Source organism: Lutra lutra, chromosome 13, assembly GCF_902655055.1.
Source record: "Lutra lutra chromosome 13, mLutLut1.2, whole genome shotgun sequence".
In the NCBI taxonomy this organism is placed as follows: domain Eukaryota; kingdom Metazoa; phylum Chordata; class Mammalia; order Carnivora; family Mustelidae; genus Lutra; species Lutra lutra.
In genome coordinates, this window is record NC_062290.1 from 36,250,776 (window position 1) to 36,827,491 (window position 576,716).

Here is a 576,716-nt window from a genome sequence, read left to right on the forward strand (position 1 = left end):
TAAAGATTTTATTTATTCATGACATACAGAGAGAGAGAGAGGCAGAGGCAGAGGGAGAAGCAGGCAGAAATCCCAATGTGGGGCTCGATCCCAGGGCCCTGGGATCATGACCTGAGCCAAAAGCAGATGTTTAAATGATTGAGCCACCCAGGTGCCCCCAAAATTGAGATTTTTGACAAGCACACTATGACAAGAGACAATTAGGAAAGGTAAGAACACGTAATCTCTCTATATATTTTCAAACTAAACACTTTAAGGTAGCTCACTAGTCTTTTTTTTTTCCTCCAAGTTTTTTATTTACATTCCAGTTAGTTAATATAGTGTAAATTAGTTTCAGGTATAAGATTTAATGATTCGTCATTTACTTACAACACCCAGTGTTCATAGCCAGGGAAGAGCATAAAAGAATACACAATGTAACGAGGTAGTCTCCAAAACTTACTGGAGAGACAAAGTAGCAAAAGGGAGAGGTGCCTTTCAGCAATTAAGTGATGAAGGGGGAAAAAGCCAGGGGTGGGGTGGGGGGATTGATTGATTAAAAAACTCAAAAGGTAACACAAACATGGTTCATCCTTTCTCTCTCTTCCCCCCTCCCTTTACTCCTTCCTCTCTCCAGCACACACACATAAACACAAATACATTGCTATACACAAAAGAAGGCACCATTGATCTAGGAATCTTGGGATATACAGATAAATACATAAAAGACAAAAGATCAGCAAAGATGACAAATACATAATCAATAAATAAAAAAATAATCTGAGAAGAAACAAAGTTTCTATACTCTAACTCCAGCTCTGAAACATAGCTATAGGGGCACCTGGGTGGCTCAGTTGTTAAGCGTCTGCCTTTGGGTCAGGTCATGATCCCAGGGTCCTGGAACTGAGTCCCCTCCATCGGACTCCTTGCTCCGCCGGAAACCTGCTTCTTCGGCTCCCACTCCCCCTGCTTGTGTTCCCTGTCTCCTTGTGTCTCTCTTGGTCAAATAAAAATCTTTAAAAAACATAAAAATAAAATAAAACATAACTATGAAATCTCTATAAAAATAGAGACCATGAGTCACTGGATGGAAGTATACACCATCTTGAATTGATCTGGCTAAAAAATTGTAAGCAAATGGGTCAGTATCTTTGATTAAGTAATAGTTTACAGAGAAATGTTTACCATCACAGAATGGCAACAGCAAACTCCAATGGCGAAATCTTTCACGGAGTGGGCACTCAAAAAACATAGGCCAGGCCAAACTAGGTGGGTATCGTGGATTCTTCAACCTTGTGAAGATTGATAGATTACCATGAAAAATAAACAAACAAATGATAAAAAAGAATAAATGAATGAGTGAATGAATGAGGCAAGAACAGTAACCAAAATCAGGAAGGCCTGACCTGTTAGTTCAATTGTACTTCAGTGACTCAAAGATGTTTTGATTAAAATCAAAATGAAGGTGTAAGAAATATTTATTTCTGCCAATCTTTCCTGAAATCCAGAGTGTGTCAGTAATTTTCAGAATAAATAATAGCACATGGGAGTGAAATAGTGCTTACTCAAATAGCAAAATTGATATAAGATGTGCAAAACTGTCACAAGATTATCTGAATACATCTCTTGGTTTTGAATATAAAATAATCTATGTTTATTCCTGTTGAGAACAATATTTTTAAAATAATATTTCCCTTTCAAATTTTCCCAAGATAAATAGGGATATCAGGGAAACAATGAATACTGCTAAGATTCACTTACATTTGACAGTTATATGACTCATAATAGCTTCTCAATCTTACAAAGATATTTTATTTCAAGCAATCCTGTCAAGGTAATTTTTCATCCCAACTATTTTTCTACTTAAAATGATAAAAAGCCTTTATCTTCTGTAATCTGCAAAAAGATAAATAAATTTTCTGATTTGCAGGATTGGAATGTTTCAAAACTGGGGCTCCAAAGTACCAAATTTAAATATATTGCTTTGAAAATTAGAAGATAAACAAAAAGGCTATTTTGGTATCATTTGTCTATCAAAGCCCCAAAATTATAGAATAGTAATTTATTTTCACAAATTGCTAGAATTATTGTCAGTACTTTTAGATTAAAAAGTTTATAACACAAATTTTTTTATAATCATTTGGTGAGCCTCTATTAATGAAAAGTAGTCTTATATTTAACCCCAAGAACAATCAATTCAATAATAATTAGAAAAATATTTTATCACAAGATGTACACTACTTTTTTTTTTTCTTATAAGGCTATAGTTTCTAAATTTAGTTACTAATTTTTACTTCATCTTTTATTCATAATCTTTGTAACAAATTTATCTTAAGTATTTTCTTACTATCAACTAAATATTTTTAATCTGAGAAGTTGAGAATCTCTGATTGAAAAAGCTGTCATTCACTGTAAGAATCACTATAAAGGTGGCTTTTAACCTATTAAAACTTCATCCATCACAACATGGTCAATCAAGTTGTTAAAATATAGTGTTAAAATAATCAGTAAACATCATTCAAAGCTAAAACATCTGGCTAAATGAAATCTGTCCTTTTTATTTTTGTCATTTTGTAAACCTGATTTCTATCTGATTGGAGTTTACCAAAGCAAATAAATCAAGAGCAATTAACTTACATCTATAAAAATCATGCTCTTAAATAAACTTAATTTAACTATGTAAAGGCAAAGGTAATGTGAGTTATTGGAAGAGGTTATTAGGAAGAGGTGACTGGTCATTACTTACTACTAAAATATTACTTGAAGGACTGGATGCCTAAGTATCTTGATTTATTTCCACCACATCCCCTTCTGGGATCAAGAGGAGAAAAGGCCACAACTTCTTAACTGTTTGGGTGTTAAATGACATAAGAGGGGAAAAAAAAAAAAAAAAAAGAGCCTGGTTTAATAAAAAGCATTTTGCTGCTTGAGCTGGCTGCTGCCGGACCACTCAGACCATCCACCTCTTCCTACGGGTGAGCTGAAGGAGTGCGTGTCTTTCTCAGCTGACTTCTGTGAATATTAATAGTGTGCTACTCTTTCTTGCTTCTCGCAACCTTAATGACCCACACAGTGTGGAAGGAAAGGGGATAGGATTCCCCACGGATGGATAGATATGTTCTGCTTCCCTTGCTTGCACTTCAGAATCCTTCAGTCCTCCAGGCTTAAGCTCCAGCAGCTGCTGTGGTCAGCTCTCCTGGCTAGGTTTGCAGAGGTGGAAGGTTATGACTGCGAAGGTAACAGCAAAAGTCAGGCCCCCTTGGTATGAGATCCCTAAGCTCTTCCCCTCAAATGCTGCAATTCCATCTCTCAGACGACTGGTAATATTATGTGAAGGCTGAAGAAATTCAAGGGCTTTGTGGATAATATCAGTATAATCAATGAACCAGAACCTAATAGATATTAAAAATAAAACAGGATGCTGTGGCCTCCAGCATGCTATAATAGAGAATCAGGAAAAGTTACCTGAAAGCACTGTGTTAGATGGTAGTGTCCCCCACATCGCAGCTGCTTTAGATAATTACTTAACTCTGAGCCTTAGTTTTGTCATCTCTAAAATAGGATCACTAATACGTCTTTAGAAGTTTTTTTTGTGTGTTGGTGGGGGGGAGAAAGTGAGGACTAGCACAAACTCTAGCACCTTACAACTGTGTGTACAATATCCTTGGGTAACTGAATACTTTACAGTTACCTATTACTGTATTCAGATGGAAACATACTAAGTTGATGTTTCCCAGTTATCTATTAAGATTGGTGGCTCTAAGGTGCTATTCTTTCAATACTTCATTACAGTGAAAGTGACAAAATTATACAAATTATACAAAACATTTATGTAGCCTGTGGTTACATGGATTGGATGGTCATGTTCCCCATGGTGCCTATCAAAGCCCCACATCCAAACCTGTACCTCCCTTCCCCTTCGGCCACTGTCTCTGTTTCTCTGTCATTTCAACAAAAGGAGTCATAACATAAAGGGGACTTTGCTCTGGGCTTAGGGAAGATGGTCCTAAATTTTTGACTTCATAAACTTTAAAAAATTGAAAAACAATATAATGTGTAACATTATGTTACCATAATTATCAAAAATATATTTTAAAGAAAATTATATAAATATTTGCATTTTAAAATGTACAATGTGTTTAGAAAGGAAAATTTACCACCACCCAAAAAAAATTAATAAGACTGTCAGAGAAGAATCACCTTTCAATTAACTAAATAAATCATTATAAAGATTTATGCTGTTCTCAACACTTTTATAGTGGACTAATGAAAATTTTGCTACAAAGCAGCAACTGGGAACTACTGTTTTATTGTACTTTCCAAATTTATAATAGATATTTCAAAAATAAGCATATGCTGGAAACACAAATATTTTTAAAATTGTAAATACTGATCGAAGCTTACCTTTTGATTTACTTCAATCTGGAATATATATTATACGCACACACACACACACACACACATATATACATATATATTTTTTTAAGATTTTATTTATTTATTTGACAGACAGAGATCACAAGTAGGCAGAGAGGCAGGCAGAGAGAGAGGAGGAAGCAGGCTCCCCGTCGAGCAGAGAGCCCAATGCGGGACTCGCTCCCAGGACCCTGGGATCATGACCTGAGCTGAAGGCAGAGGCTTTAACCCACTGAGCCACCCAGGTGCCCCTGGAATATATATTTTTTTAATTAATGTAATGAAAACACGTATTTTAAGTGTCTTAAGCTGAAACACAATGTTCTTTCTTCAGTGTGGCTTTAGGACGTAGAGGCTTGTTTCCTTGATTAACAGATTGTTTACTTCATGAACTCTATATTCTTACACTGGACTGAACCATTACCACAGAGTTTAAGACATTAAAACATCTGAATGGACATTATTTTCTTTAGTTTTTTTTTTTTTTTTTTTCCCCTCATTCATTACCTGCGTTCTCATCTCCTAACAGCCTGGGTAAATACTGTCCCCATGCAATATTTGAGCAGTCTCAAAACAAATGGTATATAAAGATGTGATCTCAACACATAATCCTACTGAAAATACTGTCTAAACCCAGCATGCTACCACCTGTGGGCCCCTACTGCCACCCTGTGTGACCTTTTTTCACTTTGATATCTCTTTTAAGCAGAACATTTGAAAAGAAGCAAACACTATATGAGGCTGGGAGAGATTACTTCCCCTCTCCTTGTATCTTTTATCTCCTTGAGAAAAATTAATCTGTTCCATGTTATCCCTATGCAGCAAGCAAGTCATTTTAATAATAGAAAAGTGAATGTTGAGTTTAGCAGTTGTTTTAATTAAAAGGTGATCACCAAAGTGTTGGTTTCCTAGGTGGTTGTTGACTTACAGCAGAAAATAATTGGCACATAAAAACCAGCAAGGGAAACACCACTCAGGATGTAGAAGCTGTTGACAATAAGAAAGTAATAATGTGGTAAAATCATTTATGTTTATATAGGGGATGCTGTATTTATGTCTATTCCCAGTTATTAGCATTCCAGAGCTTAGCAAAGACATCACCTTGAACTTTCTTCCTTGTCATTACCCATTCTCTTTCTCTGACAATTGATGATCTTGACAACCTCGTTAAACTGCCAAATACGTAATTTGCAGAGGCTTTAACTTGCCAGCCTCTGGATAACAGCTAAGTGATGGTTTAACACAAACCTGGCACTGATATTAATGAAAAATTTGTTTTATAAGCCAGGTTACTAGCATGTCATCCTCCTTGAAGTCTGCACTGACTTGAGGCATAACTGTAAGAGGTCAGGAATTAGGATTAGGTGATTGTTTAAGGCTCTTTTAACCTGGATTTCTCTAGTCCCACAGCTGTGTTGGATCATTTTCCCCATACTCCTAAGGGTACACTCTTTTTTTTTCTAATGACTGTCTCAGATATTTCCCTAATGTGTTGACAATGCTCATATTTTCTATCAACTGCCATCAGCTAATAATTCAGGATCTTTCTTTGGGAGACTTACAAGGTTTATTTCTAAAAAGCAAGAATATAAGATCATTCTTTTTTGTGGTTGCTATTGTATCTTTTGTTTTGTTTCTGATGGAAAAGATCAATACCAGTGTGTGTGAGATGGGGGGAAAGGGAGTCTGAACAGATGACTGGGGCAAGAGAAGAAAGCAGGAGAGGGGGTTATCAGCTTGGAAGTTGAGCCTTGGAAATGCCTGGGGAAAGGATAGCCCACTGCCAAGCTCAGCAGTAAAGACATTTTTCTAGAGGCCACCTAGCCATCCTTCCAGCAAAAACTTCACTTTCCTGCACCCAACACATTTTTAGGAATTTTCCTACAAGCTCATACCCCTGGGACTGTTTTGCGTGAACATTGCCTATCAGTGCCATCACATCTTGCTTAATCTTATAAGAGCTCCAGGACCTCAAAACCCTGGGAAGATATTGGTCTAGCTCTCTAGTCAGGTGGTGGTGGGGATGGCCACTGGAAAAAACTTTAACTAATAACCAAGATATGGACAGTCATCAGTGATAGATTTACTAGTTTTTATACCCAAATCAACATAGATATATTAAGGATAGAATACCAAAATCACACGTTTTTAAGAAAATAAACCTGAGAGAAATACAATGTTCTGAGTAGCAAGCTCTTCCAGATAAGATTTTGGATTCCCGTTTGAGAATATTTACTCTTCTCTGCCATTTGGTAGAAAGATTTGAAGCACTAATTAGCTAGTCACTGAAATTATAAAAGTTATATTCAAAAAGTTAAATGAACTGTTGTTAATTAAGAAATTGAACATGCAGTATAGCTGCTTCCCAACTGAAGGGGGACAAGAAAAAAATTACCAGGCATTTAGAAGTAAATTGATTTTTTTTTTTGAAGCCTAAATAAGCAGACTACTGGAAACACAGAACTCTATCAAATAAATTGCATGGTTTCTGGCACAAGGGTGAGATTTGGAGATAGATACCAGACCCTGATGAAATGGACTACTAAGGACAGACAACAATCAAGGAAAAACAACCAACGAAAGAAACAAGATATATGTTAATTTTCCTTCTTATCAGAGTAATTCAAAGAGCAACAATACACATAAAAAACGACAGCCCTGGTTTATCTTTGGAAAAAATAGAGAGCTAATAACAGTTTCATTATTAATTTTATTTTTTATAAACATATAATATATTTTTATCCCCAGGGGTGCAGATCTGTGAATCACCAGGTTTACACACTTCACAGCACTCACCATAGCACATACCCTCCCCAGTGTCCATAATCCCACCCCACTCCCAACCCCGCTCTCCCCATCAACCCTCAGTTTGTTTTGTGAGATTAAGAGTCACTTATGGTTTGTCTCCCTCCCAATCCCATCTTGTTACATTTATTCTTCTCCTACCGCCTTAACCCCCATGTTACATCTCCTCTCCCTCATATCAGGGAGATCATATGATAGTTGTCTTTCTCCGATTGACTTATTTCGCTAAGCATGATACCCTCTAGTTCCATCCACGTCGTCACAAATGGCAAGATTTCATTTCTTTTGATGGCTGCATAGTATTCCATTGTGTATATATACCACATCTTTATCCATTCGTCTGTTGATGGACATCTAGGTTCTTTCCATAGTTTGGCTATTGTAGACATTGCTGCTATAAACATTCGGGTGCACGTGCCCCTTTGGATCACTACGTTTGTATCTTTAGGGTAAATACCCAGCAGTGCAATTGCTGGGTCATAGGGTAGTTCTATTTTCAACATTTTGAGGAACCTCCATGATGTTTTCCAGAGTGGTTGCACCAGCTTGCATTCCCACCAACAGTGTAGGAGGGTTCCCCTTTCTATCCCCCTCCTCGCCAGCATCTGTCATTTCCTGACTTGTTAATTTAAGCCATTCTGACTGGTGTGAGGTGATATCTCATGGTGGTTTTGATTTGTATTTCCCTGATGCCGAGTGATATGGAGCACTTTTTCATGTGTCTGTTGGCCATCTGGATGTCTTCTTTGCAGAAATGTCTGTTCATGTCCTCTGCCCATTTCTTGATTGGATTATTTGTTCTTTGGGTGTTGAGTTTGCTAAGTTCTTTATAGATTTTGGACACTAGCCCTTTATCTGATATGTCATTTGCAAATATCTTCTCCCATTCTGTGAGTTGTCTTTTGGTTTTGTTAACTGTTTCCTTTGCTGTGCAAAAGTTTTGATCTTGATAAAATCCCAATAGTTCATTTTTGCCCTTGCTTCCCTTGCATTTGGCGATGTTCCTAGGAAGATGTTGCTGCGGCTGAGGTCGAAGAGGATGCTGCCTGTGTTCTCCTCGAGGATTTTGATGGATTCCTTTCTCACATTAAGATCCTTCATCCATTTTGAGTCTATTTTCGTGTGTGGTGTAAGGAAATGATCCAATTTCATTTTTCTGCATGTGGCTGTCCAATTTTCCCAACACCATTTATTGAAGAGGCTATCTTTTTCCAGTGGACATTCTTTCCTGCTTTGTCGAAGATGAGTTGACCATAGAGTTGAGGGTCCATTTCTGGGCTCTCTATTCTGTTCCATTGATCTATGTGTCTGTTTTTGTGCCAGTACCATGCTGTCTTGATGATGACAGCATTGTAATAGAGCTTGAAGTCCGGAATTGTGATGCCACCAACTTTGGCTTTCTTTTTCAATATTCCTTTGGCTATTCGAGGTCTTTTCTGGTTCCATATGAATTTTAGGATTATTTGTTCCATTTCTTTGAAAAAAATGGATGGCACTTTGATAGGAATTGCATTAAATGTGTAGATTGCTTTAGGTAGCATAGACATTTTCACAATATTTATTCTTCCAATCCAGGAGCATGGAACATTTTTCCATTTCTTTGTGTCTTCCTCAATTTCTTTCATGAGTACTTTATAGTTTTCTGTGTATAGATTCTTAGTCTCTTTGGTTAGGTTTATTCCTAGGTATCTTATAGTTTTGGGTGCAATTGTAAATGGGATGGACTCCTTAATTTCTCTTTCTTCTGTCTTGTTGTTGGTGTAGAGAAATGCAACTGATTTCTGTGCATTGATTTTATATCCTGACAACTTACTGAATTCCTGTACAAGTTCTATCAGTTTTGGAGTGGAGTCTTCTGGGTTTTCCACATATAGTATCATATCATCTGCGAAGAGTGATAGTTTGACTTCTTCTTTGCCGATTTGGATGCCTTTAATTTCCTTTTGTTGTCTGATTGCTGAGGCTAGGACTTCTAGTACTATGTTGAATAGCAGTGGTGATAACGGACATCCCTGCCGTGTTCCTGAACTTAGCGGAAAAGCCTTCAGTTTTTCTCCATTGAGAATGATATTTGCGGTGGGTTTTTCATAGATGCCTTTGATAATATTGAGGTATGTGCCCTCTATCCCTACACTTTGAAGAGTTTTGATCAGGAAGGGATGCTGTACTTTGTCAAATGCTTTTTCAGCATCTATGGAGAGTATCATATGGTTCTTGTTCTTTCTTTTATTAATGTGTTGTATCACATTGATTGATTTGCAGATGTTGAACCAGTCTTGCAGCCCTGGAATAAATCCCACTTGGTCGTGGTGAATAATCCTTTTAATGTACTGTTGAATCCTATTGGCTAGTATTTTGGCGAGAATTTTTGCATCTGTGTTCATCAAGGATATTGGTCTGTAGTTCTCTTTTTTGATGGGATCCTTGTCTGGTTTTGGGATCAAGGTGATGCTGGCCTCCTAAAATGAGTTTGGAAGTTTTCCTTCCATTTCTATATTTTGGAACAGTTTCAGGAGAATAGGAATTAGTTCTTCTTTAAATGTTTGGTAGAATTCCCCCGGGAAGCCATCTGGCCCTGGGTTTTTGTTTGTTTGGAGATTTTTGATGACTGTTTCAATCTCCTTACTACTTATGGGTCTGTTGAGGCTTTCTATTTCTTCCTGGTTCAGTTGTGGTAGTTTATATGTCTCTAGGAATGCATCCATTTCTTCCAGATTGTCAAATTTGTTGGCGTAGAGTTGCTCATAGTATGTTCTTATAATTGTCTGTATATCTTTGGTGTTCGTTGTGATCTCTCCTCTTTCATTCATGATTTTATTTATTTGGGTCCTCTCTCTTTTCTTTTTGATAAGTCTGGCCAGGGGTTTATCAATCTTATTAATTCTTTCAAAGAACCAGCTCCTAGTTTCGTTGATTTGTTCTATTGTTTATTTGGTTTCTATTTCATTGATTTCTGCTCTGATCTTTATGATTTCTCTTCTCCTGCTGGGTTTAGGCTTTCTTTCTTGTTCTTTCTCCAGCTCCTTTAGGTGTAGGGTTAGGTTGTGTACCTGAGACCTTTCTTGTTTCTTGAGAAAGGCTTGTACCGCTATATATTTTCCCTCAGGACTGCCTTTGTTGTGTCCCACAGATTTTGAACCGTTGTGTTTTCATTATCATTTGTTTCCATGAATTTTTTCAATTCTTCTTTAATTTCCTGGTTGACCCATTCATTCTTTAGAAGGATGCTGTTTAGTCTCCATGTATTTGGGTTCTTTCCAAATTTCCTCTTGTTATTGAGTTCTAGCTTCAGAGCATTGTGGTCTGAAAATATGCAGGGAATGATTCCAATCTTTTGATAACGGTTGAGACCTGATTTAGGACCAAGAATGTGATCTATTCTGGAGAATGTTCCATGTGCACTAGAGAAGAATGTGTATTCTGTTGCTTTGGGATGAAAAGTTCTGAATATATCTGTGATGTCCATCTGGTCCAGTGTGTCATTTAAGGCCTTTATTTCCTTGTTGATCTTTTGCTTGGATGATCTGTCCATTTCAGTGAAGGGAGTGTTAAAGTCCCCCACTATTATTGTATTATTGTCGATATGTTTCTTTGATTTTGTTATTAATTGGTTTATATAGTTGGCTGCTCCCACGTTAGGGGCATAGATATTTAAAATTGTTAGATCCTCTTGTTGGACTGTTCCTTTGAGTATGATATAGTGTCCTTCCTCATCTCTTATTGTAGTCTTTGGCTTAAAATCTAATTGATCTGATATAAGGATTGCCACTCCTGCTTTCTTCTGATGTCCATTAGCATGGTAAATTCTTTTCCACCCCCTCACTTTAAATCTGGAGGCGTCTTCGTGTTTAAGATGAGTTTCTTGTAGGCAACATATAGATGGGTTTTGTTTTTTTATCCATTCTGATACCCTGTGTCTTTTGATTGGGGCATTTAGCCCATTAACATTCAGGGTAAGTATTCAGAGATATGAATTTAGTGCCATTGTATTGCCTGTAAGGTGACTGTTATTGTATATTGTCTCTGTTTCTTTCTGATCTACTGCTTTTAGGGTCTCTCTTTGCTTAGAGGACCCCTTTCAATATTTCCTGTAGAGCTGGTTTGGTATTTGCAAATTCTTTCAGTTTTTGTTTGTCCTGGAAGCTTTTAATCTCTCCTTCTATTTTCAATGATAGCCTAGCTGGATATAGTATTCTTGGCTGCATGTTTTTCTCGTTTAGTACTCTGAATATATCATGCCAGCTCTTTCTGGCCTGCCAGGTCTCTGTGGATAAGTCTGCTGCCAATCTAATATTTTTACCATTGTACATTACAGACTTCTTTTCCCTGGCTGCTTTCAGGATCTTCTCTTTGTCACTAAGACTTGTCAATTTTACTATTAGGTGATGGGGTGTGGACCTATTCTTATTGATCTTGAGGGGGGTTCTCTGAACCTCCTGGATTTTGATGCTTGTTCCCTTTGCCATATTGGGGAAATTCTCTCCAATAATTCTCTCCAATATACCTTCTGATCCCCTCTCTGTTTCCTCTTCTTCTGGAATCCCAATTATTCTAATGTTGTTTCGTCTTATGGTGTCACTTATCTCTCGAATTCTTCTTTCGTGATCCAGTAGCTCTTTGTCCCTCTTTTGCTCAGCTTCTTTATTCTCTGTCATTTGGTCTTCTATATCGCTAATTCTTTCTTCTGCCTCATTTATCCTAGCCGTCAGAGCCTCCATTTTTGTTTGCACCTCATTAATAGCTTTTTTGATTTCAACTTGGTTAGATTTTAGTTCTTTTATTTCTCCAGAAAGGGCTTTTATATCTCCCGAGAGGGTGGCTTTAATATCTTCCATGCCTTTTTCGAGCCCGGCTAGAACCTTGAGAATCGTCATTCTGAACTCTGATCTGACATATTGCCAATGTCTGTATTGATTAGGTCCCTAGCCTTTGGTACTGCCTCTTGTTCTTTTATTTGTGGTGAATTTTTCCGCCTTGTCATTTTGTCCAGATAAGAGTATATGAAGGAGCAAGTAAAATACTAAAAGGGTGGCAACAACCCCAGGAAAATATGCTTTAGCCAGATCAGAAGAGATCGCAAATCGTGGGGGGGGGGATAAAAAGAGGTTCAGAAAGAAAGAAAAAAAAATTAAAAAAAGAAAACCAATAAAGAAAAAGTATAAAAAGGAAAAAAATATATATATATATTAGATAAACTAGTTAAAAAATGTTAAAAAAGAAAAGGCTAAAAGTTAAAAAAATTTAGCAGAAGAAGAAAAAAAAATTGAAAGAGAAAAGAAAAAAAAATTAATTTAACTGCAAGGCTAAAGAATCATGGGGAGAAAGCCATGAGTTCCGTGCTTTGCTTTCTCCTCCTCTGGAATTCCGCCGCTCTCCTTGGTATTGAAACTACACTCCTTGGTAGGTGAACTTGGTCCTGCCTGGGTTTCTTGCTGATCTTCTGGGGAAGGGGCCTGTTGTAGTGATTCTCAAGCGTCTTTGCCCCAGGCAGAGTTGCACCGCCCTTACCCGGGGCCGGGCTGAGTAATCCGCTTGGGTTTGCTTTCGAGAGGTTTTGTTCCCTGAGCGCTTTCCGTAGAGTTCCGGAGGGCGGGAATGAAGATGGCGGCCTCCCAGTCTCCGGCCCGGAGGAGCCAAGAGCCCAGGGCCCCACTCCTCAGTGCGCCCTCAGAGAACAGCGCCCAATGACTCCCGCCACCCTGGCCTCCGGCCGCACTCCGAGCTGACCGAGCCTGCGACCGGTTCAAGGTAACCCTGAGCTGAGAGTCACTCCTTGGCTCTGTCTCTGTAGCCGGCATCCCCGTTCTAATACCTGTGAGCTCTGCGACACTCAGACACCCCCGATCCTTCTGTGACCCCGTGGGACCTGAGGCCATGCTGACCCCGCGTGGTCTTCACCCCAGTTAAGCCTCTGGAGTGATGTCCCTCAGTGGAACAGACTTTTAAAATTCCCGATTTTGTGCTCCGTTACTCCGCCGCTCGCCAGGAGCCAGCCCCTCCCCCCGCGGTCTATCTTCCCGTCGCTTTGGATTCACTTCTCCACCAGTCCTACCTTGCAGAAAGTGGTTGATTTTCTGTTTCTAGAGTTGCTGTTATTCTTCTCTTCGATCTCCCGTTGGATTTGTAGGTGTTTGTAATATTTAGATAAGCTATCTAGCTGATCTCCCGCTACCTGAAGTAGTCTCAGCCTGCTACTTCTCCGCCATCTTGACTCCTCCCCGAGAGCTAATAACAGTTTCAATGAAAAACATTTTCACTGATAGGAAAGTCTTTACAATGATATATAAATAATGATATATTGTTCTTCTATATGTTTTTCTTTCTGCGAGTTTAAGAGCAAGCATTCAGAAAAATAAAAACACAGACAGTGAACTCCACGGTTGTAAGATTTATTTGCTTGCTGCATTGTAGCATTAGATTTTAATAATCATATGATAATATGAATTTATCATGAAAGCACATAAAATATAAGATAAACATGCACCTAGTGTTTTTTAAGATGGTAGTGTAAGATATAATTATGTAATGTATCATCTCATATGCATAAAAATCACAACAGAAATGATGGAAAATTCAAAGATGTTAGCCATTTTAAAACATTAATATTTATAACCCCAAGGGCAGCTTTCTTAAGAACCTAGATTACCTTAGGTTCTAAGATAAAGACTTTTCTAACTTTAACAGCAGTTATATGATTCCAACAACCTGTGGTGGCAGAAGCAAGCATGGTGAACATTAATGTTCTTAAATATTTAAAAAATGCTCTGAAAATGACAAGAAAAGCTTTTTATTTGTAGCCTAAAGGGTATTTTTTAAGACCTCTAGGAACTGTTTTCTCAATCCCACTGTCAAAAAAGTCAGATTCCCAACTCATAATTGAAGATACCACTAACCCCTTGTTCAACAAGAGGACAACTTGAACATTTAACATTAGATGTGGAGAGTTAACCATGAAAGACCACCTAACATCTTATATTACTCAAAGAATGGAATCTCTTTCAAATAGCAAGAATAATTCAAAATGCTGCCTCCAGGTAATCTAACATGACACTATAATATGTGAAATGTTATCACTCTCCAGTACCCAGATACTACCACTGTTGCACACATTTTCACTGAGAAGGTATATGACTGAAGGCATTTTGAACATCAGATGCTAACTCCCTAGATGAGTTCAGTCCTGAAAACATCAAGATACTTTGTTCTCTGTGGCCCTGGCTAGATTCTCCTTTGCCATTCAATTTAACTCAAAGAAAAATTTTCCTTCTGCCTTGGGATAGTTGCTTATCCTTCAGGTGGTAACTGAGTAAAAATGCTTGGGATGAGGCAGAGTAGGGATGTAGGAACTTATTTAATATTCAGTAAATGTATAGCAAGACCTATTTCTCTAGCAATAGATAAATGTTCTAGAATTTTTTTTTCTGTGTGTCTTGAAGTTTTAGGCCAGCATTTGTGAATTTCTTAATTTTCCCCCTAGGTTGGGTTATTTGCTCTACATCAGGCATCTAAGGAGATCCGTAGTCTTTAGAGCAGAACAAAAGGAGTGATTATGATCATAGAATTTAAAGCCACACTGTTTAGACTCCATTCTTTTCTCTGTCATTCATTAGCTATTGATCCTAGACATGTTATTTAAACTCTGTGTATCAGTTTCTTCCTCTCTAAAATAAGAACAGACTATATTTCATAGTGTTAAGAACCTTACTTGAGTTGCCAACTTAAGGCATATGTTCTTGGAATACGGTGAGCACTTAAGGACTGTTATCTATTATTGTTCAGCAAAAACCATTTACTTTAAATATTTACAAGTGGATCTTTTTCCTTTTTCCTCTTACAAATGGATTTTTTTAAAGATTTTTTTTTTATTTATTACTTATTTGACAGTCAGAGATCACAAGTAGGCAAAGAGGCAGGCAGAGAGAGAGAGGAAGGGAAGCAGGCTCCCCGCTGAGCAGAGAGCCTGATGTGGGGCTCGATCCCAGGACCCTGGGATCCTGACCTGAGCCGAAGGCAGAGGCTTTAACCCACTGAGTCACCCAGGTGCCCCTACAAATGGATTTTTAAAGAAAACGTGAATGCTTAACTTTAGATATATACTTCCATCTACATTTGGTTTTCAAGTATGCTGATCATAGTTCTTACCAACTTAGAAGGAAAAATATGAAAATAAAACTAGTTTCCAGTTCATAAGCACACAAAATCTTTAAATGTGTGGCTATTTTTATATGGTATACGTATAGTTTCTAGTACATGTAGTTTCTAGATCTCACTTTTTCAGAAGAATGCAAGTATAATCCACAAAAATACATAAATCATAAATACACACTTAAAACAAGGGTTTACTTCCCAAATGCAAGTTCAGTATAAGTTTACTGGATTTAAAACTGAGAAAAAATGTATTTTATTTTAGGAAAACTATTACTGCAACATTCCATGATTTATATATTTATATGTATTTAAGTGTATTGCTCCTCTGTTATTTTATCTATCTATTTATATAGATCCATATCTATATCTATATCATCTATATATAACTTAATTTCCTCCTGGTTATGTTTCAAAACATACAATAATAGACAAATCAAAATATGCAAGGCAACCTGTCAAAAAACATAATTTTCTCTTTCTTGAAAAGAGTAAGGTTTACATTTGTTTTAACTGATCAATCAAAAAATATTTATCTCTTAATTACAACTAAAATCCAACTCATTTTGAAAGCATTGAACTGTCTTTAAAAAATGCTGTTGACAAGTACTACACTATATATGAACTAACTTGAGTTTAAATAAAATCTTGAAAGAAAAAAATGCTGTTGGAAATCTGGAATTCTTAGAATATTTGGGGGAAAGCATTAAGGAATTTACAGCAGAAATATATATGAAATTATTAATTTTCAGGCAAACTTTACTTAATTTTCAAGCAAAATATTCTCCAAAATTTTGCATTAAAAAAGTTAGATACTGGGGCATCTGGGTGGCTCAGTTCTTAAGCATCTTCCTTTGGCTCAGGTCATGGTCCCAGGGTCCTGGGATTAGGCCCCACATGGAGCTCCCGGCTCAACTCCATCTCCCACTCCCCCTGCTTCTGTTCCCTCTCTGGCTGTGTCTCTCTTTGTCAAATAAATAAAATCTTAAAAAAAAAAAAAAAAAAAGAAAGAAAAGTTTCTCCTTAAAAAAAGCTAAATGCTCCTCTTGTATTGGATTTTTTTCTCTTCCTTTTGTTTTCATTGTTGATTTTTTTTGTTTGTTTTTTAAACAATGTGTTTACTATTTTGTCCTTCTTAAAATTTTTTTCTCTTGGATGTTGTAATACTGTATGCTACCAAATTTACTCCAACCTCAGTTTATCCTCCATCATGTCATCTTTTGAGTTGTGCATAAATGTATGTTATATTAATTTCTACATTTGAACTTATCTACTAACATTTTAATGGTTCAATTCACTTGCTATTTACTGATTAGTACATTTTTCAAGGGCCACTCTATTAGTCAGATCTATGGTGAAAGAATAGATAATCTATATACACTTATTAAATAATCTATAGATTACCTATATTAGATGTATTATCTCTATTTATATATAAGCTGTATATTATTTATGTTATATATATAGATATAGATATATAGATAGATACATTACCTATCTAGAATAGATAATATTATTATGGAAATATTATTATGAACAGATATCTATCTAGAATAGATAATAATCTACATTGATAGAAATCCCAACAATGGTGATTACCTTTGGAGTGAGGCACAAATGTAAGGCAGTAAGAGAAAGAGCCTTCTGGGGTGCTATAAATTTTGTTATCTTGCAATCCATGTTGACTTTGTAAAGATTGACCAGTCTATACATTTAAGATTTGATTACTTTAACATAACCTATGTATAGTACATCAATGTTTAGGATAATACATATGCACATATGCTATATTTATAGAGGTTAAATAACCAGACATACACACAACCCTAAGCAAAGAATGATACTCTTTGAAGTCTTCATACTTAACAACTCTGAGAATACACATGTAACTTTGAGAGAAGTTTCCTTTTCTTTCTTTCTTTCTTTCTTTCTTTCTTTCTTTCTTTCTTTCTTTCTTTCTTTCTGAGAGAAATGTTTCTAAATCAACAAATGTATACTGATTTCTTCCAATGTGTGATGGCTTTCTGTTTGGTGCTATAGGAAACAGAAATAAAACATGGTGCCTGTCTTCTAAGAACTTCTATTTTGATATTAGGTCATGAACTGAGTTCAAGCTGTGTTATTAACCTCTGAATCCTAACACCTAATAGGGCAGTGCACAAAACAGGTGTTGATATGTATGTAATAAATGAACCCAGTGGAAAGAAAGGGAGGGTGTGCCAAATACATAAACACACACACAGATCTGCACAGCATATCATCAACAATATAGTCAGACTTACAATTTCTCAGGAAATAGAGATAAGCTATGTTTAAAAAAACTTGAGACCCTTGTCTACATAAATATTCCCAAAATACAGAACTTGCTAAAATGAGGAAATGCAATTTACTAAAATAAACCTTACACAGGTGGAAGAAATAAGCCCTTTAGATGACAGGATAAGTGGAACCCCTTTGTGGGAGCTCACATAGGAAAGAAATCGTTATCCTCTGAGACCTGTTTCACAGGGTTTCCTGAAGGATAAACAGCCTCAGGCTGTCTACAAGAAATGGTAGTTCCCAAATGCCAGACTCTGGCTTTGTGCTCTCTGGTCCTCAGTGAGTTTTAAAAATGTGGGCACTGTAGGGAAATTTTCATAAAGTTTAACATACTTGACTGAAAGAACAGTACTTTTAATGATTATGAAGCCTATATGGTGACAGAAAAAAAAAAAAAAAACCAACCCCCCCCCCAAAAAAAAACAAAAAAAAATTTAAAAACTGCACACCAGTTTTAAACTTTCCCAATTCCAGACACATTTTATCCAGTAAAGTCCTTTAAAACTAGGGCTAGGGGGTCTGTATTTTAGACTAACGTTATGTCACTCTGATGCTATACCTTAAATATTGAGAGAGTGATGGGTGGACCATTAGCTAGAAGAATACTTGATAGGAAGATAGGTTAGCATATAGATATAAATAGATACATATAACATACTTTATAAAAATAAAATGGAAAAGTTGAAAATAGTAACTATTAAATGTAGATAAAATATAAACTAGCCAATTGTAACTCAACCTTGTGTGGTTAAATGTGTTTCTATTCTCTTCTGTTTGAGTCTCTTAAATGTTAGTTGTATAGTGACAGACTGCATGGCTTTGGGTGTCTGTTTCCATAACCAGCCACAACATATCTAACGTTTCTCTCTGCCTTCCTTCTTTCATCTGTAAAATGAACAAAGTGCCACCACATAAGACCAGCATAAGTTAAGTGAAATAGAGTATTTTCTTTAAAAATCTTGTGTTAAAATAGTCACTTTGATGACAGATGTCTGGAATGTGGAGTTAATGTCAATTAAATATATTTGCTTTTAAGAAGACTAATGAGTGAAGGATTGGAAAGAGAAATCTGAACAATCATGAGACCAAAAGAGAAGGATAAAACACTTAAGGCAAGCTTCAAATTATGAATCATTATTCATAACCTAAATTTATTCTATTTATTGATTATTTTGTTTTATACATTTATGAAAAAAGTATTAATCAAACAAGTAATTAAAATTTGGTGCTTCACTACTAGGTGTGTCTGCTTTTTTTATTTAAAAACTTATTTTTGGGCGCCTGGGTGGCTCAGTGGGTTAGGCCGCTGCCTTCGGCTCAGGTCATGATCTCAGGGTCCTGGGCTTGAGTCCCGCATTGGGCTCTCTGCTCAGCAGGGAGCCTGCTTCCCTCTCTCTCTCTGCCTGCTTCTCTGTCTACTTGGGATCTCTCTCTGTCAAATAAATAATAAAATAAAATCTTTAAATAAAATAAAAAAATAAAAACTTATTTTTAGGATGATTTTCTCTTTGCTACTATGAAATTTTCTAATTTCTAATTTCTTTCTAATGACAAGCCCCTACTTGTCTTTATTAGCTGAGAAAAGGGCTACAAGATAATTCCTTCTGTTAAAATCCAGTTTGTATGTTGAGAAAGAACCTATAATTGGGTATCTTGGCTGTGGTTATCATGCTAGCAGTAATGGTTTAGTTCTGGAATTTGCGTTCTAGTCAACTGCTTCTCTGGAATACAAACAAGTGTAACAAATGTTACGAATTGTTCCACATTTATGGATTCTGCGGAATCCTGTGTTTTCTAGCTCAATGACATATTGTTAAGAATTTGCTAATAATAAAGTTGTAAATAATTATCTTCATTTTGTTTCTGCATTAGTGATTACCATTAACTTATCTTTCAATAAAATACTTTCAAAATCTTGTTGATTCTCGGTCACCTGGTTGGCTCAATCAGTTGATTGTCTGCCTTTGGCTCATGTCAAGATTGCAGGGATGGATCCCCACATTGGGTTCCACGTTCAGCGGGGAGCCTGTTTTTCCTCTCACCCCTGCTCCTGCTCTCTCTCACTATCTCTCTCTCTAATAAATAAACAAAATCTTTAAAAAATATTCAGTATTGTAACTGTCTACATCTTTAGCTCTTTGTTAGATTGTGACTTATTTGATGGCAGAAACCATATCTTCCTCATCTGTGCATTCCAACAGCTTTAAGACACTGATTAAAATCTACTGGAAGCTTTAATAGATAAAAATAAGAGATAAGCTCTAAAACTTAATATCAGAAAATAACATATTTTAATAATGATGGCAGTCGTACCATATATACAAAAAGTAATTGTTATATTTATGCATATAATAAGAAATTACTGTTCATAGTTTTAAATCAGTATGTATATTGAATTGAATTACTAAAATTTTCTGATCTCTCACTTTCTGTTTTATTGTCTCTTTAATGGTACCCATCACTTTTAACCTTATATTATTGTTGTTTATGGAAACATCTCATTTTCTCTATAAACATAATTTTTAAAAAGATTTTATTTATGTGTTTGCTTGTTTATTTATGTATTTATTTATCTGAAAGAAAGGGAGAAAGAGAGCATAAGCAGGGGCAGAGGGAGAAGGAAAGAAGCAGGCTTCTTGCTGAGGAGGGAGCCTGATGTGGGACTCGATCCCAGGGTCCTGGGATCATGACACGAGCTGAAATCAAGAGGCAGACGCTTAACTGACTGAGCCACCCAGGTGCCCTTACAAACATAATTTTTTTGAGGGCAAGAGTTAGGTTATATGTATCCTTCTAAAGTCCTATAGAGTGCCTTATACATCTAAACTCTAGAAATAATATGTAATAAATTACCATATTGCAGAAAAACACAGAATTATAATATAATGATATTCCTATACATTACTATTATTCATTACGTATGCACTAGAAATACTTATTTTCTTACTTAAAAGTATGTTAGAATCTCTTGGAAAATTTTAAAAATGATTTTAAGTAAAATTTAGAGAAATATCAAAAATTTCTTTCATTATAAAATTATTCCACTTATATGTAGGAGTTCAATGTATTCCCCAAAGCCAGTATTACAAAAAAATCACAATACATGCATAATAAATGAGTGTTGATCAATACCAATCACAAGAAATAAATATATAGATCAGTATCTTTTTCAACATAAGTGTTGTATTTATCCTAGGTTACAACGTGGCATTATAAATAGGGAATTTTACATTTTGAATGTCACTTTTCTTCTCTTCGAATTCAAAAGTTTCTTTAAAAATAATAAACATCAGTATACCAACACCTCCTTGAAATAATGAATAATTCTGAAGGATGTCTACATGTCAGATATAAGTTCCTTCTGCAGGGTTATCTCACAAGGAGTAGAAAAACATTGCAACCCCAGATTAAATGAGCAGCTGGTATAGTGACTCTGATTTGATCATGTTGATTTTCTAGACAGACTAATTGTTCTGATATACAGTTATCACCTGTACTTCATGGCTTCTTGCTTCTACTGCTAATTAATGGATAATTTTCCCCTGCTGAAACTTTAATTGCCCCTCTGATTTCAATAAATATAAGAAACAAGACCGTTAGCAAATAAAAGCCCTGCTGTTGTGACCTTTCCGTGGCACTTAGCTGGTCAAAAGAAAACTCATTTTCTTTTAAGTAAGCATTTTCCAAAATGGGATATTTTTGGTTGCTGATATATTAGGAAAAAGTACTTTAACAGAAGATTTCTTTAAAAGTTATAGTTTATTTTAACAATTTATTTATTTAACTATTTTAACTATTTATTTTAACTATTAAACCACCATAGGCATATAATCCTCTATGTAATGAGGATGTCTCAATAGAGACCCCAACTTTATAATTCAGTCATTCCATTCCTGAGAAGGAAAAAGAATTATAGATAACATGAATCAACAAGATACTATTTTGTTTTAACATTTTAAAGTTTTTATTCATTATTTGAAAGAGAGAGAGTGCTCACATGGGTGGGGAGAGGAGCAAAGGAACCTCAGAAGGAGGACTTGATTCACCTCGGAAAAGTCAGAAAAGCTTTCTAAACATTTTGTACTGAGATCTGAAAAAAAAATTAGTAGTATTTCCAAGGTTGAATAGCTTGAAGGGCTAAGCAATACGCAAGAATACAGATATTGAAAGACTTGTAATACCCATTCTGAGAGGAGCAGGAGTTTGATATATTCAAAGCATATATAAGGCAATGAAGAAATTAAGAGGTGAGCCTTGAAAAACAGAATTTTTAAAAAGAACACTTTATAATATGATGGTAGTTGTACCTTACATACAATAAGAAACCATTTCAAAATCTAAAATAATCTAATGTGAAATAGAATTACATTATAGAAAAATTACCCTAACAATTCATGGAGTGGATGGGAAGTAAGAAGCTGGAGATAGAGACCAATTAGGTTGGAAATGTAGGTGAACAACCTAGATACCATGGGGAAAACTGAGTTGTCATAAAGTGCAGATTATCAGGTTTTAAATGCTGCAGAAGTCATATTTATCACACTAGAGATCCTGTAGTATTTGGTATTTGCAAAGACTTTGAGGATGAATTTGCATTTAGAAAGTCACTGGTCTTCTGAATGGTGAAAATGGGGATAGAGAATAGGAGACAGAGGAGAAAACTTGGAGAGGAAGAGTATACAAGATTTAGGACTAAATTAGGTATGAGAGATGGTATGTTAACATTAAAATTACCCAGATTCCTTTGCAAATGAAAAGGATAATTTTGCTTTTAAAATAATTTCAGAGTTCACAAGAAAGAGTTTTAGAAGAGAAGAAAATAAGGTTTTGTTTTATACACACAGTGATCAAAAGTTAGTTGAAAACTTAAGTCTTTTCCTAACAGGTTGAAAAAAGGGGGTGGAGGCTGAGTATATTTTTGGTAGTCATTGAATGAAGAGAGCTGAACCATGATTAAGAATGAATTGGTGGGGGGGCGCCTGGGTGGCTCAGTGGGTTAAGCCGCTGCCTTCGGCTCAGGTCATGATCTCAGGGTCCTGGGATCGAGTCCCACATCGGGCTCTCTGCTCAGCAAGAAGCCTGCTTCCCTCTCTCTCTCTCTCTGCCTTCCTCTCCGTCTACTTGTGATCTCTCTCTGTCAAATAAATAAATAAAATCTTTAAAAAAAAAAAAAAAGAATGAATTGGTGGGGACCATGGGTGGCTCAGCCAGTTAAGCAGCTGCCTTTGCTTCAGGTTAATCTTGAGATCCTAGGATAGGGCCCCAAATCAGGCTCCCTGCTCTGTGGGGAGTCTGTTCCTTCCTCTCCCTTTACCCCCTCTCAACTGTGTGCACACACATGCTCCCTCTCTCTCAAACATATAAATAAAATCTTTAAAAAAATAAATTGGTAGTCAAAAGTCAAACTTTCATTTATTTAAAAAAAATTGTTATGGGGCTGTGATGTACAGCATGGTTATTATAGTTATTGATACAGTTTTATAAATTTAAAAGTTGCTAAGAAGTTAGAACTTAAAAGTTCTCATCACAAGAAAAAAAACACAACTGTGTATGGTGACAAATATTAAATAGACTTGTGGTGATCATTTCACATTATAAATATTTAATCATTATGTTGTAACACCTGAAACTAATATAATGTTATAAATCAATTATGTCTCAGTAAACAAAAAACAAAAAAAAATGAATTCACTTTGGGAGACAGTATATAAATGAGAGGGTAATCTAAAAAGAGCACTTTTGTCATGTCTATATTTAGTGAGTTGGTAATAAAAGAGGAGTGTATAAAGAGAAGATGGAGAAAGCTCACCAAAATACAGTATCACCGACCCAAAGAAGAACGGAATTTCACAGTGGGATGTTTCTGGATCAGATGTTCCAAAAATGCCAAAAAGATTAAGAAAACTCTCACCTTTTTATTAAAAAAGATTTTATTCTGGAGAGTGAGAGCATGAGTGGGAGTGGGCAGAGGAAGAGGGAGAGAGAATCCAAAACAGACTCACGCTGATCACGGAACACAATATCTGGCCCCATTTCCTGACTCTGAGATAATGACCTGAGCCAAAACCAAAAGTCGGTGCTTAATCAACTGGGTCACCCAGGCACCCTCAGGAAACATCAAACCTTTGATGGGTGGAGGTTTTTATTAACCAACATCTGAGAAAATAATTTCAGTACATAGGCTGAAGTGGGGTTCTAGCGAACAGATTCCAGGTGAAGACTTAATGGAGAGAAGAAAGTAGAGTTAGTAAATTCAAGCCATTTTTTGGAGAAAACTAGTAAAAAAAAAAAAGGAAGATAACAAGATATTTCAGAGAAATATGTTCTTGAAGCAGAATGCTCATCATATAGAGGGGAAGTAGAAAAAACAGCTTACTTGGAAGTGGTAGTAACTGATTAACTATAGGAGTGGAGGTATGAAGAAGGGAAGAATCTAGGTGACATTAATTAGAACACTTAGTTGCTAGCTTCTTGTAATATTTACAAGAAGAAAGTGAGAGGAGCAAGGAGACAAGAATGGCAGGAACACAGTCTCCAACTCAATTTGGGTATATACTGTAAAGTCAACCTAATACTATCCTCTTTTTTAAAAGAATGTATTCAAATTGTTATGAATCCTACAACTTTTTGTCTCAACATCATTTTATCACTTAAAACCTCAGGATTCTAAGTATGGTTCATTTATCAAAAGGATTAGCATCATCCAACAGCTTGCTAGAAATGCAGAAACTTAGGTTCCACCCCAGATGTACTGACATATCATCTGCATTTAAAACATACCTTCAGGCAATTAATATGCATGTTAAATTACGAGAAACATTAACTTAAAATATCAAGCAAATATTATTATTTGCATATATGTGGCTATTGATAATATATAGTCTGTCTGTTTGAAAAAAAATATGTTGGTTAATAAGTGATCTTTTTTGCCTAGAACCAACACATATTTTTTTAGAAATCAGGAAGATTAAAAACACAGTAAAATAGTCTTAAGAGATAAAGTAAGTTGCAACAAAAATATCTGATATCACATTTCAAAGCAATATTACAAACAACTATAGAATGCAGGACTTTGTATTGAAAAATAATTACTTGACTAATTTTAGTTTTTATTAAATGGTTCTGCAAGGTTACTAAAACCAGATAAATTTTTCATTTGTTGGTTTTTAAAATTTTATTTATTTATTTTAGAGAGAGTGCAAGAGAGAGTGCATGAGCAGAAGGGGCAGAGGGAGAATCTCAGCAGACTCCACGCTGAGTGTGGGGCCTGAGGTGAGGCTCAGTCTCATGACACTGAGATTACAACCTGAGAAGAAACCCAGAGTCAGACAATTAACCGATGGCACCATCCAGGTGCCCCAAACCAGACAACTTTTTAAAATGTAAGTTTCAATTACCTGGACATTATACTGCAAACCTGCCTTTGCTGGATCTTTTCCAAATCAAGTGTGGGACATCTTTATACATTCTAACAGATTAGGAGCTATGACTCAGATTATCAAATAGCATTCTGGTTTATTGCAGTTTGCAAAAAAAGAAAAAGAAAAAGAGAAAAGTCCTACTCCTTTGTCTTTGTTTAATCATAGTCAGATTAAAAAAAGACATTTGAATCCACCTTATATATTCTGTTATGCATTCTGAATCTATAGCTAAAGAAAATCAAAAGAGAAAAAGAAAACAATGGGAGAGAATCCGGTTTGAGATGCCCCATGGATGATGTAAGAAAGGTAGCCACAAATTTATTGATGATTTTCCAGTTGAAAGGTTCAGTATAATTCCTCTCATATTGAATGTGGACTAGAATCAGTGACACATTTGTACAAAATAAGGAAGTCCAAATGATATTCTAGAACTTCCAAAGCTAGTACCTAAGAATTCTTGCAGCTTCTGCTTGGACTTCTTAGATTGCTTTCTTCGGAAGCCTTGATCCACCATGCAAGAAACCTGACTCTCTGATGGAAATTCTACATGAAGGTTTTCTTGTTGACAGACCCTGCTAAGTCCAGCTGACCAGTCATACCCATGAAAGCACCAGACACAAGTGAAACCATCTTGTACACCCCAGGTCAGTCATTGTCTACCTAATATCACAGAGTGACATCTGTTGATGCCACATGAAACAGAAGAATCTCCCAACTAAGCCCTGTCTAGATTCTTGACCCCCAAATTCATAAGATAAAGTAAAATTGTTGTTGTTTTCAGACACTAAGTTTCAAGGTACTTTGTTAAATAGCAATAGATAAATGAATCGGGATCCTTCAAGCTACATGTTTAATATAAGCCATCTCTTTCACTCTTTCTTTTTTTTTCTTTATTTAATGGAATAAATGTGAGCAATTTTTAATGCTACACAGGGCACTTCTTGTGGAGCTAGAAATTCATCTTATATACTTGGTTGCATTTTAGGTCAAGTACTATTCAGTAAACATTCATAGAATTGCATATGACAGGTAATATTTCATAATGGTTTCTCCATTCTCATGCTGATGGTTTTGTGCTGAATTACTATAAATGAATTAGGATTTGAGAAGAATTTTGAAATGTAGACCTACATTTTCCATTATGATTAGTTTAATTAGATGTAGAATTAAGCTAAGAAACTATCACAGTCTGAAATCCAATATTTTGAAATATGATTGTACCAAGATAAAAAATTAAATTTTTATATTGAAACACTCTCAAGTGGTATTAATAAAACAAATTGTTTTTATATTTTATCTTACATTTACCAAGAATGAGATAACTCCTACTATCTAAAATAGAAACTGCTTTCTCAAACACTTGAGGTCTTTGCCCTCCATGGTCTTAGAAGCTCATAATAAAATATTAATGATATTGCATGAGGATTAAACTAACAATAATCTTAGTTTAAAAAGTATGTTATACTAAAACATTTTAAGAGAAATATACCTAGTTATAATATTAAAAGTTAACTACTTTAACTAGTTTATGTATGTACTACATAAAATACATTAAAGTACATGTACTTTTAATGTATTAAAAGATCAAAGAAATTTTATTTTTTATTTTTGTAGAATGATTTTTCAATTAAATAATTTTTATCAGCTTGTCCATTCTTGAAAAAATCTAACTCTAAGATATAGAGCCTCATATTGACTTGATAATTTTAAAATATATGGGCTTTCTGCCAGTGATGTCAGATAAAACAGAGAGGGAACCTCACTTTGTGGAGAGTGCACTAAGCTTCAAAGCGCAGTAGACCATGGTTTGCCCACCTCTCAGGCCAACTACTTAATCTCTTTGAACAGTGCTTTCCTCAATTACAAAATGAGTATAATAATATCTCCTTGTGAAGTCCATGTGAAGATTAATTCCAATAACCTACATAAAACACATAGCACAATTAGCAGCACATGGAGATTGTATAAATGACAGCTAGTTATTATTATGAAACTACCACTTGTGTTACAGTTAACTCTGATAACCATGCAGTGTGTTTTGAATTACTCACTAATCTGGGGAAATGTGCAAACCCAGCATGAAAAACAACAAACTGTTCCTTTTGCTATCTCTTTTTTATTAATATTCATGTATTATGTTTTGGATAAAAACTTTCCAAATGATTTTGATTATTCCAAAATATTTCACTGACAATTGATCAAGCCTCATGTATACACTGACTTATTTCTTATAATGTTTTACTTCCAATGGATTATCAAATACCAAAATAGGTGAAAGTTGTATTAAATCATTACCTACAATAGCCTTTCACATCACCCTACATTTGCTAACTCTTAAAAACTCAGTGTGTATCCAAATATTCTGTCAGAGAAAAATCTAACATAAAAAAAGCCTTTGGGGGAGCTTGCGTGGCTCAGATGGTTAAGTATTGGCCTCTTTATTTTGGCTCAGGTCATGATCTCAGGGTTGTGAAATTGAGCCCCGCATTGGGCTCTGCACTGGGCATGGAGTCTGCTTAAGATTCCCTCTATCTCCCTCTCTCTTTGTCTTTTTCCTCAAACTCTCTTAAAAAAAAAATTAAAACTAAAAGAACAAAAGACTTTCTTCAGCTGGGAGTGAGGGGAAGAGACATGTATTAAATGGAGAGAAGACGTGTTTTATACAGAATGAAACAAACAAACAAAGAGAAACAACAGACAAATTTAAAAATCTTATCATACATCCCTTCAAAAGACTGTTTAGACATACGGAAATGATCATAAAAGAACTGCATAAATCAGTAATTTTTTAAATTTTTAAGATGCAAATGATATAGTATTTTCAAAGCAATATTAAATGGCATTATGTACATAAAGTATATTCTAGAAATTATGATGTTATTATTAATCAAAACTATTGTATTTTATTTATTCCTTCCTGGATCTTTAGGGATCACACACTTGTGAAAAGAAATCTCATTACTCATTATTCAACCTATATCAGATGCAAATCATTATGTCATGGATAAGACATATCTACTTTATTTTCAATTCATTTCTAATAGAAACCAATTTAGGAAAAAATTGTTGAGAATGCTTGTTTTGATAGAAAATGGCATTTGATGTGCAATAGAATTGATATAGCTAAGTCATTTCTAAATAATGCTGCCATACTAATTAAAATAGCAATATTATTGTTCAAATTATCCATTAAGCTGTTTATAAAATAACTAAACAACCAACATTTTTCTGAAATCATCCTGGAAAAAAAAGAGTTTCACATATGAATTATCAAAAAAGTAAGTTTTTTCCTTTAAAATATAATTTTCATAAAATATGCTAAATGCTTAATTTTTCTCTTTTATAGGCACATGGCACAAATTCATCTTATTTTTGATGATGTGCTAGCAGTTTCACTATTCTACTGGGGTGCAATCTGCTATGGAAAGAACTATTGAAATCTAGAGTTTATGTCCATGCAATCAAGGCTCCCCATAGCTATGCTTTAAAATTCCTTATGCTTATGAGATTCTCTCTCATTTTCACTCTCATTGCCAGTTTTTACCTCTCCGGGACACATACTTACCTGCAGAATTCTTTTGCTCACTCTTTAATGCATTTTAACTAGTGATATGAGAGAAAACAATATGACTAAGCATATAAAAATGTGTTCGACAGTAAGAACAAGGAAACCAAATGACACCCAGAGAGGTTTCTCTATAAGAACTGGGAACACTACTGAGAGGAACTATAGTGTTTGTTTTAGCTATAATTTCTGCCTACTTTAAGGTTATTTATTGGGTTTGTGATAGTCAAAATAATATATTGGATTTCTGGAGAAACCTGCACCCACATAGAACCCAGAAAGTTCTATAATTATTGGATTTCTTTTTTTATTAATTTTATTAATTTTAGGATGTCTCTGGCTGATCCATTCAGATATGTATTTACTCTTTCTATCTATCTGGGCAGTCTATCTATCTATCTATCTATCTATCCCAGTCACAATTCTCTTCTCTTCTACTTTGGCTGGTAGAGGTCATGTAGGTTGAGAGAAGGGAAAAAGCTGCCTTCAAATAACCATTACTTGTATAAATTCACTTAACAATTTGATGGAAATCTGCATAATACCTAGATTTATAAAAAAACTAATTCAGGATATTACTGAGAAAACAACATGATGTACTTTCTGATTCCTATTTAGTAGAAATCTTATTGTAAATTAATGAAAAATATAACTCTTAAAATTATGATTTCATTAAAATGAATTATTTCCTTCATTTTGCCAATCCTAGATCTTCTTTGGACTCCCCACATTGCATAACATCAATTACACCAGGAGCCTCTTGAGGGCAATAATTATATTTTTTAACATCTGTAGTCTTACTAATTTCATGAGTGAATAAATGTAAAAAAATTTAAACCTTATAAAATTTTTTTATTCTGAGTAAGTTTGCATAAAAGTTGTACACCAATGGATAAAGAAGACATGGTCCATATATACAATGGAGTATTATGCCTCCATCAGAAAGGATGAATACACAACTTTTGTATCAACATGGATGGGACTGGAGGAAATTATGCTGAGTCAAATAAGTCAAGCAGGAAGAGTCAATTATCATATGGTTTCACTTACTTGTGGAGCATAAGGAGTAACATGGAGGACATTGGGAGATGAAAAGAAGTGAGTTGGGGGAAATTGGAGGGGGAGACAAACCATGAGAGACTGTGGACTGTTAGAAACAGAGTTTTGGAGGGGAGGAGAGTAAGGGTTGGGTGAGCCTGGTGGTGGGTATTAAGGAGGGTACGTATTGCATGGAACACTAGGTGCAATGCATAAACAATGAATCCTGGAACACTGAAAAAATAAAATTAAAAAAAAAAAAGCCTTGTTGGTTATAGCACATGACCATAATTGGCCAACATTGCTGTGAATGTAAAAGGAAAAAAAAAAAAAGTTATACGGCAAGAAACATGGTTTCACAGAGGTTCAAATACTAAAACAGAACAGTATTAAGAAAAGATGTTTATTCAGAAATACATCATATTTTCCTACAACTTGCTGGATACTTGTATTTCTACTTATATTTTAGGTGGTATTATTTATATTGAAACATTTTTCCTCATTATTTACAAAATATCAAAAGGTTAGGAGGTCATCAATTGAGTATGACTTTCTCCAACTTTCTCAATAATTGCTGTCACACATCTGCAATGGAAAGATATTATTTCTTCACTTTTTTGTTGTAGTAAAGGCATATGTGTAACCAAATTTTACAAGGAGGCCTCCCCTCAGCTAGTAACCGTAGACCTGAACAACAAAAAAACTAAAAATAAACTGATAAATTACTATAAAACAAGAAATGTATAATGAGCTATCTTGATTTATGGTATCCACTTCCATTTCACATAAGCAATCTATCTTAATACATACTACAAAACCTTGCATCTCCTTTATTAAGTAGTACATTTCACGTTCGCCTGTTCTAAAAGGGAAAGGCAGTATCTGGGTAATGTAGCAGATTATCTCTGTTTAGCAGAAGGCAAACTTTAAACGAACTTTAAAGGGTCAAAAAGAAAAGTACTGTTTGCTTTGTATTACTGCCCTAAGAAGTAATCACAATTTATATAGCAGCAGTCATGTAATCAAGCTTTGGAGATTTAGAAAAATGTGGTCTACATAGGTTGATTTCTCCATGTTAATGTATGTATTAATATTCTTTCTTCAGAAACTTAATTACTAAATCCAATTAATAGACTATTATTTTTCTGCATTTTACATAGGTTTATGTGAATATTTATGAAATTGCTAATCTAGAGGCACTATAATTCAATAGAAAACAATTATTTTGATCACATTCAACAAACATAAGCTTTTTCAGGCTGGATTCTGTTACCTCTTTGTCAAAGAGTCTAGAACAGTTTTCTAGTGTCATTAATATGAATACCACTTTCCTATGTAGCATATCTATCAGAATGAGCTGAATTTATCTGTATAGCTAATATACTTTAGCGTTTATAGTTTAATGTCTTATCTGATCTTTGATGTAAAGGTGTAAAATAAGTAGGAGAGCATATTACTCCATTTTTTTTTCCTTATGAAAGCTAAAGCTCAAAGAAGGTTAAGTACTTTAGCTCATTTAAATAGTTAATTACTAACAGAAGGAGGGCAAGAACATAGAATTCTAAAATTTAAGTCGTTAGCTGTTTCCAGACCCCAGTGGATAATAATAATGGGAAGTATAATTAAGAAAGTTACTAAAGATTTAGGTCTATAATAATCTATTTTGATTCTTAGTAAATAAATAAAGACAGAAGCTTCAGCAACTTTATTCCAAGTACTTGATTTCTAATTATGTGTTGGGAAGCTACTCAGGGTGAATTTAAAGGTTTGTTTCATTTCAGATCATTCTGACTTCATTAAAAGATTTTGTATTGTCAATTCTAATAAGACTTTTTTATTGTTTTGATAGTTAATTTTAAAAATCTTACAAGAGAACTGAAAAGTTTTATTTACCAAGAAGAACTTTCAACTGAATCTTGTTTTATTTTGAAATCCTTCTTTTAGATTAAGCAACACTACACCATTTTTAGTCTGAGAATGTTCAGAAAGTTGTCCATAAGTTATTATCATAGTTTGATACCAAGCAGAACACATATTGATAGGTAGATATAGATATAGATTAGTTGATACATAGACATTGGTTGATATCTATAAAGAGATATTGATATCACACTGAGAATAAAGGATTTCTATCAGTGTTATAGCTACTTTATTCTAGTAGTTCTCAACAAAGGGTATTTTCGGATCCATGTGACAGTGACAATGTCTAGAGAGACTTTTTCTTGCCATTACTGGTGGGTTAGTCCTGCATGTAGTAGTTAGAAGCCAGGGATGCTGCTAAATTTCCCATAATCCACTTGACAGCCTTAAATGTCAGTAGTGTGGAGGTTGAGGAACCTTGATCTATTCAAACAGTTTTCTTAATGTGGGTTACAAGTGAAATGAACTCACATAACCTAAATAATTAGACAGGTCTGCTTCAGAGCCATGTCATGGTTTCCAAGCTAAACGGCTGTAACCAACTATATACAAAGTTCTTCAATGGGAAAATAAACCAGTAACATTTCCCTTGGCACAAATACTGTCATTTTGATGCATGAATGTACATGATTTTTCTTTTAGGATTCAATCCAACATTAGTGATTTGAGGTCTTGCTCCAGCTTAGCAAAACAAAAACCAAACAAGCTTTTCATTGATTTTAACCTGCAGAACTTAATTTTGAGTTTCTGTGTCATTTGAAACCAAATACAAAATAATAATAATAATAAAATAACCATAAGAAATATTTTCCCTCACTTACTTCTCATTTCTTTTATTAGTGAGCATGAAAATAGTAGCCATCTGGACTGAAAAAGGAAATAACAGCATTTCCTATTTCTAAAAGAAATAAGCAATAACTATAGCCCGAAGAAATAAAATTCATCAGATTTTCTCCCCTATTGCTTGAGCCTAGGGAAACAGTGACAGGCTGACAAGTCTGAGATATGAACATAAACGTTGGTTATGATTTAATAATAATAAAAAAATTTACTTTTTACTTCAGTTCATTAATATTTTTAATTTGCACACTGCCTAAAGCACAATGCTCTTTTTCAGTCAAAAACAAATTAAACCCTCAGGGAAAGAGAAATCCTACCCCATGAGAAAAGGTTCCTTCCTCAGCTTGTCAAAAAAGGCATCCCAAACCACGGGAATGGTTGACAGAAAAATCTCTGCTAGATAACACACCTATTCTGTGATACATCACCATTTTTTTAAACATATATGTATCCATCAGACACTGCAGTAGATTATTATATGAATTAGGCTGACTTTTTTTTTTTTTAGTTTAGTTTATCCAGGTGGTCCCAGAATAAAGCAAATGTTCTGCTCCATCTGAGCACTTGAAACACTGTAACATAACAAAAGAAGATTAAAAATGCATTAAAATAGTCTATTACTTAATTTAACTCTAAAAGTCTACACAACATTGTTTTATAGTGTTTATTGTTTTTCATACAATTTTGTGTGATTGCTGTAGTGACACAAAGAACTGAAAAGATGAAGTCTAAGATGGACCAGGAATACACAATACTTTAATGAAATATCCATTTGCTAAATTAACTACTAATCTTCTTGTCCAACTTGACTTGCTCAGGTCCCTGAAAAATAATCCTAATGGTCATCACTCACTAAGCCATGCACAAACTTTTAAATAAAGTAGTTGTAAATGGGCAAGATTTTTCTACTTGATAAATGATCCATTACACTGATGTTCACATTTGGTACTTAAGAAGTGCAGCTTATTTCTGCCAGACAATATTAGACATAAACCGTCTATTATATTCTTTTTATTTATTTTTGTTATTTTTTTGTCTAAGAACAAAGCTTTAAAGATATAAATTCTTCCTGTGTGTTACTGAAATGGGACAGAATCAAACACCAAGAAAATTTAGGGTGGGGAAAGGAGATCATAGTTCTGATTTGTCAGGAATAATGAGATAAGATGGATCAAAAATGTCACTAGTCCTTTTAGATCTCTAGACCTCATGCTACCCATTATGAAAGACACCAAGAAATGTGAGTCAAACTGCTGTCCTTGGTTACTTACAGAGTGGAGGAATATCATAAGCAATCAGGCAAAAATTATTAACAGCAGATGATGCCAGTGCAAAGCGCAGCATCCAAACCATATATTAATGGTTATTTAAGTGCAGGAGAGATAAATTTTTGACATTTTAAGGCATAACAGAAAAACTAAAATTGAGCTGGCCCATGGTCACCTTAGAAAAATAAGTGCAGAGTTTCCTAAAACACTATTTCTAGAGAGATGAGGGTATTATATAAACTATTCTATTCATGCTGGGTTTTTTTTCTTTGTTTTTAAATTGTTTTTTAGTGGCAGGTTTCCCATAGACAAAGAATACATTTCTCTTACATTCTATATAGTCTTCAGGAATTCTGCTTCGCAAACCATTGATAAGACACTCTATCCCATAAAGTGGTATTGTGGTACTTTCTGCTCCCCTGGGAGCTACTGTGAAAGCTCGTGTTGGACCTGGATTCTTTACTGACAGAGCCAGCAGCTGTGAATTTAAGGCCAGCAGGACAAGTAATATAACTATGAGAGGAAAAGCCGCCTGTGGCAGAGGCAACAGAGGTGCCACAGTGGGATTGTTAAAGCTATCACCTTGCCGAGGTACATTCATGCTATTTTCATCACAGGGACAGAGAGAAATACAGGAAAAGAATATTAGAAGAACACATCTTCAGTAGGATGTTGCAAGATTTCACTAAAATTATGGCCACTTGTCTCCATTTTTATAAATTGGAGCTTTTGCGAAACTTAGTTTCATAGACTTCCTCACTAATCAGGGGATTTCTTCTCTGAACTTGTGTCTCTACATTATAAGAGCTGGGACACTCAAAAAGTATTTCCTAGAAGGTAGATTACGCTCCCAATTTCTACCCACTAGTCAAGTTGAACTTTTACTTGTCTAAGTTTCACATTCAAAATAGAATATCGGGGCACTTGGCTGGCTCAGTGGGTTAAAGCCTCTGCCTTCGGCTCGGGTCATGATCCCGGGGTCCTGGGATCGAGCCCCACATCGGGCTCTCTGCTCAGCAGGGAGCCTGTTTCCTTCTCTCTCTCTGCCTGCCTCTCTGCCTACCTGTGATCTCTGTCTGTCAAATAAATAAATAAAATCTTTAAAAAAAATAGAATGTCTTGTGTCTGAAGTAGTGTTTGCAGATACATCATGTCATAATATGACAAATATATCTTTTAAACAGGTGCTTCATTTGAACAAAAAAATACTGAATACAAGTTGATAAATATAAAAATAAGGATTACAGATTTACCTCACTGGAGCTTCCTTTCAAATGTTAGGATGAAGTTACCTTTTTTACCCTAATTGGTAAGACTGCTACTCTTACAAGAGGAGTACAGTATATTTTGTCTCATAACAACTTTTTCAGAGAAGATTATTGAATTAATATATCTTTGCATAGTAATATGAAAAACTGCTCTGCTAAATCATTACAATACTAAATGTTATTGCAAAATCAGACTAAATGTTGCAAGGATTGACTTGGGTTCTGTCCAGAGCCATACAATTCTGGGCAAATGTAAGATAACTTTAAGAGCTCTTATTATAGGCATGAAACATATTTCGGCATAGGAATATTTTAAAAATGGAAATTCTAATGACAATAAGAATACTATTTCATTAGTTTAAATCAGTGAGTGAAATATTGATTGCTCAGTAATGGAATTGAGCATTAGCTAATTCTTTGCCAAAAAATTAAAGCTATATTTTTTGGCATGCTTTGTAGCAAAACTTATTCAGATTAATGTAAAATAAAATTGAAATAAATAAACACTCTAAAAATACCAAAAGAGAATATAATGAGTTAGTATAGAATTTTGAAATGGGGGAAAGTCTTTTAAACATGATATGAAAACTAAAAACCAAAAAGGAAACAGCTGGTAAATTCAACTAAATGAAAATTCTGAGTGGCAAGACACATTATAAATGCATTGAAAAATAAGACATAAATTTTCACATATTTTAAATGTATTTTAACATACAAGAGCTTTTATAACTCAGTAACAATTTTATAAAATTTTACAAAATTTAGAATTTTATAAAAATTCTATTGAAAATGGGCAAGAAATGTGAAAAATTCACAAACATGCACAGATTATACCTTTCAAAGTCTAAAATTGCACATGACCTCTTTCCAGCAACCCCACTTTTTGAGATCCATTCCTATAAAAATATGTTTTTGTAGGAGCAACTAAACATATAAAGCAAATATTAACAAATCTAAATGGAAAAATAGACAGCAATATAATAATAATGGGGGACTTTAATATCTTGTTTTCTATCAATATCTTTAAGATATTTAATATCTTGTTTTCTATCTATCAATGGATAGATCATTCAGATAATCAGTAATGAAGCATGAGCCTTAAATGATTCATCAGACCAGGAGTACACACACACACATACACATATACATATATATATATAGATATATATGTATATATATGCAACAGGATATACATTGTTCTCAAGAACTTCTCCAAAATATGCCATATGTTAGGACACACAAGAAGCCTTATTAAATTTAAGATGAAAACTGTATCAAGTGTTTTTTCTACCATAATGGTATGAAACTAGAAATCAATTAATAGAGGAAAACCAGAAAATTCACAAATATGTGGAGGTCAAACAACAGGCTACTAAACAAGGGGTTAAAGAAGAAATCAATAGAGAAATCCAAAAATATCTTGAGACAAATAAAAATAAGATTGCAACATAACATTCCATGCTCTTGGATCGGAAGAATAAACATTGTTAAAATGTCTATACTGCCTAGAGCAATCTATACTTTTAATGCCATTCCAATCAAAATTCCACCGGTATTCTTCAAAGAGCTGGAGCAAATAATCCAAAAATTTGTATGGAACCAGAAGAGACCCCGACTCGCTAAGGAAATATTGAAAAACAAAAATAAAACTGGGGGCATCATGGTACCTGATTTCAAGCTTTACTACAAAGCTGTGATCACCAAGACAGCATGGTACTGGCATAAAAACAGACACATGGACCAGTGGAACAGAGTAGAGAGCCCAGATATGGACCCTCAACTCTATGGTCAGTTAATCTTCGACGAAACAGGAAAAAATATACAGTGGAAAAAAGACAGTCTCTTCAATAAATGGTGCTGGGAAAACTGGGTAGCTATATGTAGAAGAATGAAACTCGACCATTCTCTTACACCGTACACAAAGATAAACTCAAAATGGATAAAAGACCTCAACGTGAGACAGGAATCCATCAGAATCCTAGAGGAGAACATTAGGCAGTAATCCTCTTCGATATTAGCCACAGCAACTTCTTTCAAGATATGTCTCCAAAGGCAAAGGAAACAAAAGCCAAAATAAACTTTTGGGACTTCATCAAGATCAAAAGCTTCTGCACAGCAAAGGAAACAGTCAAGAAAACAAAGAGGCAACCCACGGAATGGGAGAAGATATTTGCAAATGACAGTACAGACAAAAGATTGATATCCAGGATCTATAAAGAACTCCTCAAACTCAACACACACAAAACAGATAATCATATCAAAAAATGGGCAGAAGATATGAACAGACACTTCTCTAATGAAGACATACAAATGGCTATCAGACACATGAAAAAATGTTCATCATCACTAGCCATCAGGGAGATTCAAATTAAAACCACATTGAGATATCACCTTACACCAGTTAGAATGGCTAAAATTAGCAATACAGGAAACAACATGTGTTGGAGGGGATGTGGAGAAAGGGGAACCCTCTTACACTGTTGGTGGGAATGCAAGTTGGTGCAGCCAATTTGGAGAACAGTGTGGAGATTCCTCAAGAAATTAAAAATAGTGGGGTGCCTGGGTGGCTCAGTGGGTTAAGCCGCTGCCTTCGGCTCAGGTCATGATCTCAGAGTCCTGGGATCAAGCCCCGCATCAGGCTCTCTGCTCAGCAGGGAGCCTGCTTCCTCCTTTCTCTCTGCCTGCCTCTCTGCCTGCTTGTGATCCTTCTGTCAAATAAATAAATAAAATCTTTAAAAAAAAAAAAAGAAATTAAAAATAGAACTTCCCTATGACCCTGCAATTGCACTACTGGGTATTTACCCCAAAGAAACAAATCTATGGGATACAGCAAAAGCAGTTCTAAGTTCATAGCAGTAAGTGCCTACCTCAAGAAACAAGATAACTCAAATAAAAAATGCAACTTTACATCTCAAGGAAATGCATAAAGAAAAACAAACAGAGCCCAAAGTTAGTAGAAGAAAGGAAATAACAAAGAATGGAAAATAAATGAAATAATCACTAAAAAAATCAATGGAAAATATCAATGAAATTAAGAATTGGTTCTATGAAAAGGTAAATAAAATTGGCAAACATTTAGTTAGACTTACCAAGAAAGAGAGGGGATTTAAATAAATAAAATCAGAAATGAAAGAGGAGATGCTATAACTGATATCTCAAAAATGCAAAGGTTTAAAAGAGACTATTATGAGCAATTGAACATCAATAAGCTGGGCAACCTGGAAGCAATGAATAAATTCCCCAAAACCTTCAACCTACTAAGACTGAGTCATGAAGAAACGGAAAATAGGACTAGACCAATTACTAGTTAGGGGATTGAATCACTAATCAAAAACTCCCAACAAACAGAAGTCTAAGACCAGAACACTTCACTGGTGAATTTTACCAAATATTCAAAAGAGATTTAAGAATAAAACAACGTAAACCCTTCCAAAATTAGAAGAAAAAGGAATGCATCCGATCTCATTTTATGAGATCAGCATGAACCTGATACCAAAACCAGACAAAGATGCCATAGGAAAAGAAAATTATGGGCCAGTATCTCTCATGAATATAAATGCAAAATCCTCTACAAAATATTAACAAACTGAGTTTAACAATACACCAAAAGGATCATATAGTCTGATCAAGTGGGTATGCAAGAATGGTTCAACATTTGTAAATCAAAATGATATACCACATACAAAATGAAGGATAAAAATCATATAATTACCTCAATAGATGCAGAAAAAGCATTTTATAAAATTCAACACCCACTTATGATAAAATCTCTCAACAAAGTAGGTATAGAGGGAATGTACCTCTACATATTAAAAACACATATTACGAGGCTGCTGTTATCCTCATACCCATGGGTGAAAAGCTGAAAGCTTTTCCTCTAAGATCAAGAAAAGACAAGATGCCCACTCTTGATACTGTTATTCAACATTGAAGTCCTAGCCAGAGAAATTAGACAAGAAAAAGAAATAAAAGGCATCCAGCGCAGAAAAGAAATAAAATTGTCACTATTTGTAGACGATGTCTATGTATAGAAACCCCTGAAGACCACCAAAAAACTGTTCAAACTGATCAATGAATTTAGTGAGGTTTCAGGATACAATATCAATATGCAAAATCAGTTGTATTTGTATACACTAATAATGAACTCTCAGAAAAGACATTAAGAAAACAATATCATTTACAATGTCATTTAAGAGAATAAAATACTTAGGAATAAATTTAACAGAGGTGAATGACTTGTTAACTAAAAACTATAAGACATTGATGAAAGAAATTGATGACAACACAAGTACCCGGAAAAATATTTTGTGTTCATTGACTAGAAGAGTTAACACTGTTAGAATGTCCATACCACCCAGAGCAATCTACAGATTCAATGCAATCCTTATCAAAATTCGAATGACATTTTCCATAGAAATAGAACAAACAATCCTAAAATTTGTATGGTGCCACAAAAAACCCAAAATAGTAAAGCAATCTTAAGTCAAAGGGCAAAGCTGGAGGCATCACACTACCTGACTTCAAACTGTAATATAGATCTTTAGTAATTAAAACAGTTTGATATTCACATAAAAACAGATACATAGATCAATGGAACAGTATAAATAATCCAGAAATAAACTCTAGCATATATATGGTCACTTAATTTACGACAAAGGAGCCAAGTATATGCTATGGGGGAACAGTGTCTCTTAAAAACACCATTAAATGGTTTGAGGAAATCAGACAGCCACATGTAAAAAAATAAAACTGTACTGCTACATTACTTCATGTGTTCAAAATGGATTGAAGACTCAAATGTACAACCTGAAACCCTAAAATCCCTGGAAGAAAACATAGGTGTTAAACTCCTTGACATAGTCGTGGTGACAAATTTTGGATATGACACCAAAAGCAAAAGTATATACATAACATTTTATAAAACTAAAAAGCTTTTGCATGGTGAAGACAACCACAATCCACCAAGTGAGAAAATAATTACAAATCACATATCTGATAATGGCTAATATCTAAATTATATAAAGAATTTATACAACTTAATGGCAAAATAAACAACTCAATTTAAAAATTATCCAAGAACCTGAATCGACAGTTTTCCAAAGATGACATACAGATGGCCAAAAGGTAAATGAGAAAGTTCTCAACGTGACTAATCATCAGGGAAATGCAAATCAAAACCACAATGAGATACCACTCTCTACCTGTCAAAATGGCTATTGTTAAAAAAGATAAGAGATATTAGGTGTTGGCAAAGCTGTGGAGAAAAGGGAACATTTGTGCACTGATGGTGAGAATATAAATTGGCACAGCCATTATGGAATTTCCTCAAAAATTTAAAAACAAGAACTACCATGTGAAATACTATAAAATCAAGCAATTCCACTTCTGGTTATTTATCTAAAAAATGAAAACTTATGTTGAAGAAATACCTGTGACCTTCCTTAGTTGATAATAGCACTTTTTTTTTTTTTTACAAATGCCAAGATATATGAACAACCTAAGTGTCCATCAATGAATGGAGGAAAATGTGGTGTATATATATAAAATGGAATACTATTCACCCAAAAAAAGAGGCAACCCTGTGATTTGCAACAAAATGGACAGATCTTACGGGTATTATGCTAAGTAAAATAAGTCAGACAGAGAAAAAAGACCAAAGATCTCATTCATATATGTAATCTTCAAAAGAAAAAAAAAAAAAATCTGAGTTCATAGATACAGAGAATACACTGATGGTTGATAGAAGTGGGGCAGGGGTAGTGAAATGGGTGAAGGAAGTCAAAAGATACAAACTTCCAGTTATAAAATAAACCACAGGAATACTATATATAGCATGATGACTATAGTTAATACTATATTACGTATTGTAAAATCACTGAGAATAAATCATAAAAGTTCTCATCAAAGGAAAAAATTTCTAACTATGTATGGTGAAAGATGTTAATTAGACTTACTGTGGTGATCACTTTATAATGTGTACAAATGCAATATTGTTATACACCTTAAACTAATATAATGTTACACCAATTATACCTCAATTAAAAATTTTTCAAGGGCATGTAGATTACATAAAATTATTTTCAGTAAATATTAATAATAGAAAGACTTGGAAGTATACTATGATAGACTGTAATATTGTTTACTAAGTGCTTTATGTGGTATCGGGGAGGAAGCATGTAGTTAAAGATGAATTTGAGAAATCTGAGGAGATTAAAGACCTGAAGAATGAGAGAAGCTAATAGTTGTAAGAAGTCTTCCAAGTCTTCCAGGTGAGGGTGATGGGGGTGGACAGTGAGATCTAAAAGTACACACTTTCAGGCAACAATGTGACTGTTGAGTTTAACAGATGTCATCTAGCAGGGTAGATGCTCAATATATGTTAATTTCCTTCCTTTAGCATCATATAAAAATGGTGATGTGTTGGGGCACCTTGATCACTCAGTTGGGTTAGTCTTTCAACTCGATTTCAGTGGAGGACACGGTCTCAAGATCTTGAGATTGAGCCCCTCGTCTTCACCCACACTCTGTGGGGAGTCTGCCTCAGATTCTTTCTCTCTCCCTCATCCCCTTTCCCTGCTCTCTCTCTCTCTATCAAATAAATAAATAAATCCTTTTTTTAAAATGGTGATGTAGTGGTAATGGGGGATGAATTAAGCATAAGGCAGGATTAGGAGTATTTAGCATGTCGTAATTTTTATTGTTGGTATGTATAGAATATGGCTGTGACGCACGTGTGTGTGTGTGTGTGTGTGTGTGTGTGTGTGTGTGTGTGCTACTTCTAAGAGAAAGAAGAAGAAAGTATAGGCAATGCTAATTCACTTTCTACTATACTTAGTTACAGATCAATAGAGAAGAAAGAAATAAAATGCCTTGAGTTTATTCTGAATCTTCATCCTAATACCTGTTTGACTTTGGGCTAATTATTTTTCTCTGGACTTTAGCATCTTTAGAGTTAAAATGGGATGTTTTGATTACATTCTTCTGTGGGTGTGCACACATTTTACTGCACTATAATTTTTGGGTTGTTTTCCATACTACACTATGGGTTGTGTGAAGGAAGGCAGTATATTTTTCAGCTGTAAATCCCTTGAATTTGACACTGTTTGATGCAAAGTAAAAACTCTTGATATGTTTGTTGAATTGACTTATGCTGATTATTTGACTTCTAAATCCTTGCACAGATGACGTATTACTAATATTGTCTCTATAATTTCATAGCATTAATGATAAAAATTCATATTAATGCTTTGGTTGGAGCTGTAAAGTAAAACATGAGAAATATATTCTAGACAAAGAAAAGAATGAGTGGACAGTTTTGGTTCATTTGTAGAATCAAAAGACAAACACCTGTTTCTGATAAAGCTAAAAAGATAGAATATACCATAATTAAATCCATGTAAATCCCCAACTTCAAAAAGAATCTCGACACAAATTCTGGCTATATAGATGGAGAAAAGTATGCATCACAATACTAAGAGAATGTGTTCATTTATAAAAATGAGCTCTTTCACCTCAATATGAAAAGAAACATATTTTTAAAACTGTACTCCAAACAGATGTGAAACAGAATTGAAAGGCTGAAGACTGTTCTGGACAGTAATTTTCACAAATTTGTAATTCTATATAAAATTAAGTACTTTAATAGTCAAATGAGTAAATAATAAACTTTTTAATGAGCTTATTTTTCAAAGTAAGAATATATAAAACTCACTCATTTTGTTTAGATTACTTTTGTGACCATTTCAACCAAGATCTTATCAGTTTAGTTTTGAAAATAACAAAAATGGAAGGAGTACTATGCTAAGTCTTTCTTAGCAGGAGATTAAAAAAGCAGATGACTTCAGGAGAACCATATAAAATTAGAGCTAGAACCCAGCCAATCCAGTGTTTTGAATATAATAGCAACGATATAGCTGTCTAAGTAGGAAACATGATTTATTTGACTTATTAGAGTTTTATTTTAGAAAAAGAAATCCTACACTATGGTTTATGGACCACTTGTACATCTATTTAACAGAACATTGTTGTGTCATATAATACCAAGAAAACATTATTCCAGAATTAATCTTCTATCATGAACTTTCCCAGAAATCTCCTTGGTTTTATCCATTTAATCTTAAACCAAAAACATCCTCACTCAGAGGTCCATGTGAAAACACTACCATTTTCACACATATGTACCAAACCTGTGCATTCCACATGTAGGAACCACGACACATGTCCAGGTTATAATGGATATCTCAGAAGCAAGGATAGAGGCTGAAGTGGGATTCTCATTCTGGAGTAGGTAGCCATTGGCAGGACAACGTAAAATCCACCATATTTATGTCAGTTTGTATAGCCCCATTCCCTTAAAGTCCACCCAGCTTCTCCCTTCCTATTGCTCAATATCTATAGCAAAATGCTGATAGTCTTTAAGCATTTTAAAAAAATAATTATAATTGTCTATATGGCCTGTTGTAAAATTTTACTTAATAAAATGCATATTTAAAAAGATCAAATGCAACTCAAATCAATTTTGCTGGTTTTGGCAAAAAAGCAAACAATACACATGTCAAAAACACAAATGCATATGTATGACATCATATGTGACTGAAAATTAGTGTTCATTTGGGGAAACTTTTATTTTCTTTTTTAAAAGATTTTATTTATTTTTTTGAGAGAGAAAGAGAGATACAACATGAGCAGAGGGAAGAGGCAGAGGGAAAAGCAGGCTCCCCACTGAGCAGGGAACCCAACTTAGGGCTTGATCCCAGAACCCTGGGATCATGACATGAACCAAAGGAAGATGCTTAATTGACAAAGCCACCCAGACACCAGGGGATACTGCTTCAATTTATTATTAATGGGGCTATATTATTTGGTAGAAAGAATATTTAAATGAATAAATAATATATACATATTTGGGGAGTAATTTGTCTAATTTGAAACAGTGAAATATAGACAAAGTAGTACATTCTATGTCAATGTAACAATAAAACAGGGAAAAGGTATTTATTTGACAGTGAATCAATACTTACATGATAAGCAAAAGCACATACTGTCAGTAACAAAACTTTATGCTTACATTTTTTGGGGAAAATTAAACATATTTTATAATATTGCCTTTCTTCTATCTCATTTTTATTATTTTTTCATTTTTTCCTGTTCCTCCTCTATTTCTGAAATTATGAAAGACATTTCCTATCATATATCTCCCACTAACAATAAAACCAATTCAACAACAGCTAGAAAATAGCAATGACACATGCAAAGACCGTTTCATATGCCTCAATATGTTTATAGGAACCTCTTCAAAGTATCTTTTTCTAATACTACAGTTTGTATCACAGGAGTGGTTTTCAGGTTGGAACAAAGTTGAAATGATTGTCTAAGCATCTCTCTCACAAACAAAGGGAGGGAGATGAGAAGTTGACAGGGCATTGGCTACAAATCATTGACCATCCCTGGTATGACATATCCCTGGTATGACATATGGTATGACATATTTATTATGTCATATATGAACAAAAGTCCAATGTTCTGAGTACTCCAAATAGAGTAAGTAACATGGGAGCACAGAGAATAATAAACATGAAATTTTAAAATATATATCTATATCTATTTTTTAAAAGCATTAGGGTAGTATTTTTGTTTTCGCGAACGCCTGGAGAAGTACTGCCTGACTTAGGACAGTGGGCAAAAAATCAAGCAGGGGGACATATGCTTGTGTACACTTGTGCTTCATTAACCACAAAATATTCTTTCAATCTATTAGTACTAAGATAGGGAAGATAATGCCAGTACATTTATTAGAATCCTTGTTTAAATTATTTTCATAAAAGCATTTATTAAAAGTCTATGTCAGATGAGAGTGGCTGGAAAGTAGATAAACTAACTTTCAACTGATAATTGACTCTAGAATAGTCCAACTAAGGGTTGTTTTCACAAGTCTATGAGTCTTAGGCCACTCTGAGGAGCTAACTACTAATATGAAATAAATTTGCTCAGTGCTGAAGAAATATTTTTAAAAACTAATAGTCTCCCAAAAATGGAATGCACTGCCTTACAAAGGTCTCCTGAACTCCATCCTGAGGTGCAATTAAGTGAGAGGAACAAGCAGACACAAGGTTAATAGAAATTGTTGAAAGGATGTAACACCAAAGTCAGACTGAATTCCAGATGTAGTAACTCTGATTCTTAAGAATTGAATAAATATTATAGAGGTAAATTTTGATGTCCTACAACTATTTTAGAGGCTATTAATGATTGGCATGGAATACTTCAAGAGGCATAATTTGTTGTGCTCCCTTCCATAGTAGTACATTTAAATTCTTTCTGTTCCAGATAATTGTATACAATTATTTTTGATTTCCAGTCCTGTGTGTGAAGAAAAGGGGTTATGTTTAATTAATTAGCTGTTGTAGAAATGTTGCTGGAGGGCATGTTGGTGGCATTTAAATGAGTACATCTCTTGAAAAGTAAAAATGAGAAAGCATATGGAGACTTCAACTACAAAAGGTAAAAAAAAAAAAAAAAAGAGTAAGACATAAGAGATGGTGTTGTTTTAGGTCATTCCAAAAATTAAAGAGCTGAATATAGATTACTCTGAGTGCCACACCTCAGTAAAATCCTCTAAGACATGGAGAATCTTTTTAAGTTAAAAAAAGGAAAACATTTTTATATGATCTATCCCTAATGCCAGATAAGATTAAAGAACCAAAAGTATCATTACAAGAAATTTGATCATTCTTCAACTGAACACGTACCATTTCAAAATCAGTTAATCTAATTTTGTCTTGTATTTTCCCCTACTTCATGTTTGGTTCATCTAAAGATATTTGTTAAGGAAATAATAGCTAATTTTTAATCAAATATTTTGGTACACATTTTCCCAAGACAATTATTTGGAGACCTGTTTTTAACCTTTTGCCAAGCAAAGATTACTTGGTGATAGGAGAGAACTACTTTAAAGTAAAAAATTATTGTCAAAATATACTTTTAGAAACAGACTCCATATTTTAGAACTACACTACAAATTCCCAAACACTACAATTCCCATTTTCCCAGAACAACTTGATTAGTTTTGGCAGACTTGTTGCTATAACGAAACCAAATAAAAAACGAAACAAAAACAAAAAACCCAAAACACATCAAAATGTCCTCAGTAGTTTAAGACAAAATAACGCTCCCTAATCTTCTCAGCTGGCTGTGGAATTGAAGGATTTGCCACAGCAGCTGTCTTTCATCAGTGAGTCAAGGATTCAGGATGATTTACTCTTATAGCCCCATTATTTCAAGTTGATACCTCTTGTACAGAGGCAGAGAGCATAGAAAAGCACATTCCCATTTTTCCCTAGCTAGAAGTAATCCCATGACCCCACCAAACTGAAAGGTAGAATATAATTTCCTTCAGGCTCAACAGTGAAAGGAAACCCAGATACTGATGTGCACTAGCAACATTTCTTACACTATCCTCATGGTTCCAATAATCTGCTATCCCAGCAAGGTAAAGGGAGATAATGCAAGGTCTAAAATAAAGCTTGGAATTTTAAACAATGCCAGGTTTCAAAAAAAAAAAAAGTAAAAGCAGCACAATTATATAGAACACATAAAACGATGATCCCTGAAGTCAGGGTCATGTCATATTGTTTTTCTATCACCCAACCTTTATCAGACTGTTTGCATAAGTAAGTTAATCAACAAACTGTGAAGAGATGCATGGAGAAATGAATTTCTGTGACTATGAATCGTTCCTTTGGTCTCTGACCATGGGATTTATGTTCACTTCATGAAAATTCACATCAGGATAGCATACTGACAGTAAACAGTTTCAGTAACAGTATATTGCTTTAAAATTAACAGAATATCTTGATATACTAATTCAAACCTATGAGTAGACATATGTGTGTGGTTTCTTCCCTTCAATGTTCACATACAACCTAAGAAACTCACAAAACACACAATATGTTAATACCAGACATTTAATTTTCAAGGGGTGGGGGTACTTTACAACATCAAGATACTGTGGCATGTGCCCAAAAAATATTTTTAAACCCTCTATATTGAGGCTAGCACTCAATTCCTGGAAGATGCAGTACTCCAGTTGAATAATTTATATTACTTCAAAGAAATTCCATGACTAATGCTAAGCACATGAGTGCAATTTGCAGGTTGCCTGTAATACTGTTAAAAAAAAATTCAGGATGAACAAATTTACATAAAATTTGCATTAAAACCTGAGAACATGAATGAGAGAATAAAGTATACATTAATCACCATTGTCCAAACACAGAAAGATTATGTGGGTTTCCATAGATTCTGCTTTTGTTATTAATGACACAGGTATATACATGAATATTTCTATCATATATCTGTACATCATATATATGATAGATACAGCTAGACATATATGACATAAAAGATATATAAGAGATATACATATGACATAAAAGATACACACGCACACAGACACACACACACAATTTGGGTACACTCTAACAATTTTTCCGCCTTGAAATTAAATAAGCAAGCTTTCATCTTCTCAAATAACTGTGCAAGTACAAAGAATAAATCTCTTTTTAACCACTTATGTATCAACTTTCAGGGTTATTACTCCAATACATGTAGAATTAGGTTTTATTAAAAGCTTACTGGGATAAGTTTTCTTTGGGAAGGCATCTCATTGGAGTCTTTGGAGTGCTAGGCATAAACTGAAATCTCAGTATCTTAATTTACTAAGTGTTTACATGTGAAATAATTAACCTCTCTAATCCTTAGTATTCTAGTTCTAAAATGGTGGCCAAAACGTATGACTCAAAGTATGATTAGAAGGTTGACATGAGACTACACAGAAAAAGCAACTAGCCTAACACCTGATGTATAATGACTGCTTTAAAATATGAATTCCCTTCAACCATACATAATTGTGCATATGTTATTTTTCTGACCTCTTAAAAGGGCCAAACTCCAGGTGCAGAAAATAAAATTTATGAATTGGAACAGATTGCTGCAATTGCACACACAGATACAAAATTCAGTGAATTGTAAGAATTAAACACATTATCTTGTATAAGTGAAAAAATGCTACAATATGATTTCCTGTAAATAGTTTCATCTTCAATGTAGGAAATGTTAGCTCTGCTCTATTAAAGTGAATTTTTATTGCTGGCATTTAGTTCCAGAGTAAAAGTTACTTTTTTAGCTTGAGAGTTAGCATAATTGAATAGAGTATATTTTTATCTATTTACTTTGTAACACCTTATGTATTATCATTTATTTTTCAGTACTATTCTGATTTAAATTTTATACTTATTTTCTTTTCTTTGAATTTTACTCTAAAGAGAATTTTCTAGAATGAATCATATAATGCAAAATTTGTTTCAGGTAATACTATTAATTGTCTTCCATGTTCATATCACTTTCCTTTGAAAGTCATAATTGGTTAGAAGCAAACAATTATAGAAAATAATTTTGGATTTGGTCTTTATAAGTGTAGGTGAGACAGAACAAGTTAGTCAACTGAAAATATTTCTTCAAAAACTATGAAACAGAGAAATATGTTATGTAAGCCATAGTAAACAATACAAAATGACATTGTTACCTCATTTAAAAGCTTGCAAAATTGCTGAGTAGAAAATACATAACAAAAGAACCTTAGAGCATGTGACATTATAAGGTAAAGTGCTAAAATTTGTGATCCTGAAAATACAGAGTTTGGGGAGGGAAGATCAAACTACAATATTTTTAAAAATGAAGACTCCAGGAGAAAATGGGAGTTAAACTACACACTGAGGGATGAATAGAAAGCAGGTATATGGGTAGATCGGAAGATCACTCTGTTCACAGAAGCAGAAATAGTGACAATGGGGGATAAGAGAGGAAAGAGCTGAGCAATGTGACCAGCTTCGAGTTTCCTGGTTTGTACTCAAGGAAGTTTGCTTTGAATAAATGTGGTGGGACTCCATTATATCTTATACAGCAGATTAGGAGAAAAAAAAAAACTTACAAGAAACACAGTGAGATATATAAGTCTGAGAGTGTTCTTTTAGAATAGAATCATCTCTCTATTTTGTGAGACATGGATTAGAAATGAGATGAATTACAAGATGGAAGAAAACCCAAAAGATAATGAACTGTGATAATCAGAATTGGGAAGAACACACTGACAATTTAAATGAGGAAAGAAAGTGGAATTAAGATAAAGGATAATTACAAGAAGTTCCACTAATATAAATAAGAAAAGGTTTAGGGTTAGAAAAATACAGGAACTCTGAAATTTATAATGCTGGACATGGGGACATGAAATTTCTGCTGTCTGTAAGATCCGCAGGTCTCTCTTCCTTCCCCAAAAATGCTTAAGCGAAGCTTCCCATTCCCACAAAGTACTGAAGGGTTGGGAGGCTAATCCTCATTCTCATCTTGAGAACAACCAGTGGCTGAAAATGTGACCAGGAGTTGTACAAACTGCTAAGGAAAAATACAACCTTCAAGTTTCTGTTGCTCCTATTTATGGCTAAATATGTGACCCAGAGTTGTTTGGGAGCAAGTTCAATATAGCTTTAACTGAAGGTAATGCGATATCCTACTCAGACCTAGGAAAAGTCTGCACGATAAAGAGCGATTGGTCTTCTTTGTAGGCTGGGTAAAATGCTGGCAGACCATTAAAACATTAATCTAGTCTACACTTAAATGGCCTGACTCAAATATAAGGAACACCAAAGTGGATTGTGCTGGAAGGGATGTGGACCTGCACAATACACTTGAGTGTTGGTACTGAGGAAAGAAGTAAGAATGCCATCCCCTTTGGGAATGCGTACCCAGTGGTTTCAGGAGCAGTAGGACCTGATACATGCTTAAGTTTCCCTTTTTTGTGCTGTAACTCTGTTAGCTTAAACTAAGTCTTCAGTAATAGTTTTTAAATATGACAGTTTACTCTGTTACTGTTTGGCAGAAGGTGTAGACTGGGATAGTTTGAAGTTGCATAGAAAAGTCATGAGAAGATGGCCAGAAGGTACTAGTTGAGAAACCATGGAAAACATTTGGGAGCAAGAGGTAATACACAACAAAAAGATGTGCTGAACCCTAACCACCCTCCCATTCTAACCAAGCAATAACCAGTTATTAATATAGAATGGTGTTTAAGACAGTACTCTTGCAATCTGTCAAGATGGAATTTCATATTACACTCAGCTGGGTATTACAGAAAAGTGATTCTAGAAATTTTTTAAAAATGTGGGACTCCCAGTCTGCACAAGAATAAAAATCAAAGATATATTATTTTTTAGAAAATTAAATAAGAGAATATGAGATAAAATGTTTTATAATCTTGCAGAGATTCAGAACATAATAGATCCCAACATATTAATTTGAATGTTGTCAAACTTTCAATAATATTTGGAGAAAAATAAAAAGACTGGGTAAATTCTAAGATTTATTCATTTTAGGGTTAAGGTTAGGGTTAGGTTGCAATAGAAAAACTTCTACCTTAACATCTCAGCTTTTTAATTAAACAATTTATCTTTCCCATGTCTATGTACCAGGCAAATGCCATAGGAAATTTAAAAGTTTCCATGTGAAAAGAGTAGTGCCCTCAGTATGTTTCTAGTTTTATATTATGTAAACCTTAATACCAACATTATAGCAACCAAAAAAAATTATAATCCAGTCATCATATTCAGACCCCATGGTTTTTATCCAAGATGCAACTGTTGCATTTAATATTAAAAGAAAAATGTTCTAATTAATGCTTTCTACCTTTTACCTGAATAATCCTCTTATCTCAGATTCTTTCCATGGTGAGTTTTATTTCCTTAAGGAACAAATGCTACCACTCCTTGGAATAATTTCCTGACCCATGAAGTTGAATCTGGAAGTAGTATCTGGATTTATCCGATCATTCTAAATGCACTAAGATGTAACTGACCTTCAATTGGCCTTCTGAGATTCAACTACAGATGATGGAAATGAGGGGGAATTAAGAAAATGGATTAAGACTAAGCAAAAACAAAAACAAAAACCTCCAAAGATTTGTGGCAAATAAAACGAAAATATTGATAATGCTACATTAAAAAAAAGTGTCTTACCAGATTCTTGAAGTCACCAGATGATCCCAGGAATTTAAGCCTATAAAAATAATAAGGGGGGATATTTTAGTTTTCTTTAAAAAAATACATGCAATAAAATTTTATAATTCTACAAAATCATCACAAGTATTACAGACTGATGAGAATACTTCAGGAAATCAATTTAATAGGTGAAAAAATGTTAAATTAATGTGTTTATTTGAAATCTTATTATGCCATTAAAACAAAGAAAAGGAATGCAGTCTTGCTCCTAAAATCAGATTTCCAATTATCCAGGTGACCATAGCAGTTACTCAGTTTTATTCTTTAAGTTCTCAATGGAAGAGGGCAATATCATTATTAAACATACTTCAAATTCTCTATTTATTATTTGCATTCAATTTTCCTGTGGGTGAGGCAAACCAAAGCTTCATTTTTAAAAGCTTTTCCAATTTTTCTGCCTTTGCTAGCTATCAAACAGCAATTAGTTTGGGCTTTGATTCATTTCTGAAAAGTAAATCCATGGAAGATATTACAATGATAAAAATAAAAGAGTTTTAATTTTCAAATTATATTGAAATGCAGCTTCTATTTTTTAAAGGTTTTTGAAGTTCAAATGAAAGACAATATCTGAACAGCAGAAATCCCCAAGAGAAGACCCAGCACCTGCCATGGGATGCGGAGGTTTTATAAATGTTGTCTTGTGTAAAGGCAATGGCAAACATTGTGAGGCCTTTTGTAAATATGCCTGCCGTTCTCTGTGTTTGAGCAGAAATATTGAACTTCTAACCATTTTATTATAAAATAAAGTTTTTTTTTAAACATTTGATGATCACCTTTTCTTTCTGACCTGGGAATCTAGTTTGAAATTACATTTTGTACAAGTGTTGAAACACATATCTTCCTTTGAAAAAGAATGGAAAATATAATAAATGAAGAAAAAGAATTGACACTATGTCTAGGGTTTTGTGTGCATATGGGTAAGTGACTTCCCCCTTATTCTCAGAGCATTTATATTAGGTTCTCCGGTCAGAATTATATCTATAATGCTGGATCACTAACTGGTAACAAATGACCCAGAATGAATTTATTAAAAATTCCTTCTCTAGAACCTAGAATCAGTTGAGAGGACTAACACTTCACTTAGGAGGAGCAAGTAATCCATTCTGTTGTCTCATTGACAGAGTTCTTTGAATTATTTAGCATGTCTTCACCGATGTAAAGTGGATACTGTATTCTAGAAGCCTCCATTCTAGGATCTTATTCCCAAGCCTAAAAGCCAATTTTCATTCCTTTTCATATTTTAAGTCATTTATTTGTTGTCAGTTGAAAACCACACAGAAATTTGCAAAAGTACTAATGTATAGGGCTCAGTAGATTATCAGAAAGTAAACACTTTTGTAATCAGCACACAAAGAACAAGAACATGGCTGATACCAGAAGTCCCCAGCCTTTGGTCACAGTGTGAATATGTTTACACACATATATACGCAGACATACACACAGCATATATGCCTAATATATAATCACATACTTATACATACAGCATACACACAAATACATACACATTGTGTACACAGACGCATGTATGTACACAGCATACACACATACACACACACAGTTTGAACCCACTTGATTATTTCCTGTGGGTTATGTTAAAGCACAGGTTCAAGTGAAAATACAAACCATCTGAGACAACACAGATGCATATGTGGGGATTTGTGGAAGTGCAGCATGGACACCACGTGTTCAGCCTGTGTTTGCAGGATATACGGATTCTGCATTGCCAGAGAGGGCTGGCTCTTTGAACAGATCATGTCATGTCCTCGAATGCATTGTGTATTGGCATCTCAATAAATTATGTATTATATATTGCTACTTAATGTTTCCAGAGTTTTTGATCATTCTATAGTTTTATTTTGCCTTAGCTTTGAATTTCATATAATTGGAATCAAACACTACATTTTCTTCTATGTCTAGTTTCTTTCCCTTAGCACCACACTTGTGAAATTCACTTGTCTTGCACCTTGTAGCTGTCAGTAATTTGCATTACTCTGTAATATTCCGTTGGACAAATATTACACCATCTATATGCTCAATCCTCCTTTGGGAGATAAAAAGATTGTTTCTTCTTTTTTAGTAATTACGAATAACTCTATGAGCATCCTTTTAAAGCATGTGTATATGTTGGGTATTTCATAGGAGTAAATTACTATGTCATAAAATGTGCATATGTTCTACTTTAGAAGACCTTGCCAAATAATGTATGAGAGTTGCTATTGTTTCACACATTCACCCAAAAATGGGTATTCTGCTTGATTTTAGTCATTAGTTTACTGTGTAGAAGAATATAATTTTACATTTCCGTGATTATTGAGTTTTAGTGTATTTTCATGTATTAGTCATGTATGTACATAAGTTTGTTTATATATACTAAGCAAATATTTTCAACTTTCTTTCCATTTTCTGTGGGTTGTCTTCTCCATATTAATTTGTAGAAATGTTTTATGTCTTCTATTATGAGCCCTTTGCTTGTTAAATGTGGTGAAAATACACTTTCCACACACAGCTCAAACTTTTACTCACTAGCTGTGACTTTTGTTGAACATTAATTCTTAATTTTACTACAGTCAAATTTAACAATCTATTTTTATTTTGTGTCCTGTTTATTCTCTACATTCTCCTAAAAGCTTTGTTATGTTATTCTTTCATGTCTCATATATGATTAAAAAAAATTGAAATTAATGGTTTTTTTGTGAGTTGGGGAACAATTTCATCATTTTACAAATTGATTCAACAAAATTTATTGAAAATATCTTAACTTTTCTTACTGCTCTACAATGCTAGTTTTGCATAAGTTAAGTGCCCATAGATGGTTGGCTTTGTTCTAAATGTCAATGTATTGCATTTGACTATTTGTCTACATCATACCATCTCACATAATGTAACTTTGTAATATACCTTGGCATCTGGTAGGGAAGTGTCTTCTACCATTCCTTAAGAATTTATTAACCTTTTTAAATATAATTAACATTACATAAAATTGACCATTTTGAATTGTACAATTTAGTGGTTTGTGGTACGTTCACAGTGTTATAAAAGCATCACCACTAAATCTAGAACATTTCCAGCATCTCAAAAGGAAACCCTATCAATAACCAATCCCAGTTCTCCCTTATCCTCCTTCCCAGGCAGTTTCTAATCTATCTCCAGGGATATGACTATTTTGAATATTTCATAGAATTGGAATTATGCAGCCATTTTTGTGTCTATTATTTCAATTAGCATAATGTTTTCAAAGACCAGCTGTGTTGTGGCACATACAGCATTCCTTACCTTTTTATTGCTTAGTAATATTCCATGGAAGGACTATGGCGTATTTTATTATTCATTCATTAACAGAGGGATAGTTTGGCTGTTTTTCACTTTCTGGCTATTATGAGCAATGCTATTATAAACATTTATGTACAAGTTATTGTGTAAAAATATGTTTTCAGTCCTCTTGGGACTCTTATTTAGGAGTAGAATTTTTGGGCCATATGGTAATTTTATGATTAAGTGTTTAAGAAACTGTCAAATTGTTTTCCACAGTGAGTACACCATTTTACATTCTTACAAGCAATGTATGAGGATTATGATTTCTCCATATACTTTTCAACACTTATTATTTTCCACTAAAAAACAAATTATGGCCATTATAGACAGTGAGGGTGGTGCTATCTCACTGTAGTTGTGATTTGCATTTCCCTAATGACTAATGATGTTGATGTTGAGTACTTTTTTTATGTGGTTACTATTTGTAGAACTTTGGAGAAATGACTATTCAAATCCTTTGTCCACTTTTCAATTGGACTGCTTGTCTTTTTATTGTTACATTCTCACTACTCTTTAAATTCTGGTCATTAATTCTTTTTTTTAAAGAAAATTTTATTTATTTATTTATTTGAGTGAGAAAGAGTGAATGAGAGAGAGAGCACACAAGCAAGGGGCTGAGGGAGAGGGAGAAACAGACTCCCCTGCAGAGCAGAGAACCTGCTGTAGGACTCCTTCCCAAGGCCCTGAGATAATGACCTGAGCTGAAGACAGAAGCTTTACCAACTGAGCAACCCGGGTGCCCCATGCACATTAATTCTTTATTTTTATTTTTATGAGTAAAGTCATATAGTATTTGTCTTTCTCTGACTGATTTATTTTGTTTAGCGTAATACTCTCTAGCTCCAACCACATCATTGCAAACGGCAAGATTCCATTCTTTTCATGGCTGAGTAACATTCCATTGTGTGTGTGTGTGTGTGTGTGTGTGTGTGTGTATCACATCTTCTTTTTTTAAAATTTTTATTTATTTATTTTTTCAGTGTTTCAGAATTCATTGTTTATGCACCACACCCAGTGCTCCATGAAATACATGCCCTCCATAGTACCCACCACCAGGCTCGCCCAACCCCCCACCATTCTCCCTTCCAAAACCCTTCAGTTTGTTTCTTAGAGTCCACAGTCTCTCATGGTTCATCTCCCCTTCCAATTTCCCCCAACTCATTTCTCCTCTCCATCTTCCCATGTTCTCTGTGTTATTCCTTATGCTCCACAAGTAAGTGAAACCATATGATACTTGACTCTCTCTGCTTGACTTATTTCACTCAGCATAATCTCCTCCAGTCTCATCCATGATGATACAAAAGTTAGGTATTCATCCTTTCTTATGGAAGCATAATACTCCGTTGTATATATGGACCATATCTTCCTTACCCATTAGTTAGTTGAAGGGCATCTTGGTTCTTTTCATTTTGGCGACTGTGGCCATCGCTGTTATGAACATTGGGGTACAGATGGCCCTTCTTTTCACTACATCTGTATCTTTGTATCACATCTTCTTTATCCATTCTTCTGTCAGTGGACACTTGGGCTGTTTCCATAATTTGGCTATTGTAGATAATGCTGCTATAAACATCAGGATGCATGTATCCCTCTAAATTAGTATTTTTGTGTTTTTTGGGTACATATCTAGTAGTGCAATCACTGGATCATAGGGTAGTTTTATTTTTAACTTTTTAAGGAACCTCCATACTGTTTTCAGGAGTTACTCCTCCAGTTTGCATTCCCACCGACCAAGTGTCTTTACTTTTATTTCTTTGTTTTTTTTACTTTTGCTAAATTTTAGTTGTTAATATTTCCTACAACATTAAAGTAATTGAAAAGTATTTAAAATGAAGAGATACATTAAACACTTTAAGTTTCAATATTTTAAATGTGTCAAAAATCAGAATTTATTACAATTTCACTTTACTGGTTTTATCTATTTGATTTTTTATTTTATTAGATGTAGTACTTTTATTTGTTATTTATCACTTGTATATAAAAAGGCAATTGATTTTAATTGACCTGATATTGAGTAACCGTGGTAGAATCATACATTAAAATTGACAATTTACCTGTATCTTATTTCTAATTCACTAGCTGTACTCTCACATCAAATACAAATAATGTGTTTCATATGTTATTTTTAAATCCTTGAACTTTAAAAATCTGTTTATATGTATGCATGCATGTTTGCATGTAGGCACACAGACATGTATACATGCACATCTGTCTATATTTTGCATTTTTGTACTTCCTAGGACTACCAGGACTAGAAGAGGTGATACTGGGCATCCATTTCTTGATCTCAAGGGGAAAAATTTACTACTAATTCCAGTATTTGTCATAAGTGTTAAGTAGATACACTTTATCATATTAAGAAAGATTCTTTCTATACTAAGAGTTTTAATTATACAGGTTTTTTATTATTCTTTACATTTCTTTAATAAGTATAAGATTATTTAGATTGCCTTCTTCTTTCTCTTGTCAGTTTTAAATTGTGTTTTACTAAAAATTTACTGCATTCAAAATTTCAATTTTTAAAAGTAATTTTGAATAGCTTCTTAGGGTCTTTTTAATATCTTCAGTACTTATAGAGATTTGACATTTTATTCCAACTCAGAGTTATTTTTGACCCCTCTCATTTTTTTAACTTGGTCAGTCACGTCAATATCTCCCACTTTTATCAGTTTATTCAAAGAACTAATTTTGGTTTGTTGATCCTCTCTATTGTATGTTTGGTACAATGTACATAGTAATATTTTTCATTATATTACATCTTGATTTTCATTATTTCTCCTCTTCATCTGTATTTGGGTTAAATGTATTATGTTCTCCCAACTCCTGGAGACAGATATTTATAACTGATTTTCTGCCTTATTCTTTTCTTATACATGTACTTAAAATACACTTTCATCTAACATTGGCTTTACTTTTGTTACATAGCATTTTAACTTTCATTCATTTGTGAATGTCTTCAAGTTGAATTTTTTTTCTCAAGAAATATTCCAAAAACATGCATTTTGATTTTCCTGATATATGGAGATTTTCTAGTTCAAATTAATTTGTACACAATGCACTTAAGTTATATAATATAAATCCTGCAAAGTATTGAAACTTGCTTTATAATTCAGCAACTGGTCAACTTTTACAAGTGTTCTGTGTGAGTCTGAAAGCGATATATATTCTGTAATTGTGTGCACAGCTCTGTAGACATAAATTATATTAAATGTGTTAATCATGCTGGAAGATGAATGCTATAATCTCCCACTATAATTTTGAGAGTTTTTTTTCTTTCCTTTTAGATCCATAATTATTTTTATTTGTCTTCGTTGGGTTAACTTAAGAAATACATACAAATTTAAAAATTTTATATCCTTCTGCCCAATAGAAACTTATTAAGTTGTTCCATTTTATCTCTAGTATTACTTTTGTTTCTAAATTGATTTTTGTTGGAAATTAATAGAAATTTAACAGCATTTACATTGACTTCTCTCAAAATAAAAGCAACTAACATTAGTTTAAAAAAAAAAAAAGTGGATGTTAGTGAAAGTTGCCACCTCTTCCAGAGAGAGTCAAAGAAGTTTTTAACTGGAGTGAATACATATTCTGAATATGAAACATTGTGTCTAATAACAACATGGGTGGCAATAGGCAATAAATTCTGTGTAGCTGGGCCCTGAGATATGTGATAGAAAGATTATGACCAATATTAGAAGATACAATTTTGAACCAAAATTGAGGGGTTTGGTAACAGCAAGACTTTGGTAGTTAACTAAAACTTTGAAGATAAGGCAGTGAAGATTTTGTAGTAGGGTGATGATGCCCTTAACTAAAATGAAGCAATCTGAACAGGTAGTAAAGGAATATTAATAGTAAAATTTTAATGTATTGAGTTTTGAATCCTGTAGCTTCTCTAAATGGCAGTTTTAGTAACCAACGAGATATATAGATTTGAAGTTCAAAAGAAAGTAATAAACTGGAGATGCACATTTGGAATTTATCAATGTTTTAGTGATAGATGAAACATGGGAGAAAAGGAGAACCAAAAGTATGACCAATAATGGATACTTAGAAGAACCCCAACAGTTCTGCAAGAGGCACAAAAAATGCAATAAGAAAAATTGGCTGAGAAACTTAAGAGATGAAGGAGCAAGGTGCTGAGAACAAAGGAACAAAGGGTCAGAAATGTGAAGTGTTCTTCAGAGTGTTCCAAGATGATGAAACAGAAATTCAGCCTTCATTATTGCTTTAGTAAGAGTCATTTAAGAAGAATGTTGAGATTAGAAGCTTAACACTTTAGGTGGTGAATGGTAACCTAAACATATACAGTTAATTGAATACATATTTTTCTTCTTTGAATTTTGGTAAAAAAAAAAAAAGAAAAGAGAAGGGTAGAAACAAAGTGTGTATGTAGTGATGGAGTTAGAGACATGTAACTTTTATTTATGCATGAGTTTTCTTAAACAGTTTAGATCAAAGAACCTCACCCATAACATTAGTCAGTCATAAGAACATATGGCAGACATACAAGAACATTGTACCTGATCCTCCTTTTCTTCTCACATAAATATGTACCATGAAGCTTTTCCATTTGGACCCTTAAGTTTCCACTTGGATATGTCCCTTAAAAGTGTCAAGTCTTTTCACCCCTTCTACTCAATTCTCTGGATCAAAGTAGGTATTTCAAATAATGTTTATTGGCACCTGTGGGATTATATTCAACTACATTTGCTAGAATTTCAAGTTCCTTTTTTTATGTTACACATACTCATTATACTGGTATACAGAGACACAAAATCAATTCTATTGTTATTCTTTCTTTAGTTTCTTCCTGATAATTACTGAGCATAATTGTACCTCTGTCTATGTTATCCAATTATTCCAAATTGATGTCCATGTTTATCCTTTTATTTAAATAATTTATCTTTTCCTTTCAGTTAAGCCTTTCAGGACACTGTTCCCACTGATGTTTCTTTCTCCATCTTCTGCATAGTCTCATGTTCAGAGAACCTCAGAGGGTGTTTGTTAAATGAATAAACAAATATGAATGTAAAAAGTGAATGCATGAATAAAACCACTTTATGTAAGTGGAAAGTCACCTGCCAAATGCATACTTCTGATCCTTCGGAGGAAAGCAGTTATGTTACAGGCCAGAGTTTGTTTTCTGACCCCGCTGTTCTTGAGTTTTATTAATTTAGATAATTTGTCTAAACTTCAGTTAACTTATCAGTAAACAGGAGGTCTTTAGACACAGTTTTTTACAGGATTGTTAAAAGAATTAAATAAGTTTTTTTTTTTTTTTATTCCTAAAAAGATACTTAGGACAGTGCTTGTGCCTTACTGAGGGCTCATAAGGTTAGAGAAACCATGATCTGAGATAGGGTATGACCTTCCTAAGAGCCCATTTCATTGGTGCCATAAACAATAATCTATTCCTTGACACCATCCATGTAGTCAGCTGCTCACAGTCCACATCCTCTTCCTTTTCCAGAGTTATGACCCTGAACTGAAAGCAGATATTCAAACACCACACATACTATTCCACCCCTCAAGTCTTACTGCTTATTACCCAAAACTTCACTCATATAGAATAAATGTACATTTTGGGATTCCTCTGACTTGGTAAATTGCCCTCATAAAAATTAAGGGTAGGTTTGATTAGTTCTTTTTAGGTTTCAGTTACACCTTGATTTTTTTTCTGAGAAGATAAAACATAGGATAATTGATTATAGAAGTCTATATAGTGCAACTAACTACTCTCCTCTTCACATTAATAGTCACATTAACGATCAACATCCCCCAGACATCTAATGCCTGTATGTTCCATGTAATTTATCTGCTTCGGCCATATGTCAATTAGGTCCTGCTATTTTAAACTCTTACGTACATTTCTTTGACTTAATAGATTTTTTTTTAAGCTTAAGAATTCTCTTGCACAAATACTGACTTCTACCATTCTCAATTTGAATTTTAACTCAGTTGGGGTTAGTTATTTAATTCAACCTTCCAGATTACTGTGCTCATCAAATGAGTGATAACTTATGATGAATTGTAAAGATGATTCATGCAATTATCTACATGACTCCGATTAGAAGAACATTTTTACATTTTGTTTGCATGTTTTATTTTGTTTTGTTTTTTAGGGAAACCAAATTTGTTCTTAGAAGTGCAAAGCAGAGTAGCAGGATTGATTACAAAAGATTCAAATAAAAATAAGCATACTTGATAGATCTTTAATGTAGATGTTGAGGAATATATGTATATATAGAATATATATATAGGGGGAGGAGTCAAGATGGCGGAGAAGTAGCAGGCTGAGACTACTTCAGGTAGCAGGAGATCAGCCAGATAGCTTATCTAAAGATTGCAAACACCTACAAATCCAATGGTAGATCGAAGAGAAGAAGAACAGCAATTCTAGAAACGGAAAATCAACCACTTTCTGAAAGTTAGGCCTGGCAGAGAAGTGAATCCAAAGTGATGGGAAGATAGACTGCGGAGGGAGGGGCCAGCTCCCGGCAAGCGGCGGAGCAACGGAGCACAAAATCAGGACTTTTAAAAGTCTGTTCCACTGAAGAACATTGCTCCAGAGGCTAAACAGGGCTGAAGCCCATGCGGGGTCGGCATGGCCTCAGGTCCCGCAGGGTCACAGGAGGATCGGGGGTGGCTGAGTGTCGCAGAGCTTGCAGGTATTAGAGCGGGGAAGCTGGCTACAGAGACAGAGCCAAGGAGTGAGCTCACAGCTTGGGGTTACCTTGAACTGGTCACAGGCTCAGTGAGCTCAGAGTGTGGCCGGAGGTCAGGCAGACGGGAGTAAATGGGCGCTGTTCTCTGAGGGCACACTGAGGAGTGGGGCCCAGAGTTCTCGGCTCGTCCAGCCAGAGGCCGGGAGACCGCCATTTTCATTCCGGTCCTCCGGAACTCTAGGAAAAGCGCTCAGGGAACAAAAGCTCCTGAAAGCAAACCTGAGCGGTTTACTCAGCCCAGCCCCTGGTAAGGGCAGTACAATTCCGCCTGGGGCAAAAACTCTTGAGAATCACTACAACTGGCCCCTCCCCCAGAAGATCAACAAGAAATCCAGCCAGGGCCAAGTTCATCAACCAAGGAGTGCAGTTTCAATACCAAGGAGAGTGGCGGAATTCCAGAGGAGGAGAAAGCAAAGCACAGAACTCATGGCTTTCTCCCCATGATTCTTTAGTCTTGCAGTTAATTCAATTTTTTTTTCTTTTTCAATTTTTTTCCCTCTTCTTTTGCTAAATTTTTTTTGACTATTACCCTTTTCTTTTTTAACGTTTTAAACTAGTTTATCTAATATATAAATATATATATATATTCTTTTTTATATTTTTTCTTTATTCATTTTCTTTTTTTAATTGTTTCTTTTTTTTTTTCTGAACCTCTTTTTATACCCTTTCTCCCCCCTCAAGATTTGGGTTCTCTTCTGATTTGGTTAAAGCATATTTTCCTGGGGTCTATGCCACCCTTTTAGTATTTTGCTTGCTTTTTTGTATACTCTTATCTGGACAAAATGACAAGGTGGAAAATATCACCACAAAAAAAAGAATAAGAGGCAGTACCAAAGGCTAGGGACCTAATCAATACAGACATTGGTAATATGTCAGATCTAGAGTTCAGAATGACAATTCTCAAGTTTCTAGCCGGGCTCGAAAAAGGTAAGGAAGATATTAGAGAAACCCTCTTGGGAAATATAAAAGCCCTTTCTGGAGAAATAAAAGAACTAAAAACTAACCAAATTGAAAGCAAAAAAGCTATTAATGAGGTGCAATAAAAAATGGAGGCTCTCACTGCTAGGATAAATGAGGCAGAAGAAAGAATTAGTGATATAGAAGACCAAATGACAGAGAATAAAGAAGCTGAGCAAAAGAGGGACAAACAGCTACTGGACCACGAGGGCAGAATTCAAGAGATAAGTGAAATCATAAGACGAAACAACATTAGAATAATTGGGATTCCAGAAGAAGAAGAAAGAGAGAGGGGAGCAGAAGGTATATTGGAGAGAATTATTGGAGAGAATTTCCCCAATATGGCAAAGGGAACAAGCATCAAAATCCAGGAGGTGCAGAGAACCCCCTCAAAATCAATAAGAATAGGTTCACACCCTGTCACCTAATAGTAAAATTTACAAATCTTAGTGACAAAGAGAAAATCCTGAAAGCAGACAAGGAAAAGAAGTCAGTAATATACAAAGGTAAAAATATTAGATTGGCAGCAGACTTATCCACAGAGAGGGCCAGAAAGAGCTGGCATGATATATTCAGAGCACTAAACGAGAAAAACATGCAGCCAAGAATACTATATCCAGCTAGGCTATCATTGAAAATAGAAGGAGAGATTAAAAGCTTCCAGGACAAACAAAAACTGAAAGAATTTGCAAACACCAAACCAGCTCTACAGGAAATATTGAAAGGGGTCCTCTAAGCAAAGAGAGACCCTAAAAGTAGTAGATCAGAAAGGAACAGAGACAATATACAATAACAGTCACCTTACAGGCAATACAATGGCACTAAATTCATATCTCTCAATACTTACCCTGAATGTTAACAGGCTAAATGCCTCAATCAAAAGACACAGGGTATCAGAATGGATAAAAAAACAAAACCCATCTATATATTGTCTACAAGAAACTCATTTTAAACCCGAAGTCACCTCCAGATTTAAAGTGAGGGGGTGGAAAACAATGTACCATGCTAATGGACATCAGAAGAAATTAGGAGTGGCAATCCTTATAGCAGATCAATTAGATTTTAAGCCAAAGACTATAATAAGAGATGAGGAAGGACACTATATCATACTCAAAGGATCTGTCCAACAAGAAGATCTAACAATTTTAAAAATCTATGCCCCTAACGTGGGAGCAGCCAACTATATAAACCAATTAATAACAAAATCAAAGAAACACATCAACAGTAATACAATAATAGTAGGGGACTTTAACACTCCTCTCACTGAAATGGATAGATCATCCAAGCAAAAGATCAACAAGGAATTAAAGGCCTTGAATGACACACTAGACCAGATGGACAACACAGATATATTCAGAACATTTCATCCCAAAGCAACAGAATACACATTCTTCTCCAGTGCACATGGAACATTCTCCAGAATAGATCACATTCTTGGTCCTAAATCAGGTCTCAACCAGTACCAAAAGATTGGGATCATTCCCTGCATATTTTCAGACCACAATGCTCTGAAGCTAGAACTCAATCACAAGAGGAAATTTGGAAAGAACCCAAATACATGGAGACTAAACAGCACCCTTATAAAGAATGAATGGGTCAACGAGGAAATTAAAGAAGAACTGAAAAAATTCATGGAAACAAATGATAATGAAAACACAACGGTTCAAAATCTGTGGGACACAACAAAGGCAGTCCTGAGAGGAAAGTATATAGTGGTACAAGCCTTTCTCAAGAAACAAGAAAGGTCTCAGGTGCACAACCTAACCCTACACCTAAAGGAGCTGGAGAAAGAACAAGAAAGAAACCCTAAACCCAGCAGGAGAAGAGAAATCATAAAGATCAGAGCAGAAATCAATGAAATAGAAACCAAAAAAACAATAGAACAAATCAACGAAACTAGGAGCTGGTTCTTTGAAAGAATTAATAAGATCGATAAACCCCTGGCCAGACTTATCAAAAAGAAAAGAGAGAGGACCCAAATAAATAAAATCATGAATGAAAGAGGAGAGATCACAAAGAACACCAAAGAAATACAGACAATTATAAGAACATACTATGAGCAACTCTACGCCAACACATTTGACAATCTGGAAGAAATGGATGCATTCCTAGAGACATATAAACTACTACAACTGAACCAGGAAGAAATAGAAAGCCTGAACAGACCCATAACCAGTAAGGAGATTGAAACAGTCATCAAAAATCTCCAAACAAACAAAAGCCCAGGGCGAGATGGCTTCCTGGGGGAATTCTACCAAACATTTAAAGAAGAACTAATTCCTATTCTCCTGAAACTGTTCCAAAAAATAGAAATGGAAGGAAAACTTCCAAACTCATTTTAGGAGGCCAGCATCACCTTGATCCCAAAACCAGACAAGGATCCCATCAAAAAAGAGAACTACAGACCAATATCCTTGATGGACACAGATGCAAAAATTCTCACCAAAATACTAGCCAATAGGATTCAACAGTACATTAAAAGGATTATTCACCACGACCAAGTGGGATTTATTCCAGGGCTGCAAGTTTGGTTCAACATCCGCAAATCAATCAATGTGATACAACACATTAATAAAAGAAAGAACAAGAACCATATGATACTCTCCATAGATGCTGAAAAAGCATTTGACAAAGTACAGCATCCCTTCCTGATCAAAACTCTTCAAAGTGTAGGGATAGAGTGCACATACCTCAATATTATCAAAGCCATCTATAGAAAACCCACTGCAAATATCATTCTCAAAGGAGAAAAACTGAAAGCTTTTCCACTAAGGTCAGGAACACGATAGGGATGTCCATTATCACCACTGCTATTCAACATAGTACTAGAAGTCCTAGCCTCGGCAATCAGACAACAAAAGGAAATTAAAGGCTTCCAAATCGGCAAAGAAGAAGTCAAACTATCACTCTTTGCAGATGATATGATACTGTATGTGGAAAACCCAAAAGACTCCACTCCAAAACTGCTAGAACTTGTACAGGAATTCAGTAAAGTGTCAGGATATAAAATCAATGTACAGAAATCAGTTGCATTTCTCTACACCAACAACAAGACAGAAGAAAGAGAAATTAAGGAGTCCATCCCATTTACAATTGCACCCAAAACTAGAAGATACCTAGGAATAAACCTAACCAAAGAAGCTAAGAATCTATACTCAGAAAACTATAAAGTACTCATGAAAGAAATTGAGGAATACACAAAGAAATGGAAAAATGTTCCATGCTCCTGGATTGGAAGAAGAAATATTGTGAAAATGTCTATGCTACCTAAAGCAATCTACACATTTAATGCAATTCCTATCAAAGTACCATCCATTTTTTTCAAAGAAATGGAACAAATAAATCTAAAATTTATATGGAACCAGAAAAGACCTCGAATAGCCAAAGGAATATTGAAAAAGAAAGCCAAAGTTGGTGGCATCACAATTCTGGACTTCAAGCTCTATTACAAAGCTGTCATCATCAAGACAGCATGGTACTGGCACAAAAACAGACACATGGATCAATAGAACAGAATAGAGAGCCCAGAAATAGACCCCCAACTCTATGGTCAACTAATCTTCGACAAAGCAGGAAAGAATGTCCAATGGAAAAAAGACAGCCTCTTCAATAAATGGTGCTGGGAAAACTGGACAGCCACATGCAGAAAAATTAAATTGGACCATTTCCTTACACCACACATGAAAATGGACTCAAAATGGATGAAGGACCTCTATGTGAGAAAGGAATCCATCAAAATCCTTGAGGAGAACACAGGCAGCAACCTCTTCTACCTCAGCCGCAGCAACATCTTCCTAGGAACATTGCCAAAGGCAAGGGAAGCAAGGGCAAAAATGAACTATTGGGATTTTATCAAGATCAAAAGCTTTTGCACAGCAAAGGAAACAGTTAACAAAACCAAAAGACAACTGACAGAATGGGAGAAGATATTTGCAAACGACATATCAGATAAAGGTCTAGTGTCCGAAATCTATAAAGAACTTAGCAAACTCAACACCCAAAGAACAAATAATCCAATCAAGAAATGGGTAGAAGACATGAACAGACATTTCTGCAAAGAAGACATCCAGATGGCCAACAGACACATGAAAAAGTGCTCCATATCACTCGGCATCAGGGAAATACAAATCAAAACCACAATGAGATGTCACCTCACACCAGTCAGAATGGCTAAAATTAACAAGTCAGGAAATAACAGATGCTGGCAAGGGTGTGGAGAAAGGGGAACCCTCCTACACTGCTGGTGGGAATGCAAGCTGGTGCAACCACTCTGGAAAACAGCATGGAGGTTCCTCAAAATGTTGAAAATAGAACTACCCTATGACCCAGCAATTGCACTGCTGGGTATTTACCCTAAAGATACAAACGTAGTGATCCGAAGGGGCACGTGCACCCGAATGTTTATAGCAGCAATGTCTACAATAGCCAAACTATGGAAAAAACCTAGATGTCCATCAACAGATGAATGGATAAAGAAGATGTGGTATATATACACAATGGAATACTATGCAGCCATCAAAAGAAATGAAATCTTGCCATTTGTGACAACATGGATGGAACTAGAGCGTATCATGCTTAGTGAAATAAGTCAATCAGAGAAAGACAACTGTCATATGATCTCCCTGATATGAGGAAGTGGAGATGCAACATGGGGGGTTATGGGTGCAGGAGAAGGTTAAATGAAACAAGATGGGATTGGGAGGGAGACAAACCATAAGTGACTCTTAATCTCACAAAACAAACTGAGGGTTGCTGGGGGGAAGGGGGTTGGGAGAAGAAGGGTGGGTTATGGACACTGGGGATGTTATGTGCTATGGTGAGTGCTGTGAAGTGTGTAAACCTGGCGATTCACAGACCTGTACCCCTGGGGATAAAAATATATTATATGTTTATAAAAAATAAAAAATAAAATATAATAAAATTTTAAAAAAAGAATATATATATATATAAATTCTATGTATATATTATGTGTATTATGTTCTATTATTCTATATCTATTCTAGAGATATTCTATAGATATTCTATTATTCTATATATATTCTATTTTATATATTCTAATATATATTCTAATATATAGTCTATAGATATAAAATAAATTTTATTATTTAAAACTCTACATGACTGAATTTGAAGAATTGCTGGTGTTTGGCATATTTTCTACAATATTATCTCATTTTAGTTTAAATTGCTATAATTCATTAAATATATATTAGCTATTGGTGTACACAAAATCTTTGCTATTATAACAATGACCTCAACATAGAAGTTGGCACTTCTTAAATTTTTCTTTGAAATGAGTGCCACTTTCACAGATATTTTGTGGGAAAAAAATTATTACTGCACACCTCTCTTAGTATCCAATATGCACATTAACAAAGAACTATTTGTGTGTTTGTAGTGTATTATGTGTATTAGATGGCACATAACAGGTAGAGAGAGATGATTTGTATTAAGATGTTTTAAACCAAAGTTCATCAAATTTATTTTAACCATGGAAAGACTTTCACATAAGTCTTCCATTTACAACCCTGTGAATCAGAGCTGCCCATGTTGAAAGTGAATGTGACTGCCTGTGCTAGTAAATGTAGTCTGATGTAGGAATAACTGGCCACAACATATTTCCGTATGTCTTCTAGTTTTTTCCTGTTTTATCTCATGTAATAATAATCTCTATATAGCCAATCATCCATTCAGTAAGAAATTATGAATCAGAAACAAATATGACTGATACTCAATTTTGCTTTTAAAAGGTTCATGTTAGGGGCGCCTGGGTGGCTCAGTGGGTTAAGCCTCTGCCTTCAGCTTGGGTCATGATCTCAGGGTCCTGGCATCGAGCCCTGCATCGGGCTCTCTGCTTGGCAGGAAGCCTGCTTCCTCCTCTCTCTCTCTCTCTCTCTGCCTGCCTCTCTGCCTACTGTGATCTCTCTCTGTCAAATAAATAAATAAAATCTTAAAAAAAAAAAAAAGGTTCATGTTAGCTAGTGAAAACTGAAGTAAATAAGTAATTACCAGGCATGGCAAATGCTATAATAAGGGTTTGTACATAGAGCCATGAACTAATTCCATGAACTAATTATATGAACATGCTCTGAGATGTTAGTGCTATAGATACAATTTTCCAAGTTGTCAACATCATTGCCTTTTTCTGGGCTCAAATAGATCCCACTTGCCTACTCTTTTTACTAGGTGGGATCAATGATAGCAGCATCCTTTTTTTTTTTTTTTAAAGATTTTATTTATTTGTCAGAGAGAGAGGGAGAGAGAGCGAGTGCAAGCAGACAGAATGGCAGGCAGAGGCAGAGGGAGAAGCAGGCTCCCTGCTGAGCAAGGAGCCCGATGCGGGACTTGATCCCAGCACGCTGGGATCATGACCTGAGCTGAAGGCAGCTGCTTAACCAACTGAGCCACCCAGGCGTCCCTTGATAGCAGCATCCTAATTCACCCCCCTTCCTGACTCTGAATAATCCCAAAGACTAAGTAACAGAGGAAAAAGTAAAGGGGTTTTCTGTGGGTATATTTCACAAGGATACTGTGTACTTTTTGTAAGAGTCAGTTTCTGTCTACCACTAGAAAGTCAACTGCATTCATTTTGTCTATCATAATTACTACTTCATACCTATAATTTTGGCGTCTAGAATTTAGCACTTTGAAGGTACTAAAAAATATTTCTTGAATCAGTCACTTTCAGTTTCTAATACTGATGGTACCACTGACGTCTACTCATGAACCCATCACACATAAACTTCAGGCACTCTGTTTCACAAACTTCCAGATTTATCTACAGCACCATGGAAGAAAGTTAAAATTCTCCAAATGTGGCTCCTAGAGTTAACAACTATAAAAACCAGATCACTTTTAGTCTAACCTAGGAAGGTGGGTAGAACCCACTAGAAACATCTCACAAGATCCTTCTCCAATGCACTCAGAAAAAGTCAGTCCCTAAATTCAATAATCTTGCCCCCAAACCCCTGATTTTTGGTTGTTTAAGCTCTGTCAAAGCACTAAGCCTGGAACACCATCTTCTAGGACCCAAATTTGACTCTGACATTTTTAGTTAAATTGGCCACATCCTCATCTTACCAGTTTGTTTCACTGCTACCAACTACTTGTGATTTATCCTGCCTGCCCACCTCTACCCTGCATTTAGTTCCATTTGGTAAAGCTGCCATAGTAAATCCCTCAAAAATTTAACTGTATGCCACGTCTCACTAGGTGATTCCACCTGCTGCTAGTTTTCAGCTGCCCATGCTTTCCCATACCTAACATTGCACCTTGACATGTGTTCAAACCTTATATTTGGATGTCTAGAGTGGATTTTCACCGTGACTGAGTCTCATTATTTTCATAACTATATGAAAGCCTTACAATATGAAATCATACTGTATACTTGAAACCATACTATATGAAAAATGATATGGGGAAAAAACTGTGTGTTCATTTGTTTTATATATTTGAAAATACATTTGGGGGGATGAATATCCATTTTTTACCATTCCATGAAGAAGTTTCTTAAAAACGAAATGCTTTTTATTTCAACCAAATAAAGTACAGAGGCAGGTGTTTGGAGAAACTAGGTGCATGGAGGAAAAATCACTGAAGCTCTTAGTGTTCACAGCTAGCCTAGTAGACAGTGTTATACAAACTGATTTATAAATACCTAAATGAGATACAAACAATTTTCAGTTAGTTGGTGTTCATGGTGTCTCAGAGAGCAGGTGATGAAGCATGGAAATTTCTTCAAAGAACGTTGTACATTTGCAGCATTAACCTACTGTTTTCTTGAGTGATTCCTAAGGAGATAATTTTTCTAGTTCCTGTTTTTAACAAGGGGATAGCATGGTAAACAGAATCAGTTCCATTTGTTGTGTGTTTTCCTTATTCATGGTAGATTAAAAAAATAATGTGAAAAGATTTCAGATGCATCTTTGGGGGGAAAAAAAGTATTTTTTGTCTTAGTGTACTTGCTTTCCCTGTGGCTAACTCTGGGAGTTAAGTTGTTTTGGAAAATAATAAGCTTAAAGGAAGGCAATGTTATTCTGATTCTCAAGCTTCAAATGGCTATCACTAGTGTTTTTGAGAAACAGCTTAAGGAAATAGACTTGATAATAATTGCATCTGCAAAAGGAACTTTCATCAGAATGGAGTACATATTTGTTCATTACTTGTCAACTACTTAAGGCTCACTGAGTCATTCTGAGAATTAAATGAGGAATGCCTATTCTGATATCCCCCTTTGTTTTATTTTTAGAAATGTCTGTAGCTGTCCCTCTGAGCACTTTTAACGTTTATGCAATGTTTTATTTGGTTGTAAAGAGATGTGATAAACTTTTGTTCTTCCACTATGATCTAAAATGCTCAAATGGGGCACCTGGGTTGGCTCAGTCAGTTGAGCAACTGACTGTTTTAGCTCTGGTCATGATCGAGCCCTGTGGTGGGCTTCAGATTCTCTCACTCTGTCCATCCTACTGTTCTTTCTCTCTTCTCTCTAATAAATAAATAAGCAAAATATGTAAAAAATAAAAGAATAAAATGTTAAAACAGAGACATTATTATTTTGACTTATCCAGCAACTAAAGATAATGACTAACAAATAGTTGGTCATCCAGCATGTTGAATAAAAGAGTAAAGAAATTAATGAATGAAAGCCTAATGTGCTTGATAATTAGTAAGTGCTCAATAAATGGCAGTTAATATTGTAAACTACAATATAATGTAATTCATCATGTAGCTTTTATGTGAGAACGTCAGTAAATTTAATAATACTAAAAATTTGACAATTATAAAAATATGCAAGGAAATTTCATTTGCATGCAGTTATATTGCAATACCAAAATACTATATGTTGATATCAGAAATAAAAACAAATTTTCTTGGAACTGATTTCCATAATAACGAACCAACTAACAGCTATATAGAATAAAGTGATTTTTTTATTAAAACTTTTTTAATGTTCAAAGTAAAGAGGATTGGTAAAGTGCATTTTAAAATGAAAAATACTTATTTAATTTGCTTATTTTATAATTTTTTAAGTGAGATTTATGCCCAACACAGGGCCTGAATTCAGGACCCCAGGATTGAGAGCGTCATGTCCTCCCTACTAAGCCAGCCAGGCTCCCCAGATATAATTATTCTCCAGGACCACATAGCCTTTTATCCAGACATCATCTGGATACAGAAATAAGTTAACCAAAATAACACAGACTCAAACTAAAATTTAAATATTTTGAAAGCACCAAAGTTCATCATGTCTTGTCTTTTACTTGGACAATTATTTTAACTGCAAATGGATTACATGGCTATGCTTTAGATCCAATGTGGGGGAAACAAGACAGCTTTACAACTCATGCTATGCTAAATATGAATTTATTTTTGAGGACAAATGTAGTAATTCTGATTACTTTTACTGGTAAACTATTTCCTGGTATTAAATCAAGGCATTAGTCCTACTTGGAGACAGAAGTAGAAAAAATATATATTTTTCTTCCACCAAAATGCCCATAAAATGAAATCAGAATTTGCAAAACCTCATCTTATTCAATTTCACTTTCTTAAATCACTATCACTATTCAAATCATATTGGATGGATCTCAGTTCCTGCACAATATCTGGATAAAAGGCTATGTGGTCCTGGAGAATGCACACAGACACCAAGATGAAGCAAAAGACTCTAATGAAAATAGCTATCCATTAGCAAGGTTTCATTCCCTCAATTTCCCCATCATAGCAGGACAAATTGATGTTTCCTTCAGCAGTATATCCCTGATTTTTATTTGTTTACATATCATAATTCTTCTCCTAAGATTTTAGCTGTTTCATTCTCCTGCACGAATTTTCTGAAGATTCTCAACTCAAATTTGCTCATAGTCCTTACCAGAGTCTTTATGAGCTGGTATGACCTACCCCTTTGCCTGATTTTCTGGCCTTAATTTCTTCTCCAACTTTATGCCCTAGCCATAATGGACTTTTTTTTCAATTCCTAAATTTCACTGTTCCATCCCCTTCAAAGTGACTTTGCATTTGGTGTGGTGAAGTAGCTGAATGTTACAACAGTTCTCCAGGATTTGTTCCTCCAAAATGCATGCAGGGAAAGGAGCTGTAGAAAGGCGATTTTTTTTTTTAATTTATGTCAATGATATGTAAGCTCAAATCATTCCATATCACTTATACACAGCCATAAAATGACTTTAGATTTGCTAACTAGAGACTGAGAGGTAACTTCCAGCACAATATAATAATTGGCTTTAATAACAAACAAATAAAAAATGGAAGAACTTTATTATAAAGAAAATAGACCATCATTTTTAGTTGAGACAGAAAAAAAGGGGCACCTGAGTGGCTAAGTTAGTTAAACATCTGACTCTGGATTTCAGCTCAGGTCATGATCTCAGGGTCCTCATATCAAGACCAGAGCCTGCTTAAGATTCTCATTCTTCCTCTCTCTCTGCCCCTCCCCACCCCCAGCCTTCTGCTCACACTATGTCTCAGAAAGAAAGAAAGAAAGAAAGAAAGAAAGAAAGAAAGAAAGAAAGAAAGGAAGAAAGAAAGAAAGAAGGAACCCAATGGACTTTGGAAATTTTTTTTTTAAGTTTTTGTAAGAATACTCCAAGAAACAGTTTACTCAGAAAAATCTAAGAGAAACTCTGCAGCACTTTTTAAAATCTACTTCAGTCAATTTTAATATGGGATTATGAAAGAAAAAAATAAAATAGCCTGACCTAGAAGAAGAGAAAGATTGTTCTTAAGAGATAGGTTGTGATCTTAAAGAGTAAAATAAATATATGTAAGTGAAAGAGAAGGTATGCCCAGGTCAAACTTTTCTGTAAAAGGGTTTTAGGGGGAAATATAGTTTAATTGTTATTAAACGAGAAAGTTCCTTATACCCAAATAAATTTGCCTTTCTTTTTTGAAAGGCAAGGTTGCATAGAGATCAAACTATCTTCTTGGGAAAAAATAAATATGCATCTCATTGAAAGGTGCGAGGAGATCCAAAGGTAGAGTAGCACTGTTGGAAAACTACCTCTTCAAGATGTAGTTTATTAGACCAATTCTCATGTGAAAATTTGGGCAGGATTGAGAGGAAAACACCAGGAAGTTTGGCATAAGCATAGGATTCTTCAAACTTCGTAAAGTTAGTTTCATAAATTGGTATTTACTAAGTTGGCATAATTTATAATAGATTGAGATATGTGCTCCTTAGTCATTAAGGGTTCTGTTTGAGAAGTTAGATGAGAAGTGGAATAAGACAAGGCACAGAAAAGATGAAGCATAGCAAACAAGAATCCTGAGGAGGAGAGAATATTTCGAGCCGCTGCCTCAGTTAAGTTCTCTGTAGGAGCATATGCCTTGGACAGAGTTATTGAACTTCAGGAGGTAAAGTTGGACAATATATGTTTAAAAACCCCTTCCTTTTGACAGTTACTGTACTCATTTAATTTTTAACTGTCATAAGACCAAAAAGCAAATATAGAGAAGTATACAATCAAAGCAAATTCCTGAACCACAAAACAAAGTGTTGAAAAAAGGAAACAGAACATTCTGAACCTGCAACCAATATTAGTCCTTTAAGTGTTAGAGAAGTTTTAACAGGTTGAACAGTTAAGCACTCAGCTAAGTCTCCCTTGCAAAAATGTGTAAGAGAACAACACAGCAGGAAATAGAACACTAGCAACACCTCCATTCCCTGAATGGGTATTATAAAAGGTATTATAAAAATAAAGAAGTTTGTGATGTCTGTAAAGGGATAGAAGTTTTTCAAGGTCTGGAAAAGATAGAGCATTCTGGGGAGTAGTTTGTGGCAGTGGTAGCAGGTTTGACCAGACCACTGGGGTCACATTCCTCAGGACTACCAACAGTTTCAGATCAAGTTGATTTTCCAGATGGAACACATGGGAGTTAGAAGATGAACCCTTCCCGGAAGGCATGTTTCACAGGTTGAAGCATTTCCATATCTAGTGTTCTTGTTAGCTTTTGCTGCAGCTCAGAACTTAATATGAGTGCTCACATAACATGAGTGCACACACAAGAGAGTGTATGAACCATGTCACAAGATGGATTCACATTCATTACAGCATTGGGACTCCAGAGATCCAGGACTCAAGTGAAAAACCCAAATTAAAAGGTTTTGAATATGCCACTTGGGAAAGACATCACCTCAGCTTATACCTGGTAATTGACTAAACTTTACAAGTTTCTAAATTCAGCAAAATGTCTAGAAAGTTTCAAATGACACTCTGTAAGAAAGGAATGTATCAACAGCTGGAGTTCCCTAAAATGTGGTCAGTATGGTATTCACGATTCAGCTTACGAAAGAAAAGATACTGCATGAGTTCACAGGTCTTAGAAAATAGATAACTGCGTTGACTGACTGCCATTATAGCAAGGCCATGATCCCATCAAGACATTCCTAGACATTTCATCCCTCCTCCATGACTGACCAGTCAATCCTGTAGGATATTGCATTGGTACATATAAAACATGTGCTGCAATAATACTGTGTGTCCTATTAATTCACTGTACTTTTTAAAAAGTAAGATCCCATACTAAAAGAATTCTTGAATAATTGCCTGAATATTGTTAGCAACAATATTGTTATTAACTAATTGTTAATAACAAGAACAATAAAAAGAAGCAATGATCCAAGGAAGAGAATAATAAAATGTGGCATCTGCTGTCAATGAACTACAGCTACACATATTAAAAGATGTATAGAACCAAGGCTAGCAAAAATACAAGACAGAAGATTATGTCAGGCATTATTCAATTTCCTTAATGTTCAAAAACTGAGCAAACTAAGTAATTAATTATAAGGGATATATACTTAATAAAAACTATAGGGAAAATCAAGAGTTCTTCTGAAATACTGAAGGAACTACACCTAATTTTATCGAATGGTATCACAAGTATTACTGGTGGCTGGCTGAGCAAAAATTTTGATTTTGGACTTTAATTCTCTGGACTTAACTAAGCAATTTTGGTTTTTTATTTGGATTTTCACAGAGCACGGTGATTCAATTAGGGGAATTTTAATCAAATTCTAGGAATTCAATAATGGAAAAATTATACTCTCCATATTTGAGGTTTCTTTTTTTTTAAGATTTTATTTATTTATTTGACAGACAGAGATCTCAAGTAGGGTGAGAGGCAGGCAGAGAGAGAGAGAGAGAGAGAGAGATGAGGAAGCAGGCTCCCCACTGAGCAGGGAGCCCAATGCGGGGCTCAATTCCAGGACCTGGGATCATGATCTGAACCGAAGGCAGAGGCTTTAACCCACTGAGCCACCCAGGTGCCCCTGATGTTTCTTATATCAGAGACATTCTATTATTATTTTTATATAGATATTCATTTTCCACATAATATTTTAATCTGTAATGACAACATGAACAGTAATAATTTGTGAAGGAAGAAAAGAGTAGTGTGGGAAAACTCAATAGGCTAAGAGAACCACTATATAGAGGATGTTGAATAGACTCTTCCCTCTGTCCTTTGTCTCTTGTTTTCATGAGGGTCTGCATTAGAGCAACCCACATGGCCTTCTCCCAACTCCACTGTTCCCAAAGTTCGGCAGAAGGCGTGGAGCACATCTAGTTGAGTACCTTCTGGTGTCTTGCCTCTTTCAGTGCTTCTTAGTCCTCCCATGTCAGTCAATTTCTCTGATGCCATGCAATAAACTTAAAGGGGTCAAGTTGGCCTTGCTGAGGAGGCATTTGGTTGTTCCTCGTGCCAATGACTAAATTGGAAAGTCTGCTTAACTTAGTGGTGGAGTATTCAGTCAATTTGCCTACACATTTAAAACCACATTTTCTAATCCTATTTATAAGAAAACTGGCTACTTGACCTCCATTTGTCTGTCTCCTGGGCCTTAATTCTGAGTTGATTTTAAACTCAGGAGGGGAATAACAGGGTATTATTTATCAATTCCCTAAACCCTAGCAGCAGTGAGTATAATAATGACATTACCAAATATTTATTACTATCAGATCAGTCATTGTTTAACAGTCTTAATTCCTTTTAAGACTCCATAACAAGACAATATTCTATATAGAATCTACAGAGTGTATACATCTCACAGTCAGTGGATGAGGTATGATTTTTTTAATAATATATCATTTGTGTGTTCTAATTTTTTTGGAGGAAGAAAGACCTCAGGACTGGATTTATATTGGGTCTGACAGCTCATTTGGAAAAGTCCTATGACAAAAGTTAGGAGTAAAGTTATTAGAACTGCTCTTAATTTAGTATTCTTCCTCCTTCTATTTCTTATCCATTAAGAGGAAGAGAAGAGGAAGATTAAGTATAGGAGGAGAACTGGGAAGAAGAGGAGAAGGAGGAGGAGGAGGAGAAGGTGGAGGAGGAATCACTTAAAGTTGGATTCAGCTAAAGTCACTTCAGATAACCAGCAACAATTTTGATGACCTATGTGAAATAATAAAGGGTATTGATAGGTTGACTACTGTGTATGAAATTACATGCGCAGCACTTCATAAGAAGCAGCTATGGGATTTTGGAAATTAGTATTTTAATTGATAACAACTGTGAAAAATTACCCTTTGTATGATTAATGTAAATCTGTTTTACTTAATGTTACTCCTGGTTTACCAACCATTACTAAAACAAATTGCAAAGAATTTGCCATTATGTCAACTCCCTAATTCATCTTCCAATGCATATTCTAAGTGCAATCAAAGATGATAATTATTTAGACATTTAAATTTATTCTAACAATTATGTATTCCATGTATCTGATATTGAAATTTCATAAATAAAAAAATGCTAATAACTCTCACAAAAAAATTTGCTTTTCTTCAATTATAAAACAAACCAAAAAAGATCATAAGTCTAGTTTATATAAAGTTGTCAATACGAAGAGATAGCCATACACAAACCAAAATGCCTCCACAATAAACTCTATTCGTTGAGTAAACACATTCCCTATCTACTTATCTCTTCCTTTTCCCAACTCATGCATCAAAACCTCAACTTATTTCACTGTAACTAATCTCAGTGAGTGCTCTGTAAAGCAAAGGCTGAACATAATAATTCATATTAAATTGTTAATAACTAATTGTCTCTTTAACTTCCCACAGTTTTTCACTTAAAAAATAACATAAGTAATTCCCTATATAGCAAAATATCAGTTATATTATCCAAACACTGTGAAGATATTTTAAAGTGAGGGATTATTTTGGTAAACTATTAAAAAATAAGGGTTATTTGTTGGAGGAACCTGAGGACTCCCAGAGACTCAAGGACCTAATGGAATCTTTCCTATTCATCCTAATCATTACACCTGTGTATTTCTTTCCCTTTCCCGAAGCCCTCTGCTCCCTCCAATTCCTAAGTTTCTATCTCATCCACTTATGTACAGGATAGTAACTAAAGGCACTAAGGGTAGAGCCAAGTTTCACAAGAACTAAGGTTAATGGGCAGCCAGCCAGTTTCACAAGGGCCAATCTCTTAAGCGCCATAAAGCAAAATGGGGAGAAAAGATCAAAAATATGATGACAGCTAACTGACCTATAAATGCAACTTCTTATATAACTGCTGAATGTTAATTATCCCTTTCCTGCCATAGGAGAGTGGATCTTAAATGAAATACAAACACACACACACACACACACAATACACACACACAAAAGCACACAATAAAACAAAATAATCCTGCTAGGTGCCATTTACCAATTACTTACTAAGTAATTACTGAATGTCTAAAAATATTTTTCTCACTCTCACCACTTTTATTCAAAAGGGTATTGGAAATTTCAACCAGAGCAATTAGGAAGGAAAAGGCCTCTAAACTGAAAAGGCAGATGTAAAACTATCAGTATCTTCAGATGACATAATTTTATATACAGAAAACCCTAAAGACAACATCAAAAAACTTTTAGGAGAAGCAAATTCAATAAATTTGCAGGATACAAAATGAATATACAAGAATCTATTGTATTTTATACACTAAGAACAAATTATCCAAATGAGAAATTAGAAAACAATCCCCTTGGGGCACCTGGGTGGCTCAGTGGGTTAAAGCCTCTGCTTTTGGCTTGGGTCATGGTCCCAGGGTCCTGGGATCGAGCCCCACATCAGGCTCTCTGCTCAGCAGGGAGCTTGCTTCCCTCTTTCTCTGCCTGCCTCTCTGCCTACTTGTGATCTTTGTCTGTCAAATAAATAAAATCTTTAAAAAAAAAGAAAGAAAGAAAACAATCCCCTTTATAATTGTTCAAAAAAATAAAATACTTAGGAGTAAATTTAATCAAGATGGTAAAAACTTGTAATGTAACTGAAAAACATAAGGCATTGATGAAAGAAATTCAATAGCAACAAAAACAATCCAATTAAAAAGTGGACACAAGATTTAAATAGATATTTTTCCGAAGAAGACATACATGTGGCCAAAAGACAAGAGAAAAGATGCTAAACATCACTAATCACCAGGAATTGCAAATCAAAGCAATCAGATACCATGTCACACCTGGCAAAATGACTACTAACAAAAAGACAAGAAATACCAAGTGTTGGTGAAGATGTGGAGTATAAGGAACAATTGTGCACTACTGTTAAGAATAAAAATTAGTGCAGCTGCTAGGGAAAATAGTGTGGAAGTTCCTCAAAAAATTAAAAATAGAACTACCACATGAGACAGCAATTTTACCTCTAGATATTTATCCAAAGAAAACAAAACACTAAATCAAAAAGATATATGTTTCCCTATATTCATTGCAGCATTATTTACAATACCAAGATTCAGAAACAACCTAAGTGTACATTGATGTATGAATGGATAAAGATGATGTGAGATATATATATATATATGTGTGTATATATATATACACACACACACATATATATATATAGCATAATTTAAGATACCAAGATTCAGAAATGACCTAAGTGTCCACTGATGCATGAAAAGATAAAGACGATGTGAAAGATATATATATATGTATATATACATACACACACACATATATACCCACACATACACATATATATAAATAATTAAAATGGAATACTATTCAGTCAAAATAAGAATGAAGTCTTTCCATTTGCAACAACATGGAATCTTTAAGGTATTATGCTAAATGAAGTAAGTCAGACAGGAAAATAAATGCTGTATAATTTTACTTATATGTGGAATTTAAAAAACAAAACCAATGAACAAACAAAACAAAATTCACATAGATACAGAGAATACATTGAGAGCTGCCAAGGGGGAGGGGGATAAGGAAGTGGGCAAATGGGTTAAGATGATTAAGAGGTATGAATTTTGATTTATAAGAAAACAGGTCATAAGAATTAATGTATAGTATGGTAACTACAGTCAGTAACATTATATTGTACATTTGAAAGTTGCTAAGAAAGTAAATCTTAAGTTTTCATCACAAAAAAAATAGTTGTAACTTTGAATGGAGACAGATGGTACTAGGCTTACTATGGTGATCATTTTGTAATGTATACAAATGTCAATTATGTTGTACACCAGAAACAATTGTTGTATGTCAATTATATTTCACTAGAAAATCTTTTTTACAAGGGGCCTCCATTATTAGATTTCTCAAGGTTATTATATACATGCAATTCAAGATTACTTGGGGTCCAGTATCAACACTGACAAGTGCATAGTGAGCCTTGGTGCCATCAATGAATCTTGGATGTTGGTCATTGTTGATGAATCCTCTGTAATACCGGAATTATCCAAAAGAATATGTTTAATATTCTTAGCCCTGGGAGACTGACAGAACTTTTCAAGTACCGAGATAATTTGCTAAACAATAAATGAAACCATAAAATCTGAATGTGAATCAAAGCTCCACCATTGACTGGTTCTGTGGCCTTGGGAAAATTAATTCAACACTGTAACCTTAGCCACTTTATCTAAAAAGTAAGCATAATACTTTCCTCTTACAGATTGAGTTGTGTCCCACCATAAAAGTACATATATGTACTTCTAAATCCCAGTACATCCAAATGTAACCTTATTTAGAAATAGGGTCTTTTACAGAAGTAATACAGTTAAAACAAAGTCACATTGGAGTAGGATGAGCCCCTAATCCAATATGAATGGTGTCCTTATGAAAATAACACCATGTGAAAGACAGAGACACAGAGAGACCTCTATGTGAAGACAAAAGCAGAGACCAGAGAAACACATCTACAAGTCAAAGGTGCCAGAAAATTGCTAACAAACAAACAAACAAACACCAGAAGCTGGGAAAGAGGCCTGAAATTGATTCTGCATCACAACCCTTAGAAGACACCAGTTCTCCTGATGCCTTAATTTCAGACTTCTAGTCTCCAGAACTGTGAGACAATAAATTCCTTGGTGTTTAAGCCACTCAGCTTGTGGAACTTGGTAATGGCAGCCCTAGGAAATTAACAGGCTACCTGACAAAGTGATCAGGCACTATGATTTCTAATATACCTGACATAGGATAAGCCCTTTATAAATTGTTATTAATAGTAACAGTGTTGGAATATTTTGAGCCATAACTGATAAGTAGTCATGCAACAAGCTGTACTTGATTTACTTCTCATATATTTTTGGTGGGGTGGTGGGGGGATTTAGGTATCAAAATTTCCTAGTGGTAAGGCAATAGGGAAGGCAGGAATTTTAAAGGAGACAAATCTCATGCCAGTGTGTGCTAATTATTTGAATCCCCTGTAAATGGTTTGGCAGGAGAGGAGGTTGGAACATTTAGCTAAATTGAAGTTTGGGGATTATCTGTGAATTTAAAGTATCCATGCCATTTTGGCCCCTATTAGCACAAGTAATTGAGAGGAAAATCTTGCCAGTTTTGCTTTTCCATAAGGTATAATGTGGACTTCAATATTTAAAGCAATTCATTAGCATGCTTAAATGGTATTATGGAACAGCATTAAAGGATGTGAAGAGGTAGTCTGTGACTTTCATTTTAGAGATGAGCAAATTGAGGCCCATCAAGGTTATAGTGAATTCAAGGCTATATAGTTCACATTGGAAAAGCTGGCACTAGAATCCTTGTCTCCTAATTTCCTAGTGAAAATTGAGTGTGTCTTTCAGGATTATGTGTTATGTTCTGAATTCTGTGGAGTTTTACTACTTGTCAGAACCCCAACTCTGCACTTGGAATCTTAAGACCAAGGTTGGAAGAATTCCGATTGAAAGAGAAGAAAGTGACATTATAACATTTTCAATAAAAAGCCTCAAAAATTGCATATGGGAAGGGAGCACTATTGGGGACAGTAGACAATTATTTTTACACTAAAATTATAAGCTGTGTAACATATTTAGAGAAATCTTTTTACATTGTTTAGAAGATCCATTAAACGTGGCCTGGCAAGACCTTTCTAGGACAAGACTTTAAAGCCCTAAATGGTATTTGGAAATGTGGCTAATTCAGATTGAAGTCATTTGCATTATATTATAAAACACATAGGACACTTAGGGCATCAAGATCACAGGGATGGCTAAACTTTGGCCCGCCACATAATTTTGCAAATACAGAGTGTACTCCTAACTGCTTAACAACCAACCCCACTTAAAACAAGCTGCCCTTTTTCATCTCTGGTGTACTCAGCTTTTAAGTAGACCTTGTGGGAAGAAACATTAGACTTAATACAACAAACTTTGTTTCATCGTTTGTTTTCACTTTGGTTTATTATTTTTATATTTCCCGTCCTCATAGGACATCTCCATGTTGCCTGCCTTAAGGATAGCACTACCATAATTGAGGGGCCCCGTTCAGAAACTATTTCAGAGAGAATCATTCAGTTTCATTTTACAGCTTCATAGCCCAGAACCAGAACTTTTCAAAAGACACTCAATAACACCAATGCAGGGAACCCTCTGGACAACATATCAATTTGTATTATGAAGTGAATTATGGCTGTACCCACCAGAGCTGGTATAGTTAAGTGTCTGTCAGTGTTTCCATTACATTTTGAGGGCTTCTTACTTGGTTGCAAAAATACCCTTCAGGCTGAAGCATACAAGACCAGCCTAGGAAGTTTAGTTTTACCTTTTAAAAACACTAGCTTTCTTTTGTGTTTGCTTGTATACATTGTATAACAAAGAGAAATCTAGTTTTCTAAGTCAGTATGGCTGCCAGAAAGATAACGTTTTTAATGGGGAAAGCTCATGGTGTTAAGGGTCATTTCTCTGAGTATGATCCACATTGTTCTCTTTGGAAAATGGCAGGTTCCAAAAATGAGGATTCCAATGTGGTGTAAATGCCCTCCAAAAATTATAAATGTATTTATTTGCCCTCTGAATTTTGAATCCAGGAATCTGCTCTTATATCTTAGATGGGATACAACTACATTATGTTTCAAGTTTTCCCTCTGACCATGCCCCTATTCTCACATTGAATCCATGTAAATTCTTGCCCTTCCTTCAAATCCTAGCTCAAATTTCCTAATTTCTGAGAAGAAAAGGATTCAGGGATTCTTCCCCTAAGCCACTTTGCACATAATACCTAGTTCCAAGAGAGCAACTGTTAAATCATACATTTGTATGTGTGTCTGTTTCTTTAGTAGACTGCACAAACTCAAGACAAAGATAATGTCCTGTTTACTTGCAGTGTTAGACACATTACATGTGCTCAGTAAATATCAGTTCCTTGACTGAATGAGTGAGTGAATGAATGAATGAATGAATGAATGAAGTACTCTGTGAAATAGGAATAGTGGCAAGGACATTCAAGGAATTTTTTTTTTTTAAGTTATCTTTGAAAAGTAAGGACTTGTCTTCAATATGATTTTCCACTTCCAGGTCTCAACCTTCTAGAAGGTATAAATTCTCATATGTCCATAATGAAGAATCTCTCAGGAAATTGAATGACTTGTAAACTCTTACAGGTAGAGATATACACAACAGGATTTGTTGAGAAAATTACTGATCAAGGAGTTAGAAGATGAAGTGTTTGTTCTGACTTAGTCACTGACTCCATGACCCTCTTCCACTTAATAACTCAATGATTCAATCTCTTTGCAATTGGTGGTAATAGCAGTTCTTATCTGCTTCTCAGAGGTGTTTAGGGGAAAATGTGTTAGCACATCTGAGACAGTTTAAAGAAAAATCCTAAACTATAGATAGTATATAAATTAAATATTATATTGCTATTTCATACTGTGTACTAAATAATTTATTGCAAACAAAACTATTTTGGTGAAATCACATCAATCTAATAACAAAATATAATTGAAGACTTGATTCTTTCACTTGTCATAAGCAATTGGATTATATTTATTCTATAAAGAAATGAAATAAAAAAGTAGATTGTTTGATCGTTTCTGCATTTGGCATTTGGGGATAGCCCATATGATTATTATGATGGATAAGCTGTCAAGCTCTACCTGAACAAACACATTTTCAAGGAGAGGGGCTAAAAAGAATTACGAATGCTTTTAGAAGAAACATTACTGGAAGAAATTATTTTTTTTTAAATCACAGTTTTGCAAGCTGTTTAGCCATTGAGGGCTATCAAGCTTCCAATGTTTCTCAAAGTGTAATCCATGCCTCAGTATCATTTTGATTACTGTAAACTGGAGAGTCTCAGACCTCGTTCTCAAGAATAAGCAACTCTGGGGTGGGGTCCATCAATTTGCATTTTAATCTCAGAGGATTCCTATGAAGACACTCAAGTTTAAAAACCACTTCAGGAGCTTACATCCTGTGTTACCTCCTGTTCAGGAAGCAAATGAAGAAAGTACAGACTGAAGATTAGGAACAGAAAATAAATCTTGCCTGTGTAGTGAAGAGTGATAAATTATTCTCTTCCTTTAAAAATCACTGAGTGTATTACATTTTGTAGAATTTGTAAAGGAATTATAAATTAATGATATAATTATGTTTTGGGGGAGAAAGGAGTTTCGTTTTTTGTTTTGTTTTAATGTGGACAGACTGAACTAGAAAGAAGGAAGACTCCACAAACTCCTTTATTCTTTCTTCTGTCTCCACCTGGAACCGAGCGGAAGTGCATCAGGCACAGAATCATTTTGACACTTAAGGGTTTGTCTTCCAGCAATTATCAAGACAAGTCAGGTAAAAATATCAAACAAGATTTAATTGTAATGTGTCTCTATTATTAAGTGGATATAGCATTTTGCTTTGTTTCTGTTGGTAAGATAGCATATAGTCATGTAGAAAATTTCAAATTATGGAAAAGATTACAGAGGCAAATGAAAAACACCTGAATTTCTGATATAGCATGGCAATTACTGCTCTTATTTCAGTGAAAATTCTTCTAGAGCTATACACCTATTGTAGAATATGATTCCATTTATATAAAATTGTACCTATAATTAAATTTGCATGCATTTACATAAATATAAATATATGCTTATAGATAATTTTATATTTTTACATGTTGCTTTTCCATGTCAAGGGCACTTTTTAGAAATCTCATAATCATGAATATCCATGGAATCAACAGGAAAATAATTAGACTTAGGTTATTGTAAGTGTCAGCTGTTTCATCTCCTTCATTCATGTCTTAATTCCTGGGGACTTCTGTCCCTCCCTGCTCTAACTTCTACCTCTAAACCACTTTTGCCATAAACATTATATGGAAAGACAGAGATAAACGTGACTGCTCATTTTAATTCTAATTCTAATTCTAATTCTAATCATAATGAGATTCATTAGCATCTAAGGAATCCTTGCTTTAATACTTCTTAGAGGTCTTTTCCTGTTCTATAGACTTCTATTAGCATTTTTTCTAAAGTACTTTCTCAAACAATTACTCCATGGATGCTAAAGAAGGCCAAATAAGTTGAACTTTTTATCAAACATGTATTTAATACTTACAGTATTCTAGGTACGCTGTATAGATTATTTTACTGAATCCTTACACCTACCATATAAGGTGAAAGCCATTCCTGTCTTTTTAGGAACGCTGAGAAAAACTGAGTCTCAAGGAGTGTAAGTAGATGTTCAGAGGATTTCTCATAGTGGAGCAGGGTGGGTTGGAGGAATGGGGAGCAACTACTTAATGAGTACAGGGCTCCTTTTGGAGTGATAAAAATGTTTTGGAATTAGATAGAGGTTGTGAATGTATTGCTAATGTACTAAATAACAACGAATGAGTCACCTTACATAGTTAGTTTTATATTATGTAAATTTTACCTCAATTTTAAAAAATGGACAATGAAATTAAACCCAGATTTTGACCCCAGAGACCACACTCTCTTGACTGCTACAAAATACTGCCTCCCACATGGCTATATTGAGTTCAAATTTTGCTAAAGCAAACAAAATTAATAGCTTTTGCTGCAGAAATATTCATGGTCTTGTGCTGATAAACATGCTAAATCTCTCATAGGATGATTGGGTATACAGGGATGTGGTAAGTAGTGTTTCTCAAATTACTTTTTTCATGGAACCCATTTTACCTGGAGTGTTTGTTTTTACAAGGACATGTTTCATAAAATGCCTTTATGGAATAACTGTTTTCTTCAAAGCTCCGAAAATAATGTTTATTATAGAATTATTTTCACTTGGATGGTCTACTTAGTATATCAGCAAAACTTCACAGGAATTCAGGCAATATAATAAAGATGGAACAGTTGCCTGGAATTCCCCTTGCGATCATTTCCTTAGCACTTGTTCATAATAGAAAGAGTAGAAGTGCAAAGGAACTAAGCAATTACACCTTTTATATTCTATTTGAAACATTTACTATTTACTTTTTAGTTAAGTTTCATGCAAATGATAGCTCTGCTACGTGCACATATAACTAAATTTTATGATAAAACACAAAATGTATAGGGGAGTGTAGATTTAACATTCTGCAATTTTAAGTGCAGCAGCTTCTGGGCTTAAATAAGTCTTTCAAAAGCAACTGAGAACACTAACTTCCTGAATTTGAAAAAAGAAGGATGTTTTATATAAATCTTATGAGGTTTTCTTTTTTCAGTTATCTTTCTCAGTAGAGAAAACAAAACAATTTCTAAAACAGAAATTGAGAACAAGGATTTATTATAAAATAATGATTTATTCTTTAATGAAACCCAGCTTATAGCCCAATTCTTCTATTCCAGTATTCTGTATTAACTATTGTAACTTCATATAAAGAATGGGGGATTTGGAATCAGTGCAAATTAATTTTGCTTGTCACATATTTACTTATGTGTTTTATGACTCAGTTTCCCCAAATAAACATGGATCTTCCTACCTTGCAGAATTTTCATAAGGAGAACATAAGGTATACCTATATACCTATCCTTCTGAACATGTATATGTTCCTGACTATCCTGCTCATCATAGCCAAGAATTCTGACTCTCCTGTTTTCAGCAAGCCTGTCATCATTATTTTGGCTTCACTTGTCTCCTTACACAGTCTAGAACACGTGTAAAACCATTTCCTGGATGTTCTTAATAGTACCGTACCATTGCTGATCTCTTTGAGTTATAATGATTATCAGCTAGGTAAGGTTTACATTGGATAATCCCCATTGCCATTTCTGCTGGTGAACCTCTAGCACTTCTGGAGAAAAATTCCCCAAATAATCTTGGTTGGGTGTATTGCAAATGCATTTAGGCTGTATTTGAACTACTCAGCTCTCATTTCAGGAGCAAAATGGAAAAAATTCAAAAAATAATTTTTACACACACACCACACATACACTCACGTGTTTATGTCTATTTCACAGTTTCCCACACTAGACTTAATTTTTCCTAAAGAAAATACCACCGTTCCTTTCCCTATTAAAAAAAAAATACATCATTCAATGTAGACTCTCTCCTGTTCAATTGACTTCTGTGTGTTTCAATTAATGTTTAGTTTTAGCTTAAGGCAATTCTTATGTCATCAAGAGCAACAGGGAACCACATATCTTTCCATATGTGAAGTCTGTGATGTGGCTATAATATGGAGCCTGACAGGAGGTAGGTGAGGAGAGGTGGAAAGAGGCTGAATCTCAGTCAGGCCTGGCACACTAGGCAACTATATAGAAGTTAACTATATAGAACTATATAAAGTGTTCTGAAGTACACCGAAAGCATATTTGTGGAGGAAGTGGGCTCCGGATTGGTAGAAAACACTCAAAACCGAAGATAAAGCAGCAGTGACAACAATGGAAAATGGATAGCCACTTGCCTGAGGACAGTTACTGAGGAATGTAACTTCTACTTCCCCTATTCCAACCCAAACAAATAACAAAAAAGGAGGAAGAAATGTGAGGAATCAGGGCATTTGGTACCCTCCTCCTCTTCCTTCACTCCCACTCATCCCCATCACTTACTACCCCGAACATCTTTAGAACAGCTAGAACATCAAGTCTAGGCTGCACCCAGGCAAGGTGAGAATCTATGAATTAAATATGAGGCTGAAACATTAAAATAATCAAAATTCTTAACAAGAAATATAAGACCTTGTCACAGCAAAAAGTGGCTGAAAAGCTATAGGATCCCCAAATGTGATGAAGGTAGCAAGCATACTACCCAGTAGGAAGTAGGCTTCTCAAAGCATGGCAGATAGTGTTTAATGAAAAAAAGATCATGTTTTATACCTTTGGTATTTCAGACTCTTCCATCAAGTCAATTTTGATGATCTCCATAGTAAAGTAGTTTTCAAAAGTAACCCTTCTACCAGTTTTTATCTTTGAACAAGCAGGTTTCTTGCTCCTTTTCTTTAGTCATTTTATTCTTAGCCTGATCTGAAACCTTCTACTAATAGACATATAGTCAAGGCTGTATTTGGCCAGTCTGTTCTGGTATTGAATGAACTAATTATTAAAATAATAAAGAACTTGGACTGGCAATGACTCAAGCTCCCTCTTTCTCACTGCCTTTGCAGGCTTGGGCTCTCCTCCAGAAGCCCCCACAATCCAGCAACTAAAGGCTTAATGCTCATACAGTTGGGGATGTCTTGGTCCCTGTTCAATTGAGTGGACTTATTTCAGTTTACACCAGTATATATTAATTTTCAATTTTGAGCATAAACCCAGTCTATTACAAATACAAGCAAATGAAACAGATGTCTTCAAATAGTTACCGTCTCTCTTGAATGATGAATGGTTACTTTGCCACTGGATGCCCTCAATTAACCAACATTCACTAATCTTTCTAGACTTTCAGATATTGCTTCCTTTTTTTTTCTCCTCTCAGCTGGTATTGCACATTTCCTCATGATAAACTCCCAACCTTCCCTGTCTGCTGGACTGCCATGGATGTATCACCACACATAATGGATTTGCCTTCTGAACTGAACTTTCTTACCAATCTAGAGAAGGAACTCTTTACAAAATATCTACCCTATTTCTGTAGATAATCTGAGTTCCAGATCTGTTTAACCAAATCAAACATTTCTTCTCTCCCTGTGTCTTTGCCACACACCAAAACTTTAATTTAGTTTCCCACTTGAAAATTTTATATCTTATTGAAAATACTCAAATTCTGGTACTACAAAAGGTCTATGATAAATGAGAACACACATAAAATTTTAAATCCTGGGAATGGAGAAACATTTTATTTATTAACATACAATAAAATTTTTGAGGGTAAGGGACCATTCTGTGCTTCAGGCAAACAAGGGCTTGAAGTTATTATCCTCCTCAAGATGTGCTCCTACACCATATTGACTATCAAAGCCTTATAATCTTTATTACTTCCCCTCAGGGCTTCAGAATAATATGAAAACCTGACTGCTTACCTGTCTAGATTTCCAGCCAATATCTCTTCAACTTCTCCATCATCCAATATGTATATACATTCAATACATTACTCATAAGAGCTCTCAAAATTAACAGTTTAAAAACTATCCAGTTATAAAATAGATAAACTACATGAAGAGACGCTTCATCAATGAAGATACACGGATGCCACATAAGCACATAAAAATATATTCAAAATTATTAGTCATTAGAAAAATTAGAAAAATTAAAATTAAAACTACAGTGAGATATCATTATGCACCTATCCAAATTGTACACACCTATCAGTGTAACATAATCAAAGGACTGAAATGCTATCATCTTCATCACTTGCTGTTGGTTGGAAGCAAGTCAAAGCAAGTCAAAGGTTCTGTCCACACTCAAGGTCTGAACATCAGGAGGCAGGACTCATGGGAGCCACATTAGAGTGTGTTCATCATGTTTGTCGTATAAAATGTAAGACATATTTCGAAGTTTCAAAAGGAAGCAAAAATCACACATATAGCTAGGTATACTACATAGAGATAATCACTATTAATGAATGCTGAATGGTTTCTTCATAGTCATCTATGTGTTCTTGAAACCTTTGCCCTAACAAAAGGACATCGTATATATAATAATTTGAATATTCTGTCTTTTTAAATAAATATGTACAACAGCATATGTATAAAAGAGGTACGGTACTTATAGCACTATTTTACAATTTGTCTTATTTATTTCTTTTTAAAGATTTTATTTATTCATTTAACAGAGAGAGATCACAAGCAGGCAGAGAGGCAGGTAGAGAGAGAGGAGGAAGCAGGCTCCCCGCTGAGCAGAGAGCCCGATGCGGGGCTCAATCCCAGGACCCTGAGATCATGACCTGAGCCGAAGGCAGCGGCTTAACCCACTGAGCCACCCAGGCGCCCCTACAATTTGTCTTACTTTTTAAGAACACATCCTCCTTAAATAATCTTCAAAATTATAAATTTCAGAAACTGTAAAATATCTTCTCCTAAAGTTTTTAATTTATTTCAGTTTCCCTATTATTTAATAGTTAATTTGCTTCCTAATGCCATGTTATAAATATCACTATGATAAATCTTAGTCTCATTAAAAAAAAAACACCTCCTAAATATATCTTAAATATATACTTTGAAGAACTAAGTGGGAGAATTTCGCTTCCCAGTTTCAAGTCTAAACTTTTATTACTGTCATCACTGTTACAGTCCTATTCTTGACCACTTCCGTGCTCCCATTGCTGTATTTGACTGATACCTGACCAGTTCATCAGCATTTTTCAAGATACTTGAAGTGTCCACTCCTCCAGGAAGCTAGATTGATTGAAACGACTTTTCTAATGGCACTCCATTAGCATCTCTCCTTTGTACTGTTACAACATCATTTTTTTAAATGATGTTCAACTTGCCAACATATAGTACATCATTAGTTTTTGATATAGTGTTCAATTATTCATTAGTTGTACATAACACACAGTGCTCTTCTCATCACCCAGTTACCCCATCCCCCCACCCACCTTCTTTTCCACAACCCTCAGGTTGTTTCCTCGAGTCAAGTGTCTCTCATGGTTTGTCTCCCTCTCTGATTTCTTCCCATTAGTTTCTCCTCCCTTCCCCTTTGATCCTCTATGCTATTTCTTATATTCCACATATGAGTGAAACCTAGTGATAATTGCCTTTCTTTCCATTGATTTATTTCACTTAGCATAATACACTTCAGTTCCATCCATGTCAATGTAAATGGTAGATAATCATCCTTTCTGATGGCTGAGTAGTATTCCACTGTATAAATGAATCACATCTTCTTTATCCATTCATCTGTTGAAAGACATCTCGGTTCCTTTCACAGTTTGGCTATTGTGGACATTGCTCCTATGAACATTAGGGTGCATGTACCCCTTCTTTTTGCTACATCTCTATCTTTAGGGTAAATACTTAGTAGTGTGATCGCTGGGTCATAGCCTAGCTCTATTTTTAACATCTTTAGGAACTTCCCAACTGTTTTCCAGAGTGGTTGTACCAGTTTGCATTCCCACCAACAGTGTAAGAGGGTTCCCCTTTCAATGACATGGGGGGGGCGCCTGAGGGCACAGTCTGTTAAGCATCTTCTTTCAGTTCAGTCATGATCTCAGGGTCCTGTGATGGAGCCCTGTGTCATTGGTCTTCCTGCTCAGTGGGAAGTCTGCCTCTCCCTGTCCATCTGCCCCTCCCCTTGGCTCACACTCTCTCTCTCAAATAAATAAAAATCCTTTGAAAAATTAATTAATTGATTGATTGATTAATTGATTAAATGATATGTTTATGTGTCTTCTCTCTTCCAGGATTGTAATGTCCTTATCGGGCAGAGAACACATCTCTTTCTTCTTCACATCTTTAGCACCTAGCACAGTGCATATAACACATAATAACTTCCCAGGAGGAAGTTGAACTGAGCTACTGAACTAAACTAAGATAGTGTGGGTATGCTCTGGAGATACAGTTTTGCTAAGCTATCTACATTTTACAATGTGTTTTTCTATCCTTGAGCACACTTTAACAAAGCCTAAAATTAAATGAAGGAGATTCAGACACTCTTATGCAACATAAAGGTCCTTTGTATCACATGCAACTCTTTAAAAAAGGAAGCAAATGTAAAAAAAGATCAAGAAATTTGCAACGACTTTTCCTTCACCAGAAACAATGTCTACCCAAAGATGGAGACAAATATTATGCACATGCTTACACACCCTGAAACTTAAAAATGTATACTAGAGTCATCCTCTTGCATTCACAAAATGATTGAGATGATCATTAAAAAGTCTAACACAAAACCCCATCAGAAGAAGTAAAATAGCATTTAATTATGTAATAGGTAGAAGAGGTGCTTTAGGACAATTTTCTCATTTTAATATCCTTGCAACCCCTGTGATAAGCATTAGTATATTCGTTTTTTATCAGAAATAGCCTACCCAAGATTTCACAACTAGTCAGTGACAGAACCACACTTCAAAGATAGGAAGGTCCAATTTCAAAGCCACAATCTTCCTATTTCTTTGCACTGTGAGAGCACCAGGAAATACCATAGTTTTCAGTTTATTACCGGAAAAGTACTAAAATACCAAGGGAAAGAGTAGTAATGACTAACAGCAGGCTTGAAGTTGAGGCTGCATATCTATGGGAAACCATGATTATTTGCATTGTGCTATGTTTGATTTAGTTCCCTGTCAAATGTCACGCCAAAGCCTTGACACAACAGAAATTTGTGCCTGAAGCCATTCATTCTCTGTCTGGCAGAGCACATTGGCTGGCATATTTTACATGGATATTCAAAAGTCACACCAGTCTCTGAATAGAGCCTGAAAGTAACTAAGATTAAAAAAAAAAAGTGTGTATATATATATACATATATATACATATACATATATATGAAAAATAGACTCGAGTCATACTAAAAAAAAACTAGAAGTATGTTTCAGTTTTTAAATCTCAATTATTCATATATGTATATGATTTGCTTATAGAAGTTTATTTTTTCATATAGAGATAACATGGCAGAACACATACAGTATGTTTTGAGCCAAATTTAAAATACAAAGATGAGTATATAAGTGTATTTCCCCAAGTATTATGTTTGCATAAAATAGGTTATCAATTATTAATGATATCATATATTTATATATCCACATTTTTTCTAAGCACAAACCAACTTTCAACTTTCCTTGAAATATGAAATTACTTTATCTCACAAAAAAATCAAAGAACTGCCTCACCCAATTCATTGTGTGGTGGAAAGACTCAAAATAGGGTAAATGATCTAAGAAGTTTTAGAGAAACTATAAGCAAACATTTGTGAACCCATTCATTATTTAAATACCTCCAAAGAAATGACAATCCTTCTTTTAGTATCTTATTCCAGAACTCACATTCCTTATGTGCTACTTTAAGCAATTTTTTCTTGCTACTTCCTCCGTAGAGGACTGGTTTTCATAGCTTCTGTATGTGGGATCAGTTTCCAGTTCCTTCCTTCATCTTTCTCCCTTACAGTCCCTGAGAATCTTAATTCCTTTTGTCTTTACTCCTGGAGTTCCCACTACATACTTTTAAAAATTTTTTTTTAATTTTTTATAAACATATAATAATTTTTATCCCCAGGGGTACAGTTCTGTGAATCGCCAGGTTTACACACTTCACAGCACTCACCATAGCACATACCCTCCCCAATGTCCATAACCCCACCCCCTCCCCCAACCCTCCTCCCCCCAGCAGCCCTCAGTTTGTTTTGTGAGATTAAGAGTCACTTATGGTTTGTCTCCCTCCCAATCCCATCTTGTTTCATCCACTACGTACTTTTAATTCAATGTATACCTATTCTTTTCAGCTCTCTCTCAGGATTCAAGGTTATTATGATTCATGATATTTATAATGTTCTTTGTCCACATTTTTAAAATAACATTCCATTTGGGAATCAAAAGCATCCTGTACTGGCCGTGCACTCTCACCATTATCTTTCCCGCAGTGCAATTATATACTTTTTAACCAAGCTCTATTTATTTTGCTGTTTGCATCTTCTTCTTCAATCAACTTGGAATTTTAAAATAATTTCACTCTCTGGTCCCCCAAAACTTAGACATTCTTAGATAGTTCTTAACTAATAGTTAACTTGCTTATATCCTACCTTCAATAATTTAATCATCAGAGTCACTAAAGACTGTGTTAAACAACTTTCCTCAAATAGTTCCATTGTTTTACTGTCAAGGGCATTAGTGATAACTATTCTTTGAATATATGCTGTATGAATTAAGGGTCTCTGTGATAAGGAAATGATATTTATTTAATTATCAGATTTTTGATTCTAATGTTTTCTCACTAGTATCATGTTCTACAGATGGAAGAGTATATCATAAACATGAACATGTACTATACTTCCATATATATAAGCACATTACACTAATAATTTTTATAATATTTTTATTATTATAACATTTCTATTTATATACTTTACTTATGGAGAACATTGGAAATATATTTTAAATGTGCATACCTTTGTCCAAGGCACATCCTGCTGTGGTCTCAGGACAGGAACCTATTGTAAAAAATATATATATATTCTCATTAATATACTTATTATAACAAACAGATTGAAAAATACCAACACATAAAATTTTTAAAAAATGGTTTAAACCTCAACCATTGCTTAATATTATTATCTGCCCAGTAACTTCAAAAATATTATGTTTTTGTCTTTATTATTTTGCTTTAGTCTATTAAGAAGAACAGGACAAAATGTAAATATTCTGATATACTTTTCAATAAAGTTCTCTAAAGGAACTTTATTTTTTTGTATCTTAAAATAAACATTTTTCTTTCCTAGAAAGAAACATAAAGGCAGACTAAGTTCCTGATACATAAAAGTCAATTTCAGGAAAAAATTCAGGCAACATTTTTCAAAAATGCTAAGCAAATTATTATGTTCCAAATAAGAAGGAGGAAGCAGGTTAAGCAGGTTTTATGATAACAAAAGTCCTATAATATTTGTTCATCAAAAAATGGCAATGGAACAACAGTTAAAAGTTAAGAGAATCATTTCACTGTAATAATATTTCAAATTTTCAGGCAGTGAAGCTAGAATGTATGTGCAGATAATAGATTTAATTTTTTTTTTTTAGATTTTTATTTATTTATTTGACAGACAGAGATCACAAGTAGGCAGAGAGGCAGGCAGAGAAAGAGGAAGGGAAGCAGGCTCCCTGCTGAGCAGAGAGCCCGATGTGGGTGGGGCTAGATTCCAGGACTCTGGGACCTTGACCTGAGCCTAAGGCAGAGACTTTAACCCACTGAGCCACCCAGGCGCCTCCAGATAATAGATTTAAATATGTTCAAATGAACTTGAGTATTTTAAAAATCAGAAGAGGAAACTGAATCACGTATTGCTGCATTAAAACCAATATTTCTATCATTTCCTTCTATTTTTTATTGTATTAGACACAGTGTCACATTTCCAAATACATGGACACCCAACCGACATAAAAGCACAGATTTTAATCTAAGAACTCCCATTGCAAATGTGATAATGCTAATTATAAGAACTTCAATTAAATGTAAAATCAAAGAACCACTGATATTGTTCATATTTTTTGGCATTCTATCTGCTTGAAATTTCCAGATATGGGAAGAAAAATCAGAAGAAATTAATTTTATTTTTGATTTCTACCAGTATATTGGAATAAAAGTTCTACTATGAATAAATCTTAAAAATAAAAAAAATAGCATCCATAAGGTAAAAATAAAAGTAAGTTTTTCTTTCATGTTTAAAGTTCACAGACCCAGACAACTTTAGCTCTAGAAGGCACCTGAGTGGATAACCAAGTAAACCAAATCCAAACTATCAGTTAAAGGATTCTCATTGTTATGTGGAAATGCCTCAAGAGTCCCTGGATAATGTAAGGGAACCATTCCTTTGGGTAAGCCAAAATATACCCTCAGCCATTCTTCAAGCACACTAGACATGTGCACAAATTCAAGCATAACATATGCATGATGTTTGCATGTGACCCCCGCCCCCCACAATTTTAGGCCATCTTCTTTATTGTATGGCCAAACCTGGAACCTCACTTTTCTTGGATTTGAAACTTGGCCCCTGGATTACTAGCCACATTGGACTTTAGACAATTTACATAACCCTCTCTGACCCTCAGTTTTTTGTTTTTGTTTTTGTTTTTGTTTTTACTTACAGTGAAGTTGTTGTAAAGACGAAATGAGTTAATACAAATAAATTGCTTAGAAACTTTTCCTAGGACATAATAAGTAGCCAATAAATGTTCACTATTAAAAACTACAAAATATTTGAAAGTAAAAATTCTTCAAAAATTCTTCAAAAATATGAAGTAATTTGGATATTTAAAAAATATGTCAGTTGGTATTTCTAGTCTACTAGTCATCTCTCAAGTATGAAAATCTCCATTTGTATTTCTTACATTTTAATATAATTATATTTGCCCAATTATAATTATAAGAAACCATTGAGAAACATAACTATGGAATGCAAACTTTATTCATGAAGGAGTCATAAAAGAAACCAAAGTAAAAGTGGCATTTTTTTTCAATAAGGGATTTTAAGTGGTTAGTAAATAGCTGTAATTCTATGTTCTGTGTTTTACTTGTGGTCTGGCATGACTAGACAAACAGAAAATCTTCTTAAATGACAGGGAGGTACTTAAAGTTTTCCACAGGTCAAACAAAAATCCAATTATCTAATATTCATGGGAGCAGAAGTATGTGGCAAAGAGAAAGTACAAAACTGGAGACCCATTGTTACTGCCAGGCTATAAGAAATTTATCACAGGAAGACATGGTATGAACAAAGTCAGAGTTGGACTCACAGAGCAGACAATCTTCAGCTACTAAAATCTCTATTTCCCTGGCCATTAGGGATAGTCAGGGCTTTAAAAAATAGGATTAAGTTTGTTTGCTATGATTTTTCAGATCAGAGCCTGCTCTCCTTTAAATAGGAATAAGTTGCAGGAGGAAAGTGAAGGAACATAATTTTTGAAGTTTGGTTTAACTGAGTATAGGGTAAATTCAGAAAGGGGGAGAAAAGACTTGATAAGAGAAAATGAACATAATAGCAAAGGGAGAAGAAAAGAACTACAGCCTTAATAAGCAAAGTGGTAAATGCCAAACCTGAAAGGTAGACAATATATTTGGTAAAGTATGTTTTGATGAGAAGTTATCTTTACAGATCTGGTGGTGGACCTGAAGAAGAGGTAGTGACCTATTTACATCATTTTATTGTTTTAACTTGGGGTTTTTCAACCAAGGCTGATTTCCTCCTCCCATCCCTATATAACAATTTCTGGAGATATTTTTGGTTGTCACAGATGGGGGTGGGACACTACCAGATGCTACTAGCATCTAGTGATTAGAGGCCACGGATGCTGTTAAACATCCAGTAATTCACAGGGCTGCCCCCCACAAAAAAGATTCGTGCAGCCCAAAAGATCAGTCAGGTGCAGAAGTTGAGAAACACTGTTTTAGCAGAGGAGGTCAAGCCTCCCCCTACCTCAGTGCATCACAAACCCTCCCAAATCATGACATCACATCATTTACATAGAGTGAATCTTCCAGGAAAAAGAGAGCTAACTCTGGCCAAGGTTCTTGACAGAGAATATTTTAGTTGCAAGTAATCTATTTAAACACTGCTGATCTAGCACGTAATGTAGCCATGTATGAAACCCAGATTGATTAGATACTTGTCATCAAGTTTTTTACTATACCAGTCTGAGCCCTATATGTCATGGTATTTCCACTCCTCTTCTCAAATGTTATTATTTGATTTTACTTTTATACAAAAACACTAATTTCAAACATTCAGACATTATGCCATTTGAAATAATTTAGTTTAAGAGAGAGATTATTTACCTTATTATTATTAGAAATTTGAATTCACCATAATTCAATAGTTACCCAAAATCATTCTAAAGGAAAATAAGGTGGTTTAATATTTTTATTTTATTTTTACTTTACCCCAAAAGAACTACTTTAAGCAAAAACTAAGATACATTTCTATTGATTATTAACATAAAGATATAATATACATGGCAACTTGAATTAAAACTAATGTTTGAAACATAATAATTACTACTATTTAATATAAACTAATGTATAATTTTACACTATTCTGATTTTGCTCATTTGAGGATACTTCATCACTATCATGTTGCTCAGAGTATTTAACCTGTAAAGTATAATGTTTCTTTGATATTAATTTCGTGGGACTCACAATCTAAAAAACAGGTCATGTCTCACTTTGTTGATTTCTTTCAAGGATCTCTGCAAAGGTCAAAAATCTGGGGAGGAGGAGGATTGTTAAAACCTTTCATCAATTACAGATGAATTTCTACAGCTAAAAGCAACATTTTGAGGAAACAAAGAGGGAAAGGATAGGGAAGTTTTATGTTGCTATTATTGTGATTCAAAAGAAAGTTCCATTCAGATAAGTTTAACAGACATATTCAAAACATTACACCCTAAAATAGCAGAGTATAAATATATAAATATAAATTTATAATTTATATAAATATATATAATTATAATATTATAATTACATATAATATTATAATTATAATAATAATATAATATTATAACAATAATATAATAATAATATAATATATATAAATATATATAACTATAAATGAGTTAACCAAGAAATCAAAGGAGAAATAAAAAATTACATGGAAAAAAAATGAAAGTGAAAACACAATGACTGAAAGCCTTTTGGTTGCAGCAAAAGCAGTTCTATCTTGGGAGATTATAGTAATATAGACCTATCACAAGAAGCAAGACAAATCTTAAGTACAAAACATAACCTTACACCTAAAGGACCTAGAAAAAGAAGAACAAACAAAATCCAACCCAGCAAACGGAAGGAAATAATAAAGATTAGAGCAAAAAGAAATGATACAGGAATTAAACAATAACAAAACAAAAACAAAATTAGTAGAACAGATCCACGAAACCAGGAGCTGGTTCTTTGGAAAAATCAACAAAATTAATAAACTTCTAGCCAGACTCATCAAGAGAAAAAAAAAAGAGAGAGAGAGAACCCAAATAAACAAAAGCACTAATGAAAGATAAGAAATAACAACCAACACTACAGAAATACAAACAAGTATAATAGAATTTTATGCAAAACAATATGCCAACAAATTGGACAACTTAGAAGAAATAGATAAATTTCTAGAAACATATAACCTCCCAAAACTAAAGCAAGAAGTAAAAATTTGAACAAACCAATTATCAGCAATGGAACTGAATCAGTAATAAACTCCCAAAAAACAAAAGTTCAGGACCAGACAACTTCACAGGCAACTCTACCAAACATTTAAAGAAAAGTTAATTCCTATTCTTTTAAAACTATTTCAAAAAATAGAACAGGAAAGAAATTTTCAAGTTCATTCTATAAGGCCAGTATAACCCTGATACCAAAAGCAGATAAAGATACTACCAAAAAAAAGACTATAGGCTAGAATCTCTCATGAATATAGTTGCAAAAATCCTCAGCAAAATATTAGTAAACTGAATCCAACAATACATTAAAAATATCATACACCATAATCAAGTGGGATTTATTCCCATGATACAGAACAGTCAATATTTACAAAACAATCAATGTGATACATCAAGAAGAGAAAGGTTTAAAACCATATGATCATTTCAATAGCTGTAGAAAAAGCATTTGACAAAGTACAATATCAATACATGATAAAAAAAAAAAAACCTCTGCCAAATAGGTCTAGAAGGAACATATCTCAACATAATAAATGCCTTATGTGAAAAACCCACAGCCAACAACATATTCAATGGTGAAAAACTGAGAGTTTTTCCCCCAAGGCCAGGAACAGACAGGTATGTCCACTCTCACCACTTTTATTCAACATAGTACAGGAAGTCCTAGCCACAGCAATCAGAAAAGAGAAAGGAATAAAAGGCATCAAAACTGGTAAAGAAGTAAAATTTCATGATATGCAAATGACATGAGAGTGTATATAGAAAACCCCAAGGACTCCACAAGGAAAACAAAACAAAACAAAACAAAAACTTCTAGACCTGATAGTGAAATCAGTCAAGTCACAGGATATGAAATCAATGTACAGAATCTGTTGCATTTCTATATACTAATAATGAAGTAGCAGAAGAAGAAATTAAGAAAGCAGTCCCATTTACAGTTGCACTCAGCATAATAACATAACTGGGAACAAATTTAACCAAAGAGATGAAAACCTGTACTCTGACAGCTATAGCACACTAATGAAAGAATTGAAGATGGAACAAAGAAATGAAACAATATTCCATGCTCATGGATTGGAAGAACAAATATTGATCAAATATCTACTCTATTCAAAACAATCTACAGATTTAATCAATCTCTCTCAAAATACCAACAGCATGTTTTTACAGAACTAAAATAAACAATCCTAAAATTTGCATGGAACCACAAAAGGCCTTGAATAACCAAAACAATCTTGAAAAAGAAAAACAAAACTGGAAGTATCACAATTCCAGACTTCAAGTTATATTACAAAACATTAGTAATGAAAGCAGTACGGTATTGACATAAAAACAGATACATGGATTAGTAGAATAGAATAGAAAACCCAGAAATAAACACTTGATTAAATGGTCAATTGATCTTAGACAAAAGAAGAATGAATATACAATAAGAGAAAAACAGTCTTTTCAACCAACAGTGCTAGGGAAACTAGAGAGCTACATACAAAAGAATGAAAGTAGACCACTTTCTTACACCATACACAAAAATAAATTCAAAATGGATTAAAGACCTAAATGTGAGACCTGAAGCTGTGAACATCCTTGAAGAGAGCACAGGCAATAATTTCTCTGACATAAGCCAAAGCAACATTTTTCTAGTTATGTCTCCTAAGGCAAGGAAAGTGAAAGGAAAAATGAACTATTGGGACTACATCAAAATAAGAAGTTTCTGCAGAGCAAAGGATACAACACATAAAACTTAAAAGCAACCTTCTGAAGGGGAGAAGATATTTGCAAATGACATATCTGATAAGGGGTTAGTATTCAAAATACATTTTAAAAAACCCTGATACAACTCAACACCCTGAAAACAAATAATCTTATTAAAATAGGTAGAAGACATGAACAGACATTTCTCCGAAGAAGAGAACCAGATGACCAACAGACACATGAAAAGATGTTCATCAGCCATCATCAAGGAAATGCAAATCAAAGCTACAATGAGCTATCACCTCACCAGTGTCAGAACGGCTAAAATTAGCTACAAAAGAAATAACAGGTGTTGGAGAGAATGTGGAGAAATGGAACCCTCTTGCACTGTTGGTGGGAATGCTAACTAGTGAAGCCACTCTGGAACACAGTATAAAGATTCCACAAAAAATTAAAAATAGAACTACTCTATCACTAATCACACTACTGGTTATTTAACCAAAGAATATAAAAATACTAATTTAAAGAGATATATGCACCCCTATGTTTACTGCAGCATCATTTACAACAGCCAAACTATGAAAGCAGCCCATGTGTCCATCAATAGATAAATGGATAAAGAAGTGGTGTGTGTGTGTGTGTGTGTGTGTGTGTGTGTGTGTGTGTGTGTGTGTATGAAATGGAATATTATTCAGCCATAAAAATGAAATCTTGCCATTTGTGACAACATAGAATTGAGAATATAATGCCATGTAAAATAAGTCAATCAGAAAAGACTCATATGATCTGACTCATATATGGAATTTAATAAACAAATGAGCAAAGGGAAAAGAGAGAGATAAATGAAGAAACAGACTCAACTATAGAGAACAAACTGACAGTTACCAGAGGGAGGTGAAGGGGGGGGGGGTGGGTGAAATAGATAATGGGGATTAAAAAGTACACTTATCATAATGAAAATAAATACAATTTTTAAGATGTCAAAACCAAAAAAAAAAAAGGTCCATATGTACATAGTAATGCAAGACCACAGACCTACACATTCTTCTTATGTTTTAAGCACAGTAAGAGTTGTTCTTGCAAAACATGTAAGTCAACAACCACTTCACTAAAACAGAATCACTATTTTACTCCAAAATAAATCATCAGCACAATGACTAATGCTCCTTATGCCCAATATGAATGCTTTAGAATTGGTTGAGTTTCTGTTATTTTCCTTTCATTAAGTATTTATTAGTAGCCAATCAATTTGTTCATATAGTTTATATAATTTCCAGATATATAAAAAGTCATTAAAATGACTTACCTTCTCAACCTATCTTGAAATTTTATGTCCTTACTGATGTATGATCCAATTTCAAGAACGAGTCCAGTAGATATGTTTTATTTCAATGAAAGATGCTCTATATGGTATGCAAACTGAACTTATGAGACCAAATACCGTTATTACTAAATCTACTTTCTTTGTATCTACTTGAGTAGCTGACCAGGTGTGCTTGTGGACATAATTCAAATTCAGAATGATCGCAGTGTGTAACATATTTTTTTTGTCATAAAAGATGGAAATGCTGTCATAATAATTATAGTGAAGGGGCACCTGGGTCGCTCAGTGGGTTAAAGCCTCTGCCTTTGGCTCAGGTCATGATCCCAGGGTCTAAGATCAAGCCCCGCATCAGGCTCTCCGCTCAGCAGGAAGCCTGCTTCCTCCTCTCTCTCTTTGCCTGCCTCTCTGTCTACTTGTGATTTCTCTCTGTCAAATAAATAAATAGAATCTAAAAATACAAATCATCTTTTTAAAAAAGATAATAATAATTAGTGAATAAGGGGATTACCATCAAGAATAGTGCATTGTGAATATTTTATAAGGGCAAACCAGAAATTTTAATATATTTGTATTATGGGCTGAATTATGTGCCCTCAAAATTCTTATGTTGAAATCCTGGGGGTGCCTGGATGGCTTAGTCTATTAAGCATCTGACTCTTGGTTTCCACTCAGGTCATGATCTCATGGGTCATGTTCGAGCCCTGCACCTGGCTCTGTGCTCAGCAGGGAGTCTGTTTGAAATTCTCTCCCTACAATGCTCCCCACACTCTGCTCACACTCTCTCTCTCTCTCTCTCTTTCAATAAGTAAATAAATTTAAATGAAGGAAGGAAGGAAGGAAGGCAAGCCAGCTTTCATTAAATCTGAATGTGATGATATTTGGAGAGAATGTCTTTAAAAAGGTAATTAGATTAAAATGAATCCATTAGGATGAGCCCTAATCCATTGCGACTGGTGTTCTTATAAGAATAGATTAGGGCACAGAGATCCTCAGAGGAAAGATTATGTGCAGACTCAGAGAAAAATGGCCACCTACAAGCTGAGGGGAAAAGCCCTCACAGAAAAGTAACCCTACAAGTAACACCTTGATCTTGGACATCTGGCCTCCAGAATCGTAAGGAAAAAACAAAAAAAAAAAAAAAAAAAACCACCAGTTGTGTAATCCCACTCTGTTCTTTTCTGTTATGACAACCCTAAAGAACTGATAGAATTTTACTTTCTAGAGTTAGAGTATGCCTCTACTTCAACATGTGACAAGAGGTAAATTTTATCCTCAGTGATGTCCCATTTCCCATGTAATAATTATCTTTCTCTTTCATGGGCTTCTTGCATAAAAAAATTGCAAGGATGTTCCCAGGATATAAGGGTGTGTCTATCCATGGACACAGCTTCTTGCTCTTTAAATGTGTTCTCAAAGTGATCCATTTCTGACCTAAGGAACAGTCTATCACAAGGACTCTAATTACTGAGAACAGCTTGGCCTATATCTGTATTTGAGGGTATTTCTCTGCAAAAAGCAAATAATACTTTTTTTTTAATAAAGCAAGACTTTTGTGTTATTTGTTTTGTTAGTATTGAGCAGGTATGATGAAATTGCCATCTTCATTCATTGTTAGTGGTAGCATGAATTTGGAAAGCAATTTGCCAGCAGGTATCAAAGACTTAAAAATAGTTGCTCCTTTTCACCCAGTTATTTCTCTCCCGGGAATCTCTCCCATCTAAGTACTAACCAGGCCTGACCCTGCTTAGCTTCCAAGATCAGAGGAGATCGGGCGCGTTCAGGGTCGTATGGCCGTAGACTCTCCCGGGAATCTCTCAAAAGGACATATCAACAGATCCTGGCAAACATTTATGAATTGATAATCCACTTTACCACTACTTATATTAACTCTTCTCCTTTGAAAAAGGAAGCAAGTTATGTATCTTCTAACAGATTAGAGCAACTGAGTTTCTCCCCTAGATAAGGAACTTTTGTGCTTTTATTTGCAACCATGTTTTCAGTGGCATGAGAATATAAAGTGAATTTTATAGTTTTAAGTGACCAGATGAGGATACAATAGGATTCCATCGTGCAAAACTCCCCACAAACAGGAATTCTCTTTACTCTGCCAACCTCCTTTCTCTCTACCACTCTACACATGAAGAATAGTCTTTATAAATTAATAAAACACTCAGAATTCCAAGAAGCAGACATGACTCATGAGGGTATCTCAGTGGAGTCCTCCATCATCTCAGGAGGAGCAGGGAGAAAGAGGTTTCCACAGTAATAATCTGTTAGTACAACCTGGTAACTACTTCAGTATTCAAGTGACCTGCCTCCTCTATTATATCCAAAATAATTAAAACTGATGAAATTCAATTCAAACTTTCCTTTCTCATTTGGAGGATCAAGAGGTAGTCTCTTTTTGTTCCTTAGGCATCACAAAGTATCTCATGACATGACATAAATATTTTTTTAAAGTTCTATACTTTGTTATGTCCACTTGTTACAATGTATCTATGTCATTTTATTGAAACAGTCTGAACCTTGTACAATTATTACCAAAGAGTTTATCAAATTCATATTTTAAGAAATGAAGAAACATTGTAAATGCCCCATGGTTATAAATGCCAATTCACCTTATTTTTTTTAAAAGACATTTTTAATTAATTGACAGACAGAGATCACAAGTAGGCAGAGAGACAGGCAGAGAGAGAGAGGGGGAAGCAGGCTCCCCGCTGAGCAGAGAGCCCGATGAGGGGCTCGATACCAGGAACCTGAGATCATGACCTGAGCTGAAGGCAGAGGCTTTAACCCACTGAGCCATCCAGGCGCCCCACCAATTCACTTTGTTGAGGCAAGATTGTCACCGGGGTGCCTGGAACATTCCATCACTTAGTGATTTCTATGAACCATGAGCAGACACATATGGCATCTTTTTGGTGTAGTATGTACACAGAAAAACATGGGAAATATATGTGAAAATATTATTGGTGGTTATCTCTAAGTGGTGATTTTCTTCTCTATATTTTTCTGTACTTTCTATTTTTTTCTACAATTGCCATATATCTCTCTAACAAACAAAATCAATGTTTTATTCCAGAGACACACCGTGTTAATCTCCTATCCTACTAATTCTGCAGACAGGTGAAATGGGTTGGGCCCACTTGGTAAGTCAGCAATATGTCCATATATGCATTAAGGACTGCTTTCCCTGGGCCACAGTGCTCTGAATGTCATATGTTGTCAGTACTTAGGGGCATTCCCTAAGCTAGGTACCTTAAATCACCATGTACTGCTTAGCCCTCAAATAATCACTGAAACACTTGAAGGTTGACTTTCATTCCACCTTCGCAGAGAACTTCTTTATAAAATTTTATTTCTGAAATTTAGACTCTTTGGAACTGGTACAATATTGATACTTGCATTCCTTTCAGGAAATTAGACCCTTTTAAGAATTATTTCAGGTTTTTTTTAAGATTTTATTTATTTATTTGACAGATGGAGATCACAATTAGGCAAAGAGGCAGGCAGAGAGAGAGGAAGGGAAGCAGGCTCCCAGCTGAGCAGAGAGCCCAATGTGGGGCTCGATCCCAGGACCCTGGGATCATGATCCAAGCCCAGAGGCTTTAACCCTCTGAGCCACCCAGGCGCCCCAAGAATTATTTCAGTTCTTAAACAATAGTATATTAGCCATAGGGCAAGTTCCTTTTGACACCATGGATATGGGATATCTTGGGGTGAGGATTGTAGGATTCAGACAATAGTTCCATCATTTATCAACCTGTATTCTTGGGCAAATCATATCCTCACTGTGGCTGATGACTGAGTAATCTCCATGGATACTCTCAAGTTTAACAGCTAACTAAGGCTACCCACCTGAATGAACATATGGACCTGTAAGGTGAACTGTTCTTTAGATGCATAACTAGTTCTGTTTGGGCACTGAAATATTTGGTTGGAAGCAGCCAGTAACAAGTAGGGTGCCAAATTATACTTTTAAATGTGATTTAGGCACTCTGATAGAGGTCTTGAGGGGAATTATTTTAAAATAAATAAATAAAAAGATTCTAGGGTGTTATACCCTTAACATACTTTTGAGTTGTAGGAACATGTGACTCTGACAATCCTCAAGAAGGGTTAATAATAATATTCTTTCCCTGTCCTACTCATGATAGCACTTTGTAAACGCCCAATTTTCAAAACCTCAGACTTTGTAGCAACAGAAAACAAATAGTGGAATTAATGTGCAGTAAGAGCAGCACTGTCATTACGCTGGCTTGGCACATCATTATTCGGAACATAGCCATTAGCACCTTGCAAGGAGACAGGAGAGAGGAAGCAGGTCCCTCATTATTTCTGAGAGCAGGACTTGAGCACCAGTTTGGAGATTTGAATGTTCCATTATCATCAGTCTATGGCTGGCATTTATGGATCTGTCACCCCACTGGATCATCAACTAATTACATTAATAATCAGATCTCATTTTCCTTTGTCTTTTAAATTTTAACCACAGAGTTTTGTCCATGAAGGTCACTTGTTTTATGGTACTGCTAACAGAGACACATCATCATTAATACTTTAGCTAAAATATTTCTGTGGAGCTGAAGGGCTGGTTCCTCGTGAATTTTAATCCATGTTTTTTAAGAAAGAGATCAGAGTCCTAAATTCCAGTTTTGTCAGAAACTCTCTGGCTTTGGGCAAATCATTTAACCTGTCTAACCTCACTTTCTTCATTGTAGAATACAATAATTAGAATTGTAATCTCGGATTCACTCATTTTTGAGTATTTATAGTTCTATACCTAAACTTTCTTCTAGGAAGAAGAACAGTAAGTGGAAATTTTATGTAGCATCCAGAAGCTACAATTTATTAATCTCCCTGTTTAAAAGATTTTATCCTCATCCAATTCATCTTTCATTCAATTGTGAATTATTATTCAAAGAGAAAATTCTGTTAGGTCTTTTTCCCACTAACACCCTAAAAGAGATTCCCCATCACTCCAGACAATAAGTAAACTTCTTGTTTTGGTATTTCAGGAAGTAAATAGTTCCTGTCTTGCTCAGCAGTCTCCTCTCCCACCATTAACCTATATCACGCTTCCACTCCTAAAAATCAAACAAATAACATAACAATAAAAAACCACTTCCTTTTCCCTGAGTATACCATGTGCACTATCACGTCTATGTTTTTCATGCTCTGTTCCTTGTTCTTTGAATACTCTTTTCTTATTTCTCCCCCTAACTAAGAACCTAACTCAGGATAAGTCCTTCAGAGCTCAGCTTACCCCATCTGCCTTTCCTTCCTTCTCTTGGGCGTAGTTATATGCTCCTAAAAGGTTGTATCTCATATGTCTTGCATATGTCTTATATCCCTGGACTGTAATTATTGCTTTCAAGGCATATCTGTTTCAAAACACTGGCCAGTTCCCAAAGAGAAGGGACTTTTGTTTTTCCCTCTCTATTCTAGCACTTAGCATGATGCCTGACACATAATGGTCACTTAGTAAACATTTATTGAATGAATGGATAGAAAATATGTACATGCAAAAAAGATATCCAAAATATAGTCTACTCCTTGTTATCTCAAAACAGAAAACCAAACATGCTAGTTTAATAACCTAATCAGACATAACATGTTAGAGATGGTGACTTTCACTAAACTTTTCCTTATCTTTAAAATTACTTCTTTTCAAAACCTTAATTTGAAAACAAAAAAAAAATCAATATAGCTTCATAAAGCACCATTTATCCTCTTTCCAACAACCAGTCACTTCCACTTCATAGCACACCAGACAGCTGAGTTTATTTCTTAACTAGATAATAGCCAGCTAATTTTACACACACATTTTCCAAATAGTCAGTACATACTTTCTCCTATCCTCTGGGTTGAAAGGCAGAAATTCAGAGAATCAATTTTCCAGTCATCCTCTAAAAATACTTTTTAAATTGAGCATCCATGTGAGTATAGTCTGGGCACCACCAAGTAGTTTTATAAATACACACCTTCCCATATACAAGCTCACGTTGTGAAACAGACATGCGCTCATGGCTATCCTATATATATTAAGAGCCCTGGAACTGAATGGAGGAACTAGACACATCCTTATCTCTGAGTTTCAGATTGTCTATAAAATGAGATGACCAAAATTGATTTTTTTTTAAATTTTAAGTTTAGAATTCTTATTTGGGAGGAGAAAAAAAATAAAAACATGAACTTCTGATACTACTTTTGTCTAATATATCCCCAACACACATACAACCACATACATTTGTGTTTACACACACACAGCTAGTTGCATCATTGGCAAAGAATGCCAATGATGCAAAGAATAAATATATCTCCCAAAGATAAATATATAATTTTGGAAACATGTCAATATTTTACAGTAACTTTAAAGAAAAGTTTTACTATTTTTTGTAAAATGTTTTGTAATAAATGAAATTCATAAATTGTACCTATCTACAAAGAGAATTAGAGCACTATTGGAGGACAAAAAGAAAAAAAAAACAATAAAATACTGTTCAACACAATTAGTGAAAAGCAGACATTGTCTAAAATCCCATCTGTATAATAGAAGGAAGAGGCTAGAAAAGATTGGATAAAGAAGATATTCCAAAGGCAGAAATACAGGCTAGATGTGATTCATCAGTAAAAGGCAATGGTGAGATTAGAAGAAGATTAAAGCAAGTAGATCAGAAATGGCCATTATCAAGTAGTTGCATAGTTGAAGTGTTACATGAGGTTTCTTTGGTCCAGGGACAAACAACATACCCTGTTAACACAAGTCTAAAACACCAAACATGCTGCTTTAGGCACAGTATATTTTCAACAAGTGTTAGTTTCCTTCCACTGAATTAGGTTAAAACTTACAAAGTTGAACCTCAAGCTTACTGAAATTTTAAATTTTTCAAAAGGACTATTCCCGCTGACCAATAATATTTTATGATTCCCTTTTACTAAAGCACAACTTCCCTTATTATCTCTCAGCTAACTTCTAATCTTTGTCAGATCTTGACTCAGATATCCTTCTCCACAAATATTCCCTGACCAAAATAGTTGCTTGGATTCTTTCTCTAGAAATTTTCCTAATAACCTGCACTTTCCCATCACAGTGCCTGTGTGTGTATGTGTGTGAACAGTAAAGAGTAAACACATGCTGGATGTAATAAGATGTACTGTCATATATATATCTTAAAGCCATCATTGAGGGTATAATTGAAAAGGCAGATAACATCTTCTAAAAATTCCTAACCCCTTCAAGTCACTGCTGGGAGTGCTCAGATTGATAGCCCATTGACTGAAGGACCACATTTGCATCTTTCAAAGATTATTGAAAAACATGGACCTTTCAAGACTGAGGTAAGTTACAAATGTATTAATTGTAGCAAATGGAAACAATTTTTTAAACCTTTCATTTAAAAGAGAATAGAACCTGGGCTGAATTTGAGGGGCTTTGAGAAGTTGAGGAACTTGTTCAGGCTTAGACAGGTAATTAGTAGCAAAACTAAAACTAGACCCCTCCGTTCAGAACTACTTGCCCAGTACATCCTGACTTTGAGGAATAATTGTAGTAAACATAAATAGCTCTGAGGTTTCATGTGTAGGATGAAAGAAGGAGAGGAAAGATTGCTGCAGGAGTCTTACTTCCTTAATTGCACTATCCTATCAGGACTTCTGAGCTATTATCATAAGAATGCATCGTTTAATAAATAATTCTCGATTTGAAATCTAAATGCTATATTGAGTACTCAGAAATCCTCAAAATTAAAGGTCATTTTATTCTTTTGCAGGTAGTGAGCCTGCTTCCTCTGAACTTGCCTAGTTTAATGCTATTCTTCTGGTAAGCAATTTATAAATATCTGTTGACAGACTTAAATAGTATTTGGTTCAAGATATCTGAATAGACAAGCACAAAATATGACATCGTGTAATTTAAATACATGAAGGTAAGCAACCAAATTGCCATGAAATTTATGATTACACCTTTACATTTATATTCAACTATTTTGTTTCAGTTTTTCCTAGGTTATCAGAGATGATTATCATTATTTTAAAATAAAAGGAACAATACTGAAAGCATTCGTCCATTCAATAGCAATTCTTAAAAGTTATTTCTAATAGCGGGATTGTTTGTTTCAGATTCTGCTCATATGTCATATTATTAAATGCTATTTTCTTGCCCATTACAGGAGATATACATTTTATATATATTTTGGTTTCTTAAGTAAGCATATTGTGCAATGTAATTAGAAATTGTCAATTCCTCTTTTGCATAATATCTGAGCTAATAATTTGACCTAGAAAAGCAAAATCTTTTCATTAAACTTCTCCTTTCAACAAAAGCTTTGTTAGTCTACTAAGTCATTATAAGTAATGCTTTATATGCTAGGGTACTCTGTTCTTCCTGGTGAACTAACAAATTAAAATGTAATGTGAAACGATGACACTGGGAATATTGAGGAATAGCCACTGATATGGGAAGGAATCCATAATTAAACCAAGATGTACCTTTTAATTATAGTTTTATCAAACTGATAATATAGAATAAAATAGAGTTTGAAAGAGTCAAAGGAAACTATAATTGAGAACATAAGAAAGCCATGTCCTACCCCTTGTTTATACCCTACCTTTTGCTCTAGGACTTTCCTCTCACCTTCCATACCTACAAAGTCTCATTTCATTATATCTTGCCAAGAATTAGGAAGTAATTAAGTATTTTTTCACCATGTTCATCTCAAACTAAGGTAATTATTCATGTATTTTTTTCCATCCCTGCTTCCTGTTTTTTTTTTTTTTCTTAAACTTGGTTTGCTCAAGAGTAAAATGAGCCACAGTACTTATCAGCTCAATGCATACACAATTGATACCAAAGGCAACTGACAGCAACTGAAGCCAGAGGTTAGCTGCAAATCCATTAGTGATTTTAAGCGGAGTGGGGGGCGGGGGGACTCTTGGTGAGTTTGTGATAAAGCTGAATAACTACAGAAGGCACAAAATAAGACAATGTAATTTGAATTAATATGTCATCAGACAGATTCACAGAAAGCTTTAAAGAGTGCAAAAGGTTCCCTATAAGGTAATCAAAGCCATATTTGCTGTTCATATGTCTAAAAGTAAAATTTCTTACACTTTGACACATAATGCATGTAGTTTAAGGGTCATATTCTAAAAATAGCTGTGAAGAGCAAGAAACTAACGTATTTTAAAAATAGTCTTGCCAACTTTGAAGCACTCTTATATCAAAAAGATTTTTAGAAATTAAAGAATATATTGTAGAAAAACGTTAAAGTGTATACTGTCAGAAAATTTAGGGGCGTATTTTCATGTGAGCTCACAAACTTTTCGTGATTTTTTTGGTGTTAATAAATTTTCAACCATAGTACTCACAATTTATATTTAAGGAAAAAAAATTTAACATCTAATCTCACATTCTAGAATTACAAATCATTGTACTGTTTGTTCCTCTTTTACAAATTTCCTTCTGAACTTATAGTGAACTTTCATAAGGGGACTCTCAAGTCATCATGACACCTCTCTTATTTTTATGACCTTACTTGGGATTTTTATGACCTTACTTGGGATTTATAAAAAGAATTCCAGTATGGTTAACATACAGTGTTACATTAGTTTCAGGAGTACAATACAGTGATTCAAAAATTCTATACATTACTCAGTGCTCATCATTGTAAGTGTACTCTTAATCCCCATCATTTATTTCACCCATCCTCCCATCCACCTTCCTTCTGGTAACTACCAGTCTATTCTCTATCATTAAGAGTTCATTTCTTGGTTTGTCCCCTTTTTTCTTTGTTCGTTTGTTTTGTTTGTTAATTTCCACATATGAGTGAAATCAAATGGCATTTGTCTTTCTCTGACTTATTTCTCTTAGCATTATACTCTCTAGATCCATCATGCTGCAAATGGCAAGATTTTACTTTTTTGTGGCTGATATATATATCATTTCATATATATGAAATGTATATATATTTCATATATATTTCATATATATTTAAATATTTAAATATTTAATATTTATTTAAATATTTAAATATTTAAATATATATGAAATATATATGAAAGCCACATTTCATATATATATGAAATGATACCACAAAAAGATGTTTATATATAATATACATAGATAATGGAATATTATTATGTATATATATAATTTCTACTATGTATCATCTCATATATAATTTCATAGCTCTATTATATAATATTAGGTATGTTTATATAATAGATATATAGATAGATTATATATAACCTTTTCTTTATTCATTCATCTATTATGAGCACTAGGATTGCTTCCATAATTTGGCTATTATAAATATTGCTGCAATAAACATAAGGCCCATATATCTTTTTGAAGTGGTGTTTTCGTATTCTTTGAGTCAATCCCAGTATTGGAATTACTGGATCATATGGTGGTTCTATTTTTAAGTTTTTGAGACTCCTCCATAATGTTTTCAATGGTGACTGCACCACTTTTCATTCCCATCAACAGTACAGGAGGGTTCCTTCTTCTCTGCATCCTTGCCAATATTTCTTGTTCCTTGTGTTTTTTATTTTAGTCATTCTCATGTGTGAGGAGATAATTCTCATGGTGGTTTTTATTCGGATTTCCCTTATGATTATTGATATTGGGCATCTTTTTGTGATAACATTTCTTATTTTAAGATTTTTTTTTTTTTAAGAGAGAATGAGAGAGAGCAGGGGGATGGGCATAGGGAGAGGGAGAAAGAAAATCTTAAGCAGGCTCCACACCTGATGCAGGGTTCAATCTCAGGACCCTGAGATCATGACCTGAGCCAAAATCAAGAGTCAGGGACTTAATTTGACTGAGCCACTCAGACGCCCTTTATTGTAAGAAGTTTTAATTAGCAGATCAGTGACTAAACAGGAGCCATACTAACTCATTCAAAGCAATTACAAAGCACTGGTTCTCTAAAGGAGTTGTGCTAGCTTATAAAATCTGAAGAAAATTTCAGTGCCATCCTTTATGCCCACATACATTACTAACATTATATATACACATATATATACACACATTTATGTGTATATATGCATATATGAATATACACTCATTTATGTATATATACATAAATACACACATAAAATTATATATGTGTGTGTGTGTGTATATATAAAATGTGTGTATCTATATTATATATATAATGTATGGGCAGGGTTTAGGTGAACATAGCTCTTTGTGTCAGCAAAATTTAGCTAAAAACATGTTTTGGAGAGGGAACTCTAATCTAGTTAGGGTCTTTGGAAGTAATGCAGAAAAAATCCAAATTAATACGTCAGAACAAAAATAAGAAAGAGCATATTTTTGTTGTCTCTCCTTACTACTAATGGCAAGTAATAATTAAGTAACAAAAACTTATTATATAATAATGGAGAAATAATAAGACAATACAAAAATACCATTAGGCAAATACCACACTAATAATTTCTTCAGGCAAAATTCACCAAAGGATGTTTAAAATAATTAAATTATTAAATATTTATTTATTTATTTATTTTAAAAATACATATCTATAGTAATATGGAATATAATAAAATGATAGTTCAAGAAAACATTTTCTATCATCCCTGAAAATATATTTTTAAAAGATTTTATTTATTTATTTATTTGACAGACAGAGATCACAAGTAGGCAGAGAAGCAGGCAGAGAGAGAGGAGGAAGCACGCTCCCCGCTGAGCAGAAAGCCCCATGCAGGGCTCCATTCCAGGACTCTGGTATCATGACCTGAGCCAAAGGCAAAGGCTTTAACCCACTGAGTCACCCAGGTGCCCCTAAATGATTATTATTTAATTTTAAAATAAAATTATTTCATTTTTTAAAATATTAAATAATTAAATAATTGGGTAAAGTAGGATATTCACATAATCTCTTCAAAAAGAGTTATAAGTTACAAAGGGAAGAATAGTAAATTTACAGTGGAAAGCTACAACACACATTATCTTAATCAAATATATCCTGAGAGATCAAATTTATCTTGTACCCCCTGATATGGTAGACTGACAAGTGCACAACCTCACGTCTGTGATATTGAAAAAAATTGCAAAACTTTGATCTAATCATGCAAAAAAGACTACATAAACCCAGGATGACAGCCATTCTTGAGAGCAACTGACCAGTACTCATCAAATGTTTCAAGGTCATGAGAGATAGGGAAAGACTTAAACAACTGTCACTGATTAGCAGAAACTAAGAAAACAGCCACTAAGTGCAATTTGGGATCCCAGACTGGATTCTGGAACAGGAAAAATATATTTGGAAAAACTGCATAGTCAATATTACTGTACTAATGTTAATCATACAATTATACAAAAAAAAAAAAAGTATGATAGTCGTAAGAATGACCATGACTATTTTTATGACTATTAACATGAGGGGAAACTAGATGATGGGTATCCATAAACTCTTTACATCATTTTTTGCAATATTTCTATTGATATAAAATTATTTCAAAAAATGTTAAAGCTGTTTTAACAGAGCTTCAGGTAGGTAATGACATAAATGAAGCCAATACACTCTAAAACTTTCTTTACAGCTGCTAAATTATTCCAGAGTAACCATTTTACTGAATTATACAATTACTCACTGTCTTAGATCTTTTTCACTCAAATAAATTGAGCATATATTACTCCTCCTTATTTCATTATCAATAATATGAATGAAACTAATTGCTTAAGCCTATGTTTTCCAGAATCAACATTTATCTATCCTCCAAATTATCTTTTCAGTGTATTATTTCATCAAATTCAAGCAAGTATTTATTGATTGCTACAGTGGGCCTTGTACTCAAGAAGATAGATGATTACAAAGAATCTACCTGCATAGTTAACAAATCTAGAAAAAGTTTATGTAATTTATATCTTACATACCCACTATAATCTAATATGTAAATTAAAATTACTTGAAATGTATTGATACATTTCCATGCATTTAATGATTACATTCTTGGTTTAAAAAGGGTTACCATCATTGATAAAAAGATCAGGATCTCAGGAGTTTAGAGAGAGAGAGAGAGAAACCAGAAACAAGACTCTTAACTGTAAAGAACAAACAGATGGTTACTAGTGGGGAGATGGGGGAGGGGTATGGGTGAAATAGATGAAGGGGATTAAGAGCATACTAATCTTGATGAGCACTGAGAAATAAATGGAATTGTTGAATCACTATATTATACATCTGAAATGAATATAGCACTGTACATTAACTACACTGAATTTAAAATTTTAAAAAAGAACCTAAGGAGTTTTGACATCATTAGATTTATATATAATGGTGTGAGGTTATATAGGCAGCAGGGATAAAATAAGTTGCTATGTAATGACAATTTGTAAAATTTGAAATTTCTGGAAGAGAATGTGAGAGGCACAATAGAAGGCACAGCAAAAATCCCTGGCTGGGGGTAGCAGTACCATTTGAACAGTAATTCTCGTTCCTATCTAAAAATAATTTTATTAACTTTGTATTTTTAATCACAAATTTTCTATTTTCTCCATATTTTACTAAAATAAATGTAATAAAAATATTTCATTTGAAAAAGAAGCACAAACACTTGCTGTATAATGATGACACTATCAGTAGTAAATGATTGGGTGGTAGAGAGTACCACTTACCCAAGCTTAAAATGTTTATTTGTTAGGTTCCAGGTTAAAGTCCAAATTTGCTTATGAAATTTGGAATTATGCTGTTGATGTATAATGACTGACATGTTAGGCTGCTCTCAAGTTGAACCTAGTGCATTTTGCCTTTTCTGTATCATGGGTAAACAACTAAAGATGATGGCAAATGAGCATTTATAAATAATTACACATATCTAAGATTATTTCAACTTGGTAAAAAAGAGTCAAAACGTTTACTAAAATTTAATTGATATATTTAGTTTACTCTGTTAATTTACCTTTCATTTTCTCTCCTAAACACATAAATTTTGTAAAGAAAGGACAGAGTTAAATAAGGTTCCGGGAGCAGGGGGGAAGTTAGGAAAAGGAGATTGAAACAGTATCAGGGAAAAGGGACTTGGGAGTCCCCCTAACAAGGTAAATAAAAAAAAAGAAGATAAAATAATTGTACCACAACAGGTCAAAGACCTGGGAAAGAACAAAGCTCCAAAGGCGATCAAATAAAGTAGCAAACATGAAATCTGAGTGATGTATGTATCTTATAATCAGCAGAAATTCATAACACCAAGTACAAATAACCATGAAATTACAATTTTTCTAATTTTTTTCCCTTTGATTCTTTTAATAATATCACAATATACAGAGGACTAGTACCTGGCAATATTTTCTCTTATTAAAAGTCATGCCATAAAAATAATAATGTGAAAAATAGGTATTACATTAAGGAGCAGTAACAGGTTTTTATTTTAACTCCACAGACACAAAATAGAATATTAATTTTATACAATAGGAAAAACAGTTAAAAGGGGAGAGGGAAAAATAAAAGACCAAATAACTACTGAGTAAGCACCATGTGGTTTATAACATTTTATTTTATTTTTTAAAAGATTTTATGTATTTATTTGAGAGAGAGAGAGAAAGAGCACAAGCAAGGAGGAGGGGCAGAGGGAGAAACAGACTCCCAGGTCAGCAGGGAGCTTGGCAGGGCTCCATCCCAGGACCCCAGGACCTGAGCTGAAGCAGGTGCTTAACCAACTGAGACCCAACACCCCAGTTTATAACACTTTAAAACATGTATAAAATTTTAATATTTGGCCAAATGTGGTCAAATTTTAATGAAGTGTTATTTCATCCACCTGAGGTTGACAATCAATAAACATGGGGAGACTCTTAACTCTAGGAAACAAACTGAGGGTTGGTGGAGAAGAGAGAGTGAGTGAATGGGGTAATCATTAAGGAGGGCAGGTGATAAAATGAGCACTGGTTGTTGTATGCAGCAGATGAATAACTGAACTCTATATCTGAAACTAATGATACACTATATGTTAACTAATTGAATTTAAACAAAATAAGTTAAAAAATAAATAAACCTGGGGAGCATACTGGACATTCTATGAGGTGAAGTTCACAAGATGCAAATAGACTCAAATAATAAATTGTGTGCTCCAGAATATTTCCCCTTATTCATGGAATTGAAGCCTTTTAGTTCAAATTGGAATTTACAAAGACAAATGAGAATTAAATTTAAGGTGAGCAATCCATCGTGAACACTGAAATGTTCTTTCAGCATTAATTCCCTGGATGAACTTCAGTGCTATTTTTGCCTTCAAACATGGAGTTTAAGCACTTGAGTAGATATTTTGTTTATATTTGTGGAATAACTAAGAGAACACAGATAATTTCTCAGTTCCAAAGAACCAAAGAAATTCTTCTCAGGCCCAAATCTCTATCTGATCTATCCCCAATTTTCCTCTAATTCTAATGCAGAACAGGGGTCTCTAGTTGGAATCCTGACTCTGTCCTTAGATTTAACTTAACGGAGTCTCAGGTTGCTCAATGTAAAAAGTGACTGATTCATGGTTTTACCATGAATTTTTTTTTCTTAGAATGAGGAAAACATATAAAGCATTTCATCAAATACCTACTATAATCATCACTATCAACCTTTAATTTGTTTTCTTACCCCTCCAAATCTCTTTCCTATAAGCCCTAACTGAAGATGACATCTATCTGTTCCAGCAGTTGTTTTTTGCTCTGTAGTTCATTGTTCCTGTTTCTTTTATTTTTTTTTAAAGATTTTATTTATTTATTTGACAGAGAGAGATCACAAGTAGATGGAGAGGCAGGCAGAGAGAGAGAGAGGGAAGCAGGATCTCTGCTGAGCAGAGAACCCGATGTGGGACTCGATCCCAGGACCCTGAGATCATGACCTGAGCCGAAGGCAGCGGCTTAACCCACTGAGCCACCCAGGCGCCCCTCCTGTTTCTTTTAAATCGTAAAATCTGACTAAGGCTTTGCTGCCCACTGCAGGAGAAATGAGGATAAATCTTCTTCCTCCTTCCTGGAATTTTCAGTGACTTTATCTCTAGTGTTCCGTTGGTAATTCTGTAATTTATTACCTGAAGGACATCGCTTACAAATATTCTCATTTTTTGAACATAATACTAGTTTAATACCTATAAAGGTAAGTTTGATTAACTATTATATCCATAACACCAAACTAAGGAAAACTACAATGGCTTAAACATTGGATATTAAGTTATCTTTGTTGTTAATTATAAGTACTATTTAGACATTCACTCAAAATGTTTGGCCTTCTAATTCAGTTATTGTATTTTCTGCTATTTTCCTGCTATATTTGTTTACTAGATCTGTTCAAAATTTGTAATACCTCTCAGTCACTGTCTAGAATCATACAAAGTATGATAATACATAAGTTTCTTAACAAGTGCAGTATCTAGTTCAGTTTAAGCAGATCTCAGTGATTTGGGAGGAAGAGTGAGATTTAGTACCTACAATAAATTTATAAGGTGAACAGGAAAATGTAATAGATGAATGTGTTAAGCTTTATTTTTAACAGTTCATAGTAGAATGCATTGGGAAGCTTTCCTAAAATTTTGTGCTGTAGTAAAATCTTATTAAAATATTTTCAGGGGGGCACCTCGGTGGCTCAGTGGGTTAAGCCTCTACCTTTGGCTCAGGTCATGATCTCAGGATCCTGGGATCAAGCCCTGCATTGGGATCTCTGCTCAGCGGGAGCCTGCTTCCCCCCCCCCCCCCGCCCCACTCTCTCTCTCTGCCTACTTCCCTGCCTACTTGTGATCTCTGTCTGTAAAATAAATAAATAAATAAAATCTTCAAAAAATATATTTTCAGGGATGATAGAAAATGTTTTTTTGAACTATCATTTTATTATATTCCATATTAATATAGATATGTGGATTCTCCAATGAAGTGTAAAAGTTTTGTTGCTGTTGTTATACTAAAGTCTTCAGTTAATTGTATTAATTATAATGGGATTGCACCTTAAAAAATAAGAAAATATACTGGTTGAAAAGTGTGTACCTATTTGGTCTATGAAAGATTTGTAAGATCATAGAATCATAGGTGTATTTTTTAAAACTAAAATGGACTTGAAAGATGATAAATTTATGGATTTTGTTTTGAACTTGTGCAATTAGGATAATGAACTTTAATTCCTTCCTAATGGCCTAGATGGAATCAATTGGTTATTTCAATATCAGGCCTAATCTTGTTTAGAATTTTAAGAGTCTCTTCTTTCCCATTAATGAGCTCTATCAAGCTAATTTGTAATGTTCTGAAAGCATATTTTTAAGAGCCTTGACATTCACCCTGTACCATCTTTCATCTTCCCTCTGCATTGTTTGCCATGAAGAAGAACCCCTTTTTGTTCCTTTGTAATTCCACTTTGGTCAAGCTATCATTTAGATTTTCCTAACAATCTTTTTTTTTTTTTTAATTATGTTTCCTATACTGATAAGATTTTGTGTTTGTAGATCAGATACTATTTCAAAAATCTGGAATCTGTTTCTCACTTGATACAAGTTAGAAGCTATCAAATATCTTACTAATGGCCATGCTGCCATCTTCTGGTTATCTTGTAAGAATTTTATTTAATGCTTGCTTATAAGCTTTATTTAAAAAAAAAATCTTCTTATACTTTGAAATACTACCAAAATATCTGCATTAAATCAAAGAAAACAGCATAAGTGATTAAATCCAACAAAATAACTATATCATCTTATGCATTTAAGTATGAAATCGGATGAGTCACCAATGACAGAAAAAGTTTTATGCTATGATTATTTACCTGGGAGACTGAAAATGTTTTTTAACTTTTTTCTATTATATTACTTTTAAAGTAATTTTTCTCACAGTTTTTCAGTGTGGCAGCAAAATGACCATCTTTCTTTCAATGTCTGTGAAACTTTCCCAAATATATAATTTTTGTTATTTTTAATTAGTGATGCTATTTGAATAGTGCTGAAGGTAGCACTGAACCATTTAGGCAACTTAACTGCCTTATTTTAACTTTAAAAATCTGCCAGCGCCTATAATAGTAGCACCGGCCAAATGCCCACAAAAGAGTGTGAGGAACAAGTCAGAGTTTCATATTTTTAAGGGCTTTTGTGGTTTTTTTTTTTTTTTTAAGATTTTATTTATTTATTTGACAGAGAGATAGAAAGCACAAGTAGGCAGAGCGGCAGTTAGAGGGGAGGGAGAAACAGGCTCTTCTGGCCGATATAGGACTTGATCCCAGAACCCTGGGATCATGGCCTGAGCTGAAGGCAGCCTCTTAACTGACTGAGCCACCCAGGTGCCCAAGGGCTTTTGTGTTTTAAGGTATCACTGAAATCTACAGTATTCTCTTTCTTAATGTGTTAACCTAATCATTTTCAATGTTTTTTGTGAAATTCACTCCACTCACATTTTCATCTTAGTAGCCTTTGAAATAAAGGCAGAATCACTTACATATGAGACAAATTGATATTTCACACTGAACAATAATTTTAAAATGTAAGATAGTACATGCATCCCTTCTAAATTCAAATAAGGAACAGTAACTTCAAGTCCTGTGCTTTTTCAGCCAAGTATATAAGAGTATAAATCATAATAGCTCATTGAAAATCAAAATGCAAATGGCCCCAATAAATGTTTAGCAACAGAGAATTTTTTTTCAACTGTTTATTAAGTGCAATCCAAAATCTAAAGCAGCTGAGACAGGTGCTAATTTCATTCCTGTTATTAGTAATTAGTGATGAAATTTAATGGTGTTTGTAAGTAGCTCTCAAACATTTGCCATATTAAACAGAGTTTAAATATAAGGGCCCATTAAAATGTAGTTTTTAAGCTTAATAGACTTGAGCAAATAGGTATTTTGAATAATCAACACCTATGAGAGCACGTGCCAAGTTTAAATGGCAAAATTGGCCCATTCATCCACAATAGTGGGCACAGAGATGACCTTTTAACTGCTGGATACAATGTGTGTGTATGTGGATTGAGCCATACCCAGATGGTTGGAGACTATTCTGTTTACCAAACTGTAAGGGTCTGAAATTCCTGTTATTACTTCAGCATGACAAAACTATTTTTTAGTCTCTTATATTCATAAAAGTTGCTTTTATCATGCATTAATAGACAGGTATCAATTGAATTGATGTTCTCATCACTCCATAGCTTTACTATATGTGACACAGGCATCTCTATTTATAAAATGTGCTCTTTGATCCATCTGACATTTTTATATAGTTTTTCTTTTTCCCTAATAGTGAAAAAGAGTATTTCTTAATACCCACAATAAAAACTAACACACTTGCCTGGCTCAAACCCATGGTTTGTATTTACTAGCAGCAATCTAACTGAACTAAATAAATATATTAAAACACCTGCATTCATCTGTGGATGAACATCTAGGTTCTTCCCATAGTTTGGCTATTGTAGACATTGCTGCTATAAACATTCGGGTGCACGTGCCCTTTCGGGGGGTAGGAGAAGAATAAATGAAACAAGATGGAATTGGGAGGGAGACAAACCATAAGTGACTCTTAATCTCACAAAACAAACTGAGGGTTGTGGTGGGGAGGGGCTTGGAAGAGGGGGGTGGGGTTATGGACATTGGGGAGGGTATGTGCTATGGTGAGTGCTGTGAAGTGTGTAAACCTGGCGATTCACAGACCTGTACCCCTGGGGATAAAAATATATTATATGTTTATAAAAAATTAAAAAATAAAACATAAAAAAAACCACCTGCAATATGTATACAGTATAAATATAATCAGATATGATTGTCAGTATGCCTCTACTAAATCTCTTATGCTTTTAAGAGTATCTTTATTAGAAAAATAAAATAAATTATTATACTCAAAAATTCATTCCTCTGACACACATTCTAAAGCTAAATCTAGAGGTGGGAAAGTAACATTTTTTTATTCAGTGTTTAAAAACTTTCAAATTTTACTCTGGACAAATAGTTTTGTTTTGTTTTGTTTTAGATCTTATTTATTTATTTGACAGAGAGATCACAAGTAGGCAGAGAGGAGGTGTTGGGGGAGGGGGGAAAGCAGGCTTCCTGCCGAGCAGAGAGCCCAATGCGGGGCTCTCAGGACCCTGAGATCATGGCCTGCACTGAAGGCAGAGGCTTAACCCAGTGAGCCACCAGGCACTGCATGGACAAATAGTTTTAAAATAACACTATGTAACAGTAAAATACCTCATTTTTCCTTGTTAGTAGTGCCTACTGGAATCCCATTAGATTAAGTCCCAAATTCCAGTTAATTCCATATTCAGAAAATGAATATAAAGAACAAAATAAATATTAAGCTAAAAACTTTCATCACTACAAAATTTAAGAATAAAATTGGCTTTTAGTTATATAATACTGGAAATATTTTATGAAATACAACCTACCACTTTCTTAAAGAATAAGAAGAATCAAGAGAGCTAGAGAATAATCAAAAGGGGTAAGAAATACAGCAATTTTTAAAAAAAAAATTTTGTGGGACGCCTGGGTGGCTCAGTTGGTTAAGCAGCTGCCTTCGGCTCAGGTCATGATCCCAGCGTCCTGGGATCGAGTCCCACATCGGGCTCCTTGCTCGTCGGGGAACCTGCTTCTCCCTCTGCCTCTGCCTGCCATTCTGTCTGCCTGTGCTCGCTCTCTCTCCCTTGCTCTCTCTGACAAATAAATAAATAAAATCTTTAAAAAAAAAAAAAAAATTTTTGTCTTTTTTAGAAATCAGGAATTTAGGTTCACTCCACCAGCATGTATTGATCTCCAGTTCTATGCCAGACAACTATTCTAGGTTCAAAGACACAACTGTGCCTGGCACATTTCCTGTCCTTGAAGTGTTCAGAGTTCATCATGGGAGTGAGGGAAACATCAAACTATTAAAATAATGTGATAAATATTTGAGTGCAGTGTTCTTAAAAGTACATATTATGGACCATTAACTATGCCTGTGATGACCAAGAAATGATGTACGGACTGGGCTTTAAAGGATACTTAAATATTGGCTAGATAAGGGAGTGCATATCTGAAAAAACAAGAATGACATGGTTAAGTGTGGAGTCTTGAGAGTCGATGTATCTGGTGGGCAGATAGGGACCGTGAGCTTGACGAGGAAGCTATTGCAGCAAAGACCTGTGGGACAATGTAGGAAAACAGAAACAGGAAGGGTAGTGAAGGACCTTGGGTGCTAAGCTAATCAGACAACACAGAAAATTAAAACTTTAAGGAGAGGATGTGTCTTAATGATAATAAATAACATTACTCAATGGCTATTTTACACGTGAAATCTAATCTGATCTTCACAGCAGTCCTAACAAATAAGAAGTACTACATTCTTCCTTTTCAGAGAATAAACCCAAGGCTTACAGAAGATAAATATTTTGTCTGAAATCCAATAGCTAATAAGTGACTTAACCTGGATTTCTCTCTAGGGGTCATACTCACAGACTCTGCTTAACTGTTAACTTGACCAGACTGGTGTCTTTCAGAGAGAACTTTATTGGCTGTTTTAAGTGACAATAAATTAGACAGAAGAGACCCTTAAAGCCAAAGAAAACAGTTAAGAGGATGTTACAATAATCTAAAACAGAAATATCATGTGTCTAAGCAAAGACATGGAGTGCCTGCAGGGGAGGCAGCTTTGCCTTGAGGCCAAAAACCTTGAACTTCAGGGTTCTCACTGGTACAGATTGTTGCTGCCAAGACCCTGGGGAAAAGGCTTCTCATGGTTTTATACCTTTGTAATATTTGAAATCCATTGTCCACAAACAGTTAAGGCTGCTGTCTCTGAGCTCTGCCTTTCAGTCTGTCACATTTTTGCTCTTATCCTTATAGTGTTGGAAAGCCCCCATGTATTTGACTATTTGGCTTAAAAAATATGTTGGACATTTATTTATCTTGGAAATAGTGGGATCTAGTTGAGCAGTTTGCAGTAATGTCCTTCTATAAGTAAGTTATGGAAAACTGTCCCATTGTAGGAAACATTATCAGAAATATATACAGTTGTAGGGCCAGAGGTCTGATCGCAATATGAAGGTCCATTGGCACTCAGCACAGGAAGTATGTGGATAGTGGAGAAGAAACAAGTGGAGCTGGAAAGAAATCTGAGGAAAATTCCAAGTGATACAAGCAAGCTATAAATAGAGTATCGCATTCTCATTGGTACTTAAAACAGGATACTGAAGAAGAATATAATATACAAGGTAAAATGGATCATATACAATTATAAACATACCATCACCTCTTTAAAAAATTTTTGGTGGGGGGTGTGTGGGTGGCACAGTCAGTTGAGCATTGGGCTGTTGGTTTCAGCTCAGGTCATGATCTCAGGTTCCTGGGATCAAGCCCTGAGTCAGGCTCCTTGTGCAGAGTCTGCTTGAGATTTTCTCTCCCTCTGTATCCTCCCCTAAAATAAATAAATCTTTAAAAAAAATTTCTTGGTGAGAATCAAATGAAATTGGTTGATCAGTATTTCTGTGTTGTAGGGCATAAACCTACAGCAGTACTTCAAATAACAAATCCGTGTATGGGTGAAGTTGCCTGTTTTATATTTCTCATTATATCAGATGTCCTAATACAACCAATACCTCTTCTGACAATGTCTGATGATTCCAGCCAAAACAGCAAGTAAAACTGCCATTGACACAGCAAAATGATCAAACCATATTAAAGATGATTATATTTTCATTTTCTTAAAAAAACAGATATTACATGACTGTTGTCATGAAGAGGTATGATAAGTATGCAACAACAAAAACAACAACAAAAAATAGACAAAATTCTAAGTATATAGCAATAACAAAAAATAGACAAAAATTCTTTTAGATCCACATCACTGGGATTCACATAGTGTAAGAGCATAATAAAGACTCCATGAATTACTACAGAACTGAAATTTATGTATCTCATCTACAATTTTTCAAAGCCGTTGACCACAAACTTCCTTTCACTGTATGTATCTTTATAATAAAAACAACTAATATTCATTTAAAAAACACATGAGGAAGGATTGTGGCCAGGTTGAAGTGCTTGTTAAATACCTATAGATTATACTGAGAATTCGAATGAGTTCTGGATGAAAGTTAAATTTAGAAATTAAATATTTTATATAGAAAACCATTATAGAATGTGGTTCTCTATGTGAATTAATCAAAGATTAGATATAAAGACCACTGGAATTTGAGAGTCCTGAACACAGAATACCACATAGAGGATACTGAAGTTGCCCACAGTCTTCTGAAGGCATGAGGTTCTACATGATACAGTGAAAGTCCGGTACCACAGACCTCCAAAAATAAAGAAATTCTGAAAGAATGAACACTAAATTTTTTAGGTTGCAAAAAAGAAAGAGTTGTATGATAAACATTGTCAATCAATGTTCTATAAACATTAAGAAGATCAAGAAAAAGACAACAATTGCTCGGGTCATATTCATAAGAAAACAAAAAGTTCTCGTAAAAAAAAAAAGAAACAAAAAAGAGAAAATAGGGTTATTAGAGGAAGTCTAGGCTTAAGTAAAACAAGTTTTAGTAATTGAGGAAAAAATGAGATTTTAATAAATATAAAAAGAGTTAAACAGAAGAAGAAAATTTGGTGTTTTAACAAAAGGATAAACCAAGGAAGAATGAGGAACTATTATGAAGGGAGTTGAACCCATAAAAGCAATTGTTTGGATGGGAGGCTTTCATTTTGAACTGTCATATTCACAAAAACAAAAGAAAAACATCAAAACACAGAGAGAACTGACACAGATTAAACCTACTTTCCAGCACAAATAGAAACCTCTTATAGTCTGCAAATTCCCTTTCTTGACTGGTCCTAAAAGGTACTAGCCATTTGAAATTCACCACTTACACATATCAAGAAAAAACAATTCCAGAGATTTTCGTCAAAATAAGCAGAATAAAAATTTTATGTGCTGTGGTGAGTGCTGTGAAATGTGTAAGCCTGATGATTCACAGATCTGGACCCCTGGGGCAAATAATGCATTTATGTTAATAAAGAAAAAAAAATTTAAAAAAAATAAACTGAAACTAAAAAAAAAATACATTTGGGAAATCGAACATATTATATCTCTTTTAGATGATCTCAATGCCCATTTGTATTATAAAATATCCGAGATATCTGATGGCTGGGAAACCCAGACCCCCTGCCCCATACCCTCTGATCACCGCATACCTTGCCTTATATGGACGCAAGGCTATGCCCTACCTCAAACCGATAAAAGGACCTCACCAATTCCCTCCCAGTGCGACTTCCCGGACTCACTCTCTCTCCCTCAATCTTTCTGTGAGTCGTGGAACCTCTCCCAGTGTGACTTTCTTGGCTCCCCTTCTCCTGAGCCCTGAAACTTTACTGGAGAGTGCCTTTAATAAATCTTGCCTTGCACCTACCTCGCCTGGTGTCTTGTTTACCTCGCCTGCTAAACTTTACAATATCCTCCAGTTTAAGAAAAGAGAATTAACTTGTTAGTTTTATTTAACATTCCTGAAAATTAGATGAAGTCAGAGCCATTTGGAAAAAAAGAAACTAGAGTGACCTTGAATTGTAGATTCCTTGAGTGAAAATACCAACAGCAAAGGGTCCCTTGAATAAATGATTGCAAAACACCTTGAAATGCTTTGTAACTATGAAATACAGACCTATGAAGAAACAGTGTTTGATCTGAAACTAGATGGCTGAATGAAGGAAGGACCACTGTCTATACAGGGTAAGTTTCTGAAACATAGAAACCATTTGTTTAGGGGGGCGTGGGTGGCTCAGTGGGTTAAGCCTTTGCTTTGGCCCAGGTCATGATCTCAGGGCCCCACATCAGGCATTCTTCTCAGCCGGGAGCCTGCTTCCCCCTCTCTCTTTGCCTGTCTCTCTGCCTACTAATGATCTCTCTCTCTGTCAAATAAGTAAAATATTTTTAAGAAACCACTTGTTTAATCTTTGTAGCTCAGTCCAGCACATAGCAGATAATAAATGTATTTTGGCTGACTGAGTGGTTCTCCATTGGTATTAAGTGTTTAATTATACTCTGCCCAGTTTATGTAAAGTCAAAGGGCCATGGGCATATCTTAAAGACCATGATCACTGATTGCCAATAAATATACTCATTCACTTTTCTGGATGATGCTGATACATGTGCCAATCAATTTAAAGCTTGCAAAATGATAGTCACTCAAAAATTTAATGAACATTTCTTAAGAGATGTGCAACATAGCATTTATATCTCTAATGCAAGAAGATAAATGATAAGTAGAGTTTTTTGACAACTGCTCAGGCATAATCTCTTGGTTCTATACTAAGAGTTTAGAATTCATTTAAATAAGAAAGACTTATAAATGAGAGAACCACTTGACTGATTTTTTTTTTTTTTTTTACATTTGAGAAGGAAGAAAGAATCAGACACTTATTTAAAAGACCTTTTCTATCAAGAGTAAATATTAGGCACTTCCATCATCTAACAGTTTTGAATTTTATAGGTCTTTTAGTGAGAAATATAAATGGGAATTTTTTTAAGTGGTGAGTTCCCAGAATACATTCATAGAAAAGAAAACGCTTTCATATATAGTAAGTCCTCTCTGATGAAGTAAAGCTACCAGCTTTAACCCAGCATTCTTTTCTCTATGCTGCATCAAGTCTAAGCAAGCTAAAGGTGAAAGGATGAAAAAAAAAATCTTCAAATACAAAAGAAGAGTGAAAATGTACTGTACCTAAACTCCAAAGGGATTTTTCTTTTGTCAAAGGCTGCCTTGTATAATCTATGCTGTTTAAAAATCATGCTAATCTCACTGAAGCTCTTATTGCATTCTTTTGGTTGTTAATTTTAAATAATTTGTGGAAAGGAGTGTTTCTCTAAATAAAGGTATCATCTTTGTGGCCTTTGGAGAGGATGTCAAGTCAACAAAACTTGTTGGATTAAGAGAAGTAGTTTCATCTGGGATTCTGAAAATTCAGTTCCATTTTATTGACCGATTTGTCAAAAAATCATTTTAAGTTTACAATGTTTAAAGGTTAAACTCACAAAACAGAGAAAAAATAATTGCCTCTCATGGAATTAGCCAGGCCATAGCATGACTTGTCATAGAATTTCCTATAAATCAGAAGGATGCTCTTTATGCAATTTCATCAGAAAACTTTTTGGTACAAATCTCAAGTACATAGTACCCACATCAAAAGTGCATGATGACAAGAGAGGTTATCATTCTGTTTACATAAAAATTGAGTCAGCTGGGGTAATTTTCAAAATATAAAGACACAGAACAGTAAGTTGGTTATGGGGGGGGCACTGTTTCCACTTTAGAATCTAAAGAATACCTCTTTTTTAAAATTTTTTATTTTGTTATTATAGTCACCATAAAGAGTACATCATTAGTTTCTGATGTAGTGTTCCAAGAGTCATTGCTTATGTATAACACCCAGTGCTCCATGCAATACATGCCCTCCTTAATACCCATCCCTGGGTCAACCCATCCCCCCACTTTAAAACTCTCAGTTTGTTTCTTGGAGTCCACAGTCTCTCATGGTTCATCTCCTCCTTTGATCCCCACCCCGGCTTCATTTTTCCCTTCCTTCTCCCAGTGTCCTTCATGTTATTCCTTATGTTCCACAAGTAAGTGAAACCATATGATAACTGACTCTCTCTGCTTGACTTATTTCACTTAGCATAATCTCCTCCAGTCCCATTCATGTTGATACAAAAGTTGGATATTCATCCTTTCTGATGGCTGAGTAATATTTCATTGTATATATGGACCACATCTTCTTTATCCATTCATCTGTTGAAGGACATCTCAACTCTTTCCACAGTTGGACAATTATGGACGTTGCTGCTATGAACATTGGGGTGCATTGGCCCTTCTTTTCAGTACATCTGTATGTTCAGGGTAAAAACCCAATAGTACAACTGCTTCTTTCAAGACTACCTCTTATAAAGCAATAATCTGCTCCTCAGTTTGTCATAAAATCTAAACTTAATGTCCGGTTTCCAGCAGCCAATAGCTTGTTCTAATATTTCTTCCAGTTCTACTTATTTAGACCACGGTTCTAAAGCCTAGAGATCATTTTCATGTGTATGTTTAGGGACTATTTTTGTGGGTAAGCCTAGTCATATATTAATTCACCTTACTGAAAGACACAGCCTTGGAGATTAGGAATTGATTCCTTTATTCAACTGTGCATCCCCAACATCTACAACAGGGTCTAGCTTATACTTGGTAGTCAATCAAAATTTATTTTGTATCATGTTATATAATTTAGAACACTTTTAAGAGTACATCAAATATTACAGTGATTGCATTAATCATTATAAACATGGTTAAATGATCAAATATACTATTAGTTATACCACATGGATTTACTTAGAAAACTAGCTCCATACAGTATTTTAATACAATCATGCAAAATATTTATAAAACATGATTTTCTTTATATCCATTTGTTTGATTATTATAAATTCCAGAATCTATCACTAAGTAAATATGTTGTCAGACATCTAAGGATTATGCAAGTGGAAAAGATATGCCACATTACTTGAAATGACAGAAAGAATATTAAAGGAATGATTTGGGGAAAATACTAATGTTACTGTAGTTCTCACTTAAATGAGGTCTACGATAAACAAGATAAGTCAGTAAAATGTTCAGTGATAATCCTCACTGGTTGTAAAAAAAAAAAAAGTCAAACTCATATAAGAAACACAAAGTTTTTCATCACTCTCAGTATAATTGCAAACAGAAGAACCTGTATTTTTTTTTCTTTAATAGGACATTACCTCCAACAAAATCTAGCACCTTTTTCCAAGATCTTTTCATTTCAGTTACAGTGGTGAAATTTTCACTCATTGTAATGACCTTATGGAATAGAAGAAAACACTTAAACAACAAGGTTTAATTAGGCACTTTACAATTAAACATAACTGGTGCCTTCATAATTTCTAGGATCTCTGCCCGGTATACCAATGATGACTCCAGGTAGGAGCAGGTTGGGGGGTGAGTAGGAAGAGAATATTTAACTCTCTGCAGTTTTGTTTTATTGTTGTTGTTGTTTGGGTGTCAGGGAAGGGATTTTTTTTCCCCTTTTATTAATACTTGCTATTTTTTTAAAGATTTTATTTTTTTTTTATTTGACAGACAGAGATCACAAGTAGGCAGAGAGACAGGCAGAGAGAAAGAGGGGGAAGGAGGCTCCCTGCTGAGCAGAGATCCTGATATGGGACTCAATCCCAGGGTCCTGGGATCATGACCTGAGCTGAAGGCAGAGGCTTTAACCCACAGAGATACCCAGGCACCCCAATACTTGCTATTATTAAAGATGAAATCATACAGCAAGTCAGAAAAAAAAGAACTTATTTAAAGGGAAGCTCATGGATATTCTGATAGCAGGCTTGAAGTATTCTAATGTGATATGAGAAACAGCCTGACAGTAATTTTACAACAAACTAATGAATACAGGAGATTTGGGGTTTATTTAGTTTTGCACCATCTCAGAAGAGGTTTTCAGGCACCTATCTTCATGAAGTTCTTTTATCTAAGCATGGGAAGGACACCCACAAGTGCCACAAGACCCACTCCAAGGTTAAAATTTACATCAGAAACACACTGATGAGTTTGTTTGCTTGTTTTAGTGTATAAAAGTTATCTTATCTGGCAGTTGCTTCTAATCAGCTTTTGAGCCCTGGAGAACTGTTTTCCCTTAGAATTCAGTATCACACTCTATGTTCCCTCCCACCCCTCTACAGTCTTCTCTCTCACTCTCATAAAGCCATTTCAGCTGAAAGACACTTCATCTCTGGGACACAGTGAGATAGCTATATAATGAAGCAATACTTCACAATATGGCAATGCACTGCACTGCCTCACCTGCCTCCAAAACTCACCTGTTGGAATGAGGATCAACACCCCAAAACCCATTTAGTATGTGTATATATATATATATATATATATACACACACTTGTGCTGTATGTATATATATATATAGCACAAGTATTTGATTTTATAAAATGCTTTATAAAAGAGTAAATTGGTTAACTGATAGTGTGGATTCATGAAGATTCTAAAATTAGTATAATACTCATATGGCTTTTACTTTATTTTTTTATGATTTATTTATTTATTTGAGAGAGAGAGCGAGAGAGAGAGAGAGAGAGAGAGAGAGAGAGCAAGCATGAATTGGAGGGGCAGAGAGAGAGGGAGAGAGAACCTGAAGCAGACTCCACACTGAGTGCAGAGCCTGATTTAGGGCTTAATTTCATGACTATAGATCATGACCTGAGTGGAAACCAAGAGGCAGACTCTTAACCAACTATGTCACCCAGGTGCTTCTCATGTGGCTTTTAAATGACATCACAAATTTTCAATCATAAAAGTACAACCACCCTGTCTTGACTCTATTTTGAGGAAGAGTCTTTCAGTTTTAATTCCAATCAGTGCTTGGCACAATATAGGCATTCAATAAATATTTGATAAATACATAAAATTTTAGATGATTTGGGGTGATTACATCAAGAAATTCATGAATAAAATGATATATAATCTTAACAAAATTTAAGATAACAAGAAGCTTTCTTCTTAAAAAAAGAAGCTTTCTTCTTTAGCATGTCATGCACTTGAAAGAGGTAAGTGGGGTAAATTACTTATATATGAATTTTTTATAACAATTTGGTGATCCTTGGAGTGCCTGGTGGCTCAGTGGGTTAAGCCTCTGCCTTCAACTCAGGTCATGAACTCAGGGTCCTGGGATCAAACCCCACATAGGTCTCTCTGCTCAGCGGGATGCCTGCTTCCCCCCTCTCTGCCCTCTCTTCTACTTGTGATCTCTCTCTTTATCAAATAAATAAATAAATAAAATCTTTTAAAAAAATAATATGGTGACCCACAATAAAATTTTAATCTTTTATTTTATCCACATTTTACATATACACGTGATGTATTTATTTACCACATAGAAGAAATTCTGTGATAATTATCATAATTTTATATTTCTGTCCTAAAGTTTAAATGATGATTATGCAGAAATTTCTAAAGTAGTAATGGTAACACATTTGTAATATATTGTGTAGTTTAAATAGTGCCATAATATAATATCTAAATTGACTCCAACAAAGATTTTGGAGTTGAGTATGATCACCCCCCATTTGAATCAAGAACAATAAATACCATAGTGGTTAAGAGCACAGGTTCTGGAGCCAAGCTTACCTGGGTCAGCATCGTAATTCTGCCATTTACTCTGTGACTTTGAGCAAATGTCTCAACATCTCCAAGCCCCAAGAGAGTGATGTCAACAATCTTATGATTTCCATTTACTATTGAAAGGGATAATGCAGAAAGTGTTCAGCCCATGCTCTGCATTCAGCAAATATACAATAATGATTTAATTAATAGCAGTAGTCTTAAAGTGGAATTGCTATTAATAAGAGATTAGACTGATAGTAAAGTGACAGCTTAGGAAACAATAGTGGTGAAAAGTTTGAGTTCAAGGCAGTCTGACTTCACAGATTTTGTTCTTCAAACCAATATTCCAGTAGCACATTTAAGTGAAAAATGAAAAGTAAAAATTTGCTACCTGAAGGAACACTTTTGGATTAACTTTCACAAAGTAAAAACATGTAATTTGAATACTTAAAGTCCTTTTCATCTATTATAACTCAGGGTTTATGCATATTAGATTTCTTAAAGTGTACTCTTATGCACTATTTGTGCTAGAAAAGCTATTCATCAGTGAAAACAAGATACTAACTTTTTCAGCTTTAAAAAGATATTTGGTAAAATGATACCTAATTATTCACAAAGGAAGAATGTCAGTCTCTTTCTTCTGAACATTAATGTTTCTTTTGAACTAAAAAAATACTATTTTATTCAATGGAAAATAGAGTTTAGGAGCATGATCATAAATGGACTTCTGTAGAGGAAAAAAGGAAAAAGGAAAGCCAAAATAGGAAAAATAAATAAATAAATAAATAAATAAATAAATAAGAAAAGAAAGAAAGGAAAAGACAAACCTTAAAGTGACCCAAATTAATATATTCACTCAACAAATAGTGGAGTAACTTGGACAGAAGTAGCTCTTAGGGGAGACTGTGATCCTTACTCTAAAAATGGTTCATAACGCAACAGCCATTAGATTTTTTAAAAAATCACTGGGGAACAGACTAAAAGTAGATGGGCATAAATTCATAATGGCGCAAGAATGATGGAATGTATGATGTTATTTAAAAGGCTATTGGCATGAATAAACACATCTCAGTGGCATCGTAGCAAACATCTTATGCACATCCTCACAAAATATGCAATCCTTATTCCCTATCCTTTTGTTACTACACATCCCCACTTTTGTTCAGATAAGGACTGAAAATCCTCTGACTTCAAAAAACAGATGGACAATCAAACACAATGAGAAGTCTACTGAGAAACTTATGTGAAGATCTGAGAGAAAAGCCAAGAGTAGTGTGAGGAGAGAGAATCCTTGCTCTGACCTCTGCCCCCATTTCACACCCAGCTAAACCAATAGTGGCAACCATCTAGCTTTATTTTTCATGATCACATATAGGTTCTCATTTAAGCCACTCTGAATCAGATTCCTTATTTATTTTTTTTAAAGATTTTATTTATTTGATAGAGATTACAAGTAGTCAGAGAGGCAGGCAGAGAGAGAGAGGAGGAAGCAGGATCCCCGCTGAGCAGAGAGCCCGATGCGGGGCTCGATCCCAGGACACTGAGATCATGACCTGAGCTGAAGGCAGAGGCTTTAACCCACTGAGCCACCCAGGCTCCCTAGATTCCTTATTTTTTATGTTTAAAATTGTTCACAACTATCCCATACTCCATAACTATTATGGACTAGATGGTATAGAGATTAAAGTTTGATTGAAGAAATGGATATGAAGCTAACCCTGATGTGTCTGACCAAGAAATCTGCCATTCCACGCTCAGGGGAAAAAAAAAAAAAATCAGCAGGAAATATGGTGATTCTGATGTAGAATACACATTTGAGGTTGTAATGGAATCTTCATAAAATTGGAAATTATAAAATATATGTAACTAGAGGCAAATAAATAATGAGGTTATTTATATAGGATTCAGCAGCAGATCTGAAATATCAACTGTGGAAATGGATAGAATAGAAAGGCGAAAGAGGATGGAAGGGAGAATTCGCCATTTGGAGGCTGAATGGAGAAATTAGTTACACAAGTAGAAAAATAGATTTAACAATGGACCATGGCTGCCACATTAACAAGTGCAGTCATATTTGTGGAGACCAAATCATCAGAAGTCATTTGCAACAGATGTACCATTCAATCTTTAAGAAACCAATGGGAAAAAGTAATGATGTTAAGGATTGATGTCAAAAGCATTTCTAGAGCCCTAGGAAAGTCATGTTGTCCACATCTAAAACATCCTCCATTCTCTTTTATTTTCACTTTCACTTGGAACCCCAGCTACTAATGCCTCCACTCATTCTTCAGATATTAACTTAGAAAGTTCACTCATAATCTATCCCTTTGCAACACATGATTATACTTATCAGTATTTATAGTACATTAGTATATGTTTACTTATCTGTGTACCCAATCAAACATGTGGGTCTTGCTCATTATTGTATTCCTGGAAGGAATGGTTTGAATGAAATAGTTCTGATTAAGGAAGCTCATAACTTTGAAATTACCCCCACCTCCCTCCCCAACTTGTCTGTTCTCTTTGGGCTGGAGTAGTTAATAACCCTGACATGAAAGTGAGCATGGGATTGCACAGAAAGACCAGACTTTGAAGCAAAACAAATAACTCTATGATCCTGGTGTTCTACGCATTAGGTTTTAGCCTTAGAAAGGCTACATACATATTTTAATCTCCTGGTTATTAAAATAGAGATGGTAGCTCCCCTCCTCCATTCTCCAGGATTATAATAGAAAATATCTATCTATCTATCTATCTATCTATCTATCTATCTATCTATCATCTATCTATGGCCAATGATAATTGGCCAAAAGGATAAGTAGAAGCTGTGGTGGCATATAGATCTTAATTTATGCATCTTTATGTTGTCTAAATAATTTCTACCTCTTGAGGTAAGACTACTAGAACTAAGATAATTTATTTTAAGAATCATCTTTGTTGTAGAAGCATCATTATAGTGCTAATAAAAAGAATTAAAATATATGTTTCCTCAGCTACTATGAAAGAAGCTAACAAATTTCATGTCTAATAATCAAACACATTTTATGCTAAACAAATTTTCCATTAAAAAATCTAAATCAATACATTTAAATTTAGGAAATTGGTTTTCATAAAGACTTGTTAATGGATATTGCTGCATTAAAACAAACAAAATTCATTTTTTATTGGAAACATCTTCATCCAAATCAACCACTTTACATATTTAATAAATAGTCTTATGTTTTACTGCAAATGAGCTACCTAATGCATCATAATTGCTAAAGTGATTTCATACATTTATATAAATCTCACTATTTGGACAATATAATGTATTCCTGTGAACATATTTAAAGGACTACTTCTGCCCAAAATGCCTTATAGATGGAAAAAATAAAAAGAAGAGAAATAAAATAATTTTTGCATATTCTCAAGCAGCTAAATATGTTGCCTAAAGTTTTCTGGGATGTCCCATCCCAAGATACCACTATTGGCTAAAACACCATCATTATTGCAGTAATGCCCAAGGTGCATACCTGTAGTAAAAACTACTGAGCTGGAAAAGAATCCTGCAACAAAAGGTGGATCTCCATTATCATATGCATAAAATAATAATCATGGTTACATTAAGATGAGAAAAGTCACAAGATATTAATGATAGTAATGAAGGAAAAAAGTTAAAGTTTGTTTTCGTAGAGGGACAATTAATGGGGAATAAGGATTCTTTGACTGCAGATTATTAGTTTATATGAGTAACTGCAACATTTGAAGACCTAATCAGGAAGCTGTAAATAAGCAAATTACCAGCTGTCAAAAAAATTATCACTATCAAATTAAATGAGCTTCCCCCAGGCAAGCTAACATTGCTTTTGCCTGAAGGCCAACTCAAAAATGAATCATGAGGGAAACAAATCATATAAATAAAACAGATTTTAAATTAATTCCCTGTGTAGACTAACTTGAAAAATAAACCTTAAAACTCATTTCTAAATTTTGCAACAACAAAGTAACTGCAGTGATGGCTGACTACTGTAGGCCAGATTAAGTATTTCCTAATGACCTCTGATTTCTTATTTTACATTAACATAAATATGATTACATAATCAACTCAGCTAATAACCATGGTGATCCCATAGGTCAAACCAAAAAGTGATTTTTAAACATGAAAAGTGGTAGATAAAAGCAAAATAGGATTTATAGTATTCTCTGATGCAGAAGTCAACTGTTTAATGCTACCTGTTTAGTGCTATTTCCAAAAAAAATTGATTCAAGACTATCTTTAAAAGTCAGGTATATAAGTTATACATATTTTCTCACCCTGTCAAGTTTATGTGGGCTGGTATTTATACAGATACAACCCTATCAAAATTGAAACTAAAATGTTGGAAATCGTTTATTTTGCTTTCCTTTCATCTAATTGTGACAATATTTAAGCCACCCATTATCCATAGAAAGTAAAACAAATGGGCTGGAGAGTGAGGGGAACTTCTGTGAAGACTATGAAAAGAAAAGAAAAAGAAAAAGTGCCTCTACAGAAGGGTGTCTTGAAAACACATAGTTTACTGTGTCAGTTAAAAAATCAAGAGTTCAGGGCACCTGGGTGGCTCAGTGAGTTAAAGCCTCTGCCTTCTGCTCAGGTCATGATCCCAGGGTCCTAGGATCGAGCCCCACATTGGGCTCTCTGCTCAGCGGGGAGCCTGCTTCCTCCCCTCTCTCTCTCTACCTGCCTCTCTGCCTACTTGTGATCTCTGTCTGTCAAATAAATGAATAAAATCTTAAAAAAAAAAAAATCAAGAGTTCTACCTAAAAGTTAAAGAAATTTAAAGTTAGTCATCTGTGTCTCAGGGAAACCAGGAAATCTGTGTCTGCCATTGTGGAGCTAGTTAACATAATCAATATGAAGACTAATCTATAATTTTCAGGAATCCTTTGGGCACTTTTGGTGTAGAGTTAAAATTCTGATCTCCTAAGAGATCTTCTAATTATAGGAGCTGACCTTGGGGATAAAAGTTAGTATTTACATTTAATTCTGTTCTTTTCACAATGTGTTATTGACTTGTTTTTGAACTCTGCTTGTCAAATTTCCCCCTTAGTTGTTAATTGCATTGAGCTGAATCTCATGGGAGTAGTAAATAATAAATAATTAAGAATATTTTTTAAGAATACATGTTTTTAATGGAGAACCACACCAACATTTAGTGTCATGTAGACCTAAAAAATGAATCTTTGAATGGTGGGATGCCCAGTATTGTGGTAGATAGTGTACACTGTTCTATATCCCCCAGAAATGTGGCAGAACTACCAACAAGTAAAGCAGCCCTCTCTAAAGCTTGGCAAAAGAGCTCAGTCCTCTTGTCAGGTGAGTTTTTAAGTCACATGTTTCATCTCTTTATTAATCAAGCTGGTGTAGCATGTCAGAGAACACAAGTCCTAAATGGCCAATTTTCCCCCTTAAATACAGAAATTTAAAGAATATTATTTTCTCAAATATCAAATTATCCAGGAAAAAATATATATATATATATACACTTGCTGATAAGGAACAAATAAGGGAAGGAGAAAAACCATTTTGGGAGATGACATTATTATTGTAATGGTTTTACTAACAATGAGGCAGAAGAAAGAGAAATCAAAGAATCTATCCCATTTACAATTGTACCAAAAACTATATGATACCTAGGAATAAATCTACCCAAAGAGGTAAAGGATTTGTACTCTGAAAATTATAGGACGTTTATGAAAGAAATTGAAGAATACACAAAGAAATGGAAAAAGAAAAACAATATTCCATGCTCATGGATTGGAAGAACAAATATGTTAAAATGTCTATGCTACCCAGAGCAATCTGCACATTCAGTGCAATCCCTATTAACATACCATCAGCATTTTTCAAAGGTCTGAAACAAATAATCCTAAAATTTGTATGGAACCAGAAAGGATGACAAATAGCCAAAGGAATGTTGAAATAAAAAACTAAAGGTAAAGGCATCGCGATTCTAGACTTCAAGGTGTTTCACAAAGCTGTAATCAACAAGACAGTATATTGGCACAAAATAACACAAAGATCAATGGAACAGAAGACAGAACCCAGAAATGGACCCTCAAAACTATGGTCAGCTTATCTTTGACAAAGCAAGAAAGACTATCCAATGAGGTGGAAAAAAAAAAAAAAAACAGTCTCTTCAACAAATGGTGTTGGGAAAATTGGACAACCACATGTAGAAGAATGAAACTGGACCGTTTCCTAATACCACACACTATAATAAATTCAAATGAATTAAAGACCTAAATGTGAGATAGTAATCCATCCTAGAGGATTTTGTGTTCTTCTAGAGGAGAACACAGGCAGCAAACTCTAACCTCAGACACAACAACTTCTTGCTGGACACATCTTCAAAGACAATGGAAACAAAAGCAAAAATGAATTATTGGGACCTCATCAAGGTAAAAAAGCTTTTGCACACAAAGAAAACAGTTGACAAAACCAAAATAAAACTTACAGAATGGGAGAATATATTTGTAAATGTCTTATCATATAAACGGCTAGTATCCAAAATCTATAAAGCACTTAACCAAACTCAATACCCAAAAAACAAAAAATCCAGTTAAGAAATTTTATATATATATGTGTGTGTGTGTGTGTGTATAATTATATACCATATATAATTATATATAAAATTTATATATTATATGTACTTATATATTATATATCTTATATATCTATATGTACAGATATATATATATAAACTGAGTATTACTTAGCCATCAAAAAGAAAGAAATCTTGCCATTTGAAATGATGTGGATGGAACTAGAAGGTATTATACTAAGCAAAAATAAGTCAGTCAGAAAAGACAAATATCATATGATTTCACTCATACATGGAATTTAAGAAGCAAGAGATGAACATAGAGGAAGGGAAGGAAAAATAAGATGAAAACAGAGAGGGAGACAAACCGTAGAAACTCTTAACTATAGGAAACAAACTGAGGTTTGCTATAGCGGAGGTGGGTGGTGGGAATGGGCTAAGTAGGTGATGGGTATTGAGGTTTATTACTTGAAGTAATGAGCATTGGGTGTTGTATGCAACTAATAAATCACTAAATTCTATTCCTGAAACTAATAATACACTATATGTTAATTAAATTGAATTTAAGTTAAAAGAAAAAATAATCGTGATGGTCTTGAGGACAATAATTGCAAATATTATTATTCCAGAAATGAGGACACAAATAGCTGGTAGGTGTGTGTGCCTTTTGCATATTTGCTTGTAGTAACTGACAAGCGTTTATTATTGTGTATTCATTTAACTTCAAAACTCTTCACCATCATTTTTTACCTAATTTTCTCTTCACAATCCTAAGATAATGCCAGAATATTCCTGGATGGGTAACCTATATTTGGATAATGTAGCTCCCCATAATAATCAAAGGGCTTTCTGAGGCTTTGGGAGGCTGGAAACAGAGTATTGATAAAGGACACCTGGACACTGGATCTGCCTCTTCCTACTCTTCTTGTGTTCTCCACAATGTGAGAAATATATTTATTGATGCTTATTTTGGCTAGAGGATTAGAAGGAATCAGATCTCTGTAACTATTTATTTTTAAAGGCCTACATAGTGTAAATTCCTCCAGATGAGTGAGGAAATGTCATGTGAACTTGAATTGCATTTTGCAGAATCTATATGATTCTACCCTTAGGTAGAGGACTTAGGCCTAATAATCACCAACTGCTACTATATGTATATACCACTGTTACAGATGTTGTGTCTTAAACTTCTGTCAAGTCTTTTTTTAAAAAAATCAATTAAATCCCAAATGTAATCTGATTTTATTGTGTGAGTGGTATACATGGAGATAGCAACAGGGATGGGTAAGGGAGGGAACTGCTCACACATAAGTGTGAATTTCTTTCTAGTCAATTCATAGTTTACCTGAACCAGCATGACCATTGCATTTGGGAGGATTTGGAACTTCTCTGAATATTTCTTAGAGATATAGCTGTATAGAGATTATCATGTTTAATATTTAGAATCAGAGAAGTTGGAGAAAATATTACCCAAAATACAGTAGTTGTAGAGAGACTCTGCTTGTAGTATGTTTTCTTTGGGGGCATAAAAACTACCGATATTAGTAAACATATACATTTTTCAGCATTTTACTCCCATTATTGACTATGTCTTACCAAAATTCTTTAAGATAGATTTCCATTATTGTTATTATAATGACTGTGAGAGGTACTTACAGAGACTAGAAAACATAGTTAGGAAGCAATGAGGCAGGCATTTCAATTTAAATACAACCATGTTTTTATTCATCACTTCCAAAAATAAAGGGTACATATATGGATTCATGTGTGCATATGTATGCATGTCTTGAAATAAAGCAAAGTGATGAAAGTGGGCTCTGGGACCTGACGATCTGTATTTGAATCCTTACTCTGGTACATACTAGCTTTGAGATCTTGTAAAGTTTAATTAAACATTCTAAAATTCAGCTTCCTTATTTGTTAGCAGCCATGGCTGCTCAGTTCCTAAATCCATTAGTAATTTGTACTTGCAAAATATAATCATCAAATCCTGGCCTTTGTATTGTATTTATTTGCTGGGATACTTTTATAACAAGACATACCCCCTGTTCTACAATTTTGTTAACTAGTCGTGGGCAGAGCCCATATAGGAAATGGAAGGTAGATGGTTGATTCTTTTATTTCACTTACTAGTTTTCAAGATGTTTTAATTGTTTCTCATCCTCTGAAGATCAATTTTAAAAATGTTAACTTTGAACTCACAGATTTATATATGTTTGGTAAATTTCAGTTAATTGCAATGACTGTATTTGTATTTATTAACTACAAATTAACCCAGTAGAGGAATCTTCAAGTTGTTTTCTGAATCATTTTGACATACGTCTCTAGAGTCTTTAAAAGCTTGCTTGCTACCTAAGTTGAAAAGACATTCTAGATTCATTCTGTCCTAGACCTGTCATTTCTCCAAGTAGCCTCATTTCAAAAAGCCATTTCAAAACTATAATCTGGGTGCTTATAGATATTCATTGCTACTGGGTTTCTCATTGCTTCTTGGTCTTTATAGTGGCACAGCTAGGATACACATACACACACACACACACACACACGCACACTTGTACACATATATACATATATATAAACATATTTTTCAAGAAAACAAATCCTCATAATACCGATGTTTCCAATGCAAATTCAAGACTACAGAGTTTTTAGTAAATCTCTTTTGTGTTGCATCATTCTCCCCTTATCCATATAAATAATCCTAATTTTTGAACATACAGAAGATAAGAGAATTAAAATATTCAATCACTATTGCTCATTTTCTTTATTTACTTCACAGAAAGCCTCAGAATATCAATAACACTGCCACCATAAATATGACTAATAAAAATTCTTAAAATCTGAATATGCTTTCCCACAATTTCTTATTTCTATAGTTATACTACACAAACACACATATATACATATTTGAGTGTATCTACACCATCTACATAATTTACATCAATCACCTGTATCAATGTGTATATCATCTCTCCATCTATGATCAAGGTATAGAGTGACTGTACACTATATGCTTTAACTTGTTTTATGAGTAACTGTATTTTAAGTACTCACACCAATCTTCATATGTACCTCTACTCACATAGCTTTCAGAAGCTGACTCTATAGAAGATTCTCAAGGACTCAAGGAAACAATGGAGTTCCTAAATGACAATAATAAGTTATCTTTCCTCTTTATAAATCAAAGTTAGTTTTTCTAAAGATATTATCATTGGCTTGCGTGGTTCTCATTTCTTTCCTTGTGTATTAGTTTCCTTTAGAATTAGGTTTCTGTTGTCTGATAACTTTTCTTCACTTTATTAGTCATTTTCTTTATAGTCCAGCATTTTACTAGAACATTCCTTGCTTTTGGTAATTCCAGGTTGATATCCTTAGGTACTGAGATTATCTTTCAAAATGCATTTTCAAAAAACAGTAGGAGAGTTTTCCCGATTATAATTTATTTTTAAATTTATTTTATTTATTTAATTTAATTCAATTAATTAAAATATAGTGTATTGTTGTTTTCAGAGGTACAGGTCTGTGATTCAACAGTCTTATATAATACCCAGTACTCATTATATCACATGCCCTCCTTAATGGCTCTCTCCCAATTACCCCATCCCTCCACCCCTCTCTCTTCCAGCAATCCTCATTTTGTTTTCTATGATTATGAGTCTCTTATGGTTTGTCTCCCTCTCTGGTTTTGTCTTGTTTTACTTTTTCCTCTCTTCCCCTATGATCCTCTGTCTTGTTTCTTAAATTCCACAAGTCAGTGAGATCATAAGATAATTGTCTTTCTCTGATTGACTTATTTTGCTTAGTATAATACCCTCTAGTTCCAGCCACATTATTGCAAATGGCAAGATTTCAATTTTTGATAGTTATGTAATATCCCATTGTGTGTGTGTGTGTGTGTATGTGTGTGTGTGTGTGTGTGTGAGAGAGAGAGAGAGAGAGAGAGAGTGCATGTACATACCACATCTTCTTTATCCATTCATCTGTCAATGTTCATCTGGGCTCTTTCTGTAGTTGAGCTACTGTGGACACTACTGCTATAAACATGGGTGTGTAGGTGCCTGTTCAGGTCTACATTTGTATCTTTTGAGTAAATACCCAGTAGTGCAATTGCTGGGTCATAGGGTAACTCTATTTTCAACATTTTGGGGAACCTCTGTACTGTTTTCCAGAGTGTAAGAGAGTTCCCTTTTCTCTTCAACCTCACCAACATCTGTCATTTCCTGACTTGTTAATTTAAACCATTCTGACTGGTGTGATATCTCATTGTAGTTTTGATTTGTATTTCCATGATGTCAAGTGATGTTGAGCACTTTTTCATTGTGGTTTTGATTTGTATTTCTCTGATGTCAAGTGACGTTGAGCATTTTTTCATGTGTCTATTGGCCACATGAATGTCTTCTTTGGAGAAATGTCTGTTTATGTATTCTGCCCATTTCTTAATTGATTATAACTTTGAATATTTGTTCTTTTCCTTTGGTTTTCTTCAGGGACTCCTGTTGTTTGTATGTGGGACTTCATGTATCTTCAGCATTTAGTAATTTGTCTCAAATCTTTTTTACTTTTTTAATATTTTCTAAAATAAGCCTTCCATTAACCATTTTTTTCCCCTTAAGGTTAAGTATATTTACTTCCATGTTCCTCCTGGTTCAGTCTATTTCTTTTATTTTTAATACTTTGCTGAACTTTATCACCTCGCTTTTGAGATTTTTCTAATTCTGATTTATGTTGTTTTTTGCTGTCTTTTATACTGTTCCTAATTTATTGTACATTATTTTTAAATAATATAGCATAGTTTTTTTTTCTTTTTAGTTTTTTTATTTTTTTCAGCATAACAGTATTCATTATTTTTGCACCACACCCAGTGCTCCATGCAATCCATGCCCTCTACAATACCCACCACCTGGTGCCCCCAACCTCCCACCCCCCACCCCTTCAAAATTCTCAGATCGTTTTTCAGAGTCCATAGTCTCTCATGGTTCACCTCCCCTTCCAATTTCCCTCAACTCCCTTCTCCTCTCCATCTCCCCTTGTCCTCCATGCTATTTGTTATGCTCCACAAATAAGTGAAACCATATGATAATTGACTCTCTCTGCTTGACTTATTTCACTCAGCATAATCTCTTCCAGTCCCGTCCATGTTGCTACAAAACTTGGGTATTCATCCTTTCTTTTTTCTTTTTTTTTTTTTTTACAGCTTTATAAACATATATTTTTATCCCCAGGGGTACAGGTCTGCGAATCGCCAGGTTTACACACTTCACAGCACTCATCATAGCACATACCCTCCCCAAATCCATAACCCCACCCCCCTCTCCCAACCCCCTCCCCCCATCAACCCTCAGTTTGTTTTGTGAGATTAAGAGTCACTTATGGTTTGTCTCCCTCCCAATCCCATCTTGTTTCATTTACTCTTCTCCTACCCCCTCAACCCCCCATGCTGCATCTCCTCTCCCTCATATCAGGGAGATCATATGATAGTTGTCTTTCTCCGATTGACTTATTTCGCTAAGCATGATACCCTCTAGTTCCATCCACGTCGTCACAAATGGCAAGATTTCATTTCTTTTGATGGCTGCATAGTATTCCATTGTGTATATATACCACCTCTTCTTTATCCATTCGTCTGTTGATGAACATCTAGGTTCTTTCCATACTTTGGCTATTGTAGACATTGCTGCTATAAACATTCGGGTGCACGTGCCCCTTCGGATCACTACGTTTGTATCTTTAGGGTAAATACCCAGCAGTGCAATTGCTGGGTCATAGGGTAGTTCTATTTTCAACATTTTGAGGAACCTCCATGCTGGTTTCCAGAGTGGTTGCACCAGCTTGCATTCCCACCAACAGTGTAGGAGGGTTCCCCTTTCTCCGCATCCTCGCCAGCATCTGTCATTTCCTAACTTGTTAATTTTAGCCATTCTGACTGGTGTGAGGTGATATCTCATGGTGGTTTTGATTTGTATTTCCCTGATGCCGAGCGATATGGAGCACTTTTTCATGTGTCTGTTGGCCATCTGGATGTCTTCTTTGCAGAAATGTCTGTTCATGTCCTCTGCCCATTTCTTGATTGGATTATTTGTTCTTTGGGTGTTGAGTTTGCTAAGTTCTTTATAGATTTTGGACACTAGCCCTTTATCTGATATGTCATTTGCAAATATCTTCTCCCATTCTGTCAGTTGTCTTTTGGTTTTTTTAACTGTTTCCTTTGCTGTGCAAAAGCTTTTGATCTTGATAAAATCCCAAAAGTTCATTTTTGCCCTTGCTTCCCTTGCCTTTGGTGATGTTCCTAGGAAGATGTTGCTGCGGCTGAGGTCGAAGAGGTTACTGCCTGTGTTCTCCTCGAGGATTTTGATGGATTCCTTTCTCACATTGAGATCCTTCATCCATTTTGAGTCTATTTTCGTGTGTGGTGTAAGGAAATGATCCAATTTCATTTTTCTGCAGGTGGCTGTCCAATTTTCACAACACCATTTATTGAAGAGGCTGTCTTTTTTCCATTGGACATTCTTTCCTGCTTTGTCGAAGATGAGTTGACCATAGAGTTGAGGGTCCATTTCTGGGCTCTTCTATTCTGTTCCATTGATCTATGGGTCTGTTTTTGTGCCAGTACCATGCTGTCTTGATGATGACAGCTTTGTAATAGAGCTTGAAGTCCAGAATTGTGATGCCACCAACTTTGGCTTTCTTTTTCAATATTCCTTTGGCTATTCGAGGTCTTTTCTGGTTCCATATAAATTTTAGGATTATTTGTTCCATTTCTTTGAAAAAAATGGATGGTACTTTGATAGGAATTGCATTAAATGTGTAGATTGCTTTAGGTAGCATAGACATTTTCACAATATTTATTCTTCCAATCCAGGAGCATGGAACATTTTTCCATTTCTTTGTGTCTTCCTCATTTCTTTCATGAGTACTTTATAGTTTTCTGTGTATAGATTCTTAGTCTCTTTGGTTAGGTTTATTCCTAGGTATCTTCTAGTTTTGGGTGCAATTGTAAATGGGATGGACTCCTTAATTTCTCTTTCTTCTGTCTTGTTGTTGGTGTAGAGAAATGCAACTGATTTCTGTGCATTGATTTTATATCCTGACACTTTACTGAATTCCTGTACAAGTTCTAGCAGTTTTGGAGTGGAGTCTTTTGGGTTTTCCACATAGAGTATCATATCATCTGCGAAGAGTGATAGTTTGACTTCTTCTTTGCCGATTTGGATGCCTTTAATTTCCTTTTGTTGTCTGATTGCTGAGGCTAGGACTTCTAGTACTATGTTGAATAGCAGTGGTGATAACGGACATCCCTGCCGTGTTCCTGACCTTAGCGGAAAAGCTTTCAGTTTTTCTCCATTGAGAATGATATTTGCGGTGGGTTTTTTCATAGATGGCTTTGATAATATTGGGGTATGTGCATTCTATCCCTACACTTTGAAGAGTTTTGATCAGGAAGGGATGCTGTACTTTGTCAAATGCTTTTTCAGCATCTATGGAGAGTATCATATGGTTCTTGTTCTTTCTTTTATTAATGTGTTGTATCACATTGATTGATTTGCGGATGTTGAACCAACCTTGCAGCCCTGGAATAAATCCCACTTGGTCGTGGTGAATAATCCTTTTAATGTACTGTTGAATCCTATTGGCTAGTATTTTGGCGAGAATTTTTGCATCTGTGTTCATGAAGGATATTGGTCTGTAGTTCTCTTTTTTGATGGGATCCTTGTCTGGTTTTGGGATCAAGGTGATGCTGGCCTCATAAAATGAGTTTGGAAGTTTTCCTTCCATTTCTATTTTTTGGAACAGTTTCAGGAGAATAGGAATTAGTTCTTCTTTAAATGTTTGGTAGAATTCCCCCGGGAAGCCGTCTGGCCCTGGGCTTTTGTTTGTTTGGAGATTTTTGATGACTGTTTCAATCTCCTTACTGGTTATGGGTCTGTTCAGGCTTTCTATTTCTTCCTGGTTCAGTTGTGGTAGTTTATATGTCTCTAGGAATGCATCCATTTCTTCCAGATTGTCAAATGTGTTGGCGTAGAGTTGCTCATAGTATGTTCTTATAATTGTCTGTATTTCTTTGGTGTTCGTTGTGATCTCTCCTCTTTCATTCATGATTTTATTTATTTGGGTCCTTTCTCTTTTCTTTTTGATAAGTCTGGCCAGGGGTTTATCAATCTTATTAATTCTTTCAAAGAACCAGCTCCTAGTTTCGTTGATTTGTTCTATTGTTTTTTTGGTTTCTATTTCATTGATTTCTGCTCTAATCTTTATGATTTCTCTTCTCCTGCTGGGTTTAGGGTTTCTTTCTTGTTCTTTCTCCAGCTCCTTTAGGTGTAGGGTTAGGTTGTGTACCTGAGACCTTTCTTGTTTCTTGAGAAAGGCTTGTACCGCTATATATTTTCCTCTCAGGACTGCCTTTGTTGTGTCCCACAGATTCTGAACCGTTGTGTTTTCATTATCATTTGTTTCCATAAATTTTTACAGTTCTTCTTTAATTTCCTGGTTGACCCATTCATTCTTTAGAAGGATGCTGTTTAGTCTCCATGTATTTGGGTTCTTTCCAAATTTCCTCTTGTTATTGAGTTCTAGCTTTAGAGCATTGTGGTCTGAAAATATGCAGGGAATGATCCCAATCTTTTGATACCGGTTGAGACTTGATTTAGGACCAAGAATGTGATCTATTCTGGAGAATGTTCCATGTGCACTAGAGAAGAATGTGTATTCTGTTGCTTTGGGATGAAATGTTCTGAATATATCTGTGATGTCCATCTGGTCCAGTGTGTCTTTTAAGGCCTTGATTTCCTTGTTGATCTTTTGCTTGGATGATCTGTCCATTTCAGTGAGGGGAGTGTTAAAATCCCCTACTATTATTGTATTCTTGTCGATGTGTTTCTTTGATTTTGTTATTAATTGGTTTATATAGTTGGCTGCTCCCACGTTAGGGGCATAGATATTTAAAATTGTTAGATCTTCTTGTTGGACAGTTCCTTTGAGTATGATATAGTGTCCTTCCTCATCTCTTATTATAGTCTTTGGCTTAAAATCTAATTGATCTTATATAAGGATTGCCACTCCTGCTTTCTTCTGATGTCCATTAGCATGGTAAATTCTTTTCCACCCCCTCATTTTAAACCTGGAGGTGTCTTCGGGTTAAGATGAGTTTCTTGTAGGCAACATATAGATGGGTTTTGTTTTTTTTATCCATTCTGATACCCTGTGTCTTTTGTTTGGGGCATTTAGCCCATTAACATTCAGGGTAAGTATTCAGAGATATGAATTTAGTGCCATTGTATTGCCTGTAAGGTGACTGTTATTGTATATTGTCTCTGTTTCTTTCTGATCTACTACTTTTAGGGTCTCTCTTTGCTTAGAGGACCCCTTTCAATATTTCCTGTAGAGCTGGTTTGGTATTTGCAAATTCTTTCAGTTTTTGTTTGTCCTGGAAGCTTTTAATCTCTCCTTCTATTTTCAATGATAGCCTAGCTGGATATAGTATACTTGGCTGCATGTTTTTCTCATTTAGTACTCTGAATATATCATGCCAGCTTAAATAATATAGCATAGTTTTGAAGCATTTTGTGGGCAAGATTTTCTGTCATGATTTTAATTTTTGTATTAGAGTTATTTGATTATTCAATTAGCTAATCCAGGGACAATGTGAGTCACAAAGTAATTTCTCAGAATTAATAGACAAAAATGTTTAGTCAGTATTCAATAATCAATTAGTAATTTGTCATTTGACCAATAGTCAATTATTGAGTATTGGTCCATTGCATCAATAGACCAATTGTTCAAACTATTGACCAATAGTCATTTATTGATTATAAAATGATACAAAACATATGTATACATATCCTAGTACTTGGTACTTCCAGGACCCACTGTGTTCTTAGTAGTGTTATTCTATTCTAAATCTTTAGATAAAATGTGTAACTTGTAAACCCTTTTAAAAAGATATTTTGTGGCCTGGGTAAGATGGCGGAGATGTAAGAGACCCTGTTTCAACCGGTCCCATAAAGTGAGCTAATTATTTACCAGAACACTCTGAACACCGATGAAATCAGCCTGAGATGTAGAATTAAACACTTCTGGATCTCTATGCGGGCAGAAGACAGCAGTCTAGAGGTAAAGCAAGTGGAAATCAGACTGATATCAGAGAATAAAGAGAAGGGGGAGGGAGCCACAGGAAGCAACCCATTGGAAAATACTACCCCAATACGAGAATGCCCTATGATCAGGAATCAGCATTAACTTGGTGTCTGGTTAAAAGCACTCAAAAAGAGCAAAAGGTCTTAAGGGACAACTGGTAGAATTGGGTGTTTACAGGCACGGGCCTAAGCTCACGGACCCAGGACGGCCACCGCTGGAGATCACCTGTGCCAGAGAGAGTGCAACAAAGCCTCCATGCCCTGGTTCCTGAGCCACAGGCTCTTCGCGGCTTGCACCAGCGCTGGGCCAGTTGCCCCCCAGGCATGAGGGAGGCTGATGTGTGCACTAGCCAGAGTTCTCTAGAACCTAGCTTTTTGTACTCTGCACGTGCACGGAAGACCAGGGACTGAACCATGCATGCTCCTTGCCCATGCCTGAGAGTCCCTTGTGCGGATGCTAGCCTGTGGGCCATAGGACCAGCTGAGTCTGAACACTCCTAGCCTGGGCTTGAAAATCTCAGTGCACTATCTGGTCTACCATAGTCCTGGCAAAGGCAGCCACTGGAAGCAGGCTCCCTGGACCAATATCACTTGCAGTGTAGTCACACAGGGGTACAGAGACAAGCAGGGGGCAATTTGTGTGACCCCTGAGATGGTGGCCAGGGGCACATGCTGCCTGTGGGAGGTTGACAGTTCAATGGATTTTGCAGAGTGGGATTCTGTGTGTTTGGGACCACACAGAGGGGAGCAGACTGAGACTTCTCTCCAAGACAGAGGTCTGGGCAGTTTGTTTTCCACTAAACCTCGGAAAATCTGCAAAAAGCCACCAAAGAACAAAAACCTCCAGAGAACAGAAGCCTGAAAAACCAGTTTCAACAGAGCCCAGCCCCTTGATAGGTAGCATGAAGACTCAACCCAAGCAAGACTGACTGAAAATCAAAGCTGCAAGCCCCTCCCCCAGAAAGCCAGCTGAAAGAATGAGAGGACAACCACCACAGGGTCCCCATAAAACAGTAAAACCCCAATATCAGGGGAAAAGAAGATATTAAGCTACTGGTATTGCCCTAAAACCTGTATATTTCACAGATACAACTTTATTTTTTAAATTCGTTCTCCCTATTCTTATTCTTTTTAATTTTTTTAAACCTATTTACCATTACAATGAGAGGTTCAATACAACAAATTCCATAATAACCTTTTTTTTGTATAATAATCTTTTAACTTGAACTTTTTTCATACACATACCTGTGTTTTTCTTTTGCTTTTCTATTTTTTTAATATACACATAGATATAAGCTTCAAGGTAATCTTCTTTCCCTAATCAATACTACCGCTTATGTATAAACCAGTTTTAATCTCCCTTTATCTCTGGAAAGTTAAGTCCTTTAACAAAGATATCAAAATACACGCAGGAAGAATCAAAATAACCTTTCTCACCCACATTGGGGATTTATAATCACCCTCCCATCTTTTTCTGTGTATTTGTGTTTCTGTGTATTGTTTCTGTTCTGGTATTATATAAATCTTATACTTGGGCTTCATTTTGGCTGAGTTCTTTTTTTTTTTTTTTTTTTTCTTGTCATTTATTTTTGTCTGTCTTTTCATTTGTCCACTTTTGCTTGTGTACCTTATAAACCTTATTTTGGGGGCCCATTCTGGCTGGGTCTTCTCTCTTTCTCTCTCTCTCTTTTTTTTCCCCCCTGTCTCTCTCTCTCTTTCTCTCTCTCTTTTTTTTCTTTTTTCTTTCGTTTTGGTAGTAACTTCCGATTGCTCAGAAGGGTTCCAGGGTGCACCATGACTGGATCACAGTTGATATATTCAGCTACACATCCCCTCAAACACCTCTCACCAAAATGACTAGGAGGAGGAATGTTCAACAGAGGAAAAATTCAGAGACTGTGCCTGCTCCATCAGAGCTTTTGGATATGGACATAAACAGTATGTCAGAATGGGGATTCAGGGTAACAATTATCCAGGCAATAGTTATTTGGAGAAAACCATTAATGACAACATGGAATCTATTAGGGCAGAAGTGAAAGCTACCCAGGAAGAAGTTAAAAATGCTATCAAGGAGATCCAATCTAATCTAAATTCTCTAACAGCTAGGGTAACTGAGGCAGAAGATAGAAATAGTGATCTAGAGGACAAAAGAATAGAGAAAAAGGATCAAGAGGAGGCCTGGAACAAAGAGCTTAGAAGCCATGAAAACAGAATTAGGGAATAATGACGCCATGAAACATTCCAAAATCAGAATTAGTGGGATCCCTGAAGGGGAGGGGAAAGAAAGAAAACTAGAAGATATAGTTGAACAAATTCTCCATGAAAATTTTTCCAAACTGGGACCAGCATCCATGTCCTAGAGGCAGAAAGATTGTCCCCCAAGATCATAGAATCTAGAAAGATCTCGAGACACCTCATTATGAAACTGATGAATTATAATTTTAGACAGGACCTCTTGAGAGCAGCTAGGGGGAAGAGATTCCTTATATAAAGAGGAAGGCCCATCAGAATAACATCAGACCTGTCCACAGAAACCTGGCAAGCCAGAAAGGCTGGCAAGACATATTCAGGGCACTAAATGAGAAGAAGATGTAGCCAAGAATACTTTATTCAGCAAGGCTGACATTCCCAATGGATGGAAAGATGAAGAGCTTCCAAGATCTGCAAGGTTTAAAAGAGTATGTAACCACCAAGCTGGCACTGCAAGAAATATTAAGGGGGGTTCTATAAAAGAAGAAAGAACCCAAGAGTCATAGAACAGAAATTTACAAAGACAATCTGTAGAAACAAGGACTTCACAGGCAACACAATGTCAATAAAAATGTAACTTTCAATAATCACTCTCAACGTGAATGGCTTAAGTGCTTCCCGTAAAATGGCACAGGGTTGCAGATTGGATAAAATGACAGGAACCCCTCCCAAACAAAACAAAACAAACAAACAAACAAACAAACAAAACACAACAGGACCCGCCCATATGTTGTCTACAAGAGACCCATTTTGAACTTAAGGATACATCCAGACTGAAAGTGAAGGGATGGAGAAGCACCTTTCATTCCAATGGGCTTCAAAAGAAAGCTGGGGTAGCAATTCTCATATCAGATACATTAGATTTTAAACTAAAGACTATAGTCAGAGATAAAGAAGGACACTACTTCATTCTTAAAGGGTCTATCCACCAAGATCTAACAATTGTAAATTTTATGCCCCCAATACAGGAGCATCCAACTGCATAAGACAACTGTTAATCAAGATAGAGTCATATTGATATGAATACATTAAGAGTAGGGGACTTTAACATGCCACTCTCGGTAATAGACAGATCATCCAAACAGAAAATCAACAAAGAAACAGGAGCATTGAATGACACATTGGACCAGATGGACCTCATAGATATATACAGAACATTCCACCCTAAAACAACAGAATACTCATTCTTCTTGAAAGCGCATGAAACTTTCTCCAGAATAGACCACATACTGGGTCACAAATCAGGGCTCAACTGACCAAAAGATTGAGATTATTCCCTGCATATTCTCAGACCACAATGCTTTGAAACTGGAACTCAACCACAAGAAAAAGTTTGGAAGGAATTCAAACACTTGGAAGCTAAAGACCATCCTGATCAAGAATGTTTGAATCAACCAGGAAATCAAAGAACAACTGAAAACAATTCATGGAAACCAATGAGAATGAAGACACTTTGGTCCAAAACCTATGGGATATGGCAAAGGCAGTCCCCAACAGGGAAATACATAGCCATCCAAGCCTCCCTCAAAAAAAAATTGAAAAATCCAGAATGCACAAGCTCTCTTTACACCCCAAAGAATTGGAAAATCCACAACAAATTAAGCCAACCCCACACACAAAAAGGGAAATAATCAAAAGTAGAACAGAGATCAAGGGGATAGAAACTGGAGATACAGTACAACACATCAATGAAACTAGAAGGTGGATTTTTGAAAGAGTCAGTAAGACTGATAAACCATTGGCCAAACTAATCCAAAAGAGAAAGAACCCAAATTAATAAAATTATGAATGAAAAGGGAGAGATCACAACTAACACCAAGGAAATAGAAATAATCATCAGAAATTATTACCAACAAGTATATGCCAATAACTTAAGTATCCTAGAGAAATAGATGCATTCATGGAAACCTATAAACTTACAAAACTGAATCAGGAAGAAATTGACAACCTGAATAGATCAATATCTAGTAACGAGATTGAAGTAGTGGTCAAAATCTCCCAAAAAACAAGATCCCAGGATCCAAGATTCCCTGGAGAATTCTACCAAACACTCAAATAAGAAATAATACCTACTCTCCTGAAGCTGTTTCAAAAAATAGAAACAGAAGGAGAACTTCCAGGCTCTTTTTATGAAGCCAGTATTACCCTGATCCCTAAAAGAGGCAAAGACCCCACCAAAAAGGAGAATTTCAGACCAATATCCCTGATGAATATGGATGCTAAGATTCTCAATAAGATTCTAGTTAATAGAATCCAACAGTACCTTAAAAAAATTATCCACCATGACCAGGTAGGATTTGTCCATGGGATGCAAGAGTGGTTCAACATTTGCAAATCAATGTGATAGAACAAATCAGTAAGAGAAAAGAGAAGAACCACATGGTCCTCTCAATTGATGCAGAAAAAGCATTTGACAAGATACAGCATGCGTTTCTGATTAAAACGATTCAAAATATAGGGACAGAGGAAACATTTCTCAACTTCATAAAATCTATCTATGAAAAACCCACAGTAAATATCATCCTCAATGGAGAAAAGCTGACAGCCTTCCCTTTGAGATCAGGAACACGACAAGGATGCCCACTCTTGCCAGTCTTGTTCAACATAGTACTAGAAGTCCTAGCAACAGCAATCAGATAACAAAAATAAATAAAAGATATTAAATTGGCAATGAAGAAGAAAAACTCTCTCTCTTCGCAGATGACATGATACTTTATATGGAAAACCCAAGACTCCACCTCCAAACTACTAGAACTCATACAGCAATTTAGTAATGTGGCAGGGTACAAAATCAATGTACAGAAATCAGTTGCTTTCTTATACACTAAAAATGAAAATATAGAAAGGGAAATTAGAGAATCGATTCCATCTACTATAGCACCAAGAACCATAAGACACCTGGGAATAAACCTACTAAAGAAGCAAAGGATCTGTACTTGAGGAACTACAGAACACTTATGAAAGAAATTGAAGAAGAACCAAAAAGATGGAAGACCATTCCATGCTTATGGATCAGAAGAATAAACATTGTTAAAATGTCTATACTTCCTAGAGCAATCTATACTTTCAAGGCCATCCTGATTAAAATTCCACCAGCATTTTTCAAAGAGCTGAAGCAAATAATCCTAAAATTTGTATGGAATCAGAAGAGACCCCGCATTGCTAAAGAAATGTTGAAAAAGAAAAACAAAACTGGGGGTATCACGTTGCCTGGTTTCAAGCCTTACTACAAAGCTGTGATCACCAATACAGCATGGTAATGGCACAAGAACAGACAGTGGAACAGAGTAGAGAGCCCAGATATTGACCCTCAACTCTATGATCAAATAATCTTTGACAAAGCAGGAAAAAATATACAGTGGAATAAAGTCTCTTCAATAAATGGTGCTGGGAAAATTGGACAGCTACATGTAGAAGAATGAAACTCGACCATTCTCTAACACAATACACAAAGATAAACTTGAAATAGATAAAAGACCTCAATGTGAGGTAAAAATCTATCAAAATCCTAGAGGAGAACATAGGCAGTAACCTCTTTGACATCAGCCACAGCAACTTCTTTCAAGATGTGTCTCCAAAGGCAAAGGAAACAAAAGCGATAAATGAACTTTTGGGACTTCATCAAGATCAAAAGCTTCCGCACAGCAAAGGAAACAGTCAACAAAACAAAGAGGCAACCCACGGAATGGGAGAAGATATTTGCAAATTACACTACAGACAAAGAGCTGATATGCAAGATCTATAAAGAACTCCTCAAACTCAACACACACAAAACAGATAGTTATGTCAAAAAATGAGCAGAAGACATGAACAGACACTTATCCAAAGAAGACATACAAATGGGTAACAGACACATGAAAAAATGTTAATCATCATTAGCCAGCAGGGAGATTTGAATCAAAATCACATTGAGGGGCGCCTGGGTGGCTCAGTGGGTTAAAGCCTCTGCCTTCGGCTTGGGTCATGATCCCAGGATTCTGGGATCAAGCCCCGCATCAGGCTCTCTGCTCAGCGGGGAGTCTGCTTCCCTTCCTCTCTCTGTGCCTGCCTCTCTGCTTACTTGTGATCTCTCTCTCTCTGTCAAATAAATAAATAAAATCTTAAAAAAAAAATCACATTGAGATATCACCTTACACCAATTAGAATGGCCAAAATCAACAAAACAGTAAACAACAAGTGTTGGAGAGGATGTGGAGAAAGGGGAAACCCTCTTCCACTGCTGGTGGGAATGCAAGTTGGTGCAGCCACTTTGGAAAACAGTGTGGCGATTCCTTAAGAAATTAAAAATGGAGCTTCCCTATGACCCTGCAGTTACACTAGTGGGTATTTACCCCCAAAGATACTGATATAGTGAAAAGAAGGGCCATCTGTAACCCAATGTTCATAGCAGCAATGGCCACAGTTGCCAAACTGTGGAAAGAACCAAGATGTCCTTCAATGGACGAATGGATAAAGAAGATACAGTCCATATACATAATGAAGTATTATGCCTCCATCAGAAAGGATGAATACCCAACTTTTGTATCAACATGGATGGGACTCGAAGAGATTATGCTGAGTGAAATAAGTTAAGCAGAGAGAGTCACTTATTTGTGGAGCATAAGGAATAACATGGAGGACATTGGGAGATGGAGAGAAGGGGGTTGGGGGAAATTGGAGGGGGAGACAAACCATGAGAGACTGTGGACTCTGAGAAACAAACTGAGGGTTTTGGAGGGGATGGAGGGTGGGGGGTTGGGTGAGCCTGGTGGTGGGTATTATGGAGGTCACATGTTGCATGGAGCATTGGGTGTGGTGCATAAACAATGAATGCTGGAACACTGAAAAGAAACAAAATAAAATAAAATAAAATGGGGAAAAAAAGGATATTTTGCTATTTGACCTCCTAATCAAAGTCTTAAGAAATTAGGCAAGGGTTTTTAATTTTTTTGAAACCTTTCTTGTATTTACACTATTTCTTGGCAATCAATATACCAACTATTCAAAGTAGCAGTTAAAGCATTATCTAATTATTGATAACTAAAGATGTTTAGCTTCTAAAAAGCACATAATGCCAAATTTTTTGATGATGCTCACTTCCAAATATTTTAACTGTTTTCATAAATAATATGATGGAACCGACAGTTTTGCTCTAAAATATAATGTTTATATAATAATAAAGTTATGAAAAATATGTTGTAGAATTATTACATTTACTATTTGTAATATATCTTAAATAAGTCAATAAAACTTATTGGAGTATTTTACTACTGATGCATTCTGTAGTTTAAAGGGGTGAGGTATAGTGGGAAATAAAATTTAAAAATATTTTGCATTCATCTAGGACATTGTTCTTCATTTTAAGAAGGCACACAAAAAATATCATATGGAGCATTGTATTAAAAATTAGAGGACTTAATTCAAATTAGAGTCAACATTTTCTACACTGTATATATGTCTATGAACTGATGGCATTTATTTACATAAAAATATTCATAATGATGTTCAATTTCAGAATATTTAAAGCTAATCCAAACAATCAATCCTTTGATTTCTATTATGAATAATAACTGTTGTATACTACATATAAGAAATAAATAAAACAAGCCTATGTTTACCCAGTGGATAGTAAGCATTTACAATAAAGTCTGTGGAATTCAAGGGCTGTGGAATTAATTCATCTTGCTCTACCTTTAAATTATTATTTCCTCTGGTTTGGTGTGGCCAAGTGATGTTTTTAGAGAAAATCTCAAATGACTTATAAACTACATTTCAAACATATGATTTTTAATATAGAGAGGGCTGTGTAGTGGTATGTTAGCTAATGATTGATGGTAAATCAGCCATCACATTTATATGGCATCTTTCTTCACATACACAATAACATTCAACAAACCCACTACATTAAATGAGGCACTAAGATTGAGCAATTAAGTATTTAAGTATAAGCCTGGTGCAATTTTAATTTTTTTAACTCAGGAATTATGCCTGGCTTAGAAATTAATTTTAACTCTAGAAATCTCCATTATCATCATTAGAATTATTTCTATTGTCATTATCACCTTGAAGAAACTAATTGCTTTAAAACATTAAAAAACTATTCTGTTATCAGATACTTGTTACTATTTGCATTACATCTATAAAAATTAAGAGTGCCTAAATGTAATAATTAATAAAACTCACAATTACTCAATAAAATTTATTAAGTACCTTAATTTTATTCAGTAAATTTTATCTCATTTGTATAATTATCTATTAAAATATGGTGCTTAGGGGCACCTGGGTGGCTCAGTGGGTTAAACCTCTGCCTTTGGCTCAGGTCATGATCTCAGGGCCCTGGGATCGAGCCCCACATTGGGCTCTCTGCTTAGCAGGGAGCCTGCTTCCCCCTCTCTCTCTGCCTGCCTCTCTGCCTACTTGTGATCTCTGTCTGTCAAATAAATTTAAAAAATATATGGTGTTTAGTTAATAGTCTCATACAGCATGAGCTAAGAACCTCTAATATGTTTTTTTTTTAAACTTTAATCCATAGCTCTTAGCATTGTGCATAAAAATAAACTTCAGTTTTACATTTTTGTTTTAAAAACCCACATACACCTCCTTACTTCCAAGCTTTGGAAATATTTCTGTGACTTTTGTGAATACACAGTAAAAAATAAGAATCAAAGTTTAAAATATGTTTCATTATTTCTGATAAGGACTATCTCTTATAAGTAAATTTGAATATATTGTTTTTTATTTGTCATGTTATTTGAACATTTGACTTTTTGTTCTATTTCTTAGTTTATTTATTATTTCAGATCATTATTTATCAGTATAGAAAATGTGACTAACATTTGTTAAGTGTGGAAAAGAGGGGAAGAAGCTTATAAAATATGATAAGTTATGACCCTGTTATTTTTTAAATTTTTACTTAAATTCCAGTTAGTTAACACACAGTGAAATATTGGCTTCAGGTGCACAACAAGCAATTCAACACTTCCATACAATAAATATAAACACAAAAAATCCTGGTGCTCATCTCAAGTGCACTCCTTAATCCCCATCACCCATTTGACCAACCCTACTGACCTCCCCTCTGGTCACCATCACTTTGTTCTCTAGAGTTAGGAGTCTGTTTCCTGGTTTATCTCTCTCTTTTTTTCCCTTTGCTCATTTGTTTTGCTTCTTAAATTCCACAATGAGTGAAATCATATGATGGTTGTCTTTCTCTAAAGTATGACCCTATTTTTGACAAACATATCTACACTTACTTTTATAGCTGCTAACATTCTAACACCTTTATATTTCTTAATCTTCTTAATCCATTGGGAAGTAGAGTAGAGTTAGTTTCCATCTTTGGAAGCCAAAAGGAACCGAACTTCCTCCTTCTGCATACTGGCAGCTAGAACATAAGCATATTCAGGTTTTCCTCTACAAACTTTGAAAGTGTTGACATACTGACATGAAAAAACTTGGACCATATGAAAATGCAATTTTGAAAGTCTGGTAGTGGAAAGTTTGTGAAGGCCAGTGGTGTGGTATCAGCCATGCAGCCTTACTAAAACTTTTGAGGCATGGCTATAGCTGTGTTTTTATTACTGACTCTTTCAGTTGTACCCTTGGTATGAAAATCTGTCCAATGCATTCCTTTTCTTTTAAACTTTGCTTTTAAATGCTTTCTTTTGTACTGTTGCTGGCAACCAAAACATCAGAACAGAAAATGGATTGTATCAGAGGTATCAGTCCCTCAAGAAAATATAAGGATTCTGGGGTTGTTTAGCTGACTGCATTAGGGCTGACAACAGGAAAACTTAATTAGCATCTTGAGAAAGAACCCTAAATGGCATGGATTTTAGTACGAGACCTAAATGTTTTATTCATCATAGTCTGTGGTCACCCATTGGAGGCAAAGCTTCAGGGTATAGTCCAGATGCAGTCATTAAATACTAACTATGAAGGTTAAGAGACATTCAATGACTGCACAGTTAGAAACCTGCTTTAAAATGCATTGGCTAGGGCGCCTGGGTGGCTCAGTTGGTTAAGCGACTGCCTTCAGCTCAGGTCATGATCCTGGAGTCCCGGGATCGAGTCCCGCATCAGGCTCCCAGCTCCACGGGGAGTCTGCTTCTCCCTCTGACCTTCTCCTTGCTCATGCTCTCTCTCACTGTCTCTCTCTTCTCTCAAATAAATAAATAAAATGTTTAAAAAAAATGCATTGGCTAGCCTAAAGAAAGTGAATTACATACCCATATTTCTCAATTTTCAGCTAAAGGAATAAAGTAGTCCCCTCTTATCCATGGGGGATAAGTTCTAAGATCCCTATGAATGCCTAAAAATGGAGATAGTACCAAACTAATCATATAGTATTTTATACACACACATACACACACACACACACACACACACACACACACACACACACACAACTATGTTAAAGTCTAACTTATAAATTAAGCACAGTAAGATATTAATAGCAATTAATGAAATAGAACAATTATAACAATTAACTACAGTAAAAGTTCTGTGAATGTGGTCTCTCTCTCAAATCATCTTACTATACCACATGAGGCCTTTCTATGATGAAGTGAGATGATAAAGTGTCTACGTGAGAGAAGTGAGGTGAGTGACACAGGCATTATGATGTAGAGTTAGGTTACAACTGGCCTTCTGACACTACGTCAGAAGAAGGATTATCTGCTTCTGGACTGTGGTTGACCACAGGTAACTAAAACCACAGAAATCAAAACTGAGGTAAGAAAGAATCACTGTAGACTGAAACCCAGTGTCCCCTATCTCTAACAGCCTCAGGCTGAGATAACCAAAATAACAAAAGCAAAATAATTCTATGACTGATTATTTCCAATATTAGTTCAACTCACAGGTTACATCTATGAGATGAATTAAGTACTGGTCTGGAAAGAGTTATACCCAGAAATTTGAATGGGAATACCCTAAACATCTAAATCTGCTGATCCTCCTTGCATGGCAAGTAACTTTTCATAACTTGCCTGATAGGATTGTTCATGCCTAGATTGAAGATTCTTTTACTCTTTTTCCTAAAGGAGTTAACTTTCAATAAAAAGCCAACTATCGACACACTTCCCACCCAGCACCTCTCATTGTGTTCTCTACATACGCTGAAATTCTATCACCACTGGAAGGACTGACTGCAGAATGAAACATTCTATTCCCAGAAAAACTTCAGAATTTTCCTTATTAATAACTAATTAGAAAATTAGTAAATCAGTAGCTATTGATTTTGTTTCAGCAAGATGAGGAGGAAAAAAAATTAGATCAGGCTGAAATTATAAATATGAATAAACTTGTCAGATTTTCTATATTCATTATGCTAACCTGGACTTCTGGGTGATTGCAATAGTACTCTAGGCTGGTTTAGAAAAATGTGGACCCAGTCATCACCCTCAGCAAATGCCATTACAATGCCAGAAATGCCTTGGTATATTAGAGTAAGGAATCCAAAACATTGAATAAATGGAACTATTAGCAGTGATTTTTTTTTTTTTTTAAATTGTGAAACTTCCCTAATTACCCATTGTAAAAACCCTCTTTTGCATGAAGGTAATCAGGTATTCAAAAATCTTGAGACATGCACAGGTGAATAGTGTCAGTTTTGTGACATGAGCTATTGTGTTTTGTTGTTGTGGTGGTTTTTAAGATTTATTTATTTATTTTAGAAAGAAAAAGAGAGAGCTCATGCATGCATGAATGGGGTCAGGGCAGAGGGAGAGAGACTTCAGACAGACTCCCCAGGAAGAACGGAGCCGGCCTTGCACTTGATCTCAAGACCCATGGGATCACGACCTAAGCTGAAACCAAAAGTCAGATGTTTAATCAACTGAGCCACTCAGGCATGCTGACATGTGGTGTTCTATAGACTAACATGGAAGTGAAAAGCTCTGGTTGAAAAAAGACCCATGGGGGTACCTGGGTGGCTCAGTAATTTAGATGTCTGCCTTTGGCTCAGATAATGATCCCGGAGTCCCTGAGCAAGCACCACGTCTGGCTCCCCATTCAGCAGGGAGTCTGCTTCTCCCTCTATCTCTAACCCTGCTCATGTTCTGTCTCACTCTTTCTCAAATACAGAAATAAAATTTTTTAAAAAGACCCTTAATTTCAATATCACTGGGTAGATCTTGGGGTAGTAGAGAAAAGAAACAACAACAAACCATCAGAAACAAAATGGACATGTTATCATGACAGGAGACATTGTCTACTAAGATATGACTACTTCTGCAGGATATATATGATGCTCTTTGTGTCTTCTTCACCAATGAAAATAAATATATACATTTAAAACCTAAGTAGTAGATATTATAGCAGATACGATACTAGATGATTCTATGTTCTAGGTCATTATACTATTTCATTATACTATATTATACATTATATAATTACATAATATACATTATACTAGGTCATTATACTATACCCTATACTAGGTCATTATATATTCCCTGTTAATAAAACCTGATTTTGTTTAGTTGCATCATGAAACATGATTTCTATGTCCATACATTCTGATATCTAAGTAAATTATGATTATTTCATTTATATTGCTAATGATTGATTTAGGCCGGGAGGACTGTAATAAAATTATAAAACATGAAGAGAAGATTTCTAAGGACTGCCTGGAAAGGAGTCTGCTTATTTTTAAGAATTTGTTTATTTGTCAGAGAGAGAGAGCACAAGCAGGGGGAGGAGAAGGCAGATGGAGAAGAAGCAGGCTCCCCACAGAGCAAGGAGCCCTATGGAGGACTTGATCCATGACCTGAGCCAAAGGCAGACACTTAACCAACTAAGCCACCCGGTGTCTCAAGGAGTCTGCTTTTAAAAAGAAACACAGGAAGAGATAGGTACTCTTCTATCACTGCACTGTAACATGTCTGGATGGTGCCTGGAATTATAACAACCATATTGAGTTGACTATTAGCCTGTGGATCAAGCTGGCATGCTGAAAATAGCAGAGCAAAAAAATATAAAGGATCCTTGGTAGGTCTAGAGAGAGTTGAAATAACCAATTGTGAAGACTCCTATCTTTGGATTCCTTCTTATATGAGAGAGAGAGAGAAAAGTTATTGTTTTAGACAGTTTAATTGATATTGCCTTTTACTTCTGGAAAAAAATTATTCCAGGTCTGAGAGCAAGGCATGTTTTATTGGAGTCAGGAGGATATTCATGGCTCCTCACATAATCTCTGACAAACACAGAACCTCTCCAAAGAAGAGAAGGCAAAGCCATGTAGTAGTAATACAGATAGGTAATGCAAATCATTCTTTTAGGTTTCCACTAAAGGACATGCAGGGATTTATCACAGTCTCTGAGCTGTGAGAAGACCCAGAGTTGCCTACCTACCATGAGTTATTAGACAGTGGGTCTGAATGGCCGTACAATAATTGTTGAGGACCCAAAGGACCACGGATTCACCAATCAGTGTGAAGGCTTCTAGGGTCAAGTAATAAGGAGGATCCTTGCCCCAAATTTGCTTCATAATCAACTCAGTGAAGTCCCTAAACCATCCTGTGTTTATTCTCAGTTCTCACATAGGCATTTGGGAAAGATAACTCAGCAAGGAGAAGAAAACTTTTATTACCCCATTGGTTTAGGAAATAAGCACTATTTTGGCAGAAAGAGCCAACTGAAAGCCTCTAAGGCCATTCCTCCCTATCCAAAGAATTAATAAAAATCAATATAATTTCTCTGGGTAAAGCCCACAATTCATATAGCCATTTAAGACTGTACACATAGAGGGTGGGAATTATGACTGCATCCTCATTTAATTTTCCAGTTTGGTCAGTGAAGAAATGGGTATATCTCAAAGAAGGACACTGGATTAGCAGATATCTAATTGACTCATAATTCCAATTACAGTTAGGGTTCCAGATGTGGTTTCCTTCCTTGAGCTAAAACTATCTTCTGGCTTATAGTCTATAGCTATTAATCTAATAAATATTTTAAGTATTTTGTTTTTCTCCAGCACAAAAAAGACCAAGATATAATTTTACCTGATAGTCAAAGAATGTCATATTTCTACCTTCCTTTATTGTTATACCAACCTTTCATTGCTGTGTCATAATAATAGATAGGGTCCTTAGTTACATAGTCATCTGACAGAATCTAGGCTATTCTATTACTTGATGACATCATATTATTAGGACCAAGTTACCAAGGAGTAGAAGGTATTCCTGATAACTCAGTTTAATACACATATTAGTATAAAATATCAGTACCTGCAGTTTTAGTGAAATTTCAGGTAATCCATTGATATTGGGTCAGGTAGAAGAATGCTTTCCTAGGAAGAAGACAGTTGTAGCTCCTACCATTATCCAAGAGGCACAATACTTGAACTTCTTTATATTTCAGAAGCAATAAACAGCATATTTAGTTAAGGTGCTCTGGCCCATTATTGTTATCTGAAATGATGCCACTTTTGAATAAAACTCAGAGCAAAAGCAGGCCCTCTAATCTGTGACAGTGGCAGTGTAAGGATCTCTGCTACTGTGCAGATGTAATAGTGTACCTAGTGTCTTTGACACCTTCGGACAGAGCATGCAGAGGGGACCAGGTCCTGGAATGACAGTTACACTGGGGACCACTGAGGTTTTGAAACAAATTTATGCTTTCATCAGCAACTAAATCTCCTTTGATAAATAGCTCTTGGCCTATACTAGAATTTGATTAAGTCCAATTATCTAAGCATAGGATGGCAGATGACACTGTAACCTTACTGAACTAGGTACTATCTATTTTGATCAAAAATACAGAGTGACCAGCACAGGAGTCCATTATCATGCAGAAGTGGAGTCAACTGAACCAATTGTATAAGCCATCTGTGCACACTTTTCCTGCCACCCTCCTGCCATATTGTAATTCCTTGTTCAATACTCAACTCTGAGGTCATGGAAAGTAGACAGTGACTATCACATGAGAGTAGTCAGTTAATGAGGGAAATGCTGGTATAAGTTTGAGAGAGAGAGAGAGAGAGAGAAAGAAAGAAAGAAAGAAAGACAGACAAACAGGAAGGAAGAGAGGAAGGAAGGAAGGAAGGAAGGAAGGAAGGAAGGAGTAAAGAAAGAAAGAAAGAAAGAAAGAAAGAAAGAAAGAAAGAAAGAGAGGGAGGGACGGAGAGAGAGGAAGGAAGGAGGGAGGGAGGGAGGGAGGGATGGAGGGAGGGAGGAGAAAGAAAGAAAGAAAGAGAGAGAGGGAGGGAGGGAAGGAGAAAGAAAGGGAGGGAGGGAGAGAGAAAGAAGAAGGAAGGAAGGAGAAAGCAAGAAAGAAAGAAAGAGGAAGAAAGGAAGGCGGTTTTAAATTCTAATACTAGCTAGAACTAATGGCTAGAGAATTATTCTCATTCCAGTTACTCTTGAAAGACTGTGCAGGAGGCTAATCCTTCTAGTATGAGGAACTTTCAGTTGTGTATTTTACTGTCCACATCTTTCTGAAAGGGGCTTTGGCCTGAAGTAAAAATTTTACAGTAATTGATGAACAATTGGCTTTGACAGATGTCTGGGGTAATAGGTAAAACAAAACTCAGAATGGGCAGTTTGGGGAAGAAGGAATGTGGAAGGACATCCTGGAGTAGCCCCCAGAATATGAGGTCATAAATGTTACAACTGAACGCAGATTTTTAAGGGGCATCTGAATGCTAACAGAATGGAAGAAAACTCTTAATTATCAGGTTGACAAGACGCTCTTCTTTGTATATGTCAGTCATCTTCATGCTTTAGTCTGTGTTGGACTCATTGACCATGTGGCCATGGAAGGGGGTTATAGAGGGTATGCAGATCCTTGGTATAAGGTTTCTTCCACCAATACCCACATGACTAACTGCCACTGATGAATAACAAACTGGTCAACTAAAGTTCCCAACATTAAGATCACATTCCAGGGGGATAAACTAGTTAATCCTACAGTAGTGATTCAGTTCTTTTTGCCACTTCGTATAAAGGAAAGGGTGTAGTTTTGGGGTGATTAAACATATTAAAGGGAAATATTCTTGGTCCTCTTCAAGAGTATAGAGAGTGATACAGATAAAACACACATAATTCTGTGGGCTGCCTGGGTTAACATCCTGGTTTTAATACCTACTAGCCATGTGAATTTGGGCAACTCATGTAGACCTAATTTCTTCAACTACAAAATAAGGGGGAAATCCAATCTATGTTCCAGGGTTGTTATGAAAATTAAATGAGTTAATACATATAAGACACAGGACAGTAACTGACATCATAGTAAGTACCATATAAGAAAGGGTGAAATAGAATAGAGTACTAAAATATCCAGAGGTAGAAAAACTAATGGAAGACTACAATGAATGATTATGAAATCTGTTTCTAGATTGAATATTTGGGCCATTCCAGTTGCTAAAAAGCCTCAAATGTGTGGTATTAGCTAAAGATAAAACATAAATAACTAGTGGGTGGAAGGATTAATAAGCACCAATTATATCCTCATAGTCAGTTGCAGAAATGAAGCCTGTAATATCTCTACCATGTTCTCTTTTCCCTAACTACATTGTGTGTATAAAATTAAATGCTAACTTACTATTTTTTTGTCCTTTCTCCCATATTATCTCATTTTTTTTATGTTATGTGGGTGAGGGTTAACTTTTCATTGTAGTCCACAATTTACAATATAATGAGATGAACCAATACAAAAAGAAATAAACACCAACCAGCAATATTATACTTGATACCAGGTAAGTGACAAAAATCTGGGTTATTTCTTTCTGGGGCAAATGGTTTAACAGGCGGTAGTCTTAAGTATTTAAACTCAGGAGCTCTGTTAAGAACAGTGAATGTAGCTGTTGTATGTCGAAAGTACTAGAACATAGTAGACATGTCAATACCCATCTTCTGAGACTCCCTTTTCCTTTTAGAATTGTCTCCCTATGTGTGAATCCTGGTGAGAGGTAGGTCCAATGTTCCGTTAATTCACAAGGCAAAGGGATAATACAGCTAAGGATATAGTCTTACCTTTCAGGTTTAGGTAATCAATCTCCAGCTCAAGTTTTTTAATTTTGAGGAAGTAAAGCAAAGATCCAATTTCATTGGAAAACCAGTCAAGGCAGCTGTGAAAATGTGAAAGATCCTGCAGTCTCAGTGACACAAGGAGAGGGACTGGGTTATCAGAGAAACATCCTAACCAGACTGGTGTGGCTTTGGGCTATGTTCTCTGTTCCCCATCATTACTGCCTTTTTTCTAACCCCTGGATCTCCAGTTCTTTCAGTACACTTCCTTTTGTTGCTGGCAGTCAAGACACCTATTACAAATTTAGATATATATTGACATGTAGCTATAAACATACACATAAAACAACACAAGGAAAATACTTGCACAAAATTTCTAGAAAATTGTGAAAATCTATAAACCCAAATACTAATAGAGATTAACTCAGGGATATAGAATTTTGTGGTTGACTTACTAATTTGTAATTTTAATTTTCTGTATTTTCCTACTATTCAAGTGAATACTTTTATATTTGGGGGGAGACACAAAATATGTTAAATTTAAAAAATAGATCTTGTTTTTTTTTTCCCTAATTGTAATTTTATCCTTCAATCCTCAAATTTAATTTTCTCAGAGGATATAAAACAACAAAGAGGGAAAAAAGTAAATATGATACACCTGATGATAGTGTGCCTGAGTTTGTTTTGGCATTACAAGTTAGCTCAATTCATTGCAGTGGGGAGCCAAAAAGACCAAATTGTGAGATTATGGGTATTAGGAAAAATACTGTGAGCTGGAAAGAGAGATGAGGGGATATACATACAGTGGAAGGTAAAAGAGTCTTAAATTATATTTCTTCCAGTTTGGTTGTGTGGGAAATAAAAGGAGATGAATTTAAACTCAGCAGAACCTGGCAACTGCCTGTTCTTAGAAAGAGAAGGACAAGTAGCTATGAGTAACAGTGATTGAAGGAACAGAGCTGGATCCAAATGCCATGCTCTGCAGGAACTTTTGGTGAATTCAATCTACAACTTTAGAAAAGGTATCTCGGGACACCAGAGAATATTTTTGTTTATTTTTATTTGTTTTTTTCTGTTTAATTTCAGCTACATGTATTTGGAAGGATTGCCTAGTGGTTACTAGCAAAAACATCTGAACTATTTTGCATCTCAGAAATCATACTTGGAGTTAAGTAGGAATGGTAGTGGTGGAGTTAACAGCAGTGATTATGAAGCATTGTGTGTGTGTGTGTGTGTGTGTGTGTGCGCGCATGTGTGTTGAGTGTTCTGAAATGAACTGACTTCACAAGTCTACTGACTTTTGAATCACAGGGCCTGGGGTTTAATTTTTAGTCATTTATCTTACTAGCTACAAAAGTCGGGCTAGTGACTTTTTTTTTTATATCTGCATCTATAATTTCTGCTGTTAAAATGAGCAAAAATAATGATATAACTCTAAATTAAAATAAACAGTAAATAATCTATGAAGAGCATATATTTCCTGGCACAAAGTAGGAGATCAATCAATTTTAGCTAATGTTATTTTTATATAGTGCTGCCACTATTAGAATATATGCTTTATCATGGACTCACTGACAGAATGGACTCAGAGAACATTTGTTTTATACTCCCAACCCTATAAATTGTAGGGGCCAAGAGCAGGCTGCCCTAAAATGTGCCACTTTGGGATATCGGTTATTTTAAATAAAAGTTGCAAGGGACATCTTATCTAAGGAGAATATTCAGATCTTCTTTTCCTAAAGGCAGGAAATGAATCTCTCATGAGAAAGGCACCCACCCTGTATCAGGAGATAGAGACTTTCTTATCATCAGAGATGGAAAATTTAAAGCCCAGGAGGCTATATAAACAATCCTTGTTAGTTTTTACTAATTTACTGCCCCAGCCCAAATTCTGTTTAGAATTCCTTACGGATTGAAGTTCCCACAGTTAAGTTTTCTTTGTCCTGTCAATTTCTCCCAAATTTATTGGCTCTTCATCTAAAATGAAACTGCCTGCTTTGGTCATTTCTTCAGGTCTCAATTTCATTATTTCATATCTGTGTTTACATTATAAGACATTGTTTTGTTTTGCTTTGTTTTGTTTTTCTCTCCTGTTAATCTGTCTCATTTAAATCTAACTCTTAGTCCAACTGGAAGAACTTCAGTGTAGAGAAGAATTTTTCCTTCCCTTTAACATGAAGAAGGTGGGACTGGGAGAGAGTAAATATTTACTTAATTAAGATCACGTATAACCTTGGTGGAAAAAACTAAAAATAAAATCTAACTTTCAGGAAACTTAACTAATTCTTTTCTCTATCTGATATACCTCATAGCTTCTCAGATCTACACACAAATACATACTCAATACACATTTGCCAAAAAGATATGCATATATCTTAGATTAGGTGCTAATAAGTATTCAGATATATTCATAAAATCTAAACAGATATGTTGCACTTTGCTTTTCACAGTTTGGTTTCTTAAGTATATTAGAAAATACATGTAAGTACTCATGTAAAAAAATCATTTTTTGTATTTGCTTGGACAAGGAATTGAAATAAATATTTGATATGAAAAACTATAAATTTTTAATATTAGAAAAATTCTGCTTGTTTTTCTTCTAAAATAGCTAAGGGAAGATATTATTTTTAGATGCATATATACATATTTATGTACTCATGTATATTTTAAATCATGAATGAAAATAAAGCAGAATATTGAGAGAATTTATGCTTAAAAGAATTTTGAGTAAGAAGGCTTTTATATAATCTGCTATTTCTTTTGAACAAACTTACCTATGGTTGTCTGCTTGGAGTAATTTTATTTTATTTAACCATGAGAGACTATGGACTCTGAAAAACAATCTGAGGGTTTTGAAGGGGTGGGGGTTGGGGGAACCAGGTGGTGGGTATTGGAGAGAGCACAGATTGCATGGAGCACTGGGTTGGTGCAAAAACAATGAATACTGTTACACTGAAAATAAATTTAAAAAATTTAAAAAAAAAAGATTTTATTTGTTTATTTGTCAGAGAGAGAGAGCACAAGCAGGCAGAATGGCAGGCAGAGGCAGAGAGAGAAGCAGGTTCCCTGCTGAGCAAGGAGCCCAATGTAGGACTCGAACCCAGGACCCTCGGATCATGACCTGAGCCGAAGGCAGTTGCTTAACCAACTGAGCCATCCAGGTGTCCCTGCTTGGAGTAATTTTAAATGGCAGTAACTCAAAACACAGAAACTTGAAGCACAAACTCAAATGAAGTAGAGCACTTTTGTTTTTGCGAAGTAGCAAGACTCTTAGTAGAGTGTTCTACAGAAACACCTGAAGACAGCTATTAACAAAAGCTGATAACTCAGGTGGATTTAAAGGAAGGAAGGAGACAAAGAAGGGGGAGAGGGAGGAAGAAAGCAAAGAGGATTTAAAGATTTTATTTTTTTTTATTTATTATCTTGACAGAGAGAGAGAGATCACAAGTAGGCAGAGAGGCAGGCAGAGAGAGAGAGAGGAGGAAGCAGGCTTCATGCTGAGTAGAGAGCCAGATGCGGGGCTCGATCCCAGGAACCTGGGATCATGACCTGAGCGGAAGGCAGAGGCTTAACCCACTGAGCCACCCAGGCGCCCCGCAAAGAGGATTTAAAAGCAAAAATATGAGACCAGGCATCAGTTTAATTCTAAAAGTAGTATGGTTGTTGTAATCTGACATTCCTGTTGTGAAGGAGACACGTATGGTTAAGTAAAATACCAACTAAACTTAACCGACTGTAAGTATACATATACCACATATGTCTGTGTGCATATACATGTATGATTATATATATATTTTCTCTATCGTTGTTTTACTGGCTGTATCGGGGCAGGGTTCTTCAGTGTAGTGCTTCACACACCAGGTGGCGGGTAGGACATTCCACATGATGTGAAATAAAATTGACTTTCTAGATACATATTTTACTTAATCTTTATTCTGTTTTCACGCCTGTCTCATACTGAGCAAAATATATTAGAACGATAGTTCTTGTGAATTTCTTTATGTTAGTAAAATCATCTATCAGTGTATGTGCAGTTTATGTTCATGGAACTATTTCAATAATAATTCAGTAATTCAATAATAAATAAATAATAAATTCAATAATAAAGATATAAATTCAATATATTCAATAAATAAATAATAAATTCAATAATAAATAATTCAGTAATTCAATAATAAATAAAATAAAATAAATTTACAGAAAATGTTTACCATTCTCTTTGCTAGAGAAAACTGACGGGAATTCAGGTCACAATTATTTGTGGGTAAGAAGAGAAACTTAGTATCTCTTAGGGACATCTTTCCAGAGCTTATAAATACAGGGAGGCTCAGTCAGTTAGGCCTCTGATTGTTGGTTTAGGCTCAGGTTATGATCTCATGGGTCATGGGATGAGGCCTGCTGTGGGGCTCCACTCTCAGTGGGGAGTCTTGCTTGTGGATTCTCTCCCTTTGCCCCTCCCCTGACTCATGCACATGTGTGCTCTTGTTCTCTCTCTAAAATAAATAAATAGGTTTTAAAAAAACTTTTAAAAATGCAAGCTAGAGTTAGCAAACTAACTAGTGGGCCAAATGTTGTCTAACACCTATATTTTTAAGTCCACTTTTATTGGAATACAGCCATAGCTACATAGTGTCTATAAATGCTTTTCACCACAACAGAAGATTTAAATTGTTAGAACAGAAACCTTATGGTTTTCAAAGCTTTTTTTTTTTCCCTGACCATTTACAGAAAATGTTTACCATTCTCTTTGCTGGAGAACACTGACAAAAATTTAGGTCACAATTATTTGTGGACAAGAAGAGAAACCTAATATCTCTTAACGACAATCTTTCCAGAGCTTATAAATAGTTGTTACACTTCAGAATTTTCTCAGTTGATAGAAAAAGGTGCCACTGTATCACTTTTTTTTTTAAACCATAAAAGCTAAAATACACTTTATATCTGTTTCCTCAAATTAGGCCTCTTTTCCATTCCTAAAGAAGGTGAATGACCTTGGCAAAGTCACTTACACTCTTAGACTTGGCTTACTTAAACCAAAATAACTAAATTAAAGACTATAATATCTTATATAGTTCTGTGTTATGCCTGCATATGTTCCATATTTGGGAAATGACCCCTCAGTAAGTGATAATTGCTTCTCTTCCCACTTATTGTGGCAGGATATATCTTGCATAGGTTTGACTCTATAAAGTAACACCAATACACAAGTATTTATTGGTCTTTGCAAATATATATATATATATATATATATATACACACACACAAATACATAAGAATGTGTACGTGTATGCTTATACAAACATATATCTAAAAGACAATAACATAAATATAAATATAAGGAAGATATAAACAATTACTGACTTAATATCAAATGAGAGCAAAAATAAAAATAAAGGTGTAGACAAACTGGCTGATACGTAAGGGGTGCTAAGTGATTGATAGAATTTAGGCAGGATTGTGGTCAGTGATCTCATTGTTAGACGATGGCAGCTAGTTTCAAGAGTGTGGGCTTAAGATCCAAGTGGGGAAGAGCTTTACTGTATTACATGGTTCAAGAAACCTAAACCTCTTTGGATATCTTTAAATATGAATGTTCTAGTGCTCTAGGCTTCATTTTAACCATGTCCTTTTGATCCTTTAAAGATTATAAACTTTGTCCATAAAAATCTATGTTCTTCATGGGAAGACCATGGATTTCTATTTTTATATTCCTAATATCTAGACATGTACCTAGCAAATGTTAAATTCATATTTATAGGATAAACAAAAAATAAGAAGAATTGAAATTACATGGTAATAAGAAGGAATAGATGAGAATTAACAAAATGGATCCCTTGTAATTACTACAAATTGCTGGAATCATTATGCTGTATTGATAGCTTTATGTAATATTTATCATTTAGTGTTGAATGTTATACAAATAAATCTCAGTGACTAGAATTTACTCAAAATACAAGTTCCTGGTAGGGAAATTTTTTTAAAAATCTATTATTTTTAGAATACTCGAGACTTGTCCTTGAAGTGAGCATCTACAATATTCAATATTTTTTTAAAAAATCAGAATTTGTGAGATTTTAATCTATATATTTAAGGGGAAAAAAAGAAAAGAAAGAGAATCAGTCTTGTTACCATAGAAAATCTATAGTACAGGTATTATGTTATGGCTGAAAAAATAATTTTATATAGTTACATGTTATTAACTTTTAGTATACTTTTTACTAAGTCATTAAAATATTCTTTCCCCATGATAGACAGAAATGGTAATTGTGACTATTCTATTTACCATATTTCATTATTTTCAAAGTAAAAAAAAAAGAGAGAGTGATATTATAAAATCAAAACACTTATCTGCCATTACTTGAACAATCTTGTCCATGAGAAAGTTCAGCGGTGGACCTGGGCCAAAGATATGGAGGCAAGAACCAGAAAAGAGATAGACATTCTGACCTATAGACTGGGCCAATCAGGGCAAATTACAGAATTTCATGAGTGTGTGAGGTAAAAGAGTAGATTTAAGTTAAAATCAAGCTCTTTTCAACACCAAAAATTCTCATATAGCTGAAGGGCCCGAATAGTAGGGTCCTTCAGTCAGTTGTGATATTCAGAGTCCTGTCTTCTGTTATGTTGGATTCATTCAGGCCCTGGTAATGAACACTGAGGTAAAAAGACAGAAGCTATCAATGCTTAGTAGAAAGTTCTCAGCAATAGGACATGAAGTCAATTATAGGAAAGAAAATCTAGGATCTTAACAAAGGCATAAAGCCACTCTTAGAGCCTGGGTTGGCTATTCCAACCTGGCAATGTTGAGCAGACAGCTGTAATTAAGCCACTAACCAGACTGCCATCTATAGTAATACTTTCAGCTCCACCTCTGTGGGGGTAGGATATCTCATTAAGGGTAGGGTAGGGCAGGGGAGGGTGAGGCAGAGGTACAGTCTGCAAATGGAGGGAAGAGAATTAGCAAAATATTAATCAACTTGTGTCTTGAGGAAGCTAGGTATGGAAATTAACTCCCTATTTTTATTATTTGCTATTTGGAAATTACCTTATTAGTGTTACAGAGTATAATACACCCCTCAGGCAAGATACTTAGTTTCTCAATTTAACAACACTTTGTTCTTACCCAAACCATCGCCAAATTTTCAGTCTTTACACCTATACATAAAGTACAGCAAAAAGGGATCTATCACAGCATTGGCATCCAGAACCATTTATAACCAAAACTGCTCTCAAATGCCTTCTCCAACACTAAATTTTCACAAACTGGATCCAGAGTTTAAGGTAAGGAATCCGACCCTAGATAAGCATTCTAACAACTTTAGTAAATGATGTTATAGAAGATACACTATGTTCTGCTGAAACTGCATTACAGAAATTAAGCCCTTGAAACTAGACTACATAATTTGTTAACATTTCAGTGGGAGTTTTTATAAAATAAACTGTTTCAGGTGATGTGGCTTTTGAGAGCAGTAACACTTGAACATATAGGATGTATGAGTCTCACAACACAGTGTACTTGAATTACCAGGGGTTTTACAGATTTCGAGACTCCATGTCAAAGGGTTCTGATTCGCAGTTTGAAGACAGAGCTCGGAAACTTATTTTTAAACAAGCCACCTCAATCATTACTCTGCTGAACACCAAACAAACCAGAGATGAAAGAAAAATGCCACTGAAAGTGCTTAGGGCTGACAAGGCTTGGACAGAAGAGTTGGAATATGGAGGGTCAGAGGTAGGAAGAGTCCCTTTTGATTGAGTAAAAACTGCCAAAATCATTTTTGAAGGAAGCACGGGATAATTAAAGAGAGTGGGAGATCATGATAAAGCTTTTAACTTGGGCAAAACTGATGAGGTGACAGAGCAGTGATGAGTGAAACTAGCAGAGAGAACATCATGCCATAAAATAGAAAATTCCCCAAGTATGCTAGAAAAAAAAATAACATATTCAGACACTCAACTAATTAGATTATTCTTCTAGAGACTTTTGGTTTTAAAATGTTATCAAATTGTCCCAGAAAATTACCTTTAACTTGGCTCTTAAGTAGAAAAAATATACTCTAAATGTAATCCAAATGTTCTCCCATCATAGTTTAAAGTAAGACCTATTGGGGTACCTGGGTGGCTTAGTCAGTTCATCTGCCTTCAGCTCAGGTTATGATTGGGCTCCCTGCTTGCCAGGGGAGTCTGCTTGTTCCTCTCCCTCTGGCCTTCCCCCCCAACACATTTTTTCTCTCTATCATAAATAAATAAAATCTTTAAAAAAGAGCACGCCTTATTTTTCTGCCCCCATGCATGATTTAAAATAATAAATAAACAACAAAGCGCCATTTGACTCTACACCCAAAAACTGATTACTTCATCATTTTCCCTGCAATGGGACACATATGTCATCCACAACAAATTACTAATGTGCTCTATGATATTTGCAAATAAATACAATGTATTTTTACTTGTGAGTACCATCTGCAGGATTTCAAGCATGCAAAATATTTTGATGCTTCAGGGAATTTTATATAATTGATGTTCTATTTTTCTGAGAATGGTTCAAATGACTGATTATGAAATGTCTGTCCAGTTTCCCTTACATTAAGTTTTGAAAGTAATATCCCCACCTCTGACCTTAATTTGGGCAGGCAACCCACTCCTTCACCAGTGCCCTCTGACTTCCCCAAATTCCTGTCATTTCATAGAAAAACAGAACCCCCTAAGTTATCTAGGTAAAGGAATAGGATTTCCTTCCAGAAGTATATGGTTGTCTTTCATTAACCACAAAAACAGAGAAATAAGAGCTTTCCTTCACAGAGAAGCTAATATCTATCATCACCACCATTCCCTTCTTTCTGTTGTCATGAGAACTCTCTAGGCAAAGCCAGATCCTCCTGCCAGGCTGCTGCTCTTGAACAGGAAGCCTCCTAATCATCCCGGACTTACCAGAACCATCTGGTGCTTGTGAAGTTATCCTGGAGCATTAAAAGGGAAGCTTGTAGGGCTCTCTGTGGAGCTGAGGCCTCAGGCCGGGAAATGAAACTGCTTTGCTTTTTCACTGAACCAGCTGAGATACCTGCCTGTAGGTGATGTACATCACACTTTTTAAAAGAGGCAGCTCCACGTGATGAAGCCACATCCTGCGACAGCAGCCCCCAGCAAGAAGTGCCAGAAAACGAAATCACACAAGGGTAGCAGCAGCCCACGTGATTCACAATCAGCATTGAGGACTTTTCTCATAGGGAAGAACTTGTGAACAAGTCAGATGAGCTGGGATGCCAAATTGAGAGCAGTGGAATGGGAGAAATTTTTAAAGGGCCTCTGATGAGCTACACCCCACCTCAAAGTCTTGTCTCTATTTTCAGTTTGATCCCTATACTAACTTCAAAAGTTAATTTTTGGATTTTACAGTATACTTTTTAGAAACAATAGCTGCAGAGCCAAAAATTCTTCAATACATTTTCTCTTATGCTCATAAATACCAACACATTTAACAGTCAGAACTCATTAATTCCATATCTTGGCTTGGGTTGTCATTGAATACAGAGACATATGACCACTAGACCATAAGCTTCCTGAGGGCAAGAAATAAATTTCAAAATCAGAATCCAAATTATGTAAGATGTGATGGCAAATGCTCAGATGTATACAGAACAATAAAGATGTTATTTGTTGCACTTATGAGCATTTATGTGTTTTATCTTGTTTAATCATTTTGACTACTCAGGAAATAAGTCAAGGGAAGATGTTTAGAAAAGTAAATCTCTTATCCAGTATGACACAGCCTCTAGTGGTAGATCCAAGCTTTGAAATTTGGCAATCTGATCCCAGGAGCTATGACCTCAACCAATAGTTGTGTCTTTTCAGTAATATATGTTAAAGAAATTAAGAAAAAAATCAATCACATAAAACAGATAACCAAGTATATCTTTATATCTTTGTCTATTTCAGTAGAACAATCTTTTTCAAAATGGTGCTCATGTAAACAGAACTTACATGTGTGTGTGCTTCTTTTTCTTGTAAGAAGTCATGTTATAACTGATTGTTCTTCAAGGTTCCCAAGTACTGAAAATAAATGAATTGCCTTGATAACCTACTGAATAGGTCTCTAAAAATCAATAAACAATGCATGCTTTGGTAATTTCTGATCAATAATTTGTTTATCAGAGAATCCAAGATATTTTCTAAGTTGAGACAAAGATATGCCTGGACATATCCAAAATACATGCTATGTTTGTGTATTAGGAGGGTGGTCACTTACAGAGAGGAGTTATTGATGAACTTCTGGAAAAATCTGCAATGGGGAATCACCTGTGTTTATTGGGGAAAGTGGCCCCCTAGAGTACTCACAGTGACTTCCACCAGATCCCAAAGCATCAGTTTGTAAAGGTGCAATCTACCACAGCTATTTTCATAAAGAGGGATTCAGAAAAAAGAACAAAACAAAACATATACTTGGATTGTAATAAAAACAGATAGCAAGAAAAGGAGATGAAACAATGAACCCAGGCACCAAATTAAAAAAAAAAAAATCAAACTGGGAAGATTATGATCAGCAGTGTTCCCTTTTAAAGTTTTCGCATAAAACCTTATGATTGACTTTACATGCACTGGTTTGGTTAAACTAGAACAAAAAGTCAAAATATTATTAGCTTCAGTTTATTTATGCAAGTGAAGCTGTACTGCTATTGTTTATTCTGATTTATGAAGAAGAAGAACAACAACAACAACAACAAGAGGAGGAGGAGGGGGGAGGTAGAGAGAGAGAGGAAGGAGGAGAAGTAGAAGAGGAGGAGGAACAGGGGGAGAAGTGAAGGAGGAGGAGGGTGGTAGGGAGAGAGAGAAGGACAAGAAGAAGGAGGAGAAAAAAAGATAAGGCAAAAAGGGAAAAGAATTCCTAGGCTTAACATTATCAATTGCTGTGTATTATTCCAGATTTCAAGGAGAAGCACATTTAACTCAGGTATGATTGCTAAGTTCTTGATGAGCATTTTGATATTTCAGTTCATGATCTTCAGATATCAGTCTCACAGTGAAAGAAATATTAGCTGCATGCTAATTTAAGAGCTGCCTCTTGTACCCTGTTGATGCTCTACCCAAAATTAGCAAGTTTCTTATAATCAAATAAAAATCTTTACTTTTTCTGAACTCAGTAATACATTAAAAGTGTAGGTAGTTACTTTTCAAGCTTAATGCAGTAAAGTCAGAGAAGAGCATGGTTTCCCCAAGGAATAAAATCTCGCCAGCACCCAACTCAGCTTCTAATCAAGATCAGCCATCAAGGGGCACCTGGGTGGCTCAGTGGGTTAAAGCCTCTGCCTTTGGCTCGGGTCATGATCTCAGGGTCCTGGGATCGAGCCCCGCATCAGGCTCTCTGCTCAGTGGGGAGCCTGCTTTCCCCTCTCTCTGCCTGCCTCTCTACCTACTTGTGATATCTCTCTCTGTCAAATAAATAAATAAAATCTTAAAAAAAAAGATCAACCATCAATATAATATGAAAATAAATGCATAAACAGATGGTGTCAATAAACAAGCCCTAGAGCCAGAGATGGTAGGCTGTCAACTCAAACACACTAAGTTACCCAGATAATCCAAACCAACAAACACCAACCTGTCATTTCCCCCCAAATGACTAAAAATTTAACTCTGGAACATAAAGATATCATTGAGATATACTTAATTCTTCAAGAATATTAAAACCTGTTTCTTAATCTTTCTTGTAGATACCCAAATTTGAGGCTTCCCAGTGATTCTTCGTAGAAATCAGATGCAACATAAGTCTTGAGACTTAGAAGTCTTAGAACAGAGAAGTCGTGCTGGGAGCAGGAAAGAATACTGGCTCCCAGTTCAGATAAAAAAGTGAAGCTCACATGGAACTGGAAATTGTTGTTGCTCTCACTATTGATATTATGTTGATAATATGTTGATACTATGATTCCTGGAAGTGCTATTATCCTAGCTTGCCACTCAATTTACTGCTAAATAATGGCTGAAACATCAAACATGCAAGGGCTTGACAATGTTTTCTAGAGTCTTATGGTACATTTCAGATAACTCATAACTAAAATAATGATTAAATGAACGAGGGAAGGGAAGATTTAATTTAAGCAAAATGCATTGGAGAAAATTTACATATACAAGGCACAATATTTGAAAGATGTATCTTTGGAATCAAGGAGACCTTATATGCACTTGATAGCTATGTGATTCTAGGCAAAATTAGTTAACATACCTAACTTCAGGAATTCATCTGTAAGTTGACCCTCATAATACCTACCTCATAAGCTTATTTTAGGATAAAATAAAATGGTGTAATTGCACAATTTAGCATGTAATAATTACCTCAGTATTGGTCTCTATTATTATTTTACTAGAAATAAGATGAGCAAAATTGGAGTCAGTATAACAGATCATTCACTTTTGGGCATCTTTGAGCAAAATTCATCTTTCTTGCATTATTGCAGCATCATATTGCTGACTAGGAGAGTAAAAGATTAAAATGAAATTCTCTTACTAGACAAGCCCTAGCATGGCTGCTTCTATTTGGGAACACAGCTAGATCTGTTCCATAGAGTCAATGAGGATCAAACATATACTTTAGAATGTATACAATAAAGAATGAAACATTGTCCCTTTTTGGTTCAATTGAAGTTAAAGCATGTACTGCAGAGCCTAAGGATTCCTATTTTCAAGCAATTATCTTTGTGATGTTATTTTATGAGATTTAATTAGATTCACTTTTTTAATTAACCTATAATGTATTTTTTGCTTCAGGGGTACAGGTCTGTGAATCATCAGTCTTATACAACTCATAGAACTCACCATGAAAATATAAGGAAAAGGTGCAAGTACTTTTCTGATATATAGATAGATAGATAGATAGATAGATAGATAGATATAGATATATCCATTTACAATTTTTTAAAGATTTTATTTATTTATTTGACAGAAAGATAGAGAGAGAGCACAAGTAGGCAGAGAGGCAGGTAGAGGGAGAAGGAGAAGCAGGCTCTCCCCGGAGCAGGGAGCCCAACACGGTGCTCAATCCCAGGACTCCAGGATCCTGACAGGAGCTGAAGGCAGTCACCCAACACATTGAGCCACCCAGGTGCCCATCCATTTACAATTTTAATGGGCATGTACATTTGTGTTGCTTATTGCAAATAACTGTCATAAGAAGAGACACATTTCATTACTGACAATTTTGGCTACACCACTGTCATAAAATAGTTAAATAATCTAGTCTATGAGTTACCCTATTTAGTTAAAATGTTAATAAATTGGCAAATAAATTTCCATAACATTCTTAAATTTCATATTCATTCTGATAATTTCTGTTACTGATAAATGGAATAGGCTACCAAGTCTTCTCCACAAAACAATGACCAGAGATAAGAAATACACAATGAGGGCAGATGGAAGCATTTTCAAATTCTCAGAAAGCTCTAAAGCCAAACAAATCGAATAATTTTTTTCAAATAAATAACACTCCTGTATAAGTTAAATTTATTAATGAAAGTAGGAAAATCTTCTTGAAGAAAGAGTTTACAAGGACTATATATCTAAAATTGGTATTTTGAATAACTATAGGCCAAGACGCTGAAAGAATTTTTGGTAGCTAATACTTTCACCAATGAGGAAACCACACAAGCATAAAAGTGTTTAGAACTAGGATAAATGGCAGAAGCAGGCAAAGATTTATTAGATACTAAGAAAAAAATGAAAATTTAGACTAAATTGATTTTTTTCTCTTTGTAACAGATCCTAGGTGAAAATAATTAAAAGTTAAAATCAGAAATTTGGTGTAATGTATAATTTGGTATAATATATAATATGAAAAAGTAAAAGTTAAAATCAGAAATTTGATATAATGTATAATTTGGTATAATATAAAGCTATATACAAATATACTTTAACTGTATAAAAGCTACACATGATTATCACTCTGTCTGGATTTGAAAATTTTCATGTAATCCTTTTCTCATTTTCATAAATTTGTAAGTTAAAGATCCTTTATATGTGTTTATAGTTGTCTATAATTTTCTTAAAAAACTGCAATTATCAAGTTTTTGAGCATTTACTATGAATCAGACATGGTACAAAATAAAAATAAGATTTTGTTTATTCCTTTTAAAAAAAGAAAAGATTTATTTGTCCATCTGAGGCAAGGAGGGGGAGAGTGAGAGGGAGAAAGATTCTTAAGCAGATTCTGTGCTGAGCATGGAGTCCCACACTGGGCTCAATCCCATGACCCTGAGATCATGACCTGAACTGTAAACAAGAGTTGGATGCTTAACTGAGTGAACCACCCAGGTGCCCTAAGATTTTATTTATTCTTAATTATAATCCTAGGACATTAATATTACAATTTTCATATCTTTGGATGATATAACAAAAGCTTTGGAGAAGGTTGGCTATTTTTCCCATCGTATAGGTCATGCCTGAATCTTACCTAAATACAACAGATGGATATCTACTGGAGTCTTACGGACAATGTTTTAGTGCCAAGAAGTGAGCACACTAAATAAGCATTATCCTTAGAGCATTAAGTACACCATTTTATTTATATGTCCTAATTTTATGTATGTATGGGTGTACCACACATTATCCAAGTCACGTATAATTTCGATGTAATCTTTGTTAAAGAAGACCTCCAGTGTTTATAGCACAAATTGGCAAATTTTATTGTGAGGGACTAGGCAGTAAATTCTTGGGCTTTGCAGACCAGAAGGCTGCACTGTAACTACCCAACTCCATTGTTACAGCACAAAAAAGCCACAGACAAGACAGAAGTGAATGAGCTGGCTGTGCTCCAGTAAAATTTTATTTATGGACATTTAAATTTCAATTTCATGTAATATTCAGGTATCATAGAATATTCTTCTTGTAATTTTGCTTCAACAATTTAAAAATATAAAAAACATTCTAAGCTCTGGGAAGATACAAAAGCAGATGGTAGACCCAATTTAACACCCAAGCTAGTTTACTGGCTCTCTGCCCTACAGTGTCTAAAGTTCTCAGTGGTAGTAGTTTAGGCCCTAGAGTATTCATAAAATCTGGTACAATTCTACCCCGCTCTTTACATGAAATATAAGTCTTTTTTTTTTTAAAGATTTTATTTATTTATTTGACAGACAGATCACAAGTAGGCAGAGAGGCAGGCAGAGAGAAAGGAAGGGAAGCAGGCTCCCCGCTGAGCAGAGAGCCCGATGTGGGGCTCGATCCCAGGACCCTGGGATCATGACCTGAGCCGAAGGCAGCGGCTTTCACCCACTGAGCCACCCAGGCGCCCCATGAAATATAAATCTTAATTTACCATTTTAAATGTATGATATGGCTTTGAAGTGATATGTTCATTAAACCCATAAAACACAAGTTACATAATCCCTAGTCATATTATAAAGAACAAGGAGTAAAGCTTATCTGATATTTGAAACTAAGAAGTATTTTCCAGATTAGAATTTAAATATAACATCTGAAATTGAGGAGAAAGGTCTTGGGAAGTTCTTATACATTTGACAGAGTGAGAGTTTGGAAATTTTTATTTTAGTAAATCTTAGAAAGTTTATCAAGGACATAGTTTTCAAGACTCCTAAGAAATAAAATGTTAAGTATCTTTTCTCAGAAGGATTCTACTGGTACTTACAAACAGCTGACAAATAATTTTTATTTGTATATTTTTCTTATACTTTGTTTTAGAAATGATATCTCCAAAATATTTTTACTTGATTTTGGTCACTCTTCTAGAAAACAAAAAAGGAACTATATAATCTAGTTTCAAAATTCCTTTTTAACTCCATGATTTCTGGAAAGTCATTATACTTCAAAACAAACAATGAAAATTAAGCAGAGTATCTTCTTACCTGTTGCCCATTTTGACAGACAAGCCCCCAAAACAAACATTCTTGCATGTAATTGTACCTCTTGACATATCTAGGGATGATATTCAAAAAGTACTGAAGCTCCCAGTGTTATCAGCCTTCTTTTCTGCTAACTTGTACTCTCAAATTGAGCATCTTAGGGTACTTTTGCACTAAACTTTACAATTAATGAAAGAAACAACAGTATATTTCTTTCTTTTGTTAGCTACATATCAAGCAAAATGAAAAAAAAAAAAATGTTTGCCAGACTTTCCCATTGCAAATAATTTCTCTAAAGGGATTTAATTGATTCAATATTTGAGTGGCCTTGATCATAATGTCATCACTTTGACTTTGATTCATGCCATAATGACCTTGAGGTCAAGTCAAAGCAGGCTTTTTTTTTTTTTAACAGAAGAAAAGGCTATACAATATTTGATTATAAACATTAGAACAGCTACAGTGAATTATTACAAGAAAGCCATTTGTGTGTGTGTGTGTGTGTGTGTGTGTGTGTGTTTAAGCCAGGCAAACTATGACTTTCATTTTTACAAAGTGTTATAGCAGTCAGTATTTTTCACATACTTCTCAGTTGATTGTCCCAGCAATGCCCGGTCAAATAAAAGGGAGACCACTAACCTTTGCCAAATCATGGCTGATCATGGAAAACAAAAAGGAGAAGATAGAATTGCATATGGCAAACACTCCTTAAAATATTAGGAGACAATACTACTTAAGAAGTCCAGTAACAGGGGTGCCTGGTTGGCTCAGTGGGTTAAGCCTCTGTCTTCGGCTCAGGTCATGATCTCAGGGTCCTGGGATTGAGCCCAGCATTGGGCTTTCTGCTCAGTGGGGAGCCTGCGTCCCGCCCCCCCCACCTGCCTCTCTGCCTCCTTGTGATCTCTCTGTCAAATAAATAAATAAAATCTTAAAAAAGAAGAAGAAGAAGAAGTCCAGTAACAAAAAGAAATGCATCCTGTGTATAATGCAAAGAAATGTAATCTTCGTTTATGGAGACCAGCAAGATGGATGGGAGAGGAAATAAGATGGTGAGACAGAAGAGTCTCAAAGGATGAAATACAATCAGTGACAATCCCAGCAATCACAGGGGTAATGAATTGTAAGAATAGGAAATTTTAAAGAAAAAGAGAAGTTTATTTTCAAAACTCAGTGGGAAAATGGTTATAGAATCTGTTAGACTGTCCTGGTTTTCTGATGGTCCCTGCTGCCGTAGAGATTCCCAGCTCAGCAGACCTTCACTCTCCTCTTCATTCAACTTGTTCCATAGTTTCCATCCATTCTTCCACAGATACTCACTATGGCAAACGGCATTTGCTCAGTAGACTGAGAGAGCTCTACTGATCAGTGAACGATAAAGGAGAAAGGAATGATCCAGGGCTGAAAAGCAGAAGGAAGGAGAAATGCAGGGAAATAAACTATAATAAAATGTGAAATGGGTCCAAAAGAATGGGAAATGGAAATGGTGGTAACTGTGAAAAGACCCATATATTCCTCTTCCTCTTTAACCCTCAACACCTGTTATAAGCTTTGAAAGTAAGAACTTTGGTTGCACCCTTTAAACCATCAGCTTGTTAATTATCGGGTTTTTTTACACTGGACTTAGGTCCAAGCCATCTGTGCCGTGGCTACGGCAATTGGTTATGGCACAATTTCAAACCCTATATCCTCCGTGTCCAGCACTAGATACGGAATGAGGGACATCATCGTAGTTTTGTCTTTTCCGTAATGGCAGCTTTCTCAAGTCCTTGGATTTCTGACACCTTATTGCTAGAGTGTGAAACATCATTCTGTTTCTTCCCATTTGACTTGCATTATATTAGAGAGACAGAAAAGGGAACAACCGTCATTGGAATGGAGCCCTGAGTAAGTTAAATGCTTCCTGAATAAATGTGCAGTATCTCCTTCCCAGGCCTAGGTAATTGCTTTTTTATTTATCTCAAGCCATTTTCATCCTCTTCCACAGCCTAATAGAGTCACTCAGCACACACAGTGGATTTCCATCACAGGAGCTTGCAGGATGCAGGCTTTGCTGATAAAATAAATAAATAAATGTAATCATGGAGTCCATATTACAGCAAGTGGAAGCTGAAGTTTTACATTTATATATTAAATTAAAATTGCTTTCTGCCCATCTTATACAAAATGTAAATTGTAGTTCAGTCAGGCAGCAGACAGTTTGGTTGCTTTTTGAGCAGAGCTGTCTAAAAGTTCTATTTCAGGGCAAACACCCCTCATGAGCCATAGGAACATTTATTAATAAGTTAATATGGCGGTATTCATTCTAATCACATTTAGTATCTGTCTTGTGTTGAGAATAAAAGTATGCGTGAAGGAAGAGAACATTAATATCTTCTAAATGAGCATGGCTGATGAATACTCTCCTTAAAGTAAATGAAAAAATTCAAATGGAAAGAAATTTTAAGTGAACAAAAAGAAAGCTAAGATAGGAAGAATGCATTATCATTCTACACTGAACCATTGTCTCTGTCAAAAGATTCACTCTTTAACACCAATCAGAACTTTATATTTTTCCCCTTAACCAGACACTCCGGGAACTGTGATCTATAGTCTAGGCAACTGTTTTAGAGAATAGAGAACCACAGGCCCTGAATTATAAAAAGAACACATTCTGCTAATGAGGTATCTTTTCATCATTAAAAGATGTACTATTTCATGATACTCTGGAGGCTCTAAAACTAAAAGACTTTTGCTACTAGTAGACACATATGGACTATAAATATGATAACAAAGCATGCTTTGTCTGTATTTGGTAAGTATATCGGAAATATCCCTGATTTTATAGATAAAAACACTTATCCCGGAAACAGTACATGTGACTTCCAACTTGCTTCAGTTGTCTCTGCTCCCAGACTTCACAGATAATGACTGAAACAATAATCTAGAGACTATGCAAGAATGGCAAACACCTGGCAAGTGTGCCAACACTCCCACATTCTGCTCTCAGGACAGAGTAATTCACTATGGCATTCTTCTGACAACTCAGTATTCAGATACAGATGACTCAGAAAAGCATACAAGGCAATGGCTAGCAACTGATCTATGTCTCAGTTTCTTGGTTATTAGCATAGATAGACAAAACTCTGACTTACATGGTTTCAGATAGAATTAAGAATTACATATATATCTGTATATATACAGATATATATATAAAATAACCTTCTCATTTTAAAAGATGCAAGAATTAAGGCCAACCACAATGAAGTGATTTGCTCAAACCAGCAGAGGTATTTGCAGGACAGAATAGGACCTAGAAGGAAAAGAAAATGAGTCCAACCCTTCAATCTCACAGATAAGGAAACTGAGCATAGAACAGAAAGATTTGCCCAAGACCGGGTGTTAAATCTTGTGCCAATCCAATCAATTGAAGTGGCTTCCTGGACCAATGTGTGAAAGGGATGCCAAAGCTTACTGTGAGCCTAATGGATCAGTTGACTAATTGACAATGATCAATTAGCAATGTCTCTGAGGTTTGAGGGTAAGGAAGGGCAGAAACAAAACGCTATTTGTTGGAGGAGCTATTTGAGATGACGTGACCACCAGCTGACCTGAGAACTGTACCTCAGCAGACGGAGGTTCCTCACTCCCTCCCCTGTTCTTGGAACATATGCTTTCCCACCATTCTGCAGTGGGAACCATTTCCAAGTAAACCACCTTTAGAGAGTAAGGTACTGTTGAGACCCTCTGGAATGAATATGTGAATGAACCCAGTTAAGGCCTCTATGACGACTTGTGAGATTTAACAGGGGTTAAATCTGCAAGGATCTAAACACCTTGCAGCTGCCCCAGACAAGCTCATCCATAACTACTCTTGCTTTTTAAACCTGCCAGCTCCCAATCTGGGGTGGGCGGCCTCTCTCTTAGGCCACTTCCTGGCCTCTAAAGGGCCAGTTTCAGATTACCTGGGAAACACCCGAGGGTGTGAACTAACAATATATAATATCTCTTATTTAACCTCCGTAGTCTGAGCCTGGTCACACCAACATGACTTTAAGGAATGATTAGGATTCCCAAATAGCGCCCTCTACCTTCAAGGAAAGAAAGCTTTTGTCATGTTTGCGTAACTATTGGAGTTCATATGAAAGCAATATTTTTCAATAGTTATAATTAAGTTGGTATCCTTTCATTAAATTTAATTAATTAATTAAACTGATTTAATAAAACAGTTCTGTTAACTTAGTTAATGCTCCTGAGATCTAGCCTTACAATGCTGACAAATTCAAATTTCTCAGCCTGCAAGCTTCAAGGTCAGGCTCTGGAATATGGTAGCAACGCAAAAATAATGTGAAGCCATTTGGGGAGAAGCCAGCTGGCTCTTTACTTTTAACAACCTTCTGCTTCTTCATGTGCTACACACCGTTTCCTTCAAAGTTTCATCCAGTATATTTGCACCTAATTTTAGATAACGGTATAGAAAAAAAATCACAACTTAGAAAATAAATTAGAATATTTCACTTTAAAGAAGTGTTTATCATAAGGTTCCTAATAATAACACACTCCCTTGGTACATTTAAAATAAGATTTGATTCACCCAAATTATTTAAAAATAACTATTCAGTAACATATATCTACTGCATAAAATAAAATTCACATGCCTATGAATAATATCTACTAGGGGGGAAAAAGCCAAATAATTGATAATAAATGCATATAGCACTTCATAAGATCTGCTTTAGAAAGAGTCTTGATTATTATGCCACTGTGGAATCACTAAAGGCAAAACAGATGCAGGAAAGGGATTACAAAGTCATCTAGGAAAGACTTCACTGTTAACTTATTTTTGAAAATTCAATTCAAGAACAGATTGAGCCAAGTTTGAAAGAATGCTATTTATTTCCTGGACAAGTATTTAATTATCTGTATTTAAGGGGACATATATGCCTTATTTGGGTTAAGGAAAGGTACAATATAGTATTTCATTATTTTTCTTGTTCATATATGTTTAGAAGAATATATAGTTATTAAACAAATTTTATCTGTCTTCCTAAATTGTTGCTATTTCCTAACAACACCTACTACTTTCTTTTTCTTCCTTAAGCCCAGAAGAATCCTAGTTTAAGATTAGGACAAATACACTCAAATTTTTCAACCTGAAGAGAGAGAGGCAAAAGCATAGATTAAAACATGGAGCAGAATATATCGATGGCACTTCGGCTATCCCATTTTGGAAATATATTTGTGAAGCTTCCCTAGTACTAGTAGCAATTATAGTATATTGCTCATCCATACCAAAATGGCTTTGTCTCCAGTGATATTCTTGGTCAAGGTTTCTTGTTTGTTTGTTTTTATCCCATATAGCAGAAAATAGAGTTGTTAGTTTTGCTGTGGTTTTCTTTTTTCATTTTTTCTTATGGTTTTCTTGAGCTAACATAACAAAATGGATGCATTTGTAGTATGGATCTGAAATTCGGCATTTCTTCTTCAAGAAAAATGCAGTGTTGGGGAAAACTAAAATTATGTATTGCATTTTTGAGATATAACAGAACTGTAGGCAAAATAGATATTATAATTAAAGTTCTTATTTTTATAATCGGACAATTTTAAAAATATTTATCATATTTCTTTCAAAAGTAAAAGGAATCTCAGTTGACTTTTTGCTATCCTTTGCTAACATACATAATGAATCAATGTTATCCTTACAATCATTTTTAAATCACATAATTGCACATGTATGCAGTTAGGGAAGGGATGGGAACGGGAAAAGGAAGAGGAAGGAAAGGAGGGAAAGATAGAGAGGGAGAAATATGAGGAATTTTTGCTAGGGAATTCTATCTAATTGTGAATATATGGGGAGAAATCATTTTATATTTTCCCAATAAGATTCTAATATTCACTCCAATTAGACTCCCATGGTGTGAGAGTAATTAATTTTCAAAATATCTTTTTTTTTTTTTTTTTTTTTGTAGAGAGAGAGGGAGAAAAAGAGAGATGAGAGGGAGAGACAACATTAAGAAGGCTCTACACCCAGATCAGGTCCAGATTGAGCTCATGTTGGCTGGCTCTGCGATCAACACCTGAGCCAAAATCAAAAGTTGGAGTCTTAACCAACTACACCCGCCAGGCAACTCAGCCATTTTTTTTTTTATTATAACTCATGGAAAGTTTAGATTGTTTTTGAATTACTCATCTACATGATAATGTTTTGTTCATAGTGATGATATCATTCACATATTTGTAAAAAAAAATTAAGAGACATATTGAAGTTATAAACAGAAACCCTAGTTAAAATAAAGTAAAATAATTCATAAGCTTACTTGCAAAAGACTAAGTTGATAATGACAATCTGTAATAACCGATGAGTTGGAATCTTCATAAATAAGTATCTTTGTGTGTATGTGTTCCCTTGATCCCCGCCTTGTGTTATATTAATTTGCCAAAATGCCTCATGGAATTCAAGCAGACTGTTTCTGCACTAGATTATCAGTTTATTATGAAAGGACAGAAGGGGCAGAAGTAAAAGACTCTTCAGGAAAGGTATGGGGAACTTCCTTGCCTCCTCTGGGCACACCACTTTCTCAGCACCATCTCATGCTCACCAGCCCAGAAGCTCCTCCAACCCTGTACTTTCTGGATTTTTTAGGAACCTTCATTATGTAGGCACAATTGATTAAATAACTGATTATTGGCAATGGAATTATCTTTTAGCCCTTGCCCACTCCCAGAAGGTGTGTGGGGAGGTCGGAGACTGAAAGTTCCAAACTTGTCCTCGTGTGATTGGTTCTCTTGGTAAAAAGCACTCCCATCCTTAGGTGGGACCCAAAAGTCACCTTGTTAAAACAGCAAAATACACCTTTATCCCCTTTATGGTTTTCATCACTTAGGTAATTCCAAGGATTTGAGAAGCACTGGGATGAAGACCAAATGTGTAATTATTACAAATCACAATGTCATACCATCTTTGTCTTGATATTTTAAAAATAAATTCACTAAATCTAGGGGTGCCTGGATGCCTCAGAAGACTATGCGTCTGACTCTTGATTTTGGCTCAGGTCATAATCTCAGGGTCATGAGATTAAGCTCCATATCCAGCTCCACCTTGAGCCTAGAGCCTGCTTAAGATTCTTTCTTTCTCTCCCCCTTTCCCTCCACCCCTTGCCCCGCTCACAAGTGCTCTCTCTCCTTCTTAAAAAAATAATAATATAAAATTTAAAACAGATAAATAAAATAAAAATATATAAAAATTTAAAAATAAATTCACTAATTCTTGCTTAAGAATAGACTCCTAAAGATTATAAGCCAAATGTTCCATACAATTGTAAACTCTTTCTATCCATTATAAAATTGTTTCCTCAAAAGTATTTCCAATCAGTTTAACTTTGCTAGCTGTATATGAAGGAGTCTCATGACAAACCTGTTCCTACTGAGTACCATCCTCGAAAAAAAGTTAAATCTGCCATTTCCAAAAACAAAAGACACATTCAGATAAAAATAAATTGCTGTAAGTCCATTTAAACAACAAAAAAATATTGCATTCTCTAAAACGCGGACAAAATAAATTAGGTAAGCGCAAAATCCACCCCAGTCTATGCAAACATGAGGATTACCTATAATTACCACACAGTGCCACATACCCAAATCAGTCTGGTTAGTGTTACTACTTCTTCAAAATATGAAGTAAAAAACAAGCAAACAAACAAAAACAAACAAAAAACCCACTCTCTGGCCGCAGTAAGAGATCTCTCAAAAGCCTTTACTATGCCTTCTTATGGCCGTTTTAATTCTCTCACATGGAAGGGGCTACAGGAACTGGGAATCAATACCTTCTTGGGATGGAAAGTCAAAAGCAAGGAATCCCCACCACAGGTGTAATGTAATCATTTGTGTTTGGAAATATTTGTTGTGGTCCACTGAGCTGAGTTCCTCAAGTTCTCTGAAGACATGCTATGTTAAGAATAATAAAAACAACTACCACTAAAACTAGTTTGGTTCTACAAATACCAACCCTAACCCTTAGCCAATATCTGTTTTCATTTTGTTTTGGTTTTTTGTTTTGTTTTGTTTTGTTTTTTTGAAAAGTGTATATTTTTTAATGCCACAACCTAAGTCTTTTTACATACATTGCAGATGTCCTAGTGCCTTTTCAATTATTTTTTCAGTAGAAACAAAAATATTTATGATATTAAAATTTATTTGATTTTCTTACAGTATTACTCCATAAAATAATTTGTGAAAACTTTTCAACAGCAATTATTTCTTCATTGATATGAGAGATTTAAGAGAAGTTGACAATAACAGAAAATTTTATTTTATTGTAACTTTACAAAATGGTATTGGATTTGCATGGCACCTGGATGGCTCAGTCAGTTAAGTGTCTGCCTTTGGCTCAGGGACCTAGCCCAGTGTGAGGATCCCTGCTCAGCAGGGAGTCTGCTTCTCCCTCTCCCTCTGCCCCTCCGCACCCCTGCTCATGCTCTCTCTCTCTTTCAAATAAGTAACTAAAATCTTAAAAAAAAAGATTTTTGGATTTCATTCATTCAACAAAAACATTTATAAGGGGCTGAACTAAAATATTTGAGTGCATGGAATGTTGCTGAATTTGGGGAGATAGAAAGATAAATTAGGCAAACTCTGTCCCCTTGGAAAGTTCACAACAGCACAAAGAAGAGATGAGATAGGATGCCACTATTAAAGTCTAAAATAGACTAATGGTGCACAGACCAAAACAAAGACAGAATGGATGGAGACTGGGATGAGGGGAGGTTGGATTAATAACAGTTTCTGAGATATATTCTAAAGACTCTAGTACTAGCTTAGGTAAAGGCAATAGTCAAAGGTGAATCCAAGTTTTCCAGCTTGATATACTCACTGGTCAGTCATGTTACTCCATATAAAATCAGGATATAAGAAAACATGTTTAGAGACAAGGGGGGTGGTGTAGTGAGCTTTAAGTTTGCCTGACCAATTGCTACCTCATCTTTCCTCCATTGTGTAGCATCCATCCTTAATTTTGAGTTTTATGTCATTTGAGTTGATTAATCATACTTGCCAAAAACATACTGATTAATCTAAAGATCTATTCTCTGTGGGGCCTAGGGAGTTTGAAGTGCTTGTGGGATATCCAGGTATAGCTATGAAACAAGGAGTTGGGAATAGATGTCAGAACTGAAGAAAATAATAGGAATATGTGAAACAGCATGCTCTGCAATATATAAGTGGAAATACAGATAGCACTAATACACAGTCTCTATGCATTTCATAGTATTTTTCAGATTAAAATTTATCAATTATACTTGCATAAGATTTAGCTTTGTAAAAATTAAGGTATTTTAAGGAAGATTATAAATACTTTCATGTATTTTGATATTAAGTTACATTAGAAATATATTAGATTCTACTAAATACATAAGATTATCTCTGATACATAAAAATACATACTAAAATTCTTGTTTTTTTAAGTGGGTGGTGTTTTATTAATTATGTTCTAATTTTTGTATCTCCTTTTCCACATGGTATTTAAAAAAATTAAAATGTGCCTCAGGCAGAATGACCAAAAAGTATTTATATTTCAAGGCTGTATGTTACAGACAATAAATTTATCTACATTTGAAAACTCAGGTTAGTTATATAATTTAAGAAGGGAGCAAGGTTTTTTTTTTTTGCAATTACCAGTGATACCATTAGCTGTTATTTTGGTCAACATTCTGTTAATTTTTTTTTTGAAGATTTTATTTGTTTGAGAGAGAGATAATCAGCGAGAGAGGGAACACAAGCAGGGGGAGTGGGAGAGGGAAAAGCAGGCTCCCCACTGAGCAGGGAGCCCGATGTAGGGCTCCATCCCAGGACCCTGGGATCATGACCGGAACTAAAGACAATTGCTTAATGACTGAGCCACGCAGATGCCCCTATATTCTGTTGATTTTTTTACCAAAAGAATACTTTCTTTACCATAAAATCTCAGCTATTTAGAATATTTATTGTAAGTAGGTGATAATAAAAGTAACATTTCATATTAGCTCTTAGCTAATATGGTATTAGGTAACTTAGCTCTTTTCCCAGCAGGCCTCATATCGATTCTACTATGTTGATTTCTTGTGTAAGAACACATACCAGCTTCCACCTGCCTAAAAGCTAACGACAGCATCCCTCACCTGAACAATCTGTTAGTAGTCCCAACACAACTCTTTTTTTGGCCTTATCTTTGATCCCTCCTCAAGTCATTATCACACATCCTTCCTTTGTATATATGTATGCATATATATGCACATGATTCTGTGTCTCTGAAAACTCCTTCTCTTTAAGATTTGCCCTTAATTTAACATAGAGTTCATGTCTTATCATTTTCTAGAATGTGTCTAAGTTGATTTTTATTCCTCAGATTATTTATAATGTTAACAATTTGTACCATATACTTTAGAATCTGTATATATATATATATATATATATATATATATATATATATATTCTAGTCATGATCAGCCAAGGTCTGTTCATTGCATTTTCTGGAAATGCATCATATATTTGGGACAAATATGTTCTATAGCATTTATTACAGTATTCTATTTGTAGGAATAATTTAATAAAATTAAAATGATTTTTATTTTAATTAAACAGACACAGATAATCAAGACATATAATCTGGTAGCATAATATGCCTTCCAATGTTGTGACTAAAAATTTTGATCTCTCAAGCAAATGCTCTAGATAAGGTTTTTATCTGGCTTACAAATTTTAGGGCCTATTTTGGTAGTGTTCACACACAAGGAGAAAGAAAAAGAGAAATGGGCATCAAGAGTGTTTGTAAGAATAATTATCCCCTCAAATATCACTATTAAGTGGAGCATAATAGTGAAAAAAGGGGGGAAATTAAAGATGAGAAGAGGGAAGATTTTAGAGGATTCTTGGCTGTTATGTTTTCTTTATTACATTAACAAAGACTTCTATGTGATTTCTGGGTTGATTTCTAGGGTTCTTAGATATTTGTGACTATGCTCTCCTGGAAAACATCTTTTATAATATCATCACAAGTGTCCAATATCACTATAAAGTAGAGTAAGCATTTCAGCATCCTCTAAGTTTAATGCCTAAATAGAACACTAGCATAGATGCTCGGCATAACTGGAAAATAATGTTTTACATTTATGTAAAACAACACAGTTTCTATTCCATAGCAAAGGTTTTTACTTTGGTTGTTTTTGGGTTGAGGCTAAGTACAGCTTATACCAAAAGTTGGTTCTTATATACTTCTTATATACTACATTGAGGACAAGCATGATAATTTTTTTCTTCATAATTTTCTACCTCAGTCCTCAGACTCAGTGGTATGTTTATAGTGTCTTAGAAAACTAAGAAACAACAACAACAACAAAAATATAAGTTTTCATCTACTGTATTGCTCCATTTAATAGATGAGAAGCTGATTTTCTCCCTAAGATCACACAGATAACTGCTAACATCACAACATTAGAATCCAAATCTCCTAATAAATCAAACTGTTCATTTTCCTGATCATATATTTGGCTTAATCAAAATATTTTTAATTCTACTATTTTTGAAATGGAAATATTCTGAGGCAGATAAGAATGATCAAATTCTTCACATAACCTTAAATTATCTTCCCATTCAGTTGGGATTAAAATTTCCCTTATTTATTTACATACTTACTTCCAAAAGAATTCAAGATATTCTGCATAATTAAATATGATACATAATAAGCACATTTCTTCAACTTATTGTTTCTATAAATAAGGTGATAATAATAAAGAAGGAATCTCAGAGGATTTGAGATTCAAAATAATTTTCACCTAAATGTGACCAGGTTCTATTTCACAGGCAAATGGAACATTAACTTTCAGCTTACATGAGGAAGAAAGCTAATTGATACCTTAAGAAATATAACCTTCCAAAGCCTAAGTAGAGAAAAGCATACGTATTGCCTTCAATTCTCAGCGCAAAGTCATTCTCTTCTCTTAGGCCAAAAAATTACTGGGTCTAACAGGTAAGTGGGTTTAAGATGAAAGGTCAACAAGGATCTTCCCCTCTCTCATCCATATGAAAGCATGGGAACCATGAAAGAGCTTTAGAGTATGACAGATTGTGAGGAGATCCTAGCATTGGAGGATCCTCTGACCATGCCCCCTCCCCAAGAATTCTGGTACCAGACAGATTGAGTGGGAATGGTTTTCTTGCTCTACCAATCTATCAACTAAATATGTAAAGCCAAAACTATTAAACATTCAAGAAATTCATCATTGAGGGTAACATGAGGACAATTAGCTATTACTCTGCAAATTAATAAAGAGGAAGAATCAAGCATTTATCCTGCCTTTTCTGACCAGAACAAATAGGCTTCAAATATTCATATAATCAAATAGGTCTTCATTTGATGAGTAAAAGGTCTTCACAGAAGAAGTCAGGCTAACAAATGCAGAAATAATGCCACATTTAGAAAATCACCATTTTGCAACTCCTAATGAAATAATGGAAGTAGGCAATGATCACTAATTAATTCTAAAACACTAGGTGAGAAGTTAATGGGAATCATTATAAAGAATGGCTCAGACCGACACTACCTGAACACAGACATCAATCATAGTTTCTCCGAGAGCAGAACGACTGGATATGGCATGCCTCCTGCTGTGAGGCAAGAGCAAGTACATAGTCTCCCAGTGAAGTATTCTTGGAAAAATAAGATGAGGACATGAATCTAACCAAACCTCTAGATATAATTATCAGTAAACAGAAAATCTGAGTGAATTAGGAAGGATTTAAACATCCTCAAGGGAGGGCACCTGGGTGGCTCAGTTGGTTAAGTGACTGCCTTTGGCTCGGGTCATGATCCTGGAGTCCCAGGATCGAGTCCCACATTGGGCTCTCTGTTCAGCGGGGAGTCTGCTTCTCTCACTGACCTCTCTCCTCTCATGCTCATTCTCTCTCTCTCTCTCTCAAATAAATAAAATCTTTGAAAATAAATAAATAAACATCCTCAAGGGAAAGTCTGCAGGCAAATAGAGAATGTGGGGAAGTCTACAAACAAGTGACAAAAATGATTTCCAAGAAGTAAATGACAAGATACAAATGTGAATAGACCCTTTTGCAAGGTATGGACCTTGTTTGGATCTGATTTGAAAATTAAAAAAAAAAACTATAAAAATACATTTCTTTAGACAATTAGAATGGTGGTTAGAGCCTTGATATTATGTTAGTTTGGTGATAGCATTGTTGTATGTTTATGTGTGTGTATTTATATGCACACATATATCCTATCTCTGAGGCATTTATATTGAAGTATCTATAGATAAAATGATGTGATATGACATTTGTTTAAAATGTTATTGACACAAAAATTGAAACAGAAGATGTGAAAGACTGATAAACAGTTGATAATCATTGAAGATGGGGGAATGGGTACATGGAGATTTATTATACTACATGCTCTATTTGGGGGTATGTTTGAAAATTTCTAAATAGAAAAATCTTCACTCAAATAACCTTTATATAAAAACAATTATAGGGCATATTTCAATATATCCTCTGTCTTTAAAATCTAGATATATCTGTTAGACAAAGAAGGAAAAACATAATGAAATTGACTAAGGCAGTTTACAGTCTACATTTACTGCATATATAGAAAACTTCAAAATAAGCTATGAAGTTCCTAATAATCTTTAATATTTTCAAAAAGTTGAGACTTTACAACATTTTTGGTCACTTGTATTTTATTCAAAAATTAAAAAAAAAAACATGTAAATTACTTCAGAGATAATTACAGAAACTTGAATAAGAACTGCATATTCAGTGAGATTTCTATTTCACTGATATTAAATTTCTTGGACATGATGATGCTATAAGGTTATGTACAAGAAAGCTTTAGTTCTTAAAAGATTCCTCTTGAAAAATTTGAGAATGAAGTGTATTTATCACTACAATTTTGAAATAATTCAGCCAAAACACACCACACACACATACACACACACACACACACACACACACACATAGATGAAGAAAGAAAGGTGAGGAGAAATTCAGATTTTGTAAAATGTTAAAAAATTGGTAAGTCTGGCTGAAGCATGTACATGTCTTATATTATTCTTTCAATTTTTTTGTAGGTCTGAAGCTTATCATTGTAGAGGGTTGGAGAGAAAATTAAAATTAAGAAAATAAAAGTTGAGTAAACAAAACTTTACAAGTTTAAAAGTTAAATACATTAATTTATCTCTTGGATCAAATAAAAAATAAAACATTAAATAACATTCACAAGTCCAGAGACCATTTCATACAAATATCATCTCTAAATGGTCATGAAAGCAGGAATTGACTTTAAGGTCTTTTATAACAACAGGAATACGTGAGTATAAAGATCCCAAAACAATCATCATTAAAATAAAAGCTGATGTTTAATGGTCATTTATGATTGCCAGGCAATGAACTACATAGTCTATGTATAGTATCTTATTTAATTTTATCATGACAAACTCATGAGGAAGTACCATTATCCTCTAAATTTCCAGTGGTCGCACAGACTGGAGAATGGTGGGGTAAAGTTTATTCCCCTTTATTACCACACACAGCATAACTGCTACTCACTTTCTTCTTGCCCTGACACATCAGAGCTGGCAGTCACCATGCTGCTGTAAAGGAAATGTCTACTTCAGCATAATGATTCAACAAGTATAAATAATAAATTCAAAATGATTAAAGACCTAAATCTGAGATCTGAAACCATAAAAACCCTAGAAGAGGACATGGGTAGTAACCTCTTTGACATTGGCCATAGCAACTTCTTTCTAAATATGTCCCTGAGGCCAGGGAAACAAAATAAAAATAAACTCCTGGGACTACATCAAAACAAAAAGCTTCTGCATGGGGAAAGAAACTATCAACAAAACTAAAAGGCAACCTATGGGTTGAGAGAACATATTTGCAAATGACCTATCTGACAAAGGGTTACTATCCAAAATATATACAGAATTTATAAAACTCTATACCTCCAAAACAGATAATCCAATTAAAAATGATCAGAAGACATGAGTAGACATTTTTCCAAAGAAGATATACAGATGCCCAAAGAGCACATGGAAAGATGCTTGACCTCACTTATCATCAGGGAAATACAAATCAAAACTCCAATGAGATATCACTTCACGCCTGTCAGAATGGCTAAAATCAACAATACAAGAAACAGCAGGTATTGGTGAGGATGTGGACAAAGGGGAACACTCTCACACTGTCGGTGGGAATGCAAACTGGTGCAGCCACTCTGGAATACAGTATGAAGTTTCCTCAAAAAGTTAAAAATAGAACTACTCTATGATCCAGCAGTATACTACTAGGTATTTACCCAAAAAACACAAAAATACTAATCAAAGGGATATATGCATGCTGATGTTTATAGCAACACTAACCACAATAGCCAAGTTACGGAAACAGCCCAAGCGTCCATTGCCTGATAAATGGATAAAGAAGAAGTGGACTATTACTCAGCCATAAAAAAGAATGAAATCTTACTGTTTGCAAGGACATGGATGGACTAGAAAGTATTATGCTAAGCAAAATAAGTCAGAGAAAGACAAATACCATATTATTTCACTCATATGTGAAATTTAAGAACCAAAGCAAGGGAGAAAGGGAAAAAGAGAGAGAGAGACACAAACCAAGAAACAGATTCTTAATTATAGAGAACAAATGGATGGTTACCAGAAGGGAAGCAGGATGGGGTGGTGGGGGTGATGGAAATAGGTGGAAATAGGTCATGGGGATGAAGGAGTGCCCTTGTGATGAGCACTGGGTGTTGTATGGAAGTGATGAAATCACTATATTATACACCTGAAACTAATATTACATGGTATGTTAACTAACTGGAATTTAAATAAAGCTTTAAAAAAATAAAAAGAATGTAGACTCTGAGGAAGTCAGCCTACAAATTAAATTCCTGTTCCAATATTTTCTAGTTGTATTACCTTGGTCAAGTGATTTGCTCTCACTCTTCTTCATTTTCTTCAACTATAATAAAATGATGAGAAAATTATGCGAGGTAGGTGCATTTAAAGAACGTAGTACAGAGCCCAGTACATAGAAAGGACGGTAATCCCCCCTTATCTGCAAGGGATATGTTCTGAGAACCTGAGTGTTTTACTGAAGCTGCAGGTAGTACCAAACCCTATTTATACTTTTTTTTCCTACATATACATACTATTATAGTTTAATTTATATATTAGGCATAGTAAGAGATTAACAAATACAAATACAAATATTATAACAATATATTATAAGAAAGGTTATATAAATGTGATCTCTTTCTTTTTCAAAGTATCTTATCACACTTCCTGTGATCATGTGAGATGATAAAATGCTTATGGATGAGATGAAACAGGTCAATGACACAGGCGTGGCAAGACTTAGTTAGGCTACTACAAACCTTCTGATGAGTTATCAGGAAAGGAGAACTATCGGATTCTGGACTGCAGTTGACATCAGAGAACTGAAACTGTAGAGCCTACTCTCTCCAGTAAATGTTAGATATCATTACAAGGAAGGACATTCTTTACTGCAGCAGCTTCAGAGGATTTTGAAAAAAGCAACAATATTTCAAAATAAAAAGCTTGAAGCACAAATAGGGGACAGGAAGATACTGAAAGTAGCAATATTTAACAATTAAGTAGCAGATGGTCTGAATTTAATTATATCCCCAAGCAAAGTGCCTGCTTAGTATGAAGTATAAGCTTATTAAATTCAGTTATTTGACAAATGTTTAACAGTGAACACCTAAGTGCCTTAAAATAAAGATTGAGATCAATGTTTTACTCATTTAAAAAATAACAGTAAAATAAGCACAGAGTATTTAAACTTAAACTTGAATTCACTATTAAAAAAAAAATTCCAAGATCATTCCATGAAGTGAGCACATCACCCCAAATCTCCTACCATACCAAAGGAAGATAAACAGAAGAAATATCATCAAAGAAAAATTCATCATGGCTATCTTGGCAGCATTCACCACTGTATTTAACATGGAAAGATAAACTGTTCTAACCCATCATGTCAAGAAAAACACCAATTCTTTTCTGAGCTTTCTGCCATCTACGCTGCCAGCATCAGCTTTGGGTGGCTTATCTACACCTTTCCTTCCTATTTTATCAAAAGAATAATTAAGAAATGAAATAATCCTTAAAGCACAAAGTATAGTCAATATATTTCCCATCCACTTACAAAAGAGAAAAAAAAAAAAAAAGCAATTATCCAGAAAGTCATAAGCCCTAGCTAAAACCTGGGTCTTACTATCTTCTTTTCTTTTTTTCTTCAAAAGGAAAGTTAATAAGGGGTAGAGTAACAAAGACTTTCTGGGTAATTTACCACAGATTCTAAAGAAGAGGGCACAGATTGAAGTTAACGGAAATACTGTTCACCTCCTGCATTCTACATCTAAATTAAAGCCATGCCTAAGGTTATCTAAGAATCTAAAATATAAAAGCAAATTAGAATATAGTCTTGTTGTAAAGAAAAAAATATGTAAATACTGAAAACTGGGTGAATAAACAATCATTCTTAATTCTTTTTAACTATAATATTTCCTCTGCAGCCTTAGGCTCATCTTTCTGAGTACCCCTTTGGTAAAATAACTTATAGAAGCAGAGCCTATAAGCCCATGGGGAAATAGAGTTACGGGAACAAAACCATGCTTGAACATAGTATTTTAATAGGTTTATTATTCACCAAAATAAAACAACATCTAGGATGTATTAAAGATGTAATGACATTATTACACATAAGAGAAAAAATATGAACAAGATATAGACTTTTTAGGAAAGATGACTTTTTAAATAGAAAAAAAAATGTCTTAAAGGACCTTGCTCTTATGAATTCATAGGGAGTCGTCTGGTTAAGCAAGTGTAAAACAGAAAGAGAGATAAATTACTGTGCATAATGAATGAATAGGAATCTAGTAAGTGGAACTACCAGTGGGCTGTGAGGGTGAGAAAGGAAGTTGCGGATGTGGGAGGGGGCTGGAGATAATATAGAAAAGAAGATGGGTTGAATATTTTATCTGGGAGGGGGCATGGATGAGGTTTTATTAGGACAGCTATTCATTATGCATTTTAAAATTATTACCCATTAATTATCTAATCCCAAGTCAAAACATTCAAATCTTCACTAAAATTCTCTTAAAAACAGCCAAACACCTTGCCTGAGGGTGTTTTATGAGACACCAATATTATATAAATTTGGGTCAGAAAAAAAGACCAACTGAAAGAGATGAAATGCAAAATTGTTAAAAACAGGAATTACTACCAGAAGTGAAAAGTGAGCATCTCCTTCACCAAATACCTAGAGATATTGAACAGAGTGATGGACTTACACCTTACTTGAATTCACAGGGAAGGATGAAGAGCCTTGACACTTCCCATGTCCTCAAATTCTCCATTCCGGATAATTTAAAGAATAAGCTTCTGACTACGTTTCACTTCTTTCAGTTATTATTCAAAACATCTTACATCACATACAAAAATCAACTCAAAATGGATTAAAGATTTGAACATAAGACTGGAAACCATAAAACTCCTAGGAAAAAAAACACAAAGGGAAAGGTCTTGGCAATGATTTTTTGGATTTGACACCAAGAGCAAAGGCTAAAAAAAGCAAAATAAGTGGGATTACATCGACCTGAAAAGCTTCTACATAGCAAAGGAAACCATCAACAAAATAAAAATGGGAACCTATAGAATGGGATAAAATATTTGCCAATCAGATATATATGATAAGGAGTTAATATCCAAAATATATAAAGAGCTCAAAACTATATAACAAATATATATGTATAATTTTAAAAAATGTGCAGAGAAACTGAAGAGGCATTTCTCCATAAAAGACTACAAATGGCCAACAGGTATATGAAAAGTTACTCAACATCACTAATCATCAGGGAAATGCAAAACAATACTGTGAGAAATCAGTTCACACATGTTAAAACAAGTAACGTTAAAAAGACAAGAGATAACAAATGTTGGTGAGGGTGTTGAAGAAAAAGTACCCTTGTATATTGTTTAGTGGGGACATAAATTAGTTCAGCAACTGTGGAAATAGTATGGAGGCTCCTCAAAAAATTAAAAAAAGAATTTTTGTATTTTCTAAAGTTACTATTTCTGGGTATAGATCCAAAGGAAATTAATTTTAAAAGGATATCAAAGAGGTACCTGCATTCCCATGTTCATTGCATCATTATTCACAATAGCCAAGATATGGAATTAACCTAAGCATCCACCCACAGATGAATGGGTAAAGAGGAGGACACACACACACACACACACACATTCAACTATAAGAAAGAAGGAAATCTTGCCCCCTGTGACAAACAAATGGACCTCAAAGGCATTTTGCTAAGTGAAGCCAGAGGAAAACAAGTATTACATGGTATCTCTTATATGTGGAATCTTAAAAAAAAAAAAAAAAGTCAAATTCACAGAAACATAGAGTAGAAAAGTAGTTGCCAGTTGCCAGGAGCCTGGGGTAAGGGAAATAGGGAGAGTTTGACAAAAGGGTGTAAACTTTCAACTATAAAATGAATATGATCTAAGATTGTAACATCAGAAATGGTGACTACAGTTGATGACACTGTGTCGTAGAAATGAAATTTTCTAAAGGAGTAAAACTTAAGTGTTCTCACCAAAGTACAGCAACAAAGCAAAAAAGGAGAAGATAAATATGTGCAGTGATAGATGTGTTAATTACATGGGGGAATCTTTTCACAATATATACGTACTTCAAATTTCATGATATACAATTTCAGTATCTAATAATTTTACTTGTCAATGATGCATCCATAAAACTGAAAAAAAAAAGGGAGATGGCAGTATGTTCACAACCCCTCAGTCAAACATTAAATGAGGTTTTTTTAATTATTAAGAGCAAAATCAAACAGTTTCCCTAAGCCATAGAATTGATGCTCAAGCCACATATACTTGTGAAATTCTTTTAAATCTGTAAAGATATGCAAGGTGATTCTTAACCTTAATATCTGTGTCCAACAAATGTGTAATTAGTGAAAAATTATCCTGTAGTATACTTCATCGCATAGAAATCTAAAATATTTCAGCTACAAAATTTTATGATTCCAAGTTTTATAATATACAGATGACCTTAAACTTTCTGAGTTTCTGTGAAATCATTTGATTAAAGAACATGATCATTTGTTTTCTCCTACAAAAGTTCCTGGGAATCATTACATAAGTTAAGGAAACAAAATTGGTAAAATACCAACCTATGAACCAATAAGGTTTTTTTATTGCTATAAAAAATCCTGAACTCTCAGGCCCTTTTTTCCATATTCTCTAAATTTTAGTCTCAAATACTATTAATTTGGGGCCCTAGAAAATTTCTTAAAATTCTATAGCTTTTGCAATTTCATTACTTTATATAGAAGGGAAATTAAGAGCCACAAATAAGATAGAATATGGATATCTTAAATTGCTGAGGAAAAATGAATTTTTAAAAAGGTTGGATAATTTCACCAAGGTTGATTATTTGCTTGTGATTTAAGTATGATTCAACCCTAGGAATATCTGACTAATCTTTATCACCTTCTTATATTTGCACATGGTCTACACCCAGAACCCTGAAATCAGGTAACCATTATTAGTAAACACACCTTGAAATCTAGTGATCAGTAATAACATAGATTCTACAGATCCACTCTGTAGACAGCTGATTTAGAGACAGGATTTTGTAATATTAGTCATTTATAAGTTGAAAAGTTCCAAGTTTAAGACAGAATAACAATTTACAGTATCGGCTAATCATATGTCTTTTAATCAAATGTGACAGATACAAATTAATTGATAAAAGTGGAATACAAATAAATTTACCAAAGAAAGATCCAGGAAATGAAGAATACAGGACCCAAGATAGTGGCTTTCTCTAGTAAAAAGAGGCAGGAAGACTGGACAAGAAGGACAGATTATTAAATGGATAATCTGGAGATCCTAGCTTTGTTTTGCATGGTAAGTTTGCTGGTACTCATTCCATTATTAAAAGAAAAGGAAGGAAGGGAGGGAGGGAGGAAAATTAGCCATGCATAGAGCAAAAATGATTGTGTTTTGAACCAAGGATTATGATTAATATAATTCTGGGCACCAGAGATCCAAAGGTACGTGAAGGGGCTTTTAAAATTCACCTTAGCTGTGAACATTTAAGAAATACAGTCTTACATAATCTGATTTTTTTTGCTTTATTAAAATGAATGAATTTTTTTTTCTTTCTAATGAAGAAAACTATTAAATGAAATACAATCACTGTAAAGGTCTTGGGAGAATACTTTGAAATCTCTTTTTAAACAGGACTTCAGAAGCAAGCATACATTTAGAAATTTTGCTAACATCTGTGAAATTTCACTTATATTTAAACAGAACTGTGAATGTCTCCCCAGGGCACCTACCATTTTATTTTAATTATGCTACTTAAAAAAAAAAAAAGCGCTGAAAAAACTGTTTTAACATCTAACAAAGCACACATGATGCGAAAACACTTGTTAAACCACCTCTGCAGTTTTAACAATAAGACAAATATGAGATCATTGCATTTCTTAAGGCTCATTAGATGAGAATTAGTGCAGTGGCCTTATTTTTGGAAAACATATGACCTTGATGATACCTTCTTTTCATATATATATATTTTCCCTTGCGGGGGGCTTTTTCAAATTTGCTTTCCACAAATTTAATATTAGACTTGCAAGATATCATAAAATAGAGCTGTGTTATAATGGTAGCACGAAACTACTCAAGTCTAGAAATTCAAAATAAATAACATGCCAACAATTAAGAATGACTTTGAGTCATGTTTTTGTATCAAACTGTCAGCCTAAAAAACAAATTACAGGTGTTTTGCTCATTTGTTTCATATCAAAGACATTTAAATATGCTAACTTTAAGATGGCAGAAAATATAGGTCACAAGTATGAATAAGTAGAATTAGTCTCTGGGAGTAATTCTCTCTGGGAGAAGTTTAAATTTAAAGTTACATACATCAAGCCACTTATTTAAGTTTTATTCTACTACAGATAGAAAACTACAGAACTCAAGCACAGTTCTAGGTACCCAAGAAGTCTAATTATATTTACGAGACACTCTGACTTTTATTTGGAATTTATTGTGGCAATTCTCAGGATATAGTGGTGCAATTCAATAAGAACTTGGTTAACTAGTAAGTTATGCATCTTCTAAGTGACAGGTAATTCAGGTAATTTCATATTTCTTTTGCAAAACAGACACAGATCCAAGGGCAACTCCCCTAGGGAAAATATAAGCTTTATAAATACACTCTTCTCTTCCACAATCTTACCTCTTACATAATATGCTGTAACCTCTGTACTAACGTAGATACTTTTTTCTTCCTCTGTATGATTTACTCATACAGTCAAAGTGAGAGTGAAGCCCAAAGCAAACTTTGGCTTCAGGTTTTATAGTAGAAGCTAAATAGTTATTGACTGTTCTACTGGGAACCTTCAAGATCACCAAGACAGGAAAACAGATCTAGACTAACAACAGAGCTTTCGAAGGAATTGGTGGTTGCCTTTCTTACCGTTCCCATCCAATATTCTCCGGAATTCAAGCATAACCTCATTGGTGGTTATGGTGGTTAGATAAGATAAAGGACCCTATATGTAGAGGATATATCTATACCTCATAGGTAGAGATGGAAGACCTCAGTCCCTTCTTAGGACATCTAGATAAAGAAGAGCGATGGCTTTATGAGCAGGGTTGCTTTATGCTGTTTTGTTTTTCCTGTGTGTACAACTTTGTAAAATATTTTGGTGTACTCTTCAAAATACCTGAGAAGATCTCATACATTTAGTCATACTGTAGTATATATTATATGCCAGGTACTATACTAATTACTAAGAGTTTGAGTGAGAAGGAGAGCCTAGAAGCTTATGTCCTAGAAGAGTGAGTAGACACAGGTCTTTCAGGACACTGAGATATTTGCCATGTTTAGAGAAGTTTTAGCATACTGAAAACATGCTTTGTTCAGACTTGCAGGAAAAAAGTAACAGGAAAGAGTCATCCAGATGGAGACATGAAGAAAGAATAACATTATTCTAAGTAATTGAAGGTGAGGTGGGTGGAAGTATAACTGCAGACAAATAACCTGAATATAAGAGACCTGAATAGTTTGAGCTTAGAAATGAAAAGGCACTCTTTCTTTCTTTTTCTTTTTCTTTCTTTCTTTCTTTTTTTTTTTTTTTTTTTTTTTTTTGAGACCAACATCTATCAACCTATGCCCTTCCTACCTCTCTGGATGACTTACAGAGCTCCTTTTGGCTTATTTCCTCATTTTCAAAAAGCATTGCTAGGAAAATGCAATGACATTAATGTAACCTACCAAATACAGCACAGTAGTTTGCTCAAAATTGTTAATTTTTTCCTGCTTTTACTTTTCCCATCCACATTCCTCTATTTCCACGACTTTTATGACATTTATTTATCATTAACATTTGCACAACTCAAAAAACAAGGAAAGGAAGAGGTGTTATTTTTTTTTCTTTCTCTTCAATCAATAAAATGCTATTGACACTGGATTGGTAGGCACTGCACCTAAGTGATTCTCTTCGCATCCATACCTCCCATCCCCACCACTCTGGACCCTATTATGTGCTCCCTATACATGGTAGGTAGTAAATAAAAGAATAGATATGTTACTCTATCTTCCCCTATCTTACAGATTATTTTACTTGTCCCAACATTTTCCATTCAGATATTTTCTATGCCCTTCTGTATTTCCATGACATTATCAATCCTTTTTTCTAAATGTATGATTTATTCTTAGGCTCCATTCGATCTAGGGATAGAGGGCAAAGGATTTGAGAAATTGAGGTCAGCAGTATTTTTTTGTTTGTTTGTTTATATCAGAATTTCTCAGCCTAAGCACCATTAACAATTTTAAAGGATAATTCTGTGTTGTGAGGGACTGTCCTGTGCCTTATAGGTTGCTTAGTAGCACCCCTGGCCTCTATCCACTGCATGTCTGTGTTACTTCATTCCTAGTCATGACAACGAAAAATGTCTCCACATATAGCCAAGTGTGTATGTGCCCTAGGAGGCCAACCCTTTATCTATTGAGAAACAAACCTATACTACAGAGAGCATTCAACTCAAAAGAACTTGTCATGGAAGAAACTTATTTTTTCATTAACAAGGATTAGGTAAATTTTGAAGTTTGAAGAGAACCAAAATTAAACTTAAGGTATTTAATGCTACAACAATTACAAATTTTGCCAACATAACCAATTTCCTACCCACATCCACCAAAATAGGAACATATTGACTGAATTGGTGGGTCACTTGAGTGAAAAAGTAAGGTTTTCTGATTTAGAGTACTGAAATCTCAAGATCAAGAGACAAGATATCTTCCAAAAAGATCATCTCTTAAGAGCTTAAAATTCCTTTCTTCTTGGTTTTCTATGATCAGGTTAATATTGAAGAATAGCTTGAATTTCCAGTTCATCTTGCTTCTGACAGCCTGAAGATCAAGAATAATCACTGACAGTTGGGTCAATATTGACAAGGGGAGCTTGAAGCCATCTATATATTTTATGCTTGAAGTCAGAAAATACTTAGTTTCTTTCCTAGGATTCCTGGAAAGATGACTATAGGGCTAATTGCTAGCATTGAAGTGAAAATGTTGTGTGCTCCTCAGATGTTAATTGGTTTACTTCTCAGAATTTCACAAATCAAAGTTACCATTGAGTATATGTACTACTAAAAAAAATTCTAAACAGAGCAGGAGTGGGTATTCAAATTGAAGTTAGCATTTATATGATTTCTCTGTTAGTTACCTGTTTCTTCTAATAGATGTTGAGTCCCAGGTACACTTTGTTTCAATATCATAGAGAAGGATTTAATTCATCTCTTTGGAACTCTGTGTGTATGTGTGTGTGTGTGTAGAGTTGTGTGCTTAACTGAGATAAGCAGTGTTTTCTATACGTGGCACGGCTATTTTTATTACCTTTTTTTTTTTTTTTTTTTTTTTTTGTCTTTTAGTAAATATGGAAGACTGTTTTAGGCAAATGCTATTTAGTGCTGAGACTGTTAAGGTAAGCCACACATGTATTTCTGTCTATTAACTCTACCGAGTTCCTAGACTAATACTGCTTTAACCTTTCCTGGTTTTTGTATTGTTGTTGTTGTGTTGTGTTGTTTGTTTTGTTTTCCTTTTCTTTTTTTTTTTTTTAAGATTTTATTTATTTATTTGACAGAGAGAGAGAGAGATCACAAGTAGGCAGAGAGGCAGGCAGAGAGAGAGGGGGAAGCAGGCTCCCTGCTGAGTAGATAGCCCGATATGGGACTAGATCCCAGGACCCTGAGATCATGACCTGAGCTGAAGGCAGAGGCTTAACCCACTGAGCCACCCAGGCGCCCCTCCTTTTCTTTTTTTGATGTCCCAAATGGATCTTCAGGTAGCTCTATTTTATTTATTTATTTTTTAAGATTTTATTTATTTATTTGACAGAGAGCGAGATCACAAGTAGGCAGAGAGGCAGGCAGAGAGAGAGGGGGAAGCAGGCTCCCTGCTGAGCAGAGAGCCTGATGTGGGGCTCGATCCCAGGACTCTGAGATCATGACCTGAGCCGAAGGCAGAGGCTTTAACCCACTGAGCCACCCAGGCACCCCAGGTAGCTCTATTTTAGAAAATAATCAAGTTTCTATGTACTCTAAATACTTTAAAAAGACAATTCTTCCTTCACACTAGTACCTTTGTGCAATCTAAAACTACTTTCTACATTTGGAGACTCTGCATTGAAAGATTTTTCGAGTTGAAGTAGAAGAATGTTCAGCAAAATTCTCTTAGCCATTTTTGAACGGAGCATGGAAGTCCTTGAGCAGTGAAGTGAAACTGTATTCACCAATGTTTTTTTTTCCAGGTGCCTGGGTGGCTCAGTCTGTTAAGCTTTTAGCTCAGGTCTGCTTTTAGCTCAGGTCATGACCCAGGGTCCTGGGATAGAGTCCTGCATTGAGCTCCTGGCTCAGCTGGGAGCCTGCTTCTCCCTCTCCCTCTGCCACTCCTTCCTGCTCATGCACACACACTCTCTCTCTCTAAATAAGATCTTAAAAACAAAAACAAAAGAACAAAAGCCACAGTGTTTTCCTTTTTAATTCATTCTATAATAGAAAGAATAAAGTATTAGGCATTTTACTACAGAACTTAGACATTCAAAGAAAAATCAAACAAGAACAGTTACTTTGGATATTCAATCATCTTTTCAATTCACCAAAACAACCAACACTTGGGGGTCAACTATTTCAACACTAGCCTGTATTATCAACCTGATTCCTTAACTATTGATGTTTCTATAATCATCATTGTGCCTATCCCCAACTAGAAGTAATTCCCACTTCCCTAATTCTCTGCTCTTGATGTTGGACTTGGGTTTGAGTCTAAGCTCATGGAGCCCAGCATTGTCATCTATTGTGAACAGAATATATCTACCTAAAGATTATTCTGAAAATAAGATGGGATGGTTTTAAGACCCTTGATGATACCTGGATATTTTGGATTCATCATCAAGCTTTGGGACCACAGAGACTGGCTGGAGGGATTTATACGACCATTAGACAGGTTTATTGAGGACATTACTTTCACTCTTGCTCCCGTACCTCACTCTGTAAGAATACAGAGCCCTTCTACTGAACTCTCATAGGGGCCAAGTAGCCTATTTTAGCCAATGACATGTTGGCAAAAGTACAAAAGTAGAAACTTGAAATAAGCCCGATGACTGGGTTTGCATGCTCTTACACCTCCGTATTCACTGTAGGAACATGTCTGGGCTAATCTGCCCGAGAAATGAAAATTCATGAGAGCAGAGTCAAGTCACCCCAAATGCCCCCTGGACTTGTGAGCCCATCCAACAACTATTGGCCCACAGCCCACTCCATCATGGACTTCACAGTGTCTTTAACAAAGGTCATTTGCAAGTCCTTTAACATATTGGAGTTGAAAGAAGAATAGAGACAGACTAATATAAAGTAAATAATGCCTAATAGCTCTATATTTAACAGTACATTCATACAGACTTTGTATCCACTTGTATCACATGTATATTCACATATATTAGAAACCTACTTAGATCCCGCTCCTCCCATATGCCCCTCCACCAGCTGCATTTCTCCTCACTTCTCTTCTCATTTTGATCCAATCTCTCATTTCTCTCAACAGTCTTCAAAAAGGCTTGAATTGGGATGTTTTCTAAAATTTTGGTAAGCATGGACTGAACTGACCCTGAAGAAATTGCTTTAAAGATTTTCCCCTACCATTTTTGCATGTATCCATTTGCTTCATTCAGTTTATATTTGGTCAATGCTTGGTGAAGCCAGTGTTCTAAAGGGCAAAATTGGTTTCTTCTGTTGAGAAATTAATATTCCCACCTTTCTAGAGTTGAAGGAGGAAACTTCCGACACACAATTTTCCCTTCCCATAGGACTTTAATTCAGAAGTTCTGGGTATAGAATTGATATAAGACCTAACTTAAGTAACTTTTATGAAGAAGAAAATGAGGATTTTGTTGGTGGCATTTCAGATTTTGAGTATCATCATAGAGCCCCTTATAGTATATCTCTGCTTAAATTGTGCATAAATACCTTTATGTTTCTGCTCTTAAGGAGGGGACTTTGCACCCATGTTTGTACATACTGCCCTCCCATCCCACTCTACACACACACCAAGAGTCAAAGCCTTGTCCTTCAAGTGCTTATACTTTAACAGGAAGTACACAAGAGAGAGAGGCCCATAGGTTTATTTTTAAAGCTTCCTTTTTGCTGATAAACATCTAAACAAAAATTTAATTATTTTCTACTGTTTGATAGACACATTTCCTTATTCTAAGGGAAAAGTTAGAGATTTTTTTTTAATATATGCAGAACAGGCTTTAGGAGAAAAAATTCTGGTAATTGACAGTCAAAAATAGAGGAAAGGATCTGAAGAGGAGGTCAACCAGAAGAACAAGAAAGTATAGAAAATGTCTGACAATCAGAGGACACTAAATGTGCCACAATGCTTCAGATACTTTCTGGTGTTTACTCTCTAAGCTACCCAGTTAACTCAAATCACTGAATTGTAAAGCAAGGACTCAGACCGGTCTGAAAAAGCCAGGAAAATGTTCTCTAGAATGAAAGGGCCAAAGTGAGATTATAAATATCTTTGTTAACACCTAGCAAAGATCTAAGGTGGTTTTTAAAAGATGGGGAAGCAAAGGTGAAGTGTCCTCCAGACTGAGAAGAACTTTGAGACCAAAAAGACAAAGCAAGCTTCTCCATACCTTTTATGGAGTTTTATTCAGGTTAACTTACTGACTGAGCCTGGTTGGTGGGGGAAATCAGAAAGACAATCCAGGCAGTTCACAGCTATTTTCCTCCAAGTCTGAACCTCAAACCGCAGCTTTTTTTTTTTAAGATTTTATTTATTTATTTGAAAGAGAAAGTGAGAGGATGAAGCAGGAGAGGGACAGAGAAGCAGTCTCCCCACTGACTAGGAAGCCCAGCATGGGACTCCATCCCAGACTCAGGGATGATGACCTGAGCCAAAGACAGGCACTTAACCAACTGAGTCACCCAGACACCAAACCCACAGCTTTTATAGAGTAAGGGGATCATTGTGGTGAGGTCAAAGGGTAGTTATCTAAAGTGGAGGCTTCCATGCACCAGTCCCCTGGACTAGTGAACTAAACCAGTGCCACCTGTGTTCCAGTTGTGTCTATTAGTTATGTAAAGTGGTGCCACCTGTGTGGCAGTTACATCTACTAGTTATCTAAAGTTGCACTTTCTCTGCACCAGTTTAGGGAGGATCAGAACGGACCTCCCCGAATTCTGGTTAGGGCATATATCAAGCTGGAACAGATAGCCTCAAGGGAGGTCATTGCATGGGCATGAACAAGATGGAGGACCAAAAATGGAGTCAGTGTTGTTAGCCCTCCTATAGCGGTGCCTCACAGAACCCTTTGTACAGACAAAAAAATAACTGAAGAGTCTTAACCCTAAATTTGTTACATTTTTAGAAAAAGTTGCCACATTACTTAAAAACAAACAAAAAACAACTTTACACTTTTAGAGAAGTTTTAGGATGACAGCAAAATTGAGGAGAAAGCACAGCGACTTTCCATAGACCCAATGACCTCACATGTGTACAGCCTCCTCCATTATCAACCTCCCCCACCAGGGTGGCATATTTGTTCCAGCTGATGAAACTACATTGACAGGTCATAATCACCCAAAGTCCAACCTCTGAGAATTTTAAAAGCATTTGCCACAGATGCCCTCCATTACATGGTAGGGCTTCTAAGGGAATTTTTCCCTCAGCAGCCTCACAGGGGGCTTGTGGCTATGTTACCTACATGAGAAAGGGATTTTGTAGATTTGATTAAGTTATAGATCTTGAGATGGGGAGATCATCCTGTATTATTTGGGTGAACCCAAGGAAATCATAGGCGTTCTTATAAGTGGAAAATAAGGCAGGGGAGTCAGAGAGAGCAAAGGAAGCAAGGTTGCCTTGATCTGGGGCCATAAGCAAAAGTCTGTAGGCAGCCTCTAGAAGAGGCAAAGCAGTGGATGATCCCCTAGAGCCTCCAGAAGGAGTAAGGCTCTGCCAAACCATTTTATATTATTGACCTTCACAATTATAAGATCATATCTTTGCATTGTTTTAAGCCACTAAGCTTGCACCTAATTTGTTTTAGCTGCAATAGGAAATAATTGCACCGCCCGAGTTAAAAGGTCTACCTCAAAGATATTTATGGATGTGAATTTTGTCTAATGTAGTGGGTTACAATGGATATATTATTAAAATACACATTTTAAGAAGAATGATTTCAAGCTGAAACTAAAAGGACATATTGCAAAATGGAAAGAAGGCTTTGGACTTCTAGACGTCTAAACTGCCTGTAGGCAGGAAACAGGCTGAGGAATTTCTTCACTTACATACACCAGCAACTTCTTAGGGAAAAATAATGATGCCCAAGGGATGTAGCCAAGAGATGCCAGAGGACAACTCCAGAGATCAAGATTGAACAGTAATCAAGGAGTTGGCAAACTGTGCCCAGAATGTCAGAATGCTATATACATCAGGGACTCCTGCAAGTACCAGTGTTCTCTGAATCAGAATGTCTGTGTAGATTTTCTTAGGTCTCCTTAATTCACAGGTGTTCCATGGAGCTGTATCTTAGGAACTGCATGCAAATAGCTTTATCCACACATGGACATGATTTAAATAAAAGATCTTAGACCTTGAGCCTGAGACTCTTGCCATAAATAAGTGGGGGGGGGGGAAAGAGTCCTGGAGAAGGTGATGTACTTTGCCCATGGGAGGGATATAAATTGTGACCAGAGGGTCCACGGGGCACAGTCTATTTTCCAAAATTGTTGCAACAATGTCCTCCTGTCACTGAAATGATTTTCTAGTGTGACCTTGACAGCTCTCTTATTGAAAAGAGGGGCCTATCTTCCCTGCCTTTTGGGCAGGCTTATGACTATCTTTTACTAATAAAATTAAGAAAAAGAGACAGTATGATTTTTCTGCTTGCTTAGAAAAGGAGATGTACCCACCACTTTGATTGCTGGAACATTTGCTGGAAACTGAATCACTGTATAAGTTGTCCAGAGGCCCTGAGGCTACCAGGTTTTGAGGAATCCCAAATTAGTCCATGTGGGGAGACCACCTGGGAATGTCTGTGGACTACATCAACAGAGACAGGTCTGACTGGCACCCAGCTTCCCCTTGCTCAAACTACTCTGACTTGCATTCCTACCACTATCCCCAAGCACATCCCAAATTCCTGACCCACAAAAACCATGAGAATAATAAAATTATGGAAAAATGTATTATGCAATGAAGTCCCTTCTCCTGTACCCTCAAAACAAGAAAGCACAAGTTTTAGTTATTTCAATTTCACACACTGGTGGTGACTTACTTCTTCTCACAGTGTCACCTGTACTAAAGCCTTCCTTGAATATCACAGCAGAGTTGGTTGTTCATTTCACCTATTTTCACCACTAAACCATGACAGTTTTCCTTGAGACTGTGCTTATCATACTGAGTATTATTTACATACCTCAGTAGGAAAAACTGGTATGTTTTTTAGAAAATCCTCAAGGGAAAGCCCCAAGTCATTTAAGTTTATATCTCCTATAATGAAAAGCATAAGGGATACACATAATTGGTGTTGACTGTAAGTTTTTTGAATGAATTAATGGATGAATGAATGAATGACATTTGTCAGAAAAATCTTTTCATTGCTGTTATGGGAAAAAGGTTTTGTTACACTTAAAGGGATCCCACACCCTTACAACATAAATAGAAGAGGATTTGTTTTAACATTACTGGAGGTTTAAGGTAATCTTTAGTTCTGAAGAATGGAGAAGGCAGTCTTCTTTTTTTTTTTTTAAGATTTTATTTATTTATTTGATAGAGAGAGATCACAAGCAGGCAGAGAAGCAGGCAGAGAAAGAGGAGGAATCAAGTCCCCCGCTGAGCAGAGAGCCCAATGAGGGGCTTGATCCCAGGACCCTGAGATCATGACCTGAGCTGAAGGCAGAGGCTTAACCACTGAGCCACTCAGGTGCCCCTACTCTTCTTCTTCTTCTTCTTCTTTTTTTTTTTTTAAGATTTTATTTATTTACTTTGACATGCAGAGAGATAAATAGAGCACAAGCAGGGGGAACAGCAGGCAGAGGGAGAAGCAGACTTCCCACTGAACAGGGAGCCAGATGCAAGGCTTGATTCCAGGATCCTGGGATCATGACCTGAGCCAAAGGCAGATACTTAACTGACTGAGCCACTTAGGCATCCCAGGAGGTGGCCTTCTTACCAATTTATCAAGACTTTCCTGAGAGGATGAAATACATATGGGAAAGCAAAATATGATTTGTAATTTTTGTGTATGACGACACACTTAAAAAGAGCAAGAAGCTGATCTAATGATAAACCCTATAGTCTAGGGGCAGAACAAGTTTAAAGGTTCACCTTCATGTAGGTTCAAGTTAGGGCCTTTGAGTTAGAACATTACTGATCATTAAATACCCAGGTGTACTCAGCCAAAGTTGGAGACCCACCTAGTGGTATGCTGGGTAGTACTAAATTAGTTTCTGGAGAGAGACCCAGCATCCACCTCCTTAAAAGTATTTCCTGGGAAGTGAAAAAAAAAAAAAATGAGAGAAGGACAAATGCTCTTTGAAGGAGTAGTAAGAGTACATAGAGGGGATAATACTTTTGAAATGACCCTAAATACAATCACTAAGTCAACAATTTTATGGAACATCCTATTGCCTGAGAAAGCGGGAATATAGGGGAAAATATGACAGATATGTCCCAGGATTCATGAGGTTGAATTCTAATGGAGGGAGACAAACTCACAAAAAGCTAACAAAATAGGATAAATTCAGAAAACACATATGTTCAGAAGGAAAATGACACCTGGCAAAGGGAGAGACAATGGGCAGGGGAAACTAGTACCTTAGCTATGATGGCTCAGAGGGTGGAGTAAGCCCTGGTATTTGCCACCCAAAGATCATTCCCTTCCTCAGTCCTAAGAGAAGAACCCACCTCTTGCCTGTCACTTACTTTCCCATCCTCTACATAGCAAGAGGTGGAAAGTATGAGATGTTATGGAGAAATCCACAAGGCAGTAGAGGTGAAGACTGATGCCTCCAAGAAAGATCCTCCTCCTTGAAGAAGAGAGTCTCAAAGGACAGTCCCTTCTTCACACTGAATGTCACTCCCACTACTGCTGTGTGAGGACGAGACCTCCAGCTGTTGCAGTCATCTTGTGATATGATGAGGAAGGCAATGGATACTGCAGAGAAGTCAACCCAAGGCCTTGATTTCATTGAGCCAGAACCAGACCTTGGATCACCTACTTCAGTACTTCTATTGTATGAGAAAAACTAACACTGAACAATGAAGCCAAAATTATAGTTGTAACCCTAATGCTAATGTGTAATTTTCCAGGGGCTTCCATTGCAAAGTATCACAAATGGAGTAGTTTGAACAACGTAAATATATTGTCTCATATTCTAAAGGCTAGAAATCTGAAATCGAGGTGTCTTAAAGATTGGCTCCTTCTGAGGGCTGTGAGGGAAGGATCTACTCCAGCCCTCTCTTGGCTTTCAGACGGCTATTTCACAGCTTCCTTCTCTGTGTGTCTCTGTGTCTAAACCTTCCTTTTCTTATAAGAACACTTGGATGAGGAGCCACTCTTAGTGACCTCATTTTAACTTGATTATCTCTATAAAGGTTCTGTCTCCAACGGTCACATTCTGAGGTACTAGAAATTAGGAATTCAACATATGAATTGTGAAGAGACACAATTCAATTCATAAAATAAATACATAAGTTCTCAATGAGGAGCTAATCCTGAACAGAAAGTGAGTTAAAAAGCATATTTTTAACACAGATTTGAGTGAAGAATATTGTAAGGCCAAGAGCTACATGTGCCAAGGGTCTGAGTTTGTGATTTATCAGAATTCAGATACATGTGTGTGCTAGTGATTGGTTTATTGCCTCCCAGCCCCAAATGCACATTTCATTGCCTATTCTGTGATAAGATTCTAAATATTTCTCCTTTGCCAACTGACCTGACACTAATTTTGCTTTGACAGTAGAGGGTGCTAGAGACACATGGCAGGAGTCAGGGCTTTTCTTCCTGGTTCCAGCGTGCTCTTCGTCTTCTCCTTCTTCTTCTTTTCTTCTTCTCCTTCTCCTCCACTCCTCCTCCTCCTCCTCCTCCTCCACCACTCCTCCTTTTCCTCCTCCTGCTCCTCCTCCTCCTCCTCCTCCTTCTTCTTCTTCTTGTTTTGTTTTCCTTTCTTTTTCTTTATTTTTTTTTAAATATTTTATTTATTTATTTGACAGAGAGAGTCACAATGGGAGAGGGAACACAAGCAGGGGGAGTGGGAGAAGCAAGCTCCCCACTGAGCAAGGAGCCCAATGCAGGGCTCAACCCTAGGACCCTGGGATCATAACCTGAGCCCAAGGCAGATGCTTAATGACTGAGCCACCCAGGGGCCCCTCAGTGTATTCTTCTTAACACATTCCTGCATTGTATAGGGTCTTTGCAGGGCCAGGTCCCTGACTGTGTGTAGCTTCTGCAGTGACAGTGGCCAGCAACTCAAGGGACCCACCTGCGGGTAGTTTCCAAAGGAAAACAAGAGAATGCATTACCAGCAAGTCTGGCTAGCATAGCAGTTTAATAAAAAACATCCAGTGAACTATGACCACACCCTTTCAGTGAGGCCTATATCTTTTTTTTTTTCTCCTTCTCTTTTTTTCTTTCTTTAACTTAATTTTTTTTTTTTTTTTTTCATTTGAGGCCTGGATCTTAATCCCAAGGACGTTCTTCTTTTAGACAGATTCCTTTCTTGAGTGTTCTATACTAGCTCTAAGGGTTGTGACTATGCTTATATATTCCCAAATTCTTCACATAACTCTTTATTAGGCAGTCACCATTATTACAATACCCTGTTATAATTAATAATTCTTTGTATTAGGGGCACCTGTGTAGGCTGACCCTTGGTTTCAGCTCAGGTTGTGACATCAAGGTCCTGAAATTGAGTTTTGGATCGGGCTCTACACTGAGTGTGGAGTCTGCTTACAGTTTCTCTCTCCCTCTCATTCTGCCACTTCCCCCTGTGGCATGCATACTCTCTCTCTGACTCTCCTAGATAAATAAATACATACATAAATAAATCATTAAACAAATAATTCTTTATATTAAATTGTTGCTGTTGTAATTTCTCTCTCTTCATGGGGCCCTGACTTACTTATGCCAGAAGTTATTCACAACACCATCTGGCAGATTGGAAAAGCAGACTCTACGATGGGACTCAAGGAATGACTCGCAGTACAGTACTGTGAACTAGCCAACAGAATGCTACTATTTCTGCCAAAAATGGGGGAAATCCAGAAGCTACTGATGCCTTTTCCAGGAACACATCTATCTATTTAGCTTCAATTCAAGGAAGGAAAAGCAGGTGACAAGTTCAAAAACATACTGTGGCTTCTAGGTTACCATACAAAACACTACACCCTTCAAGCACTGCTGCTTCTCTTCTCTCTTGTTCCATTTAATATCAAATTTCCACCTTACCTGAGACCATCAGAGTAGTTGAATCTAAATTACACTGGAACTGGAGGTATCATTATCTATATTCCAGAAATGTAAAAAGTAGAAAGAAAAAAAAAGATAAAATGAAAACGCCAACTGATTTTGGGTTTTCTGAAAAACTCCCATGGAAATCGATGACTTTACTCCTATGTAATCAACTAGAGTTGGGTCACACAACCATGTCTTACACAACTATTGGAAAATGGCTGGGAAAAAAGAAAGCGTGAAAGGGAGTAGAGTCAGTCAACCAACAGTATGTGCCCACTTATGTCTTATATATTATGCTTTCTTCTCCAAAACAACCCTAACTGACCTTTCCCAGTGGTGTGGAGATACGAAAGATAGGTTTGTATAAAATAGGTCATAAACTCGTTGTAATGTTAGACTTCTGTATCTTTAAAAATTAAAGAACAACAAAAAGACAATACTTACGTTTAAAGTAATAAATGCCATCAGGAAACATTTAACTTTTTAAGCACAGGCTTATTATCCTGTAAAGACTATTAGTAATTTGTCATTTGTCACACAGAGAAAGCCTTTACACCAAATTATTGTTTCTTCTTTCATAAGAGAACTATTTATTTGTTCTATATGTTTTCATTTATTTGAATATATATGTGTATATATATATATATATATATATATATGAACTTATGTTCTTGGCAACACATTCAGATTAACCTGTTTTTGAAGGCTGATACAGGTCTATTCCATTTAACCAATTAGATATTGATGATCATTTAGAGAAAGATGATTTTCTTTTGAGATTTTTAAACTATTTTTATCACTGATCAAATATACAATATCTAATATTTATAATTTAAGAAAATAAATAAGATTTTTCAAGAAATAAGATAGGATATTGTATATACTGGCACACAAAACTCACACAAAAGGCTAAGCAAGAAGTACATATGACTAGAGTTCAGAGATTTTATCTCATAATACGTATACTTTCATCAATGTATATTGTATATAACTCCATCTCTTTTTTTCCAGTTAGGATTTAATGAGCCTGTAAATTTATTTAAAAATTAAAAGATTTACCTCACAGTTTTATTACCACTATGTTCTAAAATTGAACGTAGAAAACAGAAATGATGTCTCCACTCAGATAAAATAGGTTGAGAGGGGACTAAGTTGAAATTTACTTTTGACTGCTTCTATTGATACACTTATTCATGTAATGAGCACTTACTGAGTAACTACCATGTGCCACACCCTATAAATAACAAGTAAAAAAGTAAAATATATTTTAGGTCATTGATAAGCTCTATGAAGAAAATAAATTAGCAAAAGAAACCTGAGAAAGGGAAATGAGAGACATGGATATTTAAATAGTGATGGAAGACCTTCCTGAGATGGCCTTTGACTTAACAGAGGCTAAGGAGCAGATCATACTGGCATTTGGAAGAACAATTCATGCCTAGTGAGGAGATGACACTGGGGATCAGAAAATGTAAAAATTCTTGGTGTGTGTGTGTGTGTGTGTTTTCTCTGCTCAGGAAGAGTAAGGAAGCACAGGGAGCCAGAGGGCAAGTAGATATAGAGGAAGGCAAAATTCTAAACTGGAAGTCAAAGCATCCAGAACACTGTGGGCACTTGTAATGATGCTGGATTTTACTCTGAGTGATACGGAAAGATCTTGAAACACTCTGAGCAAAGCTCTAATCATTCCGGGGTCTGCTGGTCAGACAGAGACTTTGGTGGGGACAAGAACGAGTAATGAGGTCCACTAGTTAGGAGGCCATTATTATAACCAGGTTAAAAACAATAGTAGCTTGTCCATAGAAATAGTAACAAAGGTATTGGGAAATGGTATAATATTGGATATAATTTAAAGGTAATTCTAATAAGATTTCCTAAGGTATTAATCTGGGTACATAAGAGATAAAAGGAGTCAAAGATGAATCACTCCAAATTTTTCAGTCAGAGCAAATAATAGGAAGATCCATCGTTGCTTATACTGGGAAAAATTGGATAAGGGTATTAAATCAGAAATTCAGTTGTGGACATGATAAACTTAAAGTGCTCATCAGACATCCAAGTATGTTTTGAGTAGGCAATTGGAGGTAAGAGCATGAAGTTTGGCAAAAAACTTGAAGATAGAGATAAGCATTTGGGAAATATCAGTATACAGATGTTATTTAGAGCTATGTGACTAGATGAGTCCCTGTAGCTAATGTTGATAATGCCTGGGTTGTGTCATTCTGTTAGGTCCTTCCACATGTAATGCTCACAGCAAGTCTGTAATGAAATGGAGCCTGAGAGAGATTACATAAATTCCCATGGTCACATAACTAGAAAATGAAGATACAATATTCAATCTGAGGTGTACCTGAAAGTTAAATCTATTCTTCCATGAAAGTACATACATTGCATTCCTTGCTCCAAATGCATTGAATGTTATTTCCCACCTGGCTGTAGAAAGGTCACTAATGTTTAGATCTAAAAATCACCAACTGGTCATTGTTGATTTTCCTACTATTAAAGAAACAACAGATCCAAAATGGAGTCACTAGTGCTAAGCCACATACCAGCAACCTCAGTGCAATTTTCAGCCTTGCCCAAGAAGGTGACTTTTAACCAGTCAGTCTGGAATTTCCTTGCCAGCATTTGTCTGGTAATCAACCTAATCTGCTCCTGCCTTCCCTGCAAAGGGCAAGTGGCCTTGGTGGAAATGATCTTTTCTTTTGTTTTTGACTTCCTTGTCCCTCCCCTATTACTTTTCTCTCTTTAGAAACCTTCCATTTTACAGTTCCTCAGAGCTCTTTTTCATTTGCTAGATGGGATGCTGCCCAATTCATGAATAATTGAATAAAGCCAGTTAAATCTTCAAATTTACTCAGTTGAATTTTTTTTAACACTATCTTCTGCTATTTCCACTCACCGAACTTTCCTTCCATTTCAGGAAACGTTAGCATCCTATCCTTCTGATTTCCTCCAAATCTAGTATTCTTGTTGAGAGATAATTTGAAATTATTATGTATTGCTTCACCGAGATAATCTAGATATAACTCTCAATGCATAGGCAGCATTTTTGGAAATTTATTGGAATGAATAACAACTTAAAACAGACTTAAGCTCATTGCAGTGCACAATTTCAGTACTTTTTTAGAGTTTATGCATATTACTAGAGATCAGGGGCAACAAAGAAGTTTGTTCCTATGTATGTCTTACTTGTGTCTGTTGTATATATAAATATAAATGTTGATGTATACTTTCTTAATAAGTGCACTTATGAAGTGTATTGTTACTTTGAAATGTTATCACTTCTCTAAGTCTATAAGCTTTCAAGACTCTTACAATTCCTTGTACATACAATAAAATTATCTTGGTGATAGAAAGTCATAAAAATGATCATAAGCTTTTAGAAATTTAATTTTATAAGAATAAATGGAAATATTAGGAAAATGTTTATTGGTAATGAATCTCTGGCTTTAAGTATGATTTTAAATACAAACTTGTTTCAAAAGTCCCATCTAATCATTGTGTTCTTTTCTATTTCAATGAAGAAAAGAAATTATGCACCATTGTAATTGAATCTCCCAAACTGCAGTAGTTTAGTGCATGCTAATATTATGTTTTGCCATGGTAATGTCTTCTTAGTCAAAGTTCTTCAGGGTCAAACATCTTAAAGGAAAGCTGAATAAATGAGAAAAAGTTATAGAATAACTAAGGGTTCAAAGTCACCATTAAAGATAATTTAAAATAAGTTTGTCTTCATAAAAATAATCATAATTTAAGTTCTAATTTTATGTATTACTATTTTTTAAATATTTTATTTATTTATTTATTTATTTGAGAGATAGAGGGAGGGAGCACAAGCAGAGGGAGTGGCAGAAGGAGAGGGAGAACCTGGCTTCCAGTTAAGCAGGGAGACCCATGTCGGGCTCAGTCTCAGGACCCTGGGATCATGACCTGAGCTGAAGGCAGACACTTAACCAACAGAGCCACCCAGGCGGCCCCACCTTTTTTTTTTTTTTTTTTAAATTTTATTTATTTGTTTGAGATCAGGTTTTTTTTTTTTTCCTTTAACACAAAAATAATTTTTAAAAACTGGTGAATCAGAAAGTGGCCCAGTGAAATAACATAATATGAAGCATAGTTGTCAATTAGAGTTGCTTATCTAATATCCTTAACAACCTCCAATTTTGCAAGGGATAATAGCATACCTATGTCAGTATGTTCAGATTCTCACATTTCTTTGCAGATGTCAGATGTGCCACAGTTTAAGCCAGTGAGGTGCAAAGAGGAGTTGAGTGGGGGTTTCTTTAAGACTTATTAAAGATAGAAAACATAGCTAAAACATGCCTTCAAACATATTACTTTGTTCATTCCCTTCTCTCTCTGTGAATGAAGACAGAAGCTGAAGGAAAGGCAGTAATTTTGCAACCATGAGGCAAGAGCATAAGGACACAAGCTACAGGCTAAGAATAACTGAATTAACAGGGCAAAAATAGCCTGGTCCCTGATGGTGTTATGGATCTGCCCTATCAGCCCAAGACTACCCTTCTCCAGACTTTTCAGATGGGAAAAATAAAACCTTTGGGGTTGTTCTGATCACTGTTAGTTTGGCTTATTATTAAAATATACATACTTCTGGGATGCCTGGGTGGCTCAGTTGGTTAAGCAGCTGCCTTCGGCTCAGGTCATGATTCCAGCGTCCTGGGATCGAGTCCCACATCGGGCTCCTTGCTCAGCAGGAGCCTGCTTCTCCCTCTGCCTCTGCCTGCCATTCTGTCTGCCTGTGCTTGCTCTCTCTCCCTCTCTCTCTGACAAGTAAATAAAATCTTTAAAAAAATATATATATATACATACTTCTAGCCGATAAAGTACACATAAGAAAATAATTTCCTTCAATTCTGCAAGAGAATTAAACAAGGGAAATTTTAACATGATTATATTCTCTAGATCGAGCCTCCCTGAGGACACATGCCTTTGCTTTGTCTCAGTATATAGTAGCTCTTTAATAATTGTTTGGGAGATAAAGTGATAAATGAATAAATTAAAGAATAGTTGTTAATGTCCTAACATAAGGTTTTTAAGTAAAACTATTTTAATGTCAGAAAAATTACTCTGAAATTCTTCTAACATAGAATTATTTTTGCTCTTAGCAAAAATGAGATATGTCAAGTTCCTAAAATATCTATAAGAAAAATTTTAATTTATATATAACCAATCCACTGCTTAGCAATTTCTCTCAATGTGAGCTGTTATGTAATTACTCAAGACAGTTGAAAAATATATGACTATATTACATTGTAGAGAACTTTTAATGATTACCTATAAATAATGCAAAACTGATCAAAAGTAAATAAACTGCAATGAGTTGTTTTAGCAGATGATATGGCAATACATTAATAATAATAAAAACAGCAGAAGGGAAATAACATGTTCTGAGGCTTTTCTTCTATCTTCAGAGATGCCTGAGGATTTGGAATTTGGTGAATCCTACTCCAACATTACCTCAAAGAACAGAAAGGAGTTTCCCTTTACCAGATCCCAAATAAATGAAAATCTGGCCACGGTAGATATACTAAACCATGCAGCTATTAATCAAGTCATGAGGTAATGGTTTGATGAGATGCTGCTGCCCCAGAGGAGTGCAGTCATGTTGCCTAAGGAGGCTACCTGGCTAGCTGGTCACAAACACTTGAGAAGTCCCCTGAAGTTACCTGTACACATTCAGCTTCGCTCTTGTGACAATACACATTGTTAAGTGCAAAATGGCTAGGGCACTGGAAGCTGTTAGGGAAGGTGTAAGACTTGTGCTATGCTGTTACCGTGTGTGTGATGTTGTTTTTTGCCCTATATCCTGTATGAAAGCTAAGTATACTTGGTGTCAGGCAAAGCCCATTGTTCTTTGTGAGTTTGATAGTCTCTCTGAATCCAAGACCACCACTTCTAGTAGAGGAAAGTGGGTGATACAGTTCACTAGTTTCCAATATGAACCACATAAGTACATATTCCAACATGAAGTACTTAACCCAGGTTATTTGTAAAGTATAACAGCGTACCGCAAATGTAATTAGCTATATAAAACAATGTTTTTCGTACAATAATGCATTCTGTTCTTTTCCTAAAAAAAAAAAAAAAAAAAAAAATACATAGCCTTGCTCTGCAGTTCTTGCTACCACAACTGTTTCAATTACTTCTCTCATGTTAGAGACACTTGTGGCTCCTAAATCCTGAGGTGGAGACCCAGCAATATGGAGAAAAGTGAATGAGGGAGAGAGAATCAGGGAACATCCTTCCTCAGAATTTACATTTATCTGCCCTGCTTGTGCTTTCTGTTTTCTGATATTTTAAACTCCCCTTTTTCCCTTACCTGGATCCTTCTCAATGACTTTTAATCTTGTTCAATTCTCTCACATTAAAAACAACCAAACAAGCTGGATTAGGCGATAGAGCTTCCTCCTCCAGCTACCATCCTGGCCTTTTTTAGCCTGCTCCCTTTACCTTTCTATCATTCAACATAGCCCATCACAACTCTCCGTCTCCCAGCTAACACCTATCATCTCTCTCCTCAACTCCTGTAACAGTCTCCTGGCTGGTTTCTCTGCTTCTCTTATGATTCCCCTCAAATCTATTCACTCTGCCGAACACATCTTTGGGGAAATCAATTCAGATTATGTTAACTCCTCACACTAAAAACCTTCCCATGGCTCTTTTTCCATTTGTACATTTAGACCAACATTCTTTAAAAGCTCCTCGCGAGGCCCTATGTGATCTCTCCTGCTCTCTCTCTCTCCAGCCTTATCTCCCTGACTGCCCTTAGCAAATTGAGTTTCAATCAGACAAGCTTTTTATTTCTAATTTCTTTTACTTATAGTCCAATATATTCTTTCTTGCCACAGTTTTCCTTTTCCTGTTACACTTCCCCTTTTTCTATATTTGTTTAACCAATTTCCACTTGTTTTTTACATTGAAACCCAGCACCATTTCTTTCCCCATGAGATTCTTCACGGAGTTCATTAAACTCCCTCTGTACTCCAGTATCACACTGCATACATCTCTTCCTAAGAACAGTCGATAGTTTTCATTTCATACGTATTTTGGGAATGAGTTAAAAAATATCTACCTTTTCTATTCGGCTATGAATATTCCACGAGTTCTTAGACTTAAGTTTTGTCTTATCTTGTAACCCTACTGCCAGTGCCTGGTCTATACATAAAATAAATACTTATTGACTAAAGTTGTCTCCATGCTTTTCTCCAATTTTACTCTTTCTTTTTGAGATATTTCTGTGCTTTCAATTCAAAGGGGTGGAAGGGGAGAAAGTATCAAAGGTACTTTTTTCTCAGCCTTTAATCTTTTTTTTTTTTTTTACTTATTTTTCTCTTTAAAACCTTGCAAAGTTGAGTATCCAGGTACATCATGGATTGAAAACAAAAGTACTTTTTTTTTTTTGACAGACAGAGATCACAAGTAGGCAGAGAGTCAGGCAGAGAGATATGGGGGTGGTGGGGGAAGAAGGCTCCCTGCTGAGCAGAGAGCCTGATGCAATGAGGAGCTCAATCCCAGGACCCTGGGATCATGACCTGAGCCAAAGGCAGAGGCTTCAACCCACTAAGCCACCCAGGCACCCCAAAAGTACATATTTCTACATTTCATTCAGATGAAAGATATGGCCTAAGATGCAACTTACGAGTGTTTCTGTCCCAAAAGATTCATTTGGTCCAAAATTCGAGAGGGATAAAAAAGATAACCAATAAATAGTTGCAATTCCAGATGTTGGAAAAACTATGTATGGAAAAGGAAGGAGTAATAGGAAAAAAAAAAAAAAAAAACCAACAACAACAACATTTTTCCAGGAACAGCCAGTGAGAAGGCAGAAGTTTTCTACCAGAACACCTAAAATGAGAGGGATGGGTGAAGGCATAGCAGGCACACCTCACCCAGGACCTTATATTTACTTGAATATATCAGTTGAATGAATGGTATTTTTCATTTTTGCAAATTATAAAATGAAGGACCGGTAGCAGCTAAATTTCAATTTAGCACTCATGACATGTAGTTCCTTAAAATCTCATTGATTTATACACTTGCTCTCTTTTTTTTTATGGTTATGATAAATAACTTAAAAATTGAGTCTATCACAATGGTGATAAATAAGGTCATTTTTCATTTATAATGGAATGCTTGTCTTTCTTGAGGTTATATGGTGCATAGGTAGAAGTGAAACTTACTCATAACATGAATGATGGGTAGCTAAAGGGTCCGTTTGTCACAGTTTGTCTGGTGCAAACGAGATGGCTACAAAGCTTAGAGCCCATCCATTTATTTACAGAGACAGATTAATTTTTCCATCTTTTATTTTTCTCTTTGGAACCTTAGTTTACAATGAAAGGTCCTAGAGTCTTCCCTAAAACTCACATGCACACAGAATGTGACAATTTTCATGATCTCCTGGTCTCAACTATTTTGTTAAGAAAAAAAAAAAAGATTTGGGGAAGTTTTATTTTATTTTATTTTATTTTAAGATTTTATTTATTTGTCAGAGAGAGAGGAGAGCGAGCGAGCACAGGCAGACAGAATGGCAGGCAGAGGCAGAGGGAGAAGCAGGCTCCCCACCAAACAAGGAGCCTGATGTGGGACTCAATCCCAGGACGCTGGGATCATGACCTGAGCCGAAGGCAGCTGCTTAACCAACTGAGCCACCCAGGCGTCCCAGATTTGGGGAAGTTTTAAAGACAAAGAAAGAATATAACTGAGGGAGGGGAAAAGATTAAGATTAAGGGAGGGGAAAAAGATTAAGAAGACAGAATGTGAATGTGAAACCTTGGAAATTATCTTTTTCAGCATAAAATAATATTTTCAGGTGAGGAAGTCTCCACCAGTGCAATGTTTTAAGCAGCTGAATAGGAGCAGGCTTCTTTGGTTCACTCTTAGATAGAGCTTCAAATTATATTACCATTACTATGAGGAAACAGTCTAATGCATTTATCTTGCTAAACATTTTTTTTTTCAAAAAAGAAGGAATATCTACAATGATTGGCAACAGAACAACATAAAAATTATCAGATCATTTATATTTCTTATATAAAAGGACAACCATTAAAGAACTAGGTCTAAGGAATTCATTTTGCAGAGGAGCAGCTTAAGGAGTTAATTGACTTTTGGATTACAAAAGAATATTCTAAATGACACATCAGAAAATGTAGTTGCTTTGGGCATCAGTTGAAATATTAGCAATTATCATAATTGAATACATGTTCAAATATAAATACTTTGCAAATCTGACATCAGATGCTATTTATTTGGATAATAATGGTAAATACCTCTAATATCACATTAGAAAAGACATTAACTGGAGATTCATTTAATAATTGACAATAATAAAAATTGATGAGTCAACATGAGCAGATTTATATTTGCAATCTCAAATCTGTCCATAATTTCTCATAAATAAGGTTTACAGTGTTTTTCAGTGGGGACATTTATGGTACTTTAAGAAAAATTCTTCTCTCTTTGGGACTGGCTATAATACTGCAAGACTTTCTCAACACTGGGTACTGAAATCTCCCCAGTCATTTGACAAAAATTTCTCTTACACACACACACACACACACACACACACACACACACACACAACTTCCAAATGTTTCCAGAGATTGGTGATGGTAATGTCTATCTCCTTCAGAATCATTGCTAAAACCTAGATGTAGAGAAATGAGCTTCCCAGCGAAAAGTCCACAGCCATCTTTAAATATGTTATATCCAAATGATGTAATTTAAACCAGAGAATAGATGGACTAGAGACTCCGTATCATAAACATAAATGCAATAAGAATTTTTAGAAAGGAAATAAGACATTCATTAATATATTTTAAAAGTAAAATATATTAAGATGCTTTAGGGAAAGTTGAACTCTACAATTAATCTTTTTTTTTTAAGATTTTATTTATTTATTTGACAGAGAAAGATACAGTGAGAGAGGGAACACAAACAGGGGGAGTGGGAGAGGGAGAAGCAGGCTTCCCGCAGAGCAGGGAGTCCAATGCAGGGCTTGATTCCAGGACCCTGAGATCATGACCCGAGCGAAAGAAGACGCTTAAAGACTAAACCACCCAGGCGCCCTTATACAATGGATCTTTAAGAAAACTGAGAAAATCTGTTTGAAATGTGGTGATGATTTTATATTTGTCATTTTTATTGTCATTTTAAAATATATGTATAACTCATTCGAAAATATCAAAGTGGTGTTTTCGGTTTATGTTAAGAATATTTACATTAGTATTTCTAACAGAAATAAGCACAATTGAAATTACAGCTGTTGATTTACCCATTTATTGAGATTTTATCAACCTGAAAAACATCACTATAATGTTATATATGATATTTACTCTGTTATAAATCAGCATATTAAAACAATAAAATACTTAATATTTTATTTCAAATATGGTTTTATAATGTAAGTTGCATATATTGGACGATCGTTCTAACTCTCAGTTGTCTCAATTAAGCATTAGTAAAAGGCTCTTTTCTTTAAAGAGCCTAACAGTATATATTCTAGGCTTTGCAGGTCAAATGGTCTCTGTTGCCACTATTCAGTTCTGCCATGATAGTGCAAAAACATCCATAGAGAAGAGATGAACAAGTGGGCATGGCTATGTTTCAATAAAACGTTATTTACAGGGGCACCTGGGTGGCTCAGTCATTAAGCATCTGCCTTCGGCTCAGGTCATGATCCCAAGGCTCTGGGATCGAGCCCCGCATCGTGCTTCCTGCTCAGCGGGAACCCAGTTTCTCCCTCTCCCACTCCCCCTGCTTGTGTACCCACTCTCATTGTGTGTCTCCCTGTCAAATAAATAAATAAAATCCTTAAAAAAAGTGTTTACAATAACAGGGGACTTTAGCACACAGGTGTACTTTGTCAAACCCTGGTATCAATCACAAATAATAATGTCTTCAATAACATTTATCTGTTATCTATTTATACTATTATTATTTGAATAGTCAAGAATGCCTCTTTTGCATTGATTTGTATTTTTTAAGAAAATGTGTAAAGTTTCTACAGTCTTAAAAGTCTTTTAAGGATAAATTAAGTTATATTAATAATAGAGAATAAAACACAAATACAGAAGTGTATGCCAACATAATTTTTAAAATCAGTAAGTGAAAAAAATAACCATTTCAGTTTGGGGCTGATGGTAGTAGTAAATTCCTAATCCAATGGTATTGTATTACAGCATAATGAAAAGAACATATTTTTTAACAGATTTTACATATTTATTTCACAGAGAGAGAGAGAGAGAGAGAGAGAGTGAGCATAAGCAGGGGGAGGGTCAGAGAGAGAGGGAGAAGCAGGGTCCCCACTAAGCAGGGAGCCAGATATGGGACTCAATCCCAGGACCCTGGGATGATGACCTGAGCAGAAGGCAGACATTGGCTGAACCACACAGGCACGTGAAAAGAACATATTTTAATTAACTGCTTAGATACATGATGATGATGATGATGATGATGATGATGTCTTTATTTGATACTATTTGAATACCAATAAAAGCAGTACTCACACATCCGTATTAAAAAAAAAAAAAATTCAGGCCCTTGAAGGTATTATATTGGTGTTTCATTTAGGAGGGAAAGAACACACCAAGAACTACCTTCTGTGACTTCATGTGAATCTCTAGGTATCTAGATTCGAGTTCCATTTCAACTTAAGGAGTTCCTAGATCATAGAGAAGGCAAATTGTATCAAGGTTTTTGTGTGTGGTTAGTGCTCTGAAGTTCTGGCTGTTTCAAATGTCATATACACTCTCTAAGAACTCCAGAAATGGATTAAGATATTTGACATTGCTATACTTAAACCCATATTTTTAAAGGTATGTTAGAAAACCATTTACTTTAGGGGTGCCTGGGTGGATTGGTGGGTTGGGCCTCTACCTTTCGCTTGGGTGGTGGTCTGGGGGTCCTGGGATAGAGCCCCGCATCGGGCTGTCTGCTCAGTGGGGAGCCTGCTTCCCCCACCTCTCTCTGCCTGCCTTTCTGCCTACTTGTAAGCTCTGTCAAATAAATAAATAAATAAATAAATAAATAAAATCTTTAAAAGAAAACCATGTACTTTAATGCATTCCACTAGACTGGTATGCTCCTCTGATCTGCTTTACTACAAAGTTAAAGAGACATACCAGCCCCCATTCTAACCTCTTTTGGTTAAAATCTCTGTTTATAGTGATGAGTTTATATATTCATGGATATATATTCAGGATTTTCTGACATTATCATCCTAACCACATTTCTCTGACTAGATTCTGGAGGTCAATGTTTTGGGGAAATTTATGATATTGTTAAAGTGTGGACATAGCATTATTACAAAACCATTTCAGGATCCTTCATTAATGTTTTCTGTAAAGTTATAGGTCTGTAAGTGTTCATCTTCCCTGAGTGGTGCTTAAAGCCTAGAGGACAATTCACATAACAAATTATCTTCATTGTGGATGAGGTCAAACCTCGACAAATGCATTGCAAAGATGATTCACCCATTATTGTTTTATTAAAAGATGATGCTACATTGAATAGAATAATTAGTGAAATACATTAAATATTTGAGAATTAAAAATTTGTAATTATATTAAATAGTTTTCATATTGATAACCACAGCTTAAAATGCCTCAGACTACTCAAATGAATTCTTTTTTTTTTTATTTTTTTTCAAATGAATTCTTAATAAAAGAGACAAGGGATAGGGCACCTGAGTGGCTCAGTCGGTTAAACATCTGCCTTTGGCTCAGGTCATGATCCTAGGGTCCTGGGATCGAGCCCCATTATAGGATCTCTGCTTGTTGGGAGTCTGCTTCTCCCTTTCCCTCTGCCCTTCCCCTCCAATCACACTCTCGTTCTTTCTCTTTCTCTCTCTTGCTCAAATAAATAAATAATTTTTTTAAAGGTTTTTAAAAAAGAAAAAAAAGAGACAAGAGAAATTTGACTTCTTTGTCTGAAACTCTAATGATAAGTTCACAAAGTACTTATGTGTGGAATGTTATAAGCATTCCAGACCACCATCTTAATCAGATTTAGATTCATTGAGCCTGTAATATTTTCAGGCACACAGTTGTTAAACAATTCAAGACGAATGAACTGAAAGTAGGTTATGAAAACTTATCTTAAAGAGTATAAAGTCTATGATGACTTAATGTTAAAGTACATTAACTGAATTTAATAACAATAATGTCTTCACTATTCAAACACTATTTAATACCAGTCAGTGTTACACTGTTTAGGACAATTTAGAGCTTGGGAATGTGCACTGACAGTGTCTATCAAACAAATACAGCAAATACTACAGGGTAGTAATGTCTTACTTACCTTTACATCTAAAGAACTTAAAAATAGTCAAATTTATTATCATGCAAAATATCGGGGGGGAAGAACAAATAGAAACCACTAGATAGGAAAAAAACTATTAGAAAACATGCAGATTTAAATTGCAAGGGAGCATACAGTGAATCACATGCATCATTCATATGCATGCAATCTGTGCTATGTAAGATATGTAATCAGGGGGAAAATGATTTGATTCCACAAATTGGGTTGCTTCTTTTTCATTTGATGACTTATTTTATGTCACAAAAGGTTAAATAGGTATATACATCTTTAACTCAAATGCATATGTGCATATGTAAAAACCTCTTTTTTGACTGGAAACTTATACACTCTACACTCCAGTAAAACTCCATTAAACTATATTGTTTATGTGGCAAATTGAGGTCACAATAAATTTTCCTTAGGGAAGAAAACCAGCATTAGACATTGTCCTAATTCTGGGAAACACACACACACACACACAACACAAAAAAAAAACCACCAAAAACAAAAAACAAACTAAAACAAAACATAGGATATTTTCCCAAAATTAGAGAGAGCTACAGTTTTATTTTCACTAGCAGTCAGTCACACTTCGGATATGTACACATGCTAAGGGATTTTGAAAATGTTGCCCTGTGTGTTGTGAAAACCCTATTACTTAAGACATCTAAAAGTATTTTACACTCACTGCAGTGTGCTTGGGAGGAAGTTTGTAAAAAAAAAAAAAATGGCTATAATTGATCATCGTATTTCCAAGTATACCTGAACTCATCAAGTTACCTCACTATTTTGAATATATTATCAAAAATAACTTCAGGGGCTCCTGGGTGGCTCAGTCGTTAAACATCTGCCTTCAGCTCAGGTCATGATCCCAAAGTCCTGGAATCAAGCCCACAGGTTCTCTGCTCAGCCGGGAGCCTGCTTCTCCTTCCCCCGCGCCCACCTCCTGTGTTCCCTCTCTTGCTGTGTATCTCTCTGTCAAATAAATAATAAACAAAAATCTTTAAAAGAAAAAAAAATGACAAAACTTCAAAAGCCAGCATGCAAACAAGTAGATAAATGCCTCTAGTCAGGTGACTGAACTTGAATGGTATCTTTCCAAATACACCAGTTTATTTTTATTTACATATAAAATTAATTATGTCAATACTGTGGTCTCCTTAAGATGAAATTTCTACACTGTGTTATCTAAGCAACATGATATTAATATGCAAAACCCTTGAATTTAATAAGTGACTGATCTATGATTATTGAGTTAATATTAAATCACTCCTAGAAAAAGCAGTTAGCTTAGGAAATGAAAACTATTTCATTTATTGTATAGGAAATCAAAATCTCTCATTGTTTATATCCTACCTCATTCCTAAAATGATTTAAGAAATTTACCAAGTTACGTAAATTAGAATATAATAAGATAACTGTAAATTAAAATTAGATGAGAAAAAGAGGGTTCACACACACACACACACACACACACACACACACACTCTTAGGGCTGTAAAAGGGAACCAAGAATAAGGTTGATGCAGAATAAATATCATAGTACTGTGAAAATTAATAAAAGAAAATTTTACTAAAGTAGACTCAGGGGGCTGTAAGCGTAGGCTGGAAGAGGGAGCCAAGTACCACTTAGCGCCAATTACAGGAAGAGTTGTTAATTGCCAACCCCAACAGAAGAATCCTTAACAGGAAAGAAACTTCAATTACAGACCCCAACAAGGAAAGATATGCATTGCTTCTCCTGCAAGAAATCAACTACCTCTGTAACTCAGCCAATGAAAAACCATCTTCACCCTGACTTCTTGCTTTTTTCCAACAGACTTTTGCTCAAAACACTTTCAAATTTCTTTTTCCTTCTCCCTGAAATAATGTTCCTCTCTTTTGTTTGTAAGACTTGCTTATGGTTTTATGTTTATGCTTGAATGTCCTAGATTGCAATTCTTATTATCCCCTAATAAACCCATTTTGCTGGCAAAATAGTTGACAATTTGTTTTTGCTGTTGTTTTGTTTTGTTTTGTTTTGTTTTTAAGTTTAACAGGATCTTAGGGAACACTAGGGGAAAGAACCTATTTGGTAACATTACAAGAAACAACCAGCAGATGTTCACTAAACTTATAAGCTAAACTTTAAGAAAGCTGATTGCAAAAAATTCTTGTGATATAAGGTCAGGATTAGAGAATTTAATATAAAAATTACTAACCACACAACCCTAATGGCTCCATTTAAGCAAAAAGAGAAAGCAAATTAATAATTGATTGAACAAAATGGAGAGGAAAACACGCCAGATTTGGGGTTTGAATCCAGGCTCCTTCAAACTTAACACAAGTTTATCATGAGGTTAATGTAGCAATAAAAATAATAGCCATTATTTATTAAGGATTTATTCTATACAACAACATTGTCCGTCCTTTATCATTTCTCACAACAATGCTGCAAGGTGCTTATTATACCTATACTTAAGAAATTTGAGTTTGGGGGAGTTTCTGTAACTTGTTCAAGTCACTTTCAGATCATCAACAAATCATGGGATCAGTCCTGGCATAGTTCGGTCTTCCAGGTGCACTGCCTGTAATGCAAGCCCATCTCCCAAAGTCCAGTCTGTTCTGTTTCATCATCCCACTCTTCTTTATACTCAGTAAGAACAGCTCCATGTCAGACAGGCACACTGGGTAAAGCAGTGTGCCTGGGTCTAAAGTTTGAAATTTTCTTCTTTTCTAAATCTTTTTTTTTTAATATTTTATTTATTTATTTGAGAGAGAGAGAGAGAGAGGGACAGTGAGAGAGAGCATGAGCGAGGAGAAGGTCAGAGGGAGAAGCAGACTCCCCGTGGAGCTGGGAGCCTGATGCGGGACTCGATCCCGGGACTCCAGGATCATGACCTGAGCTGAAGGCAGTCGCTTAACCAACTGAGCCACCCAGGCACCCTTCTTTTCTAAATCTTGAATATGTTTTAGGACTAAACCTTTGATAAGCTACAAAAGACAAGATCACTTTTCAGAAGTTAAATGCTCATTGAGATAAGGCTGTTCACTGTAAAATTATCATTCACTGGCTACTTAAAATATGACAGTGATTATTTTGAGATGTGGGAAAAGACACAGAATTGGAAGGTTGGGAAAAAAAAATACCTATTCTAGGGTGCCTGGGTGGTTCAGTGGGTTAAGCCTCTGCCTTTGGCTCTGGTCATGATCTCAGGGTCCTGGGATGGAGCCCTGCATCAGGCTCTCTGCTCAGCAGGGAGCCTGCTTCCCTTCCTCTCTCTGTGTTCGCCTCTCTGCCTACCTGTGATCTCTGTCAAATAAATAAATAAAATCTTTTAAAAAATACCTTTTCTACATTTGTTTTACATCTTAAGTATTTGTACTATTATTTTAGTTAATTAATCCACTTTTTATTTATTATTCTGAATCCTCAATCAGAATGTAATAATCTCAAAGGCAAAAAGATCACAATCTATGGGTTCTGCTCTCATCTGCACCACAATGTATAGCCATAAATAAGTAATTTAATTTCCATATCTACAAAATGAATATGATCTCTTTCCTTAATTATCTCAAAGGAATTAAATTCAATAATGTGTATAAAAATGCTCTGAAAAAACAAACTACTAAATAAACAAAAGCATAGAATATGTATAAAAAGACAAAAATAATAAAGTCCAACCACTTTTTTTCACTGAGAAAATTTAATGATACATCCAAATTTACTTGGAAAATACATAAAGCAAAAGAAGTTCAAAGTTTTCTTCACCTAAGATCAAGCTCAGACAAATCATAGGTGGGAAATGATATACCTGGGTGAAATCAAGCAGAGCTTTTAAGTTCTCATGCTGAAAGTGCCTTTAATCTGTCACATATTCTTATTCAGTTCATTAAAGAACATGCATAAACATGGATTTTTAGTGTGTTTAAATTACCATCTTAAAGATTCAAATCAGTGAGGCATATATTATGTGTTCTCTTTAATATTCATTGTGATCTACTCAGTGGATTTCCTTTCTAATGAGAGCATATCATCTGAATAACTCACCTTCTTGTGCCCAAACTTAACAAATTTAGTCTGTACTTGAACAGCACATTTAAAAAAAAAAAAAAAACTTACTAAACTATTGTGTGTGTTTATAGCTACATATCCTCAATATCCCCTCATCTACTCTGTACACATCTATTCACCCTGAATTCGGGTTTATTTTTAATTTAAAATCATGTCTATTTTTTTAACCAGAGTTGTATTTTAGGTAGAGTCATAAATTATCAGCTCCAGTGATATTAACAACTAACAAATGAATACTACACTATCAAGAATATATTTTAAGCCTAACACTTCAAACAACTATATTCTCAAATATCATCATTACCTGAAATAGCAAAGCTTACAGTTACATGTAAAAATATGGCACCATGTATTTATATTCTAGTTATTATCAAATCAGTCAAGTATTTATTTCAAAATGTTTATTTGTTCAATGGTGCAGAATAAATATTAGTATATATACCTATGTTCATAAAAATAAGAGACAGATCCCTCTTCTTGGAGATCTTACAAGTGACATAACATAATGGGGACAAAACACAAGATAAGATGTAATTAAATTTTCAAGTGCATAATTCTTATAATATATTCAGTAGAAGGCTAATAATAGGCTAGAAGAATTCAAGGTGTTAAGGGATAGAAGTGAACCAAAACTAGAAAAATGAATAAAGAAGCAGACAAAGAACACAGATGTTACCATAGTCAAGGGAAAGAATATAAAGAAGGACAAATTTGAGAACTAAACAAAACACACAGGTCTGGGGAAGAAATGCAAATTCCTGAGGAGTCTGCCGTGACTGGAATGGACAGTGTGTTGGGAGTTAATGGGCTATAAACATAAACTAAAACTAAATTAGGACAGGTTTGATTGCCAGAAAATTCTAAAGCAGAAACAGCGGAGACAATAGACGTCCTCATAAATCCAAGTACAGGAGACAAACATGATGTAAAAATCATTAGAAAAACACAGGATAGAAACATGCAGAATGGGTAGGAAAAGAAATTATAAATGTAATCCTGTCATAGGGGAGGAGGAGAATCTTTTCAAAGTACAATCAGTCTCATGACAGACTTACAAAATGGGAAGGCAGGAGAAGAATTCTTACAAAGTTTTCAGCCATGGAGATGATGAGAAGGTGTGTTTATGTGCTTTTGAGATACAGCTCTAGAGTTCTCTAAAAGGACTAATTCCTACTTTGTACCTGCTATCATTGGTTTTATATAGATTACACAACACAAATTATCATTGTTTTTATCTTACCTTTTACTGATTAATCTGAATTTGTTCCTATGTAGTCAATATATTGATGGTTAAGCTTTTCATTTCTCTTATTTTCTGTTATATAATAATGGTGGCTACATCGTTTATGCCAACCCAAAGCTTAGTGAAAGAATTAAGCAGCAGATAGACATTTCCGTGAAACATCTAGGTCAAATCTTACACTTAAATAATTCCACAGAGAATTCATTTGTGATGTTCCAACTCACATTCATGGAGTCAGCACTTTTCAAGGGCTAGGGTGCATCTTATATAGACAATTCAGAGGCAGAGAAAACCAGACGTTTTAATTAAACTGGAATCCATTTTTCAAAAGAACGTGGGAAATTTTCTTTTGTTATATACCACTACCAGTTTTCAGTTGAAAAAGAGATTCATCAAAATTCTTCTCTGTCAAGTATCTCAAAGGAAATCTTATATCTTATAAGAAACACTTTCAGATTCAAAAATTTGCTTGATAGGTTAATACAAGGTCTGTTTTACGGAGCTTGTTCTGACTTCCCTGCATTTGTGGCCCTCCAAGATTTCAGCCATGCTGACTCACGTGAAAAAGCACCACTATCAAGAGTAAAATGAACATAGAAGCTATTTAGGAAAAATTACCTAATTTAAATTCAGTATGATGACTTTTCATGCAAGGATAACTTCTTGTTTTTAGGCTCCCATTTCCTCCCTGTCACACACACACCGAGTACTTATGTGGTCAGTTTATAAAAAGGAAAGGGTTCAGGTAGCTTTCTCCAGGCAGGAGTTCTGTGTTCTAACTTGTCTACGCCCAAAGCTCTGGGGTTGTCTTTTTTCTGCAGTGGCAAATGCAGTCTAATTAGGTCAAGTACAATCATCCCATAGGTGATGATTACTAGGAGGTTTTGGAGTCTTTTATTTCTCATTATGGGTTCTCATATAATCATAATTGCAGAAATAATCTATAATGATTATATTAGTCTTCCAGAGCTGTCGTAACAAAGTATCACAGATTGGATGGCTTAAACAACAGAAACTTATTTCTCACCATTCTGGAGGCTGGTGTCTCTTTCTCTTATAAGAACACCAGTCAGAATGGATGAGCCCCCAATATTAAACTTAACTATCTCCTTAAAGGCCTTACCTACAAATATAGTTACATTGGGGAATAGAGCTTCAACATACATGTTTTAGAGGGCACAATTCTGTCCATATCAATGATAAGTTATCAATTTCATAAAATTTTTTCATCTCTACTAATACAGCTTACTGCTTTGCTTCCACAAATTGCCATGAAATGCTGTTAATCATAAGTGTTCTTTATAATCAAGACGCTCTGATTTGGTCATGAAAACCAGAAATCATGTAACAGCACACATTTCCTTCCCCCACACCAGTAACATTTAACACCTGTTATAGAATTATAATCATACTACCAAGTTTAATGGGCAATAGTCATAACCACCCCTGTAACTCTTCCAGTTGTGATTATTAAAGTTTAATTAACTGACGTATAATGTTTTTAACATATTACATCTCATACTTTTTTGAGGACCACATAGTATGCAATAAAATTATAACATAAGCATATATACATAGAGTTTAGGGTAAAAGGAACATGGTTGGGGATAAGGGAGACTCTCAGAAAACAGACGGCAGAGAAATGAAAAATTAAATTAAATTAAATTAGAAAAAAAAATCAGCTGTGCCCAGTTGATAGAAGGAAAAGTCAACAGAGGGCAAGACAGATGGACAATGCCAAGGGAAAAAATTAAGTTCAGTATCTTCCCTGCATTTAATACACAGAGCACCCCTGTGATACGTGCTTTACAGCTGCAGTGTATCCCTGGTGCTGGGAATCATCCTGTCCAGGGGGACATTAGTCTACAGGATCTCTCAGAGGACAGTCTATGGAGGAAATGAAATGTCAAAGTTGTGGTTGGGGGAAATGTTTTTTTTAATATATATTTTTAAAAGATTTTATTTATTGACAGAAAGAGATCACAAGTAGGCAGAGAGGCAGGCATAGAGAGAGGGGGAAGCAGGCCTCCCTGCTGAGCAGGGAGCAGAATACAGGTCTTGATCCCAGGACCCTGAGACCATGACCCAAACCAAAGGCAGAGGGTTAACCCACTGAGCCACCCAGGCACCCCCAGAAAATGGGTTTTAAAGGTGCAGTTGTTCAGGAAGTATTTAAAACTGTATACTTTGTGTCTGTTGGCTACCTCATATGTGTTTTCTGTTAATTATATTCTTGTGTTCCTCTCTGTTGACTTTTTAACTGTTACATCAGATATATCTAGGAGCAATGGACAAAGAAAATATGCCAGTTTACCTAATCTAGGACTTTTACCCTTGGGGAGTTTATGTAAATATGCACCGATACAAAAGTTAGGTTTAAGAGGAAAAAATTCTCTATATAATAATCATTGGTGTAAAAGTCAAATATTAATATAAAGAGTTAAAATATAAAAATATAATAAAAATAATATAATATAATATATTGTATTATATTATTATAATAATAAATATAAATATAATTATAAAATAATATAATATAAAATATATAAAGAGAAGATAACATATATCTCCCTTGATTTAACTAAAAATATTGTATAATAAGTTTTAAGATTGACATGACTATATAGCATTAATTCTACTAGTATCAGTAAGGTGACTAAAAGGTTGTTGTTGTATTTTTTTCACATATTTCCTAGGATTAAAAAGCAAATCCAGGGGCGCCTGGGTGGCTCAGTGGATTAAGCCGCTGCCTTCGGCTCAGGTCATGATCTCAGGGTCCTGGGATCGAGTCCCGCATCGGGCTCTCTGCTCAGCAGGGTGCCTGATTCCCTCTCTCTCTCTCTCTCTCTTTCTGCCTGCCTCTCCATCTACTTGTGATCTCTCTCTGTCAAATAAATAAATAAAATCTTAAAAAAAAAAAAAAAAGCAAATCCAAACTATAGAGTTTAAGTTCTCCTTTTTATTCCGGAGGCAGGGGTGGGTGTAATTATTTTTTTATTGCTGATATAGACATTTTGTTCATCAAAAAATAAATGAAGCAGCACATTTCTACCTGAAATAGCATATTTGTCAATTGTGTGCTTAGTATGTATATTTTCCCTCTCATATACTGTTGCTATGGATGAATAACATGCTGATGAATAAGATTTTAGATTGTTTTTAATCTGAAAGATTCATAAGGCTTTTCCCACTAATTTAACTACCAAAGTTGATGGGGGCTGGGAAGAAGTATTGAAAGGGTTTTTAGATTGCTTACATATATGAATAAATGCCAGTTTATTAAAAATGACAACTGGGAAAAGCAGTGTAATATTAAATTAAATATTATAAATGTTTATAAATGTTTTATAAATGATATATATGTAATATATGTAAATGATATACATATAAAATGATTATGAATGTTTTATAAAATGCAAAGTGGTTTAATTGGAAGAGACATGTCCAAATATAAAATTACTTGCATAATTTCTCAATTTGATATTGTCAGCCTTGTCTTTATAGTCCATTTATACCTTAATGAGCTAATTAAGAAATTGACTAAGTTGACTTGAACATACAGAAATGTAAGCCTTTGGGACATTATTATTTACCAATCCTGTATTGTTTCCTGGGCATTCACTATTCACTAGACCTGCCTCAACATCTGTCTTTTCCCTGTAAATGCCATTATTGTTTCCCCTAACATGTGGTTAGCTTCATAATTTGTTCTTAATAGAAAAATAATACATATGTAGAATACATTTAGAGAATATAGAAAGTATGCATAAAAATGACAAAATCATCCTATTATCAGAGAAGAGTTCTAATACTTTTGCATATATATTTTTAGATATAAAAATATCTAAGGAGATAACATGCCTAAGTTCACATCCTGTCTTTGCTGTTTACTGCTCTCAGCATCTTCACAAGTGACTTAATCTGTTCTCCCCTCAGCTTTCACATCCATAAATGTAGATAGTGATAGTATTTTTCTTCTAGAATGATCAGGTTTGAAGGACTTATGTATAAAGTACTTAGAGGAGTTCCTGGTACAGAATAAACATAATGCTGATGAGAAGTATACTATTTTATGGTTTCCTACGAACCCACACATTTTTACAAAAAACAAAACAACACATTACATGTATGTGTTGGTATTTTTCTATTCCTCATCTCTCACTCTCGCTATATAGATATATATTTACAGTGTAGTCTTTTAAAAGAAATCTGCACAATGATTTAAAATGAACATCTGTATACATGTATGTCTGAACATCTGTTTAACTCCTAGAAGTAAAGAAACCAAGTGGAAAGATACACATTGTTTTGAAGGATGTCCTCCTCCAAACAGTGCAGAAATTTGACAATTTCCCTTCACATTTACCAGCAAAAATACTGCCATTAACTCTTCTTTTCAATCTTATTATTTTTATTTTTTTAAGTTTTATTTATTTATTTTAGAAAGAGAGAGAGACCAGAGGAAGGGCAGAAGAAGAGGGACAGGAGAGAAAGAATCTCAAACAGACTCCCCGCTGAGTTCAGAGCCCCACACAAGGCTTAATCTCAGGACTCAGATCATGGCCTGAGCCAAAACCCAAGAGTCAGATGCTCAACCAACTGAGCCACCCAGGCACCCCTCTTCTTTTCAATTTTAATAAAAGTGTTTTGTTTCGATATACATTTTTTTATTTTGTTTAAGATTTATTTATTTATTTGAGAGAGAGAGAGAGAGAGAGCGAGAAAACACGAATGGGGGAGGGGCAGAAGAAGAGGGAGAGAGAGAATCTCAAGCAAACTCCCTGCTGAGTGGGAACCCATGCAGGGCTTGATCTCATGACCCTGAGATCATGACCTGAGCAGAAATCAAGAGTCAGACACTTAACTGAGTCATTCAGGTGTCCCCAGTTTACATTTCTTTAACAACCTGTGCAATTAGGCATCATTTTATGTGTTTATTGTTTATCTTTTGTTCATCCTATTTAGATGTTTATCTTTTTCTCACTGACTTCTAGAAGATCATTTTATAGAAAATAATTTCTTAAAAATTATCAAATAGATAACTATTTTCCAAACACTAGAGTACATCATGAGACCCTTAATGGTTTGAATAAAGCTTGGAAAGTTGAAAAGTTCTAATAAGTTTAAAAGCTCCAGTAGAGATTTCAATGCATTTTAATGCAACAAAGAATACATAATGGGTTGAACTTAAGAGATTCTCATTTCTGTGGGAATCCTTCTCTTTGGGACACACTTGCTTTGGTTTGGGGTCTCTGGTTTCCATTTCATTGTGTGAAACTGAGTAAAAGAAACTTTATTTAAAATGTAGTCAGGAGGACCACCCGGGTAGCTCAGTCAGTTAAGTGTTCACCTTCAGCCCAGGTCATGATCCCAGGGTCCTGGGATCCAGCCCCAAGTCAGGCTCCCTGCTCAGTGGGGAGCCTGCTTCTCCCTTACCTGTGTGTCCGCCTGCTCATGTGCTCTCTCTCAAATAAATAAATAAAATATTTTCAAAAATACATAAATAAATAAAATGCAGTCAGGAGGCTGAGGGAGCACTACCCCTCATAACCTATGGACCCTACCAGGAAAAAAGGTACCTTATATTGCTACCTGGGAGAGCCTACTTTAGTACCCCAGTGGAAGGAAGGAATATCTCCTAGAACAGCAACATTCCAGTCAATGAGATACTGTCACGTGTCAGCGATGTAAAGCTATTACTCTTCCAACTCCCACTTTACTCCAGGGGACTTTTTATCATAGCTCCTTCCAGCTCTGCCCTCTGTTCCTCTCCTTTGTGCTCCAAACTTGCCTATGGCTTTTTCTATAGCTGGCTTGTTTGGAATTGCAGTTCTTCTGATATTTCCAAATAAAGCCATTTTGCTGGTAAAATAACTGGCTGCTGTACTTTCAAGGTCAACAACAGTTTCATCCCTAGATTTACCTAGTGGCAACTCCTTTATGTTGACATTTTGTTCTTCTCTTTCCTGTCTGCTTGTCTGTTAATCCTGTCTTTGCTCCTGACTGGTCTTTGCCTCATTGTGTGGATCATAGAGATCAACCCCATCTGTTCCTCCAACCACACCCCCACTTTCTCAACGTATTTGATATGGAAAGGTAATTAGATAGCTATAACAGCTATTGTTATCTTGGTCAGGAAAAGAATTTCAAGGCTGGGTGAATCACTGGTCTGATCAATATTGCACTGAGATATTTCTTATAGTTGAATGCAAGATCTCTCATTCATTAGAACATTTGATATCTCACTAAAAAGAACTGCTCCTTGCTTGCTTGAATACGAATGCATATGAAAATGAACATTCTCTACACAGTAAACGATGGAATTTATTTTTCTTAAAGATTTAAGTATTTATTTAAGAGAGAGAGAAGGGAGAGGAGGGGCAGAGGGAGAAGGAGAGATTGAATCCAGAAGCAGAATCCCTGCTGAGCCTAGAGCCTGATGCAGAGCTAGATCCCAGGATCCTGAGATCACTACCTGAGCCAAAATCAAGAGTCAGGGGGCACCTGGGTGGCTCAGTGGGTTAAGCCTCTGCCTTTGGCTCGGGTCATGGTCTCAGGGTCCTGGGATCGAGCCCTGCATCAAGGCTCTCTGCTTGGCGGGGAGCCTGCTTCCCCCACCCCCTCTGCCTGCCTCCCTGCCTACTTGTGATCTGTCCCTCCCTCTGTCAAATAAATAACTAAAATCTTAAAAAAAAAAAATCAAGAGTCAGAAGCTCAACTGACTGAGCCACACAGAAATCCCACAATGATATTTAGAAACACACACATGCACATGCACATACACACAAACCTCAAGTCAGAGCTTACTCTCATACCCCAACATACCACAAGCAAATTACTAAACAAGTAGTTACACAATTAAAATAAAATGCAAGTAAAAACTAATGATAATATTAATGAAGCTAACATTCTAAGGGAAAGAAAAAAAACACTTTTGTTTTCATAATAATTTGTATTTCACCAGACTTCAAGAAGTATTGCTTTTATATGTCTATTTAGTTGAAAACTTTCATGATATCCAAATAGCCAAGTAACCAAGCTAAATAACAGTGGGATACAGGGGAAAATGATTGAACTTTGCATTTCAACGTTTAAGTAAAATTACCAGGTTAATAAATAAGACAATGTTAATAAGGGAATACATTTTTTTAAAGATTTTCCTATGGCATTGTTTAATAAAAACCCATTTAGAAAGCTATTCTTCAGAAACAACTAGGCTGTTTTACTTAACGTACAACAGCTCATCAGTTTCTTCTTGACAATTTTATGGAGCCAGCACATACTGCCATAATTTACTAGACTTTAAAATAAAAGTTTTTAATGCTCTTGTATGAATTTAATAATGTCAAGCAAGAGAAGTAAGAAAAATGATGTTAATAATCTACAGGCTCACTGATATTTCTGTAATATATATTACAGTTAGGGGGGAAACTTAAAAAATTCCTCAAAATCAGTAAGTTCCTATCAACTATATTTACAAATAAAAAGATAATTAATTCTTCTCAGTCTTCAATTTATTTTTATCTTTTAATTTAAATTTGAGCAGGTCAGCCACTCTGGAAAACCTGCCACTTAAACTAAAAAACAAGGCACTTGTGGTTGTTTGTGGAGTTAAAATATGCAAACTACAACATTCAGATAAGACATTTGTCTAAAATTGAGAGAGTCAACTCATTTATTATGAGGTAGAGGCCCCCTTTGCCAAGCATCAGCTTTGATTATGCCATAAATTTGACTATTTCTCTGGGGTTATCATGGACTCTATTGCATAAAATAATGGTCTTCTTGTCATATGAATTTAACTTGAGATCACAGCACACACCAATAGCAATATACTTTGCCTTATCATTGCTAGAAATAATTTGATAATGAAAGTTCCTGAAGACAGCTGAATAATACTAAGTGTTTTCATTGGCAATCAATGCTGGGTCCAAACATATGAATGTTTATCTCCCTCTGGTGGTAAAGAGAAAAAGGGAGCCAACGGGTACTATATTTCACACCAATGTACAAATTAAAGGACATAAAAGCCATTAGTAGCAGTTTGAGAATAAATTCACAGGCCCAAGACTTTCCCGACTTAAAGATTTTTTTTTTCTTTTTATAAGTTAACATTAATACAACACTCCAAATGTGGTAAGAATATTTAAATCTCACTAGTATTCTAACTTCTTAATTGTAGAGAGCATAAAATACGGTACAACTAATATGCTTTACATGTTGTGATGAGCACTGGGTATTATGTGGAACTAATGAATCACTGATCACTACATCAAATACTAATGATGTGCTCTACAGTGGCTAACTGAACAAAAGAAAAAAACAAGAAAAAAACAAGTAACTTTTTATAATTGATTAAATATTGACATCTCCTTTCATCCTTCCCCTTTTCCTTTCTCTTTCTTTCCCTCCTTCCCTTCATAAAGTCAAGATAAGCATATCAGATAACATTCACACTTGCTGTAGAAATAAAATTTATAACTTTATATTCTTAATAAAATATGTTTCTTTCCTCGTTTTGCAAAATCACACAAACACGTGATCAGTTACAGATTTTCTGGATCATCAGCAGAAGAGGTGACACTACAGCTCTAGTGAAGTAGAACTCCAAGTTAAGTTTTGATTGTGATAAACTCCTTAGGAAAAAAGAAAAGTTTGATGTGGATAGTATTTGATTCTTAATGTGGTTAGTCTTAGAGCAAAACAGAATACGAGTTTCCTTAAATAATCATTCATAAAGATCTTGGTTTCACTCAAGAGCAGTTTTAATAATCTTGATAATCTTGATGAATCTTATTCAGCATCATATTACCCTAAATAAAATAATGCTGATAAATTAATGTTATATGCACTGCAGGGCTGGCGGGGGAGTATTTTAAAGTCTAAAAAGTTGGATAGTGATAGATTAAACAATTCCGACAAATTTGCTCCCATGGTCCCCTCAGAGCGTTTACCAGAATTGTGCACTGTGAAACTTAGAGGCGGCAAAGGGTACCAGAAAATGCCCCAGATCAAGTTACCAACTGGAATCAAAGTACAAACAGCCATTTTGCCACAGAACCCTTATTAACATTTGTTTGCATTCTGTGGCACAGATTTTGAGAAATACTATTACAATTTTTCTTTCATAGAATAAATTGTTTTTTAAATTCAACATTTAGAGTTAAATACCAGAATATTATATTTATCTTAACTTATCAGACTCATACATATTGAAAGACAGTTATATAAGAAAAGCAGCAGCTTTGTTCCTAAATTCAGGACATATTTTAAAATAGTGCTTAACTTGTTCACAACATATTCTCTCATTGTTAATGTCAGACTGCCCCTTTAATTTGAAAGCAGTTATATTTATCATCTTAAGCATTTCTTCATTAATATCATTTGCAGACCTAAGATGCGCTAGTATTACCAGATATACTTGAACATTTACATTATCATCCATCCTGAGAACCTCACTAAATTGTGGTTTCAGCCTGAAATGTGGTAGATATAACAGGGACTTTATGTAACCTTAGACAGGATTGCCTACTTCTTTGAGCCCAAGTATTTCCATTTATAAAATAGGGATATTGCTACACATATCAAAGACTTTCTGCAAAGATCAAAGGAAATAAGACATGTAAAACTGTTTAGAACGATACTAGCAATTAAATGCTATTTTCTTTTTACTTTGTCACTCTCATCAATTCTCAAAATGTGACCATGCTTGGGACTGAATTACTAAAGAAATTTTCTTCCAAAATATTGAATCTCTCAAATTCTCCTTTGAAAAGCTCTTTTAAACCTGCTGCCTTTCCCATGCCTGCAAATCCTCATCATCAGTGTCATAACAGTCTGTCCGTGTTTAAATCCATCAGTCCATTCTGGTTTCACTTGTTTCTTGGCCCTATCTGAACTCCATATACAATCCTTCCAAGGAGGTATCTTCTAGTATTCTGGAGTCCCTCACTCATGATTGCTTTCAAGCCTCCCAAGCATGGATAGGGTGCTGCATCACCTTTGGTCAGTTCTTCTGTTTATAAGGCACAGAACGTGGTCTAGATATTTATATTTATAAGTAAGTTCCTGGATATTTTCATTACTTCTCTTTAAAATTCATGTTACATAGTTCACATAGGAAATTAAAAATTAAACAAAAGATGATGTTAGTCATACCCCCAAGGCACTGGAAAAATAATATACAACCTGGCTTTGCTCTATTTGACTCTCCTTTTACCCCATAATCTTTATGTTTATGAAAACATTTGCCTTATAAGAAAAGTATCCAGAACAATTTATTCCTCTTAGAAGCTGGAATTCAAATAGGTCACGGGTACCAAGAGCCACCAGTAGAATATTGGGAAATCCCACCATCACTAATCTCCACCTGCACTGCCCTACTTATTTGCAGCCTTTGCCATTGTTCCATTACATGTAAGTTTGCTTTGAAAATCACATCCTTTTACAGAGATTGTTTGGGGACAGTTTATGCCTGAAATTACAGTAGAGGCCACCAGATGGCACCATGGGACTGACTACTTAGGTCAAAAGGTTAGAATTCCTCAGTTGTGGCTCCTAAGAGGGCTGAGAGAAACTTATTTTATATTCTAAGAATTTTGGCTAGGAGGAGGGAAGATGGTGGAAGAGTAAGGGATTCTCGTTTCATCTGGTCCCTTGAATTCAGCTAGATAGCTGCTATCAAATCATTCTGAACACCTGTGAATTCAACCTGAGAGCTAAGAAAAGAATTGCTGCAATTTTACAAATAGAAAATCAACCACTTTTTGCAAGGTAGGAGGTGCAAACAAGTGAATCTGAGGGGATATATGGGAAGATAAACCACAGGGGGAGGGAGTCTCCATACGCCAGCTACTGGAAAATGATACAGCAGGTGAGCACAAAATTGGAACTTATAGAAATCTGCTCCAGTGAGGGATGTTCCTGCCAGAAAGGTGCTCATGTGGTGGGGGTCGGGGGGCAGAATCCTAGGTGAGACAGCATGGTCTCAGGATCCCCTTGGTCACAGAAAGAACAGGGGTGTCTGAGTGTGGCAGAGTTCCCAAGCATTGGAGCAGGGAAGCTGGCTTCAATCACCAAGTCCAGGAGTGGACTTTCAGCTCAGTGTTGCCATAAATCATGAACTGGGGCATAACTGGGTGACTGGTCTCAAAGGAGGGGCTCAGCAAGAGGAAGAACCACAGGATGATGCTCCTTCCTCTCCCAGGGGTAGCGAAGTGGGAGCACAACTCAGGAGTCTGCAGAGTTTTGAGACTCATAATGGGGTTGCATGCCTCAGATAAAAATGTTTGGTCACAGGTTGGGTGAACACAGAGTGTGGAGGGAAACCAGGGAGACAAAAGTGATTGACTGCTTTTCCCTGAGGGCACACTGGAAAGTGAGAGACCTTATCTTTCAGGTGAAGATCTGGAAACTGGGACAGTGCCATTTTTATTTTCACCCTCTAAAGTAGTGTGGAAATTCTTCAGGCAACAAAAGCCACATACAACAACCCGAAGCAGCTCACACTGAGCCCGGCCCCCTGGCAAAGGCAGTGCAATTCTGCCGAGGGCAAAGACACCTGAGAATCATTGCAACAGGCCCTTCTCCCAAAAGATCAGCAGGAACATCTGGCTAATACGAAGTTGACTGATCACACAGAACTTCAAAACTCCAGAGCTAGAGGAAAATAACATATAGAATTCAAGGTTATTTTCTCATGATTCTTAGTCTTTCAGTTTAAAATTTCCTTTTTTTTCTTTTTTTCCTTTTCAACTAGTTTACTATTTTAACAACTTTTTAAAAGACTTCTTTAAAATTTTCATTTTACATTACATTATATATATTTTCATCTTTGGCTTCCTTTCATTATATTAAGTTTCGTTTTTGTACACACAAACACACACACATACACATTTGATAGATAGATAGATATGTTCTTCTTTACAGTTTTGGGATCTGGTGTGTCATATATATATAGATATATGACACAGAGAGAAAGCAAAGTAGGTGGAGGGACAAGCAGAAGGTGAGGAAGAAGCTTGCTTCCCACTGAACAGAGAGCCCAACACAAGGCTCAATCCCAGGACCTTGGGATCATGACCTAAGCTGAAGGCAGATGCTTAAACCACTGAATCATCCATGTGCCCTGGGATATAGTGTCTTCTAACAAACAGATCAATATACACCCAGGACCTGGTGTATTTGTTACATTATATTTCCCCCCTTTTTTTTCTTTCTTTTTTCCTTTCATTCTTTCTTCCTTTGTTGTTGTTGTTCCTTTCTGGGAGAATGGTTGATTTTTTTGTATGTTGTTCTCTCATTCATCTAGGCTTCTCTGGACAAAATGACAAGGCAGAAAAATACCCAGAAAAAAGAGCAAGAGGCAATACTAACTGCCAGAGACTTAGTAAATATGGCTAATAGTAAAATGCTGGAGCTAGAATTCAGAATAACGATTATAAAGATACTAGCTGGGCTTGAGGAAAGCATAGAATACACTAGAGAATCCCTTTCTGGATAAGTAAAAGAACTAAAATCTAATCAAGTCAAGATAAGATACAATAAAAAATGGAGACTTACTGCTACGAAAAAAAAAATGAGTTACAAGAGAGAATCAGTGATATAGAAGGTAAAATTATGGAGAATAAAGAAACTGAGGACAGAGAGCTAAATAACAACTGGATCATAATCAGAGGATTCAAGAGATCAGTGATACTATATAGCAAAATAATATTAGAATGACTGGGGTCTGAGAGGAAGAGGGAAGAAGGGAGGGGACAAAAAGTATATTTGAGCAAATTATAGCAGAGAAATTCCCTAATCTGGGGAAGGAAACAGGCATTTAAGTCCAGGAGGCACAAAGAACCCCCTTCAAAATCAATAAAAATAGAACACCCCAGCATATAATAGTGAAGCTGGCAAACTTCAGAGATAAAGAGAAAATCCTGAAAGTAGCTTGGAACAAGAAGTCCATAACCTATAAAGGTAGAAACCTAAGGCTGGCAGCAGACCTATCCACAGAGACCTGGCAGGCCAGAAAGGACTGGCATGATATATTCAGAGTACTAAATGAAAAAAATATGTAGCCAAGAATACTTTATTCACCAAGGCTCCCATTCAGAATAGAAGGAAAGATAAAGAACTTCCAGGACAGACAGAAGCTAAAAGAATTTGTGATCACTAAACCAGCCTTGCAAGAAATATTAAAAGAGGGGCGCCTAGGTGGCTCAGTGGGTTAAAGCCTCTGCCTTCGGCTCAGGTCCTGATCCCAGGGTCCTGGGATCGAGACCCACATGGGGCTTTCTGCTCAGCAGGGAGCCTGCTTCCCTTCCTCTCTCTGCCTGCCTCTCTGCCTACTTGTGATCTCTCTCTGTCAAATAAGTAAATAAAATCTTAAAAAAAAAAGAAATATTAAAAGGGATCCTTTAAGTGAAGAAAGGGCCCCAAAATATCATAGACCAGAAAGAAATAGAGACAACACTAACTTTATGTTATGCAATGGCACTAAATCCTTATCTTTCAATAGTTACTGTGAATGTAAATGGGCTAAATGCTCAAATCAAAGGACACAGGGTTTCAGAATGAATAAGAAAACAAGACTCATCAATATGCAGTCTACAAGAGACTCGTTTTAGACCAAAGAACACCTCCAGTTGTAAAGTGAGAGGGCAGAGAACAATTTATCATGCTAATGGACATCAAAAGAAAGCTAGGATAGCAGCCCTTATATCAGACAAATTAAATTTTAAACCAAAGACTGTAATAAGAGATGGACACTATATCATACTTAAGAGGTCTATCCAACAAGATCTATCAATTCTAAATATTTATGCTCCTAGCATGGGAGAAGCCAATGATATAAACCAATTAATAGCAAAATTAAAGAAACACATTGATAATAATACAATAATAGCAGAGGACTTTAACACCTCACTTACAGCAATGGATAGATCATCTAAACAGAAGATCAACAAGGAAACAAGAGCTTTGAATGGCACACTGGAACAGATGGGCTTCACAGATATATTCAGAACATTCCATCCTAAAGCAACAGAATATGCATTCTTCTTGAGTGCACATGGAACATTCTCCAGAATGAGCAGGGAGCCTGGTATCCCAGGACTCTAGGATCATGACCAGAGCCAAAGGGAGATGCTTAACTGACTGAGCTCCCCAGGTACCCCTACAGTATGCTATCTTGATTGAAACTCTCCACAGTGTAGGGATAGAGTAAACTCTTTCAATACCCTGAAAACCACATGCAAAACCCCACAGTGAATCTGACTTTCAATGGGGAAAAACTGAAAGCTTTACCCCTAAGGTCAGGAACATGACAAGGATGTCCACTCTCACTATTGTTGTTTAACATAGTACTTGAAGTCCTAGACTCAAGAATCAGACAACAAAAAGAAATAAATAAATTCAAACTGGCAAAGAAGAAGTCAAACTCTCAGTTTTCACAGATGACTTGATACTTTACATGGAAAACCCAAATGTCTCCACCCCAAAATTGCTAGAACTCATACAGGAATTCAGCAACATAGCAAGATATAAAATCAACACGCAGAAATCAGTTGCATTTCTATACACTAACAATGAGAAGAAGAAATAGAAATTAAGGAATTGGTCCCATTTACAACTGGACCAAAAACCCTAAGATACATAGGAATAAATAAATCAAAGAGGCAAAGGCTCTGTACTCTAAACACTACAGAACTCTTTTGAGGAAGACACAAAGAAAGGGAAAAACATTCTATGCTCATGGATTGGAAGAACAAATAGTGTTAAATATCTATGATACACAGAGCAATCTACACATTCAGTGAATTCTCTATCAAAATACCATTGGAGCGCCTGGGTGTCTCAATGGGTTAAAGCCTCTGCCTTCAGCTCAGGTCATGATCCCAGGGTCCTGGGATGAGCCCCACATCCGGGCTCTCTGCTCAGCAGGGAGCCTGCTTCCTCCTTTTTCTCTGCCTGCCTCTCTGCCTACTTGTGATCTCTGTCTGTCAAATAAATAAATAAAAATCTTTTTAAAAAATACCATCAACATTTTTCACAGAGCTAGAACAAATAATTCTAAAATTTGTATGGAACCAGAAAAGACCCCAAATAGCCAGAGGAATGTTGAAAAAGAAAACCAAAGTTACTGGCATCACAATTCTATACTTCAAGCTCTATTTCAAAGCTATAATCATCAGGACAGTATAGTACTGGCATAAAAACAGGCACATAGATCAATGGAACAGAATAGAGAACCCAGAAATGGATCCTCAAATCTACAGTCGACTAATCTTTGACAAATTAGGAAAGAACATCCAATGGAGAAAAGACAGTCTCTTCAAGAAATGGCGTTGGGAAAATTGGACAGCCACATGTAGAAGAATGAAACTGGACCATTTTCTTACACCATACACAAAGAGAAACTCAAAATGGGTGAAAGACCTAAATGTGAGAGAGTAATCCATCAAAAATCCTAGAGAGGAACACAGGCCAACAACCACCTTAACCTCATATGCAGCAACTTCTTGCTAGATATGTCTCCAAAGGAAAGGGAAACAAAGACAAAAATGAATTCTGGGGACTTCGTCAAGATAAAAAAGCTTTTGCACAGCAAAGGAAACAGTCAACAAAACTAAAAGGCAACATAGGGGATTGGAGAATATAATTGCAAATGACATCAGATAAAGGGCTAGTATCTAATATCTATAAATCAAACTCAACACCCCAAAGCCAAACCAAACCAAAACCCAGTCAAGAAATGGGCAGAGGACATGAACAAACATTTCTCCAAAGAAGACATACAAATGGCCAACAGACATCAGAAAAAAATTATTGACATCAGTTGTTATAAGGAAAATACAAATCAAAACCACAATGAGATACCACTTCACACCAGTCAGAATGGCTAAAATTAACAAGTCAGGAAACAACAAACGTTGGAGAGGATGTGGATAAAGGAGAACCCTCTTACATTGTTGGTGGGAATGAAAGCTGGTGCAGCCACTCTGGGAAACAGTATGGAGGTTCCTCAGGAAGTTAAAAATAGAGCTATCCTATGACCCAGCAATTGTACTACTAGGTATTTACCCCAGAGATACAAAGGTAGTGATCAGAAGGGGCACCTCCACCCCAATGTTTATAGCAGTGATATCCACAATAGCCAAACTATGGAAAGAGTGAGAAGATATCACACACACACACACACACACACACACACACACACACCCGAGCACATACATATATAGAATGTTGGAATTTTGGAATGGAATATTACTTCGCCATCAGAAAGAATGAAATATTATCATTTACATCGATGTGGATGGAACTGGAGGGTAGTACATTGAGTGAAATAAGTCAGTCAAAGAAAGACAACTGTCATGTGGTTTCACTCACATGTGGAATATAAGAAACAGTACAGAAGATCATAGGGGAAGGGAGAGAAAATGGAATAGGGAGAAATCAGAGGGGTTGCAAACCATGGGAGACTCTTTATAGGAAAACAAACTGAGGGCTTATGGAAGGGAGGTACATAGGGGTATGGGGTAATTGGATGACAGGCATTAAGGAGGGCACGTGATGCGGTAAGTACTAAGTGTTATATACAAGTGATGAGTTACTGAACTCTGCTTCTGAAACTAATGATATATGTTGGCTAATAGAATGTGAATTAAAAATAATTTTAAAATTTTTGATATAGCAAAGATTTCTAAATTTCTCCTAAGATCTATGATAAACATTTAGAGGAGAGAGAACAGAAAGCTGGATTCTTGATTTTCTGTATTTTGGCAATTTATATTCAGTAGCTAATTGTTGTCTTTTTTGCTGCACTGTATTTTCTCTTCCCTGAACTGATTCAATACTTCGTAACACGCAGGACCTTGCAAATGAACATCACGTGGGCCTTCTCCTTCCATGGATGCCAAGCTGTTCCATGGATAAAAAGCTGTTCACTATTAAGAACAAGTTAATGAGCTTTCTTGGAACTCTTAATTAACTCTAGAGTCCTTTTTATATCTTTCCACTTGGTACCCATCCTTTTCGGTGAGTGAGAATGTATTTTCTCTCTCATCACTGTCGCAGCCTCCTGCTGCTCCAGCTTATTCCAGTTATGATGTCACCATCAAAAAAGCTAAAATATAACAGAAAACAACAATTTTTTAAAAATGAAGTGTTCCAGATCTGCATCAAAGCCCCTACAAAGCCTTTTTCAGTCAAAAATATTCAGCTCAATTATACATATCCCCTCTTTGAAATTTCTCTATTTGTTCTAAGTCAATGTATACAGTTATTACTAAAGAGTACCGTTAGCTAATTCAACAAACTTCCACTCCCTCTCCCTCCTAGCCTGCTCAGGTCAGGTTTCCTGCAAAGTTGGGGAATGATGGACACCATAGCAGGCTCTGGAATCCACTTGTCTGGCCACTTACTAGCTGGGCGAGCTTCCATAGCTTGTTTCATTTCTTCAGGCTCTGTCTGCCCATTTATGAGAAGGATGTAATAATGGTACTTTTTTAGAATAGTTATAAGAAATAAGGAATATATAGGACTTAGCCAGTGCCTGACACAAAGTAACAATTTTCAAATGTTAACTGCAGCTATTCTTTTAAAATCACATAAAGGGTCAATACATACTTTTTTCTCTAAGACACAATTATAGATGTAAAACAATGTACACAAAATGCAACAGTTATAACTTTTAAAAAGCGTGCCTCGTACACATGTGCTTTATATGCATAGATACCTTAAAAGGATGTGTAGGAACCTGGAAAACATGTTTACCTCAGAGAGTAGAATTGAGGGAAGGAGAGCAAAGTGGGAAGAAAATGAACTTTTCCTTCTGTATCTTTCTTTTCTCTTGGGACTTTTTCAAAATATGTACCAAGTTACTTAAATATTTAAAGAAAATAATGGATAGGATGATATTTTAAAAAAAAACGGTCATATATATTTTTTTTCTTCACAACTTCCTTTCAATTTTCAACAACTTATAGAGTTAAATTGTACTTGGCTATCAGACCTGGCAGTGGAAACATGCTGGTCTGGATCCGTATTAAAAAAACTCTTACAGATGGTCTTTACCTACTTATTGCTTCAAGTTCTGTCCCCATCAACAGTTTCAGGCTCTTGCTTTGCTGACGTACAATAAGGAGTTCCTTGAGGAGGTTAGAGTTTCACAGTTAAGTTGAAAGAGGTTGTGGGAATGAAGAAAATACTGCAAAACAGGGAGTAGAGATAAAGATTTCATTTTAGGAAAAACGTTGAAAAAAATGAAAATCTAACTACTTGGGACCTAACTCGAAGTTGTGAAGGTAGATGAAAATGCTGAGTGAGAGCACGAGAGAGAAACTTGGGGAGGATGAATGAGTAAGTTGAGTGAGGAAGACAAAGAAGGAGACATTAAAAGAAAGAAGGAAAACCAATTACATAAGCAAGTGTTGGTCAATTTTCAAATTTTACAGAGTAGACAAAAATATTGTTATATGTGTGTTCTAAGAAATTATACTGTGAAATCATTAGCTCTGTTTACTCGTAGAATGTGGTTCACTGAATCAGCAGTTCCAAATGACATTCTTAGCTTCCACCAGGGAACTTGTTAAGCTGTGGGAATCTGTCCTAATAATAATACATTCCTCTAAATTTCTAAGTGAATGTGTTATCCATGTAATTCCATTTGGGGAGTACTAGAATTATGGGATTGTAGGCTTATCTCCCTAAATGCAATGTTTTCTTAAAGAAAAGCCAATTAGGAAATCTGGTTACGCTGGAGCACCTGGGTGACTCAATCAGTTAACTGTCAAACTCTTTTGATTTCAGCTCAAGTCAGGATCTCAGTGTGGAGAGAATGAGCATCCTGTGAGTCTCTCGTTCACTGGGTGTGAACTCTGCTCAGGATTCTCTCTCTCTCCCTCTGCCCCTCCCCCTACACCATGTGCACACTCTCAAATCTGGTAAAGCTAGAAATTATGAAATGGAGTTGTGTGTTTTGTTTTTGTTTTTAAGATTTTATTTATTTATTTGTCAGAGAGAGAGAGAGAGAGAACACAAGCAGGCAGAGCAGTAGACAGAGGCAGAGAGAGAAGCAGGCTCCCCACTGAGCAAGGAGCCCGATGCGGGACTCGATCCCAGGACGCTGGGATCATGACCTGAGCCGAAGGCAGCTGCTTAACCAACTGAGCCACCCAGGCGTCCCTGTTTTGTTTTGTTTTAAGGACACTCTTTATTAGGCATCATGCTTGATACTTTCCAAATGTTTCATTTATGCCATTCTATAGTTATGGAAAATTATGTTAAAAGAGGTTAATTGACTAAAAGTGTTTATAAAGGAGTGACAACCACCATAAAAATTTAAAAAAAAAAAAAACTTTTATCAGGCTAAAAAAAAATAGTTTTGTCTTGTCTTTTTCCTCCGGATTACATGCTTCCATTGACAAGCATAGAATATAGCCTTGAATAATTCTCCTGTTCCATCTCTTAGTCTATCTTTAAGCTTCAGCAGTTGAAAGAATATTCAGTTGGTTGCATCATGCCATGTCATTTTACAAGCATGGAGCCAGGATTCTACATATCTCTTGCCTCTGCAAAAGCCCCTGTTCTAAGATGGATTGGGAGTAGCTCCAGGAGAAGCGCAAAAAGGTAAAAGATAATCATACCCATTACTATGGAGGGATTTAGGGAAGATAGTTTTCACTCCACCATCCTGTCTACTCTGTCCTGATACAGACATTCTAAGTGGCTAATATATTTTATTATATGCCCACTAATTATAACATTAAATTCTGTTGCCCACCTTATTGTGTGTGTCACTCGTCCCTGTTTCCATCCCCACAGGTCCAAATGGACAAACAATGCCTGGAGGCTTTTTCAGTCATGGGTTGGCAATGAAGAGCATTGCTTCAGGAGACAAGATCTGGAATAATTTAGTCTAGTGACATTCTCTTGTACTGGCTCTTCTCAGAGCCTGATCACTAGAATTCCCTGGTCTTTTCATTTCAGTTGTGACTTGTAATTCCTACTTTTAAAAACAACCATTTCCCTCTCCTTCTATTCTACCCCTCCCTTCTCTTTTGGGACCACATATATGCCTCAGGCTGAAAATCTGATTTTTGTATTTGCTTTTGTTTTCAATTTCCATGCCCTTTTCTATTTACATGGTTACTGTTTTTATAGTATTGTCTAAATATATATCCTTCCTTTCCCTCACCCTAGCTAGCAAACTATTCATTTATAAAAATGTTAGCTTCATATGCTCAGTATTCAAATAAGATAATTATTTAATTTGTTTTAAGACCTCTCACATCCCAATAATTTTCAGTGGGACTTGACACTGCCTAGAAAGAAATGCAAGTCAGGCATAAAAATAACCAAAGCAAAAAGAGTAGGAGAGAAAAAATACAACTTGAGGTTAATGCTTTCCACCCATATCATAAGGTCTTGGATCCTTTTCTGAACCCTTGTTAAGTTTGGGCATCCTGGCAGCCTACTCAAAAACAGGGTCCATTATGTGATATATGGCGTCCATAACTTAAAAACATGTTTCTCACAGGAAACACAGAGCCATCTGGCATTGAGGCTTGAGAGAAATTAATCCCATTGGGCTTCACAAAAAGTACAGTTTTGTTATGTAGAAAATAATCAAGTACACTTTTATAGTTTAAAATAAAGAAAAACGTGGTAAGGATGTCAATAGGATAGTTGTGATGTTAAATGTCTATATATGTCATGATTCCAAATATAGTTTAAGCTTCATTAAACATGCCATATACAATATCCAGAGAAATTGAATAAGATATCATTTCTTGCAGCATTTCTTCACTCATATTTTCCTTCACAATAAAACTTTTGAGAAAAAGGGGCGCCTGGGTGGCTGAGTGGGTTAAAGCCTCTGCCTTCGGCTCAGGTCATGATCCCAGGGTCCTGGGATCGAGCCCCGCATGGGGCTCTCTGCTCAGCAGGAAGCCTGCCTCTCCCTCTCTCTCTCTCTGCCTGCCTCTCTTCCTACTTGTGATCTCTGTCTGTCAAATAAATAAATAAAATCTTTAAAAAAATAAGTTGATGGATTGTCAGCAAGTGTTTATAAAAACTTTTGAGAAAAACTTAAGAGATTATATATTCTGGGACAGTCTGGTTCTTGGCTCAAATTGTTGTCAGCCTATATTCTGTATATCTCTCTCTGCCAAAAGGAAATGGAATTAAAGATAACTGTGCTCTTCATGCCCAGCATATCAATCATACAGTCCAAGTAATGAAAGCAACATTTGACTAATATTACAAATTACATGGAAGAGAGCAGACTTTTGCAATAATGGCAAGTAACAACATTAAGATTACCAAGACTATGCAAACATGAGAAGCAATGCATTTTGGATTCTCCCTCTTGGAAATACATGTTCACTGGAAGCCAAGACTGACGGAGCCCTGTTTCATTCAGTAATCCTAATTCATTAATTCTCTGTGCTCTGTTTTGCAGATTCAGAAAATTACTGGAACAATTTGATTTATTTTAGAATCTAAGTCAATTCTAAATGTTTTTACTACTCCCTTCTATATCCTGGCACTGAAAAGACATCATTTAAGTGAAAAATAAAAGGAAAAATCTTATGGAATGATAAATCATGGGCAATGATTGATGTCTTTTATTTGAATCAATCTAACTTGGTTAACTTTAAGAGAGTGGACATTGATTTACTAAGTCAGAGTCACGCAGTGATGTTAGTGTAAACTAGAAAAAAGTGGAAATAAAAATTACTTATTCTGAAATGCTTGGATTTATTGCTATGCTGGAAAAAAAAATCAATCTCTAAAAAATGGTTGTCTCATTTTGAAATGGTATTTCCAGGAATTCTTCCCTTAACCTATATAATTTCTCTAAAAGCACTTGAAATTTTAGAGTTACATTTCTTAAAATGATTTTTAAAGACAATTGCATATAATTGATGGAGATTTAAAAGAAACCTATGCCCAGAGCTGGCACGGGTATGGGGAGAGGGACATTCCTATGCACTTTTAGTTGTACTATAAACCAGTATGGTTGCCTGGAGGGCAATTTTATAGGGTAAAAGGTACCTAAACCTTCATTTAGTAATTCCACTTCTACTTCTTAGGATTTATTCTGAGTAAATAAGGGGACAAGTTATAAAAGGCACTTGTGCATATGTATTAGAACATTGTTTCTAATAAAGAAAAAATTAGAAACAACTGAAATTATAATGGGGATTTCTTAAAGATTTAGGGAATACACTTGTGATAAATACTGTTTGTATGGATGGAATGTATGGAAGCATTGAATCACTATATTGTACACCTGAAAGTAATATTACACTGTATTTTACCTACTGAAATTTGTATTTTAAAAAAGAAGAAAAAATTCAGGAACTGATACAAGAGATTTTTTTTTATAAAATCATTAAGAATAATAGGTTTTATAAACTGTAGAAGACAAAAATATGTATCATTGAAAAGAATAGCTTACAATACAGTGTGGCAGCCTATATTGTATTAAGATAATGAGTTTCAGGGGGCACCTGGGTGGCTCAGTTGGTTAAGCCTCTGCTTTTGGCTCAGGTCATGATCTCAGGGTCCTGGGATTGAGCTCCACATCAGGCTCCCTGCTCCGCAGGGAGACTGCTTCCCCTTCTCTCTCTGCCTGCCTCTCTGCCTGCTTGTGATCTCTGTCTGTCAAATAAATAAATAAAATCTTAAAAAAAAAAGATAATGAGTTTCAGGTAGCATGAGGTTTAAATCTTGGCTATGCCACAGTGATAGTCACAGGGCCTTAAACAAATTATGCAGCCTTTCTAAGCCTAATCTTTATCATCTATAAAGTAGGGATAACTAAACAATTAAGTAATGAAGTACTGAGTAAGCTTCCAAAAATATTAAATACAAATATGATGGATAATATGAAAACATATACATATTTACATACATACATATAAAGAAAATATCCAAATATAATCTGTAATTCATAGTTTTCTAAGTAGTAACAGAAGTGTTTTATATTTGTTGTCACCCATTTGTGCCTTCCATTTTTTCCAAACTGATATATTTAAAAAGAGAGTTAATAAAAGTAGTAATACAATATATTACTTTTAAGTTAATTATTTTGAAATAACGTCACTAGATTTTATTTGTAAATATATATGTTAAGGTAAAAATACACTAGAATAAGTCACAAAGAATAGACTCTACAAGGGGGAAAACAATCTTGACAGCTCACATGGTTTTCTAAGTAATTTTCATATAGCTCAATGCTTTTTCCTGCATCTCATTACAATCTACAAAATCCATCAGCTTTTTATAATTACAGAGTATTTACAAATAATACGAAAGACGTACAAGCATTTTCACTCTTCTCAAGTTTTAAGATATCATATAATAAGCCATCACAAAGGAGTTAGCTTCCTGAACATACAGTTTCATTTACATGCTTTTTAAGGAGAACTCGCTTAGGAGCTTCGAAACTATAAGAAGACAACATTTCCTTTTATTCTCAGGAAAGTCCGTATAGCCTTTTATTTGTATTTTCTTAGGCATATAGTCTAATGTGTAATGTGATACAAGGATTTGTGTAAAGTCTATTATCTTGTATGAGATCATAGTCTCACAGGGATATGTATGCAATGTCTTTAATTCACCTTTGCTGTGTTTCCATTTCCAAGCAAGGCTTTGTATAGTAGGGTGTACAATAAGTAACACATCTGCAGATAACGTTGCCCATCTTTTATTTTTGAAAATTAAAAATCATTAAATCTAATCACCTGTAGGTTTCCTCCTTTCAAGGTTTTTTTGTTTGTTTGTTTTCTGTATCATTTCCTATCCCTTCCTTCATTTTTGTCTCTACCTTTGTGTCTTCAGAAAAAGATGCCTCTTCCTTTCTGGGGTCAACTTCTACACACACACCTTGGATTTCATTCACTCTCATTTCTTCTGGATCTTATCTAACAATTATTTTCCCTCCTTACCCCCTCCTTTCTTCTTAATTTAGGAATATTGAGCATACCTCAAGAAGTTGGTTTTGTGAGAAATGACTCTCATTTGGCCCATTCACAGTTCTTGCTGCATAGATATCAGGATTATTATATAATTTAAGTGGAGCTATTTTGAAGACGATACTATCGTTTTAAGTGATAGGTAATACATTCTTCCAGCAAGTAAATTTACAAGAGATTTCATAGAGTAAATAGATTCAGTCTTTGACTTGATGATAGAAATAATTTGGACGAAACTTGGAAAGATACACAAATTGGAAAGGATTGGAATCTTTTCTGTTTTGGCCAAGATAGAGAGATAAGATATACAATTGTTATTCACAGGAGTTAGGTTCTATGAAGTCACAGGGAGTAATAAACTGGTGAGTACTGAAGCATTGCTCCTAGGGAAAATATAGGATTAGGTTTCTGCTGGCTTCAGTCACAATATTTTCAATCATTCAAGACATAACTGTATTCTAAGTGTGTTTCTATTTAAAGATAACTTATTTCATATACATTGTTAATGCACTAACATTGAATCTGTAGCTGGCAACATTCTGATTCATGCCTGAATGAAGCTTATTTTTCACATGTATCCTCTCCATAAAGAGAATCTCAGTTATCTTGGAACACTGACAGAACTTTAGCACTACACTTGGGGGCTATTTTTAAACAGTGAACATACTATATAAGCCAACAAAAAGGAAACATAAAACTAGGTAGAGCATATAATGGACACTTGTTTATAAATATTAGCAAAACAACAGAGCATCACCTGGTCCACGTTAGGGGAAAATGTGCAGGGTGACTCATATTTTCACCACTCTTTGCATGTCCCTGAATGACCATGGAAGTTCCATGAGCATTGATTTTAGGGTCATCAGTACATTTTAGTAAGTAGACAAATTCACAAATATGGAATGTAAATCAACTGTATGTATAGACATAGTTGACACATATACATAGACACAGACATAGTTGACATATATGAAGATCTCAGTAATAACATAGTTTATAACAGATTCTATCATGCTCAAAACCACATTCTAATAAGTGGTTGCAACTGAAGTCCTTGCTTAAACCTGTGCAATAAAGACTTTTGTACTATATCTCTGTATATCATAGCAACCATTCTTATACAAGGTCACAGAGGATTATTGGATATATTTTGCATTTCATATGGAAATAACCATAATATTAAAATGTAAATTTTGTTTTCTTCACATTATCTCAAAGAGCAAAATGGACTTTGTCCCAAAATATTCTGGGCTTATTCAATTAATATCATTCTAGTTGGAAATTCAAATAAATTTGTGAGCTTGACAAATGTTATTTTTAAAATTCAAATAAAACTGTCCAAATAAGGAGATTCATTATTATTTCCTTTAAGGGAATGGCTTGAAAAGTGGCAAGGACTATTAAGTCAAAAGCTCCTGACTTTACCACTTAACAGCTTTGCAGTTTGATTTTTTTTTTTTAAGTAGGCTCCCTGCCCAGTGTGAAACCCAACATAGGGTTTCAACTCACAACCCTGAGATCGAGACACAAGCTGAGATTGAGAGTCTGACCCTCAGCTGCCTGAGCCACCCAGGTGCCCCTAGTTTAACAGTTTTTAATTAGGTAAGCTAAATTTGCTGTATATTATTGTCTTAGTATTTATTTATTTAAAAAGTTTATTTCTTTATTTGAGAGTGGGGGAGGGACAGAGGGAGAGACCCTTCAAGCCAACTCCCTGCTGAACTTGGAGGCCAGTGGAGGCCTTGACCTCATGACCCAAGAGATCATAAACTGAGCCCAAACCAAGAGTAAGACGCTTAACGGACTGAACCACCCAGGTACCCCTTGATATTTAAAATAGGAGTAATAATTTATATACTTACAGTGTTTACACTATAATACATGTAGAGTTCTTAGAAAAGTGTTTGGCACATTAGTCATAACTCAGTGAATGCCATTTTTATTATCATACTTATTGATCCTAATCTCAATGTTGAGGAGATAGAATATTATCTGGCAACTTTTTATTGACTCATGTGAGGCAACTAAAACTTTAAAAAAAGCTAAAATACCCAACTCAAAGGCAATATTTGATTTATAAAAATGTAAAAATGAATAAACTTATTTGAATTCTATTTTTTCCTCCAAATTTCTCAGTACTTTGCTCCTTACACTTATGTTGCATAAGTGTAACTTTGTGATCCCAATCTTGAAAGTTCATTTCTCTTCCTTCTAAGAAGCTTCAAGACTTTATCACCTTGACCCTCAATCTAAGTCAATCTCATTGACCAAGGTGATTGAGGGTCTTGCCCAAGCCCCACCCTGGCAGGAAAGTCCCTGTCCAGGAAAAAAAAAATGTGGTTTTCAATTCAAGTGCCCTTTTCTGAAGAAGGATCTTAGCCTTCCTTACCAGTCATCTCAGATTCCCAACCCGTAGACAGATGTGAAGTCCTGCATGTGTTGCAGGACAGTTATTCAGATAAAGTACACTTAGCACTTTCATTCTCCAAAGGTCCATTGATCCATGCGATTCCCATATCAGCACAAATGAGAAGTTCCTGCCTGAATGCAGCAGATGGAGATGAAAATTATATACTCTGGTAACACTGACTTTATTATAGCTAAATGATTTGCATTTTCAAAGTTGGGAGTTCTTGCAAAAACTGAAAGGAGAGAGTACTGGTTCATCACGTAGGTGCAGGTGCCAGCTGCAAGTTAGGTAGGTGCCATGACCTGGCGTGAATCTTTTAACCCGTCCCAGCCTTAGGCTTCCTTACTGCTGCCTTCATAAGGTATCAATGCCTGTTTGAGCTTCTAAGGATCGCTGCCAGGATTGAATGGCATAATGAATCTGGAAGCACTTCACAAATTACAATATTTCATGAATGCAACAATCTGTTATATTTATAAGATCTACACACTTGTCTGTTTCCATCCTCATCTGGACGTCTAAATTCTGACTATAGTCAAAGATCCTTTTTTTAGGTTAAAATGAGTAAGATTTAACCTGTGAACAGTGATGTTATCAATTTTCTGAAGGACTCTTAAATATATATCAAAATTTTTGTTTTTTGTTTGTTTCTTTTTTTTGTTTGTTTGTTTCTTTTGCAACATAATCTTGAGTGCTTGCTCCTTAAAGGCATGTTGTAATCACGTTGAAAGGTAGTAGAAAAGAACAGTTTGCCTATCTCAGCATTTGGAGATCTGTATAATTTGCACACGGCTTTTCAATAAGTTGGTTTGTCTTCTTGTCTACAAAGGCTGTGCTGTAGCCATTTCAAGTTCAAAATTACTGCAAAAAAGTAATTGATCCTCTATTTCAATATCCCTGCTGTTTCATGAGCTCTCTTACAATTCGGAGGACTCTATTTCTCACTGATGTTGAAAAACATAATAAGGTCACAGCAGGAAAGCTTTAGCTTCATTAAAGAACATTATTATAAAAATAAAATGATCGAGGGCAAATTGTTTTTGTCCTTGTGGTACTGTTTCTGCAGATTCACATTAATCTGAGCATTTAAAGCAACAATAAATTTGTAATCTTCTCTTTATCATTCACTTCACCATGGTAGCCCCTAGTGGTAGAAAGAGATGTCAATCCCTCACGTTCCAGGGGATTTCTAGCTCTGGTGAATAAAAAGGAATTAAGCCTCTTTGGAAATGAAGGCTGCAGCCTGTCAGTCACTAAATTTATTTCTGCTTTTAAAATATCACAGAGAATGCTGGTGTCCAGCAAATGTAGATGCCAGCATTATTTAAAAAATGATTGAACAAAGAAATGAATTGAAATTTTGATCCACTCAGGCTTCCATCTATCATGGGAGCCTATAATAGGGGGATGACGAAGAAGGATTTAAGATAGAGAATCAGTGATTGCCCTATTAATCTAGTTTAACTGAAACTAAAATCTGACAGAGTGCATTACAAGTTCAGGCAGTAAGGCTTATCAATTCATTACTACTTTCAAGGCTCTGCCTTGCTTTCTTTCTGCCTTCAGCTCCTGGCAAAGGACAGCTTTTTACAGTTCAATTTCTCAGTTTATTTTTGACTGCTTTTAATTAAATTTGATGGCCTGTTTCTACACTGCTGAAGTTATTGGAGTTGCAAAGCACTTTGCTGTTATAATGATAGCTCCCTTGATGTCTGTTCATTATTAACTGCTTTTCAAAAGTGCTGCTCTCAACTCTCATTTTATAAATATTTAAATAACTGATTTTCTATAACATAAATATCAGTGCACAGAAGATAAGGACTCTATTGCTGTTTTAATAGGTTATACATAGTAAAATAAGAACGTCTTTTTGTAAAGTTTTATATTATAATATTAATTGGAAAGGTGTCCTTAGATCATCCTATATATGAGTTCTCATACAGAGAGTACCAATGTCTCAAAATCACAGTAATCAATGACATAAGATTTTAGAACACTTCATACATATTATTCTAAATTAAATACCCTAAAATAAAAATAAAATAAAATAAAATAAATGAGAACATAAATTCTAAAATAAAAAAAAATGAGTAATTTTCATATAGACAAATGAAATCCTAAAATTAATCTGGGTGTTTTTTTAAAAGTTGTCATTCTAATTCCTAAGATAAAATGAAATACTATGCTGAAAGAGCTTAGTCATCACGCAAAAAATTTTATTCCAGAGTAAAAATAAAAATAATAATAATAATAAATAATAATTAAAACCTTATTAAGATGAAACCAAAAACTGATGAATTATTAATATCTTGTCCCACCCCCAAACCTCAATAGACAGCAAAAATCATTAAACAAACAAACAAACAAACAAAAGGTCAACTAAGGGCTGACCGAAAAACAGGAGCTTGAAAGAAAATGGAGATACTAGTGGAAGAGAGATGACAGTAATAGTGTCAGCTGCTATCAACCTTGGTGTGTGCAGGCCCTATTCTAAGCTCACTTCCTACCTATAACATCCCATCACCATCTCCTGTTTACAGGTGATAAAATAGAGTGGTGGAATCATTAGGCAACTTGTTGATCACATATTCAGCATGTAGCAAGCCCAGGCATTCTGGTTTCAGAGTCATATCCTTCATCTCCGTACTGTACGTCAGTACATTGCGAAAGGTAGGCAACAGAGGAAAGACGGTTGATATAGCAGAGGTTAGGAATTGCTGCCCACGTGCTCATAGTGTGGAGTATGGTGAGAAGTCAGCTATGCACCCACAGAACCTGCCAGTGGCCCACCTCGTGGAATAACAGAGTGTTTTAGAAGACAGGGGTGAGATGCAATTCTAAAAAGGGGAACATTGATAAAATTCTAAAGTGGTCACTCTTTCATCCCCCACAGGGGGATGAAAGGCGATTCCTTTTCCATTTCCTGTCATCTCCTACCCCCCAAATTCCTAATTCTAAGTCTATCTGGAGAAAGGAAACCTGGTACACTTGACTTTGGACAGAGCTCTTATATGAAGTGGACATACTTAATCAAGGAACCTGTAACCCACTTCTCTTGCTTGCTTTCCAGAACATGATCAGCCAAATTATATTACCTGAACTCCTACTCAAACATCGCACTTTATGCAAATGGAGAACAAAATGTCAGTCGTTTGAAGAAAACTGCCGCATTACTGAGACCTATACCTGAGACCCAAAAGTAATGAGAATAAACAGACAATAGGAAGTTAAAAAAACTGGGCAGAAAATTTACTGTTATCAGTGATATAGAAAAAGAATGTGTGCTATGATAATCGAAAAAGTTATCAAAAATTAAAAATATATAAATAAAACTTAAAAACCAACAACACATCAGATAAAGTGGGCTGCTAATAGGCTTTCAGCTATAGCCAATAAAAAATTTCCTTACTTTATTTTTTTTCCCTTTTCTCTGCAAATGTCTATCCTTGAGCTCCTATTGGCTGCAGTGTTCCTAACCAACTCGTGTTTGGTGCTGCCTAATTTGAACAGATTTTTCTTCAAACAAACTCCAAATTTTTAATATACTTCATTTGTTGTTTAATACAAGGTAATGCAATACATTATTCTAGACTGTATCCCATATTGGAATGAAAACATACTACGAAGGATGGGCTCAGTCGATAAAATTGGAATACCAGCAATAGATTATATCAAAATATTATACATTACATTCACTGAAGCTAATTACCCTACTTTAATTATGTAAGAGAATATTCTTGTTCTAAGGAAACACAGACTGAAGTATTTAAAGGTGAAGGATAATGATGTATGCTACCTACTCTCAAATGATTAAGGAAAAAAAAATGCTTGATACAAGGGGAGTGTGTAAATATATAGAGAAAGAAAGCTAAGACACAAATGTTAACTATAGAGAGTCTAGGTAAAAGATCCTGACATATTATTTGTACTTTCCCCCACTGCCAACAACTTTTCTGCATATCTCATTTTTTTCTAAATAAAAGGATTTTGCTTTTAATCCAAGAAAAGTATAAGATAAAGTCAAGGAAATTTCCCAAAGAGTAAAACTAAGGGAAAAAAAAGATTTTTTTAAAGATAGGAAAAGAGTAATCTAGAAGGTCCAATAGCTAACCAATAAAAAGAGAAATGGATGACAGCTAAGATGAAACTAAAGAAATTAAATTTTTAGCACAAAAAATATCAGTCTCCAAAATAAAATCAGGCTGGCATTGGCGTGATACTTTCATAATCATAAGCACAATGCAGGAACAAGAAATCCAACAGAGAAAAGCCGAGGCAGAGAGCCAGGACATAGATGGGAGAAGGATGAAAGTGTGGAGGAGTGTGATCACAACATAAATAGTGGGGAGCTCAAGTATTTTCATCATTTTGTGCATGTCATTAATGTCATGCACAATGTCATTGTGACATTGCAATTGTGACATTAATGACAATGCAATGTCATTAATGAAAGAGTCATTAATAATCTTAAAAACAATGACAATTAAAAGCATCTTGGGCTAAAAAGTTAGAAACCTAGAAAGCAACATTTATATAATCATGATTTAAACCTTGAATGTTGATTTCCCTAAAACAATTTGATTCAATATATTGAGTAGATAGAGGAAATGAAGTCCTGTGATTGGGGTGCCTGTCCTTTATCCTGCATAAGTATCAAAATAGGAAATTAATAGGTAATGTTTAATATTAATCAAGCTAATATAAACATGTTTAATTAAAAATAAGGTAATTACCAACAGAGAAGAGGTGAACTTTGTTCTCTATTCGATGTGACTATAGTATAGATAGAATGGAGCAAAATGCGATTCTGTTGCTCTTGCAAGTCTCTTAATACTATTTGATTGCTAGATCATGAATTTCTATTTTTTAAGACTTTATTTATTTATTTGACAGAGATCACAAGTAGGCAGAGAGGCAGGCAGAGAGGGATCATGACCTGAGCTGAAGGCCAAGGCTTACCCCACTGAGCCACCCAGGCATCCCATGAATTTCTATTTTTAAGAAACAAAGCAATTTTAAGAAGTAGAACACTTTGTAGTGCTCCAAAACTGCTTAAAACTATTTTAAAAATAAAGTACGCTGATCATTCTACAGAGAAGTCCCCTGCTCAAATTCTTTTGTGTATTTTTTTTTTGTGGAAAAGAATTATCTGTCCAGTGTTACATATGACACACTTTTGCAAGGAAAACCATCTCCCAGAAAAATGAATTTCAAAGAGCCCGAAGATACTTTTGTGTGTGTGTGTGTGTGTGTGTGTGTGTGTGTGTGTGTCTTAAAACAATTGCCTTGAAAAGTTAGGATTCACTGAAAGAAATTTGAAAGCTAGAGTTTCATAGCCTTCAGTACAAAGATAGGAACATCACAAATTCCTCTAACCTTTGTAAAATCGGTTGTTCCTAATACTAAAAATATGTTTGGAGATGAAGCACATTGTGTCTTTGCGTTCAACTCCTACCCAGAGTAGATGCTAATGATCTCTACTACTGGCAATAAAATGTCGGTTTCCATAGGTCTAATATGTTCACTCTAATTTCCATGTCGTCAATATGGAGTACCAAGACCTTTGACTTCAGCACCTGGCATATACTGGTCTGTACTACAGATGATGGTATTTAACTGTTATAGCATATTGTAACAACTACCAAAAAAGTACTTTAATCACATACCTAAGATATAATAAAAAAGTTTAATGGTAAAGATCTCTTATTCTTTCATATAAAGGAACATCTGCTCAAGTGAGACCTAAATATGTGAGGAAATTCTTCTCATTAAGATAAAAGAAATTGCCTTAAGAGGGATTTTTTTATATTTACCATCTACTATTGTTAAGGTCTGAATTTAATATAACCTCCTCTATAGCATCGGTCATAGATCTAGGGGAGCTGCGAATGTTTTCTGTATTTGAAGTCTTATATTCTGTATAAAACACTGAAGGAGGTTCTATATGATCTAAAGGATCATTGAGGGAGATTGATTTATCTGTTTGAATAACCAGAAAGTTAGCTGCTTCACCTCACATTAGCCTTTTTTCAAAAGCATTGTTTTCATTTTTCTCATTACGTAGAAATATTATATTTTCTTTGATCAGTTCTCATTTTCCCACCCCCCCAAACATCCAGCAGATGACAATACTAACCATGTTTTTAAGAACACATTTTTGGAGTGCCTGGGTGGCTCAGTCGGTTAAGTGTCTGGCTCTTGATTTCAGCTCAGGTCATGAAATCAGTGTCATGAAATAAAGCCCCGCCTGGCTCCACACTCAGGGAGAGGTCTGCTTGAGACTCTCTCTCTCCCACTGCCCCTCCCCCTCTCTAAAATGAATAAATACATTTTCAAAAAAAAGATAACGATTACTGAATATCTGTATGGTTTCATAATATATGCATTGTTGTCTTCATAATATTTGCAATTTAAACCTTTTCAGCACTATGTCATCATGAATTTGAGTTTCTCTTTATTACAAATGGTAAAAAATTTTTGTACTATACCAACATTAGTTTTGATAGTTCCAAGTACTGCAGATTTCTAACCCTAAGACCAATAATCTTTGCTCTGGAAATTAAATGTATTTAAAGATGGTAAGAAAAAGTTTTAAGTTTTATATTTTGCATGCTTTAGGAGGTAAGTTTTGCTTATTGACTCACACTCCTCTAAATTTAAGAGATTGGTAACAACTATTTATATACTCAACCAGTATGAGATTTTGAGTATTTCCATTTTATGTTAGAAAAAGATTTTGCAAGCATTTATACTCTCAATGGTATTAGGGTCCAATACAGTGTAAAGTTCAAAGATTGCTAGAAAGGGAATATAAAATTAAGAACACACTCCTTGGGCTAACATTAAAGACCACCAAAATTAATCTCTATGCTTTTCTTTCCAGTACTGTTACCCTTTATTGCAACAAAAATTGCCAGATGCTCTTTTCTTTGTCTTCTCTATACTCAAAGTCATTGTTTGCATATAAATTTTCCCCTCCCTCTATAATATCATTCTCAGCCTGCACACCATCCATTTAACTTATCAAAATCAACTTATTTCAAGAATTCCTCTCAATTGCTGAAACACAAATCAAATTTTGTCTTGTAGAAAGATATTGGCTCTTGATCTCTCCTTATCTTCTGGCATCTGACACTAATAGTTATCTAAATATGTATGATATGTGTACATAATGACATACTGTTCAGTCCTGTCTATGTGTAGCTTATTTCCTCTCACGGAGGATCATTATTGAAGATAGAAACACTTTCATGTCTATCTCCTTAGACCTGAGGGGAATATAATGTATATTTTATAGATGCTTAACATTTTTGACTAATCACAAGTTTTAATTATTCAGAACCATCATTTTAAGACTGAGTCTCTCTCCTTCCTTCCTTCCTTCCTTAGCTCTGGTAAATTTTCAGGTTATTGCATTTTCTTGAGATATGTGAATAAAGGACACACGCACACAAAATCCAGTTGAGTTTTGGTTTATGGGGATCTAATTCTCCCAGATTTTACTATACATTATTTCGAACTCCAAGTGCTTTCAGTGCGACCAAAGTGAAATCTATTTTGATTTATTCTAGACATATATTATTTAATGTCTAATGAATACTGATTCATCTGATCATTCTCATCTCCTGACAATTTTTAATGTTATAGTTTGCAAAATATTCTCAGTACTTCAGAAAATGTAATTTCAACTGTTAAAGTTCAACATTACTACAGTTATTGGCAATATTAAATAATTTTTGCTGCTGTGTTGATGTTCACTGCAGCCTAAATTTCAGGTCATGGAATGTTATTAATATATGGTTGGAAATAATTTCTGGATCAATGAATCAATGTTATCTTAATATTCTGTGTCTTTAATTTTCATACCACTTTTATTTTCTGAGTGGATTTTGTAAGAGGAAGGTGCTTTGTGTTGCCTTCATTATCTTGGGATTTTTTCCCTAGTTGAATTTCTTTTGTGATCAAAGGGCAGAGAGAACACCTCCTGAATTATTGAACTGTGTTAATTTGATGGGCAGGTCACACACATTAAAGTAAAAAGGGAGAAACTTTCTCTTCAAATACCTACTTGAAGGTATTTTACCAAAAAGCTAGATTTCATGGCAGAAACAACTAATCCTACTACTTCAATAGAAGTAGTCTATTTTTCTATGTGCATATATAATTGTGTTTATACATATGCACGCATCTAAGTATTTTGATAGGTTGGATCTATTCTCTATGGTTGATAACAATCGAGGCTTAGACCCACAAAATGCTTAAACATTTATAGACTGTTTTCCACAAACACTGTATTAGTTGACTTTTAGAACTGGAACAATTTAGAATGAATAATTTATGACTCAAAGGCTTAAAGAGAATCATAGACTCTGGAGTGCATAACTCATTTGTGGGAGAGTAGATATTTGAGCCTAAGACAAGTACCAATCTGTCACCCCACACCTATACTGGTTAACTACCATTTTACACATTTTTCTGCCATTCTTCTCATTTCAACTTAATGTCAGGTCATGTATTTATAATGTGCATGTTGTGGGGAGAGGCATTGATAAGGGAATGACAAGGAATTACTAAGAGCAAATTCACAAATAATAGGAAAAAAAGGGAGAAAATTTCTAATTATTATTGTTATTAATATGTTAATGACATTAACAAACTTGTCCTTTCTCCTGCCCCTTAAGGACAATTCAGGCCTACTCAGTCAATTTGGGCACCTCCTTCTAAATCCTTCCCTAGGAGCAGGATTTTCCTTTTTCAGATTTGACATTGAGGAAGGTAGAAAGAGGAGACCACATTAAAGAGGAATCTGAAGTAAAAAGGCAAGAAACATAGCCTACGTGAGAACGATACCTCTGGTTCATTTGGGAATATTGCGCTAGTGGATAATTGGAGTGTGGGTTTAGAGTAACAAATTTGGGAATATTAAAGCCATGGGTGTACGTGATCATTCAAGCAGAATATACAGGGAAAATAAGAGCAAAGTATGGACTTGGAAACCATAGTCTCCGTGAAAGATAGGTATGGAGAAGTCTGTGAAAGAGGACACCGTGGCTATTCTTCACAAAATTTAGTTTTAAAATGAAATGTTCACATGAGAATGAGAGTTTTTCTTTTATTATTTTTTAAGATAAATATATGACCTACTTATGCACCACTGAAGTCAGATAAGAATTGCACAAAACTATGGTAATGAGATATAACTAACTTTCAAAGATTTGATGAATATGTTCATATTATTAATCACACACTAATGTAATTTTTGTTAAAAATGTAGTAGTATTTGCAAAATGTCAGTATGTAATAAAAGATAGCATTTAGTACATTAAATTGATTATTCTAAGCTTGAAACAAATATCAATATTCAAATTCATTCAATGAGTATCACTTATACTATAATTTTTTTATAAGATGAAAAGTAGAGCAATACTTTTCATTTTATACTCTTATTTAAAAGTAAACATAATATGTAATCTTATCCATTTCAACAGGTCAAATTTTGTTATTAATACTAATGAAAGCACATTTCTGTATAGTTAACCTTCAAGGCCCTTATCAAATTTCAGTCTTTCTTTGGGGACTTTAAACATCTACTAAATAGGAATTAACTTGACTTTCCTAAACTCTTATCTGAAGAAAAAAGTGGTATATTTTAATAAATACATAGCACATATATATGTTCTTTTAAAAAATATACATATATATTCATTTAAAAATACAAATGCAGGGTTTTACTTAAATTCTGTCTCATTATCTGTATAGATAATACATTTTACACAAATACAGGATTTTACTCCAATTCTCTTTCATAACCTGATTTTTTTTAAGATTTTATTTATTTTTTTGAGAGAGAGACAGACAGACAGAGCATGAGCAAGAAAGAGGAGACAGAGGGAGAGGGGGAGGGAGAAGCCAATTCCCTGCTGAGCAGGGAGCCCGACACAGGGCCCGATTCCAGGACCCTGAGATCATGACCTGAGCCAAAGGCAGACGGTTAACTGACTGAGCCACCCAGGTGCCCCACATAACCTGATTGTTAATCTCTGAAGAAATATCTTATTTTCTCATGATCTTATTCTTCTATGATCCTATTTTCTTATGAAAAAATTTTCAAGGTTAAGTTGTATTTTTTCTGATTATATGAAAAACATCCAGTATGAAAACATCAGAAAAAAAAGTAAAAAAAAAAAATAAATAAAATAATCATATTCTTCTGCCTTTTCTCCATAAACACACAAATGTTATGTTATTTAAACATAACATAACATTTAAACTGCTTTTATAAATTTAAAAATATCATTCTTTCTTTCATAACTATTCTAAATCATTTTAATAGTTCTATAGAATTTCACAGTTTGAACAAAAATCTATTTTATAAGTTCAGTGCAGTTAAGTATTTGGGTTGTTTATCATTTTCAATGCTACTAAAACAGATTATGAGAAACATCCTTTGCTCAGATCTTTTCAGATATTCTTAATTTTCCCCCTTTCATTGTCACTAGGTACAGAATCACTGTGACATAAGGAAGGATTATTACATAATTGTTAAGTAGAATAAGTACTTATTGCATATTCTTTACATCTTTTTGATAGCACTTGCCCTTGTAGGCTTAATTAGCTTACCTTCTTTGTTTATTTAAATCTGTGGAAGGCAGAAATTATATGTAAATTAACATGTGTGTTGGCCTAGTATGTAAGTCTTACAAATTTAAAAAATTAAGTTGTGTAACATTTGTTTTCCATTCTTTAAATCTATAGCCTATTCTATTCAGCCCACAAAAGCTTCATATTGAGGTCCCTAAATGATGCTTACCTTTTGGCTTAAGAATTCATGAAGGTACATACATGGAGAACCGTAATTAGAATATGTGTATGTCTGACCCTTACCTCTGATCTCATGTCATTCAGAAACCAGATGTCAAGGAGTCTTTTGAGTTACTGGGTTATCTACTTGCTCTAATTGCATGATTTTGGAAGTGACAAAATTTGGAGTCCTCATAGCTAACTCAGCCCTCCTGTGCCTTCATGAAGGCTACAGAACAGTGTGTCAATTTCAAATGCTTAATGTTAACTCTATTCCCACTGGTCACTTCTGGAAATAGGCTTTCTTCTTAACCCCCAAACACTGTATGAAATTTCATCTTTCGTTCTACTTACAGTTCAAGCATTTTGACACCCAGTTCAGAAAGAAAGCCATTCAGAGTTACCTGTTTGATCACTTAAAGAGGAAAATATATATATTCATTGACTTTAAAGTATGATAGAATTTTACAGCTATAATATTTTTGAAGAAATGCAGTATTCCAGTATTTTAAGAGGGTAAAAATCTTGCTGGAGTTATCTTCTGAGTTCCACGGATAAAAATCAGAAAGATGCACCCATTATATCTTGGAGAACTGTACTCACCTGGAGCGAAAGCCCATCACTTCCTTCAATGCTGGTGCCAACATGCTGTCAGTCAGACACCCTTAACTGGAGTATCACCGGCCAGGAACTGCTTGTTTTTATTCCCACCTGGAACAAAATACGGTGTCAATCTTTTTTTTTTTTTTTTAAACGTTCATTCAAGCACAGTAAGATATTCATTATGTTATCTTTCCTTGTCACATCACACACCCATTTATCAGAATGTTCAACACAAAGGAAAGAAGTGTAAACTCTTCATCTCTATCATTTATACCGCAATGATTAATATAGCAATGTTTAAGTCAAAGGGACATCTATATTTTTATCTCCTATAATATATTCTTTATAAAGGACTATTATTTCAGTGCCAGCATTTCTACCCATTTGGTTTAAGTAATTGGTGTGTTGATTTAGGAAGCCATTTTCTACATATTGTCCTTGGAGACTGTAAATCAAAATACCTTAAACTCCAGAAAGTACGTTGAAAATATTGCATCCTGAATTTTTTTAACACCACCAAAAGAAATCTCAGTAGGAAGCAATTTAGTAACGCAACAGTTTTATGCCTGTACTACTTTATAGTCTTCAGCTTGTGAGACTCTGATGAAGAACACAGATGATTCCTCAAAGGCACCAGAGTGTTGTTACTATGAGACATTACATGAAAATACAGATTTTGACCAGATGATGGAATCAGAGACTTAAACAAAACCTCCTAGCTGGGCTGCCTGTGTATGAAAGGGATATAACGGTCCTTTACTTGTCATAACGGAAGCCACTTGACCTTCAGCACTCTCAGCCTTGCTCCAGTCTGGTGCCCAGTTGGATGGTTTAAGAAAACAAAAGAAATCCAACAACATGCCCTTCTTGTTGCAGTCTGTCCCAGAGAGCTCTCGTTTTGCCTTTGCCCTTGCCCCCTTCTCTGGCCCTCGGAGTTTGACTCCGAATTGAATCTCATGGTGGGGATCCTGTTACTTGCTGACCTTCCTCTGAGGCTTGCTGCCTTACCTTCATCCTCAGAACCAGGCTGATATTGCCCTACTGTTTGATCCACCAGCCAGGGGAACCTCTAACCTCTTGTACTCAATTTGTACTCATCACTTGTTTGAATCACGACCTGATGCCTGGTACCACCCTCTCTGAATGAATAGTGTGGTTCCATGTACTTCACCACTAGCAGCGAAACCTATTCCCTTTCTGGTGTCAAGTTTGAACCACTCCTTTTGTCTCATTTTGCTTTAAATTTAAGAGATTTTCCTATGCAGTGTAACATAAAGGTGCCAGAGAAACCCATTTTCTTTCCGTAATAGAAGTCATATCTTAAGAGTGAATATTGTTCTTTCCTTGTAGCCGTCTTAAAATTCAGACTTTTCTCCTCTTCCTCTGGAATCCATTTCACCCCCTTTATTTCTGCTGCAACTGACACAATAAGCTTTCATTAGCTCTCATTCAGATAATAACAATGACTTCTTAAATGTCGGTCTAAGCCAGCTGAAAACAGATGGCACTTTCACATTACAATAATTGAGGAGAGTCCAATAAAGAACCTATTACAAAACTGGGGGCTATATGTTGGGAAACCGCAAGGGAAGGTGCCACCCTGAGGCTGGGAGAGATGAGAACAGGGAGCAGTTACTACCATCTAGGAGTCAGATGTATGGAGTCAGCTGTATATAGGTCCCTGGGCAGAAACAGTGATCTTCGGTTGGGAGTCCCAGGTAGCACAAGATGACAGGACATGAGGCAGCGCTAAGATAAACCACACTCATCTTCTCCCTTCTCTCTGGTTTCCTATCTATCCTACCTACAGGACAAACCACTCTGGACTCCCAAGGTCACAGAGTCTCTTGATGAATTCCATCCAGACTAGTTTCCAGTGTTAGAGAGTAGGATGGAGAAAGGTAAAGAGTGACTCTGAAAGGAGAATAAGAGAGGTTCAGCAAACACTTGTTCATACTTCAAAGCACGGGATTTGGAATCAAACGTAGGTTTGACTCCTATGTGTGTAACTAGATAAATTTTTATAATTCTTGATATCTTTATCTCTATGATTCAGATAACATACCTCAGAGTTTTATTGTTAGAATTAAATGGCATAACATACCTAATACATACATACCTACCAAGTAGTTAGTATTAGCTACAGTGGCAATAATTCTTCTCAAAATGACAGAAATCCAAGTTAAACACACTCCAGCCATACTAAACTCTTCAACATTTGTAATGGGCAGTGTATTTTCAGATTGTTCACAACTGCTATTCTTTCTGTTTAAGAAGTTTGTTTTCTTTCCCTTCCCTCCCTGTTGCCAGAGAATCCCTACTCATATTTTAAAATCCATGAAATGATCTAAAGGTTTTCTTCAGTTTGGGTAACAGGAAATCATTTCCCTTTTTTTGGGAGGGGGTCTTTCCATGGCACATGTCATTCTGCAAAGCAGTCAGACTATGCCACCTTCCTACTTGACTATGAGTTCCTTAAAGGAAAGTTTATGTCTGACAAATTCATAGCCTCAGAAGATGGCTCATCGCCATGTTCTTAGTAGATATTCAATAAACATTAAGTCAATAAATGTGCATTACTAGAGAAAATCTGTTACAATGTAAGGAAATAGTTTGTTAAATGCTTTCCTCCTTGCCCAAAGGACAGATCAGTCTGTAACATGGGAGGTGGTGGGGAGTAAGATTATCATGGAAAGTCGAGACAACCAAAGAGATCCCAAGGGAAACTTCAAACAGCTCTGCAAGTTCACTCTGGGACAGCTCTGCAGGAAACTTTACCTCATTCATTTCGAGGAGGCCAGACCTATTAGTACTGATTGATTTCAAGCAGATAATTACTAACTTATAAACTACCTAGGTAACTGAATACAAACACCTCTTAAGTATCTGATGCATTTAAGTGATAAGTGGAATTGTCAACATTTCCTCAAGACTAAACCAACATTTCCCCCCTGCAATTTAAAACATATGTATTTATTGTTTTGTGAATAGATAATACACTTAGATTAATCCAGGCCTCACAAAATGTTACATAGGACTAAGTCTTTCTGTCACCCTTGCCTCCATCTTCTCCTTATGCCACCTTCAACGAGACCAACTTTATTGGCATCTTAGGATTCATGCAAAATTTCCTTCTACAAATACATGAAAGTATGTATATTATTCCCCACTCCACCTTCATTTAAACAAAGAAAAAAGATCACACTCTTTGCCCACATTAATAGGCCTTACCTTTCACCCCACCCCACCAAAAGTGGAATTTTATATTAGAAAATAAACAGCATCTTCTTTGTAGTCAGCTTCATGTCTTTCTATTGCTCCAATGGACCTGAAATTATTTACTACACCCCAAGATTTTTATTTTTCAAAACTCTTATTATTCCTGAGATTTAAAAAAAAGTTTGTTAATTTGTGTCTTAGAGGTAGATCTCTAGGTTAAAATCCTATGAGTGTGTAAATGCATTTATTTGTAACTTTCAAAAATGTTGCCAAATTTCCATCCTTGAAAATAGAGCCAACTAATGCTACCATCACCACCTTCCGCTTGGGTGGACAGACTTCTAGATTCTTGAAAATCTGATAGGTGAAAAATTTTATTTCTGTCATTTTAATGAGCATTTTAAAAATTATGATGTAGGTTAAATATCTCCTTATGTTATTTAAGGGATATTACGTATCTTTTTGTGTGAAACTTCTATTAATATCCTTTACAATTTTTAAATTTCAAGTACAATTTAATGCATTCTTTCTCATTCTATGTACTTCCTCAATGAAGCAAAGTCATTAACGACATGAGCACAATTCCTCTACGTTAACGTTTTTAAAAGCTTGCGCTCCCAAGCTCCTCGAAATCTTACACTGGAAAGCTAAACCTCACAAAGAGGTCCCACAGCGCACTCTGGTGGCAGCTAGCTCCATTACACCTTCCCTGCATTAACTCTTGGGGCAAAAACTATAGTCAATAAAGCTTGTTATCAAACTCTTCCTTAACCTCTAAGCCTAGCGTTAATCTCCTCACCTTAGAGACAATACCGAATTGTACCCAGCCGAAAAAGAAGGAGACAGTAGAGCTACGTCAGCCCTCCAGAAACCAAGCTTGTGCCTGTAAATTGCTAGGTATCGAATAGGCAGGATTCATTTCTTTTCTAGTCAGCTTGCCAGCCCTCTCGGTTGCTATAAAAATGACCCTGGAGTATCTTATCTGGTCTTGGGCTGCAGTACAAGGCTTGTTGCAAGAAGTCAGGCTCTGCTTCACTCTTCCCTGTACATCAGTGAAGTCAAAAGAGCTATCCTCACTCTTTAAGAATTCCATGTAATCAAAACATCACAAAGTTCAGTCAGAAGCCTGAAATTCCCTCATTCCACAAGTTTTTCAAATATATAAGCACTATTCTAAGCATTTGTGATTATGTTCAGAGAAGAAAATAAACCAAAAAAAAAAAAAAAAACTGTCTTCTTGGAGTGTATCTTCTAGTGGGAAGATGTAATCAGGAAGAGTGTAATTAACAAGTAACATGTTTATATTGCAAGATATGGAGACTATGTGGGGTGAGAGGTGGAGTGCATGTTCCTCTTTAATCTAGAGAAATAAATAAGTGGTAGGCCTCTTTGGGTGAAGGTTTGAAGTTGTGGAAACTATGTGGTTCACAGCAGAAGAAACCTTCTAGAACATGACAGGGTTCCTAAGGCCATGGTTCTGCAGTGGACACCTGAAAGATGCCTTTTCAGGATTCATAGACCTTTTCACCCAGCTGCTGGGAGTGCTGTTAACTGCAGGCTCTGATCTTACCTGGAATTGCCTGAAGCTGGCCATGCTGCCTCACCGAGTCCCCACTCACTCACTGAGTGCAGTGCAGCCTGCACTCAATTACAGATGTTGAGTGTGCATGAAGGGGTGGCTTAGGGCCACAATATAGGATAGCTTTCTGCACTGTTGGAAGAAACCTTTGTTGAGTCTACATTGCAGCCCATCTTCTATTTGCTCATTCCTTCTTTCTTCCCTTCTCTTTCACACAACCTGACCCCAAAACACTCCTTATAAACTTCCTGCATGCTAACTTCTGCCCCCATCTGCTTTCATCTAGAGCAGTGAGGTAGCCATTATGTAGCTCATAACTTGACACAGCAACTCATTCTTTTCACAAACCTCTGTTGACTACCTACTATATGCTACCACTGATTTTCATGCTTAGAATATAGTAATGGAAAAAGTGCAATTTGTTCATATGCAGATTATAGCAGAGAAGTTATTAACAGTAACTGCTAAGGAGAAAATGCAGCCAAAGGGTAGAAGAAACGTGTGGGAACCATTTCAGTTTTAGACATAGGAGTGAAGTAAATCTTTACACACTTGAGTAAAGACTTGAAGGGAATAAGAGAGTCAGTCCTGTGAGTACATGGGAGGAAATGTTCCAGGAGTAAACAACATAAGTCTAATAGGAGTGTATTTGTTGCTGTTATTATTTTAGAGAAACAGCAAAAGACAGAGTTAATTTGGAGTGAGTTGAAAGACAGATAGGAGTAAGAGGATCAGAAAATAAATAATCTGAAAGTAATCATCTAAAAGTTACTACAGAAATTAGACACCAGCTTTTATTCCTAATAAAACGGAAAGTCAATGAGGGGTTTGGGGTAGATAACAGATAGAACCACCTGGTTGAATTCTGAGAAGAAACTGAAGGGTATTAAAGTCAGAAGCAGAAATATAAGACTACTGCATCAATCTAGGAAAGACATGAATATAGCTTAGACTAGGGCAGAAACAGTGGAGGTGGAAAGAAATGGTTAGAATATGGTTTTGTTTAAAGATAGAAAAGATAGGTTTTGCAAACAGATTCCATGTAGGGTGTTAATAAGAGAGAAAAAGCATAGCTCCATGATTTTAGATCCAAGCAAAAGGAAAAATAGAGCTGGCCTTCACTCAGAGAAGGGAGACCACTAATGCTTAGGGGGGATTATCCATTGTGGAAATGGATCTCTTTGACAATGCCCATTAGGCAATCAAATGAAGATATCAAATAGGGAGCAGGGTACTGAAGATCCGGGGGGAAAGTGTGATTGGAAATGTCAATTTGGAAATCATTAGAACATAGGCAGTATTAAAAAGGCCTGGATCCGATAATATCTCCCAAAGAATGAGTCTGTTTGGAAAGTTAAGAGGTCCAAGGAGTGACAGGTTTGGTACTTCAACTATTAAAAACTGGTAGATGAAGAGGAGGCAGCGAAAGAGAAAGCAGGGACATATGCAGGGAAATTGGAGTGGGATTCCAGACACCAAGAGAGAGCAGTCGTTTGAAGAGGAGAGAATGTTCAGCGGTATCAGCTGCTGCTGGTGAGGTAGGCGAGATGAAGGCCAACAGCTGTTCAGTGTATTTACAGGGTAGAAATCATCAGTGACCAAGACAAGATTTGTTTCAGGGAAATGGTAGGGGAGGATGCTAAAATGGAGAGGAGCCAAGACCTATGTGTGGGGGAGACACTGGAGAACATATATTTTCATGCACAAGTTCATTAAAACTGACTAGATTTATGTCAAAAAGCAGTCTTAATTTTCAAAAGACCATGGTGAGAGAACATGGTTTATAGGACTACAAAGAAAATATGTTGAAAATCAATACCAAAAAGATACAAAATTCACCACTATATCTGGAAACTTAAAAACCTCATTTAATAACCCAAGAGATATTAGGTTAAATTTAAAATAATAAAATCTGAATGTAAGAGAACTACTTCATATTAGAACTTGAGAAGTCCTTTAGGACCTTGCCTTCCCTGTCATGCTCCACTTCTGCAGGCTGAGTACGCTTTCTGGCAAATCATGTGAAATAATTGGTCATGCAAAGAAAATCACTTATACCCCATTTCTGAAATAACTTCACTATTTGCTCATCTTCCCCACTGGACTGTGGAAAGTTTATGTGCAAGTATTTATCTTGGAAATCTTCAACACTTGCCAAAATACCTAATAAGTGGGTGATACTCAATGCATGCTTATTTAATGAGTGGATGAGGGGAATCTGTGGACAATTAATGGTCTTACACATTGATAAGCATAACTGGGATATCCAAATCTGTTTGTCTGAAGCTGGATTAGTAAGTGGCATGTCAGATATCAGTTAAACTGCGTAGAATTTTTTTTAATTTGATCTTTAAACTATCTGTAAAAATAAACATGCGGAAAGAGCACAGGAAATTGAATAGCTTATCAGTCCCCAAAACAAATTCTCTCCTGAGGCTTGCTATGACCTTCTGCCTGGCTCTTACCTAAGCATTCATCTCTCAACACACTTTTTCCTTATTTTAGGTCTCTAAGCTGCTCATTCCCAAACTTCCCATATAAATACTGGTTTCCTGGAATGTAGTTTGAACAACCCAAAGGCTGGGAAGTTTTATAAAATTCATAAATCCACTAACACAGTAATAGAAGCCTAAGCCGTAAAGTCACAAGTATTGTCTTTCCTCAACCATGCCTGAAATATCATAAAAAGGTTTTCACAATCAAATTAGAAGTAAAAAGTCATACGAATTTCGCTGCAACATAAAATATATTTTAATGGAAGCAAAATGTTCTGTGAAGCAGAACTATGAATATGTGCTGACTCATTATCATTTTTATAGTGTAAATGACAGAATGAATAATGATTATACATATTAAACCCCTGAATTTGTTGAGTCATGCATAGCATTCTATTTACCTGTGAAAACCAGAATTAAAGATTTTTTAGCCCAAGAACAACAACAAAAAAAAATTATCTTTTTTTCTAAAAAATAACTTGGATGAGCTGAAAATAAAGGGTAAAATACCCTTTATCATATATTTCTACATGTAGAAAAGGATTATGAGCAGTTCAATGATAAGAATACATCATTAAGCTTTCAACAAGGTACCTTGGGACATAATGGTAAAATTTAGTGTCCAAATCCTTCCCTAGTTATATTTGACATGTGCTCTCTAGATAACAATAAAATTAAAAATATTGTGACATGTAGATAGCAAGAGGGCAAGTTGGATTTTCATTCTGACTCTTCAGTCTAAAAACTAAAATCCTTAAGGTTAGCAGTATTATGAATATCTCCTCTTCCAAGAGATCTTTTCTTCCCTTAACATTTATGAAACCAGATAAATTAACCTCACACAAAAAGATATTTGTATAATGTGACTATTGAAGCTATTTTGTTAAATTAGCTATGTCTGAGAGTGAATATCTCTTTACAGAGAACACATTAAGAAAGGTGATACTAAGGAAGAAGATCATTAGGGAGCCCCATTACTCTGGAAGGAATCCATGAGTTTCTTTGTTGGAGGAATAACCTGCTTGCAAAAGATAACTATTCTTTTTTTTCTTCTCATCTTTATCAAGAAATGGACAGATGGAAAAAAACAGGCAAAATGAAAAGAAAATTTAGAGCACAAAGAGTTACTAAGATGTTTGCTCATGATCCTAAAATGTGTTATTATCTGTTTGACTGGTGTCAGCCTCATCATTTAAGACCCTATAGAAAGTCATTTTCTTTATAAAGATGAGGCTATCACCCTGAAAGTTTAGTTAGTTGATACATTTACTTATAAATTGTACTGTCATTCTGTATCAATTCTACTCTCTCACTATATTTTAACTAAAAAATTAGTCATGGCAGCGGGGAGGGGGTGCCTGGGGAGCTCTTTCGGTTAAACATCTGACTTCTGCTCAGGTCATGATCTCAGGGTCCTGGGATTGAGCCTCACATCGAGCTCTGTGTTCAGTGGGAAGTCTGCTTCACCATCTCCCTCTACCCCTCCTTCTGTTTGTGCATGCTCGCTCTCTCTTTCAAATAAATAAAATCTTTAAAAATATACATAGTCATTGGACACCTGGGGAGGCAGTTGGTTATTTGTCTGACTCTTAGTATGAGCTCAGATCATGATCTCAGAGTGGTGAGACCAAGCCCTGTGTCAAGTTCCACGTTCAGTGCAGAGTTTGCTTCAGACTATTTCTCCCTCTCCCTCTGCCACTATCCGGCATGTTCTCTTTTTCTCTAATAAATAAATAAATCTTTAAAAACAACAACAAAAAAAAGCCACTATATTCCCATATTCAACCAAGGTATTCCAAGAAGTATATGCATTCCTTATTGCTGCCACTCTTTTCTCCTTGAATATGCCCTCATCCCTGTCCATCTCCAGTGCTCAAGACCATGTCCAGAAAACAGTAAGTTCATTTCAGTGCTCAGTGAAGAAAATTACCCCCAAAAGCACAAAAACAATGTAAAAGATAAAAACAACTAAGTAAAATTTAAAGACAGGTTGTATCAAATATCCTTGTACTGTTAGCTTCTCCTCTTCTGTGACTGGCTTACCCAAACTCTCCTGTAACCATTTTTCTTACAAAGGTAAAATTTTAAAGGTTAACATGCAAAATATTTAACAAAACATTTCAAGAAATCTATCCAAGACCTCAGTGTGATACAGGAATCCATCAAAATCCTAGAGAAGAGGGACGCCTGGGTGGCTCAGTTGGTTAAGCAGCTGCCTTGGGCTCAGGTCATGATCCCAGCATCCTGGGATCAAGTCCCATATCAGGCTCCTTGCTCAGAAGGGAGCCTGCTTCTCCCTCTCCCTGCCTGTGCTCGCTTTCTCGCTCTCCCTCTCTGACAAATAAATAAATAAAATCTTTAAAAAAAAAAAATCCTAGAGGAGAACATAGGCAGTAACCTCTTCAACATCAGCCACACCAACTTCTTTCAAGACATGTCTCCAAAGGCAAGGAAAACAAAAGCAAAAATGAATTGTGGATATTTCATCAAGATAAAAAGTTCCGCACAGCAAAGGAAACAGTCAACAAAACAAAGAGGCAACAATGAAATGGGAGAAGATATTCACAAATGACACTACAGACAAAGGGCTGATATCCAAGATCTATAAGGAACTTCTCAGGGTGCCTGGGTGGCTCAGTGGGTTAAGCCTCTGCCTTCAGCTCAGGTCATGATCTCAGTATTCTGGGATCTAGCCCCACATTGGGCTCTCTGCTCATCAGGGAGACTGCTTCCCCCTCTCTCTGCCTGCCTTTCTGCCTACTTGTGATTTCTCTCTCTGTCAAATAAATAAATAAAATCTTAAAAAAAAAAAACAACTTCTCAAACTCAACACCTAAAAAAGAGATAATCAAGTCAAAAAAAAAAGGGGGGGCAGAAGACACGAACAGACACTTCTCCAATGAAGACATACAAATGGCTAATGGACACATGACGAAATGTTCATCACCATTAGCCATCAGGGAAATGCAAATCAAAACCACACTGAGATACCACTTTAAACCAGTTAGAATGGCAAAAATTAACAAGGCAAGAAACAATAAATGTTGAAGAGGATGTGGAGAAAAGGGAACCCTTTTACATTGTTGGTGGGAATACAAGTTGTTACAACCACTTTAGAAAACAGTGTGGAGCTTCCTCAAAAAATTAAAAATAGAGCTACTCTATGACCTGGCAATTGCACTAATACCCAGGTATTTACCCCAAAGATACAGATGTAGTGAAAATAAGGGTCATATGTAGTCCCATGTTCATAGCAGCAATGTCCACAGTAGCCAAACTGTGAAAAGAGTGGAGATGCACTTCAACAGACAAATGGATAAAGAAGATCTGGTCTCTATAGACAATGAAATATTACTCAGCCACCAGGAAGGATGTGGAGGGGCCTGGTTGGCCAGGGACAGCCGTTTGGTTGTAAACTTGGATTGACCCCACCCCTCCCAGAGGAAATTACTTGCAAACCCGGGGTACAGGGGCAGGCCAGACCGGATGGAGACATCCAATCAGTGGGGCATGCATATATTTACTATGGTAAGTTGAAATTCAATTGGTCACCCATATTGCCCACCGAGCATGACTGTGCAGTTTTCCCTGTGTGTTGCAATCTCATTGGCCACCTGTGTGTGGGCCGGGCTCAACCCCACTTCTATAAAAGTTAGTCTGTGAGGCTGGGAAGCGTAGTCGTCGGGAGCATCAGGGTCATCGGGAAGCGGCCTCCAGGAAGTGGCCTTGCCAGTAGAGGAGTTGTCGGGTAGCGGAGTCGTTGGGTAAGGGGAGTGGTCGGGTAAGGGGAGTGGTCGGGGATGGTGTCCTGGTCGTTGTCGCCTCTTTGTAAGAGACGGCCCTGAATGGTCAGTTTGATTTTTGATGCTTGGCATGAAATAAAGTTTTGCTTGACTTTCGCTTTGTGTCAGTCTCATTCCTTTGATCACGGACCCTAACAGACAAATACCCAACTTTTCCATCAACATGGATGGGACTGGAGGAGATTATGCTGAGTGAAATAAGTCAAGCAGGAAAGTCAATTATCATATGGTTTCACTTACTTATGGAACATAAGGAATAACACGGAGGGCATTAGGAGAAGGCAGGGAAAAGTGAAGGGGAGGAACCAGAGGGGGAGATGAACCATGAGAGGCTATGGACTCCAAGAAACAAACTGAGGGTTTTACAAGGAGTAGAGTGGGGGGATGGGTGAACCTGGTGGTGGGTATTAAGGAGGGCACATATTGCATGGAGCACTGGGTGTTATATGTAAACAATGAATCGTGGAACACTACATCAAAAACTAATGATGTACTGTACGGTGACTAACATAACAAAAAAAATTTTTCTAATTAAGAAAAAGAGTCCGAACACAATGATAAATTTCCATAAACTTCAACAACTTACCTTCCAGGATGCAGTATTTAAACTGCAACAAACTAACACCATCTCTGACTTAGACTCAGTGAAATCACCCCATTTCTGCTTATTGCAATTGTTTCTGAAGCAAACAGTCTTGCATACACTTGAACAAGTTTTTGTAGATGATACCTGGAGACCCTGTTTCTCATACTTGTGCTACATACCTCTTACTTCCTGTCCAAGGGTTTTGACATGTGGCATATGATGCACAAATTATTTGGGATATATATGTGAAATAGATACATAGATAGATAGATTTAGATAGATAGATGATAGATAGATAGATAGATAGATAGACAGACACACACACACTCAACATTGCAAATTGCCTTTGAACTGTCATGTGTATAAAATCAGGATTTCTTAATAATAGTTTTTAAACCTTATTTTTCACATTTATTACCTCAAAGGACTCTAATTACTTAAGACTCTAAATTGAAAATCTTTGCTTTATAAACAGTCCTACTAATAAGCCCTTATACTTAGAGGATCATATAGTATGATTGCATATCTCTTTTCCTATTACTTTGATAATTATTAATTTTAAAAATATTAACTTCAAAAGTGTTCTGATGGTATGTGCCACTACTGGCAAAGGGTAGTAATTAAAAATGTTCTGACATTCTGAACATGTCTTTTACATCAATACTGTTCAGAGGAACACTGTTGTTAAAGTGTATAAGTGGTAAGGATCAATTTTGTTCCTTGTTTAAAACAAGAATATCAAATAGGCAGAAATAGAATATCATTTATGAGGCCACTGAAAAAAGAATCCATAAATATTAACTAGCTTTCTCTTTAGTAAAATATAACCATGTGCATATAACATTCAAATGTATACATATGAAATAATAATCCTTCTACATGATATAGATCATTTCCCCCACAGTAGTTTCTGTCTATCTTTCAGGTGTATTTGTGTATATAGTCCTGGGTTAGAGTAATAGATACAAGTAACTATGTAATGTTATAATTAACATTCTCCTTCTAACAGCCCTCCTTCACAGGGCTATTTTGCTCAGCTAGAAAAGATTACTAAGGAATGAGATCAATTTACATTTTATCTAGAATTAGATTCTAGGATGAAAAAGAATCTGTTTCAATATTAAACCAATTTTAATTGTAAACTACTTATTTCAGTTCATCTCGTGGAAGAAAAAGTTAAAGACCTCTTAATAATATTTTATATATAAAACTGGATCAAACTAAATACTGAAAAGCTTGCATTTTAAGTAAACAATCTAATAAAGGACAGAGACACAACTTCCTCCCATGATAAATTAGAAAGTCCAGTAGAAAAGCATTGAGGTCTTCTTAAGTAAGCCCCCCATCAAGGGATGGAGGGAATTATCCAGAGTTTAAGACTGAAAAGATGGCATCCAATTGAAAAAGAACAAATGAATTAATAACTGAATGGGTACAAGATAGAAGAATTCTAAGTGGATTACCATCCAGGAAGTACCCAAAAGAACATAAAGCAGTGAAGGATAGGTGTGTATTTAAGCCAGATTCCATAAGGATTAAATTTTTATTTTATGTAGTTTTCATTTTATGTTTCAAAAACTAACTGTGTCCTCTTATCGTTGCTACTTATCATTTGGTAAACCCAGATTTTGCTTCTCATCTTTATCAGCAACCTTAGCCACAAGACTTAATATTTTGGGCCATAAATCAATATTATTCTCAAAGGACAAAGATTTCCCAGGACTGAATGTAACTACATGTTCATGAAACAATACCAGAAGCACTCTTCAACAAGGGAAAAATTAAGATATTTTGAATTTTAACAACATTGTTGTTGGTGGAGGGGATAGGGTTGACAAGGGTGGAAAAAAAATAATCCTTAGATAATTTGATTTTTATTTGAAATTGTATTATTACATTTGTTTGCTTTTAATCAGTTGTATTAAATACAATCACTTAAAAATATTCCCAGTCTCTGCTTATGTTCTACAAGTACCTGGTATAATATAGTCTTTTGTTCATTATAAATCTAACACTCATTCTTTCGGAGATGTATTTCTCTTCCCATTAACTTGTTTGTAACCTTGTTCTTTGTCTGTTTTGGAGGAAGGACAGAATGCAAGGGAGTCTCAGAGGAAGTTTACCTCAATACTGACTAAAGTCAAACTTAAATAAGACAAATTTCTGAAAATATCTAAGACAGAAATATTGTAGAGATTGAGGTTTGGGAATTTGGGTCAGATAATCAGGATTTCTACATGAATGTGAAAACATAAAACATTCAAATAGGCACTACCTGGATTCGGAATAGGATTTTTAAAAAATCTATGCTTGAGATTGTTCAAATCAGTTTATTATGTTTCATGTACGAATAAATGAGTACTATTTAAAAGGATCAAAATTTTAAAAGGTAAGTTTTGGGGGCGCCTGGGTGGCTCAGTGGGTTAAAGCCTCTGCCTTCGGCTCAGGTCATGATCCCAGGGTCCTGGGATCGAGCCCTGCATCGGGCTCTCTGCTCAGTGGGAAGCCTGCTTCCTCCTCTCTCTCTCTGCCTGCCTCTCTGCCTACTTGTGATCTCTGTCAAATAAATAAATAAAATCTTTAGGGACGCCTGGGTGGCTCAGTTGGTTAAGCAGCTGCCTTCGGCTCAGCTCATGATCCCAGCGTCCTGGGATCGAGTCCCACATCGGGCTCCTTGCTTGGCGGGGAGCCTGCTTCTCCCTCTGCCTCTGCCTGCCATTCTGTCCGCCTGTGCTCGCTCTCTTTCCCTCTCTCTCTGACAAATAAATTAAAAAAGAAAAAAAAAATCTTTAATAAAATCTTTAAAAAAAAATTTTAAAAGGTAAGTTTTAAACAGAATTTAGAATTTTGTCATGCATTTAATCTTGTATTCTTCAAGTACTTATTTTTCATGAATAATTATTTCAGGTAAATAAAGTGGGATTAAGAGAGGTGAATCAGACATGAGAATTACCCAAATAGCTAGTTTCAGAGTAACAAGGACATATCAATACGTTAGTAGGTCAAAAGTCAGAAAGCAAAGGGATTTTACTTTCTGGCAATTAAGCAACCAAACCTCTTCCACACAACAAGAGAAAACACAAATTTATTAATTAGAATATCAACTTAAAATGCAAGTTAGATGAAAATGTAAAGAAAAGTAGGTATAACTACCCACAGATGATGAAAAATCCATGTTTCCAACCAGTTAAGAGTCAAAACAGGACAAAAGATAAAGCCCTAGGCTCAGATTAGGTGGAACTGGTTTTGGAACTTGATAGAAGGCTGAAGTCCATGAGCAGCTATACATTTAGTCAAAAAAATAGATGTTTAAGAGGGATTACTCTCATCAACTACAGAAATGTTTAAGAAGGATTGTTCCCATTAACCAGAGGAAAGTACAAAACTTGTTTTTATTAGCCAGAAGGACCTTACAAATAGAAAATAACAAACAAAATGTTACAAAGCAGTTAATACTCATGTGAATCTTAGCAGAGGCAAAGAGCATTCTTCTCTTTAAGATGCCTAATAAGTGAAAACCATAAAATATTTTCACAAATAAATCTCCACCAAACATTAGTGCATAATCCAAAATTACACAACACATGTTGATATAAACTTCCACAAGGGAGAGTTTATAGAAAGACTATGAATACTCAAGGATTAAAAGTTGTAAAATAACTGGGATAAAAAATACAGCATGGAGAATATAGTCTATAATACTCTAATAATGTTGTGTGGTGACAGATAATAACTACACTTGTCATGATGAGCATTTAGTAATTATAAGATTGCCAAATCACTGTTTTGTACACCTGAAACTGACATGTCAACTATATTTCAGTAATAAAAAACAATAAAAATGATGTTGTACAATAATAAGAACAAATAAGAGGGGCCCCTGGGTGGCTCAGTTGGTTAACTGACTCTTGATTTCAGCTCAGGTCTTGAGTTCTGGGTTGTGAGTTCAAGTGGCTCACTGGGTTGGGTTCCTACTCTTGATTTTGGCTCAGGTCATGATCTGGATTGTGGGATCGGGTCCGGCATCAGGCTCTGCACTCATTGGCAGCAGGGGGATGGGGTGGAGAAGTCTGTTTGAGATTCTTTCCTTCTGCCCCATCCCAACTCATTCTCTCTCTCCCTCAAATAAATAATTTTTAAAATATGGACTTCAATTACTAATGTGTCAATATCGGTTTATTAATCATAACAATGTGCCATACTAATGTAGATGTTAATGGAGAACTCAGTATAAGGTATATGGGAATTCTCATACAATCTTCATGAATTTTCTGTGAATATAGAACTTTTTAAGAAATTAAAAAAAAAAGTGAAAAGCCACTTAGATAATTCCCAAGTATAGTGAAATAGAAGGTAAACCTAATTCTAAGTAGTTCAGAAAGAGATAAAATATGAAAGTAAAGGGATATTAACAGCTGGATTAAAAAAAAAGGTGCTTTGATGTTTCACAGGAGTTTTACTAGGACAAAAGTGAAAGACATGTTAAGAATATAATAGCCTCTATGTTTTCTAGAATGGTCAAAAGACATGGCTCTTCAAATTTGGGAACGACAAGGAAGGTAAAGCAGAATGATGTCTATATGGAGGTGCACTGCAATGTCAACTTAGACTACTGTGATGAAGATATTATTTATAAATATTTGTAAATATCCTTGACATACAAAGACATAACAAAACTGACATATTTTTCAACTACGTGAGGAATATAGGAACAGAATTACTTTTAATGTGCTTGAGAAAAGATAAGGTCATCTCAAATTTTGTACCCAGGTATCTGTTGTACAAGAGTAAAATAAAAGATGCTTCACAAAACACACACACACACACACACACACACACACACACGCACGCACCCTGCAAATTTATTATGAAGGAAATCTCACTGGAGAAAGAGCATGTAGCAAGGACATTAAAGAGGCTGGAAAGAGAGCAATGCAAGGAGGGATGGGTGGGAAATACTGATAGACATATATGGGGACATTAAAACAAGTATTAACTATAGAATAATTTTGTAACAAACCAACTTGAGGAATAAAACCTCAAAAAATGACTAGTAACACAAGGAAAAATGAGAGCAAGAAAAGTCTACAATGTCTGATTATAACTCCAAAATGTATAATTACTTCTCCAAAAATGTTTTTTAAGTTCATTCAGAATAGTGTTACTAACCCAAACTAAACTGATACGGCAAAGATAATATCAGCAAAGGCAAGCCTAAGAGGAAAAAAAAATCATGTTTTGTTTGTTAATGTTCAATGATGTAAATTTCAAAATTGCAGGCACAATTTTTGAAGACAGTTGTATTTGAGCAAGAAAAAAATGTTACCAGTGAAATATCATCTGGAAATAGGATTAGGCAAAGAAAGGCATATTAGGCTTCTAACAAAGATTTATAATAGATAAAGATATAAAAAGGAATAATTGCACAGGGACCAATAAACAGCACAATTTAACCAAAGCATAAAGTATAGGGATGTGAATATTAGGAGAGAACATTATTTTTTTTAAGAAAATTTTTTAAGAAACTTTTTTTTTTTTTTTTTTTTTTTTTTGGGACAGAGAGAGACTGAGAGAGGGAACACACACAGATGGAGTGGGAAAGGGAGAAGCAGGCTTCCCACTGAGCAGGGAGCAGGGAGCCCGATGTGGGGCTGGATCCCAGGGTCCTGGAATCATGACCTGAGCCAAAGGCAGACACTTAATGACTAAGCCACACAGGCACACAGAAGAGGACATTATAAAGATATACCAAAAATAAGATTTGATGGTCTTGAACACAAATTTCATAGAGTACAGGGGTAACAATAATGAAGTTCAATTTTCTGGATTATGTGACACGAAGTACATTGAGTTAAAGGAATCAGAGAAGGCCAATTGGAAGAAAGCAAGCAAGACAACGGAATCCAATGACAACAAGGGTGAGGGAGGGCAGCACTGGTGGTCGGATAGGTACAGAGAGCAAGGAGTAGGGGAAAACAAGGTCAGATCAAAGACATTTGAGACTGGTGACTAGAGATTGATGGTATTAAATCAATTAGAAAGATAGCAGGAAGAGCAGACTTGGAAGTTAATGAGTTTAGCTTGGGTCTTGGAATTAGAAACGCAAATTATCCAGGCTGAATGGTTATCAGGTAGCTGGATGTAAGGACCAGAGTTGAGCAGATGGGTTAAAAACAAGAGAAAAGTGAGAGCAGATGATTGTACATCTTTAGTAGATCTGCCTTAAAGAGAAACCCACGCACTCAGTAGAACACATTGTGGAGTGTGGTTTTTCTGCAGAGGTTGTTCTTTTAGTCCAGCATGTCTATCTGCCTGGTAGAAGATTCTGATAGTGTAAACACAGATTATTTTTCTCCAGTTGATTCTTCAGTATTTGTTGTCTGTAAAGGACAATCTAATCCCCTCTTTATAAGAATAATTTCTTTCTGAGTTCACTTTTAGCAAAAATGTCCAATATTCTGAATATTAAGGAAAAGTATTGCCTCTTTGGTTTGTTTCCACAATTCAGTTAGGGAGTTACAATAATGTGAGGAAATGGCAGGTCATTTACATAAAAATGTGGAATTTGCAAAAAAGATTGAAGGTAAAATGTAAAAATCAAAGAGCTTAACAGCATAAAAGGCTCATCAGAAGCCCATGTTAATTTGAATCAGTTTATGTTTTGAGGTGAAAACAATCACAATGGAAGGCATTCAGAGAAGGGCAGTTTATATAAAATGTATTGGTTATTTCGACGAACAAGTATTTTATTTACATTTTAAACTCTAATTTACATTTAGTTACAATTAAAAACAGAGGGGTCCTATGTGAAAAGTTAAAAATCCAGGCTTATCTGCTTGAAACTAATTTTCCCAAATTCAGCCTATAATTTCTATGATATTTCTATATGGAAATGATGTATTTGATTAACAGAACCTCTGGGTTGGGGAAATAGCTCATCTAGCCCTATACTTATGTTCCTTTTACAAAATACCATTGTTGCCACACTTTTGTTACTTATATTGAAATTGAAATTGTCAACCTGTATTTTCCCATTCCTCTTAAACTTTAAGATCTGATCTATATTAAAAAGAATTTTTTTTCTACAGAAGGGAATTTATATTGCCATGTGGGAAAGGAAGAAGATTGGTCAATTATGGCCATGAGGCACTCTGGTATAACATTACTCTTCTCTTCATGTCTGATAAGGACTTTATCCTTTTATCTTTACAATCCATCTTAAATACTAAAATAAAAACAAACAAACAAAAACAGAGTAAAATTAACAAAATTCTGAATAAAAGTCAAGAAATTATTTTGAAAATCCCATTGGATACAGATATATACCGGAAACCAAAAGTATGTCCACACTATCATTTTTCTGCAGACACTTAAATAGGGAAATACAAAATGATTTAGAGCATCAATGATTTACTGCTTCAGTTGTGTTGTCCGCTTATACCTTATTCTACCATATTATATAGAGTCATATTAATCCAGATTTTTTAAAATCCTGATGCATTCCTGCAACTATCACTGAGCCTCATTTGCCTAACATGAAGAGTCAGGATAAGTCCCAGCGTTCCCCCTACAGTGAGAATTTCACTACAATAAAGATGGAGGCATTTTTAATCTATCCTTTCATTTATTCAGCATTTACTGAATTACAGGTATAGGACATTAAGATGAATAAGACATGATCATTTCTCTTAAAACTCACATTAAGTAGAAAAGTAAATATAATATAACATAATAGGAGAAGGGCAATGCAGAGACATGTAGAATAGTATAATGTGACAAGAGAGATATATACACCAGGTAACACAAGAACATGTGACACCCTAACCTGCTGGGAGTTTTTAACATACTAAGCGGGGAGATGGTAAAAGGATGGAGGACATTCTGGGTAGAGAAGACAGCATGCTCAATAGTAGGAAGATTAGAAGCATTATGGTGTGTTCTAGGAACAGCAAACACATAGATGTTTATGGAGCATATATCTTAATGCAGAGATGGGAGCAAAAATGTCAAGATAGGAAGTATGTTAACGATTTGACATTAACTTATATAATTGTTATGGATTAAAGTATGCATGCATTTACTTGTTATTGCCTAATATTAATATTCTTGAGAACTTAGTATTATTTTATCTCAGAAACCCCCCATTGGGGCGCCTGGGTGGCTCAGTGGGTTAAGCCTCTGCCTTCAGCTCAGGTCATGATCTCAGGGTCCTGGGATTGAGCCCTATGTTAGGCTCTCTGCTCAGCAGGGAGCCTGCTTCCCCCTCTCTGCTTGTCTCTCTGCCTCCTTGTAATCTCTCTCTGTCAAATAAATAAATAAAATCTTAAAAAAATAGTAATATATAATACCAATATTGCCTTCCACTAATGCAGTCAAAAGTTAGGTTCAATGACTGTCTGGTACCACTCATATATGCATATATATTTATAATTTGTGTATGTAAACATCTCGCAGGCAGTAACACTCTTTCTTCCCAACTATAACTATTACCATATTTATCTTCTATTCCATACAAAAACCTAGAATTAGAAATTTCAAAACCAAAGAAACCTGAGACACAGCAGACATGCCTTCATCTATTCTTCATTTGGGAAACAGTAGACATTATACTTGCTGAAACTGTGATCTTAAATAACTGAAGTTGGGAGTAAATATGATTTCCAATGTTCTTTTTACAAAAAAAAAATCACTCAGGGAAAATATGACAAACTTAACCCACTCTCACAAAAGGTTTAAAATTTCTAAAAGCATTAGTAAGGGTTCATTTAACAAACATTAAATGAAACCTACCATGTAATAGGCACTGTACTCTATGTTGTAGGTTAAAGCCTGAACAAAATATTGTTTTTCCCCAATGAAGATTGCTTAATTCACTCGTATGATAAATGTTATGACAGAGAGCGCAGCAAGTAGCAGGAATGCAAACCTGAGCATAAAGGCATGTTCTATTAATATGAGAATCAAGTGAGGTGATAAAGTAAACTGTGCAATATAGTGCAAATCTGATGACCAGTTACCTAAAAATAATAATGATGAAATTCAGAAGTCACAGCTTGTACCAAATCCCCAAAAGCAATTACTAGTGGAAGATATATATGGTAATAATACCTGGCAGTGCTTCTACCAGTACTTTCAAAGAATTCCATAGAAAATGTTTTAGACAAGAACAGAACTAAAAAACATCTTATGGAATGGGAGAAGATATTTGCAAATGCCATATCTGATAAAGGATTAGTATCCAAAAAATATAAAGATGTTATCAAATTCAACACCCCAAAAAACAAGGAACCCAGTTAAGAAATAGGCAGAAGACACAAATAGATACATTTCCAAAGAGGACATCCAGATTGCTAACAGAGACATGAAAAGATACTCAACATCACTCATCATCAGGGAAATACAAATCAAAAACACAATGAGATAACACCTCACAACTGTCAGAGTGACTAAAAGTAACAGCATAGGAAACAACAGGTGTTGGTGAGGTTGTAGAGAAAGGGGAATCCTCTTACACTGTTGGCAGGAATGCCAACTGGAACAGTCACTCTGGAGAACAGTATGGAGGTTCCTCAAGAAACTAAAAATAGAACTACCATACAATCCAGCACTTACACTAGTAGGTATTTACCCAAAGTATACAAAAATACAGATTTAAAGGGGTACATACACCCCAATGTTTATAGTAACATTATCAACAATATCCAGACTATGGAGAGAGCCCAAATGTCCATTGACTGATGAATGGATAATGAAGCTGTGTTGTGTGTGTGAGTGTATATATATACACACACAGTGTATATATACTCACACACGATGGAATATCACTCAGCCATCAAAAAGAATGAAATCTTACCATTTGCAATGACATGGGTGGAGCTAGAATATATTATGCTAAGCAAAATTAAACAAAGACAAATACCGCATAATTTCACTCATATGTGGAATTTAAGAAAGCAGGGGAACATATGGGAAGTGGGGGAGGAGGGGAGAGGAAACAAACCACAAGGGACTCTTCATGATAGAGAACGAACTGAGGGTTGATGGATAGAAGTTGGTGGGGTGGGGGAATGGGCTAGATGGGTGATAGGTATGAAAAACGGCACTTGTGAAGAGCACTCAGTGTTGTATGTTAGTGATGAATCACTGAATTCTACTCCTGAAACCAATATTGCACTGTATGTTAATTAACTAAAATTTAAATAAAAATTTAAAAAAGAAAATGTTTTACAATTAAAAAGAGTACCTTAGAAGTAGGTAGAAGTAAACTTCAGCCCACCTGCTGCTTGTAGCAGTAGTAGCTTTTCAAAAAGTGGAACATTTAGTTTTTTAAAACCATAAACAAAGCAAAGAGGGACTAGGGATGTAAAATATGTCTAAAATTTGTAATTGGTCAATTAATCCCGTGGAAGAAAAGGGCTCTATACTAAGGTTCATTTTAAGACACCCAAAAAATGTAGGTAAGGTGATTAGAAGATATAATAATTAAGAATAAGTGAGAATAAGTATCTCAAATGAGATAATTGAGAATAAGAGAATAATTATAAGAATAATTAAGAATAAGGGAAGTAATAGTTCTAAAGTGAATATTTTCCTTCTATCTATCCAGCTTAACTTACGATACCATACTAGATAAGTACTCTATTATAAAAGTGAAAATAGGCTCAGCATATTAGATTGTGCACACATTTGCTCTCTTCTTGGGCTCCAGTTTGTTTGTGGAGCACAATTCTTTCAAATATTAAGCAAAAATATTCAGAAAATGGTCTTTACAAACTATTGCCTGTATTTCTACACTTTTCATTTTCATCTAAAAGTTATCATTCAAATGCAGATATACATATGCAGATGGATGCAGAACCTTTGCCCTTTTCATCTTGTCTGGGTCCTCTAGACTCCTCATTGTAAGCCTGCTTTCTCAGAGATGATGGTTGTCACCCGTGTTCTTCTTTGAACATTTCTGACACTTAACCTCCTAGGCTCAAAGTAAAGTGCCTTCTTGCCCTAGAGTTGGGTGGAAAAGATAGCTGGTATTTGGCAGTAAGAAGTGGAAGTGATATATCCCCTGTAATTCTAATATGCCCACCTCCAGAGATGTCAGTCTTGATACTAATTTATGTAATGATATGTACTCTCTTGGCATGTGCATATGGTATGACATAATGTAATATGCTATTCTTCACAGGTGTATTATATGGAGCCAGGAAAAGAAATGTATAAGAACCACTAATCTAAGTCCTTCATCTTCTGTCAGCCTCAAGTGTCCAACAAGAGGCCTTATATATTTCACCTCCTACCAAATAGTCTGAATACACACACACACACACACACACACACATGCACATGTATATACGTATATACATATATGTGTATATATACATATATGAATATGTATTCATATATGAATATTTATTAATTTATTATTTAAGTAGTTTCCACACCCGGGGGGAGCCCATTGCTGGAATTGAACTCACAACACTGAGATCAAGACCCAAGCTGAGATCGAGAGCCAGATGCTTAACTGACTGAGCTACCCAGGAGACCCTACATTCTGATATTTTTAACCAAAACACACTCTCCACAATTAGCTCCTCATAGAGCTTGTGGTCATGCCTGCTGCTACTCTTGCCACCAGGGGTCAGGCTAACGTGTGTTTTTGGTCACTGTAATTAAAGATGAAGGTAATTGGTTGTATAATTTTGAGCCATTCAAGTTTAATCTCATATGATATGTCCTACAGAGGTAATAAGTCTAGTGACTAACACGTGAATAGATGTGAAGCAGGGAGTTAGTGCATCTGATCTTGGTCAGCTTGCTGACAAATGTTATTAGAAAAGAAAAACACTAATATATTTCTAATTAAATGCTAAATTTTAAAGAAATCTCAACTGTTGTAACTCCTATTCTTAATCGTCCATCTCTCCCTTCTCTCTGCCTCATCCCATCTTTCCTCTCCTCCCACACCCAGCATTGTATGTCCCTTTACTCTGCATGCCTTGGGTATTCTAAGCTCTAGGTGTTATATATATATTCCCATCTAATTCCACAAAGTTCAAGCTCTCACTGGCTAATATTATACATGCAAAATGTTTCTTAGTTCCACTTAATCTTACTTATGAAAATTGTGGTTGAAACCTAAGAGGTTAATAAAAATTGTTCACCACAGGAGATAAAAAAAGGTCAATGTAATTTTTTGAAACGTAATAACTCATAACTTGAGTAAACCAACTGAATGAGGATGTACAAACTTACACATCAAACCAGAAAGATAAGAATCTATCAGGGCAATAAAACAGTGCGCAGCATTTAAATGGTACCTCAAAATCCCAGAGAATAGATCTCTTATTCTCTATTGCAATCAGACAAATCAAATTTAGAAGTTAGCAAGAAAACAAGTCAGACATATTTAATGTCTTTTTTAATACTTTCACAAACATTTAATACAAAAAAATCAACATGCTCTGTCAAATTCAGATAAATTTAAAAAGAACTCTCTTGACTCCATTAAACTGAATTGTATGCACCTAATTTTCCATTACTGCTGATTACTAAGATTTAATATTCTAAGTCTATTTGCCACTCAGTGGGTCCCTGTAAGTCCCATTAACAATAATGGGGGTACTATGGGCTCTGAGAAAAAAGAAATACCTATATGTTTACATAGTTGTCTCTTTTATAATTAACCTCTGCCTTCTATCCAATTTATGTTTGACATTTTAATTCCTTCAATGAAAATGATTGGATTGTGATAAAAACTAGACTAGACTGTAGTATCATTAAATAAATCAGGGGAATAGATTGAGTAGCTGCATCTCAGAGATTGGCATATTTGTCAGTATAGAGCTCACTGCCATGCAAAAAGGCAGCATAAAATATGCAATCAAGAAATTGAATTTTGATTAAATCGAGCTGGGTGATGTTTAAATATTTTCAGGGGAAAGTAAGGAAAGAAATTATTTTTTGGTAATGAAAACCTGAAGTCCAGATCAAGAAAGACAAAGCTGTGGGACCCCTGGGTGGCTCAGTTGGTTGGATGACTGCCTTCGGCTCAGGTCATGATCCCGGAGTCCTGGGATTGAGGCCCAGATCGGGATCCCAGCTCCATGGGGAGTCTGCTTCTCCCTCTGACCTTCTCCTCGGTCATGCTCTCTCTCACTGTCTCTCTCTCAAATAAATAAATAAAATCTTAAAAAAAAAAAAAAAGACAAAGCTGTTACCATGTAAAGGATTTAGAGTTTATATATAAAGAAATAACCTTGTGGTTTCAACTAGTTCTTGGAGGGTACTCTGCACAATTTGACCAGTGTTAATTAGAAACCTGCCAAAGCATTCATCAACATTAAAGACTAAACATGTGGATTCATAAACATTTTAGGTTAGAGTGAAGTTCTTAATCTCAAAAGGATTCTGCTTATCATGAGGACAAGCACGTGGTGTTTCTATGTTTCCATTTATATGGATATTTCTCTTATATAGTAATACATTAATGGCTTATCAGAGCTTATTTAAACTACATTTGCTCAAATGTGTGTGAAAATGTGCCCCATGAGGTTAATAAGGTTACGACTAACAAATTTAAAACTTGTTTTTCAGGGGCGCCTGGGTGGCTCAGTGGGTTAAAGCCTCTGCCTTTGGCTCCGGTCATGATCTCAGGGTCCTGGGATCGAGCCCCGCATCGGGCTCTCTGCTCAGCGGGGAGCCTGCTTCCTCCTCTCTCTCTGCCTGTCTCTCTACCTACTTGTGATCTCTCTCTGTCAAATGAATAAATAAAAAAAAAAAAATCTTAAAAAAAAAAAAAAAAACACTTGTTTTTCAGAGACCTGTTTCTCCTCAGTCAACTATCATTTCTTTTCAGATCCCACTCACAAATGTGCTAGCTGTCTCCGCAGTGGCTGGACTGACACAAATGAAGGTCACTGATGTGGTCACAGACTATAAACAAGCAACGTCCTGCATCCTTTCCCGAGATAAGGAACCCAAAACCCCATCCAGTTCATATTTGCACTCAGAGTCCATAGTGCCTCTCCTGACCTCCTGATGCAAGAGGCTGAATTTTGCCTCATTTTAATGTTGTCTCCACCCCAAACTGAGCACGGAATGTGCTACAGACTTGCTCAATACATATGCTCCACTTTTTCTCATGAATAGTCATGAGTTTTCCCACCATTTTCATCAATATGTATACAACTCCAACCCTTAGGATTATAAAAACTTGTTCTAATCTAAATTGGGTGAGGAGGAATTGAGGCTCACCCTCTGATCTCCTTGTCTGTCTGTGTCTCAAGCCCTTTCCTTACTGGATACTCAGGTCTCAGTGACTGGCTTTCACTGAGAGTGGCACATCGACTGGCACATCGAGCATACAAACTTAGGTTTGGTTGCAGGCACACCAGGTGCCTGTGCAGTTTTGGAAACAGAATCTGAGAGATATCTAGTCTCTTCAACGGGGACTCAAATTCAGTTTCTCAAACTGGGAACTACAGCAGTGAGCAAGCTAACATGGAATTTAATTTGGAAGTGAAGGAGTTCAGCTATCCTATATTTAATCACTACCAAGACAGAAAGGAAAGGGATAGGGTAACATTAGGGAAACATTAATGTCTCTACTTTAAAATGTGATATATTTGAGACAGATATGGGTCATGGGGTCAATGTTTTTCATGATTTAGAAATAGAAGCTCAAATGGAAAGAAGTGAGAAAATCTTCTTTCTGGATAATTCAACATAGTATTTAAGATGCAGAGTAAAATTTAGAAGAGGTCCACAAGGAAATGGGAATAAAGGAGAAAATTATACCTTAAACACAATTCATAATTGACTTGAGAAAATCCTCATGATGAAGGTTAGGAGTAGGGTAAAACTTGTTTTCTGATAGAACCTTAAACAGTCTTATTTTAGTTTTAAAATGTATAGTTTTAGTTCTTAAATCTAATCAAATTGCATAGCAAGCTAGATTATATTTACATTTCTTCAGGAGAAAGTCAGTTCTCATCTCTTGCTTGTAACTGAATATGATCAAAGTGATACATTTTAAGAACATAATGAAGGACAATGAAAGCTTAGTTTGTGTAGTGTAACAATGGAATTTTATGATTTGTATTTAAACCAGAAGGTATAATGAAAAGGTGTACTCTGAGATCTGAGTTAACCAAATCTACATTTCATCTGAAATGTGAGCAAGTAAATAGTAAACTTTTATTTTGGTCCCCCCCCCCTTTATTTGGTTATTTAAGTAAAATTATGTCAATGGGGGCGCCTGGGTGGCTCAGTGGGTTAAAGCCTCTGCCTTCAGCTCAGGTCATGATCCCAGGGTCCTAGGATCGAGCCCCGCATCGGGCTCTCTGCTCAGCAGGGAGTCTGCTTCCCTTCCTCTCTCTCTCTGCCTGCTTCTCTGCCTACTTGTGATCTCTGTCTGTCAAATAAATAGGTAAAACCTTTTAAAAAAATGTCAATGAACAAGTGCAACATTAACAAAAATCCATGTCCTATTTTGGTTTTGGAGCATCTAATTCAGTAATGGTCTTAAAGACTTATTTCAACATTATGTAAATTTAGACAAATTTTGTGATTTGCAAAATATCCTCAAATAGGCACATGTGTGTATATGCTCACACAGATGGGGTCTAAATTAGCAAATTCTTTCAGATCTGGGGAGACCCTGGGAAACCGGCCTTAAAAATAGAAGCAATTTTTCTGGAAATACTAGAGCCAAACAGTTAAGAATAAGTGCTGTGAAATCTCAGTTGAAGAAGGAGAGGTGTTGGTTCTGTTTTAAGATGGTTGGAACAAGTAGATTTAAAAAGGGGAATAGGGGGGCGCCTGGGTGGCTCAGTTGGTTAAGCAGCTGCCTTCGGCTCAGGTCATGATCCCAGCGTCCTGGGATCAAGTCCCACATCGGGCTCCTTGCTTGGCGGGGAGCCTGCTTCTCCCTCTGCCTCTGCCTGCCATTCTGTCTGCCTGTGCTCGCTCTCTCTCCCTCTCTCTCTGACAAATTAAAAAAAAAAAAATCTAAAAAAAAAAAAAGGGGAATAGGAAAGTCTTCTAAGAAGAAATAGTATTTGCATTGGAGACTATATGAGAACAGAGGAAGAAACTGAAAGATAGGAATAAAAATTAGATAGGTAGTCCTAGATTAGCAGAAAAGGGGCAGCTCAGTATGGGTTTAGATTGCAGGAAATGTTAGTGGATGCCATCAAATTTGTAAACCAATCAGTTGAAAAGGACCTCATATGTTATGCTAAGGAGATTCAGAGACCCTTTGGGATCCTACTGGCATAAGGAGAAGCAACACTATATCGTTCCACTATGTGCTCTCCTTCCTTCATCTAACACTGGTTTCCCATGGGGTTTTAGGATAAGTCCAGTATCTGAATAATGATCTATTTTGGTTGCAGGCTTCTTCGGTTAGTATTAATCATTCCTGAGGATGAGAGAGGAGAGGAAAAGATACACGCACGCGCACACACACACACACACACACACAACTATGAATGTTTTAGAGAGAACTTAGAAGCAGAAAGGACAATAAGTGCTTCTAACCATTAACAGAAATAGCTAACATACTCTTCACTTACACTGTACCAAGTAATGAGCAAAACACTTAAGTATACTGCTTCAATACATTCTTATAAAAGCTACTCTCATTTTACATAGATTGGAGAGTCCTAGAGAAATTTAGAGACAAGATCAAAGATAAGAGACAGCCTTCTCAGGATTTGACCCTACACATGACTCCAAAGGTGGAAATCTTCCCTGTGTGGTATTCTCTGCAGAGAGTGTAGTGTGGAGAGCCTGGGAAGTTTAATCTTTGAGTCAGTTTCCATAATCGAACTACCTGGGGCCTGTGGATTATCCGGACACTCTTGGACAATGTCTCAACCACCCTTTGCCTTGTTTTTATCATTTCTAAGTTGTAGATATTAACGGTGACCCTGAGTTACTTTGAGAATTGCATGCACTACACTGCATGTTAGCCACTTTCATTACTCTTATAGCATTATGGCAACAAATCAATGTAGATAGACTCCCTTAAACATTTGAAATAAGCCAAGTTTAAGTCATTTAAAGGAAAATAAAGTAGGGCGTTCTCTAGATCTGTAAGCCTCTTCTTACCCTGTATGCTCACTAAACATAAATAACCACTGTATTAAATTAAAGCTAGTGCAGGGGGCAGAGGTTGGGAGGGAAAGGTAACATGTGAGATAAAATTATGTATTAGAAAGTATGCCTGGTGGGGCGCCTGGGTGACTCAGTGGGTGAAAGCCTCTGCCTTTGGCTCCTGTCATGATCCCAGGGTCCTGGGATGGAGCCCTGCATCAGGCTCTCTGCTCAGCAGGGACCCTGCTTCCTCCTCACTCTCTGCCTGTCTCTTTGCCTGTCAAATAAATAAGTACAATCTCTATCTGTCAAATAAATTAATGAAATCTTAAAAAAAAAGTACACCTGGTAATTCTACATGTTACATAATTGAATCCACAGTGCTCATAAAAGGTCATTATTATTCAGATAAGGAACTTGAGTTTCACAGAGCTTAAAAGACTTTCCTAAAGTCACACAGAATTAAAGTTATATCAGGTTTGGAACAAGCAGTAAGGGGTCTGTCTTAGTGGGGTGAGTAGCTTTGGTTTACACTGTGTAAACTTTTTTACTTTTGTATTTTAGATTTTCTGTAACAAGAAGCTTCTAAAAACAGCAAAAGACCAAATCTTCACAATTATGAGGATTTAAAGTTTAGAAAGTAAACCACTACTTGTAATATAAAGGTACATTGAAACATAAGCCTTAATTAATTTGAATTATATCCTGTGAAAAAAGGAATTGCTTTTTAGTGTGTATACACACACACACACACACACTCACTCACTCACAAATCTATATATATAGAAAAAGCATTCACATGCTTTGACAAAAACCCTTCTATTGATTTAGTGGTGGCTGGGCAAATAGCATCACCGAACTGTTATGATGATTCATTTAAAGTGGTAATTTATGATTCACATAACAAATAAGCTGATTCATTGAAAATCTAACTTCTCCCAAATTCTCTTGTGTGCTTACATTCTTGAATTATTTTTTAAGTTTTAATTTCAGTAAATTAATATACAGTTATATTAGTTTCAGATGTACAATATATGGATTCAACAATTCTATACATTACCAGTGCTCATCACTGTAAGTGTGCTCTTAATCTGTAGCACCTCTTTTACCCATCCCCCACCCACCTCCCCTCTGGTAACCATATATTTGTTCTCTATAGTTAAGAGTGTTTCTTGGTTTGTTTATTTTTTTCCCCTTTGTTCATTTGTTTTATTAAACTCCACATGTGAGGGGCACCTGGGAAGCCCAGTGGGTTAAGCCTCTGCCTTCAGCTCAGGTCATGATCTCAGGGTCCTGTGATCAAGCCCTACGTTAGGCTCTCTGCTCACCAGGGAGCCTGCTTCCCCCCACCCCGACCCTCTGTCTGGCACTCTACCTACTTGTGATCTCTCTCTGTCAAATAAATAAATACATCTTAAAAAAAAAATCCACATGTGAATGAAACCATATGATGTTGGTCTTTCCCTGACTGACTTATTTCGCTTAGCATTGTACTCTCTAATCTACTCACGTTTTTGCAAACGGCAAGACTACATTCTTCTTTATGGCTGAGTAGTATGCCCATGGGTGTACATATCACCTCTTCTTTATCTATTCATCTATTGATGGACGCTTGGGTTGTTTCCATAATTTGGCTATTGTAAACAATGCTGCAATAAACATAATGGTGCATATATCTTTTCAAATTAGTGTTTTCATATATTTTGGGTAAATACCAGATAGTGAAATTTCTGGATAATATGGTAATTCTATGTTTAATTTTCTGAGGAACCTCCATCCTATTTTCCAAGTGGCTGTACCAGTTTGCATTCCACCAGCAGTGCACAGAGGTTCTTTTTTATCCACATCCTCACCAATACTTGTTATTTCTTGTGTTCTTTAATTTAACCATTTTGACAGTGTGAGGTGATATCTCATTGTGATTTTGACTTGCATTTCCCTGAAGATTAGCGACACTGAGCATCTTATCATGTGTCTGTCTTATCATGTATCTGGCCATCTGGAAGTCCTCTAGGGGAAAATGTCTGTTCATGTCTCTTGCCTATTTTTAACTAGTTTATTTGTTTTCTAGATGTTTAGTTGTATAGATTCTTTATACATTTTGGACACTAAACCTTTATTGAATATGTCATTTGAAAATAACATCTCTCATCAAGTAGATTCCCTTTTTTAGAGATTTTATTTATTTATTTGCCAAAGAAAGAGAGAGAAAGCACAGCAGGAGGAACAGCAGGCAAAGGGAGAAGCAGGCTCCCTGCTGAGCAAGGAGCCCAGCGTAGGACTTGATCCCAGGAGGCTGAGATTATGACCAGAGTGGAAGGCAGATGCTTACTTGACTGAGCCACCCAGGCATCCTTTGTAGGTTCCCTTTTCATCTTATTGGTGTTTCCTTTGCTGTGCAGAAGATTTTTATTTTGACGTAGTCCCAAAAGTTTATTTTTGTTTTTGTTTCCCTCGCCTCAGGAGGTATATCTAGAAGAATGTTTCTATGGCCAATTCAAAGAGATTACTGCCTGTGCTCTCTGCTTTATTGGTTCCTTATTAATTCAGGTCTCACAATGAGGTCCTTAGTCCATTTTGTGTTTATCCTTCTATACGGTGTATAATGTGGCCCACTTTCATTCTTTTGCATGTAGCTTCCCAACACCATTTGTTGAAGATATTTTTTGCATTGCATGTTCTTGCCTCCTTTGTCAAAGATTAATTGGCCATACAATTGTGGGTTTATTTCTGGGCTCTTTATTCTGTAACACTGATCTATGTGTCTATTTTATGCCTGTACCATAATGTCTTGATTATTACAGCTTTGTAGTATAGCTTGGAATCTGGGATTGTGATACCTCTATCTTTGTTCTTTTTCAAGATTGCTTTAGCTATTTGGAGTCTTTTGGGGTTCTGTACAATTTCTATAGATTTCTGAGAAAAATGCTATTGATATTTTGATAGGGATTGCATTAAATGTGTAGATTACATTGGGTAGTATGAGCATTTTAATAATATTTGTTCTTCCAATCCATGAGCATGGAATACCTTTCCATTTGTTTGTGTCATTTTTAATTCTTTGATCAATGTTTTATATTCGGAGTACAGATCTTTCATGTCCTTGGTTAAGTTTACTTCCAGGTATTTTATCATCTTTGGTGCAGTTGCAAATGAGATTGTTTTCTTAATTTTCCTTCCTGCTACTTCATTATTAGCATATATAATTGTACTAATATAGAGAAATGCATATAGGTTTCTATATATTGATTTTGTATCCCACAACCTTACCAAATTCATTTATCAGTTCTAATTGTTTTTTGGTAGAGTCTATATATAGCATCATGTCATCTACAAATAGTGAAAGTTTTACTTCTTTCTTACCAATTTAGATGTCCTTTATTTCTTTTTCTTATCTGATTGCTGTGGGTCTAACTTCCAATATTAGGTTGCATAAAAGTGGGTGTAGACATCCCTGTCTTATTACTGATCTTAGGGGGAAAGCTGTCAGTTTTCACCATTGAGTTTGAAGTTAGTTGTGGAGTTTTTCATACATGGCCTTTATTACATTAAGATATGTTCTTGTTAAACCTACTTTGTTGTGGTTTTGGGTTTTTTTGTTTGTTTGTTTCGTTTAGTTTTTTGATCATGAATGGATGTTGTACTTTGTCAAGTGCTTTTTCTGCATCTGTTGAAATGATTTGTAAATACTGAACCACCCTTGCAATCCAATAATAAATCTCACTGGATTGTGATGAATGATTTTTTAAAATGTATTGTTGGATAAAATGTATTGTTTGATAATATTTGGTTGAGGAGTTTTGCATCTATATTCACCAGAGATATTCACCTATAGTTCTCATTTTGTGGTGTCTTTATTTGGTTTTGGTGTCAGGGTAATATTGGCCTCACAGAATGAATTGGGAAGCTTTTCTTCCTCTTCAATGTTGTGGAATGGTTTGAGAAAAATAGGTATTAATTATTCTTTAAAAGTATGGTAGAGTTTATGTTTGAAACCATCTGGTCTTAGACTCTTGTTTGATTTTGATTACTGATTTTGATTACTGATTCAATTTCATTGCTCGTAATTGGTCTGTTCAAACTTCCTATTTCTTTCTGTCTCAGTTTCAGTGGTTATTTGTTTCTAGAAATTTATCCACTTCTTGTAAGTTGTCCAATTTTTTGGCATATAATTTTTCATAATATTCTCTTATAATCCTTCGAGTTTCTATAGTGTTAGTGTTATTTCTCCCTTTCATATCTGATTTTGTTTATTTGAGTCCTCTCAGGGTTTTTGTTTTTGTTTTGTTTGTTTTTGAATACTCTGTCTAAGGGTTCATCAATTTTGTTGATCCTTTCAAAGAATAAGTTCCTGGTTTCATTGATCTGTGCTATTTTATTATTTGTTTCCTTCTATTTTATTTATTTATGCTATAACTTATTAATTTCTTTCATTAGTTTAGGATTTTGTTTGTTCTTTTTCTAGTTCCTTTAGGAACTGGGTTATATGAGGTTTTTCTTGCTTCTTGAAGTAGCCCTGTATTGCTATAAACTTCTCTGTTAGAAGGGAACGTTAGCTGATTCCCAAAGCTTGTGGACTGCTGTGTTTTCATTTTCATTTGTCTCCCTATAATTTTTTTAAAATCCTCTTTGATTTCTTGGTTGACATATCCATTGTTTAGTAGCATGTTATTTAACCTCCATGTATTTATACTCTTTCCAGATTTTTTCTTGTGGTTGATTTCTAGTTTCATACCATTGTGGTCAGAAATGATGCATGGTATAATTTCAATCTTGAAGAATTTGTTAAGGCTTGTATGGTGGCTTAGTTGTGATCTATCCTGAAGAATGTTCAATGTGCACTTCAAAAGGATGTGCACTCTGCTGTTTTAGAATAGGATTTTCTGAATATATTTATTAAGTCCATCTGGTCCAATGTGTCATTCAAAGCCACTACTTCCTTGTTGATTTTCTGTCTGAAAGATCTATTTGTTGATGTCAGTGGGGTGTTAAAGTCCCCTATTATTATTGTATTACTATCTATTACTTCCTTTATGCTTGTATTTAGCTGGCCTATGCATTTGCGTGCTCCCATGTTGGGTGCATAAATATTTACGATTGTTATATTTTCTTATCAGATTGTCTCCTTTATGATATGTAGTGTCCTTCTTTGTCTATTTTTACAGTCTTTATCTTAGAGTCTATTTTGGGGGTGCCTGGGTGGCTCAGTCATTAAGTGACTGTCTTCGGATCAAGTCATGATCCCAGGGTCCTGGGATCAAGCCCCACATCGGGCTCCCTGCTCAGCAGGGGGTCTACTTCTCCTTCTCCCACTCTCCCTGCTTGTGTTCACTCTCTAGCTGTGTCTCTTTCTGTCAAATAAACGAAGAAAATCTTTAAAAAATAAGTCTACTTTGTCTGATACAAGTATTGATACCCAGGCTTTCTTTTCACTTACATTTGCATGATAAAAGTTTTTCTGCCCTTTACTTTCAGTCTTCATATGTCTTTGGGTCTGAAATGTGTCTCTTATAGACAGATTATAAATGAGTCTTATTTGTTTACCTATTCTATCACTCTTTGTCTTTTGATTGTAGTGTTTAGTCCATTACATTCAAAGTTAGTATTGATAGACATGCATTTATTGCCATTTTGTTATTTGTTTTCTGGTTGTTTTATAGTTCTTTATTCTTTTCTTCTCTTGTCCTCTTCCCTCATGGTATGCTGGATTTCTTTAATAATATACTTGGATTCCTTTCTCTTTATATTTTTTCATATCTATTATCAGTTTTTCATTTGCGGTTACCATTAGGTTTATATATAACATCTCATGCAGATAGCAGTCTATATTAAGTTGATTGTTGCTTTAAATTAAACCCATTCTAAGAACACTAAATATTTATTCCTCTCCCACCCACATTTTAGGGTATAAGTTGTCTTATCTTACATCCTTTTATTTTGTGAATTCCTTTACTCATTTTTATAGCTATACTTAATTATACTGTTTTTTGTGCTTCCTACTTCTCTTACTCCTACTTATGTTTTTTGTTTTGTTTTGTTTTGTTTTGTTTTGTTTTCTTTCCACTTTTAACATTTCTTGTAGGGCTAGTTTAGTTGTGATTAAATTGATTTTGTTGAGGGCTCTCTGTGCCTCCTGGATGTGGATTTCTGTTTTCTTTCCCAGATTCAGAAAGTTTTCAGCTATTATTTATTCAAATAAATTTTCTGTCCCCTCTTCTCTCTCTTTTCCTTCTGAGATCTCTATACTGCAAATGTTATTACACTTGATGATGTCATTGAGTTTCTTAAATCCATTTTCATTTTTTTTTAATTATTCTTTTTCTTTCCCCTGTTCAGCTTGATTATCTTCTATTACTCTGTCTTCCAGGTCACTGATCTGTTCTTCTGCCTCCTCTGGTCTATTATTTATTCCATCTAGTGTATTTTTAATTTTATTTATTGAATTCTTCATCTCTGATAATTTTAATGTTTTCTATATCTTTGTGGAGGATCTTATTGAGGTTTTTCCACTCTTTTCTCAATTCCAGTGAGTAGTTTTATGACCATTACTTTAAATTCTCTATCAGGCATATTGCTTATCTCTGTTTAATTTAGCTAGCTCACTTGCTGGGATTTTGCCCTATTCTTTCATTTGGGACATATTCCTCTGTCTCCTCATTTTGTCTCTCTGTGTCTGTTTCTCTGTGTGAGGAAAGTCAGCTGCCTCCTGCTCTTAAGAGTAGTAGCCTTATAAAGAGAACCTATAATGCTCTGCAATGCAATGTCCCCTGTTCATCAGAACCTGGCATTTCAGGGAAATCTACTATGTGTGTTTTGTGCATCCTACTATTGTGGCTGAGCCAGGTTTGCCTTCAGTACAGTCATCTGCAATGGCTCCCTCTGCCTGTGCTGTTAGTGGGCCAGTGTGGGGCTCCCTTGAGTTTGAATTGAGTCAGACCAGGGTTTGCCAGAGGTGCAATAGCACCAAACTGTAGGATGCTATCCCTGTGCTGTCCCCTGAAAATCCTTCTTTGTTGTGGGGCTTACACTCAGACCAGTTGTCTTCCCCGAACCCCTTGCTGGGACCACAGTTGTATCGGTGGGTTGTTATCTTCCCCTTCCCTGGATCAGGAGTCATTTTGGACTGATGTCTCCTTAAAGGTGAGGATTCAGTTTTCCTTTTGCCCTCCTTGGCTCTCCCAGAGTGTAGCCCACTGATTTTTAAAGTTCCAGGTCTTAAACTACACGGACTGTTAAGAACTCATGAAATTAGGTTCCTCAAGTTTTCAAAGCCAAATGTTATGGAGATATTTCTTCTCCAGGTGGGTCCCCTGTGCCTGGGGTGTTTGGTGTGAGGGTCTGTATCTTTCCTCTCTCTACTCCTGTGGCATCCCTCCCTCCTGCAGACAGTCCTATAAGTTCATTTAGCTCTGGATAGTGTCTCTGCCCTTACTACATTCTTCAATGTTGCTTCTTTTCTACATTAGCTGAGAAGAGTCTATTCTGCCAGTCTTTGGTCATTTTCTGGGTTATTTATACTGATGTATGTGTTATCTAGTTGTATTTGTGAGAAAAGGTAAGCTTAGGATCTTTCTACTCCATCTTCCCCAGCAGTCTCCTTTCTTGGGTACTAACATTTTAAACAGTATAAACACTTAATGTTTTTAGAGCAAATTTGGGAGAGGTCACATGTTAACAACCACTTATTTATATTAAAAACAATAACAAAAGAATTACATGAGTAAAATCATCTTTAGTAATGTTGCTAAGCTAATAACTTTTACTAGACCTTCAACTTCAGTAACAAAGTTTATTCTAAATGGAATTTTTACACATATTGAATTCTTCACATTAAACATTTGTTTCATCTGAATGAGTTTCATTTCTTCAAGTAATACAAGCCAAAATTTGCTGCATTTGACAATATACAGATTCATGCTGTATGCTATTTGATTACGTGGATTTGTAAGTCAAAAGCATGACTTTAAATTCTGACCTGATCCACGGAGAAAATGAACAAATATACATGTTCATTTCTAGTAGTTTTCCTAATTTCATTGTACCACACTAATCATTAAAGAATAAACATTCAGCATTTAGTGTACACATTTCTTCTTTACCTCTCCTGCAAAGAATGAAAGTTTGATGCCTGTTTTACTCCCCTCAAGAGGAATCAACTTAAAAAATTAATGAGAGGTGTGGTGAGTCCCTTGAGACATTTCTGTTTTGGGCTTAAGTAATTGTCCTAACAGTTATAGTTAGGCTATGGTGAAACTTCCTGCTATTTCCAAGCTACTCTTTCAGGTTAACAATTTGATTTTAAATTCATTCCTTCATGTCATTTAGTATGCATTGTTTGAGTAATTGTGCAATGTTCAGGTGTATTTGTTTACTGTTATTGGTATAGGAAGTTATCACAAAATCAGTAAATTAATAGAACACAATTTTAGTAAGTGCAGATAATAAATCCAAGTCAGTCATGCCGTGTCAAAGTGCCAGGCTCTTTCAAGGCTCTGAGAAAACAGTTCATTGCCTTTCCTAATCCAGCTTCTACAACCTACAGGCATTCTTTATCTTATGGCCTCTTGCTCACATTACTCCTACTTTTTTCTTCTTTCCCCATATCTCCTAGTAGCTCTGACCCTTCAGCCTCTCACTTATAAGGATCCTAGTGATTACTTTGGCCCCCTGGATGACCAGAGTAATTGCCTCTTCTTTAGATCCTTAATTAATCACATCTGCAAGGTTCCTTTTGTGATGTAACATATCCATAGCTTCTAGAATTGGGTCGTGGACACGTTGTGAAGATCATAATGCCACCTAGCTCAAAGAGGAAAAGGGAACACCCTCAAAGGTGAATTTGGAGAGTAACTTAGAAAATTCCAAAGAGCTTAGTATATAATTACATTTACCAGAAGGGAAGAAGATACAAACTAAGGTGGTTGAATTTTTGCAAGAGTAATTAAGTTACAGCTTGGCGGATACTCTGATGACAGCTGGAAAGACTTACTTGATCCGAATTACTCGGAAAATTGCCATAACTCCTCAGTCATTCTTACTATTCTAAATCCAACTTTCCTGGCTCCAAAAAGAAGAAACTTCATTCTTTTTTTTTTTTTTTTAAGATTTTATTCATTTATTTGACAGACAGAGATCACAGGTAGACAGAGAGGCAGGCAGAGAGAGAGAGGGAAGCAGGCTCCCCGCTGAGCAGAGAGCCCGATGCGGGACTCGATCCCAGGACCCTGAGATCATGACCTGAGCCGAAGGCAGCGGCTCAACCCACTGAGCCACCCAGGTGCCCCGAAACTTCATTCTTTATACTGCATTCCTTACATGCCCTTAGAGAACAAGTGCCTGGGGGACTCAAAGGTCAGTCCAAGGTTTGGAGCACTTGAGTAGCTCAGATGCAAGCTTTTCACCTTGAGTTAGGTGTTAATTTGAAAATTTATATTTTGGTACAAAACTAAAGGGCTTTTATTTCTATTTTTATGGTCTGTTATTGTTGTTGTTGTTGTTGCTAGTTTTCTAGTTAACCAGTCAGTGCAAATGTGTTCTAATATAAATTATACTTAAGGGAGGCCACCAAAAATTGAGAGGTAATCACAGACTTTCCATACCTCTGAAATTGCTTTAATATTTGTAAAAAGGGAGATCACGTACTCAATTTGCTCTATAAATAGATTTGTCCACATCATAGGGATTTAGAAATTTTGGCCCCTGGGACGATTTGCTTCCAATTATATTATGAAGTAGCTCTTACTACAGGCAACTAGAAAAAGTAGCCTGCCCAGCATTTTCAACTTGAAGGAAAAAACGGATATCATTCTCATTACCTCTGGTCTATAGATCAGAGATTTTATTGGTCTTGTTTCATTTTGTATGATCCACAACAGAAAGGCACTGAGTATATAGACTCAGTGTTTTGGTTTTGAACCTAATTTAGGCTTCCAGAGGTGTTTAAATATAAAAAAGAACTAATTAAAAACATATTATTTTCCCACAGATGTTTACACAGATGGCCTATATTAAGTGATGCCAAAATGTTTACAAAAATATTTCTCTTTTACTGTGAAAGAAGCTGCCTACAGGTTCAAATGGACACTGGATAAGTTTCACCCTGCAAGTAGTGTTTAAGTCCGTATGTCTTTCCACAAAAGCATTTTGACATCTCTTGGGCCAAGAAGGTCACTGGGCTTAGAGAAATTTGATTTTTTAATAGTTTTTCCAAGATGATCTATTTTAATGAAACTACCTATGGTCTACTTTCTGCACCTACTTAACTCCCTTAATTTCAGGATAAATTTCCTAAGCTAGGTAATTCTTTCAGGGGTCTCTTACATCCTTTCAAAACCTTTTTCAGAATACTTCCATATACAGTTTCCTCTCTATCCTGACTAGACTGTAAGCTCTTCGAAGATAAGAACAGTGTCTGATACCTTTAATTTTCTATCAGATTGCTTGACATGTGAGGCATTTGTTGGTGCATCTGTTGAATGACGATATTCATAAATATAGCACACAGTGAATGAGACCTTGCTGAATTCTTTCACTTGGTAGGAAGACAAAAGAAGGTTTCATAAGTCTTATTATTGAGATGTTTATAGTTTATTTAGGGATGGAGAGAAGCAAAACTAGAGAAAAATCTCAAAACACTACGTACAACTGAAATGCAATCACAACACATGATCTAAAGCTGTGATTCTCTGGGCAAAGAGAGATTATATCAGAATCACTTGGGCAGATTTCTACAAATTGCACATGATCCCTTCTTCACCTACTCGTGCATTAAACACTATCTTTTTGTTTCACCCTTCCCTCATACATACTCCCAGTGAGAGAGTGCACCATTCTCATGTCTATAATTGAGACAGCTGCATTCCATGGCACAATCATAATGTGCTTTGGCAAGGTGGGATTAACCTTACCATCTCCACCAACTCCCTTCCAGTATTTCTAGCTCCTTGGTTGTTTTAAACTAAATCCTCTAGCTTCCTCCTCCTGAATAACTTCTCATATTTAAAATTCTGGAGCTTCCACAGCCTTTAGGGATAAAATAAAATGATGTCACGTAAGTTCAGCCAAAAATTCAACAGTGGTTTCTCCTCTGGCTGTTATTCAGAATAAACTGTGAAGGTTTTACAAAATGTAGTTGCTTGTGCTCCATCCCCAAATTTCAGAAGTGGACAGAACATCTGGTAATTTTGGCTGGGCATTCAGGACTGAGAAATACTGAGCTACTCAGAGTGGACACCTAGGACCAGCAGCACGACATCAGCTGGACTTGTCAGACATGCAGAATTCCAGACCTTGCCAAAAACCTCCCAAAATAGAATCTACATTTTAACAAAATTTGTTACATGATTTACACATGCAGTAAATTTTGAAATTCATTGTTCTACTCTATATCAGCCTACTAAAACACAAAGGAAGGGAGAGAACTCTCTTGAACTAATCAGGAAAGGCTCCTGAGGGTGGTATTAGATATTATAGTCTGTGGGAATCTGGGTTCTGGAGTCAAACTACTTGAATTCCAACACATATTAAGTGTATTACCTTGATCGTGTTACTTATTATGCCTAACCTTCAGTTTACTACAAGAAAATGGAGATGATGATAATGACAAATCTATAAGGGTTGCTTTGAGTCCTCTATTATTGTTCGGCACAGAGTATGAACTCAGTAAAGTTTGTTACCACCACCAGCATTCAGTAGCATTTGATTTGAACACAGGTTGAAGATATTCTCTTCAGGCATTATCAGCCTTACAGTAAACTAAATCAGAAGTCTGCAACTGGGGTACAAAAGCACTGAAATGTAATAAAAGACATGCGAGATAGAACAGAGGTACAGATAGGTTTAAGTGGAACATTTGCCAGATCATCAATATCCCTATGCATCTATTTATAATTTGTCTAAAATTAAAATATGTTGGGATACCTGGGTGGCTTAGGTAACATCTGCCTTCTGCTAAGTCATGATCTCGGGGTTCTTGGGATCGAGCTCTGATATCAGGCTTCCTATTCCCTCTCCCTTTGCCCCTCTCCAAAGTACTGCTCTCTCTCTTTTCCCCTCTTTCTCAAATAAATAAATAAATAAATAAAATATTTTTAAAAGAAAAAATTAATATTTGTTATGTCTGTTATAGTACCTGAGCTTTGCCTTTCTTTTCCCAAGCTGCCTGGTCACTAAGGTCTTCCTCATAATTTACAAAATCAAAACCTATCTCTCAGCCATTTTAAATTGCACTCTGATACACTGTCACAAACACACACACACACACACACCCCTTTGGGGCCTCAGAGGCACTTTTCATGTATCATCTATCTAGGTGGTAAACTATTTTTTCTTAGTTGAAGAATAGTTGACACACAATGTTACATTAATTTTGTGTGTGCAACACAGGAAAGAAATAAACTATTAATACCAAATTGGCTGCCCTGTTCTCTAGCTAGCCATCCAGCTACCTACTTTAGAAGAGTTCAGACTGGAACACACATATGTCTGTACATGTGATGAGTATTAACAAGTTTACTTAAGTTAAAACATGAAATCGGTCTTTTCTGATGGTAAATTTGATATGATGATTGGTTTGGCCATGAAGATTAACTTTGCCATTTAATTAGAACAAGCATTTCTCAATAAATTTATCAGCTATGACCTATAGCTGAAGGTGAAAGGTGTCAACAAATATATTTTAAGCACATAGAATACATATAGTACTTATATCAAATATTTTATGATTATTTAAAATAGTAAATATGATTCAGACATCAACTTAAACATATACAAGCATTACTTATTTTCTCAAAGTTTTTAAAGTTTGAAGATTAGTCTTTCAAGTGATGCCTGTTCAGGACCTCATTAGATAGACTTATCTCCCAGCCTTGTAATGTTTATACATTTCTGTAAAGTACTGGGAGCTCCAGAGTAGAAAGCACCAAATAGAAACCCCAAATGCATTTCTACGTTTAATAAAAGAAGAATGTAAAATGGTATACAATGTTTGATCTTATCTCAAGACTTTTACTGGTATTCCAATATATTTATAATATCAGAGTCCAGCAACAAAATTGAATTTCAAGAAAAATAACATAGATGTATGCAGAAACTACAGAGTTTTATACTCATAGATCTATGTTTAAGTTTTTAATGTTGAAAAAGTTAAAAATCCACAAACACAATGATATCTTAAGTAGCATATAATCACAGACATGAACAGTATAAAACAAAGGGACTTGTGATTTAAGGGGGTATAGTAAAATGACATCAATCAAGAATGGCAAATAAGAGAATGGATAGAATGAAAATTGCCATGACTATAGCTGGAGGGGTGTATCAATTACTTTTAATGATTCCCTTTGAATTAAATAAATCTCCCAGATGTATGCAGTTCATTGTAATTTACCTTTGAGTTATTTAAAGATAAAACTGGAAAGAAGAAACTTTAAGTTTATTTGTGATTATAACTCAACATAAACTGGTTTGAAGAAATAATTTAAAAAGACATTAAAAGGTTTATTTAAATGTGGAACTAATATTTCTCCTTACACAATGAGGTATTTTAAAAGAGTATTTGTAAAATATCTTTTCTGGAAAACTATGTTATAAGTTTTCTGCTTTCATCTAGGATGTAGAAAGTGGGAAATAGCATTGCTCCTAACCGCCCCCCTAAAAAAAAGATAAGCAATAAATCAATACAACACCAACAAAAATGATAAAAGTATAATTTTTCTCAATTCCATCAGATCACTGATGTTATAGAGAACCAATTAGTCAGAATTCCAAAAAGGACAACCATGGAGGGAAGATATTGCTGAAATAATGGGAGTAAGAAAAATAATTTAAAATAATTATTGAAGGTCAAGTATAGGATGGCATGCTAGACTTCCTTCTGCCTGCCTTATCTCAACCCTCATACAATGTCCTATCAGAATAATAGGTGTGCCATTATCAGGCATAAATGCTATTCACCTTGGTCTCTGTTCTACAAACTCATGTCTGGCATTCAATAAAAAATCAAGACACAAACAAAATCTCATTGTCAAGAGACAAGAAAATAGGGTAAAACTCCTAGATGACTTAATCATTGGGTTTATTGGTCGGGGACTTTAAACTAATTGTGAAGTTGGTTAAAGATCTTGGAGAAAAGGTGGAAAACATGTGTCCACGGATGGTGGATATTAGCAGAAAGACGGAAACTTTAAGAAGTCAAATGCCGGGCGCCTGGGTGGCTCAGCGGGTTAAAGCCTCTGCCTTCGGCTCAGGTCATGACCTCAGGGTCCTGGGATTGAGCCCCGCATCGGGCTCTCTGCTCCACGGGGAGTCTGCTTCCTCCTCTCTCTGCCTGCCTCTCTGCCTACTTGTGATTTCTATCTGTCAAATAAATAAATAAAAAAAATTAAAAAAAAAAAAGAAGAAATGCCAAAAATAAAGCCATGGTGTAAGAATTAAAGATTTCCTTAATGGACACATAGGGGTACTTGACCCAGCTGAGAAAAGCAAAGATACGTCAGTAGAAAATACCCAAACTGAAACACAGAAAGATAATTAAAATGAAGATGGTGACATTAAAAAGCAACAGAAAAGAACAGAGCATTGGGAGTTGTGAGATAATATCGAATGGTTTTTCATGACTGTCTTTCAGTCCTATAAAGAGAACCAATAGGAAAAACAGAGGGAAATATGTGTGTGTGTGTGTGTGTGTGTGTGTGTGTGTGTGTATGTGCGTTCATATATATATATATATATATATATATACACAATATTTTATATTTATGTTTTTTATATTTTAATGTATAAATGAGATAGTGGATGAAAAGTTTCCAAAATTAATGAGAACACTCCACTGAGAAGTTCAGAGGACACTAAGCAGAATAAATAACAAAACAAAACAGAGAAACACATATATACACCAAGACACATCTCAATCACACTAATGTAAGTAAAATAAACAAACAAGAGTTTAAGGAACCCAGAGAAGAAAAATATATTACACACACAGGAATAAAAACAAAAGCAAAATAAAACAAAACAAGCCCCCCTCAAAAAAAATGACAGCAAAATTCTTAGAAACTATGCAAACTAGAAGAACAAGAATGTGCAACATCTTTAAATTTCTAAAGGAAAAATAAAATTTTTAACCCTTAATTGTATTTTCAGTAAAAATACATCTTAAAAATAAAAATGCAATCCTTCTCAGAAAAGCTAAGACTTATCCATTGCCAGCACACTTGTGCTATAAGAAATTTCAAAGGGCGTTCTTTAGGCAGAAGGACCAAAAACTTATATTTACACAAAGAAATGCACGTGTCAGAAGTGGCAAAAAAAAAAAAATGAAGGTAAATATAAAAGCCTTTTGACAACTGTTAATCGTTCTACATATTATTAATGAGTATGACATCTTTTTAAAGAAAATTTTATGTATGTTGCTTTTCTAAATGAACATTTTTCAAAAATGTATTCTATAGAGCTCTTATGGTTCCATACAAGTAATCAGTAGCCTCATCCCTTAGAGGTAGGACATCAGACTCTCAGATTCCTATACCATTTCTCCAAAACAATTAAGTTAGCTCTGTTATTTTTAAAATGTTAAACAAACGTCGTGGGATAACTACTCTGTCAAGTGGTGAAAAGCCAGTAATAATGTAGACATGGTATTTATTGTCATGAAGCTTACATTTTACTAAAGGATACAGCAGACAAGTATAATAATTATGTAATTATACTAGAGATGATAAGCAATGCTAATAAGCTGACCTACATATAGAGTAGTGAAAGAATATATAGAATGTTTGGGAAGACTAGACACCTATGATTCAAACACTTAGATGTATGATTGGGTTTGAAACTCGGAGAAATGGTCTTCACTAACACATAACATGTGGGAGTCAAAGCCAAAGATAAAATTTAAAGACGTGAGAATGGACTACATTAAGACAATGTATAGGTAGAAGTAAATTTTACAAAGTGTGTCTGTCATAGGGGAGGGTGATTAAGGGTTATGCTTAAAATATTTGAAGACAATGATTCTCAGTACTTTTATATTAAATTATGTATTGCTCTCATTAAGCTAACAAAAGGTATTGGGTAAAATATATTAATGTAAACATTTAACAGAAATTCAAATATATTTTACTATGTAGGTGATATATTGTGTGGTTATGATTTATTGTTTAACCTAAATTCCACATAAGCATATACATAGATGGTTACATAATCCAAACAAATATACATAATCAAAAGTAAAATTTTACTTGTTTTTTTTATTTTGTCATATATATTTTTTTCTTCTCCAATAAAATACTCACAATTACATTTGTTTTAGTTTGTCACTAAAACCATTATTTTAGAACACATAGCTAGTTAGTGATCATATTTAGGAATGAGCAAGAGGATATGATGTACAGAATTATAAAAGACTAAAAATTTTCCACTGATATTTTCAAGACATTAGCCCCTAACTATTCTTTTCCTCCGCTCATGCTAAAACAAAATTTTCAGACAATAGCTTTAGGCTTACGACTCCAGACTTGCTGCCCCTACCTACTGCACCTGTACTTTTTAAGTTCTTTGCTCCCACAGAACACTCATGTAAGAGCTGTTCTTACATGCAGCATTTGAATAAAGATCTGAACTACAAGCTTTGATTGGTTTTTCTCTTCCACATGGGGCAATAAATGAAGAAAAATCACAGCAGAAGTTATCTGCTAGTTTATAACGTATAATTGTCTTTAGAGTTGATGTTGTATAATAGTGGTACTTTATAACTTTTTTCCATTATATCCTATTTCAAATAGTACTTAACTTTTTTCCATTTCAAATAGTACTAAGTATTTTTATAAAGATATTTATAAGTGAGCATTTTATTTTCATATCATTAGATGTATCTTCCAGACCTTTCCCTTATATTGGGAAATGTGTCCTGAGATGGTCAGAAACATCAATGTCAGCATAACTTGGGCTTTTAGAAATAGTTTGGTCTTTGGGGTGCTCTAAGAAAGCTTTCCTAAACATTAAACTAAAAAAGCATACAATTAATAACACTTTCAACACTATTCCTACTATCACCTCTATTATTTCATATACAGTTCCAAGTTCTGGATAACTATGAAGAATAATAAAAAAGAACACCAGGTAAGCATTGACTATAAAATGGTGAAAGTGCCATTTCTTGCAGTTGATATCATTAGCTACATAAGGAACTGAAATACTCCTCAAATTGTTAAAATCATTGACATAAGACTGAATTCAAGATAAACTTATACAATATAGTAGCATTGCTCTGTACCAGCACTACCTGAGCAAACTATAGAAGAGAGAGTATTCTCTGAATGTTTTAAAATATGCCTGCAAATTCTTTGACATTCCCCTCCTCAGAAGCCTGATTTCCTTCCCCTTGAATGTGAGCCATAATTAGTAACTTTTCTGTGATAAACAGACTATGGTGGAAAAGATGTTATTGATTTACAAGGGTAAGCTAAGTTATTAAAAATTACTTCCATTGAATTTTCTCTTATATCATCCATTTTGAGGAAGCCAGATGCCATGTTCTGACACAAAAATGCTGTGAAGAGCTCCATGAAGGAGAGAAATTACCCTCCTTCCAATAGTCTTCACGACTTGCCAGCCATGAGAGTAGGCTACCTTGAAAGTATATTCTCCAGTCCCAGTCAATAGTCATTTTATTTTATTCTTGTATTAGTTTTCTAAAATGAGCAGTGATGTCATTTATTGGTTTAGAGTTTTATCTTTCCTGGGCAGAGTTCTTGGGAACAAGCAACTTAGTCATATTAACTATATGCAGTTTCAATTCTTAGTCCTAACAGCTATGTTTTATGCAGTTGATTGCAGTTCTCATCCCAAAATATTGAAAGGAGCTAAACAACTATGATTTTTTAAATTACGTCCACATGGCACAGTTTCATAAATAATCTGAGAAAAATTAGCAATATAGAACTTAACAATTTTTGATGATGAGAAACACATATGTAAATTGTTTGTATATTAATCAATTATACCTCATATTTGAAAAACATAATATTGCATAATCATGCTCTTTTTTTTTCATCTCTTAAAACATGGAGTGGGAGCAAAGCAAGCTATATCATTGTTTATCATAGTGAGAAATAATGTGCAGGTAGAGTGTAAAACCAAACACTGGAAACTTTGAAATAACTATAGAAATTTCATTTTAGTCCTTGGAAGATTAATTTGGCTTGGGAGATGGGGAGAGCCCGATAGGGACCTGGGAATTCTGTAATTCAAGATATATCTTGCAGAATTTTTACTAATTAAAATTTTATTCATTAGTTGAAAATTACAAAGATTGAAGTTAGCCTTTCTCAATACAAAAACAGCCTCTCCCTTACATGGCTGAGAAATACAAATTAGTACCAAATTTTGTAGAACAATTTTGTAGAATGTCTAAAGCTTTAAAATTAAATATATCTTCTGAACCAGAAACTTCACATCTAGAAAATAATTGAACAACTGGGAAAAGATGTAAACATCACTTTTTACTTTGCAATATTATTACAATAATGATAAATGGATATAGACTAAATGTCTATCAAAAGAAAATTCAAGGAATTTTAAGTCATTGATATAATGGCATACTATATGTTCACTAAACTGATACTGTTGCACAATATTTTTGGTGTGAATAGTTGCTCTTGATAGTATGTGAAAATAAAAACTAGAATTATAATTTAATAATACTGCTATAAATACAATTTATGCTTGTATAAACACAAAAGTCTCAGAATATAATCTCTAAAAAATTCACAACACTTATCTCCTACATGGGGCAGGCAATGTGATGGTCTTTTATTGTTTTCTTAATGTGTGTTTAACTTATCTAAATATTTGAATTGAGCACATTTATAATAAACAAAAGATAAACTTTTTATAAATTTTATATTATATATTTTATTTTAAAATTTAAATTATTTTATATTTTACTAATATTCTAATTCAGATTTTATATCTATACTCATAGATGAGATTGACCTACATTTTATTGTGGGTGCTATCTTTTTTATTTTTGATGTCAATGTTAATCTTCATTTATTCTTTTAATAAACTTACATTGAACTTCAAAAAAAGGTAAAATAAAATTTAAATTATTTTAAACTTTTATATTGTATAATAAACTGTTATAATATGCAAAACACAAATTTTATGAATAGGAAGAAAACATTCACATGGGTTAACACATTACTTTTAAATTTTAAAATCTATCACTTAGAAAGACACCATTTGTGTTTTGTGATTAAAAATTCCCTAGACTTGTTATGTAATGAGTGTAGTTTCATCTTGCAAGATGAAAATGTTCTAGATATCTACTGTACAACAATATACTTATAATTAACAGAACAGTGGACTTAAAATTTTGTTAATAAGATAGATTACATACTATGGGGTTTTTTTTCTCATAATAAAAAAAATACTCCCTAACATCTGGAATGGCTAAACTTGCCCATATTGCTTTAATAGAAATGACATCTAACTGTAATTGGTTTTAGAGAATTTAACCCAGGAGAGTAGATGGGGAAGAAAGAGGGGGAAAAAAAATAAGGAAAAATATATAGGGCATATATGGTGTGACTGAGGAGGAAGTTATGTAGCAATAATCAAGCAGAGATTAGATCATAACTCAAGAGATTTCTGTACTCTTAACTCCAACAAACAACCTTTTCTCTGTGTAGGCTAAATATTAATGAAATCATTAAAGAAACTCCAACCCAATCTTTAAAATATGATCAGTACTTGGATATTAACATCAAATGAGTAATTTCATAGATTAAATTTTATAATGTTAAATTAATTATACTTATCATTTCTTAACAAAGATTCATTCCTAAAAGCAACTACCACAGTTTCTTCAAGGTTTGGTACGCCATATATTTCATGAAAGAGTATTTACTTTTTCATACTCAGCTTGCCTAGCAGTATAGTAATGTATGGAATAAATCTTACCTCTCATATAGGATTTTTTTTTCCTGTACACTGATTCACGCTGGAAAAAGATAACTGGTATACTGAAGCTCATTTTTCACATTTTCCCAAGAGGAATGTTATTTACTGTAATTGGTAATGAAATCCTACAAGGCAGCCCTAGAGTCACATTAAACTGACAGATCTGCAGTTACAGCAGTTTTATTATAATCATGTCAACACTTATTTCTTCTAAGAGATGTCAATAACAAGGCACCTAGACAATCATCTGCTTTTACAACAGGTGTCTGAATATCAGAGAATATTTATTCTGAGATGTTTTATAGCTAAATATGTCACTAACCTTATTTCAAAAGTAAATTGCCTTTATTGATTGCATAAACACAATGATTAAAATCTGCCAGCAAAAATAAATAGATAGATGATAGATAGATAGATGATAGATAAATTAAATATGCCATCAACTAGAAAATCATCTACTGAGCACCAATGAAAAAATAAAACTGCTTTATTCTTTTTAAAATTTTTATTGTGTTATGTTAGTCACCATAAAATACATCACTGGTTTTTGATGCGGTGTTCCAAGATTCATTGTTTACATACCACACCCACTACTCCATATACCCTCCTTGGTGGGTATTAATAAAATTACTTTAGACTATACTGTACATATTCATCCATCATTTTTGAAAAATCATATTTTATGAAATTATGTTAATGTTATTTTATTTCTCCTTATCTATTAATCTTTTATCTATTTATCTATTATTTAATCTTTTATTTTCTCTCCAGAAGTTAAGACTTGCCTGTGTGTATTATGAATTCCAACTTTCCAGCTGTTATTTAATTGATTAGTTCAGGAGTTCCTTACCTTCAAGCTTCATATCAACTGATTTCCTTAAGGTAATGAAAAACATTTTTTTTTATTATGTTTTCGATTATGTCGATATAGTATTTGTATTTTTCAGATTAGATTTTAAGGTCACACCAAACATAAATCTTAAAGATAAAGTGCCTGGTCTCAGTCTATCACAAATACACTACTATATTTGTGCCTATTTCTTAAAACATTTAATTTTGTTTCTCAGTCTAAAAGTATACTATAGCCCTAGTGTTATCAGGGGGTTTTTTTCTTATTAAAAAATTCCAGTGTGATTTTTTTCCCATATCCTGAAGTAGTAAAGCTGAGTTTAAGAAAACTCTAAAAAATGGGCGCCTGGGTGGCTCAGTGGGTTAAGCTGCTGCCTTCGGCTCAGGTCATGATCTCAGGGTCCTGGGATCGAGTCCCGCATTGGGGTCTCTGCTCGGCAGGGAGCCTGCTTCCCTCCCTCTCTCTGCCTGCCTCTCTGTCTACTTGTGATCTCTCTCTGTCAAATAAATAAAATCTTTAAAAAAAAAAAGAAAACTCTAAAAAGCATGTTTAAAATACATTTAAAATCTGAAACTAATTATGTACTGTATGTTGGCAATTGAATTTAAATTAAAAATAAAAATAAAGTACTTTTAAAATACAGTGATTTGTTTTACCAGATCTAAAGGGAGGCTTTCTATTTCCTCACTTATGGTCAGGAATTATGTAAGGGACAATTTTCATGCATAAAAAAGAGAAAATCTTTATTTTCAATAAGAAGAAAAGGAACAACTCATCTAGGGGAACACAGGGAAAACCAACATAAGACCAATTACTTTCTGCACTAATCCCTGTACATAAAGGTGCCATCTATGTTCCTCCTCCCATATCAGGACAGTCTCTTTTAAGTGTATGTCACACTAAATCCACTTACAGGGTCCAAGCTGTTGCCCACTTGCTTTCACCTGGAATAAATAATTACATGAAGCTATACCTGAAGAGTTGGTCTCTCCAGTCAAAATTAAATCTCTAGTCAAAATTAAGAAGTACAATATGCAGATTCTACATTTTTACTCACATTTCTTTCACACTGCTGTGTATGGAAATAAAACTAATACAGAATAAATTAAAGGGAGGAGTCTTCTGAATTGAATTGTTAACAAAGGTCATACTTATTTGAAGCTATTTGCTTCTGTGAGAGACAATATTATTTTAAACTGCATTACCAAAGATAGATATAACACAGATAGATTGATGATTGATAGATAGGTATGTAGGTAGATAGATGATAGAAAATATACAGCAAAGCACAACTTGATGGTGCATTGGATAAAAACATTACCTCCGGAGCCAGTTAAGTCAGAGACTGAGCCTGGTTCTACAAACCAGATGACTGTAGATTGCTTATTAACCTCACAAATCTTGATTTCTCCATATGTAAAAATGGGGAAATAGTTGCACAGGTTGCAGCAAATACGTGAGATAATGACCAAGCAGATTAAGTGAGATAATACATGAAAGCTGGTCACAAAGTTTAATGCATTTCATTTCATTCTAGGATGACCAAAAAAAAAAGAACTTACACATGATTCAAGTAGTGGAAGCCATTGGCTATAAGTGTATATAAATATAAACATGTACTGTCTTGAGTCTACGGTAGCCCAAATATGGAAAGTGCTCAGATGTCCATCGACAGATGAATGGATAAGGAAGATGTGGTATATACGGTATTTGGTATATAAGGGTCACATATTCAGAGTATATAAAGAACTTCCACAAATCATTGATAGAAGTCTGACGACCCTAAAGAAAAATATGTAAGGGACTTCAACAGCACTTCACACATGTAAGTTCCAAATGGCCACTGACATTAATAAAATGTGGTATAGCCATGCAAAAAAAAAAGAATAATCAACAAATAAGCAACAAAAAGGAGTGTGGTATTGATATATTCTATAACACAATAAAACTCAGAAACATAATGCAAAGTGGAAGAAGTCAGTGCCAAAGACCATATATTGTATATTCTCATTAATATGAAACATCCTATATAGGCAGATCTGTGAGTCAGAAAGTAAATCAGTGATTTCCTGTGACTGGGAGTGTAGGGAGAATGATGGTTATAGATTATAATGAGTAAAAGTTTTATTTTAGGAGTGATGAAATATTTGGAATTAGTTATAATGCTTGCATGATTTGTGAATTTACTGAAATTTATTGAATTGTATTTTTTAAATGGGTGCATTTTATGTGATGTAAATATATGTCAATAAAGCCACTGAAAATTAAGGATGAAAATAAAAAGTTATAATAAAATAGGTGGAATGGAAAAATTATGTGGTCCAGCACATGAGTTATCATACACTAAACAGCAATTAGAAACCAGTGTGAAATGTTACATACAGATGGTGGTTAACAAAATTTGACAATATCAACTAAAGTAGAATAGATAGATATCCTCTTATCATTCTTAAGAATTGGCAGAGATATGAAGTTACTGGAATTAAAAAGTAGGTCGGTGCTTGTTTGCTAGTTTTTTATGGATATACTTTAATTTTTTAACTTGGAATATGAGTCAATTAGGTTCCCACACTTCATACCAGTGGAAAACTACTTTTCTCAGTTTCATCATATGCCCTTGTGAAGAAATGAAATATAAGTATGTATAAAATATGGAAAACATTTCTTATGGAATTTTCTTTTTTGTCTTAATTTTTACTCCAGATAAAGTTCATTATATAACTCTTATGTGATCGTGCCCGCTACTGTCCTGGGGAAGCAAATAGGACATATGCTGGCATTTCCAAAGGACCTAACCAATAGCTTTTAAAGATAAATGATAAATAAATAAATAAATAAATAAAGGTAAGCGAGACTCTAGAACTTTTTATTATTTGATAATTATGATACTAGACTTTACTCTTATATTACAATGGGAATTCAGTTTTAGAAGACAGCTAAGAATAAGATCCACTTCAGAAAGAAGTTACAGGTCCTACTTGTGCTCACTTTTTAGGGACTGCTGCCTGGCTAAGTCCCAGATCCCTTCCTCCATGTTGGCAGGAAGTTTGACCAAGCATCAAAAGGTTGTCACAATTTTTATTTTCTTTTTCATTGTTTAGATAACTCTAAAATGCATATCAGGCTTAATTTTAAAATGTGTCCCATCTCCTTCTCTTCTATTTTTTACTTAAAAAGTAGTAGAATTGTCTGGGGTGGAATCATAAGCAGACGGGTATATGACTTTCATTACTCAAAAGCAGGTTCTCCCTCTCATGCAATCTCTCTGGAATGACACTATAAAACTTTCTGGAAAACCATCTGGTAATACATGTAAACAAAATTAAAATACCCATAGCCTTTGTCTTAGTTATTATCCATAGAGAGATCTTATCCTCTTCTAAGAACCTGGAATGTACACAAATGAACAAAAAGAGATTCATCATAAGGATTATTTATAAGAGAATGAAACTGTATTAAAATTTTAAAAATATGGCAAATGTATAATTAAATAACAAAGGAGAAGATATTGTAATGTCAGTAACATTAAGAGTTTAAGAATTTTTAATATAAAAAGTTCTTATGATATAACATAAAGAAAAAATATAGGATATGAAATAAGATATAATTATATACAACTATATATGTATATTCAAGTATATATAGGGACACATATATATGTCAGTTTATATGTAATGAAGTTATATTAAAAATGAAAATGATAAGCATTATACTTATTTAGGGATATATTTTAATTATTAATTATTAATAATTTCTGAACTATATTATCTCATGAATTGCCTCCTTTATATGGTTCCATTCCAGTGGTTTTCATTTCTGCTATGTCTAAATTATTTCATCAGGAAATATATGACACAGCCAATGCTTTTCTTAGTAAGCTACCTACTGCCATGCACATGAGGGAGGTTTTGGTTAAAATGCTAGATTAAAAAAAAACCTAAATAAATTTATAGAATTTTTTAGTGTATTTTTGGATATTTAAGATCTCAGCTCTCTGTCCAGAGTCAAAACTACTTAGAAATAAATTTTGGGTACACTCTGCACAAAACTATCAAATGTTATTTATCAGCCCCATATTAACTTTATCAAAATTCAGCTGATATTTTAAGGTTAATACCACATTAAGGAAAAACACATTTATAATGGCTCCATACTTCTAGCCCTACATAATATTCACAAATTTAAGTAAGTTATAAAGAAAGTAGTAAACTAGTTACATTATGAAAAACACCCTGATTGTATTACTTCAAATCTGGGGATGGTTGACATTTCCAATTTGATTCAAGATTAATTTCTAGTTAACCAGTAATTTTGTATGACAAATTCAAGAAAGACCAAAATAAAGAAATGTCTCATGCCCCTAGTGAAAAATCTTGTGGTTGAAAACAAGTATGTGAATAAACTGATTACCAGTAATATAAATAACAATATTACAATGAACAGTTTGATTTAATTTTTCTGCTTATTTTCTCTAATTACTGATTGACAAATCAAACCTACTCTCTAAGAATAAAGCATAAATAAGGGCTTTGAACTTATTTAGTGAAAAACTGCCTTGAAAGGATCAATTATCTAATACCATAGAAAATTAAATAAATGTGGTTTTATTAATACTGAGAAACTTTGGGTTCTTACAACTTTTTCCTGGTAGTTGAAGTATTCTATGTATTTAATCTTTGCAACAACCTAATGGGTTGGTATTATTATCTTCATTTTAAGGTGAGAAATATAACTTAGGAAATAAACTTACTTGCCCACATTCACCCAATTAGAGATTGGAAAAGACAGCTTTTGAACTGTGATCATGTGTCTCAAGATACCATGAAAAAGGGGGGAGAGGAACTATCTATCTACTTCATATTCCAAGAAAAGAGGCTGAATATGAATTTTGAATTATTTTAAAATGCAGAGAACATATTTACATCAATATTTTCTCAAATATATACAAAAACAATATGTCTACAGTTACTCTACCATGTTCGTATAATGTCACCTTACCCTCTCAGATACTCAATAACGGTTGTGTGAATGTTTTGGGAGTTGTTTGCTTGGTTGATTTGGTCTGGGTTTTTTGTTTTGTTTTGTTTTTTGTTTTTTGGGGTTTTTTGGTAGAAAATGAGGGAGGGGCTGACTTTTACACCTGGTTCAGTTCAGTGTAACACCAAGGGGGCATGAATAGGCCGCAGGCAAGTCATAGTTAGAGTTGGTAGTGACTGGATTTCCAGGGGTGACAGTTTAATCCCAACTGATATGCTCTCATATAAAGATGCGTAAATACAGAAATTTTGTGAAAGTAATAGAACAAAAAGTTGAGATTTTAGACAATCTCATCCAGATCCTTTGGTCATGGAAAGATCACAGAAAACTCTATGAAACTTCTGCATTAAAACTAATAGAACACTAATAATATTTTTCACATTTTGGAATTATCACTTTTGTCATTGCATTCATTCCAATGCAGTGACTGTTCTAATCAAAAGAAAATCCTATCTAAGGCAGGTAACATTTTAAACACTCTAGATTTATCAGAGAAATCATATCTTACAGTATTTATAGATAAGAAATCAATAGCAAAGCATTTCATCTCATTAGCACATAGAATACACTGCAACTTCTACAGTTGTTTATTTAAAACATAATAAATGAACGATCAAATAAAATAATTTAAAAAAATCATTCCCCATCGTCCTCCCACCAAGTCCTTATCACTATAAAAAGAAATTATTTTTAGAAGAAAGAAATCACACAGATTGGGTTATTTTTCTTGGATCAGAAAAAGATTTAGCAGACCCTTGTCAATATTTCAAGCTGTTAACTTTGATTTCATGTACTAAAAGCTGAAACTCCTATCATTAGAAAAGCAATTAATTATAAAATATTGATTTGTTAGAATTAATTTAGTTAACTTCTATTCAATTTTCTTTTCTTTGGTAGTGAAGCCAGTAATCTATAGTTTGAGGAGGTATTTTTAAAGTTTTGGGTTTTTTGTTTGTTTGTTTGTTTGTTTGTTTGTTTTTAATGTATTTGAGGGAGAGAGCAGAGCCAGAGAGAGGGCATGAGCAGGAATGAGGGCAGAGCGAGAAGTTCAAGCAGACTCCCTGCTGAGCAAGGACCCTGGTAAGGAACTTGATCTCAGGACCCTGTTCCTGACCTGAGCCAAAGGCAGACTTTTAACTGACTGAGCCATGCAGGTGCTCTGTCTGAGCAACTATTAAAAAGTTGGCATTTCCTGGCATTTTGAAACCTGGAATTTACAAAACAAATAAACAAAAGATCTTACTCTAATTTATTTTTCACTTATAGTTTTCTAATGCATTGATTTCTGAAATGAGTTTTCATTGATTCCTCCACTTCATTTAGCAAGTCATAGCACAATAATGAATAGGCTAGCACCAAAACATAACGCTTAACTGCTGACAAATACCTATTATGAGGTGGACTTAGGTAATATTTTCATTTTTTTGTTTTTTGAGGGGGAGGAATGTGCTTATCTCTCAAAGAGAAAAATTGTAGGTAAGGACAGAGAGACAGTGTAGATAAGCCCTCATGGAGTACCTTATTATGTTTGGCCCTTGACAAGGGTTTTGGCCCATTTATATGCTCAAAGTTTATTTGTTTTTAGCTAATTAGCTTTTCATTCCATTAAATCCTTCCTTTTAATTGATAAATATTAATATTGAAAGGTAACCTGTAGATAATAACTATTTTAAAAGAAACAAATCCGTGTCTAATATTTCCCTTAAATAATTTTTGAAAATTTACTTACCAGATGAGGGTTTTTAAATATTGTGAAAGGTGGGAGTCTGGATGGCTCAGTGGGTTAAGCTTCTGCCTTCAGCTCAGGTCATGATCTCCGGGTCCTGGAATTGAGGCCTGCATTGAGCTCTCTGCTTGGCAGGGAGTCTTCTTCCCCCTCTCTCTGCCTGCCTCTCTGCCTACTTGTGATCTCTCTCTCTCTCTGTCAACTAATTAATAAAAGCTTTAAAAAAATTAAAAAATGAATATTATAAAAGGTATAAACATGAAATTTTATGTAAAATTTTTGAGGAACTATAAAAATATCCAAAGAATGGTCAAACTAAAATGAAGCTGTATTCACAAGATAAACAGAAAGATGACAAAAGGGGGGAAATTCAGACAATAACAAAAAATACTATCAGAAAATCAGATGTGAAAAATCATCATGTTTTCCACTGCTCCTCTGAGCACTATCACAGTTGAAACTTCATGTTTATGTATGAGTTAATTTTTAATTCATTAATTTTAATTAGTATGTCTATCTTCTCTACCAGGCTGTAAATTTCACTAATTCAGGGACAACATCACCTTTTACTCAGTATTTCATCTCCCAAGACTAGCCCTGTTACCTTGCACGGGATGATTCCTCAGCGTAAGGATTTTAGACCCATCAGAAAAGAACCAAAATGCTCAATATTTGGGACAAATGTTAAATACAAGTTAAAAAGGAAGCATTTAGGGAGTCAAGATGGCGGAGAAGTAGCAGGCTGAGACTACTTCAGGTAGCGGGAGATCAGCTAGATAGCTTATCTAAAGATTACAAACACCTACAAATCCAACGGGAGATCAAAGAGAAGAAGAACAGCAACTCTAGAAACAGAAAATCAACCACTTTCTGCAAGTTTATCTAATATATATATATATTTTTTTCCTTTTTATACTTTTTATTTATTGGTTTTCTTTTTTTAATTTTTTTTTCTTTCTTTCTGAACCTCTTTTTATCCCCTTTCTCCCCCCCCCCCCCCCACGATTTGGGATCTCTTCTGATTTGGCTAAAGCATATTTTCCTGGGGTTGTTGCCACACTTTCAGTATTTTACTTGCTCCTTCATATACTCTTATCTGGACAAAATGACAAGGCGGAAAAATTCACCACAAAAAAAAGAACAAGAGGCAGTACCAAAGGCTAGGGACCTAATCAATACAGACATTGGTAATATGTCAGATCCAGAGTTCAGAATGACGATTCTCAAGGTTCTAGCCAGGCTCGAAAAAGGCATGGAAGATATTAGAGAAACCCTCTCGGGAGATATAAAAGGCCTTTCTGGAGAAATAAAAGAACTAAAATCTAACCAAGTTGAAATCAAAAAAGCTATTAATGAGGTGCAAACAAAAATGGAGGCTCTGACAGCTAGGATAAATGAGGCAGAAGAAAGAATTAGCGATATAGAAGACCAAATGACAGAGAATAAAGAAGCTGAGCAAAAGAGGGACAAACAGCTACTGGATCACGAGGGGAGAATTCGAGAGATAAGTGACACCATAAGACGAAACAACATTAGAATAATTGGGATTCCAGAAGAAGAGGAAACAGAGAGGGGAGCAGAAGGTATATTGGAGAGAATTATTGGAGAGAATTTCCCCAATATGGCAAAGGGAACAAGCATCAAAATCCAGGAGGTTCAGAGAACCCCCCTCAAAATCAATAAGAATAGGTCCACACCCCATCACCTAATAGTAAAATTGACAAGTCTTAGTGACAGAAGATCCTGAAAGCAGCCAGGGAAAAGAAGTCTGTAACATACAATGGTAAAAATATTAGATTGGCAGCAGACTTATCCACAGAGACCTGGCAGGCCAGAAAGAGCTGGCATGATATATTCAGAGTACTAAACGAGAAAAACATGCAGGCAAGAATACTATATCCAGCTAGGCTATCATTGAAAATAGAAGGAGAGATTAAAAGCTTCCAAGAGAAACAAAAACTGAAAGAATTTGCAAATACCAAACCAGCTCTACAGGAAATATTGAAAGGGGTCCTCTAAGCAAAGAGAGACCCTAAAAGAAGTAGATCAGAAAGAAACAGAGACAGTATACAATAACAGTCACCTTACAGGCAATACAATGGCACTAAATTCATATCTCTCAATACTTACCCTGAACGTTAATGGGCTAAATGCCCCAATCAAAAGACACAGGGTATCAGAATGGATAAAAAAACAAAACCCATCTACATGTTGCCTACAAGAAACTCATCTTAAACCTGAAGACACCTCCAGATTTAAAGTGAGGGGGTGGAAAAGAATTTACCATGCTAATGGACATCAGAAGAAAGCAGGAGTGGCAATCCTTATATCAGATCAATTAGATTTTAAGCCAAAGACTACAATAAGAGATGAGGAAGGACACTATATCATACTCAAAGGAACTATCCAACAAGAAGATCTAACAATTTTAAATATCTATGCCCCTAACGTGGGAGCAGCCAACTATATAAACCAATTAATAACAAAATCAAAGAAACATATCGACAATAATACAATAATAGTAGGGGACTTTAACACTCCCCTCACTGAAATGGACAGATCATCCAAGCAAAAGATCAACAAGGAAATAAAGGCCTTAAATGACACACTGGATCAGATGGACATCACAGATATATTCAGAACTTTTCATCCCAAAGCAACAGAATACACATTCTTCTCTAGTGCACATGGAACATTCTCCAGAATAGATCACATTCTTGGTCCTAAATCAGGTCTCAACCGTTATCTCAATGTGAGAAAGGAATCCATCAAAATCCTTGAGGAGAACACAGGCAACAACCTCTTCGACCTCAGCCGCAGCAACATCTTCCTAGGAACATCGCCAAAAGCAAGGGAAGCAAGGACAAAAATGAACTATTGGAATTTTATCAAGATCAAAAGCTTTTGCATAGCAAAGGAAACAGTTAACAAAACCAAAAGACAACTGACAGAATGGGAGAAGATATTTGCAAACGACATATTAGATAAAGGGCTAGTGTCCAAAAGCTATAAAGAACTTAGCAAACTCAACACCCAAAGAACAAATAATCCAATCAAGAAATGGGCAGAGGACATGAACAGACATTTCTGCAAAGAAGACATACAGATGGCCAACAGACACATGAAAGAGTGCTCCATATCACTCAGCATCAGGGAAATACAAATCAAAACCACAATGAGATATCACCTCACACCAGTCAGAATGGCTAAAATGAACAAGTCAGGAAATGGCAGATGCTGGCGAGGATGTGGAGAAAGGGGAACTCTCCTACACTGTTGGTGGGAATGCAAGCTGGTGCAACCACTCTGGAAAACAGCATGGAGGTTCCTCAAAATGTTGAAAATAGAACTCCCCTATGACCCAGCAATTGCACTGCTGGGTATTTACCCTAAAGATACAAACGTAGTGATCCAAAGAGGCACGTGCACCTGAATGTTTATAGCAGCAATGTCTACAATAGCCAAACTATTGAAAGAACCTTGATGTCCATCAACAGACGAATGGATAAAGAAGATGTGGTATATATACACAATGGAATACTATGCAGCCATCAAAAGAAATGAAATCTTGCCATTTGCGACGACGTGGATGGAACTAGAGGGTATCATGCTTAGCGAAATAAGTCAATCGGAGAAAGACAACTATCATATGATCTCCCTGATATGAGGGAGAGGAGATGCAACATGGGGGGTTAAGGGGGTAGGAGAAGAGTAAATGAAACAAGATGGAATTGGGAGGGAGACAAACCATAAGTGACTCTTAATCTCACAAAACAAACTGAGGGTTGATGGGGGGAGGGGGGTTGGGAGAGGGGTGGGATTATGGACACTGGGGAGGGTATGTGCTATGGTGAGTGCTGTGAAGTGTGTAAGCCTGGTGATTCACAGACCTGTACCCCTGGGGATAAAAATATATTATATGTTTATAAAAAATAAAATTAATAAAAAAAAAACACTTATCTCCACACACACACACACGCACACACACACACACAAAAGGAAGCATTTAGATTTCCAAGGACCAAATTGCCTAGATAAGTATTGTTACTGTATGTATTAGGACAACTGCTTACAAGCTAAACACCAATGCAAGAAACAAAAGAACATACAACCCATCAAAAGCAACCAAATCAATGAGTTGCAAGACTAGATTATTACCAGGACATGGTCCATATAACATTCAAGATTATGACTAAATAAATAATATATATTAATACTTTATTGGTAACTTCTATGATATGCTAGAGGACTCTACCCACCCCAGAAGAGATTTCTTTAATTCTCCAAAATCCTGTGTCATAATTATTATCATCATGTTATCAGTGATATTAAAGTTCACTAATCTAAAGGTATCTATCCAAACATAGAAACAACACGTGGCAAAAACATGCTTTAAACTTCAGTTAAATGAATTTAGTCAGTATTATTTCTACCATATCACGCTGTCATTATAGCTAAAATAAATCTTTATTGTTGCCATTTCATAAAAGAATAAAGAGATAGAGTGGTTTTTTACTGGTTTCTGCAAGGTTGAAGTTAGAGTCTAGAAGAGGTATCATTCTCTAACCTCTAGTTAAGAGCATTTTACTGTGCTGATGCTGGCAAAAGACAATTTTCACAGAAACTAAAAAGTAAAATTAAATTCATATTAAAATGTAAAAAGGCAATTATGGATATTCCACTTACAAGCATGATAATCAGTTTTGATTCATGTTACTTTTTTTTTCAATTTCTTAGAATGATACAGATAAGCCCTTTTTCCTCTATGACATAAAATGCATAAGGTCCAGGAAAAAGGAATTCACCCTTAGAAATTTCTAGACAATTAGTCTCAAAAATAAAGTCTATACAGATGGCAGAAAATTCTTCACCTTTGAGAGGTGAAACCAAATAGTTTAAAAGTATGTCACCACAGATGAAATTATTTGGTGGCAATTACTACCACAGTGAAATAATGTCTACACAAACAACACTGAACATGGTTGAAATACTTCATTGGATTGAATAAAAAAAGATGGAGAAATGTTGTAGCTTAATTTCAGAATTGTTTTTTAAGGTGTTGTACCTATGGGAGATATAGGCAACTTCTTGTATTTTATATTTTTGCTGCTCTTTTACATTTTATTTCACATCGCGATGCTTTAAAATTTGATACTTTTGACCAACTTGGAGTCATTTCTTGGGGTTTTTTAATTTTTTTGCGTTCTTGGTTTTTTTTTTTTTTCCACTGAGTATAGCTCTCAAAAGTAAGAATTTGTATCTTTCTGCTTAATAGGATGGGGAAAAAGGAAGGACATATGTATGATTTTAACTATGTATTATTTACTTTATTCTTTAGTTTAAAATTATCTACAAGGTAGTCAGGATTGCTGAATAAATAAATCTTTGCATAAATCACCTCTTCTATCACCCTTTTTAAGCTTCTAACTACAAAATAAAATGATACATAAAAGATTGGAATCAAAGTTACAAAGCAATTCAGGCACAAATACAAGAATGCAAGCCAATTCAGAGACATCGATCAATGAACACACAATTATTGAATGAGACTTCACTATACATTATTGGAGGTACAAAGTCAAAGATACACGAAATAAAACTTTTGCTCATCTACCTAATCTCATTTTTAACACTCTTTATTGCATACTCTGAAGTTCTACAATATTTTGATACTGAAGCAGGATCTCTTTTCTGAGGAAATATGCATTTCTTGTTTGTCCTTTATAGTACTCTAGTAGTTTCAGTTTTAAATCATTTTTTTGTCACCTGACCACTAGATTTTGAGCTCTCAAAGAGTAAGTTTTGTGTTCTTATATCTTAGTACCACCAATATTCAGAATACAGGAGATACTCACTTTTTTATTACCTTACATAAAAATATGGTTCATTAGCTATATTAGGAAAATTGAAGACATGCTCAATAAATTGTATGCACAATAGGTGTTACAAAGTTTCAGATGTAAATGGAGGAGCAGAAAACTGCAGACCAGTGTTCCCAAACATGTGTTGTATAGCATGCATTTACTTTTGTTTTGTTTTTGTTTTTTGCCAATCAGAGGCATACAGAAGGACAAGCATGCCATTTTATTTATTTATTTTCATTGAAGTATAGCTCATACAATATTTTAGATTCAGGTGTACAACATAATGATTCAATGCTTATGTATATTACAAAATGATCACCATGACAAGTCTACTTATCATCTGTCACCAGAAAGTTATTACAATATACTATTGGCCATATTCCTCATGCTACACTTTGCATCCCTGTGACTTGATTTATAACTGGAAGTGTGGTTTTAGCTATCTTCTAACTCTACCAGAAGGAAAAGAGTAAGACTGCATAATTACATAGATTTTCATGTTAAATTTTATTTCTCCATTCTTTCAGGTTCCTATCATTTGGAGATCACAAATCAGCGTTTTGCTAACCTTTCAAGGCATCCTTCCCTTGGTTTCATATAAATTATCTACTTACAATATAAGATTTTATTTATTTATTTATTTGACAGGGAGAGTGATCAAAAGTAGGCAGAGAGGGGGAGGGAGCAGGCTCCCTGCTGAGCAGAGAGCCCGACGCAGGGCTTGACCCTAGGACCCTGAGATCATGACCTGAGCTGAAGCAGAGGCTTAACCCACTGAACCACCCAGATGCCCCATCTATTTACAATATAATAGTAAAGGTAGATCATTGGCATCTCATTTTGACATTTCTAAAATTCAACAGTATGTTTCATTCCAATTAAACATCAAATGAAACATCACATAACTGTTACGTTGTTCTTACCATATTAAATCACAATATTACATTAAAGAGAGTGTGTGGTTCAGATTCCGAGAAAAGATTCTTTTTTTTCCCCCTTTTAAACACATCTCTGATTTGTTTGTTGAACACTGTCTATGGTTTTTATTGTTTCAACAGTATTAAAAGAGTAAAATTTTCAAGAAGACAAAATTTTGCTCAGCAACGTTGCTGGGAATTTTAAAGAATTACATTTTAACTTGTTAAGTAATGTAGCTTCTTAACTACACAAACTTAACTTACAAATACACAGTGGATCATTCAAAAAGTAAGGATTCTCATATAGAGTTTATTGTATAATTTGGTGTGAAGTAGAATACATATTTTAAAAATCTATGCTTGATGTAGAGAAAAGGTAAGTGAAGACTGAGACTAGCTCACACATAGTTTATGATGGAAAACTATGTGCCAACACAATGCTAGAGATTTTAAATAAAGAATCTCATTTTAATCTCCTCGATTATTCTACCAAGAACACTAACTGTAATCATTTATATTTCACAGTTAATGAGAGGACAGCTTCTGTCAATTAAGTAAATTCATTCACATAACAACATACATTCATAAACCCATTTTCAAAGCTATGATTTTAAAAAAAGTCGACCAAAAACATGAAATGAGATACATGTAAAACTGTACATGACAGCTTCTCGTCCTGCAACACTTGATAAGAAAGGAGGAAAAATTAATTCATACAGATTCAGTGCTTATTTTTCCAATTATGATCTCTAATGTTAATATATTATAATCTTCTATATCTAAAAAAAAGGAAAAAATCTACTGTTAAAGTTAAGTACTTTTCAAGCTGAATGTGACATCAGTGGCTATGAATTCCAATTTTGTGTTCTTATAAGTGAGGAAATCAGTTCTTAAGGAAAAGAGATATAAGGATTCATTGAAGGTCATAGAGCAGGCTAGCACCAGCAAAGCCCAGGTCATGAACCAGGTCTCTTGCTTGCTAATTCTATGCTCTTTCCATTGTACTTCCAAAATTCATTTCATTGCCATCCCAATACTATTCTGTTTCTGAGAATTGCTTTTCACCATCACCTACTCCTTTCTTGAAATGATGAGTAAATCTCTTTGTTAAATGAATATTTTATTTATTCTCTTTCCTTTCTTAAAGACAGGCAGATCTTCATCTCAGTACACTTACAATGTATATCAAATTGCTTTATACATAATAGATATCAATTAATATTTTTGGAATTAATGACTTGTTAAAAGGAATCCTTAAGAATATGTGAGAGAGGAATCAAGTCCACATTTCCATTTTCTCAACCCATTAGAACATGCATTATTCTCTTAACTTTTGGCTTTATTTAAAGTTTTGTTGTATCATTTTTGAATTATGAATTTAAATTTTAAACAACATCATAATGCCTTGGAAAATATAAGGAATCTTTTTAACCAGTTTAAAAAAAAAAAACCAAAATGAGAATGTCTAAAGTGTAAGTGTGAAAACAACAAAAACATCAAACTATTTAAATAACGAAAGCACTAGTTAAAGATACTATAAAGTCATGAAAAATTTGCTGTAGAAATATATTTAATGGCAGAGAAATTGTCAACCATATGTTGTAAGGATGAATTGACTTTTTTTTTAAGATTTTTAAAAAATTTATTTATTTTGACAGACAATGATCACAAGTAGGCAGAGAGGCAGGCAGAGAGAGAGGAGGAAGCAGACTCCCTGATGGGCAGAGAGCCTGATGGGGGGCTTGATCCCAGGACCCTGAGATCATGACCTGAGCTGAAGGCAGAGGCTTTAATCCACTGAACCACCCAGGCGTTCCGGATGAATTGACTTTCAAACTATGCATAATAGAATCTAAAATTTTTTAAGAAAAATATGATTAAATTATCTAGACAAAAATGCACTAAAAACACATCAGTAGATTCTAAACTTTACCTTATGTGTGATGTCTATTTTCTTTGAGCTATTCTGTTTCTTTAAAATTTTATAAAGTGATCAAATGCACTTTTGGTAAATAAAAACTACTAATTGTTATTTAAAATATAATTTGTTTCCATTTCATTTTGAAAAGTCCTTCTCACACATGGGACACAGACCAATACCTGGAGACTGAGTTTGCTATTTAAATGATTCATTCCTATACACAGGAAATATTACAATCTCTCTCGTGGTGTTTTTGGATGTACTTTTCTGTAGATAATTGCTAGTCTAGTTGGATTGTCATTTGAGTCTTTTATATCCTTGTTGATTTTCTTCCTACTTGTATTATTAAATAAAATCATGATATTGACAACTTAAATTGTTCATATTGAATGGTTTATTTTTTTTCTTCAGTTACATCAGTTTACTTTATGTATTTTGAAGCTCCTTTGTTAGGTACATATTTTATAGTTGCTGTATTTTCTTAATGGATCAATACTGTCACCATTATGAAAACACTTCACAGATGAGGAAACTAAGACTTACCAAAACTAAGTAATTTTCCAAAACTGCAATTCCAATTCACAAGCTGTTTGCAAAGTCCACATTCTTTCCACATTTCCACTGACTTCCAAGAAGAAATTCTACCTTTACTTTTGCACATTTCATTATGCAAACTGCTAAGTGCATATATCAAATCCAATGGCAATAAATCATTCTATGTGAGTTTTGACTGGGAGAATTACTGATGTATTTATACTTTTTTTTTCTAAAGACTTAGGAGCATAATAAGAAAATATTGTTTATTTTAGAAACAAAACACTAAATCACAACATTAAAATTTGTTCTACACCAGTCGCACTGTTTCAATATAATTCACTTACAGCCTCCACAAATCTTAAATGACAAAAGGAAACTGATTTTACTTGAGAAATGACACATGGAATAAGTTAGTAAAGAATGGGACAAAAGAAGAGAAAAAACTAATAAAATTTTAAAAAGAAGAGAAAAACTGATTTGGAATATAAGTGTGAGTGTGTGTGTGTGTGTGTGTGTGTGTGTGTATGTGTATTCCACATATAGGAGTATATATGGAATATATATAAGAATACATATTGGAATACACACCCAATGGTGATTTTGAGCTCACAACCCAGATATCAAGATTTGCATACATGGAGGCATCCCTGGAATAAATGCATTTTTAATCTTCATTAAAAATATACAATACAGATTTATTTCCTGAAAATTTCTACATAAATCTCTACAGTAACAAAATACATCTAATGTGATTAATGGCCTGGTTATCTCTATACTTAAACTATGCTTCCCCCCTCCCCTTTTTTTGCACTTATAATTCAAGAGACTTGTTACTCCGTTTTATGAGTGTACTTAAAAACCGCTTCAGTTAGCACTTTACCTCATTGGATTGTTTGGGGTTGATTAATTAAAATGTCTTTGAGAGATGGGGTCTGTAAATGGTCATGACCACATAAAGTTCACTAGACCAGTCCTATTGTGGGTAATACAGTCAAAGTAATTTCTGTAGACAAGTGTCTTGCTCACATGCATGGAACTCTCACTACCTACTTAGGCAGCTTTTCTACAATTTACTTTTATGGTTTTCAGCTTCAATTGGATTTTATAGACTTAATGGCTTGGGAAATGATTATGGGTAGCAATAATTCAGAATTCACCTTTCAGAGTTACCTGCTTTTTGATTGGTTTAGCTAGAAATGCCTCTAATTGAATTTGTCAACAACAAAAATATGTGCACTTACAGCTGCTGACTTACATTTTATAATTATTATTATGTTAGATAAATAGTTAAGTAGTTAAGAAAACCATGACAGTAACACAAAGTCAGTGTGTCTGTGTGAAAATATTTCACACTCAGATTAATTGTGCTTCTTTGTGAAGGAAACCCTTTGGGAACTAGTTAAAAATAAAATTGCAATGAACTGATAATTGAATGCTTGCATAGGACATATTAGAAATATAAAGGTAATTAGATTGTATACATATATATATATTTAGAAGTAGAAGTCAATCCTAGCCACAACTCTAAAATGAGAATCATTGTGAGATTTAATTTCTGTACATGCAAAGCAGTTCATACACTCCCAGTTACTTTACATATAGTAATTTTTTTAAAACACAAAATTCAATGAATTATGCACTACTATTACATAGATTAGTCTATTTTATCTATGTGAAAGTGATGCAGAGAAATGTTAATTTTTTGCTCAAACTCACACTGCCAGGAAGTAATAAATGATAGAGAAAATGGTTGTGGTTTTTTTTTCCCTCAGGAACTTGATTCTAGAGGCAGATATCTTAATCTTACATCACACTAGAACACAACAGACACTCCATAATTGTAAGCTTTTTGCCTCCCTTCTATTTTCTCCCAATATTATGTAATGAATGTTTTCTGAAGAGGAAGATTTCTAGAAAGAAGAGGAAGGCTTCATTGAGGAAGTGGTAAAAAACTTGATCTAAAGGAAAGATACAATTAGGATAGGCAGATGAGAAAATGAAGAGCATTCTTAGCAAGATAGAGTGTATGGTGATGCAAAGTTTGGAGGGAGAACTAAGCTTATCATGTATATGAAAAATTGAGGACCCTGAAATTAGGAAGGTTAATTAGGAAGGTTAGTTAGGGAGATGTAGGAGATAAAAAGATAAGAGATAAGGCAAGCTCAATGGATAAAATGCCTTAAAAAGCTAGGAAGAGCATATTAGCTTTGACTTGAGAGCAGATAGATGTCTGAAAACAGTGACATGTAGTCAGTATTAATGGAATAAATTAATAAAAGGTAAACATCATATTCAGTGTCAATAGAGGTATTAATTTTTTACATTTTCATTTTCTTCATTTGTAAATGATGAAATAATGTGTATTATCTCAAAGAACTATTGTAAGCATTGACAAATATATAAAAACCACATAATCAAATGTTTGAGGCACTAAGTGATATACTTGCAGCGTCTGCTAAAATTATTATTTTAATAGAAGTTACAGAAGAAAAAGGAAGAGGAAAAAGAAGAGGAGAAGGGAGAAAAGGAAGGGGGAAGCACAACAGAGGCCAGCAGCATGTGCCATCATGATAGAATCTTATAAATGTATCTTCTCTGATGGGACTTAGGAACTGAGCAAGTTTTAGGATACAAGATATCACAAAGTTCTTTTGAAATATTTCATCTTTGGGTTACCCCTAGATAAAATTTAGATGTCCTCTTATGCTGTTCTCAAGATTCCACGCAAAATGTGTCTCCTATACATCATTCTAATTACCTGTTCACTGGTACTGCCCCTGATACATGGCAAACACTTGAATCTGCCTCTCCTGAGGCACCAGGCTACAGTCACCTCCATCCATCTGTGTGTGTCCTTTTCCTCAGAACTTTGTTACAGACTATCAATCTGAAGTAAGACATGTGTAGTTGATAAGGCTTAATGTAGTCTGCCAAATAGTAATGTAATTTTGAATGGTTTGTAGGTAAACATAATAAATATTTTCTTCATTTTAATGAGTATTAGAAACAAATGCTAGGGGTGCCTGGGTGGTTCAGTTAAATAAGCATTAAGCCCTTGATTTCAGCTCAGGTCATGATCTCAGGGTCACGGGATCATGCCCTGCGGCAAGCTCCAGGCTCAGCAGGGAGTCTGCTCAGGATTCTCTCTCCCTCTCCCTTGGGACCCACACACTCATGCTGTCTAAATAAGAAAATAAATAAATCTCTTTTTAAAATGCTTATTTTTTTCATTAGTTATGTTAAAATTTCTTTTAAAACACATTTCTTTATAGTTATCCATTTAGATTAATGGGTTATGACCATTTGAATAAATAGAAATATATTGTCTAAAGAGATATAGACAAATAATAGAAAGATAGATAGATACCTAGATACATTGATACATAGATAGGTTCTTCTTTAGTAGAATTCCAAGTAATAAATGCAGAGGAAATAATGAAGTTTTAAAATCATCAGTGGAGGCTACAAACAGTGGCTGGAAGTTTGAGAAAGCACAGATTTTATTTTTTTTTAAATTCATCTCCCAATTTTATTTTATTTGTTTAGTATGCTTTACACCCAACACAGAGCTTGAACTCACCATCCTGAGACCAAGTATCACATGCTTTACTGACTGAGCCAGCCAGGTACCCCAAGAAAGAACAGAAAATTTACAGTTTCGAAGAATCTCTCCATAAGGTACCTATTAATTTTGAAAGGAAAATTGTAATTGAAAAGTGGAGAACCCTGTAGACTGTTTCTAGGTTTGTTGGTTTCTTTCTTTCTTTCTCTCTCTCTTTCTTTTTCTTTTTTTCTTTCTAAGATTTTATTCCATTTATTTGAGAGAGAGAGAGAGCACAGCAAGGGTAGCAGCAAGCAGAGGAAGAGGGAGAAGCAGTCTCACTGAGCCAGGAGCTGGACAGGGGCTGATCCCAGCATCCTGGGTTCATGACCTGAGCTAAAGGAAGACGCTTAACAACTGAGCCACCCAGGTGATCCAGTTTATTGGTTTATTTCTTGTGCAAATATCATTGCTAGGGTCATAATAAAAATGCCTCCTCCAGGGCCACGCATGTGGCTCAGTCAGTTAAGTAACTGACTCTTTATTTCCATCACGTCATGATCTCAGGGTCCTGAGATGGAGCCCCATGTCAGGCTCTGTGTTCAATGCAGAGTTTGCTTGTTCCTCTCCTTCTGCTCTTTCCCCTACTCCCAAATAAATAAATTAATTAAACCTTAAAAAAAAGGAAGAAGAAAAAAAGGGGGAAAAAAATGCCTCCTCCTGGGGCGCCTGGGTGGCTCAGTGAGTTAAAGCATCTGCCTTCGGCTCAGGTCATATCCCAGGGTCCTGGGATCAAGCCCCATGTCGGGCTCTCTGCTCAGCAGGAAGCCTGCTTCTCCCTCTCCCTCTGCCTGCCTCTCCGCCTGCTTGTGACCTCTTTCTCTGTCAAATAAATAAATAAAATCTTTTAAAAAAAATGCCTCCTCCTGCACATTTATAAACATTTCTTCCTGGAATGGAAATTGTGTGTCATGGGTTACACACATTGTTAGCCCAGTGAGAAAATACCACATTGTTTCCTAAACTAATTGTTCCAATCCCATATTCCCACAAAATTCCCATTGTTACATAAGTTCATTAACAATTAGCGATGATGACAGATTTTCAGTTTTGTCAATCTGGTGGGCACAGAAATATTTCTCATTATGTTTTGACCTGTATCTATCGCATTGCTAGCATCTTTTCAAATAGGTATGAGACGTGCATCCATTTTTTAAATTCCTGCTTGTAACTTTGGTTTTTGTTTTTTGTTTTTTGTTTTTTTGCTGTTGGCTTGTCCTTTTGTCTATTAATTATCAGAAATCTTTTTATTATACTGAATTCAGCTTCAGATGTTGAAGATTGAAATTATAATCATCTTGTCATTTGGAAAAGTTATTGATTTATTGTTAACAAGAAAAAATATTTTCTACATTATAAAAGGAACCATTTTATAATCAAATATTGAAAAGAATGCTTCCACTTTATTTGGGGAATTTTTCTCTGCTTAAACCAACAGTCTTGGTCCAACACAACAGCATCCCCTTAGTTTAGAAACACATCTGTATTGTTTGATTTCACATTTATTATGCCATAAGAATATTTTCAGAAATAGATGCTCATCACTTAATATCAGTACAACTGGAAATTCTATCTTTCATTACCCTTATCCACTTACATATCCCTTCTTTTATCTGAAGAGTCTTAATCATCCTATCACAAGTATTATCCCTTGTATGAAGTTTTACTAGACTTATACACATCAGTATGGTTCTTCTAAACTCTGTAAACCCACAGCAATTTGTTTATGTTTCTTGTATCAAGTTGCTGTTTTCTTATTGAACAGCCACTACCCTAGCATACACACATACTCTGATAGATCCATCTCCCACTACCCATTATGAAAATGTGAGATACTTAATCTTGTAATGTTGTAATGCTGCTTTCCAGGTGTGTTCATTGGCATTTGAGAGGGTTGGCCATAGGGTTTCTAAAGAAAGTATGAGAGGATGCCTGAGTGACTCAGTCAGTTAAGCATCTGACTCTTGATTTTGGCTCAGGTCATGATCTCAGGGTCCTCGTGTTGAGCCCCATGTTGGGCTCCTTGCTCAGCGGGGAATCTGTTTGTCCCTCTCCCTCTGCACCTCCCATTGCTTGTGTTCTCTCTATCTCTCAAATAAATAAAATCTTTAAAAAAAGAAAAAAAAAAGTGTGAGGCACTAGAAAACCAAACCAAACACTCACAGACTACTCACATCTTATGATCTTGAGGAAAATGAACTAGAAGATGAAAGAAGCCCATGGACTGAGGAAGGCTGAGCTACAAGAAGGAATTTTCTTGGGTCCTCTATAACATGTTTGTCACAGAATTAACCAAACCTGACATCTGTAGCTTCTTACTTATTGGTGTGTCTGATGAAAAACCACTATTGTTTAAGGTAATTGTGGTCTCATATCTCTTACTCGTTTCTGATGTGCTGCTCTCACATATACCATTCTAATTTATTGGCATGTGCAAATGACAATGAATAAATGTTTGTTGAATAAGAGCAATAGAGAATCACTCTGCCTCTCAAACCTGAATGCTACTAATTTCTGCTAATATGACAAAAATATTGGTACCTGCTTTGAAAAATAACTGGAGAGGAAATAAGGCCATTCCACTGCATACACTAAAACCGTCCTACATAAGTTTTACACACTGGGTATTTAATTTTAAACTATAGCTAGAATTGTTAAACTAATTTATTACAGTTTATGTAGATTAGGCAACAGTTAAGATTTATGTTGTCTAAGCCTTATTTTAGCCTCTAGAATGAATAAAATACAATAAACTGGAACCAAAAGCTGAATTCCATTTTAGAAATTATTTTTCCTTAATTGTTTTCTAGTTCTCAATAATTCATTATTGTAGAGCAGAAAACCCACTGAATTACATGGTTGTAATGAGTTGCATGTTTTCTGCCTCAGTATTTAATGCCTCAAAAAAAACCCAATTGATATTGACTTTATATAAAGCTGCCTTTGAATGCAATTGTGTTTTGCCTCAGAAAATAATATTGTATGGAAAGTATATACTCTTTCTCCAAATTTTAAAAGTTAAAATAAAATGAAAATGATATATTTTACATATGTATTTATACAAGAAAGTCCTACAAACTTTTTTTTATAGATTATGTATTTTATAAAGATTAATCAACAGTAAACCCTAATTAGATTTCCATAATCACTAAATGTATATAAATATATCATGTTATGGCTCATTTTATTTTATTTTTTTAAGATTTTATTATTTATTCCAGACAGAGAAAGAGAGCATGAGCCAGGGTGAGAGGCAGGGAGAAGCAGGCTCCCAGCTGAGCAGAGACTCCAATAGGGGACTCGATCCCAGGACCCTGAGATCATGACCTGAGCTGAAGGCAGATGCTTAACAGACTGAGCCACCCAGGCACCCCAGTATCACTCATTTTAAATCTATTACAAATAACATACATAGTTCCAAGTTTGCTTCAGAGATCAGAAACCACAATATTTCAAAAGTTCTTCATCACTTCAGGAATTTTAAATATCATTATAGAAGTCAATAATTATCCATTGGCCTTATTAAAAAGATAGTCCCTAAAATCCCACCTCGTGATTTCCATGTAGAACCAGAGCCATATCTTAGCTACATTCCACTCCTCCTACAAAGTTATGTAAAGGAGATATTAAGACTCCATTGGGAAATGAGCCTGGGCCACTCCACCATGCCACCAATGCACATGCCTATGAAATGGGGTATTACATATTTTAAAGTAAAGACTTATTTTTCCTCAGCAAAAACAAACCAGTTCTTATAATTTCTACCATGCACTTGAAGAAATGAAAGCCCTGCCTTTTTTCTCTAAATAAATCTAATGTCTATATTTTTGTCTTCAGATATTTCACAAACTTCCATACTTACTGTTCTTTCCAGTGTTCCCGCACATAGTTTATTGTTAGACCACAAGCTGCACACATTACTTTTCTGATAAAGTATGAGAGTTACTATGGAATTATATAAAATCTATATTCTTCATCTTATAAAGTTCTAAGTTTGCTTTTTTATTAGCTACTACCACTCATATACTATATTGCATTGCAAGTTAGGGCCTAAGTAAAAATGCTTAAGTACGTACATCCTAAAAGCAAAACAAAAGAAAGACAGGCATGAGAAAAAAAAGAAAAGAAAACCCAGTTAAGAAAGGTAAGACATTTGGGTGCCTGGTGGGTCAGTTGGTTGAGTGTCTCCCTTAAGCTCAGGTCTGGATCTTGGGGTCCTGGGATCAAGCTCCAAGTCAGGCTCCCTGCTCCACAGGGAAACTTCTTGTTCCTTTGACACTCCCCCTGCTCATGTTCACTCTCTCTCTCTCTCTCTCTCAAATAAATCTTTAAAAAAAAAAGGGAAGATATTCTGTACATCCATGGTAGATATGCCCACGCTCATTCTCAACAAAATATTGCTTTAGTTTTATCTTCAAAATAATCTTTTAAAACAATGTCTGCGGGGCGCCTGTGTGGCTCAGTGGGTTAAAACAATGTCTGGGAATTGTTTCAAATACACATTTTTTTTTTTAAATGAGAACTTTAATTTGTATACTTTAATTATTTTGATGTAATTGAAAAGCATATTATTTATTTTTGTCATGTGTACTTCCTATGTTTTTATATTAACACCTGATGTATGTTCAATCATTTCAAAATGTATTTTCAAATGTTTTATGAAAGTAACATTTGCATTATCACTATCATGAAATGTGTTTAATGAAAGATAATAAATATCATAATAATACATAATTAAATTGTGATAAGCATTTGTTATCATTACTTAAAGCATTCTTCAAGTCCCACATTGGGCATGTCTATCTCTAGATAGATAGATAGATAGATAGATAGATAGATAGATAGATAGATAATAGCTTTTAGGAGCACTCTTCTGGGTCAGTCAGTGGAGCATGTGACTCTTGATATCAGAGTAGTGATTTCAAGCCCCACGTTGGTTATAGAAATTACTTAAAAAAAAGTGATCTTTAAAAAACTAAAATATTAATATTTGTATTTCCATAGTTCTCTTAAAATTAATTCCAGATTAAGTATGCACAATATTTTATAAGTAGAATTGTATATAGTCTAGCTGCTTCTGAAGGCAGGTTTTCCCCAAAAGGAAGGCAGGTTTTCCCCAGAAAAGGAGTTCTATTTGTCATTTATTACATTTTATTGCTCCATGTGACTGCCTGGTACCTTGAGAAAACACCATCCTTTAGAAATAAAACTTGCATGACTACAAATTCACAATCCTTTTGTAGTAATTACACAATTAACTGTCATAATGTCATACTTTAAAAATATGGTAAATGCTATATTATATTCAGCACTATAACGAAATGTCCCAATTCACTATTTCCAAATGTTTTGCCTTTTATCCACTCACTCATTTCTACTTTTCTCCAACTCCTTATAGAAATTCTGACATTTTATGATTATTAAACAATTTCACCTGAGAATTACAAATATCAAAATATGTATATTTGAACATAATGGTAAAACAAACCATTTGACAGTCAGATTTGAACAGGCTTACTAGATTTTCTCGAGTCTTGGGAGAATTCATACTTCTTTCAGAATTACTTTGTGCATCTAAGAAGGAATTAGAATAGATGTTTGGCTGCACACACTTCAAATACATGCAAATTTTAGACAAATTTTAGATAACATTTAGGTAACTTTTAAATTGCACACTCACTTTGAGTAAATAAGAAACTGAATGACATTTGGAGAGGATTTCCTTGAGGAAAGTTGTGTTATGAGCTTCCCCCAATGACTTTCCAGGAATTTGGGGTATTAACCTACTAACAACAGAGAATGACTCTAAGGTAACGGTTAAGGGGTTAAAGACCTGCCAGGGAACTGAATATCTGCGTTACAGTTTGGGGGATATTTTAACATACCCACTTGAGAAACATAAAGGATGAGATAAAGATCCTAACAGAAAAGAGACCAGGAGGGCACGAACAGTCCTCAAGGAAGAAAAACTAGAGATAACACCTAATGCCTAAGTGCTGAGGAAGGTTTAAACAATGAATGTCAGAAAATTTTGCTACTTGCCTAACAGATACTGCTTTATAATATCTGGAGAGATTGGTGTTGTCTTTAAACAAACCACAGATGTACTGACAAGAAAAAATTCGCTTTAAATACTTGCCAGTTCAGCCCAGCATCATTTAACCAAGAACTTTACCAATCCCCCTACCTCTCCTCTCATCCTGACCCAAAACTAAGCATTTTGAAACTGTGTTTGGCAAGCTGGAATAGGAGGAATCAGTCTCACAAGGTTTGAACACAGAAAGGGAAAGAAGTTGACCTCCTCATCTTTCCTGAACCGCTGGCAGACAAATAGCTGAAATTGGCAAGGAAGAAAGATCTTCATATTAATCCTGGACATGAAACATGAACTGACACTGTGTTTTAAAGTTAAAGAAGACAAAGTTAAAGACAAGTAGACAAAAATAAAGTTGTTTTGTTTATTTTACCTCCCAAAATGTGCCGAAGCTTTGGAACAGTATTCACAAGTACGAGGCTGTTTTCACAAGGGGGCACTGTTTCTTTAATATAGCAGCACTGTTAATTGCAAACACACAAGGTCTTAGCTCCTCACACTTTCACTTTACTTCTACCATGTGTAATATTATCTGTCATGGCTTTGATACAACTACTGTTGTGGGTCTGCCTGGATTCCAGGTATATTACACCTTTACAAGAACTGTTTCCTTAGAAAAAGGAAGTTGTGGTCTCATAAGCAAGGAAGACACTTGGTTTAATGATGTAAAATTTTTTAAAAGACAAGAGAAGGGTAATTGCAACACACCACAAAACCTACAGTGCTTCTCAGGTGACAGAGAAATTGCTCCAATCGATTTTAACATCCCATTAAGGCCAGCCAGAAAACCAGGGATGTATTGTCTGCAACAATGAAGCATTTCCCTGGAGACTCAGCTTGGTAGAATAAATAAAAAGGGGTAATTCCTTCTATTAATTCATTTCACTCTGGCCATTGATAGGAATATAGAGTTTGATTCCTGAAAACTGACCCAGGGCAGGGGTGGGGGAAGGAGGGAGGGAGGAGGGTCTACCATCACTAAATAGAAGTTGGACCATGAAATGTATTATCAATTTTATTATATCATACAGTAATCCCCTTATTCATGGGGGATATATTTCAAGACCCTCAGTGGATGCCTTGAAACCATGGATGGTACCAAATCCTATATATACTATGCTTTTTTCTTCTACACACCTACAGTAGTCATAGTTACAGTAGTCATTAATAACTAATAATAAAATAGAACAATTATAACAAAATGTATAATAAAGTTATGTGAATATGGTTTCTTTCTCTCTCTTATTGTACTGTACTCAAACTTCTTCTTGTGATGTGAGATGACAAAATGCCTAAATGATGAGATAAAGTGAAATGAATGATGCACGCACTGTGACATAGCATCAAATGACTACTGACCTTCTGACAATACTTCAGAAGAAAGGTCATCTATGTCTGGATGAGTTGACTGCCAATAACTGAAAATGTGAGTAATGGAAAATGTGAAAAGTAAAACCACAGATAAAGAGGGACTACTATATATACTAAAGGCAACCAAAGTCTCCTCTTCCAATTATAAAACAAAAAATATAGAGCAAATGGATAAAGACTTTCATTGTGATGTTCAAAACAGTTGAGATAAATACATAAGCATTAAATTTTGGTTGGGGGAGTAGAAAGAGATATATAGGATATGACCATCTTGAACTTGTCAGGACAACAATGGAGAAATGTACATTTGCATCTTTCAAACAATATTTTTGGTCATGCTAAATCTGTGTCTAAAAGTACTAAAACAGAGATCGAAGATGGCAGTAAAGTAGGAAGACCCTAGATTCCTCTCATCCTATGAACACAACTGAGTAACTATCAAATCACCCTAAATACCCCAGAAATCAGCCTGAAGACTTACAAAACAAACTCCACAACCAAGGGAGAGGAGAGGCCACAAAAGAAGGTAGGAAGTGTGGAGACATGGTTTAGGGGAGAAATGGATCTCAGGTACCATGGGGCAGAGAAGGGTGAGAGAGAGGAGCACACAGGGGAATTGTCAAGGAGAATGATTTCCCAAAGCCACTGGCTTGGGAAATGAGAGAGACTGAATCGTGTGAGTTCTTGCAACCAGCAAGGCTAAAAGCCGAGAGTTTTCAAGGTCAGCAAGCTTGGCTTGGATACAGCCCCGAGGGCACTGCATTGTTCCTGGAGAGAAGGCAGACAGACCACGAGGGGGCAGATGTCATGGAAAAAGTCATTTGAAAGCATCTGGGGCACACAGAGCAGAGAGTACTCACTTGTCTCAGAGAGCATCTCTGAGAGGCAATGTTCACAGAGACGTCTCTCCAGGAACAGGGTTGCTAGCCAGTGCTGTTTCCTTTCCCTACCCTTCAATATAAAGACAGAGCCACTCGCAGGAGGGAGTGTCACATGGTCATGGGCTAACTTGCTTACAACAAGACCCACCCCCTCCAAACTCTGGTGGGACTGCCCTTCTCAGTCAAGTTTGCCTCAATCCCAGCATGGTAGAACCCTTGCCCAGAAGACTAGCATAAACCCAAACCATACCATGTCTCCTGACCAGAGTTCTTCAGGGCCTCAGGTCTGGTGAGGTGGTGTCAGGTCTCATTTCACAAGCAATTAAAACCTTCCACATTCAGGCCAGAGATTGAACACTACTACCCATAGCAGACAAGGAGAACATTTGCAGATGACTGGATTGAAAGATAAAGAAGCTAAAACACAAAAGAAGAGCACACACAACACACACCAGAGATAGTCCCTGAAGTATCAGGCCCTGGGCACTATATGACCTCTTCCTCATAAAGCCACTACTTTCAGGAGAAGGATTCATAACTGGTTTTTTAAACACACAGAAGGCAGAGACTTAGACAAAGTGCCAAGCAGAAGAATTTATCCCAGATGAAAGAACAAGATATGGTCATGACCAGAGATCTAAGTGAAACAGATATAAGTAACATTCCTGGGCTTGAAAAAGAATAGAAGACATCAGGGATACCCTTACTAACAGGGATCAAAGAGTTCCAAAAAATACCAATCAGAGATGAAGAATGCAATAAACAAGGTTGGAAACAGGCTTGATATAATGAAACACAGGCTGCAAGATGCAGAGGAATGAATTAGTGACATAGAAGACAAAATAATGAAAATTAGTGAAACTGAATAAAAGAAAGAAAAAATTACATAACATGAGAATACACTTAGGGAGCTCAATGACTCCATCAAGCATAATAACATCTCTATTAGAGGAGTCCCAGAAAAAAAAGCAAGAAAAGGGAGCAGAAAATTTATTTCAAGAAATAATAGAAGAAAAACTTTCCTAATCTGGGGAAGGAAATGCATATGCAAATCCAGGAGATACAGAAAACTTCCATCAAAATCAACAAAAGCAAGCCAACACCAGGACATATTGTAATTAAATTGGCGTATACAGTGATAAAGAAAAAGTCTTAATTAAAAGTAGTGAGCCCTAAAGAATCAGTAAATGCCAAGGGAAAACTCATAAGGCTAGCAAGGGATTTTGCAACAGATACTCTGCAAGCCAGAAGAAAGTGGCATGATATATTCAAAGTGCTGAATGGAAAAAATCTGTAGCCAAGAATATTATCCGGCAAGGTAGTCATACAGAATAGAAGGAGAGATAAAGAGTTTGCCAGACAAATGAAAACTAAAGGAGTACATGACCACTAAACCAGCTCTACAAGAAATATTAAAGGGGACTCTCTGAGTGCAAAGGTGAGACTGAATGCAAAGGAGTGACAAAGACAAGAAAGCATCAGAGAAAATCTCCAGGAAAAAAAAAGACAAGACATGTAATAAAATGCTCTCTCTTTCTGTCCCACATGAATAAATAAAACATCTTTTAAAAAAAGACATAGGGGGGCACCTGGTGGCTCAGTGGGTTAAAGCCTTTGCCTTCGGCTCAGGTCATGATCCCGGGGTCCTGGGATCGAGCCCCGCATTGGGCTCTCTACTCGGCAGGGGGCCTGCTTCCTCCTCTCTCTCTACCTGCCGCTCTGCCTACCTGTGATCTCTGTCTTTCAAATAAATAAATAAAATCTTAAAAAAAAAAAAGACACAGGGTGTCAGAATGGATAAACAAAACAAAACAAAATAAATAAAAACAAGACCCATCTGTGTGCTGTCTAGAAGAGATGATTGTTCACCTAAAGACACCAGCAGATTGATAGTGAGGGGGGCAGAGAAACATTTATCACCCAAATGGATGTCAAAAGTAAGCTAGATTTTTTTTTTTTTTGGTCTCCTATTGTTTTTATCTTGCTTTGATATCAGGGTAATATTGGTCTCATGGAATGATATTTAGTATGTTCTAATTCATTATTTGTAATATTTTGATAAAGATTGCCATTACATTTTGTTTCTGTTTTTTGTTTCTGATTTTTCCTTAATGTTTGGTACAATTCACTAATGAAACCATGTGGTCTTGGGCTTTTCTGCACTGGGAGATTTTTATTCCTAACTCAATTTTCAGTCTTGATATTGGTGTAAGATTTTCTACTTTTTGAATTCAAGATTCATGATTCAATTATGATAACTTGTGCATTTTTAGTTATTATCTGTTTTTTTTTTTTCCTAAGTTTTCTGATTTTTTAGTATATAACAAATGTATTTCTATGGTTATCTGTTGAATTGTTTTTGCCCCCATTTCTTATTTTGGTTTCTGAGTCTCCTCTCTCTCTCTCTCTTTCTTAGTTACCGCAGTTAAAGCATCGTCAACTTTATTTATATTTTTTTAAATGGCCTTAATAACAATTCTTTGTTATTGTTATTCTGGACCTTGTTTTATTTATTTCTGACTTTTCTTTGTTATTTCCTTCCTTTACTAAATTTTAGCTAAGTTTCTTCTTTTTCTAGTTCCTTGTGGTATAATATTATTTAAACTTCTTTTTCTTAATACAAGAATTTCTAGCATAAATTTCATTCTAAAATCTGCTTTTGCTGCATCCCATAGTTTTTGGAATATTGTGTTTTCTTTTACTTTTGTTTTGAGACATATTCTGATTTCCCATTTGAGTCCTTATTTTTCCCATTGCTTATACATCACTGTAAATATTTAATATTTATATTGTGGATTTCCAATCTTTGATTTATTGTTGATCTTTAGTTTTATACTACTGTGGTTGGGAAAAATACTTAGTATGATTCCATTTTTCTTAAATTTGTAATATTTGTTATTTTTCTTTGTATGTGATTTAAACAGGGTATTCTTCTGTGTGTACATGAAGAAAAGGTGTATTCTATTTGTACTGGATAGAATGTTTTACATATACCTTTTAGAACCATGTCTATTGAAGTATGCTTTAAGTAAAGAAAAAAAATAACATTAATAGAGAGTATTCATTTGAAATAAAGCATATCAGAGAGGAGGTGAGCAGGCAGATGGGTAAATAAATAATAAATTTATTTTATTTAAAAAAATTTATTTTATTTAAAAAAAATAAATGAAGGAGATTAAGAGTACACTTACAATGAGCACTAGGTAATGGCATATAAAATTGTTGAATCACTATATTGCACACCTGAAACTAATATAACACTATTACTATACTGGAATTAAAATAAAAAAACTTAGTTTAAAATAAAACCAAAACAAAACAAAACAAAAACAAGGAAAGCTGTGGGATGCCTGGGTGGCTCAGTTGGTTAAATGTCCACTTTAGGCTCAGGTCATGATCACGGGGTTCTGGGATTGAGCTCATGTTGGGCTCCTGGCTCAGCAGGTTGCTGGCTTCTCCCTCTGCCTACTGCTCTCTCTGTTTGTGCCCTCTCTCTCTCTGTGTCAAATAAATAAATAAATAAATAAGATCTTTATAAATAAATAAATAAATAAAAAGAAAGAAAGTTGCTAAGAATAAAAGGTACTAAACATGACAACACAAATGTATGTCATATATTCTATTACATTGAAAAGTATTAGAGAAAAATATATTTTTATTTATTTTTTAAGATCTCATTTATTTAAATATTAAATTTAAAAAATAAAAAATTTTTAAAACTTTAAGTTGTTTTTTTAAAAGATCTGTTATTTATTGGAGTGAGAGACAGAGAGTGACAGAGATAGCAAGAAAGAACACAAATAGGGAGGAGAGGGGGAAGCATACCCGCCCTGAGCAGGGAGCCCAGTAAAACGACTCCATTTCAGGACCCTGGGATCATGACCTGAGCTGAAGGCAGATGCTTAACCGACTGAGTCACCCAGGTGCCTCCAAAAATATATTTTTTAAATCACAACATGTGGAAACAGTTATGGTACATAATTCTTTTCTCACTGATTTTTATCACATAATGGAAATTTTTTAACATAAACTTGCCATGATTATTGGGAGATGATATATAATGGCTCTACAAAGATATATGTATATATATTATGGGCAAGAAATGCTAAGGTATTAATAAAATAAAATTAAAGAGATCAGAGTTTATAGTAAAAATATAATGATAAAACACTATGACATTAGCTTTTACTTAGAGATGTCTTTTTGTCTTTGTTTTAGACTACAATGACTATTTTACTTCTCTTAATGAATTTAGTTTCTACTGAAGTGTTTCAAGCTGGTTTAAAAATACACATTACACCTTTTCTTACTTCCTGTGACATCCCTTATCTGCCCAGAGGTAGAATTAATGAGACTTCATGGATGGTATAAGATGAGAGGTGAGAGAGGAATCCAAGATATTTTCCAGATTTCCTTTTTGGGAAACTGGGTAGATGACACTTCTTTTCATAGAAATGGGAAAGAAAAAGGTAAGTTTGTGGGAAAATATTGTGAGTTCAGTTTTAATGTATTGGAACTTGAGAAGTTACTGTGCTATCAAATAGATATGCTGATATGATTCTCAACAATGAGATCCTAAGAGGACATACTGATTTGAGTGTCACTAGATATAAATAATCTCTGAGGCTACAAGAGTAGATGAGTTCAAGCATGAAGACTGTGGGCTGTAAAGAGGGAAACAAAAGAAGTTATTGAGTGCATATTAACTCTTGAAAGGCATATCTGGGAAAAGGGAGGACTTACAGCAAAGAAAAGGGTTAATGAGAACTTGCAGATGGGTAAGGAAGAAGGGGAGTTGCCATAGGAAGTCTACGCAATTAGAGAAATTCCAATTAAGAAAATCTTGAAAGTTTGAGAAGTGGGTTCCTATGTCATAAACACAGCATCTGGTTTATGCAGAGACAAATTACTCACCTTGTTAAGATCCACACCTCACCTCATCTTGACACTTGGATTCTATGATTCGTGACTTTTCTACCCTCAATTTTAAATATAAAGTTGCTTAAAACTTCACCTGTGTTCTGGGAAGGTAGCAAATTAACTTTCTCTTTTTTCCCACTTTTCTCTCAACATCTAACAACTCAGACACCTTTATGAAGTGTTTGACTGCTCAGAACACAGAACAAGGAAAATTCAATCCAAAACAAAACAGCAAAACTGGGGACGCCTGGGTGGCTCAGTCATTAAGCATCTGCCTTCAGCTCAGGTCATGATCTCAGGGTCCTGAGATTGAGCTCCACATGGGTGCTCTGCTCAGCAGGAAGCTTGCTTCTCTCTCTCCCACTCCTCTAGCTTGTGTTCCCTTCTCACTGTCTGTCTCTTTCTGTCAACTAATAAATTTTTTTTTTTTAAAGAAGGAAGGAAGGAAGGAAGGAAGGAAGGAAGGAAGGAAGGAGGAAGGAAGGAAGGAAGGAAAGAAAGAAAGAAAGAAAGAAAGAAAGAAAGAAAGAAAGAAAGAAAGAAAGAAAGAAAGAAAGAAAACACCAAAACTGATTGCTGTGCTTGTTTAATTTTCTTTATATCAGGTCAAAAAGAGATACTAGAGCACAAGGATAGAGAGCCTAATGCCAGGTAACAGTGAGCTGTTTTTGTGTTTTAGATAAGCTAGATTACATGTACTATGATTGTTGGGGTAGAATTTGATCCCCCAAATATCCTTGAATTTAAAGGAGTTGTCTATCAAGTGGGAGTCCTGTGAAGAAAGCAACAATTAATAAATCATTAGGGATTTACTGAGTTGTGGCAGGCAAGCCTCATTTTATTTCTTATTTTTGATGAGAGTTCACTAAACCAATACATTAAAGGAATGATGTAGACACATTACATCTATATTTCAGCATGGTATTTGACATGAGATTTTCAAACATAAGAGGTAGAGAATTGGTTCCTGGATAACAGAATATTTAAATGGATTCCTTTACTGGTTCAGCAGTGTTGGGCTTTTAAATTAGAACAGGGCTCAAATAAATGGAATCAACAATTATGAAGGCTTTTATATTAAAGATTTAATGAAAGCTAGCTAGTCTGGTAAATCCTGAATCTGTCATTGAATATCTCACCACTTCCCTGTCTGGCTTCAGATTTGAATGGAGGCTTGACTCCAGTTAAATATGAGCTCCTATGGTAAGGAATAGGTGTGGAGAGCACTTGATTTATTCTCCAATCAAAGGAAGTTACCTGGTATATTGCAAAAAACAACTCCCATGGGGTTTTTGGTTCACACATGCAGAAACAATATGGGTTAAATGATTTTCACTCTAACCATTCAATCTCCCCCTCATATCTTCATAATATATCTGGCTGCTCAACACTAAGGACTCTATTGAAAGAGAGAAAAAAAAAAAGTGGCAAGCATATGCATGACTAAAGAATTCTATCATACAGTGACAATAATGGTGTGACTCTATTTCTCCCAAGATATCAACTGGACAAGGTATCTTTGGAGGTATTCCGTATGACACGAGGTATCCTTTCTTCCTATTTATTTGGTTCTTTGATTCTCTATAACAGCCCCTCTGAATTATTTCACTCCTTGACCTTTCCAGAAGAGAAATATTTAGATAAGATCATTGGCTATAACTCTATGCCACTTCAAACCCTTGATCCAGACAATCCTATCTACAGCATCCCCATGCATACACACATTTGTGTCCATAAATGTATAAACACACTCACCGACTTGCAGTATACACAATTTCTATCCAATCTAATGCTTAAAATGAGGTTTGTTAGAGCCTTTGAGTACCCAATACAGCTTCTGAGGGTATTTGGAAATAGAAGAAAGCAGAGGATTTCTAGAACGAGGGTTCCCAAAGTTCCACTAGAATATGTATAAGGCTATACACACAGAGAGAATATATACATTTTCACCTATTTAAAATTTCTTTTGTGAGCATTTCATATGTTTCCTATTATTTGTCGATCTAATAATGAATGTAATTTATAAATAATGTCCATATACCATAGTATATATTTAACATTTTTAACTGATGGACTTGACTGTTCCATCAAAAATTTGAAGATCATAGCTCCAAAGCATGTGAGGCCATGAGAAATACTTTAAAAACTGTAGGTTAGAAAAACTGGAAAATTTCAAAGTAATTAATTGTGACCTAAATATAACACATAAATCCAAATCTAAGTATAACATATAAAATATAATATGATATTTTAAGGCATGAATGTGTGTGTTTAAGACAGAGAAAGAAAAAGCTTAACTGGTTAGTTGAGGGAAGAGTTGTTCAAAAACATGAAACCAGGATACATTAATGTCACTTATATAGAGTAAAATAATAACAAATTAAAACAAAAAAAAAAGCATGTATTTGGCTTTATGGAATAAACTACATAAAAATTACTTAAATTTAAAATTGAATTTCAACCTCCAAAATAAATATTCTGTATTACCAAAATTGACAGAGTTTATTAGCCTTTTAAATTTTGTTTAGAATTTATTATCTTTTACTTGACTGCTGGCTCAGACTTATTCATGGATGCTCATTCAACTAACGTTTATAAGCCATGGAGTCAATTAATAAAATGTCTTTTTAAAAATTATCTATATGGGGGGCGCCTGGGTGGCTCAGTGGGTTAAGCCTCTGCCTTCAGCTCAGGTCATGATCCCAGGGTCCCGGGATCGGGCCCTACATCTGGCTCTCTGCTCAGCGGGGAGCCTGCTTCCTCCTCTCTCTCTGCCTGCCTCTCTGCCTGCTTGTGATCTCTCTCTGTCAACTAAATAAATAAAATCTTAAAAAAAAAAATTATCTATATGGGCACCTGAGTGGCTCAGTCAGTTAAGCATCTGTCTTTGGCTCAGGTATGATCTCTAGTCCTGGAATCCAGCCCTGTGCTGGGATTGCTGATCAGTGGGGAATCTGTTTCTCCTTCTCCCTCTGCCCCTCCCCCCACCACCCCCTAGCTTGTGCTTGTTCAGACTCTCTCTTCTTCTTGAAGAAAGAAATATAACATTTAAGAAAATAAAAAAATAAATTAAAATTATCTATATGTAATACCACCACCATTTCAGAATTTCAAAAAACATTACTAGTTTGCATTCTCCACATAGTTTTAATATTACAACAATAGTTTTTGGTACTACTCCTATTAGTAGATTAATTTAAAACAAAACAAAATCCTGATGTTACAAATTTTGTTTAAAAAAAAAGTCTTTCTCTACTTAGCCAAGCAATGATGTTAACTTGTCTTTAATCTTCCTTGTTTTGTATTACAATCAAGCCTTTAAAAAGAGCAATTAGAATGAGTGAGACTTACCAATATATAGCCTTTCTCTACAAAATGATTAATGGCTGGAGGATGAAAAGTGTCAAACCCCTCGGGATTTCCCTGAAAGAAAAAAATAAAGGGAGAAACACATTTTGAATTCACATTTTTTGGTAGATATTTAATGCTGATGAGATAAATCTAAGTCACCTGATGAGAAGAAAAGGAACACAGTAAGAAACCCCCTAAAGATTAATGAAACTGACCAGTTAATGCTAAGAAATAATACCATCAGAAAGGTTTCCTTGATATAAAATATTACGACCCATTACATTTAAAGAATGAATATAATTTTTAAATTTTTCTTTGATATAAAAATTTATGCTATAGGTTGTTAACTTGATTAACCACAATTCCATTTTCTTTTTTTAAATGGCATTTTACTTTATTAAAACATATTTTTTTCTATATATGATCTCTAAATCTGTTTTTTTCTTGTGTTGCATAAGAAAATGAATCACAACTTTTCTTTTAATTCAGATATGTTTTCTCATAGATTCAGAAAACACCATCTATCAAATTACGTTTATCAGCTATAGAACTCTTGTCCCACATTCAAGTGACTGTTGTACTCTAGAACAGTTAACAGCTTTCAAATTAATAGCATGGCACTAAACATAAAATATTTGAGGCCATAACTATAATAAGCAGTGTGTATCAAAAACCTTTAATATATCAGGATAGAAAATATGCAAGTCAATAGTTGACTATTGACCAGATAAGTGAAGGTCAAAGAAAAGTCAGATATAATTCAATGTTTCAGTTAAAGTTATACATTTAGCAAAGAGAAATAAGCAAAATTTCTACCATTTACTGACCACAAAGAATTGGGCAATTAGGGATCATCATGATTTCTCACATCTAATCCAAATGCTCCCTCCTATACACACACAAGCTTTTTGTATTTCCTTCTTCTTCGAATGTCCCCTTGCTACCTATTCAAACATTATTAATTCTTTCTAAACCAAACTCTAAACTAAGCTAATTTATGGAACCATAATTTCTTTTGCATTCAGAGGCTCGTTTCAATATTAATACATACTGCATCATATGTTTTCCACATATGTGTCTTCTTTGCTCAACTAAATGTTTAGTTCATAAGAACAGAAATCATGCTCTATACTTCTGTGTATATTCAGAAAGTCAGAATCTAGTAGAATTCTAACTGCTTAGTAGGAAAAACATGTATCTGTTTTGATTATTTACTTAATTGATGAGTCTTGCTACTATACACTATCTCTGAAATGATTAATGTCAAAAATGTCAAAAATGTCCGTTGAGTGACCAAGATATGACTTTTGATTTTGAAGGGAAGGAACTGCTAGTCTGTCTTATTTGACAAACAGTCTTGCTCAGGACTAAAGAAAACCATATCACAACTATTTTATTTCCTACATGCCTTTAATGGATAATGTTAAATTCTTACAAGGTAATGCTATAACCTTTGGCTAAACTTGCAAACTAAGCAAAATAACATTGAGTAGTAATTATATGCTAGATGATATATGTGTGTGTGTGTGTGTGTGTGTGTGTATAATGTTGATCATTTCTTTTCATGATTAGATGCAAACTAAACGACTGTTAATTTCCCTTCTTTTCAGATGAGGAACCTGAAACAGAAATATTTTGAGTTATTTCCCCAATGTCTGCTAGTCAGTAAAAGGTAAAGATGGGATTTAAATGCAGGCAGTCTGACTCAGAGCCTTTCATTCTAACTCCAATAATATGCTATCTGTGTTTACAAATCACATATGCTAGATAAAAGGGAGGAAAATTTTAGAAGAAAGGAATGAGAAAGATAGTTTATATATTGTCAAAATGTGAAACTAACATTTTTTTAAAAGCCAGCAACAATTCCTAAACAATTCTACTCTTCACACTCCTAACCCAATGTACCCCAGACAGACTTAGAATCAATGTTCTCATGTAAATGAGCCAAACGGTTATAAAACTTTTATGTAGACATGGGAATATATTTCGAAGTTTAGAAAAAATGAACTTTCTTAGATATTTCATGGGTACTCAACATTATCAAATATCTTTTATGTTAGAATTTAAATTGTCCAATTTAATTTTAAGTAAGATTTAAAATAGCTTTTAATTTGATCTGTATTTTTACTGCTCTGTTCTTGAACATCCTAAGCATTTTTATATTACCATTAACAAATACATCATGTGTAAGAACTGAGTATAATTTTGAGCTTCTAGTGGTACAAAGGTCACATTTCCCTAAAGGAGCCCTTTTCCCTAAAGTATGCACATTTCATAGAATAAAGCAATATTTAATAATAGTGGTGTTCAAAATTATGCATGAGGATACTCTTACCCTTTCTTTCCAGAAGCTGATTCACAAGTTATTATGTCTTATAAAAAAAAGATTGTTCTGGGATTTATAGTATGCAATTAACTTTGAGGTAGATATCTTGGACAGAATGCCCCTGTTTAAAGGTTAGGAAAAATGCATCTCAGGCATGTTGAATCACTGCCCAATGTTACTCAAGTTATTCTTAGAAGAGTATGGGTTTTTCCTCTGTTCTTTGAAACTGGGTTTCGTGTTGTTCCTTTTTGTTGTGCTTCTTTTGTGTTGTATTGTTATCATTTTCTAATAATTCATATTTTGCTTTTAGTTTTTACAGAAAAATTGAATAACAGACTCATACACACACACACACAAGATCAAGTATGTTATTTAAAAATATGCAATTTGTGTTTAAACCATGATTTACACAAGATCTGCCATTATAAATTTAGAAGATCATTAACCATTCCTTGTATGTACTAATTATTTTAAAAAGTTTCATGAGCATCAATGTTACAAATTAAATCCTATTCCATGGCCACTAATTTTAAATCTTAGAACTCTAATGTTGACTTTAAAATATGGTGCAAACAGGACTGCCTGGGTGGCTCAGTCAGTTAAGCAGCCAACTTTTGGTTTCAGCTCAGATCAGGATCTCAGGGTTGTGAGGTGGAGCCCCATGTAAGGATCCACGCTCAGTGGGAAGTCTGCTTAGAATTCTCTTACTTCTCTATCCCTCTGCCTCTCTCTGTCTCAAATAAAAATAAAAATGTTTTTTAAAATGTTATAAACATTGATGTTATAAACATCAATAACAGGAGAACCATAATATGGTGAAAGGTGAAAATTTGTCAAGTATGCCTTCTCTATCATGAAATAAATTATAGAAAAGAGGGAATTTTTGAGGGTTATAAAGGTATACAATAATAGGAAAAAGTGAAAATATTAAAAAGTATGTGTACTTCCTTCAAAAATTCTTCAGTCTTTAGTAATAATTCTGTGAACATATTAAAGATAATAAAATACATGTGTAATGAAAAGATAAATATAATATAATGCTTCCATAACAGACTGTAAAATATAATCATGAAAGCAATTGGCCACAATTCACAGATAAAACTAAAACTAACTCTATACCTCACTGAAATTCTTTCTTATAATTATTTCATATTATTCAACCTCTACTTTTTCCTCTAGATCATTTCTTCAGCATAACTATTAGTTCCTGCCTCTGACTCTTCCCCAAGTCTCCTTCAGTCTCCTCCCCTCTTCCTCCTTCCCTTTCTGAGTTGGCCTCAGTTAGACATCTTCATATACCCTCTAACCAAAACCCTTATCACCACAGCCTTCCTGCATTCTCACTCTTTCTAATTGAAAACTCTAAACTAACCCAACAGTTCTTTTCCTCCATTCTAGACCTTCTTTTTCCCAACCCTGACAATCTGATTTCCTTATTAATGAAATTCCTAAGTAATGATTTCTAGATTAATAATAAAAATCTACCTTGTCTAAAACGTTGGGTTGGAAAAGTATTAGTAAATAAATAGCAGTAAAATGACATGCTTCTGATGATTAACTACAGAGTATTGCCAAATAATCAGAAAGCCTACATCCTCATTTGTCTGTATTTAAAAGGTAGAAGGAGCAGGGTACCTGGGTGGTTCAGTGGGTTAAGCCTCTGCCTTTGGCTCAGGTCATGGTCTCAGGGTTCTGGGATCGAGCTCCATGTCAAGCTCTCTGCTCAGTGGGGAGCCTACTTCCCCCTCTCTCTGTGCCTGCCTCTCTGCCTGCTTGTGATCTCTCTCTCTCTCTCTGTCAACTAAATAAATAAAATCTTAAAAAAAATTATTATAATAAGGTAGGAGGAGGGACACCTGGGTGGCTCAGTTTTGGTGGATCTGCCTTTCGTTTAGGTCATGATCCCAGGGTCCTGAGATCAAGCTCTACATGGGGCTCCCTGAAGCTCCCCTGCTGTGATATATATATCTCTCTCTCTGTGTCAAACAAATAGGTCAAATCTTTTTGAAAATAAAATAATAAAAAAAAACCACTGAAATGATCAATGGTAAAACATTCCATCCCACAATTTAGATGGAAATACATCTCCTCTTATCTTTTATTTGTTTGTTTGTTAGTTTTTAAGATTTTATTTATTTATTTGACAGAGATCACAAGTAGGCAGAGAGGAAGGCAGAGAGAGAGGTGGAAGCAGGCTCCCTGGTGAGCAGAGAGCCCAATTTGGGGCTCGATCCAGGACCCTGAGATCATGACCTGAGCCAAAGGCAGGGACTTAACCCACTGAGCCACCCAGGTGCCTCTGTTTGTTTGTTTTTTAAGATTTATTTATTTATTTATTTGAGAAAGAGAGCAAGCGCAGTTGGGAGGGGGAGGGGAAGAGGGAGGGAGAAACTCATGCAGACTTCCTGCTGAGCACAGAGCCCAACTCAGGACTCAATTTCATGACCCACAGATCACTACGCAAGCTGAAACCAAGGGTTGAACACTTAACAAAAGACTGTGCCACCCAGTTACCCACCCCTTTTTTAAAGATTTATTTACTTATTTGCAAGAGAGAGTGATCACTTCAGATTCTTGCTAGCATGTAGGTCTAAAATAAGCTACAGTGTTGATATTCATAACTGGCAGCTGACAACACACCCACTGCTACCCACATTGCATATCTTCCAAATAATATCCAGAAATAGATATTTCAAATCATACTAATTTACTAATTCTCCTGTTAAGAATCAGGGCAGGTTAGAGCCAACAGCATGTACACATTAGTGACATCTCTGTTTTCTTTTTCTTTTCTTTTTTTTTAAGATTTTATTTATTTATTTCACAGACAGAGATTATACATAGGCAGAGAGGCAAGCAGAGAGAGGAGGAAGCAAGCTCCATGCTGAGCAGAGAGCCCTATTCAGGGCTCCATCCCAGGACCCCTGGGATCATGACCTGAGCTGAAGGCAGAGGCTTTAACCCACTGAGCCACCCAGGTGCCCCACATCTCTGTTTTCTAAAACAAATTTGCATCCCTTTCCTTGACATGTGAGACTCAAAAATGGTAGCTTACTGTCAGCTAGATTGTGACCACAGTGTTACTACCATGCTTAACTCACTGATGTTTCTGACTGATAAGTGTGGCTAACAATTCTAAGGTTCATTTCCTGTTAAACACCAGTGTTATCACTATTTAAGCATCACAGAAGACGATACCCCACCATCAAATATGAGTTAACCATATAGATATTGAATAGCACCAGAAGATACTTAATGTATGTTTAAGAAATGTGACCAGGATTCCATGAATGGCACAAATATTTTTTTGAAATAGGAAATTGATACATTCGCCTTATTTAGTGGATCTTTTAATTAAGACTTGTTTCCCATGAGAACAGACAATAACATTTGAAAGAACAATGATCTTTGTTGTGTTGGAAAGTGTGCCAATTATCTTTGTGTAGGGGCACCTGGGTGGCTCAGTGTGTTAAGCCTCTGCCTTTGGCCTAGGTCATGATCTCAGGGTCCTGGAATTGAACCCTACATCAGGCTCTCTGCTTGTCGGGGAGCCAGTCTCCCCCTCTCTCTGCCTGCCTCTCTGCTTACTTGTGATCTCTCTCTCTGTCCAATAAATAAATAAAATCTTTAAAAAAAAAGATTTTGTTTAAAAAATGTATTTTGTTTTGTTAAACTGTAACTGTAATATCTACAAAATAATTACACAGAAAAGAACTCTAAAGACAGCTCCAATATTTTAAAAGAAAAAGAAAGCAAACAAATGAGATACGTGTAAGCTTCATATTCTATATAGCTATAATTTTTCTCCATTCTTCTCTTTTCAGTCATGCCCTCTCAAGAAAATTGGTTTACCTTTACTAATTCTACTTCCAAATGTTCTTTTCGTATGTTAAAGATTTCCTTAGAGATTCCTGGATTCCTGGCACCTACTGCTATATCTGGAGTTGACAATTTTAATACAGATTTAACTTTCAGTTCTTTTACCTGTGTCATTTAGCATTTGGTTCTGCCTACTACTGTTAGTAGTCCATTACCACCTTAATACTTCTCTCCTGACTTCTATGACATTGTTTTCCCCCAGTTTTCTTCCTATCACTCTGATTATTCCTCTTTAATATGTGTTACATCAGATATTTCCTCAAAAATACTTCATCTTTGACACTTTGCCTTTCTTAATCTATACCATCTCTTACAATGACTTCATACAAAGCCATGTTTCAAATATAGCATTTTACTGATAAATCCAAATGTATAGCCACCAAAAATGTGTATCAAAATTACTATCAGACAGTCTATACACAGATGTGCCAAAGGCATTCCCCATTCAACATGTGAAAACTTTAGTCACTTTTCTCCCATTCCTCTGCTCCTGCATTCCCTGTCTCAGTGAACAATAACAATAGGTAACATTTATTCTATGCCTGACACTTGTAATATCTTATTTAAGCACTCTACAAATGTAAAAGGAAGATATTAATATCACCATTTTGAAAATGAAACTGATACACAAAGAAACAAAGTTACTTACATCAATTCATGTGACTGATAAGTACTGGAGCTGGAATCTGAACACTCTGTCTACACACTTAACCATTACACCCTGAAAGATATATGCTCATTTGCAGAAGTCAGACCAAAAACAACTGAGATTTTACTTTCATTCACCAGTATTCTCTCAGTTTACTGACTATGGGTAAAAAAATAAAATAAAATAAAATAAAAAATATTTATTGTACCTATTTCTTCCTCAACATTCCTATTGCTCTGATTTTAGTTTAGATCTTCGCTTCTCATCTGCATAATTTTAATAATTATGGCTTTTTATATCAGTCCTTACACTAACAATAAACTTTAATCTCTGGGCTTGATTCCCAACACTTTGTTCTCCCGTTGTTTAAGATCAGTCTAGTAACCAGGAAAGAAAGGAAGGAAGGAAGGAAGGAAGGAAGAAAGAAAGAAAGAAAGAAAGAAAGAAAAAAGCATGACTGAAAAAAGATGACCCAAATACCACTGTGATTTCCAATAATCAAAAGACATATGTGTAGATTTGATGGGCACAAACCATTCCCAATTCCATAGTTCAGTTTCCTATGATAAGGGATACAATTTCTAATTATCAGAAATAGGATTAATTATATAAAAAAGGAAAATCTATAAAAATTGTGAATAAAAAAAATCACCCCTCTATTTGTACTTTGGCAATTTAAAGTTCTCATTTGCATCAACATAAAATAAATACAAAGACTGATTTTTCTCTCATGTAAAGTCCAAGATGTTCAAATTGTCCATGTCCCCATGGCTAATTATTTTCATGGTATGGCAAAATAAACCTATAAGATAGAAGAGTCCATATGAGCTTTGGCTATCAAAATGTAAAATTTGCAAGTCTCTAGCATCTGTTTATGTTTATACAGAAATGAAATAGAAAAATCAGGAAGAATTTTCCGGGAAGCTAGATTATGCTCATGAATTCAGGAACATATTATTTCAATTTCCATCTAAAATAACTTTTCCTCATATTAAAAAATACATAAACTAAACCCCTTAATTAAAATGTCATTTCTATCTGTGTTCTAAGAAATTCACTAAATTTTTATGGCTCTCAGTTTTCTTATCTGGGGAGAAAATAAAGTGTGGGGTAGGGAGCATTTTACTATATGAATTTTAAGATCTTTCTCTGCTCAGCATTCCATTTGGGTTAATTTCTCAAACTGGGTAAAATTGCTTTTATATCATTATGTGAATTAATGCAAAGAACAAAATCTAAACAATTGACAAAACAATATTATATCTGGAGAACAAAGTATTTAAAATCTGAACATGATAATTTGAATTATTTTGATTTTGAAAGAAAAACAAATCCAGAAGCTTTAATGTTATTCTCCTACATTACCCTTTAGTTAAAATGTATGGATTCAGAATCACAAAATTGTACACATTGTTTTCAAGAATGAATGGCTTCATTTCAAAGTGAAGATATATTTAAAATAGAAAAAGTGAAAGAAACAACCTCAGTGTGTGGTAAAACCCTATCTGGAAAAATAAGCTCAAAATAGAAAAAGAAGTGAGATGAACAAGCATTTTTGTTTCAAAGGATCAATAACAATGAATGTACTGATAGAAAGTTTCTGACCAGAGAGCTCAAGAGTACTCCTATTTTGTTGCAAGTCTGAATCCATTGAATTAAGAGCACTCACATGGGTTTTTGTTTTTTTGTTTGTTTGTTTGTTTGTTTTTTGCATGCTGAATGTAGCTTTGAATAAATAGCCATTCAGCACTTCAACAATTGTTCAAAACACATCAGGTACATCTAATAGGGAGTCCTAAAAGCACGTGTGCTTTCTAACAAAGCACACACTGAGAATTCCAATCAAACAGGCAGCCAAGTCACTACAACTTAATTGCCAACACCCTGAATGTGGGATGCAATCACTGCTGACCCGCCCTTGTTTTCCCCAAATAAAAATGACTGATCCTTTGATTTTAGCAGAATGCCGAGGTTGTTGGGAGATCCAGCAGCAGGTTCTTTATCAACCAGAGGTACAAATTGGTTTTTTGCTGGCTTATTTATGGAGCTGATACAGTTAACTTCTTTCGGAATCAGTGGCAAAGATGGCTTAAACATTTTCTTCCCGGGGGCACCTGGGTGGCTCAGTGGGTTAAGCCTCTGCCTTCGGCTCGGGTCATGATCTCAGGGTCCTGGGATCGAGCCCCACATCAGGATCTCTGCACAGCGGGGAGCCTGGTTCCCCCTTTCTCTCTGCCTGCTTCTCTGCCTACTTGTGATCTCTCTCTCTCTGTGTTGAATAAATCAATAAAATCTTTAAAAAAAAAAACCATTTTCTTCCCTAGGAAAGAAAGATTCTGTCAAAAATGAGATTAAAAACAAAATGAGATCATGAAAAAAAAATGAGGGAAAGAATTTAGCAAAAAGGTATTAAATGCAAAATTAAATTGAGCACTGAAAAACCTTACTGTTAAAGGCATTTAAACAAATTGAAATGTACTCTTCCATCTCAGTTTCACACAAAGTGCAATATACACTATTTTAAAATTAGATAATCTGCTTAAAAGCTATTACTGTAAACTCCACCTTCTTGCTAACCAAATTTACTGTAATGTGGGTGAGATTGTTTTTCTTTCACAAATTCTATCTGTTGTTTTGAAGAGAGTGATAAATACAAAAATGTTTTTCACATTGTTAAATGCATTTTTATGTTTTTTTAAATAAGAATGCAAAATATATAGTATTCCCATAAAAATGCATGCTTTCTTATATATATATATATATACATATATATATATTTAAACACATTTCAAAAACACATTATGCCACTATTGAAAGAAAGTGACTTTTAAAGTAACTGTTGTAAACAATATTTTATTTTTTTCATGCCCACACACCAAAAATTGTGCATTGAGAAATATATGGTTATATCCTGAGACAGTTTGACATTGTGTGAAAGAAGGAGACTATCATTGAACAGTTTAAATTTTAACTTTGTACTGGAAATAGAACAGAAATATGAAAATCAATGATTTTGAATTCTAGGAAAGTCAGTCTTCTTTTTTTTTTTAAGTTTTTATTTTGATTCCAGTTAGTTAACATACAGCTTTATACTAGTTTTGAGTATACAGTATAGCGATTCAACAGTCCCATACATCACTTAGCACTCATCATAAGTGCCCCCCTTAATCCCCATTAGATATTTAACCCATCCCGCTCCCACCTCCACTCTGGTAACCATTAGTTTGTTTTCTATAATTAAGAGTCTTTTTCTTGGTTTTACTCTCTCTTTCTTCCTCTTTGTTTTGTTCCTCAAATTCTACATGTGAGTGAAATCATATAGTATGTGTCTTTCTCTTATTTATTTTGCTTAGCATTACACTCATTAGCTCCATACATGTTGTTGCAAATGGCAACATCTCATGGCTGAATAATATTCCATATTGGATGGAGACTTGTGCTTCTTCCATTTCTTGGCTATTGTGAATAATGCAGCTATAAACATAACAGGGCATGTGTTCCTTTGAATTGGTGTTTTGTATTCCTTTGTATTCTTTGGGTAAAAACCTAGTAGTGTGATTGCTGAATCATAGGGCAGTCCTATTTTTGACTTTTTGAGGAGACTCCATACTGTTTTCCACGGTTTCCATTCCACCAGTTTCCATTCCCACCAACAGTATGAGAGGGTTCCCCTTTCCCCACATCTTTATCAACACCTGTCATTTCTTGTATTTAAAATCAAAATGTTGATCTTAACCATTCTTAAAGGTGTGAGGTGATAACTAAGTGTAGTTTTGACTTATATTTGCCTCATGTAAATGATGATGAACACCCCTTCATGGGTCTGTTGGCCATCCATTCAGGTGTTTTCTTTGGAGAAATGTCTGTTTATGTCTTCTGCCTGGGTTTAATCAGTTTATGTGGTTTGGGGGTGGAGGTGTTGAGTTGTATCACTTCTTATTATTTTTGGGGGGGGGATACTAACCCTTAATCAGATATGTCATTAACAAATATCTTCTCTTATTCAGTAAGTTTCATTGGATTTTTGTGGTGCAGAAGCTTTTTCTTTTGATGTAGTCCCAGTAGTCCATTTTTTGCTTTTGCATCCCTTGTCTTGGGAGACATATCTAGAAAAAAGTTGCTATGGCTGATGTCAAAGAGGTTATTGCCTGTGTTCTTGTCTAAGACTTTTATGGTTTCAGGTCTCACATTTAGATCTTTATTCCATTATGAATTTATTTGTGCATGGCATAAGAACAGTAAGTGGCCCAGTTCATTCTTTTGCATGTCGCTGTCCAATTTTCTGAACATTTGTTGAAGAGACCGTCCTTTGCCATTGGATATTCTTTCCTGCTTGGTTGAAGATGAATTGGCCATATAGTTGTGGGTGGGTTTATTTCTGGTTTTTCTATTGTGTTCTGTTGACCTATGTGCTTAAATTTTTGCAATACCATACTGTTTTGATTATTATAGCTTTGTAGTATAACTTGAAATCCAGAATTGTGATGCCTCCAGTTTTGCTTTTCTTTTTGCTTTGACTACCAAGGTCTTTTGTGGTTCCATAGAAATTTTAGAATTGTTTGTTCTAACTCTTTGAAAAATGTTATTGGTATTTTGATGCAGATTGCATTTAGTGTGTAAGATTGCTCTGGATTTAGACATTTTAACAATATCTGTTCTTCCAATCCCTGAGCATGGAATATCTTTCTATTTCATTGGTCATCTTCAATTTTTTTCATCAGTGTTTTATAGCTTTCAAAATGCAGGTTTTTCCTCCTCTTTAGTTAGGTTTATTTCTAGGCATCTTATTATTTTTGGTGGAATTGTAAATGGGATTGCTTTCTTTTTTTTTAATTAATTTATTATTTTTTATGAACATATAATATATATTTATCCCCAGGGGTACAGGTCTGTGATTCCCCAGGTTTACATACTTCACAGCACTCACCATAGCACATACCCTCCCCAAAGTCTATAACCCCACCCCCCTTCTACCAACCCCCGTCTCCCCAGCAACCCTCAGTTTGTTTTGTGAGATTAAGAGTCACTTATGGTTTGTCTCCCTCCCAATCCCATCTTGTTTCATTTATTCTTCTCCTACCCCCTTAACCCCCCATGATGCATCTCCACTTCCTCATATGAGGGAGATCATATGATAGTTGTCTTTCTCTGATTGACTTATTTCGCTAAGCATGATACCCTCTAGTTCTATCCACGTCGTCGTAAATGGCAAGATTTCATTTCTTTTGATGGCTGCATAGTATTCCATTGTGTATATATACCACATCTTCTTTATCCATTCGACTGTTGATGGACATCTAGGTTCTTTCCATAGTTTGGCTATTGTAGACATTGCCGATATAAACATTCGGGTGCACGTGCCCCTTCGGATCACTACGTTTGTATCTTTAGGGTAAATACCCAGCAGTGCAATTGCTGGGTCATAGGGTAGTTCTATTTTCAACATTTTGAGGAACCTCCATGCTGTTTTCCAGAGTGGTTGCACCAGCTTGCATTCCCACCAACAGTGTAGGAGGGTTCCCCTTTCTCCGCATCCTCGCCAGCATCTGTCATTTCCTGACTTGTTCATTTTAGCCATTTTGACTGGTGTGTGGTGATATGTCATTGTGGTTTTGATTTGTATTTCCCTGATGCCGAGTGATATGGAGCACTTTTTCATGTGTCTGTTGGCCATCTGGATGTCTTCTTTGCAGAAATGTCTGTTCATGTCTTCTGCCCATTTCTTGATTGGATTATTTGTTCTTTGGGTGTGGAGTTTGCTAAGTTCTTTATAGATTTTGGACACTAGCCCTTTATCTGATAAGTCATTTGCAAATATCTTCTCCCATTCTGTCAGTTATCTTTTGGTTTTGTTAACTGTTTCCTTTGCTATGCAAAAGCTTTTGATCTTGATAAAATCCCAATAGTTCATTTTTGCCCTTGCTTCCCTTGCCTTTGGTGATGTTCCTAGGAAGATGTTGCTGCCTGTGTTCTCCTCAAGGATTTTGATGGATTCCTTTCTCATATTCAGGTCCTTCATCCATTTTGAGTCTATTTTTGTGTGTGGTATAAGGAAATGGTCCAATTTCATTTTTCTGCATGCGGCTATCCAATTTTCCCAGCACCATTTATGAGAGGCTGTCTTTTTTCCATTGGACATTCTTTCCTGCTTTGTTGAAGATTAGTTTACCATAGAGTTGAGGGTCTATTTCTGGGCTCTGTATTCTGTTCCATTGATCTGTGTCTGTTTTTGTGCCAGTACCATGCTGTCTTGATGATGACAGCTTTGTAATAGAGCTTGAAGTCCGGAATTGTGATGCCACCAACTTTGGCTTTCTTTTTCAACCTTCCTTTGGCTATTCGAGGTCTTTTCTGGTTCCATATAAATTTTAGGATTATTTGTTCCATTTCTTTGAAGAAAATGGGTGGTATTTTGATAGAAATTGCATTAAATGTGTAGATTGCTTTAGGTAGCATAGACATTTTCACAATATTTATTCTTCCAATCCATGAGCATGGAACATTTTTCCATTTCTTTGCGTCTTCCTCAATTTCATTCATGAGTACTTTATAGTTTTCTGAGTATAGATTCTTAGCCCCTTTGGTTAGGTTTATTCCTAGGTATCTTTAGTTTTGGGTGCAATTGTAAATGGGATTGACTCCTTAATTTCTCTTTCTTCTGTCTTGTTGTTGGTGTAGAGAAATGCAACTGATTTCTGTGCATTGATTTTATATCCTGACACTTTACTGAATTCCTGTACAAGTTCTAGCAGTTTTGGAGAGGAATCTTTTGGGTTTTCCACATATGGTATCATATCATCTGCAAAGAGTGAGAGTTTGACTTCTTCTTTGCCGATTTGGATACCTTTAATTTCCTTTTGTTGTCTGATTGCTGAGGCTAGGACTTCTAGTACTATGTTGAATAGCAGTGGGGATAATGGACATCCCTGCTGTGTTCCTGACCTTGAGGAAAAGCTTTCAGTTTTTCTCCATTGAGAATGATATTTGCGGTGGGTTTTTCATAGATGGCTTTGATAATATTGAGGTATGTGCCCTCTATCCCTACACTTTGAAGAGTTTTGATCAGGAAGGGATGCTGGACTTTGTCAAATATTTTTCAGCATCTATTGAGAGTATCATATGGTTCTCGTTCTTTCTTTTATTAATGTGTTGTATCACATTGATTGATTTGCGGATGTTGAACCAGCCTTGCAGCCCTGGAATAAATCCCACTTGGTCGTGGTGAATAATCCTTTTAATGTACTGTTGAATCCTATTGGCTAGTATTTTGGCGAGAATTTTTGCATCTGTGTTCATCAAGGATATTGGTCTGTAGTTCTCTTTTTTGTTGGGATCCTTGTCTGGTTTTGGGATCAATGGGATGCTGGCCTCATAAAATGAGTTTGGAAGTTTTCCTTCCATTTCTATTTTTTGGAACAGTTTCAGGAGAATAGGAATTAGTTCTTCTTTAAATGTTTGGTAGAATTCCCCCGGGAAGCTGTCTGGCCCTGGGCTTTTGTTTGGAGATTTTTGATGACTGTTTCAATCTCCTTACTGCTTATGGGTCTGTTCAGGCTTTCTCTTTCTTCTTGGTTCAGTTGTGGTAGTTTATATGTCTCTAGGAATGCATCCATTTCTTCCAGATTGTCAAATTTGTTGGCGTAGAGTTGCTCATAGTATGTTCTTATAATCGTCTGTATTTCTTTGGTGTTCGTTGTGATCTCTCCTCTTTCATTCATGATTTTATTTATTTGGGTCCTCTCTCTTTTCTTTTTGATATGTCTGGCCAGGCGTTTATCGATCTTATTAATTCTTTCAAAGAACCAGCTCCTAGTTTCGTTGATTTGTTCTATTGTTTTTTTTTGGTTTCTATTTCATTGATTTCTGCTCTGATCTTTATGATTTCTCTTCTCCTGCTGGGTTTAGGGTTTCTTTCTTGTTCTTTCTCCAGCTCCTTTAGGTGTAGGGTTAGGTTGTGTACCTGAGACCTTTCTTGTTTCTTGAGAAAGGCTTGTACCGCTATATATTTTCCTCTCAGGACTGCCTTTGTTGTGTCCCAAAGGTTTTGAACCGTTGTGTTTTCATTATCATTTGTTTCCATGAATTTTTTCAATTCTTCTTTAATTTCCTGGTTGACCCATTCATTCTTTAGAAGGATGCTGTTTAGTCTCCATGTATTTGGGTTCTTTCCAAATTTCCTCTTGTGATTGAGTTCTAACTTCAGAGCATTGTGGTCTGAAAATATACAGGGAATGATCCCAATCTTGTGATACTGGTTGAGACCTGATTTAGGACTGATGATGTGATCTATTCTGGAGAATGTTCCATGTGCACTAGAAAGAATGTGTATTCTGTTGCTTCGGGATGAAATGTTCTGAATATATCTTTGATGTCCATCTGGTCCAGTGTGTCATTTAAGGCCTTTATTACCTTGTTGATCTTTTGCTTGGTTGATCTGTCCATTTCAGTGAGGGGGGTGTTAAAGTCACCTACTATTATTGTATTACTGTTGATGTGTTTCTTTGATTTTGTTATTGATTGGTTTATATAGTTGGCTGCTCCCACGTCAGGGGCATAGATATTTAAAATTGTTAGATCTTCTTGTTGGACAGATCCTTTGAGTATGATATAGTGTCCTTCCTCATCTCTTATTATAGTCTTTGGCTTAAAATCTAATTGATCTGATATAAGGATTGCCACTCCTGCTTTCTTCTGATGTCCATTAGCATGGTAAATTCTTTTCCACCCCCTCACTTTAAATCTGGAGGTGTCTTCGGGTCTATAATGAGTTTCTTGTAGGCAACATATAGATTTTTTTTTTTTTTTATCCATTCTGATACCCTGTGTCTTTTGATTGGGGCATTTAGTCCATTAACATTCAGGGTAACTATTGAGAGATATGAATTTAGTGCCATTGTATTGCCTGTAAGGTGACTGTTACTGTATATTGTCTCTGTTCCTTTTTGATCTACTAATTTTAGGGTCTCTCTTTGCTTAGAGGACCCCTTTCAATATTTCCTGTAGAGCTGGTTTGGTGTTTGCAAATTCTTTCAATTTTTGTTTGTCCTGAAAGCTTTTAATCTCTCTTTCTATTTTCAATGATAGCCTATCTGGATATAGTATTCTTGACTGCATGTTTTTCTCGTTTAGTGCTCTGAATATATCATGCCAGTTCTTTCTGGCCTGCCAGGTCTCTGTGGATAAGTCTGCTGCCAATCTAAAATTTTTACCATTGTATGTTACAGACTTCTTTTCCCAGGCTGCTTTCAGGATTTTCTCTTTGTCACTAAGACTTGTAAATTTTACCATTAGGTGACGGGGTGTGGACCTATTCTTATTGATTTTGAGGGGCGTTCTCCGCACCTCCTGGATTTTGATGCTTGATCCCTTTGCCATATTGGGGAAATTCTCTCCAATAATTCTCTCCAATATACCTTCTGCTCCCCCCTCTCTTTCTTCTTCTTCTGGAATCCCAAATATTCTAATGTTGTTTCGTCTTATGGTGTCACTTATCTCTCGAATTCTCCCCTCATGGTCCAGTAGCTGTTTGTCCCTCTTTTGCTCACCTTCTTTATTCTTTGTCATTTGGTCTTCCATATCACTAATTCTTTTTTCTGCCTCATTTATCCTAGCAGTGAGAGCCTCCATTTTTGATTGCACCTCATTAATAGCTTTTTTGATTTCAACTTGGTTAGATTTTAGTTCTTTTATTTCTCCAGAAAGGGCTTTATATATATAAGATATATCTCCCGAGAGGGTTTCTTTAATATCTTCCATGCCTTTTTCAAGCCCGGCTGGAACCTGAGAATCGTCATTCTGAACTCTAGATCTGACATATTACCAATGTCTGTATTGATTAGGTCACTAGCCTTTGGTACTGCCTCTTGTTCTTTTTTTTGTGGTGAATTTATCCGCCTTGTCATTTTGTCCAGATAAGAGTATATGAAGGAGCAAGTAAAATACTAAAAGGGTGGCAACAACCCCAGGAAAATATGCTTTAACCAAATCAGAAGAGATCCCAAGTTGTGAGGTGGGAGAAAGTGGATAAAAAGTGGTTCAGAAAGAAAAAAGAAAAGAAAGAAAGAAACAATTAAAAAATGAAAACGAATAAAGAAAAAATATAAAAAAGAAGAAAAAATATATATGTATTAGATAAACTAGTTAAAAAACGTTAAAAAAGGGGCGCCTCGGTGGCTCAGTGGGTTAAAGCCTCTGCCTTTGGCTCAGGTCATGATCCTGGAGTCCTCCGCATCGGGCTCTCTGCTCGGCGGGGAGCCTGCTTCCTCTTCTCCCTCTCTCTGCCTGCCTCTCTGCCTACTTGTGATCTCTATCTGTCAAATGAAATAAATAAAATCTTTAAAAAAAAAAAGTTAAAAAAAGAAAAGGGTAAAAGTTAAAAAAAAATTAGCAGAAGAAGAGAGAAAAAAAATTGAAAAAGAAAAAAAAATTAAATTATCTGCAAGACTAAAGAATCATGGGGAGAAAGCCATGAGTTCTGTGCATTGCTTTCTCCTCCTCTGGAATTCTGCTGCTCTCCTTGGTATTGAAACTGCACTCCTTGGGTAGGTGAACTTGATCCTGGCTGGATTTCTTGTTGATCTTCTGGGGAAGAGCCTGTTGTGTGATTCTCAAGTGTCTTTGCCCCAGGCGGAATTGCACCGCCCTTACCAGGGGCTGGGCTGAGTAATCCGTTCGGGTTTGCTTTCGGGAGCTTTTGTTCCCTGAGCGCTTTCCGTAGAGTTCCGGAGGATAGGAATGAAGATGGCGGCCTCCCAGTCTCCGGCCCAGAGGAGCCGAGAGCTTGGGGCCCCACTCCTCAGTATGCCCTCAGAGAACAGCGCCCATTTACTCCCGTCTACCTGGCCTCCGGCCGTGCTCTGAACTCACCGAGACTGCAACCAGTTCAAGGTAACCCCAAGCTGTGAGCTCACTCCTCGGCTCTGTCTCTGTAGCCGGCTTCCCCATTCTAATACCTGCAAGCTCTGCGACACTCAGACACCCACGATCCTTCTGTGACCCTGCGGGACCTGAGGCCACGCCTACCCCACGTGGGCTTCACCCAGGTTTAGCCTCTGGAGCGATGTCCCTCAGCAGAACAGATTTTTAAAAGTCCTGATTTTGTGCTCCTTTGCTCTGCTGCTTGCCAGGAGCCGGTCCCTCCCCCGAGGTCTATCTTCCTGTCGCTTTGGATTCACTTCTCCGCCAGTCCTACCTTTCAGAAAGTGGTTGATTTTCTGTTTCTAGAATTGCTGTTCTTCTTCTCTTCGGTCTCCTGTTGGATTTGTGTTTGCAATCTTTAGATAAGCTATCTAGCTGATCTCCTGCTACCTGAAGTAGTCTCAGCCTGCTACTTCTCTGCCATCTTGACTCCTCCCCTGGGATTGCTTTCTTAATTTTCTTTTTCCACTATTTCATTATTGGTGTAGAGAAATGCAAAGATTTCTGTACATTGATTTTGTGTCCTGCAAATTTACTGAATTTATTCTTCAGTTTTAGCAGCATTTACATAAAGTCTTTTGGGTTCTCTATATGTAGTACCATGTCATTTGCAAACTAGTGAAAGTTTTACTGCTTTTTTACTGAAATGGATATCTTTTATTTCTTTTTGTTGTCTGATCACTGTGGCTATCCAGTATTAGCTATTCAGGCTATTCTATGTTGAATAAAAATGGTGAGAATGGACATCCTTGTCTTGTTCTTGACTTTAGGAGAATAGTTCTTAGTTTTTCTCCATTGAAGATGATGTTAGCTGTGGGTTTTTTATATATGGCCTTTATTATGTTGAGATGTGTTCCCTCTAACTCTACTTTGTTAAGGGATTTATCATGAATGGGTATTGTACTTTGTCAAATGCTTTTTCTGCATCTATTGAAATGGCCATAGATTCTTATCCTTTCTCTTATGAAGTGATGTATCATGTTCATTGCTTTGTGGATATAAAAACACTCTTACAACCCAGGAATAAATCCCACTTGATCATGGTGAATGATTATTTTTTTTAATGTATTGTTGAATTCATTTTGCCAATATTAAGGATTCTTGCATCTATTTTCATCAGGGATCTTGGCCTGTATTTCTCTTCTTTAGTGGTATCTTTATCCAGTTTTGATATCAGGATAATGTTGGCCTCATAGAATGCATTAAGTTTCCCTTCCTTTTCTACTTTTTGGAATAGTTTGAGAAGGGTAGGTATTAACTCTTCTTTACATGTTTGGTAGAATTCCTATGGGGAAACATCTGGTCCTGGACTCTTGTTTTGGGAGTTTTCTTGATGACTGATTCCATTTTTTTACTGGTTGTGGATCTGTTCAAATTTCCTATTTCCTATTTCTTCCTGTTTCAGTTTTGGTAGTTCATATATTTCTAGGAATTAATCCATTTCTTCTTGGTTGTCCAATTTGTTGGCATACAATTTTTCACAGTATCCTCTTATCACTGTTTATATTTCTGTGGTGTTGATTGTTATTTTTCCAATTCTCATTTGTGATTTTATTTATATGAGTTTTTTTTTCCTTTTTTTGATATCTCTGGTGAGAGATTTATCAATTTTGTTGATCTTTTTTTTCAAAGCACCAGCTCCTGGTTTCATTAATGTGTTCTATTGTTGTTGATTTTGTGTGTGTGTGTGTGTGGTTTCTATATTATTTATTTCTGCTCTAATCTTCTATATTATTTATTTCCACTGTAATCTAATCTAATCTAATCTAATTATTTTCTTCCTTCTGCTGGTTTTAGGTTCTGTTTGTTTTTCTTTTTCTGGTTCCTTTAGTTGTAAGGTTAGGTTATGATTTCTTCTTCTTGAAGTAGGCCTGTACTGCTATACAGTTCCCTCTTAGAACCACTTTTGCTTCATCCAAAAGATTTTGGACCATTATGTTTTCATTTTCATTTGTTTCCATGTACCTTTTTAATTTCTTGTTTTATTTCTTGGTTGACCCATTCATTTTTTAGTAGCATGTTATTTAACTTCTGGATACTTATGGTCTTTCCAGATTTTTTTCTTGTAGTTAACTTCTAGTTTTATAGTTGTGGTCAGAAAAGATGCATGTTATGACAAATTCAATCTTCTTGAATTTGTTTGTTTTATTGGCTAATATGTGATTTATTCTGGAGAATGTTCCATGTGCACTTGAAAAAAGTGTATTCTGCTGTTAAAGGATGGAATGTTCTGAATATGTATGTTGAATCCATCTGTTCTAATATGCCAATCAAAATCATTGTTTCCTTTTTAATGCCCTGTTTAGATGATCTGTCCATTGATGTAAGTGGGATGTTAAATTTCCCTACTATCATTGTATTATTATCAATTAGTTACTGTATGTTTGTTAGTAACTGTTTTATGTATTCCGGTGCTCCTAGTTTGGGTCCATAAACATTTGCAATTGCTATATCTTCTTGTTGGATTGTCCCCTTTATTATTAAATAATGTCCTCCTTTGTCTCTTAATATAGTCTTTGTTTTAAAGTTTATTTTGTCCAATATATGTATTGCTACCCTGGCTTTTTTTGGCATGATAGATGTTTCTCCATCCCCATACTTTCAATTTGTATGTGTCTTTAGGTCTAAAATGAATCTCTTACACATAGCATACAGATGATTCTTATTTTCTTATCCATTCTGTTACCCTATGTCTTTTGATTGGAGCATTTAGTCCATTTACATTCAAGGTAGTTACTAATAGATATGCATTTATTGCCATTTTATTATTTGTTTTATAGTTGTTTCTGAGGATTTTCTCTATTCTTTATTATCTTTCATGTTTTGCTACTTTTCTTTGGTGATATATTTGGATTATTTTTTCTTTATTTTTTTTTTTCATATCTATTACTAGTTTTTAATAAATTTCCCATCCCTTTTCTCTCTCATCTTCTTCTGGGACTCCTATAATACAAGGGTTATTATGTTTGATATTTATTTTATTATGTTTGAGTTCCCTAAGTCTATTCTCATTTTGCATAATTCTTTTATCTTCTCTTTTGTCAGCTCGATTACTATCCATTTTCCTGTCTTTGAGTTCACTAATTCATTCCTCTGTTTCTTCAAGCCTGCTGTTCCTTTCATCAAGTGTATTTCACATTTCATTTCTTGAGACCTTTATCTCTGCAATGTTATTCCTTATCTGTATGTTAAGGATCTCACTCATGTCTTCCACTCTTTTTTTCAAGTCCAGTGAGTATCTTTATGATCATTGCCTTAATTTCTCTACCAGGTTTTGTTTAGAACTCTGGTTGTGGACTTGGCCTGTCCTTTCATAGGGATAAATTCCTCTGTCTCTTCATTTCGTCTGTCTCTCTGTGTCTCTTTCTCTATTAAGAAATTCAGCTATGTATTCCATTCTTGAAAGAAGTGACTTCCTGAAGAGGAGGTCCTGGAGTGCCCTGCAATCCAGTGTTCTCTTTTAACCAGAATCTGGCATTTCAGGAGTGTATCCTACATGTGTTGCTTACTGCCTGTTGTCATGTCAGTCACTTTTCCTTTCAGTCTTTCACCCTGACTCTGCCTGTTGTGGGCTATGCTTGCTCTTTGTGGGCACTTAGCAGGACCCAGGCAGGCCAGCTCTGAGGAGGCATGCCCACAAAGTAACTTGGGAGTGGTGTGATGGTGTTAACAGAGTTTGCACTCAGCCAGCAATCTTATGCTAGATCCCATGAAGTGCTACAGTGGCTGAGGGCTGAGGGCTCAAGGCTTGGGGTGGCTGGGCCCAGTATGCTATGCTTGCTGGGGGTGCATGGCTGGGTGCACCATGGCAATTGGACACCCAACTGTTAGGCGCCATATGAGGTAGTGGCTGTGCACAGCACAGTGGCTGGGCATGATGTGTGCACTAAGAAAATTAGCCCTGAGCCCAGGTCCAAGACTATTAGGCTTGGACTGGGGAGTCCTCAGGAGAACCTGCGGGCATGGTACACTACTACCAGGTTAAGTAGCAGTGTCTGTGTAGTGATGACTCTCATGGGTGGCTCTGTTTATGCTGGGAGGTGAAGGGAGGAAAATGGCACCTGCCAGCTCCCTTGTTTTCAAAGTCCCCCAACATGCTTCAAAATCAGTATGAACAGATCTGTCCCCTGTTTGCCCCCAGTGTTGTTTTTTACAGTGCCTCTGCACAGGTTGTTACTTCTTTAAGAACTGTGACCCACCTATCACTTGCCCTCAGGACTTGCCCAGTGCTGAGTCAACAGACTTTTAAAGCTCCAGGCTGTAAGTCCCACTAGTTTTAAAAACTCAGGGAATTCATCCCCTCTGGTTTTTAAAGCCAAGTGTTTTGAGAATTAGTCCTCCCTAACTGAAATTCCTGGATCCATGGCCTCTTTCTCTGTCCTCTCCTTGGACACAGCTCCCTCCCTCCTGTGAGCAGCCTCTCTGCCTTTCTGACCTTCCTAAACTTTCAGATGCACCTTCTTCTCTATATGCAGTTGTGGAGTTTGTTCTGCCAGTCTTCAGAGTGCTCTCTTGTTTATTGGCTTGGATGTAGATGAAATCTAGTTATAAACATGGAACGCAAAGAACTCAGAGTCCTCCTACTCTGCCATCTTTCCATGCTCCCTAGGAAAGTCAGGCTTATAAGAAACAGATTTCTAGGGGTGCCCAGCTGGCTCAGTCTGCAAAGCATGTGACTCTTGATCTTAGGGTCATGAGTTCAAACCCCACAATGGGCACATTCTTACTTAAGAAAAATAAATAGTGTAACTCATTCACTTGCAGTCAGTCTTTAGGGGGGCAAAGAATGATTAAAAAATATATTTCTAGGGGTGCCTGGGTGGCTCAGTGGGTTAAGCCTCTGCCTTCGGCTCAGGTCATGGTCTCAGGGTCCTGGGATCGAGCCCCACATCGGGCTCTCTGCTCAGCGAAGAGCCTGCTTCCCTTCCTCTCTCTCTCTGCCTGCCTCTCTGCCTACTTGTGATCTCTGTCTGTCAAGTAACTAAATAAAATCTTAAAATATATATATATATATATATATATATATATATATATATATATTTCTAGGGGTGCCTGGGTGGCTCAGTGGGTTAAGCCTCTGCCTATGGCTCGGGTCATGACCTCAGGGTCCTGAGATCAAGCCCCACATCGGGGTCTCTGCTCAGTGAGGAGTCTGTTTCCCCCCTTCTCTCTGCCTGCCTATGTGTGATCTCTCTCTCTCTCTCTCTGTGGCAAATAAATAAATAAATAAATAATATTATATATATGATTGTATATATATACACAATTATATTTCTAGATCTTATCTATAAAAATAATTTTCTAATAGGTCCATACCCTGCTTTTTTAGGAACTTAAAATAAAACAGGCCTGTGAAAATAAGCACATTATATTTTGTTATATTTAATTATTTTATATTTGTTATATTTAATTATTTCAAGCATATTATTTAATGATGTCTAAAACTGAGGGGCTGGAGTAGGAACAAAATCATTCCCAATTTTCTTGTTACATTTGAGGCTTTACAGGATTCTCTAGAAGATTTAATATGAAGAAGGAGCATAGCTTTAAACAAATCTTAACAATCTGGGTATCACTGATAAAAAAAATATCACTAATTGATTTAATTTTGTAAAACATTATACTTGATTTGCATGATCGAATGCATGAAATGATTAAGCATTTTAAAAAAATAGATATCATCTAAGGAAAAAGTGTTTCTTAAAGCTAATGTAACTTAAATAAAATATAAAGTTTAGATCCAGACTGTAAACCATTAGCAGTTTCCTTCCCTGTGAATCCTAAATAGAATGTATGATCTCATCCACTCGTGGCAAAATAACATCCTTCTTCGAAGCACAGCTTCAGTGACAGTATTTCTGGAATGTCATCCTAGCTCAAGGAAAGCAGCATCCGCAGTACTACACAATTATCCTCAGAAGTATTGCTATCTAGAAGCAGAACGACAATGAATAATGGTAAGAAATAGGGCACTGCCCCTGTGGGAGCACAGCAGCCGAGGTAGCAAAATACTTAAACTTCCAACTGCTTTTTCCCAGAGATTTAAACACCAGCAAATAAGCCCCTGTAGACATATAAAAGATAAGAGCAAACTTAACCCCCTTATTACCCGTTCAGTTGCCACTGGGGTCATTTCTCTGTGCATACTTTAAAGTTTATTCCATTTCTGCCTTACTATTATGTATTCTGAGGAGTCAGCGTAAAGAGGATGGAGAGAGGAAATACTCAGAGATTAATCCTGCAAATAGATTAATCTATTAAATGCAATATATTAAAACACCACAGGGTTCCAGTTTAGTTAAAAGTTGCCCAGTAGAGCTATAGAGGAAGAGTCTGTTCATCTAGACCATTTCATGCAAATCCAGAATGCAGCTGTTCTTGCTTTGGGGTAGAATTCCGCCCTCAGCACTTTCACCTGCTGCCTTATGCCGGCATCCTTATTAAGATGCAGTTACCCTTAGGAAATATGACAGGAGGGTTTCCTGGCAGAACTATTAATACATTAGTATTGATGAAGAAATTGACAGAGTTGGTGCTGTTTGTGGAAGGTGAAATACAGAGAATTTTGATCAAGTGAGGTACAACCCCATGGCGGAAGAATTTGAGAACAGAAAGATTGAGGGCTTCCTGAAGGCACCAGTCCCAAAGGATTCAAATAAATCTAAATGACAGTTACTTCCCAGCACTTTTAAAATCATGACAGCATTTTATTGCAGACAGAAAGCATAAAAGTGCCAAGAGTTCACTGTTCACCTAATATGAATGCATTCCTGTAAAAAACCTTTTTTTTTTAAAATTTCCCATACATATAAAGAGGTGAAAAGCTTAAGACTTCAGAAAGAATTAACACTGAATATGAACTGAGAATACCTGAATTTGAATCTCAGTTTGGGTACATACCAAATGTGGACATTTAGGAGCTATGCCTGGGTTTCAGTTAGTTTCTATTCTATCCAAAATACGGCAGGAGGAGCAGATCATCTGTAAGAGATCACAAACTTCTAAACACACAAGGCTATACAGAATAAAATATTTTCTGGTTGTGGTTCAGAGAATAAGAATTGTGCTACTGACTTTATGTTAGGGTTGTATATCAGATTAGTTCTACATAATAACCTGCAATTTTTATGTAAAACTAGTGTATACTATTCACACAACCAAAATGATTCAAACCACTAAAGATTGGAAGGAAGCACTTTCTGTTGCTTTACTTAGAGATCAGGATTATGTCTCGGAAAGAAGGCAATTCTGATAATCTACATAGAATCTTCTCTTTCAAAGTGCTCATTTATTCATGTGAAAAATTGTCGAAAACAGGTTGGCAATCACCAACCAGGATAGGGATTTTAACTCCCCTTAATGAAGTTCTATGGGATGCAGGGTTTAACCTTGGGGTTCTAATGAGCCTTCTAAAAATATCTGTGAAATTTAAATGAAGTGCATGTGTACATTTTGTTTCTGAAATATTTCATAACTTTGACCTGTGATACAAAGTGGCTTATGATGCAAAAAAATGTAAGGGAATGGTTCTCACTTGAAGATCAACATGACAAAGAGACAAAATGTAATGTTTCTGAGGAAATAGTCTAAATAAGTAATGTAGGATCTGCCCACCCACATCTGCAAGATTCCAACAATTGATTTATCTTTTATAGGGTAAATATCCAAATATATGAGTGTGCATAATGAATTGCAGTTTCAAAACAAATATTTGGATTATCAACTGTGACATTTGTGATTTAAATTAACTCTCCAATTTTGATTACTGGTGATTTCTTATGCTTTGTAATACAGGGACAGAAATCTAGAATTTGCAACAAATATTTAACCCCCCATCTTCTCTGGTCAGTCTCAGAAAAGTCATGGTAGGTAGAACACCACCAGTGTTGTTCCACATCCTGCCATCTACTGTTGAAGATATTTAATAATGAATCACAATTGTGCCACTATAGACTAGATATTCTCCCCATAATTTTGCTTTGAGTGTAATTTGACAGGAATAAGAGAACAGTGTGTGAACACTTTTCCTTAAAATAATTATTTGTGATTGAATAATAGAAGACATGATAGATTATCCTCCAACATTAGAAGATATAAATTTTCCTACTAACCTTTCCTTCATAATTAAAAGAAAAGAAAAAGTATGAAGTCTTTGATCTAATTCATTTTGTTGACTTTCTATCCCAGGGGAAAATGTTTTGAAATATAAGAATGGAATTAGATTTGATTGATACTTCTGATCTTTTCACATAAAAAGAGACTAAAGAGCAACATTAAAATCACCATGTTATGAATAAATAAACAATATATTCACAAATACAGATTGGGAATCTTGCTATTGGAGTAATTAAATGGTTTGTTCCCATTTTGCATTTCTCAGTGTTCACAAACATCATATGGCCATCACCTTGTTAAGTCTTTAGTATTATACTTAATATATAGATTAGGAAATCGAAGCTCAGGAAGAGTGGCAAATTTTTTCATATTTGCAGAGTTAGTAGGTAATAGAGCTGGGTTTGGAATCCAAATAATTACTGTGAATCAGAGACAAGTGTAAATCTTTCCAAAGTTATAAGACAGATTTTGTGCCTTCATAGGAAGAGACACAATCTAAAGTAATCATGGGCTTATTACCCACTGCACTGATTATTTGGGGCCATTCAGAATTCTACCTTTTGTTACCAGACTATGAGTCATTTTATTAATAATTATGTTCCTCAAATTCTCCTGCATATCACAGTGAGAAGACCTCTCTCTTTCCTTCTCTCTCTCCCTCCTTTCATTCCAGATGGTGAATATAGTCAATACACGAAGGTCTGATTACATAGTTTGGGGGAAAAAAAAATGTATTCAAGATTTAAAGATCAAAATGAGATCTCTGAGCTAATTTGCTCATCTTTTTTCTTCTATTTGCATTATTAGGAGACAGTTCAGAAAATACCCATAATTTTCCATTAGCCCAAAGTAGCACTGCTTTATTTTCCCACCAACAAATTTGTTAAGAATTTTTTAATAAAAAGGTGTAATTTGGGAAAACATTTTAATAATTAAAAAAACACTTTAAGTGGTGGAAATGATGCATAACTATTAGAAGAATATCATTTAAAGTGAATTCCCATAAACTGAGAGTCTTGGGGCAAGTGAGCTGACATCTAAAATAATACTGACATCTAAAATAATACTCCAGTATTATCAGTCTGTCACGATTCTCAATGAAGAAACTAGTCTTGCTTATAGATGATGAGCTATATTGTAAGATTAAAAAATACACACAGAGAAATATCCATGTTAATAATTACATATTCTTAAAAAAATAATAATAATTACATATTCTTTAAATTCACTCTCTGATATAGCAGTTATGTGTGTCTTTTTTTCACCTATCATTTTCAAAACAATTTCTAGGCAATTTGTAGTGAATGCAAAATAGAATGAATAAAGTAGATTTGGATAATGTACTCTTAAGCTCCATAAAATTATATTGTATTATAATAATTACTATTTAAATATATCATTCACTTAATACCATGTCATAATATGTACACAACTACTTCAGATAACATGCCTCAGAGTAAGGCAAACATTTGCTTTAAATGTATGACCACTAGTCTGTGCTGTTGTACAAGAAATATTCATTTCATCAACTTATTTCAAAAAACGACCTAGTTCCATTTATTCTGTGTTAAGAACCACACTGTATGGTATCTCAGGTTTCTATTGACAATTTTCTGTAACATGTTGTATTACAAGTCAATATTGGGGAAAGGGTTAAGTTTAAACAATATAAATCTATCAATGGTCCCTTTTATTCCCTAAATTCAACAAAATAGTATTTTAGTAGTAATATTGATAATTTATAAAATATGAAATATATTAAGCTACAAATAATGCCTTATTTAATTTGATATGTTATACAAAAATATTCTAGCAGCTGGCTTTACCAAATGACCAAATTATTTGCCTGTGCACATTATAAGTCATCATAAATAGCTTTTCTAGATGGCTTCATTAGTGATTTTAGATAAATATACTAAAAGCACATTCATTACTGATAATTTTTGTGTCATATTCTGTTTTATGCAATTGTTTCCCCAGTTTTTAGGTTAACAATTAAAACATAACTATATCTTTGGATTTTTAACCTTTCATCTTCAACAAGTTTCTTAAACTTCACTAAAAACTTGAAGAACTGTTAAATTGCAGATTCAACATTGAAAATTGTTTCAGGATTTGGAAAAATGGACATTTTAAACTAAAAACAATATCATAAACTCTTTCACCTTTACAAAATGCTGTTTCAAAATGTCCTAAATTGATTTCTCTAAGTACAGACTAAAAATCAGAATGAGAAACGTGAAAGTGTATCAGGAGTTGTCTCAGGATGCTTCCATGTTTCTCAGAAAACAAGGTATATCTAAATATAAAGATTATTCATTTGCAACTGAGCAATGGTTTATTTCAGAGAAAAATGCATCCAGTCAAATAGACACTCTTTATCTGAAAAGATACAATGGATGATTCTATTCAGAGAACAATTAATATTCCCCACTCAATTAATGAAGATGAACAAGTATAAGCTGTTCTTCTGGATAATATTTCTATCATGAAAGCAAGATAATTTAACCAAACGCCCACCTTATTTAAAAATGGAAATTCCACAAAAACTGTGCTGGTCTCAAAACACCACTACACCTGTCAAAGAAAAATCTGTTTTCCACACTCAGTGAAAAACCAGCTACAGGCATCCAGAAGAGAGTATTTTATAGGTAATAAGCAGATCAAATATATATGAAATTTGGTTATTCTATTTTAAATGCCACAAGTATTTTGTTTTACTACATGAATGTTTTGTTACTCAAACATCTTCTACTATGTTGAATAACAAAGAGTTTTTAATCTTTAGGAAGAATAATGTCATAGCAGCTCACCTATAGTATGAAAATTGCCACCTCTAACATACGTCATATTATTCTGTGAGCATGAAATTACAATGTCTGGAGACAGTAAAGAAAGAGTGACACCCGTGTATGAATCCTTGCACCAAACTTATGATAAGTATGTGGACCTGTGTGTAACTCTCTGTATCTCAGTTTCCTCATCTATAAAATGAGGATAATAATAGTAATTACCTTATAAGGTTCTTTTTTTTTTTTAAATTTCTTGTCAAAGAGAGCACAAGCAAGGGGGGCAGCAGAGGGAGAGGGAGAAGCAGGCTCCCTGCAATACAAGGAGCCTGATGTGGGACTCGATCCCAGAACCTGAGCCAATCATGACCTCAGCCGAAGGCAGATCTAAACCAACTGTGCCACCCAGGCATCCCCCGTCCAAGGTTGTTACAAAATCATATAAATGATTATGTGCGCAAAGACTTCAGCATACCTGGCAATTACTACATATGCAGTGATTATTGAATATTTACTATTATTAATTTTATTTCATTAATTTGAAGAAGTAAAACTCTTCAGAATAGATAAATTTCCATAAAATGTAGCCAAAAAAATATCCTCCTTATATTTTCAAATTAGCATCTCTGGACTTTTGATTCAACACTGCCTACATTGAAAAAAAAAAAAAATCCACTATTGTGACTCCCACATTTACACACCCCTGCCAAAATCTTGTTTGACTCCATAAGTATGAAAACATTGAAATTTCATTTTTGATATGGCACACCAGTGTAAGGAAAATAGAATAAAACCAGAAAACTGGGTTTTCTTCTTACACTGTCAATTTGTGTATTTGGACCTCAGTTCTTGTTCAGTTGGCTTCACTCGGACATGTTTGTTTCATTTACCAAATATTACTATCAATTTCTCAAAATTGTTACAAGATGGTTAAATGGACTGAGACAAGTAAAAAGTCTAGCACAGAAATATGAGCTCATTCCCAGTACCTACTTTAACCTATTTATTTCTGGGTCCTCCCAGCAGGATGGCCAATTAATCCTCATCTTTGATGGCTCCCATTACCACCAAGTGAGCTTCCTAGTTTCCTAACACAAGCATTAACTGCTTCCAGGTTGTATAGTAGCTCTACTCTTGAATCTATTTCTTGCTGCAAGTAGAAAAGATATAAAAGGCTTCCTAAGTGAGACAGATTTTGCTACATTTTCATTACCATGTTCTCTAACAGCTAGTGTCTACTACTTACTTGACCTTCTGCGTTGTTGTACTGCTTTCCTTAACCTCAGCCCCCATCTCCTTTGTGCTCCTTGTCCTGACTTGCTGCTGTTGGGTCCTAAATTATTACAATCTGTTTCACCTTCTGGTCAACAATCCTCGGGGCGCCTGGGTGGCTCAGTGGGTTAAGCCTCTGCCTTCGGCTCAGGTCATGGTCTCAGGGTCCTGGGATCGAGCCCCGCATCGGGCTCTCTGCTCAGCGGAGAGCCTGCTTCCCTTCCTCTCTCTCTCTGTCTGCCTCTCTGCCTACTTGTGATCTCTGTCTGTCAAATAACTAAATAAAAAAAAAAAAAATCTTTAAAAAAAAAAAAAACAATCCTCAAAATTGTCTACTCTTCAGGATCCCGGGTCTGCTTACAGATTCCATATTTCGTTTACACCCATGGTCTGATGGCGGCCTTTGGCTTTCGCAAAAACTCTGGTTTCTGGCTTCTTCTATCATCTTTGGCCCGTGCTTCTGTCTGACCCCTGCCATTTCAACTTATTCTGGCTGTCCTCTTATCTTTATATCCACTGTTATATTTTGGCTTCCAGTTTCATTTCGTATCCTGAATTCCAACTTCAACAATGATTGGTTTTATTTTTTCATGCTCCTAATTTCATCAGGACTCACAACGACTCTGGAAACTGGTGGCCGGGGGGGGGGGGGGGGGATCTCTAGAAAGGTAGAATCTAGGACCATTAGCTTTCATAAAGGCAAGTAAAGGAGTTACCCATAACTTCTTATTTTTATATTTAACCATTTTTGCTTCAATAGCTTCTTGGTACCCAGGGAACAAATAGGTTCCTAACCCTTCCCCCAACAATCCTATTTCAGGAGTTTCACTAAAATGCCAATGACTAATATTAACTTAAATAGTAAGCCTGCAAAATATATCTAATTTTTAAAAGCCAAGTCAGTACGTGGAAAAAGCAAAAAGGTGGTTGTAGGATGCTTCCCTAGGACAAGTATGCCTTGAGTTATACTAGGAATGGATGCCATTTGAGTCATGAGAAAGGAGTTCTAACACTAGCTTAGTTAGAGACAGTGATGTCATATGGGAGTTGTCATAGCTTCTGGTACACCAGCACCATGTGGCCTCCGCAGAAGACAGACAGGCACAGGGTATTAGAGCTGGAAGGGAACTTTGCAAACCATTGATGGGAGCCTCCTCATTTTTCCAGGATGTTTAACATGCACCACTTCCTTCCTGCCTCTTGTGGGTCCATACTTAGAAACTTTGGCCCTGCATGTTCAGTGCTTTCAGAAATAGTAGCTGCCTTAGAACATACTGAACTGGATTAAAAGAAGCAGCAGCTTCCCTGGCAAAAAAACCTATATGTGTGTGTAGAACACACTTTGCCATCTGCTTCTTTTTCCACTTTAAGCCAGGTTCCCTTTTTTATATCCAATGATGCAATCCTGCTGAAGCTTTTGGGTCAGTGTGAATAGAATTATAAGAGAAATTTTTTGAAGGGAAAGTCAAGTTACTATATACTTTATAAGTGACACTTAAGAGTTTTCAAAGAGTAATTTTCTGCTGAGATAGATGTGGATCCCCAAATACCCTTAACTGGGGAGAACAGTATATATCAAGTAGGGTAGGTTTTCTTTACAATATTTTTTTAGAAAGTGTTTACAACAGTCGTGCTTGTAAGTACCCTGCTGCCAGGTTCCTCATAGAAAAGTACAAAGGCTTGTAGGCCAAATCTCCAGTATTTATCTACACTAGCATACAACTTACACCTGACAAGGACTTCTGAGTAAACCAGTTAATCAAGGTTGATCTTGTGGTAGAATGATCTATCTCAGAATCCAGTACATTCATTTGGCACTTATCCCAATCTGATTATAGCACTTAATATAATTCTTTTATATGAATTTATTCACTTTTTCATCAAGATGTATGTTCTATGAAGACTTTGATCTTATCTGTGGAGTCCATTTGTTGATGCCAGGTATCTGGAATAATAGGTTCCAAATAAATATCTGCTGAATTAAAAGACTAATGAGAATCGAGAAGATTATAGTTTGAGGCCTGAGCTGAGCCCCCAAGAATGAGGGTGAGAGAAGAAAAAGAAGCAAAAAGGGCAGGCTATGCTGCAGGAGTGGTAGTGGGGAAATTCTTGAACATTTGTAGGGTGTTGCAATGACATTAAAGAAACTATGACTAAATCCAGTATAAAAATTAACTTGGCTTGGTACAATAAACCTGGTGAAACCTTGTAGAAATCTTCTGAATAAGTCAAATTATGGTTTCAATAAATAGTTATTTCATAAACCAACAATAAAAAAAACTCCATGAAACCCTCGCAAATATACATCCTTGCCTTATTTTTATTTTATTGTGTCTCTCAGTTTAATCCTAAATTTCCTACCCAATATTTTGGTACCTGTGGTTCTTCATACATACTAGACTCTGAAAAATGTTCTATCTAAACTATTTATTAGAAAATTATATGAAGTCAAGTCTAATCACTTTGCTATTTCAAGTTTATGAAAGGGTAAGCATATGTAATGCTTAGTTTTCATAAATATTAAAACTAAGTCAATAGAAATCATATATCACCCCATGCTATGATAAATGTACCTTAAGCATAATAAAAGTTGTTACAGTCTCACAGCAGATTTGACACCCACATAAAAAAGCAAAAAAATGCAGAAGCCACTGAATACTTTGTACCTGGTATATTATTCTCTACAAGCATAGAATGAAGTCATTTTTACTTGTAAGTGAAGAGAAGAATATCTTTAATTTTGAAGAAAAGAGTTCTGTTTTAGGAAAACATGGCTTAGTTATAATTTGGTAATTATTGTTCTGTACTATTCCCCTCAACCAGTACTCATTCATCTCCCACTATGACCCTTTCTCAGCTGGTACATTCTAATTCAACTTCTCCTGTTTTTAGTCATAATGTGATTTCTTCCTCCATAATGTCAGTGATATTACAATCTTTTTTATCCCCTTATGTCAAGGGACACTGGCTTGCCTCTTCTGTGCTGGGCATCCCACGCTCCTTTTCCCTAATCAAATGAGAGTACACTTTTCTCCTTTAATAGACACATTTAATTTGACTTCCCTTTCAAATCTTCGCTTTCAAATCTTAATTAGCTTTTTTCAGATGAGGAATGCTAAAATATGTTAATTTTCAAATTCACATACAACTTAAAGATAAGCCACTATAACCATGTATTTTACTTGGCTAATTACTTAGGCTCCTTTCTGTGATTATTTACTTTGCAATGCAATCTTCAGATAGCATGGTCATATGCCTGGAGGGCTGCTCCACCTGGCCTTACAAATCAATAGTTTCTATTGATGGAATAAAATGGAGTATGAGAAGGAAACTTTCTCTAAAGATGAGCTCACTCAGAGTGAGGTTAAAAAAGGCGCCTGCTTAGTGGCAAACTCCCAAAAGAAGAAGCACAGGAGGGAGATGTGCGAAGAGTTGGAACAGTGTCATTCCCCACCTTCAAATCATCTGTTCAACTGTAACTTGAAAATACTGAAAAACCTGCCTTTAAGGTAAAATCAGGCCAAGCTATGCAAAAGAGGAGAACCTGACATTTATGGAGCATCTATTATATTTAAGGTGTTGTGAAAGTGGCCATTTTTCCCACACTACCTGATTTAATTTTCAAAACACATTAAGTGATTATTATTATCCCTCATTTCTTTTTCTTTCTTTCTTTTTCTCAACAGATATGAAAAATAAAGCTAAAGTCACACAGCTAAAAAGATCCAGGTTAAATGAATACATTTATCTGTTTTTCCCACTCAAATATCACAAACTTCCTTCTTTCCTTCAGTTTCATCCTTTCATCCTAATCCATCCAACCAACCATTCATCTCTTTACCCTTTCTTTGTCCCTCCTTTCCTTCTTTCCTGTAACAAACATGCAGCACTTACAATACACCAATTACTATGTGGGATATAAAAAGAAAAAAAAACTGAAATTGGTTACTAACTCTGAAGGTTACAATATACTTTGTTTTTTCAGATTACATTTTAATGCTTTACAGATAATTTCCACATAACTAAATTTTACACTAATGTAAAATGTGTATAATGTGCTTAATGAGTAAAGGTTGATAGTATATTAACAAATTTTATCATGAGGAAAATAGATAAAAAAAACATTGTTTGATTCTTAAGATGATTATCCAAGCAAAACATAAGGAAACAAACTACATGAAACTCAAACATAATTGATTTACATATGTGTTCTTAAAATGAATGATTTGTTGTTAACAAACAGAGCTGAAATCACTTTCAAATATACAATTACCCTTAAAGGTTGTTTGGTATTTAATCTTGTAGCTGTACAAATGAGGAAGCAAAGAAGCCCAGTATCATTCTTCGGCCATCAGCCTTCCCTTTGATCCTTGGTAGCTTATTCTCCCTTCTCATGGTATGCCATGGGTTTCAGAAATGAGGGGAACTACCTGATGCTTTCGGTCAGGTGTTTGAATATTTCATGGTGTATGACTGTGAATGTTCTCAGTGGGTGAATATAGGGAGAATATGTTTTTAACCCATAGAGATTACTTTTTCTATCTAGAAATAATGATCCTTTAAATGAGCAACAATTGAGTTTTTTGTTAATAGCTCATTGAGATTTTTAGGTAGTATTTCATATATTTTAGTCATCATAGAATACACAGTTTGCCATTCTAATTTATGAACTTAGTGGAAGACCCAGAAAATATAATGAAATGCTGTTATAATTTCTGCCTTCATAATAAACACGGAACAAATTTCAAATAGCTAAAAATAATGTAGATGTGAATAACTCCTTGGTTTACTAAACTAAAAAAATATAAACCTTTTCCCAGCCTATTCCCATTTAAAACTAGTCAGGAGAACTATTACAGAAAATTCCCAATAGTCATCAGGGAGAGGAAATCTTGATGGATACATATAGTAATTGTCTGAGAGCAAGAATTTCTGTCCCCTCAAAGGTAGATCGAGAATTAAATTGACATGAGACAGATTAACAGGAGAAAGACAAATTTGATAGGCAAAGGGATCCACACAGACATGGAAATTCCAAAGACAGGCACAATGAGGTATATATGTCACTCTAAAGATAAGAAGGTAGGGGTCTGGGATTTCCAAGGAATGGAATGCACTTAAAAGGGCAAATAAGATGAGCCAATGTTTGGTAAATAGATGTTTGCCTTACTAGACAGATGGGTCACTCAGATAAAATGTATCTCTGCTAATAATCCTTATTCTGGGAAAGAAGACCCCCAATTTAGATTCTTTTACATAGTTAAGGCAGGGGCAAAAGTTTCTCCTGAGCCCATAGGGTCTCAGGTACCTTCAACTCAAAATAATCTACATGGTAAATTGGCACATTCTGGAGAGGGGGACTGTCCTGAACCCTTTCATAATCACACAAATACTGCTCTGCTTAATAATCTATACATAATATTTGTTTTTTTTAATTTTTTAAAAATTTACATATAATATATTATTTGTCCCAGGGGTACAGATCTGTGAATCATCAGGCTCACACATTTCATAGCACTCACCATTGCACAAACCCTCCCCAATGTCCATAACCTAGCCACACTATCCCTACCCCTCGACCTTATAGATAATATTTGTAATTATAATTTGTAGAGATAGCCAATGGATGCTGGCAGATATATTTTTATGTGTCTCTGCCCATGTAGATTTTGTAATCTATAAAGATATGCAAATTTTGCCCTTAAAAATGTGGTTATGATGGGGTGCCTGGCTGGCTCCATTAGTAGAGTGTATGACTCTTCATCTTAGGGTTGTAAGTTCAAGCCCCATGTTGGGCATGGAACCTACAGTGAATAAATAAATAAATAAATAAAATATTTAGAATGGGATTATAATAAAATTTGTCAACTACGTTAATGAAGTTCTTCCTGCCTATTTTAAAATAATGGAGATGTTTGCAAATATCCATGTAATAATTACAGCCAATATGCATTATTAGTATCAGACTTTCACATATATACTCTTTCATTTAATTTCATTCTGTCATCTATGTTCTAATGAGGAAGAAAGTGTTTTTGCTCCAGTAAACAGATAAGGAAACAGAGTAGGAGACTTAAAGTAAGGTGCATGGAGCCGCAAATCCAGTAAGTGTCGACACCAGGATTTAAATGCAGGAAACTGATTTCAGGGTCCTCATTCTTAATCACTTCACTATGTTCTATGGAAGAACCATCATGACTTCTAAGGTTTCATCCAATTGTCTGACAATGTGTAGATACTGTTTTATTGCCTCATCATATAAATTAGGTATGGCAGTATGTATAGGATTTGGGGAAAGAATCACCTAGTGCAGCAAGCTTGTTCTTAATGTTTTAGTTTCTGACCTCTGAGAAATACTTCTTATGAGTATGTTACGAAGTACAATGTTTCTAATAAAGAATCTGGCTAGCTGAAGTTTGCTGGTGAAAAGAGTGTCAACCAAACAAAACACCTACAAAAGGATAACCTCTTTTATTAGCTGCTGGAAATAAAACAAACAAATGAATAAAGGATTACCTAATTCTTAGTTTGTTTGTTTTTTTTCTTAAACAAAATTATGAATAACCGTAGCTGCAACATCCATCTTTGAAAAGAGTTCCACACCCAGAAGGAAACGCTAGCCTCCTCCCAAGAGTAATTGTGATTCGTTAAGTCCACAGGAACATAATATTGATCCAAAAACACACTTCTCTATCGGGAGTCTTTGAAAGGGATTTAATGAGCCATATTCTCCCTGTGTATGGGCTATGTCTTGGGAATAAATTAAGGTCTTTTGCAAGCTGAATTAACTCTTTCAAGCCACTTGAGTATTATTTAGTGCACTGAAGCAGTGCTTTACAGACAATGTCTTAAAATTTATAAGTTGTTGAACCTTGAAAATTTTATGTATTCACTGTGGGATTATCATTTCTGGTTATAAAAATAAGTGAATTTGTATTAGATGGAGAATTACAAGCATAAGCAGAAAAGACATAAAGAAATAAAAGGACACTCAATCGGAAGTCAGGAGAGCTGGTTCCTAGCTCCTTCTATCCCCAGATATATTACTTCGATGAACCTCTTAAAGTTTCTTAAATTTCTGGGGCGCCTGGGTGGCTCAGTGGGTTAAGGTCATGATCTCAGGGTCCTGGGATCGAGCCCCGCATCGGGCTCTCTGCTCAGCAGGGAGCCTGCTTCCTCCTCTCTCTCTACCTGCCTCTCTGCCTGCTTGTGATCTCTCTCTGTCAAATAAATAAATAAAATCTTAAAAAAAAAAAAAGTTTCTTAAATTTCTGAGATGCTGTGGTTTGAGTCAGAAAGATCTAGAAAGCTTTACAATAATTATAAGTGTTAGATTGGACAGTTAGGTAGTCAGGGCCAGGATCCCACCAAGAAAATACGGAGTAAGGACAGCTGAAATAAAACAGCGCTGACATCCTGTTTTAGAGCTTAGGACAGCACTGACATTCTGCTTTGCAGCCTTTGCAGTAATGAGTTCCACAGAACATCCTAAAATAACCAGAAAAACATTTGTCAGTATCACAGATAAGGGGCAGTTAAGACTTATCCCCCACCAGATGTCAGAAAAAAAAGACCATCAGCATGTGGACATTAGCTTAACAGGTAGACAGGTACCTAACCAAAACCCTGATGGGCATGATTCAGCACCCCCTGATTACTTAAGAAAGTTGCGCAAAAGAGCTCATAAAAATCCCTAAAGTTAGAAACAATAGGGGAAACCCACTCGGGCCCCTCCCTTTACAAAGACTGTATATTCTTATTCGATAAACTTTGTTTTGAGGCCCACACCCTTCCTCTGCTCTACATCTTTATTCCTATTCTTTGAAGCAGTACAACCAAGAACCAGGGCACTAAGGGAACACAAAAATCCTTATCATGAGGAACCTGCCACACACATTTACACCAACATCAAGCATTAGCCACAGATGTGCTAAATAACTGGGTGCCCTACTAGATTATTCTGGGTCTGGTCAGGAACAGGTTGAGGCAGCTTTAACGCGGCAGGCTTGAGCAATGGAAAGCAGAACAAGGCAAATGGAACTAAATACAAGAAGCCCATTAGGCGACCCACCTGAAAATATCCATAAGTCCTAGCTGACCAATGAGTTACTTACACCAGTACACAGTTACCAAAAAAGGAAAAATTCTGAATGTTCCCATACCCTCTCACTCTGCCTTCTAACCACAGCACCCCACTCCCAACACCTACCTCAATCCACAGTCTCTCCCTCTCTATCCTACTGGCAGCTACCCTGCAGTATATTCAATAAACTTCGACTTCTTTTGTTACACTTGGGTGAGTTCTTTGTTCTTTCACTGCCCGTGCCACCAGCTTCTACCCAATTGGATGGATCCATATTTGGGGGCCCCCATCCCATTGGAGAGAGCCGACAGAACATAGAGAGCATTATAGACCATTTGACAGAGGACTTTAAATGTAGGGAATAGTTACAAAGAAGTTGAAGGGATGAAAAGCCAACCAAGGAATGGAAAACAAGCAAGACTTTAGCTGTAACATCTGAAGTGAATTTCCGCATAATCATACTCCCTCTTGTGCGGTCCTAAAAACAGGAAAGAAGAGAAACAGTCCTGCAAAAGTATAACATTTAAAGTGCTACATCTTGTGTTCTATTTTGCTTGAAAAGAGATATGGTTTGTGGTTAGACTCTACATTGACTACCAGGGAAAGACAAACGATTTGGCACATGACCAGGGACTTCTAGAGGATAAGACTGGAGGATTGGAAAAAAAAAAAAATGATAAAATAAAAGATTATAACAGTCTGTTGACAGAACTTTTTAAAGAAATTCTAGAACCCTCAAACATTTATATATAATTGAAGGGCCACCAGAAGGCCTCCACTATAGAAGAAGCCTTTAATCATTGTTTCCAGCTATTCGATGCTTCATGGTGAAAAGGAAAATGGATCCAATGGGTACCATGGAATCATCCTTTATGTTCCTTCCTAAAAGAACACTGGGCTTTCCAGATAGATCTTACGCCCCATAAAAGCCCATGCAATTCAGGATGCTACTTCTAAATAAATTCCAGTGACTCAGAACTAAAGGTATACAATCTTATTAAGAGGTTAGACATTGTTGCAGGGGAAGAGAATTTGCCATACCAAAATAAGCATAAGGATTATTTTGGCATAAGGATTATTTTGAGCTGGTTATTTTTAAAGAGAGCAGACAAATTCTGAAAACCAAGTAGAAGTTAACCTTTTATAAAACACATTTATATTTATACGGGAAATTTCCATTTTAAGAGTATCTCCCTCTGTACCAGGAAGAGGAAGATGACTAAATCTTTAGAAACTCTTATCAGTGGAGAAGGCTCTGATCTACACCTGCATAACATCCTTCATCTTTACCCTTGATAGCCTTCTGCTAGCCTCTAGTGCCTGGCTTCTGTTTCCAGTATCTTCTATCTTTAGCAGGTGATGATATTCAAGGTGCTGCCTTGAGCCATTTTAGAGAGTTGCTCAGTTTTCTGAGTATCTCCCATATATACAGAAGGACTATTTTATAAGCAAATAATAAAATAAGTTTCATTTATTTTGAATAGATATATATGTACATCCTCAGTTGAATTTAACAAAATTCTTTTAAGTGAATCAGAGAGAATGAGTAGAAGCAACTCCTTCCATCTCATTTATCTTGCTAATGGCATTGTGTTTGTCCTGAAGGAGTAAGTTCAAAATTATGATTATGCTAGGGCCAATTGAGTCTCAAGAGTGAGCCTGAACTAGAATAAAGGGTTAGATAGAAATATCCTTCACATGCTCATGTTCCATAGCTTGCCAATATTCATAACTTCCACGTTGAGGAATACTCTTGGGCTTTCTCTTCAAGGACCTGCATACCAAACGTGTGGTAAGTTTAAGAGAACTTACTTCTAAGAGGCAGAGTTACCATCACGGGCGGCTCTTGGGCCATCCCATTGTGGCGAAGCGGTTGTTTGTACTAACTGATGTGGAGAACAAAGCTGAAGAAATGTAGATAAAATTAAATTTCCTTATAACCAGCAGCCCATCTGGCAAATACTTGAGGTAGGCAGATTATGACCTTCCTCCAGGAACTTCCAAAGTTAAACTTAATGTCTTGCTAGAGGTAAAAACAACCTTGGGTTGACAATAGCCAGACCTCCAGGATCCTGTAAGTTTTTTTAACATACAAAAGGCCTTTTGGAAGCTGGCTGTGTCTTCACCTCCCCAACGCTAAAGTATATAATCAATTGCTCCTCACAACCTCAGAGCAGCTCTTTCCTGTCCTGTCCCCTGGGATAATAAAACAACTTTTTACACTGAAAATGTCTCGAGAATTCTTTCTTGGCCTTTGTCTCTGAACCCCAACTTTTTCACATCACTAACCATTACCTCAATAATATGCAAAGTAACTAATGGTATAGCTTGTTTCTTAGATAGCTCTTCTTAATTAATAATCAATTATTTGGGGCACCTGGGTGGCTCAGTAGGTTAAAGCCTCTGCCTTCGGCTCAGGTCATGGTCCCAGTGTCCTGGGATCGAGCCCCACATCGGGCTCTGTGCTCTGCAGGGAGCCTGCTTCCCCCTCTCTATCTGTCTGCCTCTCTGCCTACTTGTGATCTCTGTCTGTCAAATAAATAAATAAAATCTTTAAAAAAAAATAATAATCAATTATTTGATAAATCCCTTAATTGATGGGTGTTCAAGATAAAAAGGTTTTATTCATAAAAGTACAATCTTACTTTGAAGTAAGGATTTTGGGTGTTTAGTGTTTGACACAGATTGTAACCTTTTCTTTTTGCTGTATTTTTTCCTAATATTTTAGTCATAAATATATTAGATTTGAGGTAAACAAATTAATGTTTTCCCAATTATGTACAATTTATAAGTATCATAAACATTAAAAAAAATCTGTTAAAGTCTCTAAGTTAATACTTTAGAAATGTAGGGGTGCCTGGGTGACTCAGTCAGTTAAGTGTCCAATTCTTGATTTTTGGCTTAGGTCATCATCTCAGGGTCCTAAGATCAAGCCCACATTGGGCTCCATGCTCAGCTGGGAGTCTGCTTGACATTTTCTCTCCCACTCACTCTACTTCCCTCCCTCTGCCTTCCACACTCTCTTTTGCTCTCTCTCTGAAATAAATAAGTCTTAAAAAAAAAAAAAGAAAAAAAAACCCCAAGTAAAATAAAACTTAACCTGTGGATATTTTACAATAATGTAGATAATATGAAAATTACTTTAGAGGACTCAAAATATGCATTTTAACAGATAATTTAGAATATACAGACAAACATCTTAGTCTCAAAATATCACTGCATTGAGAAAACCATTTAAGACTAAGATATTTTTACTCTTTTTAATATTAGTGTTGAGTATCAGCCATTTAAATAGTCTTCATGAATTTCTGTTAGATGCTTCTGGTATTCAATTTGTTTGATAACTCACATGCAAAGAATATGAAGAGGTATCACTGCATAATGGTTTTGCTAAAATAGCTTTCTCCACCAAACTGAAAGCCTCTTAAAATAACGCTGAAATTTATGATAATAGCACATTTCATTTATGTCCTCAGCTTTTAAGCCCCAACATTATATTTGCTCTATAATGTTGAATTGAGAATTTATTGGTTAAAAGAAAATGAAAATGGGAATAAAAGAAAAGGAAGGGAAGAAAAAAAATGACGTTCTATCTTTTTAAAGATTTTATTTATATTTGAGAGAAAAAGAGCACACACAGGTGTGAGCATGCACAAGTGGGGGGTAGGGCAGATGCTCTCTATTGAGCAGGAGCCCAAGGACCCAGAGATCCTGACCTGAGCTGAAGACAGATCCTAATCAACAAGAACCATTCAGGCACCCCAGAAAACTGCTTTCTAAATCCAAATTGACTCAGACATTGTCCCATCAACAAACTCTCTCCCCCTAAACTAATACATTGTCTTCTACTTCCTCCAAGTGCCATTACTGAATTAAATAAGGTTAGTTCATGTGTGTAAAATTATCAAACCCTTACAGATATTTAGTGTGTAATGTCAAGTGTTGAGTTTGTCCACTAGAGTGCACCATTGTAATCTCATGAATATAACAGAAATGTGTTGAAGCATTTTTTAATGTACATAAAAGAGAAATACAGTATTAAAAAACAAATTGCATTTCTTAATTACCACCAATCTCTAAATACATGACAAATTGCATGCAAATTAGATTTAATTTACCTTATGTTTTATAGGTTAACAAAAGGCTTTTTAAAAAGCCAACTTCAAGTATTTGAAAGTTTTGTCTATATTTTTCCCATTATCAGCATAGCAATGGCAGGGCTTGCTTATACTTTTTTTTTTTTTCTTTTTTCTTTTTTTCCCTTTTCTCTTTTTCTAGGGAGAGTGAGAATACAAAAGGAAAACAATAGTCACATCTTTGGGTGGGGTATATTGTGTTCATCTAGGAGTATAAGGATTTCCTTTTGACTTAAATAAGAGAAAGATGTTTGTTCATCTAAACTACTCTCCACTGCTGCCTTCCTGTCTGACAAAGAAAATGCATATTGAATTCCATATTCACAATAGGGAAGAATAATGCATATCCTGCAATAGCAAAGGGGGGGAGCAGAAAAATATATAACTTGTCCCAATGAGCAAATGAATCATAGAAATTAGAGTGGAAAGGACCTATTATGCAAGGAAGACTACAGCTCAGGGAAAACCCAGTCCCGTTTATGTTTATTTCAGATTACACTACTCAGCATTTATAGGGTTCTTCCAACAATAGCTTTGTCTTCCCGTTTCTAACATCACACACATCCCATAATTGTCTGTGGTAGCTTTTTCCTCAGCCCGAATGAGATTGCTTTGAAGGCTAAATTCACACACTAGAGTAATTAACTACATAATTGGTCTAGAGTGAATCTTCTATTGTCTTCTATGATACCTTCCTATTCCCCATCACATTACTTAATAGAAGCTGCCACTAGTTCTAATGCCCAAATCAGGAGATTTAAGAGGCTGATTTATCCAGCCGTAGGGGGAAAAATGAAAGAGCTAGAAACATTGTTTTCACATAGGGACCTGAAAATAGTTTAGGGCTGCAGATTAGGTTTTAGAATAAATATCTTTCTGCATAGGTAAAATTGAAGTTTCTTGGGATTGGAATCATCAGCCTGGGTCACTATGACTTGATTTATAGCAGTGGTTCAGACAATATAGTCCCTGGACCAGCAGCATCAGTATCACCTGGCACTTTCTTTTTTCCCCTTCTGGAGGTCCACCCCATAATACTGAATCTGAAACTCCGGAAATGGGGCCCAATGATCCGTGTATTAACAAGCCCTCCAGTGGACTGTAACGCACACCAGAATTTGGAAGCACTGATTTATACTGTTAAAAGGATTTTTTGAAAAAAAAAAAAATGGTGAAATCATGATGCTTACACAATTTTAAATAATCATGTGTTCATTTATTTAAGTCACTAATGAGAAGACTGGTAAGATTTTGTAACAGCCCAAAAGCGAATTCAAATAACTATACATTTCTAGGCAATAACAAATTGTGAAATCAGTTTACAAAAGATGCAAGGCTACTCTATCCACTGGGCAATAATCAATTGCATTCCATTAAGCACAATTCATGTGCTTTTCTACGGAATATCTGTATTATTATCAGTTTTCTATCATCCGTTTTCTTATCAGGGTTATGTATTAGCCATGGTCACTTTGGGAATGGTACCCAAGGCAAGACACTTAGTATTTTTTTTTCTCGTTTCAAAGTCTTTTATATAATTTTTTTTTCCTGCCAGTTTAGTCCACCTAAGTTCTAACACTAAGTATAACTAAACACCTTTCATCTTGGAATTTCTGAGTCATCTGAACTCAAAATTCCCATTTTTTTAAACCTCAGTTAATCAGTTAATACTGAGGAAACATGAATTAGAGAGACAAAATATATATTTTTTTTGTAGGAACTATCTGAGCATTTTATTATTGTAAGAATGAACGTGAGGAACACTTGTGAAACTGGAATCCCATGCAGTATCCTGAAATTTTAATGTAGCAACTAAGTATCATTTGCAGATTATCTACAGGGCAGAGAAAGTCTTCTAAATGGACAGTAGAAATCTACCACATAAAGCCAGTAAGTTGTAGCAAATGAAAGAAATACCCTAATGCATTATTGTATGTAATAAGGTCAATGTCTGAAAAAAAAAAAAAGTAAATTCAGCAAAATTCAAGTGTTCCACTTCTGTCATAGTTTTAACCAATTCATACTGACATAGGTACTCAAGTTACAAAAAACTGAACCTGTCAACAGCAGAGGCAAAAATTGTATTTCTCATTTTTTCTTTTAAGAAATGTGTTCCACTTAATAATAGTTGCCAATACTAAATTAGGTTTATGTCTTTAAAGCTTCTATTGAACAGAAGGGATCAGTACAGTGTAGTAGTGAAAGGGAGCAGAATTTCCTGCCTTATCAATATGACTCTTTGCCATAAAGATTATTTTAGAGTGGTTATTTTTAGGAAAGAGCAGATACAGGAGAAACTCTGGAAACCAAGTTATCCTTTTGTAAGGGACATTTACATTTATAAGAGAAATTTCCACTTTAAGAATGTCTCCATCTCTGTAGTAAAAGGATTATGGCTAAATCTCTAGAAACACTTATCATTGAAGGAGGCAAGGATTTGATGACAAACACTTGCCTATTATGGGATGTCTGAAAACCTCCTGTTACTGGTTCCCCCAGACATCTTCTGTCTTTAAGGTAGTGGCTTGGACCCTATCATGGAGTTACTCAGTTTTCCTGACTATCTTCCATATAAACAAGAGGTATACATGTAACTAAGTTTTGGGTTGCTTTTCTCTTATTAATCTGTTAATTTCATTGTAGAAGAAGTCTTAGTCAAGAACTTAGAAGGTTAGAGAGAAAATTTTTTTTTTGGGTTTTTTTTTCCCCCTACTATAGGAAAGAAAAAAAAAATACGGAAAACAAAACAGGAATTTGGGGAGTGGTTACATCCAGGTCTATTACTAACTAGTTTGGTAAATATTGACAGGTCATTTAATATCCTTCAGTCTTGATTTTCATATCTTTGAACTGAAGAGACCTAGTAGAGGTAGTGTAGCAGAAAACTGCTTACTTAATAAAACAAAGACTAAATTCTAACACCAGACAAGTGAACATCATATACATGTATAGGTAAGAAAAAAAAAATTATATATATATGTATATTCCTACTACCCTCTTATATTTTCCAGATCCTGTAAATTAGGTCCTGTAAATAAGATCCTGTAATTAGACTTTAAAAAGACAGATTAACAAGAGAAAAGCATAAAAATTAATTTAACTTTTTGCAACATAAGGAAATGAAGACTCAAAAAAAGTTAATCCTGATTTTTTGTTTTAATTTAGGCTTAATGAATTATGGAAAGTTATAGAAAAACATGATAGGACAAGAGTATTAGCAAAGAGTAGTAAACTGGCAGAAACTTAGCAAGGCCTGTCCACATTTGGATTCTAATTTGTGTCTTTTGTCTTTGGAAAGAAGGATGTTCCTTTCCTCCAGGTATGGAGAGAGCACCAAAAGGTCTAATGACTGGCTTCAGGGGAGAAGGGAGGGGTCAGAGTCTTTTCTGCATCTTCATTTCTCAAATTCCTTCAGTTTAAAATAACTAATAAGCCAAAATGCCATATTTGAGGGTAGCATGCTTTGAACCCCACCACACTTGATTATAAATATAAGAAATTAGGAAAATTATGGTCTAAAAGTGATATAACTTCAAATATTGCACATGAGGTTGGAAGGTGCCTAGAAAGTATTCTATATTTCTTATAATCTAGAGATACCATCCAGTTGAGAGAAAGCATGAGTAGCAATACCACACACACATACATACACACAAACACACAGAAACTCAAAATCTCCAGCTTACAGCCCATAGTCCTCAACTTACAAAACTCCAAAAGATCTACTATTAGCCAATCTTAGGACTAAAATATCCCTTCATAGCTGTCCATAGGGATAATATAAAAACATATCAAATTTGTTCCATTAACCTTGTTTTCTAGATTTTTTATAAGATATTTCTCTCAGCTTTAGTGAATGTACCGCCCTTATTTTTCACTTAGATCTTTAAGTCTTTAACATATAATTTAAAATACTTTTTTTTTAAATTTTCTGTTTGTTCATCCTCATCAGAATTAGTTTTTATCTAATTCTGCCTTTTAGAACAATGAGCTGTCTAAATATTTATCACTGACTCTATTGTGAGTTTTTTGAGAGGATGGATCTTGCTTTACTAATGTATCACCTTTGTGCCCAACAGGGTGTTTTAACTTTGATTATAATAGAAGTTTGCTGAATTTGAATGATAGGTATTTCAAAACCCAGCTTACCTCAAAAGTGACAAAAACTATAAGTCTAGCCTTCCTATTCTCTCATGTCTCTGAAGAGGGAAAAATGTATTTATCTTTGATACTTGTTTTTTTTTTTTTTTTCCTAATGACTTCAGACTCATTTCAGTCAAAGAATTGTGGTCAATGATAGTTTTTTCTTACCTTCCTTCCTTCCTTTTTTTTTTTTTTTTTTTAATTTTAATAACACCCTCATCAGAAATTCCACAAGGTTGACTCTCTCCAAGAAGCTCAGAGTAGGTTCGATCTTATTATTCCCAGATCATCTTCTGTCTCATAAAAGAGGAAATGAGCTTCGAAGACATTAAGCAGTTAGTCCACAAAACCATGAGACAAAAAGCTTGATCTGCTATTTCATGGTCTAGGTCAGTGTCCTACATATTAAAGCAGAGTGCTGGGGCGCCTGGGTGGCTCAGTGGGTTAAGCCGCTGCCTTCCGCTCGGGTCATGATCTCAGAGTCCTGGAATCGAGCCCCGCATCGGGCTCTCTGCTCGGCAGGGAGCCTGCTTCCTCCTCTCTCTCTGACTGCCTCTCTGCCTACTTGTGATCTCTCTGTCAAATAAATAAATAAAAATCTTTAAAAAAAAATAAAAATAAAGCAGAGTGCTAAACTGAAATTATACCTCTACAATTACTTCCTTCAAACTTAGAGTTCATACAGCCAATAGCTGACTTGAATTGTAACATTTAATTAAGAACCAGAGAAATCCAATTAGGTATAAAAAGATGTTTCCAAACATACATGATAATATGCCTTCCTTAGAATGCTGTACTGCTCCTCTAAATTTTCAAATGAATTCCTCTGCCTAATATTCTGCTGTGGTTTGAATTTTAAAAAGGAGGGGGGGCAGAGGGTGCTTTGCAGGGATCCAGAAACTCATCATTTCCAGTTTGCACATATTTATTGCCTGAGAACACAACTCTAATCCAAGGTAACTGGTGCAGAGTTGCATAGTGGATCTATGGTTGTTTTCTGTCATTGGCCACCAGCCCTATAAAAGTTGGAATTTTCAACAGAAAACAAAATACCATGCAGCTTTGTCATAGTCAGATGGCTTTACTTTTCATGCTTGAAGCAAGAACTCCATTAGGCTTTTTTTCCTGGGAGAAGTCCTATTTTATTTGCTTGCACCACTAGACCATTTGATTTTTGTTATAGTGCTCTACCACTTTCATTACAAATAAAATCAAGTTTTTGGTCTGATACATTTGAATCCCCAAGGCCTGACAGGAAATATCCATTTAAAGAATTTACAGATTGCTGTAGTTATAAAGGCAGACCTCCAGTTCCCCCCAACATGTGGAAGAACTCAAAGGTGCAGGTAGAAGGATTGTGAAATCCAACCAAGTTACAAACAATGAAGTGGGCCGGTGATTTTTTTTTCCTTAAGTATTTTCTTTGAAAACCTGAGAAAAAGAGCACTTGTCACTGATTAAGAGAATAAAGGAATTTTATCATGACCAATTCCATTTGGCAGACTGGGAAGAATGGTCTATATTTCAGACCAATTTTTTACTATTCAGAGTCTTTTCATGTTACTAGTATCATAAAGCAAATGAAGTAAATGCAAATTCCCAGAAGGCATTATTTCGGAGATTGCATGTAAATAATTACTCATGCAAAAGTATTCAAGCTTCCTGACGCTAATATCTCCTAGCAAAGTATCATTTCTCCTGGAACGTAAAGTGAAATATTTGTTTCCAGGAACACAAGTGGTCATTGTGTGAACTCTTGGTCTTTTTCCAATTCTGGATGATATTCCTTCTTCTCAAAATCATCCAATGATTTGGGCACAGCTCTAAAAAGGAGACAACAAAGCTTTGTTACCAATATAACCTTATATTTCAGAAACTGAACCTCTGTCCTGTAGATCTGCTTATCCATTTGGATACAAAGAAGCAATAGCAAATTTAACATCTATTTCAATTATTTCCTGATTCACAAACAAGGTTCTATAGTTCATTTTCTTTTGAGGAGGGACCCTTTAACCATTTCATTAATCAAAACCATTAATTATACTTTTATTACAAGGTTTCAAAACCTTGTAATAAATATATAATCATCTATATGACTCACTTTGACCTGCTTTATATTTTTCCTAGAATAAGCTGAAAATGGGGTACATCAAAAGCTGTTATTTTCAACATGAAATCATGCTCCAGTGGGAAGACTTCCTCTGGAATATTTTCTATATGGTATTACCACACATTGACATTTCTTTTAAATTTCTTCAATGCAATGTTCCTGAAGAACCAGAAAGGGCACTTTCCCCTAGTCTGAGATACCCAGAACAGTTAAGCTCCTTGGCATTTCTACTGACCTAGTTTTTGATGTTTTGTTATTATGTACTTGTTTCACCTCAGCATCATCAGCACTACTCTGTTTACAGTCTTGTATATTGAAGATTTCATAATATTTGTACTGTGTCATGTTCCTCGAGTCCCTGACTGTTGGGATAAGAAGCTTCTTATGGAAATCTCACCCCTAACCTAAATTCTTACTTTGATACAAGGGTTGGGTTGTCATCCTGGAGAAAGAGGTAGAAAAAAAAAAAGTAGCTTAGGCTTCATAGATGCTCTTTAGAGTGTGTTCCTCTCCAAACAGAAAAAAGAAACTTGGATATTTGGCAGTGCTTACGAGGACTCGGCTGGTGGTACAATTCTCTCCAAGCAAGTATTGAAAGGATGCCCCAGGATAAAATTAGTACTGCAGTGCTTGGCGCTGTGAATCATATGAAACAAAATAACCAAAACCCTATGCTTCCAACCAATTTCTAAATCCACAGATCCTTTGGAGGAGAGCAGTACCATTTACCTCCTGTTACTTCAATTTGGCAAAAGTAGCTCTCTCTTAGCTGGTTTTTATATTCTGTTGTATTGTGTAGTAACAATAAATAGCTAGAATTATAATGGTACCTGCTTCTAAAGAGCCTAATGGATTTTCTCATTTTTTCCCATTTAAAAAAAAATATTTTCTCCAGTGTCATACATCTTCCACAGAATAGCAACATGAGTTTACATTTACTCACGTGGAAACTTGTCACGAAAGGAAAAACCAGTGAAGTTTCTAATAATCCTAATAATAACACCCAAAATTGACTGCTTTTCCTAGGTCAGCACTTCCATGAATAATCATTAATCCTAACGCTCTGCAAGGAAGTTATTAGTTGCCTGTACCTTGTAGGGAATGGAGACTCAGAGAAAATAAGTAATTTGGCCAGTCACTCTATTTTCTAATGGCAGAGGCAGAACTCAAACCAAAGACCTTTTACTCCAAAGATCATGATTTTCTTTTTTTTTTTTTAATATTTATTTATTTATTTGACAGACAGAGATCACAAGTAGACAGAGAAGCAGACAGAGACAGAGGGGGAAGCAGGCTTCCTGCAGAGCAGAAAGCCCAATGTGGGGCTTGATCACGGGACCCTGGCATCGTGACCTGAGCGGAAGACAGAGGCTTTAACCTGCTGAGCCACCCAGGCGCACCAAGATCATAATTTTCTACTACTCATTACTCATATCCCCACCTCACCCCCAAATGTGCTAATAAATATTACTTAACTATCCTTCTAGATTTAAAAAAAAGGGGGGGGCCCTGATTGTACATAGCATACCTTATTTCTCTGATATGCCCAACATGACCAATTGCAAGTTACCAATTTCAAGCTACTGAACATAGAGTTGGAAATAGATGGTAGTCAACTGGTTCTTGGGCTTTTTGGTGTAAGTAACTTCAGTAAAAACTGGATCACAATTCAGACTTTTTCCTTCTGTATTTATGATGTCATCTTGTGTTTCTTTGCTCTAGATCTTCTAGCTCTGGTAACCAGGAATGGATTGAAATGATCTATTGAAATTCATAATACTTTCCAAGAACACTATCAATTTATAGAGCTGTTTCTGCTTTATGAGTAAGGCAACCAGATTTCAGAAAAAGCATACCAAACAAGGAATGAGAAGAACTGATACTCAGTTTAAGTTCCAAGTCTGCCACTTGCAGATTGGAAGTAGAAAAGGTACTGGAAAACATTTACCTTTCCAAACTTTAGCTGTCTCACCATGCAAAGGGAAATAGTCAGCCCTATCTTGACTGCCTTCAAGATGACTAACATGAAAGATAATCCATCCTGAAATATTCTATAAATAATAATATGATAAACAAAAATACAGAACATAAATGATATTTAACGTATTCTCTAGTCCTCTGGATTAGTCTGTCACACATTCCGTATACTCTTACATAACAACTATTTAATTTCATCTACATAATATTGAGAGTATATCTCACATGCTACAGACTCTACAGAGTCAAAAAATAAAACAGAAGTGACTATTTTTAACCATCCAAGCCACCTTCTTTTACTTTTTTGAACTCCTCTCGCCAATGCTTGTAAAGTAATGTAACTACAAGTGTTGTTAATGCACCTTCTAACAGTGTGCCTATTAATTCCACCAGGATTGAACAAGCATTTTTATTACCAAGTTGGAGCGGAAGGGAAGAGCATTAACAGTGGAAACAGCATGAAATGCCAAGAAGAATGAGCACAAAAACATGCTCTCCCTTTTTTGTATTTTTGTTTTAACATACATGCTGGTTTTGTATTTTTGATCCCCTAAAATACACTCAGCATATCCAAAAAGAAGAGGTAACTGAAATCAAAAGTATCTTGTGAATTTTTGATCTGCCTTTACTCTGTCAGATTCAGATTATTTCTACTATATTAACCAGTTTATCAGTGTAATCTTTGCTCATCAGAAACAGTGTGTGTGTGTGTGTGTGTGTGTGTGTGTGTGTGTGTGTGTGTGTGGTTTTGTTTTGTTTTGGCTGCCAGTTCCCATTGAGCCATTTAGATTTGGCAGCTTGATTTTGTTCTATCATCCCAAATTTAGACCCTTGATCTCTTCACAAAATTGCTTTTGTTGTTCTGCTTAACCCTGTGAACATTGTATGACTTCCACCTATCCAACAGAGAAAGGAGATAAGACATCTGCCCTGACCTGGCTATAGCCAGACTTGAGATGGTAACCCAATGGGGAGAACACCAGACTGTGAAAAAGCAACAAGATTGGTGAGGCCTGTCGCCAACAGAGTACAAACAAGAGACACTGCCTTTGTGATATTCAATTGCCAATTCTAAGAGTGTGAGCACCTGCAAAATGTAATGCTGTGAACATTAGCTATTTTCTGGTTTGTGTTTCTCTATTATGCCAACCTCCCTATTGGAATTGGATTTTCTTCTCCACATACCAATTCCAAGCTCCCTGACCATTTGTCAGTTATGAATGTTTCTAGTGGAGTTGCTCCCAGGCTTTCTCTTGAGAATGATGTTTTCCCTTCTTTCACAAATTCTGATGCAGATATTCAGATTTATAGTATGAAAATCTGGCAGGTGAGTAGGTGACTGGATTAGCACTCAAACTAATCATCCACTGAGACTCAGCCTTTGACCCCAATAAAAGAAGCTATTGGTTTCCTAATTAATTTTTTTTAAATAGTGGTATTTCTAACAGATAATGACTCTACTCTTGTTTTCTGTTTCAGAGAGAGAAAGAAAGAGGAAGACAGAAACAAAAACAAAAAAAGTGATAATCAAGAGTCATGGGGCACCTGGGTGGCTCAGTGGGTTAAAGCCTCTGCCTTCGGCTCAGGTCATGATCTCAGGGTCCTGGGATCGAGCCCCGCATAGGACTCTCTGCTCAGCGGGGAGCCTGCTTCCCCCTCTCTCTCTGCCTGCCTCTCTGCCTGCTTGTGATCTCTGTCTGTCAAATAAATAAATAAAATTAAAAAAAAAAGAATCAGGAGCCATATTCCTTGATATTTGATGTCTCTCGAGAAATGAACAAGCTGAGATGTTTCAGTATCTTTTTGGTTTCAATTTTTCCTATTTTGAAATAAATAATGTCCACAAAATTATGTGCTTTATAAAGGAATAAATTCTACATAGTTAGTGTTCAGCATATTTATATTAAAATTATTTAGCATATAATAGTCACATAGTATGATGGTCCACTAAGATTCTGTATTAAAAATACCATGGGCTTGGTATTAAATAGCAGAAGTCTTTTTTTCACACAGGTCTGGAGATTAGAAGTTCAAGATCAAGGTATTGTTAGGTTTGATTTCTCGTAAGGACCTTCTCTTTGGCTTGTTGATGGCCAATTTCTCGCTATGTCCTCACATTGTCTTTCCCCTGTGCACATGCACCCTAGTGTGTCTTCTAATAAGGACACCAGTCCTATCAAATCATATCCCACCCTTGTGACCAAATTTAATCTTCATTATTTCTTTAAAGGTCCTCACTCCAATAATAGCCACATTGGATGTTAGGATTAACCAGCAAGGTTAACCCTAACCAGGGGGAACGCTATTTAGTCCTTAACAGGTACTTTCTCAAAATATGTCCCTCAGACACCCTGATTATTGTTCATATTCAGATTCCCAGACTTGAATCTTGAATCAAGACATATTAAACCTAACCAAAGAAGTGAAAAATCTGTATTCTGAGAATTATAAATCAGTGATGAAATAAAGATAATACCAAAATTTGGAAAAACATTTCATGCTCATGGATTTGAAAGAACAAATATTGTTAAATTGTCTATGCTACTCAAAGAATTCTACACATTTAATGCAATCCACATCAAAATACCAACAGCATTTTCCACAAAGCTAGAACCAACAACCCTAAACCTTGTATGGAACCACAAAAGACCATAACTAAGCAAAGCAACCTTAAAAAAGAAAAGCAAAGCTGGCAGCATCACAATTTCAGACTTCAAGTAATATTACAAAATTGTAGTGATCAAGACAGTATGGTACTGGCACAGAAAAAGACACATAGGTCAAGGGAAGAGAATAGAAAACCCAGAAATGGACCAACAGCTATATTGTTAACTAATCTTTGACAAAGCAGAAAAGAATGTCTAGCGGAAAAAAGACCGTCTTTTTAACAAATGCTGTTGGGAAAACTAGACAGCACATGCAAAAGAATGAAACTGGACTGCTTTCTTACATCATACACAAAAATAAATTCAAAATGGATAAAAGACTTTAATGTGATATGGGACACCATCCAAATCCTAGAGAAGAACACAGGTAATAACCTCTTTGACATCAGTCATAACAACGTCTTAGTAGGCATGTCTACTGAGGAAAGAAACACCAAAATAAAAATACACTATTGGGACTTCGTCATAATAAAAAACTTCTGCACAGTGAAAGAACCAATCAAAAAAAAATAAAAGGCAACTTATGAAATGGGAGAAGATATTTGCAAATGACATATCTGATAAAGGGTTAGTATGCAAAATATATAAAGAACTTATAAAATTCAACATCAAAAAAAAAAATCCAAATAATCCAATTAAAAATGAGCACAAGATATGAATGACATTTTTCCAAAGAAGCCATCCAGATGGCTAACAGATACATGAAAAGATGGTAAACAACATTCATCATCAGGGAAATACAAATCAAAACTATACTAAGATATCATCTCACACCTGTCAGAATGGCTAAAATTAACACAGGAAACAAGAGATGTCGGTGAGGATGCAGAGAATGGGGAAACTTCTCACATTGTTGGTGGAAATTCATTTTTTTTTTTAAAGATTTTATTTATTTATTTGACAGAGAGAGATCACAAGCAGGCAGAGAGGCAGGCAGAGAGACAGGAGGAAGCAGGCTCCCTGCTGAGCAGAGAGCCCGATGCGGGACTCGATCCCAGGACTCCGAGATCATGACCTGAGCCGAAGGCAGCGGCTTAACCCACTGAGCCACCCAGGCGCCCCTGTTGGTGGAAATTCAAACTGCTACAGCCACTGTGGAAAACAGTATAGAGATTCTTGAAAAGTTAAAAATAGAATCACTCTATGACCCAGCAATTGCACTCTTTTTTATCTATTCAAAGGATACAAAAATACTGATAAGAAGGGATACTTATACCCCGATGTTTGTAGTAGCACTATCAACAATAGCCAAATTATGGAAAGAGCCCAAATGGTCATCAACTGAGGAGTGGATAAACAAGATGTGGGAAAAATAAAAATACACACACACACACACACACACACACACAATGGAATATTACTCACCATAAAAAATAATGAAATCATGCATTTGTGATGTGGTTGGAGCTAGAGTATATTATGCTAAGTGAAATAAATCAGTCAGAGAAAAGACAAATATATGTTTGTTTTTTTTTCATAAGTGGAATTTAAGAAACAAAGTAGATGAACATAACAGGGAAAAAGAGGGGCCAATCAGGAAATGGACTCTTAACTACAGAGAACAAACTAAAGGTTGATGGAAGAAGGTGGGTGGGGGATGGATTAGATGGGTGATGGCTATTAAGGAGGACATTTGTTAAGATGAGCAGTGGGTGTTGTATGTAAGTGATAAAGCACTAAATTCCACATCTGAAACTAATATTACACTGTATGTTAACTAACTGGAATTAAATGAAAATCTGGAAGAAAAAAAATTCCTGGAATTAAGGAGTGAGTAAGGAAGTCAGAAGATACATGGTCGATATGCAAAAATCAGTCGTTCTACTATATACCAGCAATAAATAATTGGAACTTCAATTGTTAAAAAAAAAAGCCATTTATAATAACACAACAAATTAAAAACATAGTCACAAATTGAAAGATTCACAGATCCTCTATGTGGAAAATTGCAAGCTCTGACAAAATAAATCAAAGAAAATCCAAATAAATGTAGAGACGTTCCATGTTTATGAATCAGAAGAATTAATATTGCCAGATGTCAATTACTCTTAACATGATCTATAGAATTATTACAATTCCAATAAAAATCTTAGAAAGAAAAAAAATATTTCAAAAAATTTTAGCAAGGTATTTTATATATATCAACAACTTGATTCTAAAATTTACACAAAAAGGCAAAAGATACAGAATAGCCAATAAAGTACTGAAGAAGATAAAAATTGGATGACTTGCCCAACCTGATTTAAAGATATACTATAATACTACAATAACCAAGAAAGGAGGGTATTAAGGGGTGCCTGGGTGGCTCAGTGGGTTAAAGCCTCTGCCTTCCGCTCAGGTCATGACCCCAGGGTCCTGGGATCGAGCCCCATATCGGGCTCTGCTTCCCTCTCTCCCTCTGCCTGCCTCTCTGCCTCCTTGTGATCTCTGTCTGTCAGATTAAAAAAAAAAAAAAAATTAAAAAAAGAAAAAAAAAGGAGGGTATTAGTAAAAAAAAAAAAGAAAAAAGAAAAAAGGCACATTATGGATAAAGACGAAGCGGTAAGGCACTTCAATGGAAAAAAGGTTATGTGTTCAGCAAGTGATTCTGGAACATTTGAATGTATATGCAAAGAGAGAGAGAGAGAGAGAGAGAGACAAAAACTAGACATAGAAATCACAAGTTTAAAAAAAAAATTAAGTCAAAAAGGATTGTAGGCCTAAATATAAGTGTAAAACATCCAGAAGAAAACATTGGAAAAAATTGATGTGGATTTGGTGATGAATTTTTAGATATAAGACCAAAAAGCAAGATCCATTAAAAACAAAACCAACAATTTGGATTTCATTGAAGCTAAATTATTACTATGAAAGATGATGTTAAAAGACTGAAAAGATTAGGGTGCCTGGGTGGCTCTGTCGGTTAAGCTTCTGCCTTCAGATCGGGTCATGATCCCAGGGTCCTGGAATGGAGTCTCGTATCAGGCTCCCTGCTCAGCAGGGAGTCTGCTTCTCCCTCTACCATTCCTCCTTGATCCTTATTTCTCTCTCTCTTTCTCTCTCTCTCTCAAATAAAATCTTTAAAAAAATAATGATGGGCGCCTGGGTGGCTCAGTGGGTTAAGCCGCTGCCTTCGGCTCAGGTCATGATCTCAGGGTCCTGGGATTGAGTCCCGCATCGGGCTCTCTGCTCAGCAGGGAGCCTGCTTCCCTTCCTCTCTCTCTGCCTGCCTCTCTACCTACTTGTGATCTCTGTCTGTCAAATAAAATAAATAAAATCTTTAAAAAAAAAATAAAAAATAAAAAAATTAAAAAAAATTAAAAAATAATGAAATAATGAAAAGATTAGCCAGAAAATATGTATCGAACACATATCTGATCAAGGACTTGTACCAAAATAAAAAGAAGTCTTAAAATTCAACAGTAGGAAAAAAAAGTCATTCAAAACACAGGTGAAGGTCTGAACAGATAACTCGCTAAGGAAGACAAATAGATGTCAAATAAGCATATGAAAATATTCTTGGTATTTTCCATTAGAGCAAGGCGAATTAAAACAATAATTAGGTATCCTACATACCTATCAAAATGACAAAAATCCAAAAAACTGACAATCATCAATTGCTAGTGAAGATTCAGAACAATGAGAACTCTCACTCAGTGATGGTGGTAATTTAAAATAATCCATCCACTTTGGAAGACCATTTGACAGTTTTGCACAAAGCTAAACTAAATCTTACCATATAATCTAACTATCACATTCTTAGAGCTGATTTGAGAACATATTTCCATATATAATCTTCAAAAATGTTTATAGCAGTTTTATTTATAACTGCTCAAAACTGAAGCAACCAAGATATCCTTCAGTAGGTGAGTTGATAAGCAAACTGTGGTATATCCATACAATGGAAAACTTCTACCATAAAAAAGAATGAGATATCAAGCCATAAAAAACGTGCATGAACGCATATTGCCAAGTGACAGAAACCAGTATGAAAGAAGACAGGCAAAGCAACAGAGATGGTGAACACATTAGTGGTTATAGTGGTTATCAGGGCTTCTGTTGAGAGGGAGGGGGTTTGAGTAGGTGAAGCATATGGTATTTTAAGACAAGCAAAACTTTTCTTTATCCCACTGTAATGGTAGATATGACAATATGCGGTTGTCAATATCCATGGAACTTCACAGCGCAGAGTGAAACTAAACTTATAATTCCAAAATTTTTAAAAAAATTAAAATTTAGAAAGTTATGGAACACTGGGATAGAGTGTAGACTGTGACTAAAGAATACAAATGCAGGAAACAACTTTTTTGGAGGGAGTAAGGGCCAGGGGTGTTGACCTAAATAATATGGAAATGAGTATAGTCTCTAAGATTGAAGGCAAAAGAACTACAAACATGTGCTATACTTGATAGTTAATTAATTGGATGGAGAATAGTTATCAGGCAGGTATCTCACTCTTGGGGTGGAAATTTATAGATAAGCAGCAGCAAGAGGCCAGAATAATCCATGGGGTAATATATTAGAAATAGAGACATCAGTATAAACTCATGTTCAGCTTAATATAAATACAGATGAATACATACACAAATATTTAGCAGCAAGCTCAACACCCAAATCCTGGTTTCAAATACTATCCTCCAATAAAAGGAACCAAAGCTCTTTGGAAAATTTGTTGATTGTAATACCATGTCTGGAAATAAAGAAGGTGAGCCAAGAACATCTCTCAATACCAAAAAGGAAGAAAATATTTAAAAAAACAAAATTTCCCTAAAATGGGGATATGACAAATAGACACAAAACCAAATGAAAGAATACCCAGTGGCAAAACTCACACAATTTGAGGCACAAAATAAATATGCATGAGCCTATGTTGAAATTAATAAATCATTAAATATTTTAACTAACTAGACAAATAAATAAGAGAAATGGAAAATTTCTCATCTAGAAGAATTCTAAATAATTTATTTAGATATTCCATTTTCAGAATGATAGAGTATAACTTCCCACTTAAGAAGTGATACGTATTTGCAAAGCCCACAGTTTAGAAATAGGGAAAAATGAATAACTTCACAGTAGAGAAATCTGACAAATGCTATGTCATCAAGGTGATCAGATTAACGTCACCAGTTATAATTCATACTGATGTGTGTACCCTTGATATGATACAATGAAAATGGCACTTTATTTCTGTGATCTTCCTTTCCAAAACCATGATCCTAGTGTAAACATGAGAGAAACATTACACAAATATCAATTGAGGGATATTTTACAAAACAATGTGACTAGTACTCCTTACAATTGTAAGGGTCATCAAAAAAAAGTCTAAAGAACTATCACAACCAACAAGATCTTAGCCCATGGCAACCACATACGGTACCCTGGAGGATACTGTATCTGTGAGACAGAGAAAGGGCATGAAGGAAAAATTAAAGAAATCAAAATAAGTATGCACTTCAAGTAATTAAAAACAAAAAAAAAATCAAGTCACAAAATATTTATGTGATTTGCTAAAAGTCGAAAAGCTGGAAAGCAGAGGCACACTTGTTGGACACTATTTCCTCCCATTCTCATCCAGAGCTCCTTAAAGTATGATGAAGAGACCTCATTGGTCTGCATGCCACAGCCTCAGATTTCATCATTGACAGTTTCCAACAGTCCAGGAACTAAAAGTCTTCCTCTTGGTAAGAACCAGATTTTTCATCCAGATACTCCATTTCTTTTTGTGGTAAGTTTATGGAGTAAGGTAAGAGTGAAACACTACATTGGGTTCAAGTGCTTTTACAAAAAAAAAAAAAAATAAATAATAATAATAATAATAATAATAAAAGATTTTTAAAAACTCAAGATTTTGTTGAGGACTTTTTCAAAAGGATTTTATTTATTTATTTGACAGACAGAGATGACAAATAAGCAAAGAGGCAGGCAGAGAGAGAGGAGGGGAAGCAGGCTCACTGCCCAGCAGAGAGCCCAATGCAGGGCTCGATCCCAGGACCCTGCGATCATGACCTGAACCGAAGGCAGAGGCTTTAACCCACTGAGCCACCCAGGCACCCTTGTTGAGGATTTTTTTAAAGACTTTTTCAAGTGACTGATTTAAAATGAACATTAATGTGGGGCGCCTGGGTGGCTCAGTGGGTTTAAGCCTCTGCCTTCGGCTTATGTCATGATCTCAGGCTCCTGGGATCGAGTCCCGCAAGGGGCTCTCTGCTGAGCAGAGAGCCTGCTTCCCCTTCTCTCTCTGCCTGCCTCTCTGCCTTCTTGTGATTTCTCTCTGTCTGTGTCAAATAAGTAAATAAAATCTTTTAAAAAAATAAATAAAATAAACATTAATGCTTTTGTAATTTTAATAGACAACTTTTAAAACCAGCATAGCTAGAACATGAATAAAAGAGAACTTTCAATTATTCTTTTTTTTAATATATAAAGATTTTATTTTTAAATTATATCTACTCCCAGTGTGAGGCTTGAACTCACAATCTCGATATCAAGACTGAAATGCTACATCGACTGACCCAGCCAGGCACTCCAGCTGCATCAATTATTATTCTGTTTTTTAAATTTTTATTTTATTGAGTAGGCTCTTGCCCAATGTAGAGCCTGACACAAGGCTTGAACTTGTGACACTGAGATCAAGACCTGAGCTGAGATTGAGAGCTGGACACTTAACTGAATGAGCCAGCCATGCAGGCGGCCCCATAATTTTTTTTTTTTTTTTTTTAAGAAAAAGAGCGAGAGCTTGAGCACAAGCAGGGAGAGGAGCAGAGAGAGAGGGACAAATAAATTCCCAGTGAGCACAGAGCCTGACTAGGGGCTAGATCCCATGACTCTGAGATCATGACCTGAGCAACATCCCAGGACCCTGGGATCATGACCTGTCTTCAATTTAGGTCATGATCCAGGGTCCTGGGATGGAGCCTCATACCAGGCTTCCTATGCAATGGAAAACCTGCTTCTCCTTCTCCACCTGCCTGCTTCTCCCCCTGCTGTGCTCTCTTGCTTGCTCTCCCTCTCTGTGTGTCAAATAAATTAAATAAATAAAATCTTAAAAAAAAAAAAAAGAATACGACACTTAACCTACTGAGCCACCCAGGTGACCCCAATTATTCTTAATAAAGGGTAAAAGATACATACAATATTGTGATAGCGATAATCCTTTTTACAGTCATCAAATATGTATCTTCTAGAACTAAATGAATTGTGCAGATTGTCCCAGAATTTGTGATCCTTTGTGTTTAGGAGGGTAGGTATTTCAAACGTCCACCACAATTGCAGGTACTCTGCCCTGTGTTTGCTGGACTGAACTGTGGCCTCAGAGAGTATCTGGCTTCTCTCACTGGTCTGCTTGTACACTATTTGACACCCTAGGTCACTTGACTTCTTGCTCATTTCTGCAGGTTCCTATGGTGGCCTGATAATGTTTAAAACTGCAGTTTTTGCAGTTTTTCAGTCCAAGCCCAAAGCCAATACCACATCCATAAACAAACAAACAAACAAACAAACAAGTATCAGATGATATGATTCAATTCCAGACCCTCTTTCTGTACCTATCTAATTAGTGGGCTTTTGGCTCAGTTTGGATTTCTAGAACTTCTAAAACTGATGGAGGAATGGTATTTTGAACCTTCTGGAAGGTATGGGACATTTTGGAATTTGATGAATGCTGTGGATGCTCTTTGCGGGGGTGGGGTGGGGAAAGAAGGATGCAATGGGACACTCTATCTTCATTTAATTTCATGATGTTTTTTTCTGATCCTACTAAAGCTATGGATGCTGAGTTAAGATCACCAGTCTTTAAGGTTATTCGGAAATCCTCTGTACCAGACCTGGTTAGAGAAAAGACTGAACTCCTGTGAGTTCCCTGCATACCATGTGCGTTCAACTTTTTCTCTGAACCTGAGTAGTGGAAGGGATTTGATAAGTCATGCTGAAGCACACATAGTATATAAAGCACCAGTCTGAAGCCATCTAAAATGTTAAATGGATAGATCCACCATTTAAGACCTTCAATAGTGATGGGAATATTGTTTCCTTAAACTACTTATGGAATACTTTTATTTTCCCCAAAAGGTTTTGGGAAATTTTACATTTCACTTATTGGGGGTGGGGGGGTGGGGGCAGTGTTGTGGCTCTGCTTAGGATAAAGGATATTAGACATAACGATTCCAGTGTCTTTGTAAAAATTAAAACTTTGAAGTCTATACTAAACTTTAACTATATTCATTTAACTAAAATGGGAGATGACCACAAAAGCTCAGGGTCTTGCCATTTCTAGAATCATCTATATATATCATCTTTCATAAACTATATTTTGCTAATTTATTTTCTTCTGCATAAGTGAAGAATCCTCACATTTAAAATCCTCACATTCATGATTTTCTTTCTGTGGAACAGGAAAAATATTTTCCTTGACTGTCTACTCACTGGAGTCAGATTAACTGATAATCTATTACAGATTCCTGACAAAGGTTTCATTTCTGTCTTCAGTACTTCCATAATAGTTATTTGATCCATTCCTCTTCCCATTTTTACTCCCAATGTCTTCTTCATTATCCTCATTATTGTTCATTTAAACTACTGTTAAGTGGCTCTCTAGTTTCTTGAGTGCATATTTGAGTGTTTATTGTATGTCATGCACTGCTTGCCACCTCTGTCTCCCCCACCTCCAGTCTCACTGCCAATATTTTCTCATACATCTGCTACAAGCTAATCTTCTTGAACTACAGTACTCATCATAACCCTCTTCCGCTCACAGACCATCTGGGGAGAAAGGATTAACAGCAGGGTATACCTTTTCTCAGTGGGAAGTTGTTCTCAGATTTCAGCTTTGTTTCTTTAAAAATGCATAAACAGGCACCAGTGTTATGAGACATTATTGTTTATTAACTCTGGTGAATTATATTGGTGCTGGGAGGACCTTGAATGAATATACAGACCCTGAAGGTCTATACATTACACACACACACACACACACACACACACACACACACACACACACAATCTATATAAAATACAACCGTTGGCCTCTTTGTATGATGTTTCTTGTAAAAAGCATGGCTCTTGAATAGGCTGTCAGCCATTCTCACAGGTTGTCATGTATGAGGCTTGCCTATGGTGAGATGGCTTACACCCACCCTGGGTCTCAACCTTTGAAACTGTGTTGCCCCTGTGGGGTTTGGAAAGCAGTGCCTGAACTCTTGAGGAAAATTTATTTGATGAAGTCATGCTGACATGCTCTCTACCCCATTCCTTTCTCAATGTTAAATAAACGTGGCACAGGTTATAGACAGTGGTACCTTATAAGTATGAATGCCAGTTTGAACCCAAGTTTGCTGCTGGATCTGTAGGATAGGTGTTGGAACATCGTAGTTCTCTCATTGCCTAGTTATATGGCCTGGCACACACTACACCCAACTGGACTTCAACTTTCTTTTCTTTTCCCCTAAAAAAAACAATTTTGATCCCACAGCGAAAGCAAAATACATCACAATCTGAGAATCACTATAGACTCCAAGTAAGTTGTGAACAGAATCAAAATTTCATTCATTTTGTATCTCCTCCACCTTACACACAATACTTGACATATTGCTAGTTCCCAGGTTTTATGGGAATGAATAATCTACAGAGAAACATCTGGGGATGGAGTAATTTAAAGGAGCCAAAAGATATTAGAAAATTCCTTTGTAAATGACTCCAAAGTAATAAAGAAAAAAAAAAAAAAACCCTAAACATAGAGAATAAATCAAAATATGACCAAATATTTTATATTGATAACTACATAAATTCATAAAATCTTAGAGTTAGAAGAACCTTTTCACATAATTCTAACTAGCGTTCTCTTTATTATTGGCTTCATTAAGAATCCCAAGAGGTAAATGTTCATCTAGTCTATTCTTTACTTTTCAGATGGTAAGTTAATCATTATTTAACTACTTCATGAAATAACCTTTGTTCCACTCTAATTTCTATCATTCTCTTCTAATTAACAACATTTTCCCCCTAGGAATTTATATCCATTGTTTAACTTTTTTCTTTGGTGAAATAACTGTTTCCTCTTCCAAATGATAATTCTTGAAATATCTTAGAGATGGTTTTAATATTTTCCCCTATTCTTCTCCTTCTAAAAGCATTAAATATGAGACATTATTTTTTTGATGGCTTCGTAGTATTCCATTGTATATATACACAGCACATTTTCTTTATCCACTCATCTGTTGATAGACATCCAGGCTCTTTCCATAGTTTAGCTGTTGTGGACATTGTTGCTATAAACATTCAGGTGCACGTACCCCTTTGGATCACTACATTTGTATCTTTAGGGTAAATACCCAATAGTGGTTGGGTTAAGGACATCGGGGAGGGTACGTGCTATGGTGAGTGCTGTGAATTGTATAAGACTGATGAGTCACAGACCTGTACCCCTGAAACAAATAATACATTATATGTTAATAAAAAAAATAAAGACATTATTTCCAGACTCCCCACCATCTAGCTGTTTTTTGTTTTTGTTTTTTTTGTTTTTGTTTTTGTTTTCCTGGATTTCCTCTGATTGATCAATATCCAGCTTACATCTACTTCCAGTCACCAATAGGAGAAGAGTCCTATTGCTGCTGTTGTTGAAATATAAGTATATGCAGACAACTTTCAGATCTTTGTCCTATGCACCTGTTTTACCTGTGTTTTAAATCTTAAAATGTTCCCTTAACAGACTATCCTATTTACTGCTACCCTTCCCTCCAAGCTAATTCCAAAATGCCAGTTCTAGAAAGGAAAAAGGGCACCGGAAAGTTTCTGAACTCTAGTCTCCAGCTTAAGGTTGTGTCTGATAATCTGGATACAGATTGATCTGACTTAGGTAGACATGCTATTGCAGCTAGTCTAATAGCTTTACTCTTTCAGATGACAAATTTACTCTTGGCCAAGTACACAGGGATTGCACTAAAAGAAATGGTGATGCATGGTAATATTGTTCTCAAATCCAAATGTTCATTGGCAGGAATGAAATCCTGAGGATACCCTAGAGCTAATAATTAATTAATTAATTAATTAATTTTTCAGAGCATCCAGGGCAGGAGGCACTCCAGAATTAAGACCCTTTGTTTTTTCCCATCAGTCTTTCCACGATGCCAAAGCATTGCCACATGTTTCACATGTTTCGAGGCTAGAGATTTTCATTTTAATTCTGGCCTTGCTGCTAATTATGTAAACTTGGATTAAATATAGTACCCTGCCACCAACCTCACTCTTGTTTGCTTCAATTCTCTATAAAACTCCAAGGTCCTGTCCAGCTGTAAATCTTTATGCCTAATCATCTTGGGAACTGGCCTTGATTAAGTTAAGTGTGGTCTCCCTCACTTTTGGGGATGCGTACTCAGCAAATGCAAAGTCATTCCGAAACCAACAGCTCTCAAAGGACAAGGAGTGCACACAGTCATTTACTACAAATATCTCGCAGAGAACATATGAATAAATTTCAGAGCATGGAAGGTAAGTCGATCCTCAATTTTTCTTCTGCTTGGTGTGCAAAATCCCATTCTGACAGATGACACCACCAAATGTGTGGGTAGAACAAACAAGGAAATGTATGACAGAAGAGAACAGTACTTAAGATACAGCAAACACAAATAGAGAAGAAAGAGGAGAAAATGATACTAATGGTCTAAGAAAACCTAAATGCAAAGGGAACAGCATACATTTAAATGATAAGTTAAGGAAGCTTTCTGTAGCTGCCTGACAGCATATCCTCTAAAGGAAACTAGTTAAAAATCATCATTATAGCTGGTAGCACAGACTAGCAAAACAGTTCAGAGTAAAGGAAAATCTGGCAGAAGCTGTAATACCAAAAATAGAAATAGAAATAATGACAATTTTACCAGAGGACAAAATGCTGTATCTCCTTTATTAGACTAAACCTGTAAGTTACCAGTGTGCATGCAGAGTAGATGTGATAGGAAGGCATTGGTATTCAGAACACTTGTCATAGTCACATTTTAATCCAATCATGACACAAGTGAGAGAAATAGAGAAATTAGGAATGTATTAGAAGAAACAGAAAGAATTGGACTTATAAAATGTGACAAGCTTAAACTACTTACACTCCTAGCCCTTCTGTCATAGAAGTCTTACATTTATCTGTCTGAAACCACTGAGGACACTTGCTTTACCTACTAATAATAGACCAGCCACAATAACGGACTTTGCCGTACTCAATGTATAATGATAGATGAAATCTATTATGATACATATAATAGATAGTTTTAAAAAGTGATAATAACATCCTCTTTTTTGTAGGAGTTCTTATTCCTTAACTAAGGAGGCAAAGAGAAAAGATAAAATTACCATTTTATGCTCTAGAGAATTATAAAACTGTCATTTTGAAAATTAATTTCCTGGTGAGTTAGACATACTGTTATTAGTGTGAATGTTCTAAAAACATTACAAAAATAGTGGAACAAATGGATATACTAATAACTGAGAGAAATGATGACAATATATCAAGGTGTTGTCTTTTTTTTTTTAAACTAGGAACCATTATCTTGTATTTTAAAACATATAGTTGTATCTTTCAAGTATATTACAATATTTCTTAAACTGGAACTTCTAAATAACATGAAATATCCACCAAAAAATTCCTTTTTTTACCTTTTAAAGATATCTTCTATTCTTACTATCCAGTTAAGGCAAGAGTATGAGGATAAATAAACATGCTTCTTAGCATTCCTTTGAAAGAAACATTAATTCCTAAGTTTCTACAAAAAGTTCTAAATATTTCAAGATTCTAACAGACATCAATAAATTATTCTCTAGGTAGGAGTTGATGATTTTCCTTAAAGATTTAACTCAATTATAAAACAAAGGGAAATGGGAATTGTAGTATTTTGCTCCGAGGAAACATAATTGGCTATGACTTGTATTTTTAATTGTTAAATACTTTCCTGTAATCCTATGTGATTACTAGTTTTGCTTTTAAAGTGTTTTGTAGGGAGTTTACAAATCTGCTTTTAATGAAAGCAGCTGAGTACTTATTAATTATCAAACCTCTCATCTTAACATTTAAGGTATAACGCCATCATAACAAGTGTTTCATAATAATATGAAAAATTTAGACTTAGGTCACAGAGATTTAGAGAAAGGGTAAGAATAATGTTTGACCTTAACTGGGCCAAATACAAGGATTATACCCCCTTGAAATACCAAAGATAAGTCCATGTAGCTGATTTGGCTGGGCAGCTGCAAATGTGTTGGCTTCCTACAAATGTCTTTATTATTATCCATAATTTCACTGCAGCCTTCCATCTATGAAATTTTCACAAATCTACCTTCCTGGATTAATTACTTAATTAAGTCAGAATAATATATGTTAAGGGTGCAAACACTGCATTTAATTGATCAATTGGTATAGGTTTAGAAATGCTCATCATCTTCACACTTATCAGATGGATTGGCATGTTTGACCTGTGACTGGAGGACAGCAAAAATTAGTCTGGGTACAAACCTTATAATACGAACAAAGATCCCATACTGGAGTTACTGCTTTCAAGTTGACAAGGTGCAGGCACCAATTATGTTGCAAAATGTGGGTGTGATTTTTGTGGCTAGGAGGATGTGGCAGCAAGTAATTTCATCAAGCAGAAATTTACTGTCGGGTTTTCTAGCAAGTACTATAGATCCCAAATGAGAAGTAGAGAAAGTGAGAGAAAGGGAGGGGGAGAGAAAGTTATAGATGCTCTATATGCATTTTGAGTTTCACCTTTTGAGAGTACTTAGGGACAAAAATGTACTCCAAAGATGATGCCTGGCAGTGTTAGATGTTTAAAAGTACATTTCACAAAGCTGAGATGCTAATTGGTAGAATATGTTTATTTAAGCACGACAGGGTTTGTTATACTAAAGCCTATCCTAGGAAACAGATCCCAACTCTTCCTACTCCAAATTCATACACACAGCACATTCTCTTGATTGTCAGTGGTAATATTTCAATATTTGGTCACATTAGCGATCATTCACAATAAAGTAAATAATGACAGTCCCTTTTTAGGAAAAAAATAACATACAAAGACCCTTGGATTCAGACATCAAAAGTTATTTTCATCACCCAAATTATTCTTTCTTTTTTCAAGATTTATTTTTTTACTTTGGAGAGAGAGCAAGACGTAGGGGGTGGGGGGCATTGAGTGGGGAGGTGCAGAGGGAGAGAGAGAAGGAAAGAAGGAGACTCTGTGCTAAGTATAGAGCCCAATGCAGGGCTGTATCTCAGGACTAGATCATCATGACCTGAGCTGAAATCAAGAGTTGGAAGCTTCACTGACTGAGCTCCAGGTGCCCCTAGAAGTTTTTCTTCCTTAATGAGATTTTGAACCTATATATATAAATTCCATTTGAAGTGTATTTTCCTCTCTTCCTTCTACCTCTTTAGCTATGATAATATTCTGTGCCTTATACATTCTTTGCTATCTTTAAAGTCTTCCATGACCTTCTTGGTCCCTGGAAATTGTTGTCTTCTGTTACTTATAATAATCTTCTAACCTGCTCACATTTTATATCAGATTACATTTGGTTTCCAATTGGATTAGAAGGCCCTCACAGGCAGGTGTCTCAAATGATCAATTAGTTCCTTAACTGACCTCAAAGCATGCATGGATTATCACATACTCCTATTAGATTTTCAACTTGTGGCTATTTAAAAAAATACCATATGGTATATAAGGCCTGTGTAAGGAGGAATAGATGATATTTCTGAACCATTTGCTTCTCAAACCCTGGCCAAACTGCTTAGGGAGCTAATTCTCCTCAGCAAATTGATGTTTATACAGCACACTCTAATAAAAGCATAGAGTTTTAACAGGAACTTAAAATATAAATACAAATGCAAATTATTTAACACTGGCAGATAATGCTATTAAGAAGACCTTATAAATGGCTCAACGCTAAAGTAATGAGTCAGCATTAGAGTAATACTAAGGTATAGTGATCTAGAGAACTGGACTCTAGGTCATACTTGATCTCTTAATGGCCATGTGACTTTGGATGAAACAAATTTCCTGAGCTTCTATTCTCCAGCCTGCAAAAGTCAGATAATAAGAAGTGTGTTGCCTATCCTCTAGGGTTTTAAGTACCAAGTGATATAATATATGTAAAAGTACTTGTAAATCATACTATACTATTGTTCTGTAAGATATTATTTTGTGATACTTAGGGGAAAAAGTTCAGTGATTAGATCAGCAGTGCTTTTTTTCTATGTCTTGTTACCATTTCTGAAAAAACATTTTCCTCTCTCTTTCTCCAGTGCCTAATGGAATGCCAGATGTTCTACTGGAAACTGTATAATTATACTTTCAATTAAATAATAAGTTAAACCAAACTGTGTCTCTGTTACATTGTGAGAGGACTTGGGGGGATAAACAAAACAAAACAAACAAACAAACAAACAAACCAGGAAAATCTAATGTAAATAGAACAATGTCAGGGTGAAATTTAAATTCATGAGTTCACCTGTTTTTGTGTATCATATGTTCATCTATCGTTAAATCAGGGTTATAATCCACAACTTACTATTTTACATTAATAGACATGGCAATATTTGCTGGTATTCTTAAATATTGATACTAATCTCTTTGTAAGGATCACTTGCTAAATACTCCCAATTAGTTTGGGAGTCAGCAAACATTTTCTATAAAGGAGTAGATAATAAATATTTCATGTTCGGTAAGCCACATAGTCTCTCACAACTACTCAATTCTGCCCTTTTTCTGTAGTGTGAAAATAGCTGTAGACACTATGCAACAAATGGGTGTGGCTGTGTTAGAATAAAACTTTATAATTATATATATATTTATAATTTATAAAACTTTATAAATTCAGGGTAATCCAAATTTGCTCCATGAAAATAGTTAGCTAGCCTTTGTTTAGTTCAACACATCATACTTACAACATAATAGATAAAAGTCACAGAAATTTTAGCATACATAGAAAATATCAGTAAAAGTCTCAGCTCTCCTAGATGAAAACACATAGAACAATAGCATAAAGGTGCACAGATTTAAACCATAGTTCTAATTTGAAATACTCTGGAAATTCAATTTCGGTGTCTTTCAAAGTAAAGGGTGAATTCTCTGGGTGTGAGGTGGGGTGGGTTGGTACATGATCATTCATTAAGATTAGTTATAAAATATAAGAATTTCTATTTCATTCATTTGTGTATGTAATATACTGTATCAAATATATTAGTATGGCCTTATATGCATTGTATTTATATAATTTACAAATAAGTATATACCCCTTTTGAGGCATAGAGCCAGCATTTTTCAACTGATGTGGCAAGAGATTAAACAAAATTTGGAATCAATGGAACCTAGATAACCAATTAATTTCAATTTTCTCATTAACATGAATGAGTAATAGGAAAATTATACGGAATATTGCCATCATAGTGAACCTGGCCATCATAATTTTGAATGGTGAAATTCATGTGAGAGATAATGGAATTTATTTATACGTATTGGGGATATTTTTAAACACTCTAAGTTAGGAATAGCATTCAGGATCCTAAGCCTGAGGGTAAAAGATCAAGTTCTGCATTGAAAGCCAGTGTTTCTGTTGGTCATTCAATTTTTTCTTGCTGAGAAATGAAAGACTTCCTGCAGTGCAATATGTCATGAAAGACCCAAGCAGGAGTGGGGGAAAGATGCTGACCATGGCTAAAGCCCACGAAGCATGGAACAGGGTGGAAAGAGGAAATATTGGTAATGAATAAGGGTGCGTGCATGTGTACACACACACACACACACACACACACACACACACACACACACACACACAGAGTCCTGCTGTTTGCTGAGCAGCAACAACTCCGCAGGTGGGGAAGGATTTGGTGAAGCCATCATCTCACCTTGTAATTTAAAAAAAAAATAAGTTTTGTCTTATCAGTTTCTTTAGAGGTCATCAGTAATGTTTTTGAACGTACTCCAAGGACATTTCAGAACCTGACGAACTGCCAGCCTCTACTCATGAAAGGCTTGGCTTCATGAAATCTAATATGAGATGTGGCTAAATATTCCTAGCTGTCTTTTTTATCATTTACCCATCAGGTTACAACAAACACGATGTTTCCAGCATAGAGGATTAAGGACAGTAAAATCCTGGCAGCATATTAAACAACCAACTGTGATCCTATTTGGTGCCTACATGTTCAACTCAATGTATAGAAATCAATTGCTAGGATCTCAGAAAAACAATTCAAAAATATATCTGATTCCAAATGTATAAGAACTGGTAAAGGGTTAAAGACATTGGCAGTGATGTGGGAAACAAAGGCAATAGAAAAGATTAAATTTCCTTTACTAGTACAGCCCATTGACAAGTCCTTGAAACAGGTAGGGTGACCTTCTGCTGGGACCTCAGCTGCTTCAATGCTGACATTTTGCTAGTGGCAAAAGACAATCTTAACCTGATTCCCCAGGATCCTGCAAATCTACTTTAAGCATATAGAAATTTCTTGGAAGCTCCCTTTAGCTCTACGCACCCTCCAAGATACATGCTAGGAATCATCCTTCAAGCATGTGACCCAAGGATAAACATCTGAAGGTCTCCTGAATGAAGGTTTACTAAACAATAGTAAATGACATTTCCCTAACATTGGCTAGCCCCCTCAGGGTCCTGGAAACCTTGTTTCCAAAATATCTTGGAGGTTTTTTCTGTCCCTAACCACCTCACAATCTGAAAGTATATAATTGCCACCCCTCACAACTCAATGCACCTCTGTCTGCTTCCCTAATCCCCACCCAGACCTGCACTCTTCACACCAAAGACTTCTCAAGAATTTTTTCTTGGCCATCAGCTCTAGACCCCAACAACACTCCAAACCACATCATCAGCACTTAATAAGGGCTGGCAAATGGACAAGTTTCATAGTGATAAATGAAAATTCTAATACTAAAAGGCCCAATTATATCATTTGTATAAAGAAATGCTGTAGACTTACTTATTTGCAATTTCAGGTCCTTGTGACAACTTGGTCTAAAAACAGTGCAGGACTCATCTATCATCCGTACTCACTTTCTAGGAGTTTGTTTCTCACAGTGTCTTAGAAGTGGTAAGCAGTAGAGCGATCCAACCATCTTCTCCTTTTCACTCTGATGACCACTAAAAGAAACTCTACATTTTGGAGCTCAGTCCTTTAAGCAGTAGTTTAAATTACTGCCTGCCTCAGTGGTATGGAAGTGAATCCATCTCAGATCCGAAAGAAAGGTGCTTGGCTCCACATCTCTGTCCTTTTCTAAATATGTCCAATACTATAACCCACATTTTAGGCAAATGAAGAGCTTTGTGCTGGCTATTGCAAGGTTTATTAAGTTTATTAAGTATTCATGTCCCATGTCTACCTATTGAAGGGGTAAAGGATGAGACTGCCCTGAAATATGCCACTTTGGCAAAAAGATCATTTCAAGTTAAAAGTAATTAAAAACCGAGCAGATGCAAGAAAAGCTTTCTGCCTCCCCCATAACTGCCTAAATTTACATTGGAAAGGAGAGCCTGCAACAGGAAGAAAGCTATTAACAGAGACTCCTTTTTACCAAAGGAAATTATCTGCATTATAGAGCAACCTTGTTTTCCCCCCAAAATCCCTTTTCACCTTCTTGCTCAAGAGTTTTCTCCTCTTTGTATCCTCAAACCCCTACCCCTCTACTTAACTCAAGTAAGTTTCTTGCTGCTTAATTGTCTTTGGAATTTCTTGTCTTTGTGGATTCCCCTTAAGTACATGTATTATATTTCATTTTCTCCCGTCAATCTGTCTCATGTCAATTTGATTCTAGTCCCTCAAGAAGGACCACAGACTAGAGGAAGGTTTCCTCCCCAACAATATAGGCACTCTGTTGAACAAATCAACTGTAGACCTTCAAACATCTCTCTAGCCTATTCTTTATTATATCTTGTTTAGGATAAAATAAATAAAAATACAATTTGTTGCAACTATTGCTTTTGTTATGGGAAACAAAGGCAAAGAAAAATTATTAAATTTCCTTACTACCTACAGCCCATTGACAAGTTCTTGAAACAGGCAGGGTGACATTCTTCTAGGGACTCAACTGCCTCTATGTTAATATTTTGCTGAGGACAAAAGGCAGTCCTAGCCTGACCGCCTCGCGATTCTGCAGGTCTACTTTTTAACATATAAAAATTCCTTCGGCAGCTTCCTTTATCTCTAAACCCCCCAAGATACATGTTCCCAATCATCCCCCAACCATATGGCTCACCAATATACATCTGAAGGATCTCATGGCTCAGGTTTTATTAGACAGTAATAAATTACCTCTTCCCAACAACAGCTAGCCCCTTCGAGGTCCTGGAAAACTTGCCTCCAAATTCCTTTGAGACTTATGCTATCTCTAACCCCCTCCAAACCTGAAAGTATAAAATGGGCCCCTCCTCATGACCCCAGTGCCCCTCTTTCTGCCCACAGGTCCTATCTCCATGCTTTAATAAAATCACCTTTTTGCACCAAAGCCATCTCAAGAATTCTTTCTTGGCCATTGACTTCGATCCCTACATCTTTCCTACATCACTTTGAAAATGTCATTTCAATCTAGGAGGTTGTCTAGGTTTAAATCTAGAATTTACTCTTCATAATTTAAGTGGTCTTTCTAACTTTATAGCAGTTCTCATTTTTAGAGTGAGTAAACTGTGGTCTTTGACCTCTAAAGTGATTCAAACTTAACTGAGGTGTTAGCAGTGCTCTTTGCTAACCATTGGACTAATCTGTAGTGAGCCTTTTAAAGTTGCTAAGAGGGTCATCTTGATGAGGGAACAAGAGGCTGGCTGAGGACAAAGCAAAAGCTGGCACTTTGCACCTTCTCTACACCCACTCCCCTCGGTAATATATGTGACATTCCTCAGGCACCTCTGACTGCCATAAACAAGAAACAAAGGTTAATTTGCAGAGATCACAATCCTGCAAGACAGGAGTCTCCCTTGATTTGTACTAGAGATCTACAACAAAGAAGTTACCTTATCAATAGCACAATTTCCAGAGGCAAATAACTCAGTTCCTCAAGCCCAAATGTCACCCTCCCCTCCATAAACAAAATTGAAGGAGGCTGAGAGGGAAGGAAATGTAAATAAAGTTAAATCTCGTCTGAACCTAAATCTCACTAACAAAGATGCTTGATAGCAGGAATGTGATATCCCACCAGGAATCTCCCAACTATCTTGATGTTAATGGCTTGCCAAAAGACAACATTGATCAAGCCACAAGACCTCCGGTATCCCCGCAACTTGTAGGCCCTCTTTAGCATATGAAAGCTCCGTTGAAACCTCCTTTTCCCTCACCTTCCCCCAACTGCAGGGTACAGAACCTGCCATCCCTTACAACCCGGGGCAGCAGCAGCTCTTTCTGCCCACGGGGTCCTGTCCCCGTGCTTTAATAAACCACCATTTTGTACCAAAGATGTCTCAAGAATTCTTTCTTGGTCATCGGCTCCGGACCTCAGCCCACTGAACCTCACCTAGGTTCTAGAACTTCATCAATCTGGGTAGCTCAGTTGGTTAAACGCATCTGCCCTTTGCTTGGGTCATGATCTCAGGGTCCTGGTATCAAGCCCTGAATTGGGCTCCACGCTCAGCAGGAAGCCTACTTCACTCCCTCTGTCCCTGCCCCTTCTTGTGTTCCTTCTCTCACTGTCTCTCCCTTTCTCAAATAAATAAATAAATAAAATCTTAAAAAAATAAGGTTGCTAGGAGAAATATTTTTAAGTAAAAAGCAAACCAACCAGCAAAATATAAAGCAAGCTCTTTATTTCCTTAAAAAATGTGTAAAAAGTTATTTCTTTCTAGAAACTAAAAAATAATGTAATATATGATGTGGGAAACAAAGACAGAAGAAAAATTATTAAATTTCCTTACTACCTGCAGCCCATTGACTGGTCCTTGAGACATACAGAGCAACATTACTCTAGGGACTCAATTGTCTCAATGTTGATACTTTGTTAAAGGCAAAAGACAAACTTAGCCTAACCCCCAGGACCTTGTAAGTCTATTTTAACATATGAAAATCACTTTGGAAATTTCCTTTATCTCTTTCCCCAAGATACTTGTTGGCAATCATCCCCCAAGCATATGGCCCACTGATATATATATATATGTATATATATATATATCTGAAGGGTCTCATGACTGAGGTTTAATTAGACAGTAATAAATGACATTTCCCAACAATATCTAGCCCCCTCAAAGCCCTGGAAAACTTGCTTCCAAAATTCCTTAGATAATTCATGCTGTCCCTTACCTCCTCCCAAATTGAAAGTATATAATGGGCCACTCCTCCGGACCCCAGTGGCTCTCTTTCTGCCCAGGAGTCCTGCCCCTGTGCTTTAATAAAACCACATTCTTTGCACCTAAGATGTCTCAATAATTCTATCTTGGCTGTTGGCTTCAAACCATAATATCTTTTCCTACATCAATGTATAAAATAGAGAGTTAGCAAAAAGTTATACCTTTTTAAAACTAAACTTTGGGCACACAGATGTATTTGTATTACACTCATTTTATGTTTAAATTTTATTCCCAAATGAAAATGTTCACCTTCACTGTGTCGCAAAGATAGTATTAGGACTAAATTTTAGTCTCTAAAATTCTGAATTTACATAAAAGTAATACCTTGCAAGTATTATTACTAGATGCTCCAATTATGCTAAGAAGTTTTGTGTGTGTGTGTGTGTGTGTGTTTTTACAGCAACTATTAAAGATGTGGGCACACTTTGTTCTTCATGTTGATCCTTTAGAGTATAGTTTATTCATTATATCACTATAAATATAGCTTTCCATCAAACCCAAGCAGAGAGTTGTTAGGGAAGGAAGGGACTGAAAAGAAATCTAGTAACACAAAGAGACTAATATTGTAATAACTGATCATCTGGAGTGCCATGAGAACTCTCCAAAATATCTCTTCACAGAACACCCAGAGGAAATTAAGTTCTCATCTTGCTTTGTAGGTAGAAACGAGTGATTCAATGTTTTATAATTGAATGTACTCCTAGAAAATGACTGCTTAGCATAGCAACAATTATTATGAGATAAGCACTTGGAACCAGTGGAAAAACAAACAAGCATTTACTGTAAAGGAAAATAGCTTTACCTAAAACATGTTACTTCATGGAAAAGTTTATAAATTTGGGATTTCAATATAATAACTTCTCAAGTAAGTATAAAGTTCTCAGACTACAAATACAATCTACCTCTTTTGGAAAGTATAAGTTTTTCCCAAGGTACAATCGAATGTATTTTAGTATGTCAAAATATGTTTGCAATACCTTAGGATGAGTTTCTTTTAGGCAGCACTGGGAATTCCAAAATTATGATTTGTATATTAATCCATCTATTACTTTATACTTTATTACTTATTCAACCAATATTTATTAAATAACTGGTAAGTAGACTACTTAGAAATAGCTGTTTGGAAGAGTAATATTTTTCTATGAAGCAGTGCTATGCAAGGTTACCTAGGGATGTATAAAATGAACTTTATACATACCAAAGTGCATTGTACCAGTAGAACACTTTCATCTTTTTCTAAACACCATAAATTTCCACAGGAAAACGTAATTGGAATTCCCAACTGTAATGCAAGAACCAAATATGCTTCCAACAGAAGAAATTCTAAAATATATGAGATTTTCATACAGAGATACTTTAGTATATGTCTTCTGATTTATAATCAGATGACAGGAGAAAAGATTGGAAATCAAACTCTCCTAGAAAATTCAAGCTATTCACTCCTGAAATATAAAAATGGAGAAAAGAAGATATGGTCCCCATATCTTATTTGTCTCCTTTATTTCTATTTGAAAGTAACTCCTTAGGTCAATTTCATCTTCAGGAAGGGAAAAGAACTGGAGAACTACTGAACACAAGAAGTCTAAAAGGTGCAGATTGTGGTCAAGAAGGTCTGACATTTACTAAAGTTAATCAACTTCCCTTAGTTTTCTGATAAAATAGATACAAAAATTTTACCTATCTACTTGTTTGAACTGTTGCCAGTATTAAACAATACATTATACATAAAGTGCTCAGCATAGTGGTTAATCATAGAATATACTCATTAAAGTTTAGCTATGAATGTGTATTGCATTTCTTTTCTGGTATGCATTCCACCATCTGGAGTTGCATGATGGTGATGCACAAGCTTGTGAATAAACTAAGAGCCACTGAATTATATACTTTAAAATGGCAAATTTCATTTTATGTAAACTGTTATTGTGTAGTATATGTCAATAAAAACAAAAGAAACCAAAATAAGATTAGCTATAATTGTATTTATTATAATACACATTAAAAATACAAAATATTTTGTACATGGAATAGAGATTTTATTTTCTGTCTTGAAATAACTATGGCATACAAGTCTATAAAAACTTGACAGGGCACCTGGGTGACTCAGTGGGTTAGGCCTCTGCCTTCCACTCAGGTCATGATCTCAGGGTCTTGGGATCTAGGCCCCCTTTGGGCTCTCTGCTCAGTGGGGAGCCTGCTTCCCTCTCTCTCTCTGCCTGCCTCTCTGCCTACTTGTGATCTTTCTCTCTGTCAAATAAAAAATAAAATCTTTAAGAAAAAAAAACTTCACATAGCTAATTGCTAGCATAATTTTGAATTCTTTCAGTTATACCATAATGTATAATAATGGTGAGTAGGGAAAGCAACAGAAAAGTTTAGACAAATGGAGTGACAAAAGATGATGAAGTTGATAAACTTGTTTTGTTTTGTTTTGTTTTTAACTGCTAGGATTTTATGATTTAGGTGAATAAATACACATACATTAGGCTAAAAAATAGGCAATACTGAAGAACACAAAATAAAATATGGCATAGCTTCCAATCTAACTAAGCCAATATTAGAGAAGTCAGCAGTGGAAAGTTGGTAATTCAGTCATTACAATTATTTGGAATTCAGCTTTTACCAGAGCTAAATTCTAACTTCTCCAAACATAATAGATGAATGACCTTGGATAAAATAAGTTGGTTCAGTATACTTCCTTCCTCTGACTAGTCATACAGAGATTATACTTCTTGAGATGCATTCTGTGAACCTTAATTCTCTTTCCCTCCCTCTTCTGCAATGTCTTCAGTGATGATTATATCTGTATTTTCAACTGACATCCAATCATTTTATATTGTAACAGTCTACTTCCCCAATCACACTACAAGGAACATGACGTTCATATATTCATTGCTATATAAGTTATTAATTAATCTATGTGGTATATGGATATTTACCAAGTACTCTTTGTGTGTCAGATATCAATAAAAGTAGAATATCCAATAGTAAAACCAAGTTTTCTGATTTCTGGTCAGGGTTGATTCTGCCTCCCCTCAGTGCCCCTTGAGATATATAAGGTTATTCTTTATTAAAATAACTTTGATTGGGGCCAGAGCATTACAAGAAAAGAAAATTCATGAAAGTGTCAATCTATATCCCTTAGACATATTATTATACCTTAACATTTGATAAAGGAGGCTAAATTCTTTAATATCTTTCAAACTTTGAAGGAAAATAAAAGGGCCTCTTTTTCAGTCTACATACAAAGTGTGAACTAGGCTGGGGGAAATATAACTCAGTAAAGTCTAATACTTCAAGAGCAGAACCATCATACTTTTGACTGCATGAGCTATTGACCTTCTACTTCAAAAATAAAATGCAATCTAAAAGATGTTGAAAAAATATTTCAAATTAAAAGTGATTGATGAAATACTCCATTATTTAGATCTCTTCCTCTCTCTGTGTCTTTTTAAACATGACAAGGTATGCCAGCACATGCAGAGAGTGAAGGAAACTAGTTACAAATTTAAATAAATTGTTCAGTTGTCTTATTGGGAATTCAAGGACAGTTCAGAACCATGCCTCTGACTAAAACTGAGTGTATGTACCTAATATAGTAGAGATGCCAAGCTCAGTATCTGTTACTTCACTCTTTAAAATCTGCTTTTCATTTTCCAAATTTGGAGAAATTTAGGGTTGTTCTTTAAAACTGTGTTGAAATCTAAACTCATTTGACAGATAATTTAGTCTTTCTTCATTCTAGCAGAAATTTAAGGACATTTGGAATTAACTAGAATAGCATGTTCACCAAGTACCATAATCATTCAGGGCAAAATCTGCAATAGTAAATCTCTTAAGTCTCTGAGAAAAGGAAGCCATGAAATAAGATATTAAAAACCTTATTTTTATTGTTTTTAGTCAGCTCTTTGCATTTACTCTTAAACTAACAAACAAACAAACAAAAAGAGTTTCAGTATATGGGAAGTACCAAGCTATTCGCAAGCAGCTCAAAGCCCATCCAATATCAAATAAATGATGGAAGTTTTAGAAAGCAGGCTTTGTAAATATTGCATTTAATTGAATCTAAGATACAAAGTTTTTTCACATGTTAACAACTCTCAAATAAAGTGGCATTTTTACAGTCAATTATTTCAAGATTTATATATTTATTTGAGAAAGAGAGAAGAGAGAGCATGAGCAGGGAGAGGGGCAGAAGCAGAGAAAGAGATAATCCATAAGCAGACTCCCCACTAAGTGCAGAGCCCTACACTGGGATAGATCCCATTACCCTGAGATCGTGACCTGAGCTGAAACCAAGAGTCGACTGATTAACTGACAGACACACAGGCACCCCTCAGTTTTATCTTTATGTGGTATTTTTATTTCTTAGTGGGATATAGAATATTGCTGCATCATAAACCACCATGTTTTTTATATAGAATAATTGTGTCGTACACAAATCTACACAAAAATAAACAAACATAGATAGAGAGATACATACATAGATGATTTTTTCCCTAAAACTATCCAAAGAAAAATGCTTATGCAGAACATTTCATTGGTTTATACAGAATAAGAGATAGTAGAGTTTGATTTCCTAATGGGAAAAAAACTCAATGAACTACAATAAAAATGCATAGACCATAAAAAATTATGTAAGACCTGACCTGGAATTTAGAATTTACAGGAGGTGTTTAGATACTTTTTATTAATTACTGCATACTTAGAAAGAATCTTTTAACTTCTCTCTTCTGTAAAATTCAAGTAATTATTTTTGTCTCTCTGGCAAGACTGGGATGTCCCAATAGTAAAAGGAAAATTATTTGGAAAGTGTTTCATTGAGAAGAGTTAATTATTATAGGTACTATATTTAGAATGTATCCCTCTATTGACCAATTCAGTAGTGTTCAGTACCAGAAATTGATTTTGCAATTGTTTTGAAGATAGTGGCAAATAGTGCTATAAGTGGAAATAGAAAGCAGACCTTCCAAATTCAATGGTGAACATTTCTTCCTAAAATAGAAACATAAAATATTTGTTCATTTTAATTGATATCATAATGTCTCATAACCCAAATATTCTTTTTAAAGATTTTATTTATTTATTTGACAGAGGTCACAAGCAGGCAGAGAAGCAGCTAGAGAGAGAGAGAGAGAGGGAAGCAGGCTCCCCGCTGAGCAGAGAGCCTGATACGGGGCTTGATCCCGGGACCCTGAGATCATGACCTGAGCTGAAGACAGAGGCTTTAACCCACTGAGCTACCCAGGCACCCCTCATAACCCAAATATTTTTCAGTTCATTTAAAATAATTGAGGTTTGTAATTGTCAAATATAAGTCAATTAGAAGATAGGTGTTTATCAAAAATAATCATTTTTAGAGTAATTGATTTGCAGACTTTCTAGGAACAATCAGAAAACAGAGCTATTTATTATTAAGACTGCTACAGATTTATGATCATAATTTTTATTTATCTCTCAATATTTATCTCACAATATTTATCTCTCATTGTCCTAGAAAGGCAGGGAAGGCATCCAAATTATTCAAAAGTAGTGTCATCATTAAAGAACAAGTTCAAAAGATGTTGGTTAGCAGGGCCTATCCTTTTTATCCTCACTGGAAATTACTAATTGATCCTTTACAAGATCACTCCTAACTACCTTGGCTTCACAGTAATGTTCTAATATAAGGTTTGTGTGAGTCTACATCTCCTAGGGTTTTTAATGAGATGATAAATTTTGGTCTTGATTCCTGATCATAGGTCAAAGACCAAGGAAATCCTGTTAAAGGCAAAACCATCTAATCCATATTCTGCCAGAGTTCCCTTCAAAGTGGTAAAGATGGCATAGAGCTTCAGGAAATAGCCATCTCTGCCACACATCTATGCCTCATGTAAAACTCTGACATAAGCAGCACTGGTTGTATGCCAAGCAAAAAATCAGGTTATATGTCTGAATGAAATGTCCATTTGCATATTAAATTACTTTCTTTTTTCATTATTGTTGGGTGAATTTTAGGTATTGCACATACAAACTTTCAAATTTAGAAATAAGTGAGCACCTATACTTGACAGGGAATTGTAGACCAATTTTTTTTTTTAAGGTTTTATTTATTTATTTGACAGAGAGAGAGGTCACAAGTAGGCAGAGAGGCAGGCAGAGGAGGGGGGGAAGCAGGCTCCCTGCTGAATAAAAAGCCCCATGCAGGGCTTGATCCTAACACCCTGAGATCATGACCTGAGGTGAAGGCAGAGGCTTAACCCACTGAACTACCCAGGCACCCTGTAGACCAATCTCTTATTTACAAAATCACCCCAAACACTTCTCAGACAGTATCACTGAAGTAATTTTCTGTTAACAAATACCGCAACTGGTTGAAGTCACAAAATACTCAAAGATATTTATAATTAGAGATTTAGAAAGCTTTGCTATTTGTCGAAAGGTGTCCTATAAAAATTGCAAATTTTAAAGATTATTTAAAATGTATTTCTTTAGGGGTGCCTGAGTCACTCAGTCAGTTAAGCAACTGCCTTTGGCTCTGGTCGTGATTCTAGGGTCCTGGGATCAAACCCTGAGTCGGGGTCCCTGCTCAGTGGGGAGTCTGCTTCTGTCTTCCTCTGTGCTTCCCACTGCTTGTGCTCTCTTTCTCACTCTTTCTCAAATAAATAAATAAAATCTTTAAAAATAATTAAATGTATTTCTCTAAATCTTCCAGACTTGTGGGATTGGCTGACCTTTCCCTTTTTTTTTTTTTAAAGACTTATTTACTTATTATTTGAGATAGTGTGGAGGGAAAGAGAGACACATAGGGTGGAGGGGAGAGAGAGGCAGAAGGGGCAGAAGGAGAGGGAGTGAAAGAATCTCAAATTGACTCCCCACTGAGCAGAGTCTGACCTGGGGCTCAATCTCATGACTCTGAGATCATAACCTGAGTTGAAATCAAGAGTCAGATGTCCAACTGACTAAGTCACCGAGGCACTCTTGGTATTGGCAGACTCGGTTTTAATAATTTACTCCTTCCATCTTTGTATTTATCTTATTTTTATAAGTTTTCCTTCTTTTCTTATATATTAATATTCTTAGTAAATTTCAACAGAACTTATTAGGATGGTTTTAATATAAAATTCTTATGGGACTTATTATGATGATTATTAAAATCATTATGATTATTAAAATTACTCACAAAGCAGAGTCATTGGATGTTGAATGAGAACAATTGAAGGTCCTTAGCATAAATTTGATGGACTTTTCTAATTCTTACAACTGGTTTGAGACAAGGCATTGAAAATCAATCTCATACCTTTTCTTTCTTAAACAATCATTTGTGTCTTAAACTAATCCATGTAAGAGACCACAGCTCAAAATAAAATCACTAAAAAAAAAAAGAGAGAGAGAGTTTATTTTTTTCTGAAATAGGGCAGGATAATTGTCCAGAGAAACATATTATCTTATTTTCTATTTCTGACATTAGTTAGTCCCTGCTGTCACCTGGAGACATACCATATCTATAATCATGTTTGCTTTATGTAAAACATCAGGCTGCAGAGCTTGACTTCTCAATAGGAATTGCAGTAAGAAATTAAAATAATGGCTCTGATGGCAAAAGACTGCTGTGATGACAGTAAGCTAATTTTCCAGGCCTGAGAATTTCAAAAAATGTTTTGACAACTAACAGTGAAAAGCTTTCATCCTTATTTCACTCTTACACTAAGTGCCAGTTTTTTATGCATTTGTAATCATGGACTTCTTCAAATGCAAGAATATTAGCATTACTGATTTGTTTTCCATTATCACATAAAGACTCCTTATACTTTAGAGTGTCCTATGGACTGGTTTAAGAGTCACTACAATATCAATACACCTCAGAGCAGAGTATTGTAAGCCTAAGGTGTCAGAATAGAAATTTGAAGAAAACAAAAAAAAAATTTTGCACAATCTACAAAGAAGAAAGAGGCGTAGGTGAGATATTCTGTCATTCTGCTGTTTCTAAACAAAATCATGTATGAAGTCTCATACTGACACTTCAAATAGTAGAGGAATGTTTTCACTTTAATGGATTTAACTTGATATATTCTCTTTTTGCAATGCTAAATCTGAAAAACAGGAAAATATAAGATAAAAGTGCGTAATATCCTACAGATGGAGCATAAAAGAGTATTTCAGTATTTTATCCTAGAGTCTGGAAATGTCTTCTAGTAATCATTAATTGTCCCATCTTTTACTTCACAACATATGAGTGTGTATAATTCACATGATACTTGGATGTAACCTCTGATAATCATTGCAACATTAGGGGGGAAAAAGAAAACAAGGAAAAAAAACCCCACTAGATCAGCCATACTGACATGAATACAGTTTTACCCTTCTCATTACTCATGACCACCCACTACAATCCAACACAGAAAACTAGTTGGTGATTTCTTCTCTACGTAAAAGAGTACATGAACATGTCATCTAGACAAGAATGAAAACTGAGTTTACATGCATAGACTTTATTAATCTAATGCATAGAACACAAAAGTGTTAATCTGGATCATTTTGAAATAAAATTTACAGTGATTATGTGTTGTGTGGTAGTTAGCCATAATTAGTCAGCAGTTCCTATGAGTTACTATTTTTATACAGCCAAAATGTGTTTTCTCATATTAATTAATAAATGTATTAATGTATGTATAAATGTATGATAGTAGATAGGGTTGTTTTTGTTTTTGTTTTTAAGATTGAATTATTTATTTTAGAGAGAGAGACTACGAGGGGAGGGGCAAGAGGAGAAGGAGAGAAGGAATCTCAAGCAAACTCCCTTCTGAACGTAGAGTCCAATCCAACAACATTGAGAGCATGGCTTGAGCTAAAACCAAGAGTTGATGCTTAACCGACTGAGCCACTCAGGTGCCCTGATAGTAGTTAAGGTTTTTTTATAGCCATTGTCCTTGTCTACACATACCTCTGACATTTGAACATAGTAAAGCACAAAAGTCATGCATGCTTCTTCTTACCCGGTAATCAGTGATTCTTTTCCCAACATGCCCAGTCTCTCATGCTTACTGTTGCCATGTATGAAGTCATTTTATCTATCCTATCTTGTATGCCTTCTGTACCTCCCTCTCCCTTACATTTACACCAAGGGAACCTTGAATTGCAATGGATGCTCAGGAAGCTGATAGCCGTAGAGTTGAAGATTGACCATTTTCATCATTTAACAGCATAAGCACCTTGAACAAAGAGGGAACTCCCTTCTAGGCTACATTACTGGAATTTTAGACATATAGGACAATAGGAAAAGTTAAGAAATAGGTTGATGTGTAGGTTGTCTGACAATTCTCTTTTAGCTTTATTATTGAATGCAAAAAGCAACTCAAGTGGTGAAAAGTATTCCCCATACATCACCCCTTTTCTCCCACTGACTGAAAACAGCTGTTCATGAAAGATACTTCTTGTTCTGTGTGGGCATGTGCTGTCACATCTGAATAGCAACAGGTGGCAGTGTCTTCCTGTGTCACACCTTTCTCAGTCTCGCTGAGTGAAAGTAGAGGGTAGAATACCATTTTGTTCTAGGAAAAAGACTCTGGTCACTTTAAGCAGCTTTCCTTCTTTCACCAGTTTATATGTTCTAAATTTAAACCCTTAGAATGTCCAAGAACTGAGCTATTCTCCCAATTTTATGGATGGAAAAAATTACACATTTAAAAAGTAAATAACTTATGCAAAGGCATGCAGGCAGTAAGGTGCAATACTGAGATTTAAAATCTGAACTATGATTATATAGTTAAAGATCAATGATTTTCCACTTCACTATATTTCAGCAGCCACTACAGTATCTCACTCATTCTTTTTCAGATTAAAAAATAGAGTAAGTAAGTCAAATTTCATAGACAGCAAATCCACTGAGCTAGAATGATGGGTGTATTCTTTTTCAATGTGATCATCTACTGGAACACTTAAAACTGTGTTCAGTTACATAAACATATAATAGCAGTGTCATAATTTCCTTAATAAATGCTTTTACTCTTGATTTCCATAGATGTTCATTGAGGCTAGTAGCTTTCATTATGATTTTAATGTCAGGGTCATATTTTGAAAGGCAGTATACTTGTTAAGAACATGGGGCTCAAATTCAGATCTATTTCCTGAGTCCAAATTCCAAAGCAGCTACTTAAAAGTAGTGTGAATTTCTGCAAATTTATCTGTGCCTCAGTTTTCTCATCTGTAAAATCGGAATAAAAATAGTATGCTCCAATACAATTGGTAGAAATTAAATAGCGTAATATATGTTAATCCCTCAATTTATAGTAAATACTTTTTTTTTTTTTTTAATTGAGAAAGAGAGAGTGTGCATAAGGTTTGAAGGGGAGGTGGGGCAGAGGGAGGGAGAAAATCTTAAGCAGTCTCCACTCCCAGCATGGAACCTGATCTGAGGTTAGATCTCACAACCTTGAAATCATGACCAGAACTGAAATCAAAAGTTGGAAGCTTAACTGACTGAGCCACTCAGGTACCCCAGTAGATATTATTTCAAATTTGTTATTATTATTTTTAAATTTTGTGAAATTTGCAATTATATGGTGAGATTATTTGGGGTTTCTTGCCATGCTCTCTAGAAATAAATAATACTTTGTAGGATTTATTTCATATCATTTGTAATGTCCACTTAATAGGTCTGCACTAAGCAAATGAGTAGTAAATGCAAAGCCAAATGACAGTGGGCTCACTGTCCTTAGAGTTCGTTATCTAGAGTTACAGAGTTATAGAGTTATCTTAGTATGCTGAGCCTTCTTTTTTTTTTAGTAATAAAAGATCATGGAATTGGGACAATTCTCATGCAATGTCTTAAAGATGCCAAACTTAACCAATTTCTGATTGTTAAAAGAAGAGTGGGGTAGAATTATGATTAAAAAGAGAGATTTGGGGGCACCTGGGTGGCTCAGTGGGTTAAGCCACTGCCTTCGGCTCAGGTCGTGATCTCAGGGTCCTGGGATCGAGCCCCGCATCGGACTCTCTGCTCAGCTGGGAGCCTGCTTTCCCCTCTCTCTCTGCCTGCCTCTCTGCCTACTTGTGATCTCTCTCTCTGTCACATAAAAAAAAAAAGAGAGAGAGAGATTTGAAAGGCTCTTCACTTGAAGTAATTTATAAGACTACACAGGACATTGTGGGTAAATTAATATAGTACATACTGTGGGCTCCATAATCTACCGATGTATACTAGTATATTGAAGTGTCTGAGAATTCATCCAGGATATAAACATATGTAACTTTTTTTTTAAAGCCAGCTTTGTCCAAATGTATGTGTGTTGTGTGTGGGTTTATGTGTGTGCAAACTTTAACTAGCAATATTTATTAACTACTCTTCAGAAGGACACATTTTGGGAAGTGTTCCTTAGTTTAGATTTAATTCTACCATTGGACAGATGGGTTTTCCTGAAGAATGAAGTAGAAAATGGTAAACAACAACAGAGAATTTGCTTAGTGTACAACATTTCAATAGCACCTTTGATATAATCATCTTACTAAATACTCATAACAACCCAAAGTTTATGTACCATCATTATTCTTAATTCATAGATGAGGAAATTGAGAACAGAATATTTAATACCCATCCTAAGGTCAGATGGCAAGTAAGAAGTAGAATTTGAACCTACACAGTCTGGCTGTAAAGCCGACACCCTTGGACACTGAGCTGTATTATTTCTGCAGGCAGGGAAGACAAGTTGTGGAAGAAGTGGTGTGATGGACTGGACAGTCAGGGAAGGATGATCTCAGAGCTGGCTATCTGAAGGAAGGCAGGAAGCATCAGGCATGGGATCATAATGAGAATGTCATAGATTTTTGAAATTCTGAGAGTCCCTGAGACTAGCTATTATTTGTAGTTTTAATACTAGTAAGAAACAAATTTAAAAAAATTTAAAAAAAGATGTACAGATTGAGTAGTAGCACATAGAGAAGGGAAAAAAAGGAATAGATATACATCGAGTGCTTAAGTGCATCCTAAGTGTCGTGCATCTTTTCATTACTGGCATGAATTATTCCTTGTTTTCCCTTGTAAACCTACCTACAAGATAGGGATAATCTTGTTTATTTTGTAGAAGAGGAAATAAAGGCTGAAAACTATTAGGCCACTTGCCCTTGAGTCAAATAATAAAGACGACAGAGAGGGGCTTTGAAATTTGGAAGGACTGATTGAAAAATTTCCCCTGTAAGAGAAAGTGGAGTATATAGGAGATAGTGCTTGACTCATGAGTGAGAGGAACCCCAAGAAGGGGAGTAAGTGTTAGCAGCCTACAAAGGAAGTAAAAATGGATTTCTTACTAGATTGGCTGAAAGTAAAGAACAGGGATGTGTAAAACACTTATGTGAAGAAGAAAAAAGGCTCTCTTTCAGCAGATAGAATGCAGAAAAGGCACCCAAATCTGTAGAAATAAATTGCAGCATGATAGTGCTTTCCTATAGCTGGTGCAGCATCACCCCAGGACACACTGTCTAGGACATAGAGCATAGCTGGTATCTCAGCTTTCCTCCTCACTTAGGTGCCTTGCAAAAGGGCACAACCTGAACAACCATAAGAAGTATCCTTGGACATGGGGAGTCATACTTAATATTGACATGTGAACCCAACGCTTTAACCATAGAAAAACTGGTTTCCATGATAGACCTCTTGTTGACTTTGTTTCATATTATATAGCTAGCTTTACATTTACTATAGATGCTGTGCACAGCTCCTACTGCTTTCTCCTATATGGCATATTTTAAGGTTGAGAGCAACTACAGGAAAATGAAAGCTGATCTTATATTGGAAAACTTATTGTGCAATGGGAAAATGACCTCAAGTACGATCAGTAAAAGTTATATAAAATCATAAATCCTAGCCCCAGCTGCAGTGTATTAGAGACTACACATTACATCTGTAAATAATTGTAAATCCATTCTGGGTATGATTTTAGGTGCTATAAGAGACAGCTTTGGAAGCACATATTTAAAGCATTACTGCCAATGCCCTAGCTGCAAGGAAGGCAAGTCACATATCACTTAACTGATCATATACCGGCTACAGTTTATAGATGTGCTTAAAAAGCACATCTTTTTACCTTTGTAATTTACATTTCAATATTATTTTATATTTATATATATTATATTTTAACATATAATTTATTTAATTTTTACCTATTCTGTTTAATAAATACAAGTGCATATAAGAATATATTTTGAGTTATGTTACATTCTTTGTTTCCTGTAGTTTAATTGCATGGCAAGATTGCTTTTTATGTCTTATAAAATCTTTACTCAGACTTTCTCTTTGTCTCATTTTTACAATACTCATTATTTTCTGAAACTCACACTGGATCAAGCTATTTCATCTAAAATTTGCCATAGATCCTTCAATATATTCTGCTGCCTGGAGTATTAAATTTGATGAAACATTCCTCGTGAGTAGAAAACAAAAACAATTGTAAACAAAAATCAGAAAGAGAAAGCTTCAGATTACTGCTGGAATGGGGTCAATATTAAAAGAATACTATTTATTATTAATAAAGAATCCCTTAAACTAATCTCAATATTATTATAATGCTTATTAAATAAAAAACACAAAACAGGTCACAGCAGCCACCTTTTTTTGATAGTTTATTATCATAATTATTTATACTAATAATAAAGTATTATTTAAATACTAATTTATTAATAATTAATTATTAATGATTAATTAATTATTAGTTTATCATAATTATTTATACTAATAATAAAGTATTATATAAATACTAATTAATAAAGTTAATAAACATTAATAAAATCCATAACTTATGTACAATTTTTTTAAAGTAAGTTCCATGTCCAGTTTGGAGACCAATGCAGAGCTTGAATTTATAACCCTCAGATCGAGATCTAAACTAATTAAGAATCTGATGCTCAAACAACTGAGCCACCCAGGTGCCCTAACTGATCTATAATCTTATCCCCAAGACTTCAGCTGTCTCCATAGATACTTTCTGGAGATATATAGTGGTATTTGTGGTAGTATGATCCATCAATAGCTACCACTTCGCTTTGACAAATGTCCTGCTTATTCCATAAGCACTTCAAAATGACTATAAAGGAAATATTTCTATTTTATTAAAAAAACAAGTTTTCAAAACTATACTTATAAAGTATCAGAGAGAAAATATATAATACTTATATTTTAGTCAAATTTTTGTAAAGGAGAAGCAACTCATTAAGTCAATCATCATTTTTTCCTAATTTACTCCAAACATTTCATATCTTTTTAAATAATTACACATTCATTTCTTCATGTATTCTTTTAACAGTCTTTCTTCTTCTTCTTTTTCTTTTCTTTTCTTTTCTTTTCTTTTTTTTTTTTTTTTTCTTTCATAGGCTCCATGGCCAGCATGGAGCTCAGTATGGGTCTTGAACTCACAACCCTGAGATCAAGACTGGAGCTGAGATTAAGAGCTGGACACTTAGCCAAATGAGCCACTCAGATACCCCTTCAATAGTCTTTCTTAAACACCCATTTTGTTTCAGATGTTCAGAAGAATAAGAATAGGACCTGACTTTTTGAAACTAATTAAATAAAAAATTAGAATTCAATAATGTAACTAACATGATAAAGTGATTAAAAAGTGTTGGGGGAATGTGCTGACCTATAATAACTGAGGGAGAAGAGAAAGGCTAACATCTTAAACTGGTTTTCAAGGAATTTTCACTTACCAAGCACTAATATCTGCACATGCTTTCAGTTCCTCTTTAATGGCTTGTTCTTTTTATTTCAAGTAAAGCTAGAATTCTCTACGGCCATATCACCCTGAACGCACCCAATCTCATCAAGTACAGCTAAAGTTACTTCTTCATAAATATGCATATATTTCCTGTTTGCTACAATTTTCTTCCTTAAAACCAGGGACATGGGATTCACATTGTCAAGATTATTGCATTGGGGGACGCCTGGGTGGCTCAGCGGGTTAAAGCCTCTGCTTTCAGCTCAGGTCATGGTCTCAGGGTCCTGGGATCCAGCCCCACTTCGGGCTCTCTGCTCAGCAGGGAGCCTGCTTCCCCTTCTCTCTGCCTACTTGTGATCTCTTTCTGTCAAAATAAATAAATAAAATTAAAAAAAAAAAGATTGTTGCATTGAATTATAGTGCTTACTTTATACCAAATATACCAATACTTTAACAGTATTGTGGTGAGATGAACTTAAAAGTAAATAAGTGAACAAAAACACCATTGCCCCACAGTTTAATTAGCAAAGAACAGTAGCAAAATTTCACCCCAAATATCTGGGTCAAAATGGAAACTACCCAGGTACCTCATTAGACAAAGGGATTATTGTTACATGCTTGTGTTTTTTTCTTATGCATCATTCTGAGACACTCAAGAGGAAGGATTAAGGGTCCATTGTCCCTCTCTGTTCCTTCCCCCACGCTTATTCTAGTGGATCTTCTCTTCCTCCTCATCCCAAATGGAACTCTAGAGTCTAAAGGAAACTAATTTTTACTTGAAGTGGAATCAGGATTGGTCCATCTCTCTTCTACATGGCAATTTATCACATTTTTGCTTGTGTTCTTAAGAATTTAGATAAATTAAAAGTGAAATTATAGAAACTAATATAACATTGTGTGTTAACTAACTGGAATTAAAATAAAAACCTCAAAAAAGTGGAATAATAGAATTTAATGACTAGAGAGATACTTTAAAAATATCTACCTCAACTCTCTCCACACATACACACACACGTAATAGAGATCTATAATAATAAATACCATAAATTTTATCTGGTATGTGATAATTATAAACTTCAGGCAATGTCACTTAAGCAACTCATTATTAAATGTATTAAAGTATTAAAAGTATTCAGTATTTAATTAAAATTAAATTAAATATGTTTATATGTTACATATTACATTAAATGTAATACAGAGGTATTAAAATAACTGCAAAATTATTAATATAAAACTAGTAAATAACTAATCATTAAAATGGCTATAGTTTACCATGGCAGTTGTATACATATCATTTTGAAAAATGCAATTTGCTCTTGGGTATGTCACTTATTATATTTTTTTAAGTGAACATTTAGGTATACAACAAGATTTTTTAAGGTGTACAGTGTGATGATTTAATATACATATACATGATGAAATGTTCACCACAATTAAGTTAATTGACACATCCATCACCTTGCATAGTTACCATTTTTTGTGTGTGGTGACAACTCTTAAGATCTACTGCCTTTTATATGTGCCATTTATCAGTTATTTTATAACAAAATCTTTGATCTTTGTCTTCCAGTCTATTTATCCAGAACTCATTATTTTGACCTCAAAGTTAATACAATAAAATGTTGAAAATTGTTTGTTTAAAAATATTTTTAAATCCATCACGTAAATGGAATCATTCAAAGGTTTTTGTTGTTGTTGTTGTTGTTTAATTCAAAGTCTAAGAAACAAAAGAATATACTTGGCACAGACTATGATTTGTTCCTGCTTGTCTCATTTCTTGCAACATGTTCCAGCCGTAATTATTTCTGGGCACTTGCATCATGCATTACAACTATTTAATGTCTTTGCATACTCTGGGCCTTCAGAATACATTTTCCTCCCTTATATGTCTGGAAAACTCCTCCTAATCATGTTTCAAATATCAGTTCAATTAGTGCCTCCTCTGAAATATCTTTCCTGATCCCAAGCCTCCCTTCTATATTCCCAAGAGCCTGCAGTATAACTCTGAAATAGCACTACAGAAGTTACTTTATTCTGGAAGTTTCTTCTATGTTCCATTGGACTGAGAAGTCCTTGAGGACAGGGTTTGTTTGCTAGTTTTTTGTTTTAATGTTGTTTTTTCTAATGCCTAGCAAAGTACTCTATCCATTAGGCACTCAGAGAGCCTTGGCAGAGTAATATTAATCAATGACCTATACTTTGAAAACCACATTACATTTAATCATAAAGTGAACATTAATACCATTATCAAAGCATGCTGTTAACTACCCAGTCCATTTTACTCTATAGTTCTGATGATGGCTGTAACACATTTTCAAATTAGATTAGCTAGACCGTTAGGCAAAAGCTAAACAGAGGGAAGAATGTCATTCCTTCAGCAGATGTGTGTATGGTAAGAAGTACATGGGATTAGAAGGCAAGAACATAAGAGTCTTGTCTCTCCCCTTTTTACCCATCCTTTATATGACTCTGTTTCTTCATCTTTAGATGAAGGAGTTAACCTACATGGGTCCTCAGTGTTTGCAGCTCTGTGGTCTTGACAATGAGTAATTTGCTCATCTTTTACTCTCTCTGCCAACCTGTGTTTGCCAGTTTGCTAGTTTCTAAAACTTAAGGTTGTCAATATAAAAAATATATGAACATGTTAGTTATTAACATGTTCATATTATCATATTATCATATTACATAGTTATTATCTCACATGAGAGGCTCCTAAAATACTGACCAATATTTTTGTAACAAAAACAGAACAACAGAAAACCAAGTGTGGTTACTCAGGGCCCTACTTGGATGGATGCACCACTATTTTAGGGTGTCACTATGAAAGCAGAAGTCTTCAAGACTCCTGGCAGCAGGAGAAAGGAACAAAGAAACTTTTACATTCCACTTTAAATGCCATTACCTGGAAATGGCACACAACACCTCCACTCACATTTTATTGACCAAAATAGATCTCATAGCCACAAATAACTACAACTAACTACAAGGGGATGAGTGCTCAAAAAAAAGAAGGAAATCATGGTTTACTATGTAGTATTTTAAAAAAATACATTTTTTGGTAATCTGCTTGCTATTTTCTTAACTTTATTTGTGCATATTATTCTATGACATTAAATAAAATTCTACATTGTTTCCAATATATTTTTGAATTTGAATTTATGAAGGGACCACAAATATTCTAGTAAGAGTTCTCTGCTACCCCTACTTCATGCAGAAAATTAGGTTGGTTCTTATTTTTCAATAATATAACACGATGTTCTAAGTCCCCTTTAAGTGAAATTTTGAAGTCAAGGATAATCCACAACTATTTTAATTTTCTTAAGATTTTATTTTATTTTTTTAAATAATCTCTATACCTAAGTTAGTGTTTGAACTCATAACCCTGAGACTAGGAGTCACATGTTCTACTGATAGCCAGCCAAGTGCCCTAAAGATAATCCAAATTTTTTTTTCAGTAAGACTGTTTAGTTTGCCTCCAGAAAGTTACCAATTTAATAATTTATTGACCACACTGATGTTTGTAGTCTACCTACAAAAATGAGAAGCCAATCTATTAGGTCAAAAGTTGTAGATTAAAGGCAGAATATGGCATTCTTGATGATTAGTGCATGGAGTGAGAACTATAGTAACACAAATAAAAGAATAATTTACTGAGCTGTGAGTGTGATTCAGAATGTATTAAAAACAAAACCAAAAGCAAAACAATGAATTTTATCTCAGCCTAACATAATAGGTGGAATTTCATTTAGGTACTTAGAGTATGATGGACAATATAAATAATAAAAATAACATGACCAAAGGGACAGTGGTAAGAAAGTTTAAGGTGTATTTAGAAAAGTACTCAGCAGGGTGCCTGGGTGGCTCAGTGGCTTAAAGCCTCTGCCCTGGGCTCAGGTCATGATCTCAGAGTCCTGGAATTGAGCCCCACATCAGGTTCTCTGCTCAGCAGGGAGCCTGCTTCTCCCTCTCTCTCTCTCTGCCTACTGTGATCTCTGTCTGTCAAATAAATAAATAAAATCTTTAAAAAAAAGAAAAGAAAAGTACTCAGCCATTTGGAGTAAAGTGAAAGTTTTTTTTTCTTTATTTTTTTTCTTTTATTATATATTTTTTAAGATTTTTATTTTATTTTATTTTTTTATAAAGATTTTATTTATTTATTTGACAGAGAGAAATCACAAGTAGGCAGAGAGGCAGGCAGAGAGAGAGGAGGAAGTAGGCTCCCTGCTGAGCAGAAAGCCCGATGTGGGGCTTGAACCCAGGACCTGGGATCATGACCTGAGCCGAAGGCAGCGGCTTAACCCACTGAGCCACCCAGGCGCCCCAGATTTTTATTTTTAATTAATCTGTATACCCAAAGTGGGGCTTGCACTTAAAACCCCAAGATCAAGTGTCACATGCTCTACCAACTGGGCCAGCCAGGAACCCCTATTTTGTTTTGTATTATACAGAGTGAAAAATAAGCAGAGAGAGAAAAATTAGGCTAGAGTATAGAGAAATTTTAATGCTACCTATTAGATATCAAATGTCTGTATATTCAACTGAAACTTTAGGCAATGACATGCAGAAAGGGAAAAGAGAATAGAAACTACAGCAAAGGTTTGCAGTTCATGTCATGAGGGATAGAATTCTAGGAGTGAGGTTGACAGAAAAGGATAAATTACAGGAGCTATTGTGAGGAATAAGCTCTTAACTGACTGTGGGAGTGAGGAAGAAGTAAAAAATGATACTAAGGGATGGATCCTGAGGAACTAGAAAATATTCTGAAATTAACTAAAATATATATTAGCAGAATGTGGCTTTTAGTAAAGAATGTATAAGTTTGTCTTTAAAATTTAGATTAATTGGATAATAGAACTAAAACAGACTTGTTCCTGGGAATGGAAAATATTCTGGTATATATTCTGGATGTGAGGCCTAATTTGTATAAATGGATGACACTCCCTAAGAAAAAAGAAAGAAAAGTATAGTACTATAACAAAAGAAGGCTGATAAAGGCCCACAGTTGAGGGATATAAAAAAGAGAAGACAACAAAAGTGAGAAACTGTCAAACTGGAGTGTGAAATATATTAGTCATAAAGATTCTTCTGCATGAGTAGGCAACTGTTTTTTTTTTTTTTATTTTTATATGGACCATTTCTTGTGGTCATCATATATATTTTAGAAGGAGTACAACTTGCCATTACAATGACCAAGATGTTTAGATTAATACTGCCATTAAATTTGGACAAGTTTATGCTTCTTTCTCAACCAATGTCCTCATCTGTCCATTAAAAACAATAACACCAACTATATGTGTTGTGAGGATACTTGCAATAATGTACATAATAGTACCTGTCATCATTCTTAGTAAAATAAATCTTCAATGAACATAAGTTGAATGCAGATTCATATCTTTTAACCTATTTAAACACACAGTTATCTGGTAAATTACATATACATAATATGTGCTCAATAAACAATTGTATTCAGGGCGGGGAAAAGGTAGACTTTGGCCACTGGAAGGTAAACTGCAATATGATTGAACTCATTCTCCACCCTGGATTATCCCCAAAAGACATTTCCTTGATTGCCTAAATCAACCTACTCACAAATGTTATTCTTTATATCTGGTACTATAATAATTTCTTTAGTGTGGTAGTCATTGGTCTGATCATTCAGCTATGGATAGTTCTCTCAACTCTGTGGCAAATGGTAAGATAATACTTTTTGACTCTCTAGTGGTTGAGAAAGTGTGTATGACCAGTTCAAGACAGTACATTGCAAGAAAAAGTGACATTCGTGGATATTCAGTCTATCTTGCTTTTAGGGTAAAACTAACCTGGGATGGACATGCCCCATGAACAAGAAACAAACCTTGTTGTACAAACCTATAAGAGTTTGGCATTTTTGAAAATGCAGCATAACTTATTTAATCTGACTAGTATATTCAACTTATTGGAGGAAAAGTCCCTTCCAGATTTGCTGATTTAAAAATCTCAGCACCTTTAGTGCCACTAAGATTAGCATAACATTTGCATTTTCATAACTTAAAGATGAGCTAAGACACTACAATAGACTTAATGTATCAGAAGCTAACTACTATAAAAATAAATAAAGGGAGGACAAGAATATGTTGTTGTGTTTTTTGTTTTGTTTTGTTTTGTTTTTGTTTTGTTTTTGTTTTTTTAGTAGGCTTCACCTTGTATGTGGAGCCCAACATGGGACTTAAACATGCAACCCTGAGATTAAGACCTGAGCCAAGATCAATAGTCAGATGCTCAACCAACTGAGCCATGAAGGTGTCTCTGTTGCCACATTCTTTAAGGAATCAGCAAAACTGTCCTCTTAAGAAATTAGAGGGTGCCTGGGTGGCTCAGTGGGTTAAGTCTCTGTCTTCAGCTCAGGTCATGATCTCAAGGTCCTGGGATCGAGTCCCACATCAGGTTCTCTGCTCAGTAGGGAGCCTGCTTCCCCCCCCTCTCTCTGTCTGCTGCTCTGCCTACTTGTGATCTCTCTCTCTCTCTGTCAAATAAATATAGTATATATGCTGCTGAAGTGAGTACTCTGTCAAATAAATAAATAAAATCTTAAAAAAAAGATATTAGAGGAGGCTATAGAGAGATTTTCTACAACCAACTTCATTTTGATATTGCATTCTTGCTTCTGGAAAGTTATGTTACTAAGATAAAACTGTTGTATTCTCGCTAGGATGAAGAAAGAGGGCTGGTATGAACACTGTTGCTCTGATTTTATAATTAAGAGTGCAGTTGATGTTAAGTTAGTTAGTTAATAGATATTTTGGGGGACAAAATAAAATTTCCTAATGAAATTTGTTAAGTTTTTTGATGTAATGGGTAAAATAAAGCAGTAAGTCCCAAATCCTCCTGCATTCAATAATTATCCTCTTAGGTGTCTTCTATTCTAAATGAATTCCTTCTAAAGACTTCTTCATCAAGTTTGAGAAACATAATCCAGGGCAAAACAAATAATCTACTTTTACTTAAGCAACTTTAGTTCAAATTTTCTGCTGAGGTACCGATTACCTATTATTATGGTCGCCATCTTTGACCCATGTCATATATTTTTTTTTAATATCTTATTTATTTATTTGACAGAGATCACAAGTAGGCAGAGAGGCAGGCAGAAAGGGAGGGGGAGAAGCAGACTCCGAGCAGAGAGCCCGATGCGTGACCCATGTCATATTTAAATGCTGTTATTGGTGCTTGATCAAGGGCTGAGTGATGGGGTGCCTAATAGTATTTCCATGGCAAATGTTACTAGTGGTTGATAAAGTCAGGCCTCTAGGGGCCAATTTTCTAAAACTCATGGAGAAAAATAGAAGCTAGAAAATGAACTACCTGGTTAGATATATTTTTCATTGTTTCAAGGAGACTATTTTCGAGAATGATTGTGACAGAAATAAAAAGACAAGGACAAGCAGCCCCAAACTGTCAAAATTCCGGCATTCTTGCAGCTGCTTTCCTGATATATACCAATGAATTATGCCAAAGGGTGGGGGGTGAAGAAAGGAAGAAAATTTTCTTTTCTCAAAGATGATGTCAATGTATCTGATGCACTGGCTAAGGAATAGTATAGGTGGTATTTGCCTTTAAGGACAGATTAAATTTCCCCATAAAAGGGTGAGAACACCCTGGCACAAACCTTCTACAATGTATTTACCAACCCAATGTTGTAAGGAGTATATACAATTTTCTTTCACTTATAGCATTAAGTCCAATAATTAAGTACCTCTTCTGTTCTAGGCTCTGTGCTCTAGCTGTACTGAATTTTGAATTTCATTTCTCACAACCACTTTGTGAAGTAACTATTATTGCCATTCTGTAGAATGAGGAAAGTTCAATCCTTTGTTCAACATTGAAAGGCAATGAAGTGACATCACAATCCTCTGTAGTATAATGCAGCTGCTCCCCCTCTACCCACTAAACAAACAAAACTAACAAATGGTAGCTAAATCCAAGAGAAAGAAAAGAATCTTAAAAGCAAATGAGAGGAGAAAGTAAGAAACAAAAATGAGAAAGATCACTTGCTTGAGATTTTTTTTTAAAGGGGGTAGGGGAGATAAGCAATTTTATTTCAATTTGCCTCATCAATAAAGGTCAATTAGAGACTATATATTGTCAAAAGGAAGGCTATGAACATGTTATCAGCCAGTGCAATCAGGAAAAGATTGGTAGTAATTGGGGTGGGAACGTAACTTACCATGGAAATAATTGCTGGCTAATTTCAAGGAAAAAGTGGTTAGAAAGTACCAACTACCTCCTTTTTTCAAATATTAAGTAGATTTTTATTATGAAACATAATTACTTAATGTCCCATATAGCTGACTTAAAGTCAGCTAAAGCTTAACCAGAATCTTAGTGAAATCTTTTAAACAGACACTCATGAATGAGACTGTTATTGATTTTGTTTTTGATATCTGAGGATTTTCAATTTGGGCACAAAATGTCATTCTGTCCTCAACACATGAAAGAGTTCTGGATTCTAGTGCTATTTAATTCCCATATGGCCCTACACACACTCCTTCAATTCCTGTGTCTCCTTTATCTTATATGCAAAATGGAGAGAACCAATTTTTTTAAGGTTTTTGTGAGGGTGGAATGAGATAATAAATGCCATGGCATTTTGTGAACAATTCTGTGCAAATGAAAATGGTGATTATAATCTGTGCATTTCCATTTTGGTTTCTTATAGCAGTAGAAGGTTCAACTTTATTACTATAGCTATTATTATACACTTCAGTGATTCTTCTGAGTTATTGTCCTCCTTAATTATTCCTTCCTCATGTGTAATTTGCCAATTGAATGAGTAGCAGTTTGTTGGTTTCTACTTTTCATTCTAAATTTGTTGTAATGGGAAGATCAATTCATTCTGGTGATGAATTGATTCTAGGTTTTAGAATTAAAAAAAAAAATTAAATCTCTACCTCTGCTACTTCCCAGCTCTGTGATCGTGGACAAGTTGTTTACACTCTCTGAGGTCATTTCTTCATTTATGAAATGGAAGAATCAGAGTTCAGAAAGATCATGTATGTACAGGCAATGGTGCACTGTGGTTAGATGAAATATATTTTCCTTTATCTCTATTGGTTTTGTATTTCAGCTCTAAATCCAGCAGATATGCTCTCTGTTAGGTAATTTTGATATATGGGCCTGATTCACTATAGAAGTTTAAGGTGATTGTGAGTAATAACAAGACAGATGTGGTCATGAATACACAGGTACCCCTGAAGAGGAGGAGTATCCCAGATTTCCCCTTTTGTCACAGTGCTATTGGTGTTTATGAAATTGACCAGCCACTTCCCTTTTCAGAAGGGAAAGGGAAGGACCAGCTGTGAGGGCTTAGCTTTCTTCATGCAGCCAGAAGCAGAATTGCCAGGAAAACAAATCACAGCTGAGCTCCCAGGTTGATCTGGAGCATGTACTTGGCACAGCAGCTTAATTTCTTATTATTTTATGCATGGAGTTAACATGAGCCTCATTGGTGACAGATATTGTGTGATTACCTTGCCAAAAAACAATGGGCATATTATTTTCATAATTTACTCAACGATATATCTGATCAGCCAGGAATTATCTATCACTTTTGTATTAAACACTATACTTTACACTGGGGAATTAAAAAAAAAAAAAAAAAAGGAGTAAATCAAGGTCACTGCTTTCCAGGAATAGGAAACTTAAAAGAAAGAGGAATAGATACACAATTGACTGTTTTACAACCATGATAAATCCTAGATGCATAACAGGGTATGATTAACCCTACCCACGTTGCAGAGGAGGCAGACTTCTCAGATAAAGTTAATTTTCTTGGATCCAAATTCTAAAAGTCACAGTAAAGGAACAGGAAAGCTAAAATTAAACAAAATGCAAACAGACTGGGTTTCAATATTCTCACAAGTTGGAAGATAATTCAGTTACTAGGAAGAACCAGAAAAATGATTCTCAAATATCCCCCCCACCCTCTCTCTTCCTGGATTCCCAAGGATGGCCCAATGTGCATGCCTTCTCTTGAAATAATAAATAAATAAATAAATAAATAAATAAATAAATAAATAAAATAAGTAAGTAATTCCCCACCATTGTTTGACCAGGATAGAGCAGTTCTGTGGAATCTTAGAGGTAGTCTCCTTCTAAGCCATGTGACTTATTGTAAAAGCTAGAAAGAAGGTATAAGAGATGTTTGCCCAAAGTGGCAATTGACTGGGAGGCCTGACTCTGCCCTTGCCAACACTCATTTGAGAGACTCTTTCTGTGATACTCTCAAAGTTCCTTTATTCTCAACTCCCACTCTCTTCAAACTAAACCTGCAGAAATTAAAGTCTTCTACAAAGCCTCAATATTAGAAATCCAGTTCCCTAAAATATGTTTGCCCATGAGTGTCAATAAGATAGCTGCACACCAATATTCTTTGCTAGGACCTTGGAAGTTTAATTGACATGAATGCTAATGGATAGGAAGCAGAATTAAATCAGGAAATGGAAATGGTCATAAGACATAAAAAGTCCTTACTTAAATTGAACCCTAGGGGAAAAAAATTTTTTTTACAGATTAACTGATACATCTACTCATGGCAAAAAAATAGGGGCACCTGGGTGGCTCAGTGGGTTAAAGCCTCTGCCTTGGGCTCAGGTCATGATCCCAGGGTCCTGGGATCGAGCCCCACATCAGGCTCTCTGCTCAGCAGGGAGCCTGCTTCCTCCTCTCTCTCTGCCTGCCTCTCTGCCTACTTGTGATCTCTGTCAAGTAAATAAATAAAATCTTAATAAATAAATAAATAAAAATTAAAATTAAATTAAAAATAAATAAATAAATAAATAAATAAAATAACAAGTTGAATTTCTAATGGTTTCCTTTGTGCCCCCAGCTACCTGAACAAGTAAAGATAAAGACACACTTGGGAGCTCAGCTTTGCGGGGACTGTACAACACAGCGGTTAAGAGCTCAGACTTGGACTTGAGCTCCCTACTTTCCAATACTTGTTCCAACCCTTATTGTGCCCTTGGACTTTTTACTTAATACTTCTGGTCCTGAATTTCTTAATCCGTAGAATGAGGACCACAATAATAATGACGATTACTTCACAGACTGGATTGGTTAATGCATGTGAAACTCATAAAACCTGATCCATTGTAAATATTCAAAATGGCTATTATATTAACTTTATTACCATTCTCCTTTTTCCTGCAGTGTTTTATCTTGAACTGTATTGCATTCTCTACATTTCCTTAACTCCTTTCTGAAATATGGAGACTATATTACTCTAATGGAAAAAGCTCTACCTACAGACACCATGAGACCTGGATTTGGAATCAGGATCCCTTACTCGGCGGCTTTAGCAAAAATATATAATCTATCAGTTAAACTACCTCTAAAATATCTCTTCAGGGCTTTGATGCAAATAAAGTAATTTATATTAAATGCTGCTCAATATTTGACAATTCTTTCTGCTGCCTCTTTGCATACCTCATTTTTTTTAAGGTTTCTTTTAGTCACAATGTGGAGCTGGTAACACCCACCTGGCTTGAAATAGAGTTTGAACAGCTGCGGTTGAAATTGGGGTGCAGGCTAGCAGGTGGCCCTAAGGAGCTCTTTCATGTCCAAAACTTTAACCACAGACTTTTGCCTACATAGGGGAGGAGGAGGAAGAGAGGAAGATGAATTCAGAGTATAGGAATCTAAATTCCAAAATCTAATCTTACTCTCAAGAAAGAGAGCTGGCAAAGAGACACTGCAGTGTTTGGAGAAGTACAAACAAAAAGACAAGGGTCCCATTATAAAGGGTTTTGTAGGGAAGCTACATATTGGTAATATCAGGTAAGCAGAAACTCTTTTAGAGTTTTTCATAAAAATTCATTTATTTTTCACAGCAATTCCGTAAAGTACATAGGATTATTGTTCTCATTTTACAAATGAGAATTGAGGAGCAGAGAATTTAAATAATGTCGGCACACACTTGTATCCATGTGCTCATCATCCTCACACCCTGCTGCCTCTCTACTGATACAGATAATTTGTTCCAACTGTCTGTTGATCAATGATTCAAATACCAGTCCTAAACTCCAATAACCAACAGGTATACACACCAGAGGTTGCATAAAGATCATAGAAATGATGTTTTACAAACTTATCCAATGACAATGATCATCTGAGGTGTTTTCTGAACATACAGATTCCAGACACCTCCTCAGACATAGAGAACCAATCTCCAGGGAAAAGTCTGGGGACAGCCATGGTTGACAATGCTCCCTGATCATCATTGGTATTATAAAAAAGTTTGGGAAATACCAAATGGGGTGAATAATAAAAAAGTCTTAAGGCAGGACTTCTCACACACTAATATGCAGACAAATCACCTGGAGATCATGCATGCTAAACTTCACTGTGGGCCTATGCTAACAAGCTTCCAGTTACGCCAGTGTTGGTGGTGTACAGACCACATTTTGTGAACAAGGCTGTAGACAATGATTCAGCAGTTGGGGATCTAGGGCTCATTTTCTGTTAGCCATAACCTTAGCTTTTTCATAAACAAAATAACCACTTTGGTTGTTGGTACCAAATGCATACTCCAGTGTCTCCTCTTTTAGATTCTGCTTTGACAAGGTGCAGGTACTTATCAAAAATATACCTTTTTTTTTCTTTTTTTAAACAATCTTATGTGATTTGATTCTGATGCAGATAGCCTTCAATCCCACTCTCCACTGAGAAACACTGAAAATGCTGTGGAAATCAAAGCGCTCTAAAGGTGCAAAGAACAGTAGCATGTCATTATAGAAGTCATTCAATCCCTTGGTTTTATCACTCATAACCTGGAGAGAATAATATGTGCCTTTACAGAGTTGTTAGGATAAAATGAGATAAGACATGAAAGCAAAGAACAGCTGAGCCACCTTATTCAAGGGGTCAACAGAAATAGGATATGGATCCAACAAAGAACCACTTTCGGCCAAAGCAGCAGAAAAGCTTTCCTGTATTTTCTTGATTCTTAGGCTATAAAGGCAATTCACAAAATCATTACATTCACTCTATCCATTTACTAGTTAGCAGGGCCGATCCCTGTTATTATAAAATGAAAGTCTCTTTATCTCTCTCTATATATGCATTTCATGCCCACAAGTAAATATTTATCATATATCCACTTCTAAATATATTTGTGTGTGTGCACATATGCATGTATATGCCTGAATATGTAAAATATCTATGTAGATATGAAATATACACATATGCATATATAGTTAAATTTTATAGATTCCTTGAGATTCTAAAGACACATGTAATATAGCTAACCTTTAAAACAATGCTAATGTAGCTCCTACAATATGACATTTTAACAACACCTTTTTAATAATGCATGTTCTTAAATGTTAAGCTGATTCATATGTTATATTCCCAACTTTTAAATCTCAAGTTCTACTTAGAATATCAATAGAAATGTGGAAAGATTCAAAATTTTATTACAGAATTTTCTAAGGAATTATAATGGTCTGCTATTATTACTGTGTTGTTTTTTTTTAAAGATTTTATTTATTTATTTGACAGACAGAGATCACAAGTAGGCAGAAAGACAGGTAGAGAGAGAGATAAGGAAGCAGGCTCCCCGCAGAGCACTGTGCCTGATGCGGGGCTCCATCCCAGGACCCTGGGATCATGACTCAAGCAGAAGGCAGAGGCTTTAACACACTGAGCCACCCAGGTGCGGCCTTATTACTGTGTCTTAACCTTTCTTGAAAGTTTATTATGTTTTTTTTAAAGAGAGTTCTTCAACTTTTTTCTTAGAACATGCCTTACTGGATTACCAAAACAAAACAAAACAAAACAAAACAAAACAAAAAAGCCTTCAAAGTACTGTCTTTCATAACCTGTGGCAAGGACAAACTTAGGTTGACACCTATTTCAGAAGCAACAAAAATATGTCGATTAAAAAGAGAATCTACATACTATACTCTACTTGGTGTACCCAGATATTTTAAAATGGGCATTAGGCAAAAACAAACAATGCAAATATGAAAGTCACAATCAGTTGAATATACTTTCCATATATTTAATGTCATACATTTACACAGAGTTGATATGTGAACTTTCTTAGGTATAATGTATACTTATTGAATTGTGATATGTAAAGTAAAAGAGTACATTCTAGCACATTCTGAAAGAGTGAAACATTTTAATGAGGTCTATAAAATTACACTGCTTATCTATAACCAAGTGACTAAAATGACTTTTGGATTATTAGTTACATGATGAAATTTCCAAAATAGATCCTTTTGTCTCTTCATGATTTGGCTAAGACATTGAAAATTAATGCAAAACTTTATTTGTTTTAAGGCCCAGAATAACATTCAGTTTCAACTTTATTGTGTTTTAAGATCTACATGAGAGTAAGGCATTTAAAATGAAATGATATTTGTTAAAATTTTATGAGGTTTTTCTTTTCCACTTGAGAGAGATTTGGTGTAAATTTGTGTAGGTGTATTTCCTTTTGAAAACTAAACTATTTTAGGCTTGGATTACAACTCATAATGTAACACAAGTAGGGTATTGGTGATATTTTAGTTGAGTTATTTTTTTTTCCTGTCTAGGTTCCTTTTAAATATAGGAGAAAAAAATGCATATCATAAATTGGGAAATAGAATGTGTGTGTGTGTGTGTGTGTGTGTATCTCAAACAAAGACCTATATCCATATGATCTATCTCCTAAGTAAATATGCTCCTGGGGGAAAATGTGGTCATCTTCAAGGGAGTAAACTCTTACTTTCTCCACATTTATACCTGTAACTCTATCAGACTTACCATGATAAACTAAATATAAACTAAAGTGTAATTTCTTTCTTTCTTTCTTACATTTGAACATTAAGACCATAGAAAGCTTGCAGTTACATATTGAAATAGCCACATCATCATAAACATCTCTTTATTTCTAAGTGGCAAAATGCCAGTCTAAGTTAAATCATATGATACATAGATTATTAGTGTTTCTGCTTCTACTCTTGATTTCATTACAACATACATAAAAACCAGCGTTATTAATTTGGATAGAATTCAAGGAGTCATTTCATTGATTATGAATATAGACAACAAATCATGGTACTCTTAACAGTATTCCCATTTTGGTCACCAAATAATTTAAAGGTGTTTTCATATCACATTTTAGTTGCTATAGATATCTTGAAATATCATTTATATCCATCATTATTTCAAAATTACAATATTTATTATATTCATGGTGGATTTTTAATGAATCATGTATTTTACTCTATCACAAATGTGTGATACAGTTTACTTTGTATTATCTACACATTAGTGATATTAACATCAAAACATTCTTCTAATAGTCCATATTGAAATGGACCTCAAATAAAAGTGATTCCAATTGGAAATATCCAAAAAGAATTCATGGCACAAAAATGATTAAAAACATCTATTCTGAACATGAGTCAGATCATGTCACTGCTCTCTTAAAAACCCTCCAATGGCTATGAATCTCATGAGTGAAGTCCTTGTGGTCCCTTGATTTCTAGTGCCATTATCTCTGGCCTCATTATTCTGTTTCTCAATATTAAGCATAACCCAAAATGAGAACCTTTGCAATGGTTGTTTCCTCTAACTAGAATTATATCCCCTTAGATATAATCATGTTGTATTCACTTACTTCCTTCTAAACTTTTTTTTCAAACATCACCTCATTCAAGTCTGTGCTAACTTTTAAAATTTATAATCATGTCCCTCCATACAATCTCATTTTCCTTACTCTGCTAATGACACTACATAACTTACTGTTTATTTTCTATCTACTCTTTTCCAGTTTAAAGCTCCATTGGAGGGGCACCTGGGTGGCTCAGTGGGGTAAAGCCTCTGCCTTCAGCTCAGGTCATGATCTCTGGGTCCTGGGATCAAGCCCCACATCAGGCTCTCTGCTCAGCAGGGAGCCTGCTTCCACCTCTCTCTCTGCCTGCCTCTCTGCCTACTTGTGATCTTTCTGTCAAATAAATAAATAAAATCTTAAAATTTCTTTTAAAAATGTAAATGGGAGAAATAGTAGCACTGTGAAGTAGGACTCTAAAACATGGTTTAAGTGACTAAATGTAAATTGATTTTTAGCATCTAAGCTGAAAGTAAACTAAACTATAAAGTAAACTAACTATAGACTGAGAACTCTCACTTGATACTTTTCCCACTGGGGAAAAAAACGATAAGAAATATCTGATGAACAGATGCCACTTTCTTTCCATACGGGCAATAGGTCAACTGTGCCTAGCCTGATGGAGATTAGACAGCAAGCAGCTCAGGTGACTTACCTGTGAGATTCCCTGGACAATGATTAGGAAAGCAATAAATTAGAGGTTAAGTGCTGAATGACTAGAAGAAACTGGTAACATTTATTAACTAACTCCTACTTGCCCAAAAGAAATAATATGTGCTTCATATACTTGATCTAAATCCATGAGAGTAACTACTTCCAAAGGTTGTTTTCTGTGTTAAAGTGATACCTAATATGATTGACTATTACTATTATCAATAATGATACATATAAATTTCTAACTTTTGATTCAAAATGCCAAATGTGCAAGGAAAAGAAAGAGAGAGAGTGAAGGTAGGAAAAAAGACTTGAAGATATTAGTCAGGTATAATAAACTCAAAATGAGTCAAAATGTATCAGAGTTAATAAATGTAAAGTATCCTTGTGTTGAATTCCTGGAAATACATGCCTTGACCAATAGTTCAGATCACAAGGAGGATTTGGTGTTAAGTTCTAAACAGAGTAATTTGATGATAACCTTTATAAACTACAAGATAACCAGGTAGGTAAAGAATCTGGGAAATATGAAATACTAAAAACAGATAAAGGAAGAAGGGATCTTTAACTTGAAAGAGCTATTCAGAATAGAAATAGCATTTGTACTAAAAAATTTGAACTATGGTCATGTGGAAAGAAGTAAAATGACATAATACCAAACCAAATAAACAAGCAAACTAGAAAATGAAAGTGACAACAGGCAAGATTAGAGCTCCTTGTAAGAAACACCTGCTAAGTATGAGAACTATTAAGCAGTGAAATGGACTGCCTGGTCAGATGCTGAATTTCCATAATAGCAATCACTACTGTTCATTGATGTGTTTGGTACTGAGCTAACTGCATGTCTCCACTATCACAATCAATCTCAACAACAATCCTATGAGGCAGACATTATTGTCTCCATTTCTTGGAAGAGGAAATATAAGTGATTTGCCCATGGTTGAACAACTAGAGATTCTAGACTTATTATTTCAACCATATTTATAGTCTTGGCCTTCTATGGTACACTAGATTGACCACATCTGTTATGAGTCTTTTAAAAGGATGCCATCCATCCAGGTGTAGTATTTCTTTTCTTTTCTTTTCTTTTTTTTAAAGGTTTTTCTTTATTTATTTGAGAGAGAGAGAGAGTGAGAATGAGAGAGAGCATGAAAGGGGTGAAGGTCAGTGGTAGAAGCAGACTCCCCGTGGAGCTGGGAGCCCAATGCAGGACTGGTCCCGGTACTCTGGGATCACAACCTGAGCCAAAAGCACTGGCTTAACCAACTGAGCCACCCAGGAAGCCCAGGGTATAGTATTTCTGACTTCTAAGGTTAATACATTAAAGAATATTTAGAATAGTTCTAATAGTAAGAGTATCTAAAATGTATTAAGCATGTAAAAGTATAATTTTTAGAAGAGAGTATAACCATATAATCATAACTCTCATACAGATATAAAATGAATATATGCCAAAGATTTTACTTAACTCATCAGTTAATGGGGAAACCAGTAAGATATTACAGTTGGTTCTAAGGAGAACTAAAATGTAGACATACACACACACACACACACACACACACACACACACACAAATTAAGTAATAATAAAATCTATTTACAAATAATGCAAAACTTATGCATTCCACAGGGAGGAAGGGAAGTCAGGCATATTTTGTTAGAACAAAATTTATTTTCATGTGTATGGAAAATAATCATGTTCATCGCTATTAGTTATCTACAATGTACAGAGCTGTAAAATATCTCCAAGATAATGAAAGGCACAGAGACCCATGAGAATCAGACAATCTAAGAGGACATGCTTAGAAAACACCCAGTTTTCCATCAAAGGCACCCAGCTGGGCCCCATTTCAAAGTCTTTCACAATGTTTTGTTCGAGAATTCATTATTACGATTGTATAAGTCACATAGATTGGAAGTAGCAAAGGAGTGACAGAAATATAAGTCTGTTTAGCATGAAAGACAATATCACGGCACCAATCCACACAGATTCCCCAGGGATATGTGTATGTTGCATAGGAAACCAAGAGGAAACTGATATTTAATGATTATCTACTACATTCAGTGCTAAGCATTTTACACTTCATAACAACAACAACAACAAATAATTATTGAGTGCTTTTAGTATGGCAGGCTTTGTGCTAAATGATTTATGTGCATTATTATGTATGATTTTCCTACTAGTCATAAAAACATGACTCAGTTTAGTTGAATGGTTATGAAAGTCAAATGCTTGTTCTAAGCATTTACTTTTTTTTAAATTTTATTTTTTCTTATGAGTGAGAGGGAGGGAGAGAAGATCAGAGGGAGAGGGGAGAGAAAACCTTCAGCAGGCTAGACATCCAGTGTGGAAGCTGATATGGGTCTCAGTCTCAAAACCCTGAGATCATGGCCTGAACCAAAATCAAGAGTTGGACACTTAACCAACTGAGCCACCCAGGCATCCTAGTATTAACTATTTTTAATATTAACAACAGCTGTGATTTTTATCCCCAATTTATTGCTGAAGAAATTGAGGATAAAGGAAGTCAATACATTAACCAAAATCATGCAACTAACAATTTTCCAATCTAGGTCTCTGAATACAAATCATGTAGTTAAAATTATTATACTACTAAATTAAACTGTAATGAATCATATGTCAATGTACTTTGAAGTATATCTATTAGAATACATAATTGTTTCTTTATAATATTCCTAGACATAATAAAGACAAATATTAAATATGTTGGGTTTTCCAAAAAGTTCCTATAGTTTTAAATAGGCATCAATAATTATATATATTTCACAAATAGTTTGCTTTAAAATATACTTAAGAAGAATTCATAACCAAATTTGAAATTTATTTTTTAAGAAATCCATTCAAAGAGCCAATGATTAAACCCTAAGTGGGCAGTTTTCTCTGGATCACCTATGTTAAAAAATGTTTCCAGACCAAATATTAAACTCTCTCATAATTCTTCCCTCATGTCCCCTTCCAAAGTAACAGTTCTATAGGTTCTAAGAGAAAAGAAAAAAAAAAAAAAAGAATAGATCTCAGAGATAGAAGATAGAAGAAAACTACATTAACAGCAGTTTATATTTATTTGCATTTGATAAAATATACTTGTTATATTTTATTACTAGGTAAGGTTGTAGAATTTTGCTATGATTTGTAGCAAAATAGATCATTTTAATAGATTAATATGTTTTTTAAAAATCCCTTTAATATTTACAATATTCTTCATTAATCTTATTAAATTTTTAGCTTGCCTGTAATACATATTAAGGTTTTGATGATCAGTAGTAATCAAACCCCATCCTAATGATTAAATATGCCAAGTTCATAGAGATTTTGTTTCAAATTACTTTTGTTTAGCCATGTAATTGCAAGAAAGTAGTGTTGTGGATAATCCTAAATACTGAATGATTCCAAAATCATTTAGAGTTGCTTTGGGATGTTTTTCAGTTTGGAAGCAGATTTATTCCCTAATTGTACTTTGCTTAGGTTAAAATTAAAATAGGCAAATATTATTCAATAAAAAGGTGGCATGGCCCAAAGTGTCATGGTATATCAGTTAGGGTAAGCTCTAAGTTTATCATTAATCCTTGCCCCATTTCTCTTGTTTCTGCCTGTAAAAATCCTCTATTTATTTACATAACAGTTCAAAGTATACCTCAAGTCCCACATCGTTCATTAAGAAATAGCACTGCAACCTGAGTATTAAATCTTCCTCAATACTCAAGTAGACACAACCTAGATGTCCTACTAGTAGATTGCAGAGGGAGCTCCAAGGTTTATTTTTTCTCCAACCACAGAGTGCAAAGTGTGACATTCTCTACTACCCTCTCCCAAAACCAGCCATCAGCCCCATTCTGACTTTGATCTTTATGCCATCACTTTCCTGAAACACTTACTCATAAAGCAGAATTTCAAGATAAATCTCAGACTGGGTGTATTTAAGTGCCTATGTTTGTTACTTCAGTGGTCTGTGTACCTGAAAACACAGACTTTGTACTAATTAGGGCTAAAATAATGAAATATGGAGTTTATAAAAGTTTGTATTATTTCCTGTTTCCCCATTACTGACAAAAATAAAAACTTCAAAAGAGTGGATATAGCTATGATCTGGAACAGAGACATAGGGAAAAAATAAAATTATGTTCTGTTTGTAAATGTAATGTTAATGATCATTATTAATATTAAATAATACCTATTAGAGCTGCTGTTTCAACAACTACTAACAGCAAAGTGATCACCAGAATCTGTTATTGTTTATCATGTATATGCCAGCCCCTGCTAATGAGTTCACATTATTTTTTTAAATGTCATTTAATAAAAAAAAAGTACCTTTATATTTTATGATTTAATTATGGAAATGGGGATGGGGATGTACCTTATAAGTAAGTGGAGCTTTGTTTTTGGAAAACTCTTTGTCTTATGAAGGGGTAGGGCTGGTTTCATTGGGAGAGTTTGAGATAAGGATGTCAAAATGAAATCTTAGTTATCCCTTCACAACTGGTTCTAAAGGGGGGATAGGGACTCCTGGAGTTGAGGGATAAAGGCAAGGATGAGTGGAGAGGAAAGAGAAGTTCAAGTCAGATGCTTAACCAACTGAGCCACCCAGGCACACATCGTGTGCTTTTTCTTATGGAAGTATAGAACTTTTATAAGCTTCAGGCCCAGAAAACCTGGGCCTGTCTCTGGAAGGGAAATGTTTCTATTTCCAAGAAAAGCATACTAATTTTTTTAATACTCTCTTTAATATGGTGCTAGATCTGCCCATTGTAGTTTTCCTCTGTTAGTCCTTAAGCTTCAATCAAATCAGGTGTTCACAGTAGCCCCAAGCTATTATGTGCTTAGGCTTAAGGTCTTAGAACTACTCAATTATAATATTTTCAGACCACTTTAGGTAAGTCAATAAACAGAATATATCCAACAAAATAATTTTATCTCAAATAAATCTAGTAATTACCATATATCAAAGAATGACTGAAGAAAGTATGGATTTATTTAAGTGCAGCTGAGGATAAAATTTGGGACGCTTGAGAAAGATTGGAAGGTTATGAAGGACAACCAAAAATATCCTTTTGGTGGGTGTCATGCTCAAGTGGGAATTATGTTTGTTTAATGAACATCAGAGTATCAGTTAAGACCTGGTTAACAAAGTGGACCCTTTGGGTTCAATTAGACATTGATGTGGTTCTTTAGTTCTTCAGATGATCTGTACCATTTCTGATTCCAAACCATAGCTACAGTTTGCAACTAGAAAGTAAGATGGACTGTAGGCAGCTGTTTTCCCAATAAAAAGGTGTCAGAGAAATAACATTAGGCTTCACAACCACACCCAAGACCTAAATCACACTGACACATCCCTTTTAAACACCTACTCATCACCTGACAGAGGGTTAACCTCAGGGACTATAAAACGTTGTAAAGTGGAACTTGGTGGAGAGTTTCCTTGCCAGAAGCAGCCTGAAAACAGCATCTTATTGAAAACTGTAGCAGGTATCAGCCTGACACTTTTAAGCAGTTCTCTCATTAACAAATATGCTTGCTCAAGGTAGACATTTGCTGATACGGTTGTCTGTGTGTTACCTGAATCCCAAGAGAAGAACCACATGCACACACCTGGTCTAAGCAAAACATGGAAAAAGCTGACACTCAAGGCAACAGCAGAGACATATCCCATAGGACATTATTGCTAAGAATAGAAGTTCCCCAGATCAATGAGATATTAAGAAAGGGTACCCAGTGAACTGAAGCTATGCAAGTGCTCTTTCCTCTATTTTAAATAATTTGTCTTGAGGCTATGTCCACCTGTAGACTAAATATACTCTAATTATAAAATTTACTTAGTGATAAATGAGTAGTGTACTAATACGTGTGTTTGTGAGGTGAAGAAGTATTTCAAATTTTCTAGAGTGTCATATTTGTTCTTTTTTGTTTTGCCCTGCAATCATCTCTATGAAGTCTCAAATTAAAAAAGACAGCATTTGATTTTATCTGCCTTTCCTTTTGATACAGGAAAACCTGAGAAGGGTGGTCTTGGAAGTTGACTGTATATAGAATCTCAAAAACTTCACTCCTAATTATTCTTTATGACTTCCATCTTTGTCACTCAGGAAATATCTTATTATATGGCCACTGTCAAAAGTGACTTTCCAAAAAGAATCTAGCACCAAATCATCTTTAGGAAGATGAGGACAAAATGAAGCCAGATCAAGAAAGGGACATCATTATTTTGGAGAACAGGGACAGAGAAAAATGAACACATGTCACTGTAAGTTGGAACATTGAGTGTGTCTTCCTTCAAAAACTAATATTCACAGTATTAGTTTCTTCATGATTGCCTGTGCTGTGTTTTAGTTACAATATGGTTTAAATAGTTGGCTGGAAAATAAACTAATGTGTATATGGTGTTGCATCTGTAGTGCCAAGGCCATAGCAGGTATGGCGAATATTTGTGGAATTGAATGATATCCAGTTTACTAGAAAACACATCTCAATAACTTGCCAAGCAACATTGGTGTGGAATAAACTAATTTTAAATGTGGGGTGGAAATCCTAGAATAAAGATCTGTGTTATATAACTAGCATAAATTCAGATGTACCCAGGCTTTATTTGGAGGCCTGATCAAACTTGAAACTATTTACTTACTTGAGGAGCCAAAGAGGCTCTTTTTGATGGAAGAGAGGGTTGAGTTGTAAAACTTGGCCAAGGAAGAAGAACTGATTTCTAAAAGGGAGTTTATTTTGAAGACAATCTTTGGATAGGCTTCTTGCTCACCCTTTGTAAGTTGTGCTTTTAGTCTTAAGGTAAGAAAACTCTAAACAACTATCAAAGTAAAACAGAGCCAGAGCAAAGAATTCAGCCATGATTTGTTATGTTATTTGTTATACCTAATATATATATTTTGGGGGAAGCCTGGGTGGCTCAGTTGTTAAGTGCCTGCCTTTGGCTCAGCTTATGATCCAAGGGTCCTGGGAATGAGCCCTGCATCAGGCTCCCTTCTCAGCAGGAAGCCTGCTTCTCCCTCTCCTACTCCTCCTGCTTGTGTTCCCTCTCTCAATGTGTTTCTGTCAAATAAATAAATAAAATCTTTAAAAAAATAATATATATATATATTTAAAATATTTTATCTACTTATTTGCCACAGAGAGAGAGCACACATAAGCAGGGGGAGGAGCAGGCAGAGGGAGAACCAGGATCTCTGCTGAGCAGAAAGAGCAATTCAGGGCACAATTCCAGGACTCTGGGATCATGATCTCAGCTGAAGGCAGACACTTAACTGACTGGGCCATCCAGATGGCCCTAAACACAATTTTTAATATAATGCATAATACAAGTTAGATGAGAAGGAGCAAGATGACAGAAGAGTAGGAGACCTAAATATCATCAGGTCCCAAGAGTTCAGCTAGATATTTATCAAATCATTCTGAACACCTACAAACTCAACAGGAGATTGAAGAGAAGAGCAGCAATTCTAGGAGCAGAAAAATGACTACTTTCTGCAAGTTAGGATATGTAGAGAAGTAAATCTGAGGTGATATATGGGAAGAGAGACTCCAGGGGGGAAGCACCGGCTTCCAGGAAGCGGTAGAACAGCAGAGCACAAAAATGCAGACATTTGTAAGATGTTAGAAGTAGAGTTCAGAATGATGATTATCAAGGTGCTAGCTGGGTTGAAAAAAGAATGGAAGATACTGGAGAATCCCTTTCTGGAGAAATAAAATCCCTTTCTGGAAAAATAAAAGAACTATAATCTAACCAAGTTGAAATTTAAAAAAAAGGTCCAATCAAAAATGGAGGCCCTTACTGCTAAGATAAATGAGGGAGAGGAGAGAATTAGTGATATAGAAGACCAAATGATGGAGACTAAAGAAGCTGAGGAAGAGAGAGACAAACAACTACTGGACCATGAGGGGAAAATTCGAGAGACAAGTGATACTATACCTTATGATACCATAAAATGAAACAATATTAGAATAATTGGGCTCCCAGAAGAAGAAGAAAGAAGGGGGGGGGGCAGAAGATATATTGGAGCAAAATATAGTAGAGAATTTCCCTAATATGGCAAAGGGAACAAGCATCAAAATCCAGGAGGCACAGAGAATCTCCCTCAAAAACAACAAAGGTAGGTCAACACCCCATCATCTAATAATAAAACTTACAAGTCTCAGAGACAAAGAGAAAATCCTGGAAGCAGTTTGGTACAAGAGGTCTGCAACCTACAATGGTAGAAATATTAGATTGGCAGCAGACCTATCCACTGAGACTTGGCAGGCATGATATATTCAGAGCACTAAATGAGAAAAATATGTAGCCAAGAATACTATATCCAGCTAGGCTGTCACTGAAACTAGAAGGAGAGATAAAAGCTTCCAGGACAAACAAAAACTAAAATAATTTGCAAACACCAAGCCAGCCCTACAGGAAATATTGAAAGGGGTACTCTAAGCAAAGAAAGAACCTGAAAGTAACAAACCAGAAAGGAACAGAGACAATATACAGTAACAGTCACCTTACAGGCAATAAAATGGCACTAAATTCATATCTTTCAATAGTTACCCTGAATGTAAATGGGCTAAATGCCCCAGTCAACAGACACAGAGTATCAGAATGGATTAAACAACGACAACAACAACAACAACAACACCAAGGGCCATCAATATGCTGTCTACAAGAAACTCATTTTAGACCCAAAGACACCTCCAGATTTAAAGTGAGGGTGTGGAAAACAATTTACCATGCTAATGGGCACCAAAAGAAAGCTGGGGTGGCAATCTTTATATCAGATAAATTAGATTTTAAGCCAAAGACTATAATAAGAGATTGAGGAAGGACACTCTATCATACTCAACAAGATCAACTAGATCTTCAATAAGAAGATCTAACAATTTTAAATATCTATGCCCTTAACATGGAAGCAGCTAATTATATAAATCAATTAATAATAAAATCAAAGGAACACATTGACAATAATACAATAAAAGTAGGGAGCTTTAACACCCCCCCCTCACTGAAATGGATAGACCATCTAAGCAAAAGGTCAACAAGGAAATAGGGTGGCTTTAAATGACACACTGGATCAGATGGACATCACAGATACATTCAGAACATTCCATCCCAAAGCAACAGAATATACATTCTTCTCTTGAGCACATGGAACATTCCCTGGGATAGATCACATCTTGGGTCACAAATCAGGTCTCAACTGGTACCAAAAGATTGGTTCCAAAAGATTCCTTGCATATTTTCAGTTCACAATGCTTTGAAACTAGAACTCAACCACAAGAGGAAAGTTGGAAAGAACTCAGATACATGGAGGCTAAAGAGCATCCTAATGAAGAATGAATGGGTCAACCAGGAAATTAAAGAAGAATTGAAAAAAAAATCATGGCAAGAAATGAAAATGAACACAAATTGTTCAAAATATTTAGGACACAACAAAGGCAGTCCTGAGAAAAAAAGTATATAGTGATACAAGCCTTCCTCAAAAATAAGAAAGGTCTCAAGTACACAACCTAACTACAAACCTAAAGGAGTTGGAGAAAGAACAGCAAAGAAAGCCTAAACCCAGCAGTAAAAGAGAAATAATAAAGATCAGAGCAGAAATCAATGAAATAGAAACCAAAAGAACAGTAGAACAGAACAACAAAACTAGGAGCTTGTTCTTTGAAAGAAGTAATAAGATTGATAAACTTATCCTGAAGATGTTCCAAGGCAGCATTGGTTTGAAGGATACTGAGATTCCTGGGATTCTATTGGTGGAACTTGTCAAAGGCAATAGAATCAATTACCTTTGTTGGAACACTGTTATACTATTGTCATATTGCTTAGCTATTCTCCTAATGAACATTATTGCCATATATATATATATATAAAACCATTAAAATTGCTGTGAGAAGAAATATCGTGGGATCAAAGGAAAACAAGTTAATTTGTTTTTGTCTTTGCTTTTTTGAATCTCTAGTAAAACTATCAGTTAGCAAGATGAAAAATTTGATTTGGGTATGGATAAAGATATAAATACGGATACTGTTATAGAGATTGATGGTAACATGCAAATTCTTGAAATTGTGATAAAATATTCTGACCAAAAATAATTAAAATGCACAAATAATATCACTATAATAACAAATTATTAAGTTATGCCATTACTTTCATACCGGTAAAACAGAATTTGTGAAGACATTATATTGAATTTTTAAATTTAGTTTTTAAAGCAATATAAAGAATTCTTTGGTATACAGTAAAAGTAGGGTCCATATATCAATCTGATAATTCAGGAATTAAACTGCAAAGCAAAAGACAGATGTATATCATGGTGTTGTAAAAGTTGAGGGAAGTTGAATGCAATTTCCTGACCTGTTTCTCTACTTGTTTTACAAAGATGTGCTAGTCACATATTCTGCCTGTTACAAGTTGTTATTAATATTTGATATCTCATATCTTCAGACTCATTCTTAAATTTTTTTTTAAAATATTTTTATTTATTTATTTGTCATAGAGAGAGAAGCGAGAGTGAGCACAGGCAGACAGAGTGGCAGGCAGAGGCAGAGGGAGAAGCAGGCTCACTGCCAAGCAAGGAGCCCGATGTGGGACTCGATCCCAGGACGCTGGGATCATGACCTGAGCCGAAGGCAGCTGCTTAACCAACTGAGCCACCCAGGCATCCCTCATTCTTAAATTTTTATATTTTACATTCTTTCTTTCATTTTCACAGGTTGATCATTGACAAATTTTATTCCTTTAAAGCTTTATATAGCCTAACTTTCATTACTTCAAGCAATCAATTTATTATCAATTTTTAAAAAGATTTTATATATCTATTTGACAGAGATCACAAGTAGGCAGAGAGGCAGGTAGAGAGAGAGAGGAGGAAGTAGGCTCCCTGCTGAGCAGGGAGCCCGATGTGAGGCTCGATCCCAGGACCCTGGGATCATGACCTGAGCTGAAGGCAGAGGCTTTAACCCACTGAGCCACCCAAGCGCCCAATTTATTATCAATTTTTATAGATGGCTGAACTCATATGTATGGTTATAACCCAATAGTTAATTCTTGCTCTTCTACTTTTCTTATTTTATATCTTATTTGTCATTTAGCTTTCATGAGTAACACCAAATTCCTTTTTAAATGATGTGCAGGCATGAGTTAGCATGGCAGTCCAGGACTTTAGGAGGACCTGCTGACAGAGTTCCCAGGCCTCTGGGAACTTGGCTTTTAAACTGATCCCTCTGTCAGTAATTGATAAGATTGCTTGATCATACCAGCCTAATGAGACTGTACAAACAATGTGACTGATGATGAACATCTGATTTCTTTCTGGAATTCTAGAATTTTGATAGTTGTGGGTGGACAGAGTTTGCCTATATAATTGTCCCTGAATCCCCACCGCCCCACCTGCAAATTCCTTAAGGTCGAAATCTCACATGGACTTTCTTGTTGTTGTAGTTCATGTCTGGGGAACAGCATACTTGAAATGATATCTTTAGGGAGATCATAGGAAGAATGCACATGGATCTCTCAGAAGCAATCTGATACATCTTGCTTCTTCACTCACCCAGCTCTATGTTGTTGTAGTAATTAGCAGGCATGAGTAAAGCTATATGCTGAGCCCTGTGAATCCTTCCAGCAGAGCACTGAGCTTCAGGTGGTGGTGGAAGAGCTGACACAAGCAGTGTCACATAGGACTTCTGTCTTGAACACAATTCTCACTTCTGTAATTGTTCCCAAGACATTTCTTCCTAGTGGTTTTACTATTATCTCAAATTAAGGGGGCAAAAGAGAATTACCATTTCTTTAAATACAAACATGTCACAATTCTATCAACGACATTAAAATTCTTTAGTCTAGTCACCTATATTCAAAATATTAGTGTTGAAAGCATGGAAGATCTGTAATAAAGAAAACAGGTTTTGAAATCAAGAAGATTTACATGCCAGCTTTAGTTTCAAATCCCAGTGTATTAGCTTAATGAACTTGAGCAAGTAGGACACAGCTTGACATGGAATGGAAATTTATATATTATAATCATTTATTAATTGAAAATATTAATCATATTAGTCTTATTCCCTCATACAATCACCATGATACTACCATTCACACATTATAGAAACTGTATCACTTGCATTAGTAGAGTCATTAACTTTCTCTTTCTCACTGGTGCCACCCCAATCTGGCCTCATTTTCTCATTTCTACTTTAGCATAGTAATCTATTTAGGTCTCCTCTTCAGCTGTGTCTAAACTTTTTTTTTCTAGAATAATCCTCTGAACAGGAAGTTTTCAAATTCTGCTCCAGGAAGTCCTAAAATCCCCTGTCGCTGTCACAGAGATGAGGGGGACAGGAGTGTGGAGAGCCACAGATCTCACATTGGACTACAACCAGAAAGGCTCTACTTTCTGTCCAGTTTATATACTGTGCTTCTCATTGACATTGTGTTGGAGAAAGGCCTTGGGGGTTACAATAAGTTTGTAAAGGCAATAGTATTAACTGTCTTCATGACCAAGTCTGAGCATTTTAAACTCCAGAGTTTCCTCTTTCTGGTCCTGGCTTTCCCTCTAATGTTCTCTACCACTTTTCATCTGTATGAACCCTTTGTCTCAGTCAAAATGATTTGTTCATTGAGTTCTGATATAAGCTGTAATGTATCCTCTCAAAATTCGTATATGGTAGTCATAACCTCCAATATAGTAGAAAGGTGACCTTATTTGGAAATAGAGTGGCTGCAGATGCAGCTAATTAACATTAGGTCTTACTGGGGTGGAGTGGGCCTGCAATCCAATATGATCAGTGTCTGTATAAAAAGGAGAAATTTTGACACAGACTTGCACACACAGAACACTATGTGAAGATAAAGGCAGAAATCAGAATGATACAACAGAAGCCAAAGAATAGCAAAAATTCCAGCAAGCCACCAGAAACTAGGAGAAATATGAGACAAATTGCCGCCTTTCAACTCCTTAGAAAGATTCAATTCTGCTAACATCTTGATCTCAGACTTCTAAACATCTGAACTACAAGACAATAAATTCCTGTTGTTTAAGCTACCTAGTCTGTGGTGCTTCCTTATGGCAGTTCTAGCAAACTAATACAGTCTCTCAACATACTCAGCATATTTTCTTCTCTGTGTCTATGTTCTACTTGCAAAGACTTCATTACATTCCTTCCTCTTTTAAGAACTAGCTCAAATTTTGTAGCCTTCTCAAACTGTTTTGTAGCTGCCTTAGCTCTCAGAAAACTTCAATTTTTTGAAACAGTTAATAACATTTAATTCACTTGGAATATATCATATGCTACCTTATTGATTACTTGAAAATAATAGCCACACTCCTATTTAATGTTTTGTATATAAACATAAACCTAAATTGGAGTGTCTCTGTGGCCACTATCAATGACATAGAATACAGTAGTTTAAAGTGCATAAATTAATTTTGGATACACACAAAAATAAGGGATAGGTGAAGATAAAATAATAGCTAATATCAAGAAGGGTAGCAAAAATACTTTCTAATATTATAAATAATCTATTTCAACTCTCTTGATGTGAATTCATACAAAGGATGACTGAATCTTTCTATTTCTTGTTTGTGCATGAATTTAAAAGCCTAATTCTTTGGTGATACTCATTTTGCTTTGTTTATCAATAACTTTTTTTTTTGCACACATCTACTTATGATTGATAGACTTCACAAAGTCCATGCATACTAATGGAATGTACAGATTATTTAAAAATACTTCAAGAATCCTTTCTTTAATCATTAAAATATATTTAGTGTCCTTCTTTTTTTTTTCAAAGTTTTTATTTATTTATTTGAAAGACAGAGATCATATGTAGGCAGAGGCCGGCAGAGAGAGAGAGAGAGAGAGAGAGAGAGGAGGAAGCAGGCTCTCCACTGAGCAGAAGGCCCGATGCGGGGCTCGATCCCAGGACCTTGAAATCATGACCTGAGCCGAAGGCAGAGGCTTTAACCCACTGAGCCACCCAGGTGCCCCTATTTAGTGTCCTTCTTAAGGTCTGCAATACTTTCTATTTTCTAAATTTAATATTCTACTTTCACTGCTGTTCCTACTATATCTCTAAAGCAATCAACATGATTGACTACTTTCTACACTTGAAATTATTGTCTCTTTGACTTTTTTTAATCTCTTTTTTTCTTTCTTAGTTTTTGTCTTATTTATCTAATCCTTATATTTGTCTTTTTTGGTTTTCTTCTCCACTGTCTGCTTGCTCACCCATTCCTAAGGATTCAGTTATCAAAATAATGCTAAGATCCATGTTTGCATCTCTGGTTCCAAAGTTGTCCCAGAAACACATTTCAAACAATTTCCTGAGATATGCAGAAGTTAGTACATCATATTAGTCTTTACTTTTTTTCTTTTAAGAAAAAGAGAGAGGTGAGGGTAGGGGCTGAGGGAGACAGAATCTTAAGCAGGCTTCATGACCAGCACAGAGTCCAACCTGGAGCTCAATCTCACAATCCTGAGATCATGAGCTGAGCCAAAATTGAGTTTGATGCTTAACAGACTGAGCCACCCAGGAGACCCAGTATATCATATTAGTCTTAACAAGTCTTTTCAACAACAAACTTATCTATGGTGCATGTGTGATATCACTTGTGGACAACACCTCCAACTCTAGTATCCTGCTTTGATCAGCTAAATTGATTGGACTTTGGGTACTATTAATGATAATTATCAATAATAATATCTGGGGTACCAGGGTGATGCCGTCAGTTAAGTGTCTGCCTTCTGCTTAGGTCATGATCCCGGGGTCCTGGAATTGAGCCCAGCATCTGGTTCCCAGGTCAGTAGAGAGCCTGATTTTTCCCTTGCTCTCTGCTGCTCCCCCTGCTTGTGCTCTCTTGCTCTCTGTCAAACAAATAAATAAAATCTTAAAAAAATATATTCTTGCTAGGTTTAAAAGGTCATCACCATAGAAAAAACATAACTAAATTGAAGCATTATTTGATAATAAAAGTCATGATTATGGCCATGTTTAGTGAAAATAATAAAAAAGTTTTAGAAAAATATCTACTATCCTTTAGCAGATATTGGTGGATAAGGATATCCTTATCCACTCAGAGTGGGAGAAAGCTGCATGCCCACCTGTTGCCAACCCCACCTTTGATGGCACCTCTGGCCACAAACCCAAAGCCTGATGCACTGCCCGACCCTTCCCCTCAATTTGGGCCCCCAGGCAGATCAGGCCTGCCATGACCCTAGGTCCTAACCCTAACCCTAGGTTGGGTTTTCAGGCTTCTGTCCCCAGAGGCCTGGCCCTTTGTATCTAAGCAGGATGACTTTTCTGCAGTATGACTTTTCACTTACAAATAATAATGCTGAAAATTAATTTAAACTTATCCCATTTACATGTATTTTGATTTAGTTTCCGATTTTGATAAAGATATCTGTAGACTTCTAATATTTTCTATGGTTCTTCATTCCTTTTGTATAAACTTTAATCTTCTTAGACTAGTACTTATAGACTTATACAAACTGATCCAAATCTACTTTTTCAGCTCTTTCTTTTTTTCATACAACTTATATTCAAATTGAGCTAGCTATTCAAAAACCATTCAAATATTTGATATTCCTACCTCTGTGCTAGAATTATTATCAAAGATGTTTCTTCAATATAAAACAACACCCCTCCCTTCTGTTTGTACAATCAAAAATGGTGCCCATCCTTAGCACAAAGCCCACTTCTTTAACAACCTTTCATTATCAGCATAGGTCAGATTTACTTTCTCTTAATAGCAATGATAACAGCATGATGTGTCTATACTTCATTTGAAATTATATGTTTCTTATTTAACTGTGGGTTTCTTAAGGACAAGTATCAATGTTTACCTGGCATTTCTAAACATGATGCACAACACACAGCAATCACTCAAATGTTTGAAGAACTGTACTGCAGTGACTGCAAAGACCTGTTTTCTGTGTGGATATGGTTGCAAAATGTAAAAATAGGAGAAATATTAACTGATTATAAATAAAATCCCATCCAGTAAATGTGTACTGAATTGACAGAAACAGTAAAACTAACAATACTTCTAAATGATTATTACACTGAAGATAAAACTGCAAGAAAAAATAAAAATAAACTGGAACCATAGGGAACAGATATATCATCTCGTTGGAGCCAAATCAGGCTTTAAGGTAGGCAGAGGAGCTGGAAATGGAAATTGAAGCAGTCAGGGAAACAAGACTCCCAGACCTTTCTTTATAAAGAATTGTACAAAGTAGGTCAGCACTTCTTAGAAAAGTGGGGACTGAGAGCAGAGAACATTCAGAAAAGAAAGGAAAGAATAGAGCCCTTAAAGCTCTATAAGCTAGCATCAAAATCAAGAAAAAGATTTAAGAGGTGATAGTAACGTCAAGCAGCACAAAACAAGAACAAGAATTGCATTTGTCAGAGGCTGGGCTACAAGGGAGGTGGTTGAAGACTTGCTGCACTGTTTAAGAGGGAAAGAGTGAGGGGGAAATAAGGCAAATCTCAAGAAAAAAACAATCCCTGTGTTTTCATTTTGGTCATTTGGTGTTAGTATCTAACAATGTTTAAAGCATCAAAGCTCTGAGGTAAAAGACAAACAGGTTCACCTCCCAGTTCTGTCCCTTAAGAGCTGAATGTCCTAGCATGGCGTACTTATGCACCAGATTCCTTCTCTCGAGAAAAGGAACAATAGCACTAATTTAAAGCATTTTTTTTTTAAAGATTTTATTTATTTGACAGAGAGAGATCACAAGCAGGCAGAGAGGCAGGCAGAGAGAGAGAGAGGGGAGGAAGCAGGCTCCCTGCGGAGCAGTGAGCCCGATGCGGGGCTCGATCCCAGGACCCTGGGATCATGACCTGAACCGAAGGCAGAGGCTTTAACCCACTGAGCCACCCAGGCGCCCCAATTTAAAGCATTTTTAAAAGATAAAATAAGAACATTTAAATATTTAGCATAAAGCCTATACTGTTAAGTGATCAAAAAAATGATAGCTATTACTTTCAGTCTTTAAAACATTCTATATTTTAGGGGCACATGGGTGGCTCAGGTGTTTAAGCATCCAACTCTTGACTTAGTCTCAAGTCATGACCTCAGGGTTGTGAGATCCATCCTCACGTGGAGCTCTGCACTGGGCATGGGGTCTCCTTAAGGTTCTCTCTCTCCATCTGCCCCTCCTGCCCCCCAACTCACATACATATATTCTTTCACTAAAAATAAACAAAACAAAACAAAACAAAAAAAAACCCCTACACTTTAGAGACTCTTAGAAGTCTTTTCTGCTCCTAAATTCGGGACAGATTCCCACATACTTAGGTGCCATTATATATTAAACACATTCTTGTGTAACTATATAGAGAAGGATGTGATTTATTATACATTTTCTTCATATCTAAACATTTTTCATAATTGAATATCTGATACATATATAATTGAATAGAAACGTTTATGTAGGGGGTATACCAGGTGGGGAAGAGAGTACAAAAAAGTAGAAAGTAGAGTACAAAAAAGGTGGGAATATGGGGCACCTGGGTAGCTCAGTCAGTTAAGTGTCTGCCTTCAGCTCAGGTCATGATCCCAGGTTCCTGGGATTGAGCCCATGTCTGGCTCTCTGCTTATCAGGAAGTCTGCTTCTCCCTTTCCCTCTGCCTTCTGCTCTGTCTACTTTTGTACTTTCTCTCTCTGTCAAAAAAATAAATAAATAAAATATTTTTTTTAAAAAAAGGTGGAAATGTGTGGAAAATCTACTACTTCACAATTTCGCTAAAGCTGACTTAAGTATGCATTGCATTATATCTGATCACAATCTTCTCATTCACACCTTTTGGAGGATACTTGCATAATTCATATAACTCGGAAATACAGATAATTATAATCTAAAGATCAAAAATACACTAGAACAATAGAGAACATATTTCAAAGTAGAGGTGATAAGGGAAAGATTATGTTGTATGTTGGACTGACATCTTATCAACTACACATTATTATGTTCTGCATTTAAAATAACTACAGTGATAAAAGGCTCTACAAAATAGAGTAGAAAAATATTGAGGCAACATTCATCACTGAAAACATTTATATTAGTGATCAGCAGTTAAAACTGGGAATGCTTACTCTATTTTTATTTTTATTTAAATTCAATTAATATGTAATGCATTATTTGTTTCAGGGGTACAGGTTTGTGGTTCATCAGTCTTATATAATACCCAGTGCTCATTACGGCATATACAGTCCTCAATGTCCACCACCCAATTACCCCATCCCTTACTCCACTCCCCTCCACCAACCCTCTGTTTCATATGATTAAGAGTCTCTTATGATTTGTTTCCTCTGATTTCATCTTGTCTCAGTTTTTCTTCTCTTCCACTATGATCCTCTGTTTTGTTTCTTAAATTCCACACATGAGTGAGATCATATGATAATTGTCTTTCCCTGATTGACTTATTTCACTTAGCATAATACCCTCTAGTTCCATCCACGTCATTGCAAAAAGCAAGATTTCATTTTTTTGATGGCTGTGTAATATTCTATTGTGTGTGTGTGTGTGTGTGTGTGTGTGTGTGTGTGTGTATGTGTGTGTGTATATACATACATATATATATACACCACATTTTCTCTATCCATTCATCTGTCGATGGGCATCTGGGCTCTTTCCATAGTTTGGCTATTATGGACTATGGCTATTATTGTTGTTATAAACATTGGGGTGCATGTGCCCCCTCACATCATTACATTTGTATCTTTGGGATAAATATCTAGTAGTGCAATTGCTGGGTCATAGGAAAGCTCTATTTTTAACTTCTTGAGGTGCCTTCATACTGTTTTCTGGAGCAGCTGCAACAGCTTGCATTCCCACCAACAGTGTAGGAGGGTTCCCTTTTCTCCACATCACCAACATCTGTTATTTCCTGACTTGTTGATTTTAGCCATTCTGACAGGTGTGAGATGGTATCTCATTGTAGTTTTAATTTGTATTTCCCTGATGCCAAGTAACGTTGAACACTTTTTCATGTGTCTGTTGGACATTTGTCTTCTTTGATAATTGTCTGTTCATGTCTTCTGCCCATTTCTTGATTGGATTATTTTTTCTTTGGGTGTTGAGTTTGGTAAGTTTCTTTATAAATTTTGGATACAAACCCTTAATTTGATATGTCATTTACAAATATCTTCTCCCATTCTGTCAGTTGTCTTTCAGTTTTGTAGACTATTCCCTTTGTTATCCAAGAGCTTTTTATCTTGATGAAGTCCCATTAGGTCATTTTTATCTTTGTTTCTCTTACTTTTGTAGATTTGTCTAGCAAGAAGTTGCTGTGGGCGAGGTTGAAGAGGTTGTTGCCTATGTTCTCTTCTAGGATTTTGATGGATTCCTCTCTCACACTTAGGCCTTTCATCCATTTTGAGTCTATTTTTGTGTATGGTGTAAGGAAATGGTCCAGTTTCATTCTTCTGCATGTGGCTGTCCAATTTTCCCAACACCATTTTTTGAAGGAATAAGAATGTTTACTCTTAAAACACTTGGTAATTTAGTGCCTATTTTATATATTATTGAAATTAGCTTATTATTTATTTATAGAGTATTAAAAATAAAAATAAAAAATACTGTATTTGAAAGAATGGACATTCCATTAAAGTTTTCAGAAATCATGAATCCCAGTGACAAAATGTTTACAGCCGCTCCATTCTAACACATCATTGACCTATTACAATTAAGAGTTTTCCTAGCTTCTTACCATATTTTTTATGCTGACTCAGTCTGCCTTGATTATTGAACAGGTTGTAATAAACATTTTTACAGAGTATATATACTTAAGTATACATTACTGCTTTGGAAATAATTATTTGCTTCAATTTAGCAAACCCTTATCTATCATAGGTGAACACTATGTTAAATATGGGAATGAAAGAGTCGAATAAACTGAAATGAAATCAAACTCCTTTTATAGCTAGAATTCCTCTTTTTTTTTGTTTTGCTTTGTTTTTCATTTTTGTTTTCTTTTTAAATTTTATTTTATATTATTTTATTTTTTCAGTGTTCCATTGTGCTAGAATTCCTCTTAAGAAGAAAGCTACCTGTGGCGAGTCTACTTTGAGTAGAAATCAAGACCTTAGCTGATCTGTAACACACCTAGCTCTGTTTGCTTAAATGAAGAGGAACAATTTGCTGGTTGATTTTGAGAGAAAGTATATGGGTACATGTAAGGGGGTGGAGTGGTGGAATTGAATTAGAATAGGGTAAGTAGAAGCCCAAACCATGACAGGAGAGTTGTAGAGATCATGCTTCTTATGTCTCTTGTAACTGTGAGAGGAGGTAAATATATTGAGCATATTCTGTATGTGTGAGCCACATCACTGGGGCCAGAAGCTAGACTGTGGCAGGCAACCTGTAAGATGGCCCCCAGTGATGCCTTCCTCCTGGTGTTCATGCTCTTTTGGAAGCCCCTCTCACTTTGATCTATGTGACCAATAGAGTACCACAGAAGTGATAATATTGTCACAAGATTAGGTAATAAAATCCTATGGCTTCTGACTGTGACTCTATGTGTGTGTGTGTGTGTGTGTGTTTCCCTATCTGTCTTTCATTAGTTACTCTAGATGCAGCCAGCTGCTATGGCCTAGGGACACTCAGGCAGCCCAGGGAGAAGTCCATGTGGCACAGAATTTGAAGTCTCTATACCCAGGCAGTGCTGGTAAAGTGGATAAAGTAAAACACGCATGGTACAGGAGGATTTGGGTAGGAGAAAAGTGGATCACTAAAGGGGTGAAGGTGAATGTCCAGATGACACATAGGAACTGAAACAGTACTCAAAGGTATCAGAGAATCTAAAAAAATGTGAAGAAACTCATGGGGCAATTACAGAAAGTGCAGTGAACATGGAGTCTCTAGACCCTTGTAGCTGAAAAATTGGAATTATGTCCAATGCTTACTCCGAGGATCAGAGTGTCCCCAGCTCTCATCTCATTTCAGACACATAATGACTACAACAAAAGAATAAAAAAACAGAAGTATATACATGTGTACTTAATTTAAGTAATTAATATGTAAGTGAATAAATAACATAGATAACTTAAAATAACATGAACTAATGTAAAAACTACATTACGGAATGACTAATATGAGTATATTATATGAAAAATAATTATCATAAACCTACTATAATAAGAATTGTATGTGAATTAGAAAAACAAGTAATATATTCACCATGATAAATTGTAACCAATAATGTTAACTAATATATATACACCTACCTTAAAATTCTTATATGCAGAGATTGTTTAAATTTCAGAAATGAGTCTGATAAATGCTAAACTAAACTTTAGTTGAAAAATAGGTTCTAGGGGCACCTGGGTGGCTCACTGGGTTAAGCCTCTGACTTCAGCTCAAGTCATGATCTCGGGGTCCTGGTATTGAGCTCCGCATCAGGCTCTCTGCTCAATGGGGAAAGTGCTTCCCCCTCTCTCTCTGCCTGCCTCTCTGCATACTGGTGATCTCTGTCTGTCAAATAAATAAATAAAATCTTAAAAAAAAAAGAAAAATAGGTTCTATAGAAAGATTAACATTTGCATAATCACTGTACTCAGTTTTTATAATGCTATTATTTTTGTTGGTAAAGTATATCAGATTTGATTACATTTTCCTATATATCTTAAAAAAGTATAAAAACCAGATGTGTATATATATATTTGTTTTTTTCATTTAGGTAATGTCTTGTCCAAACTTGTACAGAGTGTGGCAATACCTAAAAATGTTATAATGTTGAATTTTAAGACTGTTTAAGACATTAAGGTATTATTCATTCTATGTCTTCCCTGTTTAACTAATGTATATTCATTACAAAATTTCAAGTATTTTCATAAATTCTCTTTTTAACAAAACTTTTTAAAGGATCTCTTTGCAATATTTAACCCAATTCGGTCAGTGAGGTCATTTAAAATTATATCCACAATTTCTTTGGTACTTCCCCCTTCAAAAGGTGAAGATTAATTTACTGCTTGTGAACGAACATAGGTTGAATTTAGTCTCTTCATTCTAATGAATATAATGTGGCAGGAGTGTTACTACATGACTCGTGTATGTATATATTTATATACATATGCCATATGCATATATAATACATAAACAAATATATACATATATTTATATATACATATATTAATACATATACATATATACACACATTTATTTATGTATATAAACATATACCCACACAATCCACACTGGATCTCTTTTGGACCACTTATCTGGGGGAAGCCAGCAGCCATGTCATAAGCACATTTAAAAAAAAAAAAAAAAAGGTGTGGAGGCATGTAAGGAGGAACTGAAGCCTCCCCTCAACAACTAGCACCACCTTCCCAGCCTTTTGAACAGGACTTTTTGGAATAGACCCTTACACTTTCCAAAGGAGCCTGCAGATGGCATCTGACTGCAAACTCTTTAGAGACTCTAAGCCATAACCACCCACTTAAGCCATGCCTGAATCTTGGCCCACAGAAATTGTAAGGCTACTATTTATCACTGTTTTAAGCCATTACATTTTAGGGCTTTTAAACACAGCAATTAATCTCTAATACAATCACCTCATTATTTTACATTCTATCTACAGTAAAGCAGCATTAGAGAAGATAGATCACCTTTCATACAGGACAAAAACTTCAATTTAAAATGCACATAATCATATTGCCATATTAGTCTTGTTTTTAATGTTGTGTATGTTAATTTATGAACATCTGTGATGTGACTTTTTTTTAAAGATTTTATTTATTTGACAGACAGAGATCACTAGTATGCAGAGAGGCAGGCAGAGAGAGAGGTAAACAGGCTCCCTACTGAGCAGAGCGCCCAATGCCAGGCTCAATCCCAGGACCCTGGGATCATGACCTGAGCCAAAAGCAGAGGCTTTAACCTGCTGATCCATCCAGGTGGCCCGAGTGATGTGACATTTTTATGAGTATTTGTTGCTGATCCATATATGTAAGTGTTAAAAACTAATTCCTGATTAAGAAAGCATATTGGAAAGCCACTTCTCTATTGAAAGCTCACAGTAGAATATCTATACCTGGGATGTAATACTTGATTCTTTCTGAAAATACTTACTTATAAACTTTGAATAAAATCATTATGATTATAAAATTATGTCCTTTTTTTGTTATTCTTCTGTTTATCAAAATAATAAAAACAGCATATTAATGCAAGCTTATTGGAACTAGGAAACTCAGTTTTAACTGAGACTTACTTTATTAAATTTATAATGCAAATTAATTAATTTAAATACTTATTGGTGCCATAAAATTTATTTTTGAATTAAAAAGTTAGCACTTACTGTTTATGATAAGGCTAGCACTGCTTTGAGCATCTCTCATGTATTAAGTTATTATTCTTGCCATTTTGTCAATTAAGAAAATAAGGCAAAGAGAGGTGAAATCAACTTGCAAAAGATCACATATTTAGTAAGTGGTAAACTGAGTTGAACCAGGCAGTCCTAAGCATCCTGACGTCCTAATCTGGAATCCAGTTTTCCCACTTACACATAATGAAGCATCTGCAATGAAAGCTTATAAAAATGGGACATATATCCACAGATTCAAAATTAACATATGCCCCATTAAAGGCAAGACTGTCAGTATTGATTGTGCACATTCTAAAATTTTCACACCTTTAAATACAAATTATTATATGAGCAAGTTGCAGTATAGTTTTTTACAATTCAAAAATCTCCTCAAGACAACATACCCAGTTCTATTAGAATAGATAGATTAAAAATGTCAAACCAACATACACTCCCTACGGGCTACTAGGAACTCTAGGAAATAAAACAACAAAGTCACAAAACACATCATTTTAATGGGGTATAACTCTGGGGTTGCTTTTACATTAAATAAAGGATAATGCCAGTCTTCAAACTGTAACTGAAAAAAAAGGAAAGAAATGTCTAAGGGAAGGCAACGGAATTGGTGACACTGAGGTGGACTTAGGTGCTGATCAAATTCGAGCTGCTTTCATTTCTGCTTTTTGTATTTCAGCACTCAGGAACTTTCTGCATTTCCACCTGCTATTAGGAGGGAGGAATAGAAAAGGCAACTCACTTTGTCTAAAAATAGACCTTAGTCCGATTTGACAAAGCACTCCATCCAGGGGCTCTCTGCAGCCATACTCTCATTAAACCAATGGAGATGTCAGCACCATCTATTTTGTTTCTACTGGAGAGCACAGGCCTTCTTCAATATTTTGACCTGTCTTCACTGGAGAGGAAGAATTTGATTTGAAAAAGACATGGGCCTGACTTCATTAGGTATTAATGAATCAGCTAAGGAAGCATCTACACTGCATAGGAGCAGTTTGTCAGTATTTCCATTATCGATCTCTTTCTCTAACAGATTATAATATGCTCACAAAAAATTCCTTTCAGGGAAAAATTTGGCATGTGGTTTATTTATCTCTGGGATAACTGAAAAAATTTTTTCTCTTTCATTAGCAAAGTAAATAAATAAATAAATAAATAATCAGTGTCTTAAACTACGGCTCTGCTAAACTTAAATAAAGAGAAAAATACATAATAAGACCAGCTAGTCTCTCTGGGAAAATAGAAAAATAGAAATATCTCTTCTTATAGAGGGAAAATATAAAAATAAACATACTCATTCTAACAATATTTTTCTTTCCTTCATACATTCCTTCTATCTACAGAGTTTACACCATGACAAGAAATACTTTTTGAATACCATTATATTTGGATATATATCACTGATTAACATTTTAGCCCCCCAGAGGAATTCATTAAAGACCACTTCAATTTCTTCATGAATCCTCATAAAACTTCAGATAAATTAAATGTGTACATATGTATGTGTATATACACACACACACACACACATATGTAAAATTATATGCATTTTTTCTGCTATATACAAGATAAAATATGATCATGGTAGGAAAGTCTGTAAAATAGATATAGACATAATGACAAAATAAAAATTACTCAAAATCCCATCCAGATACAACTATTATAGTATTTTGATTATATTCCCCAACTGTATAATTATATAACTGTGTTTATAAATAGATATATATGTAATTGATATTGTAAACTTTAAATATCAAACCTATTGCTTTTATTTTAATGTACTAGCAAAAACATATGCAGAGATTTTATTTTTGTTATATGAAATTTGTGCCATTTCATTTTCTTCTTATATCCTGTTTTCTTACTTTGTTCTCAGTCTAAAGCTCAAATGTTAATTAATGAATTCATTCATATTTCTACCTACAAAGTCATCTATACACACTTAGGGATATATAGTCATCTACGCATCTATCCATCCATTTCTACATATATACATACATACATGAACTCAATGAATAATTTAATTATACTGTCTACTGCAAAAAAAAAAATATTGTCCTACTTGGTGGGGATACAATGGTTACTAAGACTAATAAAATGTATGTCCTTATTTAACTTACAGTTTCTGCAGGGAGAGACAACAAATAAATGAAGAAATATATAAAATAAATTCAGATAATGATATTTACTCTGAAGGTGACTATTTCTGCAGGAGGTTGACAGTATGACCTCAGAGAAGTCAAGTCTTTCCCAGAAGTTAACTATGATAGATACATTTTGTTCTTCCAGAAGTGGTCTTGAAAGCTAGGTTTTGAGGGGGAAAAGGGAAATTATTTTCTAAAGCTTTTTAGCTTAGGATATCTAGAGATAGACCTATATGGCCCTGACCAGTTGCCTGAAGAAAAGTCACGATGAGAAGCTAAACATTAAAAATTCTTCTCCCAGTTTTGTTGCATTGTAAGCAGAGGAGAGAGTTAGGAAGAATAGAGAATTGAAATTTGAAAGTCCTAGTCATTCCTCTTGGAGCAATACCTTGAGATGCAGGAGGTCCTTGCAAGTATAAAGTACATTTAGGAAAGTCTTAGAGCATCAGAGGCATGAAAGTCCTGCAGCTGGCAGATCCAGCTGATGAGCAGATACCTGGGGTCCAAAGATGCAGGTGGTGGCTTTGAGTCAGAAAATAAATAATGCAACCAGAATCAAGCAAATATTCCACCCAGCGTCAAAAATGAGACCATAAACATCATCACAATAACAAATACAGACGCAAACCAGACCTACTCACAGCAGACACCAGGAAGGATCCCAAGGATTCCAGGTGGAGGAAAACCCTTTTCTATCCCTCTGCCATATTGTCAAGCAGTGGAAAGCATACTACCTATATACTCAGAAGCTCCCTCAAAGAGGAACTTGGGAGGAGGGGAAAAATCTAACAAACATTTAATTCTAAGAGATTGAGTAGTAATGAAAAGATTCAGTTTATAAAATAAGAAAGTTTTATTCTATTAGCCTAACATTAATTTTTCCCAGCCAATAAGAAAGATCTAGGAAGAAAATGAATTCTAGAAATTTAAAAGCTACATTTACTTAGCATATTTGAATATAGTAACTCTTGAGCCCATTTGACCCAGTTTTGATTTTCAGTGACCTGAAATCAAGAGACAAACAGTAATTCGTAGAACTAGAGTTATTCTGCCCCACCTTCATCATCTTTCTTCATTTTCAACTACAAAGGAAAAGGAACATCCATGAATATGAGACAACTGCACAATGTGGAAAACAAGTCAAAGAAACAAATGGTGTTACTAGTATTCCTCCTCTTGTTCTCCTGGTTCCCAGTAGCTTGCAGGGAAAGAATGCCCTATTCATGGACTGTTTCTGTCTGTTCCTGATCTAATTTACTTTTTCACTAATGAAAAATAAATGGATCCACTCATTTGTTCAACACTTTCTAAAGCATATAATGGGTGTCTGGTGAGAGGCTAAGTACTGGGGACACAGAGGCACAATTCCTTCCTTCAAGGAGATTACTGTCTAGAAAATGAGTGAAATGATGGAAATAAAAAAAGAAACATTATCTCTTCCTGATTTTATAAAAAAATGGCATCATGGCATTCTATGTCTACGGCCTTGAGAAGGGTGAAGGAAAAAGGGTAACAAAGGGTATTGGTTTTTAAATGGGGAGATGAAGATATTCTTGAAAATAACAACTACAGATTATTTATTTATTAAACTGTTATTACTTACCAAAAACTGTGGTGTGAAACATGTGTTAGACAAGTGGTCTTACTCAAGGCTGAACACGAGAATCCCCAGGAGAACTTTTAACAACTCTGATGCACGGGCCCACCCAGGTCAATTCAATCACAACCTCTAGGGTAGGAACCATCCTTAGTATATTTTAAATCCTCCCATGTATTTCCAACATGCAGCCAAGTTTGAGCACTAATTCATCAGACACATGTTAAAATATGCATTCTTTATTGAATATAGGCTTGTGAAAATTAAGACTATGTTTGTCTTCTCTATACTACTAAAGCTAAATAGTAACAGAGATTGTGGTATGTGAGGACAGAAATGTGGTTTCACAATAAATTAATGGGATTTTAGTGTGTTCCCTGAAGCTGTCTCAGAAAAGCATTTCATTCATAGTAGAAGGGAATGAGAATATGTGATTCACATTCAAATAAATCGGTAATATCCTATATATTATGTACACGTAGCAAGTACAAGTACAGAGCAATATTCATCTTATTATTTAGAAATATCAAAATGAAATTAGATATTAATATATTACCATGAAGCCATACTTTCTAGGGCAGTCACATTACAACACAAGTTTCACTTGTCACTTTTTCTTCCAATATTTTTCATTAAAATATAACATCAACAATTCAGGATAGCAAACTTTGCCAATGAGTGTATAAATTGTCAGCTGGAGCATGGAGCAGATTTACCCAACAGGAGTTTACAGATATTTATTGTTTGGTGTATACAGTTTTAAAAAGTTATCAACCTTTAAAATAATAGCAAACTCTAGCTCCCAGCTTTTTCTAGACTGGACTGTGTTCTTACGTGACAATAATTGGCTGAGATGAATAGCAGACAGCATTTTTAGGCAAGGCAATGTCCTCCAGTTCTCCTATTCTTTACCTGGTGTAAACCACTTATATAACATTTCCGTCCTGATGGTTGAGTTCAAGGTTTTTGATATATTGATATAGACTCAAGTTCTGGGACTATACTAAATGGATTATAATTCCAGATCCCCCTTTACTCTCTGCCCAATAGTGTATAATTTAAGTGAGATCACATGTGTAAATATTCTGACACAAGATCTAGTCCATTGTTCTTATAATTAAAGATCATGAAAAAATCCATTTATAAACTCTGAAACTTCACACTAAACTTTAGAAATACATCATTTAGAAATAAAGAAATTCAGACTATTTGTGTTCAAAGATATTCTCAAATAATTATATATTGAGGAACTAAAAAAAATAACATCAATGTTTACCAGTAAGATATGATTGAATAAACCCTGATAAATCAACATAATGGAATACAAGATATTCATTAGAGAACATGATTTGGGTTCTCTCAGAACACGGACTGTGGGGAATGGGATAATTTGTTTTAAAAAATAAAGTCAGTAAACACATTCACAAAGTCTAATAAATATTTTATCGTATCTCTAAATTCTCTTACAACTTTTAAATTTGCTTTTGAACGTAGGAAATGATCAATTTAAAAGCTTAATCTGGCTGTCACTCATCTATCAATACTACATTGTCTGAGGTGGGTTGTAGGTGTAAAATTAATCAATTAAACTTGGATGCAAAAATGTAATATTTGTATATGTATGTATAATTTCTACTCTTTTTCCTTAACTTTTTTTTAAATTTCTTTTTTTTTAAATCAAGGTTTAATTTACATAGAGTAAACTTCACCATTTTTAGTGTGAAGTTCTTCAAGTTCTGAAAATTCATAGCCTGTGTAATGATGACAACAATCAAGATATAAACTGTACCAAGACACCCAAAATTTGCCTCTGAAGCTATTTGTAGTCAACTCCTCACCTCGCCCCTAGGCCCAGGCAACCACTGATCTGTTTTCTGCCACTATGGCTTTACCTCTTATAGAATCTTACAATATTTAGCCTTCTATTTGAAATCCATTTCTGCTGTTCTATGAATCAGTAATTTGTAGTATTCCATTCTATGGTTATACCACAAATTATTTACCCAGTCAACAGGTGAAGGATGTCTGGCTTGTTTCCAACTCAGGGTAATTATTATTAAAGCTGTTCAAAAACATGTGTATACATGTTTTGTGAATATGTTTTTATTTCAATGGAAAAATACTTAGAACTAGGATTGCCAGATTGTATGGTAAGTTATATTCAATTTTGCAGTAAACTGCCAAACTATTTTCAAAGGTGTCTGCAGAAATGCTTACATTTCTGACAGCAAAGTATGAGAATTCCTATTAGCAGCTTTTAGGGATACCAGTTTTTTTTTCTTTTTAATTTAGTCATTCTAATGATTATGTGTGTCTTTCTCATTATGGTTTTAATATACATTTGTCTAATGACAAATTATTTTGAGCTTTTTTTCATGTTTATATATCATTTATATAACTTTAGTATCTGTTCAAGTTTTTGCCCATTTTAAATTAGACCATTGGTTTTTATTAATTTTTGAAAAATATTCATATATTTTGGTTATGAATTATTTATCAGATATGTGATTTTCATATATTTTCTCCTCATTTCATCCTTTCATTCACTTAACAGTGTCTTTCAAATTCCAAACGTTATTTTGATGAAGTTCAATTTATCCTTTTTAAAATTTTATCTTATGGGTCATGTTTTTGGTGGCATAACTAAAAAATATTAGCTTAATCCAAGAACACTAAGATTTTCCCTTATCTTTTCTCCCAGAAGTTTTATAACATTAGGCTTTAAATTTAGGTCTATGATCCATTTTAGGTGGATTTCTGCATGTTATAAAGTATGAATTGTGTGTGTGTGTGTTCTATTTTTTTGACACACATATATTCAACTGTTTGGTATTATTTGTTGGGAAAAAAAAACCAACAAACTTTATAGAATTACTTTCTCATCCTTGTCAAAATTAATTGACCATAATTATCTGTGGGCCTATTTCTAGATTGTTCTTACACGTATACTCTTGCTAATACCACATTGACCTGATTTATGATGCTTTTTGGTAAGCCTTGGAGACAGTGTAATTCTTCCTAATTTTACTCTTTTTGCCCCCAAATTGTTTAGGCTATTTAAAAATATTTCCATTTCTGCATAAATTTCAGAACTCATTTGATTTTATTAAAAAAAAAAAACTTGCTAAAATAATCATTAGGATTGCATTGCATTTGTAAAGCAATTTAGAGAGGAGTGACATTTCAACTATATTGATTGTTTCAATCTATGAACACAACATGTTTCTCCATTTATTAAGTTGTAATTTGATTTCAAGACAAGATTTTAACATCTTGATCTTGGACATATTATATTGGGTTTATACCCTAGGATTTCGTGTATTTTAATTTTAATTTCCCTAGTTAATTGCTAGCATATAGAAATACAGTGAAATGCAGTGAATTTTTTTTTAAGATTTTATTTATTTTTTTGACACAGAGAGAGAGATCACAAGTAGGCAGAGAGGCAGGCAGAAAGAGGGGTTGCAGGCTCCCCACTGAGCAGAGAGACTGATGCAGGGCTTGATCCGAGGACTCTGAAATCATGACCTGAGCAGAAGGCAGAGGCTCAACCCACTGAGCCACCCAGGCACCCCTACAGTGAATTTTCTTATACTAACCTTGTATCCTGTGACATTTCTAAGCTAAGTCATTAGATCTAGTAGCTACTTTTGGTATATTTTTGAGGAATTTTTTAAATAGAAAATAATTTCATCTTCAAATAAAAACAATCTTATTTCTCATTTTTCTAATTTGTTGTCTTTTTATTTATTTTCTTACCTTATTTCAATGTCTAGGACATCTATTATAATAATGAATAATAGTGGTTAAAAGAAAGATTATTTATTTATTTATTTATTTATTTATTTTAAATTTATTTTAGAGAGAGTGAGCACACATGCTGGCATGAGGGAGGATCAGAGGGAGAGAGGGGGAGAATCTCAAGCAGGCTCCATGCTCAGTCTGGAGCCCAACATGAGGCTTAATCCCATGACCCAGAGATCATGACCTAGCCAAAATCATGAGTCAGATTCTTAACAAACTGAGCCACCCAGGCACCCCTAGGAAAACATATTTCAAAAAATAATTATTATTTAAGTATAGTTGCCATAGTTTCAGGTGTACAACATAATGGTTTGAAAAGTCTAGAAATTACTCAGTGCTCACCATATGTGTTGTCACTGTCTGTCACCATAATGACATCTTTGCTCTGATTCCAATGTTAGCCTGAAAGTATAAAATCTTTCACCATTAAGTATGATGATAACTGTAAGTTGTTGTAGAGATATTTTATCAGTTTTAGGAAGTTCTCTCTTTTTAAGGTGCTAAGTGTTTTTATCAGGACTAGATATTGAATTTTGTAAAAAAATTTTTCTGTACCTACTGAGATGATTATGATTATATAGATTTTTTGTTTGTTTGTTGATACAATAATTTATAATGATTTATTTAAAATCTTTAACCATCCTTGAGTTTTGAGATAAACCCCACTTAGGCATAAAGTGTTGCACTACTTATGTACTTTTGGGTTTGCTTTGTTTTAAAAATCAGTTGCTGTATTTGTTATTGTTATTATTATTTTGCATTTATGTTGATTAGGCATATTTGGCAATAATTTTCTTGAAATTTTTTCTCTGGTTTTGCCTTAAGGGTAAAGTTCATATCATAGTATGACTTGGAAGAGTTAGTGAGGAGGTATTATTTCTTTTCTTAAATGTTTGGGTGAATTATTCAGTGAAGCCATTTGTGCCCAAAGTTTTCTTTAGTAACTCTCGGTTATTCAGGTTATCAATTTATTCTTAAATGAGCTTTGTATAGATTTTACCTTCCAAAAAATCTGCACAATTCAAATAAGCCATGGAATTTCCTGACTTAAAGTACCCATAATATTATTTAATAGCCACTTAATGTCTGTAGTGATGCCCTTTATTCCTGATACTGATAATTGAATTTTTTATCTTTTATTAATTTATTTTTAAATTTATTATTTTTTCATTAATTTTTCCTCATCATTTTGGCTAAAAATTGTGCATTTTATTGATATCTTCCTTACTTTGATTTTTATTAATCTATTCACTCTTCATCCATCAAATCTTTCTAAAAGTATTTATTCAGTACCTCCTATAAGTAAAAAGCTTTGATAGATAATCTTGATACAACAAAAAAAGTCATAATATATGGGCTAGGAATAGAAAATCCAGTGAAGGAAAAAGACAAGTGTACATATAATGGATTTACTGACAAAGTGTCATCATTTTTGTCCAGCAGTCAGTTTAAAAAATAGTTTAGAATCGCCCAGAATGGGAGTTAGATGAGATCTCTTATTAAACACCTCCATGAATAAAGATAGAAAGGAAGAAGAAGGCAAGGGTTATCAGCACCAATTGCATAGTTTTTCGTAAAAATTTGGGGAGTGACACTGAGCATCTGGAATTGCTACTGCCTTAATGGCTCCACACATTTCTTTTCCTATTAAAAACACAGAGTTATTTAGTAAAGGCATATATTTGGTAAAGGCAAATCTAAATTCATAAAGTCTCCTTGCCCACAAATAAAACCTGGAATGGCAGTCCATTTTTGTATGGTTTATGACTCTGTTTCCATGAGACTATTATATAATACATATAAAATAATGTGTGTCCTATTCTATAAATAATTCATTTTTTTAAAAGTCCCATTTCAACATATCATAATTCAAGGCCCAAACATGAGCAGTGAGATGATTTTTACATTACTGAATAACTGTATTAAACAAAACTTTCAGTAATCTAAAATACAACCTAAATACTCAATATAAAATCCATATTTATAAGTACCTTGATTTTTAAAAATTTGCATAAATTATATAATAAGAATTCGCTATTACCTATCTACTTATGCAAATAAGCATGAATCAAACTACTAATTTCTCTTGGTTTACCAATCAAGGGGTAACTCATTGGAAAAAAAATGTTTTATTTTACTGCTTCTTAATTTGCTTTCCTGCAGCTCCAAAATTTGTGAATGTTTTGGCAGTCCCTGTGTGAGCTTCATAAATCTCCAATTTTTATGCTGATTGATATAACTAAGGAGACTGTTCCACTGCTAGGTTATTAGATTCATTACTGTTTATATTCTAAGAACTAGCATTTCTACTTCAAATTCCAATGTTAGCTCTCTTGAGCTCATTTTCTCTATGATGAAAACCCTATTTTGAATCCTTTTTTATCCATGGGTCACTTTTACAATCATTGTCCTTTGAACTTGTCTTCATCCATTTTTAAGAAGATATCATTCCACACACAACTTCTCACCTCCTATTCAGTCTTGCTCCTTTATTTTCAATTCCCAGATATAGTTTCCCTACTGAACCACTTCCAGAAACTGAAGAGGGTCTATCTTTTATATTTATAATAATAATAATGAAGGAGATGGAGGAGGAAAAAAAGCCAAATTACTTGAATATGTCATATAATCAGCTAATTAACTATCATTCTTAATTTTTGTAACACTCCAGAAGTAAATATTTGTCTCAATTTAAAATAAAGTTATTGAGGTTCAGATAAAATTATTTTCTCTAAATTGCCTAATATATATTCATGAATTAAAAACCTTTAATGAATCGGCAACATTTGTTGATCACTTCCTATGTATCAGACCAAATACACACATTACCTGACTGAATATGAAAAAGAACCTCCAAAGAGAATATTATAATAATAATCATAATCATATACTTGATCTCTCTATTGAAGCTACATAGATGGACAAAATTTGCTCAAAGTCACATATTCAGTAAGTGAGATTGTGGTTATTCAAACCAAGTAGTTTGGCCCTGAAACATAATGGCCTTAATTTCCCTTCAACACTACATATATTCTGAAGGTTTTGGAGGGGGGCGGTATGGGGACGTTAGGTGAGCCTGGTGGTGGGTATTAAGGAGGACATGTATTGCATGGGGCACTGGGTCTGGTGCATAAACAATGAATCTTGGAACACTGAAAAATAAAAGAAAGGTATGCCATGTATATAAATATTATAAATTAGGTGTTTAATTTTGTTATTTTTGCATTTTTTTTCTTTTTTTTTTTTTTAAGATTATTTATTTATTTATTTGTCAGAGAGAGAGCGAGCACAGGCAGACAGAATGGCAGGCAGAGGCAGAGGGAGAAGCAGGCTCCCTGACGAGCAAGGAGCCCGATGCGGGACTCGATCCCAGGACGCTGGGATCATGACCTGAGCCGAAGGCAGCTGCTTAACCAACTGAGCCACCCAGGCGTCCCGCATTTTTCTTTTCTTAATTAGCAATTATTTTAAGGAAAAACTTATAAGCAAGATTTATTACTAAAGGTTTTTGACCAGGTTGACACCAAAGTAATTATACAAAACAAATATATATCAATATTTATCTATCTGGACAGACACAAAGAGGGAAGAAAAGAGAAAAAAAATCAAGGAATAAAGAAATAAAATTTTTCTAACATTTTATTTATTTATTTGAGAGAAAGAGAGAGAGCACATGAATGGGGGGGGAAGCAGAGAGATAGGGATGAGCAGACTCCCCACTGAGCAGGAAGCCCAATGCAGGGCTGCATCCCAGGACCCTGGGACACAAAGGCAGAAGCTTAATCGACTGAGTCACCTAGGTGCCCTATGAAATGAAAATATAATTTTGATTATTTTTATGTTTTTAAAAATTCATTTATATTTTATTGACTGTTAAATTCTGACTTTTCTTTTTTTTTTTAAAGATTTTATTTATTTATTTGACAGAAATCACAAGTAGGCAGAGAGGCAGGCAGAGAGAGAGGGAAGCAGGCTCCCTGCTGAGCAGAGCGCCCAATGTGGGGCTGGATCCCAGGACGCTGAGATCATGACCTGAGCTGAAGGCAGAGGCTCAACACACTAAGCCACCCAGGCGCCCCTAAATTCCGACTTTTCTAATTAAAATGATTTAAATGTCATTCCTCTATAATTTACCTACCAATTATGTCAATTTTTAACTCAGGACAATTTTTACTGTTGCTATCCTCTTCTGAGACTCTAAATACATCCTTCATTTAGACTTGATTTTAAATACAATATCCCAACATGTATGACATATTACCTAGAAAATATTATACCACTTTTTGAAATAAATATAAATGAGAAACATTGTTTAACTATGATAAAATTTAAACACATTTGCATTTAAAGGTATTCCTGTGTTAATATATTCACTTTTATAAAGTGAGTTTCCATGCTGACTAGAATAAATATGGCTCAATCGACTATAATTCCATTAAAGTTGTTATTTTTATACACTGAAACATATTTTTCACTTCATTTTCTGTTTCTAAATTCAAGGTGTATAGATTATTTTTCATCTGTAGAGCTAAAGACAGATTGAAAGTCAATTTAGTATCTGATGGACATGTTAGAACAACAAATTCTACTTGAGCTGAACAAGGTCAACATCTCAAAACACAATATATTCTTGAAGAATATTCTTTAAGACATTCCTCTTCAAAAATACACCTAAAATAAGTATGTCTGGAGGTTGTTAATTGGATGGGAGTTATGCCAAAATATCCAAGTCATTAACATGCTCAACCTTATGATAGAGAAAATCTACTGACATTCTTCTTTGATGGATTATTGAGAGTATTCTCATTCTTATAACTGGATAAGCCTTTTTTTAAAATTTCATACTTCCTTGTAGATTCTTTTGAATAATATTTACCCAAAGTAAATATATATTGAACTGTCATATATGACAATGAATTATATTTAGCAGCTACACATCAGTGCAGAACTCAAATAATTGGCTTGGACTGAAGCTGAGGGTGGAACACTGTTATCATCTTCCTTTTAGATGGGAAATGCAGTTTAAAAGTAATCAGAAACAGATATCTGGATTTCAGTGCATAAAATGACTGGATTATCAATGAAACCAAATCACCAAACGGAAAGCTTCCAATGAGGAAAAGTCCAGGATCAGACAGCTTACAGGTGAATTGTATGAAACATTTATTTTTTGTACAAAAAATTTAAAGAACCATTAATAACTATTCTTCTCAAACTATTCCAAAAAAAAATATAAAAAGAAGGAAACTTTCCAAATTCATTCTATGAGGTCAACATTACCCTGATACCAAAACCAGGTAAATAATAAAACTATTGGCCAATACCTCTGATGAACATAGACATAAAAATCCTCAATAAAATATTAGCAACCCAAATCCAACAATAAATTTTAAAAAAATCATTCATGGGCCACTTGGGTGGCTCAGTTGATTAAACATCCGACTTTTGATTTTGGCTTGGGTCATGATCTTGTGGTCATGGGATTGAGCCCTGTATTGAGCCCCATGGCAAGGCTCAGTTCACTCAGTGCATAGTCTACTTGTCCCTCTCCCTCTTCTCCTCCCCCATTCATGCATTCTTTCTCTCTTTCAAGTGGATAAGTAAATAAAATCTTAAAAAAACAAAAAACAAAAAAACCCACACCTCATTCACCTCAATCAAGTGGGACTTACTCAAGAGAAGCAAGGGGGGTTCAATAGTCACAAATCAATGTGATACATCACACTAGTGAGACAATGGATAAAAACCATATAATTATCTCAATAGATGCAGAAAAGTATTTGACAAAGTGCAACGTCCATTCATGATAAAAGCCTTCAATGAAGCAGTTTTAGAGGGCACATAGCTCAACATGGTAAATGCCATATATGAAAAACCCACAGCCAACCTTATACTCAAACGGGAAAAACTGAGAATTTTTCCTCTAAGATCAGGAACAAGACAAAGATACCCTTTCTCACCACTTTTATTCAACATTGTACTGGAAGTCCTACCCACACCAGTCAGACAAGATAAAGAAATAAAAGGCATCCAAATCGGTATACAGGAAATAAAACTTTCACTACTTGCAGATGACATAATATTATAAATGAAATTCCTTAAGTACTCCAGCAAAAAACTATTAAACCTAACAAATGAATAAAGTAAAGATCCAGTAATTCCACTACTGGGGGTATTTACTTAAAGAAAACAAAAAACACAAATTGGAAAAAAAAATACATGCACCTCTAGGTTTACTTCAGCATTATTTACAATAATCAGGATAGGGCAGCAATCCAAGTGTTTATCCATAGGCTAATGGATAAAGAAGATGTGAGAAACACACCCACACATACACACACACATATATACACACATACGATAGACTACTAGCCTTAAAGAAAAAAGTATGAAATCATGCCATTTGCAAAAATTTAGATGTATGTATTGGGTACAATGCTTAGTGAAGTAAGTCAGAGAAGAGAAATACCAAATGATGTCAACACGCATGTGGAATTCAAGAAACAAACAAACAAACAACAGTCAAAAAAAAAAATAAAGAAGAGACAAACAACAACAAAAATATAGACTCTTAAAAACAGAGAATAAACTGGTATTTATTTACTAGAGGTAGGGTGTGGGAGGATGGGTAAAATAGATGAAGGGGATTCAGAGTTCATTTATCTTGATGGACACTGAGAAATATATAGAATTGTTGAATCATTTTAATGTACACCAGAAACAAATGTAACACTGTATGCTAATTATACTTCAATAAAGAAAATTTAAGTGAGTGTTTTATTTATGAGACTTGAGGGATTATAAACTACAGAACAGAAAATAGTTATAGTCACATCTTTTCATTTTCATTTCTATAAAATCTACAAATCTATTTTAATACTTAAGTTAAATGGCTTCAAGAGGCCCATAAAATTGAACGTTTTTAAAATGGAAATGATTGCCAATTTATTGAACAAATCAAGTAGCTTGACCATACACTTATAAGGTTCCTTAAACAAACTTAGTAATTGCTTCCAGTGAGTTTTCCACATTAGTTGTCCCCAATTGTACTAAATTTGCCATCAGTTAATCATATTCAATGTCCTTCCATTGAATTCTTGGGTGTTACATAGGACAAGAAAGAATACTTAATAATCTATATCTGAGGGGCGCCTGGGTGGCTCAGTGGGTTAAAGCCTCTGCCTTCCGCTCAGGTCATGATCTCAGGGTCCTGGGATAGAGCCCCGCTTCGGGCTCTCTGCTCAGCAGGGAGCCTGCTTCCTCCTCTCTCTGTCTCAGCCTGCCTCTCTGCCTACTTGTCTGTGAAATAAATAAAATCTTATAAAAAAAATAATAATCTATATCTGAATTATGAATGTGGACTTCTGAATCTATAGTTTAACTTGAACTGGCCCAAACTGACTAGGGATAAGAAAATAAGGGACAAAATCCCATCATCTTTGAAGGTCTGAATTACATGTGCTTCTAGAAGCCATACCAAAGACCATTGATCTAAAAGGAATTCTTGGAGACTGGCACCTACAGAAATAGAAAATCAGTTCAAGGATCTCAAAGGCAGAGCTCACAGTCTTGACCTATGGAGGCTTTATTTACATTGCTCAAAAAATTATCATTCTGTGACTAGGCTATTATGTCTTGCATTTGCTTGAAAGTAGCATTGAGTTAACCCCTTCACACTTAAAGATTCTATTTTATTTGCCAAGAGTGATTTTCAAGACTTTTCAATCAATTGTTGGCCTCAGTGAGGGCTTGATGTCATGCATATTAGCAATCATGAAACCACAATTTTAAAAAATCACCAAAATGTAGTATCCTGTAAGATTTCTATGTTAAAACAGAACCAAATACTGGGAAAATAAACTGTCAAATATAGAAAATTACTTTGTTCTGTGTAGAAAGTAAGTAGGTGGTTTTGTTTTATACCCATCTCCTACTCTTATATATAAAAGTGTGGCTTATAAAATGTCTTATTTATTTGCCAAGTCATAAAATATTAATTTTTTAAAAGAGTTAGTGCTTTCAAGTTAACAATATGTCATGTTCAAATTTGGTGTCATGGTAATAGAGGCTTAGCATAGTTAAATGTCTTAAAGAAATAGAAGATAAATTCAGATGTTTGTTATAGACACAGATTTTCTTTAAGGTTTGAAATGATTACGGAAATATTTTTTCTAAAATAAAATTAAAACATCCTAAATAAGTACCCTTATTTGAATATGACATCATTCTTATAAATTTGTAGAAATCTGAATTTTTTTAAAAGGATGAGTTCTGTAAAATGTAGACATTTAAGCATATTTATATTTACACACAGAGAAAGAGAATGTCTGAGTTTTTTCAACTTAATTATTAAAGATATTTGGTAGTTAAGCCACTTAAAAGGTAAAAAGCAAACAAATAAATAAATAACACAGAAAAAAACGTGTTTGTAAATCTTGCATCTGTCACTAACATCATATCAGTCTGCATATTAACAGAACAAAACACTTGCTCTTTTTTGATACCCATGCTTCTTTTTTTGTTTGTTTACTTAAAACAATCATTTTTGTAGATGTTCTAAAAAAGAGCTTTGGTGTTTAATTCATTAATAGGTTTATTAATTCTTCTAGTCATCGGGTGCAATTCATCAACTGTACAACCCTTTGTGTTCTATTTTTGCTAAATGCTTCTCTGGAATTTAAATTATGAAGAAAAAGTGGCTGACTAATCTCTATTTCTCAATTTATTCATATTCAATGGAAAGCTATTCATCAGCGTAAACTCTGCTGCGAGTTCAAATCAAATTTAAGCCACCTGGGAGTAAACAAAACTGCTCTTCTTTCCTAGCACTTAGAAAAAGATAAAAATAACACATTTTCAAGGAACTCAAGATACTAACATATTTCACTGAAATAAAACAAGAGACTGTAAGTCATCCTACATTTCCACTATATCAAATGCTTTGTCCATATATTACCTGTTTCTGAAATAGTTTTTCTTTGGTTATATTTTCACCATTTAATGCTGATTTCTTTTGAACCTTGAAGGCATTAAAATAATCAGTTATGCTCAGTACCTGCCAAATGTGCATAAAATCTACAAGACTATTGTTATAGCCCTTTTACTTGAAAACATTTGATATATAAATGAAATTAGTTGGTTAAAACAAATTACTCACTCTCAGAATTTTTATTAAGCATTGAAGTCCACCAGTCCTATAAACCTGAAGTGTAGTATTTACCTGCTTGGATTTTATAGATGCTTAGACTTATAAAATTATACATTTTTTAATAAGAAACATATGGCTAGCAGTGGAGTAGGATGCAGGCTGATGTGAATTTGAATCTCAGAGACAGTCCTTTAAAGATTACTCCATACTAATAATGGAATTAAGCTTCATCTATTTTTGAGTTTCAAGGCAATATAAGGTTATATTTAGAGCTGAAGATTTTGGAGCCCCTGCATCCTTGCTAACAGTTAAAAACAAAGAAACACTTTGCAATGGTAAAGTTAAGTATACATTCCCTTTCATTGATTCTTCTTGAGGACTCAATGATACTTTGATTTAGCTTAAAAAAATCTATGGGTCTATTATATATCACAAGTAATCCTCAACTGTAAAACAGCCTGAATCTATGTACATTTCCTTATTAGAGAAAGTAACCAATGGATACCTGAACTATTATATTACTGCTGCCCACTACATTGGCAGAGCTATCATCTTTATTTAAAAGATAAAATCTGAAATTTTTGAATATTTTTGGCAATTACATTTTATTTCCTTACATGGTGGGTCAAATATTAATTATTGTTATTGTTACTAATTATTGTTACTAATGATCAAAGGAATCATAAAAACAAAAGACTTGAAAAAAGGATGGAATCTGTTGACATGCCAAAAGCAACAAGTTTTTTATCTGAACTGGATTCACAGGTTGCCTATATGTTCATTTGTGAAGGAAAAGAATATTCAAGGATATAGAAAAACATATTCAAGGATATATAACATTAGTGGAGATTTTGTCTATAAGGTGGGATCTGGTAAAGATTTTCTGTTATCTGTTTAGATACCAGGGAATAGGATCATCTTTGTGAATTGTAATTTTTAGGAAAGTAATATACATATATCTTGGGATATCCTATACTTAAAAGTGGATGTACTGAGCTTCTAAAAGATTGATTTATGAATGTTCTGTTTAGCCCTTCTCCTCAGCCTATCTCCAGAACCTCTGAGGCTATTGTTTTGTTTCAGGGAAAGATAAAGTCCAAACTCACCTTCTCCCAATGTAGCTTTAAGAAATGCTGCTGTATAAGTGATCCAGGGACCAAAATGTATAAAGGGTATGACCCTGCAAGGAGCCTGTAGAAGGTACATAGTGATTTGAGCACCAGTCTGAACATGATGAGCAGACTCCATGGCACTTCGCTGGCCATTCTCCCTAGAAGTGATGATGGGGAGGTAATGGTGAAAATTCCATTTTTTCCTCAAAACTGTATTTTTAAAAATTTGTGGAATATTGTAAAGTTTAAGAAATATTTGTGTTTATATGAGATGGTTATCTTTTAAAATATTTTTACAAAATATATGACAGTAAACATTGTATCTGTTAAAAAAATTTAAAGTTTTTCATAATAATGTAGCAAAATATGTATTTTACAGTTATATTTGTATTCGATCATTTAATCTACATTGAGCTATTTTCTGAATTATGAAGTTGACTTATTGGATCGTGAAAATTAAAAGATCTTATTACTAATTTGTTGTTTTTAGAAAATCCAATGTTCATTATAACAGTACTGCTTAAAATGTCTGTGTAATGATCTACACTATTATCTACAGCAAAAATGATGTTTTCACAGCTGCTCTCTGTCTGGAGTAAGCCATGTCCTTTATGATACCTTGCCTCTGCATGGGCTCTTATTCCTAACATTTGCCTTTTAAAATTTCTATAGAGATCTAACAGAAAAATCATAAGAACAGCATCTTTTGTGTTTCTCTTTCTCTGGAAATACCAAAGCAGCAGTGTATCTTCCCATATTTAAAAAAGAAAGAAAGAAAAATGTTTTAATCTTTCATTTTCTAATCTAAAGTTTTTAGCCAAAAGGGTATTTATTAAAAGAAAATAGATCTGTCACTCACTAATTCAATGACTAACTACACAAGTTTAAAACTTTTTCTATGAGCATCAGACAAAAGGAAAATAAACTGGAATTTTCAGCTCTCTTTTAGAAAAAAAGAAAAAAATATATATCTCCTACAGGTCTGGCAATTAAATCTAAAAAAGCTTCCCTTATATAGGCTTAAGGGAAAGTAGATATGAAAGCTGAGTTGAGTAACTACAGTTTACTTCTTGGTTTATTTCTCTCTAAATTTTGCTATTTGTAATAGAATAGAAGAAGGCAAACAACCTGTTAGAAGTTTATTGCAGAAGAACAATGGTGACTTCTGGGAACCAATTTATTGAAAAAAGAAAAAATAGTGGGAACAGGCCTGGTTCAAATATATAGATAGCTTTCCAAATGGAGGGAAGATTCTAAAACAGCAGTTACTGGTAGTTGACCTCCATATTTCCACTGCCATCAATGCATTGATGTCTGATCCTACTAGAGAAAAACCTATGAATACAAATGAAAGAGTAGGAACATTTATTATAATGGGTTATTATAATGGCCGATGAGTGAGGTGCTTATGCCTCCCATACATTACAATTATGAACTGGATTAAAAAATGTAAAATCAACTCAACTACATAAAGATACTGTAACCTGTCCTAAGCAAAGACAATCCAGAAGAAATTCTTATATGTATTATGGCTTTCTGGCCTGGGGTACTGTCCAACTTTCATGGCTATAGTTGCAGGACATAACAGAACAAAACTCCACTGCCTTGCCAGGAAAAGGTGCCATAGAGAGGATTCAGACTAGAAAACTCCAAAATGTGTTATTTATAATGCCCAACTTTCAGCCCCAAATTTGCAGGCCTGCAAAGAAAATAACAAAATATGACCCATACTCAAGACACAAAATGGAAAATTGTTCCAAATATATCCAGATAGTGCATATAGCTGACAAAAATTTCAGAGCAGCTATCATATATAAGGTCAAATAAATAAAGAAAAACATAAGTCAAAAGATCAGAGAAAATGTTATCAGTATGATACCCTTGTATCACAACATGCAAGTAAGATATTTTTCAAACTTGACATTCTAATGTGAGATAGACCTCAGATGAAAGGTTCATGTCCTGAGAATTCCAAAGAATAATAAGGAAAACTTGAAACGTCAAATGTACTAATGCATTTATTTTAAGCGGGCAGAAGTGGTCACAAATCCTCACTGCAGTGGCAGTGATGGCTCCCTGAATCAGATCCTCAGCTTATATTGCAAGGATCACTGAAGGGGGGGGGAAATACATATATATATACATTTATAAATTATATATATTATATTTATATGCTATATATAAATATATATATTTTATCAGTGATTATAATATATATAATTATATACTATATTTATATATTATATAAAATATATTTATTTTCTCAGTGATCCTTTGGCACAACCTTTTTTTGTTAAAGTGGTTATTAAAAGCAAGTAGTGAGATGTCTTCAAATGGACATATTTTATTGTGAAAATTATTTAGATGCTTTGAAAGACCCTTACCTACAACTAAATTATTTTCTGAGAGAATTAGAAATTCTAAATTAGAATTTAGAAATTGTGGAAATCATAATTTCTAGCAGCATAGCTAGAGTCACACATTCATTATTCCAAATACAAATATTACTACTTTAAGCCCCTTATTATTTGTAAGTTTCCTTTCTTTTATCAATAGTATATCATCACAATAATAGAAATTGTGGATGTTAAAATATTTATAACAGTAACTTCAAAAATACTATGAGTGGACACAAATTCAAGAATATTTTCCCACATCCTATGCAATTATCATCAAGTTCACTCTCTAAATTTCACTCTAGTACCTAGTGCCTACTACATAGTAAGTAATTAATAAATATTTGTTGAATAATTACAGAGTCAAATGCCATAAGGAACAATGATGTAAAGTCTTTTATTATAGAAGTGATTAAGTATATAGGGAGTTTTAACTGTACCTAAGAATTGCACTACCCTGCTTCTTTTTTGTTTGTTTGTTTGTTTGTTTGTTTTTTGTTTGTTTTGTTTTATACTATCCTGCTTCTTAAACATGCAATTTAACCATCAAGATATTTTTCCAAACCAGGAACACCAGATAATGGAAAGGGCAGGAGGAGTCATTTATTTAGGTGTGAGAAGACATGGTGTTATATTTTTCTTAGACAGTATTTCAAGGGACAAATCATATCACTCTGGTCTTAGACAAATTTATTTCAAATTCCAAAGATTGCTTGGTAAATTATTTCAACAATGGAGTGATAAGAGTATTTTTATCTTGCACACCAAATACCTATATGGTGTTCCTCTTAAGGAGTCAAAGTCTATAAAGTTGGAAGTAATGAAAAAATTACTTGGTTCTACTGGTAGATTTTTTTTTTATTATTATGAGTACTGGTATAAATTATCATTGGTATTGGTACAATGTCAATACTTAAAATCTAAGTTCAAGTGTAAGTCACAATCTCTTTTTATTACCACTTAGTTCACAGAGATGCTCGAAGAATAAGACAATGTTTTAATCTTATTAAAGACTATTAAATTAAAATATTACTATTATATTATTAATCATATAAATTTATAAATGTACAAATGAGCAGTTGAAATCTTACTCATTGGGTTATTTGAAAGTGACCTTGTTATTTGAATCACTTGTAACACCATCCATAATTCTGAGTGAACAAATCATGACTTGGTGAGACTTGCAATTCTAGTTCTGGTCACTTTTGATGGGACTGGTTTAGTCTATTCATAGCTGACTCTCTCCTGCAGTCCCATTTAATGCTTAACTGAGTTGGGGGATAGGAATTTAAAAATGGGTGTTGCAGATGTTAGGACCTTTTCCAAGAAAGTATTTATTATGGAGATGCAACTGCATTCTACCACCTCATGATTAACTCCAGTGATAGGCTGGTGCTGAAAGCTGGGTCAATTGACATTTAATGTTGAGTTCTAGTGAATAGGTGAAAAGAAATAAATTAAAATTTATATAGGATCAAAGACAAACCTTATCAGCTGGCAAGGGCCTGTTATATCTTAGGGAGAAGATATTGGTGCATGTTTATAAGTAAAAATGTTATTTAAATGAAACAAACAGGGTAAGAGTCAAGTTTCCACCGTCACATAAATATTGCTAGAGTCTCCTTTTCCCCTTGTGAATGTGAAGTCATTCATTGATAAGTATTTATTACCTGACAAGTAATTTACATTACAGAATGGAGTATGGCCATTTTCCATCTATGTTTGGAATGTTATAGGATGAGCATGATTCCAGATGGCAGTTTTATATTAACATTTTATTATGATTAGATCCATTTGTGTTGGGGGAATTTAATGCGACATGTGGGATCTTGCTCTTTAGCATATTCTCTCTCTCTTTTTTTTAATCTTGTTAGGAATAGGACCTTTGAGAGTCTTAGAAAAGAAATTAGAAAAAAATTAAAATATTACAAAAATTATGAAAATTAAAGTTACAAGACACTTGTAAAGCAGTCAAGACTTTTTTCTTTTTCTTTTTTTTTTTTTAAACTAAAGAGCAAGGAACCAAGTTAAGGAAAGTTTAAATGACTTGCCTAGTTAGTCTATCATAATTAGTAAGACATAGGATCAGACATCCCACACAAGTTATCATATACTTTTATGATCTTATCAAAACTAGTCATTCATTTCCCAAAGGAATAACATCTCCAAATTTTCACACATTTTTTTTTTTTTTTCATGCTCACTGAGTTCAAGAGTCAGACACTACTGACTGGGCCACCCAGGGGCACCCACACATTCTTAAGTTTACAAAGATTGTCATTTCTGTAAGAATGTTTTCCATTATCTTAACATTCCCAAATGAAAAAAAAAATGGCCTTAATTTTTCCCCCATGGTGTTTTTTCACACATAAAGAAGATTTTAGTATTTCAAAGAAGGATATCTCACACCTAAGGATACACAGGAAACAATACTCACAGAGCACTTGTGCCATATAGCTTTCTCTCCTCATTCTTTAGGTAAATGCCTGGCTGGTGCCTAACACTCTCACAGAGCACTAGATTGAAAGGTGAGTCTCAGGATAACTACAAATAATGATATGTCCTGAGATTTGTGGTCTCACATGAGCAGTTAAACTGTGACTGTTAAATTTAAGATTGTCAGTGTTCAGCTTGATACTTATAATAGTGTTGATAGCACTTACTGTACTCAATTTTGGGGAGCGTTCTTTCCAAACAGTAACAAAAATAACTCCCAGCCATATGTGTATGCATACAAAATTAAATACTCTATTTAGAACTATATGCCTTAGCAATAACTTGCTTTTTTTGGCATCATTTACTAAATTAAGATAGTTTTCCTGATGTGTCAGAGGTGAGGTAAAAAATTTGACTTGTGAAAAGTTATGCACTTTTAGTTATAATACATCAGCAAAATATAATTTTTTCCTTCAAGCTTTCTTTTCAAAGACTTAGAATTTAGAGAATTAGGTGAATTCTTTTATAATTTTAATTATACTTATTTCCAAAATGAAGTGTAAGCAACTAATAAACAAGTGCACATACACACAGATACCCATGATAATTTTAAATAATGTTGACAGAGAAATCACAAACAGGACATAATTATCAAAAGCCAAAAATAAAATAAGTAATGCAATAGTATATTTACCTCTAAACTTTCATATTAAACTTATTTTACTCTTTTAATTCAGGATTTAAAGAGTGTAATAGCTTTTCTAAAATATAGGAATGCTTAGTGATCATCAGTAAAATCATTTAGATCAGCAAAAATGAATTCGACAAGTTCCTGGAAGAAAGAGCGAAAGCTTCTGAAATGGTCCCCAGCCTCCCCTCGCCCCCAGGGGAGGCCCCAGCCCCAGCCTCAAACCCCTCTGGCCGGAAGAACCAGAATGGTCAGAGGACACCCTCTTCGCCCTGTGAGCTGGTCTGTGGTTCGGCTCCCCAAACGGCAGGTCACCTCCTATCTCCCCGGTCCACAAGAGGCACTGGCCGCCCCTCCCATCTCCAGTCCCCATTGGGTCCTGTGCTGCTGTGTCTCCATGGAAATGCCCCGTGTTTGCTCCCAGGCCTCCCACTAGTCGGGACGAGCTTTAGCCACCTTCTTCTCTTTGGGGGGTGGGACAGTGCCACGGCTGTCACCCCTGCCCCCGCCCCTCCTGCCCATAGGCTCCCTCTGCCTGTATGTCCTCCCTGGAAAAGCAGGCTGTGGGATCATTTGCCGAGGAGACACCTGGACTGTCTTTTCTCCAGTCCCCTTCCCACAGAGAAGGCCCTTCCCCCACATAGGCCAACCCTGCCTGCCTCAGCAGGTCTCCTTGGACCAGCCTACCCTCCCATGCCCCTGTTCCAGAAAGGGCTTGTCTGCACCTGTGGGCTTGGTCTCCCTCCTTGGAATGCTGCTCTCTGACGCGTGTCACGCTGTGGCACTTGGCATGCTTGGCACGTTAGAAGGCTGTGTGGGTGCCCGTGTGTGAGGCCTCTCGTCCTCTTCACCCTCTCTCCATCACTAAGCTGCTAGCCCAGGCCCCCCGGCCACGCCGGCTCAGCGGATGAGCCCGGGACCAAGGGGGCCCCGTAGGCTCCTGGGGTGCAGAGGGAGAGCCAGGGGCAGTTGCGAGGACGGCACGCAACCTGCGGATGGTGGTCACAAGGCACGTGGGTTAGCCCCGCAGAGATACACTACCAGAAGCCAAACCACCCATGCCCACCATGTGCTGCCCTCGAGCAGTTGTCCCCGTGTCCCGACAGCCTGCCCTCCTCCCCCTGCCCCTACCCCAGACTCCCCTGGCCACCGACATGTACCCTCTCTCCAAGCCGACCCGGAAGGCTAACACGAGCCTGAGGCTGACTAAAAAAAAAAAAAAAAATTACTACTCAGGAAAACTTGAGATTACTTATCTTTAATATTACTGAATATATTTCTTTTTTTTTTTAAGATTTTATGTATTTGACAGAGAGAGAGATCACAAGTAGGCAGAGAGGCAGGCAGAGAGAGAGAGAGAGCGAGAGAGAGGGGAAAGCAGGCTCCCTGCTGAGCAGAGAGCCTGACATGGGGCTCCATCCCAAGGACCCTGGGATCATGAGCTGAGCCAAAGGCAAAGGCTTAACCCACTGAGCCACCCAGGTGCCCCCTGAATATATTTCTTAAAACAACTAGTCAGTAGTGAAGATTAGATTCCTTTAAGTTAGCGATAAGGGATAACTTTTCTTTTCTTGACAAAAAATCCTTGATTTTTATCTCTCAGTTTCAGAGAGTTAATGAAGTTAATAACCACCGGATGGAAGGAGCTGGATCATTTCAACAATTATCAAAATGTCCACGCCAGACCACTGCTCCATATTAGCTATGTTAAGCTTTTATGCTCCCTTAAACTCATGAAAACTTCAGTTCCTTTCTCCGTAGAACTATGTACAACTATTATCAGAAGGAAAATGTAAGATTTAGAAATCATGTTGAAAAAAGCCTCTGGACTACCTATGGTTCTCAATCAATGGTAATTTTCACCATATTTAAGTCCATATCACTCCAGAGAAAAAAGGGATGAATTATCTAAATTTAAAAAAGAAAGAAAAAATGAAATACAGATAACCTGTTGTCAAGTAGTTACCTTAAGATATAATGATTTAGAATAGCAAATCATTTTCTATAATAGGTATCTAATTGTAGATAGTGATGACCTAATCTTTTTCTTAAAACCAGTTTATTGAGGTTGACTTACATACAAACGCTGTGCATATTTAATGCATACAATTTAATGAGTTTGGAGATAAATGGCTTTTGTGAAACAAATACCACAACATATGTCATAAACATGTGTATCAACTCCAAAAGTTTCTTCCCCTCCTCTTTCTTTACAATGATGACAACAATAATTTGTGATAAGACCACATCATAAGGGGCTCCCGGGTGTCTCAGTCCTTAAGCCTCTGCCTTAGACTCAGTTCATGACCCCAGCGTCCTGGGATCAAGCCCCACCATCGCCATTGGGCTCTCTGTTCAGTGGGAAGCCTGCTTTCCCCTCTTCCATCCCCCCTGCTTGTGTTCCCTCTCTTGCTGTGTCTCTCTCTGTCAAATAAATAAAATTAAAAAAAAAAAGACCACAATATAAGCTCTACCATGTTAGCTAATTTTTAAGTATATGAAACAGTATTACTAACTATAGGCAGTATGTTGTATATTGGGTTTTTAACATTGTTTTCTCACCGTTGAATCTAATGAAACACCTTGTTATACTTCACATCCAGGTCATAGATTCATTAAGACAGTTATGTCACACTAAGATACAAATCCCATATTTTTTATTTTAGTCTACTTTTTATCAATTTAATTCATATGATTGCAAAACTTTCCTTTAAAATAAACAGTTAAATTAGTTAAAGTATGGGACAATGTTTGATGATATATGACCTTGTTAAAAAGTGGTTGTCATCAATAATGTTATACTCTACACAGTCACACAACTTCGTTTGGAATTAGAAGAAGAAAAGAACTAACAATGAAGTTTAAAGAGAGATCAGCATAGGTAATGTAAAACATAAAGAGAGATTATTTTTAATAGCATTTTGCCATGTCTTTTTATTCTTTTGGCTGCAAACTGAGTAAAAATATACATTGAACTAAACTGCAGATGGCTTGTTAATTGTTCCAACTAATCCTTCAAAATACAATGTATTGTAAACAATATTTGCTAGGGACATTTTCTTTTATTTGCTAGAAAATGATCATAAAAGCAAAATTTTTCCTTTGAGGAACAAGGAATTGTCTTACTTTAAATATTTCTTACTCAAGATAGCAAAATACTTTGTATTAATCTTTAAATATTACATGTAAATACAATCTTTTAAACACCATTTGTTTCTTCAGTTATTTTTTTTTTAAAGATTTTATTTATTTATTTGACAGAGAGAGATCACAAGCAGACGGAGAGGCAGGCAGAGAGAGAGAGAGAGGGAAGCAGGCTTCTTGCTGAGCAGAGAGCCCGATGCGGGACTTGATCCCAGGACCCTGAGATCATGACCTGAGCCGAAGGCAGCGGCTTAACCCACTGAGCCACCCAGGCGCCCTCTTCAGTTATTTTTATATAATTTTTTCAATATGAGGTTAAGAGATTTTAATGAGGGTTTTTTTTTCCTATTGATAATTTTGTGAACCAACATCTAAGCTATATTTTAAGAATGTAACAGCCTAGGTATTTAGGAAACTGAAAAGCTTAGGCATCCAAACTTCAAAAACTCAAATCACTCAGATTACCCATAAAATACTTCAGAACCAAGAGAAGAAAAAAGGCAACACTTTAACCTATATATGAAAAATAAAATCAATTCTCAGACCTATAAATAAACCAAAGGAGGATCCATGGAGGCAGAGAAAGATCCCACATCTCAAGATATTGTGACAGTTACATAATAAAAGTAATTGGAAAAGGTTATTTTGAGCAAACGTTCTTCGCAGGCACATAAATCATACAAATAATTATCTCTGTGTGGTGACAGGGGCTTAGGAAGCAAGCTACTTTAGGAATAGCCTCCAGAGAACCTCACCATTTATGAGCCATGCCATCATCTCTTCAAAAGACAAACTCTACTTGAGAAAACCATATAAGTGCTGTATTCAAAAAAAGAAGTAAGCTGTGAGTAGAAAAGCTAATAAAATGTGCTATTGATATAAAATAAATATTTAATGTCTAGTTTTTTTACAAAAATTGCTTAGGATCACTTTTTTCTTATTTATTCACTGAAGCACGTTATAACGACAGACAAGCACAGTATGTTTATGGGATGAGAGCTCTTTCCACACAGTTTTCTTGTTTGTTTCCTGTTTCTACTCATTCATATACTTAACCATGTTGTGGCCCCTGTGTTAGGTGTTTGGAATAGAGTAAGGTTGAGTCCATACCTTCACAAATCTTATACTCTAAAAGGGGATAGAGAAAAATACATGGAAATAGAAAGCAGCTCCACACTGTGAGGAATAATATAAAGGGGGCAAGATACTAGGTTTCATCATAGAGTGCTTTTTGCATTCAAACTAAGATTTGAAGGATGAGCAAGAAATCACTAGGGGAGGTGAATGGGTGTGAGTTGTTCAAGGAAGAGAATATAAATATGAAAGTTCAGGGAAGAAAGAGAGAGAATGTTAAAATAAAGAAGCCTAATAAATCTGGACTGGCAAAGGTGAAGATAGCAAGGAGAGGAAGGAAAGGCAAAAGACTAAGTGGCTATATAACAAGTGGCATTGCATGCTGGAATAATTTGTACTTTAGTACAGAAAGGGCTACTAAATGGTTTTACAAAGAAAGTGATATGAGGAAACTGGCCAGTTAGAAAGCTTTAACTGGTGGCTGTGTAGAAAAAAAATGGAAAAGTAGACAGGATAGCAAGATCAAAGGGAAAAAAAAAAAGATATGAATTAGGAGGCTCTATCACATTTCAGGTGAAGTATCATAGTAGCCTAAATTAGGCTAATGTCAGCAGGAATGGAATTGTGTGACTGAACTGGACACATATTCTCAGGGTCAGAATTAACAGGCTTAATAATTGCTAACTTTTAAAAAATTACAGTGTGACCTTGGTAAGCATGGTCATTTCCTTCCATTAGCTCTGCCTGTTGTATGTAGGTTTAAATTGACATGCTGTCTCTACTATAAATTTCAGGCCAGGAGACCTCTTTGTTGAACATTTTGAAAGGAGTTCTCATCTACTCTTCAGATCCTTTCATGCTTACAAAATTATTCCCTCATATCTGAGTTACCAGGTATGGCAAATTACAAATCAAAATGAGAAAGGGCCAGTGCTAGGTGGAGAGCATGACCTGTACTGGAGGAGAGCTTTCTACTTTCCAATTTCTAGTGATCTTTTTCTTCCCTCTCTTAGTGGATCATTTCTCATCCTATGGCCATCATGGGCTATCCAAACCCTAACGTTCTCTCCTGTACTTCCTGTATTTCTTCCTTGACTCTATTAGTGAGTAATTATAGCAAAGACAGTCTGGCTACTAGATGAATGTCTGGCAATGAAATACAGCGTTTCCAAAGTATAAGAAACACTTGGAGTAGGGTGGGGCACAAAGAAGGATTATGTCAATAAAGGAAGGATAGAGTAATCCCAAGTCCTCACACTCACTTGGAAGAAGGAAAATGAGGGGCCTAGATTTTGTCCCTCTCCCTACTTCCCCACCCACATACTAGTAGGCCGGGCATCCAATATTCTAAAGGAAATAAACAATGGAATCACAGGAAACAAATACGAAGTATCTGAGGTGTATGAGCACTTTGATTAAATAAAAAATAAAAACAGAAAGAAAAATGGATACTAGAAGAGCCAAAATTATGACAATTTTTAAAGGCACAATGAATGCCTTAAGAGAGATAAAAGAGAAAACTGGATATGAAAAATGCCATTGATAAAATACAGATTTCAAGAGATAGATAGGGTAGCAGAATGTAGTTAGTATAAAAATAAACTATTATGCTGGAAGATCAAATTGTGGACCTCAGAGTGAGATTAAAAGATAGGAACAATTAATGAAGAGGAAAGATAGATCAGGATTTCTCAACGTTGATGCTATACTTGGACTAGATAATTTTTGTTTTTGTTCTTTTAAGGAGCTTTCTTGTGCATGACAGGATGCTGAGCAACATCCCGGATATCCACCTACTAAGATGCCAGCTGTACTCAATTTGCAACAGCCAAACATTTTCAGGTATTTCCAAATGTTCCCTGGAGAGCAAAATGACCCAGTAGGGAACCACTAAGATATATGGATGAGAGAGGTACAAACATACATAACTGCATCTTTTGAGTTTCAAAAAGAAAACGAATAAAGGTAGAGAAATACAAAATTAAGGAATAAGAATTTTTGAGAGTTAAACAAATGTATAAACATGATGGAAATCATTTGTGGACTATCAAATAATAAAAGAGACTTTAAACAAAATCCATCCTTGGGTCAATTATGGTTAAATTTTGAAATATCTGACCAAATTTTTAATTGTAATTGTTTTTTACAAGTAAAAGGAGATCATTTTAAAAATGGCAAGAATTAGCCAATATCTATAATGACAATAGCTATGGACACAAGAAGACAGTAAAAGATTCACAGTGTTGATGGAAAAGAACTGTGAGTTGGAAATGTTATTTTTAGCTGAAAAACAACTAAATTTGAGGCCAAAACATTAAAAGTCTTAGACAAGTACACAGAGAGATCCTTTTGATATGACTGCTAAAGAACATTGCCAGCATCAAGGACAATAAATCCAAGATACAGCAATGAGATATGGGAAATAGGTGAGTAAAAGTGTTAGTAAGTTTGCTATTGTACAAATGAGCAAGACCAGCATTAAAGTATATCCCTAAAATCCAAAACAAAGATCTCAGTATACCAACATGGTAGACATATATTACACGGGGAAAGGAGAATTTTAGGGAAGAGACTTTAACAGAGAAATAAGAACATATGAAGATTCTTACTTTGTTTAGATATGATAATAATAACACACGTATTGTGGGTTTATTGGACGTAAGACTTTTCAAAATGCTTTATTACTTTATTAATTTACTTAATCTTCACTAAATAGAATGAAATAGTTTCTCTTATTATTATTATTCTTTGTTTAAAAATGAGAAACCAGAAGAAGCCATGAGTTGATTAATGCGCTCAAAATCACAGGGTTAGGATTCAACCCAAGAAGTCCCAGGAGTCTACACTCTTCAGCAGTGAACAGAGAAGACTAGAAAATATTACTAGAGAAGTAATACAGAGAAGACTAGAAAGTATTTAGACTAGAAAATACACTACAGAGAAGACTAGAAAATATTTAGGCAGTGATTGGAAAAATAGGCATACATTTTAGTTCAAGCCAGCAAAAATAAATTTGACAGTTTAGGGTATCTAATTAAAAGTAAAATAGTAAAAAGAAAAGAAAAAGTATGGCAAATATAGAAAATATAGGGTATCAGAAACAATATATAATAGTAATTCAAATAAATATTAATAGACTAAATTCACTAATCAGAAGATACTTTCCAATTAACTTTAAAAACCAGATCATGATTTACCAATACATTGTCTATAATATACACATTTAGGTTAAAAAGTGATTTAGAATATTTGAAAATAAAAACAAATAAATATCTTAATCAAACAGAATATATTTGGTATAAATTTTACTTCAGATAAAGAGAAAACTAAGGCAAAAAACAAACCTAAGACACAAGGATGATGTATATATTGGATGGGTGATATTACTGATAAATATCAACAAACTCTAAAATAATACTTGAAATTGTTCCAGAAGTTTAAAAGAGAAAAAATAACCAATAATTTCTTACATGACAATATTATAAAATTGACACCAGAGCTAGGTAAAGAGAGAAATAAATTATATAGCAATTTCATTTATGAACTGAGATGTTGAAATTCTAAACGAAAGAGAGGCGCACTGAATACAGCAATGTATTTTAATAATTACATTACAGTAATGTAAGTTTTAACCCAGAAATGCAAGGATAACTCAACTTTAGATTATCTATATGTGTAAATATTTGCATTTATGAATCAAAAGATACAAACCACATGATCATCATTTGTGCAGAAAAGTTTATTAAGTTGAGCTATATTCATGATTTAAGAAGAAAATTAGAAAACTGGGCTAGAATTAAATTTCTATAACTTGATAAATATGGTTACTACTAAAAAGCTAAGCAAATACCACATTTGATGGAAAAACTTTGACATAGTCTTTATAAGGTAAACAACATAGAGATTGCCTCTATCATCACTATTGTTTAGCATAGAACTGGAGGTTCTAGATAATGCATATAAGTCAAGGGGAAAACAAATCATATAATTTGGGAACTAAGAGATAAAATGGCAACAATTATAAATTTATATGGTTATTTATATAGACAATGAAGATATCCACTTATTTGTTATACGAGATGTTAAAGGAGGGCATCCACCTAAATAAAGGAGGTTGCTTACTGTATTATCATTCTTCATATGAGCAATTAGCAACCAGAAAATGTAAAGTACCATTTATACCAGTGAATATATGGTATCTGTAGAAAAATATTAAATTCTGAATATGGATGTAGTGAGGACTCATGTAGTATAAATGGGACTATAAATTGGTGCGGCCATCCTAGAAACAATATGGCATTACTTCAGGAAAGTATATATGTAAATTACCCAGCAATTCCATTCCTGGTGCTATTACACTGTAAAATATGAAAAGAGCACCTAGATAATACAACAGAATTGGTTAAAAACACAGTCTCTCAACCAAGGCCCTTGGGTTCATCTACTATATTTTCCATATAATAGCTTTTGAGCTTGGTCAAGCTTCTTAATATACTGGTGTCTTAATCTCTTGGTGTTCATTCTCAAAAATGAAAAATGGAAAGAATAACGGTTATTCTAAGAATAATAATAAAAATAATACTTGCCTGTTAGGGCTGTTATGGGTTTTAACTATGATAACTTCTCAGGTTAGATCCTAGTACACGGTAAGTTCTCAGTCTGTGACCATCAATTTATTTATTTATTTTAAAGAATTTATTTATTTATTTGAGACTAAGAGAGAGAGAGTGAGCCACAGAAGAAGAGGGAGAGGAAGTAGCAGACTCGCCGCTGAGCAGGGAGCATGATATAAGGCTGGATCCCAGAACCCTGGGATCATGAATTGAGCTGAAGGCAGATGCTTAACTGACTGAGCCACCCAGGCACCCCCATCGATTTATTTTTAGAATGATATACATTTTATCATCCCTCAACAGAGAGGAAATATATCAGATACATCGAGTAGTACCTATAAGGACTGAAGTTGAGAATAAGGGAAGAATAAAGGAATGCAGAAAGGGGGGAAATACCCAAACAATAAGAATAACAAGAATCATCCTCATGGACAGATGATGACAATGGTTCCTGAACTAGAATAATGATCAATTCATACTTAAATCCTTTGTGCACCTGAAATATTTAAGTGAAAAAAGAAAGGAGGATTGCTATCTCTGCTCAAAATGGTGAGTAACCTTGAAAACTCTTAATGTTTTTAAAATATATGCTTCTATGTAGTGTTTAAGATAAAATTACTAAATCAGCATTAGGAATTATTTTAAAAATAGAGAGCTAATATGGGCAAAAAAAAATTGTTGCAGCTTTTTACTTTATTCATTTGTTTCTATGCCTTTCCTCAAGGACTCAGAGCTAGCTAGTATCTAGGGCTGATATGAAAAGATAAAAGGAAAAGAGGAGAGATGAAAAATAAAAGAGTAAGCAGACAAAGAGAGGGCACATGAAACATTTGTAAAGTTATTTTTTTTTTTTTAGGAAAAAAGAAGATGTCAGAGAAAAAACTCCAAGAAAACCGAGATCTTGTTTTACTATAAATAAACTAGTAAGCAAATAATGAAATGCATGATCATATTAAAAAGTAGCTAATTTGTAAACAGCAAAGGGGAGATAATGATTACAATGTGCTCCTGCTGAGGGTTTCATAAAGAAATCTAATTATTTTTCACTCACATGAAAAAATTCTGAGTATCTTTGAATATTTTTCATTCATACTTTAAACAATTCAACATGCTTTCAGAGACTGTGACGTTGGAAAGTTTCTGGCTAGCCCGAGGACGTCACATCTCCCTGTCCTCCTCCTCCTCCTCCTCTTCAAACCTTTCCCTGAAGCCCCTCAATAAAATGGTTTGATCCCAAAACAAAACAAAACAAAAACAGTTTAATGCATCTGGTCACATTCATGTGTACCTTACTTTCAAACCTCTCTCAGAACTAAAAATATTATTTTACTTTTACGGAATGACTTATAAAGTAGGATAATTCTGATTCCAATACTTTTAATAAAGAGATGATTCACTGGTTTCAATGAGATTTTAAGAAACCTTAGAATCTACTAACCTAGACACTAGAACTCCAAGACAATAATTTGGATGCATCTCTGTGTGAATTCCCAGCCCCTAGTCAGTGCATAGAACATAGTGTATGTTTGGTCAATGTTTGCTAAACTTTGATAGTAATTCAGCATATAAATAAAAGGAATTGAGTTATGTGTTAGAATTATTCTATGTTGTAGAATCTCTTTCCCTCAGTTTCTCTCTCCGTTCTCCTTGCTGCTTTCACTTGTCTTCTTCTGGTTTATAAAAGGATTAATACATACGGGCAAGGCCAGGAATTTCTCTTCAGTCAGTTAAAGTGATAAATGGGAGGTTTTCTGAGGATTAAATTAAAGAATACACAGGAGATCCATGACATCTTACTTGACATAGAATAGATAATTTGCAATTTGAGATAGCTCTTTTCTTTCCTCTTTATGTCATATAACACCTGAAGGGCAGAAAAACTTAAAGTGCATATAATAAAGGTCTATAACCACAGTACTCATTGTGCAATTGGTTGACTCATTCAAGATTATATATAAAAGCAGAAGAATATTTCCCAAGAAAAGGAGATAGATTTTATAAAAACAGATTGAAAGTGGTAAAATTTTGGTTTTCACTTTTTAAATTTCTGCTAGATCTTTTGCTACACTATTAGAACAGCATTAAAACTGTTCTTACTGTTGATCTTCACATAATTTGAAAGTGTTTTCTATGTGAGATCTGACTTGTTTCTGAACTCTGATTTACTACAACCTACTACATTTAATAAAAGAATACACAGGAAGGGACGCGTGGGTGACTCAGGAGGTTGAGTTGGATGACTCTTGATCTCAGCTCAGGTTTTGATCTCATGGTTGTGTGATTTAAAAACAAAACAAAACACACACACACACACACACACACACACACACACACACACACAAACCCCCACACAGGATGGTTTTCAACTGTCAGAATACACCGCAGACAAAAAGAAAGAGAAAAAGTCAATGAATATGAGAAGCAATAATTTTGATGCTATTTTCCAGTTTGGACTAATGCATAATCTTCCCTTACAGTGGGAAATTTACTTCTGTTTTGAGAAGGCTTATGATTCCTTTTAAAGGAAAAGGGAAGAGAAACAAAATTAGCATTCACATCTTCCTTCCTTTGTGGTAAGCTGTATGCTAGGCATTTCATATATGATAATAAATTATTTCAGTTAATTCCCTTAGAAACTTTATGGAATGGTTGTTTTTGAGTTTTACAAACACCTCAGGGCGATCTGATAACTTGCCTAAGGTTATATACCTAATATGTTGAAGACAACAGAGCACAGACTAATTTGATTAAAACTTATGATTTAAAATGTCAGTTATCATATTTTCATATCTGCATTGCAAGATGTTAATTAATGTTTTAAGAGGAATTCACTGTATAACTGGGAGTTTTCTCCCTTGTTGTTGCACCTTACGGAATCTACATATGTGGGTTATGATTTAACTCACTTCCTCAGAAACCTTATAACATTATATCAGAATATGATGCAAGAGTATAAAATAAAATCTTCCATGTCTGTTCCCTGTGAGGAGGGCACATGTTTGATAAAATGATGTCAGCGTAAAGGGTGAGAATTCCCAAAGGAATTTCTACCAAGTCCTTTCATCTGTCAACATTTGAACACTACTTCCCCAAACTAATGGCTCAGCTTATTGAGGTAATGATAACCAAACACACACAATGCTAGGAGGTAGTTGTCCTGGAAGTAAAAATAACCCTTGTTAATGGTAGGGAAGTTAGACTAAGGGATGAAAACCTAAACCAACATTTCAGTACAATCTAGACTATTAGAAAAGTTCAGCATAACTAAGTTTGGCCCAAGAGTCAATTATTCTCCTGCAGTTGACCTACCAGCAAGGTAGCATTAGGATTCTCTGAATAACTTGAGACTTCAAAGATACATGATCAATTTTTGCTTTGAATTTATTGGTCTATAGATTAAACATATTGCAATTTTGTTTACTCAGGTCCAATTTTCTCATTCGATCTCAGTTCTGAACTGACTAAAAGAAAAAGTAAGCAGAAAGCATTTTATCACATTAATGCAACACTTGCAATTTGATTTAACAATATGATAGATGAAAGGATGAGGTTATTATATCACATTGCATTTATCATCTTTTACAAATCCTCGCCTAAACAAAATTTACACTGAACCATTTCCAGTGAGGTTTCTAAAATGACTAGCCTTGCCAAGATAGGTTTTTGGTTCATAAATAACATTGGTAGAAAAAATAAAATCACTAAATGCTATAAAAATGTAGTATCGGGAATTACTGAAGGGTGGAACATTAAATACACTACTCAAAATGGTATCCTCAAGTGAGCAAATCATTTGTCTGTATGACAGTACCCAGCTTATTGTCACAAGATACAGACAATTGACTTTTCAGATTATTTTAATATCTAGGGAATTGCTCAAGAAAATTCGAAGCTACTGGCATCCATGTTAAAGAACTCCATAATTAGAAAATCCACTAAAGTCTTGCTGTATTTCAGAATCCCCACTATTAATATTCCAAATAGCAATGACAGTCCTAATATCTCCATCCCATACTGGGAAATAAAAGATAGTCTGCTTTTCAGTGACCAATATAAGTAAAATAATGATATGTTTGGTTCAATTTACATAAATTTCCTCTTGTTAGTAATCCAAAAATATTCATTTAAAAATTGTTTGATTGAGTTTTAAATCTCCCTTTCATGCCAGAAAATGCTATATCTTTCTACATCTTGCTTTTTCCCAAAGCATTGCAGCTTAGTGGAATAGCAAACATGAATATGTGTGTGTGTGTATAGAATAGATGAGTCAGTTCTATCATACTTCTTTCAATCCAGAATATAACACAGCTTTCGGTTTCTATGTAGTTTATCAAGGATTCAGATTTCACCAATAGTAATTAATTCTCTAATCATTGCTTAGATATCTTTAAGATCATGATTTTGTATTCTATTGGGATCTTCTAATACACCATCAATTAGACATTTGTACAAAGACTTCTTGACGAAGGATAAATTGAAGGTCTTGTGCTTGATCCTCAAATCCCCTCCAGTTTTAACCTATAGCGAGCACCAAATTCTTCATGGCCACAGACATTAAAGTTCCAAAAGACCCAGCAAAGGAAATTGTTACATTCCCTCCAGTACTGAAGCTCCTCTCCTTCCTGTGCTTTGTGGGCAATAGGCAATGGATTAGGGCCAGGGATAGAAGAAGTTCATTGCTTTAGAAAGATGTTCCTCCATTTTCAAGGACCATTTTCCCACATCTCTGTAGATGACCCTGGGACTTTATCATCTCTCGGTTTTATGGCAGAAGTCTCCCAACTGATCTTTCCTGGTTCCCTTATTTGTGCTTTATAATATGGCGAGAATTATCTTCTTAAAATATAGCGGCATGACTTTGGTCTTCTAAACAAAACAAAACAAAACAAAACAAAAAACAAAAGAACAAAAACAGAAACAAATGAAAAAACCACCAAAAACTAAACAAAGTCTTTGTTTTTTCAGGGAATCAGTATTAAACTCCTTAGTTCAACTTTGAGAGATCTCTATAGTAGAACTCCAGTGTATCTTCTTAGCAACACTCACCACTATATTTTTCCTCATCTTCTATGTCCATGTTATCCAACATTATTTACCATTATTTGGGAATCTCATGGAATTTTCTGCTAAAATTCATTTATGAGGTTTGTCCCAACAAGAAAGTTATTTATGCCTTCTCTTCATGATTCTACCTATATCCATTCATTTATCAATATCTATTAAGTCAAATATCTTAGATGACATGATTGGGATTGTAGTCAATTGATAAACTGGAAATTTTAATTAAAGTAGAACTCATAAAAGCATGACAATAGCATAACTTAAACATTTCATTTAATTTCAAAATCTATACATCTACATTCACTTCAAATTTTTTTGATAGAAGCCCAAGGATTCTTTTTGAATGAGACTTTTGAGTTGCCTTTGCATAAAAACCACCTATAATGTATCTTTCGAAGAGTTCCAGTTTAAAGAAGAGTGATAAATTGCTTGTAGAGTAATTTGAATGTAGAATCCTTAAAGATTTTAGTTATTTTCTCCTAATCCTTTATATTTGTCATTCCCACACCTAACTTACAGAATCTCTAAAATACTTTACTTTCTTTTAATTTCCAAATCATTCAAAATAGTTTTCTTAGAAATAACTAGTTATTTCATGCACTTTTTTCATTTTATATAATATTTAGAAAAAAATCATATATTTTCACAAGTAAAAATGCCATTTAGAAGTCTGAGGATAACACAGCTAAGTTTGGAAAGCATTTATCTTTTATAGGTACAATGCTCTTGGCATTCCAGGGTCTGCTTATTCAAGGAATAGAGATAGAAAGTTAATCAGAAGTAAGAGGCAGGTTGATTAATTTTTATGCTACTATGTGTCAGGAAATTGTGACAGGCATTGTAAATAAAACAACTGTATTGGTTATCTCTATTGCTGCCAAAAAAATAACCTAACAACTTAGATGCATCGAACAGAATAACGATTTTTACTTATTTTGTTGTTCAGCAATTTAAAATGGTCTTGTCTGGGATCATTCAGACTGCTGCAGTTATCTGGTGCTAGACAGTAGCTAGATGGTCTTAGACAATCTCATTCATACAGGTGTGGAGTTTGTATTGGTGTGTTTCTCTCTTCATGAGTCTTCAATTCTCAAGGAAGGTAGGCCAGGCATTTTCACATGAGGGTGTTAGGGTAGAAAGAGTCAAGATTGGATGCTTTAACACCTTTTAAGGTTTATGCTATAATCTCTGTAGAATTTTGTAAATTAAACCAAGTCATAAATCCAGCTCAGATTCAATGGGGTAGAGAAAAAGATTTAATACCTTGAAGCAAGATGGTGTAATTACTGAAGACAGGTGGTTCTTACTAAAGATAGGCTTTATGAGAAGTATCAAGTAATGATCACCCTTAGTTGGTAAGTCAGCTTTTGTTTTTGTTTTTGACAGAGAGAGATCACAAGTAAGCAGAGAGGCAGGCAGAGAGAGGTGGGAGCAGGCTCCCTGCTGAGCAGAGAGCCCGATGCAGGGCTCAAACCCAGGACCCTGGGATCATGACCTGAGCCGAAGGCAGAGGCTTTAACCCACTGAGCCACCCAGGTGCCCCTGTTTTTGTTTTTGAATAGACAAATATATACTCTAAAAAAATAAGATATTTCTGGAATATCTCATTGAGTAAATACAGCTCATGTTACTGCTTGTGAGGTTACTGTGTAGCATCCTGTATCTGTTTCTTATGGCTGCTGTAACAAATTTCCACAACCTGGTGGAGCAGAAACATAACCTTAGTACAACAGAAATTTCTTCTTTATTTCTGTATAGTAGCAAACCATTGGGGTAAAATCAAGCTGTTGGCAAGGTCATGATTTAGAAAAAATAAAAGTTAAAAATATTTGTTGTAGGGGCACCTGGGTGGCTCAGTGGGTTGGGCCGCTGCCTTTGGCTCGGGTCATGATCCCAGGTCCTGGGTTCGAGCCCCGCGTCGGGCTTTCTGCTCAGCGGGGAGCCTGCTTCCTCCTCTCTCTCTGCCTGCCTCTCTGCTTACTTGTGATTTCTCTCTGTCAAATAAATAAAATCTTAAAAAAAAAATATTTGTTGTATAAGCAATACTCCTGATAAAGTGATATAAGCCTTATAGACCATAGACTAAAAACTTTTGTTGGTTTCAAAAGGAAGAAAGTAATACCACTTAGGGCAAAATATTTCCCACTCAAATGATATGGGCTTTCAAACTGGGTAAATTTACATAAGATAACCTGAGACATTGAGCCTGGTGTTCTTTATTTATCACTAACTTCCAAATCCTAACCTTGCCCTGAGATCATGGCAACACATGTTTGAGAAGGAATAGTTCAGCTATAGGGAGATAACCGCTTTCTAAGAATCCCAATACACAAATAAGCTTAGCCTGAAAGCAATGTTAATGAGGGTTTCAGAAACGCAAGAGCAAAGTGGTACAATGGGGATCTGGAAGTCTACGCTTAAGGACAAGAGCCTAAAGCTTTCTAAACAGAGAGACATTTACCTTATTTCTCAAGAGCTTCATGGAATTGGACCCCCAAAACACCATAAAAATCCCTTTTCTATTATGCAAGTACTTTCCCTTTTCCTCACATAAACTCCAAAATCATCTTGTTACAGTATAGGTCAATTCTGTTTCTTAATTAAAAGGTACCTTTAACCAAAAAGAGCTTTGACTATTTTCAGATACTCTTCAATCCCCTACTTTCTCCTCTGGTGAACTTTCACTGTTAAATGATCATCATTCTTCAGAGACTTTGGTTTTTGTTTGTCTGTCTGTTTGTTTTTCTTCTTTTTTAAAATTTGAATTGCTTTACACAGCACTTTTTTTTTTTAATTCTTACTTCAGTTTATGATTTTGAAGATTTAATCTCACCTAGGTCATATTTTAAAATCTAAGGAGTATGTGTGTGCTAGGTTCAGAAGAAGACGATTAGCATTTATATACTTGGGGATTACCTGGGAGGGAGGAGCAGAAAATTAAATAAAGTACTGTCATGTGAACATATTAGTTGTCACAAGGCAAACAAATGTAAAGCAGGAAAAAATAATGACACTTTTAAGTATTGGCAGTATATTGTGAAGGCATATAGAAATGGGGGTTGTTATCAGCTTTAAAATATCAAGAAATTGTGTTTATGAATGCATTTGAAAAGAGTCCTTTCAGGAAGCCCATAATCTTATACAGATTTTCTTTTTAAAACTCCATTTGTATTTCTTCTTGTAGCAAAGTCTCTTATTTTGGAAATATATGGGGTATCTGGAGGAAATTTTAGGAAAATAATTTATGAAATTCTTTTTTATACTAAAAAAGAAACTGCTTCTACTACTTTAAAATAATCAATAGTTTGGCACTATTATGGGCAAAAGAAGAAAAGAAAGCTAAATTAAAAAAAAAAGAGGTGATAAAATTATATGCTTAATCATCTGTTACAGACCTGTCCATTTTAATTGTTAAAATAATTAATTATTGCTATGTTCAAATTTAGAACAAAGGCAATTAGCTGAAAATCCAATTTACCTATAGTTATTTTTCCTTCTTTCTCCAAAATACTCCTAAAACAAGATAACCACATAAATCAGTATTCAAAACAAGAGTTTTGCCAAAATATAATTTTGGAAGGCTAGAAGTAGTCTCCAGTATAGTATCTTTAGACTTTTATTGTCATTCTTGCCTCTTTTCCCAGTGCTTCTCCATTTATCTTCTTCATTCTGGATTATCTGTTATCTTATCTTAGTCAACTTTTTTTTTTTCAACATCTTCTTTAATGAAGTAAGAAATGTTTTCAAATCTGTGTAGAAGTATAAGGAAAGTGCCATACATTTAACTCAATGTAATGAAAATGTGTAGAAAGGCAACTCTCAACTAATATCTTTTTAAAAAAATTTGTTTCAGAGGTAAAATTTTGTGTTTCATCAATTGCATATAACACCTAGTGCTCATTACATCAAGTACCCTCCTTAATGCCCATTGCCCAATTATCACTCCACATCTCCCCTCCCCTCCAACAATCCTTAGTTTGTTTCCAAAGGTTCAGCATCATTTATGGTTTGCCTCACTCTCAATATTCATCTTATTTTATTTTTCCCTCCCTTCCTCTATGTTCATCTGTTTTTTTTCCTTAAATTCTACATATGAGTGAAATTGTATAGTATTTGTCTTTATCTGACTGACTTCATTCTTTCTGATGGCTGAGTAATAGTCCATTGCATATAATATGCCTTCTTCTTTATCAATTCATCTGTTGATGGACATCTGGGCTCTTTCCATAGCTTAGCTATTGTGGGCATTGTTGCTATAAACCTTGGGGTGCATGTGCTCCTTTGAATCACTGTGTTTTTATCCTTTGGATAAATACCAAATAATGCAAGTGCTGGGTCAGAGGGTAGCTCTATATTTAACTTTTTGAGGAACCTCCATACTGTTTTCTAGAGTGGCTGTGCCAGTTTGCATTTCCATCAATGGTGTAAGAGGGTTCCCATTTCTCCACATCCTTGCCAACATCTGTTGTTTCCCGAGTTGTTGATTTTAGCCATTCTGACCAGTGTGAGGTGGTATCTCATTGTGGCTTTGATTTGTATTTCCCTGATGCTGAGTGATGTTGAGCATTTCTTCATGTATCTGCTGGCCTAATAGCAATAAATGTATATAACAAAATTCAACTCAGAAATGAAATGGGACAAACTACTTATACATGCAATAACATGGATGAATCTCCAAAGTATTATCTTAAATGAAAGTAGCCAGACATGAAAGTCCGCCTATTGTAAGCTTCCATTTTTATGATATTGTTAAAACTCAAACCAGTGATAGAAATCAAATCAGTGGTTGCCAAAGGCTGGGTGTGGAGATAGAGGATTTACTACAAAAGAGCAAGAAGAGAACTCTGTGGGATGATAAATATATTCTACCTTGATTATAGTAGTTTTTCTATAAGTCTGGACATTCATCAAAAATAACTAAATTATGGAGCATCTCCATGGTTCAGTCAGTTAAGTGTCTGCCTTTGGCTCAAGGTCATGAACTTCAGGTCCTGGGATCAAGTCCCACATCTGGCTGCCTGCTCAGCAGGGATTCTGCTTCTCTTTAAATCTCTCCATTTATCCCTCCACATGGCTCTCATTCTCTCTCTCTCAAATAAATAAATGAAATCTTAAAAAAAATAACTAAAATATATAGCCTAAAATGGTGAACTTTACTCTATGGAAAACATACTTTAATAATCATGACTTATACCAATATACAAGTTATACAATTATTGTCTAGCCTTAGTTAGCTGAGGATCACAATTTGCCTCTAAGTTTTGTAAATCCAGTGTAGAGATTAAAATAGTGTCAGTTACAAAGTCTTCAACGTCTTTGAAGATACTATGAAGAGAAGTGATCAGAGCAAGGGCATAATGAGGGGGTGTAAAGCACTATCTTTTAATATAGCATATTCATCATAGGTTGGTGATTCTGAAATTGAGTAAATACTTCACAATACCAGTTATATGAGTTACAAGCTTGAAGCACAACATTTAAGCAAGAGTAACTAGTGCCTGGATTGTCCTCTCACTGGTATAGAGATTCTGAAATGATATACTTAAATGTATTCAGAACTCTAGAGAGCTATATATATCCTTTGATGCATATAAACTAACTTATTTAAGGGTCATTTAGAATTTGTATTGCCAACTAGGTCTTGTCAATGTGAATTTTGTCAGCTACCCCTTTGTAAATTCATTCTAGTTTCTACAGACCATTCTTTGTCAAATTGCTTTCACAAAAGATCACACCTTATTTGGTTCCTCTGTAGAGTAATTTAGTACATTGAGTAAAAAGGAAATGAGGGGTCTACATTTTAGAATCACATTATTTTGTTCAGATTCTAGAAAATATTCTTTGTAGAAACATTCCTTCACTCTGGCTCCCTCATTTTCTACTTGAAACCTTGGAAAAGGCACTTAGCCCCAGTATGTCTCAATTTCATCACATGAAAATGGAGCTGATAAGAGCACCTCCCTATAAAGTTCTACTTTAGCAGTTAAATTAGTAGCTACATATAAAGTGTTTACAGCATGCTGGCAAAAAACATTATGAGTGTTAGTTGCTGCTACTATGGCTTTTAAATCCATTCTTAGATGACCAGAACATTCATGAGAAGACAAAATTTCTAGTACCTCTCTTTGTAAATTTTGGGTACTCTTTAATGTCTTATCACCTCCCATTAGAAAATATGTAAATGTTAATCTATGGCAATGAGTATTATCATACCTGTACTGCATGCAAAGTAAATGCCTTAAAGGAAAAATTTATATTAAAAATAAGAAAAACTCAGTCAACAATCTGAATATAACATATTATGGTAGGCACCTTATGATCAAAATGTAAGGAAAAACACATGCATACAGGAACAGAAATAAAATTTGCAGTGTGTTGCCAAAGAGCTAAGCATGTGAAGTTGAATGGTTGCACTCTCTTCCTACCCCACTACCACTCTAGGCTCTAGCCTGATCTTTTTCTTTTTTTTCTTTTTTCTTTCTTTCAATGCGTTCCATTTAGGATGACTTATCTTTACCTTTGATAAAACTCAGGACCTAATGACAAATCTAGCCATTAAGAAAACTGGGTGGGAATTAAAACAGGTTTAAGATATGATAGCAGCCATGTAAGTTGAAGATATGAATGGATTCTCGCAGGAGAAAATTTGATAGACCTGCATCCCTTTCTCTCACAGGACATTAAAACTGCCTGAACAATGCCATAGGAGGCATGAGGCATTCTACTCTCCATAATTTCATCTTAGTTTTACATTAGACAAATTCATGCTTCACTTCCTATAGGGAAATTTATCTCTGTAAAAAATAAGGGATGTGTTATGGCTTCATTGTTACACTGAGGAAATCAGCCCATTGAAAGAATCAGTGATCTTCCCATTTGACACAATTTGACACAGAAAAATACAGGAATGTAAGAATGAATTTCACCAGTAGATAGTCTTTGCTTTGGGAGAAGTTTCAGGAAGAGTAGACACCCGAATGCTTACAGGGGAGATAAGAGGTAAACTGAAACCTGTAGTTTATGGTAAAGAACTTTTCATCAGAAACCTAGTGGGCCATGGTAGGAATGGGTCTATAAAGAAGGCATAGAGAAAGTAGAGAAACAACAACTGGAGAGAAGACCAAGATAAGCAAAGAACAACAATGACAACAAAAAATCCAGAGAAGCTTAAGACATCTCAGAATAGCAATAAAATATCACCTAACCTTCCTATGGAATATAAGCTCTGTTTCTTAATCTCAAAAATATTGGAATTTACTTGACACTTATGGATAATTCACCCTTTTAAAATTGTTTCTTCTATCTATATATCTTTAATTAGTTAATTGAATAAAAGAAATTATCTTGCCTTTAATGCATATGTTATGTTAAAATTATCACTCTTGTATTGAAACATATAATTTTTCTTAAAAATAAAAATATTTGAAGGAATTAACTTCCCACAAATTAAATCCATAAAAAGAATTAGTAATAACAAAAGGAAAACCCAGGAATATATTACTGTAGAGCTGACAGAAAAAAACAGGTACAATATGATGATTTCAAGCACAATAATGCTGACTGATCAGATTATATGCTGAGCACAAAAGGAATAGTGGTCAGGGATGAATGCTAGTGCCTGAAAGGCAGAGAGAGTCAGGCTGCACCTTACAACTGATGGCCAAGTAGGAGCAGCTCTAACAAATGGAGTACAGTAATAGAAGCTGAAAGTTGTAATGATTGCCTGAAGAGGTGGGTCAGAAAAGATTCACAGGACATTTGATGCTTAAAGGCATTAGCATTATGGACATAATTGGAAAAAACGAGAGGCAAGATCCATTACAGGACTGTTAGAGGCAAGGACAAAGGAAACATTGAAAGGATAAAATGAAATTTCATTTTCGCTGATGGTGCTTAATCAAAACTTTGAAAGCAGATAAACAACTGGAGAGGTTTAGTTAACAATACGTCTATTCTCCAGTAGATTAATATGCCTCTTTAGTTCTCAAAGGTAGAAACATAGATGTTGAAATGGCAAAAGTAAATTATATTAATTCATTCTGTCTATGAATGACAATTTCTTTTCTCTTATAACAATATGTATCTTTCCAAAATCAGTTTGAATGTTATAATTGCAAATGTAATATATAGTGTGGCAAATATGTTCAATTGATCATTGTTTACAATTCACAATTGTCCTTTTAAAATTGATTGGTTCAAATTTAGCTAAATAAAGTTCACAGAATTAAGAGAAGGTAATCCATTATATTGAAATAAGATACCAACACAGACCTATTCTTTTCCCCATTCTTTCCACCTGCTCTTCTTCCTCTTCTTCTTCCTCTTATAGCCTTTAAAAACCTCTTTCATTTTATAGCAGAGTTAAGGTTCTGAGACTTTCCTTTTTTAAATATTTTATTAATTTATTCTTTATTAATTTATTTGAGAGAGAGAGAGAGAACAAGCACAGGGGTAGGAGCAGCGGGAGAGGGAGCGAGAGAAGCAGACTCTCCACTGACTGTGGAGCCCAATGCAGGGCTCGATCCCAGGATCTTGAGATCATAACTTGAGCTGAAGGCAGCCGCTTAACCAACTGAGCCACCTAGGCACCCCTGGAACTTCTTTTTAATTTTTATTTATTTATTTGTTTATCTGTTTATTTATTTATTTTTAGAGAGAGAGAGACAGTGTGGGAGTGGGGAGGGGGCAGATGGAGAAGGAAAATGAGAGAGAATCCCAAGCAGGGTCTGCCCTCACTGTGGAGCCTGACATGGGGCTCAGTCTCATGACCCTGAGATCATGACCTGAGCTGAAATCCAGAGTCAGAGACTTAATCGACTGAACCACCCAGGCACTCCCAGGTTCTGAAACTTCTTAAAATCAATGCACTGCTCACAATATGCTCTATTTGAACTGGTTCTTATTTGCCTTATATTACACAGATCCTTGTGTATTTCTTAAAACAAATATATGGCCTCAGGAACTCTATTTCTTGTTTATAATTAGTTGTTTCTAACATATGATATTTATTAACCATGAATCAAATTTTTCCTATTCCCATCTTCCCAAAAAATCTATACATAATGATGGCATAAGCTTATAAATAATCAATTTTGACAGATGGATGTTTATGGAAGGTCTGACATACTCCTGTGATACTACCCACCACTCTTCTCTCATCTACTGGGAAGTTTTAGACATCAGCCCCTATTATTTTATTTTCTAATCAAGGACACAATGTAGGGTACAAAAACAGTGAGATCCCAGTAAGTATGAGGCAGTAAGTAGGGACTCCTCACAGGTCATCACTGGATTCTCACAAACACTTCAGGTGTTAAATGTGTATTTTCCTTATTTTTCTGATGTGAATGATATAATATTTAATACTTACACATGGAGATTAAATAGTTTTGCGTTAGTCTTCAAGCCAGTAAAGAGCAATACTGAAATTCAATTTCTGGGCAGTATGTTTCCCAACAGATTTTGGCCAAATGATAAGTACCCAGGTGAAAGAAACCCAGACAGTGAGAGAAGTAAATGTGTTTTTGAATAAAGATAGGATTTTTAGACTGGGAAAGAGAAGATGCATGAGGGAAATGACAACTTTTCTCAAATTTTTAGTCCTTTTCTATGTAATTGAATTTAGTGAAATATATGATACTTCTGAGGACAAGGCCACAGCCTCCCCAGGCTGAGTTTACAAAAAGATTTTGGCTCACTATAAAAAGAATGTTCCCACAATCAAGCCATACCATCCTCAGCTTCCTTAGAAAGTAGAAGCTTCCCTACCACTAGACGATTCAAACAGTGGCTGCTGACAATACGTCAGTCATGTGATTGAACAGATTCCAGCTTTTGGTAGGAGCTGAATCTGGGTGGGCACTCAGGTCCCCTTTCCACTGCAGGTGCTACAATTTAAATACAGGACTGGCTTTAGAAATGATGCTAAATAAAATGAAGAGACAATTAAGCATTTTTAAAATGTTGCTTCCATGATGATTTATATTTCTTTTTAAAACATGTATAGTTCTTCAAATTATCCTTTGATTGCCTGATTCAAATTGCTATTCTGAGAGATAAATGCTATAGCACCTGGCTGTCTACTTACAAGAATTTACATGGATATATGTACATACAAGTGAAGAGATAATTTGTGCTAATTCTATGCTAATATATGTCACATTTTAATCTTTTACAGGCAATCTAACCTAAAAGAGAAATTGTTTTTAACCTCTGAAATCTATCCATTTATCTCTGTGTATATGCATCTATATATATGTGTGTACATATAATTTCATGATATTTTGGAAGATGACTTTTAATTTGTTTAGTACACCAGAGTGGAGGGATACTGTTGACTCAGACCCAAGTGAGTTCCTGAGAAATTAGTTCCTATGTACTATCTTCCATTTTCTATATGTGGATTGTGAGATTTTAGAGGGAAGAGTCTATGTACTATTGCTTTTTTCCTTACAGCTTGGTGGCCCTCACATAAAAGGTACTCAGTAAATCACTGATCAATAAGTTGAAAGCTGCTTAAAATTAACTAGCTTTCTCGGGGTTCAAAGGAAATAAATGTAACACCAACTAATGCTAGATTTATAGATATTTTATATTATGGTTGTCAGCTCTGGGTATATAGCAGGACACTTGCTGGAGGTTTTGGGACATTATCAATGACATTATGTTTATTTTAATTCCAACATAGTTAATATACAGTGTTAGCTTCAGGTGTACAATATAGTGATTCAACAAATCTATATGTGACTTAGTGCTCATCATGATAAGTATACTCTTTAATCCCTATTACCAATTTCAGATTTGAGAATCGCTTTTACTGACAGGCATGTAGGTATTCAGACAAGGGGCTGGCCACGCTATATGGATACAGAATTCTATCACTTATTCTAGTATGTTAAGAACCACATTTCCCTAATGGGAAAAAGATTCTTCCTCTCACTATCAACAATTATTTTTGGTGTATGCACAAAACTAAAATGGGAAAAAATTGTTTTTATGTATGTCTGTGATGGTACAGAATCACCCCATAATATCAATGTCTCAGTCTAGTCTGGTAATAACATATAATTAAAATAGACGAGTTCAGCCTAAGTTCATAGATCACACTGCTATTTTGCTAACTCACAAATTATAAAGAGTGGAGAAAACAAATTTATAGGGGCTCAGTTGAAGGTAATTCTATCATTTCTATCCCTGTCTCACTCATTTGAAGAATGTGCTGGAAAAATCTGCAAACTCAAATGCATCTTCTTCCTCCCTGAACCCTCAATAAAATAGTGAAAAAAGTAAAATTGTTCTAGATTAGGGTGAGCATATTTCCAATTTACCAGCTTGTGTTATTGCAGTTGAATCTCTGGCTTTCTAGGTCTTTTCCTGGTAACACCCCATGCCTTCGTTTTGCAGGACTTGACCTCTATGAGATTTGAAAATTCTTCCTACTTTTTCAGAATGCCCCTTCTTTTCCTTTATGCACAGCAGCTACATAGAAATTCCACCCTTTACATGAATGACTCTTTGGCTTTGCTGCTTGTCCCATTGTATATGTCGTATTAGATCAACTCAGTCTTGGTCAACTCAGTTTCAGAGTATCCCTATCATACCACACCACTTTAAAATACTAGAAAAAAGTCAGATACCTGCAAACTAAGTTATATATCCTGTTCAAGAAAGGCTCTCACTCATTGGTTTGTTTTTAGTGCCTCATTTGGCTTGCGACTACTTGGCTAGCCTTAAGTATTTGTTGAATAAGCAGATAAATTGCGATGATAGATTTCATATAATAAATATGGAGAACATAACATTTGTTCTGATTCATAAATTTAGACTCAATTTTTTTCTAGTCAAGTAATGTTGTGCATGACTATGACAAAGGCAAGATTGATGATAACCTAAAAAAGATGACTGCTCCAGACTGTCTTACTGGAGGAAGTGGTTGCAAACATTTTCTGCAACCTAAGAAGAACAGAGTATATATGCCGCAAAGCTAACATTTAATACATTTAATTTTATCAAAAATCTACTGTCAAATTTCAAGTATGTCTATAAATGCCAAATAAACTACTTTATCTCCCCAAAGCAGAGAATGCATACAGTTATGGGACAAACCCAGGACTTGTCTCCAAAATTATGTTACTTATATTACAATCTGCGAAGCACCATCTCTAATATAGTTCCTTTACTGGATGATTTTTTTTTTTAGGATTTATTTATTTATTTCAGAGGGAGACAGAGAATGAGCAGAGGGAGGAGCAGAGGGAGAGAGAGAGAACTCTCAGGCAGCATCCCAGCTAAGTGGGTAGCCCCATGTGAGGCCAATCCCAGGGCCCTGAAATCATACCTGCACTGAAACCAAATGAGCCACCCATGCGCCCCTGGATAATGTTTTTAATAATGAAAATAATTAATAATAATTTTTTAAACAAATATTTTAATAAAAATTATTACTTTGAATGTCACAATTGCATTTTTCTTTCAACAGCTCTGCTAAGTTTTGTATTATTTTCAAGAAGCTCTGTATTTGTTTTATATAGCCCATTACCCATATGCTATATTTATTTATTTATATTTTAATTAATTTACTTATATTTTCTTTGTATCTATAACTACAAATTTTATCAAGTTAATAACATTTTTTTAGCTTTTTTTTATTATTATTATTTATTTGACAGAGAGATCACAAGCAGGCAGAGAGGCAGGCAGAGAGAGAGGAGGAAGCAGGCTCCCTGCTGAGCAGAGAGCCCGATGCGGGGCTCGATCCCAGGACCCTGAGATTATGACCTGAGCCGAAGGCAGCGGCTTAACCCACTGAGCCACCCAGGCGCCCCAAGTTAATAACATTTTTAATACTAAATTTTGCTTGTCTGTGCTCTAGAGATTATCTTTAATGTTTCTTTTTCCCAAAAAGAGCTTTTTTCTAACACCACAAAATATATAATGACTTTAAGCTTAAGTAGTATAATGAACATTGAGACTTTATAGCAGTCAGGTATTTTATTTCATTTATTTTTAAAAATATTTTATTTACTTATTAGAGAGAGAGAGAGAGAGCATGAGAGGGAGAAGATCAGAGGGAGAAGCAGACTCCCCATGGAGCTGGGAGCCTGATGTGGGACTAGATCCAGTGACTCTGGGATCATAATCTGAGGCAAAGGCCGTCACTTAACCAACTGAGCCACCCAGGTTCCCCACAGTCAGGTATTTTAAAACAATGCAATTGCCAAACATTACATTTTGTGGTCACATTTTTGCTTTATTTTAGAACTGAAGCAAAACTCATGTTTTAGTGCAAATTATGATTATATGGTCTTTGGTATTTAACCTGACTCCACACGTATCAAGAATTTTTAAACAATTTTATAATTAACTGAAATGACATGCAATTGTACAATTTATAAATTAGGGTTAATTATTCGTATATGTTCCATCTTTCATGTATCCAGTGGATGCCAATTGAATTACACATGCCTTTCCTATCCTAGGCACTGACTGCGAAAACAAAGATGAATTAGATATCAGTATGCTCACAGCGAACTTCCAGTCTAGTAGGGAAATCATATGTACATAAATTAATACTTCCACTAATAGTTTTTGTTGTTATTGTTGTTGTTGTTGTTGTTTTAGAAAGAGAGCATGATGGGGGGATGAGGAGGAGGGACAGAGAGAGGGGGGAGAGAGAGAATCCTAAGCAGGCTCCATGCTCAGAGCAGAGCTCAACGAGGGCTCCATCTCATGAATCTGAGATCATTACTGAGTCCAAAGTCAACAGACTGAGTACTTCCTGGGTGCCCCCCACGAATAGCTTTATAAGAAAAAAAAAAGTGTTAATTACTCAGAAAACACCAGAAGTGCATCAGAGAGTTTATGAAGCTTTAATTGTGTCTTAAAGAGAAAGTAGGAGTTTGCAAGCAGCAAAGGTGAGCAGTGCTCCTGGGAAAAGAAACAGCATATGTGAAGTTAAAGGGAAATGAAAAATCATGGCATGTTTAGGAAATTAGAAGAGGGTTGGCGTTTCTGAGGTTCAAGTTTCATGGAAATCAACTAGTAGGAAAGCATACAGGATATATTAGTAAATGCCAGACTACAAGATGTTGGACTCACACTCCAAGGAATATGTGCCTTTTTTTCTGAAGGTACTGGGTAATCACCTGGAATTCTCAAGCAAAACCATCTAGCAATGGACTTAACTTTTAGAAAACCACACGATTGGTAATGCATACAGCATATTAGAGGGAATTAGGAACAGAGCTAGGTTTGAGGCTATCGAAATAGCACTCATGAGAATGAACAGAATAATAAGAAAATGATGAAGATGATATATTTTTGAAATTAAAATTTATGGAACTAGGAAAACCATTGGATCTACAAAGTATAGGAACAGTTCTCTAAATTTTCTTGTTTCAGGCCATGGAGAATTAGAAATCAATTAACTAAGGCAGAGATAAGGAACAGATTTTTGAGGCAAAAAGATGATCTGAGTTTTAGGCATAAATGTTGAAATATATGTGCAATATCTAGATAGTATTATCTAGTAGGTAGTTTTGTGTGTTTAGGTCTTGATCACAGCAGAGAATTCTACTTGGATACACAAACTTAGAAGTTATTAACTTACGTATAGATTTTGAAAAAGGTAATAGAGCTACAACAAATCAGTGAGACTGATGGTAAAACAGATTAGGAACTCAGGAAGCCCCGACAAGCACAGACTGGGACATGCTATTACACTTAAGAATGTAAAATGTGATCAGATTTTTGAAAAAAAATCGTAAAATTCCATTTGTAATTAAATAGTTATGGCATTCTAATGAAAATATTAGCACAATTTAAAGCACTACTTGACATATAATGTATGTTCATAGTTGTTTTAAAATACCATTTTACAAATTTAGTTCTGGACAGAGAGCCACCAATTTATATCTTGTTCTCTTTTGCTCTGTAATAACAATAATTTATACTTAATGTCTGACAATCACTTGAATCTGCTGTAGAACAGTTGATACAAATTAAAAAATATTCCCCAAATAGGAAACATTAACAAAAAGGAGTTTGCTACTTCTTATTTTTTTAAGACTTATTTGTGTATTTGAGAGAGAGGGAGAGATTGACAGAGCATGAGCAGGGTTGAGGCAGATGGCAAGGGAGAAGGGTAGCCTGAGCTCATCAGAGGGGGACACGATTCCAGGACTCCAGGGAGCTGAAAGCAGACACTTAGCTGGCTGAGTCACCCAGGCATCCCACGGAGTTTGCAACTTCTTGTATGGAGACAAAAAAGCAAAACAAAACAAAAAACCTTGTTTTTAAAAAAGAAAAAAAATAATTTACCTATGTTATTACAATCAACAGTATATCAATCTCCACACATTTGGAATTGCTTCCTTGGAGAAGCTTTGCATTATTAACATTTCCCCATTGGACCTGCATATACACAACATAAATAGAGAATCAGAAGTTGTCAATCATTACCTTAAATATAGCTCCAGGCTGTAAAGTCCTTGGCTCCCGGGAGTAACCACCACAAAAAACTATTTAACGGGGACTTTTGTTGTTAACATCTACCCTGGGAAACAACTGTGTTTTCTTGTAATTTATCGCAAGCTATTTTTTGATCCACTGCATCTGGTAGTGTAATAAAAAACTAAAACCACTTGAACAGGAAGAGAAATTGTGAAGACTTAAAATACAACCCAAGTCGCTATTGTTTTATCCACAAGTTATTTCATCTTTTAATTTCTAGGACTACAAATCTCTTTGGCATTGTCTGTTTCCCCATACTAGTTTAACAAACATGCCCTGAATTTTTGTCAACATAAGCTGTTTGGGAAGGAATAAAAAAGAGAAAATCTTTTTTATCACCAGAAATAAGCAGAGAATCAAGAATACAAAATGAAACAGATGCTTATTAATTAAATGTGGGCAGGTGATGACAAGGCACCATGGCACATTGCACCAGCTGCAAAGAATGTAGACAGCTTTTATCCTACCAGACCATTTATTTATTATGCAACAGACACCTCGTGCACTGGAAAAGGTGTCAAAACAAACGGATATGAAAAGCTAAGATTTCAGTTTTTCCAACTTAGAACACCACTTGGTTTTACCTGTTTTTCTAAGGCATAATCTGACTTTCATGTTTAGAAGTTTTATGGATGCTCCAGTTCATGATATTTTTCTTCTACTAGAAGCTGTATAACTAATATATTCTTTATAGAGTTCTGTTGCATACCATACGCCAAGAAGACAGACAGCACTGCTTTAAGTATGGAGTCTGCTTTTACAGAGTCCATAATAAGAGCAAGTATTCAGAAGAGAGTAAAGATCCAGACAGAAAAAACTATGAAAACATAGATCCACTGATCAGCTTATATTAGCCAGTTTATATTAAACTAAATTTTTGAAAATGAAAAATAAAATTTATAAGGCTTCTTGGGAGACAATGTGATGGTCAAATCCATTCCATTCTCATTTACTCAAATTAGTGACAATCAAATTTTTTTCATTAAGCAATTTGATAATGAGCCATTAGGGTAGTCACATCAAATCAATCTATTTCCCCCCTCATGCCCCTGCACTCTTGCATATAACTGGGTTCAATAACATTGGCAGACAATTGACCCTTAGTTTTTTAGTTATTTTTTAAAGTTGTTATCACTTTTCTAACTGACTTTATTTTTGTACTATGTGACTTCATTTGGATTTAATTTTACAGTAGTACAGCAAGCTGCTGATCTCATCCCTTTCATTATTTTGCTTACTTAAAGAAAATGATGAAACAAAAGTCCTTCAAAGAGAATGAATAATGGAAAGTGCAGACTTTCCATTTCTAAACGAGGAAAATGCTTTCCACGTTTCTGTATTTCCAAAATGGGATCTATAAGTTTATTCATTCCAAATTAAAAAAATATTAAAGGTCAGAAATTTGTGATAAATCTGGTGCTTTTGTTGTGATTATAGCAAATAAGTACAATTTCCTTGGACAGCAATGTAGCAATCAGTATCAAGAACCAACATAACATCCAAATCCTTGGTCTAGTAAACTTGTAATAAAAGAAAAATAAATAAAATAAAAGAAAAAATTACAAAAAATGAAAAAGTTTATCTATGCAAAAATTATAGTAAAAAATAACAAACAATATTAATTTTTAAAAACCCAAATAAGTATCCAGTGGATTACCAATTCAGATCATATTTATGTCAGCCATTAAAATATAATTGTGGAAACTATGGAGTACCCTTTACAACTTACATTATTGGAGATTTGTCAATCGCCATTTGAGAAGGTAATACCCACTGGTGAATCCTACCTATATAGGTTGCTTCCCAAAGTTACACAGAGGAGAGGAAAAAAAAATGTTGAAGAACTCAGATAAAAGTGAGAAGAGAAAGAGAGATGATATGAAAATATGATTGAAGCACTTTATTAGATATCCAAATTATATGGGAACAAGTTACTGATTATCCATAAATTTGTAATTAAGTTAGTATATTTTAAATATTATATTAACCACTTACAAGACAATACCAATGCCTTCCAGCTCTTGGGGAAAGGGAAAAAAGCCAAGGAAATTTTCATCTATTTCTACTCTCTCTGAGACATCAGTGGGGTTACTCATATAATGATAAGGTGATAGAGACTCTCAATCCTAATATGTTATATACATTATATGTTTAGATATATATAACTATTACTATAACTCTCACCCTGAGCTGAATACTCAAATTGTGGTTGTGATATATTTTTTTTCGAAATTTACAAGTTCAGAGCTAACGCTAAACAAAGTAGATGATTCCACAAAACTGAGCTAGATAGCCATAATAAGCAAAAATGATGAGAAGCGTACACATAACAAGATTTACTGGTATAATTTATGTGAAAGACACAGAAAACAATTGTGTAATTACTATATGAATACAATTATCTCTCCATTTAATACATCTAAGGAAAGAGGAGAACAGTGAAAATGAAAAATGGAAACAGCTGAATGCCCTGGGGTGAGCAATTTCTTTATTTCTTTTATTTTTATTATAATACTGTCTGTGGAGGAAATAGAAGTTCATAGTAACAGAAATAACATCCTTTGATTAAGTGCCTGAAGAGTGCTTCAAAGGCAAAAACCCAAAGTTCCCAAACAAAGAGAAATAATGCATCTTCAAGGACAAATGCAATTGAGGGCAAATCTATAATGATGAACTATTTCATGCACGAGCTAGAGTAAAACTTTATTTCCAAGATGATTTTCTAAATTCAAAATATGCAGCTGGTCATGTACAGCAACCCTGGGACCTGCAATTGTGGCACAGGAGATCCTGGATGAAACAGGGGATGCATCATACGGGCAAGTGTCAGTAAATATGCTGAAAGGAAAAACTCCATCAGATCTTCTGCGGCTCCCTCTCTGCCAACTGAGATGATGCAGAACACCTGAGATCAACCCACTGAAGATGCGGCAGCCCACTTGGCAAGTACTATTATGCTTCGGGATGAAATTTCAGGAATAGCTGTTGTGGGGCAAGGCTGAAGAGGACAGTGACCAGCGGAATGAGCTTTCTTATTCTCTCTAGTAGCCAGTGCTCAATTTGTTCTTGATACTATTCTCTCATTGATAACTTCAAAAGTTTTGACAGCTCTGATTCTCACTTAATATGGCCATGAGCCATTGATCAAGGAGACTTCATAGATCACTATAGGAGTAGCTTGTTTGGGGAGGCAAAGGCAACAGTAGGCTGGAGAAAGGAGGCCATGAAAGAATGTTCCTTTCCATGAAAGGAATACACGGAAATTGATATTGGGGTATCTGAATTTATCAGCTGATAACAGCTGACAATAACTGTATGGGCAAAGATCTTATACAAGAGGTAAAGGATGCTGAAGAAAGGTTGTTAGACCATAAAAGCAAAACATTTATGTTCTGTGAAATCAGGTTAGTATGAAGACAGCATTAAAGATAAAATTTTAACTGATTCTATTTACATTTTGCAGAGAGTGCTTGATAGAGAAAATTTCACTACTCATCATAATAAAGATAAATTCCTTTAGTATAAACACTTCAGCTATTTAATAAAAAACAATAATGAGATATACTATTATTCAACATTGCATGGAAAATAAGTGCTTGTAATCCCTGAAGCTTTCTCTGGATTTGTACTGTAATCCGTTCCCTATAATCCAGGTCACCATTGATATCCTCTGTTCAAAGCATTTTATAATCTTGTTCTTGTCAAGAGGCAGACAGTGTTTTCACGGCTGAACTTGCCAGAGTCCTATAAGACTTCACCCACAGGATCAATGAGCCTACTTTTGTAACCTACTCTTCCCTTCCCACATGGCTTGAGTGATTGCATGTCTGAAAATATTAAGGAATGCCAGCAGCTGTGTATGACAGAGCTATTTATCTCAGACAGCTCTCTCAGGAATGCAATGAAGTTATTACTAAAATGTTGCACAAAGTGTAAGTTCAACCACCATTTTATAATAGTTATCCTTTATATTGTTGTCTGGCTTTTAAAAATCTATTAAATGCATAACAAAGAAAGACATGTTAAAACTACACAAGTTTTCAAGTGATAATACACCTTTGGTACCTTAGAAAGAAAAATCTTTATATCGTGAAAAATGCTACTGTACATGTTTTTAACAAAACAGATTTATTTTTACTTGGATTTCTCTATTGTATTCACTAGATGGCACTATCAAAGTATTTCTAAATCCATAAGCTTCTCAACAATATGTTCTGGTATTAAAAAATAGCACTTAGGTTTCTATGTACTTCAAAAAATACATAACACTAAATTTGTCTCTTGAAAGGAGACTTTAAAAATGTCACTGAAGTAACCAAGATGTCCCAAATTAGCTTCTGGGACTGAAAATCCCAAGACTGAGTATAGTATTTTTTAAAGAGTCAGTCTTTCCCCCTTAAATTGTTATTTAATTTTTCCCCTCGCCTTTTAAAGACAACCTCATAAGGCATTTCAAATATGCCTTCCATGGATAAAGCTATATGTGTACATCTTTTTTTTTTTTTTTTTAGATTTTATTTATTTATTTGAGAGAGAGAGACAACAAGCAGTGGGGAGAGGCAGAGAGAGAGAGTGAGAGAGAGAAGCAGACTCCCTACTGAGCAGGATGCCTACTGAGCCAGAAGCTGGACGTGAGGCTCCATCCCTGGTCTTGGAGACCATAACCTGAGCATAAGGCAGACGCTTATCTGACTGATCCATCCAGGTGTCCCTATATGTGTACATCTTCTTGTCCAACTGACACCACCATCAGAGAAGGCAGATTCAAAATACCTTGCTGATGCTGGTAGTTTCTTTCCTTACAGGTTAGGTAGTTCTCGAGAGGTAGGTGGAAATAGAGAGGCTTAGGGAGTCAGAAGTGATGCTTTAGACAATCTTTAATACATTTTTGAGGTTTCAGTCAATTATTTTGTGATAAAACAAAGTTTAGTGTGTAGTGACTTCAAATTTACTCTCCACTACTTAGGAAAATTGAGCAGTGCTTACAATCTCTCAGCTTCATTTCCTTTTTGTTAAAACATGAATAACAAACAAATTTAGGGGCTGGTATGATGATCAGATGAGATTTTTATATAGAAAAAACATATATTATGTAAATGGTCCAAATTGATATTATAAAAATAAACTGAAATTGTATGTATTTGTTCTAAGAGAACCAACTGAAGGCGGTTTGATAGGTGTTGGAACCAAATGTATCAAGATGAGGATTAAGAAGGTAAATTAGGCAAAACAACATGACAAATAAATAAAGTTATAAGCAAAGTACGCTGGGAATGCTGAGAACATAGAGATGTTCATGGCCCAGGAGAATCAGAAGAGGCTTCAGAGAGGAAGCAAGCTTTGAGTACAATGTCTGTTCCCTCAAGGCCTGGCTTTTAAGAAGTCTCTGCATGTTCTCTTTCCTTGTCTGCAGGGGGGCTGCAGAGGACCTTGAAGTCTCCCAGGATGGCAGACAGACTCAAGACAGAGGACTGGGGGTCATGTACCTGAGGAAAGCCATCTGCTAAAAAGATTGTTAAGAGAATGAGATATGATCTTTCATTATGTTAAACCATGAAAACATTGGAATTTTTTTTTGCTAAATCAGTTTGCATCTCTCTAATACACCCTGTTTTCTTTCACTTGAGAATAGCATAAGTTTCTTTTTTTCCAAATTAAGGCTTTACATTATTTACCCAACTATGTTTTGCTTTGAAATCGTGAGTCTAGGAGCACAAGAAATATTGCAACACTTCATTGTTACCAAAATACCAATAAAATTCTGCTGCCTTAGTGTTTAATCTCTCCTTCCATATACCAAAGGATTTCTTAAATTATCCCTTTTTACTTAATTTTTATCATACTTGGAATACTTACTGAAATTATGCAAGCTTCAAAGCATATCTTTACTCCCTGTCATGGTGTTTACATTTGCAGCATATTTCTGGGAAAGAAAACTCTATGTCTATTTGCTTGGCTCCCTATTTCCCTACACCAACCCCCAAATTAACCACCACCAGCTGTAAAAGAAGTACATCTTCATTGAATTCATCAATAGGACTTGCATATGTGTAAAAGGAATACATTTTACAAGTGTAACCTTATGTTTATTTTGAAGGAGTTTATCAGAGTACTTCATTTTGATTTCTATTTTAATTTATGTAATCTTTAAGTGTGTAAACTATACTGTTAAGGCTAGAAAAGTATGGAAAGTCCCATTTACAAATATCCTACTACCTCCTTCATTTACTATTAATTCTTATTGGGAAATTTGCTTCCATTTAGGGAAATTGGCTATAGGCATGGCTTTCATATTGTCATCTAACACAAGGCCTGCCTATATAAAATTCTATAGTCCTGCTGCAACAAAGCAGCTTTCATTAAGAGTCACAAATTGGACAGAGCTGTTGAAATGCAGTATTTCTATACTAAGACTTCCTTCATCATCCTTTTCTCATTAGTCTCTTTGACAACTTATAGCTAAGACATTAAACAGAGTCCTTTCAGTGCTAAGACAAGTCTAGTGTGGATGTTGTTACATTGTACATGCAAGTCCCTGACCATGTTGTTCTCTGAGATTTCCATCTCAGGCATTTAACCCCAGGAATGTCTCTAGGAGTTTAAGATTTGGGCAACTCCAGAGAAATGGTCAAGTGCTGGATGAGATATTTTGGATAGAGAAGTGGACTTCTTAATGTTGCACAATGTGGATAGAAGCCAATTCCATATTCTAATTTTAAAATATGTCCTACCCTTTCTCCAAATGTTTTCTTGCTGCCAAGCACAACAATTTTTTTTTCTTCTTCAAAATTCCAGTGTAGATCTGTACCAAAGATTTGAATATAGACTGTGCATCCATCATCAATGAAAATTCATTTCTAAAAACATACCCCACACGTGAAATTAAACTTTTACATTTTAATTTCACTTTTTTTTAGGAACTTTAATCAGATATTTGTCAATGTCACGAAAGTAAACAAAAATACAATTTGTATTCATTAAAATAGAGAAAAATCCTATGAAGAAATTGAACAAGTGAGATTTCTAGAAATCTGTGCAACATGCACATCAAAAATGTCTTAAGTATATGTATGTATATACTTATACATATGGTTTTGCATAGATATTCATCAAGAAGCATGTAAGAATGTCCAAAGTAGTCTTATTTGTAGTAAATACGAGAAACAACCCAATTGTCCATTGACACTAGAATATCTAATTAACTTGAGGTACATATGTTTAATACTATACATGCTTTTGGGGCACCTAGGTGGCTCAGTGGGTTGGGGGTCTCTGCCTTCAGCTCAGGTCCATGGTCTTGGGGCCCTGGGATCGAGCCCCACATCAGGCTCTCTGCTCCACACTCTCTGCCTGCCTCTCTGCCTACTTGTGATCTCTGTCATATAAATAAATAAAATCTTTAAAAAAATTGTTAAAAAAATAAAAAAAAAACTGTACATGCTTGAATTTTTTTTTTTTTTTAGATTTTTTTTTTATTTATTTATTTCACAGAGAGAGATCACAAGTAGGCAGAGAGGCAGGCAGAGAGAGAGAGAGAGAGAGAGAGAGAGAGGAGGAAGCAGGTTCTCCGCTGAGCAGAGAGCCCGATGCGGGACTCGATCCCAGGACCCTGAGATCATGACCTGAGCCGAAGGCAGCGGCTTAACCCACTGAGCCACCCAGGCGCCCCACATGCTTGAATTTGAAAAGCATCATTTGAAGTAAAAAAAAAATGAAGAAAAGCATATGTGGTATGGTCCTATTTATATCAGATTCAAAACTTGATAGACATCAGATATGCTGCTAAACCTCCTACAATGCACAGGACAGCCCCCATCACAAAGAATTTCCCAAAGCAAATGTCAATAGTACTGACAATGAGAAACATCTCTAAAGAAACATGAAAACACAATTAATACAAATTCTAATTTTTATTATAAACATTTTTTATAAAAAGGAATCAGAATTACTAACTTTTTTTAAATTTTCCTTTTCACTGATACTGTATTTTAAAATATGGAATATTTCTCAGCCATCAGAAAGGATGAAAATCCACCAGCTGCAGCAATATGAATGGAACTGGAGGGGATTATGCTAAGTGAAGTTAGTCAAGCAGAGAAAGATAATTATCATATGGTTTCACTCATATATGGAACGCAAGGAATAGCGTGGAGGACCACAGGGGAAGGGAGGGAAAACTGAATTGGAAGAAATCAGAGACAGACAAACTGTGAGAGACTCTGGACTCTGGGAAACAAACTGAGGGTTAGTTATAGGAGGGGTGGTAGAGGATGGGATAACCAGGTGATGGATATTAAAGAGGGTACCTGTTGTGATGAGCACTGGGTTTTATATACAGCTAATGAATCACTGAACACTAAAATAAGTAAGTAAGTAAATAAATAAATAAATTTGGTATCTTTTTCATCATGAATTTTTTCATCAATTTAGATTATTATAAAATATTGCATTAAAATAATATTTATCTTGATTGCTGAGGGGTTTTTTGTTTTTGTTTTTGTTTTTGTTTTTTTTTGAGAGAGAGAGAGTGTATGAGAGAATACACCTGTGGGGGGAGAGGCAGAAGGAGAGGGAGAGAGAGAGAGAATCTTAAGCAGGCTCCATGCTCTGTGGGACCTGATATGGAGCTCCAAGTGGGGCTCAATGTGGAGGCTTGCCCTCACAAACCTGAGATCATGACCTGAGCCAAAATCAAGAGTCTGAGGCTTAAACAACTGAGACACCCAGGTGTCCCCTTGATTACTGAGTTTTTTGGTGTCCCTTTAACTTTGGACTTGAAGCAAAAGTCTCATTTGCTTCATGTTAGTCCCAGCCCTGGGAATGGTGCAGGTAGAAGGAAGGGCTTACAGAGCTTTAAAAACATTAATATTCAAATTTCTTTAATTTTAATTTTTAAAGTTTTTATTTTAATTCCTGTTAGTTAACATAGAGTGTTATATTAGTTTCAGGGGTACAATACCATAATTTAACAATTCCATATATCACCAGATGTTCACCACAAGTGTACTCCTTAATCCTCATCACTTATTTCATCCATGCCCCTAACCCACAAATTCTAATTTCTTAAGCAGAGCCACAGTTAAAGGAGGGGGGGGTAGTTTCATTATTTTTCTTTGAAATATACACATAGCTCATATACAGTTTTTGCTATGCATAATTAAAATTAAAGCAAACTTTAAAAAAATAAATTATGGTTAACTCGTATATTATTTATATGAATTCTTCTAAACCTGCTACTTATTATGGATATGTTGGCTAGTCTAAACTATTATTTAACCTATCAAGTATACATTTGTTTGGGTCAATATTATGAGAACACTAACATAAAGACATAAAATGATTCTTCACCTTTAAATCCACAACTCTTATAAATGTTTATAAATTTTATTCAAACACTCAACTTCTATATGCAATTGAGCTCCCTTGAATTTTCCTGATGAAGTTAGAAATATAAGGGATACATTTACTTCAGCTGTGGTGCATCAATTCCTGATTTGGCATGCAAATGTAACATTTCTATCTCTTCTTCTATTTCATCATCAAAATTTTCCAGCTACTTTGTTCATTAGAAAGATGGAAGTCTTTCATTCATTCAGTTTCTGACTTCCACAGGATGTTCACTCCAGTAATAGCTGTACATTCTTCTCCCAGCTAGGTAAAAAATGAAAATGAAGGATTCATTAATTATATGGTCATTTCTTCTTTTTTGTTAATGGCCATTCAGTTGTAATCCAAAGTTAGAAAAATAACTATTAAAACATAGTATAGTCTTTTTTCCTTCTCATTTACTTGACTATCTTGTTCCTTATTTCTGATAAGTGCTAAGTGACACTGAAAGAGTTTTCATTACTGAAACTGTCTTTCCATCACATTTTCTTTGCTTTACCCCTAATGTCATTACAAATTGGATTTTCTTTAAAAAAAAAACTTTAAATGAGTTGGATTTTAGTATACATTGTTATTTGCATGTCTGTGTTGGCACTGTATTTTACAATGCACTCTTCCAAGCCAACATATAGATGTGCCTACACAACCCCCCATTATCCTCCAAAATTCAAAGCATGTTAGTGAGTATTGTGTGAGCCTCCCAGAGCCGAAGACCTGGAACACAAGTGCACTTAGAAGGCGAGTATATTTCTGTTAAGTTTTTTCCAGCATAGTAGATGTGGTAAACTGATCACAATACTCTTTTCATTTAACCATGAAAATACATTAAAATATTTCTCAAAAACGCACAGCAGGAGGTCAAACTAATTCATCTGATTTGGTGCCTAATTGCCTTCTCTGACCAATAAGAAAAATGTTAACTTCATTGGACCAAGTTTTCAAATCATCCTGTTGGGTCATCTCAAATTTTCTTAGTAGTTAGAAAATAAAAAGCCAACCAAATGTACATATTAATTTATTATGTGCCCAGACCAGTGCACCTAGCAACACAGATTACCACTTAGTAGGAGGAGGATGCAAAAGAAATATTGATGCTAGAAAAATCCATGACTAAGAATAAAACAGCTTAAAGAACTTCCAGGATGCTCAATTGGTTCTTGGAACTTTTATTTTATTTTATTTTACTTTATCTTTTTAGCAGAAATAGTTTCTTAGCAGTAGTCAAGTGGTTTGAAAAGCCAACTCTTTCCCTTGGACACTCATGTTTATAAGGTTTATTACATAGCAAAGTCAAGATATACAAACTCTGTGAGATTTTTGTTTGGTTACTTGTATTTTGTTAACATAACATAATTTAGTGATTTAGGTATTGCAGTTATGAAGCAATTTCTACTCTGGCCAGGAATGAATATATATATATATATATATATATATATATATATATATGGTATACACACATATTACACATACATATATACACACATTATTCCCATATACATATATACACACATTATTAAACACACATTATATCTATATATAAATATCTATATATATATAATTTTTTCCCATTGGATAAGAAGAAAAACAGAAAGCTAATGCTTCTGAAAGTAGCCTTTGCATACTTCTGAACACTCTTTCTACATATAGGGCTTTTGTGAAAGTAAACTTTTAAAAATATTAACAATATAATAGACATTTAAAACAAGCAAGGAAACAAAAAAAAAACAAAGAATAAGCTATTATATCTACTGTTCTCTCAATTTTCACTACTCAAGAAGTTTGGAAGAAATAGTTTGGTTACCTTTATTTTTAAAATTTTGAATGTGCAATAAAAGATTTTTAAATTTAGTATGTGTCTTGGGAAAGCAGTTTAATTTTTCACTTCTCAATTTATAGCTTTTTTTTAATTAGTGAATTTGACAAACCTTATTCAATATAAATGCTAGGTTCTAAAGATTTTAGGAAGCAAAGTCAATTATTTGCCTTTCACTTTTAGAGACAGAGTGTCTACAACTTTGAAGTGAATCACTAGAAACACACAAGCATATTAGCTTGAATCCATTCACAAAATAATTAGAGAACTTAATCTATATGCATACAGGAATGTCGGTAATGATGTTTACCAAAAGCACTGGTTATTTACGGGTAGTCCTTCTGGGTGATTTATAACATATTTCTTGTCTTTTCTGCATTGTCCAAGTTGTTTATAATAGTCATATACTCATTATGAAAATAATGTTATTACTACAAAGCCAAGTAAAATAAAATGTGTTAACAGATAAGTCTTGAAGCTAAACAACATAGTAAGGATTTGACATAGTTAACTATATTCAGGGAAAACACTAAAAATGAAAGAAAAAATCACTGCTGCATTTTATTTTTCCACTAACCTTGAGCTGAATAACAAACTAGGGCACCACTGAAAGATTAAAGCCCAAATTAAAAGTTGTACTACAAGCTGAACCACTTAATCAAAAGTGTTTCTAAATAATAATATATTAGAAGTGGTGAAGAGAGTTCCATAGACATCTTCATTTATCTCTCTGATGACAAAAAAAAAATGAAGTGAGGTATAAGAAAACTTGATATATGCCATACAAGTGAATTCTCCAATAAATAAAATTCTCAATATAGTATAAAGATTTATAGTTAAGGTAATGTAAGAAGAAAAGCTATTTCAAATACACTATTCCTAATGTTGCAGCATATTTTCTAAGCATTAGTATTATAAATTCTTTATATAAGTATTTTTCTATGCCTGATCTTGCAACAATGTTTTTTAGACATAAGTCTGTCTGAAGACTCTCCCCAGATGTAGATCTAATATGCACTTATCCTGAAATCACTGGCATTGATTTGTTTACTACCTTACCTTCTAACTTCTGTGCCAGCAAAGAAATATAATTCAAATTCTAAAAGGAATGAGAGGACCATCTAGAGTTAACATCTTCAGGGTAAATAGTTGGGAAATAGGTGTCAACCAATTGTATAGCAATCTTTTGGTAAAGGTTTGCCTGAATTGATTCCAAATTTCTTGTTAATCAGATGAGGTTGCTTTCTTAGTTATTTTTGAAACATTAATCTTCATTTTTTCAGATCTAAAACTCACAAGTGATTCTAAATTTCTATATAGTAGCCGTTTAACCTCCCTACTACATTGGAGAACAACTTTGTCTAAATTGAAATTTTAAAAAATTACATTTCTTTTCCCTTATTTTACTCTTTTAGGACTAATACTTATTAACCACAGAAGAATGACAAAACGGCGAATAAAGCATCATGTGCTATTTCATTAAAAAGAAATTGAGTATTTGAATGTAGTAGAAGGGCAGTATCTTAAAATACAATCTGAATAGATGTATGTCCTAGAAGATAAGTAGGCACTACTACTTAGTAATTTATACAGAAACACCACATTTTTATTCATTTAACAGGTGATTGGATCTGCACAGAAAAGGATTCAAATATACATTATTATAAATATCATAGTGGTAGATAGGATTATTAGTATCACAGAAGTCTTCCTTTCTAAATCACTAGTAGCTTTATAAGAGATATAAACTCTAGAAACACTATTCTTTTCTATTCCCTGCCCTCATGGCATACGATGCCACCTGCCCTCAAAACAGAATTTCTCTTTCATTGTGACTCACTATGGCTGGAAGAAACCACTTAATATTCTGTCATTCTTTTCTTATATATATCTCTTACATCTGGTTTTAAATATCTGGACAGGAGTCTCTGTGTTTATTACTTTGAATCCTGAATTTTCATATATGGGAGGTCACATGATAAGCACTGAGTCACTGCTTCTGGAATAACTAAATATATGAATAAATGAATGAACGAACAGAATAACCATTTAAAAACTCAAGTATGTATGGTTCTTTTCTAGGACCCAGAAGGCTAGAAACACCCCAAAAGACTTCTTTGGGGTGCAGCTCCATCACTCAAAAGTCACCCTTCATTAGTTGCAAGGCAATCATTGATAGTGGCTTAGTATTTCAGTATTGGATCAGCCCCTGACAGAACATTACAGACCTTAAGACTATATCTGAATAGTCTAGAGGTCCGTTTTTCCATTCTCTCAACTATGCCCCTATTCCAGATCAGATAAGATGTGTGCTGCTTATAAACCTCAACATTTAAAATAAGATTCCAATAGCAAATGCAAAAATTGTGACACTTTTATTACCCTGGAATTTGTAAGACAAATCGATCTATTCTCTAAAATGACAATGTTGGGGGGAAAAGGCCTTCTAAAGGGTACCCAAAAAGATCTTTCTTAAAAGGATAAAAAAGAAGTATAAAAAAAAAAGAATATAAAAAGGCAATACTTTTCAATTTCAAAGGAAGAGAAAAAATACACAACACATAAATTAATATATAAACATTTACTAAAGTTAAGTTGGGATTTCATTTTAGGAGGAATGCCAACATAATCTCTGAATTATTCATATTCTATTTTTTTCTGGGTGTACCACTTAGCATTAAATGTCTTTATTCTAAATAGGAAGATTTTATTTAACCCACTCAACTTGGAGCATTCATGAGCTAATTAATAATGTTTGATTTTCCATGTCTTTCCAGGTTTCTTCTCCTACAACATTTAGGTTATCTCAGTTTAGACACTGTAAACGCATCATAACTTCACTGCACACTATATTGGCCATAATTAATTTATAATATTAGATTTGGGACTTCTGGACTTTGGGACTTTATTTTTCTCAGGCTTTGATGGAACCATATGGTGCAACTATGCACTAAAATGGGAAGGCTTTAGGTAACTAGACATTACACCTCCTCATACATTCTTGGTCTTCATCAGAAACTCACAGACATGAAAATCTGGCCTTTTTCAATAAAATAAATAAAATTATTAGATGACTACTACAGAAAACATACTGAACATTGAAAACAAGGCAAAATGTTTTAAGAATGTGAATTCAATACACTATGTTAACAGAACAAAACCCCCCAGGTTATTTACAAAGTGTCATAGGTGATATAATATTATAATTATATAATTATTTATATAATTATAATAAAGATAATATACAAAACAGGAAGTTTCTTGATGGTTTTTAAGGAATTATCAGTAAAAATATGTGAAGACAAACTACAGGGTATTTCGTCTTTATCTGATCTATATTTTTTCTTTAATCTCTAAGTACAAAAGCTGTTTTTAATGTACTAGAATGCTTATTTTTAATATTCACAGCAAATTGTTTTAGTTGAACAAAGAATGAACAACTAATATCTTTGTTGGAGTTTGAACAGATAATCTATTACTTTCTTTTTCTTTTTAAGATTTTATTTATTTATTTGACAGAGAGAGATCACAAGTAGGCAGAGAGGCAGGCAGAGAGAGGGGGAAGCAGGCTCCCTGCCCAGCAGAGAGCCCGATGCGGGACTCGATCCCAGGACCCTGAGACCATGACCTGAGCCGAAGGCAGAGGCTTTAACCCACTGCGCCACCCAGGCGCCCCATATAATCTATTACTTTCATATATTCTCTATACTTAGAATTACAGATTGTAGGCTGCCAGTGTCTATCCTCTAAAACATCACATGGATGAATTTCCATGCCAAGGAAATACATACACTGCCTACATTCTCTACTTATCTTTTGCCATAATCTCTATTTTCTTACTTTCTCTATTCTTGATTTTCCCTCTTATACTCTGAAGTTACTTGCATTTGTCAATCTAGCTCTACATCCTGAAGATTTTACTATTCCTATTCCTTGAAAGAAAGCATGTAATTCTTTTCTTTCTTTCTTTCTTTTTTTTTTTTTTTTTGAAAGCACATAATTCTAAAGCTGGGAGAAACTTTATAGATCTTACAATCTACATAAAGTCATTTAACAAGCAAATTGAATACTATCAATAATACTTATAAAAACACATAGGGGGCGCCTGGGTGGCTCAGTGGGTTAAAGCCTCTGCCTTCGGCTCAGGTCACAATCCCAGGGTCCTGGGATCAAGCCCCGCATTAGGCTCTCTGCTCAGAGGGGGGCCTGCTTCCTCCTCTCTCTCTGCCTGCCTCTTTGCCTACTTGTGATCTCTGTCTGTCAAATAAATAAATGAAATCTTAAAAAAAAACACATAGAATTATATAATACAGTTATTACCATTTACTGTTAAATCCCATTCTATTTGTATTCTATAATTTTAAAAAAACTGGAGAAAGTAGAAATAAACCAAAGTTGAAACAAAAAACTGAACATTTGATTGGATTGTGATTTTAAATAGCCTACATGTATCCATATTAACTTGTACTCATTTTAAATAATATTCCCACTCAAAGAAAAAAGACTAATTTAGCATTAACAATCATTAATTTAAATACCAATTTTAGGATTTCTTCCATTTATAAATATACTGAATAATAAATTGCAATGCACCATGACATACTATCATATTCTAAGTAAAAATGATAATAAATCACTGGCACTTTCTGAATGCTTGTTACATGCTAGGCATGGTTATTAATTTTATATATATTAATAATTGAAACCCTCACTGCAACCCTAGGAATAAGTTACTGAAATTATGGCAATTATACAGATTAAGAAACTGAGAGCTAAATAATCACTCACCTAAGTTAATGTATGTAGTTCCTCTAGAGTCTAGCTCTTATTCACTCTGCTACACTGCCAAAAGTTAAACACTGATAACATTTTGAGTAAATGGTAAGCTTCAAGTTGTCGTTATAGACAGAAGTGTTAATGGACAACTGTTCTACAATAATTATTTTTTTAAATGTATATAAAGCAAATATACCATGCAACTGTTTAAAACATAAAATATTCTAGAACTTCATGTAAATAATAATGGTGCATTGTAAAATATGTTTGTGTGTACATATATATGTATTATATATCCATATGTGCTATTATTTTATATTAATATATAATGTACATATTATATACATAGTTATGTTATTTACCCTACTAAATATACACACATATATAATTATATTTATACACATACATTTTGTAGATGCACATATTAATTTATTATCTGATATTCTGAGTTTTTGCTGAATGTAGAAGTTTTATTTTTTTAATTTATTTTTAAGATTTTACTTTTTTGGGGCACCTGGGTGGCTCAGTGGGTTAAGCCTCTGCCTTCAGTTCAGGTCATGATCTCAGGGTCCTGGGATTGAGTCCCCCATCGGGCTCTCTGTTCTATAGGGAGCCTGCTTCCCCCTCTCTTTCTGCCTGCCTCTCTGCCTACTTGTGATCTCTCTCTCTCTCTCTGTTAAATAAATAAATAAATAAAGTATTTAAGGTTTTACTTTTTAAAAATCATCTCTATGTCCAAAGCGGTGCTTGAACTCACCACCCCAAGACCAAGAATCTCACAATCTCTTGACTGAGAGAGCCAGGTACCCCTGAATGTAGAAGGTTTAAAAGGGCATTTAGATATGCATAATTTTGAAGGATGATACCCAGACATTGGTGAGCACTCAGCAGAGAAGGCAGAAATTTCAAGAACACAAGGAAGCTATGAACAAAATAAATAAACATATTATTTATTTCCTGAAACATTAAAAAAAAAAAGGTAAATGGAAAGGCACTGTCAAACAAGAACAATGCCAAAAGTAAGAAGAGCTCCAGCGGCTGCTGAGATAACTGTTTTCTTTTCCTCAGTATCAATTCAGTAAGATGCTCGAGCCCATGCAATCATAGAGTGCAAGCTCACCAGGTAAAGAAGCTGGCACAGTATTTCCCTCTCAGCACCATCCAGTGTGGAACACAAACATGTGAGACTCTGAATATTCTTTTCCTTTGTTATTTTCTGCCCTTCTAGGTGTGCAGAAATAAACCATAGAATTCGGGGCCTGAAAGGGAGGTCTGACCGTGCACCCACATACACAAACATTCACACAGCCATATATGTATGTATGTATACAGTGAATCCCTTGAGAGATTCAGAGATTGTCTTACATTCTCAGTCTTACATTCTTATTGGCTCCTAGCAGTTTGATTGTCCTATGTTTATGTTCGATACTGACTAGATCTTGTTGAAATAAGATTAATTAATGGGGACACCCCCAAAGATGATCACCTGACCCAAAAGTTATAATAATCAACCCACCTCATATTCTGCTTATTTTTTATGTGGGCTAATTTTTTAAAAAATGCATGACTTAATATCACAATGTATAGGATTTACTGAAACCTCATTAAAAGTCCAATACTTTTTTTTTAAAGCTCCTGGTTTTAATTTTCAGTGTCAATAAAAGTGAATATGTTGAACACAGTTTTTAAGATTCCCTGCAGTTCTGAACTAGTAATATAAAACTTATTATTCATCAACTATTCCTCAGACTCCCTAAGCCCATAAGTATATATTTATTTTTATGAATACAGTAAGAGTAATACTGCAAACAATTTGTTTATATTTAAGTGAAGGAATTGTTCCCTTCTGGCATGTGTAAATAGAGGTATTTTTAAGAAGCATTGAATACAACTATAATCCTTTAAAGTGATTTTTTCCCTAATCTTTATAAAACACTGTATAGCAGCTAAGTTATTAGAAGGGTGTTCATGGTTACCATACAGTTATTTTTCTCTGTTTTACTTCCCATCTGGAATATTAGTATAATACAAGTAATTCTGAAAGAAAATATTGAGCAGTAAGACCATAAATGCCCTGTATTATTATGATCTATAAATATCTTTCCATAATTATTAAACATGGAAAATCTTATAATAAACAGAGAGGCCAACAACATTCTCCAATAGACCACACTTACTACTCAGAGAAGAAACATAAAATTGTGACAATAAATATACCTGCTAAACTTCCAAGCTACAAAAATATAAATTACCCATTATCACAATGCATAAAACTGCAGCTTGCAAAATTGTCTACTTTCCACTAATTACTGGAATTGAATGTTTTGAGAGTTAAATAAAAGAGAAAACATTTGTAAAAAACTATTTTTAACTAAGGCTTTTTCCTCTCATCTGTGACAACTTCTCTGTTATGAAAAGTTACTAGATTTCTTTTGTTGTATTATTTATTATGAAAATATAGTAATCTTAAATGCATGTAAAACAAAACATGAATAGAAATTGCACACTGTAAAACAAAAGTAATCATCCAGTACTTTTGGTCAACTTTACCTAAGTTTCTAAGTATTCTTAATAACATTCTTTTTCTTTGTTAATGGTCTTTATTTTCAGCTTCAACAAAGCTGTATAACCCGTGTTAATGTAGTGAAATGATATCAGTGGACATTTGCAAATATCTTACAATTTAGAATATATTTTCCAATTCATTATGACATGCCATCCTTACCAAAACTGTATTAACATCCTTAATTTATTTGGTAGCAAGTAATCTGAAGCACAGAAACCATAAATGATTTGCCTAAAGGGCTCATCCAGGCAAAGGCAGATATATGTTCAAAAAAAAGAGTGAAATGCCTTTCCTAATTCTTAATAGGTTCCTTTTGTTAATGGAAGCAAATAAAAAAAGGAATGGACATCGGGAAGAACAATAACTTCACTGAGAGCCTCTTCTATGCCAGGCATTGTGCTAGGTATTATACATGGATCTTATTTAATTCCTACCACAGTTTAAGTTTTGAATCATTTCCACTTATGGCCTGCTATATAATATGTGGACTCCAGGGCAAAATTAAAATGTAGGGCCCCAGCTGGGGTAGGGAAATCAATGTCTCCTTCCCACTAGCTTACCACCCCAAAGCATGGTAAATTGATGACTCCAAAGGGATTGCAAGATTGCAACCATTGTACTGGAGAGCACTCAGTACCTGGATGAAGGTAGGTGAGAGGACCCTGCTAAATTGTTTGCTGAATGGGCAGTATTGTTAAAAGCATAGGATGTGATGTCCACAGCCTTGCTCTGCTTTAAAACATCACACAAAACATGCTTCACCCCTCCCTGCCTTTTGCCCATGCCTAGACCTTCAGTAAGAATAGAGCAGTAGTGGAATATGGACCTCTTCCACTTGTCACCCCACATGGAGGATGGCAGCAGTCATATAGCTGGGGCCACAGACGGGCTGAGTAAAAGGAGGCTGATGAAAAGATATCCCAGATCCCAGGAAAGCATAGAGGCTGCAGGAAATGGAACAGTGCATCAGTAGTCTCCAAGAGCCTACAGCATGCTTCAATTGCCCCTAAGTCTTCACTCAGTAAACACAAATTCAAATATTTGTTGTAAAATTATTATGAATTTCAAGACTACAACTATAGAGTATTAAATTGCAAATGTTGATCACCTGGTCCTGTGTGCCTACATTGTTCACATGGCCACAGAGTCAGCCCTATTTCCATTATACAGATTAAAAAAATGTGTTCCAAATCACAGTCATCAATATGAGATAAAATGTGTGTGTATGCGTGCAAGAGCAGGGGTGGGACTGGTAGCTTAAACTCTAAAATTTGTTGTCTGTTTTTTACTATGTCTAATTGGTCATATGTATTTGTCACCTCTCCAAAATTAATTGAATATATTTTACAGTGTATTCCTCATAGTTCATGCATTAGGAGTAGATGTAAAGGAGTTAGTACAATAAATAGATATAAGGAATATAGGGTTTTGAAGGACTAATAAAATATAAACACAGCTATCAAAACTGCATCCTATCAAACAAACAGGTGATGATAATATCTAATATACATATTCTTATGTGTTATCGAGCTCAATATTGGCTACCATGAGAAGTTTATAGGACAATTTATAAAATGGAAGCTAATATTTTAACTTGTCAAAATAATTTTACATCATACTTGCAGAGATATTTTCATGTGGAAATCATTTATCCATACCTTGTTTACTATTATCATCATCCCCTCTGGTCTAGTATGATTCAAAAAGAATTGAAATTACATTTTTTAGAAGCACTCGACAGAAAAATGGTATGGTAAGTCGAGAGTTGTAGCTCCTACAAAGCCATTGAACTAATGAAAGGTGGGATGATGCTGGACTGAAAACACACTGCACAGCCTTAAACACATACACAAATCAATTGTTAAATTAATTCAGAGGATTATGATAGAAATAATTTCAAACAGCTTTGTGACCTATTTTATAGTTATATAAAATATTTCATTTTTATAATTAAATATTCTTTTTTTTCCTCCAAGTAAACTTTTACATTTCCCATACAATCCTGCAATGGTAAATTTATTCAAGATTTGACTCAAAGATCAGTTTCCTTAATTTACTTTGCCTAACCACCTTTCTCTGCTTTCAGAGTAAAGAACTTCTACTTAATGCTGGCTGGGAGATTTGCTCAGGTTCTTTAATTCAGTACTAGCACCCGATATTATGATTTTTCATTATTCTCTGCCCTCCTCCTAGTTCTCAGCAACATCAGGGAAAAGATGAATGCTTGTTTTTATTTGCTTGCTTGTTTCCATAAATTTGTGCTTATTAGTATGTCTGTGAGATGGAAGACTCTAATTCAACAAATAATAAATGAATTAAAGAATGAATGAATGAATGAGAGGTTGGGCATTTCTTTTCTGCTTGAGGTCAGAGTTAATACTTGCCTTGCTTGGCCCTCCATGGATATAAGCTGGCAAGATACTTCCTTGCACATTATCAGATCTTCACAATTCAGAAATAATGTAAACCCTTTTTGGTCATTCCGAGGAGTCTAGAAATTGTCTGTTCATGTTGCTATAACTTATTAGAGGTTAAAGGGCAAGTTCTTGTTTGTAATACAGGTGTCATTTGCTATTCAGACTCACTATGATTAAGTAAGATTCTGGGTTCTTCAAAATCTAACTACTAAGTCTAAAACTTAAAAAAAGTATAGAGAAAATATCCTACATTTTAGGTAACTTGTTTTCAAATGAAATCTTAGAACATGACTCATTCTCAAGGAAGAGAAGAGATCTGTATATCTATGGAAACTACTCTTCAAGTAATGGGCTTGTATCCAAAATTAAAACTCAAGGAAAGTTTCCTGTTAATGTTGGAGTATTTGTTTTCACTTTTTGTTTTCTTAAGTCAATTAGGAAAGGCACATTCAGGAAGGTGTATTACTATATCAACAGGGTATTTTTGTATTTAAACATTCAGCATTAGTCAACCGTTATGTTTAATATTGACTGTTATCTGGGTAATAACGAGCATTAGCCTGTTGCATGTCATAGAGCTTTAAGAACTGTAAGTAACTCTAACCATGAATCTAAACATGTTATGTAAAAAGTTACATTTCAAATATAAGAAAAGCGATTTCAGCTACTCCTAGAGTATAGTAAATACTTGTCACAAGTTACCTACTCCTCACTGTTTTTAATAAAGGTAAAATTCTTCATCTACCCTATGAACAGTTCTGCATTTCTTTTTGAAGAAAAAAGGGGGGAATTAAAAAAAAACTGAAGAGAATATGCATATATATACACATATGCATGTATTTCTCTTTATAAATGATATACATTTGTATATACTATATTATATATTTATATATGTATTTTAAATTACATAGAACTATAAATTATATATTATGTATCCATATATAACATATAAATAAATATAACACATATATTATCCACATATAACACACACATATGCATATTTATATTATAAACACATGTATATACACATACATATATATGCATATACACATGATATACACACATGTACATTATCTATATCTATGTCTTTATTTTCAAACATATATATTCTCAAATTAAAATGCTAAGTTAACTGTATTTACATGGAAGTATTTTCAAATATTTTGAATATTTATGACTACTATAGGAATGTGAGCAGCCTAAAAGAAACATTGCTTCTTACGTAACTCTTCTAGTAGCTGGCATTTCACAAAGACTAAGAACTAAGTTTGATATTTTGCAGATACATGAGATCAGTACCAACTGGTTTTAAGCAATGACTGTGATATCAGAAAAAGAAAAGCATAACTTTTAATTATACTTCACAAGCTTTAATATTCTTTAATTAATTTACTAATGTACATTTTGGGTTTCTCCAGGGCTGATAACCCATTCTGTAACTGAACAGTGCATTTTAATTCCTCTGTTATGCTCTTGATACTGGTGTCTTTTATTTATAAACCAAGGCGTTACTCAAAGACTTGATAGATAGTACTTACAAGGTAAGTATAGATTACTGTGCTCAGTTACAGACACAACCCTTGGCTGCCTTTACTGTCTGGCTTAGTGGTAAGGTCTTCAATGTTACCCATGCTTACCATGCCAGATTTTGAAATGATTACATGGAGATCTATGTGTGTCATGGTTTGAATCATGTCCTCTAAAATTCCTATGTTGTAGTCCTAACTCCCAGTAACTTAGAATGTAATCTTAGTATAAATAGAGTTGTTGTAGATGTAATTAGTCGAGGTCATGTAGAAGTTGACTGAGGCCCCAATCCAGTATGACTGGTGTCTTAAGAAATTTGGACACACATAAGTACACCAAGAGGGACCAATATATGTAAAGATAAAGGCAGGGCTCAGGGTGAGACATCAAAAGCTAAGTGATGTCAGAGATTCCAGCAAGCCACTAGAGCTAGGAGGGAGGAACAGAAGAGATCATGCCTCCCAATTCTCATGAGGAAACAACTAACTCCACCTGCACCTTCACCTCCTTTTGGACTTCCAGCCTCCAGAACTATGGGACAATAAATCTCTGTTATGTAAGATACTCAGTTTCTGTCCTAAGATAGTGCTTTGTTATGGCAGGCTTATTAGCCTAATACAGTGTGTAACCTTGAGAACTCCTTCTTGACAATAACATGGTTCTACTCATATGAAGTTTCATGAAGCATTAGGATCTGAGAGATGTATTTGGAGTTCTCTGGGCCTTGAGCTTTAAACCTCTTTTCCTTCTTACTAATATGTCCTAAACATTGAGTGAAGCCCAATTATTTTCAGTTGTGAAATCTGAAATATTTTTTTATTGTTCTTTAAAGGTTCACCTTATTTATTTATTTATTTTTAATTTGTTGCTTTGTATGGTTTTAAAGTTAGACAACAGGATATTCAGGCACCTAGATGGCTCAGTGGGTTAAGTCTCTGCCTTTGGCTCAGGTCATGATCTCAGGGTCCTGGGATCAAGCCCTGCATCAGGCTTTCTGCTTATGAGGGAGCCTGCTTTTCCCCCTCTCTCTGCCTGCCTCCCTGCCTACTTGTGATCTCTCTTTCAATAAATAAAATCTTTTTTTTTTATTTTTTTTAAAGATTTTTATTTATTTATTTGACAGAGAGAAATCACAAGTAAGCAGAGAGGCAGGCAGAGAGAGAGGAGGAAGCAGGCTCCCTGCTGAGCAGAAAGCCCGATGTGGGGCTCGAACCCAGGACCTGGGATCATGACCTGAGCCAAAGGCAGCGGCTTAACCCACTGAGCCACCCAGGCGCCCCGAAATAAAATCTTTTTAAAAATAAATAAATAAAACCATTTTAAGTATGGGTGCCAAAATGTAACAGAAACTTGCAGTTTTCTATCATTGTTACTTATTCCGGTCAGTTGTAGGTGGGCACTATTTAGCCCAGAATGGCTCTAGTATTTAACTCTTATTTTACATATTTGTGCTAATAATTCTAGGTTGTTGTACACTTTGAGACATAATCAGAGATCTAATCTGCTTAAGAGTCTCTTGTTTTTTTAGGATGATTATAAGGTTTTGGGGTTGCTGGTCATTTGCCTTACAAAATGTCCATGAAAGACAGAGGAGACTGCCCAAGATAGTGAAGTTTCATAAGCTAACTCTGGCAAGTTCCAGTCCATGATGAAGGTATATTATAAAACAAAAGTAACAGTTGATTTCAAGCTGGATTTTGGATTTCCGAGAACAAGTGTGATTTAGAAATGAATGGTTTCATCCAAGGTGAAAAAGGAAGCAAATTAAGGTTGAGATAAGAAAGGATACACAAGAGAAAGTAAAAGAAGGGAGACTAGTAGCAAACATTATAGGGAGAGCCTGTGAAGAGAGAAACACTCAGAAAAGAAAGAAAAAAAAAATGGAAGGGTTCATTGGAAGGGATAACTAAAGGTTGAGTAAGGTAGAAAAAGAAACACAAATTCCATTACCTAAAAAAAAATCTGAGCAAGCTATCAAATGGCATCTTGTTATCACACTGGCTGTAAATATCAGGTAATTATTATATACTCTCTGCTAAACTAGGTAATGAATTCTTGGAGAGTAGAACTGGAGTGTCTATGTGAAGGCATGTGTGTGTGTATGTATGTGTGTGAAAGGCTGCACACACAGGTGTGTACATTTATGCATACATGCATGTGTCTACATGTTTCCATTTTGTATCCTCAGCATTTAGGCAAATCACCTGACAAACAGTAAGTGCTTAATAAATGCTTGTTGAATGAGTAACTGTTGGTTAGCTATTCATAGTTACTCAGTTTTTTTCTGATTTGCAAATTATATGAAGAAATGTTCTTAATGAGATGACTGGAGCATCCACTAATACAGAAATAACACTCTGCTCTAACACATTAGTAGAAAGAGAAGGTGAGAGTAGGGGCTGGATGAAACCAAATCTCTTTATAGATATGTTCCACTTCCCTTTTGGTTTTTTAGAAACAGAGCTCCCAGGACACCAAAGAAAAGTCTGGCACTTGAGTAAAGGAGTAGTACAACAAAGCCTCACTTTTACTAATAGGTTTTTCTTGTATTCAGACCCTGAAGGTTTGTAAAGTATGCTTCCAGCAGATGGCAGCATTTTGCATACATAATAAAGATGTTCACATCTCCTGAGTTTTGTAATTACCGTCAGAATTAGAAGGAAAATAGAAAAAAATGGGGGGGAGTAAATTCCTTCTGTTTCCTCTCCTTTTTAGTTCCATTATCATAATCTGTATCCCATTTCAATTTTCATTATTGTCACAAGAGTACAATAGGCTGAAAGGCAGTGAGTAATCCAAATTGGAGAGACAATTAAATTGCTCTGCTAAAAAAGAAATGCAGTTCACACAAAACAGGGCCAACCTTTTCTATTTGATCTTACAACTCAAATGTCAACTGTGCCATACATTTTATGTGATTTGAAAGAGCATAAATGGAAACAAAGATTTTAAACATTCCATTTTGCCTCACTACCATTTTATCCATTAAGAAAAAAAAAATTTCCTCAGTGATATTTAACAAACTTAAAACATAACAATCCTCAAGAATATGTCAAGGTCTCAACAGATTACTCCAGTGTATGTGAAGCTAGTTGACTGTTTTTAGTTGAATCCATTGAAGACATGCATTAAATTGCTGGAAGCCTTTCAGAATTCTGGCTTACAAAGCACATGGAAAATAAATAGAAAGGCTACTGTCAGTGCATTCATTTGCATACCAATGCTGAGAATTCTGTCAGTTTCATAGAAATGATAGTGATTGAGGTCTAGGAATGAAAGTGAGCGGTTTGGATGTGCACAAGGGTCACCAGAATTTTCTCTGCTTGCATGCCAATATTTCAAACGATTTTCCATGTAGGATAAGCTGGGTCCTTCACTGTTTTGTGTCCTCTGAGGCAGTACTATGGATGTCTGAATAGGGCTAAAGAGGTGGATGTTTTGAATTCTCATCCAACAACTTTTTTCAGAGACAATAATTATCTGCCAAAATTTCAAAGCCCAACAGCTTGAGATCTTTGTCTCTTTTCTTTTTGGTTCCATTCCTTTAAAAAAAAAAAAAACAAATTAAATAAAATATGAACATTTTTATTCAAGAAAGCCAAGTTATGAGCAATAGTTTACCAAGAAATGGACAGTTTTTTTCCCCCATTACATTTTAAGCAGTCTTTTTTTTTTTAAGATTTTATTTATTTATTTGACAGAGAGAAATCACAAGTAGGCAGAGAGGCAAGCAGAGAGAGAGGAGGAAGCAGGCTCCCTGCCAAGCAGAGAGCCCGATACAGGGCTTGATCCCAGGACCCTGGGATCATGACCTGAGCCGAAGGCAGAGGCTTTAACCCACTGAGCCACCCAGGTGCCCCTTCCCCCTTTACATTTTACTTGCCAAAAAGATTTTTGCTACCCATAAAATCTACAGTCCAGTAGAGAGATATTATTAGTTCTTTCATGAATCTGAAAGAACACTAGGAAACCTTAAGATAATTTTTCAGATGATGTCATACTCAGTCTGGCAATTAGTATGGTAGAAAATCCAATACAAGGACTATTTTAAAATACTTGAACATTAAATAAGAACATAATTTGAATCAATATATCATTCAGAAAATGGGTTGCTCTAGAAAGAGGTCTCAGGAGAATCAAATATTTTACCTTAACTAAAATCATGTCTATGTATTTTTTTAACGTCCCTTTATTTTTAATAACTATGTAGATTGTAAGCAGCATGAAGGCAATGTTCTCTTCACTACTATTTCAGCAGTGCCTAGAATAGTGTGTATCATATAGTGAGAGTTTAATAAAAAGTTGTTGGATAAGGGAATGGATTAATTACTAAAAGCTCATTTGGAAAGAGATTCAGTTTTGTGAACACATGGTATTAATGGACATCACAGAGGCAGTTCCCCTATATTCTTCTTTAGCTAGAACCATTCTCCCTAGTCCCAGTTCCATTCAACTGCCTGTAGATATGCTAATCCCTGTAACAAAGTCACATTAGCATGTCCCCAAATAAACTCAACATTTCTCCTTCTAGGAACATTACCTTCCTATAATTAATACAAATATTCTTTCTTTATTATTTTTCTTTTTCTTTTTTTCTTCATTATTTTTCAATACTGTGAATATTTGCTTTACTTTAAAAAAAAAGATTTTGTTTATTTTGAGAGAGAGCAGGTACATGAGCGGAGGGAGGGGCAGAAACAGATTGAGAAAGAAAATCTCAAGCAGACTCTTCTGGACCCTGATGTGTGGCTCAGTCTCACAACATTGAGATTATGACCTGAGCCAAAATCAAGAGTCAGATGTTCAACAAACTAAACCACTCAGGTGTCCCTTCGCTTTAGCTTTTGGAGGCTACCCAATAATTCCGTTATGATGCCTCCCCTTGCCCCTGTCCTGATGCCCTTCCTTCCCTTGTTCAGGGTCTAATTTCTTCTTCCTCAGTCTGAATTAAATACAATTTTTAACTAATTAACTTGCCTCAAACTTTTTTTTTATCTTCCATTCCATTCTATATAAGAAAAATGGATGTGTGTGTTTATACATTTAATTGTCTCACCTACTTTCCTTCCTAAAACTCTCAGTAGTCTCTAAGTTTCTACTGGATTCCTTATGTTATCTAAGGCCTTGAGGCATAGTTCTGACTATGTTAGGCACGTATTTTGATTTCCAATGAGCCTCATTTTTTTATACTCTAGGAACACAGAGTGTTAAGCATTCTTCCCTCCCTTTGCTCATGTACTTCCCTTTTCCTGAACATCCTTCTCTATTCTGTCATGCTTCTTAAAATATAATAAACTGCCTAAGCTTAATGGCCTTAATTCAAATGTCCTCTTCAACATGAAGCATCTTAGAAGGTCAGGATCAGAGGTTTCTGTTCCTTTTGTCACACAGTATGTATGTATAGATATAATATTTATATGCTTTCCTTACTAACTGTATCACATATTGCCCAAATTATAGAGTTATGCATGTATACTTCGTATCTGCTATTATTATTATTATTATGAAGATACAGATAATGCTATAGTATTAAACTTTACAGTCTCCTCCATACAAACTTGCTCTTAGTGGGGACTTAATTATCAAATTACTAAATCCACTCTAACCATTTATCTTACAAAGACTGAAACTCAGGGCGCCTGGGTGGTTCAGTGGCTTAAGCCTCTGCCTTCGGCTCACGTCATGATCTCAGGATCCTGGGATCGAGTCCCAATTCGGGCTCTCTGCTCAGCAAGGAGCCTGCTTCTCCCTCTCTCCCTGCCTGCCTCTCTGCCTACTTGTGATCTCTCTCTGTCAAATAAATAAATAAAATCTTTAAAAAAAAATGAATGAAACTCAGTGTTTATTCCAGGCATTAAAATATTCTATTAAAATATGATCCATTTCTACACTGTCATCTTATACTCAGAAGTTAATTATTAATACCAGTGAATACAGAAGGTGTCTTGCTGCTTAAAATTTTTATATTATTGAAGACAAACTTAATGGAAGTGAATTTAATACTTTCTCTGTGCCAAAGAATAGATATTGGCTAATACCACAGGATTTGTTAATATAATCATTATTAATGCAGCAAAAATAATGAAGGTAGTGATACAATTTCTTTGTCAGAATGAAAGTGTTTTAGAGCCTCAAAATTTAATTATTAGAGAATTATGAAATAACCACTGTAATACATCCATTATAGATTGTGATCAAGATAACATTAACATTTACTCTAAACCAGTAGTTCTCAAATGTTAGTACACAGGGAATCATTTGTCTTGGAAGGTTGTTAACACAGAGATTACTTGGCCCCACCCCAAGGTGATAAGGGAGGTCTAAAGCGGGATTCCCAAATTTGGATTTTTAACAAATCCCCAGTTGATGTTGATGCTGCAGGGATTTCCTTCTGAGAAGCACTGATAATAGAGTGAGAAAAATAATGGTCCACATGATCATAATTCTGAGTACATACATGTGTGTTAAAGTTGTTGAAATGGGCTGAACCTGTAAGTTGAAACCAGCATCTAATGGACCAATATAACTGCAGTGTCCCCCACAGCACCCCTTTATTGTGAGGTACATTCAAATTCTACCTGCACCAGCTATTCAAATTTAGGTGTGTAACAAAATAGCAAAATTATTATAGCATAATGGTCTTTTGTATCTTGCTAATCACTGGATCCCAGTGTAGCTCGGAGATACAGAAGGTTCTCAATATTTAAAAATACAGGGGCGCCCGGGTGGCTCAGTGGGTTAAAGCCTCTGCCTTCGGCTCAGGTCACGATCCCAGGACTGAGCAGGGAGCCTGCTTCCCTTCCTTTCTCTGCCTGCCTCTCTGCCTACTTGTGATCTCTGTCTGTCAAATAAATAAGTAAAAAAATCTTTAAAAAAATAAAAATAAAATAAAAATACAAGAATAAAATTAAAAGGGGATATAATGCTGATTTATTTCATAATAGTCATAACAGATAGAAACTGGATAAAAGGATGCATTGTTATTTTAAAATGCCCAAGGAAGAGGAACTGCCTTGAGGAAAAAGATTGTATACGAAGTTGAAGTTTTTTCGTGCTAGGAATCTTCCCTGAATCTCTGCCATGGGATATGTCTTACTAGTAAAGGACCAAATGTTAGCTTTTAAATGTGTTGAGTGACATCTGGCTATGCCTATCTTTGTTAGAGACAATACGTGTTTTTATTGAGAAAAGGTATTAAATTCTAAAATATATGAAGATCCCCCTTAATCTCAATCTTAGAGTAATCATCTTACACAACCATTTTGAAAAGGACATATAAAGAACACATGAGGGAACACATATTATGGGAATGCGCAGATAGCTTTTGCAGGTCCTGAAACCAGCCAAAATCTAAGCTTTGACTTTTTTTCTTGACATACATATTTCTCCCACCTTCCAGAATATATCTAATATGTAATCTTATTTTTAGCTCATTTATCTGCAGAATTAATTCCTTACAAGGCAGGAATTGTTTATATTTACACCTAAGATTAGATTATAGAGTTTTCAAACTAGTTAAAAATTTAACAACAAAAAAATTAAACAAAGAACAATTAACATTTTATAGAATCATTCAAGAAATTCAAGTGAAGACATGTAAATTGCTGGAAAATGCACCACTGAATTGCAAACCTATAATTGTTGTTAAGTAATAGTTCTTCTGAATATTTTGCTGAGTATTTTTAAATGTCCTTAATTTTGTTTAGATAAATAAACGAGCAAAATCTTCTATTTTTACCTCTTGGATCTAGTTGCAGTTCAGTGGAGAATAGAGTAAATACTAATTGTTTATCTCAGGAATACAAAGAGTCAAACTGAAATAGATTTTAATTATCCAACAGATTTCTAAATACAGTTTGGGAGGTCAAGAAACTCACTACTAAAAGTCTGAAATTTTCATGATATAGGATTTTTTTATATGTTTTCCTAATTTATGAGAACAAGATTATAATAGTTATAGTTAGATCATTAAAATATCTTAAAGCAATATACATTATTATGCATGTGAAAATAGAAATATAGATATAAATATATATTTATAGAAACATTTAGAATTGATCATTATTCAATATTTAAAAATAACCTTTTGTATTGAGACTATTAGTGATTTTAATTTTCTATCCCTTGCTTTTTCCCTCTTACATTCTCTATGATTATTCAAAAAATGAACATGTATTACTTTATTACTAAGAAGCATGAATATTACAAGTACTAGTTTACTTAATTAGGGATTATTAGTGAAGGATTATACATTAGTAGTTGCATTTTTCCTCTAAAAACCTCTGAACTTCCCTGACCTTAGTTTAACAGTGCAATGTAAAAGACTATGTTAAACCCAGTGTGAAATAATTTAGGTAAGCCAAAATGTACTAGGACTACTTATAAACAATTGTCACGGTGTTCCATTTCCTAACAAAAATCCCTGTGTTGTACACCAGAAAGATTCAGTGCACTAAAGAGTACAGCTTGCTGCTCATGTCAAAGTGGGTGGAACCAGGAAGGTTATGGTACCCTATTCGACAATTAACCAGCACATGTGGAAAAATCTAAAATTAGGAGATATTGGTGATATCACTTAAGCCTATTTCTGGACTGCTGCAGGAAAACAAATGTAGGCACAAAAAAGAACTGCCAAATGAGTCAAACACCAGCTGGTCTGGTAGTCAACACTCATGAGCTGTTAGAGTTTCATAACATGTCTTACATGTGAGAAAAATCAATTGTCATTAACTCTCTTATCCACAGGTGAGTTCACTTTATAGATTACATAAGAGCAAATGTATCTGGACAATATATGCATGCAGAAGTAATTAATGAGGTAATTGATCTTGAAATTTTAATATAAAAATGCCCCATGAGGGTGCCTGGGTGGCTCAGTGGGTTAAGCTTCTGCCCTCTGCTCCGGTCATGATCTCACGGTCTTAGGATTGAGCTCCACATCGGGCTTTCTGCTCAGCAGGGAGTCTCCTTCCCCCTCTCTCTCTGCCTGCTTATGATCTCTGTCTGTCAAATAAATAAATAAAATCTTTTTAAAAAATGCCCCGGGGCGCCTGGGTGGCTCAGTGGGTTGAAGCCTCTGCCTTCGGCTCGGGTCATGGTCCCGAGGTTCTGGGATCGAGCCCCGCGTAGGGCTCTCTGCTCGGCGGGGAGCCTGCTTCCTCTTCTCTCTCTGCCTGCCTCTCTGCCTGCTTTCAATCTCTGTCAACTAAATAAATAAAATCTTTAAAAAATAAAATAAAATAAAATAAATAAATAAATGCCCCATGATAAGTCTACTTAAAGATAAACAATGAATGTTGGAACACTGAAAAAATAAAATAAAATAAATTAAAAAAAAGATAAGTTATATTGGTAGACTGACATATACTTTTGATATTATTCTCGTGCATTTCAGACTTGTTCTCAACCACAGTGCCTTCAGTAATTAGCCTACCTGAAACTAGAAAAGGAGTGTTGTGGTTTAACATGAGTTTCCACTAAAAAATCATAATAGCTTCCTTACCACTAATACAGCCCTAAAAGTCATTTAAAAATATTTTATCTATTTATTTATTCATCTTAGAGAGTGGGCAAGCATGAGCAGGGAGAAGGGGAGGAAAGGGAGAGAATCTCTCAAGCAGACTCCATGCTGAGAGAGGAGCCAGGCGCAGCCTAGGACCCTGATACCATGACCTGAATTGAAACCAAGAGTCCCACACCCAACTCACTGAGCCACCCAGGCACCCCTGAAAGTCATTTTTGTAATAGGACAAGGTTTCATTCCACAGCCCACTTTGTCCCCTAACCTCTATGTGAAATATAGAGATACGTCTTCACTTTACAAAAAATTCTAGGAAGTTAAGCCGTTGCCAAGGCCACTTCAGTGCTCAAGTTTGATGCAGATTTAATAAAACAAATGGGCCTGACTTTATTCTAGTTCTCAGTTTATCTTCTGGGCTTGCTGTCATTCAGACCAAGGGAAGATTATAGCCTAATAAGAATGTTTAGAAGGGGTTCCTATATTCACAGTTAGGCTTAAATGTATGGCTTCTGACAGGAATGCTTGGAAAGTAATCATTCACTCTTCTCCACCAATTCTATATTGTCCCAAGGGTTTGTTCAACAGATGGGTATAATTTGCATACTTAACTACCACAGTTTTCATAATTGCATTTTCCCATACGCTATTGTATTTGCAGTCTATTAGGTTTCCCTTAGAACTTCATTTTGAAAAATATACACAACATATATTAGTGACTATATTTCCTACATGGTAGACCTGCCTGCAAAATTTAGCACGTGGAAGCTTCAGGCACTTAGTATATATTGAAAAATCTATTACCACATATTAAGTTCAACTATAACATCTCTCAAACTTATTTAATGCTTATATTTTATAAGCCTTCAAGTTTATATATATATATATATATATATATATACTTAATAATATATTATTTATATATATTATATTGGGACATAGCACAATTCAATAACTACTTACAATTTTAATATTTAATCAAGTGTTAATTTTGTTTTGAATCTGTTGTCAACTTCTAACAAATGCCTAGATCATTCAACCATTAAAAACTAATAAAAAAATCCAGAAGTGAGACAATAGATGTCATATTGCCATTTTTGAAGAGTTTATGAGACCTCACTGTATTTAAAAAAAGATTGATTTTAAAATATATTTTAAATATGCATTTACAACATTGTTACCTATCCATTATGGGGAAAGAACCAAGTATTTTGGGCCATTTCTAAAATCTGGTGTCTGATTCTCAAATGGAAACATCTGGTTCTGGATGTAATGTTGTATAACTTCACATGAGACCCAGTTGTTTTAATGTTAATTACCAAAAGCATGTATTTTTCTTTGAATTTATAAAAATCCACAAAGAGGCTAATCCACTTATAGTCATGGGATTAATATGTAGATATAAAATAAAATCTAACAAAAATTGTTAATAATAATATAAAGTAAACCACATTATATCTAGAAGTATACTTCTTAAAACTCAATTTGTTAATTGTGAGCTTTAAAGAAATTATCAAGATAGAATAGTCCAGTAATATAGGTCCAAATGTCTTTTTAATTTAAACCTTATTCCAAGTGAATATCAAAGGAAGCAGTGTCTCTTTCTAGAGAAAATTTTGACAACCTGGATGATCATGTGTTTATCAGAATGATTTAGGCCAAATGGGAATTTCAGTAAGGAGAGTTAGGACAGTCCTATAAAACAAAGAAGGCTACCACATCCTCTTTTGGGAGGATGTTCAGTATCAAGAGGAAGTAATACATGGTTACCTGAGCCTAACCTTTAACACTCTTTGGAATTTAAACATAGAACACTTCTGCACATTTTAAGTATACTTTCTAATGAAGTAATCTCTGCTTAAATTAAGGAAAGATTAAACATAGCAAAATTATTTTTTTAACCAAAATTTCTTTTCTATTAAGCATAATCATATTACTTACACGGGAATACTACTCAGGATGTTTGAGTTACAATGTAATAAATCTGAATCTGTAGCTGGTCCATTAAAGATATTCTGTATATAGGTGCAAACATCTGATTATTTCATTAGGTTTCCATAGTAGTATCCAAGTGTTAATAAAACATAATATATATAATTGCTTCATTATCAATTACTCCTTTTTTATGTCTCCTTTACATTATAATTACATCATTCTATTCATGTAGTTATATTTCATTTCAGATAGTGGAAAGGGAAATAAAATATATACATAAAAAATGAAATGCATCAGGTATAATAGGATTGAGTACAGCTGTTACAACAGAATAGTCATAATGGCTTGAACATCTTATCATATAATAGCATTGCTTAGAGTTTCGTGGTGTGAGTCCATAGGAAATAAGATGACTTTTGAGTCCAAAAAATATAGAAGGCAACATTTAAAACATTACACAAATAAGAGCTTCAGGGCAGGAATGTGAGAATGAATATGTAAGAAAGGAGAAGGAAAGGAGAATTCTCCAGAAAAAGAGAATACAAGCCGGTACTGAAGAGTACATTATAAGATATTACCTGGGGTGTTAAACAGGTAAGGAATAAACTTCTTTACATCACAAGAAATGTAAACTACGGACCTCCATTCTTTTTTTTTTTATATTTAAGATTTTACTTATTTATTTGAGAGAGACAGAGAGAGAGAAGGGTAGAGGGAGAAGCAGATTCCCCACCAAACAGGAAGCTCAGCGCAGGGCTTCATCACAGGACTCCAAGATCATGACCTGAGCCAAAGGCAGATGCCCAACCAGCTGAGCCACCTAGGCACCCCCAGATCTTCATTCTTAATGAACACAGATGTATAATTGGTAAGACAATTTTAGGAATTCTATAGCAATCTGTAAATCAAATAAAAAAGTTAATAAAACATGTCCTAATGGATTCATGTTAAGAATTTAAAGTAGGTCTAGCATGCAAAACTCTACGGAAATAATCTGTCATATTAATAGACAAAAAAGAAAAAAAATGATTGTCTCAAAAGATGCATTAAAAGTATATTTAACAGAAATCTCAAAGCCATTCATGACAAAAACTTATCATAATATAAACAGAAACTTCCTCAACATCATTAAACAAATCTTTGATAAACCTTAGTTAATAATTTTGCTTAATGAAGAAAGACTAAATGCTTACACTATAAGATCAGGAAAAAGAAAGGGATGTCTGCTCTCACTACTTCTATCTAATACTTTACTGTGGTTCCTAGCCAATAAGGCAAGAGAAAGTAAAAAGTACACAGATGGAAAAGGAAGATATAAAACCAACTTTGTGTGCAGACAATATGATCACTTGTCACCTAAAGAATTTCCAAGAAAGAGCTAATAAGGAGTTCAGACAGATTTCAGAATATAAGAACAATATACAAGAATGAATTTTATTTCCATATATTAGCAATGAACAATGAGGATTGAAATTGCAAAATAATATCATTAAAGAAAAAATCAAAAAACAAAATGTCCAAAGACAACATTAATAAAAGATGTACAAATTGTAATGTGCCATACAATGGACTGCTATTCAACAATGAAAAAAGTAACAGACTATTTATACACACAACATGGGTAAATATCAAAGTAATAATGATGAGTGAAAGAAGAGGTAAAAAATATAGTACACACTGCATGATCATATTCATACAAAATTCTAGAAAATGCAACTACCATTATGGTGAAAAAAAGTAGATCTTTGTTTTCCTGGGGAGTATAGTTTGGGAGGAAGGAAGATTATAAAGGCATACAAGAAAGCTTTTGGGGGTGATGTGTACATTCATTATCTTAATATGGGTATGGTTCATAGATAAATATGTATGTTAACATTTATGCAACCATATGCTTTAAATAGGGGCATTTTTTGCATGTCAAGTATACTACAATAAAACTGTGAAACTGATTATCTATGAAGGTAATTGACAAGAAGTCAGGAATTTATCATAACTAATGGTGAAAGAAACCATGGCTGTATTTTTCATTGGCAAATCGACCCACCTTGTCAGAAATGTACTTAAACATCAAGGTTGTTTTCATGTCTGCACTAATGCATAAGACTAAAGAAGCCAATGTGAGGGGAAAGGGGCTCTGGATTTAGGACTGTGAAGCAGAAAATCTGGAAATATAAGACAGAATAAAAAGAACATGATCAATTTAGAATAAATATTTCTCTACCATTAGTTTGAAACTGCATTTTTTTTTTTTTTCAAACTCCTACGTCTGGTTGTGGTGAAATCAGGACAAAGAATAAACTCGTTTTTTGGTCTTCTAACCTCTTCTCAATAACAGAAGTGCTGTTCTTCATTTGTTTGATTTCTTTAAACTTCCATATAAAATTTCATCTCAGCAAATAATGGTAAGCTAAAATACTGAAGCTTTTTGACTATATTAGGCCTAACAAGACATGAGACTAGGGCACTACCAAGACTTGTTTTAGGTACATTTATGTATAATCCATCATCTGTCATAACAGATCAAGATACTGTGATTTAGATGGATCGAATCATTAGACCAGTGTCCATTTACTGAAGCAGCATATATATATATATATATATATATATATATATATATATATATATATATATATATATATGAGTCCCCACTACGTGCCAGGCACTCTGCTAGATTAAGGGAGATAGTAATGAATATAGATTTACTTCACTGTTGGAGACAGGCATTGAGTTCAAATTTATCTTTGCATTGCTGATTATAAC

General features: G+C 35.2%; 1 long non-coding RNA gene across 1 annotated transcript; it reads right to left on the reverse strand.

Moving 5' to 3' along the window:
• Positions 1–51,046: 51,046 nt before the first annotated feature.
• Positions 51,047–358,712, reverse strand: LOC125084094 (uncharacterized). Its single transcript, XR_007122471.1, has 4 exons — positions 358,641–358,712; positions 272,836–272,943; positions 93,735–93,776; positions 51,047–51,088 (listed from the first exon to the last, which is right to left on the reverse strand). It is a non-coding gene; the product is annotated as an uncharacterized LOC125084094 (long non-coding RNA).
• Positions 358,713–576,716: the final 218,004 nt, after the last annotated feature.